Here is a 576716-nt window from a genome sequence, read left to right as displayed (position 1 = left end):
CCAGGGAAGAGAGCCCATGCTGGGGCTGTGGGACAGGCATGGCATCCCACAGCCCCTGGCATTATGCAGCAGTGTGTGGATGCTGCTGGGAAGAGCAAGAGATTGCAGATTCGCAGTGTGGGAGTAGCAGCTGGATGGGAGGTGTGTGTTTTGGGAGAGGACAGTCTGGGTGAGTGGTAGGAAACCAGCGACGAGTCCAGAAGAGATCCTACTTAGATAGACTGTAGAGATCCCCCAGCTAATAGGGGGAGAATGCACCGAAAAGATTATCAGTTTGCGGACGCCGCACTACTGATTCCCAGAGACTGCGCAGGTACGCAGGTATGTAATGTGATGCTGTCCCATCATTGTTTTGTTTTTTTTTTAATCTGTTTTTATTGAAATTTTATTAGCATAAGAAAATAACAGGTACAAAAAGGTAATCAGTTCAAAAATGTAAGATCACAAGGTCAAGGCGTATGAGATACCTGTATAGAACATTGAAGCAATCTTAGTAGACCATAAACCAACAAAAAATAAGCAGTCAAGAAATAGAATCTGAAGCCGAGAAGCAGGGGCATCTTAAGAGAGGAGGGGGCCCGTGTGCACACTCCGGGTGGGCCCACTCCTCACCACAGCGCCATAGGCTCCGGCAATATGCCAAAGTCTACTGCGCGTGCGCAGTTCTCCCGAAACATGGTGCCCACCATGTTTTGGAGACAAAGAAATAACTGCGCATGCGCGGCGGCCATTAGAGATGTGCAGCAGAATTTTTTCGGGTTTTGTGTTTTGGTTTTGGATTCGGTTCCGCGGCCATATTTTGGATTCGGGCGTGTTTTGGCAAAACCTCCCTGAAAATATTTTGGCGGATTCGGGTGTGTTTTGGATTCGGGTGTTTTTTTTAAAAAACCCTCAAAAACAGCTTAAATCATAGAATTTGGGGGTCATTTTGACACCATAGTATTATTAACCTCAATAACCATAATTTCCACTCATTTCCAGTCTATTCTGAACACCTCACACCTCACAATATTATTTTTAGTCCTAAAATTTGCACCAAGGTCGCTGGATGACTAAGCTAAGCGACCCAAGTGGGCGGCACAAACACCTGGCCCATCTAGGAGTGGCACTGCAGTGTCAGACAGGATGGCACTTAAAAAAATTAGCCCCAAACATCACATGATGCAGAGATTAAAAAAAAAGAGGTGCAAGATGGAATTGTCCTTGGGCCCTCCCACCCACCCTTATATTGTATAAACAGGACATGCACACTTTAACAAACCCATCATTTCAGCCACAGGGTCTGCCACACGACTGTGGCTGAAATGACTGGTTGGTTTGGGCCCCCACCAAAAAAGAAGCAATCAATCTCTCCTTGCACAAACTGGCTCTACAGAGGCAAGATGTCCACCTCCTCCTCATCGTCCGATTCCTCACCCCTTTCACTGTGTACATCCCCCTCCTCACAGAGTATTAATTCGTCCCCACTGGAATCCACCATCTCAGGTCCCTGTGTACTTTCTGGAGGCAATAGCTGGTGAATGTCTCCACGGAGGAATTGATTATAATTCATTTTGATGAACATCATCTTCTACACATTTTCTGGAAGTAACCTCGTACGCCGATCGCTGACAAGGTGACCGGCTGCACTAAACACTCTTTCGGAGTACACACTGGAGGGGGGGGGGGGGGGGCAACTTAGGTAAAATAAAGCCAGTTTGTGCAAGGGCCACCAAAATGTCTCTTTTTCCTGCCAGTATACGTATGGACTGTCTGACGTGCCTACTTGGATGCTGTCACTCATATAATCCTCCACCATTCTTTCAATGGTGACAGAATCATATGCAGTGACAGTAGACGACATGTCAGTAATCGTTGGCAGGTCCTTCAGTCCAGACCAGATGTCAGCACTCGCTCCAGACTGCCCTGCATCACCGCCAGTGGGTGGGCTCAGAATTCTTAGCCTTTTCCTCGCAGCCCCAGTTGCGGGAGAATGTGAAGGAGGAGCTGTTGACGGGTCACGTTCCGCTTGACTTGACAAGTGTCTCACCAGCAGGTCTTTGAACATGTGCAGACTTGTGTCTGCCGGAAAGAGCGATACAACGTAGGCTTTAAACCTAGGATTGAGCGCGGTGGTCAAAATGTAGTGCTCTTATTTCAACAGATTGACCACCCGTGAATCCTGGTTAAGCGAATTAAGGGCTCCATCCACAAGTCCCACATGCCTAGCGGAATCGCTCTGTTTTAGCTCCTCCTTCAATCTCTCCAGCTGCTTCTGCAAAAGCCTGATGAGGGGAATGACCTGACTCAGGCTGGCAGTGTCTGAACTGACTTCATGTGTGGCAAGTTCACTGCGCTTGAGTCAGGTGCATTCCCCCTCCTTTGCCTATATCGTAGGCAGATGTATAGGCTTGAATGGCCTTTTGCTGCTCCTCCATCCTCTGAAGCATATAGAGCAGGCATTCCTAACCACGGTCCTCAAGGCACACCAACAGTGCAGGTTTTAGTGATATCCAGGCTTCAGCACAGGTGACTTAATTAGTAGCTCAGTTATTTTGATTTAACCATCTGTGCTGCAGCCTGGATATTACTAAAACCTGCACTGTTGGTGTGCCTTGAGGACTGTGGTTGGGAATGCCTGATATAGAGGGTTGAATTCCACCTCGTTACCACCTCTTGCTTCAGATGATGGCGGGGCAGGTTCAGGAGTGTTTGCTGGTGCTCCAGTCTTCGGCACGCGGTGGCTGAATGCCGTATGTGGCCCGCAATTCTTCGGGCCACCGACAGCATCTCTTGCACGCCCCTGTCGTTTTTTAAATAATTCTGCACCACCAAATTTAATTCAATGTATGTGCAAGACATGGGACGTGCTGGAATTTTCCCACATGTAATGCACGCACAATATTGGTGGCGTTGTCCGATGTCACAAATCCCCAGGAGAGTCCAATTGGGCTAAGCCATTCTGCGATGATGTTCCTCAGTTTCCGTAAGAGGTTGTAAGCTGTGTGCCTCTTATGGAAAGCGGTGATACAAAGCGTAGCCTGCCTAGGAACGAGTTGGCGTTTGCGAGATGCTGCTACTGGTGCCGCCGCTGCTGTTCTTGCTGCGGGAGGCAATACATCTACCCAGTGGGCTGTCACAGTCATATATTCCTGAGTCTGCCCTGCTCCACTTGTCCACATGTCAGTGGTTAAGTGGACATTGGGTACAACTGCATTTTTTAGGACACTGGTGACTCTTTTTCTGACGTCTGTGTACATTCTCGGTATCGCCTGCCTAGAGAAGTGGAACCTAGATGGTATTTGGTACCGAGGACACACTACCTCAAGAAATTCTCTAATTCCCTGTGAATTAACGGTGGATACCGGACACACGTTTAACACCAACACAGCTGCCAAGGCCTGAGTTATCCGCTTTGCAGCAGGATGATTGCTGTCATATTTCATCTTCCTCGCAAAGGACTGTTGGACAGTCAATTGCTTACTGGAAGTAGTACAAGTGGTCTTCCGACTTCCCCTCTGGCATGACAATCGACTCCCAGCAGCAACAACAGCAGCGCCAGCAACAGTAGGCGTTACACTCAAGGATCTATCGGAGGAATCCCAGTTAGGAGAGGACTTGTCAGACGGGTGTAGTACGGGTGACCGGCGGTCTCCTGACCGCCGGTCACCTTACCGACGCCGGGATCCCGGCAGCATACCGACGCCGGGATCCCGGCGGGGAGGGGCGAGTGCAGCAAGCCCCTTGCGGGCTCGGTGGCGACCTGCGGTCGCCACGGGTTCTATTCCCACTCTATAGGTGTCGTGGACACCCACGAGTGGAAATAGTCCCTGTTGGTCGGCATGCCGACCATCGGGATAGTGAGCCGTCGGGCTCACGGAGGAGGTCATGTGACTGTCGGTCAGCCGACCGGCGGTCACATGACTACCACCCTGTCAGACTTGCCAGTGACATGGCCTGCAGGACTATTGGCGTTCCTGACTAAGGAGGAAATTGACACTGAGGGAGTTGGTGGTGTGGTTTGCAGGAGCTTGGGTACAAGAGGAAGGGATTAAGTTGTCAGTGGACTGCTTCCGCTGTCACCCAAAGTTTTTGAACTTGTGAATGACTTCTGATGAATGTGCTCCAGGTGACGTATAAGGGAGGATGTTCCTAGGTGGTTAACATCCTTACCCCTACTTATTACAGCTTGACAAAGGCAACACACGGCTTGACACCTGTTGTCCGCATATCTGTTAAAATAATTCCACACGAAGAGATGATTTTTTTTTTTGTAATTTGACCAGGCATGTCAATGGCCATATTCATCCCATGGACAACAGGTGTCTCCCCGGGTGCCTGACTTAAACAAACCACCTCACCATCAGAATCCTCCTTGTCAGTTTCCTCCTCAGCGCCAGCAACACCCATATCCTCATCCTGGTGTACTTCAACAGTGACATCTTCAATTTGACTATCAGGAACTGGACTGTGGGTGCTCCTTCCAGCACTTGCAGGGGGCGTGCAAATGGTGGAAGGCGCCAAATCTTCCCGTCCAGTGTTGGGAAGGTCAGGCATCGCAACCGACACAATTGGACTCTCCTTGGGGATTTGTGATTTAGAAGAATGCACAGTTCTTTGCTGTGCTTTTGCCAGCTTAAGACTTTTCATTTTTCTAGCGGGAGGATGTGTTTCCATCCTCATGTGAAGCTGAACCACTAGCCATGAACATAGGCTAGGGCCTCAGCCGTTCCTTGCCACTCCGTGTCGTAAATGGCATATTGGCAAGTTTACGCTTCTCCTCAGACGCTTTTAATTTAGATTTTTGGGTCATTTTACTGAACTTTTGTTTTTTGGATTTTACATGCTCTCTACTATGACATTGGGCATCGGCCTTGGCAGACGACGTTGATGGCATTTCATAGTCTCGGCCATGACTAGTGGCAGCAGCTTCAGCACTAGGTGGAAGTTGATCTTGATCTTTCCCTATTTTACCCTCCACATTTTTGTTCTCCATTTTTTAATGTGTGGAATTATATGCCAGTAATATATCAATAGCAATGGCCTCCTGTACTGTACTATATGTATACTGCTAGTCACCAAAATGCTGCACTGTCCTACTATATACTGCTCACAATAATGCAGCACAGAGATAGTATACTTGACACAGAGCTGCAAGATACAGCAATGGCCTACTGTACTGTATTATGGGGGTCATTCCGAGTTGTTCGCTCGTTGCCAATTTTCGCAACGGAGAGATTAAGGTGAAAATGCGCATGCGCATGGTACGCAGTGCGCATGCGCTAAGTAGTTTAGCTCAAAACTTAGTAGATTTACTCACGTCCGACCGAAGAATTTCCATCATTGAAGTGATCGGAGTGTGATTGACAGGAAGTGGGTGTTTCTGGGCGGAAACTGGCCGTTTTTTGGGAGTGTGCGGAAAAACGCAGGCGTGCCTGGATAAAACGCGGGAGTGTCTGGAGAAACGGGGGAGTGGCTGGCTGAACGCAGGGCATGTTTGTGACGTCAAACCAGGAACGAAACGGGCTGAGCTGATCGCAGTGTAGGAGTAAGTCTCAAGCTACTCAGAAACTGCTAAGAATTTTCTATTCGTAATTCTACTAATCTTTCATTCGCAATTCTGCTAAGCTAAGATACACTCCCAGAGGGCGGCAGCCTAGCGTGTGCAATGCTGCTAAAATCTGCTAGCGAGCGAACAACTCAGAATGACCCCCCATATGTATACTGCTGGTCACCAAAATGCTGCACTGTTCTACTATATAGTGCTCACAATAATGCAGCACAGAGATAGTATACTTGACACAGAGCTGCAAGATACAGCAATGGCCAACTGTACTGTACTACTATATGTATACTGCCTTGTCACCAAAATGCTGCACTGTCCTACTTTATACTGCTCACAATAATGTAGCACAGAGATAGTATACTTGACACAGAACTGCAAGATACAGCAATGGCCTACTGTACTGTACTATATGTATACTGCTGGTCACCAAAATGCTGCACTGTCCTACTATATACTGCTCACAATAATGCAGCACAGAGATAGTATACTTGACACAGAGCTGCAAGATACAGCAATGGCCTACTGTACTGTACTAGGGAGGTCATTCCGAGTTGTTCGCTCGCAAGCGGATTTTAGCAGATTTGCTCATGCTAAGCCGCCGCCTACTGGGAGTGAATCTTAGCATCTTAAAATTGCGAACGATGTATTCGCAATATTGCGATTACACACCTCGTAGCAGTTTCTGAGTAGCTCCAGACTTACTCGGCATCTGCGATCATTTCAATGCTTGTCGTTCCTGGTTTGACGTCACAAACACACCCAGCGTCCGCCCAGACACTCCTCCGTTTCTCCGGCCACTCCTGCGTTTTTTCCGGAAACGGTAGCGTTTTTTCCCACACGCCCATAAAACGGCCTGTTTCCGCCCAGTAACATCCATTTCCTGTCAATCACATTACGATCGCCAGAACGATGAAAATGCCGTGAGTAAAATTCCTAAGTGCATAGCAAATTTACTTGGCGCAGTCGCAGTGCGGACATTGCGCATGCGCATTAAGCGGAAAATCGCTGCGATGCGAAGATTTTTACCGAGCGAACAACTCGGAATGACCTCCTATATGTATACTGCTGGTCACCAAAATGCTGCACTGTCCTACTATATACTGTTCACAATAATGCAGCACAGAGATAGTATACTTCACACAGAGCTGCAAGATACAGCAATGACCTACTGTACTGTACTATATGTATACTGCTGGTCACCAAAATGCTGCACTGTCCTACTATATACCGCTCACAATAATGCAGCACAGAGATAGTATACTTGACACAGAGTTGCAAGATACAGCAATGGCCTACTGTACTGTACTATATGTATACTGCTGGTCACCAAAATGCTGCACTATCCTACTATATACTGTTCACAATAATGCAGCACAGAGATAGTATACTTGACACAGAGCTGCAAGATACAGCAATGGCCTACTGTACTGTACTATATGTATACCGCTGGTCACCAAAATGCTGCACTGTCCTACTATATACCGCTCACAGTAATGCAGCACAGAGATAGTATACTTGACACAGAGCTGCAAGATACAGCAATGGCCTACTGTACTGTACTATATGTATACTGCTGGACACCAAAATGCTGCACTGTCCTACTATATACCGCTCACAGTAATGCAGCACAGAGATAGTATACTTGACACAGAGCTGCAAGATACAGCAATGGCCTACTGTACTATATGTATACTGCTGGTCACCAAAATGCTGCACTGTCCTACTATATACTGCTCACAATAATGCAGCACAGAGATAGTATACTTGAGCTGCAAGATGCAGCAATGACCTACTGTACTGTACTACTATAATTATATACTGGTGGTCCCCACAATGCAGCACACTGAGCACAGATATTTGCAGCACACTGAGCACAGATATGGAGCGTTTTCAGCAGAGAATACAGATATTTTCAGCACACTGAACACAGATATTTGCAGCACACTGAGCGCAGATATTTGCAGCACACTGAGCACAGTTATGGAACTTTTCAGGGAGAGAACGCAGCCACAGCCTCTCCGTTCAATCTCCAATGCACGAGTGAAAATGGCGGCGACGCACGGCTCTTTATATAGAATACGAATCTCGCGAGAATCCGACAGCGGGATGATGACTTTCGGGCGCGTTCAGGTTAACCGAGCAAGGCGGGAAGATCCGAGGCTGCCTCGGAACTGTGTAAAATAGGTGAAGTTCGGGGGGGTTCGGATCTCGGAGAACCGAACCCGCTCATCTCTATTTTTTATATTTTTTTGGCTGCTACGGCTGCCGCTGCAGCGCCCGGCGGTGGACTTGGGACAGGTGAGTAGGAAATTATGGGTGCAATGTGTGCGGTGTGGGCCCCCATGACATTGCACCCATGATAGAAACGCCAGTGCCGAGAAGAGATGAACCAGTCACTCCCATCTCAATATTCACATGACAAATAGAAAAATAATAATAAAATACATTAATAAGAAAGATGAGACAAAGGACGAGGGGAGACACAAGAGGAAAGAATGGGGGGGAGGGGGGGAGAAGATCACAAAGCAATCAGACAATCATCTGTAGCATTTAAGACCTTAATGAGATCTGCCTTAGAAGATACCATTCAGTCTTCTCAAAGACTGTGAATATTTGAGATTGAGTGGAAAGTGGGAGTGAGTGAATATACCATTCCCATCGTTTATAAGATTTTATAATACAAGTTTCTATGTTCATCAGAGCAGTTCCACGGTCATAATATAATATTTGTAGCAGTTTCCTATGAACTTCCAGCATTGTAGGTTTTGACCTGGAACCCAATATGTGAGGAGTACTTTCTTAGAGACCGTGACCAATATAGTCAAGAATGGTATAACTTTTGGTTTGTCTACACCCAGGTCCCAATGGGAAAAATTTGCACATAAACATGCTACGGGGTCAGGAGAGACATGGGTATGGAAGAGGGTGTTAATAAATGAGAGGACCTTATGCCAAAACTTTCGAATGGGTCCACATTCCCAAAAATTGTGGTAAACGGTTGCAGAATGTCCCATCATTGTTTATGCTGTTATTGCCATTGAAGCGAATGGAAGGAAATGCGGAACTGCTGTAATCTGATATAATCGAAACAAAGTTTGTGCTGGAGGGAGAAGAACAATGGATTAAATGTTATTACTGTGATGACCCAGTCTGAACTTTAAATAAACTGCTTGCTGTTGGTGATAAGATGGCCTGGCGTCCAATGCTTTAAATCACTGAAGGACCCGACGCTGCCCGGGAATTACAGATATATATATATATATATATATATGTGTGTGTGTGTGTGTGTGTATGTGTGTATATATATATATATATATATATATATATCTCTATCTATCTGTAATTCCCGGGCAGCGCACATCACACAGGGAGAGGGGGACTGCAGCATGAGTGTCCTCGCTGTCCCAGCCTGAAGTGTCGCTGCTTGCAATGGGGGGGGAGAAGGGGGTGACCGTGATGGTACAGGGGCCCCTGCTGGCTCCTCCAACAGGCCCAGGTAACGAGAACCGTCAAACCCACCCCACTCCCCCACACACACCTTGATGCTTCTGCACACACATCCTGGCAGGCATTTGCTTTGCATCAGTTTCAGCATTGCACTCAGTGCTCAGTATAATAATGCCATTCTATGTGAGCACCAGGGCCGGTTCTAGGGCTTCTAGCGCCCCGGGCGGGCAATAGGGGCGTGGCTTCATACAGGGGGCATGGTCAGTTACACCCCCTGTACAGTAGTAGTGCCGCTGAAATGATGTGCGGTGCGCGATGACGTCATCGTGCACCGCACAGTAAAGGTCCTCTCCACGAAGGGAAACTAGACGCTACGCGTCTAGTTCCCTTCACAGCGGGGGGGCAGATGCAGCGGGACAGAGCGGGCAGCGGGGGGCACAGCAGCAGCGGATCTTGCCATGGTGTGGCGCCCTCCGGATGGCGCCGGCGCCCTCTGGAAGGCGGCGCCCCAGGCAAAAGTCCTGCTTGCCCGTGGCAAGATCCGCTACTGGTGAGCACTAACTACACTATGCTGTAGGGAGGCTTTGAGAACATGCTTCTGTTAAAAGCAAAGACAAAGTACAAGATTTTGTAAAAGGCATTGTTTTTCAAGATTCGTATATAAGAGCCATAAGGTTTAGGAAATATAAGAAGGAAAGCAATCTCCATCGCCTATCTGGCAACAATTCCCATGTAATCACTATGCCAACTCTTTTAAACATTGGCAGTGTAATATTACAGTCATCTTAAGCTGCACAGGTTCACTGAACACAAACCAAGTCATGAATGTTTAATCAGAGAGAGCTGAGTAAGGAGGTTGCATTGTAACGTGCAAACATAACAACAACTCGGGAGGTTAAAGAGGTCGGTTATTGGTTTGACCATGTAACAAATGAGACCTTGGTAGGAAACAGAAACTGTAGGTGAAAGTATTTATGTCCAGTTTCAGTGAGACAGGAATTAAGGCAGGAATGTGAAAGAACGATAAACTGTTTTTGTGGTTTATGCAACATTTTCCAAACTGCCTGTAGAAAACCAATTATCAGCATACACAGATTATTTATATAAGTAATCATTACACATTCCCAGGGCTGGCAACAGAAATCTTGGGGCCCGGTACAGTGATATATATATATATATATATATATATTAGTGATGAGCGGGTTCGGTTTCTCGGAAACCGAACCCCCCCAAACTTCACCTTTTTTACACGGGTCCGAGGCAGGTTAGAACCTTCCCGCCTTGCTCGGCTAACCCGAGCGCGCCCGAACATCATCATCCCGCTGTCGGATTCTCGCGAGATTCGGATTCTATATAAGCAGCCGCGCGTCGCCGCCATTTTCACTCGTGCATTGGAGATGATAGGGAGAGGACGTGGCTGGCGTCCTCTCCGTTTATTGTAGAAGTTGATTGGTTGTTTATTGCTTAATTGTGGGGAGGATTGGGGAGCAGCTGTTAGGAGTACAGTGCAGAGTTTTGCTGATAAGTGACCACCAGTTTTTATCCGTTCTCTGCCTGAAAAAAACGCTCCATACCATATCTGTGCTCAGTGTGCTGCATAATATATCTGTGCTGAGTGCTCACACTGCTTAATTGTGGGGACAGGGGAGCAGCTATAGCAGGAGTACAGTGCAGAGTTTTGCTGACAGTGACCACCAGTATACGCTCTCTGCCTGAAAAACACTCCATATCTGTGCTCAGTGTGCTGCTTTATTGTGGGGACTGGGGACCACCAGTATAATTAATATTATATAGGAGGAGTACAGTGCAGAGTGCACTGCTGTACCTACCTCTGTGTCGTCACTCATCATCCATTAAGTATACTATCCATCTACATTCTATACCTGTGGTGCATTTTAGTTTTGCAGTTTGCTGACAGTGTCCACCAGTATACTATATATAGCAGTACGGTAGGCCACTGCTGTACCTACCTCTGTGTCGTCACTCGTCATCCATTAAGTATACTATCAATCTACATTCTATACCTGTGGTGCATTTTAGTTTTGCAGTTTGCTGACAGTGTCCACCAGTATACTATATATAGCAGTACGGTAGGCCACTGCTGTACCTACCTCTGTGTCGTCACTCGTCATCCATTAAGTATACTATCCATCTACATTCTATACCTGTGGTGCATTTTAGTTTTGCAGTTTGCTGACAGTGTCCACCAGTATACTATATATAGCAGTACGGTAGGCCACTGCTGTACTTACCTCTGTGTCATCACTCGTCATCCATTAAGTATACTATCCATCTACATTCTATACCTGTGGTGCATTTTAGTTTTGCAGTTTGCTGACAGTGTCCACCAGTATACTATATATAGCAGTACGGTAGGCCACTGCTGTACCTACCTCTGTGTCGTCACTCGTCATCCATTAAGTATACTATCCATCTACATTCTATACCTGTGGTGCATTTTAATTTTGCAGTTTGCCGACAGTGTCCACCAGTATACTATATATAGCAGTACGATACGAAAGGCCACTGCTGTGCCTACCTCTGTGTCGTCATTAAGTATACTATCCATCTACATTATATACCTGTGGTGCATTTTAGTTTTGCAGTTTGCCGACACAGTGACCACCAGTATACTATATATAGCAGTACGATACGGAAGGCCACTGCTGTGCCTACCTCTGTGTCGTCATTAAGTATACTATCCATCTACATTCTATACCTGTGGTGCATTTTAGTTTTGCAGTTTGCTGACAGTGACCACCAGTATATATATATATACAGCGACCTTGGTGCGCCTCTTTTTTTCTTTGCATCATGTGCTGTTTGGGGACAATTTTTTTGAAGTGCCATCCTGCCTGACACTGCAGTGCCACTCCTAGATGGGCCAGGTGTTTGTGTCGGCCACTTGGGTCGCTTAGCTTAGTCACACAGCGACCTTGGTGCGCCTCTTTTTTTCTTTGCATCATGTGCTGTTTGGGGACAATTTTTTTGAAGTGCCATCCTGCCTGACACTGCAGTGCCACTCCTAGATGGGCCAGGTGTTTGTGTCGGCCACTTGTGTCGCTTAGCTTAGTCACACAGCGACCTTGGTGCGCCTCTTTTTTTCTTTGCATCATGTGCTGTTTGGGGACTATTTTTTTGAAGTGCCATCCTGCCTGACACTGCAGTGCCACTCCTAGATGGGCCAGGTGTTTGTGTCGGCCACTTGTGTCGCTTAGCTTAGCCATCCAGCGACCTCGGTGCAAATTTTAGGACTAAAAATAATATTGTGAGGTGTGAGGTGTTCAGAATAGACTGGAAATGAGTGGAAATTATGGTTATTGAGGTTAATAATACTATGGGATCAAAATGACCCCCAAATTCTATGATTTAAGCTGTTTTTTAGGGTTTTTAAAAAAAAAACACCCGAATCCAAAACACACCCGAATCCGACAAAAAATTTTCGGTGAGGTTTTGCCAAAATGCGTCCGAATCCAAAACACGGCCGCGGAACCGAACCCAAAACCAAAACACAAAACCCGAAAAATTTCCGGTGCACATCACTAATATATATATATATATATATATATATATAAAGCAAAGAAGAAAAATACTTTTCCTGCGCTAAAGGTAAGCAGCACTACTGAAAGTCCACCTTTTAGTGGGAACTTAAAAATAGATGAACACAATACAAAACAGAGTGCGCTATAGCATATACAATGATTGAATATTATTCAGTTTCACAAACCGTAATTGAAGGTTCTCTTGGATTTCGTTCCTCTTGTTGGCTTCCCAATTTGGGCCTGCAGAGAAACCCACTCATCAGAGAAAGATGTCAGTCAGAGGGGTAAATTTACTAAGATTCGTATTTTCCCGTTTCAGGTCAAAGTTCAATCACGAATGACATCGAAAGTGTAAAACTGCAACTTTTTGAATTTATTACGACTAATTTACTAAGCTGTCGTATTCGGGTTTTTCTTTTGTTCCGATGTCGATGTCATTCGTGTTTTTTTTTTTACGGCAGTGATTAGCAAAACACTGCCGACTTTTTAAAAATGAATCTCGGCCGGATCTGTGTGATCCGTGCTGGGGTTCTTTTTTTTTTTTTTTTTAAATTAAACCCTGTAAAATCACAAAAAAAAAATGCGTGGGGTCCCCCCTCCTAAGCATAACCAGCCTCGGGCTCTTTGAGCCGATCCTGGTTGCAAAAATATGGGGTAAAAAATGACAGGGGTTCCCCCATATTTAAGCAACCAGCATCGGGCTCTGCGCCTGGTCCTGGTTCCAAAAATACGGGGGACAAAAAGAGTAGGGGTCCCCCGTATTTTTAAAACCAGCACCGGGCTCCACTAGCTGGACAGATAATGCCACAGCCGGGGGTCACTTTTATATAGTGCCCTGCGGCCGTGGCATCAAATATCCAACTAGTCACCCCTGGCCGGGGTACCCTGGGGGAGTGGGGACCCCTTCAATCAAGGGGTCCCCCCCCCCCAGCCACCCAAGGGCCAGGGGTGAAGCCCGAGGCTGCCCCCCCCCCCCATCCAATTGGCTGCGGATGGGGGGCTGATAGCCTTTTGTCAAAATGAAAAGATATTGTTTTTAGTAGCAGTACTACAAGTCCCAGCAAGCCTCCCCCGCATGCTGGTACTTGGAGAACCACAAGTACCAGCATGCGGCGGAAAAACGGGCCCGCTGGTACCTGTAGTACTACTACTAAAAAAATACCCAAATAAACACAAGACACACACACCTTGAAAGTAAAGATTTATTACATACATCCACACAAACATATACACATACTTACCTTATGTTCACACGCAGGTCGGTCCTCTTCTCCAGTAGAATCCAAGGGGTACCTGTTGAATAAATTCAACTCACCAGATCCAGGGTCCCAGGGTCCTAGGGGCAACCATTTGTAATCCAGGTACTTGAATAAAATAACAAAACGGATACCCGAGCCACGAACTGAAAGGGGCCCCATGTTTTCACATGGGACTCCTTTCCCCGAATGCCAGAAACCCACTCTGACTTCTGTCTAAGTGGGTTTCTTCAGCCAATCAGGGAGCGCCACGTTGTAGCACTCTCCTGATCGGCTGTGTGCTCCTGTACTGAGTGACAGGCGGCACACGGCAGTGTTACAATGTAGCGCCTATGCGCTCCATTGTAACCAATGGTGGGAACTTTCTGCCCTGCGGTTGACCTAAAGTGACGTCACCGCTGAGCAGAAAGTTCCCACCATTGGTTACAATGGAGCGCATAGGCGCTACATTGTAACACTGCCGTGTGCCGCCTGTCACTCAGTACAGGAGCACACAGCCGATCAGGAGAGTGCTACAACGTGGCGCTCCCTGATTGGCTGAAGAAACCCACTTAGACAGAAGTCAGAGTGGGTTTCTGGCATTCGGGGAAAGGAGTCCCATGTGAAAACATGGGGCCCCTTTCAGTTCGTGGCTCGGGTATCCGTTTTGTTATTTTATTCAAGTACCTGGATTACAAATGGTTGCCCCGAGGACCCTGGGACCCTGGATCTGGTGAGTAGAATTTATTCAACAGGTACCCCTTGGATTCTACTGGAGAAGAGGACCGACCTGCGTGTGAACATAAGGTAAGTATGTATGTATGTTTGTGTGGATGTATGTAATAAATCTTTACTTTCACGGTGTGTGTGTCTTGTCTTTTTTTGGGTATTTTTTTAGTAGTAGTACTACAGGTACCAGCGGGCCCGTTTTTTCCGCCGCATGCTGGTACTTGTGGTTCTCCAAGTACCAGCATGCGGGGGAGGCTTGCTGGGACTTGTAGTACTGCTACTAAAAACAATATCTTTTCATTTTCACAAAAGGCTATCAGCCCCCCATCCGCAGCCAATTGGATGGGGGGGACAGCCTCGGGCTTCACCCCTGGCCCTTGGGTGGCTGGGGGGGGGGACCCCTTGATTGAAGGGGTCCCCACTCCCCCAGGGTACCCCGGCCAGGGGTGACTAGTTGGATATTTGATGCCACGGCCGCAAGGCACTATATAAAAGTGACCCCCGGCTGTGGCATTATCTGTCCAGCTAGTGGAGCCCGGTGCTGGTTTTAAAAATACGGGGGACCCCTACTCTTTTTGTCCCCCGTATTTTTGGAACCAGGACCAGGCGCAGAGCCCGATGCTGGTTGCTTAAATATGGGGGAACCCCTGTCATTTTTTTCCCCATATTTCTGCAACCAGGATCGGCTCAAAGAGCCCGAGGCTGGTTATGCTTAGGAGGGGGGACCCCACGCAATTTTCTTTGAGAAAATAACCACTTTCCCACCCCTTCCCACTGATATACATGCACGGATCTCATGGATCCGTGCATGCCTATCCAATCACGGATAAAAAAAGCAGGTCTGTTTTTTTAAAGCACTTTTTTACGAGTTGTAATTTTTCACGGCAGTGTTTTGTTTTTTTTGGCTTTGCACTTCTTAGTAAATGACCGAGATTCATACTTAAACAGCTGCGTTTTGACCGATGGTGTATTCATTCGTGATTTTATCCTAGGACTTCCAAATATTACGAATGCCCTCATCACTGCCGTGATTTCAGTTTAGTAAATTACCGAGATGACACTTTGATGAAAAAACGGCATCTCGGTCAAAATCGGGACCTTAGTAAATTTACCCCAGAGAGTCTCTTCCTAAATGACATGAACAGATGATCCAGTGATAGGCTGCAGTGGAGTGTTAGCCATTGGACCTTTTTTTTTGTACACACTCCTGTATGCAAATCAGTTATTCATGCTGTGAGAAGAGGGATTTTTTCAGATTTCTTGTGGGGTCCACTGCTGACCTTTTTTCTGCTAATATAGACCTTTGATTATCTATCGTGAAGACAGGTTTTTCCACACTTTTCACTTTGTCTAAATTCTGACTAGCGTTTGGTGACGTTCAGTGCGGATCACCCATTGAGGTAGAAAGTGCCTCTATTATCACTACGGCCTGAGTATCACAATTGATCACATTAGTCCTGAGCAATCCTTATTTAAACTATAGAGGTGGTAATTAGCCTCTTAAATTACTATGGTCTGAGTAATACAACTGACTATATTGAATACAAGTATTCTACATTGTAATTTTAGATTCAGCTATACGCAATATATTGGTCTTCTGTGAATCCATTTAAAATCGGGTAGTTCCCCATGTGGATTTCAGCATGCTAAGTTTTTAGACATTATTTTATCCCCTGAAGAAGTCCGTCAGGACGAAACGTGTAGGGTTCATCGATTATTGTACACTACCCTTTTGCTTTGAGTATCCTCCTTTGAGCTCACACCGTCAAGGTGAGGAGGCTATTCTTCTATACCATCTAAGCAATTTGGTGTGTGCCCAATTGATTGTGTGCTTTTAAAAGTCATTATGTTATACAAAACCATGTATTCAAATCTTTTTTATCAAAGTTCCAATATTAATCTGTTGTATTTTTTGTCGGGTGACTATCCTTCTTGGGTGAGTGGGTTTCTCTGTAGGCCCAAATTGGGAAGCCACTAAGAGGAACGGAATCCAAGAGAACCTTCAATTACGATTTGTGAAACTGAATAATATTCAATCATTGTATATGATATAGCACACTCTGTTTTGTATTGTGTTCATATATATATATATATATATATGCACAACAGAATTTGCTGCACTATATAAGAAACTGTTAATAATATATAAACATATATATATATATATATATATATATACATACACAGGTGAAGAAAGAGGCGGCACTCAGGAGACTTGTGAGTCAAAAAAGCAGTGTAATCAATATGGCCAACGTTTCGAAGACCACGAAACGTTGGCCGTTTTTATTACACTTCTTTTTTGATTCACAAGTCTCCTGAGTGCCGCCTCTTTTTCACCTGTACAAATACAAGGGCACCGGAGCAAGCTACACCCTGAAGGGGAGGCCTGGAGTGCCGGAGTTTTGGTATGTTTATATATATATATATATATATATATATATATATACACATATAAATACTGTATGTGTATCCCTTCTTCTGGTCTGTGTCTCCCTCTCTCCTTCCTCCGACACACCCCACAATCTCTCTCCCCAATGACTCCATGCTGCATTCCCAGCTTCCCCATCCCAAAGCCCTGTATCCCCTCACCAAGCCACTCTTACCCCTGGGACTCACTTGCGCTGCACTCAGGCCCGGCCCGACGCATACGCGGGGTAAGCGACAGAGTAGAGCGCCAGACGGAGAAGGGCGCTGCAGCAGACTGTCACTCACGCTGTCAGTGCCTACACCGCCGCAGCCACCCGCCGTGCCTGGATGCAGATAACCACGCAGCAGTGCGCCCTCCCGCTCGCGGTTCTCCCATGATGCCAGGGAAGACGGCGGTGAATTGGTGCCCCCCTGTCGTTTAGGAATATTTTTTTCTTAATTAAGGGTCCTGCCGCCAGCATTAAAAACGTTCCTGCTGCTGGCGCATGAAATCCAGCCCAAGCCCACAGTGTCAGTGTGTGGGCGGAGCTACGTCAGGCACCAATAGTGTAACGTGGTAGGAGGGAAGCTGGCTGCTGCTGTGCTCATTGAAGCAGCAGTATTTGGCTAGTGGGAGACCCAAATAGGTTGGCTAACCTATGCACCAGAGACCACTGGAGGAGACCCTGAAGAGGCCATGGCTGCTGCCGCACTACTGGAGAGGGTAAGCAGCACATAGTGATTTCAAAAGCAGAAGGGAGAGAAGCACAAGGGTGCACACAGAGAGGCACAAGTGGTTATAGACAGAGGCAGAGAAATGTAGTAAAGGTTACCCCTGCTTCAGTCACCCACTATTTCCCTGTCACCCCTGCCTCACCAGTCACCCGCTAACTCCCTGTCAGCCCTACTTCACCAGTTACCTACTATCTCCATCACCCCTGCCTCACCAGTCACCCACTATCTCCCTGTCCCTGTCACCCCTGCCTCACCAGTCACCCACTATTTCCCTGTCACCCCTGCCTCACCAGTCACCCACTATCTCCCTGTCCCTGTCACCCCTGCCTCACCAGTCACCCACTATTTCCCTGTCACCCCTGCCTCACCAGTCACCCACTAACTCCCTGTCACCCCTGCCTACCCAGTTACCTATTATCTCTCTGTTACCCCTGCCTCACCAGCCACCCACTAACTCCATGTCACCCCTGCCTTCCCAGTTACCTACTATCTCCCTGTCACCCACTATCGCCTTGCACCCTTTGGTGCGAGCTGTCCCTTTAAAAAGTTTAACCTATCAAGGGGCGCCAAAAAGTATTCTTGCTTACCCAGAAAAAAAGCTCGGGCCGGCCCTGGCTGCACTCCCCGGCACCCAGACCCGAACGCCGCACAGCAGACCCCAGAAAGAAAAGACAGGCGCAGAGCACAGGAATCCTCGTCAGGGGAGCGGCTGCAATGTCCTGTAACTGCCTGCAACAGAGCTGGACACAAAAGAGCAGGTGCACACTCACACTGCACAGTCAGTCTGGAGCAGATTAATTAAGCCTGGAGAAGGGATAAAGAAATGATAAAGCAGTGATAGGTGGAAGATGATAATGCACCAGCCAGTCAGCTGCTAACTGTAATTTTTCAAATCCATAATGATTGGCTGGTGCGTTATCACCTTGCGCTTATCACTGTTTTATGACTTCTTTATCCCTTCTCCAGGCTTAATCAGAGCTGCAAGTATGGCGGTACGGGGCGGTACTACGTACCGGTAAGAAATTGGCAGCCGGTACACCGGGGCAGCGGCTGTGAGGCTGGAGATGCTGCTGCTGCTGGGTCTATGATGGAGGGGAAAAGCCGGGGATACAGCGTATAGAAAGAGCTATGTGGCTCAGGTGAGATCACTGTCTGGATATGGATCGTAATGTTGATGGCACCTGTCCAGCACCACCCACTGTGACAGGCAAGTGGATGAGGACACGCGTGGAGAAACCTCCTTGCACGTTCCACAAACCACTGTATTATCCATTCTGTATATCACTGCATCTATATACCGGCTGTAAATAATATGCAGCTTAGTCCTTCTTCATACATGTGCAGTGCTACACACATGTATGTAATGCATAGATATAAAGTACATACAGATAAATATATAATTCCTAACAAAGGATGTGCTTATGGCTGCATATGTGTATCTGGCACAGTGGGGGCATATACGTATCTGGCACAGTGGGGGCATATCTGGCACTCTGGGGGCATATCTGGCACTGAGGAGGCATATCTGGGACAGTGCGGGCATATGTGTATCTGGCACCGTGGGAGCATATTTGTATCTGGCACTGCAGTACCGGAGGCATATGTGTATCTGGCACTGTGGGGGCATATGTGTATCTGGTACAGTGGGTGGATATCTGGCACTTTGGGGGCATATCTGGCACTGTGGTGGCATATGTATATCTGGCACTACACTATTGGGGGCATATGTGTATCTGGCACTGCACTATTGGGGTCATATGTGTATCACGTCCCCATTTCCATTGGCCACACCCATTTTCTGGTGCACATGCGCTGAAGGCGCGCACACACAGTACCACTAGGAATCCTTTTGTACTTGCACCACTGGGCTTAATACATCTGCCCCTTTGTGTTAGAGGCTCTTGTCACTCTGAGGCTGCACCAACACATCTATAGCTCGCTGCTCTATTTGGACAAGACGGCTCACATACCTGCCAGGCACTTAGTGGCATATCCTTGGGGCCCCTCTGATCCGTGGGGCCCGGTACAGGTGTCCCCTTTGACTCCTCCTGTTGCCGCCCCTGCACTTTCCTAGTGTAATACTATGTTGGGCGATACTAAGGAATAGTTGGTTACAATTATTTGTTGCTTTCATTTTAACCTGCAATTTCATTTCTTGGAGGCAAAGGAATTTGATAGCTATGTATGGGCATGTAGGTCCCAATGTATCCCTCCCAGATCTGTATTTCAGATCAGGGGATTTAGCTGTATCACAATAGTGGCTACAACCAGACTGTCTACTGCTCAGGCTTAGCCTGCACCGCAGGGGCATAGACATAACCTTGTGGGCCTCATAGCAACATTTTGAAGATGACCCCACCCTAATGTTTCTAGGGGACTCCTCTTTGTCTATTTAATGTCCCATAGAAGTGCCCTGTTTAATTTTTTGCATTATTTGCCGATGGTGACACTTCAAGTGCTTCATCCTTATTGGCAGCTTACAAATCTTACATAACAGCCCCAAGTCTGCAGGGCCTCTAGCTTACCTCCCAACATGACCCTCTCCAGGAGGGACAGAATGCTCTGCTCTTGGACTTCCCCCTTACTTTATGATTTCCATCACCTGTGGTGAAACACCTTTCTTATCCAGGAACCTGTTCAAAACAGGTTAAGAGAAAAGTATAGAAGCAGAGCATTTTGTCCCTCCTGGAGAGAGTCATGTTGGGTGGTATGGAATAATACTGTATATATATATACTCCCTCTATACACTCAACAATTGTCCATCCCAGATACCTACAGTTCCTGATAAGAGCCAAACTGGGTATTCACTGGTTTATTGAGTTCCTGGTCTCTTACACCTGCCAGATAATCTATTGTGGATCAACACCTTTCATTCCAAAATAGATAGTGCATGTTTCCCAACATGACCCATACCAGGAGGGACATGCTCTGTTCCTGGACTTACCTCTTAGTGTATGATTGCCATCACCTGTGGGGAACTAGTTTATTGATGAGAAAGGCATTCAAACGCAGGTCTTGGCAATCATAAAAGAGGAAAGTCCAGGAACAGAGAATTTTGTCCCTCCTGGAATGGGTCATGTTAGGAGGTATGCTTTAGGGCTGAGGAGATTGCTGTTTACAGTGAGTGTATCACAGAGGAGATGGGGGCGGGCACAAACCAGCTGCTACCTGAGAGGTATACTTCCTAATTCAGGAAATTCCACTTTGAGTGGAGATCTTAATTTAGTGACGTGCGGTGAGGTCAGGGCCTGGGGAGGCACTGCAGCTAAACACCCCCCCACCGGAAAAAAAAAAAGTGCTGTCCCCCCACACCACTAAAACCAGCACCAGGCAGAACCAGCCAGGGGGGATAATGCCATAGCAGGGGAGACACTCAGTGTGGGGTCCCCCTGCCATGCCATTAAACACCCCCCAAACCAGTCAGCCCAGGGCTGGAATTCCTCGGAAAGTGGGGCCCCCCAAAAATCAAAATGGGGTCCCCCCTCCCGAGCAACAACCAGCACTGGGCTGATAGCCCAGTGCTATGCCCCGCACCCCTGGTGGCGGTGGGTGCGGGGTTCATTGTATGCTAATACTGTTCTTTACAGGTGGCCTACAGATCACAGCAAGCCTGCCCCAGCATGCTGGCACTTGGAGAACCACAAGTGCCAGCATGCCCGAACATAAAGGGCCCGCTGGCACCTGTAGTCCACCTGCAAAGAATAGTAATATTGTTCTTTACAGGTGGCCTACAGGTCCCAGCAAGCCTGCCCCAGCATGCTGGCACTTGGAGAACCACAAGTGCCAGCATGCCCGGACATAAAGGGCCCGCTGGCACCTGTAGTACACCTGTAAAGAAAATATTGGGAAAAAAACACGACACATTCTTTAAAAAATCCTTTATTAAACTGGGTCTTCACCTGGGGGCGGCGGCCTTTAAGCTCTTCACCTGGGGGGGCGCCACCTCCCCAGGGCTTCTGGGGTCTTCCTCCGGCGTCTTCACCTGGTGGGCGGCGGCTGCTAAGCTCTTTTGCATAGCCGCCCATCCAGGACTTCCACGACGTCTTCACCTGGGAGGCGGCGGCCTTTAAGCTCTTTTGCATGGCCGCCGCCTTCCCAGGACTTCCAGCATCTTCACCTGGTGGGCGGCGGCTGCTAAACTCTTTTGCATAGCCGCCGCCCATCCAGGACTTCCACGGCGTCTTCAGTCTTTAGGAGCTCTTCTCCGCTCCTCCTCCGCCGTCGGACTGACAGCCGCTGCCTCGCGCTGACTTATATAAGTCAGCGGGAGGGGGCGGGGCGATGACGCGGCGAGCCATGATTGGCTCGTGGCGGCCATCTTGAATTTCAAAAATGACGCTGAGGCGCTATTTTTGAAATGGGTACCGCTTCCGCTGCCAAACTCTGCACAAGGAGCCTGAAAGCCGCGTCCCGCCGTCGCTACCGCCGCCCGCCTCTCCGCCGCCAGCACCTCCGCCGCCCGGCCCGCCGCATCCCTCACCTCCGCCGCCCGCACCTCCGCTGGTACCGACGCCCACACAGTGATTGACAGCGGATCCAGTGACGGATCCGCTGGCCAATCACTGTGGCTTCACTCACAGGGACGTGCTTTCATAGGTTGAAAGCACGTCCCTGTAGGAAAGCGGCACCACTAATGGTGCCGCTTTCCCATGTTATTTCAATGGGCTTTTCCAGCCCATTGCTAGGGCCCGCCTGCGCCCGCCCCCCGCTCCCCATACCTTTCCCAATCACTACGGGAGGCACCACGATCGGTGCCTCCCAAACTGATTTTAACACATATAATGATAGGTAAAATAATAAAGAAGATACTTATGTGTCATAAGTATCTTCTTTGTATTATTTTACTCATTAATGACAGGGGAGGCACTGCCTCCCCTGCCTCCCCTGACTGCACGTCCCTGTCTTAATTGCAGTACAATGTCCCTATCTGGGACAGTCCTAATCTTGGAACTCCATTGCCCCTTAGATCATTTCACAAAGGTTGTAATCAAGGGGAATCCTACTCTCAGACAGGGCTGAGCTCACTGATTGGCTCTATAATACCTGTGAGGGTGAAATGTGAGTGCGGTGAGGTCACTGGCTGATTTCCCCCACCCCCCTCCCCCTTTAAAAAATAAATAAAAATGTAGAGTTCCCCTTATTTAACCAAAACCAGCACCAGGCTGAACCAGCCAGGGGGATAATGCCATAACAGGGAGGACACTAGTTTCCCCCTGCCATCACATTAACCACCCCCCCAAACCAATCATCCCAGGGTTGGAATTCCTCGGAAAGTGAGGACCCCACAAAAAATAAATGGACCCCCTTACGAGCAACAACCAGCACCGGGCTGACAGCTCAGTGCTATGTCCCACACCCCTGGTGGCAGTGGGTGCAGGGTTCATGGTATGCTATTGTTCTTTACAGGCGGCCTACAGGTCCAGTGGTGGAACTAGCGAGCGGTGGGCCCAGGTGCGACAAAATGCTTTGGTCCCCCCCCCCCCCCCCCATCCAAGTCCACCCCTCACCCCTGGAGAGGATCTGGTGAGGGGGACCTGCTCAGGGCCAGAGAAATGGATACCTAGCAACAGTGCCGTAACTAGACATTTTAGCACTGTGTGCAAGAAACGGCATCGGAGCCCCACCCCTGCATGCAAAACAGGGGCACTGCGCGCCGTAGGCGCGCACAAAAATACATAGTGGCGTGGCTTCATGGGGAAGGGGTGTGGCCACAAAATAATACCAATTCATAAAACGGTGCACAGTAGTCTCCAATATTCAAATTACGCTGCACAGTAGCACCACTACACCAGGTAGAGACCCTTTTACACCTTACAGCGGACAGATTCTTCTTTTTACACATTACGGCAGACAGCGTCCCCTTTTTACACATTACAGCAGACAGCGTCCCCCTTTTTACACATTGCGGCAGACAGCGTGCACTTTTTACACATAACGGCAGACAGCGTGCCCTTGTTACACATAGCGGCAGACAGCGTACACTTTTTACACATACCGGCAGACAGCGTGCCCTTGTTAAACATAGCGGCAGACAGCGTACACTTTTTACACATAACGGCAGACAGCATCCCCCTTTTTACACATTAGGTCAGACAGCGTCCCCTTTTTACACATTACGGCAGACAGCGTACACTTTTTACACATAACGGCAGACAGCGTCCCCTTTTTACACATTACGGCAGACAGCGTGCCCTTGTTACACATTACGGCAGACAGCGTCCCCCTTTTTACACATTACGGCAGGCAGATTCCCCCTTTTAACACATTGTGGCAGGCAGATTCCCCCTTTTTACACATAGCGGCAGGCAGATTCCCCATTTTTACACATTGCGGCAGGCAGATTCCCCATTTTTACACATTGCGGCAGGCAGATTCCCCATTTTAACACATAGCGGCAGGCAGATTCCCCATTTTTACACATTGCGGCAGGCAGATTCCCCATTTTTACACATTGCGGCAGGCAGATTCCCCATTTTTACACATTGCGGCAGGCAGATTCCCCATTTTTACACATTGCGGCAGGCAGATTCACCATTTTTACACATTGCGGCAGGCAGATTCCCCCTTTTTACACATTGCGGCAGGCAGAATCCCCATTTTTACACATTGCGGCAGGCAGATTCCCCATTTTTAACATTGCGGCAGGCAGTCCCAACAAAGACAGAAAGAAAGACAGAAAGAAAGAAAGAAAGAAAGAAAGAAAGAAAGAAAGGCGCTGTGTTATTGGTGGAGGCGCTGCTGCTGCTGCCCCTCTGCTTCACTATAGGCTGTTCTCGGAAGACAGCCCATAGTGAAGCAGAGGGGCAGCAGCAGCAGCGCCTCCACCAGTAACAAAGCGCTGCTGCGGCTCCCTCCTCCACCTCCCTCCTCCTCCTTCCCCCGTACCGCTGCTCCTCTCCTCTCCGGGCGGCTGTGCGCTGCGGGCAGCGGTTGCTCGCAGCACACAGCGGCATGTAATGAGTCAGTTTGACTCATTACATGCTTTGGGCCCCTGGACAGAGGCGGGCCCCAGTGCGGTAGTTCCGCCTCTGTACAGGTCCCAGCAACCTTGCAACAGCATGCCAGTACTTGGAAAACCACAAGTGACTGCATGCCCGGACATTAAGGGCCCGCTGGCACCTGTAGTCCACCTGTAATGAAAATATTAAAATAAATAAAAGACACAATGTTTTAAAATGTTTATTATATAGAGTCTTCACCTGGGGGGAGGCGACCTTCAAGCTCTTTTGCATGGCCGCAGCCTCTTCAGGGCTTCCTGTGTCTTCACCTGGGGGCGGCGGCCTTTAAGTAGCTCTTTTGCATGACCACTGCCTCTCCAGGGCTTCCGGCATCTTCAGCCCCCTTTACCACTGCCGTCACATGATCTCCAAGCGACGCCTGTCCATTCACTGTGAACGGGAAGCAGGGTCGATGCGACCCAACACCCATTTACACAGCACAGTTTGCCGGATTGAACCCGTGTTCAACCCTGCAAACTACCCGAGTTGGAATACCGGGTCACTTGTCCCGGATTATTCCAACTCGACCCTTTTACACCTACCAGCAACATGGGTTAAACACATTCATGTACAATAACCCGTGTCATATGCTGGCGGTGTAAAAGGAGTATCAGCATTCATCAACGCGTTTCATCCTTGTCCCAGGACTTTATCAAGATGTCTAAATTAGCATAAAAAAAAACATATAACAGCTGACGATCACAAGAAATAGTGCATATGTGTAAAGGATATGTGGAACCATGGGTTACATACTCGTACCCCAGTGGTTTGGGAGTGGTTCCCAAATTCGGTCCTCAAGGACCACCAACAGTTCATATTTTCCAGGTCACCTAGCAAGTACACCGGTGTTTTGATTACTTACTGACACACTTTAAAAGGTCCACAGGTGGAGCTAATTATTTCACTTGTGATTCTGTGAGGAGACCGGGAAAACATGAACTGTTGGGGGTCCTTGAAGACCGAATTTGGGAACCACCTCCCATACCCGATTACTCGCTTTTATGAGCATTAAAAAATAGATACCAGTGCGTAAGGACCTGAATTAATAGAATTGTCTTTTTATTCTGTCTAATGTAGAAAAGGTAAATATTTGCCTAAGAACCACTGGCTGTTTTGTGAATGCATTTTACTAGCATTTCTAATGGGGCCCACACACATTTGTGCTAGGTGCGATTTGAGCTTATACAGTACAATGAGTGCTATGCGATTTGGACTAGGGGAGTAATTCTTGGGAGGGATGCAGCAAACTTAAAAATGCATCCTCTTACCTCATACGTACCAAGCCCTGGAATGCAATAGATTCTGGGGCTTGGATGCGGTGGGCAATGTCATGTTCAGCTGGCGTTGTCCAATAGGATCCTATGTGCTTCTCATCGCACTTCCCCACTGTGAGGATCCCTCCCAGCACCCCCATAAACCATAAAGGGCCTAATTCAGAGTTGATCGTAGCAGCAAATTTGTTAGCAGTTGGGCAAAACCATGGGGGTCATTCCGAGTTGATCGCTAGCTGCCGTTGTTCGCTGCATAGCGACCAGTGAAAAAAAAGGCTAATCTACGCATGCGTATGCACCGCAATGCGCACGTGTGTCGTATGGGTACAAAGTCCATTGTGGTTTTGCACTGGTTCTAGCAACGATTCCAATCGCACAGCCGGCTGCAAGGAGATTGACAGAAAAAGGGTGTTTCTGGGTGTCAACTGACCGTTTTCAGGGAGTGCTTAGAAAAATGCAGGCGTGTCAGAAAAAACGCAGGCATGGCTCGGCGTTCACTGGGCGGGTGTGTGACGTCAAAAGCCGTCCCTCCGTCGTTAGAATCAATGCACACGAAGAGTAACTACAGGGCTGGTCTTGTTTTGCACAAAAAGATTTTGCAGGCGCTCTGCTGCACAAGCGTTCGCACTTCTGCAAAGCGAAAATACACTCCCCAATGGGCGGCAACAATGCATTTGCATGGCTGCTAAAAACTGCTAGCGAGCGAACAACTCGGAATGAGGGCCCATGTACACTGCAGGGGGGCAGATATAACATGTGTAGAGAGAGTTAGATTTGGGTGTGGTGTGTTAGAACTGAAATCTAAATTGCAGTGTAAAAATAAAGCAGCCAGTATTTACCCTGCACAGAAACAAAATAACCCACCCAAATCTAACTCTCTCTGCACATGTTATATCAGCCCCCCATGCAGTGCACATGGGGGGCCATTCCGAGTTGATCGCTAGCTGCCGTTGTTCGCAGCACAGCGATCAGGCTAAAAATCTGCATTTCTGCGCATGCGTACGGACCGCAGTGCATACGCGCGACGTACTTTCACACAAAACTATGCAGTTTCACACAAGGTCGAGCGACGCTTTTCAGTCGTTCTGCTGATCGGTGAGTGATTGACAGGAAGTGGGTGTTTCTGGGTGGTAACTGAGCGTTTTCCGGGAGTGTGCTTAAAAAACGCAGGCGTGTCAGGTAAAAACGCAGGCGTGCCTGGGGAAACGGGGGAGTGGCTGGCCGAACGCAGGGCGTGTTTGTGACGTCAAACCAGGAACCAAACAGCCTGAAGGGATCGCAAGGAAGGAGTAGGTCTGCAGGTACTCTGAAACTGCTTGACAAAAATTCAGCACTATTCTGCTAACCTAGCGTTTGCACTGCTGCTAAAAGCAGCTAGCGAGCGATCAATTCGGAATGAGGGCCAGGGTTTTGCCCAACTGCTAACAAATTTGCTGCTGCGATCAACTCTGAATTACCCCCAATGTCCTTTCATTGCAATGGACAGCTCTTACCACAAGAGCTTACTTTCATGCATACATCATTAGTAAACGCATTATGCATGCGGTGAGTGGCGGGATGCATCGCATTGAAAATGCGACGATTGATGCTTCCCACCCTTTGTGTCTACCTCATATACACACATTGGGGAAGCCTACATTTAGATTTAAAGCTAAAAAAAAGCTGGTAATGCAGCATAAAATCTCCATTAGATACAGGTATTGCTGTATGTCCTAAAAAGTGCGGGTTTATAGAAGTGGAGATGTTGCCCATAGCTCCCAATCAGATTCTACTTTTCATTTATCTAGCGCCGTCTAGAAGATAATAGCTAGAATCTGATTGGCTTACTATGGGCAACATCTCCAATTCTTTAAACTAGGGTCGCAACTAGGGGGGCGCTAAGGAAGCATGCGCCCCGGGTGCAGGATTTGAGGGGGCACCGAGGAGTTAAAGAGGAGCAGAGTTTTTTTATTTTATTTTACCGGCAGTGCTGTGCTGCTGCAGTGATACAGCAGCTGGCTCCCGAGTCAGTGTCTCTGACCGACCTGTCAGCTCTCAGCTGACTCCGACACTGTGTGAGTGAGCTCCAGTACCTGGGATCTCTCCCAGGGGTGGAACTCTGGGAGGCAGTGGAGTCGGCTGCCGCCGGGCTCCTGACCTCAAGGGGGCAGATCTCCTCCATTGTTTCCAGCTGCCTGACCCTGAAGATTGTTCGCTGCGAGGAGCTTTCGTGTCAGTGACACGGAAGCTGCCTCCTATTATATTTAGAGAGCTGGCTGTGGCTACAGCTAGGGGGAGCACCAGAAAGCAGCTCCTGCCAGGCCATTCCAGATGAGCTGGCCGAGTGAAGCTCTCTGTTCTTCCGTTGGGCTGATAGCAGCTGGTAGGCACTGGCAGCACTTGCCTCAAGCTGCACTGTGGGGGTGTGTGTAGTTGGAAAGGTGTGGGGTGCAGCACTGTGTTTTATGTGTGCATGTTTAAGTGAGGTGTGTGTGCGTGTGTGTCCGTGTGTGCGTGTGTGTGTGTGTGTGTGTGTGTGTGTGTGTGTTTAAGTGAAGGAAGCATGTGTTTGTTTTTGTTTGTATATGTGTGTGTGTTTTTAAGTGAAAGAGGCGTGTGTGCGTGTAAGGGAGACGTGTGTGTGTGTGTGTGTGTGTGTGTGTGTGTGTGTGTGAGAGAGAGGCATATGTGTGTTTAAGTGAAAGAGGCATTGGTGTGTGTATGTGTAAGTGAAAGAGACATGTTTGTGTATTTAAGTGAAGGAAGCGTGTGTGTGTGAGTTTAAATGAAGGAGGCGTGTGTGTGTGAGTTTAAGTGAAGGAAGCATGTGTAAGTGAGAGGTGTGTGTAAGTGAGAGGCGTGTGTGTGAGGAGTGTGTGTGTTTAAGCGAAGGAGGTGTGTGTGTTTAAGCGAAGGAGGCATGTGTGTGTTTAAACTAAGGAGGCGTGTGTAAGGAAGAGGCGTGAGTGTAAGTAAGAGGCGTGTGTGTTTAAGTGAAAGTGACGTTTGTGTGTGTGTTTATGTGAAAGAGGCGTTTGTGTGTTTTATATATATATATATATATATATACTGTATATCGGCACACCACTGCGCCAAAGCATCTACATTGTGACACGCTGGTGGGTGAGGAGTACTGTAGGTGTGCTATAAGGTATGCTGGTGTCTATTTTATTGTGATGACTGACTTGGAGTGCCGTCCACTTTGTATGTGTATCTATATTACTATTGGGAAAGGCACCTGAGCACGCTACTACTGTTCAACATGAGTGCCGGATAGCTACATATGAAGGGTGTGTGTGTATACAGTATGTAGGGGGGGCACCAACATTTATCATGCCTCCGGGTGACTGGGGTGAACTTACGCCACTGATCTCTCCTATGCTGGCTACTGTCTTAAACTCTCTTCTTTGCCATGCAGTGCTGCGACTAGCGTGCGGTGCACCGTGCAAGCTATAGAAGCGAGCTGTTGGTGTTGTGTTTTTCAGCAGGCTATGATCCTGGCTGCCTGCCCAGCACCAACCGATAACAAGCTGACGGCTACACACCATTGAGAGGACACGCTGCCCCAGGCTTTTGCTTGTTAACAGATGCAGTAACTGATGTTACAGAAATAACCTCCAACTCTTTCCGAGTATCACTATAGCAGCTTTGTGGTGAGTTTAAACTTAAGACAGACTTTATTATTATCAGCACTGTGCTCCCAGTTAACAGCATCAACCTCCGCTTTGCCTACCAGATGGGGGGATTTGGTGTAGCTTATAGGGTATGTAGTGTAGTAATGTATTGCAGTATATAGGGCAGGGGTGGCCAACCAGTCAAAGACAAAGAGCCAAAAAATCTTGATAGGTACGTCAAAGAGCCGACATCAAGCCGAAGGCGCGTGTGCAAAAATGGGGTGTGACCTTGTGCGTGCTAGACAACACCCCAGGTATAAAAGACAATGAAAATGCCAGATCCACATAAAATACATTTTAAAGCCAGAATCAACATCAAATACACTGAAAAAGACCCTTCCACATAAAATATTTGAAAAATCCAGATCCACATAAAATATATTAAAAAAGCCATATTCACATAATACACTTCAGCTCCTCCATGTGTCATTCCAGCCAGCACCCTCCTGTATCACTCCAGCCAGCTCCCCCATGTGTCAATGTTTCACTCCAGCCAGCACCCTCCTGTGTCACTCCAGCCAGCTCCCCCATGTGTCAATGTGTCACTCCAGCCAGCACCCTCCTGTGTCACTCCAGTCAGCTCCCCATTGTGTCACTCCAGCCCACCCTCATATGTCACTCCAGCCAATACCCTCCTGTGTCACTCCAGTCAGCTCCCCATTGTGTCACTCCAGCCCACCCTCATATGTCACTACAGCTCAGTATCTGGCTCCCTCAGTTTTCAGTCAGCGTAGTGCTGCTGTGAGTCTGGTTGGTGTGCACCAGTTTCCAGGATCTGTTGTGGTCAGGTGACGGGAACCACATTTGAATAAAGAAAGAGCCGCATGTGGCTCAAGAGCCACAGGTTGGCCACGGCTGATATAGGTCATGTAGTGCACTGATGTGGTGTAGCATATAAGGGGATGTAGTATAGTTATGTAGTGGAGCATATAGGGTATGTAGTGCAGTGCATAGGGGCATGTAGTGTAGTGATGTAGTTCAGCATGTAGAGGATGTAGTATAGTGATGTATTGCAGTGGATAGGGGAATGTAGTGCAGTGATGAAGTGTTATGATATAGAGCAATGTATGGGGACATACAGGGGGGCATGCATACCTCCCAACTGTCCCGATTTTGGCAGGACAGACCCGTTTTGGAGATCCCCCCTGTCACTCACTGCTCTGAGCAGAGCAGCGGTGAACAGATGCTGTGCGCATGCGCACAGCGTCTATTCCTGGCAGAGAGGGACAGGGGGCATGGCCAGCAGCTCTCTGAGCGCTGTCCATGCCCCTATAATGAGGAAAACGGGGCATGGCTTGAGATTGTGACACTTGCCGCAAGGTCACGCCTTCTATCTGATAGGCCACGCCCCCTAATTTCGGGTTTCGGGCTGGTGTCCCTCCTCGACCATCAGCAAAGTTGGGAGGTATGGGCACGTAGTGGAACATGCTGAGGGAGGGGCATGCAACACTTAGGGCATTTGGGGCACATAGGGGAATATTGTCCAATAGTATCCCCTTTTTTACTACATTTTTCATAATCTGATTATGTTAGTCTGATAGGGTTTGTTTGTTTTTATCTTTTTTTCGAGGGGGCGCCAAATTACTGCCTTGCCCCGGGTGACGAAAATCCTAGTTTCGGCCCTGTTTAAACCTGCACTTTAGTAAATATACTATTGTATCTCCTATATATTTGCCCAAGTCTGTGACTCTGTGCTGGCCGTAACGCTGGGCGGAGTCACAGGCACAGATCTGGCCAGGAACAGTCCCCTCCCTCTCTCCGCCCAGTCCCCTCTCGATCTCCGCCCAGTCCCCTGTCTCCCTTCTCCCCGTACTGCCCCTGGTGAGTGGTGACACCGCAGCCGCTGACTGTGAGCGGAACTCACATTACCCGCCTCACAGTCTTGCGGCTGCCACTGAGTCAGGGAGACATGCTGAACAGTGACTCGCCCCCCCCCCCCCTCCCTCCCGCCCGCGGCAACCACCCGCGGCAACCACCCGCATCTGCCCCCCTCCCGCGGCACTCCCGTCCCCTCCCCCTCCCGCAGCACCAACATCCGCAGCACTCCCGCCCAGAGTCTTCACTTTTCTAACACCCGCTGCGGTCGCGGGCAAAAGGGGGTGTGGCTTCACGGAAGGGGGAGTGGCTTCACGTCCCGACCCCCTTTTTCAGCACGTTGTGGTTCGGGGGACACTGCTGAATCTGCAGTGCTGGCTTCTGCGCTGTGACAGGAGCCGGCACTTTGGTGTCACCCCTCAGAGGGTAACACCCGGGTGCGGGCCGCACTCCCCGCACCCACGTTGTGGCGCCACTGCTCCTGCCCCCTCCCCCACCCGTAGCACAAACACCCACCGTCTCCACCCACCACCCGCGGCACTCCCGTCCCCTCCCCCACCCAGAGCACAAACACCCACGCAACCCACCCGCGGAACTCCCGCCCCCTCCCCCACCCGTAGCACCAACACCCGCGGTAACCAACCGCATTCGCCCCCCACCCGCTGCACTCCCACCCTCTCCCCCACCCGCAGCACCAACAACAGCGCCACCAACCCGCAGCACCCACCGCATCCACCCACCACCCGTGGCACTCCACCCCCTCCCCCACCCGCAGCACCAACACCCGCGGCACCCACCGCATCCACCCACCACCCCTGGCACTCCCCCCCCTCCCACACCCGCTGCACCAACACGCGCACCACCCGCGGCACTCCCGTCCCCTCCCCCACCCAGAGCACAAACACCCGCGGCAACCAACCGCATTCGCACCCCACCCGCGGCACTCCCACCCTCTCCCCCACCCGCAGCACCAACACCCGCGGCACCCACCGCATCCACCCACCACCCGTGGCACTCCCCCACCCGCTGCACCAACACGCGCACCACCCGCGGCACTCCCGTCCCCTCCCCCACCCAGAGCACAAACACCCGCGCCACCCACCCGCGGAACTCCCGCCCACTCCCCCAACCCGTAGCACAAACACCCGCGCCACCCACCCGCAGAACTCCCGCCCCCTCCCCCACCCGTAGCACCAACACCCGCGGTAACCAACCGCATTCGCCCCCCACCCGCGGCACTCCCACCCTCTCCCCCACCCGCAGCACCAACACCCGCGCCACCTACCCGCGGCACCCACCGCATCCACCCACCACCCGTGGCACTCCACCCCCTCCCCCACCCGCAGCACCAACACCCGCGGCACCCACCGCATCCACCCACCACCCGTGGCACCCCCTCCCTCCCCCACCCGCTGCACCAACACCCGCGGCACTCCCGTCCCCTCCCCCACCCAGAGCACAAACACCCGCGCCACCCACCCGCGGAACTCCCGCCCCCAACCCGTAGCACCAACACCCGCGGTAACCAACCGCATTCGCCCCCCACCCGCGGCACTCCCACCCTCTCCCCCACCCGCGGCACCCACCGCATCCACCCACCACCTGTGGCACTCCCCCCCCTCCCCCACCTGCAGCACCAACACCCGCACCACCCGCGGCACTCCCGTCCCCTCCCCCACCCAGAGCACAAACACCCGCGCCACCCACCCACGGAACTCCCGCCCCCTCCCCCAACCCGTAGCACCAACACCCGCGGCAACCAACCGCATTCGCCCCCCACCCGCGGCACTCCCACCCTCTCCCCCACCCGCAGCACCAACACCCGTGGCACCCACCGCATCCACCCACCACCCGTGGCACTCCCCCACCCACAGCACCAACACCCGCAGCACCCGTGGCACTCTGCCCCCTCCCCCACCCACAGCACCAACACCCACTGCCCCCCCCAGCGGCACCCAACGCATCCCCCACATCCGCTCCCACCCGCGGCACTCCCACCCGTAGCTCCCACACCTGCAGCACCCCCCGCCCCTCCCCCACCCGCTGCAACCCTGCCCCTCCCCCATACCCACCCTCTCCCCCACCCGCAGCACCAACACCCGCGCCACCTACCCGCGGCACCCACCGCATCCACCCACCACCCGTGGCACTCCACCCCCTCCCCCACCCGCAGCACCAACACCCGCACCACCCGTGGCACTCTGCCCCCTCCCCCACCCACAGCACCAACACCCGCGGTAACCAACTGCATTTGCCCCCCACCCGTGGCACTCCCACCCTCTCCCCCACCCGCAGCACCAACACCCACGCCACCTACCCGTGGCACCCACCACCCGTGGCACTCCACCCCCTCCCCCACCCGCAGCACCAACACCCGCGGCACCCACCGCATCCACCCACCACCCGTGGCACCCCCCCCCTCCCCCACCCGCTGCACCAACACCCGCGGCACTCCCGTCCCCTCCCCCACCCAGAGCACAAACACCCGCGCCACCCACCCACGGAACTCCCGCCCCCAACCCGTAGCACCAACACCCGCGGTAACCAACCGCATTCGCCCCCCACCCGCTGCACTCCCACCCTCTCCCCCACCCGCAGCACCAACACCCGCGCCACCTACCCGCAGCACCCACCGCATCCACCCACCACCCGTGGCACTCCACCCCCTCCCCCACCCGCAGCACCAACACCCGCGGCACCCACCGCATCCACCCACCACCCGTGGCACTCCCCCACCCGCTGCACCAACACGCGCACCACCCGCGGCACTCCCGTCCCCTCCCCCACCCTGAGCACAAACACCCGCACCCCCTCCCGCGGAACTCCCGCCTCCTCCCCCAACCCCTAGCACCAACACCCGCGGCAACCAACCGCATTCGCACCCCACCCGCGGCACTCCCACCCTCTCCCCCACCCGCAGCACCAACACCCGCGGCACCCACCGCATCCACCCACCACCCGTGGCACTCCACCCCCTCCCCCACCCGCCCCTGCAACCATAGCACCCTCACACCCACCCACCCCCAACCGCACCACCCCGGCTAACTGCCCCCTACCCCACCCGCGGCAAAGCCGTGCAGAGGTTAACGGGGCGAAGCCCCTAACGACGGTGTGAAGAGCGCCCGTAGGGCGCGATGAATCGCCTAGTTGTATATGATAGTCTTATTTTAGCCATATGATGTAGCCTGTATGCAATATGCAATTATGCATGGGATAGACATAAGTATATCTTTACAAAGAAATGAGGACTAGGAGAAAAGGATTTACCGGTAGGTATTAAAATCCTATTTTTTCATACGTCCTAGAGGATGCTGGGGTCCACTTCAGTACCATGGGGTTATACCAAAGCTCCAGTACGGGCGGGAGAGTGAGGATTACCCTGCAGCACCGATTGGCCAAACTTGAGGTCCTCATTGGCCAAGGTGTCAAACTTGTAAAATTTAGCAAACGTGTTTGACCCTGACCAAGTAGCTGCTCGGCAAAGTTGTAAAGCCGAGACCCCCCAGGCAGCCGCCCAGGATGAGCCCACCTTTCTTGTAGAATGGGCATTTACCGACTTCGGTATCGGTAATCCTGCCGTGGAATGAGCGTTCTGAATCGTCCCTCTGATCCAGCGCGCAATAGTCTGCTACAAAAAGGCTTGAATAAAAACCTTCTCCTTGCTGTGATAAGGGTACCAGGACAATGACTTGATCCTGACATAATTTTTGAATTGCAGCTGTTACTACTTCTCTGTCTGGAAGAGAAGCTGGCAAGGTCGATTTGAAAAATCGGCATGGGGGGATGTCTTGAAACTCCAGCTTGTATGCATGGGACACTATTTGTAAGACCCATGGGTCCAGGCCAGATTGAAGCCAGATCTGACTGAAAAGTTTCAGACGTGCTCCCACCCGAGCGGGCTCCCGCAAGGGAGCCCCAGCGTCATGCTGCAGATTTGGCAGAAGCAGGTGTTGATTTCTGCTCCTGCGATCCTGGAGACGCTGCGGATTTCTTTCCTCTTCCCCTTCCTTTACCTGCAAAGAAGGGGGAACCTGTGGCCTTTTTGTATTTGTTGGGCCGAAAGGACTGCATGTGAGAGTGATGTGTCTTTTTCGCCGGTGCAGGAGCATAAGGCAAGAATGTCGACTTACCTGTGGTAGCCGCAGAGACTAACGCATCCAGCCCATCTCCAAACAAGGCCTCACCTTTATACGGGAGAGCCTCCATATTTCTTTTGGAATCTGCATCAGCATTCCACTGGCGAATCCACAACACCCTCCGAGCTGAGACTGCCATGGTAGCGGCTTTTGAACCTAAAAGTCCAATATCTTTCATGGCTTCTAGCATGTATGCAGCAGTGTCTTTTATATGACCTAACGTTAGGAGTATCTCGTCTCTATCTATCGTGTCAATTTCCGATGACAAGTTATCTGACCATTTCTCGATAGCCCTACTCACCCAAGTGGGCCTGAGCAGTGTATCATTGGCCACATAAATAGATTTTAACGTAGTCTCCAACTTGCGGTCTGCCGACTCCTTCAGTGAAGCCGTCCCAGGTGCAGGGAGAATCACCTTTATAGTTAACCTTGACAGGGCACTGTCTAATACAGGGGGTGACGTCCATCTTTTCCTGTCCTCTGCCGGGAAAGGATAAGCAACCTGAATCCTTTTGGGAATGTGAAATTTCTTTTCAGGGTTTACCCAAACTCCCTCAAATAGAGTATTCAGCTCATGAGAAGGAGGGAAAGTTACATTAATTTTCCTTTCTTTATAAAAAATAAGCTTTCTCCTGAGGTACAGGAGGGCTTTCCGTAACTTCCAAACTTCCTTTATAGCAACAATCATATATTGAATGTTTTTTGCCATTTTTAATATGTAAATTAACAGTTAGGATCTGATTGGCTGGTGCGTTATCACCTTGCAAATATCACTGGTTTATCACTTCCTTATGCCTTCTCCAGGTTAATACATCTGCCCCAATGTTCAAACAAGAAACAGAGCTGTTACCGCCTCAGACAGTTTTCTCAGGTGTGGTTACCAAGATCTACATGCATTAGGTCTACAGTAATAGGTTGACCCCCATATGGTAGACTGAGAAAATATTGACATGGACAAAAGGTCATCATATTAAACATCAACACTGGAAAAGGTCGACATGGTCAAAATTTCTTCAGAGCCAAAAGGTCAACATGACATGACACAAAAATGGTCGACACACTTTTTTGCATTTTTGTGGTTAGTGTGGATAGTTTTTTATCCGGGACCACCATATGTTAAAACGTGTCACCTCGCGGACTTGCTTCGCTTGCCACAAGGTTACTAAAGGTTATGATTTGTGACATGGATTGTCAAGGATAGAAAAAGTCCAAAAACTGGAAAACCACCCCCCAAAAAAGTGTGTCAACCATGTGTGTGCGACCATTGTCATGTTGACCATATGAACCTATCGACCTTTTGTCTGTTGACCATCTGCATATTGACCCATAGTCCGGATCCTGTTTTCTCAAGGACGTGTCCCTTATAACTAACATGGGATTTAAATACGGAAGAAGTCTTGTGTAAATAATTATATACACTATCAGTATGGCATATAAATACTGTGATATATATTTTTTAAAATTGGTTAAATATTCATAAATTCTATACAGACATGGTCACAGTCTTCCAACATTAAAAGTTCAACAAATTAGAAAAAACTAAATATTCAGTGGCACGGTATAGGCAATGCTGGGAGGGAGTGTTAGAGGATCCCGACACTTTCTCTTACATTTTCCATATCTGCATTTTCCACATCTCAATGTGATATATTCTGAAAAGAAACGCACAATGGCTGTTTTTTTTTAGAGCTGCTATGAAGAGACCAGACTGGTATTTACAGAGTGTACCTGGAACATCACAATCTTAGCCATTCATAGTGCTTTATGTCAGGCAATATGGTGTAGGTGGCCAATACAGCAGGTTATGACCTATAAGTGATGATGATTACGTTGGAATCGATAAGCCTGTCTATGAGGTCAGATTCCAACCCAACTTTTACCCCAATGATGTCAACCTGTATCTTGTCCAATATTGGTCCTCATTCTGAGTTGATCACTCGCTAGCTACTTTTAGCAGCCGTGCAAACGCATTGTCACCGCCCACGGGGGAGTGTATTTTCACTTTGCAAGTGTGCGATCGCATGTGCAGCCGAGCGGTACAAAAACATTTTGTGCAAAACAAGACCAGCCCTGTAGTTACTTACCCTGTGCGATGATTCCAGTGACGGAGGTCCCGGAATTGACGTCAGATACCCGCCCTGCAAACGCCTGGTTACGCCTGCGTTTTTCCAACCACTCACAGAAAATGGTCAGTTGACACCCATGGACGCCCTCTTCCTGTCAATCTCCTTGCGATCAGCTGTGCAAATGGATTCGTCACTAGAAGCATTGCACAGCAACAATGATGTTTGTACCTGTACGACGCACGTGCACATTGCGGTGCATACGCATGCGCAAGTTTGCAATTTTTTTGCCTGATTGCTGCGCAGCGAAAATCGTCAGCGAGCGATCAACTCGGAATGATGGCCAATGCTCCCTATATGTGTGCCCAAATTGGGATTATTCCTGACACCTGGTAGTGTCCTCTAGCTTCAGGATTAGCCTGTGTGTAACTAGTTTAGGGGTCATTCATGCTGTATACTTCAAGACTGTAGCCTCCAAATGGTTCAGTAATATTGTACCACATTTAACCGAGAAAACCTATGTATCATTGATAAAAATGATCACCTTGAGCAGTGAATGCTCCTTTATTGCACCTGTTTGCTTTGTTCTAAAGCTCGTTGCGTGGCGCTTTGGATCTGATGTTTGAGGCTCTTACTGTGCATTTGTTTGTTCTTCATAACATTATACATTAATCCCTATACTGGCAGCAGTCATATGTCACGTTGGTATTTGTTGCTGAGACACCATTAGCATTAGCACTGTCTAGAATGATGGTGGTCATTCCGAGTTGTTCGCTAGCTGTTTTCGGTCGCAGCGCAGCGATCAGGCAAAAAAAGGCAATTCTGCACATGCGTATGCGGCGCAATGCACACGTGCAACATACTTTCACAACAGCCGATGCAGTTTCACACAAGGTCTAGTGACGCGTTACAGTTGCACTGCTCGCCGCAGAGTGATTGACATGAAGAGGGCGTTTCTGGGAAGTAACTGGAGTGTGTGGAAAAACGCAGGCGTGTCAGATACAAACGCAGGCGTGTCGGGGAAACGCAGGCGTGGCTGGCCGAACGCAGGGCGTGTTCATGACGTCAAAACAGGAACTAAATAGTCTGAAGTGATCACAAGCTAGGAGTAGGTCTGGAGCTGCTCAGAAACGGCACAATCTTTTTTTTGTAGCCGCGCTGCGATCCTTTCGGTCACACTTCTGCTAAGTTAAGATACACTCCCAGAGGGCGGCAGCTTAGCGTTTGCATGGCTACTAAAAGCAGCTAGCGAGCGATCAACTCGGAATGAGGGCCGATATACAGTAACTCGGTAGATGTCTGTAAGGAAAAGGTGGACCCACCCAAACAGAGATAACACCACTTATCTGGGTAATACATCAAGAGCAGAGTCTGGTAAGTCTTCAGTGTCATAAAATTAATCTATAAAAGAAAGTTCATGGTTGTGTCAAAGTGAATTTGCATCATTAGGAATTATAAAGGTGAAAGTCTATCTCTACTGTCGTCAGTCTAACGACACCTTTCTGCTATTTCCCTGTCAGTGTCCTTGAATGTACAGTAGCTCCCACAAATGCTCCCTGACTGTCAATCACTTTGTGAATAAATCCACCATGCTGGGACGCGCGCAGTGCGACTGAGATGCAGGCACAGACGGCAGATATTCACTCCATTGCGTACACATTGGCATCACTGATAGCCACTGATACAGTACGTCCTGATTCTGAGTCACACTCAGTCCCGATGTTCACGCAAATTGTCAATGCTTTTCAGCTACGTCTAACATTTAATAAGTGTTATATATTTTTTGGTTATATTTATCAGGGGTTTTCATGATCTGTTTTTCTCTGTATTTACATCCAAACTCCTGCCTGGACAAAATGCTGCTGAAAATACTTAAAAAAATATAATGTATCAATAAAGCCCTAAACAGTCGCACACCGCATGTGCCCAACGGTTTGTGTGTAGAGAGTCACAGGACCGAGATGTACTGCAATTGTATTGGGTGGTGATTGGGAGGTGGAGATTCAGCTGCACTGAGAAGTTCTGTCTGATGGGTCTGTTATAGGTATGTCGCAGGAGTGACTGAAGACTCTGCACCTAGGGGGTTATCCAGGTTGCATCACTGCAATAACCCTGTTCGCTGTGCCAATGCGCACGCACAGGTCTCGTCCTGATTGAGAGGCGGAGGCATTCGCAGGGCGGGCGGGGTACGGAGACGTAGCGTTGTGGGGTGGTGCAGGCAAATCGGGCAGATCAGCTGTGTTTTTGGGGTGTCTTACGCAGCCACTCCTATCAAATAAATAGCAGTGGACCGCCTGCATATGCAACCTGGATGTGGTTGCAGGGGTCGTCCACAATTGCTGTGACCACAATTAAATTGCGGTTCGCAGCCACTGGGCAGGCCATTCAGCATGCAATAGAAAGGATTGCAGATTCTGCTTTTTAGCACCACCACTATATTAGGGAGTCTCCCTGACATTCAGGTGATTTAGAAAAAAGGATTTTTGGTCGAAATTTGAAAAGCTTAAATTATGAAAAATGTAGTAGTTACGGGTGTGGATCATTAGATCGACAGTGTCTAGGTCGACCACTATAGGTCGACAGTCACTAGGTCGACAGGGTTCAAAGGTCGACAGGGTTTCTAGGTCGACATGTTCTAGGTCGACAGGTCAAAAGGTCAACATGAGTTTTTCATATTTTTTTGGTGTTGTTTTCACCGTACAGTAACCGGGAAGCCCAATTAGTGCACCGTGTCCCCTCGCATGCTTCGGGCAAGGTTACTATTCCCAATCATAGTCCGTATGGATCGTTAAGTATGAAAAAGTTCAAAAAAAGATTATTTAAAAAAAAAACACTCATGTCGACCTTTTTGCCTGTCGACCTAGAACATGTTGACCTAGAAACCATGTCGACATTTGAACCCTGTCGACCTAGTGACTGTCGACCTATAGTGGTCGACCTAGACACTGTCGACCTAGACACGTCGATCTTCAGACCGGATCCCATAGTAACAGGGACCTTGAAGTGATATTTCCACACTACCATCTCAAAAAAGCATCTGCAGACTAATTAATGTGATCAATTTCCAAAAATAGGATATAAACATGAAAAGGAATAGGATATACAGTAATCACATCTTTCTTCTGTTATCCCTTGAATTGATAACAATTAAGCATTGTGCCACTAGAGGGCGTTTTAACACTCATAAAACAGAAAATCCACTTCAGGCACCAGGAGATAGATTTGGGTGTGGTGAGTTAAATCTGCAATCTAAATTGCAGTGTAAAAATAAAGCAGCCAGTATTTACCCTGTACAGAAACAAAATAACCCACCCAAATCTAACTCTCTCTGCAAATGTTATATCTGCCTCCCCTGCAGTGCACATGGTTTTGCCAAATTGCTAACAAAAATACTGCTGCGATCAACTTGGAATTACCCCCCAGGTTAGCATAACCTGAAAGTATAATATAAGCTACAAAAGACATGATGCAACTTTTTCTCATGAAACTCCCCTTCAGAGTGCTCGTAACGGATTCATTTCCATGTCTGTAAACAGAACATCAGTACCTCTGTTACTGTCCTAGATTTCAGCACAGATAAGTACTCCCAGAGTAATGTACTGTGCTTAAACACAAAACACCTAGACAAATTTAAGTAGATAAGATCTTGGTAGAATAGCTCAGGAAATCTTACGTAATGTGGGTAATAGATGTCACTGAGCTGAATTTTAGAACAAAACCTTTTCAAATTCTTGCTCTATATTTTTACAAAACAGAAAGTCTTTTGCTCCCTGCTCTAACAATAATATATCTGTGTGGCTAACAAGCCAGCCCTTGTGTAGGTGTGATCCTCTATATCTGACAGGAGAATACATTTACCTGCAGTGTAATGGTGTGTTGGGCATATATGCTAGTGCAGGGATTTACAGAGAAGTGGGTTCCCTTGAAATACTGTATAAACTAAATCCCCTTGTTTTATTTGCTAGGTACACACAGATTTGCAGTATAGCATTGTTAGCACTGATATCAAATGTCTTTCTGTTTTGTGTACATATAGTATATGGCATTAATACTGCCACACAGCTGATAGCATGTACAATATGTCAAATTATTCTCTGGGCACAGAACACATACCTTTTACCAGCGACCGGGATCCCGGCTGTCATGATCCCGACAGCGGGATCCCGGCCACCAGTATGCTGGCAGCGGGGTGAGTGCTAGAAAGCCCCTTGCGGGCTTGCTCTGCTCGCCATGCTGTGGGCACGGTGGCTCGCTGCACTTGCCTCAGGTTATATTCTCCCTCTATGGGTGTCATGGACACCAACAGAGTGAGAAAAGCCTGGCACATGTATTCCGGCGGCATTTCACCACCTGTCGGGATTCTGGCGTCGACATTGTGACCACCAGGATCCCGACAGGCGGTCTCGTGATTGTGTAGCAAGGGCCAGTGTATTCGTGTGGTCACTGACCCTGCTACTAGCATGCACGTCCCTCCTTACCTGGGATGGCTTGGTGCCGTCCCATGGGGCTGGATGTAGCACTGGCTTCGAGCAGCACTGGGGACCGGGCCTGGTCTGGTCTCCACCTGCCCGGCTGGTTGCAGAGTTCGACAGCGGGCGTGAGGGCGGCGGTGAATCGCCACCGTTGCTCCACGTGGGTGATGGCGGCGGGCCTGCATCCTCCGGGACTCAGACCCCGCCAATCACAGCGCGGGTTTTTTAAGTTGGCGCCAGCCGTGAGCCAATCACGGCTCGCGAGCTGGCGGCCAATCAGGAGTGGCGGCGGCGAGCCAATCCCGGCTCACCGCATCATAGCCACGCCCCCTTGCACTGGCTGATATTAGCCAGCGCTGGGCGCGAGGGCTCAGATCGTCGGCGGGGAAGAAGCAGAGAGGAGCTCCTGAAGATTGAAGAGGGCGCCGGAAGCCCTGGAGGGCGGTGGTAGTTGCAAAAGAACTGAGACACGCCGCCGCCCGCCGGGTGAAGTACAAAGAGCCGACGCCCGTCGGTGAAGACGTCGGAAGCTCTGGGACAGCGGTGTGCAACGCAAAAGAGCTTGCACTGGCCACCGCTGCCCAGGTGAAGACTCCTGGAAGCCCGAAGGTGGTGGGAGCCATCCTGCCTCCGGTGAAGACAATGCGGTTGGCATGGCCGGACCAGGCTTGGTCCAGCCGCGGCCCTTAGGACGGGTAAGTCCAGGTGGTGCCCCTCTCCCCCTAGACCACCAGGGATCCGGGCACTAGGCCCGCGGGGCAAAACATGCACCAGGCCTGAGGCACCATAGGCGGGCACTAGGCCCGTGGGCAATACGGGCGCTAGGCCCAATGGGAGGTGGCGTTAGGCCACCAGGTTTATAGAATGGCCCCCAATGGCGACAGTGGGCCAGGGCAAGAAGGGCAATAGGCCCGCACTACTGTACAGGGTTAGGTAGGTGGGCAGCAGGCCCAATAGCAAGTCCTCCAGATAGGCAACAATAGGTCGGGGCACCCAGGGCAAGGAAGCCCAAAGCTATTGTGTGTACGGTAAGTCGGCGCTAGGCCGAAGGTTGTATAAGTCAGCACTACACCGCAGGTGTGGTAAGTCGACGCTAGGCCGTGGTATCTCTCGATCCGGCGCTAGGCCGCAGGTTGTATAAGCCGGCGCTAGGCCGCAGGTGACACAAGTCGGCGTTACGTCGCAGGTGCAATAAGTTCTCAGTCGTCCTCACAGCTAGGCCCCCATGGAAGGTAGGTCATCGGACACTATGCGCTGGTGAGTATCACAAGGTGGAAACAGTATAAACGTATTGTGTCATAACCTCTGCATAAATGTCTCTCAGTCATATCGCGTAGGCAGCGTCCCGTCCCGTGGGCTGTATTGGGTGTCCATCACAGGAGCAAGGAAGAAGGGCCAGTCGTCTGGCAGGATTCCGAGGATATAGCTGGTGAACATAATTGTGTTTCGTGTGTGTTTGTGGTGTATGTTGCCCGTTTCTCCACCTCCCTTTTGGGCGTTTTCGTTCAGGGTCGCGCCTGGTGTTTTGCACCACTATGGGAGCACCCAGTCTGAGGCCATAAGTGCCAATAATGACTATTCATTGAGCCCAGTGTAGGCCACCCCTGCGTGAGTGTCCCCCCCATTCTTTTCAGGTCACCCCAGGAAGTTGTTCTCCGTGTCTGGGCGTGTGCCAGTATCGTCTGAGTTGCCTTGACGGACTGAAGGTGGAGGACGGCAGGCGTGGGCAGGGGCGTCAGAACGTTTTTAGGTTGGGGGGGGCAAGATATAATCTAATTTCGGCGCCTCTAAATTGCTGAATCGCTGCGCCTTATGTCCCTACTGGAAAAATGGAGAGGGGGGGCCCCAATTCTCTTTCTGGCACAGGGCACTAAAAAGTCTAGTTATGGCTCTACGCTACTGGGCATGCGTCTTGCACAAAGGGATAATGTACAATGGGGTTCATTCCGAACTGATCGCACGCTGCCGTTTTTCGCAGCGCAGTGATCAGGTCTGTACTGCGCATGTGTATGCACCGCAAATGCGCAGGCGCGTCATATGACTGCAAAGCGGGTCAGCGCCCAGCCATGGATTCTATGACCAATCCGTTCGCAAGTAGATTGACAGGAAGAAGGCGTTCCTGGGTGTCAACTGACCGTTTTCCGGGAGTGGTTGGAGAAACGCAGGCATGTCCAGGCGTTTGCAGGGCGGGTGTCTGACGTCAGTAGTTCGATGATCGGCAAAAACGCACAGCAGTGATCAGGTCTGAATCAGGCCCATAGTACTTTTTTTTTTTTTTTTGGGGGGGGGGGGCCCTCATGTACAAATTTAGCCACGCTCATCAGCATGACATGGATGGCGTGACTAGTATGCCTGCATCTATGGCGTGCACACCATAGACTTCAATGGTTCAATCGCTAGCTGAATGTCTGATTGTTTGATGTCAATCTAGTTTCCCACCATGTGCCCCACATAGCAGGGAAACACTTGAATTGGCTACCGGTCACCTTAGATGGGGGCTAATAATCTCAAACTGCCACATGAGGTAGGGTCAGCTAAGCTAGTGTCACCACCTGCTTCTGGGGAAAACGAGCGGCACTGAACAACTAAGTTGCCGCACTTTTTTCCTTTCCTGCAGGTGCCATCACAGCATATACATAAACATATATTTTACACCACATTTTTTTAAAAGAACCTTGGCACTCATTACCCTACACGTAGCCAAGCTCATCGTTGCCATGATGTGTGGTGCGCCTAGTGTGCCCACGTCTATGGCGCATGTATGCGTACGCACGCACATGCCATTGACTACTATGGTGTCATCGCTGACTGCACTTAGCCACAGTGCAGTGCATATGCGCACTGCCGCGATGCATACATGCGTGCGTATGCATTGCGGCAACAATGAGCGTGGCTACATCTGTATATCCTTATGGGATAGTAATGATATCCCAGCAAACAGGATGCCGGCTGTCAATATACTGATAGCGGCATCCCGACTGCCAGAATACCAGCAGCGGGGTGAGCGCAAAGAGTCCCCTTGCGGGCTTGCTGTTCTCGCCATGCGCCAGGTTTTATTCACACTCTATGTGTGTCGAGGACACCCACGAGTGGGAATAGCCTTGGCGAGTGCTGTCGGCATTCCTGGCTGTCGAAATCCTGAACACCAGGATCCTGACAGCCGGGATATTAACTAGATGAAGATGAAATACTTATTTTGATTGTAGTGAGGGAGGTAATGAGGGAGTTAATATATTAATTCAATTAACGGATTAGGGAGGGCTAATGGTTAACCCCCTCATTACCTCCCTCACTACAATCAAAATAAGTATTTCATCTTCTTTAACTCCAATTAAAGCAACAGCTCTTGATTTTAACCCTTTCACCTCCATAATGACTCCCCCTCCCCCCCATAATAATAATAATAATAATAATAATAATAATAATAACCCCCATACATTTATTAACCTTATATTTATTAGTTTTTATTATAAGTTCTTTACACACCATTTCAACACACCTGTTACCTTGGGTCAGAATGGGGCAAAATATCTTCTTTCTGTGGTGCTACTGCTGCAGCCAATATGAGCACCGCGGGAAATCAGTGCCACTGCCTTGTGTGAAGTCCTCAGACCTGGGGGCGGAGCCACCGAGGTAGGGGAGGCATAGAAGGATGCGCTGTGAAAAGATCCAGGGACTTCCAGGGATGGAGGCGCTGCTGTGGCCAGAGGAGGAGCTTGGGACCTGTCACGTTGGTGAGGCTGCCGCTGGTCGCCGGCCGGGACCACCATGGGCTAAGCAATGCATTATGGACTCCTACGGGCGGCTACATTCAGGGCCTGCCCGAGCTTAAATTTTTGGGGGTAAGCGAATAAAGATTTTGGCGCCCCTTGATGGGATAAACTTTTTAAAGAGGCAGCACGCGCTAAAGGCAAAAAGGGTCGCGGCCACACACTAGTGACCCCAAGGGTACAGGGAGGTAGCAGGAAACTGGGGGAGATAGCAGGTGACAGGGGAGGCAATGTAGCTAGCAGCCAGCTGTAGGATCGGAAGTGGAAGAAGTCCCAGTGGGATAGGGCCCTGGGAATTTCCTCCCAGGCACCGTCACTGTTAAAGTGTCCGGCACTGTTAAAGTGGTAACCGGTGGCAGAAGCATGCAGTAGGTGTCAAACTAGGCTGCGCTGGTAGCCTCTGCTCCCTATATAAGATCTAATTTAAAGTTATCTAATTAACTCCATGTAACACATCGCACACAGTAATCTCATACCCCACAGGGGGAGAGCAGGTGAGAAGCACACAAGTGGAGAGCTAGGGAGACAGCAAGTCAGAGGCACACAGAGGAGAGAGAGCGGGGAGAGGCAGACAGGGGGAGAGATAGGGAGATAGCAAGTGAGAGGCAGACAGGGGGAGAGATATAGGGAGAAAGCAGGAGAGGCACACGGATAGAGATAGGGAGAGAGCAGGAAAGGCACACAGGGTGAGTGATAGGGGGAGAGGCACATAGGGAGAGCAGGCGAGGCACACAGGGTGAGTGATAAGGAGAGAGCAGGAGAGGCCCACAAGGTGAGTGATAGGGAGAGAGCAGGAGAGGCACACAGGGTGAGTGATAGGGAGAGAGCAGGAGAGGTACACACAGTGAGTGACAGGGAGAGAGCAGGAGAGGCACACAGGGTGAGTGACAGGGAGAGAGCAGGAGAGGCACACAGGGTGAGTGACAGGGAGAGAGCAGGAGAGGCACACAGGGTGCAGCTACATTCAAAGATGAGAATAACATTAGAATTTACTTTTCTTAAGGTAAATGCAACATTTATAGATAACTATGCTGCAATAAGCCTGTAACAGACACTTATTTGTGATAACATTGTTTTACCTAAATAACTAGCAAGATTGAGACAAAGTAGGAGATTTACTAAATTGCATTGTTTTTGTGGTTTTATGTGTGATTTGTAAACTGATAGAATTTTTAGGCATGTTTTTGATTTCTGTTAGAACGATCTGGCCTGTCAGCTCAGAACAGATAACGTCAGCAGTGTGGCATGGCAGCCATGCGCTCTGTGCTACCGTGGTCCCCCCGCACCCAATTCCCCTGTCGCCCAATCTTTCTGAGTGCTCCACCGTGGCTGGCATTACGTAGCGCCCCAAACACTGGGAGGGTGGGCAGGACCATTCAGAAGACTCTTGCACGATGCAGGAGCCGGGACACGGAGGACAGCACACAGCAGCCGTCGGTGAGCAGTATGGATCCATACCCTCCAATTGTACCTTTTTTAATAGGTACAGTACCTTTTTTTTATGGTCTGTACCAATTTTTGGCTTTCCAAACTTCCATTGAAAGTATATGAAAAGGGCCACGCCCCCTTTTCTAATTTATACCTATTTTTGTAGGTCATTCCGAGTTGTTCGCTTGCTAGCAGTTTTTAGCAGCCGTGAAAACGCATTGTTGCCGCCCACTGGGGAGTGAATTTTCGCTTTGCAGAAGTGCGAACGCCTGTGCAGCAGAGCGCCTGCAAAATCTTTTTGTGCAAAACAAGACCAGCCCTGTAGTTACTCTTCGTGTGTGTTGATTCTAATGACGGAGGGACTGCTTTTGACGTCACACACCCGCCCAGCGTTCGCCCAGCCACGCCTGCATTTTTCCCGACACGCCTGCGTTTTTCTAAGCACTCCCTGAAAGCGGTAAGTTGCCACCCAGAAACGCCCACTTCATGTCAATCTTCCTGCGTTCAGCCGTGCGACTGAAAGCTTCGCTAGAACCTGTGCAAAACGACAATGCTCTTTGTACCCATACGTCACGTGTGCGCATTGCGGTGCATGCGCAGATTAGCTGTTTTTTCACTGATCGCTGCGCTGCGAACAACGGCAGCTAGCGATCAACTCGGAATGACCCCCTTTATGTGTAAAATGTTGGAGGGTATGTGGATCCCGCCTCCACATCGTCCCGACCGGTGCAACCGCACCTCCAGCACTACACTCCTTACGGCCCTGGTTAGCATAATGTGTTTATTTAAAAGTCATTATTCAGTTATTCAATATGGGGTCAATAAAAAATGATTATGGAGGCAATATTAATGTATTACTTTATTGAAGAGTCAATATTAATTTGATATTTTACTGAGGAAATATTAATTTGATTGCAGTGGAAATACTATATGATTTCTAATAGGACCAATAAGTATTTATGATGGAGCAACACATTATTTCATGATAGAGGAACCCTTTATAGTGGCATAAAGTTACTTTTCTTCTATATATACAACATGAACTGTTACCCAGCAGTGTTTGAACTAACATGTTACTCTTTTTCAAGCCTGATAATATAATGGCGCCAACGCAGGCTTTGACTGGCCCACATAGGTACACTGCCACTGTAGACTCATTTTCCTATGCTCAGCTGACAGGAGCGGAACCCAGGGCTGTAGCAGGGCCATATGCCAGGACTAGGAAGTAGCTGAACATTCGTAGTGTCTTTTGGATTCTCAGGGTGGCTATTCTGCAGTTTTCTAGGCTGCAGGCACCCCACAAGCCAAATGCAGGTGTCTTGGGGAAGTGATGGGAGGGCCGTAAGTAGGTTTGTGGCAGTGGTGCCTGGAACACAGCGCAGATGCGCTGGAGGCGCAGGACCACCGGCAACACACCCGCCTGGCCACTCCACTGCCGTCGCCGTACTGTGGGGTCCGGCCCGTGTTTCCACACCGTCACCGCCTGTCGTCCCCAGACCGGAGTGTGCAGCGCCAAGAGGAGCAACAACCACAGAGGACCCCTGTTAGGAAGAAAGCTGCCCGAGTCACTGCCTGACTGCGTGGGGATGGCTGGGAGATGTTGTTGCAGGGCTAAACCGGTGACCTGGACTATGCGAAAGAAACTCCATCCTGAGGAGGAGTAGCAGAAGAGCATCGCTGGCCAGACAGGGGCAGAGCAGGCACCACAGAGGATGCCTACCCGGAGGTGAGGACCCAAGAAGGACCCCTACCAGACACCAGTGAAGACTGCGCTGACACAGTTGCCCGGAGACGATAGAAAACCCCGGTAGCGGAGCCAAGGACACGCCCAAGCAGTGAAAGGGGATGTCGGTCATTAGGTCGACTTACATTGGGTCGACCACATTTCATCGACATGCATTAGATCGACATTATCACTAGGTCGACATGTACAAGGTCGACATGGAAAAAGTTTGAAATTACTTTTTCACAATTTTTTAAATTTTTTGCCCTTTACACACACTCCCCCTAGTGCCGCCGAGTATCAGTAAAAAAATCTATGGGTAGCGGGAGCATAGCTTCCCGCTAACCCTGCTGACTAAGCTCCTTCAGCTCTTCCTTCTGTGGGTAATGGGAGCATCGCTGCCTACTGCCTGCGTCTGTAATGAATATATATACATACACTGCTCAAAAAAATAAATGAAACACTTAACACAATGTAACTCCAAGTCAATCACACTTCTGTGAAATCAAACTGTCCACTTAGGAAGCAACACTGATTGACAATCAATTTCACATGCTGTTGTGCAAATGGAATAGACAACAGGTGGAAATTATAGGCAATTAGCAAGACACCCCCAATAAAGGAGTTGTTCTGCAGGTGGTGACCACAGACCACTTCTCAGCTCCTATGCTTTCTGGCTGATGTTTTGGTCACTTTTGAAAGCTGGCGGTGCTTTCACTCTAGTGATAGCATGAGACAGAGTCTACAACCCACACAAGTGGCTCAGGTAGTGCAGCTCATCCAGGATGGCACATCAATGCGAGCTGTGGCAAGAAGGTTTGCTGTGTCTGTCAGCGTAGTGTCCAGAGCATGGAGGCGCTACCAGGAGACAGGCCAGTACATCAGGAGACGTGGAGGAGGCCGTAGGAGGGCAACAACCCAGCAGCAGGACCGCTGCCTCCGCCTTTGTGCAAGGAGGAACAATAGGAGCACTGCCAGAGCCCTGCAAAATCACCTCCAGCAAGCGTATACTCAAACGATCAGAAACAGACTCCATGAGAGTGGTATGAGGTCCCGACGTCCACAGGTGGGGGTTGTGCTTACAGCCCAACACCGTGCAGAACGTTTGGCATTTGCCAGAGAACACCAAGATTGGCAAATTCGCCACTGGTGCCCTGTGCTCTTCACAGATGAAAGCAGGTTCTCACTGAGCACATGTGACAGACGTGACAGAGTCTGGAGACGCCAAGGAGAACGTTCTGCTGCCTGCAACTTCCTCCAGCATGACCGGTTTGGCAGTGGGTCAGTAATGGTGTGGGGTGGCATTTCTTTGGGGGGCCGCACAGCCCTCCATGTGCGCGCCAGAGGTAGCCTGACTGCCATTAGGTACCGAGATGAAATCCTCAGTCCCCTTGTGAGACCATATGCTGATGCGGTTGGCCCTGGGTTCCTCCTAATGCAAGACAATGCTAGACCTCATGTGGCTGGAGTGTGTCAGCAGTTCCTGCAAGACGAAGGCATTGATGGTATGGACTGGCCCGCCCGTTCCCCAGACCTGAATCCAATTGTGCACATCTGGGACATTATGTCACGCTCCATCCACCAATGCCACGTTGCACCACAGACTGTCCAGGAGTTGGCGGATGTTTTAGTCCAGGTCTGGGAGGAGATCCCTCAGGAGACCATCCGCCACCTCATCAGGAGCATGCCCAGGCATTGTAGGGAGGTCATACAGGCACGTGGATACCACACACACTACTGAGCCACATTTTTACTTGTTTTAAGGACATTACATCAAAGTTGGATCAGCCTGTAGTGTGTTTTTCCACTTTAATTTTGAGTATGACCTCAAATCCAGACCTCCATGAGTTAATAAAATTGATTTCCAGTGATCATTTTTGTGTGATTTTGTTGTCAGCACATTCAACTATGTAAAGAACAAAGTATTTAACAAGAATATTTCATTCATTCAGATCTAGGATGTGTTGTTTAAGTTTTCCCTTTATTTTTTTGAGCAGTGTATATATATATATATATATATATATATATATTTATATATATATATATATATATATATATATATATATATATTTATTGGTGATTAGAGGTGGCACACACACGGACTTCCAGACAAATAACACAAACTATAGCCGCAGTTTGATTTGACTGCGGCTACAGTAATTGTTATTTATCTGGATGTCCGTGGGAGTGCCACCTCTAATCACCACTTCTAGGGAAGTATCCGCACTGAACTGCCCATCAAAGTCCACATGAGATATGAGATAGTGCTCCATTCCAAGGAACGATTAATTCCAATAAACAGTCATTTGTAAAGGAGGGCACTCACCAATTTTTGTAAAAAAGTCGATGTAGTTTTAATTATCAGATCATCAAGTCGATGTTTCGATCACATCCAAGTGATCTTTGTCAAGACATAACACAATGGCCCTCATTCCGAGTTGTTCGCTTGGTAATTTTCTTCGCATCGCAGCGATTTTCCACTAATTGCGCATGCGCAATGTTTGCACTGCGACTGCGCCAAGTAAATTTGCTAAGAAGTTTGGTATTTTACTCACGGCATTACGAGGTTTTTTCTTCGTTCTGGTGATTGGAGTGTGATTGACAGGAAGTGGGTGTTTCTGGGCGGAAACTGACCGTTTTATGGGTGTGTGTGAAAAAACGCTACCGTTTCTGGGAAAAATGCGGGAGTGGCTGGAGAAACGGGGGAGTGCCTGGGCGAACGCTGGGTGTGTTTGTGACGTCAAACCAGGAACGAAACTGACTGAACTGATCGCAGCGGCAGAGTAAGTATCGAGCTACTCAGAAACTGCTTAGAAATTTCTATTCGCAATTTTGAGAATCTTTCGTTCGCAATTGTGCTAAGCTAAGATACACTCCCAGTAGGCGGCGGCTTAGCGTGTGCAATGCTGCTAAAAGCAGCTTGCGAGCGAACAACTCGGAATGAGGGCCAATGTTGTAAACAACAGGACACCACAAACAGCATCTGAATCCTTTCGTGGAGTGTCGCTTGGTTCTTTTGTAATTATATATATATATATTTATACAGTATATACAAAATATATATACTGTATATACACATATATACACACAGTGTGTACGGTATATATATATATATATATATATATATATTACAATCAGAGGGGGCACTCTCAGGACTTTGCTGATAATATGTAACATATTTTCAGCAGAGTCCTGAGAGTGCCACCTCTGATTGTACCTGTCTATAATTGGCTGTACAAACAGCCGTGGAAGGCACCAAGACCATACTGGGTTAATGAAAGTTGGAGGGCTGACTTGAACTCTGTATAGAGCACACACATCTAAACAGAGACACAGCTACTGAGCTACTATACATCTCACCTTTGCCACCATGTCAGGAACCAGGCCGAAGAGGACTGCCATCCTGGCCAAGGGGTAGATACGCCCCTGGCCCACACCAGCAAGAAAATATGACAGCAATTTAAATTGTGAACTCTGCATTTCAATATCAATGTAATTTGGTTTATTTTATTTTTTAAAGAATAGCATAGTGCTTGAGTAGGTAGTTACATTCATACAAGTGTGATTCAACATGAATTGCGACATCAAGCACTCGGACTGCCCACTTTACTGGGGAAGTGAGTGGTCCTGGGTAGAGATGAGCAGGTTCGGATTTAACGCCAGAATTAACACAAGTTCGGTTTTATCCTGAGTTTTCTTATTGGCTATCCAAAACACGTGACATCCGTGAGCCAATAAGATGCCGTTTTGAGATCCAATTAAATCTGAGTAAAACCGAACCCGCTCATCTCTAGTTCTGGGAGGCTGGCCTATACTCTCAGGAGAGTGAGAGAGCTACATAAAATTTGAGAGTCTCCCGGTTTTTCCAGGGAAAATAGAAAAGTGTTCACTGGATGAGATTATTCATCTAAGCAGTATATGCTCCATGTATACTTATACTGTTGCAATAAACCTTACTCCAATTTGAATATGAATACCCTCAAATTAAAGCTAATAGTCTGTACTTTAAAACCCCATTCATTATATACAGCAACTGTAACTTAAATATTTTTAGTAACCAGCTAAAATGACAAAAATTAAGCCAGTGTCCAAATATACATGGACCTGATAAGTCCAAATTTGTTGTAGTGTCTTTCATGAAAAATAGCATAGTAGATCCAAAAAGTAGTGACGGCACCCTATACACTGCGAGATATGCTATTTAAAAGTGGGTACACACTAATAGATATATCTGCAGATTAATGGCCCGCCCAGTTCAGCTGTCAATCACCGCCGGCCGCCGCAGCATGTGTATGGGCGGCCGGCCGACCACCCCGTACACATACAGCGACGCACCAATATATATCGGTAGATATATTGGCTGTCGGCTGTGCTGCGGGGCCGACGCGATACGTCTGTGAACGATGGAGTTCACAGACGTATCGGCCGTACACACTGGCCGACGGTCCCGCGATATATCGGCCGTTCAAGAGAGCGGCCGATATATCGGTCAGTGTGTACAGGCCTTACGTCTCTAGAAAGCGTATATTGGGGGTCATTCATTTTCACGCAGCAGAGCGAACGGGTCCCTGCTGCGCATGCGCCGGCACCTTTGTGCTCATGCGCATGCGGCACGGCCGACAGCCAGGGCAGGACAGCGATCGCCGCTGTGCGATGCCTTTGCACTTCTGCGAGGGGTTCCGGACTGACATGCAGGGCGGACTAGCCCCGTGCTGGGCGTCCCCCGCATGCCAGGAAAGTTGATCGTAGCTGTGCAAAATTTTGCACAACTACGATCAACTCGGAATGACCCCCATTGTTATAAATAACACGTTACATAAAGATAGTCCGACATTTCAAGAGGTATAAAAAAGCATAGTACATTAATCTTACCTTATGTGGATGAACACGACTCATGATCACTCCTCTAAATTTCTCAGAAGGCTGGAGGGTAGGGGTGTGAAGAGAAGGGGCGGGGACTAGTGAAGAAGAAGGTAGAGATAGGGTAGGAGTGAGAAGGGGGGGGTCTAGTTGAGGCAGTGCCGTAACTAGGTATTTTAGCGCTGTGTGCAAGAAATAGTATTGGCGCCCCCCCCCCCCCCCCATGCAAGAGAGGGCCAGTGCACGCGGTAGGCGTGCAAAAAATATATAGGGGCGTGGCTTCATGGGGAAAGGACGTGGCCACAAAATAATACCAATTCATACTACGGTGCATAGTAGTCTCCATTATTCAAATTACGTTGCACAGTAGCGCCACTACACCAGGTAGAGCTCCTTTTAACACATTACAGCAGACAGCGTCCCCCTTTTTAAACATTACGGCAGACACTTTTTATACATTACGGCAGACAGCGTCCCTTTTTTTACACATTACGGCAGACAGCGTCCCCTTTTTTACACATTACAGCAGACAGTGTTCCCTTTTTTACACATTACGGCATACAGCATCCCCCTTATTACACATTACGGCAGACAGAGTCCCCCTTTTTACACATTATGGCAGCAAGTGTGCCCCTTTTTACACATTATGGCAGACAGTGTCCCCCTTTTTACACATTAAGGCAGACAGCGTCCCCCTTTTTACACATTATGGCAGACAGCGTCCCCCTTATTACACATTACGGCAGACAGCGTTCCCCTTTTTACACATTACGGCAGGCAGCGTCCCCCTTTTTACTCATTACGGCAGCCAGCGTCCCCCTTTTTACACATTACAGCAGGATAGATAGATAAATAGATAGATAGATAGATAGATAGATAGATAGATAGATAGATAGACAGACAGACAGAATAGTTAATACTTACCATCTCTCCGGAGCAGCAGCATCACAGCCGGGTGAGTGCAGCGGCAGCCAGACCCTTAAATGTAAAAGCAGTGCTGGCGGTGGGGGACAGGACACAGGTGGCGCCGCCAGCAGCACACAGGGGGCACCATCAGCGAGAGTCGGGACACAGGCAGCGCCACACGCTGGACACAGGTGGCGCCGTCAGCGGCACACAGGGGGCACCACCAGCGGGAGTCGGGACACAGGCGGCGGCGCACACTGGACACAGGCAGCACCGCCAACGGCACACAGGGGGCACCACCAGCGTGAGTCGGGACACAGGCGGCACAGCACGCTGGACACAGGCGGCGCCGCCAGCGGCAGTGACTGTGTGCAGGCTGGAGTCTGGAGATTGCGGCCCTGCGGGTGGGCAATGCACCATCGGCACACACCTAGTTACGGCTCTGAGTTGAGGAGAAGCAGCGCTGCAAGTAGGCGGGTACAGATGGGTACGGCGTCCCCTTAAGAATTTAGCCGTGGGCCGACGCTACTCTCCGCCGCTCCCCTCCCTCCGCTGCTGTCCAGCACCGCTGCTTGAGGGGAGGAGAACGCTGCATTCGCTCTCCTGCCCCTCAGTGTCTTCCTTCAATTCAGCGCCGGCCTGTGAGCCAATCTTTGATTAGCTCACAGATGGCGCTGAATTGAAAGAAGACAGTGACACCCGCACCGACTGAGGGGCAGGAGAGGCGCAGTCTGCGCTCTCCTCCTCTCACACACACACAGGATCAAGACACCAGCAGCAGCAGCAGCGGTGAGCAGCAGGGGAAGGGGGGCATGTATACCTGACACTGGGGGCATATTTGGCACTGGGGGCATATCTGGCACTGGGGGAACATGTTTACCTGGCACTAGGGTCATATCTGGCACTGGGGGGACATGTGTATCTGGCACTTGGGGGCATATCTGGCACTGGGGGAGCATGTGTATCTGGCACTGGGGGGACATGTGTATCTGGCACTGGGGGGACATGTGTATCTGGCACTGGGGGGACATGTGTATCTGGCACTGTGGGCATATCTGGCACTGTGGGGGACATGTGTATCTGGCACTGGGGGCATATCTGACACTGAGGGTATATCTGGCACTGGGGGCATATCTGGCACTGGGGGGCATGTGTATCTGGCACTGGGGGCATATCTGGCACTGGGGGAACATGTGCATCTGGCACTGGGGGACATGTGTATCTGGCACAGTGGGCATATCTGGCACTGCGGGGGACATGTGTATTGGGCACTGGGGGCATACCTGACACTGAGGGCTTATCTGGCACTGGGGGGACATGTGTATCTGGCACTGGGGGCATATCTGGCACTGGGGGGGACATGTCTATCTGACACTGGGGGCATATCGGGCACTGGTGGGGACATGTGTATCTGGCACTGGGGGCATATCTGGCACTGCGGGGACATATGTATCTGGCACGGGGGGCATATCTGGCACTGGGGGGACATGTGTATCTGGCACGGGGCATTTCTGTATCTGGCACTGGGGGCATATCTAGCACTGGGGGGCATTTCTGTATCTGGCACTGGGGGGGCAATGTATATCTGACACAGTGGAGGCATTTGTGTATCTGGCACTGTGACGCAATGTATATCTGGCACTCTGGGGGCATTTGTGTATCTGGCACTGTGGGGCAATGTGCATCTGGCACTGGCCCTCATTCCGAGTTGTTCGCTCGCAAGGCGATTATAGCAGAGTTACACACGCTAAGCCGCCGCCTACTGGGAGTGAATCTAAACATCTTAAATGTGCGACCGATGTATTCGCAATATTGCGATCAAAACCGAGTTAGCAGTTTCTGAGTAACTCCAGACTTACTCTGCCTGTGCGATCAATTCAGTGCTTTTCGGTCCCGGCTGACGTCATAAACACACCCAGCGTTCGCCCAAGCACTCCCACCGTTTCTCCAGACACGCCTGCGTTTTTTCCGGAAACGGTAGCGTTTCCTGCCACACGCCCCTAAAACGCCGTACATCCGCCCAGTAACACCCATTTCCTGTCAATCACAATGCGTTCTCCGGAGCGACGAAAAAGCCGTGAGTAAAATTACTTTCTTCTTAGTAAAGTTACTTGACGCATGCGCAGTGCGAACATTACGCATGCGCACTAAGAGAATTCTCACTGCGATGCGATGAAAAATACCGAGCGAACAACTCGGAATGAGGGCCACTGTGAGGCAATGTATATCTGGCACTCTGGGGGCATTTGTGAATCTGGCACTGTGGGACAATGTGTATCTGGCACTGTGAGGCAATGTATATCTGGCACTCTGGGGGCATTTGTGTATCTGGCACTCTGGGGGCATTTGTGTATCTGGCACTGTGGGGCAGTGTATATATGGCACTCTGGGGGCATTTGTGTATCTGGCACTGTGGGGCAATGTGTATCTGGCACTGTGAGGCAATGTATATCTGGCACTCTGGGGGCATTTGTGTATCTGGCACTGTGGGGCAATGTATATCTGGCACAGTACCTATAAGACATTTTTTCTACTTGCACCACTGAGGAGAAGGTAGAGATAGGGTAGAGGAGAGAAGGTATGAGCACTAGAAGATGGGGATAGGGTCACAGGGGACTGCATGTTGGCAGCTGGCCTCAGAGGAGGGACCAGCCACATGAAGCACAGCAGCAGTGGTCAGCCATGAAGATGATTCAGAGCAGGGGAGATATTAAATAAATGTGTACTACATAGTTCCTTTTCTTTTTAAAGTAAAGAGCTGCAGTTGTGATTGAAGTGCATGATTCAAAAATATTGTGAACATGTATTGGGTATTCCTGAGAGGTGACAAGGATGTGGCTATTGGACACATGAAGATGGTCTCTCTTATAGGAGTATTGCAGACATGTCGCTGAACCTGTTAGGTATGGTGACATTGTACCAGGGAGGAAAGCAGCATGGGGCCCCCTGGCAAAATGTCAGCCAGTCCTTATGGTGCTATCTGTGCTAGGTGTGATTTGAGCTATACTGTGTGTGCTATGCAGAGGTGTAACTAGGTGCCTGGAGCAAGGGTATGTTTTGGTGCCCCTTCCCCTGTAATGAACTGGGGGCATGTTAAATTTGAAAAGAAAAAATATAAAAAAAAATCTAAATTGGTAACAGGGCTGGTTCTAGACCTTGTGGAGCTTAGTTTCCTTTGGATACCCCCCATGCATAAAATAGGGACAGCGTGCACCAAAGGCGCGCAACAAAAATTTTATGGTGTATCTTCATGGGGAAAGGGCATGGACACCGAATAGTACCAATTCAGATTACACTGCACAGTAGTGTCCGTTATTCACATTACACCACAGTAGAGCCCCTTATACACATTACACAACACAGTAGAGCCACTTATACATGTTACACCACAGTAGAGTGGCGCGCCCTCTAACTTTTCCGGCGCCTGGAGCTCGAGCTCCACCGGAGCCACCCTCGCTACACCCCTGGTGCTATGCGATATGTACTGTACTTTAGTGGGTATGCAATTTAAACTTCATGCGATTTGAACTACACCCGAATTTGACTATACAGGTTGAGTATCCCATATCCAAATATTCCGAAATACGGACTTTTTTGAGTGAGAGTAAGATAGTGAAACCTTTGTTTTCTGATGGCTCAATGTACACAAACTTTGTTTAATGCACAAAGTTATAAAAAATATTGGCTAAAATTACCTTCAGACTGTGTGTATAAGGTGTATATGTAACATAAATGCATTCTGTGCTTAGATTTAGGTCCCATCACCATGATATCTCATTATGGTATGCAATTATTCCAAAATACGGAATAATCCAATATCCAAAATACCTCTGGTCCCAAGCGTTTTGGATAAGGGATACTCAACCTGTACTACAATATGTAATGTATGTAATGTAGTTCAGAAATACCTGGCTGCACAAGCTATTTTGCCTTGCGATATGGACTACACGGGAGCGCGCATCGCATCGCAAGGGAAACTAAACACAGTGCGATGTGAACTAGACGCGATGCTATCTGAACTAAAAAGATCAAATAGCATGCGATAATCGCACCGTGTGTGGGCACCATAAGAGTTGTCAGCCCAGGGCTAAAATCCATAAGGAAGGTGGAGCCTCAATAAATGGGGTCCCTCTTCTGTAAGCACAAACAGTACTGAGCAATAAGCAATATTTCTCAGTTAATTAATAATATTTTTACAGGTGGACACTGGCGTTACTATGTTGGCTGACACCCAGTGCGGGTGAAATACCTCATACGCATGCCTTTGGTGCATGCCACTAAAAAAAGAGTGTGGCCTTGTGGAAAAGGGCGTAGCCTCGTGGGAAGGTGGCATGCACGCAATGGGCTGCCCCATGAGACTGTCCCAGAGATGATGGGCTGCCTCCGGAGACTGTCTGTCACACTTGTGATTGTAGCCGAGTGCTGCATGTAATGTTATAGTGCAGCACCCAGCTCCTGTCACTGAGGTGGAGCTAGTGGGTGACACCCAGGTCTGGCCCTCACTGCAGGTGGACTACTGGATAGCAAAAATGTCAGCATGCCAGGTAACAGTGACCCACTGACACCAGTAGTCATTTACCAATGAATTACTTACACATCCACGGAACAGGTCCTTTTTGGTCCATGTAGCATTTACCGGTATTGGCTTAACCAAAAATAACAGCATTGCTTATCTGTCTAATAGCTGAATGTGGCGGAAAGGTCACTCAGAGTACTCTCTTTGAAATAAATAGCAGCATTCGGATTGGTCAGAGGCAAGGCTACACTCTGATCAATGATAGACTGACGCCAGGAAAAATAACAGTGCTTGGTTTACACCAAGAGCAACAATATTGTGATGTGGCTTGACAGTAACATGCCAAAAAGAGAAGCTTGATCCTCTGCACTAGTCAATTATGTACTAATGAATGAGTATGTATAGAGAAACCCCATAATTGCCTTAGTAAACATGTATATACACAGTACCAGAACTATGATGGTACCGCCACACACAACGCAGTATACCCTTTGAGCAGAACTGGCTGCCACCTCATTCTTTATTTTCTGAGCGTCGGGCAAGCGCCAATCACGGCTTTCACAGTAGTAGCCAATCAGCCTTGGTAAGCCAGTTATGGCTTGTTGCATCATAACTCCACCTGCTCACTGCATCTGATATCATATGCCGATGAGCGGAGCCTTCAGTTTGGCTGGTGGATAATGGTAGAAGACATTGGGTGAAAATCTCCCGTGGCTGCGGAAGAGACCAGAAGACTGTGCTGTTGGTCCACGGAAGAAAAAAAGATGAGGACTAGAGAGTGCTGCAGGTGATGGGAAGCAGAGAGTTAAACCAGTAATTTACCCCCATCATCAGGTGTTGAGCATTAGGGCAGGAGATGGAATCGGATCTCAGTCCTGTGAGGCATATTAAATAGGCAGAGGGCCCATATAAGTGACTAATAAAGTGACTCTGTGCTTTAGATCCAGGTCACTTTATGTGCCCTAAGGTATGAAGCATTACTACTGTGTGGTATTTCTGTAAGGGGCACTACTGCTGTGTGGTCATAATGTGTAAGGGGCACTACTACTGTGTGGGAATAATGTGTAACAACGGGGACTAATGTGCAGTGTAACCTGAATAATGGACACTACTGTGCGATGTAATGTGAGTTGATATTTCTATAGTATGGTAAACAAAAATAACATAACATAGAGCCATACAGTAAGGACAGTCATAAGTCTGAAAAAAATTATTAAGAAATGGTAATGGCTCTGCTTTGTGTTGGTTAAATTAAGTTAATAAATACACAATACGCTTAATCAGTGTGGATTAGGATATTATAATTTCCTGACTTTACTGAATTTAATGTACTGTTAATGATATGATAATCTAAAATTAATATTAATACAACAGTTTACTGAAAAATTGATACAGTATGTTTAGTAATATACATTAGGTAGTCCTTAACTACATAATATAAGTGCATTTACAATATGATACATTTTAATTGACCATCTATGCTAGAGTTTTTAAATTGGGTCCGCTTGATTATAAACCTATGTTTAGCCATAGAAAAGTTTGGCTGTTTTATCAACACAATCAGTAGCGGACAACCTATATGTTCAGTTATTATTCCGAGGTTGTTAGGGGTATCTTTATCTTTTTTCATGGATTTGAAATCGATCTACTGTAAATCGATGTTGCACTTCCAGAGCCACACACATTTACTAACATTTAAACATGAATATAAAAGAATCATCCATTAGTACATTCGATTTTCATAGATACTATGATACTGTGAAAATTAGGTGATATTAAATTAAATTATATAAATACTATATTACAAATGAAAAGGATTGAGAATCCACAAATGAACAGGATTTGCTCTTTAAATCTCTAATCTAATGTGTACATAAAACAATCAACAAATTATTCTCTTTTATCAAGTACTATAAATCATACTTGCCAACTTTATGGCTGCTCAGCCAGGTCGGGTCAGCAGGGGGGCGGGCAGTGACGTGACGTGCAGAGGGAGGCGGAACAGAGGTGGAACGGGGGGGTGGCGGAGGCGGAATGGGGGCATGGCTGCCGGATCGCTTCATGTAAGCCACGCCCCCGCTGTGTAATGCTGCTATTACCGGCATTATACAGCAGGGGGCGTGGCTATGATGACGTGATTTAACAAGAAATCGCATCATCGCCAGCCCGGACCGCCCACTTTACTCGCTAAGTGGGCGGCCGGGCAGGGGAGACCTCTGAAATCGGGAGACTTGACTGCTCTTCCGGGGGGGCCGGGAGGGTCACCCGATTTTCGGTAGCCTCCCGGCCATTCCGGGAGAGTAGGAAAGTATGATGTAAATTGAGGTTGTTTAATAGTGGTAAGAACTCAGGACATAGATAGTATACAGGTTGAGTATCCCGTATCCAAAATTCAAACTCCCACATTTTTGGGCCCCATACTGAGATTATGACATATATATTATATATACTATATATATAATATATCTACATATACAGTACAGGTTGAGTATCCCATATCCAAATATTCCGAAATACAGAATTTTTTGAGTGAGACTGAGATAGTGAAACCTTTGTTTTCTGATCGCTTAATGTACAAAAACTTTATTTAATACACAAAGTTATTAAAAATATTGTATTAAATAAACTTCAGGCTGTGTGTATAAGGTGTATATGATATGAAACATAAATAAATTGTGTGAATGTACACACACTTTGTTTAATGCACAAAGTTATTAAAAATATTGGCTAAAATTACCTTCAGGCTGTGTGTATAAGGTGTATATGATACATAAATGTATTCTGTGCTTAAACTTAGGTCCCATCGCCATGATATCTCATTATGGTATGCAATTATTCCAAAATACGGGAAAATCCAATATCCAAAATACTTCTGGTCCCAAGCATTTTGGATAAGGGATACTCAACCTGTATTTATACATATAATATTTATAATATACACTGCTCAAAAAAAATAAAGGGAACACTTAAACAACACATCCTAGATCTGAATGAATGAAATATTCTTATTAAATACTTTGTTCTGTACATAGTTGAATGTGCTGACAACAAAATCACACACAAATTATCAATGGAAATCAAACTTATTAACCCATGGAGGTCTGGATTTGGAGTCACACTCAAAATTAAAGTGGAAAAACACACTACAGGCTGATCCAACTTTGATGTAATGTCCTTAAAACAAGTCAAAATGAGGCTCAGTAGTGTGTGTGACCTCCACGTGCCTGTATGACCTCCCTGCAACGCCTGGGCATGCTCCTGATGAGGTGGCGGATGGTCTCCTGAGGGATCTCCTCCCAGACCTGGACTAAAGCATCCGCCAACTCCTGGACAGTCTGTGGTGCAACGTGGATTCAGGTCTGGCGAACGGGCGGGCCAGTCCATAGCATCAATGCCTTCGTCTTGCAGGAACTGCCGACACACTCCAGCCACATGAGGTCTAGCATTGTCTTGCATTAGGAGGAACCCAGGGCCAACCGCACCAGCATATGGTCTCACAAGGGGTCTGAGGATCTCATCTTGGTACCTAATGGCAGTCAGGCTACCTCTGGCGAGCACATGGAGGGCTGTGCGGCCCCCCAAAGAAATGCCACCCCACACCATTACTGACCCACTGCCAAACCAGTCATGCTGGAGGATGTTGCAGGCAGCAGAACGTTCTCCTTGGCGTCTCCAGACTCTGTCACGTCTGTCACATGTGCTCAGTGAGAACCTGCTTTCATCTGTGAAGAGCCCCGGGCGCCAGTGGCGAATTTGCCAATCTTGGTGTTCTCTGGCAAATGCCAAATGTCCTGCACAGTGTTGGGCTGTAAGCACCTGTGGACGTCGGGCCCTCATACCACCCTCATGGAGTCTGTTTCTGATCGTTTGAGTAGACACATGCACATTTGTGGCTTGCTGGAGGTGATTTTGCAGGGCTCTGGCAGTGCTCCTATTGTTCCTCCTTGCACAAAGGCGGAGGTAGCGGTCCTGCTGCTGGGTTGTTGCCCTCCTACGGCCTCCTCCACGTCTCCTGATGTACTGGCCTGTCTCCTGGTAGCGCCTCCATGCTCTGGACACTACGCTGACAGACACAGCAAACCTTCTTGCCACAGCTCGCATTGATGTGCCATCCTGGATGAGCTGCACTACCTGAGCCACTTGTGTGGGTTGTAGACTCCGTCTCATGCTACCACTAGAGTGAAAGCACCGCCAGCTTTCAAAAGTGACCAAAACATCAGCCAGAAAGCATAGGAGCTGAGAAGTGGTCTGTGGTCACCACCTGCAGAACAACTCCTTTATTGGGTGTGTCTTGCTAATTGCCTATAATTTCCACCTGTTGTCTATTCCATTTGCACAACAGCATGTGAAATTGATTGTCAATCAGTGTTGCTTCCTAAGTGGACAGTTTGATTTCACAGAAGTGTGATTGACTTGGAGTTACATTGTGTTGTTTAAGTGTTCCCTTTATTTTTTTGAGAAGTGTATATGTCATTATCTCAGTATGGGGCCGAAAAATGTGGGATTTTGAATTTTGGATAAGGGATACTCAATCTGTATAATAGAATAATATATTCCGGTTACTTGTCTAGGATTGCATTTATCCAGGATTTAAATATATCAACACCATATATTGAATCTAGGATCAGAGTCTGTGACTTATGGGACCCATACATCAGCAATACAAAAGATTCACCAATTCCTAAATCCCCCCCCCCCGAATTTAATGATTGTCCAATCCACCAACATGTGCCCATGCATTGCTGATATTTTTCAGTGATTTGTAGATATTTTTTTTTTACCCAAAGATCAGCAGCGGGATGTAATGGAGTCTGAGATCACCATAGCTGCGGGATGCTGCCCGATCTAAAGGGGCCTAGACACTAGCCGATTTCTGCTTAGAAAATAAATGCTAACAACATTTATGTCGTTATGGTTTATTTTTAGCTTGAAATTGGCTAGTGTGTATGGGGGTCAGATTGATGAACGATGAATGATGCACGCTCCCGCACATCGCTCAGCATTCATCAATATTGAGCTGACATGCAGCTCAACCCGTCAGTGTCGTGCTGAGCTGGATGTTCGGGAATCGCGGTGATGACGTCACTGAACGTTATCGTTGAACGATAACGTTCAGTGTGTCCGCAATATATCATTGAATGCTATATCGTTCAACGCCTTAAGACGTTTTTTTTTAAAAGGGGCAAACACTTAGGGGGGCATGTACTATGCAGTGATAAAAGTGGAGAAGTGAGCCAGTGGAGAAGTTGCCCATGGCAACCAATCAGCATTGACATAATATTTATAATTTGCATACTATAAAAGTATACAAAACAGCTGACTGGTTGCCATGGGCAACTTAGTTCTCCACTTGCTCACTTCTCCATTTTTATCACTGCTTAGTACATGTCCCTCTTACAATGCAAAATCATGCTTGCCTCTTTAAAAAAAAAACATTCTAGATCGGCCGGCATTTTGCATTCAGTTAAAGAGTTTTACTCTCAGTTGACTAAAAGATAAAATGGTTAACTAACTACATTTCTTAGTGTTTTTTCTATCAGTTTTAATTTTTCTTGTTTACCAGTAGGGGGTGCAAAACTCCAAAAGATAGAGAGTAGTTTCTTGTTTTGTTTTTTATATCTATATTTAGTGCACTATGAAAGCATAAAAAAGCATGTGGACTGCAGATGTGAATCCTCATTCACCTATCCTTTTTGCACCACAAGGAACGACTGCTCGCAACACAAGAAACGTCTGACACTCAGCTATGAGTAGCGATTTTAGAACTTTTGTACTTTAATTTTGTATCTTGATTTATTATCTGCGTTGCATTGTAGCCTTATCCAAAGTAGTTTATAGGGTACTGGTGCTTAGGATTTGTATTTATGTGGCAATGGAGTTGATATAAGGATACAAATTTAAGACGGGTGTGGTATAATAGAACTACAGGTTTTAGATAAACAGTCAATAGGATGACCCCATATGGTCAAAATGCAATAGGTCGACAGGGTCAAAGGTTGACAGGGTCATAAGGTTGACATGGAAACTGTCGACACAAAAAAGGTTGACACACTTTATTTAGGTGTCATTTTGTATGTTTCATCACATATGACATGGGCGGAGTTAGCGACGATGCATTGCACCAAGGCCCACCGCAATGAAGGGGCTTGCAGCCATTGGCAGTATAATGAGTCAGACTGGCTCATTATATGCTGCCTGCCGCTGAGCCACGGACCATAACAAATGATTACATCAGGCGATGGAAGGCAGGGATTTCAAATGAAGGGTGATGCATCATCACCCTTCAAGTCGGCAACTGGGACTCAGGGAGTAGGACTGTAGAGGAGGGAGGGATAGGAAGTTATCCGCTATTGGTGTATGCACTGGACTGGAGGCATGATCTGCTGCTATGAAAAGTCTCATGCCCCCTACACACTCGGCGATCCGGCGGCTGGGGGGAGGTGTCGGAGGGAGTGAAGTTTCTTCACTCCCCCTGTCACCAGGCTCCATAGCAGTCCATATTGGCCTGCATGCATAAGCGACCCGACACCAACGATGAATGAGCCGGGGGCTGCGCATCGTTCATCGTTGGTGCCTACACACCGAACGATATGAACGAGTTCTCGTTTATTAATGAGCAAGAACGTTCATGTCGTTCACTTATATATTTAAGTGTTTAGGGCCCTTGTGAATGCTGGGATGCACTTCCCTCATCACAACGGCGGCGGCCAGCCTATGTGGAAGGAGAGAGACAGCTGCAGCGGCACCTCCACCAATTACATAGCACTGCTGCTGCTCCCAAGCCCCCCTCCCTCCTCCTCCTTCTCCCCTGCCCAGGATCTGCCAGAAGCAGCACAGAGGAGCCTGACTGCCTGAGCCAGCGGAGACAGTATAGGGGTACATTTACTAAGCAGTGATAAGAACGGAGAAGTGAGCTAGTGGTGAAATTTCCCCATCAACCAATCAGCAGTTCTGTATCATTTTATAGTATGCAAATTATAGATGTTACTTCAGTGCTGATTGGTTGCCATGGGCAACTTCTCCACTGGCTCACTTCTCTGCTCTTATCACTGCTTAGTAAATGTACTCCTAAGTATCATCTGTTCTGTCTGTTTGTCTGTCTGTCTATCTGTCTGTCTATCTATCTATCTATCTATCTATCTATCTATCTATCTATCTATTCTGTCTGCCGTAATGTGTAAAAAGGGGGACGCTGTCTGCCGTAATGTGTAAAAAAAGGGATGCTGTCTGCCGTAATGTGTAAAAAGGGGACTCTGTCTGCCGTAATGTGTAAAAAAGGGGACTCTGTCTGCCGTAATGTGTAAAAAGGGGACTCTGTCTGCCGTAATGTGTAAAAAGGGGACTTTGTCTGCCGTAATGTGTAGAAAGGGGACTCAGTCTACCGTAAACAGCAGGGTCCCTTGGGGGACCAAAAAGGGGTGCAGCCACTATACAAAGTGCATCAGGGAAGCAAGATATGCCTATTTACTAGATCTCCAATTAACGTAAATTAACAAACTATCATTTTAATTTACCATCCTCATCCCGTACCAAAGCACGGGTATTCAGCTATCTACAATGTTATTTATACTGTGTGTTTAATATTTACATTTATTTTTGTAAACAGACATTCTTAAAATTAGAGATGAGCGGGTTCGGTTCTCAGAGAACCAAACCCTACCGAACTTCACGTCTTGAGCCCGGATCCGAGTCAGGCTTGGGTTTTCCCACCTGACTCAGAAACCCAAACGCGGCAAAACATCATCATCTCGCTGTCGGATTCTCGCAGGATTTGGATTCCATATAAGGAGCCACGCCGCGGTCATTTTCACTCCAGTCTCGGAGAGTGTATAGAGAGGACGTGTCCTCAGTGTTCAGTGTCTGTGTGGGGGTGGGTAAGTGGGGTGGCAAGTGTTGTGCTGCTCAGTCCAGTCCAGTGTAGTCACTCAGTGTATTGTGCTGCATCAGTCCAGCCAGTCACAGTGTTGGTGTTCTCTGCTGCCATATATCCAGTGTAGCTGTATAAAGTGGTGCTGGTTGTGCAGACCAGTCTAGTGTAGTCAGTATATTGTGCTGCATCAGTTCAGCCAGTCACAGTGTTGGTGTTCTCTGCTGCCATATATCCAGTGTAGCTGTATAAAGTGGTGCTGTGTTGTGCAGACCAGTGGTAGTGTCTTGTCTCATCAGTAATTTCAGTGACGATGTACGCTGCTGCTATATTTCCACTGCTGCAGTATAATGATTATAACAACAACTTGTTGTGCTGCATCAGACCAGTGGTAGTGTCCTGTGTCATCAGTCATTCCAGTGACGACATACGCTGCTGCTATATAATCCACTGCTGCAGTATAATAATTATAACAACAACCTGTTGTGCTGCATCAGACCAGTGGTAGTGTCCTGTCTCATCAGTCATTCCAGTGACGATATACGCTGCTGCTATAATCCACTGCTGCAGTATAATAATTATAACAACAACCTGTTGTGCTGCATCAGACCAGTGGTAGTGTCCTGTCTCATCAGTCATTCCAGTGACGATATACGCTGCTGCTATATGTCCACTGCTGCAGTATAATAATTATAACAACAACCTGTTGTGCTGCATCAGACCAGTGGTAGTGTCCTGTCTCATCAGTCATTCCAGTGACGATATACGCTGCTGCTATATGTCCACTGCTGCAGTATAATAATTATAACAACAACCTGTTGTGCTGCATCAGACCAGTGGTAGTGTCCTGTCTCATCAGTAATTCCAGTGACGACATACGCTGCTGCTATATAATCCACTGCTGCAGTATAATAATTATAACAACAACCTGTTGTGCTGCATCAGACCAGTGGTAGTGTCCTGTCTCATCAGTCATTCCAGTGACGATATACGCTGCTGCTATATGTCCATTGCTGCAGTATAATAATTATAACAACAACAACCTGTTGTGCTGCATCAGACCAGTGGTAGTGTCCTGTCTCATCAGTAATTCTGTGACAATATACGCTGCTGCTATATTTCCACTGCTGCAGTATAATAATTATAACAACAACAACAACCTGTTGTGCTGCATCAGACCAGTGGTAGTGTCCTTTCTCATCAGTAATTCCAGTCATTCATGTGCCGCATACTGGGGGTAATTCCAAGTTGATCGCAGCAGGACATTTTTTAGCAGTTGGGCAAAACCATGTGCACTGCAGGGGGGCAGATATAACATGTGCAGAGAGAGTTAGATTTGGGTGGGTTATTTTGTTTCTGTGCAGGGTAAATACTGGCTGCTTTATTTTTACACTGCATTTTAGATTGCAGATTTAACTCACCACACCCAAATCTATCTCTCTCTGCACATGTTATATCTGCCCCCCCCCCCCCCTGCAGTGCACATGGTTTTGCCCAACTGCTAAAAAATTTCCTGCTGCGATCAACTTGGAATTACCCCCATTGTCTCATATAACTCCCAAAAAAGAATGGAGAACAAAAATTTTGAGGAGAAAATAGGGAAAGATCAAGAAGAACCACTTCCTCCTAGTGCTGAAGCTGCTGCCACTAGCCATGACATAGACAATGAAATGCCATCAATGTCGTCTGCCAAGGCCGATGCCCAATGTGATAGTAGAGGGCATGTAAAATCCAAAAAGCCACAGTTCAGTAAAAAGAACCAAAAAAAGAAATTTAAATCGTCTGAGGAGAAACATAAACTTGCCAATATGTCATTTACGACACGGAGTGGCAAGGAACGGCTGAGGCCCTGGCCTATGTTCATGGCTAGTGGTTCAGCTTCACATGACGATGGAAGCCCTCATCCTCCCGCTAGAAAAATTAAAAGAGTTAAGCTGGAAAGAGCACAGAAAAGAACTGTGCGTTCTGAGATGGTAACACAAATCCCCAAGGAGAGTCCAAGTGTGTCGGCGGTTGCGATGCCTGACCTTCCCAACACTGGATGGGAAGTGGTGGCTCCTTCCACCATTTGCACGCCCCCTGCAAGTGCTGGAAGGAGCACCCACAGTCCAGTTCCTGATATTCAAATTGAAGATGTCACTGTTGAAGTACACCAGGATGAGGATATGGGTGTTGCTGGCGCTGAGGAGGAAGTTGGCGATGAGGATTCTGATGGTGATGTGATTTGTTTAAGTCAGGCACCGGGGGAGACACCTGTTGTTCTTGGGACGAAGAAGCCCATTGTGATGCCTGGGCAAACTACCAAAAATCCACATCTTCGGTGTGGAATTATTTCTCCACAAATCCGGACAACAGGTGTCAAGCCATCTGTTGCCTCTGTCAATCTGTAATAAGTAGGGGTAAGGATGTTAACCACCTAGGAACATCCTCCCTTATACGTCACCTGCTGCGCATTCATCAGAAGTCAGTGTCAAGTTGTGGAACTTTGGGTAAGAGGGTAAGCAGTCCACCGACACCTAAATCCCTTCTTCTTCCTGTACCCAAGCTCCTGCAAGCCACACCACCAACTCCCTCCTCAGTCAGGAATGTCCGTAGTACTGCAGGCCATGTCACTGTCAAAACTGAGGAGTCCTCTCCTAACCAGGATTCCTCCATTGGATCCTTGAGTGTTACGCCTGCTGTTGCTGCCGCTGCTGCTGCTGGGAGTCGATCGTCATCCCAGAGGGGAATTAGGAAGACCACTTGTACTACTTCCAGTAAGCAATTGACTGTCCAACAGTCCTTTGTGAGGAAGATGAAATATGACAGCAGTCATCCTTTTGCAAAGCAGATAACTGAGGCCTTGACAGCTATGTTGGTGTTAGAGGTGCGTCCGGTATCCACCATTAGTTCAGTGGCACTTAGAGATTTGATGGAGATAGTGTGTCCCTGGTATCAAATCCCATCTAGATTCCACTTCTCTAGGCAGGCGATACCGAGAATGTACACAGACGTCAGAAAAAGAGTCACCAGTGTCCTACAAAATGCGGTTGTATCCAGTGTCCACCTAACCACGGACATGTGGACAAGTGGAACAGGGCAGACTAAGGACTATATGACTGTAACAGCCCACTGGGTAGATGTATGGCCTCCCGCTGCGGCACCAGTAGCAGCATCTTGCAAACTCCAACTCGTTCCTAGGCAGGCTACGCTATGTATCACCGCTTTCCATAAGCACACAGCTGACAACCTCTTACGGAAACTGAGGAACATCATCGCAGAATGGCTTACCCCAATTGGACTCTCCTGGGGATTTGTGATATCGGACAACGCCACCAATATTGTGCATGCATTACATCTGGGCAAATTCCAGCATGTCCCATGTTTTGCACATACAATTAATTTGGTGGTGCATAATTTTCTGAAAAATGACAGGGGTGTGCAGGAGATGCTGTCGGTGGCCCGAAAAAAATTGCGGGCCACTTTCAGCATTCTGCCACTGCGTGCCGAAGACTGGAGAGCCAACAAACACTCCTGAACCTGCCCCGCCATCAACTGAAGCAAGAGGTGGTAACGAGGTGGATTTCAACACTCTATATGCTTCAGAGGATGGAGGAGCAGCAAAAGGCCATTCAAGCCTATACATCCGTGATCGCGCTGAGCCCAAAAAAAAGTGGGTCCCACGGACACCTCACTTTTAAAAATTGGGGTCCTATCTGTCCTTTTCTGGGTCTCATCAGAATGAAGGTTCATATTAATCTTATTAATTATTCAAATATAAATACAGACTTGATTTGGACACTACAAAAGTATTGCGAGGGGGAGGAGGGGGTGACAGTGCTGCTGGGCTGTGTAGCATACAGGACACTCTGCTCCAGAGCTGTAACTAGACATTTCAGTGCCCTTTGGCAATAAGTAAATTGGTGCTCCCCTTGCCACACCGTAAATCAAAGACAGTGTGCGCCGAAGCCGCGCACCAAAAATTTAGGGTCGTGGCTTCATGGGGAAAGAGCATGGCCACATAACAGTACCAATTCACATTACACCACACAGGTAGAGCACGTTATATACACATTGCACCAGGTAGAGCACGTTATACACTTTGCACCAGGTAGAGCACGTTATACACATTGCACCGAGCACAGCACGTTATACACTTTGCACCGGGTACAGCACGTTATACACTTTGCACCGGGTACAGCGCGTTATACACTTTGCACCGAGTAGAGCACGTTATACACTTTGCACCGGGTGTAGCACGTTATACACTTTGTACCGGGTAGAGCACGTTATACATTTTGCACCGGGTAGAGCCCGTTATACATTTTGCACTGGGTAGAGCACGTTATACACTTTGCATTGGGCAGAGCACGTTATACATTTTGCACTGGGTAGAGCACGTTTTACATTTTGCACTGGGTAGAGCACGTTATACATTTTGCACTGGGTAGAGCACGTTATACATTTTGCACTGGGTAGAGCACGTTATACACTTTGCATTGGGTAGAGCACGTTATACACTTTGCATTGGGTAGAGCACGTTATACATTTTGCACTGGGTAGAGCACGTTTTACATTTTGCACTGGGTAGAGCACGTTATACATTTTGCACTGGGTAGAGCACGTTATACACTTTGCACTGGGTAGAGCACGTTATACACATTGCGCCAGGTAGAGCACTTTACAAGTTGCAGCCACCACCTCAGACCCCCAGTCGTCGTCCGCAGATGCCGCTGGAACCCCCCACAGCAAGCCCAGCCACCACCCACCTCACTCACTGGCCCCGCACTCTCACCCTGTGTCCGGAGCTGAGGAGAGGAGTGCAGTCAGTCAGCTGCTGTGCTGTTAAAAGCTACAGTTTGCAGCAGCTTTCCGAAACCTCCATGGCTACCCCCTGCCGCGATCCCTGACTGAAGCCCCGAGTGCAGCACTGCGGCTGCATCTGAAGAAATAATCCATCGGTGCGGCAGCAGCATGGATCGGCCTTGCGTGGGGTAGGTACTCAGAGCACACACCCCTACGTGCACCAGTTCCCCCAGCCACCTACTGTCCCGCCGCCTACCGCTGCATCTTCCCCGGTCTTGATCCCTGCAAACGGCTTCCTCCGCTGGCTCCTGTGGATGACCGATGTCCAGAACTTCATGCCCGGTCGGAGATGACAGCCCCCTGCCACACACGGCGGGCTGGAAGTTCCGGGTCCCGTGCAGAGGAGAGAGGGGAAGGCGCGTCCTGTGGGACCCTGCGTTTTTTTGAGTCACAGCTGACAATTATCGGGTAAAATACACGCTATAGCGCATATTTGCGAACACTGATCCACCTACGATATAGGCAAAGGAGGGGTAATGCACCTGACTCAAGCGCAGTGGAGAATGATTTCCGTCTTGTGCAAGGTTCTCCAACCCTTCGAACTTGCCACACGTGAAGTCAGTTCAGACACTGCCAGCTTGAGTCAGGTCATTCCCCTCATCAGGCTTTTGCAGAAGCAGCTGGATAAATTGAAGGAGGAGCTAAGACGGAGCGATTCCGCAAAGTATGGGGGACTTGTGGATGGAGCTCTTCATTCGCTTTGCCAGGATTCAAGGGTGGTCAATCTGTTGAAATCAGAGCACTACATTTTGGCCACCGTGCTTGATCCTAGGTTTAAAGCCTACGTTGTATCTTATGTGCCTACGTTGTTTGGTTAAAAGAAAAACCTCTAAATATAGTTAACTATAGGTTTTTCTTTTAACCACAAGTCTATTCAACCAATATTAATAACTATCTAGTTATAATATTCCACTACTAATAGCATAGTACTCATTTAAGAGACTATTCCTTATTAACCTATCAGTAAGATGAAGGAAGTGAGGTAATACCCATATGGGTATAAATAGGTCAGACCCACACTCTCCAATTCACTTGACATTCAGGAGAGGAGACAGTCACACATATCCAGGATCTTTCACTGTGAGTAGTAACTTTTGGTCTTTAATTCATTAGGATTTCTCCCACCAAAATTTAATTAATACGAATTTTTATTTATTTAATTTGCAGTTGGGCATTATCTATCTCCTTGGATATACTGTTCGGTGTTACTGATATGCTTTTGTTTTTAAAGTAAGTCCTTTTAGTTTATTTAAATTAATTTAATTTAATTGGAGTTTTTGAACATCAGTTCATTAAGTGCTATTTAATCCATCCAGATACCCTATGGTACTCTGTTAATCTTGGAGGATATTTCACAACTGGTTATATCCATCTCTAGAATTGAATGTGAGTATGAAAATATATGGGACTAGAGGTGTAATTAGCATCTAAATCCATCTTTTCATTTAAATATATATACTTTATAGAAACCCCTACTGCATGTAATGGATTAAGAATATCTGATCTTTATTGAGAAGATTTTTTCAAGTTTCATCTTATGTAAGTGATCTTTTAATTATCCAATTAACCTTTAAATAAAAATAATATAAAAAAAATTAGTCCATTAAATTTGTTAAAATTAGTTTTTTTCACTAGAAGCGTCCATTAGACAGTATTCTTATCTACAGTGAGAACTTTCTTGTGGGAGATTCTTTTGAAGTATCCTCACAGAAAGTCGTTATCAATTATATCGACAAAATTGGGTGTCAACTAATTAATAAATAATTAAACAACAGAGAATATCCTTCTTTTCTCAATATCTCTTTTTCTTAAAGCATTGTGAGTTGTTAGTGAGTATATGCTCTGTCTTTATTAATATTATTAAATGTGGTGGTCCCCCCCCCCACATTTCTGGATCCTAACTGTCCTTAATATATGAAAAACGATTGTATGTACCTAATCTGTTAAAAAGATTTGTTAAAAAGATTTGTCAAAGAGAAATATGATACCAACTGATGTTCCTTTTGCTCTTCTGTTTTCTCCTCGTTTCCTCCATCTACAGCATCAGCTACGACCTGTACCCCTGATGAAGTCCATAGCAGATGAAACGCGTTGGATTATATATATGTATACATCTTTTAGATTGTACCATGTTTTTGTACAAATGGACATTGTACTTATGAATTATTACATTATTGTACCACAATTTTAATTCATTGTTTTATTAAAACTATTGTTCTCCGGGTCACGCTGGTTTGACTCTCATTTGAGACTAATAGTATTACTGTGCGCCCTCTGAATACTGTACCTATATTTTAACTTACCTCCCACTAGCAGGGAGTTTTTCACGAGGTGCTGCCTAAATCTTCATACAGCGTGAGATAAGGGTTTTGTTTTATTATATAAATATATATATATGTATACACACACACACACACACACACACACCCACACATAACGGAAAATGATTAATTCAGCCTCTTAGATTAAGAGCTTTATTTCCTTATAAAATATAAGTGGTGATTTCGTCTAGGAATTCCTGTCACTTATATTTTCCCTTTACCTATATATTGGGGCACTCTGTACAACATTGCCTTATACTTCATTTTCTACACTAGTCTCTTTTTTTCTAACTAGAAACTCATGTATTTCCAGTTGTAATTGATGTAGAAAATGTATATGTAAGATAGCTGTAACTCTGTAACTTTGCTGCTGGTTAGTGTGACATCACACCTAGCCTTTGACATCACTAGTCCGTGACATCACAATGCTTCTTCCTGTAACATTCTATCTACAGCTGCTGACGTTTCCAGTGTCCATGCAGGAAGACAGGTAGGAGGAGGTGAGTCCTACATAGCAGGGTATAATGGAGGGGGGTAAGGAAGACAGAGTGCAGTATAGTCAGCTGAAAGGCAAGACAAGATAGACAGAACAGGGAAAACAGGTACAAGGACACATAAATAGGAGAAGCGCAGGAAGGAACGACATAATTAGGAATAAAAATGTAGCATTACAGAAATGAAGTATGGAGGATAAGCACACATACAGGGGATGCAGATAACCTGGGTCTCTATGAGGCAGGATCGTGGTGACAATTCTAAATTCCTTTGTCGTATAAACAACCCTTATGAAGCTAAGAACACTGTACGCTGTTTACTTAAGAAGTACCGTAATGGTACGCTATCTGCGTAGCGATCGCTCAGCCGTAGGCGAGACGCTCAAGCGTCACGTTCGCTCACGGCCCAGTGATCACAGGACACGTTATTGGTTATGTCTAGGGGAATGATTCGCTGTAGCGTAGCGTACGCTCGAGACCACGAGGAGGTCACCAGCGGTGCAGGCGCTCACAGCACAATACCTTTATATTTAAACCTTTTAACAATGTAATGCGCTATATATCTTAATGTGAATACAGGGTGTAAGTGCAACCTTGTGTAACCTGACTAACTACAAAGCTGATTGAGCGTCACCGACGCTCAAGTGAACACTTAACACTATAGAAAATACACAGATACTTGTTTAGGGTTCCAAAGCCTATTATCTGTATTATATCTAGTATACTTGTAAAAGAGTAACACAGTACAAATGATACACTACAATATAACAAAGACTTCCTAACCAAACACCTAACTAAGGGATAAACTACAATACTATCCTGATCTAATACAATACAATACAATACAATAAAGTTTAGTCTAGGGGAGATATGAGAGAAAAGAGAAAATAGAGAGAGAGAAATAGACACAGAGGGAGAGAGAGAAATTGGCTCACAGAAAGACAATGATTACGGAGAGAACTTACGCACAAGGGTATGATCGCCTGCGCCTCGATATCCAGCTCCCGATTATCAGCAGATAACCGTTGATGAGAGAGTGAGAGCTGGATGTGGTCGGTCTGCCTATTTATGCCCCACACACAATGCAATCTCCTAGTCCCTACAATCCTACAGTTTATTGGACACAGGAATTCGGCCCTGTACTGTAACCAAAGGTCATAGGTTGATTCATACAGGTGGGCTGTGCTGATTTCCAACAGCTCAGGTGGGTGGGGAACTGGGTTTCCCGCCGCATACCTGAGTATGTGCAAATCATAGAAATGGACATAAACTTCTTATGTCCATAACTATTCGCACGAGCGATTAATACGCTCCAAACCAACACCGGAATATTGCTAATTAAATACTCTTCCGATGGGTATCAAACACTGCTGTATGACTCCTGTTAGACCCTTCGTGCAATACAAAGAGGGATTCCTCCGCTCAGGGACATTCTATCTAAACCAAACTTACAGAAACTATTGAGGGGAACATGATCTATAAACTACATTAATTGTGAACTTTTGTAACGAATGAGTCGCACGCTACGATCACATAAACTCTACCGTAAATGCGCATACTGCGCGTGCGAGTGCACGCTATTGCGGGTATGCGCTTCCACGGGAGAGCGTACGCATGCGCAGCACGGACCAGTGTGCGGTGCAAATATGGCAGTGTGCACTAAGACATTTTTCTGACTTTGACAGTCCACCCTTTGGCAGTCAATAATAACTGCCACAAAATATTTAAGGAGAAAAATGTAAGTCAGGGGTTAATTGATTTCCATGGTGGGGAAAGGAAGAAGAATGGAGTAGATGTGAAGAGGGTATGACCTAGTGAGAAAGTAGAAGCATGTGTGTATGAGTCCATGTTTGGAGGGTCATGTATCATCGTGCCGTACGTGTGGTAAATCAAGCTTCGAGGTATTGCGAAGTATACATTTGAATTCCTTCTTATCCTGTGGTACAGGTCTGTGGATGGGCTGTCAAACTCTACCGAGCTCATTTCGGCTGTGGTTGTAACACAATGGGGATGCACATTTTAGTTGATGATACATGAATTGGGGGGGGGGGTATGTGGTTGCTGCTATCTGTGCCTGTATTCCCTATCGACTATGTGTGTTATTGCCTGAGGGTTGCAGAGATGAAGATAAAGAACACTTACGAAAAATGCAATGATATTCTATGTCAGGGTAATGTACGTTCGTCGATTGAGGTCTTGATTGGTGTCGGTTGATTGGAGTCTTCTTCTTTGTGCTTTTGCTCATAAATCGTGAGTAAAACATACAACGTCCATGGATTTACAAAAAATGTTGGGCTAGCGTGGTTTTAAAGTTCCTAGGGAAACTGGGGTACCCATGGCATTGTCCATCAAAATCTTGTTTATCAGGTCGTCTGCTCTTCTTCTTTCCATCTTTCCGTTGTCGGCCCCTTGGCTCATCAAATCCTTCGTCTACGTGGGTCTTTGTACCTCGGAGGAAAACATAGAAATGGGTGAAAGGCGGACCGTATACTCATTACATCATTACGTCATGGTTTCTAGCATTGGGTCATAAATCAAATCCAGGTTAATTACAGTTTCCTCACTCCTTAAGCTCATCACTTTCGTACTTTGCTTGCACCTCATCAAAGCCTGCCCGCATCTAAATATCAATCCAATAGATATAACGACACCCAAAATACATAGGAGAAACTTTCCAACATCCATTATGACTCCTTGAGCCCAGTCTCCTAAACCGGAGAACCAATTTCGCGGGTTCAATCATGACACCCAACCAGTCAGCTCATTACCTACAGCAGCAAGGGTGAGATTGTGTTTTCGACGAAATTCCCACTTTAATTGCAGAATATCGTCCATCTTTTGGTCTATGACCTCTACCGGATCCTCGGTGCTATTTGTGATATACGTGCAACACTTTATGCCGTACTGTGTTGCCAATGTAACACAATATCCGCCTGTTACTGCTGTAAGGTAATTAAGAACCATCCTATGCTGAACTAGTTCTGTTTTATAAGCTTGGAGTTCCCTTCCAGTGTATCTAAACGTGTCATCATACATTTCAGTGATATTATCTAACAAATTGGCGAGTGCGGAAATGTATCTATAATTCATCACACCTCGAGCGGTGCGAGTGAAATCTAACGCTACCAGAACCTGAATCCCGGTGGATTCATGGATAAGATCAGAGGCCGGATGCTCTAACCTTTCTGACAGTTGTCTTTTAACAAGGTGCTCGTAGTGAGTGTGAGTATAAGGAGTTTGGGCACCACGGTGTATGTCCTTCATTTTGTCATGTGTAACAGTCATTACTTCAGGCAATACTTTTCCAATATAACACAATCCTTCAGAGTTTGGGGCAAGCCACTTGTACGCCTTTCTCCCGCATATGAAATATGCATCATCGGGGAGAACATAAGGGACGGAGAAGGACATGACCATGTTACAAACCTTCCAGGTGAAATCTCCTGACCCTAATTCTTCCATCTGCCTAATGCACGTATCAGTTTGTATGACATGTGCACAGTATCCTGGTGATACCTCTCCAACTCTAGTAATCCTATTTCCTAAGGTATATCGATACCGAAATGATTTTCCTCTACTGGCTATGTGGCGTACGAGCTCTGTATCTGTAGGCATTCTATCTGCTCTGTGTGAAAAGGTCATGGTAAGGTTGCTCCATGACACTTCCCAATTTCCCGGTTTTCTGGGATTGGAGATGTTAAAACATATGAGGGACCTATCCACATGGTATTGGTGGAGCTTCAAACTAGGAGGGCTGGAGATGTTAAACCTCCGGTCCACCGGTCTCCCACCACTTAGCTCAAGTACCTCCCCTAACGTTAAAGGAAATGGTACTAGCCCTGATTTACTGTGACCCTGAGGTACTTGAGAGCATACCCAACAATCTGTTTGGTTTAACACGTTACCCACTAAGGAGTGATAGTCACTCAATGGATGCCGGTCTATATGGATATTAAAACTAGATTGACATTTCTTTATGCATCCATCTTCAACCAGATTATCACAGAGCCTACAGATACAATTTTCCTCAGCTAACAATCCATCACAATTTCTTCTATCGGATCGTTTTCTGATACTCGCCTTTGCTTGTTGGCTTGGTTGATCTTGGAAAACTACGCCTCCATCATCATAATCGGAACCCATTCCAGAACCTCTTTCGACCTCTATGGTACTCTCGCCGGAACAGACTGCTCTGGTCAACATCATGGTTAACATCAAAATCCGGACCACAGTCTCTTGGGGCAAGTCCATCTTTGAGGAGGAAATAGAGAAGAATGAGAAGGGGGAAAAAGAAATTTTAAAGGAGAGGGGATGGGAAGTGGAGAAAACAATAAAAGGGAGAGGGGAGTCGACAGCTGCTTTCGGTCTTCAAGGCTCAGGTGCCGCCTCAGTCCTCCTGGAACAGACACTCTAGTGATACAACCTCTACCGTCTGTTCCTTATCACGGGACTTCTCTGGATCAGCAACCTTCTTGCAGTGGGATGAATGGACCCAAGTCTCTCTCTCAGCAACCTTCAATGCTGTGGTGCTAGTCAATAAGACCTGGTATGGTCCTTCCCATCTATCAATAAGACAACCCGAGCGTAGAAAATTTCGTATCATTACATAATCCCCAGGTTCAATGTCATGACAATTACTATCTGGTAAATCAGGAATCACCAACTTCAGATTATCATTTTGATTCCTCAACTGTTTACTCATGTTAATCAAGTACTTTACAGTTACTTCATTGTTACATTTCAAATCATCCTGAGGGTTAATCATGACATGCGGTTGTCGACCAAACAAGATTTCAAAAGGGGACAGATTAAGAGGGGACCTGGGAGTGGTTCTGATGCTATACAAAACAATGGGTAAAGCTTCTGGCCACGTCAATCCTGTCTCTGCCATTACTTTACTCAATTTATTTTTAATAGTGCTGTTCACTCTTTCGACCTTCGCGCTTGCCTGTGGACGGTACGGAGTGTGCAGCTTACTATCAATTCCCATCAACTTACACATTCCTTGAAAGACATCACCTGTAAAATGGGTACCCCTATCACTTTCAATGATTCTAGGGATACCATATCTACATACAAATTCCTGCACAATTTTCTTAGCTGTAAACATAGCGGTATTTGTAGCTGTTGGAAAAGCTTCGACCCAATTCGAGAAAACATCTATACAAACAAGTACATATTTCAAATTTCTACATGGGGGTAATTGAATGAAGTCAATTTGTATTACTTGGAAAGGGCCGCCGGCAGGTGGGATATGGGATGGTTCTGTTGGTATTGCTTTTCCAATATTCTTTCTCAGACAGGTAAGGCATGACATTGCTCTTTTACTAGCATGAGAGGAGAATCCTGGGGCGCACCAGTATGCTCTTACCAACTTGCACATCCCCTCCTTGCCTAGATGAGTCAGCCCGTGAGCTGCTTCAGCCAGACACGGAAGGTATGCCCTGGGGGCCACTGGTTTACCATGTCCATCCATCCAGAGCCCTGAGGACTCCTGGCCATATCCCTTTGCCTTCCAGACTGCCTTCTCCTGAGTGGAACACAAATTCTGCATTTCACACAACTTTTGTGTGTTGATGGTATTAAATACCATCAGTTGTGTGGTGTCTGTCCGTATGGGGGTAGCAGCTGCAAGCTTTGCAGCTTCGTCTGCTCGGCTGTTACCAAGGGATACTGGGTCTTGACTATATGTATGTGCTTTACATTTGATAACAGCCACTCTGTCGGGTTCCTGTATCGCTGTTAGAAGCCTTTTTATATACGCTGCATGCGCTATCGGTGTGCCAGCTGCCGTCATGAAATTTCTGAGCCGCCATAGGGCTCCGAAATCATGGACTACCCCGAACGCGTATCTAGAATCGGTGTAGATATTGGCAGACTTACCCTTAGCCAATTCACATGCTCTGGTTAGGGCGACCAGTTCAGCAACCTGGGCTGAGTGAGGTGGGCCTAGCGGTTCCGCTTCTATGGTGTCTTGGTCATCTACGACTGCGTATCCAGTACACAAGTCTCCCGAGTCTGACTGTCTGTGACAACTACCGTCCGTGTAGAACGTGAGTTCTGCATCTTCTAGTGGATTGTCACTGATGTCAGGCCTTGCGGTAAAATTTTGGGTCAAATATTCCATACAATCATGTGTATCTTCCTTTGCATTAAATCCTCCTTCCCCATCACTCTCACCTCCCACCCTTTGTGCCTGTCCAGGCACACCTGGGAGAAATGTTGCAGGGTTTAATGCACTGCATCTCCTTATGGTGATGTTTACGGGGGCCATTAGTGCTAATTCCCATCTCGTAAACCTGGCTGATGAGACGTGTCTGGTTTGGGCAGAATTCAATAAGGCAGATACCGCATGCGGTGTATGGATTGTGAGGTTGTGGCCTAGCACGACATCTTCGCTTTTCGTCACTAGCAATGCTATCGCCGCAACGCTACGCAAGCATGTGGGGAGGGACCGCGCTACCGTGTCTAGCTGGGCGCTGTAGTATGCAACTGGCCTGCTGGCATCACCGTGTTTTTGTGTTAGTACCCCTGCTGCGCACCCAGCACTTTCTGTTCCGTATAGCTCAAAGGGTTTCCCATAGTCTGGCATACCTAGTGCTGGTGCCTGCGTTAGGCATTGCTTGAGTCTCTCAAATGCTGTTTCGGATTCGTCTGTATGCGAAATCCGATCAGGTTTGTTTGAGGAGACCATTTCCTGCAAAGGTAGTGCTAATATGGAAAACCCTGGGATCCAATTACGGCAATACCCACACATTCCTAAAAACGTCCTTATCTGTTGCTGGGTTTGTGGCAGTGTCATGTCTCTAATGGCTTGGATTCTATCAGCGGTCAGGTGTCTCAGTCCTTGTGTTAGACAGTGTCCCAAATATTTTACCTTAGTCTGGCATAATTGCAACTTGTCTTTGGAAACCTTGTGACCTGTGTCTGAAAGATGAAACAGGAGCTGTTTCGTATCCTTCAGGGAAGCTTCCAGTGAATCTGAACACAGCAGTAAATCATCCACATACTGTATTAATACTGATCCACTTTCCGGTTGGAAAGACTGTAAACAATCATGCAAAGCCTGAGAAAATATACTTGGACTATCTATGAAACCTTGGGGTAACCGAGTCCACGTGTATTGGACTCCTCTGTATGTGAATGCAAACAAATATTGGCTGTCAGGGTGCAGAGGTACCGAAAAGAAAGCGGAGCAGAGGTCAATAACAGTGAAAAATTTGGCAGTGGGAGGAATTTGCATTAGGATGACAGCTGGATTAGGCACTACGGGGAACTGACTCTCAACTATTTTGTTAATCCCCCTTAGATCCTGCACTAGCCTGTAACCCCTCCCCCCACTCTTTTTAACAGGGAAGATGGGACTATTTGCTGTGCTGGACGTTCTTACTAGAATGCCCTGTTGTAGCAAGCGCTCTATTACCGGGAAAACTCCTAACTCCACCTCTGGCTTCAGAGGATACTGTGGGATTTTTGGAGCTATCCTACCATCTTTTACTTGTACTACTACTGGAGCTACGTTTGCCATTAATCCAGTGTCCTGTCCATCTTTTGTCCAAAGTGACTCTGGTATCTGAGATGTCATCTCTTCTACCTGGGATGGATTCCTATTTGTCATAATGGAATGTGACATTAATTTTGATGGGGAGTCTAACATGTCTCGTACTTCCTGAGCGTGATTCTCAGGGATGTCCAAGAATACACCTTCAGGAGTACAATAAATGACGCAACCCATTTTACATAGTAAGTCTCTACCCAGGAGATTGGTTGGTGCAGATGCAGCCAGCAAAAAGGAATGCTTGGTGTGCAAAGGCCCTATTGTAATCTCGGCTGGTTTGCTAACAGGGTAGTGCTGGACTACTCCTGTTACTCCTATGGCTGGAACTGTCCTACCAGTGGTTCTCATGCCCACTGTCGAATTGATCACTGACTTGGCCGCCCCTGTGTCTACAAGAAAGTTTAAAGTTTTACCGGCTACATTGATTGCAATCTCTGGTTCGCTTCCAAGACTGGCAATCAATTTAACTGGTTGCAGATTACAGGTATGGCCACACCCCTATTGGGTATGCTGACCTCCCTGAATCCCGCTGGCAGCAACTACTTGTGAGGGAGTTAGCTGGGAACTACCAGAGGCATGCCAATCTCTGTTTGGGGGATATCTTTTTGTTTCCCCTGTATGTGGCTCAAAACTCCGCCTCTGTGGACCCTGCTCCCAATGTCGTGTGTGGTGTTGTTGTCTAGGGGGTTGAAAAGATCTTTGTACATTTCTTACTCTACAGTCTCGTGCATAGTGTCCCTGTCTGTTACAAGAAAAACATGTTATTACACTTGCCTTACCCACAGGATTCGGTGGTACATACGCAGGCTGCCTTGTGGTCAGCGCCTGTATACTTACTGACATCAACTTATCACTTTGCGACTCCCTGTGCCTAGTGATGTTTCTGTCATGATCAATAGCAGCCTCTCTCAAGCCGGACACTGACAGACCTCGCCAACATGGTTGTGTGGTCTGTACCCTAGTTTTTAATGTTTCTTTCAAACCATCCATTAGTACAGATACTGCTACTTCTCGATGGTTTGGGTTGGTCTTTATGTCTTCTATACCAGTGTACTTTGCCATTTCTGATAGTGCCCGGTGAAAATATTCTATTGCCGTTTCGGACTCCTTTTGCTTAATGGAAAATATTTTATTCCATTTAACAATGGCTGGGAAATACTCCTTTAGCTGCAAATTTATCCTTTTTACATTATCCTTATTGTACACGTCTGTAAGCGGTACATCTTTATCCAATGCACAATCGGCTAAAAACTGAGTTGCATCAACATTTGAAGGTAAACAAGCTCTTAGCAGTATCTGCCAATCCTTGTTGTTGGGCTCTAAAGTGTTTCCTAAATCCCTGATGTATTTTTGGCTAGCAACTAAGTCCTTCCTGGGGTCAGGAAATTCGGACACTATTGTTCTTATTTCCATTCTGGAAAATGGGGCGTACATGGCAATATTCCTTATGGGAGTGGCTCCAGACACATCTGTTTTTCCATTGGGAACTGCTATTACCCTTACAGGAGCAATTCTAACAGCCTCTTCCTGTGTAGATTCTACAACTTGTGGTACAATGGTTTCAGTGTAGTGCATGGTGCCGTACTTACCCGTTGACACGACCTCACCTATCCCTCCGCTAGGGGCTTTCACTAATCTCGTGGGTGTCGCTGTGCCTACTGTGGTCTCTGATATGGTGGCCGCAAGAGAGAGCGCTGAAATTGTTGCCGAATCGTCTTCTTGTTCACACTCCTGAGGAAGGTTCAAAACAGGGTACAACTTGCACGGGTTAATACTTGCATGAGTTATTCGGTTAACATCATTTACATTTACAGGGTTACTAAGAGTTTGTGTTTTACAACCCAGTGCGTTTCTCTCCGCAATCAACTTCTCTCCTGCAATGTATGGTGGAGGAGGAGCTGTGGCAATCAACTTCCTGACTGCCCCAGATCCTGCTGCCAGAGCCAAACCTCTCTGTATCTCACCTTCCTGGTGCCATAACTGTAAGTAATCATGATGCTGAATTCGTCTCTTTGATGATTTTACGAGACATATCCTCCTCCTTAAATTTTGTAACACCTCTGGACTGAAGCTACCTATTCTTGGGAACTTGTCCCTGTCTTGTACAGTCATTCTTTGCCATTCATCACATAAAACCTCTGTGTGACTACCGTATTTTTCACACATAATGTATCTTGCCGACCCAACTGGTCGGTCCTCCGAATCAACCTGAACCTGGGTTGATCGCCCCCTACCGGAACAAATGGCCCCCATAATCTGTAGGCGTTGCTTATTCCTCCTTGGATCTTTTATCTCAAGGTTTTCAGCGAACCCTTACAAACAAACCAAGATGTCCTTGGGCAGGCCGGCGGTGGTGGTTTATCAAGTACCCCACTTACTTCTCGCCCACGTTGGCCTGTGCCGCAATCACTGTAACCAGAGCTGTGGTACCCAACCCAGGGCCCCTGTAAACCTTTACTTACTGGGGCGTGCTGGACCTACCAGTCCCCAGCAAGTATCGGTTGTTGGATAGTTCCTGAGTGACCAGCGAACTTCCCTTCCAAAAATAAAAAATTACACAAATCACGTCAGAATGTACAAATAGCGTTTGTGACCAGTTTACTCTTATGGTATTAGGTCAGGTTACTAACTACTGCACACAATTACGTGCGGTCCAATCGTTCAGTTCACGAACACTACTTGTCATGTACTGAAAGATTAATGGAATCGATGTTTCCGGCCGCGATTCCTTCAGCAAGAGCTTATATGGCCTATATGGGTTCTGCACCAACACCCCAGGCGTTGTGCCACTGGACTTTTATAGCGGACCTCTTTGTCTATTTACCTGTTACCTTACGACCTCCTGGTCTGTTTACCTTATGACCTCCTGGTCTTGTTACCTTATGACCTCCTGGTCTTGATACCTTATGGTCCGCTATACTCTAATGCTCAAATATTATTTTAACCAGGGATGCCTCCCTAGCCACCGTATATGTCACTTACACGTATGTTCCTCGACGAGTACCCGACTTTCCTTTTGGTTCCACCTTTAAAATTGTATAAACTTTTGTATACAAAACACACTCACTCAACACATGTACACTTTTGTTTCTATATCTATTTCTGCGCAGAAATTGTCTTCAGGCCAAAAGTGTTACCAATTAGGAGCAGGATCTGTTAAACTAAATTTCAGATTTTCCAAAAATAGATTTGCGTTATTTACCGCGTCGCGTTATCTACCGCTGTGCGTTACTTATCGCCTTTGCGCTAATTATCGCTTTGCGCTAATTCAACTTTTCGTGACTTGAGCTACGTGGGCGTAACCAGACGCTACGTTGCGTAATGTACGCTGCGTGCGTCTACCTTTCGGATTGCGTACGCTAGTCTTTGTTAGTGACACGTGTACGCAATGCAAAAGGATCCACCGTAACACAATATATATTTTATCAATGTAGATGATCCCTGATCATCTACCGCAATCCACACTGCACACTGGCTGCCTCGTCTCTCGGACAAACCGTGTGTTGTTCTATACTTTAACTATCACCTCTATTATTAAATAACAGCAAATCTCTTTTTAGCCCTTTCTATCAACTATAAAAATTTGGCAAACAGGAATAGTGATATACGAAAAATGAAACAGAAATGCAGATATATATGCGTGCGTGTATACGCAAGACAGAAGAGAAATAAAACAGTTTTAAAAAGACACAAGCGTTTTGTTCTTACTTCCGGTTACCGGATTCCTTCGGCACTCTTTACCTAAGCGAAGCAGACGCTTATCCCGTCAGCAACTGCGAGACAACCTCCCACCCTTTGCTGGGGGATAATGTCTGCTGATCTACCTAGTGCAGATATGAGAAGGACCGGACGAGCCCGCAATTGACAATTCTAAATTCCTTTGTCGTATAAACAACCCTTATGAAGCTAAGAACACTGTACGCTGTTTACTTAAGAAGTACCGTAATGGTACGCTATCTGCGTAGCGATCGCTCAGCCGTAGGCGAGACGCTCAAGCGTCACGTTCGCTCACGGCCCAGTGATCACAGGACACGTTATTGGTTATGTCTAGGGGAATGATTCGCTGTAGCGTAGCGTACGCTCGAGACCACGAGGAGGTCACCAGCGGTGCAGGCGCTCACAGCACAATACCTTTATATTTAAACCTTTTAACAATGTAATGCGCTATATATCTTAATGTGAATACAGGGTGTAAGTGCAACCTTGTGTAACCTGACTAACTACAAAGCTGATTGAGCGTCACCGACGCTCAAGTGAACACTTAACACTATAGAAAATACACAGATACTTGTTTAGGGTTCCAAAGCCTATTATCTGTATTATATCTAGTATACTTGTAAAAGAGTAACACAGTACAAATGATACACTACAATATAACAAAGACTTCCTAACCAAACACCTAACTAAGGGATAAACTACAATACTATCCTGATCTAATACAATACAATACAATACAATAAAGTTTAGTCTAGGGGAGATATGAGAGAAAAGAGAAAATAGAGAGAGAGAAATAGACACAGAGGGAGAGAGAGAAATTGGCTCACAGAAAGACAATGATTACGGAGAGAACTTACGCACAAGGGTATGATCGCCTGCGCCTCGATATCCAGCTCCCGATTATCAGCAGATAACCGTTGATGAGAGAGTGAGAGCTGGATGTGGTCGGTCTGCCTATTTATGCCCCACACACAATGCAATCTCCTAGTCCCTACAATCCTACAGTTTATTGGACACAGGAATTCGGCCCTGTACTGTAACCAAAGGTCATAGGTTGATTCATACAGGTGGGCTGTGCTGATTTCCAACAGCTCAGGTGGGTGGGGAACTGGGTTTCCCGCCGCATACCTGAGTATGTGCAAATCATAGAAATGGACATAAACTTCTTATGTCCATAACTATTCGCACGAGCGATTAATACGCTCCAAACCAACACCGGAATATTGCTAATTAAATACTCTTCCGATGGGTATCAAACACTGCTGTATGACTCCTGTTAGACCCTTCGTGCAATACAAAGAGGGATTCCTCCGCTCAGGGACATTCTATCTAAACCAAACTTACAGAAACTATTGAGGGGAACATGATCTATAAACTACATTAATTGTGAACTTTTGTAACGAATGAGTCGCACGCTACGATCACATAAACTCTACCGTAAATGCGCATACTGCGCGTGCGAGTGCACGCTATTGCGGGTATGCGCTTCCACGGGAGAGCGTACGCATGCGCAGCACGGACCAGTGTGCGGTGCAAATATGGCAGTGTGCACTAAGACATTTTTCTGACTTTGACAGTGGCTTTGGGATGAAAAAGTTAATAAAATAGATACATGGGATATTGATAACTTTGAAAGTATCTTGTTTGGTTTAAGGAAAATTGGGAAACTGGTTGACTCATGGACATTTTATTGTACTTAAACTAGTACTATGCTTAATGATAGTCTTTTGTGTTTTTTAGATCATCTGACAAAGAGATCTGCAAAGTGTCAGTTGAAGACGATGGGAGGGGTCGCAGAGGTAGCAACGACTGGAGTATAACATGCAGGAGGTAAGTTACCATACTCTCTCTGCACATGTTACATCTGCCCCACCTGCAGTGCACATGGGGTGTCATTCCGAGTTGATCGCTCGCTAGCAGTTTTTAGCAGTCGTGCAAACGCTAAGCCGCCGCCCTCTGGGAGTGTATTTTAGCTTAGCAGAAGTGCGAACAAAAGGATCGCAGAGCGGCTACAAAAAAAAATTGTGCAGTTTTAGAGTAGCTCCAGACCTACTCAGTGCTTGCGATCTCTTCATACCATTCAGTTCCGGATTTGATGTCACAAACACGCCCTGCGTTCGGCCAGCCACGCCTGCTTTTTTCCTGGCATGCCTGCGTTTTTTCAAGCACTCCCTGAAAACGGTCAGTTGACACCCAAAAACACCCACTTCATGTCAATCACTCTGCGGCGGCCATTGTGACTGAAAAGCTTCACTAGACCTTGTCTAAAAATTCATCGGCCGTTGTGAAAGTACATCGCGCATGCGCACTGTGCCGCATGCGCAGAAGTGCCTTTTATTACTTAATTGCAGCGCAGCAAACATTTTCAGCTAGCGATCAACTCGGAATGACCCCCATGGTTTTGTCCATTACAGAACAAATTTGCTGCTGCTATCAGGTCTGAATTAGTCCCAGTGTTTGATACTAACATGGGTGGTCATTCCGAGTTGATCGCAGCCAGCAACTTTTTGCTGCTGCTGCGATCAACTAGCCCACGCCTATGGGGGAGTGTATTTTAGCTTAGCAGGGCTGCTATCGCTTATGCAGCCCTGCTAAACTAAAAATAAATTCACACAAAACAAGACCAGCCCTATACCTACTTACCCTGTGCGATGGATCCAGCGATGATGGGCTCGGCTTTGACGTCACTCCTCTTCCCTCCGTTCTGCTGGGCATGCCTGCGTTTCACTCACCACTCCCCGAAAACGGCTCAAAACGGTCCGGATCCTCCCTGCACCACCCTCTTCCTGTCAATCTTCTTTGCGGTCCGTCCTGCGACCGCTTCCTTCTCAAGACTCGATGTAACCTGGCGACGCGCATTCCGCACCCGTTTGTACCGCAGCGATAAACCGCTGCGTGCGAACGGGTTGGAATGACCCCCATGGTCCTAGCACTAGGGAAGATAAAACCTGGGGCAGATAACTTGGGTCTCTATGAGAAAGGATATTGTGTTTTGGATATAAAGTCAATAAAATAGATAAATTGCAAATGAATAAAAATGAAAGTACGTAACAAAATGTAGTAGTATAATTATACACATAAATTATACACATAAAGGGGGTAATTCCAAGTTGATTGCAGCAGGATTTTTGTTAGCAATTGGGCAAAACCATGTGCACTGCAGGGGAGGCAGATATAACATGTGCAGAGAGAGTTAGATTTGGGTGGGGTGTGTTCAATCTGCAATCTAATTTGCAGTGTAAAAATAAACCAGCCAGTATTTACCCTGCACAGAAATAAAATAACCCACCCAAATCTAACTCTTTCTGCACATGTTATATCTGCCTCCCCTGCAGTGCACATGGTTTTGCCCAATTGCTATCAAAAATCCTGCTGCGATCAACTTGGAATTACCCCCAAAATTCTGGTAATTTAGATCATCATTTGGCAAAGTTCTGGCAAAGAGATTTGCAGAGTGTCGGGTGACCGGCAAAGAGATTTTTGCTTTTCGCAGCAGTACACACGCTAAGCCGCCACCCTCTGGGAGTGTATCTTAGCTTAGCAGAATTGCGAATGAAGTATTCGCAATATTGCGAAAAGATTTTTCTGTGCAGTTTCTGAGTAGCTCGAGACTTATTCTTCCAGTGCGATCAGTTCAGTGCTTGTCGTTCCTGGTTTGACGTCACAAACACACCCAGCGTTCGCCCAGACACTCCCCTGTTTCTTCAGCCACTCCCGCGTTTTTCCCAGAAACGGTAGCGTTTTTTCACACACTCCCATAAAACGGCCAGTTTCCGCCCAGAAACACCCACTTCCTGTCAATCACACTCCGAACAACAGAACGAAGAAAAAACCTTGTAATGCCGTGAGTAAAATACCAAACTTCTTAGCAAATTTACTTGGCGCAGTCGCAGTGCGAACATTGCGCATGCGCAATTAGCGGAAAATCGCTGCGATGCGAAGAAAATTACCGAGCGAACAACTCGGAATGAGGGCCATTGAGAGCACAGTACAAAATATATGGTCTATGGTGGGGGAGAGCGGACAATGGGGTTAATTCCAAGTTGATCGCAGCAGGAATTTTGGTAGCAATTGGACAAAACCATGGCGGTAATTCCAAGTTGATCGCAGCAGGAATTTTGATAGCAGTTGGGCAAAACCATGTGCACTGCAGGGGAGGCATATATATAACATGTGCAGAAAGAGTTAGATTTGGGTGGGTTATTTTATTTCTGTGCAGGGTAAATACTGCCTGCTTTATTTTTACACTGCAAATTAGATTGCAGATTGAACACACCCCACCCAAATCTAACTCTCTGCACGTTATATCTGCCTCCCCTGCAGAGCACATGGGAGGTCATTCCGAGTCGTTCGCTCGGAAAATTTCTTCGCATCGCAGCGTTTTTCCGCTTAGTGCGCATGCGCAATGTCCGCACTGCGACTGCGCCAAGTAAATTTGCTATGAAGTTTGGATTTTTACTCACGGCTTTTTCTTCGCTCAGGCGATCGTAGTGTGATTGACAGAAAATGGGTGTTACTGGGCGGAAACAGGCCGTTTTATGGGCGTGTGGGAAAAACCGCTACCGTTTCCGGAAAAAACGCGGGAGTGGCTGGAGAAACGGAGGAGTGTCTGGGCGAACGCTGGGTGTGTTTGTGACGTCAAACCAGGAACGATAAGCACTGAACTGATCGCAGATGCCGAGTAAGTCTGAAGCTACTCTGAAACTGCTACGAGATGTGTAATCGCAATATTGCGAATACATCGTTCGCAATTTTAAGATGCTAAGATTCACTCCCAGTAGGCGGCGGCTTAGCGTGTGCAATACTGCTAAAATCGCCTTGCGAGCGAACAACTCGGAATGAGGGCCATGGTTTTGCCCAACTGCTATCAAAATTACTGCTGCGATCAACTTGGAATTACCCCCCATGTGCACTGCAGGGGAGACAGATTTAACATGTGCAGAGAGAGTTAGATTTGGGTGGGGTGAGCTCAATCTGCAATCTAATTTGCAGTGTAAAAATAAAGCAGCCAGTATTTACCCTGCATAGAAACAAAATAACCCACCCAAATCTAACTCTCTCTGCACATGTTATATCTGCCCCCCCCCCCCCCCCCTGCAGTGCACATGGTTTTGCCCAACTGCTAAAAAAAATTCCTTCTGCGATCAACTTGGAATTACCTCCAATACAAAACATGCAGATTGGGGCAATGTCACAACTGAGGGCCTGAGCTGACGGGAGGCAGCCTCAGTTGTAGGGGCTGAGATGTAACGGAACCTGGGAGGTTGTATCAGACCCCTAGACATGTAAGTAACATGTAGAATAACTGCCCGAAGGCGTGACCACGACAACCAGGATAAAAGTCAATGATGTTTATTATGACAAACTCCGTAACACAGCAGCAGTAAAAGGAAACATAAAAGTCAACAGAGGATAAATACAATTCCTGGGTACTACAGGGTGGCAAGGGCCACAGGCACTGGTAGTGTGAGACAGTTCTTATAATCTTCTAGTTGGAAAGTCCTTACCAGGCCTGACTGTAGCAATGGAGAGAACCCAGGATCGTACCAGCTGATGTTCCAGGAAAGGCTGGGCTGCTGAAGGTAAAACGGCTGCTGTGGATACTGGCTGGAACCAGACTGTTGTTGGTACGGAGTGGATACTGGCTGGAACCAGTTAAATAATAAACGAACTTGAGAGCGATGAAATAATAATGAAGTTTGGAGTTTGAGAGCAGTGAAATAATAATACCGGTGGAGAGTGGTAAACTGCAGAAAAGGACAGCGGCCCTTTAAGAGAAGCTATACACTGCTGGAAGCTGGGCTGGAAGCAGGTGATTGTTTGAGAGCGGTGAAATAATAATACCGGTGGAGAGTGGTAAACTGCAGAAAGGACACCGGCCCTTTAAGAGAAGCTGTACACTGCTGGAAGCTGGGCTGGAAGCAGGTGATTGTTGTAGCTGGAAACAGGTGAGTCCAGAATGGATCGGAGAGTCAGGCTACACCGCAGATGGAATGCTGGTGCGGGTCTCTATAGCAGAAGTCTGGAGACAGGAGCTGGAACCTGGAAGACAACCACAGGAGAGAGACAAACTGGAACTAGGTTAGACAACCAAAGCACTGACGCCTTCCTTGCTCAGGCACAGCTTACTTATACCTGCAGCAAGGAAGGGGTTGGCTAGGCAATTATGCAAATCAACAATACAGACAGCAGATTGGTGGAAATGCTCAGATGACAAAATCCAAGATGGCTGCGCCCATGCAGACACTTGGAGGGAAGTTTGGTTTGTAATCCATGTGAGAATTGAAACAGTAATGGCGATGCCGGCCACAGGAGACAGGAGATGCCAGACTGACAAGCGCACATTTAACCACGCGGGCACAGCGGAGGCCGCGGCTGATGAAATCATCACTCTGACATTCTGCATGTGGAAACTCAGGAACAGCGGGATCCGGTCCTGGAACGCTGAGCCAGCCTTAGGAGGCATCTGAAGGGTAAGTAATGGCGTCCAGATACCCGGATCGTGACAGCACCCCCCCCCCCTTTAGGAGTGGCCCCAGGACACTTCTTAGGCTTTAAAGGAAACTTTGCGTGGAAATTTCGGACCAAGGCAGGAGCATGGACGTCTGAGGCATTGGTCCAAGAGCGTTCTTCAGGACCATAGCCCTTCCAGTCAATGAGGTATTGTAACTGACCGTAACGGAAACGTGAGTCCAAAATCTTGGCCACCTCGTACTCGACTCCCCGTTGAGTCTGAACTTTGGGAGCTGGAGGAAGTGCGGAATGAAACCGATTCAGGATCAGCGGTTTCAACAAAGAAACATGAAATGTCCTGTGTATTTTCAAGAAGGATGGTAACTGTAACCTGTAGGCAACAGGATTGATGACTTGTTCAATCTTGAAGGGTCCGATGTAGCGAGGTGCAAATTTCATGCTGGGAACTCTCAACCTCAAATTCTTCGTGGACAGCCACACACGATCACCCACCTTGAGAGCTGGAACCGCTCTACGCTTCCTATCGGCAAACTTCTTATACCTGAATGAGGCTTTAAGCAGGGCTGCGCGGACGTTCCTCCAGTTATTTGAAAACTGACGCAAGGTGACATCCACTGCTGGAACAGAAGTTGCGGGAAGCGGTTGGAATTCTGGGACTTTAGGGTGGAATCCATAATTAATGAAGAATGGTGTAGAAGAAGATGAGGAATGGTATTGATTGTTGTGGCTGAACTCGGCCCAAGGAAGGAGTTGAACCCAGTCATCTTGAGAGGAAGACACATATATACGGAGGAAGGCCTCCAAGTCCTGATTCACCCTCTCGGTTTGACCATTGGTCTGAGGATGGTAAGCCGTGGAAAACTTTAACTTGACTTGGAGGGCTTGACACAAACTTCGCCAAAATTTGGCTACAAATTGTACTCCACGATCCGAGATGATCTCTTCAGGAAGACCGTGAAGTCGGAAGATCTCTTGTATAAACACTTGAGCCAACTTGGAAGCTGACGGAAGACCGGTGAGAGGGATGAAATGTGCCATCTTGGTGAACCGGTCAACTACCACCCAGATGGTATTAAACTTGTTGCAGATAGGTAGATCGGAAACAAAGTCCATCGACAAATGGGTCCAAGGTTGACGGGGAACCGATAATGGAACCAGTTGCCCCGCAGGCGACTGGCGGGAGACTTTGTGTTGGGCACACTTTGGGCAGGAGGCAATAAATTCCATAACGTCCTTCTTCAGAGTTGGCCACCAGTAGGACCTAGAAATAAATTCAAGGGTTTTCTGAATGCCTGTATGTCCAGCAAAACGGGAAGCATGGGCCCAATGCATGAGCTTCTTCCTTAGAACTGGCTTAACAAAACTTTTCCCTGGTGGAGGCGTAGAGTCCATCCCTACCGTGGAGAATGCCAACGGATTAATAATAGGATGCTTGTCTGCAGACTCGGACTCATTTTCTTGCTCCCATGAGCGGGAAAGGGCATCGGCCTTACGATTCTGAGAACCCGGACAGAACTGGAGTTTAAAGTCAAACCTAGAGAAGAAAAGTGCCCATCTGGCCTGACGAGGATTCAGACATTGTGCGCCTTTGAGATATAAAAGATTTTTGTGGTCGGTAAGTATGGTGATTGAGTGGGAAGCTCCCTCCAACAGGTATCTCCACTCCTCCAGAGCGAGCTTGATGGCTAGCAACTCCTGATCGCCAATGGCATAGTTGCGCTCAGCTGGGGAGAACTTCCGGGAGAAGAAACTGCAAGGATGTAGATGTCCATCTTTGGCCCTCTGGGATAACACTGCTCCTACTCCAACGGAGGAGGCATCTACCTCTAAGATAAAAGGAGAGTCGGTGTCGGGCTGTTTCAGAACTGGTGCAGAGATGAACCGTTGCTTCAGAAGGTGAAAGGCCTGTGTAGCTTCCTCGGACCACTTGGACGGATTAGCACCTTTCTTGGTTAATGCAGTGATAGGCGCCACAATGGTGGAAAAGTCTCGTATAAATTTTCTATAATAATTGGCGAACCCTAAGAACCTCTGGACCCCTTTGAGGCTTAAGGGTATAGGCCAATTCTGGATTGCTTGGAGTTTCTCAGGATCCATCTCTAGTCCGGAACCGGACACAATGTAACCTAGAAACGGAATGGTTTTAACTTCAAACACACACTTCTCCAATTTACAATAGAGGTGATTGACACGGAGACGGGAAAGAACCTCTTTTACCCAGAAACGATGATCTTCGAGATTATTAGCAAAGATGAGGATGTCGTCTAGATAAACCACGACATGGCGGTACAAGATGTCCCTGAAAATCTCATTCACGAAGTGCTGGAAGACTGCTGGAGCGTTGCTCAATCCGAAGGGCATGACGAGGTACTCATAATGTCCGTCACGGGTGTTAAAGGCGGTCTTCCACTCGTCACCCTCACGGATTCGGATGAGATTGTAGGCACCCCTCAAGTCCAGCTTTGTGAAAATAGTTGCACCACTAACTCTATCAAAGAGCTCGGTAATCAGGGGTAAAGGGTATCGGTTCTTGACGGTAATGTCGTTCAGACCTCTGTAGTCGATGCACGGACGCAGACCACCGTCTTTCTTCTTAACGAAGAAGAAGCCTGCGCCGGCTGGAGAAGAAGATGGTCGGATGAAACCCTTCGCCAGGTTCTCTTTGATGTACTCTTCCATGGAGTGTGTCTCAGGCAGAGACAACGGATAAGTTCGGCCTCGCGGTGGAACCTTCCCTGGAATGAGGTCGATTGGGCAGTCCCATTCTCTATGAGGAGGAAGGATATCAGCAGAGGCTTTACTGAACACGTCCGTGAAGTCTTGATATGGAGGAGGCGGAACATCAGATGACCTGGGGAAGGAAGAACAAACAGGAAGAACTTTGGCTAAACAAGTCTCAGCACAGGAGGGACCCCATGCCAGTATTTGCGTAGTCGTCCAGTCAATTGATGGGTTGTGGAGACGGAGCCATGGAAGGCCTAAAACCACTGGATGTGTGGCTCTTGGAATCACTAAAAAAGAAATATACTCAGAATGAAGAACTCCCACTCTCAGACGAACTGGAAGAGTCCTTAAGGAAATGACTGCGTCAAAAATCTTGCTGCCATCCACGGCAGTCAAAGAGATGGACGAGGACAGTCTCTCGGTGGGTAGGGACCACCGTTTAACATAAGTTTCGGTTATGAAATTCCCAGCTGCTCCGGAATCAAGGAGGGCAATGACGTTCCTGTAACGTTGAGCAATTTGGAGCGACACTGGGAGGTTACAGTCATGAGGAGATGGAGAGGAGATCATTACTCCTAGCCGGCCCTCTCCTTGGCGAGCTAGGATCTGGAGTTTCCCGGACGTTTGGGACAGGCATTGATAGTGTGCGACGGAGCTGCACAGTAGAGACAGAGAGACTCAGAGAGACGTCTTCGGCGCTCAGCGTGAGATAGACGGGAACGACTAATTTGCATAGGCTCATCCTTGGATGGAGATGGTTGACGAGGAGGAGGAGCAGAAGATTTAGGAGTAGATGATCTTCCTCGCTCGGTTGCTCTCTCTCTGAAACGTAGATCAACCTTCGTGCAAAGAGAAATTAGCTCATCCAACTTAGAGGGCAAGTCTCTGGTAGCTAACTCATCCTTGATGCGTTCTGATAAGCCATGCCAGAATGCAGCATACAGGGCCTCGTCGTTCCATGCCAGTTCGGATGCCAGGATTTTAAACTGTATAAGATACTGTCCCACAGTACGTGTTCCCTGGTGTAAACGGAGAATCTCAGATGAAGCAGATGTTATCCGGCCTGGCTCGTCGAAGATGCGCCTGAATGTAGCTACAAAGTCAGTTTAGGAGGATAGCAGGGGATCAGACTTCTCCCATAAAGGTGATGCCCAGTCAAGGGCTGAGCCACTGAGAAGGGAGATGATATAGGCAATTTTGGTACGGTCACTGAAGAAATTGCCAGGTAGAAGCTCAAAGTGGATTTCACATTGATTGAGAAATCCCCTGCAGAACCTTGGAGATCCATCAAATTTTGCTGGCGTTGGAAGATGAAGATGTGGACTGGAAATGGGTAAGGTGGGTGGGGTTACAGCTGGTGTCACTGTAGTGGACGCACCGGACGTGCCAGGTCCACGGAGGGTCGTTTGAATCCCATCCAGCCGTGTAGAGAGATCCTGGAGACAGCGGATGATGTGGCCCTGTGCAGCCTCCTGATGTTCAAGTCGGGCTGCCAGTTCTTGCATCGGCCTGGCCGCTTGATCCTGGTCTCCGGCTGGATTCATTAGGTCAGTGCTTACTGTCACAACTGAGGGCCTGAGCTGACGGGAGGCAGCCTCAGTTGTAGGGGCTGAGATGTAACGGAACCTGGGAGGTTGTATCAGACCCCTAGACATGTAAGTAACATGTAGAATAACTGCCCGAAGGCGTGACCACGACAACCAGGATAAAAGTCAATGATGTTTATTATGACAAACTCCGTAACACAGCAGCAGTAAAAGGAAACATAAAAGTCAACAGAGGATAAATACAATTCCTGGGTACTACAGGGTGGCAAGGGCCACAGGCACTGGTAGTGTGAGACAGTTCTTATAATCTTCTGGTTGGAAAGTCCTTACCAGGCCTGACTGTAGCAATGGAGAGAACCCAGGATCGTACCAGCTGATGTTCCAGGAAAGGCTGGGCTGCTGAAGGTAAAACGGCTGCTGTGGATACTGGCTGGAACCAGACTGTTGTTGGTATGGAGTGGATACTGGCTGGAACCAGTTAAATAATAAACGAACTTGAGAGCGATGAAATAATAATGAAGTTTGGAGTTTGAGAGCGGTGAAATAATAATACCGGTGGAGAGTGGTAAACTGCAGAAAAGGACACCGGCCCTTTAAGAGAAGCTATACACTGCTGGAAGCTGGGCTGGAAGCAGGTGATTGTTTGAGAGCGGTGAAATAATAATACCGGTGGAGAGTGGTAAACTGCAGAAAGGACACCGGCCCTTTAAGAGAAGCTGTACACTGCTGGAAGCTGGGCTGGAAGCAGGTGATTGTTGTAGCTGGAAACAGGTGAGTCCAGAATGGATCGGAGAGTCAGGCTACACCGCAGATGGAATGCTGGTGCGGGTCTCTATAGCAGAAGTCTGGAGACAGGAGCTGGAACCTGGAAGACAACCACAGGAGAGAGACAAACTGGAACTAGGTTAGACAACCAAAGCACTGACGCCTTCCTTGCTCAGGCACAGCTTACTTATACCTGCAGCAAGGAAGGGGTTGGCTAGGCAATTATGCAAATCAACAATACAGACAGCAGATTGGTGGAAATGCTCAGATGACAAAATCCAAGATGGCTGCGCCCATGCAGACACTTGGAGGGAAGTTTGGTTTGTAATCCATGTGAGAATTGAAACAGTAATGGCGACGCCGGCCACAGGAGACAGGAGACGCCAGACTGACAAGCGCACATTTAACCACGCGGGCACAGCGGAGGCCGCGGCTGATGAAATCATCACTCTGACATTCTGCATGTGGAAACTCAGGAACAGCGGGATCCGGTCCTGGAACGCTGAGCCAGCCTTAGGAGGCATCTGATGGATAAGTAATGGCGTCCAGATACCCGGATCATGACAGGCAACTTGGTATAGCACATACAGACGGTAAGGAGGCACAATACAAAAACATAGAAATTGTGGCGTACTCTATAGGACATATAGAGGAAGGACATACACTTTTGGGGGTTGCGAGATGTAGTACATACTGTAATACAGAAAAACATGAAGGGTGGGGAGAGCATGATACATAACATACAGATCGGGGGAAGAACAATAAGATCGGGGGAGAGAGTGAAATGGCTGACACTTACAGTATATCAATGAACTGAAGGCAGGTGTACAAAGCCTGGGAGAGTGCTAAATTGGAGAGAGATAAACTAACAACCAATCAACTACTAGTTGTCATTTTTCAAACACAGCCTGTAATATGGCAGTTAGGAGCTGATTGGCTGGTACTTTACCTCTCTCCACTTTATCACTCTGCCGGGCTTAAAAAAATCTCCCCCATAGAATAACCAAATGATGAAATGGTACAGAAAGATTGCGTAGGTCATGAATGTGGCCGAGACAACATAAACTCACCGCTGGGCATGCGGCACGCCTCTTAGGGGTTACAGTTTTTGTGGGAGGAACGTAAGGGAAACTGCCTGGATTGTGATTGGCTGGATTCTGTATAGGGGCCGGTCTGACATACATATAGTCTTCAGATCTAGGAAATCCTGCCTCTTTCAAGTTTTTCGTGGAACTGTTGAGTACTGCTGATATCACAGTGTTTTATTGCTGCATACAGAGGCGGAACTACCGCCAGTGCAAGCAGTGCGTTGCACTGGGGCCCGCCTCTGTCCAGGGGCCCAAGCATGTAATGAGTCAAACTGACTCATTACATGCCGCTGTGCGCTGCGGGCAACCGCTGCCCGCAGCGCACAGCCGCCCGGAGATGAGAGGAGCAGCGGTACGGGGGAAGGAGGAGGAAGGAGGTGGAGGAGGGAGCCGCAGCAGCGCTTTACTACTGGTGGAGGCGCTGCTGCTGCTGCCCCTCTGCTTCACTATAGGCTGTCTTCCGAGAACAGCCTATAGTGAAGCAGAGGGGCATCAGCAGCAGCGCCTCCACCAATAACACAGCGCTGCTGCGGCTCCCTCCTCCACCTCCCTCCTCCACCTTCTCTACTGCCCGGGAATCGTCTGACGCTGCACCGAGGAGCCTGAGCCAGCGGAGAGGGTAAGTATAATTCTTCTTTCTTTTTCTTTCTTTCTTTCTTTCTTTCTTTCTTTCTTTCTTTCTTTCTTTCTTTCTTTCTTTCTTTCTTTCTTTTTCTTTCTTTCCTACAAAAAAGGGGGACTGTGTGCCGCAATGTGTAAAAACGGGAAATCTGCCTGCCGCAATGTGTAAAAACGGGGAATCTGCCTGCCACAATGTGTAAAAACGGGGAATCTGCCTGCCACAATGTGTAAAAAGGGGGAATCTGCCTGCCGCAATGTGTAACAAGGGCACGCTGTCTGCCGTAATGTGTAACAAGGGCACGCTGTCTGCCGTAATGTGTAAAAAGGGCACGCTGTCTGCCATTATGTGTAAAAAGGGCACGCTGTCTGCCGTTATGTGTAAAAAGTGTACGCTGTCTGCCGCTATGTTTAACAAGGGCACGCTGTCTGCCGTTATGTGAAAAAAGTGTACGCTGTCTGCCGCTATGTGTAACAAGGGCACGCTGTCTGCCGTTATTTGTAAAAAGTGTACGCTGTCTGCCGCTATGTGTAACAAGGGCACGCTGTCTGCCGCTATGTGTAACAAGGGCACGCTGTCTGCCGTTATTTGTAAAAAGTGTACGCTGTCTGCCGCTATGTGTAACAAGGGCACGCTGTCTGCCGCTATGTGTAACAAGGGCACACTGTCTGCCGTTATGTGTAAAAAGGGCACGCTGTCTGCCGTTATGTGTAAAAAATGGGAACGCTGTCTGCCGTAATGTGTAAAAAGGGGACGCTGTCTGCTGTAATGTGTAAATAGAGGAATCTGTCCGCCGTAAGGTGTAAAAGGGTCTCTACCTGGTGTAGTGGTGCTACTGTGCGGCGTAATTTGAATAATGGAGACTACTGTGCACCGTTTAATGAATTGGTATTATTTTGTGGCCACACCCCTTCCCCACGAAGCCACGCCACTATGTATTTTTGCCCCTGTTTTGCATGCGGGGGTGGGGCTCCACTGCTGTTTCTTGCACACAGGTTGCTAGGTATCCACTTCCCTGAGCAGGTCCCCCTCACCAGATCCTCTCCAGGGGTGAGGGGGTGGACTTGGATGGGATTGGGGGGGGGGGGGCCCAAGCCATTTTGTCGCACATGGGCCCACTGCTCGCTAGTTCCGCCACTGGCTGCATAATAATTCTTTTATCCTCTCATCTTTCCCTCTGCTCTCCTTATCTATACTTCTCTCTGTATCTTCTACTAAACTCTACTCCTGTTCTACCTCCTTCTCCCCTACTTTCCCCCCTTCTCCTTTCTCTTTCCCTGTTCTATTTGTGTAACTTATGGCTGCAGACCCAGGGCAGCGCTGCCTGCCTGCTCGGCTGCTGGGCTTCACCGGGGTCCGGCCGAGCGGAGCGGGCTGGCAGCACCTAAAGCTTGGGATCCCCTTGGCGCCGCGGCTGCACTTGCCCGCCCGCGCTGTGGTCCGGCCGGCTCAGGGCAGGCATGCCGTGCCTGCAGTGCAGGAGACCCGTGGCGTGCGCGGCCGGGCTCGGCCGCACGCCTGTGGTCTCTTACGGCCGCTCTCTCCGTCTCCGTCCCCGCCGCTGGCTGCGGCCGGGGACGGAGCGCCGGGGGTCCGGGGGTGGCTTAGGTGGCCTGCAGGGGACGGGGTTGTGCCGTCCCTGCACCCGCACTGTGAGGCTATGACGTCGGGCGGCTGGCGGGCGCGCTGGTCTCTCCCTCTCCACTAGCCTGCTCTGATGTATCGGCGCTCCCGCCCAGCTGCCCGGCGGGCCCCCCCCCCCCTCCCTTTCCAATAACCAGCTTTCAACGGGCGGGCGGGGGGTCGCGCGGCTGCCGGACGCTGTGGGTCCGGGCAGCGCGCGCGTGTGGCATAAGATTTACGCTTCCTCTCCACTGGGCGTATGGGAGGTCGTGCGGCGGCTGGACGCGGTTTGTGCGGCCAGCGCGCTGCATTTTAGCTAATCCACCACAGTGGGGGCGGCCTCCATGACCCACGCCCCCTCTCCTCTGGATGGGCGGGAGTCGCACGGCTGCCGGACGCGGTGCGTCCGTGCAGCGCGCACGTACTGCCATATCTCGGGCACGCACCTGGGAACCCCCAGGGAGACCTCCTCTTGCCGGGCCCGGTGGTGATGTAATGTCCCTGCTCAGGGACGGGTTGGGGGCGGCGCGACGCGCCCGCTCTGCCATTGGCTGATGGGGCGGTGCCGCCGGTGGAACTTTCAGGGGCTGTCGCGCAGGAACGCTCTGCGTCCGCCCGCAGTGGGAGAGGCCATCAGTCCCCTCCTGCCGTGGTTGGACCTGTGGCTCCGCCTCCATCTGGGGTTACACGCGCGTCGTACTGTGACGCCACCAGCCGTGGCCGTGCGGTCCCGGCCGGTCCTAGGCTAAGGTGCCCGGCCCTCTGTCGGACTATGCGCTGCATCTTTCTAGCATTTACGGCACTCGGGTATTTTATCGTGAGTCCAATGATCGACATAGGAAGGGGTCGCAGCGCAGGCGGTCAGGCAGAGCTCATTGCAGCAGGACTGCAAAGACGTTATACCCGACAGCGAGGGTTCGTCCGGGTCCTGGCTCCCTACGGGTGGTTTGTGAACCTCCTGTGGGGGCGCGGGACACGCGTGCCGTGTCTGAGCTTGGAGCGACGGTGTCCGCACCTTTGGTGGACGTCACCGTCTTGTCCGCCATTCGGGCCGCAGTAGTGTCGGCGGTGCCCCCCCCTTCCATCCTCCGTACCCGGGGGTCAAGGGCCGGCCATCGCTTCTTTGGCTGATAGCATTGTGCAGACACTTCTGAAGCTCCTGTCCTCTGGCGGAACGCTCGCGGCAGCTGCGGGACCGATGTGGGTCCCAGGAACAATGTCTCTTTTGTTTCCCCAGTCTTGGACGTCAGGACTGGAATGGAGTCGGCCGGTGCCTCAGCAAGTCATCCGGTGGGTGCAGGGACGGACGGAGTTGCTTCTCGTGCAGGTGAGTCTTCATCGCACCCTGACTGGTCCCGGGGTAGTGCGGTTACCCCCCGTAGCGGGTTGGGATCTAGTCCTCAGCCCGCTCCTCTAGCGTGGGTGACAGTATGGGTAAGGTTTTATGCCAAGCGCCGTAGACACAGACGTAGGCATCGGGGGCACAGACTCATCCCTTGGCTCCACAGGGTCAAACCGCGTGTGCGTCGGTGTTCAACCTCTTCCACCTCGCAAGTGTCGGTTGAGTCGGACACCGGTCACTGCGCTAACACGGCGGTGCAACGTGGTTTGAGGCCCCAGGTCTGGGGCAGGATCTGTAGGGCCAATACGTCCATATCTTCGCCCTTCCTGGCGATGCTCCTAAAGCTTTGCTTTCGCCTAGAAAAAAGGACTGGGCAGCAAAGACGCTTTGCGATCCCCCCTACTTGAGTTAGGTGCATGTTAATCTTCATGGCGTGTTCTTTAGAGACGCGTCCAGACAAGCACAGTACCCTAGTGCGCTACCAATTCCTTATACACGTACTGTACCATGAGCATAAGGGGTCGGCTTAGCGACGTTACGGTAAGGGCTTCCGGCGCAAACAGCATTGCCGGGAGATCTACAAAAGGATATCGAATTAGGCTCGGAGCTCACACAGGGTTCCAAAGCACCGAGGACTGCGGGATGGCGAGACGAGGGCCAAATCGGCCTGGCTCTCGTTCTGCCGTTCTTTGAGCGGGTCCATCGCGCACGGGGCATGGTGAATGCTTCTATTTCCGTAATGCCCACTATGAGTTGGGTGGTCGATGTCGTTTTTGTCACTCCTGCATCGGATGTGGCGGAGCCCATGGAATCAAGGACTGCACCAGTCCTGGGACAATGGGTAATTCGGGCCCGCAGGCCTGGCAGAGTCGCGTTCCCGCGGCCCCAGGCGCTGGCTTTGGCCCCCACCCCAATTCAGATTACTGGCGCTCATACCCTGGCTGCAAGGGTACCCGCGGCGGGTGGCCGCCCAATTTTTGGTCTCGGGTTTCACCTCCGGTTTCCCATTACCGATTTCTGGGCTAGTGGGTCCCGGGGCTGGTATGAACCTGTGTTCAGCTAGGAAGTTTCCGGACATGCTCCGCTGAACCTTCCGGGTGAGCTGTCTTTGGGCTGGATGATAACCCCCCCCCCCCCCTTTTACGGACCCCCTCCCTTACCGGGTTTGATCTTGTTCCCCATCGGGATAGTGCCCCAGAAGTCCGCGGGCACATTTTAGGCTCCTACAACATCTTCCTGTCCCCTGGGGTCATCAGTACACCGATGATCGGTGTAGGGTCATTTACCTGTCCTTTGATTCGGCCTTAGCCACCATTAGGTCCTTTGGTACGGGGGGTCGTGATGTGTAACTTGGACATCCAGTCAGCATTTTGTCTTCTCCCTCTGCACCCTTCCGCCTTTCGGTTTATGGGTTCGTTATATTTGACGATGGCTATTAATTAGATCGGTGCCTCCCTATGGGTTGTTCTCTCTCTTACTTCGAGGGATTCAGTTCTTTCCTCCCTTGGTGGGGGGAGCATAGGACGAGCAACGGCGAATTTCGCACGGCTGGGATGATTTCCTTTTTATCGTGCCACAGGACTCGGATCGCTGCACTAGCTTCTTGCGGAGGGCACTCGCCCTCTTCGCACACTTCGGTGTTCCGGTGGCGGCTGAGCGGCTTTATGGCCCTCTGCATCAGTAGATTATCTCGGAATTCAGATTTATTCGGTCGCCGGGCTCTGTAGGCTCCCAGTGGACACGGTGTTACGTCTTCACGATGACATCCTTTACGCACTTGCTGCGGCCAAGCTTATTTTCATGCGGGCTCAATCCCTATTGGGCCTGTTTAATTTTGCTTGCAGGATTGGAGCGGGCGACAGTTGGGATTCGACGCCCGCATCACTTTTCTCAGATTGTCCCTCGAAATTCAGCGAATTACGTACAAGGGATGAATTTCTGGTTTGTTTCAGCGGCGTCTGTGTTGGGTGGGAGGCGGTCGTGTCTAGCGCCTCCCTTGAGCTTTTCAAGGACACCTCTGGTGCTTACGATTAGCGAGCGCTTCCTGACACACTTGCTATCGCTGTATATTTTTCCCGTACTGGGCGCTGTATATTTTTCCCGTACTGGGCGCATCGGAGCTCTGCCGCTATGCCCTGCGTAACACACAGGGGGTCTTCTGGTGCAACCAGTTCGGCCGTGGCTTTTGCCATCATTAGGCAGGAGTCTACATCCTTGCCGGTACTGCTGGTCTTCGCACAGATAGTCTTGCTATGCTGGGTGAACAACATTCCGTTGCGAGCCGCGCATGTCCCGGCCGAGTGCAACGACATTGATGATACTTTTCTCGCGTCGACTGGCAGCGGTTTAGGCAGTTGGCTCCTGCAGCTCTAATCCAAAGGGACTTCTGCGGATTGGAGGACTTAGCCCACAGGTCTTTGGTTCCTGCAACTTTCGCGGCTTGTCTGGCCGCTTGGGATCGGTGGAGTCGCTACCTTCGGGAGCGGGGCCTTAGTAAGACCCCTCACGAGGCAGATGGCCCATAGTTGCATTGGATTCGGGATGTCAGGGATGGTGGCAGCAGGCCGATCCCTGAACACCTGGGCAGCCGGCCTTCAGGGATGGTGGCAGAAGGCCAATCCCGGAACATCAGGGCAGCAGGCCCTACAACATTTAGGATATTATTTCACTTCGAATTTTAAGATATTTTATTTTCATGTGCTGTATGCTTTCTGCTATGTGTGATCAATATTTTAACCGTCCCTCCGTTAGTGAGAGTTTTTCATCCAAGTTTGGATTTAATAGGCCTTCCTTTCCGTCAATAACAGCAGTCAACATACGCCTCGACGGTTTGCGGTGTAGGATTCCGCGCTCACGAAACGGGGATACGATGCGGGGATACGAGGTTCGCCTCTTCATGGCGGCCTTTACGATGGCCTTTCAGGGTGGGTGAGTGGGTGTCCGTTTCGCGGACTTCTGCCTCGCCCATGCTGGCGGCCCACGTCGTCGTACGCCCCGACGGTTTGTGGTGTGGGATGCAGCGCTCCAAGACCGACGTAGTGGGCAGGGGGCTGTGGGTTCGAGTGGGGTCGGGCTCGTGTGCGGGGCATTTGTCCAGTTCTCGCGGCCCGGTCTTATTCGTCTGTACGGCCTCCAGCGCCCTCCCGGGTGGCTCGTCCATTGTGGCGGTTCCCCGTTGACTAGGTATCAATTCCTGTTGGTTTTGGGACGTTGTATTTTATACCTGGGTCTATCTCTGGCCAGCTATGGGGCTCACTCTTTCCGCATCAGCGCTGCTTCGGCAGCCGCTGCGGTGGGTTGGTCCGAAGTCGATGTCCGGGCACTGGGTAGGTGGAGGTCTGGTGCAGTCAGACGCTATATCAGGCCTTTTCCTCCCAGTGCGCCCTTTTGAGGATTAGCCGCTCGTCGCAGTTGCACTTTGCGATTGCTGGGGCCTTGAGGAATTTTTGTTTTATCGTTGGTTTTAATTACGGCTTTTGCCGGCTGACGAAGTTTTGCGTTTTTGCCTCAAGTCAAATTGGGCGACCCGCCTCCCCCCCCCCCATCCCTCCCCCCCTTCCTGTTAGGGATGCAGGTTAGGTTACCCAATTTCTCCTTATATTTCGTTTCTTAACCTCAGTGGTGGGCCTAACACCCTTCTTTTGCAGGCAGGCGGCTGGATCCGAGCTTCTATGGCTTGTCGGCCGGGGGTGGCAATTTCTCTGGTGCGCCGGGTCTTGAGGTCTTTTTTAGTTTCGTATTCTGTTTTCTTTAGTTTGAGTTGAGTGAGTTTTCTTCGTATTCTGTTTTGTTTAGTTGAGTTGAGTTTTCGGTTCAGGTGGCGGTGGCAGGTTGGTAACCTGGCAGTTGGCCGGTTTCTGAACGGTTATTTTAGTTCAACTTAAGGAGTTTATTGTTAGTAAGTTCGGGTGAACTTTTAGGTAATTTTACAGTCCTATTATTAATTTATGGGCACCACCGTACCTGGTGGGCCCATATGATAGATCATAAACATGTGTGGATATCGGGGCCGGTGGCCCTATTTTTTAACCCGTAAGGGCGGAGCGTACCTCCGTCCCTACAACTGTTGGTGGACAGGGGTAGTGGCAGAAGGTCGACCCCTGGCCTTGGATTTTGGATTTACGATGTCTGGGATGGAGGCAGGAGGCCGATCCCGGAACATCTGGGGCAGAAGGCCCCCTCACACTTATGTTTTTTATTGTTCGGGATGGAGGCAGGAGGCCGATCCCGGAACATCTGGGGCAGAAGGCCCCCTCACACACACATGTTTATTGCTCTATTTCGTCATATAATTTTGGATTACCCTTATTAAGTTGTTTATCATGCTTAACCGTTCTTCTCCTCGCCACCTTAGTTAGAGAGGGAAGTCGGCATTTTTAGTTTTAGTATTAATAGGCCTCCCTCTCAGTCAAAATAAAAAGCTGACCCCTTTCACGCCAATTACGGTTGTTGTGTCTTTATTTACTAAGATAAGTGTGCTTGAGTGGCGTGCGTATGCATCTGACGTGTGAAGTTTATGGTGTAAATGATGTGAATTGGAGCTGTAACAAGTGACTGTTTCCCTATCTTTACATATAATAAAGGTGACATACGAGTTGATCGCTAGCTGCATTCGTTCACTGTGCAGCGATGAGGCAAAAAAGCGGCACTTCTGCGCATGCGGCGCAATGTGCACGCGCGACGTACTATTACAATGAACGATGTAGTTTCACACAGGGTCTAGCGAAGCTTTTCAATCGCACTAGTTGCAGCAGAGTGATTGACAGGAAGAGGGCGTTTCTGGGTGTCAACTCACCATTTTCAGGGAGTGTTCGAAAAAACGCAGGCGTGCCATGAAAACGCAGGCGTGGCTGGACGAACGCAGGGCGTTTGTGACGTCAAAACAGGAACTGAACAGTCTGAAGTCATCGCAAGCGCTGAGTAGGTATTGAGCTACTCTAAAACTGCACAAAAAAACTTTGCCGCTCTGCGATCCTTTCGTTCGCACTTCTGCTAAGCTAACATACACTCCCAGTGGGAGGCGGCATAGTGTTTGCACGGCTGCTAAAAACTGCTAGCAAGCGAACAACTCGGAATGACCACCATAGGCCTTTCCCTAGAGTCCTCCTCCTTACCGCTCAGGGGGCCTGATTCAGATGCCGACGCAGAACTGCTGTTGCACCAAGTGGCTCAATGCTTTTTCACTGTGCATGTGTGTAAGCTGCACTGTGCACGAAATGAAATCAAGATCACATACAGGATGCCATCGCAAAGTGATTGACAGGAAGTCAGCGTTTGAGGTGGTAACGGGGGTGGCTAACTGTATACAGGCGTGTCAGGTCCGTTCAAACGCCGTTCCATGTGCGTGCATATATTACCCATTGCGACCTGTGTGGCTGCTGGAGAGCCCCCTGTGTCTAGAAGACTAGCTCAGCCTACGACTGCTCAGATTCACAATGCAATTGTGAAAGGCAAGATTGCAACAGCGATCGCTTCAACAACCACAACTGAATCAGGCCCACAATTACAACATTATATTTTACTATTTTATCACATTTAACAACTAAGGGGTCAGTTTAATTAGGTGCAAGTTTGACTTACAACAGCCGTACTTTCCGGTAGCCCCATAGGCTGAATCTGGCCATGAAGGGTGTGAGTTTGGATGCTGTTGAAACGTTGCAGCAATGGTAACTCGTACCTAATTGGATTGACCCCTAAATGTTAGCAATTTATAGCTTTTATTATTTACTGGTCAAATTTCTTTTATGAAGGTACCCACTAATTACTATAAGAGAGAACTTATCCCCCCAATGTGTGTATTGTATAAAAACAATGGGCCCTTTGGGATAATTGTCCTTATTTTAGGTATTTTCCATGTCCTCAGTAGTTAGAGTCAAATATTTTTATAGAAAGATTTCTCTTACGTCCTAGAGGATGCTGGGGACTCCAAAAGGACCATGGGGTATAGACGGGATCCGCAGGAGACATGGGCACACTATAAGACTTTTACTGGGTGTGAACTGGCTCCTCCCTCTATGCCCCTCCTCCAGACCTCAGTTAGATTCTGTGCCCAGGAGAGACTGGACACACACTAGGGGAGCTCTACTGAGTTTCTCTGGAAAAGACTTTATGTTAGGTTTTTTATTTTCAGAGAGTCCTGCTGGCTACAGGCTCTCTGCTTCATGGGACTGAGGGGAGAGAAGTCAGACCTACTTCTGCTGAGTTAAGGGCTCTGCTTCTTAGGCTACTGGACACCATTAGCTCCAGAGGGTTCGATCACTTGGTGCGCCTAGCTGCTTGTTCCCGGAGCCGCGCCGTCAACCCGCTCACAGAAGCCAGAAGAGAGAAGCCGGGTGAGTATGCAGAAGGCAGAAGACTTCCGTGACGGCAGAAGACTTCAGTAACGTAGGTACAGCGCAGCGGTCGCGCTGCGCTCCATGCTCCCACACACCAACGGCACTCACAGGGTGCAGGGCGCTGGGGGGGAGCGACCTGGGCAGCAAGTTACTGAGGTGTTTTAACTGGCAAAGCCGCATATTAGAGGTGCCTGGGCACTATGTATGAGACCCCCGCCAGTATAAAATTTTAAATTTGAGCGGGACTACAATGCACCGGGAAGGGGCGGGGCTTCGCTGCACATCTTACCAGCGCCATTTTCTCTCTTCACAGTGCATGCAGAGACGCTGGCCCTGACCTCCACTCTCCTTACAAGTACTGGGAGCAAAACGGAGGGGGCACAGTAAATTGGTGCTATATAATACAGCGCTGATATCATATATTATTTTTTTGTAGTATATGGGCGCTGGGGTGTGAGCTGACATACTCCCTCTGTGTTCTCTCTACAGGCTTCCCTGTGGGTCTGTCCCCTTTTGCCAGTGTGAGTGTGTCGGTACCATGTGTCGACATGTCTGGGGCTGAGTGCTCCTCCACGGAGGAAGTTACTGGGGGCGCAGAGAAGGATTTGGGAGTGGCTCTGTCGGCACAGCCGACTGCTGATTGGGTGAATATGTTGAGTAAAGAAGAGTATTCAGTACATGATTGTGGCTATTAAAGATGTCTTACATATCTCTGAGGAACCTGCTGTTCCAGATACAAGGGTTTGTTTATTTAAAGGGAAAAAGCCTGAGGTGAAGTTTCCCCCCTCTCATGAACTGAACGCTCTTTGTGAAAAGGCTTGGGAGTCGCCTGACAAAAGGTGGCAGATTCCCAAGAGAATTTTTATGGCATATCCTTTCCCCTCTGACGACAGGGAGAAGTGGGAGTCATCTCCCAATGTGGACAAGGCTCTGTCCCGACTGTCCAAAAAGGTGGCGCTTCCGTCTCCGGACACGGCTGCCCTCAAGGATCCTGCGGATCGCAAGCAGGAAACGACATTAAAGGCCATTTATGTCACTACGGGTGCACTCCTCAGGCCTGCTGTGGCGTCGGTATGGGTGAGTAGTGCTATTGCTAAGTGGGCTGATGATTTGGAATCTGACCTGGATACCCTTGATAAGGATAACATTCTTTTGACTCTTGGTTATATCAGGGACGCTGCAGCTTACCTAAAGGATGCGGCGAGGGATATTGGCCTCTTGGGATCAACGGCCAATGCCATGGCAGTCTCGGCCAGGAGAGCGCTGTGGATTCATCAATGGAATGCTGATGCCGACTCCAAGAAAGCTATGGAAGCTCTCCCTTATAAAGGTAGTGTCTTGTTTGATGACGGCCTCGCTGACCTGGTGTCTACCGCTACTGCGGGTAAGTCATCTTTTCTTCCTTATGTTCCCGCACAACAGAAAAAGGCACCCCATTATCAGATGCAGTCCTTTCGGCCTAATAAATACAAAAAAGGAAGGGGTTCGTCATTCCTCGCTTCAAAAGGTAGAGGAAAGGGAAAAAGGTTGCCTGCTGTGTCGGGCGCCCAGGATCAAAAGTCCTCCCCCGCCTCTGCTAAGTCCACCACATGATGCTGGGGCTCCCCTACGGGAGTCCGTGCCGGTGGGGGCCCGTCTCCGAATCTTCAGTCAGGTCTGGTTTCAATTAGAGATGAGCGGGTTCGGTTTCTTTGAATCCGAACCCGCACGAACTTCACTTTTTTTTTCACGGGTCCGAGCGACTCGGATCTTCCCGCCTTGCTCGGTTAACCCGAGCGCGCCCGAACGTCATCATGACGCTGTCGGATTCTCGCGAGACTCGGATTCTATATAAGGAGCCGTGCGTCGCCGCCATTTTCACACGTGCATTGAGATTGATAGGGAGAGGACGTGGCTGGCGTCCTCTCCATTTAGATTAGATTTAGAAGAGAGAGAGAGAGAGAGATTGCTGTGATACTGTAGATTAGAAGAGAGTGCAGAGTGCAGACAGAGTTTAGTGACTGACGACCACAGTGACCAGTGACCACCAGAGACAGTGCAGTTGTTTGTTTTATTTAATATATCCGTTCTCTGCCTGAAAAAAACGATACACAGTCACACAGTGACTCAGTCTGTGTGCACTGCTCAGCCCAGTGTGCTGCACATCAATGTATTGTATATAAAGCTTATAATTGTGGGGGAGACTGGGGAGCACTGCAGGTTGTTATAGCAGGAGCCAGGAGTACATGATAAATAATATTATATTAAAATTAAACAGTGCACACTTTTGCTGCAGGAGTGCCACTGCCAGTGTGACTAGTGGTGACCAGTGCCTGACCACCAGTATATTAGTAGTATTGTATACTATCTCTTTATCAACCAGTCTATATTAGCAGCAGACACAGTACAGTGCGGTAGTTCACGGCTGTGGCTACCTCTGTGTCGGCACTCGGCAGGCAGTCCGTCCATCCATAATTGTATTATATACCACCTAACCGTGGTTTTTTTTTTCTTTCTTTATACCGTCGTCATAGTCATACTAGTTGTTACGAGTATACTACTATCTCTTTATCAACCAGTGTACAGTGCGGTAGTTCACGGCTGTGGCTACCTCTGTGTCGGAACTCGGCAGGCAGTCCGTCCATCCATAATTGTATTATAATATATACCACCTAACCGTGGGTTTTTTTTCGTTCTTTATACCGTCGTCATACTAGTTGTTACGAGTATACTACTATCTCTTTATCAACCAGTGTACAGTGCGGTAGTTCACGGCTGTGGCTACCTCTGTGTCGGCACTCGGCAGGCAGTCCGTCCAACCATAATTGTATTATATACCACCTAACCGTGGTTTTTTTTTCATTCTTTATACCGTCGTCATACTAGTTGTTACGAGTATACTACTATCTCTTTATCAACCAGTGTACAGTGCGGTAGTTCACGGCTGTGGCTACCTCTGTGTCGGCACTCGGCAGGCAGTCCGTCCAACCATAATTGTATTATATACCACCTAACCGTGTTTTTTTTTTCATTCTTTATACCGTCGTCATACTAGTTGTTACGAGTATACTACTATCTCTTTATCAACCAGTGTACAGTGCGGTAGTTCACGGCTGTGGCTACCTCTGTGTCGGCACTCGGCAGCCCGTCCATAATTGTATATACCAGTGACCTAACCGTGGTTTTTTTTTCTTTCTTTATACATACATACTAGTTACGAGTATACTATCTCTTTATCAACCAGTCTATATATTAGCAGCAGACACAGTACAGTGCGGTAGTTCACGGCTGTGGCTACCTCTGTGTCGGCACTCGGCAGCCCGTCCATAATTGTATATACCACCTAACCGTGTTTTTTTTTTCTTTCTTTATACATACATACTAGTTACGAGTATACTATCTCTTTATCAACCAGTCTATATATTAGCAGCAGACACAGTACAGTGCGGTAGTTCACGGCTGTGGCTACCTCTGTGTCGGCACTCCGCAGCCCGTCCATAATTGTATATACCAGTGACCTAACCGTGGTTTTTTTTTCTTTCTTTATACATACATACTAGTTACGAGTATACTATCTCTTTATCAACCAGTCTATATATTAGCAGCAGACACAGTACAGTGCGGTAGTTCACGGCTGTGGCTACCTCTGTGTCGGCACTCGGCAGCCCGTCCATAATTGTATATACCAGTGACCTAACCGTGGTTTTTTTTTCTTTCTTTATACATACATACTAGTTACGAGTATACTATCTCTTTATCAACCAGTCTATATATTAGCAGCAGACACAGTACAGTGCGGTAGTTCACGGCTGTGGCTACCTCTGTGTCGGCACTCGGCAGCCCGTCCATAATTGTATATACCAGTGACCTAACCGTGGTTTTTTTTTCTTTCTTTATACATACATACTAGTTACGAGTATACTATCTCTTTATCAACCAGTCTATATATTAGCAGCAGACACAGTACAGTGCGGTAGTTCACGGCTGTGGCTACCTCTGTGTCGGCACTCGGCAGCCCGTCCATAATTGTATACTAGTATCCAATCCATCCATCTGCATTGTTTACCTGAGGTGCCTTTTAGTTGTGCCTATTAAAATATGGAGAACAAAAATGTTGAGGTTCCAAAATTAGGGAAAGATCAAGATCCACTTCCACCTCGTGCTGAAGCTGCTGCCACTAGTCATGGCCGAGACGATGAAATGCCAGCAACGTCGTCTGCCAAGGCCGATGCCCAATGGCATAGTACAGAGCATGTCAAAACCAAAACACCAAATATCAGTAAAAAAAGGACTCCAAAACCTAAAATAAAATTGTCGGAGGAGAAGCGTAAACTTGCCAATATGCCATTTACCACACGGAGTGGCAAGGAACGGCTGAGGCCCTGGCCTATGTTCATGGCTAGTGGTTCAGCTTCACATGAGGATGGAAGCACTCAGCCTCTCGCTAGAAAACTGAAAAGACTCAAGCTGGCAAAAGCACCGCAAAGAACTGTGCGTTCTTTGAAATCCCAAATCCACAAGGAGAGTCCAATTGTGTCGGTTGCGATGCCTGACCTTCCCAACACTGGACGTGAAGAGCATGCGCCTTCCACCATTTGCACGCCCCCTGCAAGTGCTGGAAGGAGCACCCGCAGTCCAGTTCCTGATAGTCAGATTGAAGATGTCAGTGTTGAAGTACACCAGGATGAGGAGGATATGGGTGTTGCTGGCGCTGGGGAGGAAATTGACCAGGAGGATTCTGATGGTGAGGTGGTTTGTTTAAGTCAGGCACCCGGGGAGACACCTGTTGTCCGTGGGAGGAATATGGCCGTTGACATGCCAGGTGAAAATACCAAAAAAATCAGCTCTTCGGTGTGGAGGTATTTCACCAGAAATGCGGACAACAGGTGTCAAGCCGTGTGTTCCCTTTGTCAAGCTGTAATAAGTAGGGGTAAGGACGTTAACCACCTCGGAACATCCTCCCTTATACGTCACCTGCAGCGCATTCATAATAAGTCAGTGACAAGTTCAAAAACTTTGGGTGACAGCGGAAGCAGTCCACTGACCAGTAAATCCCTTCCTCTTGTAACCAAGCTCACGCAAACCACCCCACCAACTCCCTCAGTGTCAATTTCCTCCTTCCCCAGGAATGCCAATAGTCCTGCAGGCCATGTCACTGGCAAGTCTGACGAGTCCTCTCCTGCCTGGGATTCCTCCGATGCATCCTTGCGTGTAACGCCTACTGCTGCTGGCGCTGCTGTTGTTGCCGCTGGGAGTCGATGGTCATCCCAGAGGGGAAGTCGTAAGCCCACTTGTACTACTTCCAGTAAGCAATTGACTGTTCAACAGTCCTTTGCGAGGAAGATGAAATATCACAGCAGTCATCCTACTGCAAAGCGGATAACTGAGTCCTTGACAACTATGTTGGTGTTAGACGTGCGTCCGGTATCCGCCGTTAGTTCACAGGGAACTAGACAATTTATTGAGGCAGTGTGCCCCCGTTACCAAATACCATCTAGGTTCCACTTCTCTAGGCAGGCGATACCGAGAATGTACACGGACGTCAGAAAAAGACTCACCAGTCTCCTAAAAAATGCAGTTGTACCCAATGTCCACTTAACCACGGACATGTGGACAAGTGGAGCAGGGCAGGGTCAGGACTATATGACTGTGACAGCCCACTGGGTAGATGTATGGACTCCCGCCGCAAGAACAGCAGCGGCGGCACCAGTAGCAGCATCTCGCAAACGCCAACTCTTTCCTAGGCAGGCTACGCTTTGTATCACCGCTTTCCAGAATACGCACACAGCTGAAAACCTCTTACGGCAACTGAGGAAGATCATCGCGGAATGGCTTACCCCAATTGGACTCTCCTGTGGATTTGTGGCATCGGACAACGCCAGCAATATTGTGTGTGCATTAAATATGGGCAAATTCCAGCACGTCCCATGTTTTGCACATACCTTGAATTTGGTGGTGCAGAATTTTTTAAAAAACGACAGGGGCGTGCAAGAGATGCTGTCGGTGGCCAGAAAAATTGCGGGACACTTTCGGCGTACAGGCACCACGTACAGAAGACTGGAGCACCACCAAAAACTACTGAACCTGCCCTGCCATCATCTGAAGCAAGAAGTGGTAACGAGGTGGAATTCAACCCTCTATATGCTTCAGAGGTTGGAGGAGCAGCAAAAGGCCATTCAAGCCTATACAATTGAGCACGATATAGGAGATGGAATGCACCTGTCTCAAGTGCAGTGGAGAATGATTTCAACGTTGTGCAAGGTTCTGATGCCCTTTGAACTTGCCACACGTGAAGTCAGTTCAGACACTGCCAGCCTGAGTCAGGTCATTCCCCTCATCAGGCTTTTGCAGAAGAAGCTGGAGGCATTGAAGAAGGAGCTAAAAGGGAGCGATTCCGCTAGGCATGTGGGACTTGTGGATGCAGCCCTTAATTCGCTTAACAAGGATTCACGGGTGGTCAATCTGTTGAAATCAGAGCACTACATTTTGGCCACCGTGCTCGATCCTAGATTTAAAGCCTACCTTGGATCTCTCTTTCCGGCAGACACAGGTCTGCTGGGGTTGAAAGACCTGCTGGTGACAAAATTGTCAAGTCAAGCGGAACGCGACCTGTCAACATCTCCTCCTTCACATTCTCCCGCAACTGGGGGTGCGAGGAAAAGGCTCAGAATTCCGAGCCCACCCGCTGGCGGTGATGCAGGGCAGTCTGGAGCGACTGCTGATGCTGACATCTGGTCCGGACTGAAGGACCTGACAACGATTACGGACATGTCGTCTACTGTCACTGCATATGATTCTCTCAACATTGATAGAATGGTGGAGGATTATATGAGTGACCGCATCCAAGTAGGCACGTCACACAGTCCGTACTTATACTGGCAGGAAAAAGAGGCAATTTGGAGGCCCTTGCACAAACTGGCTTTATTCTACCTAAGTTGCCCTCCCACAAGTGTGTACTCCGAAAGAGTGTTTAGTGCCGCCGCTCACCTTGTCAGCAATCGGCGTACGAGGTTACATCCAGAAAATGTGGAGAAGATGATGTTCATTAAAATGAATTATAATCAATTCCTCCGCGGAGACATTGACCAGCAGCAATTGCCTCCACAAAGTACACAGGGAGCTGAGATGGTGGATTCCAGTGGGGACGAATTGATAATCTGTGAGGAGGGGGATGTACACGGTGATATATCGGAGGGTGAAGATGAGGTGGACATCTTGCCTCTGTAGAGCCAGTTTGTGCAAGGAGAGATTAATTGCTTCTTTTTTGGGGGGGGTCCAAACCAACCCGTCATATCAGTCACAGTCGTGTGGCAGACCCTGTCACTGAAATGATGGGTTGGTTAAAGTGTGCATGTCCTGTTTTGTTTATACAACATAAGGGTGGGTGGGAGGGCCCAAGGATAATTCCATCTTGCACCTCTTTTTTCTTTTCTTTTTCTTTGCATCATGTGCTGATTGGGGAGGGTTTTTTGGAAGGGACATCCTGCGTGACACTGCAGTGCCACTCCTAAATGGGCCCGGTGTTTGTGTCGGCCACTAGGGTCGCTAATCTTACTCACACAGTCAGCTACCTCATTGCGCCTCTTTTTTTCTTTGCGTCATGTGCTGTTTGGGGAGGGTTTTTTGGAAGGGACATCCTGCGTGACACTGCAGTGCCACTCCTAGATGGGCCCGGTGTTTGTGTCGGCCACTAGGGTCGCTAATCTTACTCACACAGCTACCTCATTGCGCCTCTTTTTTTCTTTGCGTCATGTGCTGTTTGGGGAGGGTTTTTTGGAAGGGACATCCTGCGTGACACTGCAGTGCCACTCCTAGATGGGCCCGGTGTTTGTGTCGGCCACTAGGGTCGCTAATCTTACTCACACAGTCAGCTACCTCATTGCGCCTCTTTTTTTCTTTGCGTCATGTGCTGTTTGGGGAGGGTTTTTTGGAAGGGCCATCCTGCGTGACACTGCAGTGCCACTCCTAGATGGGCCCGGTGTTTGTGTCGGCCACTAGGGTCGCTAATCTTACTCACACAGTCAGCTACCTCATTGCGCCTCTTTTTTTCTTTGCGTCATGTGCTGTTTGGGGAGGGTTTTTTGGAAGGGCCATCCTGCGTGACACTGCAGTGCCACTCCTAGATGGGCCCGGTGTTTGTGTCGGCCACTAGGGTCGCTAATCTTACTCACACAGCTACCTCATTGCGCCTCTTTTTTTCTTTGCGTCATGTGCTGTTTGGGGAGGGTTTTTTGGAAGGGACATCCTGCGTGACACTGCAGTGCCACTCCTAGATGGGCCCGGTGTTTGTGTCGGCCACTAGGGTCGCTTATCTTACTCACACAGCGACCTCGGTGCAAATTTTAGGACTAAAAATAATATTGTGAGGTGTGAGGTATTCAGAATAGACTGAAAATGAGTGTAAATTATGGTTTTTGAGGTTAATAATACTTTGGGATCAAAATGACCCCCAAATTCTATGATTTAAGCTGTTTTTTAGTGTTTTTGGAAAAAAACACCCGAATCCAAAACACACCCGAATCCGACAAAAATAATTCGGTGAGGTTTTGCCAAAACGCGTTCGAACCCAAAACACGGCCGCGGAACCGAACCCAAAACCAAAACACAAAACCCGAAAAATTTCAGGCGCTCATCTCTAGTTTCAATTGGTCCTAGATCCTTGGGTCTTAGACATAGTGTCCCAGAGGTACAAACTGGAGTTTCGGGAGATGCCCCCCCCCCCCACCGATTTTTTAAATCAGCCTTGCCAGTTTCTATTCCAGAAAAGGAAGTAGTACATGCCGCGATACAAAAGCTGTGTCAACAGAGGGTCATTGTCCCGGTTCCCCCGTCCTAACGGGGGGAAGGGTTCTATTCGAGCCTCTTTGTCGTGCCAAAGCCGGACGGCTCAGTCAGACCGATCCTGAACCTAAAATTCCTTAATCCGTACTTGAAAACTTTCAAGTTCAAGATGGAATCTCTTCGAGCTGTGATCTCCAGCCTAGAAGGGGGGGGATTTTATGGCGTCAGTCGACATAAAAGATGCCTACTTACACGTCCCAATATTTCCTACTCATCAGGCCTTCCTGAGATTTGCGGTGCAGGATTGTCATTACCAATTTCAGACGTTGCCGTTTGGGCTTTCCACGGCCCTGAGGGTCTTCACCAAAGTGATGGCGGAAATGATGGTACTCCTACGCAAGCAGGGTGTCACAATTATCCCGTACTTGGACGATCTCCTGATAAAGGCGAGATCAAAAGAGCAGTTGCTACGAAATGTGGAACTTTCCCTGACGGTTCTGCAACATCATGGTTGGTGTCACAACTGAGGGTTTAGGCTGACGGGAGGAAGCCTCAGTTGTAGGGGGTGAAATGAAATCAAACTTAGATGGTTTAATCAGACCCCTGGACATGTAAGTGTGGAAGGAAACCCGAAGGTGTGACCATGACAAGCAGGTAAAAAGTCAAATGAAAGTTTATTAAACAGACTCCGTATAATCACAACAGTGTTCACAGTCAGTATTAGCAGTGGCAGATAATACAGTTCCTGGATCACTAAACCATAAAAGGTATCACAGGGCACTGGTAGGTTGCAGAACGGATGTTATAGTCCTTGGGTAGAATAACCTTACCAGGCCAGGCTGTAGTAGTGGAGATAACCGAGGAACTTGCCAGTAGGTGTATGAGATGATGCTGGTAACTGGAATGCACTGTAGGAGTCACTGGACGGAACCAGCCAGATGGTGGAGACACGGGGTTAAAAGTAAAAGATGCTAGGGTGCGTGGAAACAGATGAAATTAAGAGTGGTTACCGGTGGTAGTGGATACTGCTGGTAAGTAGAAATCCGCTGGGAGAACACCGGCTCTTTAAGGAGGTTGAATTCTGTTGGAAGCAGGTTGCTGGAAACAGATGGGTTAATAGCTGCAAGCTTGGAAGCTGGAAGCAAACGAGGTAATAGCTGAAAGCTGGATCAGTCACAGAGGATTGCAAAGTCAGGCTGCACCGCAGGATGGAAAGCAGGTGCGGGTCTCTTTGTGGATGCTGGAGACAGGAGCTGGAACCTGGAGAAACAAGCCACAGGAGAGAGAGACTGGAACAAGGTATGACATTCAAAGCACTGACATCTATCTGGCCCAGACACAGGATACTTATACCTGCTGCTATGCAGGCATTGGCTGGGCAATTATGCAGATTCCAGAGATGGTGGATTGGAGGAATTGGAGCATGTGATCAAATCCAACATGGCTGCGCCCATGCTGGAACCTGGAGGGAAAACCTGGTTTGGAATGAAATATGCAAACATAGTGATAATGGCGGCGCCGGCCGCGGAGGGCAGGAGACGTCATATAACAGTTACATGCTGAGACACATGAAGGACAGCGGAGACTGTGGGAGGCATGATAAATCACTCTGAGAGCACGCAGCAATAACACAGGAATGGCGGTGGAGGCCGCAGAGGACGGGAGACGCCATGTTGGATTCAAACATGGCACCGCTGTGGTAGTGTCTCAGAATGACAGGATGGATGTGCAGATGAGACACAGATGAGATCCGGACTTGGAACGCTGGGCCAGCCTCAGAAGACACCTAAACGGCAGGTAATGGCGTCCAGATACCCGGATCGTGACAGCACCCCCCCCTTTAGGAGTGGCCCCAGGACACTTCTTAGGCTTTAAAGGAAACTTTGCGTGGAAATTTCGGACCAAGGCAGGAGCATGGACGTCTGAGGCATTGGTCCAAGAGCGTTCTTCAGGACCATAGCCCTTCCAGTCAATGAGGTATTGTAACTGACCGTAACGGAAACGTGAGTCCAAAATCTTGGCCACCTCATACTCGACTCCCCGTTGAGTCTGAACTTTTGGAGCTGGAGGAAGTGCGGAATGAAACCGATTCAGGATCAGCGGTTTCAACAAAGAAACATGAAATGTCCTGGGTATTTTCAAGAAGGGTGGTAACTGTAATCTGTAGGCAACAGGATTGATGACTTGTTCAATCTTGAAGGGTCCGATGTAGCGAGGTGCAAATTTCATGCTGGGAACTCTCAACCTCAAATTCTTTGTGGACAACCACACACGATCACCCACCTTAAGAGCAGGAACCGCTCTACGCTTCCTATCGGCAAACTTCTTATACCTGAATGAGGCTTTAAGCAGGGCTGCGCGGACGTTCCTCCAGTTATTTGAAAACTGACGCAAGGTGACATCCACTGCTGGAACAGAAGTTGCGGGAAGCGGTTGGAATTCTGGGACTTTAGGGTGGAATCCATAATTAATGAAGAATGGTGTAGAAGAAGATGAGGAATGGTATTGATTGTTGTGGCTGAACTCGGCCCAAGGAAGGAGTTGAACCCAGTCATCTTGAGAGGAAGACACATATATACGGAGGAAGGCCTCCAAGTCCTGATTCACCCTCTCGGTTTGACCATTGGTCTGAGGATGGTAAGCCGTGGAAAACTTTAACTTGACTTGGAGGGCTTGACACAAACTTCGCCAAAATTTGGCTACAAATTGTACTCCACGATCCAAGATGATCTCTTCAGGAAGACCGTGAAGTCGGAAGATCTCTTGTATAAACACTTGAGCCAACTTGGAAGCTGACGGAAGACCGGTGAGAGGAATGAAGTGTGCCATCTTGGTGAACCGGTCAACTACCACCCAGATGGTATTGAACTTGTTGCAGATAGGTAGATCGGAAACAAAGTCCATCGACAAATGGGTCCATGGTCGACGGGGAACAGATAATGGAACCAGTTGCCCCGCAGGCGACTGGCGGGAGACTTTGTGTTGGGCACACTTTGGGCAGGAGGCAATAAATTCCATAACGTCCTTCTTCAGAGTTGGCCACCAGTAGGACCTAGAAATAAATTTAAGGGTTTTCTGAATGCCTGTATGTCCAGCAAAACGGGAAGCATGGGCCCAATGCATGAGCTTCTTCCTTAGAACTGGCTTAACAAAACTTTTCCCTGGTGGAGGCGTAGAGTCCATCCCTACCGTGGAGAATGCCAACGGATTAATAATAGGATGCTTGTCTGCAGACTCGGACTCATTTTCTTGCTCCCATGAGCGGGAAAGGGCATCGGCCTTACGATTCTGAGAACCCGGACAGAACTGGAGTTTAAAGTCAAACCTAGAAAAGAAAAGTGCCCATCTGGCCTGACGAGGATTCAGACATTGTGCGCCTTTGAGATATAAAAGATTTTTGTGGTCGGTAAGTATGGTGATTGAGTGGGAAGCTCCCTCCAACAGGTATCTCCACTCCTCCAGAGCGAGCTTGATGGCCAGCAACTCCTGATCGCCAATGGCATAGTTGTGCTCAGCTGGGGAGAACTTCCGGGAGAAGAAACTGCAAGGATGTAGATGTCCATCTTTGGCCCTCTGGGATAACACTGCTCCTACTCCAACGGAGGAGGCATCTACCTCTAAGATAAAAGGAGAGTCGGTGTCGGGCTGTTTCAGAACTGGTGCAGAGATGAACCGTTGCTTCAGAAGGTGAAAGGCCTGCGTAGCTTCCTCGGACCACTTGGACGAATTAGCACCTTTCTTGGTTAATGCAGTGATAGGCGCCACAATGGTGGAAAAGTCTCGTATAAATTTTCTATAATAATTGGCGAACCCTAAGAACCTCTGGACCCCTTTGAGGGTTAAGGGTATAGGCCAATTCTGGATTGCTTGGAGTTTCTCAGGATCCATCTCTAGTCCGGAACCGGACACAATGTAACCTAGAAACGGAATGGTTTTAACTTCAAACACACACTTCTCCAATTTACAATAGAGGTGATTGACACGGAGACGGGAAAGAACCTCTTTTACCCAGAAACGATGATCTTCGAGATTATTAGCAAAGATGAGGATGTCATCTAGATAAACCACGACATGGCGGTACAAGATGTCCCTGAAGATCTCATTCACGAAGTGCTGGAAGACTGCTGGAGCGTTGCTCAATCCGAAGGGCATGACGAGGTACTCATAATGTCCGTCACGGGTGTTAAAGGCGGTCTTCCACTCGTCACCCTCACGGATTCGGATGAGATTGTAGGCACCCCTCAACTCCAGCTTTGTGAAAATGGTTGCACCACTAATTCTATCAAAGAGCTCGGTAATCAGGGGTAAAGGGTATCGGTTCTTGACGGTAATGTCGTTCAGACCTCTGTAGTCGATGCACGGACGCAGACCACCGTCTTTCTTCTTAACGAAGAAGAAGCCTGCGCCGGCTGGAGAAGAAGATGGTCGGATGAAACCCTTCGCCAGGTTCTCTTTGATGTACTCTTCCATGGAGTGTGTCTCAGGCAGAGACAACGGATAAGTTCAGCCTCGCGGTGGAACCTTCCCTGGAATGAGGTCGATTGGGCAGTCCCATTCTCTATGAGGAGGAAGGATATCAGCAGAGGCTTTACTGAACACGTCCGTGAAGTCTTGATATGGAGGAGGCGGAACATCAGATGACCTGGGGAAGGAAGAACAAACAGGAAGAACTTTGGCTAAACAAGTCTCAGCACAGGAGGGACCCCATGCCAGTATTTGCGTAGTCGTCCAGTCAATCGATGGGTTGTGGAGACGGAGCCATGGAAGGCCTAAAACCACTGGATGTGTGGCTCTTGGAATCACTAGAAAAGAAATATACTCAGAATGAAGAACTCCCACTCTCAGACGAACTGGAAGAGTCCTTAAGGAAATGAATGCGTCAAAAATCTTGCTGCCATCCACGGCAGTCAAAGAGATGGACGAGGACAGTCTCTCGGTGGGTAGGGACCACCGTTTAACATAAGCTTCGGTTATGAAATTCCCAGCTGCTCCGGAATCAAGGAGGGCAATGACGTTCCTGTAACGTTGAGCAATTTGGAGCGACACTGGGAGGTTACAATAATGAGGAGATGGAGAGGAGATCATTACTCCAAGCCGGCCCTCTCCTTGGCGAGCTAGGATCTGGAGTCCCGAACGTTTGGGACAGGCGTTGATAGTGTGCGACGGAGCTGCACAGTAGAGACATAGAGACTCGGAGAGGCGTCTTCGGCGCTCAGCGGGAGATAGACGGGAACGACCAATTTGCATAGGCTCATCCTTGGATGGAGATGGTTGACGAGAAGGAGGAGCAGAAGATTTAGGAACGGATGATCTTCCTCGCTCGGTTGCTCTCTCTCTGAACCGTAGATCAACCTTCGTGCATAGTGAAATTAGCTCATCCAACTTAGAAGGCAAGTCTCTGGTAGCTAACTCGTCTTTAATGCGTTCTGACAAGCCATGCCAGAATGCAGCATACAGGGCCTCGTCGTTCCAGGCCAATTCAGATGCTAGGATTTTGAACTGTATAAGATACTGTCCCACAGTACGTGTTCCCTGGCGTAGACGGAGAATCTCAGATGAAGCAGAGGAAACCCGGCCCGGCTCGTCGAAGATGCGCCTGAATGATGCTACAAAGTCAGTATAGGAGGACAGCAGGGGATCAGACTTCTCCCATAACGGTGATGCCCAATCAAGGGCTGAGCCACTGAGGAGAGAAATAATATAAGCAACTTTGGTACGGTCACTGGGGAAGTTGCCAGATTGAAGCTCAAAATGGATTTCGCATTGGTTGAGAAATCCCCTGCAGAACCTTGGAGATCCGTCAAATTTTGCTGGCGTTGGAAGATGAAGACGTGGTATGGAAATGGGCAAGGTGGGTGGGGTTACAGCTGGAGTCACTGTGGTGGACGTACCAGACGTGCCAGGTCCACGGAGGGTCGTCTGAATCCCATCCAGCCGAGTAGAGAGATCCTGGAGACAGCGGATGATGTGACCTTGTGCAGCCTCCTGATGTTCGAGTCTGGCTGCCAGTTCTTGCATAGGTCTAGCCGCTTGATCCTGGTCTCCGGCTGGATTCATATGGTCAGTGCTTACTGTCACAACTGAGGGTTTAGGCTGACGGGAGGAAGCCTCAGTTGTAGGGGGTGAAATGAAATCAAACTTAGATGGTTTAATCAGACCCCTGGACATGTAAGTGTGGAAGGAAACCCGAAGGTGTGACCATGACAAGCAGGTAAAAAGTCAAATGAAAGTTTATTAAACAGACTCCGTATAATCACAACAGTGTTCACAGTCAGTATTAGCAGTGGCAGATAATACAGTTCCTGGATCACTAAACCATAAAAGGTATCACAGGGCACTAGTAGGTTGCAGAACAGGTGTTATAGTCCTTTGGTAGAATAACCTTACCAGGCCAGGCTGTAGTAGTGGAGATAACCGAGGAACTTGCCAGTAGGTGTATGAGATGATGCTGGTAACTGGAATGCACTGTAGGAGTCACTGGACGGAACCAGCCAGATGGTGGAGACACGGGGTTAAAAGTAAAAGATGCTAGGGTGCGTGGAAACAGATGAAATGAAGAGTGGTTACCGGTGGTAGTGGATACTGCTGGTAAGTAGAAATCCGCTGGGAGAACACCGGCTCTTTAAGGAGGTTGAATTCTGTTGGAAGCAGGTTGCTGGAAACAGATGGGTTAATAGCTGCAAGCTTGGAAGCTGGAAGCAAACGAGGTAATAGCTGAAAGCTGGATCAGTCACAGAGGATTGCAAAGTCAGGCTGCACCGCAGGATGGAAAGCAGGTGCGGGTCTCTTTGTGGATGCTGGAGACAGGAGCTGGAACCTGGAGAAACAAGCCACAGGAGAGAGAGACTGGAACAAGGTATGACATTCAAAGCACTGACATCTATCTGGCCCAGACACAGGATACTTATACCTGCTGCTATGCAGGCATTGGCTGGGCAATTATGCAGATTCCAGAGATGGTGGATTGGAGGAATTGGAGCATGTGATCAAATCCAACATGGCTGCGCCCATGCTGGAACCTGGAGGGAAAACCTGGTTTGGAATGAAATATGCAAACATAGTGATAATGGCGGCGCCGGCCGCGGAGGGCAGGAGACGTCATATAACAGTTACATGCTGAGACACATGAAGGACAGCGGAGACTGTGGGAGGCATGATAAATCACTCTGAGAGCACGCAGCAATAACACAGGAATGGCGGTGGAGGCCACAGAGGACGGGAGACGCCATGTTGGATTCAAACATGGCGCTGCTGTGGTAGTGTCTCAGAATGACAGGAGGGATGTGCAGAGTGTTGACACAGATGAGATCCGGACTTGGAACGCTGGGCCAGCCTCAGAAGACACCTAAACGGCAGGTAATGGCGTCCAGATACCCGGATCGTGACAGTTGGATTCTAAATCTGCCAAAGTCTCAGTTGATCCCGACAACTCGGCGGCCCTTCTTGGGCATGATCCTAGACACGGAACTACAGAAAGTGTTTCTTCCAGCGGAAAAGATCTGGAGATCCAGACCATGGTCAAGGAGATTCTGAAACCGGCAAGAGTGTCGATTCATCAATGCACTCGAGTGCTAGGAAAGATGGTTGCGGCTTACGAAGCCATTCCGTTTGGCAGGTTCCATGCCAGGATGTTTCAGTGGCACCTGCTAAACAAATGGTCCGGGTCTCACCTGCACATGCACCGGAAAATAAGTCTATCTTCCAGGACCAGGATTTCTCTCCTGTGGTGGCTGCAAAGTTCTCACCTTCTAGAGGGATGCAGGTTCGGGATCCAGTATTGGGTCCTGCTGACCACAGATGCAAGTCTCCGAGGCTGGGGTGCAGTCACACAAGGAAGAAGTTTCCAGGGAAAATGGTCAAGCCAGGAATCTTGTCTCCACATAAATGTTCTGGAGTTAAGAGCCATTTACAACGGCCTTCTGCAAGCGAAAAACCTTCTTCAAGGTCTACCTGTCCTGATTCAGTCGGACAACATAACAGTGGCGGCATACGTAAACCGCCAGAGCGGAACAAAGAGCAGAGCGGCAATGGCGGAGGCCACAAGAGTTCTCCGCTGGGCAGAACAGCACGTGAGCGCTCTGTCAGCAGTCTTCCTTCCGGGCGTGGACAACTGGGAAGCAGACTTCCTCAGCAGACACGATCTCCATCCAGGAGAGTGGGCCCTTCATGAAGAGGTATTTGCAGAAGTGACAAGGCGTTGGGGAATTCCTCAAAAAGACATGATGGCGTCTCGCCTCAACAAGAAGCTTCCGAGGTATTGTTCCAGCTCAAGGGACCCCCAAGACAGTGCAGTGGACGCCCTGGTAACTCCGTGGGTGTTTCAGTCGGTGTATGTGTTCCCTCCACTTCCTCTCATTCCAAGAGTGTTGAGGATCATAAGACAAACAAGGGTTCAGGCAATACTCGTCGTTCCAGATTGGCCACGGAGGGCCTGGTATCCGGATCTTCAGGAATTGCTCATAGAAGATCCTTGGCCACTTCCTCTCAGAGAGGACCTGTTACTGCAGGGGCCATGCGTATTTCCGGGCTTACCGCGGCTGTGTTTGACGGCGTGGAGTTTGAACGCAAAATCCTAGCTCATAAAGGTATTCCCGGGGAAGTCATTCCCACTCTCCTTAAGGCTAGAAAGGAGGTCACGGCGAAGCATTATCACCGTATTTGGAGAAAATATGTGTCGTGGTGTGAAGCCAAGAAAGCTCCTACGGAGGAGTTTCAGCTGGGTCGTTTCCTCCATTTTTTGCAGGCAGGCATGGATGCAGGCCTGAAATTGGGTTCCATCAAAGTGCAGATTTCGGCTTTATCTATTTTCTTTCAAAAATAATTGGCCGCCCTTCCTGAAGTTCAGACTTTCGTGAAGGGAGTGCTGCATATCCATCCTCCGTTTGTTCCACCCGTAGCACCGTGGGATCTTGAAGTGGTGTTACAATTTCTTATGTCTCACTGGTTTGAACCTTTGCGAAAGGTTGAGTTAAATTTTCTCACTTCGAAAGTGGTCATGCTTTTGGCCTTGGTGTCTGCCAGACGAGTGTCAGAATTGGCGGCTTTGTCTCACAAGAGCCCATATTTGATTTTTCATGTGGATAGAGCGGAATTGAGGACTCGTCAACAATTTCTGCCGAAGGTGGTTTCTTCGTTTCACATACATCAACCTATTGTGGTACCTGTGGCTACGGATGCTGTGGCGGTGCCAAAATCTCTTGATGTCATAAGAGCTTTAAAAATTTATGTCGCCAGAACGGCTCTTGTTAGGAAAACGGAGGCTCTGTTTGTCCTGTATGCTTCCAAAAAGATTGGAAATCCTGCTTCCAAGCAGACTATTGTACGCTGGATTTGTAATACGATTCAGCACGCTCATTCTTCGGCTGGGTTGCCGTTGCCGAGGTCAGTAAAGGCCCATTCTACCAGGAAGGTGGGCTCATCTTGGGCGGCTGCCCGAGGGGTCTCGGCACTTCAACTTTGCCGAGCAGCTACGTGGTCGGGTTCAAACACTTTTGCTAAGTTCTACGAGTTTGATACCCTGGCTGATGAGGACCTCATGTTTGCTCAATCGGTGCTGCAGAGTCGTCCGCACTCTCCCGCCCGGTCTAGAGCTTTGGTATAGACCCCATGGTCCTTTTGGAGTCCCCAGCATCCTCTAGGACAGGGGTGGGCAATTATTTCAGCTGGGGGGCCGCTTAACACTTCCAGTGAATAGTCGAGGGCCACACACCAAATATCTTGTAAAATCGGGTCTGTACTGTGCAGGCGCGTCGGTATGCAAAGTGCAGACGCGTCGGGCAGCGACGGGATGGTACGAACAAAGCGATCGCACAGTGATTGACAGGAAGAGGACATTTGTGGGTGGCAATTGGCCGTTTTAGAGGAGTGTCCGGAAAAATGAAGGAGGGACCAAGCGTTTGGAGGGAGGGTTTCTGACGTCAGCTCCGGTCCTGATCATCGCACTGGGAGAGTAAGTCCTGGGCTGTGCAGTTCTCTGCAGATGCGATCGCACCCCTGCACAGCGATTACCCCGTCCTCCTGTAGGCGGCGACTACCTGATCGCAGCAGTGCAAAAATTGCCTGCTAGCGATCAGGTCTGAATTAGGCCCATAGTTATGTATATAACTATAAAAACATAGTGTATATATATATATATATATATATATATATAAAACATACACCACAATATACATTACATACATAGTTTTTTAGGGTGTAGTACGGGGGACCGACTGTCTCCTGACCGCCGGCAGCATACCGACGCCGGGATCCCGGCGGGGAGGGGCGAGTGCAGCAAGCCCTTTGCGGGCTCGGTGACGACCTGTGGTCGCCACAGGTTCTATTCCCACTCTATGGGTGTCGTGGACACCCACGAGTGGAAATAGTCCCTGTTGGTCGGCATGCCGACCATCGGGATAGTGAGCCGTCGGGCTCACCGAGGAGGTCATGTGACTGTCGGTCAGCTGACCGGCGGTCACATGAAGACCACCCAGTTTTTTACAGGCAAATACAAAATGTCTAAAAAACACATATTAGAAATAAATAAATAAATAAAAAACAATGCTGAAAACAAACAGCATCCTGTGTAATGCTGGTATTCACAGCTCTGTCTCTCCCTGGGCACAGTTACTAGCTCCCCCCCCCCCCCCCCCCAGACCCATGTAGCAGTCTCTACTCCCCCCCCCCCCGACCCATATAGAAGTCCGTCCCCTCTTCACCCCCCTCCCCTAAACCCGTATAGCAGTCCCTAATCTCCTCCCCCTCCCCCTCCCCCCCCCTTCTCCCCTCCCGAACCAATAAAGCAGTCTTTTAAATTTGGCCACAGATGGGATCCCTTTACCTTTTTTACACAGTGGCAGATCCGCTGCCGAGATGATCCGCTGCTCGCTGCCTGCTGCCAGATTCCCGCTGCCCGCACCGAGTCGCTGCAGATATGGATGCTGCCCACTCCCGCCATGGCCCCGCCCCCCGTGCCGCCCAGCGACTGACGTCACAGTGGAAATCCCGGTCAGCAGACCCTGTGAAGTGACCGGGATTTCCTCTGCGGCGCCGCGTCTGGGAGTTATGTAGCGCAATGACAAGCGGCTCATCCAGTCGGGCCGCTTGTCATTGCACACTGGTGTGAGACAGCGGGGCCAGGCAGAATCGGTTCGCGGGCCGCATCCGGCCCGCGGGCCGCACGTTGCCCACCCCTACTCTAGGATGTAAGAGAAAATAGGATTTTAATACCTACCGGTAAGTCCTTTTCTCTAGTCCGTAGAGGATGCTGGGCGCCCATCCCAGTGCGTACTGTTACTTGTAGTTGTATTGTTGGTTGTTGTTTTCGGTTACACGGCGGTTGTGTATCGGTTATGTTCAGCTTGTTGCTGTTTTTTCGTTCATACTGTTATCTGGTATTCCTGCTAATCCAGTTGTACGGTGTGTTTGTGGTGTGAGCTGGTATGTATCTCACCCTTAGTTTAACAAAAATCATTTTCCTCGAAATGTCCGTCTCCCCTGGGCACAGTTCCTATAACTGAGGTCTGGTGGAGGGGCATAGAGGGAGGAGCCAGTTCACACCCAGTAAAAGTCTTATAGTGTGCCAATGTCTCCTGCAGATCCCGTCTATACCCCATGGTCCTTTTGGAGTCCTCAGCATCCTTTACGTACTAGGAGAAAAGGATTTACTGGTAGGTATTAAAATCCTATTTTTTCTCTCTACACAACCACACCACTGTCTGCAGTTAGTCTCTCTGCTTGTTCTTCCACTAACAATGATTTTTCATCTTTTCCTCTTCGTCTACACGCAGTGGGTGATCCCTGAATAGCTGCCCTGGGAGAACTGCTGCGGACATATGCATTACCTATTAGGAGATGCGATAAAGATGGCGGCTGTTGGGTTTCTGACAGTCAGAATACTGACACTGGGATCCCGACACTCTACAGAATCCCGACCTTGGAACTCCGAATGGGCAAGGATACCGACACCCGTATCCCCACGATCATAGGTTTAGGGCTGGGCAAGGGAGGTTAGCTTTAGGTAACAGGCACGGGGGGAGGGGAGGTGGTTAGGCTGCGGGGGAGGGAGGGTTAGGTTTAGGCATCAGGCAGGGGGTTAGGTTTAGGCCTCAGGTTAGGGTTTGACTGCAGGTGGGGGGAGGTTAGGCTGCGGATAGGGTGGGTTAGGCACCCTCGGGGGTGGTTAGGCTGCGTGGAAGGGAGGGTTAGGTTTAGGCATCAGGCGGGAAAGTTAGGTTTAGGCATTAGGCAGGGGGGGTTAAGTTTAGGCTGCGGGGGATCTTAGGGTTAGGCACCCCCAGGGCTGGTTAGGCTGCGGGGGAGGGAGGGTTTAGGCGGGGTTAGGGGGGATTAGGTTTAGGCTGCGGTTGGGGGGTGCTTAGGGTTTGGCACCTCCAGGGGTGGTTAGGCTGCGGGGGAGGGAGGGTTAGGATTAGGTGGGATTAGGTTAAGGCGTCAGGCGGGAAGGTTAAGTTTAGGCTGTGGGTGGGGGTGGTTAGGGTGCGGGGGAGGGAGGGTTAGGTTTAGGCATCAGGCGGGGAGTTAGGTTTAGGCGTTAGGCGCTTTGTTAGGTTTAGGCTGCATGTGGGGGAAGGTTAGTGTTAGGCTGCGGGTAGGTTGGGTTAGAGTTAGGCACCCCCGGGAGTGGTTAGGCTGCGAGGGAGGGAGAGTTAGGCACCCCCGGGAGTGGTTAGGCTGCGAGGGAGGGAGGGTTTGATTTAGGCAGCAGGGATGGAGGGGGGGTGGTTAGGCTGTGGGAGAGGGAGGGTTAGGTTTAGGTATCAGGTGGGGAGATAAGGTTTAGGCGTCAGGCAGGGGGTTAGTTTTAGGCTGTGGGAGGGGGGAGGTTAGGGATAGGCAGCGGGTAGGGTTGGTTAGGGTTAGGCACCCCCGGGGGTGGTTAGGCTGCCGGGAAGGGAGGGTTAGGTTTAGGCATCAGGCGGGGGGTTAGGTTTAGGCATCAGGCGGGGGGTTAGGATGAGGCTGCGGGTGGGGGGAGGATAGGGTCAGGCTGCTGGTGGGGGGAAGTTAGGGTTAGGCTGTGAGTAGGGTGTGTTAGACACCCCTGGGAGTGGTTAGGCTGCGGGGAAGGGAGGGTCAGGTTTAGGCAGCAGGGACAGAGGTTAGGATTAGGCACCTCTACGGGAGGGTTAGGCATAAAGGGGGGAGGTTTGGGTTAGATTACGGACAGGCAGGGTTAGGGGGTTGTGGAGAGGGGAGAACACCCCTTACTCAACCCTGTCGGTCTTTTCTGTACTGGGATCCCGGTATCGATATGAAAACCACCGGGATCCCATGCGCTGGGATAGCATACCGACCCCTCTATTGGTACACCTTTTAATGCCCAGAGGGAAGGGCGATCCTGTGGCCATTGTTCCCCAGAGGTTTCCCCCCAAGGGGGTTTTTCCTCTCCTGAGTGCTGAAGGATGACTCTTTGTGAGTCCAGAGGTGTAGCTTTTATGCCATAACGAGTACCAATCTCATTCCCGTCCCTGCAATGTATTGTAAGAAGTAAAATAATTGCTAATGCGATCACTTTACTTCTGGGTTTAGACCCCGGCTGCACTAGTTCACACGTGCAATCGTCAGACTGCGTATATGAGAGCAGACAGTAATGCAGAGGGATCCCAAGGATCCTTCTCCTGGGAATTATTGCATAATGTAGCCCACAGGCTACAAAAGCCATTTAGAAATGGCATTAGCAGCCAGGCCAAGCTCAGAAATGCTTTGCATTCTGGAGCTTGGTGAGTTTCACAGTTTACCATCTGCTGTAGAAACTTTTGGTGGCTGCTTTTGTGTTCAAAATAGGAGGAACGCAATAGATATCTCAAATATCCATTGCAGTCCCCAATACATACATTCAGGGGCTGGTTAATATTTGTGGGCAGCCCCCAAAAAACGACTGTTTTGGAGATGTCTCGCAAATATTATTTATTAAATATTACACTTAATAAACTTTTTATATTTTAACATAAACTAAAAAATGTTTTATGTATTCATTGACTGAGTCTCCCGTCTTTACTGAATGCTAATTTCACAGGGTCCGCAAATTATTACTGATATGACTGTTACTCTACTGTCCTGCTGGTGCTCCTGGCCTGCTGTTAGCAGCCAGACATATAATTTAAATACAGTACTCTTGGGGAGATGTATCAAGCCTTGGAGAGAGATAAAGTGCAGATGTCCAAACCACCCAATCATCTTCTGTCACTTATCTAGCACAGTACATGAAATGATACCTGTAGTTAGAAGCTTAATTTGATTCGGGCAAATACTCAACTTTATCTCTCTCCACGGCTTGATACATCTCCTGGAAAATATCATGTCTCACTTTCACTTAATTAACAAGTTAAATTAATTATTTGTGTTGGAAACAGGGTAAGAAATTCACAGTATAAGATAATGTTAGAAAGACTTATCAATACCTCTTGGTACATTTACATTGATTTATCATTCACATTTCTTCCATGCCAGACAGGGGCGGATTGGGAACGTAAAGTGGCCCTGGAAATGTATGAAAAGTGGCCTCATGTAGGTTGGAGTAAGTCAGCTATAAGCGGGGCCCAACACAAATTGGGCTTAAGCAAATTGTTAGCATTACCCACAGTGGTAGTAAGCAAGGCTAATGCAGCATGGTAGGCAGTCACAGCACCAGCAGTAGCATACCTCCCAACTGTCCCGATTTTCGCGGGACAGCGTCTATTCACTTGAGTCAAAGGGAGAGGGGGCATGCCAGCGGCTCACAGAGCGCTGGGAATGCCCCCTCAGTGATGAAAACGGGGGCATGGCTCGCGATCGCGGGTCCTCCCGCGAAACTACGCCCCCTTTTCTTAGGTCACACCCCTTTTTCGGGAGCACGCGCGGCTTCGCCACGCGTGTGTCCCTCTTTAGAAAACCAAGAAGTTGGGAGGTATGCAGTAGGATCATGTCACAAGAGGTGGACATCACACCGGTGGGTGAGACATTGTACTGGTAGGCAGTCAAAGCACCAACAGGAGGATCGTGTCAAAGGAGGAGGAGGTCACACCAGTAGGTGGGGCATTGCACTGGTAGGCAGTCACAGCAGGAGGATCGTGTCACAGGAGGTGGAGATCACACCAGTAGGTGAGGCATTGCACTGGTAGGCAGTCACAGCACCAGCAGGAGGATCGTGTCACAGGAGGGGGAGATCACACCAGTAGGTGAGGCATTGCACTGGTAGGCAGTCACAGCACCAACAGGAGGATCGAGTCAAAGGAGGTGGAGATCACACCAGTAGGTGAGGCATTACACTGGTAGGCAGTCACATCATGAGGAGGATCATGTCACAGGAGGGGATCACACCAGTAGGTGAGGCATTGCACTAGTAGGCAGTAACAGTACCTATGGTAGCTACACCCAGTGGCAAACGCAGGATTTCTAGAGGGGGGTTTCCAAATGCAGTCCACAATATCCCACTCTGCGGAACATTGGAGTAAGTGCAGGGGGGGAGTGGTAGAAATACCTAGTAACGACTCTGGACATTAATGTAAACATTGGTCTTTGTATACACTGGATACTGTATGGAATATATAAATAAGATAAGTGGTTAGGAAAAGGTTAAATATACAATAATAAATAAATACACAAACATAATAGAACCAGTACTGCACTCTCTAAGCATACATTCTCCCACTTCATGGTAAGGCTCCTGTCTCTTCTTCCTGGCAGCTACTCTCTGGTCCAGTGCACTGAGTGAGGACTCAGATCCATACACACAGCAAATTTGGTAGAAGAAGGTGCTACCACTGGGCATGTGCAGCAGCCCTGTGTCAGGGTCTCCTGCCCTGTGCTGCCACGTCGTCATGGCAACCGGGAGACAAGTGCTAGCGGAGTAACCTGAGCGCAGCTGATACTCCGGTTCGGGTCTTTTGCTGTGCAGTGGTTATAGGCTCTGTGCACGGCAGGGGATCCGGTGCTGGTTTTTGTGCTCACAGTCTGTGAGGTCTGAGTGGGGCGTGGACAGCACCTGCTTTATAAGGCCTCTTCTCAGGGTAAGCAGATGCTGCTGAATCTTTGTTGGTTAGTCAGTTCCTGAAAGTTAGCCAGTACTGTGTAGCTTTGTATTTGTTTGTTGCTTACTGCAAATAGGCCTGGGGATTTGGTATTACACTCTGCCAATCCAGACCTAGCAGTAAGACTGGAGTCAGTCGTTTAGCTTGCTGGGGTTCTGTTACTACTCTGTGAACTTAGCAAGTTTGCGGCTGTATTCTAAGACTTGCCTGTCTAATCCTGTCTCACTGTGCTAGGTGTCAGGGGTCAGTTTAGTGGCAGTAAGCTGAACCTGTGCACTGCAAGTGAGAATTAGGATTGTGGAGACTCTCCTTGTGTCTATCATTCCATCTCTGACCAAGGAGTTTACTGCCACACCCGTTGGTAACCCTTTAGGGTTTTGCTGTTGCCCTTAGCAACAGCATTTCGGGTTCTCTACGTATTAAAACACAACATCTTGCTTTTCCCATCTGAGCAGTTCTAATACAAGGGAGATACCCAGTTCCTTAGCCTCTGGGCTTCTCTGTTCACTTTGTGTGTATTTTGTTACCCTATCACCTTCTGTGTACGTTATGTCATATTCCCCAGTCTGTCTGTGAGTCCATTTGTTTTGCATAACAGTTCAAACACCAGTACATTCCTGCAGGCACTGGAGTGCATAACAGTTCTGACACCAGTACTTTCCTGCAGGCACTGGTGTGCATAACATATTCAGCAGCCTAATACTCCTGTTGAAATTTTGTGGGAATATGGAGCATACCCCTCAAAATATGTTGCAACAGGTGGTCGATCAGGTGCAGGTCCTGACTCGACAATTTAATGATTTGTCCATTAAAATGCACACCTCCCAGGCTGCTGGCGGAGCTCCCGCAGCAGCAGCACCTGCAGGGGTTAAGGAGCCGAAAGTAAATCTCCCGGATCGTTTTTCTGGAGATCGCTTGCAGTTCTTTTGTTTCAAGGAGAGCTGCAAGCTATACTTCCGGCTTAGGCCTCAGTCTTCTGGGTCGGAGATTCAGCGGGTGGGCATAGTGATTTCCTTGCTACAAGGAGACCCACAGGTCTGGGCATATGGGTTGCAGCCTGACTGTCCGTCGCTTAAAAGTGTTGATGCTTTTTTTACGGCACTGGGCATGTTGTATGATGACCCTGACAAGACGGCCTCAGCCGAGGCTCAGATTTCGATCCTTAAGCAAGGGCGAAGGCCAGTTGAGGTTTACTGTACGGAGTTTCGGAGGTTGGCCCATGATACCCAGTGGAATGACCCAGCCCTGAGACACCAGTACCGAAGAGGTCTTTCTAACCAGATAAAGGACCAACTGGTACAATATCCCTTGCCTGATAGCTTGGATCAGCTCATGCAGTTATCCATCCGGGTGGATAGACGGCTGAGAGAGCGTAGGCTTGAAAGGGAGACTGAGATTTCCTTCCTTCCCAAGGGAACCTCAGACTCTGAGGAATTTTCTGAGGAGCCTATGCAGATTGGGGCTACCCGCCTCTCCTCGCGTGAGAAGACGCGGAGGAGACAGCAGGGGTTGTGTTTGTACTGTGGGAATAAAGGTCATGTGGTAGTATCATGCCCAGAAAAGCCGGAAAACTTCAGGGCCTGAGGGTGATGGGAAATATCCTGTCAGGCCAGAAGTCAGAATTTCCCAAGAAGACTTTTATCATTCCGGTGACCTTGAAGATCCTCGGTCAAACTGTCAAGACTGAGGCCTTTGTGGACAGTGGGGCCGACGGGGTTTTTATGGACCACCAATTCGCCCTGAAACACTCTGTTCCCTTAGTACCCTTGGCATCGGAAATTGAGATTTGTGGGTTAAACGGGGAACCATTATCCCAAGGTAAAATTACCTCTTGCACTAGCCAGATTTCTTTGTTTATTGGAGCCACACACTCTGAAAAATTGTCCTTTTATGTGACTGTCTGTACTTTTGCCCCATTGGTGTTGGGGTTACCCTGGTTAAGGGCCCACAATCCTCAATTTGACTGGGTCTCTGGGGAGATTCTTAGTTGGGGTACTGATTGTTTCAGGAGTTGCTTGAGCCTTCCAGTCAGGCTCTCGCAGCTAAGTTTGCCAGGATTGCCAGGGTGTTATGCAGATTTTGCGGACGTGTTCTCCAAAAAAGTTGCAGAGGCACTACCTCCCCATCGCCCCTATGACTGTGCCATTGATTTGTTGCCAAATGCTAAGCTTCCCAAGAGCAGGTTGTACTCCCTGTCACGTCCTGAGACTCAGGCTATGGCAGAGTACATTCAGGAGAACTTGGCTAAGGGATTTATCAGACCTTCACAGTCTCCAGTTGGGTCGGGGTTCTTCTTCGTGGGTAAAAAGGATGGTTCGTTGCGACCCTGCATCGACTTCAGGGAATTGAACCGTATCATGATTAAAAACTCATACCCACTGCCTCTCATTTCGGTCTTGTTTGACCAGCTTCGTACTGCCACCATTTTTTCTAAGATTGACCTACGCGGTGCGTACAATCTAATCCGAATAAGAGAGGGGGATGAATGGAAGACTGCCTTTAATACCCACTCAGGGCATTATGAATATTTGGTGATGCCTTTTGGGCTCTGTAATGCCCCGGCAGTCTTCCAGGATTTCATGAATGATGTGCTCAGGGAATATTTGGATAGATTCTTAGTTGTATACTTAGATGACATCCTAATCTTCTCCCATTCCCTGGAGGAACATCGGAAGCATGTACGCTTAGTCCTCCAGAAACTCAGAGACCACCGGCTTGGGGCGAAGCTGGAGAAGTGCGAATTTGAAGTTCAGCAAATCGCATTTCTAGGATATATTATCTCCCCAGAAGGTTTCCAAATGGAGGGTTCCAAGGTACAGGCAGTCCTGGATTGGGTGCAGCCCACTAGTTTGAAGGCGCTTCAGCGTTTCCTGGGCTTTGCAAATTTTTATAGACGATTTATCGCTGGATTTTCGTCTATAGTGGCGCCCTTGGTGGCACTCACTAAGAAAGGGGCGGATGTTGCTCACTGGTCTTGTGAGGCTAAAGCGGCTTTTGCCCGTCTCAAAAGGGCATTTGTTTCGGCCAAGGTGCTGCGACACCCAGATCCAGAGCGTCCTTTTGTGGTGGAGGTGGATGCCTCTGAGATGGGTATTGGGGCAGTGCTTTCTCAGATGGGAGTGTCTGATAATCGCCTTCATCCCTGTGCTTACTTTTCCCATAAATTTTCGCCTGCCGAGATGAATTATGACGTGGGTAACCGGGAATTGTTGGCTATTAAGGATGCACTCGAGGAGTGGAGACACTGGCTTGAGGGGGCTAAGTTTGTGGTCTCAATTCTCACTGACCATAAGAATCTGGCATATTTAGAGTCAGCGAAGCGTCTCAATGCCAGGCAGGCACGATGGGCTTTGTTTTTTGCTCGCTTTAATTTTTTGATAACATATCGCCCTGGGTCAAAAAACATCAAGGCTGATGCGCTCTCGCGGAGTTTTGCTCCAATCCAGGAGACCACCGAGGAGCCGTTGCCCATTGTTTCCCCATCATGTATTAAAGTGGGCATTACCCAGGACCTCTTATCATTAGTCCTTAGAGCACAGGAGCAGGCTCCTCCAGACCTTCCGGTAGGTCTTTTGTTTGTGCCTCCTAGGTTAAGACAGCGAGTGTTCCTGGAATTCCATGCCAAGAAGTCGGCAGGTCACCCGGGTATTGCCAGAACTCGGGAGTTGCTATCTAGGGCGGTGTGGTGGCCCTCGGTGGCTAAGGATGTGGATCAGTGGGTTCGGGCATGACACATCTGTGCCCGAAATAAGACTCCTAGAGGGGTTCCTGTTGGCCCATTACATCCACTCTCTATCCCATCTAAGCCATGGACCCACATTTCAATGGATTTTGTGGTGGACTTGCCCAAATCCTCGGGGATGACAGCCATCTGGGTTGTCGTTGACAGGTTTTCGAAGATGGCGCACTTCGTTCCACTGGTTGGGCTGCCATCGGCCAGACGCCTGTCTGAATTATTTATGCTGCATGTTGTGCGTCTCCACGGGTTGCCACTTGATGTGGTCTCTGACCGCGGATCCCAGTTTGTGGCCAAATTCTGGAGGGCATTTTGTTCCGATCTCCAGATTTCTGTCAGCTTGTCGTCAGGCTACCATCCGCAGTCTAATGGGCAGACTGAAAGGGTGTACCAGTCCTTGGAGCAGTTCCTCAGGTGTTATGTCTCCAAGTATCAGACTGACTGGGTTGCTCATCTGTCCATGGCGGAGTTTGCCTATAACAACGCGGCTCACTCTGCTACAGGGATCTCTCCCTTCCTTTGTGTGTATGGGCATCATCCTAAGGCCAATTCTTTTGACCCCCTGGACTCCACGCCTGGTGGTTCCTCTGTGGTTTCGGTCCTTAGAGGTATTTGGCGGAAAGTGAAGAAAGCCCTTGTGTCTGTGTCATTAGTGACCAAAAGGGTTTTTGATAAGCGGAAAAGACCCTGCAGCTTCAAATTAGGAGACTTCGTCTGGTTGTCTACCAAGAATTTGAAGTTGAGACAGCCATCTCATAAGTTAGGCCCCCGGTTCATCGGCCCTTATAAGATCACCAGGGTTATCAATCCGGTGGCATTTCAGTTAGATCTGCCCCGTTCTTTGGGTATCAATAAAACATTTCATTGTTCCCTTTTAAAACGGGCGATTAGTAATCCTTCTTCCAGTGGAAGACCTTCCCCTCTTCTGATACGTGGCCAGAGGGAGTTTGTTGTTGAAAGGATTCTTGACTCCAAGGTGGTTCGGGGTCGGCTGTCATTTTTGGTGCACTGGAAGGGGTATGGCCCGGAGGAGCGGTCGTGGGTGCGCAGTTGTGATCTTCATGCCCCCAGACTGATACGCTCTTTCTTCTCGCAGTTCCCCGATAAACCCGGTGGTAGGGGTTCTTTGACCCCTCGTCAGAGGGGGGGTACTGTTAGGGTCTCCTGCCCTGTGCTGCCACGTCGTCATGGCAACCGGGAGACAAGTGCTAGCGGAGTAACCTGAGCGCAGCTGATACTCCGGTTCGGGTCTTTTGCTGTGCAGTGGTTATAGGCTCTGTGCACGGCAGGGGATCCGGTGCTGGTTTTTGTGCTCACAGTCTGTGAGGTCTGAGTGGGGCGTGGACAGCACCTGCTTTATAAGGCCTCTTCTCAGGGTAAGCAGATGCTGCTGAATCTTTGTTGGTTAGTCAGTTCCTGAAAGTTAGCCAGTACTGTGTAGCTTTGTATTTGTTTGTTGCTTACTGCAAATAGGCCTGGGAATTTGGTATTACACTCTGCCAATCCAGACCTAGCAGTAAGACTGGAGTCAGTCGTTTAGCTTGCTGGGGTTCTGTTACTACTCTGTGAACTTAGCAAGTTTGCGGCTGTATTCTAAGACTTGCCTGTCTAATCCTGTCTCACTGTGCTAGGTGTCAGGGGTCAGTTTAGTGGCAGTAAGCTGAACCTGTGCACTGCAAGTGAGAATTAGGATTGTGGAGACTCTCCTTGTGTCTATCATTCCATCTCTGACCAAGGAGTTTACTGCCACACCCGTTGGTAACCCTTTAGGGTTTTGCTGTTGCCCTTAGCAACAGCATTTCGGGTTCTCTACGTATTAAAACACAACATCTTGCTTTTCCCATCTGAGCAGTTCTAATACAAGGGAGATACCCAGTTCCTTAGCCTCTGGGCTTCTCTGTTCACTTTGTGTGTATTTTGTTACCCTATCACCTTCTGTGTACGTTATGTCATATTCCCCAGTCTGTCTGTGAGTCCATTTGTTTTGCATAACAGTTCAAACACCAGTACATTCCTGCAGGCACTGGAGTGCATAACAGTTCTGACACCAGTACTTTCCTGCAGGCACTGGTGTGCATAACACCCTGCTCTGTCTCTTAAACTGCATGATGTGGCTACAGTTCTAGTAATCGTATTATATATCATTGCTATTGTTGTCATCATTTGAGCCACTTGCCAAGAGGAGGGGGGTTTCTGGTCAACCAGAACCCCCCCCTGCATTTGCCTATGGCTACACCCCTATATATAACACATGTAACTGTGACAGGGAAGGTGGCCTCTCAGCTCTGGGCCCCATAGTAGTCACACTCCTCTGACACCTTATCAGGAATATGGAGAACATCTCTGATAGCCTCTATAAGAGCCTCTATTGCCTGTGACAGAGCTGCATCCCCCGCCTCTGAGTCCACCGCCCCCTCCTCCCTGTCTGACCTGTCAGAGTCAGACTGCAGGATATGAGCCAGAGATCGCTTTTGCGGACAAATGGGAGGGGTCCGAGGCGCTGGTGTGGGAGCTGAATCTCTATTCATCAGGACCTCCACAGACTTTCTTAAGTGTTGCGTCTCTTTCTCATTATGGGATAATTTATTTAAAATTTCTCATACGTCCTAGAGGATGCTGGAGACGACATCAAGACCATGGGGTATAGACGGGATCCGCAGGAGACATGGGCACTCCAAAGACTTTTCATTGGGTGTGAACTGGCTTCTCCCTCTATGCCCCTCCTCCAGACCTCAGTTTTAGAAATGTGCCCAGGTCGACTGGATGCACTCTGAGGAGCTCTACTGAGTTTCTCTGAAAAGACTTATGTTAGCTTTTTTATTTTCAGGGAGATCTGCTGGCATCAGACTCCCTGCTTCGTGGGACTGAGGGGGGCAGAAGCAGTACCAACTTCGTCAGAGTTTCATGGCTCTGTTTCTGGCTGACAAGACACCATTAGCTCCTGAAGGGAACTGAATGCTAGCCGTGTCTAGATGCTCACTCCCACAGCATGCCGTCACCCCCTCACAGAGCCAGAAGTCAGAAGACAGGTGAGTATGAGAAGAATGATCTTCAATCAAGTAAGTGACGGCTGAGGTGCGGCGCGGCTGGCAGGAGCGCAGCGCTCCATTGCTGCCCACACACACAGGCACTGCAGGGTGCAGGGCGCGGGGGGGGGGGGGGGGGGGGGCCTGGGCAGCAAGAAAAATGCCTCAAACTGGCTAAAAGGGGGCATGAGATGCCGCTGGCACAGCCCTACCCCCGCCAGTATAAATATTGTCATGGATACTGTGGGGCGGAGCTTCTTCATCAGGCAGCCAGCACACTACTCAGCACCATTTTCTCTCTCTTCTCAGGCTGCAGAGAACACGCTGGTCCTCTCCTCCACTTCTGACAAGTACAGGGTGCTATAAAGGGGGGACACAAAGCGATTGTGGTGCATTTGATAGTGTATATTACTATTTAAAAGCGCTTTTGTGCTGTGGACAAACTGTGTTCACAGGCAATACTGGCGCTGGGTTTGTGAACTGGCTGCTCCTATCCTGTGTCCCTCTGACAGATTTTACTGTGGGTCTGTCCCCAAAATAAGTCCCAGTGTGTCTGTGAGTGTGGTGTACACGTGTGAGGCATGTCTGAGGCAGGGAGTTCCTCCCCAGAGGAAGCCATTTTAGGGACACAGAGTTGTAATGTGGTGGTGCTACCGGCACACCAAGAGCATGCATGGGTGAAAGAGCTACGTGACAGGGGTTCACTACGTTCTGCCGGCGGCCGGCCTCCCTGCGACCAGCATACCGGCGCCGGGAGGCCGGCCGCCGGCTTACCGACGGTGTGGCGAGCGCAAATGAGCCCCTTGCGGGCTCGCTGCGCTCGCCGCGCTACGCGCGCCACACTGTTTTATTCTCCCTCCAGGGGGGTCGTGGACCCCCACGAGGGAGAATAAGTGTCGCTATGCCGGCTGTCGGGCTCCCGGCGCCGGTATGCTGGTCGCCGGGAGCCCGACTACCGGCATACTGAAGACCACCCACGTGACAGTATGCATCTGATTAACCGTAGATTGGAAGTCTGCATGCTGGAGAAAATCTGTGGAAGATGTGATTTTTCAGGATGCTGTTATTCCTTATGCGGGCGGCCCCTCTGGCTCACATAAGAGACCATTTGCAAATGTTGTAAACACTGATACCGACACGGATTCTGATTCTTGTGTCGACAATAGTGAATCCAGAGAGATAGATCATAAAATGGCAAAAAGTATACAATATATGATGGTGGCTATAAGGGACGTGTGGGACGTTACAGATAGCACTCCTGTACCTCAGGAGAAAGCTTATTTATGTAAGGAAAATAAATCCAAAGTCACGTTCCCTCCTTCACACGAACTAAATGCTCTGTTTGAAGGGATGTGGGTGAATCCTGATAAAAACTTTTGTATTCCCAAAAGGATTCACATAGCTTATCCTTTCCCGGTTGAAGACAGGAAAAAATGGGAGTCACCCCCTGTGTTAGACAGTGCACTTTCCAGGTTGACAAAGAAGGTAATTCTCCCTGCTCCTGGCATGGCTTCTCTTAAAGAGCCGGCAGACCGCAAAATGGAAACGACATTGAAATCCATTTGTGTTACCAATTGTACACTGCTCAGGCCCACTATTGCCTGTGCATGGGTGAATCGCGCTATTGAAAAATGGTCAGAAAGCGTGTCATCAGAAATTGACACGATTGATAAAGATGAGATACTCCTTAAGTTAGGGAATATCAAGGACGCTGCCACCTACATGCTGGAAGCAATGAAGGATATTGGACTCTTGAGTTCACAAGCAGCTACCATGGCAGTATCGGCTAGGCGGGCGTTATGGATTCGCCAGTGGAACGCGGATGCAGATTCCAAAGAAACATGGAGGCTCTCCCACATAAAGGTGAGGCCTTATTTGGCGATGGCCTGGAAGCCTTAGTCTCGGCGGCTACCGCAGGTAAGTCAACATATTTGCCCTCTGCACCTGTACCGGCAAAAAAGACCTATCACCCGCAAATGCAGTCCTTTCAGCCCAATAAATACAAAAAGGCGAGAGGTTCCCCCTTCTTTGCAGGTAGGGGAAGGGGAAAGAATCCCACACCGGCTCCAGGTTCCCAAGAGCAGAAGTCTACCCCTAATTCTGCCAAATCCCCAGCATGACACTGGAACTCCCTTGCGGGAGGCCGCTCGGGTGGGGGCAAGTCTCAAACTCTTCAGCCAGGATTAGATTCTGTCTGGCCTGGATCCCTGGGTGTTGCAAATAGTATGCCAGGGATACAAACCAGAGTTTCAAGACGTTCCCCATGCCGATTTTTCAAATCGACCTTGCCAGCTTCTCCGCCAGAGAGAGAAGCAGTAACAGCGGCAATCCAAAAATTATGTCAAGACCAGGTTATAGTCCTGGTACCGTTGTCACAACAAGGGCGGGGTTTTTATTCAAGCCTCTTTGTTGTTCCGAAGCCGGACGGCTCGGTCAGACCGATCCTAAATCTAAAAGATCTGAATTTCTTCCGAAAAGGTTCAAGTTTAAGATGGAATCACTTTGGGCGGTGATTGCCAGTCTGGAGGAGGGGGACTACTTAGTGTCGGTGGACAAAAAAGAATGATTGCCTGCATGTTCCCATTTATCCTCCTCACCAGGCTTATCTGAGATTCGCGATTCAGGATTGCCATTACCAATTCCAGACGTTACCTTTCGGTCTCTCCACGGCGCCAAGGGTATTCACCAAGGTGATGGCGGAGATGATGGTCCTCCTTCGTCAGAAAGGAGTCAATATAATCCCTTATCTGGACGACCTCCTGATAAAGGTGAGATCCAGGGAGCAGTTATTACAAAACATATCCCTCTCCCTGTCAATACTCCAACAACACGGGTGGATCATAAATTACCCAAAGTCACAGTTGGAACCGACGACAAGGTTGTCTTTCCTCGGGATGATTCTGGACACAGAAGTTCAGAGAGTATTTCTTCCGCTGGAAAAGGCTCTGGAAATCCAGAAAATAGTAAAACAGATGTTGAAACCATTAAGTGTGTCGATCATCAGTGCATTCGGTTGTTGGGGAAGATGGTGGCGGCCTACGAGGCAGTTTCCTCGGTTTGGCAGGTTCCATGCCAGAGTATTCCAGTGGGACCTGTTGGACAAGTGGTCGGGGTCACACCTACACATGCACAGAAAGATAATCCTGTCGTCAAAAACCAGGATTTCGCTCCTGTGGTGGTTGCACAGCTCTCACCTGCTAGAGGGACGCAGGTTCGGGATTCAGGACTGGGTCCTAGTAACCACGGATGCAAGTCTTTGAGGCTGGGGAGCAGTCTCTCAGGGAGAAAACTTCCAGGGACGTTGGTCACAACAGGAAGCGTACCTTCACATAAACGTTCTGGAGCTAAGAGACATTTACAACGGCCTTCAACAAGCGGTACATTTTCTTCAAGACCGTCCCGTGCAGATCCAGGCGGACAATGTAACAGCAGTCGCATACATAAACAGGCAGGGCGGAACGAAAAGCAGAACGGCAATGGCAGAGGCGACAAAAATCCTCCGCTGGGCAGAAAAACATCTACAAGCTCTGTCGGCAATATTCATTCCGGGAGTAGACAACTGGGAAGCAGACTTCCTCAGCAGACATGATCTCCATCCAGGAGAGTGGGGCCTCCACCAAGAAGTCTTCGCAGAGGTGACAAGTCTTTGGGGAGTTCCTCAAATAGACATGATGGCGTCTCGTCTCAACAAGAAGCTTCAGAAATACTGTTCCAAGTCGAGAGACCCTCAAGCAGTAGCAGTGGATGCACTGGTGACCCAGTGGGTGTTTCCGTCAGTGTATGTTTTCCCTCCACTTCCGCTGATCCCAAAAGTACTCAGGATCATAAGAAAAACAAAGGGTTCAAGCAATCTTCATTGCCCCAGACTGGCCAAGAAGGGCTTGGTACCCAGATCTTCAGCAGTTACTCATAGGAGATCCTCGGCCTCTTCCTCCTGGGGAGGACCTGCTGCAGCAGGGGCCCTGTGTGTACCAAGACTTACCGCGGCTACGTTTGACGGCATGGCTGTTGAGCGCCGTATCCTAGCCAAGAAGGGTATTCCTAAGGAGGTCATCCCCACCCTTATTCAGGCCAGAAAGGGAGTAACGTCAAAACATTACCACCGTATTTGGAGAAAATATGTGTCTTGGTGTGAATCCAAGGAAGCTCCTACGGAGGAATTTCACTTAGGACATTTTCTCCATTTTTTGCAGGATGGTGTGGAGACGAGCCTACGATTGGGATCAATCAAGGTCCAGATTTCGGCCTTGTCACTGTTCTTCCAAAAACAATTGGCCTCTCTTCCCGAGGTTCAGACCTTCGTGAAAGGGGTTCATGCCTCCAGTGGCACCATGGGACCTTAACGTGGTATTGCAGTTCCTTCAATCGGATTGGTTTGAGCCTCTACAAAAGATAGAGTTGAAGTTTCTCATTTGGAAAGTGGTGATGCTTTTGCCATTGGCATCTGCAAGGCGGGTGTCAGAATTGGGGGCCTTGTCTCACAAGAGCCCTTACCTGATTTTCCATGAAGATAGGGCAGAGTTGCGAACTCGCCAACATTTTCTTCCAATGGTGGTTTCTGCTTTTCACATAAACCAACCTATTGTGGTGCCAGTAGTTACTGACACATTCACTGATTCAAAGTCTCTAGATGTGGTTAGAGCTTTGAAAATCTATGTTGCTAGAACAGCTCGTATACGGAAAACAGAGGCTCTGTTTGTCCTGTATGATTACAACAAGATTGGCTGTCCTGCTTCCAAGCAGACTATTGCACGTTGGATTAGAAATACGATTCAGCAAGCTCATAATACGGCTGGATTGCCGTTACCGACGTCGGTAAAGGCCCACTCCACTAGGAAGGTGGGCTCATCCTGGGCCGCTACCCGGGGGGGGGTCTCGGCATTACAACTTTGCCGAGCAGCTACTTGGCCAGGGTCAAACACATTTGCTAAGTTCTACAAGTTTGACACCTTGGCCGATGAGGACCTAAAGTTTGGTCAATCGGTGCTGCAGGGTCATCCGCACTCTCCCGCCCGTACTGGAGCTTTGGTATAGACCCCATGGTCTTGATGTCGTCCCCAGCATCCTCTAGGACGTATGAGAAAATAGGATTTTGATAACCTACCGGTAAATCCTTTTCTCCTAGTCCGTAGAGGATGCTGGGCGCCCGTCCCAGTGCGTACTTTACCTGCAGTTTAATTAATACAGTTACACAAGTTGTGTTATCTTGGTTTCAGCATGTTGCTGCAATTAGTTCATGCCTGTTGGCGTGTGTTATGTTGAATGCCATGTGTGCGGCATGGTTGAGGGTGTGAGTTGGTAGATATCTCACCACTAGTTAAGTAATTATTTTCCTCGAAATGTCAGTCTCCATGGGCACAGTTCCTACAACTGAGGTCTGGAGGAGGGGCATAGAGGAAGGAGCCAGTTCACACCCAATGAAAAGTCTTTGGAGTGCCCATGTCTCCTGCGGATCCTGTCTATACCCCATGGTCTTGATATCGTCCCCAGCATCCTCTACGGACTAGGAGAAAAGGATTTACTGGTAGGTTATCAAAATCCTATTATTTGTAATCATCCCTGATAATGTCGATATTATCTTAAACCATAAAGCTATACCTCTAGATACACTTTTACCGTGGAGCCGCTATGGCCGCTAGACTGAATACATGCGCTACGCACTTTGTACGCTATTTGCGTACAGAGTGCCGTACGTGGTACGTACTTGGCGTACACACGCCGCGCTGAGTGTACAGAGTACGCACAGCGCGCGCACACACAATTGATAACCTTTAAACCTTATTCGTAATGCGATGCAATGTTATTCTTACACTCTAAACCATGTGCCGCAAAGCACTGTAATGATGTTATACTTTAAACCTTAAGTAGCGCTGGCGGTATAAAGTACCCGCAGTGCGTACACCTTATCAGTACTTATAAACCTTATACAGTTAAATACGCTTTAAACCCTTGCTGGAAAGTGAGGACACAACACTGATTTGTAGTTGGAAACCACAGGGTTCTAAGGCCACAGAGGATTATTTCAAAAGGTAAAACAGTACAAATCATACACTACAGGCTAACAAGATAAATCTAAACAGAATAATGGCTACAGAGAATGTACATACGTGAGAATGTTCGCAAGCGCAACCTGGACCAGTCCTCCGCTTATCAGGTAGAAAGCGTTCAGAGTCTTCTGACCGGCCAGGCAACAATGGGCTTTTTATACACAACTTACATACGCAATACAATGGTCACTGTAATCTCATTGTCCATTGGACACAGAGATGTGTCTTTACATTACAGGAGAGGTCATAGGTTGATTTGAAAAGGTCAGCGATGTCTTTCTCAACTGCTCTTGGGGGTGGTATCCTCTGGATTCCCGCCGCATACATAATATACAGTTTATACAGTTAATATCTATATTCTACTTTTGCACATAACTATACGCGGGAACATGCGATCTTTCTCTAACCAACACCAGAATGTTAACCTTAAAATACCCTACAGCTGGATACTAGACATCACCTTCTAACCTTTATCTGACCCTTCCTATCATGCAAAGGCGAATCCCTTAGTCATGGAACTGTTTAAACTGTTGATACTCGCTGATGTGGTGCAAGGGAGCTATATCTAAAATGTACACTATTTGGGTTAAATATGTAATGTTCTAATAACCCTCTACGCGCTCACAAACTCCGCCGTAAATACCAATACCACGCGCAGGAACGCGGGAGCGATCATACGCAAATTGCGGATATGTACACGCACGGCGGACTAAGTGCACGCGCATCGGGCATGTGCATGGGGTTAGTACATGGTGTATGCATTACAATATTTTTCGACTTTGACATCCCCTTTATAGAATCCAACCATGCTAGGTCGGCCTCACTAGCCTGAGAATGTGCACTGTCCTGAGTACAGTGTAATGATCCCCGAGGGAAAGAGAAACACTGCAGTGCAGGAAATATACTCCGTAGACATTGTAATGTGGAAGTTTACACATTCACACACACACACACACACACACACACACACACACACACACACACACACACACACACACAACACAGGTTAAGCACAATTAACCAACAGAGCCCTCTAGGGAGACACAGAGTTATGAGCAGGGCCGGATTGGCCATTGCTGTTACCGGGGAAGTCCCCAGTGGGCCGAGTGGCGTGAGGGGCCGCCTCTCATATGTGGCTCCGCCCCCCTCCCTACGTGTCACCCTGCATCGCGGGAGCTATAGAGAGCACAGGGCAGGCTCTCTAGGGAGGAGAGACTGTGCAGCCGCGGGTCCTGCAGCAGAGCCGGCCCCCCCCACCACCTCCTCCCCCGGGCTCCAGCCTGCAGCTTGCTATGGGGGAATTTATAAAAGGGGGCGTGGCCATGGGGGTCCGTGATTAGGCCACACCCCCAACTTTGCCTGGTGTCAAGTGATCGTCTGTGTGGCCCGTAGCCTGCCTCCCTCTGTGCTGTGGGGACCTGGAGGTAACATTTGACTTATATGTGTGTATGCATACATACTTACATATATATATGGTCTTGTGTGGAGGGTGGTGACTCCAGGGAATGGGGTGTGTGTGTGTGTGTGTGTGTGGTGAATGGGATGTAACAGGATGTGTGTGTGGTAACTTGGTGGGTAACAGGGTGTGTGTGTGTGTGTGTGTGTGTGTGTGACTGGGATGTAATAGGCTGTGCGTGTGTCTGTGAAGTGTAAATGTGCCCCCCCAGTGCCCTGTGAAGTGTCTAACCTCCCCCCCCCGGTGTTCTGTGAAGTGTCACCCCCCCCCCCCAGTGTTCTCTGAAGTGTCACCCCCCCAGTGTTCCGTGAAGTGTCACCCCCCCTAGTGTTCCGTGTTCTGTAAAATGTCACCCCCCCAATGTTCTGTGAAGTGTCACCCCCCCTCCCAGTGTTCTGTCATTGTGTCACCTCCCCCAGTGTTCTGTGAAGCGTCACCCCCCAGTGTTCTGTGAAGTGTCACCCCCCCCCCAGTGTTCTGTGAAGTGTCACCCCCACCCAGTGTTCTGTGAAGCGTCACCCCCCCAGTGTTCTGTGAAGCGTCCCCCCCCAGTCTTCTGTGAAGCATCACCCCCTCCCCCCCGTGTTCTGTGAAGTGTCAACCCCCCAGTGTTATGTGAAGCGACACCCCCCTGTGTGTGTGGTAACTTGGTGGGTAACAGGCTGTGTGTGTGTGTGTGTGTGTGTGTGTGTGTGTGTGTGTGTGTGTGTGTGTGTGTGACTGGGATGTAATAGGCTGTGTGTGTGTCTGTGAAGTGTAAATGTGCACCCCCCAGTGTCCTGTGAAGTGTCTAACCCCCCCCCCCTAGTGTTCTCTGAAGTGTCACCCCTCCAGTGTTCTCTGAAGTGTCACCCCCCCAGTGTTCCGTGAAGTGTCACCCCCCCTAGTGTTCCGTGTTCTGTAAAATGTCACCCCCCTCCCCAGTGTTCTGTGAAGTGTCACCCCCCTCCCCAGTGTTCTGTCATTGTGTCACACATCCCCAGTGATCTGTCACTGTGCCTCCCCCCAGTGTTCTGTTACTGTGCCTCCCTCCCAGTGTTCTGTCACTGTGCCTCCCCCCAGTGATCTGTCACTTTGTCACCCCCCCACTGTTCTGTGAAGCATCCGTCCCCCCCGTGTTCTGTGAAGCGTCAACCCCCCCAGTGTTCTGTGAAGCGTCACCCCCCCGTGTTCTGTGAAGAAGTGTTTCACCCCCCCCAGTGTTCTGTGAAGTGTCACCCCCCTGTTATGTTAGTGTCACCCCCAAAGTGTTCCGTCATTGTGTCACCCCCCCAGTGTTCTGTCACTGTGCCTCCCCCCCAGGGCCCTGTCACTGTGCCTCCTCCCCCAGTGTTCTGTCACTTTGTCACCCCCCAGTGTTTTGTCACTTTGTCACCCCCCTCTGTGTTCAGTCACTGTGTCACCCCCCTGTCTGTGTTCTGTGTCTGTACAGGTCAGGGCCGTAACTAGGTGTGTGCCGATGGTGCCTTGCCCACAGCGCAAGTGCAGTGAAGGCGCACCATCTGGCAGCACACCCCTACCTACGGCTGTTTTGGTCAGTGATGGAGTAGTGAAATTTCCGCTGTCCGCCGGTGCCTGCCTCTGTAAGCGATGGGGAGCGCGCTATTTGGTGTTACCCTTTGTGTGGTAATTCTGGCTGTGAGCTCCGCCGCCACCTCTGAAGTGGAGAGGGAGCGCTCCTTCAGCCACCTGGTCCCGTATAGGAGCTGCCGCTGCCTCTATTGATGCCACCAGGGAGACCTGCCGCCGCCACCTCTGAGGTGGAGAGAGAGAGCGCTACTTCAGCCGCCTGGTGCCGTATAGGAGCCGCTGCTGCCTCTACTGTGACACCCGCCGCAGCCTGAGCACTGGAGAGGGTACTGTGAGCGCCAGTAAATGAGTGTCTGCGCCTGGTAGTCCTGGATGCCGCATCGCCCTAACAGGTGACTTGAGACACACACACACACACACACACACACACACACACACACACACACACACACTCTCTCTCACTCTCTGTTGCTGTAATATGTAACAAAGGGTGACTCTGCTGCTATAATGTGTAAAACGGGACTCTGAAGCTGTAATGTGTAAAACGGGACTCTGCTGCTGTAATGTGTAAAATGAGACTCTACCTGCCGTACTGTGTAAAAGGGAGCTATGTGGACACGCCCCTTCCCCATAAAGCCACGCTCCTATATTTTGGCGTGCGCATTGGCTCGGTTTTATATTTGGGGGGAGGGGGCGCCGATGCTGTTTTTTTGCACACAGCGCTAAAATGTCTAGTTACGGCACTGGTACAGGAGCCTCACCCCACGTGGGTCAACCTGCCTCACAGGCACCATGCAGAAGCAATGCCTGGCATGGGCTGTCAACTCCGGCACGCTGTCCCTTTGTGAAGTATGGGAGGGAGGGCGCAAATTTATAGTTTGCAGGGGGGAGCCGAACACCCTAGCACTGGCCCTGCCCCTATAAGTAAAGTCTAGATCCGCCACTGCTATAAGTCTACTCTGACCTCTGCCTGCACTGCGTTCCCAGCCACCACCAGACTGTAATGCCAGCCTGTCTGCGGGGAGGTGGGAAGAAGCTGGAAGAAATGGTGACATGGAGCCTGCCCTGATTGCAGCAGTCAGACAGATCTCCATGTACCACTATCAGGTACTGCAGTTTGTAGGACATTTTGTAGTGCCAGTGTAACATGGAGATCTGGATGGGGGGGGGGTGTAACAGTATGCAGAAGAGGAATACTCTCAGTTCAATTTCCTCCAGCCCACTTTGCCCAGCCATAAGAATTCTTTAGTGCAGCGCTGTAGTGTAGCCGCAGCACCCACACAAATAAAAGGGATGGTGGGCAGGTGGCGCTAGACTTATACCCTTAGCCCACCTCCCCCAGTCCCCCTCCAATGGTGCTGGACTGCGGAGGGAATAAGGAGTTGGTGGCGCACTGAGAGCAGACACCACTGAGAGATGAGGAAAGTGGGGTGGGGGTGACATTTATTATGTGTAAAAGGGTCATTGCTTCCGTGGACATGTGTATAAGCAGCACTGCTACAATTGCCATTATTATGTGTATAAGCGGCACTGCTACCGTGGGCATTATGTGTATAAGCAGCACTGCTACCATGGGCATTATGTATACAAGCGGTACTGATACTGTGCTAATTATGTGTATAAGCGCCACTGATACTGTGCCCATTATGTGTATAAGTGGCACTGTTACTGTGGGCATTATTATGTGTTTAAGCGGCACTGCTACCGTGGACACTATGTGTTTATAAGCGGCACTGATACTGTGGTCATTATTATGTGTATAAGTGGCACTGATACCGTGGGTATTGTTATGTGTATAAGTGGCACTGATACCGTGGGTATTGTTATGTATGTAAGTAGCACTGATACCATGTCCATTATTATGTGTATAAGCAGCACTGATACTGTGGTCATTATTATGTATATAAGCGGCACTGATACTGTGGGTATTATTATGTATGTAAGCAGGGCCGGCTCCAGGCCTACTAGCACCCTGACCGAGAAAATGTAAAAGCGCCCCCCCCCCCCCCCCCCATGCGCGCGCCGAAGGCGCGCGCGCTCCCGGAAAAGTGGGTGTGGCCTCTGGAAAAGTGGGCGTGGACTCGTAACTTCATATCATCAAACTGTCAAAATATTTTCACACAATTAGCATCCTTACACATAGCCACAGTAGTGTTCCTTACACACAATGTCTCCAGTATAGTGCCAGATACACATAATGTGCAGTGCCAGATAGACATGACATGCCCCCCAGCAGTGCCAGATAGACATGACATGCCTCCCAGCAGTGCCAGATAGACATGACATGCCTCCCAGCAGTGCCAGCTACACATGACATGCCCCGCAGCAGTGCCAGCTACACATGACATGCCCCGCAGCAGTGCCAGCTACACATGACATGCCCGCCAGCAGTGCCAGCTACACAGGATAGTGTTCACTTTTTAGGGCATGGTGCTGATCACAGGGAGGGCACATTTTTAAGTTAGGAGGGCAAAATTATGTACATACTGCTTGTTGTTCCCACACCTATATGTCAAAGCATGGACAGTGCGCGCCGAAGGCGCGCTGCAAAAATTAAGGGGAGTTACTTCGTGGGGAAGGTACGTGGCCACATAATAGTGGCAATTTGCATTACACTACACAGTAGTGCAGCTAATACACACTGCACCAGGTAGAACCTCCTATACACTTTGCGCCAGGCACAGCACTGAGACACATTGCCTAGCCACAGACGCCTAGCGGGAACACTACATGACATGCCCCCCAGCAGTGCCAGCTACACGCGACATGCCCCACAGCAGTGCCAGCTACACGCGACATGCCCCACAGCAGTGCCAGCTACACGCGACATCCCCCCCAGCAGTGCCAGCTACACGCGACATGCCCCCCCCAGCAGTGCCAGCTACACGTGACATGCCCCCCAGCAGTGCCAGCTACATAAATGGCCACACAGTGCCAGATATGCACCCACAGTTCAGATACATAAATGCCCCCAAAGTGCCAGATACATAAGTGCCTCCACAGTGCAGATATGCCCCCCACAGTGCCAGATACATGATGCCCCCGCAGTGCCAGATACATAAGTGCCCACACAGTGCCAGATATAAAAATGCCCACACAGTGCCAGATATGTCCCCACTGTGCCATATATAAAAATGCCCGCACAGTGCCAGATATGCCCCCACAGGGCCAGATACATAATGCCCCCACAGTGCAGATATGCCCCCACAGTGCCAGATACATAATGCCCCCACAGTGCAGATATGCCCCCACAGTGCAAGAAACATAATGCCCCCACAGTGCAGATATGCCCCCACAGTGCCAGATAGATAATGCCCCCACAGTGCCAGATACATAATGCCCCCACAGTGCAGATATGCCCCCACAGTGCCAGATACATAATGCCCCCACAGTGCAGATATGACCCCACAGTGCAAGAAACATAATGCCCCCACAGTGCAGATATGCCCCCACAGTGCCAGATATATAATGCCCCCACAGTGCCAGATACATAATGCCCCCACAGTGCAGATATATAATGCCCCCACAGTGCCAGATACATAATGCCCCCACAGTGCAGATATGCCCCCACAGTGCCAGATACATAATGCCCCCACAGTGCAGATATGCCCCCACAGTGCAAGAAACATAATGCCCCCACAGTGCAGATATGCCCCCACAGTGCCAGATATATAATGCCCCCACAGTGCCAGATACATAATGCCCCCACAGTGCAGATATGCCCCCACAGTGCCAGATACATAATGCCCCCGCAGTGCCAGATACATAAGTGCCCACACAGTGCCAGATATAAAAATGCCCACACAGTGCCAGATATGTCCCCACTGTGCCATATATAAAAATGCCCGCACAGTGCCAGATATGCCCCCACAGGGCCAGATACATAATGCCCCCACAGTGCAGATATGCCCCCACAGTGCCAGATACATAATGCCCCCACAGTGCAGATATGCCCCCACAGTGCAAGAAACATAATGCCCCCACAGTGCAGATATGCCCCCACAGTGCCAGATATATAATGCCCCCACAGGGCCAGATACATAATGCCCCCACAGTGCAGATATGCCCCCACAGTGCCAGATACATAATGCCCCCACAGTGCAGATATGCCCCCACAGTGCAAGAAACATAATGCCCCCACAGTGCAGATATGCCCCCACAGTGCCAGATATATAATGCCCCCACAGTGCCAGATACATAATGCCCCCACAGTGCAGATATGCCCCCACAGTGCAAGAAACATAATGCCCCCACAGTGCAGCTATGCCCCCACAGTGCCAGATATATAATGCCCCCACAGTGCAGATATGCCCCCACAGTGCCAGATATATAATGCCCCCACAGTGCAGATATGCCCCCACAGTGCCAGATACATAATGCCCCCACAGTGCAGATATGCCCCCACAGTGCCAGATACATAATGCCCCCACAGTGCATATATGCCCCCACAGTGCCAGATATATAATGCCCCCACAGTGCAGATATGCCCCCACAGTGCCAGATATATAATGCCCCCACAGTGCAGATATGCCCCCACAGTGCCAGATATATAATGCCCCCACAGTGCAGATATGCCCCCACAGTGCCAGATACATAATGCCCCCACAGTGCAGATATGCCCCCACAGTGCCAGATATATAATGCCCCCACAGTGCAGATATGCCCCCACAGTGCCAGATATATAATGCCCCCACAGTGCAGATATGCCCCCACAGTGCCAGATACATAATGCCCCCACAGTGCAGATATGCCCCCACAGTGCCAGATACATAATGCCCCCACAGTGCAGATATGCCCCCACAGTGCAAGAAACATAATGCCCCCACAGTGCAGCTATGCCCCCACAGTGCGTGCCAGATATATAATGCCCCCACAGTGCAGATTTTAACTTACATGGCATTGTCACTGCAGACTGCGGTGCTGGGAGCCGGGAGGGGGAGTACTACTGTGGGCGCAGGCAGGCGGGCAGGCAGGCGGGCGGGTGGCTGGACGGATGAACGATTCCGTCTGCGCTGCGCGGCGCCGGCGTCTAACGTCAGACGCCGGCGCCGCACAGCGCGCTGCGCACACACACACAGTTTGAAGGCTGGCTCCAGGCAGGAATATGGCGGCCGCAGCGTGCGGCGCCCTATAAGAGTGGCGCCCCGCGCGGCCGCTCCAGTCGAACATGCCTGGAGCCGGCCCTGTATGTAAGCAGCACTGATACCGTGTCCATTATTATGTGTATAAGTGGCACTGATACCGTGGGTATTGTTATGTATGTAAGTAGCACTGATACCGTGTCCATTATTATGTGTATAAGCAGCACTGATACTGTGGTCACTATTATGTATATAAGCGGCACTGATACTGTGCCCATTATGTGTATAAGCAGCACTGATACCATGGCCATTATGTGTATAAGCGGCACTGCTACCGTTGGCATTATGTGTACAAATGGCACTGTTACCGTGGGTATTATTATTATGTATGTAAGCAGCACTGATACCGTGCCCATTATTATGTGTATAAGTGGCACTGTTACCTTGGGCATTATTATGTATATAAGCGGCACTGATACTGTGGGCATGTGTATAAGGGGCGCAACGGTGTAGCATAGGGTGAATATGGGGGACTACTCTGTGGTGTAACATGAGGCACTATGGGGGTCATTCCGAGTTGATCGCTACGGATTTTTGCAGCGCAGCGATCATGTCAAAGCGGGGCTGATCTGCGCATGCACAGCAATATGCACGCGCGTCATACGGGTACAACAGCCAACGTGATTTTGCACAGGATCTAGCGATGCTTTGAGTCGCACTGGCGGTCGCAAGAAGATTGACAGGAAGTGGGAGTTTCTGGGTGTCAACTGACCGTTTTCTGGGAGTGTTTGGAAAAATGCAGGTGTGGTTAGGCGTTTGCAGGATGGGTACCTGACGTCAATACCACGTCATTCGTCGCAGCAATCATCGCACAGAATAAGTAACTACAGGGCTGGTCTTGTTTTGCACAAAATGTGTTTGCAGGCGCTCTGCTGCACAGGCGATCTCACTCCTGCTATGCTAAAATACACTCCCCCGTGGGCGGCGACTATGCGTTTGCACGGCTGCTAAAACTAGCTAGCGAGCTATCAACTCGGAATGAGGTCCTATGTACAGTGTAATGACAGTAAGGGGGAAATTGAAATGTTTGAAAAGTCGTTTGGGTGTCTGTCTATTAGATAGGAAAAAACAGACACCCAACTGACTTTTCAAACAATTGAATATCCCCCTAAGAGTGTGCTACTGTGTTGCATAATTTGTATTGGGGGTACTATTGTGTGGCCACACCCTTTCCATGTGATGCCGCACACCTTTTTTGTGACATGCGCCTTCTGCGTGCACTGTTCCTTTAGACCAGTGATTTTCAACCATTTTCAACTCGCGGCACACCAAACCGGATTTTTAAAATGCCAAGGCACACCATCAGTTCCCCACGACCACCAAGGGGGGGTGGGGGCGGATTTGGGGAAACACACATTGGCCTCCAGAGAAACAAAACACATATTGGCCCCCTCAGCAATTTAAACACATTGGCCCCCACAGTAATTGCAGCACACATTGGCCCTCAAAGTGATTGCAGCAAATATTGGCCCCCATGGTAATTGCAGCACATTGGCCCCCACGGTAATTGTAGCATACATTGGTCCCCATGAGAATTGCAGCACAAATTGGCCCCCACGGTAAATGCAGAACACACTGACCCCACGGTAATTGCAGCACATATTGGCCCCCACACTAGTTATAACACACATTAGCCACCACAGTAACAATAAATACAAATTTACAGGAACCTACTGTGCTTGAGTAGGTTAGTTGATCTGTAGCTGTGGAGGAGGCAGGAGCTGTGTACGGCCTCCCTCCTTCAGCGGTGCAGCCAGCGGCGAGAAGCGAGGACACAGGAGCAGCACTGGGCGGGCAGGTGACGTGGAGCAGCGCTAGGCGGGCAGGTGACATGGAGGAGTACTGGGCGGGCGGTCGACGTAGCATGCGTTACACACCCATGAGTCACGCTGCTGCTCCATTCAGGTCACGGGCCAGGCTGCGTCTGGGCTACCCGGAAGAGCCCAGCGCCGCCCGAGCCCGACATTATAAATTAAAGTGAGGCAGCGGCAGGGTTATGCAGCGGGCATCTCTGGCGGCACACCTCAGAACCGCTCGCGGCACACCAGTGTGCCGCGGCACAGCGGTTGAAAAACGCTGCTTTAGACAGTATGGGGGTTAGGGCACAAATTTGTAGTTTACAGGGGGGGGGGGCTAACACCCTACCATCGTCCCTGCCTCTACTCAATGGGAGGGGAGTCGGTAGCGGGGGAAATGAGTTCCACCACCTCTCCAGAACCACTTTAAGCCCTGGTAGGGACAGACAACACACACAAAGAGGAGGGGAATAGGGAAGAAACTGCACATACGAAACTGGAGACAAGAAGGCTAACAGAAGGTGAAAGACAGACAGGTGATTGATAGATGAAGGCATACACACAGATAGGGAACAGACAATTGGCAAAGCATGGGGAAGCGAATTGCTCAGAATTGTTCACCCAGTGGAAATGCAGTAAAGGTAGGGTCAGGTGGTACAGCAGGAAGCTGTGCCCCCTATTTAAACAGGGTGGCTGTATGCTTCCAATTGTGGCTGTCCCATTGGTGCAGAAGCCTCAAGTGACTGGCCAAAGCTTGGCAGATAAAAGGGGAGAGAGGCAGAAACTGTGCAGAAGGAGAAAGGCAGAAGGTGGTCAGTGAATAGACAGAAGGAAACATACATAAGGGAGAATGATATAGGTGTGAAAATGAGAAAAGAGAGGCTGGGAGAAACATGCAGGAGATGGACTGAGAGGGAGGAGGAGACGCACGCAGAAGATGGACTAAGAGAGCAAACATATTCAGAAGATGGACTTAGTGGGGGAGATAGACTAAGGGGTTCATTCAATTCAACACGGATTGGATAGCACCTGGAGGGAGCTTCTGGAGCTATTCAATGCAGCGTGATGCTAAGTCTGAGAATACATGTATTCCTGGACTAAGGGGTACATTTACTAAGCAGTGATAAGAGCAGAGAAGTGAGCCAGTGGAGAAATGTCCCCATCAACCAATCAGCAGCTCTGTATCATTTTATAGTATGCAAATTATAGATGTTACTCACGTGCTGATTGGTTGCCATGGACAACTTCTCCACTGGCTCACTTCTCTGCTCATTTCACTGCTTAGTAAATGTACCCCTAAATAAGGTGTTTAGTCACGAGAATGGGCATTCTCCGACTAAACTGCCTCGCCGTGGTGCTGTTTGCACAGCGTTAGGTCACACAGCAGCACTGCGGACCTAGTTTTGTTGAATTTCGGCTCACACCCTTAGAAGGGTGCAAGAAGAAATCTTCTAGTCAGGGATAGAATCGCTCTGAATTGAATAGCACCAGGAGCTCCCTCCCAGCGCTATTCAATCCGTGTTGAACTGAATTGACCCCTTAGAAGCAGAGATAAATGAAGAAGATGGACTGAGATAGGAGTGTGCAGAGGATTAAATTTCACCCCAGTTTTAATTTAACTACTCCTGCTACAACACAATACTTGCTAAACTTTTAATGTGTTAGGTCCAGCTAATTTGGCATGCTCCGCCTTTTGTTGGTGTAACTCCGCCTACATTCAATGTTGAAGTAATCCCGCCTACTTTGGTATTGGCTCCGCCTGCAGTTGGTTTGGTGCCGCCCACATGAGGCCACTTCTAGAAACTTTTCCAGGGCCACTTTTGTTTCCCAATCCATCCCTGGTTATGAGGAAAGCGCCCCTTTAGCTAATAATAATCTCAGCTAGGTGCAGACTAAGTACCCTTAATAGGGTATAAGTACTTATAATACTGTTCCCCCCTCTTTGCGGAGGAGCTGCGCTTCCCTGCCAGCATTTTCAGTGTGAGCTGCAGAGAGAATATGGCGTGGGTGAGCTGCAGGATCTGCTCATAGTGAAGCCCCGCCCCCTTAATGGCGCGCGGTCTTCCCGTTTTTTTTATACTGGCTGAGGTAATTTTGTGTGCTTAACAGTGGGTTAGAACCCCTGTAAGCTAATGGTGCCAGTGTGGGTACTTGTAGTGGCTTCAGCTTGCTCCTTACCGCGGATACACACCTCACAGCATGTTACTCTGAAGCCTGGAGCTGCAGCCTGTCAGCACTGCGCTCCTACCCTTGTGCCACCATTACCGCCGGCGACCCGCTAACCGGGACGCCGGCGTTCTACTCACCACTCTTCTTTCTTTTGGCTCTGTTAGGGGTAGCGGCGTGCTGCGGGAGGGTACGCTCGCCGTGGTGGGGCTTGCGAATTACTCCCTCTGGAGCTCAGTGTCCTGTCAGCGGAGAAACAGGACCATTAACTCTTCAGGAAGTTGGGCCGTTCTCCCCCCTAAGTCCCACGAAGCAGACAGGCTGGTGCCACCCAGCCCTGCCTGAAAATTACAGAAAAATAAATGCAGAAAAATCTTCAGGAGCTTCCTTCAGCGTGACTGGATCCTCCGGGCACATCTTCTAAACTGAGTCTGGTAGGAGGGGCATAGAGGGTGGAGCCAGCCCACACTATCAAATCCTTAAAGTGCCCATGGCTCCTAGTGGACCCATTTATACCCATGGTACTAATGTGGACCCCAGTATCCTCTAGGTCTAGGACGTAAGAGAAATTAGGCTTATGTGCAGTGGCGTAACTACTGCCCCCGCAGTCCTCGCGGTGGCTTGGGGGCGAGGGGCTGCGGGGGCGCCACTGATTTACAGCAGACTGATATGCGGACGAGCGTCCGCATGTCAGTCTGCTTTCTCCCTCCCTCCGCCGGTTGTTGCAGGGACACGGAGGGCACAGCCGCGCCTCCCTGTGTCCCTCCTGCTGCATCATCTCCGGCGGCCGCGGGTCTGATAGGGAGAAGTGCCGTCCGTGAGCTCTAATTGGCTCACGGACGGCACTTACCCCTATTAGACCCGCGGCCGCCGGAGATGATGCAGCAGGAGGGACACAGGAGAGGCTGTACCCTCCGTGTCCCTCCAAAAAGCGGCGGCGGGGGGGGATGATATCTGGCACTGGGGGGAATAACTGGCAGGGGGGGGGATATCTGGCACTGGGGCATTGTCTGGCACTGGGGGCATATATGGCACTGGGGGGGGGGGGGGAGTATCTGGCCCTGGGGCATTATCTGGCACTGGGGGGGAATATCTGGCGGGGGGGGGGGGTGGATGTCTGGCACTGGGGGGAATAACTGGCAGGGGGGGATATCTGGCACTGGGGCATTATCTGGCACTGGGGGCATATATGGCACTGAGGGGGAATATCTGGCAGGGGGGGATATCTGGCACTGGGGCATTATCTGGCACTGGGGGCATATATGGCACTAGGGGCATATATGGCACTGGGGGGGATATCTGGCACTGGGGGCATATATGGCACTGGGGGGGCATATCTGGCACTGGGGGCATATTTGGCACTGGGGGGGAATATATGGCACTGGGGGGGAATATATGGCACTGGGGGCATATGTGGCACTGGGGGGGAATATCTGGCACTGGGGGCATATGTGGCACTGGGGGGGTATATGTGTACCTGGCACATGGGGGGGGGCTATATTTGGCACTGGGGCATGTGAGTACCTGGCACCGTGGGGGAATATCTGGCACTGGGGACATATGTGGCACTGGGAGCACAGCCCTAGCAACGAGCATGACACACAGTGCATGAAACACCTGGCAACGAGCATGACACACAGTGCATGAAACACCTGGCAACGAGCATGACACCCAGTGCATGAAACCCCTGGCAACGAGCATGACACCCTGAGCATGAAAACCCCTGGCACCGTGCATGGAACCAAGAGCACGAAACCCCTGGCAACGAGCATGACACCCAGTGCATGAAACCCCTGACAACGAGCAGGTAATTGAAAAGTAATTAGAAGCCTTACTGTAGGACTTAATGTGTAATGGGCATTACGGTGTGTGGCATAATGTATCACGGACATTGCGGTGTGTGTCATAATGTGTCACAGGCATTACGGTGTATGGTATACTATATCGCGGGCATTGTGATATGTGGTATAATGTCTCAGGGTCATTGCAGTGTGTGGCATAATGTATCACGGACATTGCGGTGTGTGTCATAATGTGTCAGGCATTCCGGTGTGTGGTATACTATATCACGGGCATTGTGGTATGTGGTATAATGTCTCAGGGTCATTGCAGTGTGGCATAATACATAACGGGCATTGCGGTGTGTGGCATAGGGTGTAACGGGCAGGGCATTGCGGTATGTGTCACAGGCATTACGGTGTATGGTATACTATATCACGGGCATTGTGGTATAATGTATCACGGACATTGCGGTGTGTGTCATAATGTGTCACAGACATTGTATGTGCTATAATGTATCAGGGGCATTGCAGTGTGTAGCATAATGTATAACGGGCATTGCGATTCCTGTCATAATGTGTCACAGGCATTACGGTGTGTGGCATAATGTGTCGGGGGCATTACGGTGTGTGGCATAATGTGTCACGGGCATTACGGTGTGTGGCATAATGTGTCGGGGGCATTACAGTGTGTGCATATTGTGTCGTGCATTATTGTGTGTGGAATAATGTCTAAGGGCCATTGCAGTATGTGGAATAATGTATACTGGGCATTACTATATGGAGGAAAAATGACAAATAATGTAAGGGGCATGAATCAGGATTATTTTTCTTTCCTGTGGTGGCTAACGTATGGGCGTGCAGGTTGCAGAACTGGGGTATAAGGTAGTCTTTTCCTGCAATGCCACGCCCCTTTATGCGAAACCACGCCCATTCCAATGAAACCACACCCCTTATTTTGCCGCGCGCGCCTTCGGCGCGCGCATATTTATCCCTTTCTTGCTCCCAATTATGTAGCATGAAGGAAGGGGGGGTGGGGGGGGGGCGCCGAAGAATTTTTTGGCTTGGGGGAGAAAAATTTCTAGTTACGCCACTGCTTATGTGCCTAATGTCGGCGCATGTGCATAGTAGTATAGTAATACCATGTGCATAGTAGTATAGTAATACCGTTATATAAAGTGACCCCCTGGTAGGCAGTGATGACACATGAATGTTTAGGATGTGGATGTGAGTTTCTCCTATTACGGAGCTCTTACTGTAATATAAATATTAGTCACATCACAGTTTCCTTCAAATGGATGTCAGCCTCCTCCTTCTATATGGGGATGCCGGTTTTCTAATATGCTTATATTTTCTAGCAAGGAATCCTTATTCCCATTAAATCTCTAGTAGTTGTGATACTCTCCATCCTGACATGACATACTGATGTCCTTGTATATTTTGGTATATAATAATTTTATTTTATACATTATGCAAATCATTATCAACCAGCATAGTGCACTGCAATGAGTTTTATTAGCAGTATTATTAGCGCAAAGGAATTCATACGCATGTTAGGGAAAGACGCATACAGTACCATATGATATTGACTATATAAATATCATATAGAGCAGCAGCTGTAATGTATGTACGTATAAGTCACTAGTATTATTGATGGGAGTGTCTGCCTGCCTGCCCTGCCATAAACACAACCATACAGCAGGTGTCACAGTCCCCACCCCTGGAACTAAGATCGTCCCTCACAGCACCCCCCCGCCCCGGTCCTGCAACTCATTCCCAGCACCGCCCAAGAAGCAAACAAACTGCACTGTCCCTCAGGTCACGGTGCACAAGGAGGCAGCGAGAGCGGCGGGGGTCCAGAGTGAGAAGGGGGCAGCAGCGAGTGACGCACTGTGAGTACCACAGCCTGGCGCTGCCGCAAGTACACCGGCGCTTACATGGCACAGCAGGTGCAAAGGTCGCTGTGCAAGTACTGTACAGGATTATACTACAAGGCTGCAGGACAGTATCACAGAAGCCTACATTATTCTTTCATGTTAATAATAATAACAACTGTAAATCGGACTTACAAGGTCTAAACTAGGCGGCAAATTGCCCCTCATATGTAACACCACGTCCTGGCAGCCACAGGTTCCCTGTCACATACACACAGCAGAGGCATGCACCATATGTAATTACAGTATATGGGAGCATCACTTCCTTCCTTGTAGTCTGTACTGTATTACATATAGTACTTGGACCATATACTGTAGCTATTGTACAGTAGTTATAGATCAATTACAGGAATGCTTGTCACTGTTATCATCTCATTTGTCTCAGTTCCTTGTTCAGTTGAATGGTGATCTATCTTTAATGTATGACATAACTTTTGGGCTGTGATTGTCAGGTGGCCACTGAATAATACTGATAACATAGTACGTCACTGGCCAGTGTGTGCTGTATTGAACATTTGTGTTTTATCTCAAACTGTACTTTTACTATGGAGACTGCTGTCAGTTTGTGTTAAGTCATTCATACTAGCACACCAGTGCACACACATTGTATTTATACTGATAGTACAGTATTGACTGCATATTACTGCAAGAATCCTGAGGATTCTGAGCAGAACTGTGTAGTGTACTTTTCTTTATACTGTATGTAGTTGTTGTATTCAAACAAATCAATACAGCAGTAACCAGAAAAAAACAATTGTGTGTGATAGTTGACAAACAGGTAGTAAGCAAATAAAGCATGACAATTATGCTGGGTACACACTGGCAGATATATTGGCCAATCAGTTGGTTGTCCAATATATCCTTTGCTGATCTGCAGGTGTGTACAAGCAATATGTCTGTGAAAGACGTCTTTCACAGATATATTGCATCTGCTGTGCGACACAGCAGATGACCAATATATCTGCAGATATATTAGTGCATCTTTCAGTGTGTATGAACAATCTCCATCTGCACATATAGCTGCAGATAGATTTAACAGCAGGTATATCTTTAAGATATATTGGTGCATCTTTCTGTGTGTATGAACAACCACCATCTGCAGATATATCTGCAGATCGATTGAACTGTAGATATATCTGCCAGTGTGTACCCAGCTTTAGATGCAAATTGGGGAAATACTTTAACTCGTGAGTGTGTGGTAAAGAAATATGTGTTAGCATGTGTGTACATACAGTATGAAAGTCCACTTGGAAGTATCGGCGTGAGATGCTGGTCTATTGTAGAAATACCATATGCTACATCTTTATGTATAGTTCTTGTTTAGGAAAGCAGTGGATGGCTGTCAGATACCTGGCTGCATTCAGAATTTGTACAGATTGTTTCTTAGCTAGTGTTAGACTGGGTACACACAGAAGCGACGGGCATTTGTTCCGATGTAGCGGGGATTGCCAGTACACAGTGGCACAATGTTAATGAAGGACGGAACTACAGTGTTCTATCCTCCAGTAGCATAAACAAGGATGCTAGGTTTGATGTGCAGCACCTCAAACCTATCGCCCGTCGCTTGCGACCGCGAGAGCGTGCAATCCTGGGTACACACTGAGCGATGTAAGCCATATGTCGCTCCTAGCTTTAGATCCTGTTATAGAGACCAAAGGATTTTAGTGATGTTAGTGAGGTCAGTGATACTACTATACCATAGACCCCGTCTATGTGATGTGTAAAAGTACAGTGATTGCATTACTTTTAGTTTCCGGAGGCCGCTGCGGTAATGTACATGTGTGGTCTTCATACTGCAGCAGATATCGGAGATGTGTGCTGCGATCCCCTATCAATAAATTTGGGGGACACTTATTATATGTATGGGTGTTTTCAAGAGATGTCCCGCAAATAATAATTGATAAATAGGGTCCTTAAAGAGCTGATATTTTGCAATAGTAGCTTGCTTTGAGTTAGCAGTAAATTATAACAGATTGACATATCATTTGAGAGGGGAGTAGCAGTAGCAGGGAGACTTGATTGAGGTTCAGAGGTTTGGTGGTATCTGATTTGGAGACACAGGTGCAGATGTACTAAGCCTTGGAGAGTGATAAAGTAGAGAATGATAAACTACCAGCCAATCTGCTCCTGTCAGTTTTCAAACACAGCCCGTAACATGGCAGTCAGGAGCTGATTGGCTGGTACCTTATCTCTCTCAAAGGCTTAGTACATCTCCCTCATACTGTCTTGTTTGCAGCTATGCAAAGATCTTGTCGCCCTCCAGGGGGCCGCACTGGCGATTGTCCAAAACATCCATTGTTCTTCTAATTCCCTTGTTGAGCCTGGGAAGAAAACGTGTCAAGAACTGATCAGGAGCTAATTCAGGGTTGCTCGCAAGGGAGGGAATAGTTCTAAAGTGGTCTCAAATTTTGCAGCACAAATTGATGACAGGATGTGAGAGGGCTAGAACAGGTCTCCACATGGCAATAATCAAGGCCAGAGAGAGAACTCTTCGGGCAGTAGTTTTCTAAGCTGGGTACACATTAGATGATGGATCGGAACGACAAATCATCCACTGTGTACACACTGGTGGTCATTCCGAGTTGATCGCTCGTTATTTTTTTCCCCGCAACGGAGCGATTAGTCGCTAATGCGCATGCGCAATGTCCGCAGTGCGACTGCGCCAAGTAAATTTGCTATTAAGTTAGGTATTTTACTCACGGCATTACAAGGTTGTTTCTTCGTTCTGGTGATCGTAATGTGATTGACAGGAAGTGGGTGTTTCTGGGCGGAAACTGGCCGTTTTATGGGGTTGTGCGAAAAAACGCTGCCGTTTCTGGGAAAAACGCGTGAGTGTCTGAAGAAACGGGGGAGTGTCTGGGTGAACGCTGGGTGTGTTTGTGACGTCAAACCAGGAACGAAACTGACTGAACTGATCGCAGTGGCAGAGTAAGTCTCGAGCTACTCAGAAACTGCTAAGAACTGTCTATTCGCAAATCTGCTAATCTTTCGTTCGCAAATCTACTATGCTAAGATTCACTCCCAGTAGGCGGCGGCTTAGCGTGTGCAAAGCTGCTAAAAGCAGCTTGCGAGCGAACAACTCGGAATGAGGCTCACTATGCGTGCTCTCGCGTCGTTGTCCGTCTCATCTTCAGGTCGACCCCACATGCTGCTAAATCTGAGGATATCGCCAATGATAGCATACTCCTTGATGTGGCCACTGACAATATATCTTTAGGTGTTTTGCAAGACTGCTCAGTGTGTATACACTATGGGCCTAATTCAACATGGAGCGCAGGTATGAATGCGTTTGCAAGCTGAATCTTTCTGGAGTGTGCCCAAATGCAGAAGCCGCACTGCATGTGTGCACATAGGGGGTTATTCCGAGTTGATTGTAGCTGTGCTAAATTTAGCACAGCTACGATCATCTTCCCTGACATGCGGGGCGGGGCCGCCCCCCCGCACAAATACAAAAGCATTGCACAGCGGCGATGCTTTTGTATTTCAGGAGTAACTCCCGGCCAGCGCAGCTCCCGCGGCTGGCCGGGAGTTGTTTGTCGCTGCCGCTGGCCGCTGCAGCTGCATGTGACGTCACGCAGCCGCTGCGGCCCGCCCCCGTTCGGTCCGGCCACACCTGCGTTGGCCGGACCGTGCCTACGAAACGGCCAAATGCCGCCGTTCCGCCCCCTCCCACCCAGCGACCGCCTCTGCCTGTCAATCAGGCAGAGGTGATCGCATCCCTGCTACGGCCATCGGCCGTCTGGCATGCGCAGGTGCATGCGCAGTAGAGTCCCGTTTGCTCGGCTGCGATAAACAGCAGCGAGCGAACGGGTCAAAATTATCCCCATAGTGAGATGCGACAACATCTCACATGTGCGAATGCCTCTGCCTGATGGGCAGGAGGGGGAGTCACATCGGCTTTCGTAGGTGGCGTTGCGGCATTGGGGGGGGCACAGTCTGGATAGCACAGGCATGTCCGGACCACTTCCTGGGTGGGTCGCGGCGGCTGGTTAACATCATAAGCAGCTGCTGCGACGCAAAAGATGGTGGGTTCGCTGCCTGCCTTAGCAGCTAGGCTGCATAGACAGAGGGCAGCCCTAATCATGCGTGAGCATTGCCGTTGTGTGTTTGCGGGGGGCAGGACCAAGGCATGCGGGGTGGACTTGTCCTGTGCTGGGCGTCCCCCCGAATGTCAGTGCAATAGGTTGTACATGTGTGATTTTGCGCACATCTACGACCCAGGCCCTATATCTTTTGTCTGGGAGTTCAAGGAAAATTGTTGACAACATCGCATCACTTGCACGTAATCTAGTGTGTACCCAGCTTAGGTCTATCCATTTCAGGGCATGCCTCGGTGCAAACCAGGATATTGTTTAGCTTAGATGTTTGGCTTCTCCCTTTGAAAGTAAACGTCAAGTTTATAAAGTAAACCTTAAGTTTATAAAACACTTTCTTGCAGGTTTGTTCTTCCAGACATACTGGGCGAACCATCTGTGTAACTGGATTTAGTTGGATATGGCTGATAGAATAGGCAGAGCAGCCTCTGCAGCAGTTTAATTTTAATTGCATGTACTGAGCTGTTTCATTTATATCGATTGAATGATTTGGGAGAAATTCTCTATGGCAGACATCAGATCACTGAGTGATGTACTGTATATCTCAAGGTGTGTACACACGCTGAGATCCTTGCTATGCCTGATTTTGACTATGCGATTTCCTTTGAACTCCCCCAGAGCCCAGATTTTGACTATCTGTACTTTCGATTTTGTCTATGTATGATTTTGCCTAAGTGCCAAGTTACAGTTATACTTTGTACTAGATAGTACACTAGATAGTCAAGATTGACTTGCCTGCACAGTCTATCTAGACTTGCGATACCGACCCCACGGGAGTGCGTATCGGTATCGAATCGGTATCGCAAGCTGCCTAACACCATGAGATATGCACTAACTTTTCATAAGATTTTGACTATATAGTCAAAATCTTACAGATTTATCTCACTGTGTGTACACACCTTTAGAGGTCTATTTATCTGATAATGCGCATGGATGTATCAATTATCGCATGCAGAGACAGAGTTTGCGTTCGAGCTCTGTCCCTGCGTTGCCTCTCTGCAGCATCATCGGGGTATTTATCATACAAAATACCCTGATGTTCTGCTGCGCATGCACTGCTGCCCGTTGCTATCTCCGCTGCTGGGTCCCCCCCCCCCCCCCCCCGTTGCGACTCCCCCTGCACGCAAAAGAGCCCCCCCACCCCAGATTTTATACTTACCAGTCCAGGAGCCGGTGTCTGCTGATTCAGGAGGCTACCAGGCACCGGTTCCTTCTTCTGCGCTGTGACCTGCGGTGCTGTAAAGCGCGTTGAGCGTCACTTTACTGCACTGGGGTTACAGCGCAGCATATGGGGGACATGGCGCCCGGCAGTGCTTACCGGAGCAGGTATTTTTTTTTCCTTTTTTTTTTTAACCAGTGATCAGCTTGTGTGTCCATCGGACACACATAGCTGATCACGCTGCCGGGTCCCCGCACAGCTTTCTCTGCCAGGGGGCAGGGAAAGCTTGGCAGAAGGGTGCACATCGCAGTGCTGCCCTGTGATCTCGCCAGCCTGAGCTGGTGAAATTATCACAGGGCACACTGTGGTAATTTTTTACATTTTTTTTTTTAGTAAATTTGCTCAGGTGGCATTTCCCATTATAAGTATGGGGAATGCGATGTGGCTTACTTCAAAAATTACAATTAAAGGGTTGGGAGCAGTTTTGCTTTTAAACTGCTCCAAATGCTCTTTAATACATTCAGGTGATACTAAAATAATGTGAAAATAGTGTTTTTTTGATTACGAGCTGCTATGTCCGAGAATGCCCATACTCGCGCCTTAAACCGGGTATTTAGGTGCGAGAACGGACACTCTCTGACATAAATGCCCCGCCGCGATGCTGTTTTTGCCACGCAAGGGCACAAAACAGCAATGCGGCACTAGTTTTGTTGGATTTCTCCTTGCACTCCCAGAAGTGTGCGAGCAGAAATCCACTAGTCAGCCAAAGCAGCACGCTGAATTGAATAGCGCTGGGACCACCTTCCTGGCCCTATTCACTTCACAATCAATTGAATCGACCCCATGGATAGAGACCTACTTGTGAAAAAACATTGGCCCTCATTCCGAGTTGTTCGCTCGCAAGGCGATTTTAGCAGAGTTACACACGCTAAGCCGCCGCCTACTGGGAGTGAATCTTAGCTTCTTAAAATTGCGAACGATGTATTCGCAATATTGCGATTACAAACTACTTAGCAGTTTCAGAGTAGCTTCAGACTTACTCGGCATCTGCGATCAGTTCAGTGCTTGTCGTTCCTGGTTTGACGTCACAAACACACCCAGCGTTCGCCCAGACACTCCTCCGTTTCTCCAGCCACTCCTGCGTTTTTTCCGGAAACGGTAGCGTTTTCATCCACACGCCCATAAAACGCCGTGTTTCCGCCCAGTAACACCCATTTCCTGTCAATCACATTACGTTCGCCGGAGCGAAGAAAAAGCCGTGAGTAAAAAAACTATCTTCATAGCAAAATTACTTGGCGCAGTCGCAGTGCGAACATTGCGCATGCGTACTAAGCAGAAAAACGCTGCGATGCGAAGAAAATTACAGAGCGAACGACTCGGAATGAGGGCCTTTACTCAGACTTAGAAGGGCATATGCACTAAGCCTTGGAGAGATAAAGTACCAACCAACCTGCTCCTACAGTAGCTGTCATTTTTCAAACACTGCCTGTAACACGGCAGTTAGGTGCTGATTGGCTGGTACTTTGTCTCTCTCCAATTGATCTCTCTTCAAGGCTGAGTACATATGCCCCTTAGGGTTCTATGGGGGTCATTCTGAGTTGTTCGCTCGTTGCCGATTTTCGCTATACTGCGATTTGTCGCTTACTGCGCATGCGCAAGGTTCGCAGAGCGCATGCGCTTAGTTATTTTACACAAAAGTTAGGTATTTTACTCACGGCATAACGAAGCTTTTTCATCGCTGCGCTGATCGTAGTGTGATTGACAGGAAGTGGGTGTTTCTGGGCGGAAACTGTCCGTTTTATGGGAGTGTGCGGAAAAACGCAGGCGTTCGAGTTGCAAAACGCAGGAGTGGCTGGAGAAACGGGGGAGTGGTTGGGCAAACGCTGGGTGTGTTTGTGATGTCAAACCAGGAACGAAAAGGACTGAGCTGGTCGCAATGGCAGAGTAAGTCTGGAGCTACTCAGAAACTGCTAAGAAATTTCTATTTGCAATTCTACTAATCTTTCGTTCGCACTTCTGCTAAGCTAAGATACACTCCCCGAGGGCGGCGGCTTAGCATGTGCAATGCTGCTAAAAGCAGCTAACGAGCGAACAACTCGGAATCACCCCCAATGTACTAAGCCTTGGGCTTTGTGTATTTAATGCCAGTTAATGTGGAATTTCCCATATAGGGGCCGAATCAATTGTTTATCTGCTGGGCATCTATAGGTATAGGCGTCTCTTGGAGGTATTAAATTGTTGCTCCAGTCAGACACCCTTTGCTAGTTAAGGCGACTGTCAGTTCCTAGCCGCGCAAAGTGGCTAAACCCGTCTAAAAAGCCTGAATGGGTGTCCAAAGTCCAGGATTGGGCACACAAACTACGGACTGTTTAACACATTGTATGTCTTCCAAGAGTAATGGGTGTCAATCGGAGCAACAATTGAATAGCTCCGATAGACAGCTAGCAGGTGGCTCGCATCACAATTGAATCGGCCCCATAAAGTGCTCCCGAAGGGTGCAAAAGGTGACCCATTGAAAGTTTAGGATGATTCCTGATTATCACTGCCCTCTGAGCACCAATAACTTCTTTTCCAGTCTTTGTGCAGGGAGGAACATGTTATGTGGTTCTCGCAAAACTGCAAATGTCCCCCTAAATTAGCTTTTTTCATTTGTTCTCATTTAAAAAGGCATTTCATGCAAACATTTGAAAACACATGAATATATGCAGCTATGGAATGCATAGAACTCTGTATGCTACTCCTATATTACAGTATATGTGCGACAGCAATGAGCACAGCAAGAAGATTGCTAGACTATAACATAATTCGATGAAGTAGCATCAATATTCACCACTGGTGGTTACTGTAATTGCCCTGTAGGTAATCACTGCAGCTTCAGAAGCTCTGTAGGGAATCACTTTAGTGCTCTTTGCATCCGTATAGATACAGAGCATTCAGGGAGATGTAAGTGCTCTCTAATTTAGGAACATTATTATGTTTTGAGGTATTGTATTGTTGAATTAATATAAGCAGGTCTTTAATCTATCCTCCCACATTACAAACTAATGGGAACAAATACATAAGGCATGGAAATCGGAGCTTGAGCAATCTGCTGAAACCATGCTTTATATTCTATTCATCCCTTTTCAGTAGAGGGAAATCTGAATCAGCTCAGTGCCATTGGCTTGTACATACAATATATAATAGAAACTTAAGAGTCACACTCACACACTTTAAAGTAAAGCATTTGATAATAAAAATCCACTATATCAGGGTAGCGTCTAGTTACCCTTAGTGGAGAGGACCTTTCATATAAGCCCCTGGGTCCATGTCACCAACTATTGTGAATAGTAACCTGTGGCGAGTGAAGCGAGACACTGAGCCCGAAGCATGGCGAGCGTCTAATGGTGCATAGATTAAACAAAATAACCTCAAACGGAGAATGGCTAAAACATTAAGGTGCTGTAAGGGCGGAAGTTCGCTTCTACCCTCTCGTGCTGTAACTTCCTGGTCCTGATCACGAAGGGAACATAGAGACAATACTATAATCAGTGCCAGTGATCCTGTATGAGATACCTGAACCAAAAACATGTTGCACTGAATAATGTTAATGTAAGCTTTGCGTAAAGCCTGTGAATGTGCATTTATGTTCAATACATACACACAGGGTTACTATAAAAGAAATAGATGCTTTCAATGTTTTATTTTAATCAAAGTATTATTGATACAGTAAAAATACTTACATATATATATATATATATATATATATATATATATATATATATAAATATCAGTTCGATTAGAAGGTGTGCAGGTGCGCTGGCAGTCCTTTTTCTCTCAACAGTAGAGAAAATTACAAGCACCAGAAACCTCTGAGTTGTAGCACAGGTATAGGATAAATACCGCAGCACTTTCCCAATGAAGGCTCCGGACTCCTGGAGCAGGATTGATTTCTAGGAATAAAACATAATGGAAAAGGCCCTCATAGTGCAGACTGTTTATTCAATTTAAAAACAGTAACAGGTCCACGGACAAATTGTATAGGACTCGTACCATATAGCACACGCTGTGGGCTGGTTACCACACGGTTCAAAGAAAATCCACTGGCACAAACTGCATACCCGCTGGCCGCCACCCGGGACCACACACCGCGCCGCCGGCTATGGTATAGCCGTGACTCGTCGGGAAACCTCTCTGGATCAGACAGTTGGAGCAGCTGCACAGGTGGACACAGTGCGTCAGACAGGCCACAGCCCAACGCGTTTCGTATCACACTTCGTCAGGAGGCTGGCCTGTCTGACGCTGAGCTGATGTTTTATGTCCCTGGGCTGTGTGTGCGCATCAGCCCCCCACTGCTCAATTAGTGGCAAGCACAGCTGAGCACTATTATGGCTCTAGGTAAGAGTGTTTAAGACATGCCAATAAAGCACTTTTTTTCTAAAAACATAACAACAGAACATTTTTAAAATTTTTAACACTTTTTAGCCTAATTTCAGCAACTTTTAGCCTTAAAGACCATACATGTATCACAGGCAATGAATAGCAAATACTAATGAACATTTCATGACATGTACACAAAACACATACATATAATGCAATATAAAATATATCTGTAAAAAATCTTTACTTATAAGAGGGAGATCACAGTAGTTAGATTCAGGGAGTGCACACAGAGAGAAGGTACCAGAAGATACTTCAGAACACTAAACTCTACACAACTGACAGGAGAACTTTCTCTTAAGCATTTCTCTCAGTTAATCACAGCTACATCCCTTGTTACATGTTGCTTAAAGCAACAGTAACCATTATTCGTTGTATCACTTAAGATCGTTTCCAGCTATTTTGTTACCTACTGCACATATTTGTAACAGTATTGCTAATATTGTTCAAAACTGCTAGCAGACACAGCAAGACTGGTCTTTATCATTCTGGCCTCAAGGGTAGGGAAGCCAATCCCGGGCCATTTTTTCAATCCCGGGTATCGGGATTGAAAAATGGTCAATCCCGGGATTCCCGGGATACCCAGGATTGGTTTTAGACTGTGTCCGGCCATCGCCCCTCCCCACCCGCACTGCAGACATAAAAAAAAACCTACAAACCTGCACAGCGAGGCTGAGGGTGAGGAGGATCCGGCGGGAGAGTGCTGGGGAGCCGGCGGGTGAGTGCTGGGGAGACGGGAGGAGGCGGCGGGTGAATGCAGGGGGAGCCGGGACGAGGCGGCGGGTGAAGTCCGCCGTACTTTCCGGCTCTGCGGCTGCTGACAGCGCAGCGTGACCTCACAGGCACAGGTCACGCTGCGCAGGGGGAGCCAAGAGGAGGGAGCCGGCAGCGTCTGAGCATCCTGAGGACGCTCAACGCTGATCCCTCAATCCTCGGGATTGGAGCTTCCAATCCCGGGATTGAATCCCGGCCATTTTTGGGCCTAAATTCCGGGATCCCGCCGATGCCGATCCCGGGATTGGCCTCCCTACTCAAGGGTGTCAGTAATATAAACTATATGTCCCGAATAGCAGCTGTCACAATCAAGGGGAATAGAGAAAATATCAGGTAGCTAGATTAGACATAAAGGTACTAGTAATAATAAAAAGTAAAATGATGGAAACAGAAAAAACAGCAGAACGAACAGAGGAATTTATCAGTGACTACCAAATCATGTCTTGATAATTTTGCAGTACAGAGATAGGAATTTTCTTCATATTTTTCTCTCTACCTCTATATTCTCATATTGGTGTACTAGAAGCAGGGAGAAAGTAACTATCCAATTATTTAACCCTACCACACTTATCTCTGTCTGATGAATGGGGTGATCTCATATGTTTCATTTAACCCATTAGGAATCACAGTGTCTAGAGCAGCGTTTTTCAACCGCTGTGCCGCGGCACACTAGTGTGCCGCGGGTGGTTCTCAAATGTGCCGCCAGAGATGCCCATTGTCACCTCACTCGGGCAGCGCTGGGATCTCCTGAGTTGCCCCGACACAGCCCGGTTCGTGACCTGTAGAGATGCAGCGTGACTTCATAGGTCACGCACGTCCCCTTCCCCTCCGTCTGCCTCTGCCGAGTTACTTCCTGCTCATCGCTGCTGCTCCCTGCTCCCTGGCAGACACTCGCGCTGCTGGCGTTGGAATAGCTGCTGTAGGGGGTCAGTATTTTTATTTTATTACATTAGGGGCCAATATTTGTAATTGCTGTGGGGGTCAATAAGTATCATTAGTGTGGGGGCCAATGTGTGCCATTACTGTGGGGGCCAATGTGTGCCATTACTGTGAGGGCCAGTGCATTTGTTTTATTAATGTGGGGGCATAATGTGTAATTGCTGTGGGGGTCAATAAGTATCATTGCTGTGGGGGCCAATGTGTGCCATTACTGTGGGGGCCAATGTGTGCCATTACTGTGAGGGCCAGTGCATTTGTTTTATTAATGTGGGGGCATAATGTGTAATTACTGTGGGGACAGAGTGTTTAAATGCTGTGGGGGAAATGTGTTTTATTACTGCAAGTGGGCCAGTGCATGTAATATATCTTGATATTTGTTATTATATATTTTTGATGGTGTGCCTCAGCATTTTGAAATCTTGTTTAGTGTGCCGCGACTTTAAAAAGGTTGAAAATCACTGGTCTAGAGCAGGGGTTCTCAAACTCGGTCCTCAGGACCCCACACAGTGCATGTTTTGCAGGTAACCCAGCAGGTGCACAGGTGTATTAATTACTCACTGACCCATTTTAAAAGGTCCACAGGTGGAGCTAATTATTTCACTTGCAATTCTGTGAGGAGACCTGCAAAACATGTACTGTGTGGGGTCCTGGGGACCGAGTTTGAGAATCTGTGTTTTAGACCATCCAGGAATTTTTTTTTCCATATATCCATGAACCTTTTTTAGTTTACTCTTAGATATCATGGATTTGATGGTTTTAGCCTTTTTGTAAATGATCTCTGGTTTGCTGGTAAGTTGAGGTCCCAGGACTGGGTCTAGCTGGAGGATATGCCAATTTCTCTAACGTCCTAGTGGATGCTGGGACTCCGTCAGGACCATGGGGAATAGCGGGCTCCGCAGGAGACAGGGCACATCTAAATAAAGCTTTTAGGATCACATGGTGCGTACTGGCTCCTCCCCCTATGACCCTCCTCCAAGCCTCAGTTAGGTTTTTGTGCCCGTCCGAGAAGGGTGCAATCTAGGTGGCTCTCCTAAAGAGCTGCTTAGAAAAAGTTTTTTTAGGTTTAAATCTCAGTGAATCCTGCTGGCAACAGGATCACTGCATCGAGGGACTTAGGGGAGAGATTTCCAACTCACCTGCGTGCAGGATGGATTGGAGTCTTAGGCTACTGGACACTTAGCTCCAGAGGGAGTCGGAACACAGGTCCTCCTGGGGTTCGTCCCGGAGCCGCGCCGCCGATCCCCCTTACAGACGCTGAAGACGGAGGTCCGGAAAGCAGGCGGCAGAAGACTCCTCAGTCTTCATGAAGGTAGCGCACAGCACTGCAGCTGTGCGCCATTGTTGCTACACGTCTCACTGATTCAGTCACGGAGGGTGCAGGGCGCTGCTGGGGGCGCCCTGGGCAGCAATATTAAATACCTTTAGTGGCAAAATAAATACATCACATATAGCCATTAAGGCTATATGTATGTATTTAACCCAGGCCAGTTTTCTTAAAACCCGAGAGAAAAGCCCGCCGAAAAAGGGGCGGAGCTTATTCTCCTCAGCACTCAGCGCCATTTTCCTGCTCAGCTCCGCTGGTGAGGAAGGCTCCCAGGACTCTCCCCTGCACTGCACTACAGAAACAGGGTAACAAAGAGAAGGGGGGCATAATTTGGCGATATTGATATATTAAAAGCGCTTATATCAAAAACAACACCTTCTAGGGTTGTTTATATACATTTATAGCGCTTTTGGTGTGTGCTGGCAAACTCTCCCTCTGTCTCCCCAAAGGGCTAAGAGGGTCCTGTCTTCGATTAGAGCATTCCCTGTGTGGCTGCTGTGTGTCGGTACGTGTGTGTCGACATGTATGAGGACGATGTTGGTGTGGAGGCAGAGCAATTGCCGGTAATGGTGATGTCACCCCCTAGGGAGTCGACACCGGAATGGATGGCTTTAGTTATGGAATTACGTGATAATGTTAGCACATTACAAAAGTCAGTTGACGAAATGAGACGGCCGGAAAACCAGTTAGTACCGGCTCAGGCGTCTCAGACACCGTCAGGGGCTGTAAAACGTCCCTTACCTCAGTCAGTCGACACGGGTACCGACACAGATGAATCTAGTGTCGACGGTGAAGAAACAAACGTATTTTCCAATAGGGCCACACGTTATATGATCACGGCAATGAAGGAGGCTTTGCAGATCTCTGATACTGCTGGTACCTCAAAAAGGGGTATTATGTGGGGGGTGAAAAAACTACCTGTAGCTTTTCCAGAATCAGAGGAATTGAATGACGTGTGTGACGAAGCGTGGGTTAACCCAGATAGAAAACTGCTAATTTCCAAGAAGTTATTGGCATTATACCCTTTCCCACCAGAGGTTAGGGCGCGCTGGGAAACACCCCCTAGGGTGGATAAGGCGCTCACACGTTTATCAAAGCAAGTGGCGTTGCCGTCTCCTGATACGGCCGCCCTCAAGGATCCAGCAGATAGGAGGCTGGAAACTACACTGAAGAGTATATACACACATACTGGTGTTATACTGCGACCGGCAGTAGCCTCAGCCTGGATGTGCAGTGCTGGGGTAGTGTGGTTGGATTCTCTGACTGAAAATATTGATACCCTGGATAGGGACAGTATTTTATTGACTCTAGAGCAATTAAAGGATGCTTTTCTTTATATGCGAGATGCTCAGAGGGATATTTGTACTCTAGCATCAAGAGTAAGCGCGATGTCCATATCTGCCAGAAGAAGTTTATGGACGCGACAGTGGTCAGGTGATGCGGATTCCAAAAGGCATATGGAAGTATTGCCATATAAAGGAGAGGAATTATTTGGGGTCGGTCTTTCGGACCTGGTGGCCACGGCAACTGCCGGCAAATCCACTTTTTTACCTCAGAACCCCTCCCAACAGAAAAAGACACCGTCTTTTCAGCCGCAGTCCTTTCGCTCCTATAAAAACAAGCGACCAAAAGGACAGTCTTATCTGCCGCGAGGCAGAGGAAAGGGTAAGAGAGGGCAGCAAGCAGCCCCTGCCCAGGACCAGAAGCCCGCCCCGGGTTCTACAAAGCCATCAGCATGACGCTGGGGCTTTACAAGCGGACTCAGGAGCGGTGGGGGGTCGACTCAAGATTTTCAGCAATCAGTGGGCTCGCTCACAAGTGGACCCATGGATCCTGCAGATAATATCTCAGGGTTACATGTTGGAGTTCGAAAGGTCTCCCCCTCGCCGGTTCCTAAAGTCTGCTTTACCAACGTCTCCCTCAGAAAGGACGTCGGTTTTGGAAGCCATTCACAAGCTGTATTCTCAGCAGGTGATAGTCAAGGTACCCCTCCTACAACAGGGAAAGGGGTATTATTCCACACTATTTGTGGTACCGAAGCCGGACGGTTCGGTAAGACCTATTCTAAACCTGAAATCCTTGAACCTGTACATACAGAAATTCAAGTTCAAGATGGAGTCACTCAGAGCAGTGATAGCGAATCTGGAAGAAGGGGACTTCATGGTGTCCCTGGACATAAAAGATGCTTATCTGCATGTCCCAATTTACCCCTCACACCAAGGGTATCTCAGGTTCGTGATACAAGACTGTCATTATCAGTTTCAAACGCTGCCGTTTGGTTTGTCCACGGCCCCTCGGGTCTTTACCAAGGTAATGACCGAAATGATGGTTCTTCTACGAAGAAAAGGCGTATTAATTATCCCTTACTTGGACGATCTCCTGATAAGGGCAAAGTCCAGAGAACAGCTGGAAGTCGGTGTAGCACTAACCCAGGTAGTGCTTCAGCAACACGGATGGATTCTGAATCTTCCAAAATCTCAATTGACCCCGACAACTCGTCTGCTGTTCCTGGGAATGATTCTGGACACGGTTCAGAAAAAGGTGTTTCTCCCGGAGGAGAAAGCAAGGGAGTTATCCGAACTTGTCAGGAACCTCCTAAAACCAGGAACTGTGTCAGTACATCAATGCACAAGAGTCCTGGGAAAGATGGTGGCTTCTTACGAAGCGATTCCATTCGGCAGATTCCATGCACGGACATTTCAGTGGGATCTGCTGGACAAATGGTCCGGATCGCATCTGCACATGCATCAGCGGATAACACTGTCACCAAGAACAAGGTTGTCTCTCCTGTGGTGGTTGCAGAGTGCCCATCTGTTAGAGGGCCGCAGATTCGGCATACAGGACTGGGTCCTGGTGACTACGGATGCCAGCCTACGAGGCTGGGGAGCAGTCACACAGGGAAGAAACTTCCAGGGCGTGTGGTCAAACCTGGAGACGTCCCTTCACATAAATATACTGGAGCTAAGAGCGATCTACAATGCTCTAAGCCTGGCAAAATCGCTGCTTCAGGGTCAGCCGGTGTTGATCCAGTCGGACAACATCACGGCAGTCGCCCACGTAAACCGACAAGGCGGCACGAGAAGCAGAAGAGCAATGACAGAAGCTGCAAGGATTCTGCGCTGGGCGGAGAATCATGTCATAGCACTGTCAGCAGTGTTCATCCCGGGAGTGGACAACTGGGAAGCAGACTTCCTCAGCAGACACGACCTTCACCCGGGAGAGTGGGGACTTCATCCAGAAGTCTTCCACATGATTGTGAACCGTTGGGAAAGACCAAAGGTGGACATGATGGCGTCTCGCCTCAACAAAAAATTGGACAGATATTGCGCCAGGTCAAGAGACCCTCAGGCAATAGCTGTGGACGCTCTGGTAACACCGTGGGTGTACCAGTCAGTGTATGTGTTCCCTCCTCTGCCTCTCATACCAAAGGTACTGAGAATTATACGGAAAAGAGGAGTAAGAACAATACTGGTGGCTCCGGACTGGCCAAGAAGAACTTGGTATCCGGAACTTCAAGAGATGCTCACGGAGGATCCATGGCCTCTACCTCTAAGAAGGGATCTGCTTCAGCAGGGACCTTGTATGTTCCAAGACTTACCGCGTCTGCGTTTGACGGCATGGCGGTTGAACGCCGGATTCTAAAAGAAAAGGGCATTCCAGAGGAAGTTATTCCTACCTTGATTAAGGCTAGAAAGGAAGTGACTGTACAACATTATCACCGCATTTGGCGAAAATATGTTGCGTGGTGTGAGGCCAAGAAGGCTCCAACGGAAGAATTTCAATTGGGTCGATTCTTACATTTCCTGCAAGCAGGATTGTCTATGGGCCTAAAATTGGGGTCCATTAAAGTTCAAATTTCGGCCTTATCAATCTTCTTCCAGAAGGAATTGGCATCAGTGCCTGAAGTACAAACTTTTGTCAAAGGTGTACTACATATACAACCCCCAATAGTGCCTCCAGTGGCACCGTGGGATTTGAACGTAGTTTTGAATTTTCTCAAATCTCATTGGTTTGAGCCTCTAAAATCGGTAGATTTAAAATACCTTACATGGAAGGTAACCATGCTATTGGCCCTGGCTTCAGCCAGGAGAGTTTCAGAGTTGGCGGCTTTATCATACAAAAGCCCATATCTGATTTTCCATTCGGACAGGGCAGAACTGCGGACACGTCCTCATTTTCTCCCTAAGGTGGTTTCGGCTTTTCACTTGAACCAGCCTATTGTGGTGCCTGCGGCTACTAGCGACTTGGAGGACTCCAAGTTACTGGACGTTGTCAGAGCATTAAAAATATATATTTCAAGGACAGCTGGAGTCAGAAAATCTGACTCGTTGTTTATATTGTATGCACCCAACAAGATGGGTGCTCCTGCGTCTAAACAGACGATTGCACGTTGGATCTGTAGCACAATCCAACTTGCACATTCTGTGGCAGGCCTGCCACAGCCTAAATCTGTAAAGGCCCACTCCACAAGGAAAGTGGGCTCATCTTGGGCGGCTGCCCGAGGGGTCTCGGCATTACAACTTTGCCGAGCAGCTACGTGGTCAGGGGAGAACACGTTTGTAAAATTTTACAAATTTGATACTCTGGCTAAGGAGGACCTGGAGTTCTCTCATTCGGTGCTGCAGAGTCATCCGCACTCTCCCGCCCGTTTGGGAGCTTTGGTATAATCCCCATGGTCCTGACGGAGTCCCAGCATCCACTAGGACGTTAGAGAAAATAAGAATTTACTTACCGATAATTCTATTTCTCATAGTCCGTAGTGGATGCTGGGCGCCCATCCCAAGTGCGGATTGTCTGCAATACTTGTACATAGTTATTGTTACAAAGATCGGGTTATTACTATTGTTGTGAGCCATCTTTTCAGAGGCTACTTCGTTTTTTGTTATCATACTGTTAACTGGGTTCAGATCACAAGTTGTACGGTGTGATTGGTGTGGCTGGTATGAGTCTTACCCGGGATTCAAGATCCTTCCTTATTGTGTACGCTCGTCCGGGCACAGTACCTAACTGAGGCTTGGAGGAGGGTCATAGGGGGAGGAGCCAGTACGCACCATGTGATCCTAAAAGCTTTATTTAGATGTGCCCTGTCTCCTGCGGAGCCCGCTATTCCCCATGGTCCTGACGGAGTCCCAGCATCCACTACGGACTATGAGAAATAGAATTATCGGTAAGTAAATTCTTATTTTTTTTGGACTATCTTTTCCAGCTCTCGGAATCCTGCACTGAATTGTGTGACTAAGGGGCAAAATAATTTCTTTTGATTCTCCCTTTTCTTATACTGAAGTAGGCCAGTCCTTTCTTTTAGCCTAGCTTTTTCTCTAGCTGTTGACACAAGTTTTTCTGGGTAGCCCCTTTCAGTAAATCTATCAGTATACACCTGAGCTTGTTCATCAAACTTAGATACATGGGTGCAATTCCTACGAAGTCTAGTGTATTGGGACAGGGGAATGTTTTCCTTCCATTGCGGAAGGTGACAGCTAGTGTCTGATCCAGAGAGGTTTCCCGACGAGTCACGGCTATACCATAGCCGGCGGCGCGGTGTGTGGTCCCGGGTGGCGGCCAGTGGGTATGCAGTTTGTGCCAGTGGATTTTCTTTGAACCGTGTGGTAATCGGCCCACAGCGTGTGCTATATGGTACGAGTCCTATACAATTTGTCCGTGGACCTGTTACTGTTTTTAAATTGAATAAAGAGTCTGCACTATGAGCGCCTTTTCCATTATGTTTTATTCCTATATATATATATATATATATATATATATATATGTATATATATCTGTAAGCTTGTATGACTAAGTTACCAATGTTCTGTGTGATCGTTTCGTCACACGACAGATATCAATAAGATAATCCAATTTATTCCAAATACATCGGAGCATGTCCTTGTCAACAATCGCAACAGCTGCTGTGATGCGTTGCTTCAGATCATTTACACTTACAGGAAGTGGAGAAACAAGAAAACCTCACAGCTGGGATGAAAGTTTTTACGATTGCAGCTGTTCGATACGTCAGCATCGCATGAGCGTCATGTAAGCAAAAAGGTTGCTACGAAGTGGTGTGCTAGAATTAGCGAAAAACACTAATGTACACAGGCATTTTAGAACACGATATAAGAAACCTTCACCTACAAGGCAGTCCATATACGACTGGAGCAAGTCATTTTGGAACACAGGTTGTTTATGCAAAGGGAGTTCTGGGAGGCCACCTGTATCAGAGAAACAAGTGTGTCACGTCTGTGAGATCTACACACACACAGCCTTAAGGGCTATTTCACACCGGACGGTTTTCACAGGGCTTTTTTTGCCCGTGTTTCAGATCCTTTCACAAGGAACGGCTTTGTGCCGTGTTGACAGATCTGGGCATGCGCAGCAGTAGCAGCAGCTGGACGGCAGCCGTCCAACTCAGTGGATGTGGATGGCTGTAACACGGCAACCGTGCCACCTGAAAGATGCTATGTGTTACAGTAGTTAATAAAAATTGATCCACTGCAATCACCACTCCTGGATCTGGAGTGCGTGTGGTACAGTAAGTAAGTGATGACATTGTTTAAATACAAATCACAGAAGCATGCGTACGCGTATGCGCAGATGTGCAGAAATCGCTTCATAGTGATTTTTGCACATCACCGTAAGGGTCTGAATCGTCCCCTAAGTGACCTGTTGCCAAGCATCAATATACTTAAAACCTGGACCATTGGGGTGCCTTGAGGGCCGCGTTTGAGAACCTCTGCACTAGGAGTTAATCTGCCCGATTAGTGGCACCTGTGGTACCTAACTCCTTTTTTGAAACATTTCTGGTCATTTCATTACTGTGCCATTATTGGGATCTGACTCTAGACTTATCCATCTGCAGCCTATCTGTAATATATAATACAAAAGAAGAAGGGGTTGGGGGATTCTTAGGTAAGGGTGTGTGCCCAATCCAATAGTCAATAACCTGCCCAAATATAGATAAGTGAATGCAAAAGGTAGGACAATAGATAAAAGGCAAACTTAAAACATGAAAAGTCAAACCAATAAGTGCACTGGTTCACAGATGAATGTTCCTCTTCCGAGGGATGCTTTTCCTCCAATGGTTGTTCATGAAAACAAAATGAAACAAATAGACACAATGTGTAATATGGTCTACTATGAATATTTTTTTACAATTCTTAAGACATTCATTCACAGGGCCAAAGGAATTAAATAACCAGGGAGCAAAAGTCTTCCTTCACAGACCGCAATTGACACGTGAAGGAAACCATGATAGGGGGATCCCAGTCACGATTTCTGTGAGTGTTGGGTACGCTATCATCTTTGATATTACAACTGTAGTGCTGGTCACCATCTTTGTCTTTGATAGAAACCTTTATAGACTTGACTTACCTATTTAATGAGTGAGTTCCCGTACGCCTGATGACCTTTGGCTCTGTGAATGTCTTAAGAACTGTAAAATATTATTCATATTAGACCGTATTACACATTGGGGGGACTTCAAATGTTTGAAAAGACGGTTGTTTTTCCCCTGTCTATTAGATAGGAAAAAACAGACACCCAACCGACTTTTCAAACATTTGAATTTCCCCCTATTGTGACTATATTTTTCAATTTGTTTTCATGAACAACCATTGGAGGAAAAACATCCCTCGGAAGAGGAACATTCATCTGTGAACCAGTGGACTTATTGGTTTGACTTTTCATGTTTTAAGTGTCGCCTTTGATCTATTGTCTTATATTTTGTATTCGCATGTCTGTAATATATGCTTTCATTGGAACTTGGGTACACATTAGATGATGGTTCGGAACAATATATTGTCCAATTGCACACTCCTGCCCTATTGGGCATGCTGCACACCCAATGGTACAATCCTGGCAACGACTGCATGCAGGTGAATGCAGCCATAAACAATATATCACATGGCTGTGTGCAGGGCCGGTGCTAGGGTGTTCGGCGCCCCGCTGCAAACTATAAATTTGCGCCCTCCCATATTCCACAAAAGGTCAGCGTGCGCCTTTGGCACGCGCCGGGAAAAGGGGTGTGGTCTCACAAGTAAGGGCCATGGCCACACAATAGTACCTCCATTTAAAATTATGCCACCCTGTATCACAGTCTTATTCAGCTTATGCGTAATGCCCAACCCGTAGTAGCAGCGTCCTTATATGTAATGCACCCCAGTAGTAGTAGCATCCTTATACATATTGCCCCCCCCCAGTAGTAGCAGCAGCAGCAGCATCCTTATACATAATGCTCCCCCCCCAGTAGTAGTAGCAGCATCCTTATACATAATGCCCCCAGTAGTAGTAGCATCCTTATACATAATGCACCCCCAGTAGTAGTAGCGTCCTTATACATAGTGCACCCCCAGTAGTAGAAGCATCCTTATACGTAATGCCCCCCCCAGTAGTAGTAGCATTCTTATACATAATGCCCCCCAGTAGTAGTAGCATCCTTATACATAGTGCACCCCCAGTAGTAGAAGCGTCCTTATACGTAATGCCCCCCCCCCCAGTAGTAGTAGCATCCTTATACGTAGTGCACCCCCAGTAGTAGAAGCGTCCTTATACGTAATGCCCCCCTAGTGGTAGTAGCGTTCTTATACGTAATGCCCCCAAGTAGTACTAGCTTCCTTGTACGTAACGCGCCCCCAGTAGTAGTACCATCCTTATACATGATGCCCCCCCAGTATCAGTAGCATCCTTACATGTAATGCCGCCCTAGCAGTAGCGTCCATAATCCGCGCGCACACAGACATACCCCGCACACACACATACACCCCCCCAGCATACACACACATGATTCACACATATATACAGACACACACACACACACACACACACACACACACACACACACACACACACACTTCTCTCTCACCCTCCACTTACCTAAGTCTGGCTGGCCACCACTGTAATTACTCTCCCTCTCTCTGTAGAACAGGCTGGTCCGTGTAGCTCCGCCCCCTTCTGGCAGCAGCAGCAGGAGGGACAGGACTGCGCAGCAGCAGGGAAGGGATGCAGAGCAGGGGGAGCGCCTCTCCGTCCCAGCGCCTCCCTGCACTGCATCCCTTCGCTGTGCGGGTAGCGCCGGGCCTGGCTGTGTGATATATCGTTCAGTGTGTACAGCCAATCAATATATCATTATGTTGGTTGTGCCGTTAGCAGGGAAACACATTGTCTTGATATGCACCCAGCATTTTTGCCTGTCACTGCTGAAGTCTAGGCTTACCATATTATCCTTTCAAACTGGGACATTAATGAATTACACAGGTTCTGTGGCTGGCTGACTTCAAGTCTGCATCTCACCTGGTTTTAATCAGCCACCGAACCTGTGTAATTCATAAGCGGTCTGTTTTTAAGGGATGGTATAGTAATCCTGCCCCAAAGGCTTTGTGTAACCGTGCAATTATATGTGCTGTGGAAAATAAACCTTTTGTGCACCTGCATCTGGTTCTGTATCAGTATTTGGGTTTATGCACATTGGGGGGGAATTCAGTTGTTGTTCCCCGTTGTTACCACCAGGAGAAATATAATTGTTGCTCAGTTTAGATGTCCATTAGTTGTCGGGGAGACATTTTTTCTCGCAGCCTCCATAGGTGTTAGGAGAAATGTGTGAAAACTCTGTGGTTTAGGACCCCCAAACAGGAATTTGGGTACCCTAACCAGGACTAACATGATAAAAAAAAATATAATAATAATTACGACTCCTGATCTCCCGACACTTGAGATGGGAGATCAGGCGATCAAGAACAATTGAATCACCCCCATTGTGAGTTATAACACAGAATTCAAGTTTGAAGTGTTATTCATTGTTGCCCACCCTCCTGCATTCTGCAGGAGACTCCCTAAGATAGTAGTAATCTCCCTGACTCCCTGAATAGTCCATTAGTCTCCCTTTTCCCCATTATGCAGCTGTTACATTCTTGGGGAAAAGAGAAATCAGAGATATATACATTCAAATGGGATCATCAGTGCCATTTCCCTGCATTGGTTATAAGGCACAATGGGGCAGATGTATTAACCTGGAGAAGGCATAAGGAAGTGATAAACCAGTGATATGTGCAAGGTGATAAAGGCACCAGCCAACCAGATCCTAACTGTTAATTGACATAATGGAGCTGATTGGCTGGTGTGTTTATCACCTTGCACATATCAGTGGTTTATCACTTCCTTATGCCTTCTCCAGGTTAATACATCTGCCCCAATGATCCCTATGGCTACATGCATTTTAAATAAGGTTTCTCGTGGCCACTTACAGTATATGGAACCTCTTGTAGAACACAATACACACACAAATCCTGAAAAAATAACAGTTTCTTTTCTTCCTAACTTTGGGGCTCAATTACATTTGGATGTTAAGGCCAGTACTCACTGGCAGATGTGGGGAGAGCACATCTCTCCCCCCGCTCAGCACAGCGCAATGTGTGCTGAGCGTGCGGGGGGAGCTCATTTCACCCAGTGGGTGAAGTGAGCGACCCGCTAGATTGGCCTGCGTGCAGGCCAATCTAGCACCAGCTATCGCTGTGAGGGGTACACACGGAGCGATTTTGCTTAAAATCTAAGCAATCTAGTCAGATTGCTTAGATTTTAAGCAGCGATCGCTCCGTGAGTACCTCCCTTTATTCATTTTTATGAAACGCCACACAGATGTAGCAGTACACTTCCGCGCCGATAGGTGTTACTTTCACAATCTCCCTGAAATGCTTTTTCAAAAGTAAGCAAGTATGGTGTTATTAAAAGCACAGTCCAAACTGACTGACAGCTACTTGTTCTCATGCATGCAACATTCCTATAAATCTATATCATTTATTTGTCTTTTTGTCAATCACAAAAAGTGGTTGCTTATTGGCCTATGGTAAAAGGAGTAAATCCTTAAATCATATACAATCACTCTCTCAGTGAACTTTAAACGACCCTACACACTGCGCGATCCGGCGGGGGGGGGGTGGGGGACGGCAGTGACGGGGGGAGTGAAGTTTCTTCACTCCCCCGTCACCCGGCTCCATAGCAGTGCAGGCAAATATGGACGAGATCCTCCATATTGGCCTGCATGCACAAGTGACGGGGCACCAGCGATGAACGAACGCGGGGCCGTGCATCGTTCATCGCTGGTGTCTCCACACTGAAAGATATGAACGGTATATCGTTCATTAATGAACGAGATCGTTCATATCTTTTACTCATATCGCCCAGTGTGTAGGGCCTATTAGTAGAAACATAGACATAGAAGTAGCAGTACCACCTACAACTTTTTTCTTTCCTTGAATAGCAAGTTAAGAACCTTTTTAAGCATGATTCTCAGCTATCCTCCTACAAATCATTATCTCCTTCACTAGCCCTCCCTGCATAGTGTCTCGGCGCTGCCTTATGATGCCACATATGCCGCTCCCCACCTTACCCTTAAGCAGCTAACTTGAACTTATCTCCTTGAGGGTGGCCCAGCCAGCTGAGTGACTGATCCTGGCTCTAAGGTGTCAGTGCTGCTGTAAGGACTGAGATGTCCATACATGCCTAACACCATCAACATTTCCATTGTCAAAAATATGACAATGATATATGGGGTAGGTAGTCATAATTAATTCTTTTAGAAGCAGAAACAAATGTACACTGTAGTTAAATGTTATTGTTTATATGTGTGACTTCTGTTGCAGCAGAATGGACATAGGAACTGAGGGAACTTACATATTTATTTAAACCTGCTCTCCTAATTATTTTTACAATATAATTGTTATACTATATCAGATGTTCTCAAACACGGGGGCAGATGTATTAACCTGGAGAAGGCATAAGGAAGTGATAAACCAGTGATAAATGCAAGGTGATACACGCACCAGCCAATCAGCTCAAATATGTAAATGAACAGTTAGGAGCTGATTGGCTGGTGCCTGAATCACCTTGCATTTATGACTGGTTTATCGCTTGCTTATGCCATCTCCAGGTTAATACATCTGCCCCACTTGTCCTCAAGGCACCCCAACGGTCCAGGTTATAGGTATCTTCATGGCTAAGCACAGATGGTTCAATCAAATTGGCTGAGGTGCTAATTAAATCATCTGTGGCCAAGCATGGATAAACTTAAAACATGGACCGTTGGGGTGCATTGAAGACCGCGTTTGAGAACCTCTGCCCTAAACGTATGATTCACTCACAAACAAAAAAACTAAGGGGCAGATTTATTAAGCCTGGTGAAGCAATAAAGTGGAAGGTGATAACGCACCAACCAATCAGCTTCTAACATCTATGTTACAGGCTGGGTTTGAAAAATGACAGTTAGGAGCTGACTGGCTGGTGCGTCATCACCTTCCACTTTTTCACTTCACCAGGCTTAATAAATCTGCCCCATAGCCTGTAACATGCCAGTTAGGAGCCGATTGGCTGGTTCGTTATCACCTTCCACTTTATCAATTCACCAGTCTTAATAAATCTATCCCTTTATGTTAACCAAACTATACTTTCTCTTACGTCCTAGAGGATGCTGGGGTCCACATTAGTACCATGGGGTATAGACGGGTCCGCCAGGAGCCATTGGCACTTTAAGAGTTTGAGAGTGTGGGCTGGGTCCTCCCTCTATGCCCCTCCTACCAGACTCAGTTTAGAAAATGTGCCCGGAGGAGCCGGTCACAGCTAGGGGAGCTCTACAAAGTTTCTCTAGTAAAGTTTATTATTTTACAGGGAGGCTGCTGGCAACAGCCTCCCTGCTTCGTGGGACTAACGGGGGGGAGTAGTGTCCGCCCTGCGGGGTCTGAGCCACTATCTCCGCTGACAGGACACTGAGCTCCTGAGGGGATAGATCGTTCCCCGCCACAGGGGATCGCTCACCCTGGCAGTATGCCGCCACCCCCTTACAGAGCTAAAGATTTGTGGCGAGTGAGTCACTGACACCCCTAGCAAGCGGGGAGCCGGTGTAAAGATGGCGGCATAAGGGTAGGAGCGCTCTGGAGGCTCAGTGGTACATAGTGCGGCGCTGTGAGGGGCGTCCTGAGCCAGCGCCTACACCCTACACTGGTCACACAGCCTGTCGGGGTCCCCGGATCTCAGCCAGCACAAATCCTCAGGCCAGTATAATCCTATGAAGAGCGGGAAGACAGTGCCATTTTGGGGGGCGGAGCTTTTCCTCAGAGCGGACCCAGCGCCATTTTCCTGCCTGCACAACGCTGTCAGTGAAGAGCAAGTCCCTCCACAGCAACTCCAGCTATCTATCACGGTACCAGGGTGTTGTAGAAGGGGGATGGGGGGGGGGGAGGCTGCTAAACGACTGTGTAACCTGATAGGGGGTTTCCCTTTATATTAAAAGCGCTGTGTGTGGGTTGGCTCCAATCTCTGTGTCTCTCTTGCCATTCTTGGGGGTGAAACTCTGTCTGCCCTCCCCTGTGTGTGTGTGGAGTGTCTGTGGTCTCCATTAAGCAATGTCCAGGGACTCTGTGTCATATGCTGCAGAGGATATGTCCTTTCAGGATGATCCCATTCCATGTAATCATTGCACTGGTTTAGCACAGATTCCAGCAAGGGCGCCTTAGTGGTTATCCTCTATCAAATCTATGATTTCTCAGATTTCAAATAGGGTTGCACAAAATAAATCTGCAATTCAGGCTATACAGAACTCTATGGCAGTCTGGCCCAATTCTGGTACATCAGGGCTCCCCGCTGTATATTCACATAAACGTGCTCTTGCTCAGACCATGCAGGATGATACCCATACCGATTCTGATACTGCAGACAGTGACGGGGATGTGTTGCGGGGGGCTGCATCTCTTGCAAAAGGGGTGCAGTTGATGATAGAGGCTATTAGGGAGATAAAACACCTGAGCAGGTTGAGGAGGCTTACTTCACTGAAAATAAGAAGGCCTCGCTAACCTTCCCTGCGTCAAAGGAATTAAATGCTATTTTTGAAAAGGCTTGGGAAAACCCGGATAAAAAATTCCAGATACCTAAAAGGGTTCGGTAGCGTTTCCTTTCCCGGTAGAGAATAGGAAAAAATGGGAAAACCCGTCTATTGTTGACGCGTCAGTATCCAGACTCTCAAAAAAGGTGGTTTTACCTGTTCCAGGATCTACCGCCTTGAAAGAGCCGGCTGATCGTTAAATTGATAATACGCTCAAATCCATGTACACAGCTTCTGGGGCAATCCTACGTCCCACTATTGCCAGTGCTTGGATTGCCAAAGCCATAGTAAAGTGGTCAGGCACGTTACTTGAGGACTTGGATACTATGGAGAAATGTGATGTTGAATTGTTTTTACGTAACATTCAGGATTCGTCAGGATTTCTGGTAGAATCCATGAAAGACCTGGGTTCCATGGCTGCGGGGATTTCCTCCATGTCAGTATCAGCTCGTCGAGGACTGTGGTTGCGCCAGTGGTCTGCCGACACGGAATCCAGGAGATGTGTGGAGACCCTACCCTACACAGTCAGGCTCTCTTTGGAGAAGCGTTAGATGCGTGGATCTCCACGGCTACGGCTGGTAAGTCACCCTTTCTTCCCTCAGCTACACCTGCTCCGAAGAAACCCTTTTCTTCAGTTACATCACAGCCCTTTCGGTCTAACAAACCCAGAAAGGCCAAGCCATCCAACACCTTTCAGGGAGGTCGGCCCAAGTTCAAGAAACCTGCGGCTTCAGGTTCCCAGGAACAGAATCCTGCTTCAGGTACACCAAAGTCCTCCGCATGACGGTGGACTGCACGCCCCGGAGGTGGGGCCGGTGGGAGCGAGACTCAGACATTTCAGTCATGTCTGGGTGCCCTCCGGCCTGAACCCCTGGGTGCAAGATATTGTGTCCTAGGGGTACAGGCTGGAATTTCAAAATCTCCCTTCTCACCGATTTTTCAGATCAGGCTTGCCAGCTCTGCTGACAGACAGGACTGTCCTGCAAGAAGCCGTCCAGAAGTTGGTGGAGGCACAAGTTATTGTACCAGTACCTCCTCATATGCAAAACAAAGGTTACTATTCAAACCTTTTCGTGGTACCGAAACCGAATGGTTTGGTCAGGCCCATTCTGAACTTAAAATCACTAAACCCCTTTCTGAGGGAGTTCAAGTTCAAAATGGAGTATCTAAGGGCAGTGATATCAGGTCTGGAGGAGGGGGAATTCCTAGTATCCCTGGATATCAAGGATGCGTACCTCCACATTCCGATTTGGCTGCCGCATCAAGCTTATCTTCGATTCGCATTGTTGGACTGTCACTTTCAGTTCTAAGCCCTCCCATTCGGGCTCTCCACAGCACCGAGGGTATTCACCAAGGTGATGGCGGAAATGATGATTCTCCTCCGCAGACAGGGGGTGAACATAATTCCGTATCTGGGCTATCTGCTAATGAAGGCATCGTCCACGGAGAAGCTGTTACGGTCCGTAACACTCACGATCCATGTTCTCAGGGAACATGGTTGAATCCTGAATCTTCCAAAATCACAATTGGAACCAACTAGGAGGTTGTCTTTTCTGGGACTGATCCTCGACACGGAGGTGCAGATGTTGTTTCTCCCAGAGGAAAAAGCGTTGGTGATTCAAACGATGGTCCGGGATGTCCTGAAGCCAGCCCGGATGTCAGTTCATCAGTGCATTCGCCTTCTGGGGAAGATGGTGGCCTCTTACGAGGGTCTGCAGTACGGGAGGTTTAACGCTTGGTCCTTCCAACTGGATCTCCCGGACGAGTGGTCGGGATCCCATCTGCACATGCACCAGAGAATACGTCTGTCGCCAAAGGCCAGGATTTCACTCCTCTGGTGGCTGCAATTACCTCACCTTCTGGGGGATCAGTACGTAATCCCGCTGGACGGGATCCCGGCGGTCGAAATACCAACGCCGGAATCCCGACCACACAATCCCGACAGGGGTGGCGAGCGGAACGCAGCCCCTTGCGGGCTCGCTTCGCTTGCCACGCTGCGGGCACGGTGCCTCGCTACGCTCGGCACACTATTATATTCTCCCTCTATGGGTGTCGTGGACACCCACGGAGGGAGAATATGTCGGGATTGTGGTGGTCGGGATTCCGGCGTCGGTATTTCGACCGCCAGGATCCCGTCCAGCGGGATGTTGACCGCATCCCCCTTCTGGAGGGCCGCAGGTTTAGGATTCAGGACTGGATCCTTCTAACCACGAATGCAAGTCTCCGGGGCTGGGGCGCAGTCACTCAAGGGGAAACCTTCCAAGGAAGGTGGTCAAGCCTGGAAGCCGGCCTGCCAATTAACATTCTGGAACTAAGAGCCGTCTACAATGGTCTTTTCCAAGCGGCCCATCTTCTGAGAAATCGGGCCATTCAAGTGCAGTCGGACAATGTGACAACGGTGGCTTACATAAACCGACAGGGCGGAACGAAGAGCAGAGTTGTAATGGCAGAGGTAACAAGAATCATCCTCTGGGCAGAAAAGCATGCGTTGGCGCTGTAAGCAATCTTCATTCCGGGAGTAGACAACTGGGAAGCGGACTTCCTCAGCAGATACGATCTCCATCCAGGGGAGTGGGGCCTCCATCCAGAGGTGTTCAAGGAGGTATCAGATCTTTGGGGCGTACCCCAGATCAAGATGATGGCCTCTCGTCTCAACAAGCAGCTTCGGCGATATTGTTCTGGGTTGAGGGACCCGCCCTAGTGACTCAGTGGGTATTCCAGTCGGTGTACGTGTTTCCTCCACTTCCACTCATCCCAAGAGTCCTAAAGCTCATTAGGAGAACAAGGGTTCAAGCGATTCTCATTGCTCCAGACTGGCTAAGAAGGGCTTGGTACGCGGATCTTCTGGATCTACTGCAAGAAGAGCCGAGGCCTCTTCCTCTTCGGGAGGACCTGCTGCAGCAGGGGCCGTTTGCCTATCAAAATTTACCGCGGCTACGTTTGACGGCATGGAGGTTGAACGCATGATACTAGCTCGGAAGGGCATTCCGAACAAGGTTATTCCTACCCTGATACAGGCTAGGAAAGGAGTAAAGTCTAAACATTACCATCGAATTTGGAAAAAATATGTATCTTGTTGTGAGTCCCAAGAAATTTCCTGTGGTGGAGTTTCAACTGGGACGGTTTCTCCTCTTCCTACAAGCTGGTGTGGCTATGGGCCTGAGGTTGGGATCTGTGAAGGTCCAGATTTCGGCCCTATCCATTTTCTTCCAAAAACAATTGGCTGCCCTCCCTGAGGTTCAGACCTTTTTGAAGGGAGTTCTGCACATCCAACCTCCCTTTGTACCGCATACGGCACCTTGGGACCTTAACGTGGTGTTGCAGTTCCTCCTATCAGACTGGTTCGAGCCTCGTAAGGAGGTTGAGGTCAAATTTCTTACGTGGAAGGCTATCACTTTGTTGGCTTTAGCTTCTGCTAGACGTGTGTCGGAGTTAGGGGCTTTGTCCTGTAAAAGCCCATACTTGATCTTCCACGAAGATAGAGCTGAGCTCCGGACTCGTCAGCAATTTCTTCCGAAGGTTGTGTCGGCATTTCATATCAACCAACCTATTGTGGTGCCAGTGCCTACTGACTCCTCAATTTCATCAAAGTCCTTGGATGTTGTAAGGGCTCTGAAAATCTATGTGAAGAGGACTGCTCGTCACAGGAAATCTGACTCTCTGTTTGTCCTGTATGATTCCAAGAAAATTGGGTGTCCTGCTTCTAAGCAGACAATCTCGCTGGATCAGGTTCCCTCTCGTGCGTATTCTACGCCAGGCCTGCCGTGTCCTACGTCTGTCAAGGCCCACTCTACTCGTAAGGTGGGATCTTCCTGGGCGGCTGCCCAGGGTGTCTCGGCGTTACAACTTTGCAGAGCTGCAACTTGGTCTGGGTCGAACACGTTTGCAAAGTTCTACAAGCTCGATACTTTGGCCTCTGATGATGTGATGTTCAGTAAATCAGTTCTGCAGGAGCCTCCACGCTCTCCCTCCCGTTCTGGGAGCTTTGGTACATCCCCGTGGTACTAATGTGGACCCCAGCATCCTCTAGGATGTAAGAGAAAATAGGATTTTGGTTACCTACTGGTAAATCCTTTTCTCGTATTCCGTAGAGGATTCTGGGCGCCCGCACAGCGCTTCGTTTTCCTGCAGTTGTTATCTGGTTCAGTACAACTTTGTTTTTAGTATTGCATTGTTACTTGGTAAGTAATGTTTTCAGTGGTTGCTGAGTTTTCAAGCTAAGTTAGCTTGATGTGCCTTGTTTGTGTGAGCTGTTATGAATCTCACCACTATCTGTGGTAAATCCTTCTCTCGAAGATGTCCGTCCCCTCGGGCACAGTTTCTAGATTGAGTCTGGTAGGAGGAGCATAGAGGGAGGAGCCAGCCCACACTCTCAAACTCTTAAAGTGCCAATGGCTCCTGGTGGACCTGTCTATACCCCATGGTACTAATGTGGACCCCAGCATCCTCTACGGACTACGAGAAAAGGATTTACCGGTAGGTAACCAAAATCCTATTTTAAAATCAGTTCTGACATGTGACTCGTTTTTACATACAAATGTAACTAACATTACATTTCTGTCCCCAATCACGGGCTCTGATAAATTAATTAATCAGTGTAGGCCGGTTTATCTTCCTAATTAATTGTGAAGACGTATAACAGAGAGCTCAGCACTCACTATAGTAAACTCCCTCACCTCAATACATAAATAATGGGGAATTGGTTCATGAATTGATCAATGCATTTAAGCTTGTAGCCCAACCTGGGAATGGTGAGTGCAGTGGATTTTTGTATGTGTATATATACACACACACTGTGTGGCACACCTGTTAATTAGTGAATTCAGGTGTTTCAATCAGACCCGTTGCCACAGGTGTATAAAATCAAGCACCTAGCCATGCAGTCTCCATTTGCAAACATTTGTGATACAAAGTGGGTCGTTCTGATTAGCTCAGTGACTTCAAGCGTGGTACTGTGATAGGATGCCTCCTTTGTAATAAGACAGTTTGTGAAATTTCATCCCTGCTGGATATTCCACAACTGTAAGTGATATTGGGGGTAATTCCAAGTTGATCGCAGCAGGAATTTTTTTAGCAATTGGGCAAAACCATGTGCACTGCAGGGGGGGCAGATATAACGTGCAGAGAGGGAGAGATTTGGGCGTGGTGAGTTCAATCTGCAATCTAAATTGCAGTGTATAAATAAAGCAGCCAGTATTTACCCTGCACAGAAACAAAATAACCCACCCAAATCTAACTCTCTCTGCACATGTTATATCTGCCTCCCCTACAGTGCACATGGTTTTGCCCAACTGCTAAAAAATTTCCTGCTGCGATCAACTTGGAATTACCCCTATTTTTGGAACGTGGAAGTGTTCAGGAACAACAGCAACTCAGCCACAAAGTGGAAGACCACGTAAAATCACAGAGCGGGGTCAACGACTGCAAAGGTGCATGATGTGTAAAAGTCGCCAACGCTCTGCTGATTCCATAGCTGAAGACTTTCAATCTTCCACTGGCATTAATGTAAGCACAAAAACTGTGTGGTGGGAGCTTAATGGAACGGGTTTCCATGGCTGAGCAGCTGCATGCAAACCTCACATAACCAAGCCCAATGCCAAGCGTCGAATGGAGTGGTGTAAAGCACACCAACACTGGACTGTAGAGCAGTGGTAACGTGTTATGTGGAATGACGAATTATGCTTATCTGTTTGGCAGTCCGATGGGTGAGTCTGGGTTAGGCGCATGCCGGGAGAACGTTACCTGCCTGAGTGCATTATGCTAACTGTAAAGTTTGGTGGAGGAGGATAATGGTATGGGGTGTATTTCAGGCTTTGGACTAGGCCCCTTATCTCCAGTGAAGGCCAACCTTAATGTTTCAGCATACCAAGACATTTTAGACAATTCCATGCTTCCAACTTTGTGGCAACTGTTTGGGGAAGGCCCTTTCCTATTCCAACATGACTGTGCCCCAGTGCACAAAGCAAGGACTATAAAGATATGGTTGGATGAGTTTAGTGTGGAAATACTTGACTGGCCCACACAGAGCCCTGACCTCAACCCTATTGAGCACCTTTGGGATAAACTGGAATGGAGTTTGCGAGCCAGGCCTACTCGTCCAACATCAGTACCTGACCTCATAAATGATTTACTGAATGAATGGGCACAAATTCCCACAGAAACACTTCAAAATCTTGGAAGCTGTTATATCTGCAAAAGGGGGACCAACTCCATATTGAAGTATATGTAGTTTAATATAATGCCATTACAGTCCCTGTTGGTATAATGGTCAGCGTCCAAATACGTTTGTCCATATTTATATAATTTTATTCAGTGCTCAGTAATATAACAGCTGGTGCATATTTCATATAAGCGAAGAGGGAACAGAGACTGAGGTGGTTGACAGTAACAGTATAGACTGCATAAGCCATTAGATTGTAAGCTTGTGAGCAGGGCCTTCCTACCACTATGACTGTCTGTTATGTGCTGCTGTCAGTGAGGTGGGGATGTGCTGCTGTCAGTGAGGTTCGGATGTGCTGCTGTCAGTGAGGTTCGGATGTGCTGCTGTCAGTGAGGCAGGGATGTGCTGCTGTAAGTGAGGTGGGGATGTGCTGCTGTCAGTGAGGCAGGGATGTGCTGCTGTAAGTGAGGTTCGGATGTGCTGCTGTAAGTGAGGTGGGGATGTGCTGCTGTCAGTGAGGCAGGGATGTGCTGCTGTCAGTGAGGTTCGGATGTGCTGCTGTCAGTGAGGTTCGGATGTGCTGCTGTCAGTGAGGCAGGGATGTGCTGCTGTAAGTGAGGTGGGGATGTGCTGCTGTAAGTGAGGTGGGGATGTGCTGCTGTCAGTAGGGCCAGGATGTGCTGCTGTCAGTAAGGCAGGGATGTGCTGCTGTCAGTAGTGCCGGGATGTGCTGCTGTCAGTGAGGCAGGGAAATGCTGCTTTTCTGTGAGTAGTGTCTCTGAGAATGATGCTAGTGTTTACACTTGTGGAGTGATACAGCTGTGGCTCTGTGATGGGGATTTTAGGGACCGTTGGTATTAGTTCAGGTGTGAGATCGCAGGGAAAAAATGTGAGTCATGTGATCTGGTGTGTTCAATCACGTTAGAGGAATTTCTGTCATTAACACACCTTTCTATATAGTCCCAAAGTCCCCGCCCACAGCCCCCTGATGACCGATCATGATGATACTTAAGCTCCGCAAACATTAGGTCAACATCGCATACCGTGCATACACACTTGCCAATGTTGGCTGCGATGGGGGGGGGGGGGGGGGGACACGGTGACATGCTGCATCCGGCGAGAGCGCGCATCGTATTCTGTATCGTGCATACATCGTATCCTGTATCGTGGCTCAAAATACAATATCGCAACGAACCGGCCGATATTAGCCGGATCGTATGCGATATTGCATAGTGTGTTCGCACCATTAGCCTGAAATTTGCCTCGGAAAATTACCAAACAGTGGTGAAAAACGCATTGCAATTGGTTCAGTGTTTTCGAGTTTACCTCCATCAGACAGACAGACTTTCATTTATAAGATGTATAGATTTCATAATCAATTTGTATTTGGCTTGTTGGAATAACATTTTGTGGATTATTGCTAATCTTGTGTATTGTAAACCAAGCAACTTTTAAAAAAGGTTCATATAATGGGCTACTCCCATTTATATTCCTTTAAGTAGTTATCTTTTTAAATCATTAAAAAGCAAGCTGTTTTGTGTTTAGATTTTTATTCCAGGAAAACACTTATCAGCATTATAGCAGATACAAAAGAATTTCAAGGCTAAATTAATCATGATGTGAAGTACTGAGTTATGTGAATCCTGTTACTAATATGAAGTACTGTATAAGAGCCAATGGCGGTTATCCAGGTTTATTAGCAAACCAAAAAAAGCACACTAATGGGCAAGACCATGTTGCACTGCAGGGGAGGTGGGGCAGATGTATCATGTGCAGAGAGAGTTAGATTTGGGTGGGTTATTTTGTTTCTGTGCAGGGTAAATACTGGCTGCTTTATTTTTACACTGCAATTTAGATTTCAGTTTGAACACACCCCACCCAAATCTAACTCTCTCTGCACATGTTATATCTGCCCCACCTGCACTGCACATGGTTTTGCCCATTAGTGTGCTTTCTTGGTTTGCTAACAAACCTGAATAAGGCCCTATGTTGTGTAACTCGTTCACATCATCTATACATTGTTATATAATGCCTGGAAACTCCATAAAAATAGCATAAATAGTTTCTTATTGCCTTGTTCCTTCCACAGTGTTAGACACAACATAATCTATTTCTCATGTGTTATTGTACTAGCAAAACAATGGTTTTTGCTGGTAAAAGTGCAAAGCATGTGAAGTGTATGGAAAACACATTAACCATCAGATACGACCATACCAGCAAGTGCTTTATCTGACCTGGTCGCACAGGATGCGACCAGTCAGATAAATAGTGTTAGCAGCTGCAGGGAAGAGAAACTTCCCTCCGCTGCCGCTCTCCCTCTGCCTTTCAGTGTTTGTCATGCTGCCAATCATTGCTGATCGGTCAGCCCGGCAGGACCTCCCACCCATCGACTGCAGAAAATAGCCGTCGCTGGGGAAGTGTAAATCAACCCCCCAAGCTCCCCCCCTGTGTATCTGGCGGCTGTCCGGGCTGTTAAAAGGATGCTCGCGATGTTTCTGATGTTCTGATGGTGCTTATCGATGTTCTGATGTTTGGGAGAGAAAACTATTTTTTAAAACAATTTACTTTTTTTTTTTTACTAAAATCATTTTGGCTAAGGTTAAATTCATGTTCTCCACCTAATTCACTCATAAAAAACCCCCTGACAATTTCTGAGTGTTTAAAAAATAAATAAATCAGTGGTTAAGGGGGAATTCAGTTGGCTGTGAGGTTTAGCAGGGTAATAAACCTTGTTTACCTTGCACCCAATTTTGGATTACTGCTGGTATGCACGCTCTCTATACCCGTGGTATCCAATTTTAGCACTGAAAACCATGTGACGCGAAATAATAAAAAAAAGAAAAGATGTGACTCCTGGTGTTCCCACTCCATCTTCACGCTGGGGAGAGGGGCTGCTGGGAGGCTCTGGGGGGGGGGGGGGGGTCCAGAGCGGTGCAAGGCTGCTGGGACATGTAGTACACTACATGGGAGTGCGGGTCACTCCACACACCTTATATACTCACCCTGCTGCAGAAGACCCGGCTTACGACGCTGGATGCAGAAGACTCCGCTTTGATAGCTGAATAATTACTAACTAATTAAGCTAATTGGAAACTTCCAATTGCTTAATAAGTCCTTGGGGGGAGCAAGTCCTGGTGAAATTAACAATTTTAGGAAAAATCAGAATTGCTCTGGAGGTGCGGGAAAAAATATGCAGTGATTTCTATAGAAATCGCTGCGTTCCATTTTCTGTCCAGCAGTTGAATACCAAAACCCAGCAGCTGCGGGAAAAACCCAGCGCCGCTTGAAAAGGGGGTGGGGGGTGGGGTTGGTTATGGGGCGGGGGTTTTAAATTTTCTGCCGGCAATTGAATCTGCCCCTAAAAATGCAATTCTGTAACTTGTCTAAAATGTATGTTTTTATGCTTTGTACATATTTCTCTAACGTCCTAAGTGGATGCTGGGGACTCCGTAAGGACCATGGGGATTAGCGGCTCCGCAGGAGACTGGGCACATCTAAAGAAAGCTTTAGGACTATCTGGTGTGCACTGGCTCCTCCCCCTATGACCCTCCTCCAAGCCTCAGTTAGATCTCTGTGCCCGAACGAGAAGGGTGCACACTAGGGGCTCTCCTGAGCTTCTTAGTGAAAGTTTTAGATTAGGTTTTTTTATTTTCAGTGAGACCTGCTGGCAACAGGCTCACTGCATTGAGGGACTAAGGGGAGAAGAAGCGAACTCACCTGCGTGCAGAGTGGATTGGGCTTCTTAGGCTACTGGACATTAGCTCCAGAGGGACGATCACAAGCCCAGCTTGGATGGGTCCCAGAGCCGCGCCGCCAGCCCCCTTACAGAGCCAGAAGGCAGAAGAGGTCCGGAAAATCGGCGGCAGAAGACGTCCTGTCTTCAACAAGGTAGCGCACAGCACTGCAGCTGTGCGCCATTGCTCTCAGCACACTTCACACTTCGGTCACTGAGGGTGCAGGGCGCTGGGGGGGGGGGCGCCCTGAGACGTAATAAAAACACCTTGGATGGCAAAAAATGCATCACATATAGCTCCTGGGCTATATGGATGCATTTAACCCCTGCCAGAATACATAGAAAAACGGGTGATAAGGCCGCCGATAAGGGGGCGGAGCCTATCTCCTCAGCACACTGGCGCCATTTTCCCTCACAGCTCCGTTGGAGGGAAGCTCCCTGGCTTTCCCCTGCAGTCACTACACTACAGAAAGGGTTAAAAAAGAGAGGGGGGCACTAATTAGGCGCAGTATTAACTATACAGCAGCTATAAGGGGAAAAACACTTATATAAGGTTATCCCTGTATATATATAGCGCTCTGGTGTGTGCTGGCAAACTCTCCCTCTGTCTCCCCAAAGGGCTAGTGGGGTCCTGTCCTCTATCACAGCATTCCCTGTGTGTGTGCTGTATGTCGGTACTTTTGTGTCGACATGTATGAGGAGAAAAATGATGTGGAGACGGAGCAGATTGCCTGTAATAGTGATGTCACCCCCTAGGGGGTCGACACCTGAGTGGATGAACTGTTGGAAGAATTACGTGACAGTGTCAGCTCTGTATAAAAGACAGTGGTTGACATGAGACAGCCGGCTACTCAGCTTGTGCCTGTCCAGACGTCTCATAGGCCGTCAGGGGCTCTAAAGCGCCCGTTACCTCAGATGGCAGATATAGACGCCGACACGGATACTGACTCCAGTGTCGACGGTGAAGAGACGAATGTGACTTCCAGTAGGGCCACACGTTACATGATTGAGGCAATGAAAAATGTTTTACACATTTCTGATAATACGAGTACCACCAAAAAAGGGGTATTATGTTCGGTGAGGAAAAACTACCTGTAGTTTTCCTGAATCTGAGAAATTAAATGAGGTGTGTGATGATGCGTGGGTTTCCCCCGATAACAACGGATCATTTCTAAAATGTTATTGGCATTATATCCTTTCCCGCCAGAGGTTAGGGTGCGTTGGGAAACACCCCCTAGGGTGGATAAAGCGCTCACACGCTTGTAAGGGCTCTACCTTCGCCTGAGATGGCCGCCCTTAAGGATCCTGCTGATAGAAAGCAGGAGGGTATCCTAAAAGGTATTTACACACATACTGGTGTTATACTGCGACCAGCAATCGCCTCAGCCTGGATGTGCAGTGCTGGGTTGGCGTGGTCGGATTCCCTGACTGAAAATATTGATACCCTAGATAGGGACAGTATATTTTTGCCTATAGAGCATTTAAAAGATGCATTTCTATATATGCGTGATGCACAGTGGAATATTTGCCGACTGGCATCAAGTCGAAGCGCATTGTCCATTTCTACCAGTAGAGGGTTATGGACACGTCAGTGGTCAGGTGATGCGTATTCCAAACGGCATTTGGAAGTATTGCTTTATTAAGGGAGGAGTTATTTGGGGTCGGTCTTTCAGACCTGGTGGCCACGGCAACAGCTGGGAATTCCACGTTTGTACCCCAGGTCGCCTCTCAACATGAGAAGACGCCTTATTATCAGGCGCAGTCTTTTTGTGGACAAGGTTCCTCATTTCTGCCCCGTGACAGAGGGAGAGGAAAAAGGCTGCAGAAATCAGCCAGTTCCCAGGAACAGAAACCCTCTCCCGCCTCTGCCAAGCCCTCAGTATACGCTGGGGCTTTACAAGCAGAATCAGGCACGGTGGGGGGCCCGTCTCAATGAATTTCAGCGCGCAGTGGGCTCACTCGCAAGTAGACCCCTGGATCCTTCAGGTGATATCTCAGGGGTACAAATTAGAATTCGAGACGTCTCCCCCTCGCCGTTTCCTAAAGTCGGCTTTACCGATGTCTCCTTCTGACAGGGAGACAGTTTTGGAAGCCATTCACAAGCTGTATTCCCAGCAGGTGATAATCAAGATACCCCTCCTGCAACAGGGAACGGGGTATTATTCCATACTGTTGTGGTACCGAAGCCGGACGGCTCGGTGAGACCGATTCTAAATCTAAAATCTTTGAACACTTACATACAGAGGTTCAAATTCAGGATTGAGTCACTCAGAGCAGTGATTGCGAACCTGGAAGAAGGGGACTACATGATGTCTCGGGACATCAAGGATGCTTACCTTCATGTCAAAATTTACCCTTCTCACCAAGGGTACCTCAGGTTTATGGTACAGAACTGTCACTATCAGTTCAGACGCTGCCGTATGGATGGTCCACGGCACCCCGGGTCTTTACCAAGGTAATGGCCGAAATGATGATATTCCTTCGAAGGAAGTGAATTTTAGTTATCCCTTACTTGGACAATTCCCTGATAAGGGTAAGATCCAGGGAACAGTTGGAGGTCGGTGTAGCACTATCTCAGGTAGTGTTGCGGCAGCACGATTGGATTCTCAATATTCCAAAATCGCACCTGGTTCCGACGACGTGTCTTCTGTTCCTAGGGATGATCCTGGACACAGTCCAGAAAAAGGTGTTTCTCCCGGAGGAGAAAGCCAGGGAGTTATCCGAGCTAGTCAGGAACCTCCTAAAACCGAGCCAAGTCTCAGTGCATCAATGCACAAGGGTTCTGGGTAAAATGGTGGCTTCCTACGAAGCAATCCCATTCGACAGATTCAACGCACCAGTGGGACCTGCTGGACAAATGGTCCGGGTCGCATCTTCAGATGCATCAGCGGATAACCCTGTCACCAAGGACAAGGGTGTCCCTCCTGTGGTGGTTGCAGAGTGCTCATCTTCTAGAGGGCCGCAGATTAGGCATTCAGGACTGGGTCCTGGTGACCACGGATGCCAGCCTGCGAGGCTGGGGAGCAGTCACACAGGGAAGGAATATCCAGGGCTTATGGTCAAGCCTGGAGACATCACTTCACATAAATATCCTGAAGCTAAGGGACATTTACAATGCTCTAAGCTTAGCAAGACCTCTGCTTCAAGGTCAGCCGGTGTTGATCCAGTCGGACAACATCACGGCAGTCACCCACGTAAACAGACAGGGTGGCACAAGAAGCAGGAGGGCAATGGCAGAAGCTGCAAGGATTCTTCGCTGGGCGGAACATCTTGTGATAGCACTGTCAGCAGTATTCATTCCGGGAGTGGACAACTGGGAAGCAGACTTCCTCAGCACGACCTCCACCCGGGAGAGTGGGGACTTCACCCAGAAGTCTTCCACATGATTAAAAACTCGACAGGTATTGCGCCAGGTCCAGGGACCCTCAGGCAATAAGCTGTAGACGCTCTGGTAACACCGTGGGTGTACCAGTCAGGGTATGTGTTCCCTCCTCTGCCTCTCATACCCAAGGTACTGAGATTGATAAGATGGAGAGGAGTAAGCTCTATATTCGTGGTTCCGGATTGGCCAAGAAGAACTTGGTAACCGGAACTTCAAGAGATGCTCACGGAAGATCCGTGGCCTCTACCTCTAAGAAGGGACCTGCTCCAGCAAGGACCCTGTCTGTTCCAAGACTTACCGCGGCTGCGTTTGACGGCATGGCGGTTGAACGCCGGATCCTGAAGGAAAAAAGGCATTCCGGATGAAGTCATCCCTATCCTGATCAAAGCCAGGAAGGATGTAACCGCAAAAACATTATCACCGCAATTGGCGAAAATATGTTGCGTGGTGCGAGGCCAGTAAGGCCCGACGGAGGAAATTCAACTGGGTCGATTCCTACATTTCCTGCAAACAGGAGTGTCTATGGGCCTGAAATTGGGGTCCATTAAGGTTCAAATTTCGGCCCTGTCAATTTTCTTCCAAAAAAGAACTAGCTTCAGTCCCTGAAGTTCAGACGTTTGTAAAAGGGGTACTGCATATACAGCCTCCTTTTGTGCCTCCAGTGGCACTTTGGGATCTCAATGTAGTTTTGGGTTCCAAAAGTCACATTGGTTTGAACCACTTAAATCTGTGGAGTTAAAATATCTCACATGAAAAGTGGTCATGCTGTTGGCCCTGGCCTGGGCCAGGCATGTGTCAGAATTGGCGGCTTTATCCTGAAAAAGCCCTTATCTGATTTTCCATTCGGACAGGGCGGAATTGAGGACTCGTCCTCAGTTTCTCCCCAAGGTGGTTTCAGCGTTTCACCTGATCCAACCTATTGGTGGTGCCTGCGGCTACTAGGGACTTGGAGGCCTCCAAGTTGCTAGACGTTGTCAGTGCCCTGAAAATATATGTTTCCAGGACGGCTGGAGTCAGGAAATCTGACTCGCTGTTTATCCTGTATGCACCCAACAAGCTGGGTGCTCCTGCTTCTAAGCAGACTATTGCTCGTTGGATTTGTAGTACAATTCAGCTTGCACTTTCTGTGGCAGGCCTGCCACAGCCAAAAATCTGTAAATGCCCACTCCACAAGGAAGGTGGGCTCATCTTGGGCGGCTGCCCGAGGGGTCTCGGCTTTACAACTTTGCCGAGCAGCTACTTGGTCAGGAGCAAATACGTTTGTAAAATTCTACAAAATTGATATCCTGGCTGAGGAGGACCTGGAGTTCTCTCATTTGGTGCTGCAGAGTCATCCGCACTCTCCCGCCCGTTTGGGAGCTTTGGTATAATCCCCATGGTCCTTACGGAGTCCCCAGCATCCACTTAGGACGTTAGAGAAAATAAGAATTTACTTACCGATAATTCTATTTCTCATAGTCCGTAGTGGATGCTGGGCGCCCATCCCAAGTGCGGATTGTCTGCAATACTTGTACATAGTTATTGTTACAAAAATCGGGTTATTATTGTTGTGAGCCATCTTTCAGAGGCTCCTCTGTTATCATGCTGTTAACTGGGTTCAGATCACAGGTTATACGGTGTGATTGGTGTGGCTGGTATGAGTCTTACCCGGGATTCAAAATCCTTCCTTATTGTGTACGCTCGTCCGGGCACAGTATCCTAACTGAGGCTTGGAGGAGGGTCATAGGGGGAGGAGCCAGTGCACACCAGATAGTCCTAAAGCTTTCTTTAGATGTGCCCAGTCTCCTGCGGAGCCGCTATTCCCCATGGTCCTTACGGAGTCCCCAGCATCCACTACGGACTATGAGAAATAGAATTATCGGTAAGTAAATTCTTATTTTTTCCACCACTGACTGCATGTAAAACGGATTGCAAAGTTTAAGGTTTTTGCTTTTGTATTGAATACTGTATGCAACTTGTGTTTTTTCTTGTAGTTTGAAAACCATTAAGGGGGTAATTCTGAGTTTATCGCAGCAGCAAGTTTGTTAGCAATTGGGCAAAACCATGGCCCTCATTCCGAGTTGTTCGCTCTGTAATTTTCTTCGCATCGCAGCGATTTTCCGCTAATTGCGCATGCGCAATGTTCGCACTGCGACTGCGCCAAGTAAATTTGCTAAGAAGTTTGGTATTTTACTCACGGCATTACGAGGTTTTTTCTTCGTTCTGGTGATCGTAATGTGATTGACAGGAAGTGGGTGTTTCTGGCCGGAAACTAGCCGTTTTATGGGAGTGTGTGAAAAAACGCTGCCGTTTCTGGGAAAAACGCGGGAGTGGCTGGAGAAACGGGGGAGTGTCTGGGCGAACGCTGGGTGTGTTTGTGACGTCAAACCAGGAACGAAACTGACTGAACTGATCGCAGTGGCAGAGTAAGTCTCGAGCTACTCAGAAACTGCAAAGAAATTTCTAATCGCAATTTAGAGAATCTTTCGTTCGCAATTTTGCTAAACTAAGATTCACTCCCAGTAGGCGGCGGCTTAGCGTGTGCAATGCTGCTAAAAGCAGCTTGCGAGCGAACAACTCGGAATGAGGGCCCATGTGCACTGCAGGGGGGGCAGATATAACATGTGCAGAAAGAGTTAGTTTTGGGTGGGGTGTGTTCAAACTGAAATCTAAATTGCAGTGTAAGAATAAAGCAGCCAGTATTTACCCCGCACAGAAACAAAATAACCCACCCAAATCTAACTCTCTGCAAATGTTATATCTGCCCCCCCTGCAGTGCACATGGTTTTGCCCAATTGCTAACAAACTTGCTGCTGCGATCAACTCAGAATTACCCCCTTAAAGATATGTTTCTTTTTTTCTGATACCTTTTTATCTGTAAACATGGACTTTGCAACATAATGTATAGGGCAAATATGACGTATTAATCAGTACACATGCTGTGCTTTTCTGATGCATCATTCTGGCTTTTATCTCTCTCTCAGTTTTCTACTTTCTTATCTCCTTTGCAAATGATCTGCAGTAGATTGCACTAAAGGCCAGTACACACTGGGAAGATGTGTGCTAAGCACCTATCACAGACCGCTCAGCACACATTTCTCTCCCGCTCAGCACACAGCGCGATGTGTGCTGACCGAGGCTGGGGGGGCACTCATTTCACCCAGCGGTGAAATGAGCGACCTGCTAGATTGTGCCTAGCATTGGCGATAGCGACGTGCTGGGGTGCTGGGCCATGCATCGCTATCGCCGGCACCCCTACACGTGGAGCAATGTGTTCTTAATTTCTAAGCAATGTAGTCAGATTGCTTAGAAATTAAGTGAACATCGCTCCGTGTGTACCCCCCTTATGACCTTGCCCTGAGTCTGACTGTCACAAGCCTGCAGCCTGTTGCCACCTCATTTGCCCAAATTGAGTGCAGAATATTTATTTATTAGCAGTTTCTTATATTGCGCAGCATATTCCGTTGCGCTTTACAATTAGAACAGTTATAGGGGGTCATTCCGAGTTGATCGCTCGCTGCTGATTTTCGCAGCGCAGCGATCGTGTAAAAAACCAGCAAAACTGCACATGCGTATGCACCGCAATGCACACGCGCATCATACAGGTACAAAGAGCATCGTTGCTGTGCAATGCATCTAGCGACGAATCCATTCGCACAGCCGATCGCAAGGAGATTGACAGGAAGAGGGCGTCTATGGGTGTCAACTGACCATTTTCTGGGAGTGGTTGGGCAAACGCAGGCGTGTCCAGGCGTTTGCAGGGCGGATATCTGACATCAATTCCGGGACCTCCGTCGCTAGAATCATCGCACAGGATAAGTAACTACAGGGCTGGTTTGTTTTGCACAAAATGTTTTTGTACCACTCGGCTGCACATGCGATCGCACACTTGCAAAGCGAAAATACACTCCCCCGTGGGCGGTGACAATGCGTTTGCACGGCTGCTAAAAGTAGCTAGCGAGTGATCAACTCGGAATGAGGGCCATAGAACAAAACTGGGCAAAGACAGACATAGAGGTAGGAAGGCCCTGCTCGCAAGCTTACAATCTATAGGGAAATAGGCATTGATAAACAAGGATAGATGCTACCTGTTGCATAATGGTCCTCCAGATTGCTAGGTTCTTAATGGGTTGTATGATATGATCACCCAGCAATGTTGGATGACAAAATATGTGAGGTTATGTGGACTGTACAGATAGGATGTAATTAGATAGGGAAGCATTGAAGGCATACTTGCCTACCTGACCCTCTCCATGAGGGAGAAAATGCTCTGTTCCTGGACTTTCCTGGTAATGTATGATTGCTATCACCTGTGGTGAGCTAGGTAATTGATAAGAAAGGTGTTTCACCACAGGTGATGGCAATCATACATTACCAGGAAAGTCCAGGAACAGAGCATTTTCTCCCTCATGGAGAGGGTCAGGTAGGCAAGTATGATTGAAGGTTACGTGGGTGGGTCTGGAATTTGGTAGACTTGTCTGAACAGATGAGTTTTCAGGGAACGTTTAAAAGTTTGGAGACTAGAGGAGAGTCTTACTGTGCGTGGGAGGGCATTCCACAAAGTGGGTGAAGGCCGGATAAAGGGGGTCATTCCGAGTTGATCGCTCACTAGCTGTTTTTAGCAGCCGTGCAAACGCTAAGCCGCCGCCCTCTGGGAGTGTATCCCAGCTTAGCAGAAGTGCGAACGAAAGGATTGCAGAGCGGCTACAAAAAAAATTGGTGCAGTTTCAGAGTAGCTCCAGACCTACTCAGCGCTTGCAATCACTTCAGACTGTTCAGTTCCGGATTTGACGTCACAAACACACCCTGCGTTCTCCCAGCCACGCCTGCGTTTTTCCTGGCACGCCTGTGTTTTTTCAAACACTCCCTGAAAACGGTCAGTTGACACCCAGAAACGCCCACTTCATGTCAATCACTCTTCGGCCAGCAATGCGACTGAAAAGCTTCGCTAGACCTTGTGTAAAAATACATCGGCCGTTGTGAAAGTACGTCGCGCGTGCGCATTGCGCCGCATACGCATGCGCAGAAGTGCCAGATTTTTACTTAATTGCAGCGCAGCGAACATTTTTAGCTAGCGATCAACTCTGAATGACCCTCATAGTCCTGTAATTTTGAGTGGGAACAAGTAATACATGTGGATGAGAGACGCAGATCTTGTGCAGAGCGGAGAGGTCTGGTAGGGAGATATTTTGAAATGAGTAAGGAGATATATGATGGTGCAGTTTGGTTAATAGCCTTCTATGTAAGTAAAAGTATTTTATATTTAACACGGTAGAATACCAGTAACCAATCGAGGGACTGACAGAGCGGATCAGCAGACGAAGAACGTCTAACGAGGAAGATTAGCCTCGCAGCTGCATTTAAAATGGATTGTAGTGGTGAGAGCCTATGTTTGGGAAGACCAGTAAGGAAACTATTACAATAATCAACGTGGGAGATGATGAGTGCGTGGATTAGAGTTTTTGCAGTGTCTTGTGTAAGATAACGGCGTATTTTGGATATGTTTTTTAGTTGCATGTAACATGATTTAGAGACAGATTGAATGTGTGGAACAAAGGACAGTTCAGAGTCAAGGGTGACACCTAGGCAGCAAGCTTGTGGGGTAGGGTGGATAGTCGCATTGTCAACAGTTATGGAGATCTCAGTTTGGTAACTAATCTTGGCTTGTGGGAAAATAATTCTGTTTTGGAAATGTTGAGTTTGAGGTGGCGAGATGACATCCAAGATGAAATGGCAGACAGGCATTCAGCGACACGAGCCAATACAGATGGTGATAAATCTGGGGAGGATAGGTAGATTTGAGTATCATAAGCGTACAAATTATACTGAAATCCGAAGGAGCTGATTAGTTTACCAAGAGATGAGGTATAGATTGAGAACAGCAGAGGACCCAAGACTGAGTCTTGCGGTACTCCAACTGATAGAGGTAGAAAAGAAGAGGTAGAATCAGAGAATTGAACACTGAAAGAGCGATAAGATAGGTAAGATGAGAACCAAGTAAGGGCTGTGTCCTGAAGACCTAGGGATTGTAGTGTTTGTATGAGAAGAGAGTGGTCAACAGTGTCAAAAGCATCAGAGAGATCTAGAAGAATAAGAAGTGTATAATGGCCTTTCAATCTAGCAGTGACCAGATCATTCACTACTTTGGCTAGTGCCGTCTCTGTGGAGTGTTGGGCACGAAAGCCTGACTGAAGTGGGTCCAATAAGTTGTGGGAGTTAAGAAAGTGTGTAAGGCGAGTGTAGGCAAGTATCTCAAGTAGCTTGGAAGGACATGGTAACTGAGAAATGGGACGGTAGTTACAGAGTGTGTTTGGGTCAGAGTTGTGTTTTTTTAGAATGGGAGTAATCACTGCATGTTTAAACAGAGAAGGAAAGATACCAGTAGAAAGAATGAGAATACAGAGATTACAGATTTAGTTAAGGTTGGGATAAGCACATGAGATAAAGTTTTGCTGACTTGTGAGGAGAGTTAGTGGAGTAGGAGGATGAAAAGAGTGTTGATACTTAATCTACACTTGTGGGATCAAATGAAGAGAAAGTGTCAGAAGGTTCAGGTAGGGAATTGAGCAGGTCACTGGCCGAGTTAGAGCATACCATTTCAGCTCGGATTTTATCAATCTTATCATTAAAGTAGGAAGCAAGTTCTTGTGCATGGATAGTAGCTAGTGGGGGAGGTGAGGTAGGGTAAAGAAGTGATTTAAATGTATTAAAAAGTCGCTTGGGGTTGGTGGCATGATAAGAGATGAGAGATTGGAAATATGTTTGTTTGGCAGTGTCCAGGGCCTGACGATAGGAGTGGTAGGTGGTCTTATATCTGAGAAAGTCACTTGGATTCTGAGATTTACGCCTCTGACGTTCTCCTTTACGTGACAGTTCTTGTTGATTTAGAGTGCCACGGTTGACATCTAAGCCTACGTGTAGTGTGATGGGTAGCTGGAGCCACTTCATCAAGGGCACTCTCTAGGGTCTGGTGCAGGTGTGATACAGCAGTGTCAGGTGTGGTAAATGTAGAGATTGGTGAGAGGAGTTGTTGCAGAGAAGTGGAAAGTTGTTGAAAATTTATATTGTTAGTATTTCTGCGGGTTAGAGGAGGCTTGCTTGGTTTTAGTGTCCTAGAATTTAGAGTAATAGAAGAGATTGTGAAGGTGATCAGGTTGTGATCAGAGAGAGGGAAAGGAGTGTTAATGAATTCAGAAACTGAGCAGAGCCTGGTGAACACAAGATCAAGGCAGTGGCACTCCTGGTGAGTAGAGGAGTCAGACCATTGGGTGAGGCCAAGAGAGGAGGTTAGAGAGAAGAGTTTGGAGGCATGAACAGATTGTGGACTGTCGAGAGCTATATTGAAATCGCCCATAATGATGGTGGAGATGTCAGAAGATAAGAAGTGTGGGAGCCAGGCAGAAACATCTTCTAGAAATCGTTGTTTGGGTTGCCCAGGAAGAGGATAGCTGCAACACGCAGAGAGAAGGGGGTGAAAATCCTGATAGAGTGAACTTCAAATTATGTGAATGCGAGTGATGGACTCTGAGGTAGAACTGTGTATGTGAAAAATAGGGACAGTAAGATTCAAACCCCACCACCTTTACAATTACCAGGCCTGGATGTGTGTGTGAAGTGGAAACCACCGTGTGACAGTGCCGCAGGGGAGGCTGTGTCTGATTGTATAAGCCATGTTTCTGTTATAGCCAGCAGATTAAAGTTGTGAGAGATAAAGAGGTCATGGATGGATGTTAATTTGTTACAAACAAAGAGCGTGGATTCAATAAGGCACATTTTAGTGACTTGGAGGGGGATGAGAGATGTGATATTTATGAGGTTATATAGATTTCTATGTTGTTTTGAGACAGCTGATCGTGAGATGGACATGTGGTTGGGGTCTGGATTTGGTGATACGTCACCAGCTAATAAAGCAGAAGAGTGAGATAACTATTGGTGAATATTGTGCAGACACTCTGCTTGTCACCTAATTGCCTCCTCATTTATGCTGCAAATGTATTATACAGTCTGGAAACAGCCCCGTAAAATCACCATGGGGGAAATGTATCAGACCTTCAATAAAGATAAACTGGAGAAGTTGCCCATAGCAACAAATTGGATTCTAGCTATCATTTATCTAGCGTTAGTAGCCGATTGTTTGCTTTGGGCCAACTACTCTACTTTATCTCTCTCGAAGGCTTGTTACGTCTCCCCCATATGCCTCATTTTCCAAGTTAACAGATAAGCCTGAAAATGTCCAATGCGTAAGCATCGTTTCAGAGCCTGACTATCTACTACTTTAGGACTTTCTTCATCAATTATAAACTTGTTTAAAAGAAATAAATAAAAGAAAGGAAATACTGAGGGGATCCTGTATGCACAGTACAGTACTGCCTGGTCACCCCATGTTCGTTAAGTATTTCTGTCTTTTTCCCACAGTCTGAAAACTTACTTTTAGGTTAATGTTGTTTAGTATGTGTTTGTATGGAAGCCAATTTATACTGTAAGCAGCAACATCACTATCTGTGGTGTCACCCGGTGCAACGGTATCGTAGTGTGAGTGCTCGTAGTGTGAGCGCACACAATAGGGGGTGGCCTCATGACACAAAGCCACGCCAACCAGCGTGACTGTGTGTCACACCCCCACTCTCATCATCCTAGGCAGCCCCCGGCCTATCTCCTGGCACTCTCATCAGGCTGGGCAGCCCCCGGCCTCTTTCCCGGCACTCTCATCAGGCTGGCCAGCCTCTGGCCTCTCTCTCGGCACTCTCATCACACTGGCCAGACCCCCAAACTCTCTCCCAGCACTCATCACGCTGGCCAGCTCCTGGCCTCTCTTCCGGCCCTCTCATTACACTGGGCAGCCCCCAGTCTTTCTCCTGGCACTCTCACCAGGCTGGGGTAGCCCCTTGGCCTCTCTCCCGGCACTCGGATCTTGCTGGGCAACCTCCGGCCTCTCTCCCGGCACTCTGGCCACACTGACAACCCCCAGCCTCTCTCCCAAATCCCAGCACAAGAAAACAGTATGGACACTGCTCTGTGACACCATCCGAGGGGATGACACCAGAATAGCAGAGCGGCTCTGCTATTCTGGCATCACCCAGTGTGGCCTGCACCCCCTAGTGACGCCACTGATGTAGAGAACAGATGTGATTGCTTAAACGTTTTCTGTAAAAATATGAATAATATGCTAGTGCTATAAAAATAAAGGTTAATGATAATAGAACAGCTGTCTTTATTGCATGTGTATAATAGGAGTATATTTATTGCACTGGCCATATTGTATCTAGTAATATTGTTTTCAGCAGCAGTGTACTGTAAGGTGCAAAGCATAGGAATAAAGCCTGGGCCCCAACACCAATCGCAAAAAAAACGAGCTTGCTGGAAGAAAAAACACTGTGTGTTCTCCCTGCTGTTTTTACATTTAAATAAATATTTTAATCATGGAAAATATTGAGATAAAACATAAGCGTACAGCAGAAAGTGCCACCTCTCTACCTGATATAGGAGGTAGGTATTGTGTGTGTGTGTGTGTGTGTGTGTGTGTGTGTGTGTGTGTGTGTGTGTGTGTGTGTGATGGGGGGAGGGGAGGTGATTCCTGCTGCCAGACACCCCCTGCTCTCACTGGTCCTCACTGCCACAATCCCATTTTCCTAGCACAATTCTCTTAGCTGGGATTTGTGTGAGATCATTCCTGTGTATCTAAATCTGATTCACATCACTATTGTGAAAGGAGCGATGATCCCAACAGATTATGTGATATAACAAAGTTTCACCAAGAAAGATATCTTGATGAGATGATGCTCGCTCACACGTGTTCGGAGAATGCAGAACATTTGCTTTTGCTATGTGGTTTAATACATTTAAATGATTTTATATGTGTTGCAGGTTTACCAATACAAAGTGTACTGGTAGGATGTGTAAACACATAAGAAAAAGGGCGTGACTCGTTATAAAAGCTAATGTTTAGCTAATATTTTAGGATACAGTGAAGCCATTGATCCTAGTTTTAGGGGTCGATTTAATTAACTCGCTCCTCCGTGTGAGGGGGGGGGGGTAAGTTGCCTTTACAAAAGCTTAGAAATGGTGGCAGTGGTGTTGGAACGCCGGCAAAGACAGTGTAACGTCTGATTTTACTGCAGATTCATGTATTTTCATGCACAGCCCAGTGTGGTTGCAAACAAATATCTGCAAGTCCAGCAGTACCACAAGTGCAACGTACAATTACCCCTTAATGTGTCTTTCTGATGTCACTTAGGGACTGATAACCACATTAACAGCTGGCAGATCTCAACCAGCTCCAAGGAAATTACAACACTGTTAATTTTAAGTAAATTTCCCCGCCAGACTAATCCTTAATCAGCTATAGCACTAGGAAACCTGGGCTGGTTATCAGTACAACAAAGTCACGTGCACAGGATCCCGCTATCACAGGGAAAGGCAGCCAATTTCTGTTATGCCTAAAGACTCAGCTATGTGGGCCAGGGTAATAAGATTGTGGGGTCCATTAAAATAAATAACGGGGCAGATTTATTAAGCCTGGAGAAGGGATAAAAAAATGATAAAGCAGTGATAAGTGCAAGGTGATAACGCACCAGCCAATCATTACAGATTTTAAAAATGACAGGAGCTGATTGGCTGGTGCATTTTCACCTTGCACTTATAACTGATTTATCACTTCTTTATCCCTTCTCCAGACTTAAGGGGGGTACTCACGGAGCGATATTCTAAGCAATCTGACTAGATTGCTTAGAATATCGGCAGGATCGCTCCGTGTGTAGCCCCCTCGGCGATAGCGATGCGCGGCCCCGCACATCGCTATCGCCGCTGCTAGATTGGCCTGCATGCAGGCCAATCTAGCGGGTCGCTCACTTCACCCGCTGGGTGAAGTGAGCGGCACCCCGTCTCCCCCCGCACGCTCAGCACAGATCGCGCTGTGCTGAGCGGCAGGAGAGATGTGTGCTGAGCGGTTCGCTCAGCACGCATCTCTCCTTGATCGGCCCGTGAGTACTGGGCTTTAATACATCTGCCCCGGGGTTCCTTAATATCCCTGGCCATTATACCAAGTTATATAAAGACTCCCCAAACCTATTTTCTCTATCGTCCTAGTGGATGCTGGGGTTCCTGAAAGGACCATGGGGAATAGCGGCTCCGCAGGAGACAGGGCACAAAAAGTAAAGCTTTTCCGATCAGGTGGTGTGCACTGGCTCCTCCCCCTATGACCCTCCTCCAGACTCCAGTTAGATTTTTGTGCCCGGCCGAGAAGGGTGCAATCTAGGTGGCTCTCCTAAAGAGCTGCTTAGAGAAAGTTTAGCTAGGTTTTTTATGTTACAGTGATTCCTGCTGGCAACAGGATCACTGCAGCGAGGGACTGAGGGGAGAAGGAGTCAACTCACCTGCGTGCAGGATGGATTGGCTTCTTGGCTACTGGACATCAAGCTCCAGAGGGACGATCACAGGTACAGCCTGGATGGTCACCGGAGCCGCGCCGCCGGCCCCCTTGCAGATGCTGAAGACAGAAGAGGTCCAGAATCGGCGGCTGAAGACTCCTGCAGTCTTCTAAAGGTAGCGCACAGCACTGCAGCTGTGCGCCATTTTCCTCTCAGCACACTTCACACGGCAGTCACTGAGGGTGCAGGGCGCTGGGAGGGGGGCGCCCTGGGAGGCAAAATGAGTACCTATAAAGGCTAAAAATACCTCACATATAGCCCTAGAGGCTATATGGAGATATTTAACCCCTGCCTGATTTCTCAAAATAGCGGGAGACGAGCCCGCCGGAAAAGGGGCGGGGCCTATCTCCTCAGCACACGGCGCCATTTCCTCTCACAGCTCCGCTGGTCAGGACGGCTCCCAGGTCTCTCCCCTGCACTGCACTACAGAAACAGGGTAAAACAGAGAGGGGGGGCAAATTTATGGCGATATTTTTATATAACAAAGCAGCTATAGGGGAGCACTTATTATAAGGCTATCCCTGATATATATATAGCGCTTTTGGTGTGTGCTGGCAAACTCTCCCTCTGTCTCCCCAAAGGGCTAGTGGGTCCTGTCTTCATTAGGAGCATTCCCTGTGTGTCTGCTGTGTGTCGGTACGTGTGTGTCGACATGTATGAGGACGATATTGGTGTGGAGGCGGAGCAATTGCCAAATATGGGGATGTCACCTCCTAGGGGGTCGACACCAGAATGGATGCCTTTATTTATGGAACTACGGGATAGTGTCAACACGCTAAAGCAGTCGTTTGACGACATGAGACGGCCGGACAATCAATTAGTGCCTGTCCAGGCGACTCAAACACCGTCAAGGGCTGTGAAACGCCCTTTGCCTCAGTCGGTCGACACAGACCCAGACACAGGCGATGACTCCAGTGGTGACGGTGACGAATCAACCGTATTTTCCAGTAGGGCCACACGTTATATGATTTTGGCAATGAAGGAGGCGTTACATTTAGCTGATACTACAGGTACCACTAAACAGGGTATTATGTGGGGTATGAAAAAACTACCTATAGTTTTTCCTGAATCAGAAGAACTAAATGACGTGTGTAATGAAGCGTGGGTTGCCCCTGATAAAAAGCTGATAATTTCAAAGAAATTATTGGCATTATACCCTTTCCCGCCAGAGGTTAGGGAGCGCTGGGAAACACCTCCTAGGGTGGACAAGGCGCTAACACGCTTATCTAAACAAGTGGCGTTACCCTCTCCTGAGACGGCCGCACTTAAAGATCCATCAGATAGGAGGATGGAAAATATCCAAAAAAGTATATACACACATGCAGGTGTTATACTACGACCAGCTGTAGCAACTGCCTGGATGGGCAGTGCGGGGGTAGTTTGGTCAGAATCCCTGATTGAAAATATTGATACCCTGGACAGGGACAATATTCTACTGTCGTTAGAACAAATAAAGGATGCATTTCTTTATATGCGTGATGCACAGAGGGATATATGCACACTGGCATCACGGGTAAGTGCTATGTCCATTTCGGCCAGAAGAGCTTTATGGACGCGACAGTGGACAGGCGATGCGGATTCAAAACGGCATATGGAAGTTTTGCCGTATAAGGGGGAGGAGTTATTTGGAGTCGGTCTATCAGATTTGGTGGCCACGGCTACAGCCGGGAAATCCACCTTTCTACCTCAAGTCACTCCCCAACAGAAAAAGGCACCGACTTTTCAACCGCAGCCCTTTCGTTCCTTTAAAAATAAGAGAGCAAAGGGCTATTCATATTTGCCACGAGGCAAAGGTCGAGGGAAGAGACAGCAACACGCAGCTCCTTCCCAGGATCAGAAGCCCTCCCCGGCTTCTACAAAAGCCTCAGCATGACGCTGGGGCTTCTCAAGCGGACTCGGGGACGGTGGGCGGTCGTCTCAAAAATTACAGCGCGCAGTGGGCTCACTCGCAAGTAGATCCCTGGATCCTGCAGATAATATCTCAGGGATACAGGTTGGAATTAGAGACAGATCCACCTCGCCGTTTCCTGAGGTCTGCTTTACCAACGTCCCCCTCCGAAAGGGAGACGGTGTTGGAAGCCATTCACAAGCTGTACTCTCAGCAGGTGATAGTCAAGGTACCTCTTCTGCAACAAGGGAAGGGGTATTATTCCACTCTTTTTGTGGTACCGAAGCCGGATGGCTCGGTAAGGCCTATTCTAAATCTGAAGTCCTTGAACCTGTACATAAAGAAGTTCAAGTTCAAAATGGAGTCACTCAGAGCAGTGATAGCGAACCTGGAAGAGGGGAACTTTATGGTATCCTTGGACATCAAGGATGCGTATCTCCACGTTCCAATTTACCCCTCACACCAGGGGTACCTCAGGTTCGTTGTACAAAACTGTCACTATCAGTTTCAGACGCTGCCGTTCGGATTGTCCACGGCACCTCGGATCTTTACAAAGGTAATGGCCGAGATGATGATTCTTCTTCGAAGAAAAGGCGTATTAATTATCCCATACTTGGACGATCTCCTAATAAGGGCGAGGTCCAGAGAACAGCTAGAGATGGGATTAGCACTGTCTCAAGAAGTGCTAAAACAGCACGGGTGGATTCTGAATATTCCAAAATCCCAGTTAATGCCGACAACTCGTCTGCTGTTCCTAGGGATGATTCTGGACACGGTTCAGAAAAAGGTTTTTCTCCCGGAGGAAAAAGCCAAGGAGTTATCCGAGCTTGTCAGGAACCTCCTAAAACCAGGAAAGGTGTCTGTACATCAATGCACAAGAGTCCTGGGAAAAATGGTGGCTTCTTACGAAGCGATTCCATTCGGCAGATTCCACGCAAGAATTTTCCAAAGGGATCTGTTGGACAAATGGTCAGGGTCGCATCTTCAGATGCACCTACGGATAACCCTGTCTCCAAGGACAAGGGTGTCTCTTCTGTGGTGGTTGCAGAGTGCTCATCTATTGGAGGGCCGCAGATTCGGCATACAGGATTGGATCCTGGTGACCACGGACGCCAGCCTGAGAGGCTGGGGAGCAGTCACACAAGGAAGAAACTTCCAGGGAGTATGGACGAGCCTGGAAACGTCTCTTCACATAAACATTCTGGAACTAAGAGCAATATACAATGCTCTAAACCAGGCAGAACCTCTGCTTCAGGGAAAACCGGTATTGATCCAGTCGGACAACATCACGGCAGTCGCCCATGTGAACAGACAGGGCGGCACAAGAAGCAGGAGGGCAATGGCAGAAGCTGCAAGGATTCTTCGCTGGGCAGAGAATCATGTGATAGCACTGTCAGCAGTGTTCATCCCGGGAGTGGACAACTGGGAAGCAGACTTCCTCAGCAGACACGATCTTCACCCGGGAGAGTGGGGACTTCATCCAGAAGTCTTCCACATGCTGGTAACCCGTTGGGAAAGACCAATGGTGGACATGATGGCGTCTCGCCTCAACAAAAAACTGGACAGGTATTGCGCCAGGTCAAGAGATCCGCAGGCAATAGCTGTGGACGCGCTGGTAACGCCTTGGGTGTACCAGTCGGTGTATGTGTTTCCTCCTCTGCCTCTCATACCAAAAGTATTGAGAATTATACGGCAAAGAGGCGTAAGAACGATACTAGTGGTTCCGGATTGGCCAAGGAGGACTTGGTACCCGGAACTTCAAGAGATGATCACGGAAGATCCGTGGCCTCTACCTCTAAGGAGGGACTTGCTTCAGCAGGGTCCCTGTCTGTTTCAAGACTTACCGCGGCTGCGTTTGACGGCATGGCGGTTGAACGCCGGATCCTAAAGGAAAGAGGCATGCCGGAAGAAGTCATTCCTACTTTGATTAAAGCAAGGAAGGAAGTAACCGTGCAACATTATCACCGAATTTGGCGAAAATATGTTGCGTGGTGCGAAGATCGGAGTGCTCCGACGGAGGAATTTCAACTGGGTCGATTCCTACATTTCCTGCAATCAGGATTGTCAATGGGTCTCAAATTGGGATCTATTAAGGTTCAAATTTCGGCCCTGTCGATTTTCTTTCAAAAAGAATTGGCTTCAGTCCCTGAAGTCCAGACCTTTGTTAAGGGAGTGCTGCATATACAGCCTCCTGTGGTGCCTCCAGTGGCACCGTGGGATCTAAATGTGGTTTTGGACTTCCTAAAATCTCATTGGTTTGAACCACTAAAAAAGGTGGATTTGAAATATCTCACATGGAAAGTGACCATGCTTCTAGCCCTGGCTTCTGCCAGGAGAGTGTCAGAATTGGCAGCTTTATCTTACAAAAGCCCATATCTGATTTTCCATTCGGACAGGGCAGAACTGCGAACTCGTCCGCATTTTCTCCCTAAGGTGGTGTCAGCATTTCATCTGAACCAGCCTATTGTAGTGCCTGCGGCTACAAGTGACTTGGAGGACTCCAAGTTACTGGACGTTGTCAGAGCATTAAAAATATATATTGCAAGGACAGCTGGAGTCAGAAAATCTGACTCGTTGTTTATATTGTATGCACCCAACAAGATGGGTGCTCCTGCGTCTAAGCAGACGATTGCTCGTTGGATCTGTAGCACAATCCAACTTGCACATTCTGTGGCAGGCTTGCCACAGCCTAAATCTGTAAAGGCCCACTCCACAAGGAAGGTGGGCTCATCTTGGGCGGCTGCCCGAGGGGTCTCGGCATTACAACTTTGCCGAGCAGCTACGTGGTCAGGGGAGAACACGTTTGTAAAATTTTACAAATTTGATACTCTGGCTAAGGAGGACCTGGAGTTCTCTCATTCGGTGCTGCAGAGTCATCCGCACTCTCCCGCCCGTTTGGGAGCTTTGGTATAATCCCCATGGTCCTTTCAGGAACCCCAGCATCCACTAGGACGATAGAGAAAATAAGATTTTACTTACCGATAAATCTATTTCTCGGAGTCCGTAGTGGATGCTGGGCGCCCATCCCAAGTGCGGATTATCTGCATAAGTTGTACATAGTTATTGTTAACTAATTCGGGTTATTGTTAAAGGAAGCCATCTTTCAGAGGCTCCGCTGTTATCATACTGTTAACTGGGTTTAGATCACAAGTTGTACGGTGTGATTGGTGTGGCTGGTATGAGTCTTACCCGGGATTCAAAATCCTCCCTTATTGTGTACGCTCGTCCGGGCACAGTACCTAACTGGAGTCTGGAGGAGGGTCATAGGGGGAGGAGCCAGTGCACACCACCTGATCGGAAAAGCTTTACTTTTTGTGCCCTGTCTCCTGCGGAGCCGCTATTCCCCATGGTCCTTTCAGGAACCCCAGCATCCACTACGGACTCCGAGAAATAGATTTATCGGTAAGTAAAATCTTATTTTATTATAATTCTTTTATTTTCTCTTATGTCCTAGAGGATGCTGGGGACTCCGTAAGGACCATGGAGTATAGACAGGCTCCGCAGGAGACATGGGCACTATAAAGAACTTTTAGAATGGGTGTGCACTGGCTCCTCCCTCTATGCCCCTCCTCCAGACCGCAGTTAGATTTTGTGCCCAGAGGAGATAGGGTGCATTACAGAGGAGCTCTCCAGAGTTTCTCTGAAAAAGAATTTTGTTTTTTATTTCCAGGGAGCACTGCTGGCAACAGGCTCCCTGCTTCGTGGGACTGAGGAGAGAGAAGCAGACCTACTTAAATGATAGGCTCTGCTTCTTAGGCTACTGGACACCATTAGCTCCAGAGGGAGTCGGAACGCAGGTCTCACCCCGCCGTTCATCCCAGAGCCGCGCCGCCGCCCTCCTTGCAGAGCCGGAAGATAGAAGCCGGGTGAGTATAAGAAGAAAAGAAGAGGCGGCAGAAGACTTCAGATCTTCACTGAGGTAAGCGCGCAGTGGTAACGCTGCGCGCCATTGCTCCCACACGCTTCACACACAGAACGGGCACTGATGGGTGCAGGGTGCAGGGGGGCGCCCTGGGCAGCAATAAACCTCCGGACTGGCATTTCAGGGCACATTAGGCTGCTGCGCAATAAATGTAGAGATCCCCCGCCATTAATTACAGCGGGACCGAAGCCCGCCGCTGGAGGAGGCGGAGCTTGATTCCTCAGCACTAACAGCGCCATTTTCTCCACAGAAGCTGCAGAGAAGCTGGCTCCCCGGACTCTCCCCTGCTGAACTCGGTGACAGAGGGCTGGAAAAGAGGGGGGGGGGCACAATTATTGGCGCAGTGAGTGTATAACATTGAGATATATATATAAAAGCGCTCTCTGGGTTTATTCCAGTGTCAGTTGGAGCTGGGTGTGTGCTGGCATACTCTCTCTCTGTCTCTCCAAAGGGCCTTGTTGGAGAATTGTCCCCCTATAGATATATCCCTGTGTGTGTGTGGGGGTGTCGGTACGTGTGTGTCGGCATGTCTGAAGCGGAAGGCTCGTCCAAGGAGGAGGTGGAGCAGATGAGTGGTGTGTCTCCGTCGGCAACACCGACGCATGATTGGATGGACCTGTGGCATATGTTAAATGCAAGTGTGGCCTCATTACATAAGAGACTGGACAAAGCAGAATCCAGGGAGAAATCAGGGAGTCAATCCTCGGATTGGACTGGGTCACAGGGCCCTTCTGGGTCTCAAAAATGTCCCCTGTCCCCAATAGTAGACACGGATATCGACACAGATTCTGATTCCAGTGTCGACTACGATGATGCTAAATTGCACCCAAGGGTGGCAAAAAGTATTCACTGTATGATTATTGCAATAAAAGATGTTTTGCATATCACAGATGACCCCTCTGTCCCTGACACGAGGGTGCGCATGTATAAGGAAAAGAAACCTGAGGTAACCTTTCCCCCATCTCATGAGCTTAACGAGTTATTTGAAAAAGCTTGGGAAACTCCAGATAAAAAATTGCAGATTCCCAAAAGGGTTCTTATGACGTATCCTTTCCCTGCACAGGACGGGGTACGTTGGGAATCCTCTCTCCGGGTGGACAAGGCTTTAACACGCCTGTCAAAGAAGGTGGCGCTACCGTCTCCGGACACGGCAGCCCTCAAGGATCCTGCTGATCGCAGGCAGGAGACTACTTTAAAGTCTATTTATGCGCATACAGGTGCTTTGCTCAGACCGGCGATAGCATCGGCATGGGTATGTAGCGCTGTTGCAGCATGGACAGATACCTTGTCAGCTGGCCTTGATACCCTAGACAGGGATACCATTTTATTAACCTTAGCTCACATTAAAGACGCAGCCTTATATATGAGGGACGCTCAAAGAGACGTTGGGCTGCTGGGTTCCTGAGCCAATGCCATGGCGATTTTTGCGAGGCGAGCTCTATGGACCCGCCAATGGACGGGTGATGCAGACTCAAAGAAGCATATGGAGGTTTCTCTGACGTCCTAGTGGATGCTGGGAACTCCGAAAGGACCATGGGGAATAGCGGCTCCGCAGGAGACTGGGCACAACTAAAGAAAGCTTTTGGTCACCTGGTGTGCACTGGCATCTCCCACTATGACCCTCCTCCAAGCCTCAGTTAGATTTTGTGCCCGGCCGAGGTTGGATGCACACTAGGGGCTCTCCTGAGCTTCTAGAAAGAAAGTATAGAATTAGGTTTTTTATTTTCAGTGAGACCTGCTGGCAACAGGCTCACTGCAGCGAGGGACTAAGGGGAGAAGAAGCGAACCTGCCTGCTTGCAGCCAGCTTGGGCTTCTTAGGCTACTGGACACCATTAGCTCCAGAGGGATTGACCGCAGGCCCAGCCTTGGTGTTCGGTCCCGGAGCCGCGCCGCCGTCCCCCTTACAGAGCCAGAAGCAAGAAGAGGTCCGGAAAATCGGCGGCAGAATACATCAGTCTTCACCAAGGTAGCGCACAGCACTGCAGCTGTGCGCCATTGCTCATCATACACACTTCACACTCCGGTCACTGAGGGTGCAGGGCGCTTGGGGGGGGCGCCCTGAGCAGCAATAAAAACACCTTGGCTGGCAAAAATACCACAATATATAGCCCCAGAGGCTATATATGTGGTAAATACCCCTGCCAGAATCCAGAAAAAAAGTGGGAGAAAAGTCAGCGAAAAAGGGGCGGAGCTATCTCCCTCAGACACACTGGCGCCATTTTCTCTTCACAGTGCAGCTGGAAGAAAGCTCCCCAGGCTCTCCCCTGTAGTTTTCAGGCTCAATGGGTTAAAAAGAGAGGGGGGGCACTAAATTTAGGCGCAATATTATATATACAAGCAGCTATTGGGGAAATTTCACTCAGTTATAGTGTTAATCCCCACATTATATAGCGCTCTGGTGTGTGCTGGCATACTCTCTCTCTGTCTCCCCAAAGGGCTTTGTGGGGTCCTGTCCTCAGTCAGAGCATTCCCTGTGTGTGTGCGGTGTGTCGGTACGGCTGTGTCGACATGTTTAATGAGGAGGCTTATATGGTGACGGAGCAGATGCCGATAAATGTGATGTCGCCCCCTGTGGGGCCGACACCAGAGTGGATGGTTAGGTGAAAGGTATTAACCGACAGTGTCAACTCCTTACATAAAAGGGTGGATGACGTAACAGCTGTGGGACAGCCGGCTTCTCAGTCCGTGCCTGCCCAGGCGTCTCAAAGGCCATCAGGGGATCAAAAACGCCCGCTCACTCAGATGGCAGACACAGATGTCGACACGGAGTCTGACTCCAGTGTCGACAAGGTTGAGACATATACACAATCCACTAGGAACATCCGTGACTTGATCCCGGCAATAAAAAATGTGTTACACATTTCTGACATTAACCCTCTAAAAATGGGTTTTTATGTTGGGGAGAAAAAGCAGGCAGTGTTTTGTTCCCCCATCAGATGAATGAATGAAGTGTGTGAAAAGCGTGGGTTCCCCCCGATAAGAAACTGGTAATTTCTAAAAAGTTACTGATGGCGTACCCTTTCCCGCCAGAGGATAAGTTACGCTGGGAGATATCCCCTAGGGTGGATAAGGCGCTCACACTGTTGTCAAAAAAGGTGGCACTGCCGTTTTAGGAACGGCCACTTTGAAGGTACCTGTTGATAAAAAGCAGGAGGCTATCCTGAAGTCTGTATTTACACACTCAGGTACTAGACTGAGACCTGCAGATCGTGCTGCTGCAGCGTGGTCAGTGACCCTGTCAAACATGAGAACATATTAAAGATGTCGTCTTATATATGAGGGATGCACAGAGGGATATTTTGCCGGCTGGCATCCAAAATGAATGTAATGTCCATTCTGTCAGGAGGGTATTAGAGACCTGTCACTGGACAGGTGATGCTGACTTTAAAAGGCGCATAGAGATTCTGCCTTATAAGGGTGAGGAATTATTTGGGGATGGTCTCTGGGACCTCGTATCCACAGCAACAGCTGGGAAGAAATATTTTTACCTCAGGTTTCCTCACAGACTAAGAAAGCACTGTATTATCAGGTACAGTCCTTTCGGCTTCAGAAAAGCAAGCGGGTCAAAGGCGCTTCCTTTCTGTACAGAGACATGGGAAGAGGGAAAAAGCTGCACCAGTCAGCCTGTTCCCAGAATCAAAATTCTTCTCTCGCTTCCTCTGAGTCCACAGCATGACGCGGGGGCTCCACAGGTGTAGCCAGGTACGGTGGGGGGCCGTCTCAACAATTTCAGCGATCAGTGGGCTCGCTCACAGGTGGATCCCTGTTTCATTCATGTAGTATTTCAGGGGTACAAGCTGGAATTCGAGTTGTCTCCCCCCCGCCGTTTCCTCAAATATGCCTTGCCGACAACTCCCTCAGGCAGGGAGGCTGCGCTAAAGGCAATTAATAAGCTGTATTCCCAGCAGGTAATACTCAAGGTGCCCCTACTTCAACAAGGACGGGGTTACTATTCCACACGGTTTGGGGTACCGAAACCGCATGGTTCGGTGTGACCCATTTTATATTTAAAATCCTTGAACACATACATAAAAAAATTCAAGTTCAAGATGGAATCGCTCAGGGCGGTTATTGCAAGCCTGGACGAGGGGGATTACATGGGATCCCGGGACATCAAGGATGCTTACCTGCATGTCCCCATTTACCATCCTCGCCAGGAGTACCTCAGATTTGTGGTACAGGATTACCATTACCAAGTCCAGACACTGCCGTTTGGACTGTACATGGCACCGAGGGTGTTTACCAAGGTAATGGCCGAAATGATGATACTCCTTCGAAAAAGGGAGTTTTAATTATCCCGTACTTGGACAATCTCCTTATAAGGGCGAGGTCCAAGGAGCAGTTGCTAGTCGGGGTAGCACTATTTTGGAAAGTGCTACAACAGCACGGTTGGATTCTAAACAGTCCAAAGTCACAGCTGGTTCCTACGACACGTCTACTGTTCCTGGGGATGGTTCTGGACACAGACCAGAAATAAGTGTTTTTCCTGGAGGAGAAAGCCAAGGAGCTGTCATCTCTAGTCAGAGACCTCCTGAAGCCAAAACAGGTATCGGTGCATCATTGCACGCGAGTCCTGGGAAAAATGGTAGCTTCCTACGAAGCAATCCCATTCGGCAGGTTCCATGCAAGAACTTTTCAGTGGGACCTGTTGGACAAGTGGTCCGGTTCACATCTTCAGATGCATTGGCTGATAACCCTGTCTTCAAGGACCAGGGTATCTCTACTGTGGTGGCTGCAGAGTGCCCATCTTCAAGAGGGCCGCAGGTTCGGCATACAGGACTAGGTCCTAGTGACCATGGATGCCAGCCTTTGAGGCTGGGGGGCAGTCACACAGGGAAGAAACTTCCAGGGACTTTGGTCAAGTCAGGTGACTTCCCTACACATAAATATTCTGGAACTGAGGGCCATTTACAATGCCCTGAGTCAGGCAAGGCTTCTGCTTCAAAACCAGCCGGTACTGATCCAATCAGACAACATCACGGCAGTCGCCCATGTAAACCAACAGGGCGGCACAAGAAGCAGGATGGCGATGGCAGAAGCCACAAGGATTCTCTGATGGGCGGAAAATCATGTGTTAGCACTGTCAGCAGTGTTCATTCCCGGAGTGGACGACTGGGAAGCAGATCTTCTCAGCAGACACGACCTCCACTCGGGAGAGTGGGGACTTCATCCAGAAGTCTTCCAAAGGATTGTACACCATTGGGAAAGGCCACAGGTGGACATGATGGCGTCCCGCCTCAACAAAAAGCTATAAAAGATATTGCGCCAGGTCAAGGGACCCTCAGGCGATAGCTGTGGACGCTCTGGTAACACCGTGGGTGTACCAGTCGGTTTATGTGTTCCCCCCTCTGCCTCTCATACCAAAGGTACTGAGAATAATAGGAAGGCGAGGAGTAAGAACGATACTCGTGGTTCCGGATTGGCCAAGAAGAGCTTGGTACCCAGAACTTCAAGAAATTATATCAGAGGACCCATGGCCTCTGCCGCTCAGACAGGACCTGCGGCAGCAGGGGCCCTGTCTGTTCCAAGACTTACCGCGGCTACGTTTTGACGGCATGGCGGTTGAACGTCGGATCCTAAAGGAAAAGGGCATTCCGGAGGAAGTCATTCCTACGCTGATTCAAGCCAGGAAAGATGTAACTGCAAAACATTATCACCGCATATGGCGGAAATATGTTGCTTGGTGTGAGGCCAAAAAAGGCCCCAACAGAGGAATTTCAACTAGGTCGATTTCTGCATTCCTACAAGCATGAGTGTCTATGGGCCTAAAATTAGGCTCCATTAAGATACAGATCTCGGCTCTGTCGATTTTCTTCCAAAAAGAACTAGCTTCAGTACCTGAAGTTCAGACATTGTAAAAGGAGTGCTGCATATTCAGCCCCCGGTTGTGCCTCCAGTGGCACCTTGGGTTCTCAACGTGGTGTTGAGTTTCTTAAAATCACATTGGTGTGAGCCACTAAAAACCGTGGATCTAAAATATCTCACGCGGAAAGTGGTCATGTTATTGGCCCTGGCTTCGGCCAGGCGTGTATCAGAATTGGCGGCTTTGTCATATAAAAGTCCTTATCTGATTTTCCATATGGATAGGGCAGAATTGAGGACTCGTCCCCAGTTTCTCCCTAAGGTGGTATCAGCTTTTCACTTGAACCAACCTATTGTAGTGCCTGCGGCTACTAGGGACTTGGAGGATTCCAAATTACTGGACGTAGTCAGGGCCTTGAAAAATTATGTTTCCAGGACGGCTAGAGTCAGGAGAACTGACTCGCTGTTTATCCTGTATGCACCCAACAAACTGGGTGCTCCTGCTTCTAAGCAGACTATTGCTCGCTGGATTTGTAGCACAATTCAGCTGGCGCATTCTGCGGCTGGACTACCGCAGCCAAAAATCTGTAAAAGCCCATTCCACAAGGAAGGTGGGCTCATCTTGGGCAGCTGCCCGAGGGGTCTCGGCTTTCCAACTTTGCCGAGCTGCAACTTGGTCAGGGGCAAACACGTTTGCAAAATTCTACAAAATTGATACCCTGGCTGAGGAGGACCTGGAGTTCTCTCATTCGGTGCTGCAGAGTCATCCGCACTCTCCCGCCCGTTTGGGAGCTTTGGTATAATCCCCATGGTCCTTTCGGAGTTCCCAGCATCCAATAGGATGTCAGAGAAAATAAGATTTTACTCACCGGTAAATCTATTTCTCGTAGTCCGTAGTGGATGCTGGGCGCCCATCCCAAGTGCGGATTGTCTGCAATACTTGTACATAGTTATTGTTAACTAAAGGGTTATTGTTGAGCCATCTGTTGAGAGGCTCAGTTGTATTTCATACTGTTAACTGGGTATAGTATCACGAGTTATACGGTGTGATTGGTGTGGCTGGTATGAGTCTTACCCGGGATTCAAAATCCTTCCTTATTATGTCAGCTCGTCCGGGCACAGTGTCCTAACTGAGGCTTGGAGGAGGGTCATAGTGGGAGGAGCCAGTGCACACCAGGTGACCTAAAGCTTTCTTTAGTTGTGCCCAGTCTCCTGCGGAGCCGCTATTCCCCATGGTCCTTTCGGAGTTCCCAGTATCCACTACGGACTACGAGAAATAGATTTACCGGTGAGTAAAATCTTATTTTTACCTTACAAGGGTGAAGTGTTGTTTGGGGAGGGGCTCGCGGACCTGGTTGCCACAGCTACCGCGGGTAAATCTACCTTTTTACCTTTTGTCCCCCAACAGCAAAAGAAAACTCCACACTATCAGATGCAGTCCTTTCGGTCGCATAAGTCCAGAAGAGGTCGGGGTTCCTCCTTCCTTGCCAGAGGTAAGGGTAGAGGAAATAGAACACCTGCTTCGGCTAGTTCCCAGGAGCAGAAGTCCTCCCCGGCTTCTACAAATCCACCGCATGACGCTGGGGCTCCCCTAAGGGAGTCCGCACCAGTGGGGGCACGCCTTCGACTTTTCAGCCAGATCTGGATGCTTTCAGACGTGGATCCTTGGGCGATGGAAATTGTCTCCCAAGGCTACAGGTTGGAATTCGAAGAGGTGCCCCCTCGCCGATTTTTCAAGTCGGCCTTGCCAGCTTCACCCCCGGAGAGGGAAGTGGTGTTAGCTGCAATTCAAAAGCTGTGTCAACAGCAAGTGGGGGTCAAGGTTCCCCTGGTCCAACAGGGAAAAGGGTATTTCTCTTACGTCCTAGAGGATGCTGGGGACTCCGTAAGGACCATGGGGATAGACGGGCTCCGCAGGAGACATGGGCACTAAAAAGAACTTTAGATATGGGTGTGCACTGGCTCCTCCCTCTATGCCCCTCCTCCAGACCTCAGTTTGATACTGTGCCCAGAGGAGACTGGGTGCATTACAGGGAGCTCTCCTGAGTTTCCTGAAAAGAAATATTTTTGTTAGGTTTTTTATTTTCAGGGAGCCTGCTGGCAACAGGCTCCCTGCAGCGAGGGACTGAAGAGAGAGAAACAGACCTACTTAACTGCTAGGCTCTGCTTCTTAGGCTACGGGACATCATTAGCTCCAGAGGGAGTCGGAACGCAGGTCTCTCCTAGCTGTTCGTCCCGGAGCCGCGCCGCCGTCCTCCTCACAGAGCCGGAAGATAGAAGCGCGGTGAGTATAAGAAGAAAGAAGACTTCAGAGGCAGCAGAAGACTTCAGATCTTCATAGAGGTAGTATACAACACACACGCGGCAGGCACTGTAAGGGTGCAGGGCGCAGGGGGGACGCCCTGGGCAGCATTTTAAACCTCTGTTCTGGCAATAAGGGACATATATGGGCTCGGCACTGTATATTCTGACATCCCCAGCCAGTTTTAAAAGAAATCGAGCGGGACCGAAGCCCGCCGCTGAGGGGGCGGAGCTTGATCCTCAGCACTCACCAACGCCATTTTCTCCACAGCACACCGCTGAGAAGCTGGCTCCCCGGACTCTCCCCTGCTGAACACGGTGACATAGGGTTTGAAAGAAGGGGGGGGACACACATAATTTGGCGCAGTGTTATATATATAAGAAATAAAAGCGCTATCTGGGTAATTTTTTCCCTGGGTCATTGGCGCTGGGTGTGTGCTGGCATACTCTCTCTCTGTCTCTCCAAAGGGCCTTGTGGGGGAACTGTCTCCAGATAGAGGATTCCCTGGCTGTGTGGTGTGTCGGTACACGTGTGTCGGCATGTCTGAAGTGGAAGGCTCTTCCAGGGAGGAGGTGGAGCAAATGAGTTTGGTGTCTCCGTCGGCAACGCCGACACCTGACTGGTTGGATATGTGGAATGTTTTAAATGCAAATGTGAATTTATTGCACAAAGGTTGGACAAAGCTGAGTCCAGGGAATGTACAGGGAGTTTAGCCCTGCCTTTCACTATGTCACAGGGACCTTCGGGGTCTCAAAAACGCCCACTATCCCAAATAGTAGACACTGATACCGACACGGATTCTGACTCCAGTGTCGACTACGATGATGCAAAGTTGCAGCCAAAATTGGCTAAAAGTATTCATTATATGATTATTGCTATAAAAGAGGTGTTGCATATCACGGATGAACCCGCTGTCCCTGACACTAGGGTCCACATGTTTAAAGAAAAGAAACCTGAGGTAACCTTTCCTCCATCTCATGAGCTGAACGAATTATTTGACAAGGCTTGGGAATCTCCAGATAAAAAACTGCAGATTCCCAAAAGGATTCTTATGGCGTATCCTTTCCCGGCTAAGGACAGGATACGGTGGGAATCCTCCCCAAGGGTGGATAAAGCGTTGACACGCTTATCCAAAAATGTAGCGCTGCCATCTCATGATACGGCAACCCTCAAGGATCCTGCTGATCGCAGGCAGGAGACTACCTTGAAGTCTATTTACACACTTACTGGTACTTTACTCAGACCGGCGATAGCGTCGGCTTGGGTTTGTAGCGCTGTAGCAGCGTGGACGGATACCTTATCGGCTGATATAGATTCGCTGGATAAGGAAACCATTTTATTGACCCTGGGTCATATTAAAGATGCCGTCCTATATATGAGAGATGCTCAGAGAGACATTGGCCTACTGGGTTCCAGGGCCAACGCTATGGCGATTTCGGCTAGGCGAGCCCTATGGACCCGACAATGGACGGGCGATGCTGACTCGAAGAGGCATATGGAGGTTTTACCGTACAGGGGTGAGGAATTGTTTGGGGAAGGTCTCACGGACCTTGTTTCCATGGCTACGGCAGGTAAATCAACCTTTTTGCCTTATGTTTCCTCACAGCCTAAGAAAACGCCACATTATCAGATGCAGTCCTTTCGGTCGCATAAGCCCAAGAGAGTGAGGGGATCTTCCTTTCTTGCCAGAGGTAAGGGCAAGGGGAAAAAGCTGCCAGCCACAGCTAGTTCCCAGGAACAGAAGTCCTCCCCGGCCTCTACAAAATCCACCGCATGACGCTGGGGCTCCGCTGAGGGAGTCCCCCTCAGTGGGGGCACGTCTTCGACTTTTCAGCCACGTCTGGGTTCAATCACAGGTGGATCCCTGGGCAATAGAAATTGTTTCCCAGGGTTACAAGCTGGAATTCGAAGAGGTGCCTCCTCGCCGGTTTTTCAAATCGGCCCTACCTGCTTCTCCCCCAGAGAGGGAGATAGTGTTAAAAGCTATTCAAAAATTGTGTCTTCAACAAGTGGTGGTCAAAGTACCCCTGCTGCAGCAGGGGATGGGGTATTACTCAACCCTGTTTGTAGTCCCGAAACCGGACGGTTCGGTCAGGCCCATTTTGAATTTAAAATCCTTAAACCTATACTTAAAAAGGTTCAAGTTCAAGATGGAGTCGCTCAGAGCGGTCATCGCCAGCCGGGAAGGGGGGGATTATATGGTGTCCCTGGACATAAAGGATGCATACCTTCATGTCCCCATATATCCGCCTCATCAGGCGTTCTGAGGTTTGCTGTACAGGATTGTCATTACCAATTTCAGACGTTGCCATTTGGGCTTTCCACGGCCCCGAGGATTTTCACCAAGGTAATGGCGGAAATGATGGTGCTCCTGCGCAAGCAGGGTGTCACAATTATCCCGTACTTGGACGATCTCCTGATAAAAGCGAGATCCAAAGAACAGTTGCTGAACAGCGTATCACTCTCCATGAGGGTGTTGCAACAGCACGGCTGGATTCTCAATATCCCGAAGTCACAGTTGATTCCAACGACTCGTTTGCCCTTCTTAGGCATGATTCTGGATACGAACCAGAAAAGAGTTTATCTTCCGATGGAAAAGGCCCAGGAACTCATGTCTTTGGTCAAGGACCTATTGGAGCCAACACGGGTGTCGGTGCATCACTGCACTCGAGTTCTGGGAAAGATGGTGGCGACTTACGAGGCCATTCCATTCGGCAGGTTCCATGCGAGAACTTTTCAATGGGACCTTCTGGACAAGTGGTCCGGGTCACATCTACAGATTCATCAGATGATCACCTTGTCTCCCAGGGCCAGGGTATCTCTCCTGTGGTAGCTGCAGAGTGCTCACCTTCTGGATGGTAGCAGGTTCGGCATTCAGTACTGGGTTCTGGTAACCACGGACGCGAGCCTCCGAGGTTGGGGTGCAGTCACACAGGGAAGAAACTTCCAGGGTCTCTTGTCAAGCCAGTAGGCTTGTCTTCACATCAACGTACTGGAGTTGAGGGCCATATACAACGCCCTTCGACAAGAGGAAAATTTGCTTCGCGACCTACCGGTTCTGATCCAGTCAGACAACATCACCGCAGTGGCGCATGTAAACCGCCAAGGCGGAACAAAGAGCAGAGTGGCAATGGCGGAAGCCACCAGGATTCTTCGCTGGGCGGAAAATCATGTAAGCGCCCTGACAGCAGTCTTCATTCCGGGAGTGGACAACTGGGAAGCGGACTTCCTCAGCAGACACGATCTACATCCAGGAGAGTGGGGACTTCATCAGGAAGTCTTCGCAGAGATTGCAAGTCGGTGGGGACTGCCTCAGATAGACATGATGGCGTCACGCCTCAACAAGAAACTACCGAAGTATTGCTCCAGGTCGAGGGACCCTCAGGCAGTGGCGGTGGACGCCCTGGTGACACCATGGGTGTTTCAGTCGGTCTATGTGTTCCCTCCTCTTCCGCTCATCTCAAAGATATTGAGAATCATAAGACGAAGAGGAGTACAGACAATTCTCATTGTTCCAGATTGGCCGCGAAGGGCCTGGTATACGGATCTGCAGGAAATGCTCACAGAAGATCCGTGGCCTCTTCCTCTCAGAGAGGACCTGTTACAACAGGGGCCCTGTCTGTTCCATGACTTACCGCGGCTGCGTTTGACGGCATGGCGGTTGAACGCCGAATCCTAGCGGAAAAGGGCATTCCGGATGAGGTCATTCCTACTTTGATAAAGGCTAGGAAAGACGTGACAGCGAAACATTATCACCGTATATGGAGAAAGTACGTATCTTGGTGTGAGTCCAGGAATGCTCCTCCGGAAGAATTCCATTTGGGCCGTTTCCTTCACTTCCTACAAACGGGAGTGAATTTGGGCCTAAAATTAGGCTCCGTTAAGGTTCAGATTTCGGCCCTATCCATTTTCTTTCAGAAGGAATTGGCTTCTCTCCCAGAAGTCCAGACTTTTGTGAAGGGAGTGCTTCATATCCAGCCTCCTTTTTGTACCTCCAGTGGCACCCTGGGACCTTAACGTGGTGTTGCGTTCCTTAAATCTCACTGGTTTGAACCACTTAAAATGGTGGAATTAAAATATCTCACTTGGAAAGTGGTTATGTTGTTAGCCTTGGCATCGGCTAGGCGAGTGTCGGAGTTGGCGGCTTTATCTCACAAAAGCCCCTATCTGATTTTCCATGTGGATAGAGCAGAGTTGTGGACTCGTCCTCAATTTTTGCCCAAGGTGGTTTCTTTTCATATGAACCAACCTATTGTGGTACCTGTGGCAACACGGGACTTGGAGGATTTCCAGTCCCTTGATGTGGTCAGGGCATTGAAAATTTATGTGGCCAGAACGGCCCGGGTTAGGAAAACAGAGGCACTGTTCGTCCTGTATGCAGCCGACAAGGTTGGCACTCCTGCTTCGAAGCAGACTATTGCTCGCTGGATCTGTAACACGATTCAGCAGGCTCATTCTACGGCTGGATTGCCGTTACCAAATTCTGTAAAGGCTCATTCCACTAGGAAGGTGGGCTCTTCTTGAGCGGCTGCCCGAGGTGTCACGGCTTTACAGCTGTGCCGAGCTGCTACTTGTTCGGGTTCAAACACCTTTGCGAAGTTTTACAAGTTTGATACCCTGGCTGATGAGGACCTCATGTTTGCTCAATCGGTGCTGCAGAGTCATCCACACTCTCCCACCCGTTTTGGAGCTTTGGTATAATCCCCATGGTCCTTACGGAGTCCCCAGCATCCTCTAGGACGTAAGAGAAAATAAGATTTTAAACCTACCGGTAAATTTTGTTCTCCTAGTCCGTAGAGGATGCTGGTCGCCCGTCCCAGTGCGGACTACATCTGCAAGGCTTGTGTATATAGTTTTTGCGTACTTAAGGGTTATGTTACAGTTTTGATCAGTCTATGGCTGATGCTGTTTGGTTTCATGCTGTTAACTGGTTCGTATATTCCATGTTATACGGTGTGGATGGTGTGGGCTGGTATGAATCTTGCCCTTAGATTAACAAAAATCCTTTCCTCGTACTGTCCGTCTCCTCTGGCCACAGTTTCTCTAATTGAGGTCTGGAGGAGGGGCATAGAGGGAGGAGCCAGTGCACACCCATATCTAAAGTTCTTTTTAGTGCCCATGTCTCCTGCGGAGCCCGTCTATCCCCATGGTCCTTACGGATTCTCCCCAGCATCCTCTACGAACTAGGAGAAAAAGATTTACCGGTAGGTTTAAAATCTTGTTTATTCCACCCTGTTTGTGGTCCCGAAGCCGGATGGTTCGGTCAGACCCATTTTAAATCTAAAATCCCTAAACCTGTACTTGAAAAAGTTCAAATTCAAGATGGAATCGCTCCGTGCTGTAATATCCAGCCTGGAAGGGGGGGATTTGATGGTGTCACTAGACATAAAGGATGCATACCTTCATGTCCCTATTTACCCCCCCTCATCAGGAGTACCTGAGATTCGCTGTACAGGACTGTCATTACCAGTTTCAAACGTTGCCATTTGGGCTTTCCACGGCCCCGAGGATTTTCACCAAGGTATTGGCGGAGATGATGGTGCTCCTGCGCAAGCAGGGGGTCACAATTATCCCATACTTGGACGATCTCCTGATAAAGGCGAGATCGAGAGACCAATTGCTGAAGAGCGTGTCGCTCTCCCTGAAAGTACTGCAACAGCACGGTTGGATTCTCAATCTGCCAAAGTCACAATTGGTTCCAACGACTCGGCTGTCATTCCTAGGCATGACTCTGGACACGGAACAAAACATGGTTTTTCTTCCATTGGAAGAAGCCCAGGATCTCCAGAACATGGTCAGAGACCTGCTAAAACCAAAAAGAGTGTCTGTTCTTCAATGCACTCGTGTGCTGGGAAAAATGGTGGCAGCCTACGAGGCCATCCCCTTCGGCAGGTTTCATGCGAGGACTTTTCAGTGGGACCTTCTGGACAAGTGGTCCGGGTCCCATCTACAAAAGCATCAGAAAATATCCCTGTCCCCCAGGGCCAGGGTGTCTCTCCTGTGGAGGCTGCAGAGTGCTCACCTTCTAGAGGGTCGCAGGTTCGGCATTCAGGACTGGGTTCTGGTGACCTCGGACGTGAGCCTCCGAGGGTGGGGTGCAGTCACACAAGGAAGAAATTTTCAGGGATTATGGTCGAGCCAGGAGGCTTGTCTACACATCAACATACTGGAATTAAGGGCCATATACAATGGCCTACGACAAGCGGAGAATCTTCTTCGCGACCTACCGGGTCTGATTCAATCAGACAACGTCACAGCCGTGGCTCATGTAAACCGCCAAGGCGGGACAAGTAGCAGAGTGGCAATGGCGGAAGCCACCAGGATTCTTCGCTAGGCGGAAAATCACGTAAGCGCTCTGTCAGCTGTCTTCATTCCGGGAGTGGACAACTGGGAAGCAGACTTCCTCAGCAGACACAATCTCCATCCGGGAGAGTGGGGACTTCTTCAGGAAGTTTTTGCAGAGATAACAAGTCGTTGGGGAATTCCTCAAATAGACATGATGGCGTCACGCCTCAACAAGAATTTCGGAGGTATAGTGCCAGGTCGCGGGACCCTCAGGCAGTAGCAGTAGATGCCCTAGTGACACCGTGGGTGTTTCAGTCGGTCTATGTGTTTCCTCCTCTTCCTCTCATCTCAAAAATATTGAAATCATAAGACAAAGAAGAGTGCAGACAATACTCATTGTTCCAGATTGGCCTCGAAGGGCCTCGTACTCAGATCTTCAAGAAATGCTCACAGAAGATCCGTGGCCTCTTCCTCTCAGGGAGGACCTGTTACAGCTGGGGCCATGTGTGTTCCAAGACTTACCGCGGTTACGTTTGACTGCATGGTGGTTGAACACTGAATCCTAGCTGGGAAGGGTATTCTGGGGGAAGTCATCCCTACTCTGATGAAGGCTAGGAAGGAGGTGACAGCAAAGCACTATCACCGTATTTGGAGGAAGTATGTATCTTGGTGTGAAGCCAAGAAGGCTCCTACGGAAGAATTCCATCTGGGTCGGTTTCTCCACTTTCTACAGACAGGAGTGGATATGGGCCTGAAGTTAGGCTCCATTAAGGTACAGATTTCGGCCCTATCTATATTCTTCCAGAGGGAATTGGCTTCTCTCCCAGAAGTCCAGACGTTTGTGAAGGGAGTGCTGCACATCCTGCCCCCCCTTTGTGCCCCCAGTGGCACCCTGGGACCTTAACGTGGTGTTAAGTTTCCTAAAATCTCACTGGTTTGAACCTCTTCAAACAGTGGATTTAAAATTTCTCACGTGGAAGGTGGTCATGTTATTGGCCTTGGCATCTGCAAGGCGGGTGTCAGAATTGGCGGCCTTGTCCCACAAGAGCCCCTATTTGATTTTCCATGCGGATAGAGCTGAATTGAGTACACGTCCTCAATTTTTGCCTAAGGTGGTTTCTTAATTTCATATGAACCAACCTATTGTGGTGCCTGTGGCTACGAAGGACTGGGAGGACTCCCAAGTCCCTGGATGTAGTCAGGGCCTTAAAGATTTATGTAGCCAGGATGGCTAGGGTTAGGAAAACAGAGACTCTGTTTATCCTGTATGCGGCCAACAAGATTGGCGCTCCTGCTTCTAAGCAGACTATTGCTCGCTGGATCTGTAACACGATTCAGCAGGCTCATTCTACGGCTGGATTGCCGTTACCAAATTCAGTGAAGGCCCATTCCACTAGGAAGGTGGGCTCGTCTTGGGCGGCTGCCCGAGGCGTCTCGGCATTACAGCTTTGCCGAGCAGCTACTTGGTCAGGTTCAAACATGTTTGCAAAATTCTACAAGTTTGATATCCTGGCTGATGAGGACCTTGCGTTTGCTCAGTCGGTGCTGCAGAGTCATCCGCACTCTCCCGCCCGTTCTGGAGCTTTGGTATAATCCCCATGGTCCTTACGGAGTCCCCAGCATCCTCTAGGACATAAGAGAAAAAAATATTTTAAACCTACCGGTAAATCTTTTTCTCCTAGTCCGTAGAGGATGCTGGGCGCTCGTCCCAGTGCGGACTAAATCTGCAAGACTTGTATATAGTTGTTGCTTACATAAGGGTTATGTTACAGTTGTGATCGGTCTTTGACTGATACTGTTTTTTGTTCATACTGTTAACTGGTTGCGTATATTCCAGGTTATATGGTATGATTGGTGTGGGCTGGTATGAATCTTGCCCTTAGATTAACAAAATCCTTTCCTCATATTGTCCATCTCCTCTGTTCACAGTTCTCTAACTGAGGTCTGGAGGAGGGGCATAGAGGGAGGAGCCAGTGCACACCCATACTAAAAGTTCTTTATAGTGCCCATGTCTCCTGCGGAGCCCGTCAATACCCCATGGTCCTTACGGAGTCCCCAGCATCCTCTACGGACTAGGAGAAAAAGATTTACCGGTAGGTTTAAAATCTTATTATTTGCTCTTTATCAGTTGTAATTAACCCCCCTCAACACTGGGGGGGGGGGGGGTGTTTTTAAATTGAAGTGGAAGCGGGGGGGAAGGTGCTGGGGGGGCGAGTGATGGGGCGGGGTGTTATAATTGCCCGGCGATCACCCGTGGGGATCGCCAGCCCCAGCGCTGATTCCCGGCCGCAAATCAGCATAAGCCATTTTACAGCTAAGCTCGCCCCCTGTCCAGTAGAAGTCCGGGGGGCGGGCTAAAATCCATAATGGAGTATGCTGATTGCCATGCCGTGTACGCTGCATGGCTGTCCCTGTCAGTGCTGGCTACCCCAGAAGATTTCCGAGCAAACCACGGAAGAGGTTAAGTGGAAAATTATTGTCTCCAAAAGTAGAGAAGCATAAAAGACAACACAAGTACTTACTACAGTCCCCCGCTGTAGAATGACTGTGAAGTGAAGAACCTAAAGATTGATTTGCCCCTCAACCAATTACAAGCATTTTCCAGTACTGATTGTCAATCAACTAGGGAAAGTTCCAGTCAACTTAGGTTACAGTCTTAGTAAGCCGTTGCATCTACTATTTTGAGGTTTTTTTTTGTCCTATTGGAGTACAAAGACAGAAGGCTGTCCCATTACTTAGAAGAAGGGAGGGCTCTACTAAGGGACCTATTTATTAAGCCTTTGGGTCTCAGTAGTGCAACTAAATTAACTAACCAGACTATTTATAAAGCCTCTAACTAAGAAGATATTGCAGATCTGTGAGCACACTTTAGTCCCCATACAACGAATAGGGATGTTGCTGCTGTACTATATAGCAAGCTCCAAAAACACCGTTTTTGGAGCATTACTGCAGTAACTAACGAAATCATCAATTGCTCCTGTTTATCGGAAGATGGATCCAGAGTGCGAAATGGCATCCCCCACCTACTCCGACAATCGGTGCATTCCACATAAGGTCGCACATGTGCAGTAACACTGCTGGGATAGAACCTGGCTGTGTAACTTTCACTGGTTAAAGTATAGGTTTGGAGCTCGCCGGAACTGCTTCTTATAGGAGTAGCTGTCCAGGAACAGTGATAAAACTGTAGCCCCAAAACCTGTTCCTAAATTGCTGTGAATAGGGACTTTAGATTTCAGGGCAATTACCACAATTTTGTTAAGTAGGCCCCTTAAGTGTTTCATTTCTTGGGTTTAGTTTTCATTGGATAGCTGTTTTTGTACTAAAACCTTGAGCCATACTGAAGGCACATTTACTGTAAGGCAACATGATGGCATTTCTAAACTCTTTCATCTATTGTTTTGTGCCGCGTTGAACTAGTAGTGAGCACAGTATGAGCAGAGGGGGGCCTTATTCACGTTTCTATGGAACTGCACAGCCACAAGGAAGCGGCTGTGCAATTACGTGTCATTAAAATATTATATGCAGCATAACAGGTCTTGTGCCTTGGGTTTATGTACAAATCTCAATTACTGTAGGCCACAGATTGTTGGGTCCAATGGTCACTATGCAGAATGCCGAGTTTGTGTACAGGCAAGGTTCCTGCTTTACGGAGTGCTCCTAACATGCGTGTGCAGGCAGTGGCATCACAAGGCGGGTGCGGGCCGCACCCGTGTGTTACACCAAAATATTGTCTCCTCTGCAGTGACAGGAGCTGTGTGCTGCAGTGTGAAAGTCTCCTACAGCACCCGGCTCCTGTCATAGAAGAGGAGCTGACAACGTAGGGAGACTGTCCCTGGGGGCAGCCCAGTATAACCCAGCATAGGGATGCCCATCGACCACTGATAATTCAGAATCATCGATGATTTATGGCTGATGTCAAATGCTTTTGCCATCGATGGGCGAGAACCAGATGGTTTCCCTCCATCGATGGCACAGCATAAACGGATATTTGTTTTTTTTTTGCAAGGTGACGGGACTCGGAGCCTAGTTCCACCCCTTACACCCGCAAAGCCCCACCTTCGGGCTGTGATTGGTCCGTGGGTCATTTACTGAAATAGCAGGGATGTCCATCGATGGTCTCCCACAGCATAGTTGGTGACCATCAATGGCAACCATCGATGGTGAACACACTGATGGCCATCCCTAGCCCAGCATCTCTGGAAATGCTGGGCACGCCCCTGAGGCCACACCCACTGTATATTATGGCCACTCCCCCTTTTGCCACGAGCGCTCCCCCCGCGGGCTGGGAGATCAAGGGTGCGCTATTTCACACCCCATTCATTAAGACATTAGACATCATTTTAGCAATTTTATTTTTCTTTCTTAAGTTATTTGGGCAACACATAGTGGTATATTTATCTAAGTTGTATTGCCTTAAGTATTAATTATGACAACCTTTTAAGGACATTGTTTATGAACCGCAGTGATGAGCAAAACTATTACAATACTTCCCACTGCACTACACTAACATTGTATATTAAACCAAAATGTAGTGTTGACATTATGACTACCAACATAGTGATTGCATTCTGTACATTTATGTATATACACATGTTCAAGAATCAACACAGCTAACTTTATTTAAAATACCCCTTTCAGACTTACATAAAAACCCCAGGTTTTCTGTATGTCTGAAAGGTACCAACACGTTCCCGGGTTTTTCCAATGGGTATGGGTCATTGGCTCAACAGTCATTAGGTCGACAGTCATTAGGTCGACATGTATTAGGTCGACAGGTCAAAAGGTCGACATGAGGTGTGTTTTTTTAAAACTTTTTTTGGTGTCGTTTTCTTTGTAAAGTGATGGGAAACCCCAGTTAGTGCACCGTGTCCCCTCGCATGGCAAGCGAACTCCGGGCAAGGTGACTCGCTGCGCTCAGCACAGGTTACCGTTCCCAATTGTAGTCCACGTGGATCGTAAACTATGAAAATATAAAAAAAATAAAAAAATATGTGAAAAACTCATGTCAACCTTTTGAACTGTCGACCTAGTACATGGCAACCTAATGACCATGTCGACTGAATGACCATGTCTACCTAATGCATGTCGTCCAATTGTGTTCGACCTAATGACTGTCGACCTAATGACCGTATCCCTTTCCAACAATTTGGGTTAAGTTTGAATGGTGCCACCCAGGATTTTACTCCTGGATCGCACTTAGAAACCTCTGTTCGGGCTGCTTGGGGGTGGGGCTGCCTGGAGGGGTCTGCTCCGTACTGCGAGGAAGGGGCTGTGCTTCATGCTGCCGGGAGGGGGCTGTGTTCCGTGCTGCCAGGAGAAGCAGCTGGTTTTAGAAGGGGTGTGTGATTACTTTAGTGTGACTTGTTCCCAGGTCGGCGCCCCTGCTATTGATCAGGGTTTTTCCAACAACTTGGGTTAAGTTCGAATAGTGCGCCCCAGGATTTTACTCCTGGATCGCACTTACAAACCTCTGTTCGGGCTGCTTGGTGGCGGGCTGCTGTGAGAGGTCAGCTCTGTACTGCCAGGAGGGGGCTGTGCTGCGTGCTGCCAGGAGGGGGCTGCACTCTGTGCTGCCAGGAGGGGACTGCGCTCTGTGCTGCCAGGAGGGGACTGCGCTCTGTGCTGCCGGGAGGGGACTGCGCTCTGTGCTGCCGGGAGGGGACTGCTCTCCGTGCTGCCAGGAGAAGCAGCTGGTTTTAGAAGGTGTGTGTGATTGCGTTAGTGTGACGTGTGTATGAGTGTGACGTGTGTGTATGACATAAGCCTGACAGCCCTGGCTTGTAGAATGATAGGGCAGACCAGGCTTATGTCTGGAAGGGGACGCATGGGAATTTCCCAGGTCTAAGGTGTAGTGTGAAAGGGGGTCTCGCACAAAGTCCCAGGATTTTTCAGAGGGAAATTCCCGGGTCGTATGTCTGAAAGTGGTATAAGGTGGTATTCAATTAGCGTCTGTGTTGGCTAATTGCCAGCTAAAATCCCTGCTGTGCTGGGAAAGGCTATTCAATTTCTTTAAACATCAAAATACTTTTAAAGTATACTTTAAGGTTCAATTTAAACAAAAAAAGGGACATGATAACTCATCTGCCGGGATACGGTCACTAGGTCGACCACACTTAGGTCGACAGTCATTAGGTCGACCACTATTGGTCGACATGCATTAGGTCAGTGATGGCTAACCTTGACACTCCAGCTGTTGAACTACACATCCCAGCATGCCCTGCATCAGTTTTAGCATGCCCAAATAGCAAAACTGTAGCAGGGCATGCTGGGATGTGTAGTTCAACAACAGCTGGAGACTCAAAGTTAGCCATCACTGCATTAGGTCGACATGGTCACTGGGTCGACATGGAAAAAGGTCGACATGCATTTTTCACATTTCTTTTCATTTTTTGAACTTTATTATAGTTTACGATCCACGTGGACTACGAGTGGGAATAGTAAACTGTGCCGAGCGCAGCGAGTCACCTTGGTCGCATGCATGGCGCATGCGAGGGGACGCGGTTCACTAATTGGGGTTCCCCGTCACTTTATGAAGAAAACGACAACCTTGTTCATGTCAACCTAATGACCATGTCTACCTAATGCATGTCGACCAATAGTGGTTGACCTAATGACTGTCGACCTAAGTGTTGTCGACCTAATGACCCATACCCCATCTGCCTTAGGTTGATTATGCTAACTGAACCCACTTTTTTTTTTTGCATAAAAAAAATGAAGTATGAAGTAACGGAATGTATAATGAACTCTACGTGTCAGGCAAGATTGCTAAAAAATTTTTTTTACTGGAATCTCCATATTTTGATTGACAAAGGGTCAAAATATAAACGTGAAATGTGGATTAGGCACAGAGATGTGATTTTTCCCCCCAGATACACCTCAGAAAAAAACAGCGCATCAGTTGTGGCATTTCCCAGCAATTTTTCAAAACTTTGATCCATATATATCTTGAAAACTGTGAGGGCTAGAGAATAAAAATTTGACATGGGTTAGTAGCTACGTGGTAATATCCAGTGTACAAAGTATCATGAAAATCTGGGTCGGTGGGTGTCATGCCTGGGTGAACTGACATGGAATGACCCCTCACCATAGTTCGTTCGCTAGGTGATATTTATACTTATGAGTCATGTCTATTGTATGTTATTGTGATTCCTTCAATAAATTGTGTTTAAAAAACACGAAAAAGAAAAACCCACAAATATAAGAAAGCCAACCCTCTTGCACTTAAATAATCTTATTTTCGCAACACGGAGATATAAACGACAGGTAATTGTAGCAACAATTAATTTTACCTAATTACAACAAACAGAATGGCAATTTACATTAAACATGTCCTGACATTACTTGTGGCCTGTATTTGTATCCTTACATTTACCTGCTAATTACAGGTTTTGTTATGTAAATGAGTATAAATCTCTCTTTCAGAAAGTAACCAGTTTAATATAATGCTTATATTTGTAATAGTTACATTGCTCTTTTGCAAACAGTAATTTCTCTAACGTCCTAAGTGGATGCTGGGGACTCCGTCAGGACCATGGGGTTTAGCGGCTCCGCAGGAGACAGGGCACAATAATAAAAGCTTTAGGATCAGGTGGTGTGCACTGGCTCCTCCCCCTATGACCCTCCTCCAAGCCTCAGTTAGATCTTTGTGCACGGCCGAGAAGGGTGCAATCTAGGTGGCTCTCCTGAGCTGTTTAGAATAAAAGTTTAAGTTAGGTTTTTTATTTTCAGTGAGTCCTGCTGGCAACAGGCTCACTGCTACGAGGGACTTAGGGGAGAGAAGTAAACTCACCTGCGTGCAGGATGGATTTGCTTCTTAGGCTACTGGACACCATTAGCTCCAGAGGGAATCGGAACACAGGTCTCACCCTGGGGTTCGTCCCGGAGCCGTGCCGCCGACCCCCCTTGCAGATGCCGAAGTTGAAGAGGTCCGGAAACAGGCGGCAGAAGACTTTCAGTCTTCATAAGGTAGCGCACAGCACTGCAGCTGTGCGCCATTGTTGTCAGCACACTTCATACCAGCGGTCACTGAGGGTGCAGGGCGCTGGGGGGGGGCGCCCTGGGCAGCAATGTATTATACCTTTTTTATGGCTAAAATACATCACATATAGCCCTTGAGGCTATATGGATGTATTTAACCCCTGCCAGATCTCACAAACTCCGGGAGAAGAGCCCGCCGTTTTAGGGGGCGGGGCCTATTCTCCTCAGCACACGGCGCCATTTTCCTGCTCAGCTCTGCTGTGAGGAAGGCTCCCAGGCTCTCCCCTGCACTGCACTACAGAAACAGGGTTAAAACAGAGAGGGGGGGCACTTATTTGGCGATATGATTACATATGTGAAAATGCTATAAGGGAAAACACTTGTATAAGGGGTTGTCCCTGACCCTGTATAATTATAGCGTTTTTGGTGTGTGCTGGCAAACTCTCCCTCTGTCTCCCCAAAGGGCTAGTGGGGTCCTGTCCTCTATCAGAGCATTCCCTGTGTGTGTGCTGTGTGTCGGTACGTGTGTGTCGACATGTAGGAGGACGATGTTGGTGAGGAGGCGGAGCAAATTGCCTGTATTGGTGATGTCACTCTCTAGGGAGTCGACACCGGAATGGATGGCTTATTTAGGAATTACGTGATAATGTCAACACGATGCAAGGTCGGTTGACGACATGAGACGGCCGGCAAACAAATTAGTACCTGTCCAGGCGTCTCAGACACCGTCAGGGGCTTGTAAAAACGCCCATTTACCTCAGTTGGTCGACACAGACACAGACACGGACACTGACTTCAGTGTCGACGGTGAAGAAACAAACGTATTTTCCTTTAGGGCCACACGTTACATGTTAAGGGCAATGAAGGAGGTGTTACATATTTCTGATACTACAAGTACCACAAATAAGGGTATTATGTAGGGTGGGAATAATCTACTTGTAGTTTTTCCTGAATCAGATAAATTAAAGTGTGTGATGATACGTGGGTTTCCTCCGATAGAAAATTATTGGAGGTATACCTTTTCCCGCCAGAAGTGAGGGCGAGTTGGGAAACACACCTTAGGGTGGATAAGGCGCTCACACGCTTATAAAAACAAGTGGCGTTACCGTCTCCAGATACGGCCGCCCTCAAAGAGCCAGCTGATAGGAAGCTGAAAAATATCCTAAAAAGTATATACACACATACTGGTGTTATACTACGACCAGCAATCGCCTCAGCCTGGATGTGCAGCGCTGGGGGGGCTTGGTCGGATTTCCTGACTGAAAATATTGATACCCTTGACAGGAACAATATTTTATTGACTATAGAGCATTTTAAGGATGCATTTCTATATATGCGAGATGCGCAGAGGGATATTTGCATTCTGGCATCAAGAGTAGATGTGATGTCCATATCTGCCAGACGATGTTTATAGACACGACAGTGGTCAGGTGATGCAGATTCCAGACGGCACATGGAAGTATTGCCGTATAAAGGGGCGGTCCATCGGACCTGGTGGCCATGGCAACAGCTGGAAAATCCACTTTTGTTACCCCAAGTCACATCTCAGCAGAAAAGGACACAGTCTTTTCAGTCTCAGTCCTTTCGTACCCATAAAGGCAGGCGGGCAAAAGGCCAGTCATATCTGCCCAGGGTTAGAGGAAAGGGAAGAAGACTGCAGCAGGCAGCCCATTCCCAGGAACAGAAGTCCTCCACAGCTTCTGCCAAGTCCGCAGCATGACGCTGGGGCCATACAAGCGGACTCAGGTGCGGTGGGGGGTCATCTCAAGAGTTTCAGCACGCAGTGGGCTCACTCGCAAGTGGACTCCTGGATCCTACACGTAGTATCCCAGGTGTACATTGGAAATTCGAGACGTCTTCCCCTCACAAGTTCCTGAAGTCTGCTTTACCAACGTCTCCCGCCGACAGGGAGGCAGTATTGGAAAAAAATTCACAGGCTGGATTCCCAGCAGGTGATAATCAAAGTACCCCTCCTACAACAAGGGAAGGGGTATTATTCCACACTATATTGTGGTACTGAAGCCAAACGGCTCGGTGAGATCTAAAAGATTTGAACAATTACATACAAGGGTTCAAATCAAGATGGAGTCACTCAGAGCAGTGATAGCGAACCAGGACGATATGGTGTCACTGGATATCAGGGACGCTTACCTACATGTCCAAATTTTGCCCTTCTCACCAAGGGTATCTCAGGTTCGTGGTACAGAACTGTCACTATCAGTTCAGACGCTGCCGTTTGGATTGCCCACGGCACCCCGGGTCTTTACCATGGTAATGGCCGAAATGATGATTCTTCCTAAAAGAAATATGGACGCTTTCCTGATAAGGGCAAGGTCCAGAGAACAGTTGGCGGTCGGAGTAGCACTATCTCAAGTAGTTCTACGACAGCACGAGTGGATTCTAAATATTCCAAAATCGCAGCTTTTTCCGACGACACGTCTAATGTTCCTAGGAATGATTCTGGACACAGTCCAGAAAAGGATGTTTTCTCCCGGAGAAGAAGACCAGGGAGTTATCCGAGCTAGTCAGGAACCTCCTAAAACCAGGAAAAGTATCAGTGCATCATTGCACAAGGGTCCTGTGAAAAATGGTGGTTTCTTACAAAGCGATCCCATTCGGTAGATTTCACGCAAGAACCTTTCAGTGGAATCTGCTGGGAAAATGGTCCGGATCGCATCTTCAGATGCATCAGCGGACAACCCTGTCTCCAAGGACAAGGGTGTTTTCTTCTGCGGTGGCTGCAGAGTGCTCATCTATGAAAGGGCCGCAGATTCGACATTCAGGACTGGGTCCTGGTGACCACGGATGCCAGCCTGAGTGGCTGGGGAGCAGTCACACAAGGAAAAAATTTCCAGGGAGTGTGATCAAGTCTGGAGACTTCTCTCCACATAAATATACTGGAGCTAAGGGCAATTTACAAGGCTCTAAGCTTAGCAAGACCTCTGCTTCAAGGTCAGCCGGTATTGATCCAGTGGGACAACATCACGGCAGTCGCCCACGTAAACAGACAGGGCGGCACATGAAGCAGGAGGGAAATGGCAGAAACTGCAAGGATTCTTCGCTGGGCGAAAAATCATGTGATAACACTCTCAGCAGTGTTAATTCCGGGAGTGGAAAACTGGGAAGCAAACTTCCTCAGCAGGCATAACCTCCACCCGGGAGAGTGGGGACTTCAGCGGGAAGTCTTCCACATGATTGTAAACCGTTGGGAAAAACCAAAGGTGGACATGATGGCGTCCCGCCTGAACAAAAAACTAGACAAATATTGCGCCAGGTCAAGGGACCCTCAGGCAATAGCGGTGGACGCTCTGGTAACACTGTGGGTGTACCAGTCAGGGTATGTGTTCCCTCCTATGCATCTCATACCAAAAGTACTGAGAATCATAAGAAGGAGATGAGTAAGAACGATACTCGTGGTTCCGGATGGGTCAAGAAGGACTTGGTACCCGGAACTTCAAGAGATGCTCACGGAAGAACCGTGGCCTCTACCTTTAAGAAAGGACCTGCTCCAGCAGGGGCCTTGTCTGTTCCAAGACTTACCGCGGCTGCGTTTGACGGCATGGCAGTTGAACGCCGGATCCTGAAAGGGCATTCCAGATGAAGTCATCCCTACCCTGGTCGAAGCCAGGAAGGATGTAACCGCAAAACATTTTCACCGCATTTGGCGAAAATATGTTGCGTGGTGTGAGGCCAAGAAGGTCCCTACAGAGGAATTCCAACTGGGTCGTTTCCTACATTTCCTGAAAACAGGACTGTCTATGGGCCTAAAATTAGGGTCCATTAAGGTTCAAATTTCGACCCTGTCAAATTTCTTCCAGAAAGAACTGGCTTCGGTGCCTGAAGTTCAGACGTTTGTAAAAGGGGTACTGCATATACAGCCTCCTTTTGTGCCCCCAGTGGCACCTTGGGATCTCAATGTTGTTTTGAGTTTCCTAAAGTCACATTGGTGATCCACTCACCACTGTGGAATTAAAATATTTCACATGGAAGGTGAAGATTCTATTAGCCCTGGCTTCAGCCAGGCGTGTGTCAGAATGGGCGGCTTTATCATATAAAAGCCCTTACTTAATTTTTCATTCTGACAGGGCAGAATTGAGGACTCGTCCTCAATTTCTCCTTAAGGTGTTTTCTGTTTTTCACATGAACCAACCTATTGTGGTACCTGCGGCTACTAGGGACTTGGAGGACTCCAAGTTACTTGACGTTGTCAGGGCCCTGAAAATATATGTTTCCAGGACGACTGGAGTCAGAAAATCTGACTCGCTGTTTAGCCTGTATGCACCCAACAAGATGGGTATTCCTGCTTCTAAGCAGACGATTGCTCGCTGGATTTGTGGTACAATTCAGCTTGCACATTCTGTGGCAGGCTTGCCACAGCCAAAATCAGTAAAAGCCCATTCCACAAGGAAGTGGGCTCATCTTGGGCGGTTGCCCGAGGTGTCTCGGCTTTACAACTTTGCCGAGCTGCTACTTGGTCAGGGGCACACCCTGACTGAGGAGGACCTGGAGTTCTCTCATTCGGTGCTGCAGAGTCATCCGCACTCTCCCGCCCGTTTGGGAGCTTTGGTATAATCCCCATGGTCCTGACGGAGTCCCCAGCATCCACTTAGGACGTTAGAGAAAATAAGAATTTACTTACCGATAATTCTATTTCTCGTAGTCCGTAGTGGATGCTGGGCGCCCATCCCAAGTGCGGATTGTCTGCAATACTTGTACATAGTTATTGTTACAAAAATCGGGTTATTCTTGTTGTGAGCCATCTTTTCAGAGGCTCCTTCGTTGTGATCATACTGTTAACTGGGTTCAGATCACAGGTTGTACGGTGTGATTGGTGTGGCTGGTATGAGTCTTACCCGGGATTCAATATCCTTCCTTATTATGCACGCTCGTCCGGGCACAGTATCCTAACTGAGGCTTGGAGGAGGGTCATAGGGGGAGGAGCCAGTGCACACCACCTGATCCTAAAGCTTTTATTATTGTGCCCTGTCTCCTGCGGAGCCGCTAAACCCCATGGTCCTGACGGAGTCCCCAGCATCCACTACGGACTACGAGAAATAGAATTATCGGTAAGTAAATTCTTATTTTTAATTTTCTCTGTGTAAATGTATTTTTTGCTTGAATAAACATATGACATTGAAACTGACAAACAGAGCTAACAAACTTTGTCATGCCGTACCACTTCATGGTGAAATGTAAAACTACAGTATTATGGACATCGTTTAATGAGCCATTATTATAACATTCTAGACTGGTATGAGAATTTCTGGCCAGGTGAATAATTGTACTTATTTTGTGTCTGTTGTAGAAAAAGGTTATTGATCGGGTCTCAATTAGGTCATGGAATAAACAGATTGGGGACAATCCGATTAGCTGCGAAGGGTGTAATGTGCCGTTGCCGCAGCGTTTCAATGTCGGCAACAGCACTCGATCTCACACCCTTCGCAGGCTGAAATCAGCCCTAATTTGCACCCATGAGATCATCACGGCTAATATGATTAACCTCATTTAATGTTCGGTCACCCAGAACTAGCCTGGAATAAAGGCTGGCCATGTTTCCTACTTCTTGATATAACAGCAGTATTGTATGGTAACAGCAGTATTATCTTAAAATACTTTTCATGTTTCTGTTTACGTAGTATTTCAACTTATGGGGTCAATCCTATTAGCCGCAATGGACTCACGGGTGCGAGTCATCGTGGCAGCTGGCGTACATTACGGTGGCCCGAATTTGCACAAAAGTTATCACTTCCCTTATAGGACTCCGAGCAATTTTGTCCGAATTGGGGCTGATTTCAGCTGCAAAGGGTGCGAGATCTGGTATCCTTGAATGGCCGCGGCAACGGCACATAGCACCCTTCGCAGCTAATGGGATTGACCTTTATATGTGTCTAGTGTTATCTGTCCATTGAAACTGCAGACTGGCAGGAGAAAAATGTTCCATTGATGGTAGAACTGATGCATTCATGTTAGAGACAGGTGTTGAATCTCTGCATTGTGTGGAAGGCAACACACTAGTGAATTATATATTGTATACAAGACCACTGCTCGAAAACATACAATCCATTATACCTGACAGAGCACAGTTTTCATAGAGAACACTGTACTTTTAGTGTACATTGGTGAGGATGAGATGGAACACTGTGTATCGTCATTCCTTTTATTAGTGTCGAACTACTGTAAAATTGCATTAATGATCTCCAGAATAACATTGCCGGTCCCAAGTTGTAGAGTTGTGTCACAGCTGGATTAAGATCCATGGGGGCATGGGGGCATAGGCAAGATACTGGACAGCCCCCCCCCCCATCCCCCTTCAGAACACACTAAGATTCCAGTACCTATATAAACAAGTAAATGTATACCTATGAAAATCTCTTAATTATACACAGTGTTAATAATATAATCCATTCTGAATGCAGCTGTGTAGTTAATCTTCCTCGCTAGATCCTCAGCTGATTCACTCTGCCAGTCTCTCCATTGATTACCTGTAGTCTACCGTATTCAATATAAAGTACTTTTACTCACACACAAGGTCATAAACCAAACTACACCAATGTACATCTCTTCGCTTATCTATAAATATATCCCAACCTGACCTCTTTTGCTATTCACAAGATCTGTCTCTCATCCATACTCATTACTTGCTCCCATGCACGATTGCAGGACTTTCTTCGGGCTCCACCCACTCAGTAGAATGCCCTCACATGCACAATAAGACTCACCTCTAGTCTCCAAACCTTCAAGCGTTCCCTGAAAACTCACCTCTTAAAGGAAGCTTGTCAAATTACGGAAACGCCCTCATAACCTTCACAAACTTTCCTATCCAGTTACATCCCCACTATACAGTCCACATATATCCTCACATCCTTCTCTTTCTTTACTTTCACATCCTCCTGACCCCTGGCCAACATTGCTGTGTGACCATATCAGATACAATCTACCAAGAACCTTTGCAGTCTGGTGGACCATTATGCAATTGATAACACGTATCCTTGTGTATCAACGCCTATTTCAGTATAGATTGTAAGCTTGCGAACAGGGCATTCCCACCTCTGTGACTGTCTATTATTATCCAGTTGTGTTTACAGTATCACTGGTTTCCAATTGTAAAGCACAACAGAATTTGCTGTTAAATAAATAAATAATTTGAGGGGCCAGCATCCATCAGCCATATAACCCACATCATCCTCCCATTATATCACTGCATTCACTCCAAGATTACAGTCTTTACAGCTGTATGACCTCTGAAGCCAGCATATATCCCAGGTTTTACCATTGGCGTATCTACTGTAAAATAAGTGCACAGAGGCACATGGTTCCAGAGGGAGGCCCACTTCACACCTTGCATTCAAAATATTATACTTACTTCTCCGGAGTTCACATTGAATCTTTCTCAAAATCATGTTACATACATCTAAGAAACATATCCAAAATATGACCATATCTTACACAAGACACTGCAAAAACTCTAATTCATGCACTCATTATCTCCTGCATTGATTACTGCAATTAGCTTTGTATCTCGGGATAATATGCAAATATCCAATTCACAAAAATCCTTTTTGATATAATCTATATTCCACAGGATATTAGAGGTGCTTAATCTGCTATTTCTATACTTCGATTTATATGGGTTTCATTTTGCAGTCCTATGACTATCTCACCGATGTTTTGCCAAATATAGCTCAGCGGTAACGGACATTTTCCCACTAGGGCGTCTTAAGCAGAGATTGTGCTCTGCAGTGTTCTTCCGGTCTGTATAGCAGCTGTTCCACGTTTCTCCGCCTCTTTAGATCAGTGTCTTCCTCAGAAGGATGTCTATTGCGCTATAGGAGGCAGGAGTAGTTGCAGTAGTATGAGGTTGGCCCTGACAGGAGGTGCCCAGCAGGAGAGGTCCAGCGGTGCTGCTGGTGCCCAACAGAAACTTGAAAGAGGCAGGGCAGAAGTGTAGTTGCGAGCCGTGGAAGACGTGGGGCAGATTGGAGCCGTGGAAGACCTACTTTATTCATGCAGCAAATCAAGTAACCGAGGAGGATGGAACTGAAACCAGTAGTTAATTTGCAGATAATTGCTGTGAGGCTGCTGCTGAGCACTATGCACCAGGGGGCATGTGATGAGCTCCTCCAATCAGAACTCAGTACATAATCCTCTGACCCTATGTGCTGAATCTCATGGCCTTGAGATTCAGTAAGTATGTCAAAGGTCAGGGATGCAGGACAGGACCCAGCAGCTAAATTACTTTTGGCACCAGCATACGCCCTGCTCACGGCCGCACCCTCCTCTCAAGCTTGTACCCACACTCCTCCACGTGTGGCTGCACAGTCTTTAGTAGATCCTGGTTCCAGGAGATAAGTGCCTGTGGTGTTAAAAGTGTATAAATAACTTTGGTCGGTCTCAAATGCCAATCATGCTACATTAAAGCAGTGCTTTTGAAATGCTACCAAATACCCAACCAAAGCTCCATTCCTCTCTCTCCCAAATCTCAGATATTGGTCAACTGGTCATTTACTATTTTCCACTTTTAAGTGTATCAGTTCAGTGTAAATGAAATCCTGAGTAGAAATGTATAACTGTCTGAGTGCATAGTCTGCTTCCAACTAGAAGCGGTGGAGATGTTACAGGTGCCTGGATTAGAATCAGCGCATTGGCGGGTTTAAGGGATATGATTACAAGTTTGTATACTTTTGACAGCGTAGAGCATGGAATAGGCTCCAGAATATGCTAAAAGTTTACAAATAAATAAATAGAAATAAAATTAGATAAAAACTTTGGGCCCTAAAATTATTTTTTAGAACACGTTCTTTAAAAAACAGAAAAAATACAATTTTAGCTGATTGGATACAGAGGTGCTTGTCTGGAGTTGGCCACACCCTCCAATATCAGCAGCGATATCAGGCAGTTGTCTCCATATCACAGGGTGTTTCGCTCCAGGACATCACAGATGTCCAATAGTAATCCATGCAGTCACAAGAGATACAGCTGCTCATCCTGGCACCGAATGCTCCAATCTTGTTCAGCTTGGCAAACTACATATGTGAACGTGCACGCTAATCCTCCCACTCAGTGTTCTGGCCTAGTGTTATGAATGCCCTGTGTGTGTGGCCACCATATGGTCAGAGGAAGCTCCAGACTATGCGCATGTGGCCATGAAAACTGTATGTTTTTATCTCCGTTCAGTTGCATGGACATTATGTACTCACTACTTTTTTTGTGCTTTTTTGTTACCTTCCAGGGCAGACAAGTAGTTACGAGAAACCAGAATCATGCCAGTGCCTCCTCCGCCACCTCCTGCACCAGGTAGGGCACCTGCAGCGCCTCCACCACCTGCATTTTCCCAGGTATGTTTTCTCAGCTTACACAACAAGACACAGATACCTCTGTCTGTGCGCCTCTTGTTCTGCTTGTTGGCACTGCGGGGTGAATGATTCCAGCACTAAACCTGTGCATATATAATGACAGCAAGAGACACAGAGACATGGGGAATACACATTTCCCTACTACTGTAGTCACTTACTGTATATCTAGGTAGCTGTGAAAGAAGACATGAGATATGATAGATATCATGGCTTGGTATTCTATACACATGACCCAGTGTGTTGTTATGGCTCTGCATTATGGGTGCTTGTTCTATCATATTTTACAGGAATGTATGAGCTTAGTAATATGTGCCATACAGGGCAATATGTAACCTGCAATGTGAGGTGCAGTATCATTAGTATCAGGAGGGAGTAAAATAAATACAGTCGCTCAAGGGAAAAGCTGCATTATACACACTAAATGCAGGGCTTGTGATAATAATACATTTACCATGCTCGAAAATCAGCAAAGAAAATTATTAAACAGGAAACAATGGAAAAAAATATGACATAAACATATAAGGTTTGATTTAAAGTTGGACCTTTGTCCATTTGAGACACCTAAAAATGTAGGTGGTAAATCCTATTACGGGCAAGGGGGCGAGTTGCCGTTGCAACTTTGTGGAAACACCCCATTTCGGCCCTTTCACAGACTGGCAGATTTTTCTACTCAGCCCTATAGGGCTGCAAACAAAAGTCAGTGAGTCTGGAGGTACCATAAGTGTGGTATTAGTGTGGCATATAACCACGCTGCGAGTGTAGCATATAACCTCGCATATTTTCAGCCTGCGGCCTTCTGGTACCCAGTATACAAAATACTGCATAGAATAATGATCAGGGATTTGCACATTCAAGTTTAGTACAGTAAAAGTATGCACACATAATTACAGTTACCATTTTGGGAGGCTTATCTATTACCTGTACCTATGTACACTACATAGTCTGCAATACCATGTACCCATCCTTAGCCTGCATGGTAAACCCATTACCAGATAGTAACGCCAATGCAGCAAGTGGATTTGTAACCTAGATGTGTATGAATCATCCATAGAAGCATACACTGGCTTACAGAGCATAGAGTACACAGTGTTAAAAACACAAGTTATGGACTATGAATTGGCCCATTAATGTGGGTCCGCTTGCCCTACTGTGAACCAGTCCTAGCCTGTTGAGTTCCCCAAGGGGGAGATCTATCAAATCTGAAGTGGAGACGTTGCCCATAGCAACCATCAGCTTCTGTCATTTTATAGTCTGTAATAGTGGTGGCTCCAGAGATGGGGCTGCAGTGAAGTCCAAAATTCAAATAGGGGAGCCACACCAACTGCCACCCCAAACGCTGCCACACATCGCCGGTCGGGACTCACTGGCAGTTGGTGTTGCTCCACTATTTGAATTTTGGACTGTACTAGATATTATTTTTATTTCAGTCAGGATGATGATGATATCTATTCTGGCCACGTCCCTACGCCGAATATTGAGTTCCATGCAAAATGACCTGATAGCTTGTGTTATGTTATAATATACAAAATCGGATATTGCTTGTTGTAATTGATGGGCTGAATATTGCTTCAACCACAAAATGTGTAATGGATGCACCCCAGTCATTGCACTGCTATGTATATGAATTCTACATTGATGCCTGTCTGCCTGTCCTACACTTGTAGGGCCACCAACATAGAATTTACATTGTCTGGTTAACACTTTCACACAGCACTTTTCCCATGCGTCCGAATACAATTCTATCGAAAGGCAGGAGGTACGTGTGACATGATCACCACTGTATCTTGCATGGAGGGAAGACCCAGGTCATCTTTGCCGCTGCGTCCCTAGTGGCAGTGCACATCATTAAATGTTCTGCCATAGAACTGGATGTATATGCTCTACCATAGAACTGGATGTAAATGCTGTACCATAGAACTGGATGTAAATGCTCTACCATAGAACTGGAAGTAAATACTGTACCATAGAAGTGGATGTAAATGCTCTACCATAGAACTGGATGTAAATGCTCTGCCATAGAATTGGATGTAAATGCTCTACCATAGAACTGGATGTAAATGCTCTGCCATAGAATTGGATGTAAATGCTCTACCATAGAACTGGATGTAAATGCTCTGCCATAGAATTGGATGTAAATGCTCTACCATAGAACTGGATGTAAATACTCTACCATAGAACTGGATGTAAATCCTGTACCATAGATCTGGTTGTAAATGCTGTACCATAGAATTGGATGTCTATGCAATCCAAATCTATGATATTAACACTTTCTATATAATGAAAAACAATAAACTGTCATTCAAACACATTTGGGCCATAATAAAATATATTTCTCTAACGTCCTAGTGGATGCTGGGAACTCCGTAAGGACCATGGGGAATAGCGGGCTCCGAAGGAGGCTGGGCACTCTAGAAAGATTTAGGACTACCTGGTGTGCACTGGCTCCTCCCACTATGACCCTCCTCCAAGCCTCAGTTAGATTTCGTGCCCGGCCGAGGTTGGATGCACACTAGGGGCTCTCCAGAGCCCTTAGAAAGAAAGTATAATTTTAGGTTTTTTATTTTCAGTGAGACCTGCTGGCAACAGGCTCACTGCAGCGAGGGACTAAGGGGAGAAGAAGCGAACTCGCCTGCTTGCAGCCGGATTGGGCTTCTTAGGCTACTGGACACCATTAGCTCCAGAGGGATCGACCGCAGGCCCAGTCCTTGGTGTTCGGTCTCGGAGCCGCGCCGCCGTCCCCCTTACAGAGCCAGAAGCAAGAAGAGGTCCGGAAAATCGGCGGCAGAAGACATCAGTCTTCACCAAGATAGCGCACAGCACTGCAGCTGTGCGCCATTGCTCCTCATGCACACTTCACACTCCGGTCACTGAGGGTGCAGGGCGCTTGGGGGGGGGGGCGCCCTGAGCTGCAATAAAAACACCTTGGCTGGCAAAAATACCACAATATATAGCCCTAGAGGCTATATATGTGGTAAATTCCCCTGCCAGAATCCAGAAAAAAGCGGGAGAATAGGCCGCGGAAAAGGGGCGGAGCTATCTCCCTCAGACACACTGGCGCCATTTCTCCTTCACAGATCCGCTGGAAGGAAGCTCCCTGGCTCTCCCCTGCAGTCTACACTTCAGAACAGGGTAAAAACAGAGAGGGGGGGCACTAAATTTGGGCGCAATACATATATAATATAAAAAGCAGCTATAGGGGACATAACTTAGTTAGTCCCTGCATTATATAGCGCTCTGGTGTGTGCTGGCATACTCTCACTCTGTCCCCCCAAAGGGCTTTTGTGGGTCCTGTCCTCATTCGGAGCATTCCTTGTGTGTGTGCGGTGTGTCGGTACGGCTGTGTCGACATGTTTGAGGATAATGATGTGGAGGCGGAGCAGATGCCTTTAGAAGGGATGTCACCCCCTGCGGGGCAGACACCTGAGTGGATGGGCTTATGGAAAGTAATGAGTGCACGTATAGACTCCTTATATAAGAAAATCGACGACATGCCAAATGTGGGACAGCCGACTTCTCAGCTCGTGCCTGCCCAGGCGTCGCATGGGTCGTCAGGGGCTCTAAAATGCCCGCTACCTTAAGCAGACCCAGATGTCGACACGGATACTGACACCAGTGTCGACGACGATGAGTCAAACCTGATGCCCACTAAGGCCATTCACTGTATGATTGAGGCAATGAAAGAGGTGTTAAACATTTCTGATATAACTACTGGTACCACTAAAAAGGGTATTATGTTTGGAGAGAAAAAACTACCCGTAGTTTTTCCCCCATCAGATGAATTAAATGAAGTGTGTGAAGAAGCGTGGGCTTTCCCTGATAAAAAATTGGTAATTCCTAAGAAGGTACTAATGGCGTTCCCTTTCCCGCCAGAGGATAGGTCACGTTGGGAAACACCCCCTAGAGTGGATAAAGCGCTCACACGTTTGTCTAAAAAGGTGGCACTACCGTCTCCGGATACGGCCGCCCTCAAGGAACCTGCTGATAGAAAGCAGGAGGCGATCCTGAAGTCTGTATACACACACAGGCATTATACTTAGGCCAGCTATTGCGTCAGCTTGGATGTGCAGTGCTGCCGCTGCGTGGTCAGATAAACTGTCAGAAAATATTGACACATTAGACAGAGACACGATCCTGTTAACCATAGACCATATAAAACACTCAGTCTTATATATGAGAGATGCACAAAGGGAAATCTGACGATTGGCATCTAAAGTAAGTGCATTGTCCATTTCTGCTAGGAGAGGCTTATGGACTCGCCAGTGGACAGGAGATGCAGATTCAAAAAAGCACATGGAAGTGTTACCATATAAGGGTGAGGAATTATTTGGGGATGGTCTCTCGGACCTAGTTTCCACAGCAACGTCTGGGAAGTCAGCATTTTTACCCCATGTCCCCTCACAGCCTAAGAAGGCGCCGTTTTATCAGGTTCAGTCCTTTCGGACCCAGAAAAACAGGCGTGGAAAAGGCGGGTCCTTTCTGTCCAGAGGCAGAGGTAGGGGAAAAAGCCTGCAACAAACAGCAGGTTCCCAGGAGCAAAAGTCCTCCCCCGCTTCTTCTTCCAAGTCCGCCGCATGACGGTGGGGCTCCACAGGCGGAGCCAGGTACGGTGGGGGGCCGCCTCAAGAATTTCAGCGATCAGTGGGCTCGCTCACAGGTGGATCCCTGGATCCTTCAAATAGTATCTCAGGGGTACAAACTGGAATTCGAGGCGTCTCCACCCCACCGGTTCCTAAAATCTGCCTTGCCGATTGCTTCCTCAGACAGGGAGGCGGTGCTAGCGGCAATTCACAAGCTGTATTCCCAGCAGGTGATAATCAAGGTACCCCTACTTCAACAAGGCCGGGGTTACTATTCCACACTATTTGTGGTACCAAAACCGGACGGTTCGGTGAGACCCATTTTAAATTTGAAATCCTTGAACACATACATAAAAAAATTCAAGTTCAAGATGGAATCGCTCAGGGCGGTTATTGCGAGCCTGGACGAGGGGGATTACATGGTATCCCTGGACATCAAGGATGCTTACTTGCATGTCCCCATTTACCATCCTCACCAGGAGTACCTCAGATTTGTGGTACAGGATTGCCATTACCAATTCCAGACGCTGCCGTTTGGACTGTCCACGGCACCGAGGGTATTTACCAAGGTGATGGCGGAAATGATGATACTCCTTCGAAAAAAGGGAGTTTTAATTATCCCGTACTTGGACGATCTCCTAATAAAAGCGAGGTCCAAGGAACAGTTGTTGGTGGGAGTAGCACTATCTCAGGAGGTGCTGCACCAGCACGGCTGGATTCTGAATATCCCAAAGTCACAGCTGGTTCCGACGACACGACTACTGTTCCTGGGTATGATTCTGGATACAGTCCAGAAAAAAGTGTTTCTCCCGGAGGAGAAAGCCAGGGAGTTGTCATCTCTAGTCAGAGACCTCCTGAAACCAAAACAGGTATCAGTGCATCGCTGCACGCGGGTCCTGGGAAAGATGGTGGCTTCTTACGAAGCAATTCCCTTCGGCAGGTTCCATGCCAGAATCTTTCAGTGGGACCTGTTGGACCAGTGGTCCGGATCGCATCTTCAGATGCATCGCTTGATAACCCTGTCTCCAAGAACCAGGGTGTCGCTACTGTGGTGGCTGCAGAGTGCCCATCTTCTAGAGGGCCGCAGGTTCGGCATACAGGACTGGGTCCTGGTGACCACGGATGCCAGCCTTCGAGGCTGGGGGGCAGTCACACAGGGAAGAAACCCTGCCCCTGAAGGGCCCTGTCTGTTCCAAGACTTACCGCGGCTGCGTTTGACGGCATGGCGGTTGAACACCGGATCCTAAAGGAAAAGGGTATTCCGGAAGAAGTCATTCCTACGCTTATTAAGGCCAGGAAAGATGTTACGGCAAAGCATTATCACCGCATATGGCGGAAATATGTTGCATGGTGCGAGGCCAAAAAGCCCCCAACAGAGGAATTTCAACTAGGTCAATTTCTGCATTTCCTGCAAGCAGGAGTGAATATGGGCCTAAAACTAGGCTCCATTAAAGTACAGATCTCGGCTCTGTCGATTTTCTTTCAAAAAGAACTAGCTTCAGTACCTGAAGTTCAGACATTTGTGAAAGGAGTGCTGCATATTCAGCCCCCATTTGTGCCTCCTGTGGCACCTTGGGATCTCAATGTGATGTTGAGTTTCTTAAAATCACATTGGTTTGAGCCACTAAAAACCGTGGATCTGAAATATCTCACGTGGAAAGTGGTCATGTTATTGGCCTTGGCTTCAGCCAGGCGAGTGTCAGAATTGGCGGCTTTATCATGTAAAAGCCCTTATCTGATTTTCCATATGGATAGGGCAGAATTGAGGACTCGTCCCCAGTTTCTCCCTAAGGTGGTGTCAGCGTTTCACCTGAACCAGCCTATTGTGGTGCCTGCGGCTACTAAGGATTTGGAGGACTCCAAGTTGCTAGACGTTGTCAGGGCCCTGAAAATATATGTTTCCAGGACGGCTGGAGTCAGAAAATCTGACTCGCTGTTTATCCTGTATGCACCCAACAAGCTGGGTGCTCCTGCTTCTAAGCAGTCTATTGCTCGCTGGATTTGTAGTACAATTCAGCTTGCACATTCTGTGGCAGGCATGCCACAGCCAAAATCTGTAAATGCCCATTCCACAAGGAAGGTGGGCTCATCTTGGGCGGCTGCCCGAGGCGTCTCGGCTTTACAACTTTGCCGAGCAGCTACTTGGTCAGGGGCAAACACATTTGCAAAATTCTACAAATTTGATACCCTGGCTGAGGAGGACCTGGAGTTCTCTCATTCGGTGCTACAGAATCATCCGCACTCTCCCGCCCGTTTGGGAGCTTTGGTATAATCCCCATGGTCCTTACGGAGTTCCCAGCATCCACTAGGACGTTAGAGAAAATAAGAATTTACTCACCGGTAATTCTATTTCTCGTAGTCCGTAGTGGATGCTGGGCGCCCATCCCAAGTGCGGATTGTCTGCAATACTTGTAAATAGTTATTGTTAACTAAAGGGTTATTGTTGAGCCATCTGTTGAGAGGCTCAGTTGTTTTTCATACTGTCAAACTGGATATAGTATCACGAGTTGTACGGTGTGATTGGTGTGGCTGGTAAGAGTCTTACCCGGGATTATAAATCCTTCCTTATTATGTCTGCTCGTCCGGGCACGGTGTCCTAACTGAGGCTTGGAGGAGGGTCATAGTGGGAGGAGCCAGTGCACACCAGGTAGTCCTAAATCTTTCTAGAGTGCCCAGCCTCCTTCGGAGCCCGCTATTCCCCATGGTCCTTACGGAGTTCCCAGCATCCACTACGGACTACGAGAAATAGAATTACCGGTGAGTAAATTCTTATTAAAACCACAGACCAAACATCTAAAAGTATTTTTATTTGTCAAAATTTTTAGGTACAAATCATGAAAAATTACTATTTATATTTTCTCACTTTTCGCTATAATGCTCATAAATTGAAAAGATATTAGACTATTGTACCAAAATAATACACTTTATGGCTCAAAATTTTTTATAAAATGTACTTAAGGAAAAAGAAAAAGAAAATAGAAAAAGTTATTTACAGTGAAACTGACAATGTGACATAATACACATTTGGCATGGCATCCATGCGGTGCAGGAGTAAACTGAATTTAGAACCAGTTCCTTTAAATTAACAGCTAATGGCTCAGTACTGCCCCTTACTTCTCTATGGAGACCGCAATATGGGGCTTCTTAACAAGCTATGCTCTTCAGTGCCTGTCACCATTAGCATTAGCTTATTTTTCCTCTGGAGGAGGATCCTCCATATCTCCTCTCTTCCCACTTTGCAAAGCTTATTCGTCGTGCGTTCACAGTAACACGGCCAGGTTTGAGACTGGCAGTATGGTAGGGATGGACATCGGAAGCCCACCATCAAATGATGGCTGGGCTTCCATCATCGGATCTTTCGATGCGGTGATAACTAACCATCGCATCAAAAGAATTCGATCAACATTTTTTTTATTTGATTTGTGCATGTGCAAAAAAATAGGAATTTAATACCTACCAGTAATTCCTTTTCTCCTAGTACGTAGTGGATACTGGGGTCTTGTACTTTAGTACCATGGGGTATAAATCGGGTCCACTGGAGGCTGGCACTTTAAAACCTTTAGTGTGTTTATGTGTATGCTGACTCCTCCCCTCTATGCCCCTCCTACCAGACTTAGTCTAGGAAAACTGTGCCCGAGGAGATGGACATAACATGAGAGAAGAAACAATACAACAAGCAACAAGCCAACACACAACCATAAATGAAAGGAGGGCGCAAACCAGAACCTAGGATAGCAACACCAACCTAACCAGGATAGCACCGCTATCCCAACAACGTAACTGGACCGCAACGCCGGTCTAACCAAATACTTATACAGTTAAGCAGGAATGAAGCACTGAGGCGGGCGCCCAGTATCCACTACGGACTAGGAGAAAAGGAATTGCCAGTAGGTATTCAAATCCTATTTTCTCTTACGTCCTAACCTAGTGGATACTGGGGTCTTGTACTTTAGTACCATGGGGAAGTCCCAAAGCTCCCAAACGGGTAGGAGAGTGCTGAGACCCCTGTAAAACTGCCTGACCAAACTGAAGGTCATCAACGTGTTCGAACCAGACCAAGTAGCAGCTCGGCACAACTGAAGGGCTGATGCACCCTGGGCAGCCGCCCAGGAAGTTCCCACCGAAGTATAGGCCTGTTGCATGGTTCATCTGAGCCAGCGAGCAATAGATTGCTTAGAAGCCAGCCGACCAATCTTGGAGGCATCATTAAGGACAAACAGTGAGTCAGATTTCCTGTGATGCGCCGTCCGTTTGACATAAATCCTCAGAGCCCTGACCACATCCAAGGACTCAGGACCAACGGAAGCATCAGACAACACTGGAACCACAATAGGTTGATTCACATGAAAGGCTGACACCACTTTAGGCAAAAACTGAGGACGGGTCCTAAGTTCTTCTCTGTCTTCATGAAATATCAAATAAGGGTTCTTACAGGATAAGGTCCCCAATTCAGACACACGTCTGGCAGACGCCAAAACTAATAACATCACCATCTTCCAGGTGAGAAATTTTAACTAAGGATTCAAACCAGTCTGATTGGAGAAAAGACAGAACCACATTGAGGTCCCACGGAGCCGTGGGAGGTACAAAGGGCGGTTGCAAATGAAGAACTCCCTTCAGGAAAGTTTGAACTTCAGGGAAAATGGCAAGTTGTTTCTGGAAGAAAATAGAGAGCGCAGAAATCTGAACTTTGATGGAGCCTAACCGTAGGCCCATATCCACTCCCGCTTGCAGCAAAAGCAAAAAACGACCGATTCTAAATTCCATTGGAGACACCTTTTTACTTTCACACCAGGAAACATACTTTTTCCAGATATGATGATAATATTTTGACGTCACCATCTTCCTGGCTTGGACCATGGTGGAAATAACCCGGGAGGGAAGACCGTTTCTTGCTAGAATCTTCCTATCAACTTCCAAGCCATCAAACGTAGCTGCTGTAAATCTGGATAAACGAACGGACCTTGCTGATTTCAGAGCGGCAGAGGCCAGGGATCCTCCAGAGCCATAGCTAGGAGGTCCAAGTACTACGCCCATTGAGACCAATCCGGGGCAATTAGAATTGCCAGAACGCTTTCCTTTTTAGTCTTTTCAGAACTCTTGGGATCTGCGGTAGAGGAGAGAACAAGTACACAAACTGGTACGGCCAAGGCGTTGTCAGCCTATCCACTGCTACAGCCTGCGGATTTCTCGTTCTGGAACAGTAACGGCATAGCTTCTTGTTAAAACGAGAAGCCATCAGGTCTATCTGTGGACAGCCCCACTGGTGAATTAAATGTTGAAACACATGGGGATGTAGACCCCATTCCCCCAGATGGAGGTTGTTTTTGCTGAGGAAGCCCGCTTCCCAGTTGTCCACTCCTGGAATGAATATGGCTGAGATGGCCCTTGCGTTGGCCTTTACCCAGAGGAGGATTTTTGACACTTCTCACATCGCTGCTCTGCTTCTTCTTCCCCCTTGTCGGTTTATGTACGCCACCGCCGTGGCGTTGTCCAATTGAACCTGGATTGCTCGATCCCACAGGAGATGGGAAGCTTGCAGAAGGGCATTGTAAATTGCCCTGAGTTCCAGGACGTTTATCGATAGGGTAGATTCCTGAACCGACCATATCCCCTGGAACTTGGCCCCTTGGGTCACAGCCCCCTAACCCCAGGGGCCACTAGTGGATATTGAAATTCCTGCCTTCTACCAGGTGGGGAACTTGTAGCCACCATAATAGAGAAATCCGGGCTTTCGGAGATAAGGTCACTGCCTGATGCATGTGAAGGTGAGACCCCGACCATTTGTCCAGCAGATCTAGCTGAAAAGGCCGGGCATTAAATCTGCCGTAAGGGATTGCCTCGTAAGCAGCAACCATCTTGCCCAGCAAACGTATGCAAAGATGTATGGACACCTTGCGAGGATGGAGCACTGAGCGAACCAAAGCCTGGATGGCCAAGGCCTTGTTCAACGGGAGAAATACCTTTTGAGATACTGTATCCAGTATCATTCCCAGGAATTGGAGACATTGGGTCGGTTCCAGGTGGGATTTCTGGAAGTTTAGAATCAACCCATGATCCATAAGCAGGCGAGTCGTCCGATCGATGCTGTGCAGTAGATGTTCCCTGGACATAGCCTTTATCAGGAGATCGTCCAAGTAGGGGGACTATGTTGACTCCCATCCTGCGCAGTTACAGCATCATCTCCACCATGACTTTGGTGAAAATTCTCGGAGTTGTGGACAGGCCAAAGGGCAAGGCCTGAAACTGGAAGTGATGGCGAACCTGAGGTAAGCCTGATGAGGGGGCCACATGGGAATGTGTAGGTAAGCATCCTTGACACCAGGGATACTAAGAATTCCCCCTCCTCCAGACCGGACTCCACTGCCCGCAGGGATTCCATCTTGAATTTGAACATCCGCAGATACGGGTTTAGAGACTTCAGGTTTAAGATGGGCCGCACCGAACCGTCCGGTTTTGGAACAACAAAAAGACTGGAGTAAACCCCCTTTTTGTGTAAAGGAGGAGGTACTGTAACTACCCCCCTGTCCACAAAAGTTTTTGAATTGCTTCTTGCAAGATAACTTTTGCATCGGGTAAAACTGGTAAGCCCGATTTGTAAAATCTTTGAGGAGGAAGTGCTTGAAATTCCAGTAGGTATCCCTGGGAAATGAGATCCCTCACCGAAGGATCCCGGCAGGACTTCGCCCACACAGGGCGAAGTGTTGAAGGCGAGCACCCACCTGAAAGTTGCCTTGCTGCTGGGGCCATCCGTCATGCGGAAGGCTTAGCGGCAGGGGATCCGGTGGTCTGTTCCAGGGAGACAGCAGTTGCAGGTTTACGGGTACCATGAGATCCTCTGGAAGTAGTGGAGACCCCACGGCCTCTGAACCTTGCCACACGAAAGGACTGTAAGGAGGTACCTGTGTAAGAACGTCGAGCAGGTGGTGCGGCCGATGGCAGATAGGTAGACTTGCCCGCCGTTGCCTGGGAGATCCATTTATTTAATTTGTCCCCAAACAAGGCATCTCCTGTAAAGGGAAGATTTTCTACACCGTTTTTGGAATCATTGTCCGCTGACCATTGACGCAACCACAGAGCCCTGCGTCCCGACACTGCCATAGCAGTAGTGCGGCCATTTATCTTACAAAATTCCTTAATAGCCTCACTTATAAAATTTGCAGCATCCTGTATGTGTTGTAGCAGAGTAATGACCTCATCCCGGGGCAGAGAGTCTAAACCATCAATAACAGTATCAGACCACTTGACCATTGTACTGGAAATCCACCCACAAACGTTTGTGGGGCGTTGTGCTGCGCCTGCTGCCGTATAAATTGCCTTGAGCGTGGTCTCAATTTTACGGTCAGCTGGCTCTTTCAAGGACATAGCCCCTGGCACCGGAAGTACCAATATCTTAGACAATCTGGAGACAGACGTATCAACTGACGACGGTTTTTCCCATACCTTCCTATCCTCAGCTGGGAGGCGAAAAGTAAATAGAAACCTCTGAGGAATTTTAAACTTCTTGTCAGGGTTTACCCATGCCTCCCTGGCCAGGGAGTTTAATTCCTTTGACACAGGAAAAGTGGCTGAGGTCTTAGGTCTAACATTAAAATACAACTCCTTATCCGGTTCTGCCTCCTGATCCGGTATGTGAAGAATCTCTCTTACAGCATAAATGAGGGCCTCCACCCCAGGGGACAGAGAGCTGTCCTCATCCATATCATCATCATCATCATCATCAGACTGGAGCACCTATGGCAGTGAACGTTTATGTGAAACCACTAGAGGAGGCTGAGAAGCCTTCTAGGTATCTGCTGCTTTAGCCACACAATCGATAGTGCTTTAACACCTGTCTTTCTCTTTTAGCAGCAGCTAATTCTGAATTTACATTCTGAATCGTGCTTTTAAAGATATTTAGCCAGTCAGGTGCCTGTGAGCTGGGTTCCTGTGGAGATAAGGAACATTGCTCACACATGAGTGATCCCGCTGAAGACGGGGTAGAGTTACAAGCAGCACACATAACCATGTCAACAGACATCTTATACAACTGTAACACAGCACAGCCCACTGACCAACACCACCACACAGACCCTAGAGAGCCCCTGGAGTGACACTGAGGAGCGGACACCAGCACACAGAACACAGCAACACAATGTGTTGGAAAATGTGTATGACTAAATAGTAGTGCAGCGGCGCTACTGCTGGCGTGCTCCCGCCTGTCTATGACCCCCTGATACCAGTCTTAGTACCAGTACCACAGCAGCAGGAAAATGGCGACTTCCTGCCGCTGGTCCCGCTCCGGGAAGCCCTGCCCCTTGCAATGGCACGCGGTCCCTATCATAGAATATACTGGCCACGTTATAACAAACATCAGAAAATGTATTGTACAGACCACACAGAGCCTTGAGACAGTGAGCACTGCGAGGCAACAGTCCTGAGCCAGTTTGTCCGCGGCGGGCACTGCAGCTTCGGGCCCGTGACTGCCGCGTGACTTGCCGCCAAAACTGCACCTGGGGACCTGCTAACATACTACCGATATGTTATCAGTACCTCAGGAGCTCAGTGTCCTGTCAGCTGGGATTACGAACCCTTAACCCTCAGGAGGTAGGTTCGATCCCTCCTCTAAGTTCCACGAAGCAGGTAGCCTGGTTGCCAACCAGAGCTACCTGAAAGTAATAAACTAAAATAAAAAATAAAGGAAACTCTCTGGAGCTCCAGAGACATGCACCCGGCTCCTGGGCACGTTTTTCTAAACTGAGTCTGGTAGGAGGGGCATAGAGGGGAGGAGCCAGCACACGCATACACACATGAAAGGTTTTAAAGTGCCAGGCTCCAGTGGACCCGCTCTATACCCCATGGTACTAAAGTACAAGACCCCAGTATCCACTAGGATGTAAGAGAAAACCTGTTTGCTCATGTGCAAAACGTCTGCAGTGTGGCCAGCCAGGGATGGGACTGGGGGCAGGACTTAGAAAAAACATCAGAAAAACATAAAATGTTTACCATTCGATGATGGCAAACATCGGAATGCTGCCATCGAATGATAAAAACACTAACATCAAATAAAAAACATTGATGGTTTGAAATCATCGTGTTCCGATGTCCATCCCTACAGTATGGTTATCACTGCTGTTTCCCTTCACTGGGACAGCATCTAACAGATGTGAGGACTTGTCTGGGGTATGCTAAAATATTGGGGGTCATTCCGAGTTGTTCGCTCTGTATTTTTTTGTCGCAACGGAGCGATTAGTCGCTAATGCGCATGCGCAATGCCCGCAGTGCGACTGCGCCAAGTAAATTTGCTATGCAGTTAGGTATTTTACTCACGGCATTACGAGGTTTTTTCTTCGTTCTGGTGATCATAATGTGATTGACAGGAAGTGGGTGTTTCTGGGCGGAAACAGGCCGTTTTATGGGTGTGTGCGAAAAAACGCTACCGTTTCTGGGAAAAACGCGGGAGTGGCTGGAGGAACGGAGGAGTGTCTGGGCGAACGCTGGGTGTGTTTGTGACGTCAAACCAGGAACGAAACTGACTGAACTGATCGCAGATGCCAAGTAAGTCTGGAGCTACTCAGAAACTGCTAAGAAGTGTCTATTCGCAATTCTGCTAATCTTTCGTTCGCAATTTTGATAAGCTAAGATTCACTCCCAGTAGGCGGCGGCTTAGCGTGTGCAAAGCTGCTAAAAGCAGCTTGCGAGCGAACAACTCGGAATGACCCCCATTGTTCAGAAGAACCCCTGACTCAAAACAGCAGATTATATTTAAGGGAGCAAAATTGTGCTGCTTGATATACATGTAGCTATGGGGGTCATTCTGAGTTGATCGCTAGCTGCCGTTGTTCGCTGCGTAGCGGTCAGTGAAAAAACCGGCTAATCTGTGCATGCGTATGCACCGCAATGCGCACACGTGTCGTACAGGTACGAAGTCCATTGTGCTTTTGCACTGGTCCTAGCGACGATTCCAATCGCACAGTCGAACGCAAGGAGATTTGCAGAAAGAGGGCGTTTCTGGGTGTCAACTGACCGTTTTCTGGGAGTGTTTGGAAAAACGCAGGCGTGGCCGGGTGTTTGCTGGGCGGGTATCTGACGTCATTACCATGTCACTCGTCGCAGCAATCATCGCACAGGATAAGTAACTACAGGGCTGGTCTTGTTTTGCACAAAATGTGTTTGCAGGCGCTCTGCTGCACAGGCATTCGCACTCCTGCAAAGCGAAAATACACTCCCCCGTGGGCGGCGACTATGCGATTGCTCGGCTGCTAAAAACTGTTATCGAGCGATCAACTCGGAATGACCCCCTATATGTTTTGGTTATATTATACCTAATACAAATTTGTTGTCTTTATTTATATCCTTGAAATAAATTATTTTGAAACATTATGTGCAAAACATGCATTTGAGAATGACAGGTGGTAATTCCTACTAGTTTTGGAACCATTTTCTCTGTTTCCTTTCCAGTCATTGCAGGCAGTTGTCACAGTTGCCTGTGAAAACAATGACTATAACACAGGGTGTTTCTTGAATAACATCCCAGTTCCATCTCACCTCTCATATAGCAGAGGAATGTGACAGATGGCTCCATTTGCTGCTCCTCCAGTTGTCTTATGCGGGTGATATAGTAATGGATAGTCTCTCACAGCTTTTCTTTTTCTCCGTGTAGTTTAGGTACAAAAATAGTCTTTCCCTGTAAATGCTCAGCTGTCCCCTAGGACTTATGGAAAAGTGCTTCAGAACTAAGTCACCTCTTGGCAGCTGGACCGGTATACTGTTTATCTTTCAGGTTCCTTTCTTTCCTTCATTATGTTGTTAAGCAGTGTGACTTACATTTGTTCCATTCAGAAACACATTTGGTCTGCATGAGACTGCCTCGCATTTCATGCTCTTATCAGCTAATGTCATAATATGCTTTATGGGGCGCATGAAATCCAGGGGATATTGGGGGTAATTTCTACCTGTTTACATGCTGCCATTTTTCACAGCGCAGCAATTAGGTCACTACTGCACATGCGTAAGCACCGCAATGCGCAGGCACGTTGTACGGGTACAAAGCGGATGATTGCTGAGCGATTGATTTTACGAAGAATCCATTTGCGCGGCAGATCGCAAGGAGGAGATTGACAGGAAGGAGTTTATAGGTGTCAACTGACCGTTTTCTGGGAGTGTTTGGAAAAACGCAGGCGTGTCCAAGCGTTTGCAGGGCGGGTGTCTGACGTCAATTCCGGGACCAGACAGGCTGAAGTGATCGCAAGGGGTGAGTAAGTTCAGACCTACTCAGAAACTGCACAAAATGTTTTTGCAGAGCTCAGCTGCACAGGCGTTCACACACTTGCAAAGCGAAAAATACACTCCCCTATAGGCGGCGACTATTATTATTAGTTATTACAATTTATTTATATAGCGCACACATATTCCGCACCACTTTACCGAGAATTTTTTGCCCATTCACATCAGTCCCTGCCCCAGTGGAGCTTACAATCTCCACACAGACACATTCATGCTAGGGTTAATTTCTCTTACGTCCTAGAGGATGCTGGGGATTCCGTAAGGACCATGGGGTATAGACGGGCTCCGCAGGAGACATGGGCACTATAAAGAACTTTCTAGTATGGTGTGCACTGGCTCCTCCCTCTATGCCCCTCCTCCAGACCTCTGTTAGATCTTGTGCCCAGAGGAGATAGGGTGCATTACAGGGAGCTCTCCTGAGTTTTCTGTGAAAAGAATATTGTTAGGTTTTTTATTTTCAGGGAGCTCTGCTGGCAACAGACTCCCTGCATCGTGGGACTGAGGGGAGAGAAGCAGACCCACTTCTTAAGAGTTTAAGGGCTCTGCTTCTTAGGCTACTGGACACCATTAGCTCCAGAGGGAGTCGGAACACAGGTCTCACCCTGGGGTTCGTCCCGGAGCCGCGCCACCATCCTCCTCACAGATGCCGGAAAAAAGAAGCCTGGTGAGTATTAGAAAAGAAAGAAGACGTCAGGCGGCAGAAGACTTCAGATCTTCCTGAGGTAAGCGCGCAGCAGTAAGCTGCGCGCCATTGCTCCCACATAACACACACACACATGGCACTGATGGGTGCAGGGTGCAGGGGGGGCGCCCTGGGCAGCAATACACCTCATTTTGGCACAAAAGGATGTTATTAGGCTGCTAAGGCAGTAAATAAACGATTCCCCGCCATTATTTTCAGATACAGAACGGGACCGAAGCCCGCCGCTGGAGGGGGCGGAGCTTGATCCCTCAGCACTAATCAGCGCCATTTTCTCCACAGAAGCTGCAGAGAACGCTGGCTCCCCGGACTCTCCCCTGCTGAAGAGCTCAGAGGGCTGAAAAAAGAGAGGGGGGGGGGCACATAATTGGCGCAGTGAGTGGGGGAAATCAATTTATATATAAAAGCGGTGTCTGTGTTTTCCTGGGTCAGTTTGTTGCTGGTGTGTGCTGGCATACTCTCTCTCTGTCTCTCCAAAGGGCCTTCTTTTGGGAATTGTCCCCTTATAGTTATATCCCAGTGTGTGTGAGGTGTCTATACGTGTGTGTCAGCATGTCTGAAGCGGAAGGCTTATCCAAAGAGGAGGTGGAACAGATGAGTGGTGTGTCACAGTCGGCGGTGCCGACTCAGGATTGGATGGATATGTGGCATATGTTAAATGCAAGTGTAGCTTCACTACACAAAAGGCTGGACAAAGCAGAGTCCAGGGTGTCGACAGGTGTTCAATCTACGGATGGCACCGAATCACAGGACCCGTCGTGGTCTCAGAAACGTCCCTTCTCACAAATAGGGGACACAGATACCGACACGGACTCTGATTCCAGTGTCGACTATGATGAAGCAAGATTGCACCCCAGGGTGACAAAAAGTATTCAGTGCATGATTATTGCAATAAAAGATGTTTTACATATCACTGATGAGCCCTCGGTGCCCGACACGAGGATACACATGTTTAAGGGAAGGAAACGGGTTATGAATTTTCCTCCTTCCCATGAACTAAATGAGTTATGTGAAAAAGCTTGGGAAACTCCAGATAAGAAGCTGCAGATTCCCAAAAGGGTTCTTATGGCGTACTATTTCCCTACACTGGACAGGGTACGTTGGGAGTCCTCTCTCACAGTGGACAAAGCCTTAACACGCCTTTCCAAGAGGCGCTACCGTCCCCTGACACAGCGGCCCTCAAGGACCCTGCGGACCGCAGGCAGGAAACTACATTAAAGTCTATTTACACACATACTGGTACTTTGCTTAGACCGGCAATTGCGTCGGCATGGGTATGTAGTGCAGTAGCAGCGTGGACAGATACCCTGTCAGCTGACCTTGATACCCTTGATAGGGATACAATTATGTTAACATTAGCGCATATTAAGGACGCAGTCTTATATATGAGGGACACTCAAAGAGACATTGGATTACTGGGTTCGAGAGCCAATGCTATGGCTATTTCGGCAAGAAGAGCCTTATGGATCCGCCAATGGACGGGGGATGCAGAATCAAAAAGGCATATGGAGGTTTTACCTTACAAAGGTGATGTATTGTTTGGGGACGGCCTCGCGGACCTGGTCTCCACAGCTACCGCGGGTAAGTCTACCTTTTTACCTTTTGTTCCCCAACAGCAAAAGAAACCTCCACAATATCAGTTGCAGTCCTTTCGGTCGCATAGATCCAGAAGAGGTCGGGGCTCCTCTTTCCTCGCCAGAGGTAAGGGTAGAGGCAAGAGGACACCTGCTGCGGCTAGTTCCCAAGAGCAGAAGTCTTCCCCGGCTTCCGCTAAGTCCACCGCATGACGCTGAGGCTCCCCTGCGGGAGTCCGCTCAGGTGAGAGCACGCCTTCGACTATTCAGCCAAGTCTGGGTTCAGTCAGACGTGGACCCTTGGGTGATAGAAATAGTCTCCCAGGGTTACAAGCTGGAATTCGAAGAGGTGCCCCACGTCGATTTTTCAACTCGGCCTTACCAGCTTCTACCCCAGAACGGGAAGTAGTGCTGGGTGCAATTCAAACGCTGTGTCAACAGCGAATGATTATCAGGGTTCCCCTGAGCCAACAGGGAAAAGGGTATTATTCAACCCTGTTTGTGGTCCCGAAGCCGGATGGTTCGGTCAGGCCCATTTTAAATCTAAAATCCCTAGACCTTGAAAAGATTCAAATTCAAAATGGAATCGCTCCGAGCGGTGATAGCCTGCCTGGAAGGGGGGGATTTTATGGTGTCACTGGACATAAAGGATGCTTACCTTCATGTCCCCATATATCCCTCTCATCAGGAGTACCTGAGATTCGCGGTACAGGATGGTCATTATCAGTTTCAGAAAATGATGGTGATCCTGCGCAAGCAAGGAGTCACGATTATCCCATACTTGGACGATCTCCTGATAAAAGCGAGGTCAAGACAACTACTGGAGAACGTGTCACTCTCTCAGAGAGTGCTTCAGCAACAGAGTTGGATTCTCAATCTGCCAAAGTCACAGTTGGTTCCGACAACTCGACTGACGTTCCTAGGCATGATACTGGACATGGAACAAAAGAAAGTTTTCCTCACGTGGGAAAAAGTCCAGGACCTCCAGAACATGGTCCGAGACCTGTTAAGGCCGATAAGAGTGTCAGTTCATCAATGCACTCGGGTTCTGGGGAAAATGGTGGCAACTTACGAGGCCATTCCCTTCGGCAGGTTCTATGCAAGGACGTTTCAATGGGATCTTCTGGACAAATAGTCCGTGTCCCATCTACAATTATCAAAAAATAACACTGTCCCCCAGGGCCAGGGTGTCTCTTCTATGGTGGCTGCAAAGTGCTCACCTTCTAGAGAGTCGCAGGTTCGGCATTCAGGACTGGATCCTGGTAACCACGGACGCGAGCCTCCGAGGATAGGGAGCAGTAACCCTAGGAAGAAATTTTCAGGGACTGTGGTCAGACCAGGAGTCCTGTCTACACATCAACGTGTTGGAACTAAGGGCCATATACAATGGCCTTCGACAAGCGGACGGTCTTCTTCGCAACCTACCGGTTCTGATAAAATCGGACAATGTCACAGCAGTGGCTCATGTGAACCGCCAAGGCGGGGCAAAAAGCAATGGCGGAAGCCACCAGGATTCTTCGCTGGGCGGAAAATCACGTAAGCGCTCTGTCAGCAGTCTTCATTCCGGAGCAGACTTCCTCAGCAGACACGATCTCCATCCAGGAGAGTGAAGACTTCATCAAGAAGTATTTGCAGAGATTACGAGTCTCGGGGGAGTTCCTCAAATAGACATGATGGCGTCACGGCTCAACAAGAAGCTGCGGAGGTATTCTGCCAGGTCCCGGGACCCTCAGGCAATAGCAGTAGACACTCTGGTAACACCATGGGTATTCCAGTTGGTCTATGTGTTTCCTCCTCTTCCTCTCATCACAAAAGTGTTGAGGATCATAAGACGAAAAAGAGTACAGACAATTCTCATTGTTCCAGACTGGCCTCGAAGGGCCTGGTACTCAGATCTTCAGGAGATGCTCACAGAAGATCCTGGGCCTCTTCCTCTGAGAGAGGACCTGTTACAGCAGAGGCCCTGTCTGTTCTAAGACTTACCGCGGTTACGTTTGACAGCATGGCGGTTGAACACCGGATCCTAGCTGAGAAGGGTATTCCGGAGGAGGTCATACCTACTCTAATAAAGGCTAGGAAGGAGGTGACGGCAAAACATTATCACCGTATCTGGTGGAAATATGCCTCTTGGTGTGCAACCAAGAATACTCCTACGGAAGATTTCCATCTGGGTTGTTTTTCTCCACTTCCTACAGACAGGAGTGGATATGGGCCTAAAGTTAGGATCTGTTAAAGTACAGATTTCGGCCCTGTCGATATTCTTTCAGAAGGAATTGGTTTCTCTTCCAGAAGTCCAGATTTTTGTAAAGGGAGTGCTACACATCCTGCCTCCTTTTGTGCCCCCAGGGGCACCATGGGACCTGAACGTGATGTTACAGTTCCTTAAATCACACTGGTTTGAACCCCTTCAAACGGTGGAGTTAAAGTTCTCACCTGGAAGGTGGTCATGTTGTTAGCCTTGGCATCTGCAAGGCGTGTCAGAATTGGCGGCCTTGTCTCACAAGAGCCCTTACTTGATTTTTCATGTGGATAGAGCAGAAGTGAGGACTCGTCCTCAATTTTTACTTAAGGTGGTGTCTTCATTTCATATGAAACAACCTATAGTGGTGCCTGTGGCTAGGAGTGACTTGGAGGATTTCAGGTCCCTGGATGTAGTCAGGGCCTTAAAGATTATGTAGCCAGGACGGCTAGAATTCGAAAAACAGAAGCATTGTTTGTCCTGTATGCTGCCAACAAGATTGGCACACCTGCTTCGAAGCAGACTATTGCGCGCTGGATCTGTAACACGATTCAGCAGGCTTATGTTACGGCTGGATTGCCGTTACCGCATTCAGTAAAGGCCTATTCCACTAGGAAGGTGGGCTCTTCTTGGGCGGCTGCCCGGGACATCTCGGCATTACAGCTTTGCCGAGCAGCGACTTGGTCGGGTTCAAACACTTTTGCTAAATTCTACATGTTTGATACCCTGGCTGATGAGGACCTAGCATTTACTCAGTCGGTGCTTCAAAGTCATCCGCACTCTCCCGCCCGATTGGGAGCTTTGGTATAAACCCCATGGTCCTTACGGAGTCCCCAGCATCCTCTAGGACGTAAGAGAAAATAAGATTTTAAACCTACCGGTAAATCTTTTTCTCCTAGTCCGTAGAGGATGCTGGGCGCCCGTCCCAGTGCGGAAAATCTGCAAGACTTGTATATAGTTATTGCTTACATAAGGGTTATGTTACAGTTAGAATCGGTCTTGGACCGATACTGTCGTTTGTTCATACTGTTAACTGGTTATGTGTATTCCAGGTTATATGGTATGACTGGTGTGGGATGGTATGAATCTTGCCCTTAGATTAACAAAATCCTTTCCTCGTATTGTCCATCTCCTCTGGGCACAGTTCTCTAACTGAGGTCTGGAGGAGGGGCATAGAGGGAGGAGCCAGTGCACACCATACTAGAAAGTTCTTTTAGGTGCCCATGTCTCCTGCGGAGCCCGTCTATGCCCCATGGTCCTTACGGAGTCCCCAGCATCCTCTACGGACTAGGAGAAAAAGATTTACCGGTAGGTTTAAAATCTTATTTTTGTTGGGAACCGATTAACCTATAAGTATATTTTGGGATTGTGGGAGGAAACCGGAGTACCCGGACTAAACCCACGCAAGTACGGAGAGAACATACAAACTCCACACAGTTAGGGTCATGGTGGGAATTGAACCCTGACCTCAGTGCTGTGAGGCGTACTGCCCTGATCGCAGCGCTGCAAAAAGTAGCTAGCGAGCGATCAACTCGGAATGACCCCCATTATCTCCATGTCGTACATGGTTATGCTTATGCAAAGCCTACTGGCGACTTATGGAAGAACTGCAGTTAGGCTGTCAAGCAGTGGGGAGTACAACTAGGGGGCTGCGTTTAGCTTGTGTTAAGGTATATTTTCTAATATACTGTATTTCTCTTGCATCCATAGGGGATACTGGGGATTGCTTATTACAGTGGGGGTATAGATGGGTCCGCTGGAGCCGGTGCACGTTAAGAAATCTTCAATTGACTGTGTGCTGGCTCCTCCCCTCTATGCCCCCTCCCACAGCTCAGTTTAGAAAAATGTACCCTCAGAGCCGGTCACATCTCTGGAGGGCTCCAGGGTTCTTCTTCTTATTTATTTTAAACTTTATTATTTTCAGACAGGGTAGCTTGCAACCAGAGCCGGCCCCAAGCATACGTGGGGTACGCGTCTGCGTAGAGCGCCAGATGATGAGGGCGCTGCTGCAGATACCCCGCTGCCCGCAGCCACACTAGCCACTGTAGCTGCGCCTCTCCCGCCTAACTTTTACGTGCTGGCGGCAACTCTGGGAAGGGGAGGGGGTCCGCGGTGCTAGATTGCCACCAGCATAAGAACACTGTAGGTAGGTCCCGCCCCGCAGGCTGTTATGCGTGCGGGCTGGGGGGCTGGGGTTTGGGTTTATGCTGTTGTAGAAAGCAGCAGTTGTAAGCTCCGCCCCCACAATCATGACTCACTCCTCCTGTCCTGTGAAACACTGCCATAATCAGAAGCAGAGACATGCTTCACTTGCCCGCCCTCCCTGCACTGTATAGAGTAATGCCGAGATATTGTATTCTGTGTTTCTGCATATGGGAGGTATGTGAATGCACAGCATGTATGGCGGGATGGGCATGTACAGACAGGGATGTATATATGTACTGTAAATATGTGGGGGGTGTACATGTAACTGAGGGGGTGTATATATGTACTGTATATGTGTGGGGGGGTGCATGTGCAGGAGGGTGCATATACTGTATGTATATTGGGAAGGGGTATGTGTATATACATGAGGTGTGTCTATCCATATGGGGGTATGTCCATGTGCAGGAGGGGTGTATAAATGTATATCGGGGGTTATGTGTATATATGGGAGGGATGTATATGGGGAGGTATGTGTATGTACAAGTCTTAAGAGGAGTGTATATAAACAGTGTAACGGTGTGGTGGTGGGGTATATGTGTATATATACACAGTATATTGGTGGTGTGGGTTTGTCCATGGACCCCGTCGTTAAGCAGCTGCCAGCCCCCAAGAGAGAGGTGCTCCGACCCCTACAAGCCCGAGCCAATGTGACCATGGTAGGCACCAAGCAGACTCTGGGCCTCTGCAGGGAGGGAGAAGCAGAGATTCATGGAAGGGACTGGATGCAGCAGCTGGGAATCATGTTTGTTGCGGATCAGCTGGAGTGGCTGTTCGGGGAAGTTTGGTAATGGGGGCAGCAGGCCTTTGGCTGTTGAATTGCGACTCCATGCATGCGTACAGTGCACGTAAATGTGTGTGAGGATGTGTGTGTGTAATACAGTTGGTTCTACTGTGGCGTAGCCTGTATAAGGGGCTCTACCATGACATAATGTGTATGAGGGGCTCTGCTGTTGCGTAACTTGTATAAGCAGCTGTACTGTGGCGCATTGTGTATAAGTAGCTCTACTGTGGTGTAACATGTATAAAGGGTTCTACCATGGTAATGTTTAAAAGAGACTCTGCTGTGGTGTAACGTGTATAAGGGTCTTTGCTGGATGGTGCAACGTGTATAAGGGGCACTACTGTGTGGTGTAAGCAGATAGTACTGTGTGGTGTAATGTGACTAACGGACACCACTGTGCGGTGCAATGTAAATAGTGGACACCACTTTGCTGTCTAATGTGAATAGCAGACACTACTGTGTGGTATAATGTGAATAGAGGACACCACTCTGTGTTGTAATGTGAATTGGTACTATTCTGTGGCCACTCCCCTTCCCCATGAAGCCCTGCCCCTATATATTCCACTAAGGTGTGCCAAAATATATATTCGCTTACCAAAAAATTAGGCTCAGGCCGGCCCTGCTTGCAACTACCTGTCTGCTTCGTGGGACTTACTGGGGAACGACCCGTCCAGACCTAATAGAGAGGTATGGGTCGGGTCCCTGGCTGACAGGACATCTGTCCTGAGGGTACTTGCACTGCAGTCAGATTGAGGACTAGCGCTGGGACCCGCAGCCTGCCGCCACCCCTAACAGATCTGAAGATAAGAAGATTGGTGAGTAAAAACCGGGGCCCCGAGTAGCGGGGTCCCCGGTTCAAATGGCGGCACAGACGCACACTGGTCACACTGCTCTGCATAAAGAGAGCTACTGTCACCAGTAAAGTGCAAAACTGGCTATTTTAGGCTGTTAGAGTGAGGGAACACTGCTTTCAGCAATATATATCAGCGCTGCCAGTTTAAATAATAAGTGAGCAGAGGACAGCACACAGTGAGCGCCATCTCACGGCTGTTACAGATAGGCAATGTGGCTGCATTAACACCACAGCCTGAGCGTACCTCACAAATCCAAGACTGTCATAACAGACCCTCCAACTTTTTACACATAAAAATCGGTACAAAATCGAAAAGGGGGCTTGGCTACGGGTAAAGGGGGCGTGGTCATAACAGTGGGGAATAATGTGGGGAAGCGGTTAACATTACAACCGGATCATTGCTAGTGGATTCCAGAATAATTCTGCCTAGCTATGGTCTTAAATAATAGACAGAGGGGCAGATGTATTAACATGGAGAAGGCATAAGGAAGTGATAAACCAGTGATAAGTGCAAGGTGATAACGCACCAGCCAATGAGCACCTAACTGTTCATTTACATACTGGAGCTGATTGGCTGGTGCATTTATCACCCTGGATTTATCACTGGTTTATCACTTCCTTATGCCTTCTCCAGGTTAATACATCTGCCCCAGAGTGTGCTGGTTCTTCCTTCCCTGTGCCTTCTCATGTAACTATCTGGGTAAACTACTGTCTGAGACTTGTTTTATTCCAATTATATACCCAGTTTTAAAAGGGTATATGTATATATGTGTGTGTGTGTATATATATATATATATATATATATATATATATATATACACATACACTGCTCAAAAAAATAAAGGGAACACTTAAACAACACAATGTAACTCCAAGCTGTGAAATCAAACTGTCCACTTAGGAAGCAACACTGATTGACAATCAATTTCACATGCTGTTGTGCAAATGGAATAGACAACAGGTGGGAATTATGGGTCTGGGACTCCAGGTCGACAACAAAAAGGTCGACGCACCTTAGGTCGACGCCAATTGGTCGACACACCTTATGTCGACATGGACAAAAGGTCGACATGGACAAAAGGTCGTCGGGAACAAGGTCGACATGGAAAAAGGTCGACATGAGTTTTTTTATGTTTTTTTGGTTTCGTTTTCTTCGTAGAGTGACCGGGAACCCCAATTAGTGCACCGCGTCCCCTCGCATGGCTCGCTTCGCTCGCCATGCTTCGGGCATGGTGCCTTCGCTACGCTCGGCACAGATTACCGTTCCAATCGTAGTCCACGTGGATCGTTAAGTATGAAAAGGTTCCAAAAAAGAAAAAAATTGTGAAAAACTCATGTCGACCTTTTTCCACGTCGACCTTGTTCATGTCGACCTTTTGCCCATGTTGACCTTTTGTCCATGTCGACCTAAGGCGTGTCGACCAATTGGCGTCGACCTAAGGTGTGTCGACCTTTTTGTTGTCGACCTGGAGTCCGGATACCGGGAATTATAGGCAATTAGCAAGACACCCCCAATAAAGGAGTTGTTCTGCAGGTGGTGACCACAGACCACTTCTCAGCTCCTATGCTTTCTGGCTGATGTTTTGGTCACTTTTGAAAGCTGGCGGTGCTTTCACTCTAGTGGTAGCATGAGACGGAGTCTACAACCCACACAAGTGGCTCAGGTAGTGCAGCTCATCCAGGATGGCACATCAATGCGAGCTGTGGCAAGAAGGTTTGCTGTGTCTGTCAGCGTAGTGTCCAGAGCATGGAGGCGCTACCAGGAGACAGGCCAGTAAATCAGGAGACGTGGAGGAGGCCGTAGGAGGGCAACAACCCAGCAGCAGGACCGCTACCTCCACCTTTGTGCAAGGAGGAACAGGAGGAGCACTGCCAGAGCTCTACAAAATGACCTCCAGCAAGCCACAAATGTGCATGTGTCTACTCAGACGATCAGAAACAGACTCCATGAGGGTGGTATGAGGGCCCGACGTCCACAGGTGGGGGTCGTGCTTACAGCCCAACACGTGCAGGACGTTTGGCATTTGCCAGAGAACACCAATATTGGCAAATTCGCCACTGGCGCCCTTTGCTCTTCACAGATGAAAGCAGGTTCTCACTGAGCACATGTGACAGACGTGACAGAGTCTGGAGACGCCAAGGAGAACGTTCTGCTGCCTGCAACATCCTCCAGCATGACCGGTTTGGCAGTGGGTCAGTAATGGTGTGGGGTGGCATTTCTTTGGGGGGCCGCACAGCCCTCCATGTGCTCGCCAGAGGTAGCCTGACTGCCATTAGGTACCGAGATGAGATCCTCAGACCCCTTGTGAGACCATATGCTGGTGCGGTTGGCCGTGGGTTCTTCCTAATGCAAGACAGTGCTAGACCTCATGTGGCTGGAGTGTGTCAGCAGATCCTGCAAGACGAAGGCATTGATGCTATGGACTGGCCCGCCCGTTCCCCAGACCTGAATCCAATTGAGCACATCTGGGACATCATGTCTCGCTCCATCCACCAACAGACTGTCCAGGAGTTGGTGGATGCTTTAGTCCAGGTCTGGGAGCAGATCCCTCAGGAGACCATCCGCCACCTCATCAGGAGCATGCCCAGGCGTTGTAGGGAGGTCATACAGGCACGTGGAGGCCACACACACTACTGAGCCTCATTTTGACTTGTTTTAAGGACATTACATCAAAGTTGGATCAGACTGTAATGTGTTTTTCCACTTTAATTTTGAGTGTGACTCCAAATCCAGACCTCCTTCGGTTAATAAATTTGATTTCCATTGATAATTTTTGTGTGATTTTGTTGTCAGCACATTCAACTATGTAAAGAACAAAGTATTTAATAAGAATATTTAATTCATTAAGATCTAGGATGTGTTATTTTAGTGTTCCCTCTATTTTTTGAGCTATGTATGTGTGTGTGTGTGTATATATATATATATATATATATATATATCTATCACACACACACACACACACACACACACACACACACACACACACACATATATTTCCATCAATACTTCCGGCACTTCACTATTGATTGAAGTCCAAGTTTCCGTCCTGTCGAAACAATAATTTCGACTTGTCGGACAGGATGAGCGGATTCGCCACTTGTCCATGTGTTTTCGACACGCGCAGGCGAAAACATGTCAGTTTTTGACCATTCTTTTCGCCTATAGGGACATTAATGAAATAAGATTCCTTAGTCTCTATAAAGGGAGGTGAAAAAGCTTCCCCTCACCCAGTGCTCCAGCGGCTCATAGTGCTCATACAGAATAATGCAGTAGAATTTTTGTCATCATTCCCATTTCCTCTAGATTTAGGAAGCTTTGGGAAGATCCACTAACAGTGAATAAATTGGTTTTACGCCTATCAAACAAATATTGGCTCCCGGTCCCAGGTGCTACCTCACCAAAGGAGCCTTCAGACCATACTATAGAAACCACCCTAAAATCTATAATATACAGCTGCAGTAGTGGCCCTGCGACCTGTAAAGGTTAGATGGTAGGTTACAAAACCCTTAAGCCCCGTACGCACGGGGAGAGATGTGTGTTGAGCGATCTATCAGTGACCGCTCGGCACACAGAGCGATGTGTGCTGAGCGAGGTGGCGGGAGGGGGGGGGGACTGACGGGGGAGGGGGCGCTCATTTCACCCAGCAGTGAAATGAGCAACCTGCTAGATTGTGCCTACATGTAGGCCAATCTAGTATCAGCGATGGCACTGCAAATCGCTATTGCTGTGGGGCATACATGCAGAGAGATCTGTGCTTGACTTCTAGGCAATCTAGTCAGGTTGCTTGGAATTTGGGCACGGATCTCTCCGTGTGTAACCCCCTTTAGAGCCTGAGCTAGATCCAGACACAATGGGTCACTCTAGCACAACACAAAAGCAATTAGCAACCTATTGTGTCAGATCACTCTGTAGACAGGACTGATTAACTCTCGAATGACATTAGTGGCTGTCTCCAACCACAGAGCCTTGCGGCTTCGTCAGTGGACAGCAGATGCTGAGTCCAAATGAGAGGTGAAAAGCCTTCCATATATAAGAGGTTTTATTTGGAGTGGATTTACATAAGTGGTTCACAAGTTACTGCTGACACTTATTTCCCCTTCAGCTCACCAGCTAGATGGCCTTATTTGCAGCATCCTTTCATTCCTTTCATGTTACAAGATTAGAGACACAGCCATATGTGCTCTGTGGCTCATCTCACAAGAGCACAATGCCAGTAGGTTCAAGAATCTTAGTTTGAGTCCCAGGGTGGTCCCATTAAGGAGCCTCAAATGTGGCCCATAGCCCTAGAAGGCACGGGACGGAAATAAGCTATTACAAGCAGGGCCTGCAGCATGACGCGCTCCCTCCACGCCTAGAGGATCTCAGTGTAGGAGCACACCTAAGACATTTCAGTCACATGGGATAAGCTCCAACCAAGATGCCTGGGTTAACACCCAAGGATTCAAAATAGAGGACTCGCCTCATAGGCTTTCACTTCAGGTTTACCAGTTTTCCTTGAAAGACAGTTATCCCTACACAAGGCCATACACAGAATCCTGCAAACACAGGTATTTGTCTTAGTTCCAACTCGTCAGGGAACAAGGGATTCTTTTCTAGTCTGTTTGGTAGTTCCGAGACTGAATGAGTCGGTTGGACCCTTCCTGAATGAAGTCCCTGAACCCTAAGAGTCTTCAACTTCAACAAGGAATTCGCTAGAGCAGTCATCACAGGACTGGAACAAGGGGAGTTCTTGGTATCTTCGGATATCAAGAAGGCCTGCCTTCACATTCTAATATGGCCGTTCACAAAGGTCATGGCGGAGATTATCTAGCATTCTTACAATTTTAAATCAAAAGTATCCACTACCAATTCTAGGCCTCACCTTTCGGTACTTCATCAGCTCCGAACTTATTCAAAAGACATAGGGCCTAATTCAGACCTGATCGCTAGCAAGCGATTTTTGCACTGCTGCAATCAGATAGTCGCCACCTACAGGGGGAGTGTATTTTAGCTGTGCAAGTGTGCGAACACATGTGTAGCAGACCTATACAAACAGATTTTGTGCAGTCCCAGCACAGCCCAGGACTCAATCAGCCGCTGCGATCACATCAGCCTTTCCGGGACCGTAATTGATGTCAGGAACCCTCCCTTCAAACGTATGGACACGCCTGCGTTTTTCCAGACTCCCTGAAAATGGTCAGTTGACGCCCACAAACGCCCTCTTCCTGTCAATCTCCTTGCGATCTCCCATGTGAACGGATCTGTCGTACAAACCCATCACTGAGCGGCGATCTGCTTTGTACCCGTGCGATGCGCCTGCGCATTGCGGTGCTTACACATGCGCAATTTGGACCTGATCACCTGCTGTGCGAAAACGCACAACAGCGATCAGGTCTGAATTACCCCCTAAGTTTAGTATCTGGACACTTCCTCATAAGGGCGCTATCCTGCAGCATAATTCTCGACAAAAGGTCTATTAAGACATTACGTGGAAATTCTCAATATACAGAAATCCCACTTTAAGCCTGTTCGGAGATTTCAGTTTCTGTGTATGTATGATTCTCACATACAACAACACTGTCTCCCACCCACACACGTACAGCAACACTGTCTCCCCTGCCAGCACTCCCCCTCCACCCACCAATTATTAAATGGCATACCTAAATGTACCCAACTAAATTAAAAGAATGACAGTGAAGCCTCAGCAAGCAGCACCCAGCCCCCTCTGCCCAAGATAGCTATTTGCTTCCCCCACAGAGGGCCCCCCTCAACCAGCACCTCACCGCCGCCCTCGATTGTCACCTGCCCCTCCTGCAAAAGAGCCACACACGGCCGTCACCCCCGATCAGCACTTGCTACCCCTACAAGATTCATCTCTTATCCGCAGCAGTACAGGTGGAACCTCGAATCCCCCCCACAGGAAGCACCTCCAATTCCCCCCTACCACTGATGGCACCTCCAATCCCCCCTCCTCCCCCATGTATGTATTATATTTTTAAGTGCGCCTCTATCCCGCTCCAGCTGCCGTCCATCTCACAGCCTCCATCCCCCTCTGGGCGCAGGTACCGGCCACTGGACACCTCACCGCCACCAGCATCCTTCCCGCACCGGCCGCCAGCTTCTGTCCCGCACCAGCCGCAGGTACCGTCCAGCTCACCGCCGCCAGCATCCTTCCCTCACTGGCCGCCAACCTCTGTCCTGCACCGGCTGCAGGTATCGTCCACCTCACCGCCACCAGCGTCCTTCTCGCGCTGGCCGCAGGTACCATCCACCTCACCGCCGCCAGCATCCTTCCCGCACTGGCCGCCAGCCTCTGTCCCATGCTGGCGGCAGGGGCTGGCCACCTCATTGCCATCAGGTTCCATCCCGCCATTGCCTTCAACATCGCAGGGACCAGCTCCAACTACAGGAGGGACCGGCCACCTCAGCGCCGCCAGTCTCCATCCCTCACAGGCTGCAGGGACCGCTGCCTTCAACGCCGCAGGGGCCTGCCACTCACCGCCTCCTTGCCGCTCCAGCTACAGGAGCCAGGGACCACCTCACAACGCTGCAAGCTCCAGTCGCATGGAACATATGGGGCTGTGCAGCACACACGCACCGCTCCAGTAACATAGCGGGCTCCAGCCTGTCGGACAATCCGCGGAGACCACTTAGGTGGTCAGATATTGTCCCTCATACATTTAAGATATGTGGCGGTGTGAGAGAAGTGATGGAGAGCGAGATGTGAGGGTGCTTGTTTTGAGTAATAAAAAACAAAAACTGAAGTACTGTAGGCAGGCACTGTCCACCTACTTTGGTGACACCACAAGTTGGACAGAAGTTGGCATGTTGGTTGGTCTGAAGAAAAGTTGGTTAGATGTGTGGAGCACTGATGAAAAGTTGGTTAGATGTGTGGGACACTGTTTTAGTTGAACAGACAAGTTGGAAGGTTGGTTCCTTCTCAGCTCTTCATATTAAACTGGGCAAAACCTGTTGGGTGAGTCTTCCATATTACAGCCTCATCTTTCTGTACCTTGGTGTAGCTACAAATCATAAACCAACTGAAAGTTCAAAAGGTATGTGTAGACAAATTCTTGTGCGCTACTGTAAAAGCAGCATTAAAATTTCCAAACACGTCACCTAACTTGTATATAAAAATTTTCAAAAGCCAATTAAACCAATATACAAGTCCTTTAGTTTCTAGTTGATTCCTTCTTTTGGACAGATGTAGTAATCCTCCAACAAGAAACAGTAAAAAAAACTCTCTGTAAATTCCCAATGTCATAAAACAAAAGGATAATAGAATAATATAATACAAAAATTAAATTATAAAATTTTAACCACCCAGGTCTAAATGATGGAGTACAAATCCAGATTCAAGGTAACTACACCTCCATTGCAGAATAGTTCACATATAGATATATTTGGGGAAATGTAATGGATCACGACTTGGTCAAGTCAGCGTTTTTAGCAATTCAGTAGGATGAATTGAAAATCGTCAAACGTAATAGAAGCTAAATTGCTGAGAAATCACCCGAAAATCACAGACTATTTTTTATTTTGGTGTTCTGTATCCAAATAAACTAATGTAATATAATTTCCCCCACAGAATCCTCTTCAAACTCCTCACCCTCACATACAAGGCCCTCTCTAATTCCACTGCACCATACATCTCCATCCTCATCTCCGGCCTGCCCACTCCGGTCAGCCAATGGCCATTGCCTCTCTACCCTGGTCACTACATCCCATGCGCAAATCCAAGATTTTGCCTGTGCTGCCCCTCTTCACTGGAACAAGCTCCTTTGCTTCTTTTAGACTCTCCTCGACCTTGCAAAGCTTGAAACGGGCACTGAAAACTCACCTGTCCATCAAAGCGTACCCTTCCGCATAAATTAGTCTTGAGGCAGCCCTCCCATCCTTGGCCATCTCTGCCTTGCTTACTTCCTGACAGCAGGCCACCTTCCGCTTGCTTGTACCTCATGACACCTGTCTGTCTCCCCCTTAGAGCAGGGCCCTCTTCCCTCCTGTTCTCAAAGCCCTCTTTTGCACTTCAATTACAGCTCTCTCCCACTCAATGACTGTCTATACCTGCATTTCCTCTTGCTCGTGACTGTTCATCTCTTCCAACGGCTGCCCGCCCCTAGTAGTATGCTGATTACTCCTTTGTTTCCTTACATCTCAGCTGTATTGTGTACTGAGAACTTTGGTGCTTATTGTTACCTGTGCTCTGTTTTAGTTTTCTGTAATGTTAAGTTCTGTATACCCTGTATTGTTCTAATGTGTGTTGTATGTACGGCGCTGTGAAACACTTGTGGCACCTTATAAATAAATTGTAATAATAATAATATGAGTTGCTGAACAATAGAGGGGTCTCTGGCCGGTGAGATAGCTGCAATTGTAGCCAATTGGCACGTGCTAATGAGGGGGAGACTGCATGTGCTCTTTCCTCCACCTTTCCCCAATAGGCCCCTGCTATTTGGGATGGCACGGGCACAAGGACTGGAAAAGAGACTGGATGTAATTGGACTGTGACCCATTCACTTTCTGGATCTTCTAATCGACCTCATTTATCATCTGGCTTCTCGTCTTTGTTTATCTCCCACTAATCAATGTGTTTAACAAGACAATGGGTTTATTTGGTGTGTTTCCACTCTTTTGTTTTTGTTCCATGATATTTCATAATACAAACAAAAGTAGTGTGTTTGGTACACTGGGGTCTAGAACGCTTCTGGCACATTGTAATCTGTTCTGCAGGGAGAGCTTATCTCTCCGGGAACAGCAGGGGAACAGGAAGAAAGATGTCCTTGTGGCACAATGTTGTAACCTACTACATGGCTGTGAGCTCAGAGAAGAGGGAGCAGCAGGGAAGTCCAAAGTGTAAAAAGGTCAAATTCAATCAGTTTTTCCAGCTCCTTTTCAGCATAATAGCATACTATTACTTGTCCAGTGTATCAGTACGATATCAAGATAGTTTTCAAAGCTTAACCCCTGCATTAAAGTGCTTCTATTTCCTCCTGAAACTCGTACCACAATACAATAAACACGCCAAGGACACAAGTCTTTTGTAGAGAACACATTGTCTAATGCTGCCATGGGAATCTGCTCAGATTAGATATGTTTACTATTAGGCATGTTTACTATTATCACAGACATAGGAAAACATTTTGGTGAAACAGACTAAGCAGCTGCCCCATTCTTTTGGTTAGGTATCAGTGGGAGAACCAGGTTTTTTTTTCATGTATTTTCACTTAATAATGTATTATGTCTGTTACTTCAATTTCTGTTCGGGTTGGTTATTCATGAACCAGCTTGAAAGAATATTTGTTATTTTCTCTAACGTCCTAAGTGGATGCTGGGGACTCCGTAAGGACCATGGGGAATAGCGGCTCCGCAGGAGACTGGGCACATCTAAAGAAAGCTTTAGGACTATCTGGTGTGCACTGGCTCCTCCCCCTATAACCCTCCTCCAAGCCTCAGTTAGATCTCTGTGCCCGAACGAGAAGGGTGCACACTAGGGGCTCTCCTGAGCTTCTTAGTGAAAGTTTTAGATTAGGTTTTTTATTTTCAGTGAGACCTGCTGGCAACAGGCTCACTGCATCGAGGGACTAAGGGGAGAAGAAGCGAACTCACCTGTGTGCAGAGTGGATTGGGCTTCTTAGGCTACTGGACATTAGCTCCAGAGGGACGATCACAGGCCCAGCTTGGATGGGTCCCAGAGCCGCGCCGCCGGCCCCCTTACAGAGCCAGAAGGCAGAAGAGGTCCGGAAAATCGGCGGCAGAAGACGTCCTGTCTTCAACAAGGTAGCGCACAGCACTGCAGCTGTGCGCCATTGCTCTCAGCACACTTCACACTTCGGTCACTGAGGGTGCAGGGCGCTGGGGGGGGGGCGCCCTGAGACACAATAAAAACACCTTGGATGGCAAAAAAATGCATCACATATAGCTCCTGGGCTATATGGATGCATTTAACCCCTGCCAGAATACATAGAAAAACGGGTGATAAGGCCGCCGATAAGGGGGCGGAGCCTATCTCCTCAGCACACTGGCGCCATTTTCCCTCACAGCTCCGTTGGAGGGAAGCTCCCTGGCTCTCCCCTGCAGTCACTACACTACAGAAAGGGTTAAAAAAGAGAGGGGGGCACTAATTAGGCGCAGTATTAACTATACAGCCGCTATAAGGGGAAAAACACTTATATAAGGTTATCCCTGTATATATATAGCGCTCTGGTGTGTGCTGGCAAACTCTCCCTCTGTCTCCCCAAAGGGCTAGTGGGGTCCTGTCCTCTATCAGAGCATTCCCTGTGTGTGTGCTGTATGTCGGTACTTTTGTGTCGACATGTATGAGGAGAAAAATGATGTGGAGACGGAGCAGATTGCCTGTAATAGTGATGTCACCCCCTAGGGGGTCGACACCTGAGTGGATGAACTGTTGGAAGGAATTACGTGACAGTGTCAGCTCTGTATAAAAGACAGTGGTTGACATGAGACAGCCGGCTACTCAGCTTGTGCCTGTCCAGACGTCTCATAGGCCGTCAGGGGCTCTAAAGCGCCCGTTACCTCAGATGGCAGATATAGACGCCGACACGGATACTGACTCCAGTGTCGACGGTGAAGAGACGAATGTGACTTCCAGTAGGGCCACACGTTACATGATTGAGGCAATGAAAAATGTTTTACACATTTCTGATAATACGAGTACCACCAAAAAAGGGGTATTATGTTCGGTGAGGAAAAACTACCTGTAGTTTTCCTGAATCTGAGAAATTAAATGAGGTGTGTGATGATGCGTGGGTTTCCCCCGATAACAACTGATAATTTCTAAAATGTTATTGGCATTATATCCTTTCCCGCCAGAGGTTAGGGTGCGTTGGGAAACACCCCCTAGGGTGGATAAAGCGCTCACACGCTTGTAAGGGCTCTACCTTCGCCTGAGATGGCCGCCCTTAAGGATCCTGCTGATAGAAAGCAGGAGGGTATCCTAAAAGGTATTTACACACATACTGGTGTTATACTGCGACCAGCAATCGCCTCAGCCTGGATGTGCAGTGCTGGGTTGGCATGGTCGGATTCCCTGACTGAAAATATTGATACCCTAGATAGGGACAGTATATTTTTGCCTATAGAGCATTTAAAAGATGCATTTCTATATATGCGTGATGCACAGCGGAATATTTGCCGACTGGCATCAAGTCTAAGCGCGTTGTCCATTTCTACCAGTAGAGGGTTATGGACACGTCAGTGGTCAGGTGATGCGTATTCCAAACGGCATTTGGAAGTATTGCTTTATTAAGGGGAGGAGTTATTTGGGGTCGGTCTTTCAGACCTGGTGGCCACGGCAACAGCTGGGAATTCCACGTTTGTACCCCAGGTCGCCTCTCAACATGAGAAGACGCCGTATTATCAGACGCAGTCTTTTCGTGGACAAGGTTCCTCATTTCTGCCCCGTGACAGAGGGAGAGGAAAAAGGCTGCAGAAATCAGCCAGTTCCCAGGAACAGAAACCCTCTCCCGCCTCTGCCAAGCCCTCAGTATACGCTGGGGCTTTACAAGCAGAATCAGGCACGGTGGGGGGCCCGTCTCAATGAATTTCAGCGCGCAGTGGGCTCACTCGCAAGTAGACCCCTGGATCCTTCAGGTGATATCTCAGGGGTACAAATTAGAATTCGAGACGTCTCCCCCTCGCCGTTTCCTAAAGTCGGCTTTACCGATGTCTCCTTCTGACAGGGAGACAGTTTTGGAAGCCATTCACAAGCTGTATTCCCAGCAGGTGATAATCAAGATACCCCTCCTGCAACAGGGAACGGGGTATTATTCCACACTGTTGTGGTACCGAAGCCGGACGGCTCGGTGAGACCGATTCTAAATCTAAAATCTTTGAACACTTACATACAGAGGTTCAAATTCAAGATTGAGTCACTCAGAGCAGTGATTGCGAACCTGGAAGAAGGGGACTACATGATGTCTCGGGACATCAAGGATGCTTACCTTCATGTCAAAATTTACCCTTCTCACCAAGGGTACCTCAGGTTTATGGTACAGAACTGTCACTATCAGTTCAGACGCTGCCGTATGGATGGTCCACGGCACCCCGGGTCTTTACCAAGGTAATGGCCGAAATGATGATATTCCTTCGAAGGAAGTGAATTTGTTATCCCTTACTTGGACAATTCCCTGATAAGGGTAAGATCCAGGGAACAGTTGGAGGTCGGTGTAGCACTATCTCAGGTAGTGTTGCGGCAGCACGATTGGATTCTCAATATTCCAAAATCGCACCTGGTTCCGACGACGTGTCTTCTGTTCCTAGGGATGATCCTGGACACAGTCCAGAAAAAGGTGTTTCTCCCGGAGGAGAAAGCCAGGGAGTTATCCGAGCTAGTCAGGAACCTCCTAAAACCGAGCCAAGTCTCAGTGCATCAATGCACAAGGGTTCTGGGTAAAATGGTGGCTTCCTATGAAGCAATCCCATTCGACAGATTCCACGCACCAGTGGGACCTGCTGGACAAATGGTCCGGGTCGCATCTTCAGATGCATCAGCGGATAACCCAGTCACCAAGGACAAGGGTGTCCCTCCTGTGGTGGTTGCAGAGTGCTCATCTTCTAGAGGGCCGCAGATTAGGCATTCAGGACTGGGTCCTGGTGACCACGGATGCCAGCCTGCGAGGCTGGGGAGCAGTCACACAGGGAAGGAATATCCAGGGCTCATGGTCAAGCCTGGAGACATCACTTCACATAAATATCCTAAAGCTAAGGGACATTTACAATGCTCTAAGCTTAGCAAGACCTCTGCTTCAAGGTCAGCCGGTGTTGATCCAGTCGGACAACATCACGGCAGTCACCCACGTAAACAGACAGGGTGGCACAAGAAGCAGGAGGGCAATGGCAGAAGCTGCAAGGATTCTTCGCTGGGCGGAAAATCATGTGTTAGCACTGTCAGCAGTATTCATTCCGGGAGTGGACAACTGGGAAGCAGACTTCCTCAGCACGACCTCCACCCGGGAGAGTGGGGACTTCACCCAGAAGTCTTCCACATGATTAAAAACTCGACAGGTATTGCGCCAGGTCCAGGGACCCTCAGGCAATAAGCTGTAGACGCTCTGGTAACACCGTGGGTGTACCAGTCAGGGTATGTGTTCCCTCCTCTGCCTCTCATACCCAAGGTACTGAGATTGATAAGATGGAGAGGAGTAAGCTCTATATTCGTGGTTCCGGATTGGCCAAGAAGGACTTGGTAACCGGAACTTCAAGAGATGCTCACGGAAGATCCGTGGCCTCTACCTCTAAGAAGGGACCTGCTCCAGCAAGGACCCTGTCTGTTCCAAGACTTACCGCGGCTGCGTTTGACGGCATGGCGGTTGAACGCCGGATCCTGAAGGAAAAAAGGCATTCCGGATGAAGTCATCCCTATCCTGATCAAAGCCAGGAAGGATGTAACCGCAAAAACATTATCACCGCAATTGGCGAAAATATGTTGCGTGGTGCGAGGCCAGTAAGGCCCGACGGAGGAAATTCAACTGGGTCGATTCCTACATTTCCTGCAAACAGGAGTGTCTATGGGCCTGAAATTGGGGTCCATTAAGGTTCAAAATTCGGCCCTGTCAATTTTTTTCCAAAAAAGAACTAGCTTCAGTCCCTGAAGTTCAGACGTTTGTAAAAGGGGTACTGCATATACAGCCTCCTTTTGTGCCTCCAGTGGCACTTTGGGATCTCAATGTAGTTTTGGGTTCCAAAAGTCACATTGGTTTGAACCACTTAAATCTGTGGAGTTAAAATATCTCACATGAAAAGTGGTCATGCTGTTGGCCCTGGCCTGGGCCAGGCGCGTGTCAGAATTGGCGGCTTTATCCTGAAAAAGCCCTTATCTGATTTTCCATTCGGACAGGGCGGAATTGAGGACTCGTCCTCAGTTTCTCCCCAAGGTGGTTTCAGCGTTTCACCTGAACCAACCTATTGGTGGTGCCTGCGGCTACTGGGGACTTGGAGGCCTCCAAGTTGCTAGACGTTGTCAGTGCCCTGAAAATATATGTTTCCAGGACGGCTGGAGTAAGGAAATCTGACTCGCTGTTTATCCTGTATGCACCCAACAAGCTGGGTGCTCCTGCTTCTAAGCAGACTATTGCTCGTTGGATTTGTAGTACAATTCAGCTTGCACATTCTGTGGCAGGCCTGCCACAGCCAAAAATCTGTAAATGCCCACTCCACAAGGAAGGTGGGCTCATCTTGGGCGGCTGCCCGAGGGGTCTCTGCTTTACAACTTTGCCGAGCAGCTACTTGGTCAGGAGCACATACGTTTGAAAAATTCTACAAAATTGATATCCTGGCTGAGGAGGACCTGGAGTTCTCTCATTTGGTGCTGCAGAGTCATCCGCACTCTCCCGCCCGTTTGGGAGCTTTGGTATAATCCCCATGGTCCTTACGGAGTCCCCAGCATCCACTTAGGACGTTAGAGAAAATAAGAATTTACTTACCGATAATTCTATTTCTCATAGTCCGTAGTGGATGCTGGGCGCCCATCCCAAGTACGGATTGTCTGCAATAGTAGTACATAGTTATTGTTACAAAAATCGGGTTATTATTGTTGTGAGCCATCGTTCAGAGGCTCCTCTGTTATCATGCTGTTAACTGGGTTCAGATCACAGGTTATACGGTGTGATTGGTGTGGCTGGTATGAGTCTTACCCGGGATTCAAAATCCTTCCTTATTGTGTACGCTCGTCCGGGCACAGTATCCTAACTGAGGCTTGGAGGAGGGTCATAGGGGGAGGAGCCAGTGCACACCAGATAGTCCTAAAGCTTTCTTTAGATGTGCCCAGTCTCCTGCGGAGCCGCTATTCCCCATGGTCCTTACGGAGTCCCCAGCATCCACTACGGACTATGAGAAATAGAATTATCGGTAAGTAAATTCTTATTTATTTAACCAAGTAAGCTTTTATAGATTTATTTCAGTTTGGTCAGTGGGCCTTAATCTGGGATGCCAACCCAATGTTTACATGCGTCTCCAATGTTTTGTGATCTGCCCATGCACAGACCGGGGCTGCAATGTGGCCCCGCAGTTATCCAATCAGTGTCTGCTGCAGCAATCTGCTGAAAAAATATAATTTTGGCTGGGACGGAAGAAGGGTCTTTTTTTATGTGGTGGGGGAAATTATGACAGCGTTGAAGGGGGTGGGAGAACTATTTATGTCATTGTGGCCGGGAACCCCCGCTCATCAGTTACAAGCCCTAGACCTTTGTACTTGATCTGGTGGAAAATAGGGAGAAAATGGCGCTGGGTTCCCCTATTTTCCAATAATAAGCATCAGGCTGAACCAGCAGGGGTGATAATGCCGTAGGGGATCCAGTCTCTAGGTCGACAGTAACTAGGTCGACACTATCTAGGTCGACCACTATTGGTCGACAGTAACTAGGTCGACAGGGTCTCTAGGTCGACATGTTCTAGGTCGACAGGTCAAAAGGTCGACATGAGTTTTTCACGATTTTTTTCTTTTTTTGAACCTTTTCATACTTAACGATCCACGTGGACTACAATTGGGAATGGTAATCTGTGCCGAGCGCAGCGGTAGCAGAGCGAGGCACCTTGCCTGAAGCATGTCGAGCCATGTAAGGGGACACGGTGCACTAATTGGGGTTCCCGGTCACTCTACGAAGAAAACGACACCTAAAAAACATTAAAAACTCATGTCGACCTTTTGACCTGTCGACCTAAACCATGACGACCTAAAGACCCTGTTGACCTAGAGACTTTGTCGACGTAGTTACTGTCGAACAATAGTGGTCGACCTAGACACTGACCGCTCACTCATGTTTCAGTTATTCGAAAAATGATCCATAATGAAAAAATTGAGTTGCACTAGTTAGCAACTATGGAGCATCATCTTTTCTAGGTGCATCAGGGCACAATAGACGTATCTGTGTGTATTGTTACGTATAACAAGATTTTGTGGCTGGGTGATTTGATCGTGGTGGAAATGCATTATTTATTTCTAGATCTATTTTCCTCCCACAGAACTTGAGCTGTGTAATCAGACTGTAGAGCTCCGTCCTCCCACCCTTCTCAGTGACATTCCTTGTCATGCCCCCACTCAGTCTGTCAGCAGAAATGTGCTTTATATAGAGGAAAACAGAAAGTACTTGCATGCAGACATGAAATCCCCCCCCCAAGTCCATCCAGAAAGGGAAATATTCTCAGTGTTATTTTTAATACAAATTGTTCCATGTCAGTTATTCTCAATAGAGGAAAATACAGTATGTTTTAAATTCATATATGCATAACAGTGAGAAAAATGAGTGGGCTTAAACCTTACACTGCTGTGATGGAAGAAACACTAATATCTACAGCAGGAGTAGGCAGCCCACAGCTTTTGGGTAACTAAATAAAGTCTTGCTGTTGCTGGCAGGGGATGCTGGGAAGTGTAGCTTCAGACAATAGCTGGAGAGTTGCAAGATGCCAAACACTACTGCATAGACTCTAGCTGCACACAGTAGCAGATCTTGCCACTGGCAAGCAGGACTTTTGCCCGGTGCGCCGCCTGCCAGAGGGCGCCGCATCATGGCAAGATCCGCTACTGTGCCCCCTGCCACTGTGCCCCCCGCTGTGAAGGGAACCAGACGCTACGCGTCTAGTTTCCCTTCGTGGAGGGGACCTTTGCTGTGCGGTGCGCGATGATGTCATTGCGCACCGCACAGCATTGTGGCACAGACGCTAGGGGTCATAATTGACCTCTAGTGTCTATGCTGATCCGAGGAGAGGAGCGGCGCCGGCGGAGGTCTGCAATCAGGAGCGGGGATAGTAAGTATACTTTTATTTTTTTCTCTCAGTGGCGCTACAGGAGGCACAAATAGGGGCGTAACTGACCACGCCCCGTATGAAGCCACGCCCCTATCATTTTGCCCGGGGCAACACAAGGGCAAGAACCGGCCCAGGCTGCACAGTACCCCTGACAGGCCAAGTTCCAATAGCTGAGATATATATTGTGTACAGTATATGTGTGCGTGTGTGTGTGTTTATCTCAATAGCTATCTATCTATCTATCTATCTATCTATCTGTGTGTGTGTATATATATATATATATATATATATATTTCTCTAACGTCCTAGTGGATGCTGGGGACTCCGTAAGGACCATGGGAATAGACGGGCTCCGCAGGAGACAGGGCACTTTAAGAAAGAATTTGGATACTGGTGTGCTCTGGCTCCTCCAGACCCCAGTTTGAATCTGTGCCCGGACGAGCTGGGTGCTACTTAGTGAGCTCTCCTGAGCTTGCTATAAGAAAGTATTTTGTTAGGTTTTTTATTTTCAGAGAGATCTGCTGGCAACAGACTCTCTGCTACGTGGGACTGAGGGGAGAGAAGCAGCCCCACTCACTGAAGATAGGTCCTGCTTCTTAGGCTACTGGACACCATTAGCTCCAGAGGGATCGTACACAGGATCGCACCCTTGGTCGTCCGATCCCGGAGCCGCGCCGCCGTCCCCCTCGCAGAGCCAGAAAACAGAAGCTGACAGACAGAAGTAAGAAGACTTCGAAATCGGCGGCAGAAGACTCCAGTCTTCATATGAGGTAGCGCACAGCACTGCAGCTGTGCGCCATTGCTCCCACACTAAACCCACATACTCCGGTCACTGTAGGGTGCAGGGCGCAGGGGGGGGGGGCGCCCTGGGCAGCAATTAGAGACCTCTTTGGCAAAAGTTTGCATAATATACAGTTGGGCACTGTATATATGTATGAGCCCCCGCCAAAATTGTACATGAAAGAGGGACAGAAGCCCGCCGTCGAGGGGGCGGGGCTTCTTCCTCAGCACTCACCAGCGCCATGTTTTTTCTCCACAGCACCGCTGAGAGGAAGCTCCCCAGTCTCTCCCCTGCAGTTACACGGTAGAAGAGGGTAAAAAGAGAGGGGGGGCACATAATTAGGCGCAAAAATCAATATAAACAGCAGCTACTGGGTTAACATTAAGTTACTGTGTTATTCCTGGGTTAATAGCGCTGGGGTGTGTGCTGGCATACTCTCTCTCTGTCTCTCCAAATGGCCTTGTGGGGGAATTGTCTTCAGATGAGCATTCCCTGAGTGTGTGGTGTGTCGGTACGTGTGTGTCGACATGTCTGAGGTAAAAGGCTCCCCTAAGGAGGAGATGGAGCAAATATGTGTGTGAGAGGGTGTCTCCGTCGACAACGCCGACACCTGTTTGGATATGTGTAATTAAGTGCTAAGGTGAATTTATTGCACAAAAGATTAGAGAACAGACAGGAAATCTACCCATGTCTGTCCCTATGTCGCAGAGACCTTTAGAGTCTCTCAATGCTCACTATCCAAAATAATGGACACTGATATCGACACGGAGTTTGACTCCAGTGTCGACTACGATAATGCAAAGTTACAGCCAAAATGGCAGAAAAGTATTCAGTATATATGATTATTGTAATAAAAGATGATTTGCATATCACTGATGACTCATCTGTCCCTGGCACAAGGGTACACATGTTTAAGGGGAAGAAAGCTGAGGTAAATTTCCCTCCTCTCATGAAGAAAAAGAGCGGGAATCTCCAGACAAGAGATTGCAGTTTCCCACAAAGAATTCTCAGGCAGTATCCTTTCCCCACTAGGGCCAGGATATGATGGGAATCTTCCCCTAGGGCAGTGGTTCCCAAACTTTTGTGAGTCACGGCACCCTGGAGTGTCAGATTTTTTTTTCACGGCACCCCTAGGCCACAAGTTTCTTATTGAGAAATTTAGAAAAAAATATTAGATTAAGTTAATTATTTTTATATGTCATCCTTAGGGTCAGTTGTGTGGTGAGGGACAAGATTTGCTTCTGTATGTCCACATATTATTTAATTGGCAGCCACCAGCACTGGTTTTGCCTATTAAATTGACAATAAATAGTTTGAATTGGTCCTTGACAACCAACCTGAGGCACCCCTGCAAGTGCTGGGGTGCCGCGGCACACAGTTTGGGAACCACTGCCCTAGGGTGTCCAAAAGGTAGCCCTGACGTAACAGCTATTCTCAGGGATCCTGCAGATAGCGTGCACATTCTGGTACACTACTCAGACCGGCGATTGTGTCGGCATGGGTTTATAGCGCTGTGGCAGCGTGGACAGGTACCTTATCAGCAGAGATTGAGACCCTAGTATGTATGTATATATATATATATATTAAAGATGCTGTCTTAAGAGATATGAATATGTATAAAACATGCCCAAAGAGACATGAGTATACTGGGTCCTAGAGTCAAAGCTATGTCGATTTCTTCTTGACGTGTCCTGTAGAATATGCAATGGACAGATGATGCCGACTTAAGAGGCATATGGAAGGCTGAGGATTGTGTGGAGAAAGGTTCTCAGACCTGGTCTCCACAGCTATAGCTGGTAATTCTGATATTTTGCCTTATATTCCTGCACAGCCTAGGAAAGCACGACATTATCAAATGCAGCCTTTCGAATAAAGAAACAAGAAAGTCCGAGGTGCGTCCTTTCTTGCCAGAGGCGGGGGCAGAGGAAAGAAGCTGCACAACACAGCTAGTTCCCAGGAACAGAAGTCCTCCCCGGCCTCTACAAAAATCCACCGCATGTCGCTGGGGCTCCACAGGCGGAGCTAGGCCCGGTAGGGGCACGCCTTCGTAAGTTCAGCCACAAGTGGGTTTACTCCCTGTTAAATCCCTGGGCAATAGATATTGTGTCTCAGGGATACAAGCTGGACTTTGAGAAGATGCCCCTTCACCGACGTCCCTGCCGGCTTCCCCCCACGAAAGGGAAACAGTGTTAACTGCAATTCACAATTGTATCTTCAACAGGTGGTGGTCAAGGTTCCCCTCCTTCAACAAGGAGGGGGTTATTATTCGACCATGTTGTAGTCCCGAAACCAGACGGTTCGGTCAGACCCATATTGAATTTAAAATCCCTGAACATATACCTGAAAAGGTTCAAGTTCAAGATGGAATCGCTAAGAGCGGTCATTGCAAGCCTGAAAGGGGGAGATTTTATGGTGACTCGGGACATAAAGGATGCATACCTTCATGTCCCCATTTATCCACCTCATCAGGCGTACCTCAGAATTGAGGTACGGGATTGTCATTACCAATTTCAGACGTTGCCGTTTGGTCTCTCCACCAGGGACGTGCAGGCAGGGGAGGCAGTGCCTCCCCTGTCATTAAAGGGATTAAAAGAATACAGAGAAGATACTTATGACATGTTCTGTGTCATAAGTATCTTCTTATACCTTATAGTAACCTATTAAACCTAATCTGACTGTTTTAGCATTAAAAAAACGATTGCGGAGGCACCTTGAACGGTGCCTCTCGCTACTAATTGTAAATGGCCGGAAGCAGGGGGCGGGCAGGGGCGTGGCCGTGCAGAGGGCTGTAAAAGCCCATTAAAAAAAGCATTAGAAGCGGCACCTATAGAGGTGCCGCAGTGCAGCAGGGACGTGCTTTCAGCCCATGAAAGCACGCCCCTGTCATAGTGATTGGGCAGCAGCAGATGCAGCAGCAGCACTGACAGTGACCTGCATGCGGCTGTCACCGTCAGTGCTGCTGTTACAGGGAGAGAGGAGAGCCAGTGCCCCTTGACAGTGTCTTCTTCTGCAGTCAGTGTCAGTGCATGTAATTGTTTAGTTTACAGTTACACACACTGTCACTCACATCACTGCTTTATTCTCGATGTCCACTGTACAGGTCTTTCAGTAACTTATTAGCGCCACAATCGCGGCGCTGCTAAGTTACTGAAAGCCCTGAACACATGAACAACAGTCAGACTCAGTACAGGACATTAATTTCTCCTACCCCCCCCCCCCCCCCGCCTTCCCCACTCCAATTTCAACTTATTTTATTTTTTATTAATTCCCCACTGCACGGTGCACATATCTAGTTTGTATACATTTGCCTGCTCATCACGTTTGATGAGCAGGCACATTGATTGTGGTGCTGAACCCGGCGGGCGGCGTGGCTTGAGCGGCAGAGACGAGCAGCGGGACTTATGCGGCGGCGGAGCCGTGAGTTATGCGGCGGCCGCGGCGGAGCTTGTGTGGCGGAGGCGGGCAGTGGGACTTCAGCGGCGGCGGGCCTTCACTGCGGCGGCGGGCCTTCACTGCGGCGGCGAGCGTCAGGACTTTGCGGAGGCGGGACTTCTGCGGCGGGCTGCGGAACTCAGCGGGCATTTTGGCTGCAGGTCTGGATCATGGATCCAGTCCCTGCAGCCATTAAGGCAATATGGTTGAGGGCTTTGCCACTAACAAAAATGGCGCTGCTGTGCAGAGTCATTTTTGGAATCTAAGATGGCCGCCGCGAGCCAATCACGGCTCGCCGCGTCATCGCCCCGTCATCAGAAGCCCTGGGGAGGTGGCGCCCCCCCAGGTGAAGACGCCGGAAGCCCTGGGAAGGCGGCGGCCACGCAAAAGAGCTTAAAGGCCGCCGCCTCCAGGTGAAGACCAAGTTTAATAAAGGTTTTTTTAAAGAATGTGTAGTGTTTTTTTTTTATATTTTCTTTACAGGTGGACTACAGGTGCCAGCGGGCCCTTTATGTCCGGGCATGCTGGCACTTGTGGTTCTCCAAGTGCCAGCATGCTGGGGCAGGCTTGCTGGGACCTGTAAAGAACAATATTACTATTCTTTGCAGGTGGACTACAGGTGCCAGTGGGCCATTTATGTCCGGGCATGCTGGCACTTGTGGTTCTCCAAGTGCCAGCGTGCTGGGGCAGGCTTGCTGGGATCTGTAGGCCACTTGTAAAGAACAGTATTAGCATACAATGAACCCCGCACCCACCGCCACCAGGGGTGCGGGGCATAGCACTAGGCTATCAGCCCAGTGCTGGTTGTTGCTCGGGAGGGGGGACCCCATTTTGATTTTTTGGGGGCCCCACTTTCCGAGGAATTCCATCCCTGGGCTGACTGGTTTGGGGGGTGTTTAATGGCATGGCAGGGGGACCCCACACTGAGTGTCTCCCCTGCTATGGCATTATCCCCCCTGGCTGGTGCTGGTTTCAGTGGTGTGGGGGACTGCACTTTTTTTTTCCCGGGGGGGGGTGTTTAGCTGCAGTGCCTCCCCAGACCCTGACCTCACCGCACGTCACTGCTCTCCACGGCCTTGAGAATATTCACCAAGGTAAAGGCGGAAATGATGGTGCTCCTGCGGAAGCAAGGTGTCACTATTATCACGTACTTGGACGATCTCCTCATAAAAGCGAGATCAAGAGAGCAGTTGCTGAACAGCGTATCACTTTCTCTGGAAGTGTAACGGCAACACGGCTGGATTCTATATATTCCAAAGTCGCAGTTGGTTCCTACAGCTCATCTGCCTCTCCTAGGCATGATCCTAGACACAGACCAGAAAAGGGTTTATTTCCCGATAGAGAGAGCTCAGGAGCTCGTGACACTGGTCAGGAATCTATTAAAACCAAAACAGGTGTCAGTGCATCACTGCACTCGAGTCCTGGGAAGGAGGGTGGCATCATACGAGGCCATTCCCTTCGGCAGGTTCCATGCGAGGACCTTCCAATGGGACTTACTGGACAAGTGGTCCGGATCACATCTTCAGATTAATCACCCTATCCCCCAGGGCCAGGTTGTCTCTCCTGTGGTGGCTGCAGAGTGCTCACCTTCTCGAAGGTCGCAGATTCGGCATTCAGGACTGGGTCCTGGTGACCACGGGGTGTGGTTCATCAAATCGACAGTATCTAGGTCGACAATGTTTAGGTCGACCACTATAGGTCGACAGTCACTAGGTCGACATGGATGGAAGGTCGACAGGGTTTCTAGGTCATGTATGGGGGGTATACCGCACAGGGGAATAATAAAGTATAAAGCGGATAATGTAATTACCAAAATAAAACGATATGCAAAGAAAACCACTGTTTTCTAGTTGGTCTTAGATTTGGTGGTGCACCCTGAGTCAGTAATGAAACATGCAAAGGGGAAGGAGAAAAGAAGACTCTTTTGTGGGCGCACTCTTATTATTCTTGAAATCTCAAATGAAGCAATGAGTATTATAAAAATATAATTTTATTAACAATAACAGTAAAATAATTAATTAGTAGTTGGATATACAAATAAAGAAAAAAAGGAAAGAAAGAAAACAAAAAGAAACTGGAACGAATGATATAGGCGTAAATGCTTGATGAACGTTCCAGTGCTGTCCGGGTTTCAGACACAGATTTGCCACCGCTAACTGCCTGATAATATAATCCTGAACTGAAACAAGTCGATAGGCAGCTCCTCAATGATGATAATGGTTATATTACTAGTCACTTGTATTAAAGAAAGAGAATAGAAAAGATTGAATAGATGAGATGAATCTGCTGTCAGTGTTAGACGCTGAGCATGGTCGTCCCAATCTTCTACTGAACTGAGTATTCCTCAATAGTCTGCCACTTGAGTACTAACTCAGCCCAACACTGCTTAGCTTTCAAGATCGGAAGGATTCGGGCGTTGCCAGTGTGGTATGAAAGTAGAAAGTATATCCAATGTTGGTGGGCTCTGGAATCACTGATGAGAGTTCACGAAAATTGTAGTAAGAATAGGATAGTTGATAGATGGGAGAAGAAAATAGGGGATCTGCTACCAATGTTAGACAGGGACGGATGCCCCTGAATCAATGGTGAGTCCTGAAAATAGGTAAATATTGGAAAGAAATAGTGGAGATATGAGGAAAGCAAATTGAAACTAAATTGCTCTAATTAGCAACCTGTAGTGGGTTAAGGCTGAAACACTTAGGGGCCCTACTCACTGGCCGACCCGCCGCCGAGCTGCCCGACGGCGTATACGGCCGATGAGCGACCCGGCGGCGGGGGGGCAGTGACGGGGGGAGTGAAGTTTCTTCACTCCCCCCGTCACGCGGCTGCATTGAAGTGCAGGCAAATATGGACGAGATCATCCATATTGGCCTGCATGCACAGCCGACGGGAGACCAGCGATGAACGAGCGCGGGGCCGCGCATCGTTCATCGCTGGAGTCTCCACACTGAAAGATATGAACGAGTTCTCGTTCATTTATGAACGAGATCGTTCATATCTTTCAAAAAATCGGCCTGTGTGTAGGGCCTATATGACATTAGTGAGATGAGTGAGAGATTTCTTGGTAATTACACCTGAAAAGTTCGTCAAAATAAATACTTCATTTTTGAACGAATATAGTAAAGATATGAAGGGAATAAATTTGAGCTAAATTGCTCTGTATAGCAACCTGTAATGAGTTAAGGCTGAACACTAAAACATTGGTAAAGTAAGTGAAAAATTTCTAGGTAATTGCACCTGAAAAGGTTGTCAAAATGTATACCTCAAAAATGAAAACAAGCAGATGTCCTTTGTTTTCCAAAAAAATTGGAGAAGATGGTTAGAAAGTGGCTAATTTATAATCTAGTACTATAAACAATAATGAAATGTAACTGATGAAAAAACCAATAGTAGCTTAGTACATTCTCTGTAATAATTGTAACAAGAGAAAAGTCTCTGAATAGCTGATAATTCAAATTAAATGAACAAGCTGTCAAAAAAAGCATCAATTAACGGGATAAGGGAGCTTTGGTTATAATTAACCTTGGTTATAATTAACCCGTGCCATATAATGTTTGACAGAACAATGAATATAAAGAGATCATTTGGAAAAAGAAGCTAATGGTCGCAATGGACCCGATATGGAGTATTATGCAGCAATATTGGTTTTGGTGTGTAGTTCAGGTAATACATAAAGATATTACCCGAGTCCAAGGTGAATGGGTCCTGCGCCGTGCTTCTGGAGCGAAGACAGGGATTAGGTGCAGACAGGAGACGTCCGTGAAGCGGGTCCGTCGCTGGGAGACGCTGGATCAAGGTGGGACGCTGATAAGATGAAAAACGTCCGTGGAGAGGTCCGATGTTGTAATGCCGCGTGGCCGCTGTGCTGAATGATGCACGGTTAGTCCAAGTCTGTACGGGATGCCTTTAGGATGCGTTATCAGATGTCCCGTAGTGAGAGCGCATGGCGGACAGGAAGAGTCGGGTAAACGCTGGTACTGGATAAGACGTGGCTGAACGGAGCTGAGGCAGGCTGAGGACGGCTGTGTCCCCGGACAGGGGTGTATGGAAGACTCGTTTCGCCCGTTCACCGGGCTTGGTCACTTCCTGACCAAGCCCGGTGAACGGGCGAAACGCGTCTTCCATACACCCCTGTCCGGGGACACAGCCGTCCTCAGCCTGCCTCAGCTCCGTTCAGCCACGTCTTATCCAGTACCAGCGTTTACCCGACTCTTCCTGTCCGCCATGCGCTCTCACTACGGGACATCTGATAACGCATCCTAAAGGCATCCCGTACAGACTTGGACTAACCGTGCATCATTCAGCACAGCGGCCACACGGCATTACAACGTCGGACCTCTCCACGGACGTTTTTCATCTGCTCAGCGTCCCACCTTGATCCAGCGTCTCCCAGCGACGGACTCGCTTCATGGACGTCTCCTGTCTGCACCTAATCCCTGTCTTCGCTCCAGAAGCACGGCGCAGGACCAATTCACCTTGGACTCGGGTAATATCTTTATATATTACCCGAACTACACACCAAAACCAATATTGCTGCATAATACTCCATATCGGGTCCATTGCGACCATTAGCTTCTTTTTCCAAATGATCTCTTTATATTCATTGTTCTGTCAAACATTATATGGCACGGGTTAATTATAACCAAGGTTAATTATAACCAAAGCTCCCTTATCCCGTTAATTGATGCTTTTTTTGACAGCTTGTTCATTTAATTTGAATTATCAGCTATTCAGAGACTTTTCTCTTGTTACAATTATTACAGAGAATGTACTAAGCTACTATTGGTTTTTTCATCAGTTACATTTCATTATTGTTTATAGTACTAGATTATAAATTAGCCACTTTCTAACCATCTTCTCCAATTTTTTTGGAAAACAAAGGACATCTGCTTGTTTTCATTTTTGAGGTATACATTTTGACAACCTTTTCAGGTGCAATTACCTAGAAATTTTTCACTTACTTTACCAATGTTTTAGTGTTCAGCCTTAACTCATTACAGGTTGCTATACAGAGCAATTTAGCTCAAATTTATTCCCTTTATATCTTTACTATATTCGTTCAAAAATGAAGTATTTATTTTGACGAACTTTTCAGGTGTAATTACTAGAGATGAGCGGGTTCGGTTCCTCGGAAACCGAACCCGCCCGAACTTCAGGTTTTTTTACATGGGTCCGAGCGACTCGGATCTTCCCGCCTTGCTCGGTTAACCCGAGCGCGCCCGAACGTCATCATCCCGCTGTCGGATTCTCGCGAGGCTCAGATTCTATCGCGAGACTCGGATTCTATATAAGGAGCCGCGCGTCGCCGCCATTTTCACACGTGCATTGAGATTGATAGGGAGAGGACGTGGCTGGCGTCCTCTCCGTTTATAGAGAGTGAGACTAGAGTAGAGAGAGACACAGTATTATTTACTTTAGTAATTTTGGGGAGCATTAGGAGGAGTACTACTACTTGCTGAAGTGATAGATAGTGTGACTGTAAATCTGACTTGTGGGGGAGACACTGACAGTGGGGAGCAGTTAGAGTCTGAGAGCAGGAGTACATATTTTAACGTACAGTGCACACTTTTGCTGGCACTCTGCTGCCAGAGTGCCACACTGCCATTGTGACCACACTGACCACCAGTATATATTGTGATTGTCTGCTTAGGAGTACTACTTGCAAGTTGCTGATAGTGTGACCAGTGACCTGACCACCAGTTTAATTAATCACCACCAGTTTAATATATACATATATATATATATATATATATATATATTTGTATATAATATATATATAATTGTATATGTATACCGCACCTACCCGTGTTTTTTTTTTTTTCTTTCTTCTTGATACATACTACTATAGTAGCTTACTGTAGCAGTCTGCGGTGCTGCTGAGCTGACAGTGTCCAGCAGGTCCGTCATCAGTCATTACATAATAAATATATATACCTGTCCGGCTGCAGTACTAGTGATATTATATATATATATATATATATATATATATATATTGATTTCATCTCATTATCATCCAGTCTATATTAGCAGCAGACACAGTACGGTAGTCCACGGCTGTAGCTACCTCTGTGTCGGCAGTCGCTGGTCCATCCATAATTGTATACCACCTACCCGTGGTTTTTTTTTTTCTCTTTCTTCTTGATACATACTACTATAGTAGCTTACTGTAGCAGTCTGCGGTGCTGCTGAGCTGACAGTGTCCAGCAGGTCCGTCATCAGTCATTACATAATAAATATATATACCTGTCCGGCTGCAGTACTAGTGATATTATATATATATATATATATATATATATATATATATTGATTTCATCTCATCATCCAGTCTATAATAGCAGCAGACACAGTACGGTAGTCCACGGCTGTAGCTACCTCTGTGTCGGCAGTCGCTGGTCCATCCATAAGTATACTAGTATCCATCCATCTCCATTGTTTACCTGAGGTGCCTTTTTAGTTGTGCCTATTAAAATATGGAGAACAAAAATGTTGAGGTTCCAAAATTAGGGAAAGATCAAGATCCACTTCCACCTCGTGCTGAAGCTGCTGCCACTAGTCATGGCCGAGACGATGAAATGCCAGCAACGTCGTCTGCCAAGGCCGATGCCCAATGTCATAGTACAGAGCATGTAAAATCCAAAACACCAAATATCAGTAAAAAAAGGACTCCAAAATCTAAAATAAAATTGTCGGAGGAGAAGCGTAAACTTGCCAATATGCCATTTACCACACGGAGTGGCAAGGAACGGCTGAGGCCCTGGCCTATGTTCATGGCTAGTGGTTCAGCTTCACATGAGGATGGAAGCACTCAGCCTCTCGCTAGAAAAATGAAAAGACTCAAGCTGGCAAAAGCACCGCAAAGAACTGTGCGTTCTTCAAAATCCCAAATCCACAAGGAGAGTCCAATTGTGTCGGTTGCGATGCCTGACCTTCCCAACACTGGACGTGAAGAGCATGCGCCTTCCACCATTTGCACGCCCCCTGCAAGTGCTGGAAGGAGCACCCGCAGTCCAGTTCCTGATAGTCAGATTGAAGATGTCAGTGTTGAAGTACACCAGGATGAGGAGGATATGGGTGTTGCTGGCGCTGGGGAGGAAATTGACAAGGAGGATTCTGATGGTGAGGTGGTTTGTTTAAGTCAGGCACCCGGGGAGACACCTGTTGTCCGTGGGAGGAATAGGGCCGTTGACATGCCTGGTGAAAATACCAAAAAAATCAGCTCTTCGGTGTGGAAGTATTTCACCAGAAATGCGGACAACATTTGTCAAGCCGTGTGTTGCCTTTGTCAAGCTGTAATAAGTAGGGGTAAGGACGTTAACCACCTCGGAACATCCTCCCTTATACGTCACCTGCAGCGCATTCATAATAAGTCAGTGACAAGTTCAAAAACTTTGGGCGACAGCGGAAGCAGTCCACTGACCAGTAAATCCCTTCCTCTTGTAACCAAGCTCACGCAAACCACCCCTCCAACTCCCTCAGTGTCAATTTCCTCCTTCCCCAGGAATGCCAATAGTCCTGCAGGCCATGTCACTGGCAATTCTGACGAGTCCTCTCCTGCCTGGGATTCCTCCGATGCATCCTTGCGTGTAACGCCTACTGCTGCTGGCGCTGCTGTTGTTGCTGCTGGGAGTCGATGGTCATCCCAGAGGGGAAGTCGTAAGCCCACTTTTACTACTTCCACCAAGCAATTGACTGTCCAACAGTCCTTTGCGAGGAAGATGAAATATCACAGCAGTCATCCTGTTGCAAAGCGGATAACTGAGGCCTTGACAACTATGTTGGTGTTAGACGTGCGTCCGGTATCCGCCGTTAGTTCACAGGGAACTAGACAATTTCTTGAGGTAGTGTGCCCCCGTTACCAAATACCATCTAGGTTCCACTTCTCTAGGCAGGCGATACCGAGAATGTACACGGACGTCAGAAAAAGACTCACCAGTGTCCTAAAAAATGCAGTTGTACCCAATGTCCACTTAACCACGGACATGTGGACAAGTGGAGCAGGGCAGGGTCAGGACTATATGACTGTGACAGCCCACTGGGTAGATGTATGGACTCCCGCCGCAAGAACAGCAGCGGCGGCACCAGTAGCAGCATCTCGCAAACGCCAACTCTTTCCTAGGCAGGCTACGCTTTGTATCACCGGTTTCCAGAATACGCACACAGCTGAAAACCTCTTACGGCAACTGAGGAAGATCATCGCGGAATGGCTTACCCCAATTGGACTCTCCTGTGGATTTGTGGCATCGGACAACGCCAGCAATATTGTGTGTGCATTAAATCTGGGCAAATTCCAGCACGTCCCATGTTTTGCACATACCTTGAATTTGGTGGTGCAGAATTTTTTAAAAAACGACAGGGGCGTGCAAGAGATGCTGTCGGTGGCCAGAAGAATTGCGGGACACTTTCGGCGTACAGGCACCACGTACAGAAGACTGGAGCACCACCAAAAACGCCTGAACCTGCCCTGCCATCATCTGAAGCAAGAAGTGGTAACGAGGTGGAATTCAACCCTCTATATGCTTCAGAGGTTGGAGGAGCAGCAAAAGGCAATTCAAGCCTATACAATTGAGCACGATATAGGAGGTGGAATGTACCTGTCTCAAGCGCAGTGGAGAATGATTTCAACGTTGTGCAAGGTTCTGCAACCTTTTGAACTTGCCACATGTGAAGTCAGTTCAGACACTGCCAGCCTGAGTCAGGTCATTCCCCTCATCAGGCTTTTGCAGAAGAAGCTGGAGGCATTGAAGGAGGAGCTAAAAGGGAGCGATTCCGCTAGGCATGTGGGACTTGTGGATGGAGCCCTTAATTCGCTTAACAAGGATTCACGGGTGGTCAATCTGTTGAAATCAGAGCACTACATTTTGGCCACCGTGCTCGATCCTAGATTTAAAACCTACCTTGGATCTCTCTTTCCGGCAGACACAAGTCTGCTGGGGTTCAAAGACCTGCTGGTGACAAAATTGTCAAGTCAAGCGGAACGCGACCTGTCAACATCTCCTCCTTCACATTCTCCCGCAACTGGGGGTGCGAGGAAAAGGCTCAGAATTCCGAGCCCACCCGCTGGCGGTGATGCAGGGCAGTCTGGAGCGACTGCTGATGCTGACATCTGGTCTGGACTGAAGGACCTGACAACGATTACGGACATGTCGTCTACTGTCACTGCATATGATTCTCTCCCCATTGAAAGAATGGTGGAGGATTATATGAGTGACCGCATCCAAGTAGGCACGTCAGACAGTCCGTACTTATACTGGCAGGAAAAAGAGGCAATTTGGAGGCCCTTGCACAAACTGGCTTTATTCTACCTAAGTTGCCCTCCCACAAGTGTGTACTCCGAAAGAGTGTTTAGTGCCGCCGCTCACCTTGTCAGCAATCTGCGTACGAGGTTACTTCCAGAAAATGTGGAGAAGATGATGTTCATTAAAATGAATTATAATCAATTCCTCCGTGGAGACATTGACCAGCAGCAATTGCCTCCACAAAGTACACAGGGAGCTGAGATGGTGGATTCCAGTGGGGACGAATTGATAATCTGTGAGGAGCGGGATGTACACGGTGATATATCGGAGGATGATGATGAGGTGGACATCTTGCCTCTGTAGAGCCAGTTTGTGCAAGGAGAGATTAATTGCTTCTTTTTCGGTGGGGGTCCAAACCAACCCGTCATTTCAGTCACAGTCGTGTGGCAGACCCTGTCACTGAAATGATGGGTTGGTTAAAGTGTGCATGTCCTGTTTATACAACATAAGGGTGGGTGGGAGGGCCCAAGGACAATTCCATCTTGCACCTCTTTTTTCTTTCATTTTTCTTTGCGTCATGTGCTGTTTGGGGAGTGTTTTTTGGAAGGGCCATCCTGCGTGACACTGCAGTGCCACTCCTAGATGGGCCAGGTGTTTGTGTCGGCCACTAGGGTCGCTTATCTTACTCACACAGCTACCTCATTGCGCCTCTTTTTTTCTTCTTTGCGTCATGTGCTGTTTGGGGAGTGTTTTTTGGAAGGGCCATCCTGCGTGACACTGCAGTGCCACTCCTAGATGGGCCAGGTGTTTGTGTCGGCCACTAGGGTCGCTTAGCTTACTCACACAGCTACCTCATTGCGCCTCTTTTTTTCTTCTTTGCGTCATGTGCTGTTTGGGGAGTGTTTTTTGGAAGGGCCATCCTGCGTGACACTGCAGTGCCACTCCTAGATGGGCCAGGTGTTTGTGTCGGCCACTAGGGTCGCTTAGCTTACTCACACAGCTACCTCATTGCGCCTCTTTTTTTCTTCTTTGCGTCATGTGCTGTTTGGGGAGTGTTTTTTGGAAGGGCCATCCTGCGTGACACTGCAGTGCCACTCCTAGATGGGCCAGGTGTTTGTGTCGGCCACTAGGGTCGCTTAGCTTACTCACACAGCTACCTCATTGCGCCTCTTTTTTTCTTCTTTGCGTCATGTGCTGTTTGGGGAGTGTTTTTTGGAAGGGCCATCCTGCGTGACACTGCAGTGCCACTCCTAGATGGGCCAGGTGTTTGTGTCGGCCACTAGGGTCGCTTATCTTACTCACACAGCTACCTCATTGCACCTCTTTTTTTCTTCTTTGCGTCATGTGCTGTTTGGGGAGTGTTTTTTGGAAGGGCCATCCTGCGTGACACTGCAGTGCCACTCCTAGATGGGCCAGGTGTTTGTGTCGGCCACTAGGGTCGCTTATCTTACTCACACAGCTACCTCATTGCGCCTCTTTTTTTCTTCTTTGCGTCATGTGCTGTTTGGGGAGTGTTTTTTGGAAGGGCCATCCTGCGTGACACTGCAGTGCCACTCCTAGATGGGCCAGGTGTTTGTGTCGGCCACTAGGGTCGCTTATCTTACTCACACAGCTACCTCATTGCGCCTCTTTTTTTCTTCTTTGCGTCATGTGCTGTTTGGGGAGTGTTTTTTGGAAGGGCCATCCTGCGTGACACTGCAGTGCCACTCCTAGATGGGCCAGGTGTTTGTGTCGGCCACTAGGGTCGCTTAGCTTACTCACACAGCTACCTCATTGCGCCTCTTTTTTCTTCTTTGCGTCATGTGCTGTTTGGGGAGTGTTTTTTGGAAGGGCCATCCTGCGTGACACTGCAGTGCCACTCCTAGATGGGCCAGGTGTTTGTGTCGGCCACTAGGGTCGCTTATCTTACTCACACAGCTACCTCATTGCGCCTCTTTTTTTCTTCTTTGCGTCATGTGCTGTTTGGGGAGTGTTTTTTGGAAGGGCCATCCTGCGTGACACTGCAGTGCCACTCCTAGATGGGCCAGGTGTTTGTGTCGGCCACTAGGGTCGCTTAGCTTAGTCATCCAGCGACCTCGGTGCAAATTTTAGGACTAAAAATAATATTGTGAGGTGTTCAGAATAGACTGAAAATGAGTGGAAATTATGGTTTTTGAGGTTAATAATACTTTGGGATCAAAATGACCCCCAAATTCTATGATTTAAGCTGTTTTTTAGTATTTTTTGAAAAAAACACCCGAATCCAAAACACACCTGAATCCGACAAAAAAAATTCGGTGAGGTTTTGCCAAAACGCGGTCGAACCCAAAACACGGCCGCGGAACCAACCGAACCCAAGACCAAAACACAAAACCCGAAAAATTTCAAGTGCACATCTCTAGTAATTACCAAGAAATCTCTCACTCATCTAACTAATGTCATAGTGTTTCAGCCTTAACCCACTACAGGTTGCTAATTAGAGCAATTTAGTTTCAATTTGCTTTCCTCATATCTCCACTATTTCTTTCCAATATTTACCTATTTTCAGGACTCTCACCATTGATTCAGGGGCATCCGTCCCTGTCTAACATTGGCAGCAGATCCCCTATTTTCTTCTCCCATCTATCAACTATCCTATTCTTACTACAATTTTCGTGAACTCTCATCAGTGATTCCAGAGCCCACCAACATTGGATATACTTTCTACTTTCATACCACACTGGCAACGCCCGAATCCTTCCGATCTTGGAAGCTAAGCAGTGTTGGGCTGAGTTAGTACTCAAGTGGGAGACTATTGAGGAATACTCAGTTCAGTAGAAGATTGGGACGACCATGCTCAGCGTCTAACACTGACAGCAGATTTATCTCATCTATTCAATCTTTTCTATTCTCTTTCTTTAATACAAGTGGCTAGTAATATAACCATTATCATTGAGGAGCTGCTTATCGACTTGTTTCAGTTCAGGATTATATTATCAGGCAGTTAGCGGTGGCAAATCTGTGTCTGAAACCCGGACAGCACTGGAACGTTCATCAAGCATTTACGCCTATATCATTCGTTCCAGTTTCTTTTTGTTTTCTTTCTTTCCTTTTTTTCTTTATTTGTATATCCAACTACTAATTAATTATTTTATTGATATTGTTAATAAAATTATATTTTTATAATACTCATTGCTTCATTTGAGATTTCAAGAATAATAAGAGTGCGCCCACAAAAGAGTCTTCTTTTCTCCTTCCCCTTTGCAGGGTTTCTAGGTCGACATGTGCTAAGTCGACAGGTCTAAAGGTCGACATGAGGATTTTTATTTTTTTTGTGTCATTTTCTTCGTAGAGTGACCGGGATCCCAAATTAGTGCACCGCGTCCCCTCGCATGGCTCGCTTCGCTCGCCATGCTTCGGGCATGGTGCCTTCGCTCAGCTACCGCTTCGCTCGGCACAGATTACCGTTCCAATCGTAGTCCACGTGGATCGTTAAGTATGAAAAAATTTAAAAAAAGAAAAAAAAATGTGAAAAACTCATGTCGACCTTTAGACCTGTCGACCTAGCACATGTCGACCTAGAAACCCTGTCGACCTTCCATCCATGTCGACCTAGTGACTGTCAACCTATAGTGGTCGACCTAAACATTGTCGACCTAGATACTGTCGATCTTCAGACCGGATCCCGTGACCACGGATGCAAGCCTCCGAGGGTGGGGGGCAGTCACACAGGGAAGAAATTTCCAAGGGCTGTGGTCAAGGCAGGAGACTTGCCTTCACATCAATATCCTCGAACTAAGGGCCATATACAACGCCCTAGGTCAAGCGGAGACCCTGCTTCGCGACCAACTGGTTCTGATTCAGTCAGACAATATCACCGCAGTGGCTCATGTAAACCGCCAAGGCGGCACAAGGAGCAGGGTGGCGATAGTAGAAGCCACCAGAATTCTTTGCTGGGCGGAGAATCACGTAAGCGCACTGTCAGCAGTGTTCATTCCGGGAGTGGACAACTGGGAAGCAGACTTCCTCAGCAGGCACGACCTCCACCCGGGAGAGTGGGGACTTCATCAAGAAGTCTTCATGCAGATTGCAAGTCGGTGGGAACTGCCACAGGGGGACATGATGGCATCCCGCCTCAACAAAAAGCTGCAGAAATATTGCGCCAGGTCAAGAGACCCTCAGGCGATAGCTGTGGACGCACTGGTGACACCGTGGGTGTTCCCGTCGGTCTATGTATTTCCTCCTCTTCCTCTCATACCCAAGGTGCTGAGAATCATAAGGAAAAGAGGAGTGAGAACAATACTCATTGTTCTGGATTTGCCAAGAAGGACTTGGTATCCAGATCTGCAAGAAATGCTCACAGAGGACCCGTGGCCTCTGCCTCTAAGACAGGACTTGTTGCAACAGGGGCCCTGTCTGTTCCTAGACTTACCGCGGCTGCGTTTGACGGCATGGCGGTTGAACGCCGGATCCTAGCAGAAAAAGGCATTCAGGATAAGGTCATTCCTACGCTGATAAAGGCTAGGAAGGATGTGACGGCTCAACATTATCACCGTATATGGCGAAAATATGTTGCTTGGTGTGAGGCCAGGAATGCCCCTACGGAGGAATTCCAGCTGGGCCGTTTTTTTTCACTTCCTACAGTCGGGAGTGACTTTGGGACTGAAATTGGGTTCCATTAAGGTCCAGATTTCGGTCCTATCCATTTTCTTTCAAAAAGAACTGGCTTCTCTTCCTGAAGTTCAGACGTTGTAAAGGGAGTGCTGCATATTCAGCCCCTTTTGTGCCTCCAGTGGCACCTTGGGATCTTAACGTGGTGTTGAGTTTCCTGAAGTCACACTGGTTTGAGCCACTCAAAACCGTGGAGTTAAAATTTCTCACGTGGAAGGTGGTCATGCTATTAGCCTTGGCTTCAGCTAGGCGTGTGTCAGAATTAGCGGCTTTGTCACATAAAAGCCCCTATCTGGTTTTCCATATGGACAGGGCAGAATTGCGGACCTGTCCACAATTTCTGCCAAAAGTGGTGTCATCTTTTCATATGAACCAACCTATTGTGGTGCCTGTGGCTACTCGTGACTTGGAGGATTCCGAGTTGCTGGATGTGGTCAGGGCTTTGAAGGTTTATGTAGCCAGAATGGCTAGAGTCTGAAAAACTGAGTCGCTGTTTATCCTGTATGCATCCAACAAGCTGGGTGCTCCTGCTTCAAAGCAAACTATTGCTCGCTGGATCTGTAACACGATTCAGCAGGCTCATTCCGCTTCCAAAATCCGTAAAAGCCCACTCCACAAGGAAGGTGGGCTCTTCTTGGGCGGCTGCCCGAGGGGTCTCGGCGTTACAGCTTTGCCGAGCAGCTACTTGGTCAGGTTCAAACACACTTGCAAAGTTTTACAAGTTTGATACCCTGGCTGAGGAGGACCTTGTGTTTGCTCATTCGGTGCTGCAGAGTCATCCGCACTCTCCCGCCCGTTTGGGAGCTTTGGTATAATCCCCATGGTCCTTACTGAGTCCCCAGCATCCACTAGGACGTTAGAGAAAATAAGATTTTACTTACCGGTAAATCTATTTCTCGTAGTCCGTAGTTGATGCTGGGCGCCCGTCCCAAGTGCGGACTTCTTCTGCAATACTTGTATATAGTTATTGCTTAAATAAGGGTTATGTTGTGGTTGCATCAGGGTTGATCTGATGCTCCGTTGTTGTTCATACTGTTAACTGGGTAAGTTTATCACAAGTTACACGGTGTGATTGGTGTGACTGGTATGAGTCTTGCCCTGGATTCCAAAATCCTTTCCTTGTACTGTCAGCTCTTCTGGGCACAGTTTCTCTAACTGAGGTCTGGAGCAGGGACATAGAGGGGAGGAGCCAGAGCACACCAGTATCCAAATTCTTTCTTAAAGTGCCCTGTCTCCTGCGGAGCCCGTCTATTCCCATGGTCCTTACGGAGTCCCCAGCATCCACTACGGACTACGAGAAATAGATTTACCGGTAAGTAAAATCTTATTTTATATATATATATGTATATTTCTGCAGCGGGGTACACTATGTTCCACAGGGAATACATCGGGGTGTAGAGATGGATCTTGATCCAGAGGCACCAACAGGTTATAGCTTTAGACTGTCCCAGAATGCATTGCGGGCCACCTCTATAATCCGCCTCCAGGCACTGTGAGCTCAGTTTTAGAGTTGGTGCCTGCATGAAGCAGGTCACTTAACAGGGGGGGCTGCGCTAGGCAGCCCTGAAAAAGCTTTTTAGAAGACTTCAAGGGCTGCAGCACTTCATATGTCAGTGTGACATACTGTACTGCGGCTCCATCACCTCCCCAACGGCGTCGCATACTCCAGCTGGCTCTGTTCCCGGGTACTTGCGGCGGAGACCCTCCGGATCCAAAGCACACCACTGCAGACGCTCTCCTGGATCGCGTGGCTGCTACTGAGGCGGGACCCGGTATTAAAATCGCGTTCCGCTCGTGGTTTAAGGAGCCGAACCGTGACACTGGCGTGACACTGTGTCAGAGCAGGGACCCCACTATATCCACCAGGGCATGGGAGCACAGGTCAGATAGTAAAATATCCACTTTAATAGGCTCCATAGTACCCATTGGTGAGGACGAGCATAGGGGAAAAGGCGCTTGACCTGTAGCCCTTCCCCAAGCTCCGGGCACCATCTACTGCTGGTGTTCCCGCCCTGGAGCTGCCTCACACTCTCCCTCACTCCCTGACTGAGACAGTGGACGCCATCTTCTATGATTAGCTGCGAGTGGTCTCCGGGACTGCATGGCAAGGTCTCCTCTGTAAATCCACCTGATTCATCAGCGCTGTGATTTTACAGATACTTAAATATTCTACATGTCATTTTAAGACAGTGTTAGTCAAAAACAAGTGTACCTCTACCAGAATATATTGTACGAGTATTCTGATATATACATCCGGTCTCAGACCGTGCATTGTTTTTATATAAATAAATATATATATATATATATATATATATATATATACATATATACTAGTCCAGTGCAGTTTTATTGTCTCACTAAAATAATTATCTGCATTGTCACTGTGACTGTGTGTGCCTGTATCCGCTGTGTGGATTTAACTTTCAGTGTATCCCAGCTATAGCTATCACTGTATTCTGTACCCTAAAGGACTAGGTGCGTCAGGGTCTCATATATAGTGCTGCACAGTATTTACCGTTAAGTGTATTCTACTGTGTACTCGGTCACATCATACCGGATTTATTCACTGGTGTTGTGTACTGTGTACGCAGTCACATAGTACCGGGTTTAGACGCTGCTGTCGTGTCCTGTGTACGCTGTCACATACTAGGGGATTTATTTGCAGGTATTGTACTCTGTCTGGCTATATCATACTCATACGCTCTGCGGTTACAATCACAAATGTCTAACACAGAGGGCGGGAAATTCATGGACGCTCCTGTATCATGCAGCGCATGCGCCAGGGATTTGGCTGAGGGGGGAGCTTTAATTGATGATCTGTGTAATATGTGTCATACATCTCCTAGTCAGTCCGCAGCTTGTAACCAATCAGGAGCCACCTTGGGTGGCATTCTCAACTATTCTCAATATGCTTGTGACATGCCTTGCAGCCCCTATGGGACCTCCTGTGCCATTGCAGCCACATATTGTCCCTTTGGTGAATCCGCATTGAGTGGATAATTTGTCTACCCAGTTGCAGCAATTGAATCAATCTTTGGTTAGACAAAAACCTACCCCACGTCCCTCTGGGGTCAAGTGGTCATCTAAGCAGGCCGCTTCCTCCTCACAATCCACTAATATATCAGATGATACTTCTGATGAGGATGAGGATGGGGAGTATACTGATCCGCCAGACACTGGTTCAGTTGCTTCTGACAAGGAACCTACAACTCAGGTTGATGTCTCTGACCTAGTAGGGAGGATATTAAGCTGATTCAACATATCGATGATGATGTAGATGCCACTACTGATAAGTTTAAACGTCAGAAGGTAGCTAAAGTAGTCTTACCACATTCTGACCACTTAGTAGACATACAGTACATCAGGAACCCTGGTCTTCTCCAGGAAAGAAATTCTCCCTATCTAAAAAGATGCTAGCTCCCTATCCTCTCCCTGCTGAGTTGTGCAACAAGTGGGAAAATTCACAGCTGGTGGATTCCCATGTCACCCGTCTTGTGGTGTCATCTACTCTGCCTGTCACCACTGTCACCTCACTGAAGGAACCGACAGATAAGCGTGTGGAGGGATGCCTGAAATCTATTTACTCCCTTACAGGTGCTGTACATAGACCACTATAGTGGCCTCCTGGGCCGCAAAAGAAATTGAAGCATGGGTTCAGGCAATAGAGGTTGAGCTGCCTCAGGATATATCTGACACTGCCAGACAATATCTGTCTCATATTACCACTGCCACCCAATATATTCAGGAGGCGTCCTCTGAGGCAGGTGTAATGGCGGCCAAGGCATCAACTATGTTCATCCTGGCTCGCCGAATTCTGTGGTTGAGGTCATGGAAGGTGGACTTGGACTCCAAAAAGACCTTGTAGGTACTTCCTTTTAAGGGAGACATCCTATTTGGGGAGAGATTGTGACTGACTTAGCGGCTGCTAAGACTGCATTTCTCCCGAATACTAATCTTTCTGCACAGAAGGCAAAGAGTACCACTTTTCGTTCCTTTCGACCTCAGGGGAAAGCGAAGGGTCAGACATACCCGAGACAAGCTCATGCTCCCAAAACCACTATGCCGAAAACAAAACAATCATGGGCTGCTCGTCAGCCTGCTTCCAAACAAGACAAGAAATACAAAAGGGATTTTTCCCACGCACTCTGCTGGCTGTTAGTAAGAAGAACTGTATACACTATGTAATAATAGAAAATTTAGAGCTCTTCGTTACATATGTTTTGCAAAAGATATGATAAGCCTCCAGGCCACTTCACGGCTGCTCTATTGCTGGAGGTCCCTAACTAAGCATAAGTCCAGGGCTTGGACCCCACAAAGTCGGCTCAGGCCCGACCACCCTAGGGCAGCACACCATTGAAATACTAAAGTGTTAACATGTGTTAAGAAAGAAGCAGAAGCTATGGGTTAGAAAGTGCTACAAAAATAAGGGTGTTAATAAAATACTCAAAAGAGTAATATTAGTGAAAAAATAAGAGTGTTACATAAGTGCTAAATAAATAATATGGCGTGCTACCCCAAGGTGGCCCAGCCCCACCAGACCTGGGGGGTACCACTCCCCAAACCCATGCACAGCATAATAATAATAATAATAATAATAATAATAATAACATCCACTATGGGTCATACAATTGCTTAATGTATGGCCACATGATAATGGCACATACTAAACATATCCAGATTGAGAGCTAGTTTACCTGGAGGCACCCCTGTATCCTCCAAATGGCACCACAGGACCCAGCGTGCCCTCCTAATGCTGGCTCCATCTATGCCTCACTGAACTGCAATAAATAGTGGAAAACTGCTCTAATCAAGCTGGTAACAATCCCCAGGTGCTGCGGGAGGGGGTTACTCTAGACAAGAAATACAAAAGGGATTTTTCCCACGCACTCTGCTGGCTGTTAGTAAGAAGAACTGTATACACTATGTAATAATAGAAAATTTAGAGCTCTTCGTTACATATGTTTTGCAAAAGATATGATAAGCCTCCAGGCCACTTCACGGCTGCTCTATTGCTGGAGGTCCCTAACTAAGCATAAGTCCAGGGCTTGGACCCCACAAAGTCGGCTCAGGCCCGACCACCCTAGGGCAGCACACCATTGAAATACTAAAGTGTTAATATGTGTTAAGAAAGAAGCAGAAGCTATGGGTTAGAAAGTGCTACAAAAATAAGGGTGTTAATAAAATACTCAAAAGAGTAATATTAGTGAAAAAATAAGAGTGTTACATAAGTGCTAAATAAATAATATGGCGTGCTACCCCAAGGTGGCCCAGCCCCACCAGACCTGGGGGGTACCACTCCCCAAACCCATGCACAGCATAATAATAATAATAATAATAATAACATCCACTATGGGTCATACAATTGCTTAATGTATGGCCACATGATAATGGCACATACTAAACATATCCAGATTGAGAGCTAGTTTACCTGGAGGCACCCCTGTATCCTCCAAATGGCACCACAGGACCCAGCGTGCCCTCCTAATGCTGGCTCCATCTATGCCTCACTGAACTGCAATAAATAGTGGAAAACTGCTCTAATCAAGCTGGTAACAATCCCCAGGTGCTGCGGGAGGGGGTTACTCTAGACAAGAAATACAAAAGGGATTTTTCCCACGCACTCTGCTGGCTGTTAGTAAGAAGAACTGTATACACTATGTAATAATAGAAAATTTAGAGCTCTTCGTTACATATGTTTTGCAAAAGATATGATAAGCCTCCAGGCCACTTCACGGCTGCTCTATTGCTGGAGGTCCCTAACTAAGCATAAGTCCAGGGCTTGGACCCCACAAAGTCGGCTCAGGCCCGACCACCCTAGGGCAGCACACCATTGAAATACTAAAGTGTTAATATGTGTTAAGAAAGAAGCAGAAGCTATGGGTTAGAAAGTGCTACAAAAATAAGGGTGTTAATAAAATACTCAAAAGAGTAATATTAGTGAAAAAATAAGAGTGTTACATAAGTGCTAAATAAATAATATGGCGTGCTACCCCAAGGTGGCCCAGCCCCACCAGACCTGGGGGGTACCACTCCCCAAACCCATGCACAGCATAATAATAATAATAATAATAATAATAATAATAATAATAATAATAATAACATCCACTATGGGTCATACAATTGCTTAATGTATGGCCACATGATAATGGCACATACTAAACATATCCAGATTGAGAGCTAGTTTACCTGGAGGCACCCCTGTATCCTCCAAATGGCACCACAGGACCCAGCGTGCCCTCCTAATGCTGGCTCCATCTATGCCTCACTGAACTGCAATAAATAGTGGAAAACTGCTCTAATCAAGCTGGTAACAATCCCCAGGTGCTGCGGGAGGGGGTTACTCTAGACAAGAAATACAAAAGGGATTTTTCCCACGCACTCTGCTGGCTGTTAGTAAGAAGAACTGTATACACTATGTAATAATAGAAAATTTAGAGCTCTTCGTTACATATGTTTTGCAAAAGATATGATAAGCCTCCAGGCCACTTCACGGCTGCTCTATTGCTGGAGGTCCCTAACTAAGCATAAGTCCAGGGCTTGGACCCCACAAAGTCGGCTCAGGCCCGACCACCCTAGGGCAGCACACCATTGAAATACTAAAGTGTTAATATGTGTTAAGAAAGAAGCAGAAGCTATGGGTTAGAAAGTGCTACAAAAATAAGGGTGTTAATAAAATACTCAAAAGAGTAATATTAGTGAAAAAATAAGAGTGTTACATAAGTGCTAAATAAATAATATGGCGTGCTACCCCAAGGTGGCCCAGCCCCACCAGACCTGGGGGGTACCACTCCCCAAACCCATGCACAGCATAATAATAATAATAATAATAATAATAATAACATCCACTATGGGTCATACAATTGCTTAATGTATGGCCACATGATAATGGCACATACTAAACATATCCAGATTGAGAGCTAGTTTACCTGGAGGCACCCCTGTATCCTCCAAATGGCACCACAGGACCCAGCGTGCCCTCCTAATGCTGGCTCCATCTATGCCTCACTGAACTGCAATAAATAGTGGAAAACTGCTCTAATCAAGCTGGTAACAATCCCCAGGTGCTGCGGGAGGGGGTTACTCTAGACAAGAAATACAAAAGGGATTTTTCCCACGCACTCTGCTGGCTGTTAGTAAGAAGAACTGTATACACTATGTAATAATAGAAAATTTAGAGCTCTTCGTTACATATGTTTTGCAAAAGATATGATAAGCCTCCAGGCCACTTCACGGCTGCTCTATTGCTGGAGGTCCCTAACTAAGCATAAGTCCAGGGCTTGGACCCCACAAAGTCGGCTCAGGCCCGACCACCCTAGGGCAGCACACCATTGAAATACTAAAGTGTTAATATGTGTTAAGAATGAAGCAGAAGCTATGGGTTAGAAAGTGCTACAAAAATAAGGGTGTTAATAAAATACTCAAAAGAGTAATATTAGTGAAAAAATAAGAGTGTTACATAAGTGCTAAATAAATAATATGGCGTGCTACCCCAAGGTGGCCCAGCCCCACCAGACCTGGGGGGTACCACTCCCCAAACCCATGCACAGCATAATAATAATAATAATAATAACATCCACTATGGGTCATACAATTGCTTAATGTATGGCCACATGATAATGGCACATACTAAACATATCCAGATTGAGAGCTAGTTTACCTGGAGGCACACCTGTATCCTCCAAATGGCACCACAGGACCCAGCGTGCCCTCCTAATGCTGGCTCCATCTATGCCTCACTGAACTGCAATAAATAGTGGAAAACTGCTCTAATCAGTCCCTAACTAAGCATAGCTTCTGCTTCTTTCTTAACACATATTAACACTTTAGTATTTCAATGGTGTGCTGCCCTAGGGTGGTCGGGCCTGAGCCGACTTTGTGGGGTCCAAGCCCTGGACTTATGCTTAGTTAGGGACCTCCAGCAATAGAGCAGCCGTGAAGTGGCCTGGAGGCTTATCATATCTTTTGCAAAACATATGTAACGAAGAGCTCTAAATTTTCTATTATTACATAGTGTATACAGTTCTTCTTACTAACAGCCAGCAGAGTGCGTGGGAAAAATCCCTTTTGTATTTCTTGTCTAGAGTAACCCCCTCCCGCAGCACCTGGGGATTGTTACCAGCTTGATTAGAGCAGTTTTCCACTATTTATTGCAGTTCAGTGAGGCATAGATGGAGCCAGCATTAGGAGGGCACGCTGGGTCCTGTGGTGCCATTTGGAGGATACAGGGGTGCCTCCAGGTAAACTAGCTCTCAATCTGGATATGTTTAGTATGTGCCATTATCATGTGGCCATACATTAAGCAATTGTATGACCCATAGTGGATGTTATTATTATTATTATTATTATGCTGTGCATGGGTTTGGGGAGTGGTACCCCCCAGGTCTGGTGGGGCTGGGCCACCTTGGGGTAGCACGCCATATTATTTATTTAGCACTTATGTAACACTCTTATTTTTTCACTAATATTACTCTTTTGAGTATTTTATTAACACCCTTATTTTTGTAGCACTTTCTAACCCATAGCTTCTGCTTCTTTCTTAACACATATTAACACTTTAGTATTTCAATGGTGTGCTGCCCTAGGGTGGTCGGGCCTGAGCCGACTTTGTGGGGTCCAAGCCCTGGACTTATGCTTAGTTAGGGACCTCCAGCAATAGAGCAGCCGTGAAGTGGCCTGGAGGCTTATCATATCTTTTGCAAAACATATGTAACGAAGAGCTCTAAATTTTCTATTATTACATAGTGTATACAGTTCTTCTTACTAACAGCCAGCAGAGTGCGTGGGAAAAATCCCTTTTGTATTTCTTGTCTAGAGTAACCCCCTCCCGCAGCACCTGGGGATTGTTACCAGCTTGATTAGAGCAGTTTTCCACTATTTATTGCAGTTCAGTGAGGCATAGATGGAGCCAGCATTAGGAGGGCACGCTGGGTCCTGTGGTGCCATTTGGAGGATACAGGGGTGCCTCCAGGTAAACTAGCTCTCAATCTGGATATGTTTAGTATGTGCCATTATCATGTGGCCATACATTAAGCAATTGTATGACCCATAGTGGATGTTATTATTATTATTATTATTATTATTATTATTATGCTGTGCATGGGTTTGGGGAGTGGTACCCCCCAGGTCTGGTGGGGCTGGGCCACCTTGGGGTAGCACGCCATATTATTTATTTAGCACTTATGTAACACTCTTATTTTTTCACTAATATTACTCTTTTGAGTATTTTATTAACACCCTTATTTTTGTAGCACTTTCTAACCCATAGCTTCTGCTTCTTTCTTAACACATATTAACACTTTAGTATTTCAATGGTGTGCTGCCCTAGGGTGGTCGGGCCTGAGCCGACTTTGTGGGGTCCAAGCCCTGGACTTATGCTTAGTTAGGGACCTCCAGCAATAGAGCAGCCGTGAAGTGGCCTGGAGGCTTATCATATCTTTTGCAAAACATATGTAACGAAGAGCTCTAAATTTTCTATTATTACATAGTGTATACAGTTCTTCTTACTAACAGCCAGCAGAGTGCGTGGGAAAAATCCCTTTTGTATTTCTTGTCTAGAGTAACCCCCTCCCGCAGCACCTGGGGATTGTTACCAGCTTGATTAGAGCAGTTTTCCACTATTTATTGCAGTTCAGTGAGGCATAGATGGAGCCAGCATTAGGAGGGCACGCTGGGTCCTGTGGTGCCATTTGGAGGATACAGGGGTGCCTCCAGGTAAACTAGCTCTCAATCTGGATATGTTTAGTATGTGCCATTATCATGTGGCCATACATTAAGCAATTGTATGACCCATAGTGGATGTTATTATTATTATTATTATTATTATTATTATTATTATGCTGTGCATGGGTTTGGGGAGTGGTACCCCCCAGGTCTGGTGGGGCTGGGCCACCTTGGGGTAGCACGCCATATTATTTATTTAGCACTTATGTAACACTCTTATTTTTTCACTAATATTACTCTTTTGAGTATTTTATTAACACCCTTATTTTTGTAGCACTTTCTAACCCATAGCTTCTGCTTCTTTCTTAACACATATTAACACTTTAGTATTTCAATGGTGTGCTGCCCTAGGGTGGTCGGGCCTGAGCCGACTTTGTGGGGTCCAAGCCCTGGACTTATGCTTAGTTAGGGACCTCCAGCAATAGAGCAGCCGTGAAGTGGCCTGGAGGCTTATCATATCTTTTGCAAAACATATGTAACGAAGAGCTCTAAATTTTCTATTATTACATAGTGTATACAGTTCTTCTTACTAACAGCCAGCAGAGTGCGTGGGAAAAATCCCTTTTGTATTTCTTGTCTAGAGTAACCCCCTCCCGCAGCACCTGGGGATTGTTACCAGCTTGATTAGAGCAGTTTTCCACTATTTATTGCTTCCAAACAAGACAAGCCTGCTGCATGACGGGGTGTAGCAGGTTTGGGAGGCCGACTTCTGCAGTTCACCCAGGTCTGGTTAAAGATCACTTCAGAAGCATGGGTGTGAGAAGTCAACTCTCACGGGTACGCAGTCTCTTTCAAGAAATGTCCACTTCGCCAATTCTGCACGACTGTTATTCCTTCGGATCCGTTGAAGGCGCAAGCTCTTCACCTGGTTGTGCGTTCCCTCCTGGATACAGGAGTGGTAGTGCCAGTACCCCTGTCCCAAAGAGGCGGAGGATACTACTCGACCCTGTTTCTAGTGCCGAAACCCAATGGGTCTTTCCGGCCTATACTCAACCTCAATTCACTGAAGAAATTTGTGAGAGTGTCCAAGTTCCGTATGGAAACGCTGCGCTCGATTGTACTGGCCATGGAACCCAGAGATTATATGATATCCATGGATATACAAGATGCTTATCTGCATATACCTAATGCCATATCGCATCAGCAATATCTGCGGTTTGCTATTGGCAACCTTCACTATCAGTTCCAGACTCTGCCGTTTGGACTGGCCAGAGCCCCTCGGATCTTCACCAAGGTTATGGCCATGATGTCGGCTCACCTGCATCATCAGGGAATCTGGATCCTGCCGTATCTGGACGACTTGCTGATCCTGGCGATCTCCCAAGATGTCGTCCTTAGTCATCTACAACTGATGGTACACTTCCTACAAGCCCACGGATGGCTCGTCAACTGGAAGAAGTCCTCGCTGGTCCCTGCTCGGAGCATGGTGCACTTGGGGGCACTGCTGGACACACACAGTCAAAGGCTGTTTCTGTCTCCAGAGAAGGTCCTGAAGCTTCAGGATAGGATCAGATACTTCCTCTCTTGCCCAAGAGTGTCGATACACTCGACGATCCAAGTACTAGGCCTCATGGTGTCGGCTTTTGACATGCTAGAGTATGCTCAATTCCATTCCCGCCCTCTGCAGAGGTTAATCCTTTCCAAGTGGGATGGCCTGCCTCATCGGATCAAGTCTCGAATGATCTCCTTGACTCTGGAGGTTCGTCTGTCACTGAGCGGGTGGCTACAGGACCAGCAGTTGAGCAGGGGCCGTCCCTTCTGGATCCCCAACTGGGTCCTGATGACTACGGACGCCAGTCTGAAGGGTTGGGGCGTGGTGCTGGAGCAACACTCTCTCCAGGCTCGGTGGACCAAGGAGGAATCTCTCCTCCTGATAAACATTCTGGAATTGCGGGCAGTGTTCAGTGCTCTGACTCTTGCCTGCCTCTGATACAGAACAGGCCTATTCAAGTACAATCAGACAACGCCACCACGGTGTCATACATAAACCATCAAGGCGGCACTCGAAGCCGCATGGCGATGATGGAAGTGTCAAAAATCCTTAGTTGGGTGGAACGCCATCTGCCAGCAATATCGGCAGTTTCATTCCGGGAGTCCTCAACTGGGAAGTGGATTTCCTCAGTCGTCAGGACGTACACGCCGGAGAGTGGAGTCTTCATCAGGAAGTCTTTCATCTCCTATTGGACAAGTGGGGTCTACCAGATATAGACCTGATGGCGTCACGACACAATCACAAAGTTTCAGTCTTCGGATCAAGAACAAGGGATCCTCAAGCAGCGTTTGTGGATGCACTGGCAATTCCATGGAACTTTTGGCTGCCCTACGTGTTCCCTCCAGTGTCACTTCTGCCCAGGGTACTATGGAAGTTCAAGCAAGAAGGAGGAATACTACTTCTAGTCGCTCCAGCGTGGCCCAGACGGCACTGGTTCTCAGACCTGCAGGGTCTATCGATAGAGCGTCCTCTTCTACTTCCTCAACGCTCAGACCTCCTCGTTCAGGGCCCTTGTGTCTACCCAGACCTGGCCAGACTGGCTTTGATGGCTTGGCTCTTGAAGCTTCACTCCTGAGGGCCAAAGGATTTTTTAAACTATGCTAAAGGCCCGCAAACCGACTTCCACATGGATTTATTATAGGGTCTGGAATTCTTACTTCACCTGGTGTGCTGCTAAGAATTACGATGCTTCCAGGTTTAGTACTTCCAGACTTCTTGCTTTTTTGCAACAAGGCCTGGATTTAGAACTTCGTCTGGCCTCCCTCAAGGTTCACATATCTGCCTTGTCGATGTGGTTTCTGAGAAAAATTGCGTCTATACCTGACGTTCATACATTCACTCAGGGCGTACTGCGGATTCAGCCTCCCTATGTCCCTCCTGTGGCTCCATGGGATTTGTCTGTTGTCCTGAATGCCCTACAAGAGTCTCCATTTGAACCTCTTCAGTCAGTGGACCTTAAATGGCTCACAACCAAGGTCCTGTTTCTGCTGGCTATTGCCTCTGCTAGAAGGGTGTCAGACTTAGGTGCTTTGTCCTGTCGTCCACCCTTTTTGATATTTCATCATGACCGAGCAGTTCTTAGAACTCGCCCTGGTTATTTTCCTAAGGTGGTGTCATCTTTTCACCTTAATCAAGAGATTGTGGTTCCAGCCTTCATCTCTTCCGAATTGTCTTTTGGTCTTTGGATGTGGTACGGGCTCTCCGTATATATGTGGAGGGGACTGCTTCTATCAGGACATCAGATACCCTCTTTGTACTGTTTGTTTTCCACAAACGTGGCTGGCCTGCGAATAAGCAAATGTGGCCAGGTGGATTAGAATGGTGATTGCACAAGTTTATGCGCAGGCTGGACTCCTAGCTCCTGCTGCTATTAAAGCCCATTCTACTCGGTCTGTTGGACCCTCTTGGGCGTCCCGTCGTGGCGCGTCCGCAGAACAATTGTGCAAGGCGGCAACGTGGTCCTCAGTGAACATGTTTTTTTAGGTTCTATGCCTTTGATACTTCCGCCTCCCTGGATGCTACCTTTAGACGACGTGTTCTCATACCCGCTAAGGTGCGTCCCCTTCCTTGAGGAACTGCTTTGGGACATCCCCAATGTATTACCTGTGGAACACAGTGTACACCGCTGCAGAAAAAGAGATTTATGGTAGACTTACCATGGTTAAATCTCTTTCTGCGAGGTACATTGGTTCCACCGGGCGCCCACCCTGACGCACTTAGCTTCTTTGGGTTTGTATGGCATTAGCCACTAGTCCCTTCTCCTGTCATTAGAATGTGGTTCTATGTGACTAACATCTGCCTTCTCTTTTACCTGCTTCTGCATTGGACTGGTTAATAAAACTGAGCTCACAGTGCCTAGAGGTGGGGTTATAGAGGAGGCCCAGCAATGCATTCTGGGACAGTCTAAAGCTTTAGCCCTGTTGGTGCCTCTGGATCAAGATCCATCTCTACACCCGATGTATTCCCTGTGGAACCCAGTGTACCTCGCAGAAAGAGATTTAGCCATGGTAAGTCTACCATAAATCTCCTTATATATTGCATAGAGGTAGTACAGCACTCCTCAAAGTCTGCTAAGGTGCCCAGGTGCCTTCCGTCGGATATTGTAAGTATAGAAGAAGAAGAAGAAGAAGAAGAAGAAAACAAACGGCACTCCAGGACTTGTATAATCAAAAAAAAATCTTGTATTAAAGCATTACAGAAAAATGCAGTTGCCAACGTTACGGGGGGCCCACAGCCGCTTTGACACTCACCTTGACAAAGGTGCTGCAGGCCCCAAAACGTTGGCACCTGCATTATTCTGTAATGCTTTAATACAATACATTTTTTTGATTATACAAGTCCTTGAGTGCTGCTGCTTTATTCTTCTAGTGTGTGTATATGTGTATATATGTATATATATGTGTATATATATATATATATATATATATATATATATTGTGTGTGTGTGTGTATGTATGTATGTGTGTATGTGTATATATATATATATATATATATATATATATATATAGAAGTAGCTGCGCTTGGCATTCCTGATGACGACTTTTAAGTAAATCGAAACGTAGAAGTTAAGACAATCTGTTAATTACCTGAGAGTGCTGCCGGCTTTGGAGATATAAATAAATATATATATATATATATAGCAATTAGAGGTTTGTCTTGCTGCAAAGTCCCCTGAGTGCCGCCGTCCGTGGGTCTGTATAGGTGTTTGGTGTGTGGGGCACCTTGGTAGTATTGTTTCATAGCTGACTGAATTGGTGAGATGCAGGAAAGTTGAAATGTGTATTGTCATGTTGTGGTGTCTCCAATGTCTGCAGCTATCTCTCAGATCTGTGCTCTCTACTTATCTTATCTGACCAAAATTGGCTACCATGCTCGGCTGAAAGCTGTTTTACTTGAAAAACTGGATATCAGCTGCAGCGAATAGAGGTTACAGCAAAACTAAGCAAATATCCTTGAAATCATGGAAACTCTAAGCATATTGTAATTAACTATAAGGTGCCAGTATTGGGTATGTAATCAGAGACTATTCAGCTCTGCTGCAGTCACAAGGAGCCAAGCACCAAAGATGTCTTGCTGGAGCACCTGCTCAGTTTAAATGCACCCACTACCTCTCTAATCCAAGGCATAGATACATTTACTTATTATGGCCTGATTCAGTGTTGCTGACTATTCAGAGGTGAGCATATGCAGGTATCTGCACGTATTTGTATGAATATCCTGCACCAAGAATAGAGCTGGTGTTGCTGGCTCCCCTTCTCATCAACATACGGTGCGGTCACATACAGTAGATGCAGCTGGCTATGAATATAGGCAGAGACCTATTTCTGAACTTGTATAGCTGCAGCTCTGCATCAGGCCCAATGTGTTGCCTGTACCAGAGGATCAAAGGAATAGAAAGGTTTCTACTATTCTACCAAAGAAAGAATAGATTTTTCCAAGTGCGCTGTCAGTAGCAGCTGGTACGGGGATGGTCAATAACCCCAAAGTAACAGTGATCGCGTGGAGCAAAAAAAAATGTGGATCCCAAGGACCCCTTACTTTAAAAAAATGGGGTTCTACTCCACATTTTCTGGGTCCCAACACAATTTATGCTTTTAAGCTTCCCCTATGTCCACCCCACATGTCCTACACAGATTGAGATTGAAATGGTGGCGGTCAAAATACCGACCGCCGCATCCCGATGTTGAGAGTCCCGACAGGTGGAATGTAAGTATACTTACCTTGCCCCAATGGCCCCCTAACACTCCCTTCCAGCAGCCTAAACCTAACCCCAATCATTGCCGAACTTTCTCAGAGGGTGCCTAAACCTGACACCCCCCCATCCTCCTCGCAGCTTAAACCAGGTCCCTCACTTTCTATAGCGTATATTTTATGATCACTGACATAGGTAGCTGCATAAATGATATGATTAAAAGGGAATGTAGTGATCATTCTGCGGCCGGGATCAAGCCGTCGGTATGCTGACGATCCTAGACAATAAATTACTAAATACACATTATTAAATAATACATTTTATATATGTAATGGAGTTATAGTGCTACAGTGACAGGAGCCAAATACTGGATTTAGGCACTACAAAAGTGTTGGGAAGGGGGGGGGGGGGGGGGAGTTAGAGAGGGTGACAGTGCTGCTGGGCTGTCAGGACACTCAGCACAGCCATTGGAAATTGAGTCATTACCTGTAATTTATGTGCTGAGCTATCAACTTCAGTGGGACTCACTGTGCTGTCTGCCTTTGCTGGTAACTGCACTCAGCACATAAATTACAGCCATCTCTGAGGTATGCCTATCATTGTATCCCTTTCTGACCTCCCTAAAGCAACATGATCAGCCTCCCCAGCCGCCCGCCACCGCAAGTCCAGGCACCTGCTACTCAGTCGCTCTCCCCCCACAGCACATATGCAGTCACTGGCGCTCACCTCCAGGCCGCACCACATACACTGCCACACCCTGCCCTGTAGGGGTGTAGTAGGGTATGCCAGCGGCTGGGCTCCTGGCGGTCAGCATGCCGGCGTCGGAATCCCGACCGCTGGCATACCGACAGCTGGGTGAGCGCAAATGAGCTCCTTGCGGGCTCGCTGCGCTCACCACGCTACGCGTGCCACGTTGTCTATTCTCCCTCCATGGGGGTCGTGGACCCCCAAGAGGGAGAAAAGGTGTCAGTATGCCGGCGCCGGTATACTGTGTGCCGGGATCCCGACAGCCGGCAAACTGAAGACCCCCCCCCCCCCCCCCCGTAGCACATACAGACAGTGTAGCACAGGGCCCGGCCTCTTCATGCTCTGCCCATCGCCCTGGAAGCCTCTGCACGTGACCAGAAGGGGGGCCACTGCCAAGAGGAATGGTAAGGCTCCGCCTCACAGCTAGGAAGCATTATTTATGCAATTCACAACAAGGGATTGGCTGTAGCGTCCTCGGAGATTTTACAAAAATGAGTCCCTGAACCTCAGAACGGAGTAAAATATGCGCTATGTACGAGGAGTAAAATACGCGCTTATCTGGCTAGAACTTTTACCTATTTCTAAACAGTTGGTATCCTATATGAAGTGGATCACCATCGGAACTGTAACAATCATCCGGTAAAAATTTTTTTTTGTTAATGCAGCGTTTTGCAATTTCCTACAAAGGGAGAGTCCTAGCCAGATAAGAAACTGACCTAATACTGTCCTGAGTGAACACCTTTTATTAATACGAGATTTTATTGATCTTTTATACTTATGAAATTCTATTCCTTTTGAATTCATCACTGTGTATTTTTAATAAATGTGTTAATACAAACATATATATATATAATTTACTGAATTATCTACACAGCCAGCGCTGGTATCCATTAAATCTTTCTACTATTCTACAGCTGCTCCTGGAGAATTAAAGCGACAGCTGGCTATCACCACTAGCAAAGCAAGCTCTAGCAAACAGGTGTCCTCAGACAATTCTACTTTGAAAAGCAAAACCACAGTACTTTATTGTGAAAGTCAGATATTAATCTCTGATAACATCGAGGAAGGATTGCAGGACATTTACAAGGGGCCTAATTTACGCAATTATAGTACATAAGAGGCAGATGCACGGTGGTGTAATGAGGATTTGGAGTGAGAGTAAAAATAGCCAACATGGGGGTGTGTGGCTGTAAGGCAGTGTTTTTCAATCACTGTGCCGTGGCACACTAGTGTGCCCTGAGCATGTTCCAGGTGTGCCGCCATAGAAGCACAGCCAGGCCCATCAGTGTTTTGCCGCTACCGAGGCCCTGAAACAAACAATACTGGTGGGATTAGTAGTTGCAGAGCCAGTTCTAATTTTGGGCTAGGGCAGTGTTGGGTTCTTCTGGCTTTCTCAGATGTGGCTCAGGCGTTACCTGTGGAGAAGCTGCGACATGACATCCTAGGACACGCAACTGCACCATGCATCATAATTATATTTGAGTGTGCCTTGGCAATATTTAAATCTTGTTCAGTGTGCCACCAGTTGTAGTGAAAAATTCACCATTATTTATTACCAGTAATTTATAGAGCACACTCATGTTCCGCAGCGCTTTATAGACCTTTATTTGGCCAAGCACATCAGTCTATGCGCCAGTGCAAGCACGGGGAGTATATACTAACTCCATACCATCTGTGTTGCCATTAAATTGGTGCATGCATTTGAGGTGCTGTCCTCCACCGTGTGCAGCACAAGAATAGCTCCCAACCACTCCATAAATCAGGCATAGATATGGAAACAGATAGCCACACATACAGATGGAGAGATGGTGACAGACACAGAGGTGGAGCAGAGACACAGACAGAGGATAGGACAAACATGGAGGGGGAGGGACATACTTACATGTGGAGGAAAGCACACAGAAGTGGAGAATAGAGGAGCGGTGGTATCATAGGCATGGCCATACAGACGCACACTCAGCTGTAATTACTGTATGCCGCACTTTGCCTCTCTAATGGGAAACAAGAAACTGGATATGGAGGCATGGCAGCTGCGCCTGCAGTATGAAATAATTAGACACTTGTGCACTTTTCAGTCCAGAACATATGATCTCAACAGAACTGTAAGGCAGCTTGGAATACAAGCAGTGAATCTGAATTAATGTCCGTAAACTAAACCAACAAGATCACCATAAATATCTCTGTGCAGGACTTTTTCTGCTTGAGAAGAAGGTCCCAATTTCTGCTTGCTTTATACTTTCCTAGTACACTCTGCAAAGTCTGTGATCACATCCTAGAATTATGTTGTTTATTGTCAACCAATTAAAGCTTTACCCACAGCTACATAATTTCTACTTGTGATACAACACCCACATGGCATGCCTCCAGCCTTCGAAACATGAAGAGACTGTGCGTGGGATGTGAGCTGAAGGGTAGGAAGTATAGGGGGGGCAACACCTTGTGCTAGACTGCACTCTACAATTTGTCCCTTAACTCAAAATGGCCTGTGTATATAGGGAATGCCTGACGGCGAGCCTCAGCAGCATGGCACCCACTGTCCATTGGGCTTCATGCATTTCACCTTGGTGTATATTGTTATGACTTAAAAATGATGAAGGCGCCACTGAGGACAAGTTTTATGTTATCTACCCTCCACTCTAAATTCTCATAGGTACGAATCCAACATGCTCGTATGAGTTCCCCAATTGGTTTTGTTCTTAAATTTCACCATTCCCCACATGGATTGGATTCCACTGTCTGCGTGTGGGCATATGTGTTCGGATTTACAAAGTTCAGTGAATAACAGGAGAAGCAGTAGATAGCGGCAGCAAAGAGCACATAGAAGGTCTTTGCAGATAACAGCAACATAACAAGAGGCAGTAGGCAGGCACATAACAGGAAGCAGCGGGCAGGCACTTGACAGGAGGCAGCGAGCACATAACAGGAGGCAGCGGGCAGGCACATAACAAAAGGCAGTGGGCAGGCACTTGACAGGAGGCAGCGAGCACATAACAAGAGGCAGTAGGCAGGCACATAACAGGAAGCAGTGGGCAGGCCCTTGACAGGCGGCAGCGAGCACATAACAGGAGGCAGCGGGCAGGCACATACTGTAACCGGAGGTAGTGTGCAGGCACTTGACAGGAGGCAGCGAGCACATAACAAGAGGCAGTAGGCAGGCACAAAACAAGAGGCAGCGGGCAAGTAATGACAGTGGTGGGCACATAACTGGAGAAGCGGGCAGAGAACAGGAAAAATAAAATGGCGGGCAGATAACAGGAAAGATCTGTTAAATATTATGGGGATTTCCCCCCCCCCCCCCAAAGTAACAGCAGTGTGGGGCTGCAAAACTGTTCTTATTCCAATAATTTTCAGCTGAAGCAGTCAAGGAAACTGTCCCTGATATGTTACAGCTTGTGTAAAGAAAGGTGTTAATTCTCTCATCTACCCCACCAGGCTAGAGGGATACAGTTAAAATTCCGGCTGTCGGGATCCTGGCGTTAATACTGTCGATACCGACAGCCTATAATACAGACAGCCAGAATCCTGGCACACTAGGGCTATTCCCACTCGTGTGTGTCCACGACACCCATAGAGTGGGAATAGATCCTGTGGCGATTGCAGCGAGTCACCGAGCCCACAGCGTGGCGAGCGCAGCAAGCTTGCAAGGGGACTCTTAGTGCTCGCCTCACTGCTGGCATTCTGGCGGGCGGGTTGCCGCTGTTGGGATATTGACAGCTGCATCCCGTCCGCCGGGATAACGTATGTAATCCATATTAGATATGGGTTTGAAGATTTCCTGTCCTGCTTGAGAGTGTTGTAGCACAGTTGTTACAGCTTGGCAGGTGTATCTGCCTCAGTCAAACTGTCCACCTGGCACTGACCGTCCTCACCTTCACCTAAACAAGGTTGAAAAGTATCTGACAGGAAAAGAACTCCAAGAAGGTGAATATGCCTGATGTCTGTATCAAGCGTCTTCACTTCTGCTTATATGCTGAAATAAGTTACAATCTGATTTCCTGTGTTTAGTTTCTCTCAGTTAATAGTGACCGCAATCACTACTCACCACATACTTTGATTGTAAAATTTAATCTTTAGTGTTAACACACTGAACAGCAAACCGTTTTAAATAAAAAAAATGACATTGAGAAATATAAACCATGGGGTAAATTTACTAAGATGGGAGTTCTATTTAAGATGGGATGTTGCCAATAGCAACCAATCAGATTCCAGGTATTATCTTCTAGAAGGTGTTAGATAAATGAGAAGTAGAATCTGATTGGTTGCTATGGGCATCATCCCATCTTAAATAGAACTCCCAGCTTAGTAAATTTACCCGCATGTATACTTTTATACAGTATTTAAGGAAAACAGTAAAACCATACAGCATTCTCAATAAAGATCATATAAAAATTCTTATAGATGAGGAAATTGTGAAAACAATGAAACATGTCAGATTTACCCACCCCCTAATGAATATTGGATAGCTCACTGCAATGGTCTGAGCATAATACATGGAGAAGTGAGCTTGGGACAATAGAGCTTTCCTCACCTGCTCAGTTATTCCACAACACTGGCTGATTAAGGGATTTATCATATATTTGCCAGTATAAATGAAAGTTTATATCAATACAAGCTTGAATATAATTGGAACACACTACTACTTTTGTTTATACGCATTTTCCTACGCAGCTGCAAACTTTTAAGCTATGGATTTGCTAATCATCACAAATGAAACTGCCGCCCAGAAAAGGAGATAGACGCCCACTGACGCTATCGCAAAGTCCTCTGTACACATACACAGCATCGACTCCTTGACTAGGTCCACCGTCATGCAGACTGGGTGCAGCAGTAGTGACGCTGGCGCCATGTTTCTCTACTTGATCGCAGCTAAAGGCAGATACACATCCCGTCACTGCCATGACATGCCTACATTTTTGCTGCCACTGCTGATTATCTCCCCCAATGGTCCTGTGCCGTCAATGACTGCATAAAAGTTCTCACTACAAGCGGCATCTTGACAAATGTGCAGTGAGATCATGGAGCATACGCAATCTGCCGATATTTGCTCAGTTGCGTGAACAACATTATGTACAAACATGAATAAGGTCCCCAGTACTGACATATCACAGCCACGGAGTACTCTTATTGTGTGATCAGTATGAAATACCGGCGGATGGGATCCCGGCTGTCATGATCCCGACGGCGGGATCCCGGTTGCCGTAGTGCAGACAGTGGGGAGAGTGCTAGAAAGCCCCTTGCAGGCTCTCTGACCTCGCCACAGGTTCTATTTTCCCTCTATGGGTGTCGTGGACACCCACAGAGGGAGAATAGACTGTGGTGCCGGTATTCCAGCAGCAGCATTGCAGTGTTAAGCGGGTTTCCGGTGTCGGCATTATGACTGCCAGAATCCCGGCTAGCTGTATTTTTACCGCTTCCCCTTATTGTTTCTATTACGTCATATCATTTGGAAAAATAATGACTGCTCTGAGATACTGATAAGAGCTGTCCTCTGTGTTGTGAGGACATATGGGTTTATGACCAAGGGTCCTACTGCCCATATGCAGCAGTCGTCCTCAGGGGAACTCTGCATTAAGAAGCCCATCGGCTTCTAGAGGCAGCACCATCGTAAGATGGGTTGCCTATTGGGAACAAGCAGAGCTTGATGCATATCAGCACATCATATCTCTATAGCATTCAATAGGGACTGCAGTGCTGGCAGTCCGGATATCGCATATAGGGATTGCAGCAAACTGTTTTCAGAGGTTTGACCGCATTTATAGGAATGATACATCAAGACCCTAATAAACTAGATTGAGAAAGAAATTGTATAAAATACTTTCTGTTCTTTTTGTGGGAATGGAAACATCTAGGATTTCCTATGATAAACTACAAGCTGACAATTCCAGGTTTTATAAACATATCTGTCACATCTTTTCACATTTAACGCTATTCAAAATCAATGCGTATTGCACTGTGCCCCTTTTACACATTTCTCCCCTGCAGCACTACGTTGCGCCCCCCTCCAGTGTGTACTCCGATGACATGTTTCTAAATCAAATTTACATTTGATTGTTTTGCCTAAATTGGGACAATGCTACTGTGAGTTATGCTACTGTAATCTTCAGTAATGTCTAATGTTGCCAATAAATACATTGCTACACTTAATAAAGGAGAGACGGAAATATTCCTAGAAGTATGCAGTATGATTAATGCAGTTTATATACTTTGCAAGAAATGTTCATGGAGCAATCACTGCCCTCTTGTGGCTATATTCAGTATAGTTTATTCAATGTAATTCTGCAAAATGCAACAATTTTTTAAAACTGCTAAAACCATTACAAAGAATGTTACATAAACTTCAGGTCATATATTCTCTTGAAAGTTTTTTTTTTTTTAACCGATTTATGGTTGGGAGGGGTGCGTCCTTCATAAAATTCGAAATTACAGTCTAAAAACAAATCTGCTCAGTGGGTCTGATTCAGGTCCGGTTGCTATCAGTGAAAAGACGCAATGTATTAATGTTTGGTACATTGGGGGTCATTTAGACCTGATCGCACGCTAGGTTTTTTCACTGCAATGCGCAGGCGCGTCGCACGGTTACAAAGCGGATCGTTGCTGTGCGATGGGTTTAGCGAAGAATCCATTTGCACAGCTGATCGCAAGGAGATTGACAGGAAGAAGGCATTTGTGGGTGTCAACTGACTGTTTTCTGGGAGTGTTTGGAAAACGCAGGCGTGTCCAAGGGTTTGCAGGGCGGGTGTCTGACGTCAATTCTGGGACCGGACAGGCTGATGTGATCGCAAGGGCTGAGTAAGTTCTGGGCAAATCAGAAGCTGCACAAATATTTTTTGTACCGCCCGGCTGCATATGCGATCGCACACTTGCAAAGCAAAAATACACTCCTCTATGGGCGGCGACTATCTGCTCGCAGCAGTGCAAAAAATCCCTAGCGAGTGATCAGGTCTGAATTAGGCCCATTGCACATTCACAGCACTTGTACTCCCAGGGGCTGCAGACATCAGGTGATTGACAGTATGCAGCCATTTGGGGGTGGGGAAGGGGCAGCAATGGCCTCTGTTTCAGAAAGAGGGAGGTGTGTCGCCTACATTTTATGCCAGGGCTGGCATTTCTGTCTTCCGACGTAGATTTCCTTGCCTCAGCGACGGAGCTGCGACGGCCAATGGTGTCACAGAGTGATCTGATGTTGCGTTCTCGAACGCAGCACTTGATCACACAAGTATGAAGGATTCGTCTATTTATACCAGACACCCTCAGCTGCATTACCGTATGCCTCCTTGCAGCAGCTATGCTTAATACAACTGCACCTGCCACAGGCCCATTGTCTGCTACATGCAAAAACTACCAGAATTTTCCCTGCATGCAAATAAATTGCATTGCAACATGGTTTGCTCCAGGATCAAATTTCTAACTCTGCATAAGGCCCAATGGGGTAATGTGTTTTAATTAATTGATTTGTTTATTTAACAGGGCCGTTCAGCACCCCCAAAACTGAAGCAGGAGTCAGGAGGGAGATCTGCATTACTGTCAGACATTCACAAAGGGGCACGTTTAAGAAAAGTAACTGAGATCAATGACCGGAGTGCTCCCATTATCGAGAGTGAGTTTAGACTGCTGAGAAGATAGATTGAAATGTATTGTTATATTGTAATGTGTCTCTAATGCATGCTGCTATCTCTCAGTGCAGTGTGAGATGCACTCTACCCCTTATCTGGCTAAAATGAACTAAAACGCTTTGCTTAAAGCTGTTTTGCTGGAAAATCTGGGTTTAGCTGCAAGGAGCAGTTTATAGCTGAGCTAAGTACATATTCTAAGAAGGATGAGAACATAATGATATTCCTGATCTGTATCATATTTATAGAATTTATTAGATGTGGAGATGTCAGCCAAGGTCAGTAAAACAAGTGATCACCAGTGGCCACTTTGTGATATAAGTGCTGGTTAGCTTGGTTGGTTTTACAAAACACGAACAATTGAACAAAGCACATCCCAGATAGGAGACAATCCAGGTTTTATTGTGCGAGCTGCAAGGGAAGTCCAGGCATGCGTTTATTTGGAGATGTATATAACTTACAATAAGTGCGATTCAAAATAAAGCTGTAAGGGTGTCCTCATGCAGATACGGTTTAAGCGCATTAATATTTTCTTTAAGCGTATCATGGTGCTGACTACTGAAGACACTCTTCATATCATTCAACACGACCAAGACGAGTAATATTTTAGTGCTAAAAATATAAAATAGTTTAAAAAAAAAAGTGCCCTAAGAAAATTATTTTAAAAGGCTGTCCGATCCTCATTGTGGGCAATTCAGGCAGGTTCAATACGACTTTTTTTAAAGTCGGATTTACATTGTTGGAAACGGGCCAAAAAACTGTCGGAATCACCTGCAAACTAATCCGCCGATCCACGTGTTTTCCAACAAGTCAGATTTTTTTAAAAGTAGGAAAAACTGCACTATAATTGAATCGGTCAAAGCCAAATTCGACCTAAAAAAGTTGCAAAGTGCAGTATTTCCGACTTTTTTCAAAATCAGACAGTACAGATAGAGCCCTGCTCATCTATCCCTTTAACAAGATTAACTGAGCCAGTGCTGTCGGATTTAATCTCCTGCTGTAATGATTTAATCCCCTGCTGTATTGTTCTCTCTGTATTGTATTGCAGCTGATGATGGGTTTATGCTAATAAACCTTGGTGCACCATGGCGCACCAGAGAAGGGTAGATGAGTGAGGCTTCATGTGTAATTGAATAGACCCCTAGGTGTGTCCCCTCTCTCCCAAACGTTATCAATACACCAGCGCTCATAGCCTGGAATGGTTGCGTCTAACTAGGGCAGGAACAGTGTGGGCCCCCCTGTAATAGCTGCAAACAGTGCAGCCTAAAAATTAGCAAACTGGGACATGCTGAGGCCTTGTTACATTAAGGGGGTGATTCCGAGTTGTTCGCTTGCTAGCTGCTTTTAGCAGCATTGACACGCTAAGCCGCCGCCCTTTGGGAGTGTATCTTAGCTTAGCAGAAGTGTGAACGAAAGATTAGAAGAATTGCGAATAGAAATTTCTTAGCAGTTTCTGAGTAGCTCCAGACTTACTCAGCCATTGCGACCAGCTCAGTCCTTTTCGTTCCTGGTTTGACGTCCCAAACACACCCAGCGTTTGCCCAACCACTCCCCCGTTTCTCCAGCCACTCCTGCGTTTTGCAACTCGAAAACTCGAACGCCTGCGTTTTTCCGCACACTCCCATAAAACGGCCAGTTTCCGCCCAGAAACACCCACTTCCTGTCAATCACACTACGATCAGCACAGCGATGAAAAAGCTTTGTTACGCCGTGAGTAAAATACCTAACTTTTGTGTAAAATAACTAAGCGCATGCGCTCTGCGAACCTTGCGCATGCGCAGTAAGCGACTAATCGCAGTATAGCGAAAATCGGCAACGAGCGAACAACTCGGAATGACCCCCTATGACAGAGGAATCCCACGCTGCCGGTTTCCCTGTTGCAGCGTGGTCAGCCCAGCCTTTCATACTTAGCTGATTAGATTGTGGTAGAAATAAAATCTGTCCTGTTTGAATAACGCATACAGGTAGAAGCAGACAGACATGTAATAGAAATGGATGCAGTCTTGAGAATAAAAGTGGGAAAATGGAAACATTGTAATTAAAAGTTGTATAGTGGTAAGTGAAGAAGAGCTGTGGTAATGACTGGGTGGAGGATTATAGATAAAGGCATATGTGTGAAAGCAAAAGTAATAATCACTAGGGATTAGTTGCAGGATAAACTATACAGAATGGGAAGTACACCGTGTGGAAGGAGAGTACATTTAGGATAGTGTGGGAAATAGCTGGTCGGATGGGTATGCATGGAGTATAATGATAGATAAAGTATATAGGACCTGATTCGAGTTGGAAGGAATGCGGACAGATCTCGCACATACAGCAAGCTGTGCAGACAGCAATGGCAGACTGTGCATGCGTCGTATCATGCATGTGCACACGGATGTAGTTTGACAGTGCGGACGGATCTCTATATGCATGAAATTGGAGTTTCTGGATGGAAAATAGGTGGTTCCCTCGGAGACATAGTAGAGATTATCTCATAGAAGCAACTGAAGAGTGACCTGTCTATCTCCTGATATGCAGACACTGATTCAGAGGTGGACGCATTTGCAGCCGCTATTGCGATGTTATTTCAGGATTCGCTGAAGTAATATGTGAATACTAGTTTCAGTCATGTACTTGGTGCGCCGGAATATGCAAGCCCTGAGATACCCACTTTCAATGTCCGCGGAGAGTGGAATTTCGCTGGTGGTTCTAAACAAGCCATTATCTGCACATCATCACACTCACTATAGACACTTACACCAGCCTATTGCAGTCACGAGATAAGTACGGCCTCTGTGGCACTACATCTAAGGACATGACAGTGACACGCCCATGAGATGGCCTTTTGTTGTGTTCCCTTCAGGCCACCTCGCAGTCATTGCCCGTGAATGCCCATGGTATTGCCATTCCTAATACCAGCAAACCCTTATGTACTCCGGGTAATGCATGCGCCACAGGAGTTTTCAGGACATTTTTTGCATATAGCATTTGCAAATAATTGTGCAAACATTGGAACTGCATCCACCTATGTGTTAGGCCCATTGTGTCATGTCTTTATTGTTCAGATAAATCATGAAAACTGTTAGAATTTTATAAGCATAAATAATCTGGCTGTGGGTATTTAATAGTATTTCTCTGACGTCCTAGTGGATGCTGGGAACTCCGTAAGGACCATGGGGAATAGCGGCTCCGCAGGAGTCTGGGCACAACTAAAAGAAAGCTTTTAGACTACCTGGTGTGCACTGGCTCCTCCCACTATGACCCTCCTCCAAGCCTCTGTTAGATTTTTGTGCCCGGCCGAGCTGGATGCACACTAGGGGCTCTCCTGAGCTCTTAGAAAGAAAGTATAATTTAGGTTTTTTATTTTACAGTGAGACCTGCTGGCAACAGGCTCACTGCAACGAGGGACTAAGGGGAGAAGAAGCGAACCTACCTGCTTGCAGCTAGCTTGGGCTTCTTAGGCTACTGGACACCATTAGCTCCAGAGGGATCGACCGCATGGAACTGGCCTTGGTGTTCGGTCCCGGAGCCGCGCCGCCGTCCCCCTTACAGAGCCAGAAGCAAGAAGAAGTCAGGAAAATCGGCGGTATGAATACTTCTGTCTTCACCAAGGTAGCGCACAGCACTGCAGCTGTGCGCCATTGCTCCTCATACACACTTCACACTCCGGTCACTGAGGGTGCAGGGCGCTGGGGGGGGGGCGCCCTGAGCAGCAATAAAAAAACACCTTGGCTGGCAAAACAATCACAATATATAGCCCCAGAGGCTATATATGTGATAATTACCCCTGCCAGAATCCTTAAAAAAGCGGGAGAAAAGTCCGCAAAAAAGGGGCGGAGCTATCTCTCTCAGCACACTGGCGCCATTTCTCCCTCACAGTTCCGCTGGAAGGAAGCTCCCTGGCTCTCCCCTGCAGTCTACACTACAGAAAAGGGTAAAAAAAGAGGGGAGGCACTAAATTTAGGCGCAGTAAATATTATAGGAGCTATAAGGGACATAATTCAGTTAGTCCCTGCATTATATAGCGCTCTGGTGTGTGCTGGCATACTCTCTCTCTGTCTCCCCAAAGGGCTTCTGTGGGGTCCTGTCCTCTATTAGAGCATTCCCGGTGTGTGTGCGGTGTGTCGGTACGGCTGTGTCGACATGTTTGATGAGGAAAATTATGTGTAGGCGGAGCAGATGCCCATAGAAGTGATGTCACCCCCTGCGGGGCAGACACCTGAGTGGATGGTTTTATGGAAGGAATTACGTGCAAGTGTCGACTCCTTACACAAAAATTTGACGACATGCCAAATGCGGGACAGCCGGCTTCTCAGCTCGTGCCTGCCCAGGTGTCTCAAAGGCCATCAGGGGCTCTAAAACGCCCGCTACCTCAGATGGCAGACGCAGATGTCGACACGGATACTGATACCAGTGTCGACGACGATGAGTCAAATCTAATGTCCACTAGGGCCATTCGTTGCATGATTGAGGCAATGAAGGAGGTATTACACATTTCGGATATAAACCCAGGTACCACTAAAAAGGGTATTATGTTTGGGGAGAAAAAACTACCCGTAGTTTTTCCCCCATCTGAAGAATTAAATGAAGTGTGTGAAGAAGCGTGGGCTTTCCCCGATTAAAAGATTGGTAATCCCTAAAAAATTACTAATGGCGTTCCCTTTCCCGCCAGAGGATAGGGCACGTTGGGAAACACCTCCTAGGGTGGATAAAGCGCTCACACGTTTGTCTACAAAGGTGGCACTTCCGTCTCCGGATACGGCCGCCCTAATGGATCCTGCGGATAGAAAGCAGGAGGCGATCCTGAAGTCTGTATATACACACTCAGGCATTATACTTAGACCAGCTATTGCGTCAGCATGGATGTGCAGTGCTGCCGCTGCATGGTCAGATTCCCTGTCAGAAAATATTGACACCCTAGACAGGGACACTATTCTCCTAACCATAGAGCATATAAAAGACTCAGTCTTATACATGAGAGATGCACAGAGGGAGATCTGCCGGCTGGCATCTAAAATAAGTGCATTGTCCATTTCTGCTAGGAGAGGCTTATGGACTCGGCAGTGGACAGGGGATGCAGATTCCAAAAGGCACATGGAAGTTTTGCCTTATAAGGGTGAGGAGTTATTCGGGGATGGTCTCTCAGACCTAGTTTCCACAGCGACAGCTGGGAAATCAGCATTTTTACCCCAGGTTCCCTCACAGCCTAAAAAAGCGCTGTTTTATCAAGTACAGTTCTTTCGGACCCAGAGAAACAGGCGAGGAAAAGGCGGATCCTTTCTGTCCAGAGGCAGAGGTAGGGGAAAAAGGCTGCAACAAACAGCAGGTTCCCAGGAGCAAAAGTCCTCCCCCGCTTCTTCCAAGTCCGCCGCATGACGGTGGGGCTCCACAGGCGGAGCCAGGTACGGTGGGGGGCCGCCTCAAAAATTTCAGCGATCAGTCGGCTCGCTCACAGGTGGACCCCTGGATCTTGCAAGTAGTATCTCAGGGGTACAAACTGGAATTTGAGGCGTCTCCCCCCCCCCCCCCCCCGCCGTTTCCTCAAATCTGCCTTGCCAACGACTCCCTCAGGCATGGAGGCTGTGCTAGAGGCAATTCACAAGCTGTATTCCCAGCAGGTGATAGTCAAGGTGCCCCTACTTCAACAAGGACGGGGTTACTATTCCACACTGTTTGTGGTACCGAAACCGGACGGTTCGGTGAGACCCATTTTAAATTTGAAATCCTTGAACACATACATAAAAAAGTTCAAGTTCAAGATGGAATCGCTCAGGGCGGTTATTGCAAGCCTGGACGAGGGGGATTACATGGTATCCCTGGACATCAAGGATGCTTACCTGCATGTCCCCATTTATCATCCTCACCAGGAGTACCTCAGATTTGCGGTACAAAATTGCCATTACCAATTCCAGACGCTGCCGTTTGGACTGTCCACGGCACCGAGGGTGTTTACCAAGGTAATGGCGGAAATGATGATACTCCTTCGAAAAAAGGGAGTTTTAATTATCCCGTACTTGGACGATCTCCTAATAAAGGCGAGATCCAGGGAGCAGTTGTTGGTAGGAGTAGCACTATCTCAGGAGGTGCTACACCAGCACGGTTGGATTCTGAATATTCCAAAGTCACAGCTGGTTCCGACGACACGTCTACTGTTCCTGGGAATGATTTTGGACACAGTTCAGAAAAAAGTGTTTCTCCCGGAGGAGAAAGCCAAGGAGCTGTCATCTCTAGTCAGAGACCTCCTGAAACCAAAACAGGTGTCGGTGCATCACTGCACGCGAGTCCTGGGAAAGATGGCTTCTTACGAAGCAATTCCTTTCCGCAGGTTCCATGCCAAAATCTTTCAGTGGGACCTGTTGGACCAATGGTCCGGATCGCATCTTCAGATGCATCGGCTAATAACCCTGTCTCCAAGAACCAGGGTGTCTCTGCTGTGGTGGCTGCAGAGTGCTCATCTCCTAGAGGGCCGCAGATTCGGCATGCAGGACTGGGTCCTGGTGACCACGGATGCCAGCCTTCGAGGCTGGGGGGCAGTCACACAGGGAAGAAACTTCCAAGGACTATGGTCGAGTCAGGAGACTTCCTTGCACATAAATATTCTAGAACTAAGGGCCATTTACAATGCCCTAAGTCAGGCAAAACCCCTGCTTCTACACCAGCCGGTACTGATCCAGTCAGACAACATCACGGCGGTCGCCCATGTAAACTGACAGGGCGGCACAAGAAGCAGGACGGCAATGGCAGAAGCCACAAGGATTCTCCGATGGGCGGAAAATCACGTGCTTGCACTGTCAGCAGTGTTACATAGTATCTGAGGTTGAAAAAAGACAATTGTCCATCGAGTTCAACCTATTTGTGGTGTCCTATGCAAGATGATTTGACTAAAATTTCTGACTGATGCTGCTGTCAGCCATTGCATTTTATCCCTATTTATAGTAACTGTAATGCATGACTATGCACCATACCCCTGGATATCCTTATCCAATAGGAATTTTGTTCATTCCGGGAGTGGACAACTGGGAAGCAGACTTCCTCAGCAGGCACGACCTCCACCCGGGAGAGTGGGGACTTCATCCAGAAGTCTTCACACTGATTGTAAATCGTTGGGAACGGCCACAGGTGGACATGATGGCGTCCCGCCTAAACAAAAAACTGGAGAGATATTGCGCCAGGTCAAGGGACCCTCAGGCGATAGCGGTGGACGCTCTAGTGACACCGTGGGTGTACCAGTCAGTTTATGTGTTCCCTCCTCTGCCTCTCATACCAAAGGTACTGAGAATAATAAGAAAACGAGGAGTAAGGACAATACTCGTGGTTCCGGATTGGCCAAGAAGAGCTTGGTACCCGGAACTTCAAGAGATGATCTCAGAGGACCCATGGCCTCTGCCGCTCAGACAGAACCTGTTGCAGCAGGGGACCTGTCTGTTCCAAGACTTACCGCGGCTGCGTTTGACGGCATGGCGGTTGAACGCCGGATCCTAAAGGAAAAGGGCATTCCGGAGGATGTCATTCCTACGCTGATTAAAGCCAGGAAAGATGTAACGGTAAAACATTATCACCGCATATGGCGGAAATATGTTGCTTGGTGTGAGGCCAATAAGGCCCCAACAGAGGAATTTCAGCTGGGTCGATTTCTGCACTTCCTACAGGCAGGAGTGACTATGGGCCTAAAATTAGGCTCCATTAAGGTACAGATATCGGCTCTGTCGATTTTTTTCCAAAAAGAACTAGCTTCACTACCTGAAGTTCAGACATTTGTAAAAGGAGTGCTGCATATTCAGCCCCCCTTTGTGCCTCCAGTGGCACCCTGGGATCTCAACGTGGTGTTGAATTTCCTAAAATCACATTGGTTTGAGCCACTAAAGACCGTGGATCTAAAATATCTCACGTGGAAAGTGGTCATGTTATTGGCCTTGGCTTCGGCCAGGCGTGTATCAGAATTGGCGGCTTTGTCATTTAAAAGTCCTTATCTGATTTTCCATATGGATAGGGCAGAATTGAGGACTCGTCCCCAGTTTCTCCCTAGGGTGGTATCTGCTTTTCACTTGAACCAACCTATTGTAGTGCCGGCTACTAGCGACTTGGAGGATTCCAAGTTACTGGACGTAGTCAGGGCCTTGAAAATGTATGTTTCCAGGACGGCTGGAGTCAGGAAAACTGACTCGCTATTTATCCTGTATGCACCCAACAAACTGGGTGCTCCTGCTTCTAAGCAGACTATTGCTCGCTGGATTTGTAGCACAATTCCGTTGGCGCATTCTGCGGCTGGACTGCCGCATCCTAAATCCGTAAAAGCCCATTCTACAAGGAAGGTGGGCTCATCTTGGGCGGCTGCCCGAGGGGTCTCGGCTTTACAACTTTGCCGAGCTGCTACTTGGTCAGGGGCAAACACGTTTGCAAAATTCTACAAATTTGATACCCTGGCTGAGGAGGACCTTGAGTTCTCTCATTCGGTGCTGCAGAGTCATCCGCACTCTCCCGCCCGTTTGGGAGCTTTGGTATAATCCCCATGGTCCTTACGGAGTTCCCGGCATCCACTAGGACGTCAGAGAAGATAAGAATTTACTCACCTGTAATTCTATTTCTCGTAGTCCGTAGTGGATGCTGGGCGCCCGTCCCAAGTGCGGATTGTCTGCAATACTTGTACATAGTTGTTGTTCACAAAAGGGTTATTGTTATGAGCCATCTGTTGAGAGGCTCAGTTAAATTTCATACTGTTAACTGGATATGGTATCACGAGTTATACGGTGTGATTGGTGTGGCTGGTATGAGTCTTACCCGGGATTCAAAATCCTTCCTTATTGTGTCAGCTCTTCCGGGCACAGTATCCTAACTGAGGCTTGGAGGAGGGTCATAGTGGGAGGAGCCAGTGCACACCAGGTAGTCTAAAAGCTTTCTTTTAGTTGTGCCAAGACTCCTGTGGAGCCGCTATTCCCCATGGTCCTTACGGAGTTCCCAGCATCCACTACGGACTACGAGAAATAGAATTACCGGTGAGTAAATTCTTATTTTCTATTATGCTTTGGCTTTATGTGCAGATGACAAGAAACATGGTGGCACAGGAAATGGTAGGAGTGCAGTGACTCCCCCTACTGGTGGTCTTTTTGCTGGAGGATTCCCAGTGCTTAAACCTTCAGGTCAGAGAGATGCAGCAGGTAAGAAAAACTTTATTTTACTATTTCTGCAGTGGGGTACACTGGTATTCCACAGGGAATAACATCGGGTGTAGAGTTGGATCTTGATCCGATTCACCAACAGGCTAAAGCTTTGACGGTTCCCAGGATGCATTGCACCGCCTCCTCTATAACCCCGCATCCAGGCACTGGAGCTCAGTTTGTAAGTTGGTGCCTGCAGTGCAGGCAGCTAACAGGTGTGGCTGCGCTAGTCAGCCCTGAAAAAAGCTTTTTTTGAAGACTTCAAGGGCCGCAGCACTTTTATGTCAGTCTGACATTCTATGCTGCGGCTCCATCACCTCCCCAGCAGCGCTGCATACTCCCACTGCCTGGTCCCCGGGTACTTGCGGCTGCATACTCCCAGGTACATCGCTGCATACTCCCACGGCCTGGTACCCGGGTACCAGGTGGGACCCGCCGGTAAATCGCGATCCGACCGCGGTCCCAGGAGACAGACCGCGCTGCTGGCGTGGACACTGTACTGCACAGGGACCCCACTATATACACCAGGGCAAGGGAGCACAGGTCGGATTTACTAAAATCCGTTTGTTATAGGCTCCACAATACCTGGTGGTGAGGACCAGCATAGGGGATAAGGCGCTGACCTGTAGCCCCTCCCCCAGCTCCGGGCGCCATCTACTGCTGGTGTTCCCGCCCTGGAGCTGCATTTCACTCTCCCTCACTCCCTGAGATTTTGGCGCCATCTTCACTACTAACTGGACTGATCTCCGGGACTGCAGGGCTCTGTCTCCTCTGTAAAGCCACCTGTCTCATCAGCGCTGTGCATTTACAGACACTTAAGTATTCTACATTGTAGACAGTGTTAGTTAGGAACAAGTGTGCTGCTATCTGAATATTTGGTACAAGTATTCTGTGATCTACATCCAGTATCTACTGTGCATTGTTATATCTATACTCATACATAGTAATATGTAAATTACTAGTCCAGTGCAGTTTTATTGTTTATATGTAATAACTTCTGCATTGTACATGTGACTGAGTGTGCCTGTAGCTGTTGTGTGGGATTCCATTCTCCTTTTTCACATATTGCTATCACTATATTCTGTACCCTGAGAGGCTAGGTGCGTCAGGGTCATATATATATATATATATATATCCTGGCTTCTGGACCGGCACTCCTCTCACATCAAAAATGCTGCTCTGGTGCCTCCAGTGACATAAGGTAGCTACCAATAGGAAAAAATCTGCGGCACTCAGAGTCTTTGCTGCAAAAAGTGTGTATTTACACAAACATCCCAACCAACGTTTCGGGGCTCACACGCCCCTTTGACAAAGGGGCGTGTGAGCCCCGAAACGTTGGTTGGGATGTTTGTGTAAATACACACTTTTTGCAGCAAAGACTCTGAGTGCCGCAGATTTTTTCCTATTGGTATATATATATATATATATATATATAGTGTCACACAGAATATACGATTTGGTATTTTTCCTGTGTTTTTCAGTCACCTTATAACGCTTAAATCCTCTGTTCTGTGTCCTGTAATTACTGTCACATTACATAGGGGGTTATTTGCAGGTATTGTGTTTGTCTGGCTATATTGTACTGTTACGCCCAAGGGCTACATTCCTTATAATGTATGCCACACAGGGTGGGAAATCCGGGGACGCTTCTGCATCCGGCAGTACTGGCGCCACGGATTTACCTGAGGGAGAAGTTTTAGCTGCTGGTTCAGGTGCTGAGTGCCAAACACCCAGTCAACCTGCAGCACCTGTGGCCAATCAGGACCCACCTTGGGCAGCATTCTCAAGTATGCTAACTACACTTACGACACGTCTTACGCCCCCTGTAGGACCTCCTGTGCCATTGCAGCCACATATTGTCCCTGTAGTTAATCCACCATGGGCGGATACTCTGTCTACATAATTAGAACAATTAAATCAATCTCTGGTTAGACAAAAGTCTACCCCACACCTCTCTGGGGCCATTTCTTCCTCACAGTCCACTAATATTTCGGATGACTCTTCCGATGAGGATGGGGAATATACTGATCCGTCAGACACTGATACAGTTGCTTCTGATGAGGAATCTACAACCCAGGTTGATGTTCCGGACCTAGTGGAGGCCATTAAGCTAATTCTTCCAATAGATGATTACATTGAGCCTACTACTGCGTCTAAGAAACCTGATAAGGTCAAACGTCAGAAGGTTGCTAAAGTAATCTTGCCACGTTCTGACCATTTAATTGACATACGTCAGGAATCCTGGTCATCTCCAGGAAATAAATTGTCCCTGTCTAAAAAGATGCTAGCTCGTTATCCTATCTCTGCGGAGTTGAGTAACAAGTGGGAAACTCCACCGCCGGTGGACTCTCATGTCGCCCGTCTTGTGGTGTCATCAACTGTGACTGTCACCACTGTCACCTCCCTGAAGGAACTGACGGATAGGCGTGTGGAGGGATGCCTGAAGTCTGTTTACTCACTTACAGGTGCTGTACATAGACCCACTGTGGCAGCCTCATGGGCTCGAAGCATGGGTTCAGGCAATTGAGAATGATCTGCCTCAGGATTTTTCTGACACTGCCAGCTGCCAGACAATATTTGTCTTATATTACCACAGCCTCCCACTATATTCAGGAGGCGGCCTCTGACGCAGGTGTAATGGCGGCCAAGGCATCTACTACGTCTATCCTGGCTGGTCGAATTATGTGGTTGAGGTCCTGGAAGGTGGACCTGGACTACAAAAAGACCTTGGAGGTGCTTCCTTTTAAAGGAGTCATCCTGTTTGCGGAATATCTGAAAAAGGTTGTAACTGACTTGGCTACTGCCAAGACTGCGTGTCTCCCAAATACTAATCCTTCTGCTCCGAAGTCTAAGAGTACCACCTTTCGTTCCTTTCGACCTCCAGGGAAAGCAAAGGGTCAAGCGTATCAGCGACAGGCTCGTATTTCCAAAACCACTAAGCCTAAATCTAAACAATCCTGGGCCGCCCGTCAGCCTGGGGGACCCCAGGGTGGGAGGCCGACTTCTGCAGTTCGCCCAGGCCTGGTTACAGACCACTTTGGACGCCCGGGTGCGGGAAGTTGTCTCTCCCGGGTACACAATCTCTTTCAAGAGACTTCCCCCTCGCCAGTTTTGCACAACCGTTATCCCTGCGGAGCCGTTAAAAGCGCAAGCTCTACATTTGGTTGTACGATCCCTCCTGGGCACAGGAGTGGTAGTGCCGGTACCTCTGTCCCTGAGAGGCAGGGGATACTATTCAACCCTGTTTCTAGTTCCGAAGCCAAATTGGTCCTTCTGGCCTATACTCAACCTCAAATCATTGAACAAATTTGTGAGAGTGTCCAAATTCCGTATAGAAACTCTGCACTCTATTGTACTGGCCATCGAACCCGAAGACTATATGGTATCCCTGGACATACAGGATGCTTACCTGCATATTCCTATTGCCATGTCGCATCAGCAGTATCTGCGGTATGCTATTGGCAACCTACATTATCAATTCCAGGCCCTGCCATTTGGATTGACCACGGCCCCTCGGATCTTCACCAAGCTAATGGCCGTGATGACGGCTCATCTATGTCCTCAGAGAATCAGGATCCAGCCGTATCTGGACGACTTGCTGATCCTGGCGAACTCCCAAGAGGTTCTCCTCGGTCATCTGGAACTGACCGTCCAATTCCTACAAGCCCACGAGTGGTTAATCAACTGGAAAAAGTCCTCGCTGGTCCCTGCTCGGGGCATGGTGCACCTGGGGGCGCTGCTGGACACACACAGCCAGAGATTGTTTCTGTCTCCAGAGAAAGTCCTGAAACTCCAGGACAGTATCAGATACTTCCTCTCTCGCCCAAGAGTGTCGATAACACTCGGCGATGCAAGTACTAGGCCTCATGGTGTCGGCTTTCGACATGGTAGACTATGCTCAATTTCACTCTCGCTGTCTGCAGAAGTTCATTCTTTCCAAGTGGGACAGCCTGCCTCATCGGATCAGGTCTCAAATGATCTCCTTGTCTCCGGAGGTTCGTCTGTCACTGAGCTGGTGGCTACAGGACCAACAGTTGAGCAGGAGCTGTCCCTTCTGGATCTCCAACTGGGTCCTCCTGACAACGGATGCCAGTCTGCGAGGTTGGGGCGCGGTGTTGGAGCAACACTCTCTCCAGGGTCGGTGGACCAGGGAGGAATCTCTCCACCAGATAAACATTCTGGAATTGCGGGCAGTGTTCAATGCGTTAACACTGGCCCTGCTTCTAGTACAGAACAGGCCTGTTCATGTACAATCAGACAGCGCCACAACAGTGGCATACATAAATCATCAAGGCGGCACTCGAAGCCGCATGGCTATGCTGGAAGTATCAAAAATCCTGCGTTGGGCGGAAGGCCATATGCCAGCAATATCGGCAGTGTTCATCCCTGGAGTCTTCAACTGGGAAGCAGATTTCCTCAGTCGTCAGGACGTTCACGCCGGAGAGTAGAGTCTTCATCCGGATGTCTTTCAATTCCTAGTGGACAAGTAGGGCCTACCAGATGTAGACCTGATGGCATCTCAACACAATTACAAGGTTCCGTTCTTCGGATTAAGGACAAGGGATCCTCAAGCAGCATTTGTGGACGCACTGGCAATCCCTCCAGTGTCACTCCTGCCCAGGATTGTACGGAAGTTCAAGCAAGAAAGAGGAATACTACTTGTCTCTCCAGCGTGGCCCAGACGGCATTGGTTCTCAGGCCTGCAGGGTCTATAGATAAAGCGTCCTCTTCTACTTCCTTAATGCCCAGACCTCCTCGTTCAGGGCCCTTGTGTCTCTCCGGATCTGGCCAGACTGGCTTTGACGGCGTGGCTCTTGCAGCTTTACTCCTGAGGGCCACAAGATTCTCCGAGGCGGTTTTTCAAACTATGTTGAAGGCCTGCAACCTGGCTTCTGCACGGATTTATTACAGGGTCTGGAATTCTTACTTCACATGGTGTGCGCTAAGAATTATGATGCCTATTCGTTCAGTACTTCTAGGCTTTTGGCTTTTCTGCAACAAGGCCTAGATTTAGGCCTTCGTCTGGTTTCCCTCAAGGTTCATATATCTGCCTTGTCGGTGTGGTTTCAGAGAAAAATTACATCTATTCCTGACGTTCATACTTTCACTCAGGGCGTTTTACGGATTCAACCGCCCTATGTCCCTTCTGTGGCTCCATGGGATTTGTCTGTTGTCTTAAAGGGTGTGGTATGGCTGACGGGCGGTCAGGAGACCGCCGGTCAGCTTACCGACGCCGGGATCCCGGCAACATACCGACGCCGGGATCCCGGCGGGGAGGGGCGAGTGTAGCAAGCCCCTTGCGGGCTCGGTGGCGACCTACGGTCGCCACGGGTTCTATTCCCACTCTATGGGTGTCGTGGACACCCATGAGTGGAAATAGTCCCTGTTGGTCGGCATGCCGACCATCGGGATAGTGAGGGGTCGTGATGCTGGAGGAGGTCATGTGACTGTCGGTCTCCGCCCGCCGGTCACATGATTACCACCCGTCTTAAATGCCCTACAAGTCTCCATTTGACACTCTTGAGTCTGTGGATCTTAAATGTCTTACACTTAAGGTCATGTTTTTACTGGCTATTGTCTCTGCTAGGAAGGTGTCGGACTTAGGCGCCTTGTCCTGTCGTCCACCCTTTCTGATTTTTCACCGTGAGCGGGTAGTTCTTTGAACTCACCCTGGTTATCTACCTTAGGTGGTATCATCTTTTCATCTTAACCAAGAGAATGTGGTTCCGGCCTTTATCTTTTCTGGTTTGTCCTCAAAGAGCATTCTTTGGATGTAGTATGGGCTCTCCATATTTACGGAGAGAGGACTGCTTCCATCTGGAGGTCAGATACCTTTTTAGTACTTTTGGGTTTTCACAAACGTGGCTGGCCTGCGAGTAAGCAAACCTTGGCCAGATGGATTAGAATGGTGATTGCACAAGTTTATGCGCAGACTGGTTTACCAGCTCCTGCTGCTATCAAGGTCCATTCTACTCGGTCTGTTGGATCTTCTTGGGCAGCTTGTCGTGGCGCGTCCGCTGAACAATTGTGCAAGGCGGCTTTACGTGGTCCTCAGTGAACACGTTCATCAGGTTCTATGCCTTTCCGCCTCCCAGGATGCTTCCTTTGGACGCCGGGTTCTTGTACCCGCTACAGTGCGTCCCCTCCCATGAGGAACTGCTTTAGGACATCCCCAATGTTATTCCCTGTGGAATACCAGTGTATCCCGCTGCAGAAAAGGAGATTTATGGTAGACTTACCATGTTTAAATCTCTTTCTGCGAGTTACACTGGATTCCACAGGGCGCCCACCCTGACGCACTTAGCTTCTTTGGGTTTGTATGACATTAGCCGCTAGTCCCTTCTCCTGTCGTGAGAATGTGGTTCTATGTGACTACCATCTACTGTCTCTTTTGCCTGCTACTGCTTTGGACTGGTTAACGAAACTGAGCTCTAGTGCTGGGACGCAGGGTTATAGAGGAGGCGTTGCAATGCATCTTGGGAACAGTCAAAGCTTATACTGTTGGTGCCTCGGATCAAGATCTAACTCTACACCCCGATGTTATTCCCTGTGGAATCCAGTGTACCTCGCAGAAAGAGATTTAACTATGATAAGTCTACCATAAATTTCCTTATATCTCCTCTGTAGGCTTTATTGTCTTTCACACTGCACACACACACACACTGAAATTCATATAGTTTGCAATCTGTACAGGACAGTAGTACAGTATGTAAGTAATGCCCCTCATAATGGCCCTGCGGTATCAAAGTGATTTAAATGAGTTCAAGAAGTGAGGAGACACAGATCACTGTAAGCATGTCACAAAATGTCACAACTGGAGATACTGTAAGTAAAGACACCCCCACGCATGAGATTTTATGCCGCAGGTCACATAGACAAATCTAGAAACCACTCTCCAAGGGGTGTAGTATGTTATGCCGGCGGCCGGGCTCCCGGCGGCCAGCATACCGGCGCCGGAATCCCGACCGCCGGCATACCATTAGCTGGTCGAGCGCAAACGAGCCCCTTGCAGGCACGGTGTCCCGCTACGCGCACCACGTGCGCCACGCTATCTTTTCTCCCTCCAGGGCGGTCGTGGAGCCCCAAGAGGGAGAAAAGGTGTTGGTATGCCAGGTGTCGAGGTTCTGGCACCGGTATACTGTGCGCCGGGATCCCGACAGCCGGCAAACTGAAGACCACCCTCTCCAAGATGTCTACCAAGAACTTTTTTGTGTGTAGCGAACTAAAGGTTGCTCCGGAACAGTGGCGGTACGGTACCTACCTTCCTCCTGTGGAGTGGCTGCCCGGGTTGCAGCAGTCCTTTACCTTGGCCATGGTCTAGCTCCTAGCCATTGTGCATCCACAACAAAATAACAGGGGGTGGGGAACACAAAAAAACCCAGCAAGCCTCTCTCATGCACATAAACAGCATCGGCTAGGGGCTGCATCAGCTGAAGTTCCTAGAAGCCAAATAGGGCTAGCGTAATTGGAACACACACTCTCTGCTAATGGCAGTATGGGCTGGCAGTCCCAGGGGAAAGAAAACACCTACCCGGGATGCCTGTCTGATTTGCGATTAGCAGAAAGAGCTTTCAATGCGAAAGCCACTGCTAATTCACAGTGGGAGTGGTGGATTTTACCGGGGGGGGGGGGGGATATTACAGAGTCCCAAGGAAAGGGGAGGTTTGCACACCCCTAGGCAAATGTGGGGGGGTTTCCGGTTGCCTGGAAAACCCCTACCTGGCCCCACACAATGACCGTTATATAAATAGTATATTTAGAATTTTAGAAAAATAATAATAATTAGCACCACCTTTGAATTTTTTAAAATGTGTCAGCAAGTAATGAATACACCTGTTGCCAACAAGGAGTTCTGGAAGAAATTTACTTTTAGGGGTTCACTGCTATAGACCATTAATAACGTTATTTCTCTTACGTCCTAGAGGATGCTGGGGTCCACATTAGTACCATGGGGTATAGACGGGTCCACCAGGAGCCATTGTTCACTTTAAGAGTTTGAGAGTGTTGGCTGGCTCCTCCCTCTATGCCCCTCCCACCAGACTTAGTTTAGAAAATGTGCCCGGTGGAGCCGGTCACAGCTAGGGTAGCTCTACAGAGCTTCTTTAGTAAAAGTTTTTTTTAGAGTTTATTATTTTACAGGGAGGCTGCTGGCAATAGCCTCCCTGCTTCGTGGGACTAAGGGGGGAGTAGTGTCCGCCCTGCGGGGTCTGAGCCACTATCTCCACTGACAGGACACTGAGCTCCTGAGGGGATAGATCGTTCCCCGCCACAGGGGATCGCTCACCCCAGCAGCATGCCGCCACCCCCTAACAGAGCCAGAAGATTGGTGGCGAGTGAGTCACCGACCCCTCTAACAAGCGGGGGGCTGGTGTGAAGATGGCGGCAACAGGGTGGGAGCGCAGTACTAACTGCGCTCCGGAGGCTCATCGGTACTTAGTGCGGCGCTGTGAGGGGCGCCCTGAGCCAGCGCCTGAACCCTGCACTGGTCAGCAAGCCTGTCGGGGTCCGTGGATCTCAGCCAGCATTTACCTCAGGCCAGTATAATTCTTCTGAAGAGCAGGGAGACAGTGCCATTTTGGAGGTGGAGCTTCTCCTCAGAGCGGACCCAGCGTTGTTCAGCGCCATTTTCCTGCCTTCACAGCGCTGTCCAGGAAGAGCAAGTCCCTCCACAGCAACTCCAGCTATCTCTCACGGTACCAGGGGGTTGTAGAATGGTAGGGAGGCTGCATAAAGACTGTGTAACCTATTATGGTGCACAGTCAGCGCTGGTAGGGGGTCTCCCTTTACCTTAAAAGCACTGTGTGTGGGTTGGCTACAATCTCTGTGTCTCTCTTGCCATTCTTGGGGGTGAAACTCTGTCTGTCCTCCCCTGTGTGTGTGTGGAGTGTCTGTGGTCTTTATTAAGCTATGTCCAGGGACTCTGTGTCATATGCTGCAGAGGATATGTCCTCTCAGGATGATCCCATTCCATGTAATCAGGATTGCACTGGTTTAGCATAGATACCAGCAAGGGAGCCTGAGTGGTTATCCTCTATCAAAACTATGATTTATCAGATTTCTAACAGGGTTGCACAAAATGAATCTGCAACTCAGGCTTTACAGAACTCTATGGCAGTCTGGCCCAGTTCTGGTACCTCAGGGTCCCCCGCTGTATATTTCCAAGAACGTTCTCCTGCACAGATCATGCAAGACGACACGGATACTGATTCTGACTCTGCGGAAGGTGACGGGGATGTGTTGCGGGGGGCAGAATCTCTTGCAAAAGGGGTGCAGTTGATGATAGAGGCCATTAGGGATGTGTTGAATATTGCTGATACATCACCCGAGCAGGTTGAGGAGGCTTACGTCACGGAAAATAAGAAAGCCTCGCTAACCTTCCCTGCGTCAAAAGATGCTATTTTTGAAAAGGCTTGGGAAAACCCTGAGTAAAAATTCCAGATCCCTAAAAGGGTCCAGGTGGCGTTTCCTTTCCCTGAGGTCGATAGGAAAAAATGGGAAAACCCACCCATTGTTGACGTGTCGGTATCCAGACTCTCAAAAAAGGTGGTTTTACCTGTTCCAGGATCTACCGCCTTGAAAAGCCGGCTGATCGTAAAATTGATGATATGCTCAAATCCATGTACACGGCTTCAGGGGCAATACTACGTCCCACTATTGCCAGTGCTTGGATTGCCAAAGCTATAGTAAAGTGGTCAGGCATGTTACTTGAAGATTTTGATACTATGGATAAATGTGATGTTGAATTGTTTTTGCGTCACATTCAGGATTCTGCAGGATTTCTGGTGGAATCCATGAAAGACCTGGGTTCCATGGCCGCAGGAATCTCTTCCATGCCTGTCTCCGCTCGTTGAGGACTGTGGCTGCGTCAGTGGTCTGCCGACGCGGAATCCAGGAGAAGTGTGGAGTCCCTACCCTATACATGTCAGGCTCTCTTTGGGGAAGCGCTAGATGCGTGGATCTCCACGGCTACAGCGGGTAAGTCACCTTTTCTTCCCTCAGCTATACCTGCTCCGAAGAAACCCTTTTATTCAACTACATCACAGTCCTTTCGGGCTGCCAAGCCCAGAAAGGCCAGGCCGTCCAACACCTTCTTTCGGGGAGGTCGGCCCAAGTCCAAGAAACCTGCTGCTGCAGGTTCCCAGGAACAGAAACCTGCTTCAGGTACACCAAAGTCCTCCGCATGACGGTGGACTGCACACCCCGGAGGTGGGGCCGGTGGGAGCGAGTCTCGAGGCGAGGCATTTTAGTCACGTCTGGGTGTCATCCGGCCTGGACCCCTGGGTGCAAGATATTGTGTCCCAGGGGTACAGGCTGGAATTTCAAAATCTCCCTCCTTACCGATTTTTCAAATCAGGCTTGCCAGCTCTGCTGGCAGACAGGACTGTCCTGCAAGAAGCCGTCCAGAAGTTGGTGGAGGCACAAGTCATTGTGCCAGTACCACCTCATATGCAAAACAAAGTTTACTATTCAAACCTTTTCGTGGTACTGTAACTGGATGGTTCGGTCAGACCCATTCTGAACCTAAAATCACTAAACCCCTTTCTGAAGGAGTTCAAGTTCAAAATGGAGTCTCTAAGGGTGATGATATCAGGTCTGGAAGAATTCCTGGTATCCCTGGATATCAAGGATGCGTACCTCCACATTCCGATTTGGCTGCCGCATCAGGCTTATCTCCGCTTTGCATTGTTGGACTGTCATTTCCAGTTCCAGGCCCTGCCATTCGACCTCTCCACAGCACCGTGGTTATTCACCAAGGTGATGGCGGAGATGATGGTTCTCCTCTGCAAGCAGGGGGTGAACATCATTCCATATCTGGACGATATGCTGATAAAGGCATCGTCCAAGGAGAAGCTTTTGCAGTCCATTGTTCTCACAAACCACCTACTCAGAGTCCACGGTTGGATTCTGAATCTTCCAAAATCACATTTGGAACCAACCGGGAGGTTGTCCTTTCTGGGAATGATCCTCAAAACGGAAGTGCAGAGGGTGTCTATTCCACAGGAAAAAGCATTGGTGATACAAACAATGGTCGGGGATGTCCTAAAGCCAGCCAGGGTGTAGGTTCATCAATGCATTCGCCTTCTGGGAAAGATGGTGGCCTCTTACAAGGCTCTCCAGTACGGGAGGTTTCATGCTCGGTTCTTCCAGCTGGACCTCCTGGAAAAAGTGGTCGGGATCTCATCCATACATGCACCTGAGAATACGGCTGTCACCAAAGGCCAGGATTTCACTCCTCTGGTGGCTCTAATTACCTCACCTTCTGGAGGGCCGCAGGTTCGGGATTCGGGACTGGATCCTTCTAACCATGGATGCAAGCCTCCGGGGCTGGGGCGCAGTCACTCAAGGGGAAACCTTCCAAGGAAGGTGGTCAAATCTGGAAGCCGGCCTACCGATCAACATTCTGGAACTGAGAGCCGTATACAACGGTCTTCTTCAGGTGGCCCATCTTCTAAGAAATCAGGCCATTCAAGTGCAGTCGGACAATGTAACGACAGTGGCTTACGTAAACCGACAGGGTGGAACGAAGAGCAGAGCTGCAATGCTAGAGATGACAAGAATCATCCTCTGGGCAGAAAAACACGCGTTGACCCTGTCAGCAATCTTCATTCCGGGAGTAGACAACTGGGAAGCAGACTTCCTCAGCAGACACGACCTCCATCCAGGGGAGTGGGGCCTCCATCCGGAGGTGTTCAAAGAAATAACAGCACTTTGGGGGGTACCCCAAATAGACATGATGGCCTCTCGTCTCAACAAGAATCTTCGACATTATTGTTCCAGGTCAAGGGACCCACAAGCTGTGGCAGTGGACGCCCTAGTGTCTCCGTGGGTGTTCCAGTCGTTGTACCTGTTTATACCTCTTCCACTTTTCCCAAGAGTTCTAAAGCTCATAAGGAGAACAAGGGTCCAAGCGATCCTCATTGCTCCAGACTGGCCAAGAAGGGCTTGGTACGCGGACCTTCTGGATCTACTGCAAGGGGAGCCAAGGCCTCTTCCTCTTTGGAAGGATCTGCTGCAGCAGGGGCCGTGCGCCTATCAAGACTTACCACGGCTACGTTTGACTGGATCCTTCTAACCACGGATGCAAGCCTCCGGGGCTGGGGCGCATGATGGTTGAACGCCTGGTACTAATGTGGATCCCTGCATCCTCTACGGACTACGAGAAAAGGATTTACCGGTAGGTAACCAACATCCTATTTACTACTATATAACATACACTATCCATTGTGTGAGGAATCAAATAGAAACTCCTGTTTAGAGATCCTGCGTTTGCCCCTGACACCCCTTGCAAGGGACACATCGAAACAAAAAGTGATCATTTGTCACCAGTGAACCACGCCTTGAAATGGCATGTAGCCATCACATGTTAAATATTCATTGCTTTAAATAACAATTATTTGCTAGTGCACACATGGATACTCCTTTCTGGTCTGTGCAGCAGATTGGATTATCAGCAGTGATAGGTTTCATATCTAAAATGAATTTCTATTGGTTGCTGCCAAGCCTCGGTTTGGCCATCCCTACACTAATGTTCCATGTTGGCTGTGCTTTACAAAACATTTCCTCTTCCCTTCCATGTGTTTTTCCTTCTCTTACTTAAACCATCTTTTCTACTCCATACTCCCTTCAAAGTTCCTCTGTTTTCTGCCACCCTGATACTTATTTCAGTATCGTCTTCTGATGCTGCTTTGTTTATATACCTTGTACTTGTCCTATACTTTTCCTATATTGTCTGGAACTGTAAGTCACTGTTTTCTTGTTTTGCTTATTTGTTTATGTACTCTGTAATTAGGCGCTGTGGATCCCTTGCAGCGTCATATAAATAAAGGATAATAATCATAATAATAATAATAACAACAATATGATACAGGTTGAGTATCCCATATCCAAATATTCCGAAATACGGAATATTCCGAAATACAGACTTTTTTGAGTGAGACTGAGATAGTGAAATCATTGTTTTTTGATGGCTCAGTGTACACAAACTTTGTTTAATACACAAAGTTATTAAAAATATTGCATTAAATTACCTTTAGGTTGTGTGTATAAGGTGTATATGAAACATAAATGAATTGTGTGAATGTACACACACTTTGTTTAATGCACAAAGTTATAAAAAATATTGTCTAAAATTGTATACACTACTACTAACCTGGAAAGTCATTAACAGATCTGCATCAACTTACTTTACATATATTACAATATACACAGTGTTCTTTATAGAGACAATAATTCTCTGCATCCGTCACTGCTACTTTGGAGCCTGTGGTGTAATTTCTCTGCCACACAAGCGCATAAACATGAGTCTTGCTTTGTCAACAGCCAGTTAAGCAGCCAGTATGTTTTAACGCTACGATGTAAGGAAACCTGAGCATAGAGGGCAAACCCTCAAAATCTGAGCATAGAGAGCAAACCCACAGAAATCTGGAGAGAAAATACAAACTGCCTGCTGATAGTGCCCTGGTTGGATTTCAACCCATAGCCCCATGCTGTGAGAGAGCAGTGGTAACCAATGTGCAATTAAGCTGCCCACTTGACTCAAAAAACCTCCCAACGCCGGGCTTCTTCTCTGCTCAGGTACTGCCCACCGTTTCTCAGGCTAATTGTTTTCTTGCACAACAGAACTACTGTAAACCTTTGGCGCCAAAGGGCTCCAAACCATCAAGAGTTCCCTGTAAATACATTTCTATTGGCAAGCTTAGTAACTTTACAGCCCACCTCCAACCCACCCTAAGCTATTCTACCCGATTACCAACCTACCACCCAGTTCACACAAACTTCCTTTATTTGTATGTATCAATCAACCTACTGAAAGCCAATATAGCTGTGTGAATGTGTATAACGTAGGCACATGTGCAAATATGCAGCGGCACTTGACCTCTCACAAGCAGAGGGCCCGATTCATAAGCGGATTCAGTGCTGATGTTTTCATAGTTGCATGCATCTGAGTTACACTGCGCATGTGCCATGATGGATTAAAGATGGCAGTAATAGTGTGGATTTGAACTCTGAATTATTAAAGGGCCATATAAACAGGAGAGATGTGTGCTGAGCGAACCGCTCAGCACACATCTCTCCTGCCGCTCAGCACAGCGCGATGTGTGCTGAGCGATGCGGGGGATGGCGGTGGGCCACTCATTTCACCCAGCGGGTGAAATGAGCGACGTGCTAGATTGAGCCTGCATGCGGGTTCGCGCATCGCTATCGCTGTAGGGGGTACACACGAGTGATCTGTTCTTAAAATCTACCTAATCTTGTCAGATTGCTTAGATTTTAAGCATGGATCTCTCCGTGAGTACCCCTCTTAACAGTTAATAAGCATTTGTGAGAGATAACGACGGGGTGGCAAGTAAAAGCCAGGCCTGCCACGACTGTTTCAGGGGCATGTTGCAGCCAGCAACTGCATCCTTGTGCGCAGTTTCAGTTCTGACAGACCTTCTGAGAACTTCGATTGTGCAGCCTCTGCTCCATCTTGGTACACAAGCAGCCAATTTCAGACGCCGGTGGTAGGGGTGTCTGCACAGAAAATCAGCGGCTACGGTATTATAGAGTCTACTTATTTTTTTACCTTTGCCCAGTCTTGTTCTATTACTTTGTCTATTCCACTTGTAAAGTCAGCAGATTATGCTAGTAAATGATAATTTCATTGATAGCTTCAGGGATGATTTTCTGTAAATAGTGAATTGCATGTGTTAAATGATAACATGTTGAAAAGTTGTCCTCAGTTATATAAGTATTATTCTGTGCTGATACCTGTTTGCACATTTCATTTGGCCCTAACAGATAGTGGCCTAGTAAGAATTTCACCCTGTATATTGTAATTACAGGAAACAAAAATGCTCCACAACCTCCAGGGATGAAAACAAGTTTTCCTAAACAACCAGATGAAGCACCCAGTAAACCTGATTTACCAAAGCCACCAAATTCTTCTCCTACACCAACAATGGCATTTAGAGCTCCACCACCACGACCTACTGTCCTTGGCCATTCTTCACTGGCACCCCCCCCAACTCCATCACCCAGCAACAAACCTCAGCTTGTGATGCCAACTTCCCCATCTCCCACACCTTTCAAAGAAAAAGCCACAAAAACTATAATAGCTTCAAGTACTCCTCCACAACCGCCACCACCACCACCACCAATAAATTCTCAAGACAAGTCTTCAAGACACCAACGACCTCCATCTCTTTGTTTCCCCCCTCCACCACCACTTCCTCTTCATCCACCACCTCCACCACCAGTTGGTTATGCAGGAAGGAGAAGTCCATCCCCAACGCCCTCTAATATCAGAGATTATTCTGCACCTCCCCCACCTCCTCTGCCTCCTGCACAGGCTAGACTGCAAGAAGACTATTACCCTCCACCACCTGATATCAGTGAGCTTCCTCCTCCTCCACCTCCTGCTCCAGTCTCAATATCAATGTCTGCCAGGAGAAGATTATCTGAACCAATGCCACCACCACCAGTCCTTACCACTGACAACAATAATCCTCCAGCTCGACCACAAAAGGGTCCTTCAGGGAAACCCAATGTCCCTATATCTGGACATGGAAGGCCTTACAAAACTGCAGGTAACAGAACAGTGGGTTGTACCCATAATAGTCACTAAAATATAATATAGCTGGTCTAACAGGCAAATAACCGAAAACCATACTATAACTAGTTATATCTGTTTTTATTTTTGGGGGGGAATTGCACAGGGTCTAGATATTATTGTGATCATTTCGGGATACATTGCACAGAATCACTGATCATTTATCACACTTCTATTGATTCGCCTAAGTGATTAGTGATTCTGTGTAATGTAAACGCAGAAGGTTCTCTCTGTGAAACTGAAAACAATGCAAGCAACTTTGAGTACTGCTGGGGAAAATCGCTATACAAATAAAATTACTATTATTATGTCTCGCTCACATTCATCAAGGAGAGTCTGAATCTGCGCAGTTTCTCCCAGCACAATAGTGCAGATTGTTTCTTCTCTTGCAGTCACAGTCATTCTGAGCCTTCTGCTTAGAAATTGGTGCTGTCTTGCAAAATTAGGCGCTTGATGCCGCAAAAGAAGAAAAATGGCTTTTTGCTGTGGGACCAGATTTTCCAGGTTTCAGAGATCCATAGCCTCATTCTCTCAAGTCAGCATAACTTGATTTCCAGAAGAATCCTTTTAGAAGTGCAAAGTAATACCCCTTTTCCACCTGAGTACCAGGTCCGATTCGGGATGTTTAACCCTGCTCAACCTGTGTCGGCCCCGCCGTTCCCACTGCACTTCGACACGGGTTATTCCCGGGTGGAATCTGTTTCCACTTAACCCGGGTAAGCTGTGTAAAAGCCTATTGATGTCACTTGTTACTGGGTTCTGAAACACGGGTAATGACCGTTTCCACTGCACAGTTACCCAGGTCATTACCGTGTTACTGTGTTCAACCCAGGTAGCTACCCGGGTAGAATTCCAGGGTCACTCAACCCGTGTTGAGCCATTTCCACTTACTAAAAACTCGTGTTGATGCGCGTCCCAGTGCAAAAACACGTGTAAATTTAGCTAGTGGAAAAGGGGTATAATACACAAATGTGCAGTTTCATGACCCCAGGAATAGCCTGCGAGTTATGATAAGTGCAGAGATTCCAGCGATTTAGCCACAAGATTTAAAGCAGGAATTGTTTGCTAAAAGGCAAAAACAACCTGGTTTTGCATTTCAAATAAATTTAAATCCTGTGACCGAAATCTCAGCACTTTTGCCCCTGGTTGTGGGGAATTCAGATTGGACTAATGAAATAGAGGTCCCTTCTACACTCCTCCGTACACTCCTTGGACCTTACTGAGTTTAATTTATGCTGAATAAACTTAAAAGATAAATTTTTGCTGTCAATTTAAGCATTCCTGTCTGTAAAAAACATAGAAATCTGGGAGAAATATAAACTATTTTAAACACTATTTTACTGTTTCTCTTACAACCTATAGTTGAGAAAGTACCCTTAGGCAGAATCTAGTAGAAAATAATATTATGTTATGATTCTCTGCATATTACGTCCAAAACAAAGGTATTTGTTTCAGCCAACAGAAAGCCTTATCTTTCTGGAAAAAAAAGCAAAACAACATAGTAAAATGTAAATTAAGCTATTGCCTGTAATCTTGGTACATTACAGATATCTTACATTTGGCCTGGTAATGAGATGCAAAGTAGATCCAGTCAATAAGGGGCTAAAGCACAGTGGGGGGAATTCAGTTGTTTTTTGTCCACCAGTGATATAGGGAGGTCCACCCACCAATGATACACCCAAGTCATCCACCAGTGAGTTGTTTTCTCTGTACACCAGTTACAGCCTGGCATCTGGTGGCACCACATTCCATCAGCAATAACAAATGAACATGTGACATTGTAACTAAATTATATGAAATAACCAAAATTATGCATTAATTTAAATAAATCAGATAGTCAGTTAATTTTATCATTTATTTTGACACCTTTTCTAAGAAAATTATTATTACTATTTTTTTTTTGCTTTGTGCCCTTTAAAATCCATAAAATCATTAAAAGTAAGACAATGCTGTCTCAGATCGAATATGCTAAAGTTTTCTTAACTATTCTTTTTATCAGGGAACAGTGGAGGACGGCTGGCTCCTCCTCCTCCACCTCCAATGAGGTCACCATCTACAGAACTATCCAGCAGGCAACAGCCTAATCTACACCCCCCAAGCAGGAATTCTAGCCCTGGAATTGGGCACTCCATAGGTAATGTTATTGACCCTACTTTATCCCTTTATGCTGACAAGCAGCAGTTAGAATATTCATGGCAATCGCATACTTTAATGAAAATGAAACAGTTGGTACATTTGAGTAGAAATGTATACACATTGCTGGATCTGGTTATCAAACAAATGCAGAAATTCATGGGAATGGGGGAATAAAAACAAGCAAACTAAGGGGGATGTGTATCAAGCCTTGGAGAGAGATAAAGCGGACAAGTTGGCCAAATCAACCAATCAGGTCCCATCATTTATCTAGCTCACACAAGAAAATAGACCCTACGCTGATAGCTATGTTTTAAAATTGATCCAGTTGATCCAGCTGCTATCAGTTGGGGAGTACTCAACCCTTATATATAATGTAACAAATCTCCAAGGAAATCCAAAGCGTTAGAGAAACAGGTTATTTCTGCAGCGGGGTACATTGGTTGCCACAGGGATAACATCGGGGTGTAGAGACGGATCTTGATCCAGGCACCAAGAGGCTAAAGCTTTAGACCAGGGGTGGCCAACCCGTGGCTCTCGAGCCGTGTGCGGCTCTTTCTTTGTGTTAATGCGGCTCCTGGCTGCCACTGCTCACCATTACACACATGAAGCCTCCTCTGACTGACGTTCAGCAGTTCAGAGGAGGCTTCATGTGTATCTCAACTCATCTCCGCTCCGCTCTGTGTGTGCAAAGTGACTTCATGATGTCACAGCCACACAGCGCTTGAGAGGCGGAGCCGCGAGGAGGACGGATCCCAGGAGCTGGAAGATTGCAGACAGCGGGCGCTCAGAGAAGGAAGAACGATCGACAAGGCATGGTAAGTGAGCGTGGTGCTCTGCCCTGCCCTCGCTGCCCGAGATCTCTATTATGTGACCAACAAGAGGTGCGGGGGGGCCCGTTGTTTTGATCTGGAGAGGTGCTTTCAAAGAGCTGGTGGGGGAAGAGAGGAGAGAGGCGCTGTCTAAGAGCAGGAGGGGGGAAGGACAGAGGCGCTGTCTAACAGGGGGGGGGAGGACAGAGGAGCTGTTTAAGAGTGGGGGGAGAGGCGCTGTCTAAGCGGAGGGGGGGAGAGGTGCTGTCTGAGAGGTGGGGAGGGGGAGAGGTGCTGTGTGAGAGCTGGGGATGGGGGGGAGAGAGATGTGCTATCGGAGAGCTGGGGGGGGAGAGGAGAGAGGTGCTGAGTGAGAGCTGGGGATGGGGCTGAATAGAGATGTGCTGGGGGGGAGAGGAGAGAGGTGCTGTGTGAGAGATGGGGTGGGGGAGAGATGTGCTATCGGAGGCTGGGGGGGAGAGGAGAGAGGTGCTGTGTGAGAGCTGGGGATGGGGGGGGAGAGATGTGCTGGGGGGGAGAGGAGAGAGGTGCTGTGAGAGCTGGGGATGGGGGGGAGAGAGATGTGCTATCGGAGAGCTGGAGGGGGAGAGGAGAGAGGTGCTGAGTGAGAGCTGGGGATGGGGCTGAATAGAGATGTGCTGGGGGGGAGAGGAGAGAGGTGCTGTGTGAGAGCTGGGGATGGGGGGGGAGAGAGATGTGCTATCGGAGAGCTGGGGGGGGGGGGGAGGAGAGAGGTGCTGTGTGAGAGCTGGGGATGGGGGGGGGAGAGAGATGTGCTGGGGGGGAGAGGAGAGAGGTGCTGTGTGAGAGCTGGGGATGGGGGGGGAGAGAGATGTGCTATCGGAGAGCTGGGGGGGGGGGAGGAGAGAGGTGCTGTGTGAGAGCTGGGGATGGGGGGGGGGAGAGATGTGCTATCGGAGAGCTGGGGGGGGAGAGGAGAGAGGTGCTGTGTGAGAGCTGGGGATGGGGGGAAGAGAGATGTGCTGTCGGAGAGCTGGGGGGGGGGGAGAGGAGAGAGGTTCTGTGTGAGAGCTGGGGATGGGGGGAAGAGAGATGTGCTGTCGGAGAGCTGGGGCGGAGAGGAGAGAGGTGCTGTGTGAGAGCTGGGGATGGGGGGGGGGGAGGAGAGAGGTGCTATCTGAGAGCTGGGGATGGGGGGAGGAGAGAGGTGCTGTCTGAGAACTGGGGGGGAAGGAGAGGAGAGAGGAGTTTTCTGAGAGCTGGGGATGGGGCGTGACCTTGTGCCAGCTAGACCACACCCATTTTTACTAAGCCACGACCACTTCTGCGCACGCGCCTATTGCGCGTGCATAATACCGGTTTCTCTATCGTCCTAGTGGATGCTGGGGTTCCTGAAAAGGACCATGGGGATTAGCGGCTCCGCAGGAGACAGGGCACAAAAAGTAAAGCTTTCCGATCAGGTGGTGTGCACTGGCTCCTCCCCCTATGACCCTCCTCCAAGCCAGTTAGATTTTTGTGCCCGGCCGAGAAGGGTGAAATCTAGGTGGCTCTCCTAAAGAGCTGCTTAGAAAAGTTTAGCTTAGGTTTTTTATTTTACAGTGAGTCCTGCTGGCAACAGGATCACTGCAACGAGGGACTTAGGGGAGAAGAAGTGAACTCACCTGCGTGCAGGATGGATTGGCTTCTTGGCTACTGGACATCAGCTCCAGAGGGACGATCACAGGTACAGCCTGGATGGTCACCGGAGCCTCGCCGCCGGCCCCCTTGCAGATGCTGAAACAAGAAGAGGTCCAGAATCGGCGGCAGAAGACTCCTCAGTCTTCTAAAGGTAGCGCACAGCACTGCAGCTGTGCGCCATTTTCCTCTCAGCACACTTCACACGGCAGTCACTGAGGGTGCAGGGCGCTGGGAGGGGAGCGCCCTGGGAGGCAAATGAAAACCTATTTGGCTAAAAAATACCTCACATATAGCCTCCGGGGGCTATATGGAGATATTTAACCCCTGCCAGAATCCACTAAAGAGCGGGAGACGAGCCCGCCGAAAAAGGGGCGGGGCCTATCTCCTCAGCACACAGCGCCATTTTCCTTACACAGCTCCGCTGGTCAGGACGGCTCCCAGGTCTCTCCCCTGCACTGCACTACAGAAACAGGGTAAAACAAGAGAGGGGGGGCAAAATAGTGGCAAAAAATTATATTATAAAAGCAGCTATACAGGGAGCACTTATTATAAGGCTATCCCTGTCATATATAGCGCTTTGGTGTGTGCTGGCAAACTCTCCCTCTGTCTCCCCAAAGGGCTAGTGGGGTCCTGTCTTCGTTAAGAGCATTCCCTGTGTGTCTGCTGTGTGTCGGTACGTGTGTGTCGACATGTATGAGGACGATATTGGTGTGGAGGCGGAGCAATTGCCAAATATGGGGATGTCACCTCCTAGGGGGTCGACACCAGAATGGATGCCTTTATTTTTGGAATTACGGGATAGTGTCAACACGCTAAAGCAGTCGTTTGACGACATGAGACGGCCGGACAATCAATTAGTGCCTGTCCAGGCGCCTCAAACACCGTCAGGGGCTGTAAAACGCCCTTTGCCTCAGTCGGTCGACACAGACCCAGACACAGGCACTGATTCCAGTGGCGACGGTGACGAATCAACCGTATTTTCCAGTAGGGCCACACGTTATATGATTTTGGCAATGAAGGAGGCGTTACATTTAGCTGATACTACAGGTACCACTAAACAGGGTATTATGTGGGGTGTGAAAAAACTACCTATAGTTTTTCCTGAATCAGAAGAACTAAATGAGGTGTGTGATGAAGCGTGGGTTGCCCCCGATAAAAAGATGCTAATTTCAAAGAAGTTATTGGCTTTATACCCTTTCCCGCCAGAGGTTAGGGCGCGCTGGGAAACACCTCCTAGGGTGGACAAGGCGCTCACACGCTTATCTAAACAAGTGGCGTTACCCTCTCCTGAGACGGCCGCACTTAAAGATCCAGCAGATAGGAGGATGGAAAATATCCAAAAAAGTATATACACACATACAGGTGTTATACTACGACCAGCTATAGCGACAGCCTGGATGTGCAGTGCTGGAGTAGCTTGGTCAGAGTCCCTGATTGAAAATATTGATACCCTGGATAGGGACAATGTTTTACTGTCTTTAGAGCAAATAAAGGATGCATTTCTTTATATGCGTGATGCACAGAGGGATATCTGCACACTGGCATCACGGGTAAGTGCTATGTCCATTTCGGCCAGAAGAAGTTTATGGACGCGACAGTGGTCAGGCGATGCGGACTCAAAACGGCATATGGAAGTTTTGCCGTATAAAGGGGAGGAGTTATTTGGAGTCGGTCTATCAGATTTGGTGGCCACGGCTACAGCCGGGAAATCCACCTTTTTACCTCAAGTTACTCCCCAACAGAAAAAGACACCGACTTTTCAACCGCAGCCCTTTCGTTCCTTTAAAAACAAGAGAGCAAAGGGATATTCATATCTGCCACGAGGCAGAGGAAGGGGGAAGAGACAGCAACAGGCAGCTCCTTCCCAGGAACAGAAGCCCTCCCCCGCTTCTACAAAAGCCTCAGCATGACGCTGGGGCTTCTCAAGCGGACTCGGGGGCGGTGGGCGGTCGTCTCAAGAATTTCAGCGCGCAGTGGGCTCACTCGCAGGTAGATCCCTGGATCCTGCAGATAATATCTCAGGGATACAGGTTGGAACTAGAGACAGATCCACCTCGCCGTTTCCTGAAGTCTGCTTTACCAACGTCCCCCTCCGAAAGGGAGACGGTCTTGGAAGCCATTCACAAGCTGTACTCTCAGCAGGTGATAGTCAAGGTACCTCTTCTACAACAAGGAAAGGGGTATTATTCCACTCTATTTGTGGTACCGAAGCCGGATGGCTCGGTAAGACCTATTCTAAATCTGAAGTCCTTGAACCTGTACATAAAGAAGTTCAAGTTCAAGATGGAGTCACTCAGAGCAGTGATAGCGAACCTGGAAGAAGGGGACTTTATGGTATCCTTGGACATCAAGGATGCGTACCTCCACGTTCCAATTTACCCCTCACACCAGGGGTACCTCAGGTTCGTCGTACAAAACTGTCACTATCAGTTTCAGACGCTGCCGTTCGGATTGTCCACGGCACCTCGGGTCTTTACAAAGGTAATGGCCGAGATGATGATTCTTCTTCGAAGAAAAGGCGTATTAATTATCCCATACTTGGACGATCTCCTGATAAGGGCAAGGTCCAGAGAACAGCTAGAGATGGGATTAGCACTGTCTCAAGAAGTGCTAAAACAGCACGGGTGGATTCTGAATATTCCAAAATCCCAGTTAATGCCAACAACTCGTCTGCTGTTCCTAGGGATGATTCTGGACACGGTTCAGAAAAAGGTTTTTCTCCCGGAGGAAAAAGCCAAGGAGTTATCCGAGCTTGTCAGGAACCTCCTAAAACCAGGAAAGGTGTCTGTACATCAATGCACAAGAGTCCTGGGAAAAATGGTGGCTTCTTACGAAGCAATTCCATTCGGCAGATTCCACGCAAGAATTTTCCAGAGGGATCTGTTGGACAAATGGTCAGGGTCGCATCTTCAGATGCACCAGCGGATAACCCTGTCTCCAAGGACAAGGGTATCTCTTCTGTGGTGGTTGCAGAGTGCTCATCTATTGGAGGGCCGCAGATTCGGCATACAGGATTGGATCCTGGTGACCACGGACGCCAGCCTGAGAGGCTGGGGAGCAGTCACACAAGGAAGAAACTTCCAGGGAGTGTGGACGAGCCTGGAAACGTCTCTTCACATAAACATTCTGGAACTAAGAGCAATCTACAATGCTCTAAGCCAGGCAGAACCTCTGCTTCAGGGAAAACCGGTGTTGATCCAGTCGGACAACATCACGGCAGTCGCCCATGTGAACAGACAGGGCGGCACAAGAAGCAGGAGTGCAATGGCAGAAGCTGCAAGGATTCTTCGCTGGGCAGAGAATCATGTGATAGCACTGTCAGCAGTGTTCATCCCGGGAGTGGACAACTGGGAAGCAGACTTCCTCAGCAGACACGACCTTCACCCGGGAGAGTGGGGACTTCATCCAGAAGTCTTCCACATGCTGGTAACCCGTTGGGAAAGACCAATGGTGGACATGATGGCGTCTCGCCTCAACAAAAAACTGGACAGGTATTGCGCCAGGTCAAGAGATCCGCAGGCAATAGCTGTGGACGCGCTGGTAACGCCTTGGGTGTACCAGTCGGTGTATGTGTTTCCTCCTCTGCCTCTCATACCAAAAGTATTGAGAATTATACGGCAAAGAGGCGTAAGAACGATACTAGTGGTTCCGGATTGGCCAAGAAGGACTTGGTACCCGGAACTTCAAGAGATGATCACGGAAGATCTGTGGCCTCTACCTCTAAGGAGGGACTTGCTTCAGCAGGGTCCCTGTCTGTTTCAAGACTTACCGCGGCTGCGTTTGACGGCATGGCGGTTGAACGCCGGATCCTAAAGGAAAAAGGCATGCCGGAAGAAGTCATTCCTACTTTGATTAAAGCAAGGAAGGAAGTAACCGTGCAACATTATCACCGCATTTGGCGAAAATATGTTGCGTGGTGCGAGGATCGGAGTGCTCCGACGGAGGAATTTCAACTGGGTCGATTCCTACATTTCCTGCAATCAGGATTGTCTATGGGTCTCAAATTGGGATCTATTAAGGTTCAAATTTCGGCCCTGTCGATTTTCTTCCAGAAAGAATTGGCTTCAGTCCCTGAAGTCCAGACTTTTGTTAAGGGAGTGCTGCATATACAGCCTCCTGTGGTGCCTCCAGTGGCACCGTGGGATCTCAATGTGGTTTTGGACTTTCTAAAATCTCATTGGTTTGAACCACTAAAAAATGTGGATTTGAAATATCTCACATGGAAAGTGACCATGCTACTAGCCCTGGCTTCGGCCAGGAGAGTGTCAGAACTGGCAGCTTTATCTTACAAAAGCCCATATCTGATTTTCCATTCGGACAGGGCGGAACTGCGGACTCGTCCGCATTTTCTCCCTAAGGTGGTGTCAGCATTTCATCTGAACCAGCCTATTGTAGTGCCTGCGGCTACAAGTGACTTGGAGGACTCCAAGTTACTGGACGTTGTCAGAGCATTGAAAATATATATTGCAAGGACAGCTGGAGTCAGAAAATCTGACTCGTTGTTTATATTGTATGCACCCAACAAGATGGGTGCTCCTGCGTCTAAGCAGACGATTGCTCGTTGGATCTGTAGCACAATCCAACTTGCACATTCTGTGGCAGGCCTGCCACAGCCTAAATCTGTAAAGGCCCACTCCACAAGGAAGGTGGGCTCATCTTGGGCGGCTGCCCGAGGGGTCTCGGCATTACAACTTTGCCGAGCAGCTACGTGGTCAGGGGAGAACACGTTTGTAAAATTTTACAAATTTGATACTCTGGCTAAGGAGGACCTGGAGTTCTCTCATTCGGTGCTGCAGAGTCATCCGCACTCTCCCGCCCGTTTGGGAGCTTTGGTATAATCCCCATGGTCCTTTTCAGGAACCCCAGCATCCACTAGGACGATAGAGAAAATAAGAATTTACTTACCGATAATTCTATTTCTCGGAGTCCGTAGTGGATGCTGGGCGCCCATCCCAAGTGCGGATTATCTGCAATAATTGTACATAGTTATTGTTAACTAATTCGGGTTATTGTTGTAGGGAGCCATCTTTCAGAGGCTCCTCTGTTATCATACTGTTAACTGGGTTTAGATCACAAGTTGTACGGTGTGATTGGTGTGGCTGGTATGAGTCTTACCCGGGATTCAAAATTCCTCCCTTATTGTGTACGCTCGTCCGGGCACAGTACCTAACTGAGGCTTGGAGGAGGGTCATAGGGGGAGGAGCCAGTGCACACCACCTGATCGGAAAGCTTTACTTTTTGTGCCCTGTCTCCTGCGGAGCCGCTAATCCCCATGGTCCTTTTCAGGAACCCCAGCATCCACTACGGACTCCGAGAAATAGAATTATCGGTAAGTAAATTCTTATTTTTTCAGCTTTCTTGGAGACAATTCTGGGCTCTTTGACTTGGACTAGTTTGCCACCCCTGCTTTAGACTGTCCCAGGATGCATTGGGGGCACCCTCTATAACCCCGCCTCCAGTCACTGTGAGCTCAGTTTCGAGTTGCTGCCTGCAGAAGCAGGTCACTTAACAGGGGGCTGCACTGGGCAGCCCTGAAAAAGCTTTTAGAAGACTTCAAAGGACGCAGCACTTACATGTCATGGTGACATTCTGTGCTGCATCTCCGTCACCTCCCAAGCGGCATTGCATACTCCCGCTGTCTCAGTTCCCCGGTACTTGCGGTGGAGACGCTCCGGCTGTAGGCACACGGTCGCAGACGCTGTCCTGGTTCGCATGGCTCCTACAGAAGGGAGGAGGTAAGAGGGTCCGCCAGGCGGGACCTGCCATTAAATTGCGTTCCGGTCGCAGTCTAAGGAGACGCACTGTGACGCTGGCGTGGACACTGTAACAGAGCAGGGACCCCACTATATCCACCAGGGCATAAGAGTACAGGCCGGATATATTACTATTCACTTTATTAAAACTCCATAGTACCAGGTGGTGAGGACCAGCATAGGGGAGAAGGCTCTTGACCTGTAGCCCCTCCCCCAGCTCTGGGTGCCATCTACGGCTGGTGTTCCTGTCCGGGATCTGCCTCACACTCTCCCTCACTCCCTGACTGAGACGCTGGGCGCCATCTTCTAGGATTAGCTGCGACTGGTCTCCGAGACTGCAGGGCAAGGACTCCTCTGTAAATCCGCCTGTACATCAGCGCCGTGATTTTGCAGACACTTAAGTATTCTACATGTCACTATTAAGACAGCGTTAGTTAAGAACAAGTGTACCTGTGCCTGAATATATTGTACGAGTATTCTGATATATACATCCGGTCTCGGACCGCGCATTGTTATAGATATACATATACTAGTCCAGTGCAGTTTTATTGTCTTACTAAAATAATTATCTGCATTGTCACTGTGACTGTGTGTGCCTGTATCTGCTATGTGGATTTCACTTTCAGTGTATCACAGCTATATCTATCACTGTATTCTGTACCCAAAGGGACTAGGTGCGTTAGGGTCTCATATATAGTGCTGCACAATATTTACCATCAAGTGTATTCTATGGTGTACTTAGTCACATATTACCGGATTTATTCGCTGGTGTTGTGTACTGGGTACGCAGTCACATAATACCGGATTGTGACGCTGGTGTTGTGTACTGTGTACGCTGTCACAAACTAGGGTATTTATTCGCAGGTAGTTTACTCTGGCTGTATCGTACTCATACGCTCTGCGGTTACATTCACGAAAATGTCTAACACAAAGGGCGGGAAATCCACGGACGCTCCTGTATCATGCTGCGCATGCGCCAGGGATTTGCCTGAGGGGAAAGCTTTGTATGATGGTCTGTGTAATATGTGCCATACATCTCCCAGTCAGTCCGCAGCTCCTGTAGCCAATCAGGAGCCACCTTGGGCGGTGTTTTCATCTATGCTCAATACGCTTGTGACACGCCTGATGCCCCCTATGGGATCTCCTGTGCCATTGCGGACACATATTTTCCCTATGGTAAATCCGCCTTGGGCGGATAATTTGTCTACCTAGTTGCAGCAATTGAATCATTCTTTGGTTAGACGTAAACCTACCCCATGTCACCATGTCACTCTGGTGTCAAGGGGTCATCTAACTTCCTCTTCACAATCCACTAATCTCTCCGAAGATTCTTTTGATGAGGATGGGGAGTATACTGACCCGTCAGACACTGATACAGCTGCTTCTGACGAGGAATCTACAACTCAGGTTGATGTCCCTGACTTAGTGGTTACTATTAAGCAAATTCTACAAATAGATTATGATGTGGCTCCCACTACTGTGTCTAAGAAACCTGATAAGTTTAAACGTCAGAAGGTAACTAAAATATTATTACTGCATTCTGACCATTTAGTAGACATACGTCAAGAACCCTGGTCTTCACCAGGAAAGAAATTCTCCCTATCTAAAAAGATGGTAGTATGTTATCCTCTCCCTTCTGAGTTGTGTAACAAGTGGGAAAATTCACCACCGGTGGAATCCCATGTCACCCGTCTCGTGGTGTCCTCTACTCTGCCTGTCACTACTGTCACCTCACTGAAGGAACGGACAGATAAGCGTGTGGAGGGTTGCCTGAAGTCTATTTACTCCCTTACAGGTGCTGGACATAGACCCACTATAGCAGCCTCCTGGGCAGCAAAAGGAATTGAAGCATGGGTTCAGGCATTAGAGGAGGAGCTGCCTCAGGATATATCGGCTATTGCCAGACAATACCTGTCTCACATTACCACCGCCGCCTATTACATTCAGGAGGAGTCCTCTGAGGCAGGTTTGCTAGCGGCCAAGGCATCAACTACGTCCATCCTGGCTCGCCGTATTCTGTGGTTGAGGTTGTGGAAGGTGGACCTTGGGGGTACTCCCTTTTAAGGGAGATATACTATTTGGGGAAGATCTCAATAAGATTATGACTGACTTAGCGGCTGCTAAGACTGCATTTCTCCCGAATACTAATCCTTCTGCACAGAAGGTAAAAGGTACCACTTTTCGCTCCTTTCGGCCTCAAGGGAAAGCAAAAGGTCAGGCATTCCCAAGACAATTTCGTGCTCCCAAAACCACCAAGTCCAAGACAAAACAATCCTGGGCCGCCTGTCAGCCTGCTTCTAAACAAGACAAGCCTGCTGCATGACGGGGCGGGCCTCCCCCTGGGGGACCCCAGCGTGGAAGGCCGACTTCTGCGATTCACCCAGGTCTGGTTAAAGACCACTTCAGATGCATGGGTGCAAGAAGTTGTCTCACACAGGTATGCAGTCTCTTTCAAGAGACGTCCCCCTCACCAGTTTTGCACAACGATTATCCCTTCGGATCCATTGAAGGCACAAGCTGTACGTCTGGTTGTGCGTTCCCTCCTGGATACAGGAGTGGTAGTGCCGGTACCTATGTCCCAGAGGGGCAGAGGATACTACTCAACCCTGTTTCTAGTCCCGAAACCCAATGGGTCTTTCTGGCATATACTCAATCTCAAATCACTTAACAAGTTTTAGAGAGTGTCCAAGTTCCGTATGGAAACACTGTCTTTAATTGTACTGGCCATGGAACCCGGAGATTACATGGTATCCCTGGACATACAAGATGCTTACCTGCATATACCTACTGCCATATCGTATCAGCAATATCTGCAGTTTGCTATTGGCAACCTTCACTATCAATTCCAGGCTCTGCCGTTTGGACTGGCCACGGCCCCTCGGATCTTCACCAAGGTTATGGCCGTGATGACGGCCCATCTCCGTCGTCAGGAAGTCAGGATCCTGCCATATCTGGACAACTTGCTGATTCTGGCAAACTCCCACAATGTCCTCATCAGTCATCTACACCTGACAATAGACTTCCTACAATCCCACGGGTGGCTCATCAACTGGAAGAAGTCTTCGCTGGTCCCTGCTCGGAGCATGGTGCACCTGGGGGCACTACTGGACACACACAGTCAACGGCTGTTTCTGTCTCCAGAGAAGGTCCTGAAACTTCAGGACAGGATCAGATACTTCCTATCTCGCCCAAGAGTGTCGATACACTCGGCGATGCAAGTACTAGGCCTCATGGTGTCGGCGTTCGACATGGTAGAGTATGCTCAATTTCATTCCCGCCCTCTGCAGAGGTTAATCCTTTCCAAGTAGGACGGCCTACCTTATCGGATCAAGTCTCACATGATCTCCTTGACTCCGGAGGTTCGTCTGTCGCTGACCTGGTGGCTACAGTTGAGCAGCTGCCATCCCTTCTGGATCCCCAACTGGGTCCTACTGACTACGGATGCCAGTCTGCAAGGTTGGGGCGCGGTGCTGGAGCAACTCTGTCTCCAGGGTCGGTGGACCAAGGAGGATTCTCTCCTCCCGGTAAACATTCTGGAATTGCGGGCAGTGTTCAATAAGGGGTTGGGGCACGGTGTTGGAGCAACACTCTTTCCAGGGTCGGTGGACCATGGGGGAATCACTCCTCCCGATAAACATTCTGGAATTGCGGGCAGTGTTCAGTGCGTTGTCTCTCGCCCTGCCTCTGATACAGAACAGGCCTGTTCAAGTACGGTCAGACAACGCCACCACGGTGGTGTACATAAACCATCAAGGCGGCACTCGAAGCCACATGGCAATGATGGAAGTGTCCAAAATCCTTCGTCGGGCGGAACGCCATCTGCCAGCAATATCGGCAGTGTTCATTCCGGATTTCCTCAGTCGTCAGGACGTGCACACTGGAGAGTGGAGTCTTCATCAGGAAATCTTTCAACTCCTGGTGGACAAGTGGGGCCTACCAGATGTAGACCTGATGGCGTCTCGACATAATCACAAAGTTCCGGTCTTCGGATCAAGAACCAGGGATCCTCAAGCAGTGTTCGTGGATGCACTGGCAATTCCATGGAACTTTTGGCTGCCATACGTGTTCCCTCCAGTGTCACTCCTGCCCCGGGTACTCCGGAAGTTCAAACAAGAAGGAGGAATACTACTTCTAGTCGCTCCAGCATGGCCAAGAGGGCATTGGTTCTCAGACCTACAGGGTCTATCGATAGAGCGTCCTCTTCTACTTCCTCAATGCCCAGACCTCCTCGTTCAGGGCCCTTGTGTCTACTCAGACCTGGCCAGACTGGCTTTGACGGCGTGGCTCTTGAAGCTTCACTCCTGAGGGCCAAAGGATTCTCTGAGGCGGTTATCCAAACTATGCTGAAGGCCCGCAAACCGGCATCTACGTGGATTTATTACAGGGTCTGGAATTTTTACTTCACCTGGTGTGCTGCTAAGAATTACGATGCTTACAAATTCAGTACTTCCAGACTTCTGGCTTTTGTGCAGCAAGGCCTGGATTTAGGCCTTTCGTCTGGCCTCCCTCAAGGTTCACATCTCTGCCTTGTTGGTGTGGTTTCAGAGAAAGATTGCGTCTATTCCTGACGTTCATACTTTCACTCAGGGTGTTTTACGGATTCAGCTTCCCTATGTTCCTTCTGTGGCTCCATGGGATCTGTCTGTTGTCCTGAATGCCCTGCAAGAGTGTCCATTTGAACCTCTTGAGTCAGTGGACCTTAAATGGCTTACGGTCAAGGTCCTGTTCTTACTGGCTATTGCCTCTGCCGGAGGGTGTCGGACTTAGGAGCTTTGTCCTGTCGTCCACCCTTTCTGATTTTTCACAGTGACCGGGCAGTTCATAGAACTCGCCCTGGTTATCTACCTAAGGTGGTGTCATCTTTCCATCTTAACCAAGAGATTGTGGTTCTGGCTTTTATCTCTTCTGGTTTGTCCTCCAAAGAGCGGTCTTTGGATGTGGTACGGGCTCTACACATTTACGTGGAGAGGACTACCTCTATTAGGAGGTCAGATACCGTTTTTGTACTTTTTGGTTTTCACAAACGTAGCTGGCCTGCGAACAAGCAAACATTGGTCAGATGGATTAGAATGGTGATTGCACAAGCATATGCACTGGCTGGTCTTCCAGCTCCTGCTGCTATTAAAGCCCATTCTACTCGGTCTGTTGGACCTTCTTGGGTGGCCCACTGAAGCGCGTCCTCTGAACAATTGTGCAAAGCGGCTACATGGTCCTCAGTGAACACGTTCATTAGATTCTATGCCTTTGATACTTCCGCCAGGATGCTTCCTTTGGACGCCGGGTTCCCATACCCACTACGGCGCGTCCCCTCCCATGAGGAACTGCTTTAGGACATCCACAATGTTTTCCCTGTGGAACACAGTGTACCCCGCTGCAGAAAAGGAGATTTATGGTAGACTTACCATGGTTAAATCTCTTTCTGCGAGGTACACTGTCTTCCACAGGGCGCCCACCCTGATTCACCTGGCTTCTATGGGTTTCTATGGCATTAGCCGCTATTCCCTTCTCCTGTTGTGAGAATGTGGTTCTATGTGTCTAACATCTGCTTCTCTTTTACCTGCTCCTGCATTGGACTGGTTAACAAAACTGAGCTCACAGTGCCTGGAGGCGGGGTTATAGAGGGGGCCCGAATGCATCCTGGGACAGTCTAAAGCTTTAGCCTGTTGGTGCCTGGATCAAGATCCATCTCTACACCCCGATGTTTTCCCTGGTGAACCAATGTACCTCGCAGAAAGAGATTTAACAATGGTAAGTCTACCATAAATCTCCATTTAATAATATATTAAATTACAATTTGGGCCATATATGTCCATTGGAGTATCGGTCGAGCCATTTGAGAGTTCTGAACAAATTGACTAACCATTATGCTGGGTGTAAGCTACATAATGATATTAATTTAAACTGTGAGATACAATTCCATTGTATTGGGTACATCAGAGAAACAGGATGAACAAAGTCCTCCATTAAGGCTTGTGTGGGCCAAGCTGCAGATAGGAGGCCATGGGGTATATTCAATTAGTCAGATGTTCCGACAGGGCGGAAAGACGTCACTTTCAAACGATAATCGGAACTTTCCGACACTTCAGTATTCAATTGAAGTGCTGTTTTTCCACCCTGTCGGAACTTCTGACAAGTCGAAAAACACATGGTTGAGCGGAATCCATGTATTTTCCACCCCGCCGCGGTCGAAAGCGGTCCATTTTCGCCCATTTTCGCCCATAAGAGAGGGCGGAAATGAATGCTCGGAATGGGAGTGGAAACGGGCGGAAACGGCCCGCTTCTGAATACTGACGTGTCGGATCCTCTCCGTCAGAGAGGATCCGACAGTAATTGAATATACCCCCATGCAGCAATGCATTGCTAGTCAATGGTTTACCATGAAGATAGAACATTCAAATCACTTCAAGTGAGTACCCCACATCTGGCAGTACCATAGTGTATGCTGGCATATAAATATATATTTTACTCTCATTATCTTGTTTTACAGATGACTTTGAATCTAAATTCACCTTTCATTCAGTGGAGGACTTCCCACCGCCAGAACACTTTGAACCATTTCAACGGATTTACCCCAGCAAGTGCCCTACTGGTATGTTTGGCACAATATCTTACTGTATGAATACATCTACCAATAGAAGCTCGCTGACATTGTCATGCCTCTGATTTTGGTGGGCCATAGATCATCCTTATTTATATGTAATATGGCACAAATTCTGCATTGCCAAACAGCAAAACATCATAGCAAAACACACAAGTGCACGTTATACAAAAACAATCTGAAAGTGCAAATTCCTTAAGTATGAGCATTAAGTGCATACCATTGCAGTGTATACATGGGACATCAGCACAGGTCCCCACATCTATATGTATTAATTTTAGGGGGTGATTCCGAGTTGTTCGCTCGCTAGCTGCTTTTAGCAGAATTGCACATGTTAAGCCGCCGCCCTCTGGGAGTATATCTTAGCTTAGCAGAATTGCGAACGAAAGATTAGCAGAATTGCGAATAGAAATTTCTTAGCAGTTTCTGAGTAGCTCCAGACTTACTCAGCCATTGCGACCAGCTCAGTCCTTTTCGTTCCTGGTTTGACGTCACAAACACACCCAGCGTTTGCCCAACCACTCCCCCGTTTCTCCAGCCACTCCTGCGTTTTGCAACTCGAACGCCTGCGTTTTCCCGCACACTCCCATAAAACGGCCAGTTTCTGCCCAGAAACACCCACTTCCTGTCAATCACACTACGATCAGCACAGCGATGAAAAAGCTTCGTTATGCCGTGAGTAAAATACCTAACTTTTGTGTAAAATAACTAAGCGCATGCGCTCTGCGAACCTTGCGCATGCGCAGTAAGCGACTAATCGCAGTATAGCGAAAATCGGCAACGAGCGAACAACTCGGAATGACCCCCTTAGTACACTCAGGGCCTGAGTCAGAGATGTACACAGTAGCATAGTCGCTTCTTCTTTGTACACAGTGGCTACGCTAAAAGATGCTAATGCCGCAGAAGGCCCCTTGAGTAAATTGTCTCCTCCTGCTGACTTCTGTGACCCACTGCAGTGGCCCAAGGCGCATCACTGGGTCAGTCTGTGTAAATATCCGTCATCTGAGTAAACCTCTGGTTACTTAGGATTGCCGCTGCAGGATGCAGCTGCTGGCCTCGGCACACCCATAAAATAGGGAAAACATGCCAGTTTTCTGGAACATTGGCCATGCGCACCCCAAAACAGCTGTCATTGCAAATACACACATGCGCAGTACAGATCCTGAATCTTGCTATCAGTCCAGCAGATGCATATAAGATAACATCACTTAGCAATCTGAGCCGTCACCTTTTCGCTAGATACATATTAGACACCCATCTTATGTCATTATACAGACATTCCTATCCAACTGCCATTAGAGCACAGGTCCGGGTGCTGGTACTAATCTGCCGCTCGTGTACATATTCCGTATGAACTGGTGAAGGCTGAGAAATGAAAATGTCATCCATGTTTTACTAACCAGATTGGAACATGATTTCTCATATGTCCTAGAGGATGCTGGGGTCACCATTAGAACCATGGGGTATAGACGGGATCCGCAGGAGACATGAGCACTTTAAGACTTTGAAAGGTTGTGAACTGGCTCCTCTCTCTATGCCCCTCCTCCAGACCCCAGTTTTAGAATTGTGCCCAGGCAGACTGGATGCACTCTGAGGAGCTCTACTGAGTTTCTCTGAAAAATAATTTTGTTAGGTTTTTTATTTTCAGGGAGACTGTTGGCAACAGTCTCCCTGCTTCGTGGGACTAATGGGAGAGAAGTATGACCTACTTCCAGTGAGTTCAAAGGCTCTGCTTCTGGCTACAGGACACCATTAGCTCCTGAGGGTTTGATCGCTAGGTACGCCTAGATGCTCGTTCCCAGAGCCAGCCGTCACCCCCCTTACAGAGCCAGAAGTCAGAAGACAGGTGAGTGGAAGAAGATCAAGAAGACTTCAGTGACGGCATTCTGAGGTACCGCACAGCGACCGCACGCTGCGCGCCATGCTCCCACACACACAGCAGCACTACAGGGTGAATGGCGCTTGGGGGGGCGCCCTGGGCAGCAGAAAAGCCTCAAAATAAACTGGCAAAGGGGACATAAGTGCCTAGGCACTGTCCTAACCCCCGCCAGTATAAATATACATTTAAAAAAAGCGGGACTGAAGCGTGCCATTAAGGGGGTGGAGCTTCGTCCTCACAGCTCAGCGCCATTTTCCTCTACACAGGCTGCAGAGACGCTGGTCCTTCCTCACACTTCTGAATAAGTATTAGGGTGCAAAACGGGGGGGGGGGGGCACAGAAATATTGGTGCAATATATATTTAATATAAAAGCGCTGCAGGTCTGGGGCATTCTTTAGTGTTTCAGAACCGGTTATTAGGCGCTGGGTTGTGAGCTGGCAAATTCCCTCTCACAGACTTTACTGTGGGTCTGTCCCCTATATGCCCGGTGTGTCTGTGGGTGTTTGGTACACGTGTGTCGGCATGTCTGAGGCTGAAGGCTCTTCCCAGGAGGAGACTGTATTAGGGACACAAACGGCTGTGGGAGTGACCCTGTCGGCACCGCCGACTCCTGATTGGGTAAATATTTTGAATGCTAATGTGGCTCTTATTAGTAAGAGATTAGATAAATCTGAATCTCAGAACCAGGCATGGAAGAAATCTGTGGAGGATGTGTTATTACAAGTCCAGATCCCCTCGGGGTCACAAAAACGTTCGTTTGCACAGTTGGCAGACACGGATACCGACACGGACACTGACTCCAGTGTTGACTATAGTGATGCCAGATTGGATCCAAAATTAGCAAAGAGCATTCAGTACATGATTGTGGCGATAAAAGACGTATTACATATCTCCGAGGACCCTGCTGTTCCTGATAAAAGGGTCTGTATGTATAAGGAAAAGAAACCTGTGGTAACGTTTCCTCCCTCTCATGAACTGAAAACTCTTTTTGAAAAGGTTTGGGAAAGCCCTGACAAAAGTTTCAGATTCCCAAAAGGATTCAGGTGGCGTATCCGTTTCCCTCTGGGGATAGGGAAAAGTGGGAGTCACCCCCCCATTGTGGACAAGGCCCTATCGCGGTTGTCTAAAAGGTGGCTCTCCCGTCTCCTGAGACGGCAGCCCTTAAGGACCCTGCGGATCGTAAGCAGGAAAATACATTAAAATCCATTTATGCCACCACGGGTACGCTGCTCAGACCAGCCATTGCATCTGCGTGGGTGAGTAGTGCTATCGAAAAGTGGGCAGATAACTTGTCATCTGACATAGATACCCTAGATAGGGATAGCGTGCTTTTGACACTGGGTTATATCAGAGACACTGCGGCTTACCTAAAGGAAACGGCGAGAGATATTGGCCTTTTGGGGTCAAAGGCCAATGCTGTGGCAGTCTCAGCTAGGTGAGCATTGTGGATCCATCAATGGAATGCTGATGCTGACTCCAGGAAAAGATTTTTTGGGTGAGGATGCGCTACACCACTAGCAAAAATATTTTTCTTTTATAAATAAATTCAATAATGGAAGCAAACGATATATATGTGCAGATATTATTATATACCAAAAAACAGATTTAATCCTCTTAGACAGTCATATGATTTGATTTAAAACTAATATAGTTTATTTCTCTAACGTCCTAGTGGATGCTGGGGACTCCGTAAGGACCATGGGGAATAGACGGGCTCCGCAGGAGACAGGGCACTTTAAGAAAGAATTTGGATACTGGTGTGCTCTGGCTCCTCCCTCTATGTCCCTCCTCCAGACCTCAGTTTGAATCTGTGCCCGGACGAGCTGGGTGCTACTTAGTCAGCTCTCCTGAGCTTGCTAAAAAGAAAGTATTTTGTTAGTTTTTTTATTTTCAGAGAGATCTACTGGCAACAGACTCACTGCTGCGTGGGACTGAGGAGAGAGAAGCAGCCCTACTCACTGAAGATAGGTCCTGCTTCTTAGGCTACTGGACACCATTAGCTCCAGAGGGATCGTACACAGGATCGCACCCTTGGTCGTCCGATCCCGGAGCCGCGCCGCCGTCCCCCTCGCAGAGCTGGAAGACAGAAGCCGGTGACAGAAGCAAGAAGACTTCGGAATCGGCGGCAGAAGACTCCAGTCTTCATATGAGGTAGCGCACAGCACTGCAGCTGTGCGCCATTGCTCCCACACTAACCCACATACTCCGGTCACTGTAGGGTGCAGGGCGCAGGGGGGGCGCCCTGGGCAGCAATTAGAGACCTCTTGGCAAAAGTGGGCATATATACAGTTGGGCACTGTATATGTGCATGGGCCCCCGCCATATTTTTACACAGAAACGCGGGACAGAAGTCCGCCGCTGAGGGGGCGGGGCTTCTTCCTCAGCACTCACCAGCGCCATTTTCTCTCCACAGCTCCGCTGAGAGGAAGCTCCCCAGGCTCTCCCCTGCAGAATCACGGTAGAAGAGGGTAAAAAGAGAGGGGGGGCACATAAATTTGGCGCAAAAACAGTATATACAGCAGCTACTGGGTTAACACTAAGTTACTGTGTGACTCCTGGGACATATAGCGCTGGGGTGTGTGCTGGCATACTCTCTCTCTGTCTCTCCAAAAGGCCTTGTGGGGGAACTGTCTTCAAATAGAGCATCCCCTGTGTGTGTGGTGTGTCGGTACGCTTGTGTCGGCATGTTTGACGAGGAAGGCTATGTGGAAACAGAGCGGGAACAAATGAATGTGGGGTCGCCGCCGACGGCACCGACACCCGATTGGATGGATATGTGGAAGGTTTTAAATGATAATGTTACTTCCTTGCATAAAAGGTTGGATAAAGCTGAAGCCTTGGGACAGCCGGGGTCTCAGCCCATGCCTGATCCTATGTCGTAGAGGCCATCAGGGTCTCAGAAGCGCCCACTATCCCAAATTGTTGACACAGATGTCGACACGGATTCTGACTCCAGTGTCGATGGCGATGATGCAAAGTTACAGCCTAAAATGGCTAAAGCCATCCGTTACATGATTATAGCAATGAAAGATGTGTTTCACATCACAGAGGAAACCCCAGTCCCTGACAAGAGGGTTTATATGTATGGGAAAAAAAGGCAAGAGGTGACCTTTCCCCCTTCACATGAGTTAAATGAGTTATGTGAAAAGGCTTGGGAATCTCCAGATAGAAAACTGCAGATTTCCAAATGGATGCTTATGGCGTATCCTTTCCCGCCAACGGACAGGTTACGCTGGGAATCCTCCCCGAGGGTAGACAAAGCTTTAACACGCTTATCCAAGAGGGTAGCCCTACCGTCACAGGATACGGCCACCCTAAAAGATGCTGTGGATAGAAAGCAGGAGGGTATCCTGAAGTCCATTTATACACATTCAGGTACCCTACTAAGGCCGGCGATTGCGTCGGCCTGGATGTGTAGTGCTGTAGCAGCATGGACAGATACCTTATCTGAGGAACTTGATACCTTGGACAAGGATACTATAGTACTGACCCTGGGGCATATAAAAGATGCTGTCCTATATATGAGAGATACTCAAAGAGACATTAGCCTACTGGGCTCTAGAATAAATGCAATGTCGATTTCTGTGGACTCGGCAATGGACAGGCGATGCCGACTCAAAAAGGCACATGGAGGTTTTACCTTACAAGGGTGAGGAATTGTTTGGGGACGGTCTCTCAGACCTGGTCTCCACAGCTACGGCATGGAAAGTCAAATATTTTGCCATATGTTCCCTCACAACCTGAGAAAGCACCGTATTACCAAATGCAGTCCTTTCGATCACAAAAAGGCAAGAAAGTCCGAGGTGCGTCATTTCTTGCCAAAGGCAGGGGTAGAGGAAAGAAGCTGCACAATACAGCTAGTTCCCAGGAACAGAAGTCCTCCCCGGCTTCCACTAAATCCACCGCATGACGCTGGAGCTCCACAGGCGGAGCTAGGCCCGGTGGGGGCGCGTCTCCGAAATTTCAGCCACAAGTGGGTTCACTCCCAGGTGGATCCCTGGGCTATAGAGATTGTGTGTCAGGGATACAAGCTGGAATTCGAAGAGATGCCCCCTCACCGTTACCTCAAATCGGCCCTGCCAGCTTCCCCCTTAGAGAGGGAAATAGTGTTAGCTGCAATTCACAAATTGTATCTTCAGCAGGTGGTGGTAAAGGTTCCCCTCCTTCAACAGGGAAGGGGTTACTATTCGACCATGTTTGTGGTACCGAAACCGGACGGTTCGGTCAGACCCATATTAAATTTAAAATCCCTGAACATATACCTGAAAAGGTTCAAGTTCAAGATGGAATCGCTCAGAGCGGTCATCGCAAGCCTGGGAGGGGGGGATTTTAATGTGTCTCTGGACATAAAGGATGCTTACCTTCATGTCCCCATTTATCCACCTCATCAGGCGTACCTCAGTTTTGTGGTACAGGATTGTCATTACCAATTCCAGACGTTGCCGTTTGGTCTTTCCACGGCACCGAGAATATTTACCAAGGTAATGGCGGAAATGATGGTGCTCCTGCGAAAGCAAGGGGTCACAATTATCCCATACTTGGACAATCTCCTCATAAAGGCGAGGTCCAGAGAGCAGTTGCTGATCAGCGTAGCACGCTCTCGGGAAGTGTTACAACAGCACGGCTGGATTCTAAATATTCCAAAGTCGCAGTTGATTCCTACGACTCGTCTGCCCTTCCTGGGCATGATTCTGGACACAGACCAGAAGAGGGTTTATCTCCCGATGGAGAAGGCTCAGGAGCTCATGACACTGGTCAGAGACCTATTAAAACCAAAACAGGTGTCGGTGCATCACTGCACGCGAGTCCTGGGAAAGATGGTGGCATCATACGAGGCCATTCCCTTCGGCAGGTTCCATGCGAGGACCTTTCAATGGGATCTGTTGGACAAGTGGTCTGGATCACATCTACAGATGCATCAGCTGATCACCCTATCCCCCAGGGCCAGGGTGTCTCTCCTGTGGTGGCTGCAGAGTGCTCACCTTCTCGAGGGCCGCAGATTCGGCATTCAGGACTGGGTCCTGGTGACCACGGACGCAAGCCTCCGAGGGTGGGGAGCAGTCACACAGGGAAGAAATTTCCAAGGTCTGTGGTCAAGTCAGGAGACTTGTCTTCACATCAACATCCTGGAACTAAGGGCAATATACAACGCCCTACGTTAAGCGGAGACCCTGCTTCGCGACCGACCGGTGCTGATTCAGTCAGACAACATCACCGCAGTGGCTCATGTAAACCGCCAAGGCGGCACAAGGAGCAGGGTGGCGATGGCGGAAGCCACCAGAATTCTTCGCTGGGCGGAGAATCACGCAAGTGCACTGTCAGCAGTGTTCATTCCGGGAGTGGATAACTGGGAAGCAGACTTCCTCAGCAGGCAGGACCTCCACCCGGGAGAGTGGGGACTTCATCAAGAAGTCTTCACGCAGATTGCAAGTCGGTGGGATCTGCCACAAGTAGACATGATGGCATCCCGCCTCAACAAAAAGCTACAGAGGTATTGCGCCAGGTCAAAAGACCCTCAGGCTATAGCTGTAGACGCTCTAGTGACACCGTGGGTGTTCCAGTCGGTCTATGTATTTCCTCCTCTTCCTCTCATACCCAAGGTGCTGAGAATCATAAGAAGAAGAGGAGTGAGAACAATACTCATTGTTCCGGATTGGCCAAGAAGGACTTGGTATCCAGAGCTGCAAGAAATGCTCACAGAGGACCCATGGCCTCTGCCTCTAAGACAGGACTTGTTGCAACAGGGGCCCTGTCTGTTCCAAGACTTACCGCGGCTGCGTTTGACGGCATGGCGGTTGAACGCCGGATCCTAGCAGAAAAAGGCATTCCGGATGAGGTTATTCCTACGCTGATAAAGGCTAGGAAGGACGTGACGGCTAAACATTATCACCGTATATGGCGAAAATATGTTGCTTGGTGTGAGGCCAGGAATGCCCCTATGGAGGAATTCCAACTGGGCCGTTTCCTTCACTTCCTACAGTCGGGAGTGACTTTGGGCCTAAAATTGGGTTCCATTAAGGTCCAGATTTCGGCCCTATCCATTTTCTTTCAAAAATAACTTGTTTCTCTTCCTGAAGTTCAGACGTTTGTAAAGGGGTGCTGCATATTCAGCCCCCTTTTGTGCCTCCAGTGGCACCTTGGGATCTTAACGTGGTGTTGAGTTTCCTGAAGTCACACTGGTTTGAGCCACTTAAAACCGTGGAGTTAAAATTTCTCACGTGGAAGGTGGTCATGCTATTAGCCTTGGCTTCAGCTAGGCGTGTGTCAGAATTAGCGGCTTTGTCACATAAAAGCCCCTATCTGGTTTTCCATATGGACAGGGCGGAATTGCGGACCCGTCCGCAATTTCTGCCAAAAGTGGTGTCATCTTTTCATATGAACCAGCCTATTGTGGTGCCTGTGGCTACTCGTGACTTGGAGGATTCCGAGTTACTAGATGTGGTCAGGGCTTTGAAGGTTTATGTGGCCAGAACGGCTAGAGTCAGGAAAACTGAGTCACTGTTCATCCTGTATGCACCCAACAAGCTGGGTGCTCCTGCTTCAAAGCAAACTATTGCTCGCTGGATCTGTAACACGATTCAGCAGGCTCATTCTGCGGCGGGATTGCCGCTGCCAAAATCAGTAAAAGCCCATTCCACAAGGAAGGTGGGCTCTTCTTGGGCGGCTGCCGAGGGGTCTCGGCATTACAGCTTTGCCGAGCAGCTACTTGGTCGGGTTCAAACACTTTTGCAAAGTTCTACAAGTTTGATACCCTGGCTGAGGAGGACCTTGTGCTTGCTCATTCGGTGCTGCAGAGTCATCCGCTCTCTCCCGCCCGTTTGGGAGCTTTGGTATAATCCCCATGGTCCTTACGGAGTCCCCAGCATCCACTAGGACGTTAGAGAAAATAAGATTTTACTTACTGGTAAATCTATTTCTCGTAGTCCGTAGTGGATGCTGGGCGCCCGTCCCAGGTGCGGACTTTTTCTGCAATACTTGTATATAGTTATTGCTTACATAAGGGTTATGTTATAGTTGCATCAGGGTTGATCTGATGCTCTATTGTTGTTCATACTGTTAACTGGGTAAGTTTATCACAAGTTATACGGTGTGATTGGTGTGGCTGGTATGAGTTTTGCTTTGGATTCCAAAATCCTTTCCTTGTACTGTCAGCTCTTCCGGGCACAGTTTCTTTAACTGAGGTCTGGAGGAGGGACATAGAGGGAGGAGCCAGAGCACACCAGTATCCAAATTCTTTCTTAAAGTGCCCTGTCTCCTGCGGAGCCCGTCTATTCCCCATGGTCCTTACGGAGTCCCCAGCATCCACTACGGACTACGAGAAATAGATTTACCGGTAAGTAAAATCTTATTTTTCCCATAAACGAGCATAAAACCAGATATGCATAACTCATATATAAGTCAGACATAAAAGGACACAATTAATCCAAATTTCTATAATAATAAAAATGCTTTTTATACATATAATTGTATTTAATGCATCATTAAAAACCTATAATTAGTAATCCTGAAGCTTAGAACCTTGCGTTTATAGCATATAGAGTCCTGTTGTATCTTGTTGTTAAATCCAATACAACGTAACACAGTCCTTATTGCAGAGGCTTTTAAAAGAACGTTTTATGAGTCACTGCTGTGCACAGCTCTAGATACTTTTTTTTACATGCATGTAATTTGTATCTCACTTGTTGTAACTTTCAAACCATTGACTAATGTCCACTCGTCTCCCCTGGTTCCAAAGCACACCGCTCAATCCCTTGCATTCATTGCTGTTTTTACCAATTAGCGTAATTGTTACCGGGATCTTTATTGCGCTGTAGGTTCGAAATTCTCTGGGGTCCGTGGTTTCTCTCAGTCAGGGTGGTGAGATGGGCTCCTTGATACGTGTAACGCATTTCTCCGCCTTTAAAGTTACCGTCGGCGGCTTCCTCAGACACAGTATTTCCCGAGCCCCACTTTCCTGTTTAAATACCATATAATCATCGCGTCACCATGTGCGTACACATTACTTAATGCGTTCCAATGCCCTTCTGCACAGGCGCACATCTTAGTGCGTGTCAAGCCTCCGTCCCATCGGCCGCATTAATCCATCCTCTGCATTTTTATTATTATAGAAATTTGGATTAATTGCGTCTTTTTATGTCTGACTTATATATGAGTTATGCATATCTGGTTTTATGCTCGTTTATGGGAAAATAAACTATATTAGTTTTAAACCAAATCATATGACTGTCTAAGAGGATTAAATCTTCCATTATTGCTTGCTTCCATTATTGAATTTATTTATAAAATAAAAAAAATGTTGCTAGTGGTGTAGCGCATCCCCACCCAAAAAATCTTTTTCTTTAGTTACAATCCATTGAGGTTAGCAATTACCTCATTAGGGGGACGCAGCAGCATACACGAACAAATAAATAATTAATTAAATCAGAACTCCACCAAAATCAGCGCACTAGTTTGTTTGTGTGTTTGGGACTCCAGGAAAAATATGGAAGCTCTGCCATATAAAGGTGGTGTCTTGTTTGGTGACGGTCTCGCTGATTTGGTATCTACGGCTACCGCGGGTAAGTCACCATTTTTGCCTTACGTTCCTTCACAACAAAAGAAAACACACCACTATCAGATGCAGTCCTTTCGGCCCAATAAATACAGGAAAGGCCGAGGTTCTTCCTTCCTTTCTACTAGAGGAAGGGGAAGGAGTAAAAGATCACCGGCCTTGGCAGGTTCCCAGGAGCAGAAGTCCCCCCCGGCTTCTGCCAAATCCACCGCATGACGCTGGGGCTCCTCTGCAGGAGTCCGCACCGGTGGGGGCACATCTCAAACTCTTCAGTCAGTTCTGGGTTCGTTCGGACCTGGACCCATGGGTTTTAGAAATAGTGTCCCAGGGGTACAAATTAGAGTTTCAGGATGTTCCCCCTCGCTGATTTTTCAAATCGGCCTTACCAGCTTCTCTTCCGGACCGGGAGGTAGTATGCAACGCAATACAGAAGTTGTGTCAAAATCAGGTCATTATCAAGGTTCCCCCGTCACAACAAGTGATGGCAGAAATGATGGTTCTCCTTTGCAAGCAAGGAGTCACAATTATCCCGTACTTGAACGATCTCCTGATAAAGGCGAGGTCCAGGGACCAACTGGTGCAGAACGTTACACTCTCCGTGGCAGTTCTGCAACAACATGGTTGTGTCAAAATCAGGTCATTATCAAGGTTCCCCCGTCACAACAAGTGATGGCAGAAATGATGGTTCTCCTTTGCAAGCAAGGAGTCACAATTATCCCGTACTTGGACGATCTCCTGATAAAGGAGAGGTCCAGGGACCAACTGGTGCAGAACGTTACACTCTCCCTGGCAGTTCTGCAACAACATGGTTGGCTTCTAAACTTGCCAAAATCACAGTTGATTCCGACGACACGGCTGTCATTTTTGGGAATGATTCTGGACACAGAATTACAGAGAGTTTTTCTTCCAGTGAAAAAGGCTCTGGAAATTCAGAGCCTGGTCAAACAAATTCTGAAACCAGCAAGAGTGTCAGTCCATCAATGCACTCGTTTGCTGGGGAAGATATAGTTCCAGGTCGAGGGACCCTCAAGCAATAGCAGTGGACGCCCTAGTGACACCATGGGTGTTTCAGTCGGTGTATGTTTTCCCTCCACTTCCTCTCATTCCAAAGGTACTAAAGATCATAAGAAGAACAAAGGTTCAGGCGATCCTCATTGTTCCAGACTGGCCAAGGAGGGCTTGGTATCCAGATCTTCAGGAGTTACTCATAGGAGATCCCTGGCCTCTTCCTCTACGAGAGGATCTGTTACAGCAGGGGCCGTGCGTGTATCAAGAGGGTTGAACGCCAGATCCTAACCCGTAAGGGTATTCCCAGTGAAGTCATTCCCACACTTCTTCAGGCTAGGAAAGGAGTAACGTCTAAACATTACCACCGTATTTGGAGAAAATATGTGTCTTGGTGTGAATCCAAGAAGGCTCCTACGGAAGAATTTCAGTTACTATGTTAGTACGTTTTCTCCATTGTCTACAAGCCTGTGTGGATGCGGGCTTAAAGTTGGGCTCAATTAAAGTACAAATTTCAGCCTTATCGGTTTTCTTTCAAAAACAATTGGCCTCCCTTCCAGAAGTTCAGACTTTCGTGAAAGGCGTGTTGCACATCTAACCTCCATTTGTGCCCCCAGTGGCACCATGGGATCTTAACGTGGTGTTGCGGTTCCTTCAATCACATTGGTTTGAACCTTTACAGAAGGTGGAGTTGAAATTCGTCACTTGGAAAGTGGTCATGCTGTTGGCCTTGGCATCCGCAAGGCGGGTATCGGAGTTAGCGGCTTTGTCTCACAAGAGCCCTTATTTGATCTTCCATGAAGATAGAGCAGAGTTGAGGACTCGTCAGCAATTTCTGCTGAAGGTGGTTTCATAGTTCCACATAAACCAACCTATTGTGGTGCCAGTGGCTACTGACGCCTTAGTGGAGTCGAAGTCTCTTGATGTGGTCAGAGCTTTCAAAGTTTATGTCGCCAGAACGGCTCAGATTAGGAAAACAGAGGCTCTGTTTGTCCTGTATGATCCCAACAAGATTGGGGCTCCTGCTTCCAAGCAGACTATTGCACGCTGGATCTGTGCTACGATTCAGCATGCTCATTCTATGGCTGGATTGCCGGTACCGAAATCGGTGAAGGCCCATTCTACCAGAAAGGTGGGTACGTCCTGGGCAGCTGCCCGGGGGGTCTCGGCATTACAACTTTGCCGAGCAGCTACTTGGTCGGGTTCAAACACTTTTGCAAAGTTTTACAAGTTTGATACCGAGGAGGACCTCATGTTTGGTCAATCGGTGCTGCAGAGTCATCCGCACTCTCCCGCCCGTCCTAGAGCTTTGGTATAAACCCCATGGTTCTTATGGTGACCCCAGCATCCTCTAGGACGTAAGAGAAAATAGGATTTTAATACCTACCGGTAAATCCTTTTCTCTTAGTCCATAGAGGATGCTGGGTGCCCGTCCCAGTGCGTACTGTATCTGCAGTTATTAGTTATGGTTACACACAGGTTGTGTTACGTTTATAGTCAGCCTGTTGCTGACATTGTTCATGTCGTTGACTTGAGTTCTGTTGAATGCCACGTTGTACGGCGTGTTTGAGGTGTGAGCTGGTGTGTATCTCACCTTAGTTTAACAATAAATCTTTTCCTCGAAATGTCCGTCTCCTGGGCACAGTTCCCATAACTGGAGTCTGGAGGAGGGGCATAGAGGGAGGAGCCAGTTCACACCCTTTCAAAGTCTTAAAGTGCCCATGTCTCCTGCGGATCCCGTCTATACCCCATGGTTCTAATGGTGACCCCAGCATCCTCTGCGGACTAAGAGAAAAGGATTTACCGGTAGGTATTAAAATCCAATTTTTCTATGTACCTTGTTTAACTTTGGCTAAGACTTTCAATATAAAATGTAGTCTTAATGCTTTTATTTTACCTCCTGCTAGAACCGTCCGTGCCACCTCCTCAGAGACCTCAGATAAGATGAGACAGACCCCGCCATGACAAGCAAAGCTCAGAGTGAATGAGGCCTGTTTGGATTGACTTCAGTTATTTGGATACATAAAGTGTGTATTGTGCCCAGTGTGTGATTTTATGGCTGCATTTATACAGCAGCAGCAAATTATATATACAGACGATTTCTTGAAGGCAAATGTATATTTAGTATAAGTAAGATAATAGTAGAAATGAACACAACATTGTAAATTATTACCAAAGTACATACTTTATAATGGCTAGGCAAACATATTTACCAGGAGGTTCGTTCCTGGAATTGTAAATGTTATTCTTATGTGACTTTGCAATGCAAGGTGATTGTATCTATTACAGATCCTGCTGGAGGCTTGTACAGATCTACTGTATGTGTATGAATATTATGTTTCTGCAGCTTGAGAAGCACAGAACATTTAGGCTAGTAGTGGGTCTTAGATAGGGCCAAATGCAGGGTTACATGTATAGTTGGCACTACTCATAGTAATATTAGAGATTGTGCACCCACACCCATTAATCAGCATCCTTACTGAGAAAAGAGGTGGGCTGTAAAAATGATGCAGCATAAAATAAATATATAATAGAGCAGAAAGCAAAACTCCTGAGTTGCCCCCTGAACAGTGCTGCCCGGCCTGCCTATAGGGTAAATATAGCTATGGCCAGGTGATGTAGCTGCGGCCCTATTATTTACCCAATTGGGCTTATGCCCAGAAATATAGTCACAGCTAAGAGAACAGAAAGGACTATTAATTGCTGTGGAGAAAATGGTATGTTCTGCTATGATGCTGAGACTATTATTGCATTGGGAATGGTTGTACACATGAAAGTCTTTGATTTATATATACATGCTGGAAAGTGATACCAAATCATGAATCGTAGATGTTACTTACGTACAGATGCTGCTGTTTACTTTAGATCAGTTTTTTTCAACCACTGTGCCGTGGCACACTAGTGTGCCCTGAGCAGTCTCCAGGTGTGCCTCCATAGAAGCACAGCCAGGCCCGTCAGTGTTTTGCAGCTACTGAGGCCCTGGAACGATCAATACTGGTGGGTTTAGTGGTTGCAGAGCCAGTTCTAATTTTGGGCCCGGGCAGTGTTGGGCTCTTCTGGCTTTCTCAGATGTGGCTCAGGCGTTACCTATGGAGAAGCTGCGACATGACATCCTAGGACACGCAACTGCACCATGCATCACCATTATATTTGAGTGTGCCTTGGCAATATTTAAATCTTGTTCAGTGTGCCACGAGTTGTAAAAGGTTGAAAATCTCTGCTTTAGATGAAGGGCATGGTCAGGCTCCTGTCACACTTCTGGTCTAGAACAAATCATGTATTGCTCCGATTGTTGAATATTTTCTAGTAAAAGTAACATTGTAATTTTAAAATGTATGTTTATATTTAAGCATAGTAACTGTTGTATAAAATGACTTAATAGATATTTGTATAACAGCTATCATAGGGCTTCATTCAGAGTTGGATGTAAACTTTTTTGGCAACAATTTGCATATTATTTTTTCATTGCACGTGTCATTGATCCATGCACATCTTTTTGTGATGCATGGATTAATGACACCAGTTGTTGTACATGACCTGATTATGAGTCAGGATTTTGGGCCTAATTCAGACCTGATCGTAGCAGCAAATTTGTTAGCAGATGGGCAAAACCATGTGCACTGCAGGGGGGACAGATGTAACATGTGCAGAGAGAGTTAGATTTGGGCGGGGTGTGTTCAAACTGAAATCTAAATTGCAGTGTAAAAATAAAGCAGACAGTATTTACCGTACACATAAACAATATAACACCCCAAATCTAACTCTCTCTGCACATGTTATATCTGCCCCCCCTGCAGTGCACATGGTTTTGCCCATCTGCTAACAAATTTGCTGCTACAATCAGGTCTGAATTATGCCCTTTGTGCGAAGCAGAGCGGCTTCCTCGCTGCAATCTGTTGAAAGTCATCCCTTGAGCCAAGCTTTACCCTTCTGCTCCACAGGAGGCTTATGTCATCCCCGAGTTCGCCTTAGGGCACCTGAGTTATGGTTTGATAGATGTACCTCCCCAGTCAGACTCCCTACTTACAGTACATGTTAGTCACACCTAATCACGCAAATGCAGTACAATGGCTGCTCTGACATAGAAATCCCATCCCATGAATCTCCTAACTAGCCGTTCTTGTGCTGACGTTGCTTGCAGGGGCAGATGAGAGCTCTGTGTTGAGTGTTACAACCGAGGACAGTGGAGTTTTATGCGCTTTGTACTTCAGCACACCGTGCTCCTGCCCATGTTTTGGCCTACCATTATGGGGCTGAACTGCTATTTGTAGACATTTCCTCTTTCACAGTAACAGAACTTAGGGGGTCAGACTGAAGTGATCGCAAGGGCTGAGTAAGTCCAGAGCTACTCTGAAACTGCACAAAATGTTTTTGCTGCGCTCGGCTGCAAAAGCGTTCGCGCACTTGCAAAGCAAAAATACACTCGCCCGTGGGCGGCGACTATGCATTTGCACGGCTGCTAAAAATAGCTAGCGAGCGATCAACTCGGAATGACCCCCTTACTCACAGGGCAGCTGTAGCAGTGCAGAACTTTAACAATAGCTGGCGATGTCCTTATAACAGTGCCATGTTCAGTTTAACTGAGCTACCGTTCTTCTTCTCATGTTTCACTGCATGGCTGTATGATTGCTTTTATATACCTGTTAGAAATGAGTATGGATGAAATGATCACACACACTAGTGTTTGTTTATGCAAAGTAACAATGTTATATGCAGATTATTTACTACCTTCATTTATTTGACAGTGAATGAAAATAATTTGCAGTGAAAGGAATTTAAAATGTAGTTTTATCGGGTTCAGTATCAATTACCGGCGGCCGGGATGCCGGCCGTCAGTATATTACAGCGGCATCTCGGCCACCAGTATGCCGGCAGCAGGGCGAGTGCTAGAAAGATACTTGCGGGCTCGGTGGCTCACTGCGCTCGCCACAGATTATATTCTTCCTCTATGGGTGTCATGGACACAGAGGGAGAATAGCCAGTATTCCGGTGTCGGCATTTCACCAGTAGTCGGTATTCCAGTGTCGGCATTCTGACTGCCGGCATCCCAACTAACGGTATTTTAACCGCTTCCCATTTTATCAACTGCAACTTCCTTAGAAAAAATAATTTGGTCCCTGTTTTCACAGTTGTGATCACTGCATTTATTTTAGTAACCAGACATGGGTGGCTTTGGTCATACTGTATTACTATTGCGCAAATGTTGTTTTTTGGGTTTTTGTTTTTAGCAGAATACAATTCTGTAAATGTTTTGGGTAAAATTCTCATTGAATGCTGTGAATGTCCAGGAATCCTGTGACTCACTTTGCATGACCGTCTGTGAAATTTACCACTGATTTCTGTTATCTTTATTAGCACCTATAAAACGGTGGTTTATTAATATAGTTTTCCTATAAATTACATGTGCAGAGCCAATGTCATTTGAATCAAGTAATGATCTACAAAATCATTGTTGTGTATATATCCTGTTATTCTGTGCCTTATATGTGCGCTTAAGTATCATGATGTGCTACTGTATGTAAATGACTATTACTATAAATGATCTACATAATACTGTATGTACTTCCTAAATTAAACCTCAACATTTGAGTGTGGGTCTTTTGTTACTGTACAAGTGTGTCCTGCTGAGAGTAATAAATCAATTATTGTTTTCAAAACATGTGACATCATCTTAATTATAAATTTGTAATTTAAGAAATCAGGAGGAGGGTGTCAGAACTTTACTAAGAGAATGGTGAGTTTACACATCTGTCATTCTGTATCAGGGTGGGACCCTGTACCATTGCAGAAACTGCAGGTGCTCCCTGCCAAGGCATTATGGCCCAAATGTAATAAGCCTTAAAAAGTGATAAAGCTCCTGTCATTTTTCAAAAACAGCCTGTGACATGGCCGTTAGGAGCTGGTTGGCTGGTACTTTGGGCCTAATTCAGAGTTGATCGCAGCAGCAAATTTGTTAGCAGTTGGGCAAAACCATGGCCCTCATTCCGAGTTGATCGGTCGCAAGGCGAATTTCGCAGAGTTGCACACGCTAAGCCGCCGCCTACTGGGAGTGAATCTTAGCATCTTAAAATTGCGACCGATGTATTCGCAATATTGCGATTACAAACTTCTTAGCAGTTTCAGAGTAGCTCCAGACTTACTCGGCATCTGCGATCAGTTCAGTGCTTGTCGTTCCTGGTTTGACGTCATAAACACACCCAGCGTTCGCTCAGACACTCCCCCGTTTCTCCGGCCACTCCTGCGTTTTTTCCGGAAACGGTAGCGTTTTCAACCACACGCCCATAAAACGCTGTGTTTCCGCCCAGTAACACCCATTTCCTGTCAATCACACTACGATCGCCGGAGCGAAGAAAAAGCCGTGAGTAAAAATACTATCTTCATAGCAAAATAACTTGGCGCAGTCGCAGTGCGATTATTGCGCATGCGTACTAAGCGGATTTTCATTGCGATGCGATGAAAAATACCGAGCGAACGACTCGGAATGAGGGCCCATGTGCACTGCAGGTGGGGCAGATATAACATGTGCAGAGAGAGTTAGGTTTGGGTGGGGTGTGTTCAAACTGAAATCTAAATTACAGTGTAAAAATAAAGCAGCCAGTATTTACCCTGCACAGAAACAAAATAACCCACTCAAATCTAACTCTCTCTGCAAATGTTATATCTGCCACACCTGCAGTGCACATGGCTTTGCCTAACTGCTAACAAATTTGCTGCTGCGATCAACTCCGAATTACCCCCTTTATCACTCTTTATCCATCTCCACTTAACACTTTTTAAGGCTTTATATATTTGGGACTGTGCATTCTCAGAAGATGCTCCCGCCAAATGGGGCTTTACTGTGCATATGACAGTCGCCACAAGGAGCAGGGTGGGGCCTCGGGTGTGTGACACACAATTGATGGCTACCCCTCACTTATGAGCTCCATAGTGGCCTCACTTCTTGCAGTAGTCATTTTGGCAACTGATAGTGGTCCAGTGTTTTCAAACTGTAATATGGTTATTTTATAGGTCATTATTTTTTATCACATTAATGTCCAACTCTTAGTAGCATGAGCAACACTCTGGTATGTCCTTCAGTGTACTATAAGGAATATCAGAAAGACACTGGTAGTTATTCCTGCATTATTCCAGTGATTGTACAGTAAAGATAAGGGTCCAACAGCAGGTGTGCACACTGGTCTTCTACTTGGCTGAGACATTATATGGATGAGTAACACTAAGCGCTCAATCATATGGATGTTATAAAGCACAGCTAGTTATAGATTCCGCATAACCTTCTTCTTTTACTTTATCCTCACTTTAACAGCATTAGAAGTAAGTTGCTTACTGGGGCTCAAAGCTTAATGCAGCACAGTGTACTATACACGTTTGGTATGTATTACCGGTGGGTGAGATGACAGATGTCAATATCCTGACCGCAGCATCCCACCCACCACAATACCGGCAGTGGTGCGAGTGCTGGGAGTCCCCTTGCGGGCACCCTGCGCTCACCACGCTGCGGGCTCGGTGGCTCACTGCTCCCGCCACAGGATCTATACCCACTCTATGGGTGTCGTGGACACCCACGAGTGGGAATAGCCCTGGTGTGGCGGGATTATGTCTGACTGCATTGTCAGCTGGCAGGATTTCGGCGTTGGTATTCTGAACGCCGGGATCCCGAGAACCGGCAAACTGACTGCATTCCCTATATACATATATGAGCAATCTCATAGAACTATTGCATTCATGTTTCTGATAATTGCAGGCAACTTTGCCAATGACATGAAGCAGCACTATGAGAAAGTATTTACCAGGCTATTACATTATTTTTTGGACATTCAGAACCAAAGCACATTTATTTAAAACAGAGTCTAAATAGCACTTGTACCTAAGGGGGCAACTCCTCTCAGCGCAATGTGCACGTAGCGCCACCGGAATGGCGAGACACTCCAGGACCAATATCTTTGCTCATTATTCCTCACATCATAGTGGTGCGCAGGAATAGGATTGAAGATTACCTACCCTATTAACCAGTAATGTCTGCAGGCTGACGCTGTAGTTATGGCTGGCGGCACATCACTCAGTAAGATCCCTTAGGATATTAGATTAGTTTCCATTTTTAATGGAACCTTAGTTAGTTTAAGTTTAGTGACCTGCACAGGAACATCTATATGCCACAAACAAAAAGGGTCATTTTTTGAGCATGCAAATAGGCTGTTGTGATATGTGGAATTTATGTTAGGGACCAATGATCTAGTATTGGCAACAGCAGAACAAGATGTATCACTGTCTATGTGATATGCCATTACTGCCTTTACATGAGGTTTTAAAAAAATCTGTTAGGAATACAGACCTTTTGTCTATTACCGCATATGGGGGGGTAATTCCAAGTTGATCGCAGCAGGAAATTTTTTTGCAGTTGGGCAAAACCACGTGCACTGCAGGGGGTGCAGATATAACATTTGCAGAGAGTTAGATTGGGTGGGTTATTTTGTTTCTGTGCAGGGTAAATACTGGCTGCTTTATTTTTACACTGCAATTTAGATTGCAGATTGAGCACACCACACCCAAATCTAACTCTCTCTGCACATGTTATATCTGCCCCCCCTGCAGTGCACATGGTTTTACCCAATTGCTAACAAAAATCCTGCTGCGATCAACTTGGAATTACCCCCATTGAATTATTACTTTTACATGTGCCTCTTGTCAGTATATAAAAAATAACACTTTCTCTGTATGTAACAGGACAGCTTTTTCATTGTCATGTTTGTTTCATTTCAGCATGCTCTCCTAATAAATTATTATTAAAAAGTTACCTTTGATCGTTTAGTATACAAATCTCACCCTATGTAGGGTCAACCAGTGTGTTCTCAACCAGTGTATGGTTTTTACATTAGTCAAGATAGCAACATCTGCGGGGGGGATAAAGTTTGCACGGTATGGTAGCAGGAGATTGGTGATATGGGTAGATTGGCGGAGTTCCTTACTTTGGACCTAATTCAGACCTGATCGCAGCAGCAAATTTGTTAGCTAATGGGTGAAACCATGTGCACTGCAGGGGAGGGCAGATATAACGTGCAGAGAGAGTTAGATTTGGGTGGGTTTTGTTCAAACTGAAATCTAAATTGCAGTGTAAAAATAAAGCAGCCAGTATTTAGCCTGCACAGAAACAAAATAACCCACCCAAATCTAACTCTCTCTGCACATGTTATATCTGCCCCCCCTGCAGCGCACATGGTTTTGTCCATTAGCTAACACATTTGTTGCTGCAACCAGGTCTGAATTAGGCCCTTAGTGCAGATTACATGCATGGAAACACCTAATTTTGTGGGACAGGATAACTCTATGAGCTGCAGGATTAGCAAGACATTCCCATTTTAGGGATAGGGGTGCAGCATTTTCCTCACGGCAGAAAGACTGCAAGTCAGGAGTTCCGAAAACCAACCTGGTCTCTCTACTTGTAATGGGACATATATCTGAGCCAAGCAATACACCATTCCTAAAGGGAAAAGTAGGTTGTGATATTTTTACTGGCTCCACTTTGTACATATTTCCGAATTATTTGCCAACTTGCAAATGTAGACAGACTGATTTTTCCGAGGCCGTTTTCAGAGACCGTGGAGTGGCTGTAGTGAAGACTTTATGGTGGGTACACATTGCATGATGTGTTACTGAATGACACATCTGGCCCGGCGAGGGGGAGCTGGCATAAGCAGGTGCATACACGCTTGCTGATGCCGGCTGCAACTAACGGCGGCGCGGGGAGGGGGATAGCAGGGTCCATGCCTCATTGTCATCGGTATTGTTCATACACACGGTCGGGAACGCCCGCATCATTTGTTCTGTCGTTCTGTGTGTACGCACCATTAGTGTTTCTTGAAATATATATATAAATACACTTCAGTAGCTCACTATCTCTTATATTTGGACCCTTACCAAATCCGTCAAAATATAAATCCCTTGACTAGGTTGCCTCCTAAGTGGTAAGCCTGGTTTTATATGGAATAATTTATGTGGTGGCCCAATTTAACTTTTTATCAAAACTGGACCTTATTTATGATTCACACCTTAATTTTACTACTGTATATGTTGTTTTTGAAGCACCTTTGAAAGTGTATGACAGCTCTTCATTCTCGGGTGACCTCTCTGCAAACTAGAAGTGCTCCTGCAGTTGGAGAGTGGTGATTGTACAAAGGTGTACAAGTCACATGGAACATCCAGCCTCCTACTTCTTTAGGATCAGTCCTTTTGACTAATTACATTTTTCTCCTAAAATACTGCTTGACACGCCTCACATTTATCATGCATGAAGGGACATCAGGGCTGCCAGTGTGCCAAGTGCCAATCTTTATTTATTTGAATGTTTTGTTACATAGGTCAGAGTGCACCTAGAAATGCGTTTCTTTGCCTACATGCAGTGGTAATGGCCCTCATTCCGAGTTGTTCGCTCGCAAGGCGATTTTAGCAGAGTTACACACGCTAAGCCGCCGCCTACTGGGAGTGAATCTTAGCTTCTTAAAATTGCGAACGATGTATTCGCAATATTGCGATTACAAACTACTTAGCAGTTTCAGAGTAGCTTCAGACTTACTCGGCATCTGCGATCAGTTCAGTGCTTGTCGTTCCTGGTTTGACGTCATAAACACACCCAGCGTTCGCCCAGACACTCCTCCGTTTCTCCAGCCACTCCCGCGTTTTTCCCGGAAACGGTAGCGTTTTTATCCACACGCCCATAAAACGCTGTGTTTCCGCCCAGTAACACCCATTTCCTGTCAATCACACTACGATCGCCGGAGCGAAGAAAAAGCTGTGAGTAAAAAAAATATCTTCATAGCAAAATTACTTGGCGCAGTCGCAGTGCGAACATTGCGCATGCGCACTAAGCTGAAAAACGCTGCGATGCGAGGAAAATTACCGAGCGAACGACTCGGAATGACCCCCAATGTGCAGAATGGTTCCTGTAAAAGAATAGGACGAGACCCATTCTCTGAGCTGCTGCAGAATCATGTGTTAGTATGGAGTGAAAACGGCAAGGAATGTCCCAAATACAGACGTTATGGTAAGAACTTACCGTTGATAACGTTATTTCCCTTATGTCCACAGGTATCCACAGGATAACATTGGGATATGGTTGAGCGACAGCGGAAATGGCACCAACACGGTCACGAGCTTTCTGGCCTCCCAGGATGCATCGGGGCTTCCCCATATAGTCCCGCCCACTGACTCAGTCAAATCAGTTCTTTCCACAGCGATTTAGGCAGGAGCATCAGGTAGAAACCTATTTAGGCGATAAGAACACACATGCACACCCTTCCATACAAGAGGGAAGAGGTTTAGTGATTGTCAAGATCCTCAAATCAGGTGCGTCAGGGTGGGATCCCTGTGGATCCCTGTGGACATAAGAGAAATCACGTTATCAACGGTAAGTTCTTACCATAACGTCTATTTCTCTGGCTGGGTCCACAGGATTATCCACAGGATAACATTGGGATTCCCAAAGCCAATTTTAGTGGTGGGGACGCTCCTGATTACACAGGAGGACCTTTCGCCCGAAGTCTGCGTCATGAGAGGCAAAAGTATCCAAGGCATAATGTCTAATGAATGTGTTTATGGAAGACCATGTGGCTGCCTTACAAATCTGTTCTGCTGAAGCACCCTGTTGTGCTGCCAATGAAGGACCTACCTTACGTGTAGAGTGAGCAGAGACATTAGCCGGAGTAGGGAGATCTGCATGAGAATAAGCTTATGATATTACCATTCGGAGCCATCTCGCCAGCGTCTGTTTACTAGCAAGCCATCCTCTTCTATGAAATCCGTAGAGGACGAAGAGAGAATCTGATTTCCTGATGGCACTAGTACGATCTATGTAGATTCTTAAAGCTCGGACTACATCCAGCGACGCTTCTCCCGCAGATAGTCCCGATACCTGAAAAGCTGGGACTACAATCTCTTCATTCAGGTGAAACTTTGAAACCACCTTCGGAAGTTAACCAGATCTCGTTCTGAGAACTGCTCTGTCTGGAAAAAAACTTAGGAAAGGAGACTTACACGATAACGCTCCTAAATCTGACACTCTTCTGGCTGACGCTATTGCCAGTAGAAAAAGTAACATAGTAACATAGTATCTGAGGTTGAAAAAAGACAATTGTCCATAGAGTTCAACCTATATGTGGTCTCCTATGCATGATGATTTGACTAAAATTTCTGACTGATGCTGCTGTCAGCCGTTGCATTTTATCCCTATTTATAGTAACTATAATGCATGACTATGCACCATACCCCTGGATATCCTTATCCATTAGGAATTTATCTAACCCATTCTTAAAGGTGTTGACAGATTCCGCCATTACAACTCCCTCGGGCAGGGAATTCCAAACACGTATTGTCCTTACCGTGAAAAAGCCTTTACGCCGTATTGTGCGGAATCTCCTCTCCTCTAACCTGAGCGAGTGTCCACGAGTCCTCTGTGTTGATCTAACCAAAAACAGGTCCCGCGCAAGCTCTGTGTATTATCCCCTTATATATTTGTAGATGTTGATCATATCCCCTCTTAGTCTCCGCTTTTCCAATGTAAACATGCCTAGTCTTTCAAGCCTTTCCTTGTATTCCATCGTCTCCATGCCCTTAATTAGTTTGGTCGCCCTCCTCTGTACCTTTTCAAGCTCCAGGATATCCTTTTTGTAATACGGTGCCCAGAATTGTACACAGTATTCAAGGTATGGCCTCACTAGTGATTTATATAACGGGAGTATAATACTCTCGTCCCTAGCATCAATACCCCGTTTTATGCATGCTAATATCTTATTAGCCTTCTTTGCTGCAGTCCTACTTTGGGTACTACTGCTTAGCTTGCTATCTATGAGGACACCTAAGTCCTTTTCCAGTACAGAATCCCCTAATTTTACCCCATTTAGTCGGTAGGTGTAATTTTTGTTCTTGTTACCACAGTGCATTACCTTACACTTGTCTGTGTTGAAGCGCATTCTCCATTTGGCTGCCCATGCTTCTAATTTAACTAAGTCGTTCTGAAGAGACTCGGCATCCTCCTCTGTATTTATAGCCTTACACAATTTGGTATCATCTGCAAAAATTGACACCATGCTCTCTAGACCTTCTGTTAGGTCGTTAATGAAAATATTGAACAATAGCGGTCCTAATACTGAGCCTTGCGGCACACCACTTAGCACTTCAGTCCAAGTTGAAAAAGATCCATTAACCACAACGCGCTGCTCCCTGTTATCTAACCAGTTTTTGACCCAAGTGCATATTGTGCTTCCTAGCCCTGATTCTTGTAGCTTGTAGATAAGTCTCATGTGTGGTACAGTATCGAACGCTTTGGCAAAGTCTAAAAAGATTACATCCACCTCTTTACCCTGATCTAGGTTTGCGCTTACTGTTTCATAAAAGCCAAGTAAGTTGGTTTAACAGGATCTGTCCTTCATAAACCCATGTTGATTCCTTTTAATGACCTTATTGACTTCAAGGAACTTCTGAATACTATCTCTTAGAATACCTTCCAATACTTTCCCCACTATAGATGTAAGACTAACTGGTCTATAATTACCTGGTTCAGCTTTACTTCCCTTTTTGAATATAGGCACTACTTCCGCTATACGCCAGTCTTTGGGAACCATACCTGATATAACTGAATCCTTAAAGATCAAAGATAGCGGTTTTGCCAGTTCAGAGTGAAGTTCCATTAGAACCCTTGGGTGAATACCATCGGGCCCTGGTGATTTATTAATCTTTAAATGTTTTAATCGGTCACAGACTACTTCCTCGCTTAAATAAGTACCTATCAGTGGGATATTCTCATTATTGAGATTGAGTGTCAGTCCCTGAAATGGGTCCTCTCTAGTGAATACTGTTGAAAAAAACTCATTTAGTGTGTCCGCTATGTCATTATCATTTTTGCTTAAGACTCCCAACTTGTCTTTTAAAGGGCCTATACTCTCCTTCTTTAATCTCTTGCTATTAATGTATTTAAATAATTTTTTGGGATTCGCTTTGCTTTCCTTTGCTACTAGTTTTTCAGTTTCTACTTTAGCCGCTCTTATTTCCTTTTTGCAAATTTTGTTACATTCCTTATAGTGCTGAAATGACCCTGCTTCCCCGTCAGATTTGTATTTTTTAAATGCTCGCCTTTTCTTGCCCATAAGTTCCTTAATCTTTTTGTTAAGCCACATCGGTTTATGATTTTTATTCCTTTTTTTGCTACTCATAGGAATAAATTTAAGTGTATTTTTAGCTAGCAGGAATTTTAGTACCTCCCATTTCTCCGTAGTATTTTTTCCTAAAAACAAACCTTCCCATTCAATATCCCTGCAAAATACCCTCATCTTTTCAAAATTTGCTTTGCTAAAGTTTAGAGTCCTAGTTGAGCCAGTATAGGGCTGTTTATGGAAACTGATATTGAATGTGACCATATTGGGGTCGCTGTTTCCTATGGGTTCCCCTACTATAATACCTGATACCAGTACTTTAGCCGTTAACCATTTAAGATCTGCTCTCTTAAGCGGTTCAAACGTAGGACCCTGGAGGAATTTAAGAACTAAATTCAAATTCCAGGGAGCTGCCGGAGGAACAAATGGAGGTTGAATATGTACCACTCCCTGAAAGAAAGTATGTACATCCTGTAAATCAGCAATCTTTCGCTGAAACCATACAGTTAATGCCGATACTTGAACTCTCAAGTAAGCAACTTTCAAACCTTTATCCAATCCTGCTTGAAGGAAATCCAAAATCTTGGATACTTTAAAAGATCTTGGATTCAAACTTTTTCCAGTACACCAATGAATATAGGCTTGCCATATTCTATGATACACATGAGCTGAAGAAGGCTTTCTTGCTCTAAGAATAGTTTGGATTACTTGTTTTGAAAATCCTCTAGCTTCTAAGATAGAGGTTTCAATAGCCACGCCGTCAAAGACAAACGATCCAGATGACTGTGGCAACAAGGACCCGCCATTAGCAGATCTGGACGTTGAGGGAGCAGTATCGTTGCTTCCACAGACATTCTCAGTAGATCTGTGTACCAATGCCTTCTTGGCCAAGCTGGAGCTATTAGAATTATGGCTCCCTTTGCTTGCTTTATTTTTCTCACTACTCTGGGTAACAGAGATATTTTAGGGAACAGATACGCCAGATGAAATTTCCATTCTACTGACAGCGCATCTACAAGGACCGCTCCTGGATCCTTTGTTCTCGATCCGTATTTCGGAACTTTGTTGTTTAGACGAGACGCCATGAGGTCTATCTCTGGTAGACCCCATCTGTTCACTAGTGTCTGATACACTACTGGGTGTAATGCCCATTCGGTTTCCTGAATGGTGTGTCGACTGAGAAAATCTGCTTCCCAGTTCAGAACACCTGGGACAAACACTGCTGACAATGCTGGGAGATGGAGTTCTGCCCATCTTAGAATGGGAGCTACTTCCTCCATCAATCTTTTGCTGTGAGTTCCTCCTTGATGATTGAGGTACGCTACTGCTGTCGCATTGTCTGAGCGAATCTGGACCGGTCTTCCTTGCAGACTGTCCTTTGCCTGAACTAGAGCCATGTGAATGGCCCTTATTTACAACAGATTTATTTGGAAGGCGACTTTCCCTTGCGGTCCATTTTCCCTGGAACCAAAGGCTTCCGAGTACCGCACCCCAGCCTTGCAGGCTGGCATCTGTTGTCAGGACTTGCCATTCTTTTATCCAAAAGGGTCTTCCCTTGTTTAAATGGTCTGTCTGTAGCCACCACGCTAGAGATCTTTTTACGTTTACTGGAAACTTTATCATCTGCTTTTTTATCGTCTGATGATTTCCATTCCATTTGGTCAGAATAAGGTGCTGCAATGGTCTGGAGTGGAATTGCGCATATTCCACCATGTCGAAGGTTGATACCATCAGACCCAACAGTCGCATTGCTGCATGGACTGACATTGTCTGGGTGTGCAACGCTTCCTGAGCCATGACCTGCACCTTGACTATCTTTTTCTCTGGTAAGAGAACTTTCTGTAGGTCTGAATCCAATATGGCCCCCAAATGAACCATCCGCTGTGACGGATTCAGAGACGACTTTTCCCAATTTATGAGCCACCCGTGTCTCTGTAAACAAACTATTGTCTGTTGAAGATGGCTCAAAAGTAGATCCTGCGAATGTGCTAGGATTAACAGGTCGTCGAGGTATGGGAATATTCTTATCCCCTGTTTGCGCATACAAGCTGCAATAACCACCATCATTTTGGTAAACACCCTGGGTGCTGTTTTTTTGCCCGAAGGGCAAAGCTTGGAACTGAAAATGTTCCTGGAGGATGGCAAACCTGAGGTAACACTGATGAGACAGTGATATAGGCACATGTAGGTAAGCATCCCATACATCCAGAGATACTATGTAATCTCCCGGTTCCATAGCCAACATTATGGAGCGTAACATCTCCATGTGGAACCTTGGGATCCAAATGTATTTGTTCAACTTTTCAGATTGAGAATTGGTCGAAATGACCCATTTGGCTTCTGGATCAGAACTAGATTGGAGTAAAACCCCCTGTCCCCTTTGTGATGGAGGTACTGGGACAATCACACCTGACTGCAGTAATTTTTGGACTGCTTCTTGCAGGGCATTGGCCTTTGATTCTATACGAGATGGGCTGGTGCAAAAAAATCTTTGAGGAGGCTGCCTCCTGAATGGGAACCCATACCCCTGAGATACGACCTTCTGCACCCAAGCATCTGTTGTTGACTGTTGCCATATGTGTGCAAAATGAAGGAGTCGGCCCCCAACCCTGGAATCCTCCAGGCGGAGGCCCGTCTCCTCAGGCTGATGGTTTCTGTTCAGGCTTGGAAGCTGGCTTCTTGCTAGCCCACTGCTTCCTACCCCTGGTTTTGAACTGGGGTTGCTTAGACTCTTTGCCAGCGAAATGAGCAAAACTTTGAACCCTTAGACTTAGGGTTATAAGTAGCCGGAAATCTGACCTTCTTTGGTTCAGCCTCTGATTCTAGGATATCAGATAATGGTTTCCCAAACAATATATTACCAATGAAAGGCAATGCTTCCAATTCTTTCTTGGATTCCGCATCTGCTTTCCAGGTACGTAGCCAGACTGCTCTGCGAGCGGCTACTGTCAAGGCTGAAGCTTTAGAAGCAACTGTACCCATATCAATTGCTGCTTCTTCCAAGTATTGGGCAGATTGTCTTAAACGGCTTAAATGATACTCTTGCTCCCTATTAGGAGAAGAGATGTCATTCTCTAGTTCCTCTATCCATTCGCCCATAGTCTTTGCTACACAGGCCGAAGCCATAGCAGGTCTTACCACTGCTCCTACTAGAGAAAATACATTTTTCAAGAAGCTATCTACCCTTCTGTCCGTGACATCATTTAGTAAGATAGATGACAGTGGTAAAGCAGATTTATGCACAAGTCGCAGTACATGTGCATCTACTTTTGGAGGAACTTCTCTTTTTGAACAATCCGCAGCTGGAAATGGATAATAAGAATTCCATCTTTTCGGAATCTTATATTTCTTACTGGGTGTCGCCCAAGACTCATCCATCATTTCCGTCAGCACATCTGATGCTGGGAATTCAGTTTTAACTGATTTTGTTCGTTTAAACACAGGTGCTTTAGATTTTAACACGGTCTTGGCTGGCTCTGCCAAAGAGAGAACAGCCTTCACAGCATCAATAAGTTCAGCTACATCCTCTGAACTAAAACTCTGCGACTGATCATCATACGGAGTATTTGAATATACTGTATCATCATCTTGTGTAGTCTGCCACATAGAAGCATCTGTCTTAGTCTTACCTGTCCCTTGGTTGCTTGTAGAGGCTACTGGAACCAAGCCGTAGGAAGAGAGCTGCATGTATGGGTTAATAGTGTAACCTAACCCTTGAGGTGGTGCAATCGGAGTTAACCTGTCCGCTATTGAAGATAAAGTCTTTGCGAACATATTCCATGGGAGCTCTGTTGGTGGCTGAACCAACTCCTGTTTTTTACTTTGCTGAAAAGCAAAACAGTTCGCACACAACCCCTCATAAGACCAATTGGTCTATACCAATTAACCCTGTCTTACAAGATAAGCATGTTAGGGATGTAGGAGTGCTTGATAAATTCTCCTTGTCACTTTTGCCGCTCACAGACATGGTAATAATCTGTTAATGACTACACAATTTGTGACTGAAAATCACCTATATATGAGTATATAGAAGTGAGATCAATCTGACCACAGTGCACCTGAATTGAGGGTCAGAACAGGACTGACAACACAGAAAAGTCAGCACACATTCCAGCAGTCAGTCACATGTTAAGGCATTAGTCATATGAGAATACAAGCCCCATAACAACTTACAAGTAAGTAGGAAAATTGTACTTCTGTTTCAACTGGTTCTTTTTCAACATAACATGCCGAAAACACAGTAATATACAGATCTCATATGCAATATGTACTAAAAATTAACAATTCATACTAACAAGTAGAGAGAATTTTTAGTACTGTATACCCTTCCTCCGTAGACCGGGATACAGGGAGACTCACCACACTTCCATATCCAAGCAAATGCGCTCGTAAGACGCTGAGTGGATTCAGACGCTACTGATGTACACTACCGCTCCTGATAACTGATAACGGACACAGACGCTCACTGACGGACACGGACGCTCAGCGACTTCCACGTGTATGCAGACGCTAAGGCCTGCGACTCGGTCTAGGCGGGATCTCTAGTGTACACAACCGCAGCGTCTAAGCTGCGACCGAGTACCCTCATGGTAGCGTCTGAGACGGAAGTGAGGTCATTCAGTTCATGGACGGGAGACACGCGGAAACTGGTCATGCTAGGCAGCTAGGAGAGCGTCTGAATCCCCCTGTTGACAAACTCTAAGGATCGCGGCCTCTACCTAGTCCTGGCGCCTATGATCCCCAGAGCGTAGCGCTGTCGCGCTCGAGATGTTAGTCTCCACCAATACTTTGTAGCTGTGTCCGGACCCCTCTACTAAGAGGAAATCCATATACTTACCTTCCCCCCATGCTCTGTTTACGTCTGCTGGACCTGCTAGAACATCCGACACTGACGCCCATCGAGACAGCACTGTACCGCGAAATTAAGCGTTGTTGCGACCCGGTGGGGAGTTGTTGGAGCGACTCTTTCCAGTATGCGTTTAAGATGCTGTTAAGAAAAGTCGCTCAAAAAACATAATAAGTCTATAAAAATAACATAATAAAAGCTTCAGGCTGCTTTATTCACAGCAGCCCTGTGACCATGCGGCTTCCTGCCGCACCAAGCAAAAAACTGATTTGACTGAGTCAGTGGGCGGGACTATATGGGGAAGCCCCGATGCATCCTGGGAGGCCAGAAAGCTCGTGACTGTGTTTGTGCCATTTCCGCTGTCGCTCAACCATATCCCAATGTTATCCTGTGGATAATCCTGTGGACCCAGCCAGAGAAAAGTGCCCTTTTCACCCCTGCACTGCTCTGACAAACCAGGCACATAGTGTTCATACTTCATTCCTTGTATGAGATATCATCACTCTACCAAAAATCATAACTCCGCTAAACTCCTCAATGATTATGCAAACGTCTGTATAATATTGAGAAACGTCTGCAAATATTGAGAAAAAGATGCGCCGTCCTGCGCATGCGCCTGCATTTTCTGCTGGGGGAGCGCAGAAAATGCGATCGCCTCTCCTTGTCAATCAGGCAGAGGTGGTCCCGGGGTGGGGGGGGAGGCAACACTCCGTTTCCAGGGAGGAGACGGAGCGTTCCTGGGGCGATGCAGCGCGAACTGGGAGCGAAGGCGGCCAAATGGGGGCGTGATCGCGGCAGCTGTGTGATGTCACACGCAGCTGCCGCGATCAAGAACATGGCAGCGGGCCTCCTGCGGGCGCAGCTAAGCTGCGCCAGCAGGAGGCTTCCTCAGTTTCTGCTAACAAGCAGAAATTGCGATGCATTCTCAATTTCTGCTTGTTGAACTGGGGGAGGCGCCGGTCAGCATGCTGGGCGGCCCCAGCATGCAATCCTTACTGAATTAGGCCCTTGGTCTGTACCAGCTGCTTATTGACACAATGGAGCCCATGGAAGAATGGCGTTCAGCCAGCATATTGCAAGTCCCACATTTACTAATTTAGGGAAAATGCAGAGGATAGCCAATAAGCAATACTGCAGCCTTGATTTCTAGACGTCATTTTTTTATTTTTATTTTGAAGATGCATTTAATTAGAATTACAGGTTGGTTAGTGTAGTGTAAAATAATCCAAACCATATTACATATACTTTTAAAATGCCGTTATTCAAATCCTTCCTGAAGATCTAATTCAATTACAAATCACTGATTCATTACTTATATCCTACAAACATTATACAATTCTATTCAAACTGGTTTTCTCATATCTACTTAACACACCTCTGATATGTCTTCAATGATATTGTTTTAATAGAATATATTTATCAGTTATATGTTAGCGCACACAGTGAGCTCTCTTAATCTACATGCACAGAGCACACCAGGCTGAATCTATTCCCTGCACAAATACACAATACCACCGTGAAACGCAGAGCTACACAGGGGACAGACAACTGGTCACGCTGCCACATGGAGAAGCCTGCATTTGTCAAGTCACGTGATCTTCTTTCAGGAAGGAAGCTGAGTCATGTCCATGGTATCTAATAAAGAGTTAAATAAGGTTAATATTGAGTAATTAAAAAATGTCTAATAAAGCATGAATGTGGTATATTATAAGGGACCTTAAAGCCAATCCAGTGATATTATTGTTACTCCTTGCCTCTTAAGGGGGGTACTCACGGAGAGATCCATGCTTAAAATCTAAGCAATCTGACTAGATTGCTTAGATTTTAAGCACAGATCACTCGTGTGTACCCCCCTCAGCGATAGCGATGCGCGGCCCCGCATATCGCTATCGCCGCTGCTAGATTGAGCCTGCATGCAGGCCAATCTAGCAGGTCGCTCATTTCACCCGCTGGGTGAAATGAGCAGCCCCCGTCCTCCCCCCGCATCGCTCAGCACACATCTCTCCCGTGTATACCCCCCTTTAGTCCACATAAACAATTGTACTGTGAGAGGATCATCATGTAAGACTATGAATAATATTACAGAGGGACACAAGAATATGAAAGTCCCCAAACATGGGATGAAAGACCATGGGCCTTTGGAAATAGAGGGACGCTATACACACTCTGTAGGTACACTGGGACTCCTGGGGTAGATTTATTAAAGTGTCTTAAAATTAAAAGTGGTGCTGCCCATAGCAACCAATCAGATTATAGCTTTTTCTAGCATGCAATAGAGAAATAATAGGCACAATCTGATTGGCCGCTATGGGCAACACAACCACTTTTCATTTTTAGGCGCTTTGGTAAATCTACCCCCTGGTCTTCTGTTTGTACAGATGTTATGTCAAAGATCTTCTTCATTTAAAGCAAGCTGCAGTATAAGAAGATAGTGAGAAACGCTGACCTAAAGGGGGGTACTCACCGAGCGATATTCTAAGCAATCTGACTAGATTGCTTAGAATTTCAGCATTATCGCTCCGTGTGTATTCGCTCAGCACACATCTCTCCTGCATCGGCCCGTCTATATGGGCCTGAAGACTATTGTTATCTGGTCTCAGCTTTAAGGAATGCAGACTGCATACATTCATATTGGCTGTCAACATGGTCTAAATGTCAACATTCAGAATGTTGACAGTGGCAGAATGTCGACATTCACAATGTAGACAATAACAGAATGTCGTCATGACATAATAGAATTTCAACAGGCAATTGTCTTACAATGTCAGTATTAGCGTTAGGATAAGGCATACTGACTTTACCAACACAAATCCGTAAGGTCGACATTCACATGTCATCATTCGGCATGTCAATGCTTAGTCTTCGCTACATTGTGCTTTATTTCAACAAAATGTTTTTCTACAAAATGATCTTCTTAATGAATACATTTGTTTACGTGATATTCCTGGTTTATTAAATCTATTTTTATGTAAAAATAATACTTAATAATATTGTGATCACATCTGGTGTTGATCACATTCCTTAATCCCAGACTATCAACCTGAGTTATTCAGGATTAACAGACAATATAAATTTACTACTCAAAGTGCCTATTCAAGAAGTGTTTGAAACAAAGCAAATTAACTAGTGGTAAAACATTGGCAGACAGTGATCTATTAATACCTGTGCTGTGCAGCGTATGATGTCCGCATGGAAGCAAAGAACTATAGTATACGAGACTACAGTATAGAGTTCTGTGACTGGCTGGCCTTGCTCCGCCTTGAGTAGAGCTTACTTTGCAACTCCTGGGGTAAAGGGATTCCCCTGCACCATCGGTAAATGTCTATTACGGACTCCTCTCACTGTTGTAGAAGGGTAACTGGCTGGCACCACCATACTGGAACCTGGAACTGCTTTCTCCACCAGGCTCCTACACCAGAACCTGGAACCGCTTAATTTCTAAGTATGTGTCGTCATGCTTCTGCAACACCTTATGGTTGGTGCCAGCTGATTCGCTAACTGGCCGCTTACTATAGACCAGTGTGGCGTATGGTTGCGGGCAGAGGACAGACCATAGAGACAGTGGGCTCAATCTCAGGACAGCTGGAGAAAGGATAAGCCTTTGGTGCTAATCTGGTAGTGACAGGATACAAGCAGATGCAGGCATCTTTAGATGAAGGAATATGTTTATTTGCTCCAATGAAATACAATCAAAAACACAATTATTCCTAGTTGAAGGTACTAGGAATATCACAGCAGACAGAGTTAAACACCTTAAGATATTCACAGGATACACACATTGGAGCTTTCAGAGCCCCGATTTTATTCAGTTACGGCACAGAATGCAGAGGGGTAATCCAGCTCCTTTCCCTCAACCAATGTAAGCACTGTGCCACTCCCAGACACCTGGAGGTCTATGAAGATGGCTATTATCTTTCCATCTCCTGCCTAAAATACTTTCAGTAGATCTGCACCAGGGACCAGCTGCTGCCTCTGGCCTAAAATGGCTTCCGTGGGATGGGGCAGCTGAGAAAAGAGCCCTCATCGTTTCAATGTAGCAATTATCTTGCTGCACTTGTCCACTCTACCTGTACGTTTTGAGTTCATCCAAACTAAGGAGGCTAAAGCCACCCCTTTTATCCATAGGCAGCCCCCACTGGACAACCAAGGTTGTGGGAGCCCCCCCCCTCCATGTAGGACTATCAATTGTTCAAGATCTAGGAGGGGATCCAGATTGTCCTAGACCAAGTAAATAAGGTACACCCTTTATTTAAATATACATTTAAATGTCTGTACTTTTTGTTAGCTATACACATGATTTCTACTGTGCCCAGTGCACAGCCTGCTACAGTGCATACTGTACATCATAGCAATGTGGTGCACACCTGCAAAATTCACAAGATATTGCATATTCATGGCAAGTTCTACACTTCCAACTTCCATAAAAAGTCAGAAGTGCATGAAAAAGTGGGGAAATCATCCAATGACCATGAACATATATGGTGGTATTCAACTGTTTGAAAAGTCAGTTGGGTGTCTGTATTTTCTTATCTAATAGACAGGAAAAAATAGACACCCAACCGACTTTTCAAACAAATGGATATCCTCCATAGAATGCTGCAAGTGGTCATAAGGAAAGTACTGGAGGTTCTTAAAAGGTGTGACAAGGTTAATTAAAGCATTTTTGTTTATGAATGGTGGGAAAATGATAGCCAGCAAATGGAGTACAGACAATTCTCTGTCAAGTGAATTCTCAGTGTTTTATGCAAGTTTCCTTTGAATAAAGATCTTCCCTACTTTATCACCTGCTTAGGGTGGGTGGGAACAATAAAATGCAAGTTTGCTGTGAAAATGTAATGCGAGTTTGGAATGGAATTGCAGGACCCAACTCACTCCTAATTGAACTGATTACTTTATGTAATGGGGTGGCTTCAGTTGGCTGAGCAAACTTCATGTCCTATTTGTCTTAAATCAGGAATTTTTATTGAGAAAATAGTTACTTTACATAAACAATATAGCCATATAAACCTACTCCAAACTGACAAGTACTGAGGATGAAAGGTAACAAAACTAGAAGCAACTCAAAAGTGGAGCCAGTGTGTACAAAAGCAACACAAATGTTAATAAGTAACATACAACAAATACTATATAGAAAATATAAATAATACTAAAACTAAATTAGAAAGGTTTGGCTTTCACAGAACTGGACGCTCACATAGGGAGGGAAGGGGCTACCCAGGTGTTCCACATCTTTTTAAAGTGAACTTAACTTTAATCTCAATTATTTTATTGAATCCATTCCAAGAAGAAGTTACCTCACTTGTAGAATTTTATTTCTGTGTCCACACAGTCATAGAACAGGTCCACTACTTCTGCAGAGTCTAATGGATTAGAGCTATTGAGTATGTCTTCCATGGCATCCAAACCTTGTTTCTCCAAACCTAGCATTGTGTTCAGAAGTTTATCACCTTCCTCCTACATAGAAACAAACGTATTAACTAGTAAATACACAAAATCCCGCGCTTCACATTAGGTAGCAGCTAGAAACCAAATAAATAGGGGAACACCAACCCTATTAATAACAATTTAAACATACACAACAATTTAAACATACACCAGGTTAGCGCTACCAACTAGGATGAAGAGAACTAAAAGTATATAGTTTGCTTAGATTTGTGTGAACATATGAAAAAAAAGATATGAAAAGTCTATCTCACAGTCCACAGATAAGTTCTTGTTCGACTTTCATGTGAATTCCAAATGATGAAAGTGGATAATTTCTGGACTCAGTACATATCGGGAGAAAAAAAATATGTTCTGCATAGTGAAATACTGTTTAATCAAAACAATAGCTTAAAAACACTCCAATATGATATAACAATCCATCATAAGCAAGACTAAACCTCGTATTGGATAAGAGAGGTGTGCACAGCACACCATGGATCACATGAAAGAAACACTCCAAGGTACTCCCGGGAAGTGGACTTACTAGGAATGTTCCTGGTGCTGAGTCCTCTAAAATTGATCATCTCAGTTGGATGCCAGTTCTTAGTTGTCCACCAACGCATTTTCGACTGTATGAGTCTTTATCAAGGTGTTCTCGATTGGGGCTCTATAATCTACTCATATTTATCCCCCTTGATCTTTACCCATTGGGCACATTGGGAAGAGGGAGTTCCTGGTCTAAACACATCAAATTATACACATATAACACTTCATTAAAAATATATACCATGCTTAGTGGACATATTGCATGCATTATTATTTAATAGGATTTTAATTATCTACCGATAAATCCTTTTCTCGTGGTCCACAAGGGATACTGGGGACACTTAGAACAATGGGGTATAGATGGGGTCCAAAGGAGCTGGTGCACTTTAAATTTTTTCCAACAGGGTGTGCTGGCTCCTCCCTCACAGCTCAGTCTAGGAAAACTGTGACCGAATGAGATGGACATACTTGAGAGGAGGAACAAGACAATACAACTAGTGGTGAGATTAACGAACCAGCACACAGCAGAACAAACACACTAGCAACGGCTAGTGAAAAAAGAAACAGCAACAGCTGATGAACATATTCACACAAGAACTATAACTCGCAGGAACAGTCGAAGCAAAGAGTATCCCTTATGGACTACGAGAAAAGGATTTACCGGTAGGTAATTAAATTCCTATTTTCTCTATCATCCATAAGGAATACTGGGAATACTTAGTATGATGGGGACGTCCCAAAGCTCCCAGAACGGGTGGGAACATGCTGAGATGCCTGCAGCACCGTATGTCCAAAATGGACATCCTCTGTAGCCAAGGTATCAAACCTGTAGAATTTGACAAACTTGTTTGTCCCTGACCAGGTTGCGGCCCGACATAGTTGCAAAGCAGAGACACCATGGGCAGCTGCCCAGGAAGAACCCACCGACCTAGTATAGTGGGCCTTGATAGACCGGGGGACAGGCAAGGCTGCCGCAGTTTAGGCCTGTTAAATAGTAAGCCTAATCCAACGGGCAACAGACTGCTTTGAATCAGGACACCCTTCTTGCATGCATCATACAGCACAAAGAGGGAATCCGACTTTCGGACAGCAGCTGTCCTCTTGACATAAATCTTCAGGGCTCGCATCACATCCAAGGACTCAGGAATTGAGGAAGAGTCCGAAGCCACCGGAACCATAATAGGCTGATTCAGGTGGAAAGCAGAAACCACCTTAGGCAGGAACTGTTGACGAGTCCTGAGTTCTGCTCTGTCCTCATGAAAGACTTATGCAGGACAAAGCACTAATTTCTGAAATGCATGCGTCTAGTGGAAGCCAAGGCTAACAGCATAACCGTCTTCCACGTAAGATACTTGACCTCAACCGACACCAGAGGTTTAAACCAAGAGGACTGCAGAAAGGACAAAACCTCGTTTAGAGCCCAAGGTGCCGTGTGTGGCACAAAAGGAGGCTGGATGCGCAGGACACCCTGCAGGAACGTCTGGACTTCAGGCAAAGCATACAATTTATTCTGAAAGAAAACGGACAAGGCCGAGATCTGAACTTTTATGAAGCCCAATCGCAGGCCCATATCCACTCCAGCCTGCAAAAAATGCAAAAAGCGCCCCAGGTTGAAATCCGCGGTCAAATACTTCCGCCCCTCACACCAGGAGACGTATTGTTTCCAGATATGGTGGTAATGCTTCGATGTGACAGCTTTCCGGGCTTGAACCATGGTGGAAATAATCTTACTCAGAATTCCCTTCTCAGCTAGAAGGTTCTGCTCAACCGCCATGCCATTAAACGAAGCTGCCGTAAGTCCAGGTAGATGAACGGCCCTTGCTGAAGAAGATCCTCCCTTAGCGGCAGAGGCCAGGGGCCTCTACTGTCATGGCCAGAAGATCTGCATACCACACTCTTCGAGGCCAATCAGGGGCAATGAGAATTGCCTGAACTCCCTCTCTTCTGATTCTTTTTAGAATCCTGGGGGCAACGGAATCGGAGAAAACAGGTACACCAGCTGGTAATTCCACGTCGTCGTCAGCGCGTCTGCCACGAGAGGGTCCCTCATCCTGGAACAATAGCACACGGAAGCTTGTTGTTGAGTCGAGAGGCCATCAGCTCGATCTGCGGGCAGTCTCACTGGGCTGTGACTTGTCGAAAGACCTGCGGATGGAGACCCCACTCTCCGGGTCTACGTCATGACGACTGAGGAAGTCTGCCTCCCAGTTGTCCACTCCCGGAATGAATATGGCCGAGACTGCCATTGCATTCCTATCCACCCAGATGAGGATCCTGGAAACCTCCCGCATGCAGGCCCTGCTCTTTGTGCCTCCCTGCCAATTGACGTACGCCACAGCCGTGGCGTTGTCCGACTGAACCTGAATGGCTCGACCTTGAAGCAGAGGAGACGCTTGGAACAGAGCATTGTAGATGGCTCTGAGTTCCATAATGTTGTTTGGAAGACTGGCTTCGAGGCTTGACCACCTGCCCTGGAACTGAGCCCCTTGGGTGACGGCTCCCCAGCCACAAAGGCTCGCATCTGCGGTCAAGAGAATCCAATCCTGCATGCCGAAACTCCTCCCTTCCAAGAGGTTGGAGGGTTGCAACCACCACAGGAGAGAAATCCTGGCCTGTGGCGACAGACGTATAATCTGGTGCATCTGCAGATGCGAACCTGACCATTTCTTCAGGAGATCCAGCTGGAATGTTCTCGCATTGAACCTGCCAAATTGGATGGCCTCGAAGGAGGCCACCATCTTTCCCAGCAGACATGTGCAAAGATGCACCGAGACCCGGTTTGGCTGCAGAACTGCTCGAACCAACTCCTGAAGTGTCTTTGCCTTGTCCGCAGGAAGTAAGACCTTCTGAGCCACCGTGTCCAGGATCATTCCGAGGAACTGGAGACGTTGGGTCGGTTCGAGGTTGGACTTTTGAAAGTTCAGAATCCAACCGTGGCGTGACAACAGGGATGTCATGTGGCAGATGCTGTCCAGCAGAAGTTCCTTTGATCTCGCTTTTATCAGCAGATCGTCCAGGTAGGGGACAATGTTCATGCCCTGAACCCTGAGCAGGAACATCATTTCCGCCATCACTTTGGTGAAGACCCTTGGGGCCGTGGAGAGGCCGAAGGGCAGCGCCTGGAATTGGAAATGTTCTTCCAGCAGAGCAAACCTGAGGTAGGCCTGATGAGGCGGCCATATCGGAATATGAAGGTAAGCATCCTTTATGTCCAGAGAGACCAAGAATTCCCCTTCCCCTTCCTCCAGGCCTGAGATCACTGCTCTCAGAGATTCCATTTTGAACCGGAAAACCCGCAGATATGGGTTCAGTGATTTGAGGTTCAGAATGGGCCTCACTGAACCGTCCAGTTTTGGCACCACAAAAAGGCTGGAATAGTATCCTTCGCCCCTTTGTTGAAGTGGCACAGGAACAATGACCTGGGCCCGAGCCAATTTCTGAATGGCCTCCTGTAGCGTGAGGCGCATGTATTCTGAAGCCGGTAATCCCGATTTATAAAATTTATGAGGTGGAGAACTCTCGAACTCCAATTTGTAGCCCTGGAAGATCAGATCATTTACCCAGGCATCCTGGCAGGAGCCATTCCAAATGGAGCTGAAGAATCTCAGAAGAGCTCCCACCCTGACATTCCCCAGGAGCGGAAGGACACCGTCATGCTGAGGGCTTGGAAGAGACAGAGCTGACAACCTGGTCCTGAGATCCTTCGGTGGTAGGCTTACTTGACTTACCTTTGGAGCCTCATGCCGCATTTGAGGCACCTCTGGCCTTTCCTTTAAACCGCGCAGACCAAAAGGACTGTAGGGAAGGCCAGGTGTAAGTGCGTCTAGCCGGTGAAGCTGCAGATGGGAGGTGTGTGGACTTTCCAGCGGTAGCCTTTGAAATCCAAGTGTCCAACTCGCCTCCAAACAGCCAATCACCTGTGAAGGGTAAGGCTTCCACACTCTGTTTAGACTCTGCGTCCGCCACCCACTGCCGTAACCACAATGCCCTGCATGCGGAAACCGCCATGGTAGAGGAAGGAACATTAATAATGCCAATACCTTTTATTGTCTCACAGAGGAAACGGGCAAATTCCTGAATATGTTGAATAAGCGTCACCACTTCAGCCAGGGACTTACCCTCAGTAAGGCCTTCTTGAAGGTTACCTGCCCAAGTATGTATGGCATGAGTCATCCAACATCCTGCAATAACAGGCCTTTGGGAGGCCCCTGCTGCAACATAAATAGATTTCAGAGTGGTCTCTATTTTACGGTCTGCAGGTTCCTTTCCGGATGTAGCCCCTGGGACCAGAAGCACTGTCTTTTTTGACAGGCGTGATACAGAAGCATCAACAGCAGGGGGGGACTCCCAGAGTTTTTGCCCCTCATGAGCAAAAGGAAAGGCGGCCAGCAATTTCTTGGTCACCTGGAATTTCTAGTCAGGAGTAGCCCATATCGCCCTGAAAAGATCATCCAATTCCTTTGAATCAGGAAATGTGAACAGTACTTTTTTTTGTGCAGAGAAAAAAAGACTGCTGCACATCTGTCTCAGACCCAGGGATATATAGTACATCCCTTATAGCAATGATAAGTGACTCTACACCCTGTGCAGTAGAGGAATCATCCATCTCAGTATTAGATTCCATCTCTTCCTCATCTTCCACCTTCTGAGAGGATGTCAGGTAACCCCCTTTTCTGGAGTAATGGATGTGATAGAGGGGAAACACGTCTGCTTTCTGTCCTATCCTTAGTCAGAGCAGCCATAGACTGTTGTAACTGCTGCCTTTTCTGTCTAGCAGTAATTAATGCATTGGACGTGTCAGCCATTATAGTTTTATTAGAACTCAGCCAAGCTGGTTCCTGCAAATAACCCACTAAAGCCCCACTGTCTTGTGAAGGCTGACTGCATTGCTCTCCCTCCCCTGAGTGAATCTTCAGGGAAGGGAGAAAACCTGGTGTGACAAATATTACACGCAACTTTTTTCACCATGCTGACAGGGAACATTTACATACACACACATACACAGAGACACAGGTACAAGCAAGCCTGCCCAGCCCAGTATGTGTGGAGAGACTCAGAGAGGAGGAACCAGCACACAGCCTGAAACTAACAATGCAGAAGTTAAATGTAAGGCAATTTGTTATACAGTGCATGAGGAGCCGAATATAAGGGTCCTACAGCGGGCCCTTCCCCTTACCTACACCCCTGTACCAGTGTCTGGCCGTGGAGTATCACTTGGAGGAGCTGGCAGTCCTGCAGCAACGCTGAGAGTGCAGGAAATGGCGCCAGGAAGCCGCTGGTCCCGCTCTGAGGAAGCTCCACCTCCTACAATGGCGCTGGCGCTATATACATATTTATACTGGCAAATTAGTGTAAATAGTGTTACACCTAAATACACTGCTGCTGTCAGTCTGCGTGGGTGTGGGGGTGGGAGGGTACTTGGATTCCCGAAGACGGAGTCCGTATACCCGCCCCGCATCTGCGCCGCTCCAAGATCCAGGGGGATCCTGCTAGTGGGACCACCACTCTTCTGTCTTCAGGATCTGGAGGATCTGACTCAGCACCTCCAGGAAGCCGGTGTCGGTCTACCCCCAGCGTCCCTCGCTGCAGGTAGGCTGTTGCCCAACAGCCTACCTGGAAATGACAAACATTTAAAATAAACTGAGGAAAAAACTCTGGAGCTCCAGAGTGTGCATCCTCTCCTGAGGGCACATTTTTCTAAACTGAGCTGTGAGGGAAGGCATAGAGGGGAGGAGCCAGCACACCCTGTTTGAAGAAATTTAAAATGCAATGGCTCATTTGGACCCCATCTATACCCCAACGTGTCCCCAGTATCCCTTATGGATGATAGAGAAAATAACAATATGTTTAGACGATAAAAAAGGGATTTAAATGCTTTGCGCTCCATCAGTGGAATGCACGCCAATACAACGTCCGCCTGGCGGAAATAATACAGGTACAGTGGCACTATAGTTGTTATGTATTAGATAGCAGACCCTTCTCCTTCCAGTGCCCATTCATTAGCAGCAACTGAAAGTGGAGTATTCCGATTGTATATTATATCATATCATATCATATCATATCATCATATGGACTCGGTCATTAGAATGTAAGCCCATAAGAGAAGGCCATAACAAAAGCGCATGTACCTTCCTTTCTTCCTGTCCGAGATATCTGGAAGTGTGCAATTCACTTTCACTATTATACTTGTTTTATAGTTCTGCTTTCTAAAGTTATTTATTGTGAAGATAGTAAGGAGTATAAAGCGTTTTATATAAAGGACTTCATCCTGTATCTTAAGGTATTCCTGAAGGAGAAGGGGTGGCTATCTAATACATAATAACTATAGCACCTCAGTATCTGTATTATTTTCTTCCATATATGTTTTGAATACGAATAAAGAGAAAGAGATTTAACTATGGTAAGTCTACCATAAATCTCCATTTCTGCAGTGGGGTACACTGTGTTCCACAGGGAATACATCTGGGATGTCCTAAAGCCGTTCCTCATGGGAGGAGATGCACCATAGCGGGCACAAGAACCCGGCGTCCAAAGGAAGCATCCTGGGAGGCGGAAGTATCAAAGGCATAGAACCTAATGAACGTGTTCACTGAGGACCACGTAGCCGCCTTGAATAATTGTTCAGCGGACACGCCTCGGCGGGCCGCCCAACAACAGACCGAGTAGAATGGGCTTTGATAGCAGCAGGACCTGGAAGACCAGCCTGTGCATATGTTTGTGCAATCACCATTTTAATCCATCTGGCCAAGGTTTGCTTGTTCGCAGGCCAGCCACGTTTATAAAAACCAAAAAGTACAAAAAGGGTATCGGACCTCCTGAGAGAGGCAGTCCTCTCCACGTATATACGGAGAGCCCGTACCACATCCAATGACCGCTCTTTGGAGGACAAACCAGAAGAGATAAAAGCCGGAACCACGATCTCCTGGTTAAGGTGAGACACCACCTTAGGCAAATAACCAGGGCGAGTTCGGAGAACTGCCCGGCCACGGTGAAAAATCAGAAAGGGTGGACGACAGGACAAAGCTCCTAAGTCAGACACCCTCCTTGCAGAGGCAAAAGCTAGCAGAAACATGACCTTAAGCATAAGATATTTAAGGTCCACAGATTCAAGAGGTTCAAATGGAGACTCTTGTAGGGCACTCGAGACAACAGATCCTATGGAGCCACAGGAGGGACATAGGGAGGCTGGATCCGTAAAACGCCTTGAGTGAAAGTATGAACGTCAGGAATAGATGCAATCTTCCTCTGAAACCACACCGACAAGGCAGAAATATGAACCTTGAGGGAAGCCAAACGAAGGACTAAGTCTGGGCCTTGTTGCAGGAAAGCCAAAAGTCTGGAAGTTCTGAAATTGTATGCGTCGTAATTCTTAGCAGCACACCAGGTGAAGTAAGAATTCCAGACCCTGTAATAAATTCAGCATAGTTTGGATAACCGCCTCTGATAATCCTTTGGCCCTCAGGAGTGAAGCTTCAAGAGCCACACCGTCAAAGCCAGCCTGGCCAGGTTTGGATAGACACAAGGGCCCTGAACGAGGAGGTCTGGGCGCTGAGGAAGTAGAAGAGGATGCTCGATCGATAGACCCTGCAGGTCTGAGAACCAATGTCGTCTGGGTCACGCTGCAGCAACTAAAGTAGTATTCCTCTTTCTTGCTTGAACTTCCATAGTATCCTAGGCAAGAGTGACACTGGAGGGAACACGTAAGGCAGCTGAAAGTTCCATGGAACCGCCAGTGCACCTACGAACGCTGCTTGAGGATCCCTTGTCCTTGATCTGAAGACCAGAACCATGTGATTTTGTCGAGACGCCATCAGGTCTACATCTGGTAGGCCCTACTTGTCCACTAGGAGTTGAAAAACTTCCGGATGAAGACGCCACTCTCCAGCATGCATGTCCTGATGACTGAGGAAATCCGCTTCCCAGTTGAGGACTCCGGGAATGAACACATCCGATATTGCTGGCAGATGGCGTTCCGCCCAACGAAGGACTTTGGAACTTCCATCATTGCCATGCGGCTTCGAGTGCCGCCTTGATGATTTATGTATGCCACCGTGGTGGCGTTGTCTGATTGTACTTGAACAGGCCTGTTCTGTGCCAGAGGCAGGGCAAGATTAAAAGCATTGAACACTGCCCGCAATTCCAGAATGTTTATCGGGAGGAGAGATTCCTCCTTGGTCCACCGACCCTGGAGAGAGTGTTGCTCCATCACCGCGCCCCAAACAAGCAGACTGGCATCCGTAGTCAGTAGGACCCAGTTGGGGATCAAGAAGGGCCGGCCCCTGCTCAACTGTTGGTCCTGTAGCCACCAGCTCAGTGACAGACGAACCTCCAGAGTCAAGGAGATCATTTGAGACCTGATCTGATGAGGAAGGCCGTCCCATTTGGGAAGGATTAACCTCTGCAGAGGGCGGGAATGAAATTGAGCGTACTCTACCATGTCGAAAGCCGACACCATGAGGACTAGTACTTGCATCGCCGAGTGTATCGAAACTCTTGGGCGAGAAAGGAAGCATATGATCCTGTCCTGAAGTTTCAGGACTTTCTCCGGAGACAGAAACAGTTTTTGGTTGTGTGTGTCTAGCAGTGCTCCCAGGTGCACCATGCTCCGAGCAGGGACCAGCGAGGACTTTTTCCAGTTGATGAGCCACCCGTGGGCTTGTAGGAATTGGACCGTCAGTTCCAGATGACTGAGGAGAACATCTTGGGAGTTCGCCAGGATCAACAAGTCGTCCTGTCGGTGGAGAAGAGCCGTCATCACGGCCATGACCTTGGTGAAGATCCAAGGGGCCGTGGCCAGTCCAAGTGGCAGAGCCTGGAATTGATAAATGTAGGTTGCCAATAGCAAACCGCAGTTTTGCTGATGTGATATGGCAATAGGTATATGCAGGTAAGCATCCTGTATGTCCAGGGATACCATATAGTCCACGGGTTCCATGGCCAGTGCAATAGAGTGCAGAGTTTCCATACGGAATTTGGACACTCTCACAAATTTGCTCAATGATTTGAGGTTGAGTATAGGCCAAAAGGACCCATTGCGTTTCGGAACTAGAAACAGGGTCTAATAGTATCCCTTGCCTCTATGGGACAGAGGTACCAGCACTACCACTCGTGTGTCCAGGAGGGATCGCACAACCAATTGTACAGCTTGCGCTTTCAACGGATCCGAAGAGATAACCGTCAAGCAGAACGGCGAGGGGGACGTCTCTTGAAAGAGATTGCGTACCCGTGAGAGAGAACTTCCAGTACCCAAGCATCTGAAGTGGTCTTTAACCAGACCTGGGTGAACTGTAGAAGTCGGCCTCCCACCCTGGGGTACCCCAGGGGGAGGCCTGCCCCGTCATGCAGCAGGCTTGTCGTGTTTGTAAGCAGGCTGATGGGCAGCCTAGTGGTTTTGGAAGTACGAGCCTGTCTCGGATACGCCTGACCCTTTGCTTTCCCTGGAGGTCGAAAGGAATGAAAAGTGGTACTCTTTGCATTCGGTGCTGAAGGATTAGTACTTGGGAGACACGCAGTCTTAGCAGTCGCCAAGTCAGTCACAATCTTATTTAGATCCTCCCCAAATAGGATGTCTCCCTTAAAAGGGAGTCTAGGTCCACCTTCCTGGACCTCAACCACAGAATTCGGCGAGCCACGATAGACGTAGTAGACGCCTTGGCCACTATTACACCTGCCTCAAAGGACGCCTCCTGAATATAGTGGGAGGCGTTGGTAATATGAGACAGATATTGTCTGTCAGTGTCAGAAATATCCTGAGGCAGCTCATCCTCTAATGCCTGAACCCATGCTTCAATTCCTTTTGCGGCCCTGGAGGCTGCTATAGTGGGTCTATGTACAGCACCAGTAACTCGCTTATCCGTTGGTTCCTTCAGTGAGATGACAGTGGTGACAGGCAGAGTAGATGACACCACAAGACGGGCGACATGAGAGTCCACCGGCGGTGGAGTTTCCCACTTGTTACTCAACTCCGCAGGGATAGGATAACGAGCTAGCATCTTTTTAGACAGGGAGAAATAATTTCCCAGAGACAACCAGGATTCCTGATGTATGTCAATTAAATGGTCAGAATGTGGTATGACTACTGTCAAAGTCGAAAAATATTGCAGTACACACATCACGTACAAACTACACACAGATGGCCTCCGCGTGTGTACTTGTTCTGCTGTGCGTGCGCATATCCGCAATTTGCGTATGGTCGCTCCCGCTGTCCTGCGCATTAGCGCGTGGTTACGAGTATTTACGGTAGAATTTGTGAACGCATGGAAGGCTATCAAAACACATTACATATTTAATCCAAATAGTGCACAATGTACACATAGTCTCCCTGCACCACATCAGAAAGTAACAGCAGTTTAAATGGTAACAGAGCAAAGGGATTCACCTTTACAGGATAGGAGGGGACAGAACAAGGTTATAAGGTGGTGTTTGGTATCCAGCTGAAGGGTATTTTAAGGGTAACATTCCGGTGTTGGTTTGAGAAAGATCGCATGTTCCTGCGGATAGTTATGTGCAGGAGCAGAATATAGATATAAACTGTATTTACTGTACATTATGTATGCGGCGGAAATCCAGAGGAGACCACCCACAAGAGCATTTGGAACAGACATCGCCTACCTATTCAAACCGACCTATGACCTCTCCTGTACTGTAAATGACCATCCCTGTGTCCAATGGACAAAGAGATTACAGTATCCATTGTGTTATGTTTTGGATGAATTGTATAAAGAGAGCCTGCAGCAGGCCTGGTCAGACACAAGACTCACAAAGTTATCTATTAGATGACCGAGGACCGGACCGGGTAGCGCGGCGAATCCAATCATGTATGTACCATTGAATGTAGCCATTATTCTGTTGTATTGTATTGTTTATATTGTAACCCCCTTTCAGCAATAATACGCTGTGGTGTCGGAAACCAGTGGTTTAACTACAGACTGGTGTCGTGTCTTTCTTTCCCTGCTAAGGTTTAAAGTGTAATAGCATCGCCCTGCATTGCTGCATAAGGTTTAAAGTGTATTCATTGGGTGTGTACGCTCAGTGTGTACTTTGTACCGTCAGCGCGGCGTTTGTACGCAAAGTCCGTACACGGTACGGGACTCTGTACGCTAACAGCGTAAAAGGTGCGTAGAGTGTGTATTAAGTTTAGCGGCCGCAGCGGCTCCATGGTAAAGTGTATTTAAAGTGTGTATAAGGTATAGCTTTTCATTCCTGTATATAAATCAGCATTATCACTACTTTAGTAACCTTCTGACATTTGAACTTATCAGGTTTCTTAGACACAGTAGTGGGATCTACCTCATCATCAATTTGTAGAATCAGCTTAACAGCCTCAACTAGGTCAGGAACATCAACCTGAGTTGTAGGTTCCTCGTCAGAAGCGACTAAATCAGTGTCTGACGGATCAGTATATTCCCCATCCTCATCAGAAGAATTATCCAAAATATTAGTGGATTGTGAGGAGGAAGTGGCCCGCTTAGATGACCCTTTGACCCCAGAGGGGCGAGGGGTAGACTTTTGTCTAACTAAAGATTGATTTAATTACTGTATCTGGGTAGACAGAGTGTCCGCCCAGGGCGGATTAACCACAGGGACAATATGTGTCTGCAATGGCACAGGAGGCCCCACAGGGGGCGTAAGTCGTGTCACAAGTGTATTCAGCATACTTGAGAACGCTGCCCAAGGTGGTTCCTGATTGGCGACAGGCGGTGCGGGCTGACTAGGAGATGTATAGCACCCAGTACCTGAACCATCAGCTAAAACTTCCCCCTCAGGTAAATCCGTGGTGCAAGCACTGCATGATGCAGAAGCGTCCGCGGATTTCCCGCCCTGTGTGGCAGACAGGTGTGGTATGGAAGTAACTATGGATATGGTGTGGTATGGATAGTAACTAGGTTGACCACTACTGGTCGACAGTAACTAGGTCGACAGGGTCTCTAGGTCGACGTGGTCTAGGTTGACAGGTCAAAAGGTCGAAATGAGTTTTTTATGTTTTCTTGGTGTCGCTTTCTTCGTAGAGTGACCGGGAACCCCAATTGGTGCATTGTGTCCCCTCGCATGGCTCGCTTCGCTCGCCATGCTTCTGGCAAGGTGCCTCGCTTCACTCGGCACAGATTACTGTTCCAATCGTAGTCCACGTGGATCGTTAAGTATGAAAAGGTTCAAAAAAAGGAAAAAAATTGTGAAAAACTCATGTCGACCTTTTGACCTGTCGACCTAGAACATGTCGACCTAGAGACCCTGTCGACCTAGAGACCCTGTCGACCTATTTACTGTCGACCAATAGTGGTCGACCTAGAGACCAGATCCCGTGGCAGACATTATAGGGAATGTAGCCTTAGAGCATAACAGTACAATATAGCCAGACAAACACAACACCTGCAAATAACCCCCTGATTTATGTGACAATAAATAGAGGACACAAACAGAGAGATAAAGCGGTATGAGGTGACTGAAATACACAGTAAAAAACACAAAACAGTATACACTATATACTGTGTAGAACTATATATATATATATATATATATATATATATATATATATGAGACCCTGACGCACCTAGCGCCCCAGGATACAGAATATAGTGATAGCAATAAGTGTGATACACGAGAATGAAATCCACATAGCAGCTACAGGCACACTCGGTCACAGGTACAATGCAGAAGTTATTTCAGATAAACAATAAAACTGCACTGGACTAGTAAAACTACACTGCTCGAAAAAAATAAAGGGAACATTTAAACTACACAATGTAACTCCAAGTCAATCACACTTCTGTGAAATCAAACTGTCCACTTAGGAAGCAACACTGATTGACAATCAATTTCACATGCTGTTGTGCAAATGGAATAGACAACAGGTGGAAATTATAGGCAATTAGCAAGACACCCCCAATAAAGGAGTTGTTCTGCAGGTGGTGACCACAGACCACTTCTCAGCTCCTATGCTTTCTGGCTGATGTTTTGGTCACTTTTGAAAGCTGGCGGTGCTTTCATTCTAGTGGTAGCATGAGACGGAGTCTACAACCCACACAAGTGGTTCAGGTAGTGCAGCTCATCCAGGATGGCACATCAATGCGATCTGTGGCAAGAAGGTTTGCTGTGTCTGTCAGCGTAGTGTCCAGAGTATGGAGGCGCTACCAGGAGACAGGCCAGTACATCAGGAGACGTGGAGGAGGCCGTAGGAGGGCAACAACCCAGCAGCAGGACCGCTACCTCCGCCTTTGTGCAAGAAGGAACAGGAGGTGCACTGCCAGAGCCCTGCAAAATGACCCCCAGCAAGCCACAAATGTGCATGTGTCTACTCAAACGATCAGAAACAGATTCCATGAGGGTGGTATGAGGGCCCGACGTCCACAGGTGGGGGTTGTGCTTACAGCCCAACACCGTGCAGGACGTTTGGCATTTGCCAGAGAACACCAAGATTGGCAAATTCGCCACTGGCGCCCTGTGCTCTTCACAGATGAAAGCAGGTTCTCACTGAGCACATGTGACAGACGTGACAGAGTCTGGAGACGCCAAGGAGAACGTTCTGCTGCCTGCAACATACTCCAGCATGACCGGTTTGGCAGTAGGTCAGTAATGGTGTGGGGTGGCATTTCTTTGGGGGGCCGCACAGCCCTCCATGTGCTCGCCAGAGGTAGCCTGACTGCCATTGGGTACCGAGATGAGATCCTCAGACCCCTTGTGAGACCATATGCTGGTGCGGTTGGCCCTGGGTTCCTCCTAATGCAAGACAATGCTAGACCTCATGTGGCTGGAGTGTGTCAGCAGATCCTGCAAGACGAAGGCATTGATGCTATGGACTGGCCCGCCCGTTCCCCAGACCTGAATCCAATTGAGCACATCTGGGACATCATGTCTCGCTCCATCCACCAACGCCACGTTGCACCACAGACTGTCCCGGAGTTGGCGGATGCTTTAGTCCAGGTCTGGGAGGAGATCCCTCAGGAGACCATCCGCCACCTCATCAGGAGCATGCCCAGGCATTGTAGGGAGGTCATACAGGCACGTGGAGGCCACACACACTACTGAGCCTCATTTTGACTTGTTTTAAGGACATTACATCAAAGTTGGATCAGCCTGTAGTGTGTTTTTCCACTTTAATTTTGAGTGTGACTCCAAATCCAGACCTCCATGGGTTAATAAATTTGATTTCCATTGATCATTTTTGGGTGATTTTGTTGTCAGCACATTCAACTATGTAAAGAACAAAGTATTTAATAAGAATATTTCATTCATTCAGATCTAGGATGTGTTATTTTAGTGTTCCCTTTATTTTTTTGAGCAGTGTATATATATATATATATATATATATATATATATATATACATATATATATATATATATATAAAAAACAATGCACAGTAGATACTGGATGTATAGCTCAGAATACTTGTACTAAATATTCAGGTAGAAGTATACTTGTTCTTAACTAACACTGTCTAAAATGACATGTAGAATACTTAAGTGACTGTAAATGCACAGCGCTGATGAGACAGGCGGATTTACACAGAATACATTGCCCTGCAGTCCCGGAGATCAGCCGCAGCTACTTGTATAAAGATGGCGCCAAAATCTCCGTCAGGGAGTGAGGGAGAGTGAAATGCAGCTCCAGGGCGGGTACACCAGCAGTAGATGGCGCTGGGGGAGGGGCTACAGGTCAGTGCCTTATCCACTATGCTGGTCCTCACCACCGGGTACTGTGTAGCCTATGTAAAACTGATTTTTTAAAATCCGACCTGTGCTCCCTGCCTGGTGGATATAGTGGGGTCCCTGGGCAGTACAGTGTCCACGCCAGCGACGCGGTCCGTCTCCTGGGACCGCGACTTACCGGCGGGTCCCACCTGGGGGACCCTCTTACCTCCTCACAGATGTGCAACCACGCAATCCTAGAGAGCGTCAGCAGTGGTGTGCCTGTGGATCGGTGCACCTCCGCTGCAAGTACCCGGGGACCAGCCGCGGGAGTATGCAGCGCTGCGGGGAAGGTGATGGAGCCGCAGCACAGCATGTCATAATGACATAGAAAGTGCTGCGGCCCTTGAAGTCTTCTAAAAAGCTCTTTTCAGAGCTGCCTAGCACAGTACCCCCTGTTCAGTGACCTGCTATGAGGGCAACAACTTACAAACTGAGCTCCAGTGTCCGGAGGCGGGGTTATAGAGGAGGCCATGCAATGCATTCTGGGAACAGTCAAAGCTTTAGCCCAGGCATGTCCAAGCTGTGGACCTCCAGCTGTTGTGAAACTACATATCCCAGCATGCCCTGACACAGTTTTGCTGTCAAAGAATGCTAAAGCTGTGTCAGGGCATGCTGGGATATGTAGTTTATTAACAGCTGGAGGACCGCAGTTTGGACATGCCTGCTTTAGCCTGTTGGTGCCTCTGGCAGGGCCGAAACTAGGATTTACGGCACCCAGGGCAAGGCAGTAAGTTAGTGCCCCCCCCCCCCCCCCACACACACACACACACACACACAGAAAAAAATAAAATCATTTTTTATTTTATATATATATATATATATATATATATATTAAAAAATATATATAATAAGATAATAAAAGTAGAAAATGGATAAAAAAATACACTAAAATAGAATAAAAAAAAATATATGCTCCATAATATCCCTCAGACAAGCAGACCCCAAGTAAAACACACACAGTATGTATATATATATATATATATGTATATATATATATACATACACACATACATACATACATACATATACATTCATATATACATACATACATACATTTATCCATATGAACTTTAGTTGTCACAGTGGTATATACTAAGGCAATATATACTGTATAAACTTAAATAACTAGTTTAAATGAGCTGCAGGGGTTAACACCAGAGTGAGGGAGTGTGTGTGTTTTACCTCCAGTCCTCTCACTCTTTAATCAGAGGTGAAGGGTGCTGGGCTGCTGCAATCAATCACTGCTGGTGTCTCTGTCAGCGACTCAGCTGAATGAAGGGCAGTGTGGGGCTGGAGAAAGCTTTGCATCGAGTCACAGCCAGAGCGGGCGGGCGGCTTGCCGCTCAGGATAGCCGACTACTTCAGCTCCAGCGGCGGCCATATCGCTGCAGGGCGAGTGAAATGCCTCATGGGATTTGTAGTCTTTCTGTTACAGCTCCAAGTATAACCAGTAACAGACTTTACTACAAATCCCATGTTCCTCCACTTCCTCCTTTTGCTGTATCAGACGCAGCAGGATCCCAGCGCCCTATCCGATCCCGCGCCCGGGTTACATACCCCCCTAGCCCCCCCCCCCCCTAGGTTCGGCCCTGCCTCTGGCTCAAGATCCAACTCTACACCCCGATGTATTCCCTGTGGAACACAGTGTACCCCGCTGCAGAAATATGTATTTTACAAGCTGTGAGAAAATAGGAGACCAGACATTATCCACTTTCATCATTTGGAAGTTCACATGAGAGTTGGACAACTTACCTGTGCACTTTGAAATAGACTTTTTATAAAGGATGAGACTGTGGTTAAAAAGTCACTATCTTTCATATGTGGACACAAATGTGAGCAAACCATATACTTTTACTTCACTTTATCCTAATTGGTAGTGCTAACCTGTTTTTTTGTTTTAATCACAACGTATGCTCTGACTTAAAACCACATAAAAGCAAGAAGCGATTAGCGAATCTGCAACACATGAAAGAACACCACTCACCTTTTCCCTGTCCATTAGGGAAAGAGCACATTGATGTGCTTCATAGAGCTCATGTTTCCATTCTGTATGTTCATGATGGCAAGGTTTTCCTTCTGCACAAGATGACTGGGCTTTTGGGACGGCTGTTACATCTTCCACAAAGATAAAGGGTTTAAATATGGATCTTGAAAGAATCAAAAAATATATATAGTAAGTATGATATTGTTGTAGTACCATATATGGCTGCCACGTGGTTTCTCAAGAGAAACTCAATGGCCCTCATTCCGAGTTGATCGGTCGCAAGGCGAATTTAGCAGAGTTACACACGCTAAGCCGCCGCCTACTGGGAGTGAATCTTAGCTTCTTAAAATTGCGACCGATGTATTCGCAATATTGCGATTACTAACTACTTAGCAGTTTCTGAGTAGCTCCAGACTTACTCTGCCTGTGCGATCAGTTCAGTGCTTGTCGTTCCTGGTTGACGTCACAAACACACCCAGCGTTCGCCCAGGCACTCCCACCGTTTCCCCGGCCACTCCTGCGTTTTTTCCGGAAACGGTAGCGTTTTCAGCCACACGCCCCTGAAACGCCGTGTTTCCGCCCAGTAACACCCATTTCCTGTCAATCACATTACGATCGCCGGAGCGAAGAAAAAGCCGTGAGTAAAAATACTTTCTTCATAGTAAAGTTACTTGGCGCAGTCGCAGTGCGAACATTGCGCATGCGTACTAAGCGGATTTTCACTGCGATGCGATGAAAAATACCGAGCGAACAACTCGGAATGAGGGCCAATATCCTGACATATCAAAATTGATGCAAAGGAAGATGTTACAAACATCAAGCAATCAAGCAATTAAGGGGGTCATTCCGAGTTGATCGCTCGCTAGCTAGTTTTAGCAGCCGTGCAAACGCTATGCCGCCGCCCACTGGGGAGTGTATTTTAGCTTAGCAGAAGTGCGAACGCATGTGCAGCCGAGCTCTGCAAAAACAGTTTGTGCAGTTTTTGAGTAGCTCTGAACCTACTCAGCGCTTGCGATCACTTCAGCCTATTCGTGTCCGTATTTGACGTCATACAGCTGCCCAGCGAACGCCCAGCCACGCCTGTGTTTTTTCAGACATGCCTGCATTTTATCAGACACGCTTGCGTTTTTGCAAACACCCTGAAAACGGTCAGTTGACACCCAGAAACACCCCTTCCTGTCAATCTTCTTGCGGCCGTCAGTGCGACTGAAAACTTCGCTAGAACCTGTGCACAACCACAACGGGCTTTGTACCCGTACGTTGTGCGAGCGCATTGCGGGGCATACGCATGCGCAGAAATGCCGTTTTTTTAGCCTGATCACTGCGCTGCGAACAACGGCAGCTAGCGATCAACTTGGAATGACCCCCTAAGTGTAGATACACAGGCTGGCAGCTATAAGAAATACAAACATTCGTTTTTGTACCCCTTTTCTTAAATGTCCCATATTACATTAGTAAAACAGTGGCAGCCATCCACAAAAACTGGTGTAAAAGAAAAAAAACGGGCCCTGTATTAAACAATCACATTGTAACTGTAATTTTCCGAATAGCAGTATTCACTGATGCAGGTAGCTCAATGAAAGGAAAATGATGGGAAACACCACCTTTTTCACTACCATCAGTTTTAAAAAGGTCCCCCAGATCTCTGCGCAATTCCTGTTTTCTATATGGCTCATGCACAGAGATATTTCTCAAACTAAAATATATACCCATGGAAAAACATTGGAATATTACTGTGTACCATAGTCTTCACAGCTCTTCACTAACTTTCACACCTGCATTAGGAAATTCCATTGAGGTGGCAAGGGGGTGAGCTTGCCCCACTTCCATACCAACATTGCCATTAACTAATGTGTAGTGGACATTTTATTATTTGGTAGTCTGGACCAGTTAGGCAGTCATTAATGTCACTTTTTGACACCTAATCAGTTTCTGGCACTGGAGTGAATGTACAGTGGCACAGTATTCCCCTAGTTAATTACAAGAAAATAGTGCAAAACCACTTGGGGCAGCACACACGTGACAGCGACATAGACCAGTCTACAGACAGGTTACCTTCTAGCTGACAGCAGTGAATGGAAAATACATTTATGCATCAATGGGACCCAGTGTCCAACTATGGCATGAAGGGCTCACCGGCGGAATGCAGTGGTAATGGCCAATGCTTAGGGGTGTGGCACCTTGATCAAAATATATATTAAAATAAGATTTTACTCACCAGTAAATCTTTTTCTCGTAGTCCGTAGTGGATGCTGGGGACTCCATAAGGACCATGGGGAATAGACGGGCTCCGCAGGAGACTGGGCACTCTAAAGAAAGATTTAGTACTACCTGGTGTGCACTGCCTCCTCCCTCTATGCCTCTCTTCCAGACCTCAGTTAAGGAAACTGTGCCCGGAAGAGCTGACATTACAAGGAAAGGATTTTGGAATCCAGGGTAAGACTCATACCAGCCACACCAATCACACCGTATTATCTTGTGATAAACTTACCCAGTTAACAGTATGAACAAACAACATAGCATCAACCAAAGGATGCCAATATAACATAACCCTTTATTAAGCAATAACTATATACACGTATTGCAGAAAGTCCGCACTGGGGACGGGCGCCCAGCATCCACTACGGACTACGAGAAAAAGATTTACCGGTGAGTAAAATCTTATTTTCTCTAATGTCCTAGTGGATGCTGGGGACTCCGTAAGGACCATGGGGATTATACCAAAGCTTCCAAACGGGCAGGAGAGTGCGGATGACTCTGCAGCACCGAATGGGCAAACACAAGGTCCTCCTCAGCCAGGGTATCAAACTTGTAGAATTTTGCAAAAGTGTTTGAACCCGACCAAGTAGCAGCTCGGCAAAGCTGTAATGCCGAGACCCCTCGGGCAGCCGCCCAAGAAGAGCCCACCTTCCTTGTGGAGTGGGCTTTCACTGATTTTGGATGCGGCAATCCAGCCGCAGAATGAGCCTGCTGAATCGTGTTACAGATCCAGCGCGCAATAGTTTGCTTTGAAGCAGGAGCACCCAGCTTGTTGGATGCATACAGGATAAACAGCGAGTCAGTCTTCCTGACTCCAGCCGTTCTGTTAACATAAGTCTTCAAAGCCCGGACCACGTCCAGCAACTTGGAATCCTCTAAGTCACGAGTAGCCGCAGGCACCACAATAGGTTGGTTCAAATGAAACGAAGACACAACCTTTGGTAGAAATTGCGGAAGAGTCCGCAATTCTGCCCTGTCCATATGAAAAACCAGATAGGGGCTTTTACATGACAAAGCCGCCAATTCTGACACACGCCTAGCCGACGCTAAGGCCAACAGCATGACCACTTTCCATGTGAGATACTTTAGCTCCACGGTCTTAAGTGGCTCAAACCAGTGGGATTTCAGGAACCCCAAGACCACGTTAAGATCCCAAGGTGCCACTGGTGGCACAAAAGGGGGCTGAATATGCAGCACTCCCTTAACAAACGTCTGAACCTCAGGCAGTGAAGCCAGTTCCTTTTGAAAGAAAATGGATAGGGCCAAAATCTGGACCTTTATGGACCCCAATTTTAGGCCCATAGTCACTCCTGACTGTAGGAAGTGCAGGAATCGACCCAGCTGGAATTCCTCTGTAGGGGCCTTCCTGGCCTCACACCAAGCAACATATTTTCGCCATATACGGTGATAATGTTTTGCTGTCACGTCTTTCCTAGCCTTTATCAGCGTAGGAATAACTTCATCCGGAATGCCCTTTTCCGCTAGGATCCGGCGTTCAACCGCCACGCCGTCAAACGCAGCCGCGGTAAGTCTTGGAACAGACAGGGCCCTTGTTGTAACAGGTCCTGTCTGAGAGGCAGAGGCCATGGGTCCTCTGTGAGCATTTCTTGCAGTTCCGGGTACCAAGTCCTTCTTGGCCAATCCGGAGCAATGAATATTGTTCTCACTCCTCTTTTCCTTACAATTCTCAGCACCTTGGGTATGAGAGGAAGAGGAGGAAACACATAGACCGACTGGAACACCCATGGTGTTACTAGTGCGTCCACAGCTATCGCCTGAGGGTCCCTTGACCTGGCGCAATACCTGTTTAGCTTTTTGTTGAGGCGTGACGCCATCATGTCCACCTGTGGGAGTTCCCATCGATTTGCAATCAGCGTGAAGACTTCTTGATGAAGTCCCCACTCTCCCGGGTGGAGGTCGTGTCTGCTGAGGAAGTCTGCTTCCCAGTTGTCGACCCCCGGAATGAACACTGCTGACAGTGCCTGCACGTGATTCTCCGCCCAACGAAGAATCCTGGTGGCTTCTGTCATCGCCACCCTGCTTCTTGTGCCGCCCTGTCGGTTGACATGGGCCACTGCAGTGATGTTGTCTGACTGAATCAGCACTGGTTGGTCTCGAAGCAGAGGCTCCGCTTGGCTTAGGGCGTTGTATATGGCCCTTAGTTCTAGGATATTTATGTGCAGACAAGTCTCCTGACTTGACCACAGCCCTTGGAAGTTTCTTCCCTGAGTGACTGCCCCCCAACCTCGGAGGCTTGCATCCGTGGTCACCAGGACCCAGTCCTGTATGCCGAACCTGCGGCCCTCGAGGAGGTGAGCACTCTGCAGCCACCACAGAAGAGACACCCTGGCCCTGGGGGCCAGGGTGATCAGCCGATGCATCTGAAGATGCGATCCGGACCACTTGTCCAACAGATCCCACTGAAAAATCCTGGCATGGAACCTGCCGAAGGGAATGGCTTCGTATGACGCCACCATCTTTCCCAGGACTCGCGTGCAGTGATGCACCGACACCTGTTTTGGTTTCAGGAGGTCCCTGACCAGAGTCACGAGCTCCTGACCCCTCTCCTCCGGGAGAAATACCTTCTTCTGGCCTGTATCCAGAATCATGCCCAGGAAGGGCAGACGCTTCGTAGGGATCAGCTGCGACTTTGGAATATTCAGAATCCAGCCGTGCTGCCGCAACACTTCCTGAGAGTGTGCTACGCTGATCAGTAATTGCTCCCTGGACCTCGCCTTTATGAGGAGATCGTCCAAGTATGGGATAATTGTAACTCCTTGCTTCCGAAGGAGCACCATCATCTCCGCCATCACCTTGGTAAATATTCTCGGTGCCGTGGACAGGCCAAACGGCAGCGTCTGGAATTGGTAATGACAGTCCTGTACCACAAACCTGAGGTACTCTTGATGAGGCGGATAAATGGGGACATGCAAGTAAGCATCCTTGATGTCCAGAGACACCATGAAATCCTCCTCTTCCAGACTTGCAATGACCGCTCTGAGCGATTCCATTTTGAAGATGGGCCTGACCGAACCGTCCGGTTTCGGTACCACAAACATAGTGGAATAGTAACCCCTTCCCTGTTGAAGGAGGGGAACCTTTACTACCACCTGCTGGAGGTATAGCTTGTGAATTGCCGCCAGCACTACCTCCCTTTCCATGGGGGAAGCTGGCAAGGCCGATTTTAGGTAACGGTGAGGGGGCGTCACTTCGAACTCCAGCTTGTATCCCTGAGACACAATTTGTATAGCCCAAGGATCCACCTGTGAGCGTACCCACTGGTGGCTGAAATTTCGGAGACGCGCCCCCACCGCTCCTGGCTCCGCCTGTGGAGCCCCAGCATCATGCGGTGGATTTAGTGGAAGCCGGGGAGGACTTTTGTTCCTGGGAACTAGCTGCATGGTGCAGTTTTTTTCCTCTACCCCTGCCTCTGGCAAGAAAAGATGCCCCTCTGACTTTCTTGCTCTTTTGCGAACTAAAGGACTGCATTTGGTAATACGGTGCTTTCTTCGGCTGTGAGGGAACATATGGCAAGAAATTTGACTTCCCTGCCGTAGCAGTGGAAACTAGGTCCGAGAGACTGTCCCCAAATAATTCCTCACCCTTATAAGGCAAAACCTCCATGTGTTTCTTAGAGTCGGCATCCCCTGTCCATTGCCGAGTCCATAAGACCCTTCTGGCAGAAATGGACATTGCGTTTATTCTAGAGCCCAGCAGGCAAATGTCCCTCTGGGCATCGCGCATATATAGGACAGCGTCCCTGATATGTCCCTGGGTCAGTAGAACAGTGTCCCTGTCCAGGGTATCTATCTCCTCCGAGAGATTATCAGTCCAAGCTGCTACAGCACTACACATCCAGGCCGAAGCAATTGCTGGCCTCAGTAGAGTACCAGAATGTGTATAAACAGACTTCAGGATAGCTTCCTGCTTTCTATCCGCAGGATCCTTTAGGGCGGCCGTATCCTGAGACGGCAGGGCCACCCTCTTAGATAAGCGTGTCAACGCCTTGTCTACCCTCGGGGAGGATTCCCAGCGTAACCTGTCCGTTGGAGGGAAAGGATACGCCATCAGTAATCTCTTGGAAATTACTACTTTCCTATCAGGGGAATCCCATGCTTTTACACATAATTCATTTAATTCATGTGAAGGGGCAAAAGTCACTTCTTGCTTTTTCTCCCCATACATATAAACCCTCTTGTCAGGGACAGGGTTTTCCTCTGATATGTGCAATATATCCTTCATTGCTATAATCATGTAGCGGATGGCTTTAGTCATTTTAGGCTGCAACTTTGCATCATCGTCATCGACACTGGAGTCAGACTCCGTGTCGGCATCTGTGTCAACCATCTGGGATAGTGGGCGCTTGTAAGACCCTGACGGCCTCTGCATTGTAGGATCAGGCATGGGTTGAGACCCTGACTGTCCCAAGGCTACAGCTTTATCCAACTTGTTATGCAAGGAGCTTACATTATCATTTAACACCTTCCACATATCCATCCAATCAGGTGTCGGCACCGTCGGCGGCGACACCTCATTCACCTGCACTTGTTCTGCCTCCACATATCCTTCCTCATCAAACATGTCGACACTGACGTACCAACACACCGCACACACACAGGGAATGCTCTGACTGAGGACAGGACCCCACAAAGGCTTTTGGGGAGACAGAGAGAGAGTATGCCAGCACACACCCCAGCGCTATATAACCCAGGGATTACACTGTACCTTAGTGATTACCCAGTAGCTGCTGTTTGTGATCGTTTTGCGCCTAAATTTATGTGCCCCCCCTCTCTTTTTACCCTTTTTGCACCTGGATACTGCAGGGGAGAGCCTGGGGAGCGTCTTTCCAGCGGAGCTGTGAAGAGAAAATGGCGCTGGTGTGCTGAGGAAGAAGGCCCCGCCCCCTCAGCGGCGGGCTTCTGTCCCGCTTCTATGTGCCTGACTGGATATATGTGTTATTTTGCCAAAAGGTACCTTAATTGCTGTCCAGGGCGCCCCCCCCTGCGCCCTGCACCCTACAGTGACCGGAGTGTGCGGGTGTGCTGCAGGAGCAATGGCGCACAGCTGCAGTGCTGTGCGCTACCTTAAGTGAAGACAGGAGTCTTCTGCCGCCGATTTCGATGTCTTCATGCTTCTGCTGCTTCTGTACTTCTGGCTCTGCGAGGGGGACGGCGGCGCGGCTCCGGGAACGGACGATCAAGGTTAGGTACCTGTGTTCGATCCCTCTGGAGCTAATGGTGTCCAGTAGCCTAAGAAGCGCAACCAAGCCGCAGTTAGTAGGTTTGCTTCTCTCCCCTCAGTCCCACGTAGCAGAAGCTACCAGCAGAAGCTCTCTGAAAATAAAAAAAACCTAAACTAAAATACTTTCTTCTTAGCAAGCTCAGGAGAGCCCACTAAAAGCACCCAGCTCTGGCCGGGCACAGATTCTAACTGGGGTCTGGAGGAGGGGCATAGAGGGAGGAGCCAGTGCACACCAGGTAGTACTAAATCTTTCTTTAGAGTGCCCAGTCTCTTGCGGAGCCCGTCTATTCCCCATGGTCCTTACGGAGTCCCCAGCATCCACTAGGACGTTAGAGAAATATTGATAGTGGATGCATAATAATGTAACAGCAATGCAATGTAGAAAATACACTTTAGTATTGTGCAGTATAATGTAACATACAGTATATAGTACGTATAATTAAATTACACAGTCTGGAACCTGATCCCTATAAGAGGGGGTGGAGCCTTGGGTAGTCAGGCTCATCAAGAGATTTCCCCCTATGGGCCAGTCTGACCCAGGCGGGAACCCAATGATTGTTTGATCACTAATGATCAGACATAACTTTACAGGTATTAGGAAACAAATAACTAAGAGAAAGCTTTTTCTGGAAAATTGTAACTAATGTTATACTATATTTGTACTTTGTTATTAACTAAGCAGAGAAAAGTAACTAGAGAGTCTAATTATAAAGACCCCTCTGCTGATCACAGCTGCAGAAAATCTTAATTTGTACAATTTTTCTAAACTTTTTTCTAAAGCTTCCAGTTCAAATTCTGCAACAAATGCTAGAAAAAAGGAAATTAGAAAACAAAGAATAGAAATGTTGGTACCTCTATTGCATCTGTATACAGTATGATAAATAAGCTTGGGAAGTATTGCAGAAGACTACCGGTGAAGATTACTGATGTCAACAGTCATCGCAAGGAGGGTGGCTTTCATAAATAGGCAATAAACCCTAAATCCTGTTAAAATTTTTATTTTTGTAAGATTAAGGGCTTCTTGCCATAGATAAATAAAGCCATAAAACACAAGAGATCTAGATAAAATATCTCTAGCAGTCCTTTCTAGGCTCATACTAGGCATTACAACAAACTCACCTCGATGGATCCGGTGTGCCAGTAAGAAAGTGAATACAGGGCCGTTTCCCATCCTGAGGTAAGACAGACACTGCACTGGCTGTAGTAAGGAAGGTAGCAGAGTCTACATTGATTCCATTACTTTTATTACGAAGAACATTCATCACTGATTCCATGGTCAGCAATTCTGAGAAAAAGAATACACGCAAAAAAAAAAATTTTATTGTGTATGTTTGCTAAATTAGTACAATTATGCAATACACATTATACTGCAAAAAGTAAATATAATCTCCATTAGGAGATGAATCAAACCTTGGAGAGATATAACGTACCAACCAACCAACCAACCAACCAACCAACCAATCAATCAATCAATCATCGCCTGACTCATTTTTCAAACACAGCCTGTGAAATGACAGTTTAGAGCTGATTCGTTAGTACTTTATCTATTTCTGAAATTTGATACATCTCTACCTTACACAATATGTTCCTGGTTCTACCACTATCTACTGAGGTGATGGTGAGGCAGGACTCAGGAGATTTCTAAAACAGCTGGTTAGATGGTTCATTATTAGTATGAGAGGTCTAGACTCCGGCTTGCTTTAATAGACTTCAGCACTAGGAGTTTTTCCGTCTATAAGGTTAATATCCAATACTGAGTTGGAGGATTACTCTGGAAAAAATACAGCACAGATAAATTAGGATTTCTGCCTTCTAGTTAAGATCGAACTTTGATTCATTAATGGTCATTTTTGGATCCCAAAATAGGCAGAGGTGCTTTTCTATTTTAGCAAAGGAGCCGTACGTCTGTGTCACACCTACGATAGAGCACACCCACGGCATGCCCTCATCATGGATTGTGAGATTACCCAAGGGAAGTCAAGATGTTTTGCAAGCTCAGGTAGAAATACAAGGACCAGCTTTCATTCACTGTAACCTTTCTATCTTTCTCCTAAATTATTGATTGGTTTACCCTCATTTCTGCAATAAATAAATCATGAAACTGTGGTGACATCGGGACAGGGTATATCTCACTTTTGTGTATTGAATATTTTCATTATATAGGCAGAACTGTGTTTTTCTTTATAAAGTGAGCCTGAAGTGCAAAAGTTGCCCTACTGAAAGTATAGGTTAAGGTCTGGTCTCCACCACATCAGTGGGCATGCACAAAGCAAATCCATTTACCAGAAGTAGGTTTTGCAGCCCACGAAATGAAATATCATTATTGCATGTGAGTTAATTATTTGCTATATTCATGGGGTGTGGTTCATTAGGTCAACATACATTGGGTCGACCACAAATGGTTGACATGCATTAGGTCGACATGTACTAGGTCGACATGGAAAAAGGTCGGCATGAGCTTTGTGACTGTTTTTGGTGTTGTTTTCTTTATAAAGTGACGGGGAACCCCAATTAGTGCACCGTGTCCCCTCGCATGGCTCGCCAAGGTTATCGTTCCCAATTGTAGTCTACGTGGATCGTTAAATATGAAAAAGGTCAAAGAAAATTAAAAAATTGTGAAAAACTCGTGTCGACCTTTTTCCATGTCAACCTAGTACATGTCGACCTAATGACCATGTCGACAATTAGTGGTTGACCCAAATGTATGTCGACCTAATGCATGTCGACCTAATGATCGTCATCCCTCTTCATGACCTTCACCCACGCTTGGTACTCCCTGATCCGCAACATCTTGCATCCCTGGCCCAAACACATCTATATTGGCCTACAATTCTATATGCCATCCGAATAAAAACAACTGCACCCAAGCAAACAGGATGTAATGCCACAAACCGCCATCGGTGCTGTGGGATCTCAGACTGTGCTTTTACTAAATAACCCTTTGTGACTTGAAATTCAGTCCCAGCACATGGACAAAGGGTTCTCTTGCAACAAATATCACAAAAATGCTAAGACATCATAACTGTGGGAAGATAAACATATACAGGTACACCACAGATTTTCCGGCAAACGATAATTCGGAACCTCTTTTAATCTGGACAATTTTGCTTTGTCTGGATTTAAGGGGGTAGAGACCACTTTTAATCCGGAACATTTTCTGCGCATGGGCGTAACACGCAATACGCGCAAGTGTCAGTGGGTACAGCTTCAGCGGACACTGCATGTGACACAGCAAGAATCGGTGGGGCTGCTATGGCGTCCAAGGTCAAAGCAAGTACCGCAGATGGGTGGAACACACAGCGCGCACAAGTGTCAGTGAGTACAGCTTCTGAGGGCATTGCAGGTGACACAGCAAGCATCAGGGGGGCTGTTATGGCGTCCAAGGTCACAGCAAGTACTGCACATGGGCGGAATACACAGCATGAGCAAGTGTCAGTGAGTACAGCTTCTGATGGCACTGCAGGTGACACAGTAAGCATCGGTGGGGTCCGCAGACAGTTCAAGTGACAGTAGTGCTACTATGCCTTCCAAGAACAGTGGTGGTACCGGTATAAAGAGTAAACACAAGTCTATATCGGTGCAGGCAAAAGTTGAGATATTACAAAAACTCGAACGCGGTGTTTCAGTAAAGAAGCTGTGTGATACATACGGTCTCGGTTCCTCAACAGTGTATGACATTAAAGAATTGTTGGCATAAGTTGTGGCCTGCCAAGGTGTTTGAAAATGCACCTGATGAAGATCCTGGTATTGCCTTCACAGGATTTTGTGTAGGAAATGATAAAGAATGTATTCTTGAGTTACTTGCTAGTGGATAGAGGTTGACGTTGAAACACCTGTTGTGCGTCACTGTACTGACTCTGAAATTATAGATATGGTTTTGAATCCTGCAAAAATCACTGAAAGTGACGATGGTCACAGTGAAGAAGAAAATGTTATTGAAATCCCCACTGGTATTGACAAGCTGATTGAGATGACAAGTGAGTTAATCAAAGGACTAGAACAACGTAACTTTGTGACAGAATAAGAGCTAATGCATTTTCACTTGATAAAAGAAAACTGTACAGGGAAAGGTCAAAACTTATGAAACAACCTCGCCTTGATGTCATGTTTAAGAAGCTATGCAAGAATGTGCCTAAGTTCTAGAACAGGTCCCTGTTCCCCAGACATCCCAGATACAACTGTACCACCTGAAATACTTCTTCAAGACCAAGCTGATGATTAGGTTGTAGTGGGAGTTGGGCTGTGGGAGGTTTAGAGTTGGGCTGTGGAAGATATAGGGTAAGTTGTAATAGGAGTTGGGCTGTGGAAGGTTTAGAATTGGGCTATGAAAGGTATAGAGTTGGGCTGTGGAAGGTTTAGAGTTGGGCTGTGAAAGGTATAGGGTAGGTTGTAATAGGAGTTGGGCTGTGGAAGGTTTAGAGTTGGGGTGTGGAAAGTTTAGAATTGGGCTGTGGAGGTAAAGGGTAGGTTGTAGTGAGAGTTGGATTGCGGGAGGGTTAGAGTTAATGTCATGTTGCAGGAGGTTTATAGAACTTTACTTTTAGTGACTGTTTCACTTACTGTTAATGTTTGTTCAAAACGTACCTGATACCTGTTTTGCTTATAAACAGTTTTGAATACACCACTGTGTTTAATCATTAATTCATATAATACTGTAGCATATATTTTACTATTTATTGCTTTAGAAATGTTCTGAAGGTGCAAAATTAGTAAAAAAAAAGTTTCCATCGTTAATCCAGCAAAATCGATAAACCGGCACGGCACTAGAACCGAGCATGCCGGAAAATCGGTGGTGTACCTGTATACAGTTTGAGTCTCCCGTATCTGAAATGCTTGGGATGCTTTGGGTTTTTCCGTACTTTGGAATATGTGCATACCATATTGAGATATCTTGTTGATAGGACCCAAGACTAAACACAACATACATGAATATTTCATTTACTCTTTATAGACGTTACCTGAAGGTAATTTTATACAATATTTGTCATCATTTTGTGCATGAAACAAAGTGTGTGTACACTGATCCATCAGAAAGCAAAGGTGACACTTCAGTTGCTCAGTTTGCGTAAAAAAAATTTGACTTCAGAATAGTTTGGATTTCGGAATTTCGTATATGGGAGACTCACCATATATAAGTTTAAGGAAGTGGATCTCAAACTGTGTGCCGTGGCACCCTGGAGTGCCACGGGACACTAGCAGAGGTGCCCTAGATTGGTGGTCCGAGACCAATTCAAATTATTTATGGTCAATGTAATAGACAAAACCAGTGCTTGTGGCTTCTAATCATAAAATATGTGGACAAACGGAAGCAAATCTTGTCCCTCACAACACAATAGAACCTAAAAGATTACATATAAATACAATTTACATAATTAATATTTCTTTCTAAATTTCTCAATAAGAATTTTTTGGCCTAGGGGTGCAGTGAAAAACATTCTAATACTCTAGGGTGCCATGATTCAAAAAAGTTTGTGAACCACTGGTTTAAGGTATGTAAAATGAGAGCAACCCCCTATTGCACATTTAGGTAGTGATGTATGGAAGGCTCCAGTTTTGCTACCTCAATTTAATAGTAAAATTGCATACACAAAAAACTGTTGTATTAGTATGTTAGTATTCTGAGCTGCATAGAGGTACCTACACTATACAGATGTGACCACATCCAGATAAGCTGTAATGTATAATGATACATGTGGAGATAAATAGGATTTTAATTACCTACCGACAAATCCTTTTTTCGTAGTCTGTAGAGGATACTGGCGTCCATATTAGTACCATGGGGTATAGACTGGTCCACTAGGAGCCATGGGCACTTTAAGAAATTGATAGTGTGGGCTGGCTCCTCCCTCTATGCCCCTCCTACCAGACTCAGTCTAGGAAACTGTGCCCGAGGAGACGGACATACTTTGAGAGGATATAAAAGGATAGTGGTGAAATTCCGAACCAGCGCACACAACAAGAGGAAAGCCAAGATAACCAAACATAAAACCAGGAACAGCAACCGCTGAACCAACAATACTTAACCAAGTAACATTGCAGGAAAAAACGAAGCACTGGGCGGGTGCCCAGTATCCTCTACGGACTATGAGAAAAGGATTTACCCGTAGGTAATTAAAATCCTATTTTCTCTTACATCCTAGAGGATACTGGGGTCCACATTAGTACCATGGGGATGTACCAAAGCTCCCAAACCGGGTGGGAGAGTGCTGAGGTTCCTGCAGAACAGATTGACCAAACTGAAGGCCAAAGTATCGAACTTGTAGAACTTAACAAATGTGTTCGAACCTGACCAAGTAGCTGATCGGAATAAGCATGCTGGATAGTAAGCCTGATCCAGCGTGCAATAGTCTGCTTTGAAGCAGGACACCCAATTTTATTGAGATCATAGAGAACAAACAGCGAGTCAGATTTTCTGCGAGGAGCTGTCCTCTTCACATAGATCTTCAAAGCCCTCACAACATCCAAGGATTTTGAAGTAGCAGAGGTGTCGATAACCACCGGAACCACAATAGGTTGGTTGATATGAAATGCAGACACCACCTTTGGAAGAAATTGCTGACGAGTTCTGAGTTCAGCCCTATCTTCATGAAAAATCAAATTGGGGCTTTTGTGAGACAACGCCCCCAGCTCCGACACATGCCTCGCAGTAGCCAAGGCCAACAGTGTGACGGCCTTTCACGTAAGAAGCTTGACGTCAGCGTCCTATAAAGGGTCAAACCAATCCGGTTGCAGGAACTGCAACACCACGCTGAGATCCCAAGGTGCCATAGGAGGCACAAAGGGTGGTTGGATGTGCAGAACCCCCTTCAAAAATGTCTGAACCTCAGGGAGAGAAGACAATTGTTTCTGGAAGAAAATGGATAAGGACAAAATCTGGACTTTTATGGAGCCCAAACGTAGACCCACATCCACACCTGACTGCAGAAAAAGTCCCAATTGAAATTCCACCGCAGGAAATTTCCTGTTCTCACACCAAGAGACGTAGTTTTTCCAAATACGGTGGTAATGTTTAGACGTTACCCCCTTTCTGGATTGGATCAGTGTTGGAATAACCCTATCCGGGATCCATTTACGGGCTAGAATTTGAAAAACCTCCATGCCATCAAACGTAGTCATGGTAAGTCTTGATAGATGAACGGCCCCTGTTGGAGAAGGTCCTCACGAAGAGGTAGAGGCCACGGGTCCTCTAGAAGCATCTCCAGTAGATCCGCATACCTTCTTGGCCAGTCTGGTGCAATGAAAATTGCTTGAACCTTTTCCCTTTTTATTCTTTGAGAATTTTTGGGATCAATGGGAATGGTGGACACACATACACCATCTGGTAGACCCATGGAGTCACAAGAGTGTCCACCGCCACTGCTTGCGGGTCCCTCGACCTGGAACAATACCGCTTGAGCTTCTTGTTGAGACGAGAGTCCATCATGTCGATTTGTGCATTCCCCAACGACGTGTCAAGCTCCCGAACACCTCCGGGTGAAGGCCCCACTCTCCTGGGTAGAGGTCATGTCTGCTGAGGAAGTCTGTTGTCCCAGTTGTCTACTCTCGGAATGAAGATCGCGGACAACGCCACAGCGTGTCTTTCTGCCCAGAGGAGAATCATTGTTACCTCTGCCAGTGCTGCCCTGCTCTTCGTTCCGCCTTGTCGGTTTATGTACGTTACTGCCGTCACATTGTCCGACTGAATGGCTTGATCTTGAAGAAAATGAGATGCCTGTAGAAGGGCGTTGTATATGGCCCTTAGTTCCAGAATGTTGATTGGAAGAATAGCTTCCTGACTTGACCATTTTCCTTGGAACTGTTCCCCTTAGGTGACTGCTCCCCAATCTCTAAGGCTTCCGTCTGTGGTTAGCAGAATCCAATTTTGAATCCCGAACCGTCGGCCCTCAGTCAGGTGAGAAGTCTGAAGCCACCACAGAAGAGAAATCCTGGCTTTTGGCATCAGACGGATCCTCTGGTGCATGTGAAGATGCGATCCGGACAATTTGTCCAACAGATCCAGCTGGAAGGGCCTTGCGTGAAACCTTCCGTACTGCAGTGCTTAGTAAGCGGCTACCATCTTTCCCAGAAGGTGAATGCATAGATGCACCGAAGTACCTTCTGCACCTCCATATCCAATATCATCCCCAGGAACAGAATCCTCCGTGTTGGTTCCAGATGAGATTTTGGTAGGTTCAAAATCCACCCGTTATCCTGGAGTAGCCAGGTTGAGAGGGCAATGTTGTCTAACAACCTCTCCCTGAATGGTGCCTTTATCAGCAAATCGTCCAGGTACGGTATTTATGTTCACTCCCTGTTTGCAGAGGAGAAACATAATTTCTGCCATTACCTTGGTGAACACCCTCGGTGCCGTAGAGAGGCCAAATGGCAGGGCCTGGTACTGGTAGTGACAGTCCTGTAATGCAAACCTTAGATAAGCCTGATGAGGCGGCCAATTCAGAATATAAAGGTACGCATCCTTGATATCCAGAGACACCAAGAATTCCCCCTCCTCAAGACCTGAGATCACCGCTCTAAGAGACTCCATCTTGAACTTGAACACCCGTAAGTACGGGTTCAACGACTTGAGGTTTAAAATGGGCCTTACTGAACCGTCCGGTTTCGGAACTACAAACAGGTTGGACTCTTAACCCTGGTTTTGCAGCTGAAGTGGAACTGGAACAATGACCTGAGTCTGTACCAGTTTCAGAATTGCTTCCTGTAAAGTCATACTTGCTTCTTGAGAAGCTGGTAAGCCTGATTTGAAGAATCTGTGAGGTGGGAGTTCCTGAAACTCCAGTCTGTAGCCCTGGGTTTTAAGATCTTTGACCCAGAGATCCTGGCATGACGTTGCTCATATGTGACTGAAGAATCTCAAACGGGCTCCCACCTGCCTTTCTTCCAGGCAGTGCGGACCACCGTCATACTGAAGGCTTAGAGGAAGCAGAACCGGGGTTCTGTTCCTGTGAACCTGCAGTTGATGGTTTTCTAGGTTTACCTCTATTGCCTCTGAAGGCTGTAGAAGAACCTTTGGTTTTGGTTTTAAATTTTGCTGTCTGAAAGGACTGCAGAGTTGGAACAGTGTCGGATTTTCTAGTCGGGGTAGCTGTGGAAGGAAGTTATGTAGACTTACCCGCCGTAGCCTTGGCTATCCACGTATCCAGTTCATCTCCAAAAAGAGCTTCACATGTGAAAGGTAGGTTTTCCATGCCTTTCCTGGAATCCGCATCCACAGTCCACTGGCGTAGCCACAAGCCCCTGCATGCTGACACTGTCATGGCAGTGGTGCATGCGTTGAGTAAACCAATTTCCTTTATGGCCTACACCATAAAGTTAGCAGAATCCTGTATATGCTGTAGGAGTAAAATTATCTCCTCCCTGGAAAAGGAATCTAACCCGTCAATTAGATTACCTGACCATTTTGCAATGGCCCTAGCGATCCATGCACAAGCTATAGTGGGTCTCTGGGCCACTCCCGCAGCTGTGTACAGAGATTTGAGAGTGGTCTCAATCTTGCGGTCTGCAGCATCCTTCAAGGAAGCTGCCTCAGGAACACGTAAAACTATCTTACGTGAGAGCCTAGAAACCGATGCGTCAACTATGGGTGGGTTTTCCCATTTTTTCCTATCATCCTGTGGAAACGGGAAGGATGTGAGTAACCATTTTGGGATCTGAAACTTCTTGTCAGTATTTACCCAAGTTTCTTCAAATAGGGAATTTAACTCCTTAGATGCAGGGAAAGTAGCTGAGGATTTCTTTTTTACATTAAGATTCCTCATCTTCCTCTGTCACTTTGTCAGGGATGTGCAGGACGTCTCTAATAGCTTCTATCAAGGCCTGTATTCCCTGTTACAAAGCTGCATCCCCCCTCCCGAGTCCACCTCAGCCTCCCCTGGGTCTGATACATCATCATCTCATCGGTATCAGCCTGCATGATTTGGGCCAGAGTACGTTTCTGTGGACAAATGGCAGGGGTCTGAGACACTGGAATAACCACTGAATCTCTATTCATCAGGTCATCAACAGATTTGCCTTAAGTATTGCGTCTCCTTCTCATTTTGGGATAATTTATTTGAAATATTTGAAATCATCCCTTTTAATGAATCTACCTATACTGGTTCAGATCCACTAGCCTGAGAATATGGCAGTGATCGCCCAGATTGAGAAAAACACTCTGCTGTGCATGATACACACTCCCTTGACATAATTAATGTGAAAGAAAACAAACACACACACACAGGAAAATGGGGTAAAACACAGTTAACCCACACAGAGCCCTCTAGGGAGACACAGAGTATAATGGAGCAGCCACACAGCACCCCTATAGCTAAAGTACAAGTTCAGCTGGGTCGCAAACCAAGTACCCTTAACAGGGTTTAGTACACCAAATATTGCTCCCCCCCTTTGCTATGACCCCTGGTACCGCTGAAGTGCTCTGGAGTCCTTGTGGAGGAGCTGTGCTTCCCTGCCAGTCTGTCTGTGTATAGCTGCAGAGGGAAAATGGCGCTGGTGAGCTGCTGGATCTGCTTATAGTGAAGCCCCGCCCCCTTAATGGCACGCGGTCTTCCCGTTTTTTTTTATACTGGCTGAGGTAATTTCTGTTCTACAGTGGGTTAAAACCCCTGTAGAATTGCTGCCAGTGTGGGGATAAGTGTGTTGTGGCCTCAGCTCGCCCCTCACAGCGGGACACACAGCACCCTGCATGCCTCTGAAACCTGGAGCCGCAGCCTGCTTATCAGCGCTGTGCTCCTACCCCTTGTGCCGCCATTACAGCCGGCGACCCGCTAACCGGGGCGCCAGCCACCTACTCACCACTCTTCTTACTTCTGGCTCTGTTAGGGGTGGCGGTGTGCTGTGGGTCTGTACGCTCGCCGTGGTGGGGCTTGCGAATAGGACCCTCAGGAGCTTAGTGTTCTGTCAGCGGGGAATGGGACCATTAACCCTAGGGAGGTTGGGCCGTTCCCCCCCCCCCCCTAAGTCCCACGAAGCAGGCAGTCTGATGCCAGCCAGACCTGCCTGAAAACAATAAAAAAGAAAATAAATGCAGAAAACTCTTCAGGAGCTTCCCAAACGTGACCGGCTCCGCCGGGCACATTTTCGAAAACTGAGTCTGGTAGGAGGGGCATAGAGGGAGGAGCCAGCCCACACTATCAATTTCTTAAAGTGCCCATGGCTCCTAGTGGACCCGTCTATACCCCATGGTACTAATGTGGACCCCAGTATCCTCTAGGACGTAAGAGAAATGTACAGTAGTTCTCATCAACATTGTTATCTGCCCAGAAATAGCTACAGGGCATGAGGGGGGTTGAGACCATTGGCACAAAGCACTAATTTTCAGTAATTTGCGCATGCCCAGGACTCATTCTGTTAGTGCGCAAATGAGTCCTGCAGCATAGGACATAGGCTGGCATCAGACTGTCATTGATTGACAATCTGATACCATTTTGGGGGCGGCAACAGGGTCCGTTTGGAAAAACGGAGGCATGTCCCTGCCATTTAGGGAGTTGGAAGAGGCTAGTAAACGCTGTTGTACGACAAAGATTTCCTGGCCTCTGCGATGGGTGGCACCATAGGTGCCACAAGCCGCCCTATTGGTTAGTGCTTTGATCCGATACTGCATCTTAGAACGCAGCTTGAATCACTAATGCAGCATGTAATAGATGCCTCCTGCTACATTAACTTACAGCGCTTTCACTGCTGCTTCCTTGGAAGGAAGCACTTCCAAGTGCACCTGAATGACCCCCGAGCTGTCCCAGGGAAAATCACCTATGGGCCAGGAGAGTTGGTGACATAAGTCCTTTTCCTTCTGTGAAGCTCTCAACATTGTCAAGATACCACTCATGAACTGTATCGTTTTTGGCTGGGAACACATCAGACGACATGTCGTCCGATCCCACGGTTTGCGGCGACATATTGTACACGTTGTTTGATGTGTAGCCATGATTGTGTACTCTCGCCCACCTACATCAGAATCGTCTCTTCTGATGGGACAACCCAGCAGCATGCAGCAGTATGCGGCTAATGAACTATATATTGCACAGTCGTACAATATATTGATCAATTTGTACGATGTATCATTACATCGGACATCCCATCAGCCACGATACACACTAGGACCACTGTCTCTCCTGCCATGAGATAGATGGCAAATGGTCCAGCAGGTACGATAGGTCTACAGGCGCCACTATGAAGACTACCTGACCAAGGTCAGCTTTTCTTTCCCTCTAATCTAATAAAGGTCTCTCTTCTGATTTTCCTGTAGCCCACATTTGTAGGCACTATTTCTGGTTACAGTTTGGTTGATTTACATGTAATTGTTGCTATACTGTATGTCAGGATCAAAGTTCTGCTACAGTATACAATCCCAGCTCATCATATCATCTGATTTACACCTACCTGGGCATGGGTACCTGTCTCCAGCCCATGGCTTCGGGAGTGGATTGTTAGTCTGTACCAATTTGTTTATTATTAGGTCTACTGCTTTATTTTAACAGTTACTTAAGTGAACTTAAAACGTACTGTTTTTAGGTATCCCACAAGTTCTCCCTCTCATTCTACAATTCAATTACACCTTGTAACAATTACACCTTGTTACAATTACCCCGTGTTAAGATCCAATTTTCCTCCTCTCTTCCAATTAGTGTCCATACAATGGGCCTATCCTTCCACTCCTTCTACTACAATCCTCATATCACCAATAGTTTCTCCTTTATCTTAAACCAGCGACCCGCTCGAGCTTCGCACGGGAACAATTTGAAGAGATAGGCTTTTTTAACCAAGGTCTTATAAGATTACTTTGAGAAAAATAAAAAATTTTCACATAAGTGAAATAGGTACGGAAAAAAAGGGGAAAACTTAAATTTTGTATCAGTAAACAGGGTTTACATTCATTTTTCTGGAGAACCAGATAATACGTATCAGTCTCTACATAGTATGAAATAGAGTCCATTGCTGTGATACATCGTTAACGGTTTTGGCAACATAAGCCAAAAAAGCACTTGGATGGACATTTTTTCTTTGACTTGCTTCACTAAATTTGTCACTGCTCGGCTTCCTTCTGCCATAAAGTAATGTTTAATACACCTAAACCTTACTCGACAAATGTTCTATAAAATTGCGAAAACTGCATCAAAAGCTGTCCAGTAGTTCTCGAGATTAGCCCGAACAGACAGTTGCCTATTTTATTTTATAAAGACACCTGGTTAAGATGGGTGAATTGTCGATATTAACAATGTTGACATAAGAATGTCAACACGGTTGTAATGTCAACATTGACCATGCCGAAATGTTCATGATGTCGACATGAACCATATCAACATATATGGGTTTGAGGTCTTATTAGGAAAGACCAGGAAGAATACTCCTTTTTGGAAAACTCCTTCACAAATGTGGTTATTTAAAATATAACTTTTAATGTGACATGTAAAATATTATGAATACATACAAAACACACATTTAAAGCAAATTATTCATTCTGCTCAGTATATAAAGTTATTCCTAATACTGACAATACACTTCTACATATGATATCATTTGTTGTGGGTAGACCGATTATAGTTCATTATCTTTCTTCTATCGAGGAAAATATCCAGTGTCTATAGTCTCCTTGTTACAGTGAATAAAGTATGAGTGGTAGATGAAATATAGTTACTTAATTGGGAAGATATAAATATCTGGCCCGTATCTTTTTCTCAATATATACATCCCTGAGCCTTGGGTGCCTAGAGGGGGGAACCCCTTTATAGGGGGGGAGGTCCCCACTCCCCCAGGGAACCCTGGCCAGGGTTGACTAGTTGGGGGGAGGTTAATGCCATGGCCGCAGGGACCTATATAAATGTGTCCCCGAGCTGTGGCATTGTCTCCTTGGCTAGTGGAGCCCCGTGCTGGTTTTTAAAAATACGGGGAACCCCTACGTCCTTTCCACCCCATATTTTTTGAACTAGGACTGGTACAAGAACCGGTGCTGGTTGTTAGAATACTGGGAAACCATAAGCAATTTCCCCCAGTATTTTAACAACCAGGACCAGCACAAATAGCCCGGGGCTGGTTGTGTTTAGGAGGGGTCCCCACCCAATTTTTTTTTTTACTATTTAAATACTGCACACAATGAAGCCCTGCACGGATCTCACTGATCCAGCCGAGCTTCATTGTAGTATGTCCGGCAGTGTTTTACTAATCTTTCCCGTAAAATACTGCCAACAATACGAATTACATCGACATCCCAAAAAGTTGCAATCTCAAACGGCCGATGTCAGCCGTTTGAGATTGCAACTTTTTGGGATGTCGATGTAATTCGTTGCAGTGGCTAGTGTATAAAGTGGCTTGTTATTAAGTGGCAGCTAATATCAATAGCAGTGTTATACCTGTGTTTCATTGGTTGCATCTTCAACTGATATTTGGAATTGACTCCTGTCTCTCCTTTTCACCAACAGGTAACTACAGCAGAGAGCTGATCACTGTGTGTTTATTGCTAAAAAGATATATTTGGTAACTACAGCAGAGAGCTGATCACTGTGTGTTTATTGCTAAAAAGATATATTTGGTAACTACAGCAGAGAGCTGATCACTGTGTGTTTATTGCTAAAAAGATATATTTGGTAACTACAGCAGAGAGCTGATCACTGTGTGTTTATTGCTAAAAAGATATATTTGGTAAATTGTTAAGTGGATTAATATCTGTAGTCAGCAAAAACTTTGTGATTGACTGGGGCTTAGATTTCACATTTGGTAGTTGATTATCACCTTTTGGTGGAGGGTTGCTGTGTGGGGGAGGGGGTTTTAATCACAAAGAGCATGTGTTTGTAGACTTACTTAACCAGTATAGTATAGGACGTCAGGCCTATAAGGACGTTGCAGTGGCTAGTGTATAAAGTGGCTAGTTATTAAGTGGCAGCTAATATCAATAGCAGTGTTATACCTGTGTTAAACCGAAGGAAAACAGAAGTCAAACAAACTTACAAATTAACAGAAGGACTGCATTACAACCTAAAAACTCTGGAACTTTATGTGGCCTCTCCTCGCCTCAAACATGAGAACACCAAGACCAGGCTTACCACCTCTCTGGCTGAGAACATCAAGTCTGCCCCTGGGCCTAACCATCAAGATGAACAGGGAACTGTGGGGGCAGAGCACCAGGACCAGGATCAGCAGGGACATCCCCATTGCGTCTGAGTATGCCCCCCTCATTCTCCTACCCACCCGAACTAAGATCTGATCAAAATGTTATCCCACTCCTACTTCTGCCACTAGTTACCTGCTATTATGTTTTTTTGTTTTTTTTTTCCATTGCTCGCTTCACCCCACCATGTGTTTTTCCTGTAATGTTTACCTCCACTGATTGCACACTTTGCCATTGTGCCCTACATGCAGGGTACATCATACTACTACATAAGCATCAGTTTTCCCATATATGAACTTGGCCCTTGTATGGCTCACCTCCCACAGTGTAACCTTCAAAGTGCGCCCAACATGGCTGCCCCATATGGTACACTTGTGGATGGGATGAAAAATACATGGACCTTGTGGTTTTGTTGGAACCCTACTCTAAACTGTAGGACTCTGAAATCACCCCCATTTTGTGTCATCTCTTCTAGGGGTGGACTATTCCACCCTGGGTAATCCTACGCTTAGCGCCCAAGACGGCTGCTGCACTTGGTACCTATAAGGGTGGAATACACAACCCTTGGAAGTTATTACCCAAAATGCCTGCACCAATCCTGCGTTATGCTTTCTGTGGGCTTAAGGTTTTCTTTTATGTCTGTGTTGCTTGTCTATTGTTGTATTACTCAAATCCTCTGTATTATGTGCATTGTTTTTGATGTCTGTAAAGCGCCTTGAGTCCTGTTGGAGAAAGAGCGCTATATAAATAAAAATTATTATTATTATTATTATTATTATTGAAATCGACAGAAACACAAATCTTCGTAAGTTTACCCCAATGCTTTTTGTCTATTTCTATATCTATCACTAACGGTAATGGAAATGCCGACATTCTGACAATGTTCACATATTGTAGGTGTAGTCATTAACAATGCTGAAATTTTAATCATCTCAACATCACTGTCGACCTTTTCTGTCGACATTATGAATGTCAACATTTTGACTGTAGAAATTCTGACTGCATACCGATAAGCAGGGCTCTGTAGGGCCCCACTATTGGGAGGGGGTGTGGCCGGCCCCCTCCTTACTAACAGGTTAAAAATATTCTATGTGTCTGCGAAGCTGGCGTGCGTGCAGATCCAGGATGTGAGCGAACAAGTGCAATTGCTTCCCCTCCCCTGCACATCCCACAAGGGTAGAGGACTGACTACTGCAGCCTCCAACCGGGTTAAGAGTACCGCCACTCCTCTTCTCGTCCGCCCTGCCAGGTATGGGTTGTTGGGTCGACCAAACTTAGGTTGACACTCATTAGGTCGACCACTGAATGTCGACATTGCCATTAGGTCGACATGGGCGTTAGGTCGACAGGTCAAAGGTCGACATGAGGTTTTTGACTGTTTTTGGTGTTGTTTCTCCGTAAAGTGACGGGGAACCCATATTAGTGCACCGTGTTCCCTCGCATGGCTCGCGTTCGGGCAAGGTGCCTCACTCCGCTACCGCTTAGCTTGGCACAGATTACCGTTCCAATCGTAGTCCACGTGGATCGTAAAGTATGAAAAAATCCAAAAAATGTAAAATAAAAGTGAAAACCGCATGTCGACCTTTTGACCTGTCGACCTAGTATATGTCGGCCTAATGCATGTCAACCCAATGGCATTGTCGGCCTTCAGTGGTTGACCTAACTACCGTAACCCGCCCTGCCGATAAGACCTTTACTAGTTATCATTTCTATCTGATCTTGCGTCGGTCGCAAATACAGAAGTTATGGCACTAAACCTAGTAGGTGTATGTGGTTTCTAGCATTGCACATTACTGTATATATCACATCCGGGCCACATTTAGAATGTTTAGCTCCTTCCTACATGGTATAACTCTCTACATAATGCTCTACCTCATGCTGTGTTTCATCTACATAATTATATCAGGAGTCTATTTCTCGCCACGTTATTTCTATCATAGCAATCTTTTCTGTTTATGCCCATTTCAGAGATACAGTACCACACAATCCACCTCTATCCCTCAATTCAGTCATTCTTCATTTATTTATATCTAGATCTACAGTAATTCCAACTTTAAACATAGGAGAGGTGTGCAGTAAGTTTCCGGATGCACAAAAAGTATTATATTTACAAACAAAGTGAACATTACATTTTTTTTCAAAGTATTCACCAAAGGAGTCTATGCAAAGTTGCATGCGCGCAAACCACTGGTGAAGCAGATGGACCAGTCAGAATCAGGTATGTCTTCTACATGCTGGATGAAGGTCTTCACTGCAACTTCCAGTGACTCAAAACAAATCCCATGCATCTTGCGCTTGATTTGTGGAAATGGTTTTCAGCACTTGCGGCAGGCATTGCTTGGCGTACCAGTCCACATTGACAATGAGCTGATGCATGAGTGGGTCGGTAGCTAATTGACCAGTCTTGGCCACAAATACAGCCACCATCTGCTTTGCCACACTGCGCTCACGTCAGAACTTCTGTGGTGGCACACCTTCCACTGGGGTCCACTGGGCCAACTGTGTCACGATCCGGGTATCTGGACGCCATTTCTTACCCATCAGATGCCTCCTAAGGCTGGCTCAGCGCTCCAGGACCGGATCCCATCTGTTATCCTGATGTGTACATTCCTGTATCCTCTCCTGTCACTCTGGGACGCTGTCACAGTAAACGCCATATGACACCTGGCATGGCGTCTCCCGCGGCCTCCGCCGCCGTCCCTGAACTTCTGCATGCAGAGTGTCTGAGTGGCGATTACGTCAGCCGCGGCCTCCGCTGTGTCCGCGTGGTTGGATGTGCATCTGTCAGCCTGGCGCCTCCTGTCTCCGGTGGCCGGCGCCGCCATTACTGTTTTCATTACCACATGGATTACAAACCAAACTTCCCTCCAAGTGTCTGCATGGGCGCAGCCATCTTGGATTCTGTCAGCTGATCATTTCCACCAATCTGTTCTCAGTATTGATAATCTGCATAATTGCCTAGCCAATCCCTTCCTTGCTGCAGGTATAAATACACTGTGCCTGAGCAAGGAAGGCGTCAGTGCTTTGGTTGTCAAACCTAGTTCCTGTTTGTCTCTCTCCTGTGATTGTCTTCCAGGTTCCAGCTCCTGTCTCAAGACTTCCACCATAGAGACCCGCACCAGCATTCCACCTGCGGTGTAGCCTGACTCTCCAATCCATTGTGGATTCATCTGTTTCCAGCTACAACATTACCTGCTTCTAGCTCAGCTTCCAGCAGAGTACAGCTTCCCTTAAAGGGCCGGTGTCCTTTCTACACTTTACCACTCTCCACCGGTATTATTATTTCTCCGCTCTCAAGTTCTACAATTCAGTTCATATTTCATCGCTCCCAAGTTCATTTATTATTTAACTGGTTCCAGCCAGTATCCACTCCGTGCTAACAACAGTCTGGTTCCAGCCAGTATCCACAGCAGCTGTTTTATCTTCAGCAATCCAGCTTTTCCTGGAACACCAGCTGGCACAATCCTGGGTTATCTCCATTGCTACAGTCGGGCCTGGTAAGGACTTTCCATCTAGAAGATCATAAGAACTATCTCACACTACCAGTGCCCTGTGGCTCCTGCCATCCTGTAGTACCCAGGAACTGTATTTATTCTTTGCTGACTTTTACGTTTTCTTTTACTGCTGCTGTGTTGCGGAGTTGTCATAATAAACATCATTGACTTTTATCCAAGTTGTCGTGGTCACGCCTTCGGGCAGTTATTATTCATGTTACTTACATGTCCAGGGGTCTGATACAACCTCCCAGGTTCCGGTACATCTCAGCCCCTACAACTGAGGCTGCCTCCCGTCAGCTCAGGCCCTCAGTTGTGACAGTAAGCACTGACCTAATGAATCCAGCCGGAGACCAGGATCAAGCGGCCAGGCCGATGCAAGAACTGGCAGCCCGACTAGAACATCAGGAGGCTGCACAGGGCCACATCATCCGCTGTCTCCAGGATCTCTCTACTCGGCTGGATGGGATTCAGACAACTCTCCGTGGATCAGGCGCGTCTGGTGCGTCAACCACAGTGACTCCAGCTATAACCCCACCCACCTTACCCATTTCTGCTCCACGTCTTCATCTTCCAACGCCAGCAAAATTTGACGGATCTCCAAGATTCTGCAGGGGATTTCTCAACCAGTGTGAGATTCAGTTTGAGCTACAACCTGGCAATTTTCCCAGTGACCGTACAAAAATTGCCTACATTATTTCTCTTCTCAGTGGCTCAGCCCTTGATTGGGCATCACCGTTATGGGAGAGGTCCGACACCCTGCTATCTTCCTACACTGCCTTCGTGTCAACATTCAGGCGCATCTTCGACGAGCCAGGCCGGGTAACCTCAGCTTCATCCGAGATTCTTCGTTTACGCCAGGGGTCACGTACTGTAGGACAATATCTGATACAGTTCCAGATCCTGGCATCCGAACTGGCATGGAACGACGAGGCCCTGTATGCTGCATTCTGGCATGGCTTATCTGAGCGTATTAAAGATGAGTTAGCTACCAGAGACTTACCTTCTAAGTTAGATGAGCTAATCTCACTCTGCACGAAAGTTGATTTACGTTTCAGAGAGAGAGCAACTGAGCGTGGAAGATCATCTGCTCCAAAATCTTCTGCTCCTCCTCCTCGTCAACTGTCACCATCTAAAGATGAGCCCATGCAACTTGGCCGTTCCCGTTTAACTCCTGCTGAGCGCCGAAGACGTCTCTCCGAGTTTCTCTGTCTCTATTGTGCAGCTCCGTCTCACACCATTAATGCCTGTCCCAAACGTCCGGGAAACTCCAAATCCTAGCTCGCCAAGGAGAGGGCCGGCTAGGAGTAATGATTTCCTCTCCATCTCCTCAAGATTGTAATCTCCCAGTCTCGCTTCAAGTTGCTCAACGTTATCGGAACGTCATTGCCCTCCTTGATTCCGGAGCAGCTGGGAACTTTATTACCGAAGCCTATGTTAAACGGTGGTCCCTACCCACCGAGAGACTTCCTTCGTCCATTTCTTTAACTGCCGTGGATGGCAGCAAAATTTTTGATGCAGTTATTTCTTTAAGGACTCTACCAGTTCGTCTGAGAGTGGGAGTTCTTCATTCCGAACTTATTTCCTTTTTAGTGATTCCAAGAGCCACACATCCTGTGGTCCTGGGCCTTCCATGGCTCCGTCTTCACAATCCTACAATTGATTGGACGACTACGCAAATCCTGGCATGGGGTTCCTCCTGTGCTGAGACATGTTTGTTTAAAGTATTGCCTGTCTGTTCTTCCTCCCCCAGGTCGTCTGATGTTCCACCTCCTCCATATCAAGATTTCACGGATGTGTTCAGTAAAGCTTCTGCTGATATCCTTCCTCCTCATAGAGAATGGGACTGTCCGATTGATCTCGTTCCAGGGAAGGTTCCACCTCGAGGCCGAACTTATCCGTTGTCTCTGCCTGAGACGCATTCTATGGAGGAATATATTAAAGAGAACCTAGCAAAGGGGTTCATTCGACCTTCTTCTTCTCCAGCCGGCGCAGGCTTCTTTTTTGTAAAAAAGAAAGATGGTGGTCTGCGGCCGTGCATCGACTACAGAGGTTTGAACGACATTACCACAAGAACCTTTTATACCTGAAGGGCGCACAATGTCTCAACCCTCGTCAGGCCAGATGGGCACTTTTCTTTTCCAGGTTCGACTTTAAACTCCAGTTCTGTCCGGGCTCTCAGAATCGCAAGGCCGATGCCCTTTCCCGCTCATGGGAGCAAGAAAATGAGTCAGAGTCTTCAGACAAGCATCCTATTATAAATCCGTTGGCATTCTCCACGGTAGGGATGGACTCTACGCCCCCATCAGGGAAAAGTTTTGTGAAGCCGATGCTAAGGAAGAAGCTCATGCATTGGGCCCATGCTTCCCGTTTTGCCGGACATACAGGTATCCAAAAAACCCTGGAGTTTATCTCTAGGTCCTATTGGTGGCCAACTCTGAAAAAGGACGTCTTGGAGTTTATTGCATCTTGCCCAAAGTGTGCTCAACATAAGGTATCCCGCCAGTCGCCTGCGGGGCAACTGGTTCCACTATCCGTTCCCCGTCGACCATGGACCCACTTGTCGATGGATTTCATTACAGACTTACCCATGTGCAACAAGTTCAATACCATCTGGGTGGTAGTTGACCGGTTCACCAAGATGGCACACTTCATTCCTCTCACCGGTCTTCCGTCAGCTTCCAAGTTGGCTCAAGTATTCATACAAGAGATCTTCCGACTCCACGGTCTTCCTGAAGAAATTATCTCAGATCGAGGAGTTCAATTCACAGCCAAATTCTGGCGAAGTTTATGTCAAGTCCTCCAAGTCAAGCTAAAGTTTTCCACGGCTTACCATCCTCAGACCAATGGTCAAACCGAGAGGGTGAATCAGGACTTGGAGGCCTTCCTCCGCATCTATGTGTCCTCCTCTCAAGATGACTGGGTTCAATTACTTCCCTGGGCCGAGTTCTGTCATAACAACCAGTATCATTCTTCATCTGCTTCAACACCATTCTTCACTAACTTTGGATTCCACCCTAAAGTCCCTGAGTTCCAACCGCTTCCAGCAACTTCTGTTCCCGCAGTGGATATCACCTTGCATCAGTTTGCCAATATCTGGAAGAGCGTACGATCAGCTCTGCTCAAGGCATCGTTCAGGTACAAGAAGTTTGCGGATAAGAAGCGTCGAGCAGTTCCTGCTCTCAAGGTGGGTGATCGGGTATGGTTATCCACGAAGAATTTGAGGTTAAGAGTTCCCAGTATGAAGTTTGCACCTCGCTATATCGGTCCTTTCAAGATTGAACAAGTCATCAATCCTGTTGCTTACAGACTCCAGTTGCCTCCCTTCTTAAAAATACCCAGGACATTCCATGTTTCCCTGTTGAAACCGCTGATCTTGAATCGGTTTAATTCCTCACTTCCTCCAACTCCGAAAGTCCAAACTCAACGAGGCGTTGAGTATGAAGTGGCCAAGATCCTGGGCTCACGTCACCGTTACGGTCAACTACAATATCTTATTGACTGGAAGGGTTATGGTCCTGAGGAACGTTCATGGACCAATGCTTCTGATGTCCATGCTCCTGCCTTGGTCCGGAGATTCCATTCCAAGTTTCCTCAAAAGCCAAAGAAGTGTCCTGGGGCCACTCCTAAAGGGGGGGGTGCTGTCACGATCCGGGTATCTGGACGCCATTTCTTACCCATCAGATGCCTCCTAAGGCTGGCTCAGCGCTCCAGGACCGGATCCCATCTGTTATTCTGATGTGTACATTCCTGTATCCTCTCCTGTCACTCTGGGACGCTGTCACAGTAAACGCCATATGACACCTGGCATGGCGTCTCCCGCGGCCTCCGCCGCCGTCCCTGAACTTCTGCATGCAGAGTGTCTAAGTGGCGATTACGTCAGCCGCGGCCTCCGCTGTGTCCGCGTGGTTGGATGTGCATCTGTCAGCCTGGCGCCTCCTGTCTCCGGTGGCCGGCGCCGCCATTACTGTTTTCATTACCACATGGATTACAAACCAAACTTCCCTCCAAGTGTCTGCATGGGCGCAGCCATCTTGGATTCTGTCAGCTGATCATTTCCACCAATCTGTTCTCAGTATTGATAATCTGCATAATTGCCTAGCCAATCCCTTCCTTGCTGCAGGTATAAATACACTGTGCCTGAGCAAGGAAGGCGTCAGTGCTTTGGTTGTCAAACCTAGTTCCTGTTTGTCTCTCTCCTGTGATTGTCTTCCAGGTTCCAGCTCCTGTCTCAAGATTTCCACCATAGAGACCCGCACCAGCATTCCACCTGCGGTGTAGCCTGACTCTCCAATCCATTGTGGATTCATCTGTTTCCAGCTACAACATTACCTGCTTCTAGCTCAGCTTCCAGCAGAGTACAGCTTCCCTTAAAGGGCCGGTGTCCTTTCTACACTTTACCACTCTCCACCGGTATTATTATTTCTCCGCTCTCAAGTTCTACAATTCAGTTCATATTTCATCGCTCCCAAGTTCATTTATTATTTAACTGGTTCCAGCCAGTATCCACTCCGTGCTAACAACAGTCTGGTTTCAGCCAGTATCCACAGCAGCTGTTTTATCTTCAGCAATCCAGCTTTTCCTGGAACACCAGCTGGTACAATCCTGGGTTATCTCCATTGCTACAGTCGGGCCTGGTAAGGACTTTCCATCTAGAAGATCATAAGAACTATCTCACACTACCAGTGCCCTGTGGCTCCTGCCATCCTGTAGTACCCAGGAACTGTATTTATTCTTTGCTGACTTTTACGTTTTCTTTTACTGCTGCTGTGTTGCGGAGTTGTCATAATAAACATCATTGACTTTTATCCAAGTTGTCGTGGTCACGCCTTCGGGCAGTTATTATTCATGTTACTTACATGTCCAGGGGTCTGATACAACCTCCCAGGTTCCGGTACATCTCAGCCCCTACAACTGAGGCTGCCTCCCGTCAGCTCAGGCCCTCAGTTGTGACAAACTGTTGTTTGATGATCTTCAGGACAGAATTTGATCGACCGCCATCAAACTTGGCCTACATGTTTCGGCACCAAGTCACCTGGGCCTCCTTCTGCTCTCGAGTCAGCTGATGGGGCACCCTGCATGAAGAAACCTTGCTCAGGCCAAGTTTTTCGTGGTGTATCAAGAAGATGGATCCCGATGGAATGCCTATCTCCTTCTCTAACAGAGCCACGGTCACCGAGGCATCCACCTCATTTATGGCCTACACTGCAGCAATGTTGTCCTTGGTGATGGCGGACACAGGCCAGCCGCAGGGCTCCTCGTCTTCCAGGGATCGTCTCCCTTGACAAATTTCTACAAACCACTCAAACACAGTGGGCCGAGGCGGTGCTTCCTCCCCAAAAGCAGCTTGCAGTCGTTTAAAACTCTCTTGTCGCAGATCACTCTTGTAGTTGTTGAAGACCATGGCTCTCCAGTGGCCTCTGTTTTGCTCCGTAATGAGTTTGTGAAGGAAGTGAACATGCAGTGCTGCGCAGTGCTGCTTATATACGGCTCTGTGCCATGACATTTCACAAGAACTTTAGTCAGAGATTACAGTTCACAACCAGTCGGATTGTGTATATTCTACCTATGCACTGCACAACCAGAAACTTATTGCACACCCCCCATATTTTGTGTTCACACATTTGTGGGTTTTTTCCTTGTGATACAAAAGCCAAAACACACAATTAGCCTTTGTACTTATAATAACCATTTGATTAAGTTCAATGCTGAATGTCACCGTGTTTTTATCTATAAAACAGTGTATAAATAGACTATTTACCGATACCTGGCATAAGAACTTGTTTTTCATTGATTAACCAATACCTGACAAGACAACTATCACTGATTTCCCAGGAAGTTATGTCGCTCTACCAGTTTTGTTGATAAATATTTGCAATTACCAGTTAATGTGCTCGGTCATTTGCTAGTGGTTCACCCCTGCACCTGGGAGCAATCTCCCCCTTCTCCTCTACCACAGAATAGCGTCAGGAAGTCCCAGATACATGCTGCAAGTTATGGATGGAAAGTGGCATGGGGAAGGTTAGGTAAGTTGTACTAGCGCTGGCAAATCCTGATAACAGAGAACAAAAGCAGATGTGTCAAACCTTTGTGGCGGATAAAGTGGAGAAGTGGCTCATATCCAGCAATCCACTTCCAGCTATTATTTATCTAGTATAGTCTAGGAAATGTCAGTTTGATTAATAGCTGCTTTATATAAAGGAATGCGTGTTTTAGGTATAAAACTGCTTAAAACATATTAAACCAAATTATAAGAGCTTTTTCATGGGGAAACCGGCAATAATGTAATTGGTTTTCAGCAGATTTAATATAATTTAGATCCAGTCCCTGGAAACACATATGCAGTTGTTCTGAAACTAGTGTCCTGGAAAATGACAATACACCTTCACTAGAGCTGCAGATAATTTACCTTCATGACTCTCCACAGCCTCTCTCCCCAAACAATCATCTCCATTCTCATCTTGTGAAAACACTTCAGAGAAGTTAAACTCCTTATCTCCGCTCCACCAGCCCTGGCTCTTCACGTGACTCTGAAGCTCTGGGTGCTCCAGATCTAGCTGTGTCTTCAGTGATAAATGATTGCAGATACATCTCACACCGTCTACATGAGAATACAGAGAACAAAACACACAGTAGAAGCAGACAAGAAATTGCAGATTAAATCAGTGTACAATGTAATGCTGAAACAATACCTGCACTGAAAACAAATGTGTTTTGCACCGATCTTTAATACATGTTATGGACTCAATACTATAGTAAAGCATCCAATACATAACATAGTTTTATTTCCATTGTTATTAGCTAGTAAATCATCCATCCTGCAGACATGCCCAATATCTCTATAGCATGATACACTGTATTTTTCCGCAAGCGAGGCCACGCCCATTCTCAGGGGGCACACCTCAAGGACGTGTGCAAAGGGTCCCACATTTGGGGTGGCACCAGCCAGAATCTTGCCTAGGGCATCCAATTGGTCAAAGCTGGCCCGTCACAGTCATGTCGAAATAGGCAGATGCGTCTGTTTCTTCAGATGCGTCTAATGCTGGGCATACACGCTACAATTATCTGGCCAACCTGCCCGATATCAGCGAATCGGCCAGATAATTGCAGAGTGTATGCTGGCGACCGAGCCGAAAATATTGATCGGTCGGGCATGCCAGATTGTCCAGCATGTCTATCCGATATTTTTAAAGTGTCCTGTCAGCTGCATGGGGCAGTGTATGCCATGCAGGGGGTGACCGACGAACATTCCCGCTCCTTCACATGGGGGCGTGGCGCCGATATTACGTGACATACATTCTGAGAGATCTCATGGTGTATGTCCCAGATATCGGCAGGGTCAGATAGAATGCCTGGCGGTCTGACAACCATTTCTATCTGACTGTGTATGCCCACCATAACTCAGATTAACCCCTTATGATACTAATTCTAGGGGAAGCCACAGCATGTGTTTTATAAATAAGGACTGTACCGGACATAATATGAGGTTAGTAACCAACAACGTAAGAAACTGTATATATAGCCTAGTTCAGAGAAACACGGTCCTCAAGGCACCCCAGCGGTCAAGGTTTCAGTTTCTGTCTGTCCACCCCCACCCCCCTCCGCACAAGTACAAAAGCGCTTTTGTACTTGTTGAGTAACTCCCGGCCAGCGCAGCTCCTGCGGCCGACCAGGAGTTGCTCGTCCCTGGTCACAGCCCACCCCCCTCAAAATGGCAGCCAAACACCACCGTGCCGCTCCCTCCCGCTCAGCGATCGCTAGGGAACGACGGCCCTCGGCTGTCCGGCATGCGCAGTTCCGACCATATCGCTGCACTGTGAACAAGTGCAGTGACCGATCGGGTCGGAATGACCCCCATAGGGCCTAATTCAGATCTGATCGCAGCAGCAAAATCTTTCTCTAATGGGCAAAACCATATGCACTGCAGGTGTGGCAGATACAACGTGCAGAGAGAGTTAGATTTGGGTGGGTTATATTGTTTCTGTGCAGGGTAAATACTGGCTGCTTTATTTTAATACACTGTAATGTAGATATCAGTTTGAACACACGCCACCCAAATGTAACTCTCTCTGCACATGTTATATCTGCCACACCTGCAGTGCACATGGGGGGTCATTCCGAGTTAATCGCTCGCTAGCTGTTTTTAGCAGCCGTGCGACTGCGTAGTCACCGCCTATAGGGGAGTGTATTTTAGCTGTGCAAGTGTGCGAACGCCTGTGCAGCCGAGTAGTACAAAAACACTTTGTGCAGTTTCTGAGTAGGTCAGAAATCACTCAGCCGCTGCGATCACTTCAGCCTGTCCGGTCCCGGAATTGACGTCAGACACCTGCCCTGCAAACGCTTGGACACGCCTGCGTTTTTCCAAACACTCCCAGAAAACGGTCAGTTGACACCTATAAACTCCTTCCTGTCAATCTCCTTGCGAACGGCTGTGCGAATGGATTCTTCATACAATCCATCGCCCAGCAACGATCTGCTTTGTACCAGTGCAACGTGCCTGCGCATTGCGGTGCATACGCATGTGCAGTAGTGACCTGATCGCTGCGCTGCGAAAAATGGCAGCGTGCGATCAGGTCGGAATAACCCCCATGGTTTTGCCCATTAGAGATCATTGCTGCGATCAGGTCTGAATTAAGCCCTTAATTAGTACCTCGTTCAATTTGATTTAACCATCTGTGCTAAACCATGGCTATACCTAAAACCTGGGTGCCTTGAGGACCATGTTTGAGAACCTCTGGCCTAGTTAAAGTCTGTGACAATGTACTCTAGCCTATACTTGCCTACCTGACCCTCTCCATGAGGGAGAAAATTCTCTGTTCCTGGACTTTCCTGGTAATGTATGATTGCCATCACCTGTGGTGAGCTAAGTAATTGATAAGAAAGGAATGCAGAGACGCGCATCAGAGCTATCGCAGACTCATTTGTAATTGCGTACACATTTGCAATCTATATGTAAAAACGAGGAACATCGAGGCTAACGGTGGACCAATGGCTACGCAGACTGGACACAGCAGTAGCGACACAGGCACCATGTTTTTGCTCGCAGTTGACAGCAGATACATGCTCTGAAAACACAGAAACAGAATTTGACGGCAGATAAGAACCACTTTGGCCCATCTGGTCTGCGCTTTTTAAGACGCCTGAGTTTTTGCAACCACCGTTAATATCTCCAAATGGTCATTCCTGTCAATCACTTTTCCATGAAATCCTCAGTGCGAGCGGGATCACAGCAGCACCTTGGGGCAAGCGCATTGCAATTGCAGCACAAGCACAGTCTGACGATAATCGATCCGTTACGAGAACATCGGTCATTGCGTACAAACATGAATTAGGCCCTATGTCGGGTATGTAAAAAGTATCCTGTGCTCCATTTATTATTATTATTATTGGTAAAAGGGGCATGGACTCCAAGAGAGATCAATTAAATTAATATGGCTAGTGGACTTCAGCATGCAGCATATCTTCTCATAAAGAGTTGATTCTGAGTTGGGAGCAGGGGTACCACAACGTTTTAAGATTGGGGGGGGGGCAAGATATAATTTCATTTTGGCACCCCTAAATCGCAGAAAGCCGCCCCCCTTGTCACTCCTTCCCCTGTTGAGACATCTATGGTTTGGAGTTAAACAAAAAACTTAGGCAGCTTTGCACCTTGTAAAACCACGCTGCACTGCAGGTGGGGCAGATTTAAATGTGCAGAGAGATTTAGATGTCAGAGAGGAGTGTCCAAACTCCAATGTAAGATGCTGTGTAAATATAAATCTGTCCACCATTTAGGGGCAACATACAAAAGCTGACAGTATTTACCTTGCATGTATTTGCAGTACAATGTGACATGGCTTGCTTAGGTACAAACATACTTGCTCCCAACTCAGATCAGCCCCAAAGCCTCTAGACCTCAGAAAAAGTATAATGATCCCAGGGTACTTACTATAGGGTAATACAGACCTGATCGCAGCAGCAACATTTTTCTCTAATGGGCAAAACCATGTGCACTGCAGGGGGGAGCAGATATAACATGTGCAGGGAGAGTTAGATTTGGATGGGGTGTGTTCAAATAGAAATCTAAATTGCAGTGTAAAAATAAAGCAGCCAGTATTTACCCTGCACAGAAACAATATAACCAGCCCAAATCTAACTCTCTCTGCACATTTTGCATCTGCCCCACCTGCAGTGCATACAGTTTTGTCCATTAGAAAAAAATGTTGCTGCTACGATCAGGTCTGAATTAGGCTCAAAGGTCACACTATGACTATGTATTCCTTGTTGCTCCATTATCTTATTACTGAATTAGGCACTTCGTTAGGAAAACAAGAGTGGAGGCAAAACTTAAAGACAACAGACAGATTTCCTGAACAACACACATTATTACATTTAGTGCAACATTAACCTGTGATCTTCTCAGCAGCCCAGTATTTCCCGACTGTCTCCAGGAGCCAGGCTTCTGCTCTGTCTACAATCAGAAAGGCATTGTGGAATCCTGGGCTTCCCGCCTGGAACATGCTTCCTCCTTGACCATGCTCTTCTATTAAAGACACGATTGCATCAAGAGCCTCTTTGGCATTTGCTCCTCGTTCAAGTCCAAGCCTGGAATAGTACAGACCTATATTTTGCAGGATATTGTATAGCTGTGCTACCCAAGTATTTCCTGTTATCAATATGTTGCTTAATCACATGTTTATGTGTCCGATGCTCTAAAAAAAGGTCACACAAAAACGTCTGGAGCTTTCAAGGAATCGGGGCTACAAAAATAATACAAGCTAGAGAAAATAAAGTGCAATTAATCAGTGTTTAATATTCCAATATAATAAAATAAAATATCAATATAAAATATACTGGTACACTGTCCGGTATTATTGCATATTCAGAACTCTAAAAATACACAAGAAATTAAAATAATACTAAGTTCACATTCTGAGGAAGACACTGACAGGTTGTGGAGGTGGGGAAACGCGTTATTGCCACTTACAGGTTGTGGAGGCAGGGAAACCCGTTATTACCACTGACAGGTTGTGGAGGCGGGGAAATGCGTTATTGCCACTGACAGGTTGTGCAAGCAGCGAAAAGCGTTATTCCCACTGACTGGTTGGGGAGGCAGGAAAAAGCGCTATTGCCATTGACAGGTTGTGCAAGCAGTGAAACGCTTTATGGCCACAAGTAAGCAACAACTGGATGTTATAGACACGCTCCTTGGAAGTATTTGTGAACTTGCACCTTCAGAAATGGCTACATTTTAGGACGCACCAGCAGCTGGGAGGTGTGTTATTGTGACATTGTAATTACTTCACCTGAGAAGGACGTGGTAAAGGAGATTGTTACAAATTATACTAACCCCTACTAAATTCTATATATTATTTATTTATTAACAGTTTCTTATATAGTGTGGCAAATTCCACTGTGCTTTACAATTGGAAATAACAATGATATAACAAAACTGGGTAATAACAAACAGTCATAGCGGTAGGAAGGCCCTGTTCGCAACCTTACAATCTATAGATCATATATAATTTTAATCTGGTTAGGATGGGACATTGATATAGTAACAAAGGTGCAGGTGCACCATACACCATTAAAAATATATCAACCATAATATTCGAGGTTTTTGGCATATATTGGCCAGTATTGGCCTGCCCACCTACTTCACCGTGACCTCGTCAGATAGGTCCCTAACGCTATAGGGGTTTGCCTCTGGGGCACAGAGTACCCCCAAACTACCCTAGCCATACCACCCCAGGGCATCACACAGATAAAGGATAGAAGAGAGAGATCATTGTAGACATATGAAAGAGACTGCTGAGTGTTAAAGAGAGGACTGCAGTAAGGTGTCAGAGTGTTAGAAAGTGAGGTTAGCTGATCAGAGTTACAAGTGTGAAAGAAAAATAATCTTTTTGAAAAATAATCGCTATGGTAGACTTACCGTTGATAACGCTATTTCTCCTAAGTCCACAGGATCCACAGGATAACATTTGGATATGAGGTAGAGACAGCGGATTGGCACCAAACGATCAAAGCTTTCGGCCTCCCAGCAAGCAATGGGCCCGTCCTCCTTGCTCAGGCAAATCAGTTGTTTTTCCAAAGCTCAAGGCAGGATCATCATAGAGAGCCCTAATCAGACGAGAAGAACACACATGCACACTCTTCCGTACAAGAAGAAAGAGGTTAGTGAGTGAAAGGATCCTCAAATCAGGTACGTCAGGGTGGGATCCCTGTGGATCCTGTGGACTTAGGAGAAATTCCGTTATCAATGGTAAGTTCTTACCATAACGTATATTTCTCCGGCAGGGTCCACAGGTTATCCACAGGATAACAATGGGATTTCCCAAAGCAATTTAGTGGTGGGAACGCTCCTGATTGGACAGGAGAATACTTCGCCTGAATTCAGCGTTATGAGAGGCAAAGGTACCCAGGGCATAATGTCTAATGAATGTGTTAATAATGGAAGACCATAAGGCTGCCTTACATATCTGTTCTGCTGAAGCACAACATTGTGCTGCCCATGATGGACCTACCTTACTAGCAGAGTAAGCAGAGACATTAGCCGCAACAGGGAGATCAGCCTGAGAATATGCGTCTGAAATCGTTATCCAAAGCCATCTTGCCAGTATCTACTTATCAGCAGGCCATCCTCTTATGTGAAATCCGTAGAGAACAAAGAGAGTATCTGTTTTTCTGATGGCACTGGTACGATCCACGTGTCCAATGATGCACCTCCCGCAGAAAGGTCCAGACCCTGGAAGGCTGGGACTACAATTTCCTTTTTAAGGTGGAATTTAGACACCACCTTACGAAGATACCCAGATTTGTTTCTGAGAACCGCTCTATCTGGATAAAAAATCAGAAAAGGAGGGTGACATAACAAAGGGGGTAATTCAGACCTGGTCGCATGCAGGCTATTTTTTGCACTGCTACGACCAGGTAATCGCCGCCCTCAAGGGAGGGGGTAATCGCTGTGCAGGGCTGCAAACGCTTGTGCAGAGAGCTGCACAAACAAAAAGTTTTTTCAGTCTCTGCACAACTCAGGACTTACCCACTGCGATGATCCTTGCTGGAGCTGACGTCAGGATCCCTCCCTGGAAACGGCTGGGCACGCCTGCGTTTTCCTTGACACTCCCAGAAAACAGTGAGTTGACAACCCCGGACGGCCTCTTCCTGTCAATCATCTTGCGTTCGCTTTCTTCGTTGTTTTCGTTGCTGCCCGGCAATGGCCGTTGCCGGCCAGCAAAGCGCCCCCGAGCATGCACTGTTCAGACCCGATCGCACAGCTGCAAAAAACTGCAATGTGCAATCGGGTCTGAGTGACCCCCAAAGCCCCTAAATCTGAAACTCTTCTAGCAGAAGCAATAGCCAGTAGAAACAGAACTTTAGCCGTCAACCATTTAAGCTCCACTTGTTTGAAATGGGGCAACTTGAAGGGCCTTTAGAACTAAACTTAAGTTCCAAGGCACTGCAGAAGGAACAAAAGGAGGTTGAATGTGGAGCATTCCCAAGAAAAAAAGTGCACACAACCTGTAGGTTAGCAATTTTCTTTTAGAACCATACAGTCAATGCTGACACTTGCACTCTCAAGGAAGCCACCCGTAGACCTTTGTCCATTCGTGCCTGAAGGAATGCTAAGACTCTGAAAACTCTGAACGACCTAGGGTAAAATTTCCGATCACTGCACCACTGAATATAGGCTTGCCATATTCGGTGATAAATGCCAGCTGAGGAAGGTTACCTTGCTCTGTGCATTGTTTGAGTTACCCGTTGTGAGAATCATCCTGCTTTCAGGATGGAAGTCTCAAGAGCCACGCCGTCAAAGACAGTTGATCCAGGTGCTTGTGATAGTAAGGACCCTGAGACAGTAGATCTGGACGTTGAGGGAGTAGGAATGGAGCATCCATCGACATCCTCTGCAGATCTGTGTACCAATGTCTTCTGAGCCAAGCCGGAGCTATTAGTATCACGGCGCCATTTCCATGTTTTACCTTTCCCATTACCCTGGGTAACAGGGCGATTGGTGTAAACACATAGGCCAGACGAAAGTCCCATCTCACTTACAGGGCATCCACAAAGATCGCTGTGAGATTCTTTGTTCTTGACCCATGGGGGTAATTCCAAGTTGATCGCAGCAGGAAATTTTTTAGCAGTTGGGCAAAACCATGTGCACTGCAGGGGAGGCAGATATAACATGTGCAGAGAGAGTTAGATTTGGGTGGGGTGAGTTCAATCTGCAATCTAAATTGCAGTGTAAAAATAAAGCAGCCAGTATTTACCCTGCACAGAAACAAAATAACCCACCCAAATCTAGCTCTCTCTGCAAATGTTATATCTGCCCCCCCTGCAGTGCACATGGTTTTGCCCAACTGCTAAAAAAATTCCTGCTGCGATCAACTTGGAATTACCCCCTATATGCGGGAACTTTGTTGTTCTGATGTGACGCCATGAGATCTATCTCCGGTAACCCCCATTTGTCTACCAGAATTTGGAAGACCTCAGGGTATAAAGCACATTCGTTTGCAAAATGGCGTGTCGACTGAGAAAATCCACTTCCCAGTTTAGGACTCCCGGAATGAACACTGCGGACAAGGCTGGATGATGAAGTTCTGCCCACTTTAACGTGTGACTTACCTCCTTCATTGCTTTCTGGCTGTGATTTCCTCCCTGATGGTTGAGGTAAGCTACTGCCGATGCATTGTCTGAGCGGATTTGGACTGGTTTCCCCTGAAGGATGTTCTTTGCCTGAATAAGTGCCATATATATGGCCAGGTGTTCCATATATTTATTGGCAGGCAACTTTCCTCCTTGGTCCACTGCCCCTGGAAGCAACTCCTTCCTGACACTGCTCCCCAGCCCTGAAGACTGGCATCCGTTGTCAGAATTTTCCAATCTGATATCCAAAAGGGTCTCCCTTTGTCCAGATGGGATGTCTGTAGCCACCAGGCTAATGACCTCCTTAATTCCAAAGGAAGGACCATAGTCTGCATTTTTATTGTCTGATGAAAACCATTCCATTTGGAAAGGATCAGACATTGCAGAGGCCTCAAATGGAACTGAGCATACTCCACCATGTCGAATGTCGACACCATCAACCCCATCACACGTATTGCAGCGTGAATGGATACCCTTTGACTGTGTAGCAGCTCCTGAATCCTTGACTGAATTTGGATATTTTGTTCAGAGGTAGAATTACTCTCTGAAGACCTGAATCCTGCACAGCCCCCAAATGAGTCATCCGTTGTGACGGAACCAGGGACGACTTTGCCCAATTTATGAGCCAACCGTGTCTCTATAAAGAAGCTATTGTCTGTTGCAGATGACACTGAAGCAATTCCTGAGACTGTGCCAGGATTATTAAATCGTCAAGGTATGGAAAAATCCTTATCCCCTGCTGATGGAGATAAGATGCCATAACCAGCATAATTTTGGTGAACACTCTGAGAGCTGTGGCCAGTCCAAATGGTAGGGCCTGAAACTGAAAATGATGCTAGAGGATAGCAAACTTGAGATAGCGCTGATGGGACAGTGCTATAGGAACATTTAGGTAAGCATCCTGTATATTCCAGGGTTACCATGAAATCCTCCGCCTCCATGGCCAAAATAATGGAACGTAAAGTCTCCATATGAAACCGTGGCACCCTAATGTTCTTGTTCAGCACTTTAAGATTGAGTATGGGCTGAAACGACCCATGTGGCTTCTGGACTAGAAACAGGTTGAAATATAAACCTTGTCCTAATTGTGCAGGAGGAAATGGAATTAACTGAAGCAACTTCTGAACTTTCTCTTGCAAAGCCCTGGCCTTCATTTTCACTGAAGACAGGCTGGTACAAAAAAACCTTTGAGGAGGGTGCTTCTTGAAAGCAAACGCATAACCGTGAGATACCGCTTTTTGCACCCAGGTATCTGTGGTAGATTGCTGCCATATCTGTGCAAACTGAAGAAGTTGGCCTCCCACTCTGGGGTCCTCCAGGTGGAGGCCCGCACCATTAGACTGATGGCTTATCTTCTTATTTGGAAGCCGGTTCTCTGGTAACCCAATGCTTTTTAGTTTTACCAGACTTGTCAGATTGAGACTGTTTGCCATAATTCCTTTCCTTTTGCTTTTCCTTGAGTCCAAAAGGGCCGAAAAGCTGGAAATTTAGGCTTGGATTTGTGTGTGGAAGTAAACTTTACTTTCTTGGAATCTGCTTCTGACTCCAAAATACAGTTTAATTCTTTACCAAAAAGAATTATCTCCCATAAAAGGCAAAGACTCCAGAACCTTCTTGGAGTCAGCTTTCCATGTACGTAGCCAAACTGCTCTGCGAGCTGCTACTGCTGAGGCTGATGCCTGAGAGGCAATTGTACCCGTATCCAAAGCTGCTTCTTCCATAAAAATGGCCGCCTGTTTGATAAGTGCAATATGGGATTTTTGCTCTCTACATGCCATTAAAAGATCATCCTCCAATGCATCAGCCCAGGCTGACACTGCTTTTGCCATCCAGGTTGAAGCCATGGCTGGTCTTATGATTGCCCCAGACAAAGAGAAAATGGTTTTTAGAAAACCATCTATTTTCCTATCCGTGACATAATTTAATGATGTTGAAGGGAGAGGTAATGTAGAATTTTGCACCAATCGAATGACATGCGTATCTACTTTGGGAACCACCTCCCTTTTTAAACAGTCCCCAGCCAGAAAAGCATAATGGGAATTCCATTTCTTTGGAATCCTAAACTTCATACTGGGCGTAACCTAGGCCTCTTGTATAATTTCTGTCAGCTGATCTGACCCAGGAAACTCAGTCCTAACTGTTTTGGGACGTTTAAACACAGGTGCTTTAGGGGGCGTGGCCTAGCGGACATGGAGTAGCAGCTCGGCGTGAGTGCTCTCCACTCTCATCTATCCGTACATGATATGCTGTGGGGTCCCCCCCCCCGAGCCCAACTTACCCCATCTGGTGGGGGAAGAGGCAGAGCCGCTGTGGAGCTGCAGAGGGCCGCCGAACGGGTGCTGACTGCTGGGGAATCGAGTGCCGCGTCTCCTCGTCTGCTCTCTCCTGGCCTCCTAAGATGGCGCCGTGACTTCCGGTCCCGGCTCTCCAGCGCGCCCTTGCTGTGTACGCCGCGCGGGACCCGCTCTCCCCGGGGAAAGCCGATTTAACCTGCCGGAGCCTGCACATCATCCACATACACAGACCCAGCGCTGCCGGGAGCTGTGTCACTCGCGACCCCCCCTCTCCTCCCCTGTGCTGCCTGTGTGCAACAGAGCCTGGGGCTGCCTGGGTGAATTGCTGTATATAAGGGTCGTGCTCCTGTGGAACTGCTCTGGCCTGCTATATGGTCATATGAGGTACTGTGATTCTGTCCTCCTGCTTAAAGTGTGTGCATACATTGACTTTATCCTGGGCTCTCCAATCTCTGTGTTGCTGCTGGGTCTTCACTGAGTCACTGAGCTACTGATCCTGATTTATTCTAATATATCTAAAAATGGTGAAGAATCATCACAAATCAGCTGCAGCCCGGCTTGCCCAGTACTCGCATACTCCTGGAAAGCATGCAGCAATGCCGGTTAGGAGTGGGGAGACCCCCCACCGGTGTCCCCCAGTCAATCATCCTCCTCTGGTGATGCTTCTGATGATGTGTTGGAAGCCTTGGCGGCTAGCGAATCCCGTCTCTCTGACAAGATAGGCCAGGTGCAGGCTAATCTGACCATAATCCATCATGATATCCAAAAAGTGAGGGAACGGGTCGGAGAAGTTGAGACCCGAACATCTACGCTGGAAGATAAGATTTCACTGCTTAGCTCCCGTGTTACTGCCATTGATGGTCAGCTGTCCGATATAAAAGGCAAGATGCTAGATATGGAGGGCAGACTGAGGAGGAATAACGTCCGCTTTGTGGGGCTCCCGGAGCAGGAGGGTAATGCCCCGGAGCAGTTAGTTGAAGCTTGGTTGAAAAATTCTTTTGGGGCGGACTCCTTTACGCCTTTCTTCACAGTTGAACGGGCCCACAGAATCCCTTTCAGGCCGCTGCCACCGGGTGCGCCACCGCGCACACTCATAGCAAAATTCCTTCATTACCGAGATTGGGATGCTGTTCTATCTCTGGCGCGCACCAAGGGTCCCCTGTTGTGGAACGGTTCTAAAATATCCGTGTTTCCGGACTTTGCGCTGGAGGTGCAAAAGGACCGTGCACAATTTGTTCCGATTAAAAGACGCCTCAGGGAACTCAATCTACAGTATGCAATGCTTTTTCCTCCTAGGCTAAGGGTGGTAGCGGACGGAGAAACAAAATTCTTTACTACACCTCGGGACGCTGCCCTGTGGCTGGATCCCTGGGCCCCGGCCAGGCGGGCGCTTGCTCCTGATTCTTAATGTCTGATATATCATTATGTTTCGGCTGGTGTTTCTTACAGATTTCCGCATGACAGTATGTTACCCGGATAATGCTACGTTGCCTCTGCTAATGTTTATTTCTCATTTCTCATTTCACTGATGTTTATGTCTAGGGCTCGGGGAGGGGTCTCCACACTTTTCTTATGTGGGGGTGGGGGACCTACGCCCTTGTCTTTGGTCATCTCATTCATTGCCCTTTTATGTTGGTATAGTTTGTTTTTTCTTTGTTAAGGGGAACAGTTTATTGGGACAAGGTATGCCTCAGTTCGGGTGGGTATACAGGGTGGGGGGGCAGGACGGGAGGGATTGTATTTTGTTATTTGTTTGTTTTTTTTCTTTTCATGTATGTGTTGCAGACGCTATGGATTCTATGATTTCTTTGACTTCATCTAGTATTGGTGTTGCTGGCCTGTCGGGGATAGGCGGGACCGACCAAACATTTAGTTGTGCCTTGACTGATGGCCTCTAATAAACTTAAATTTCTGTCCTGGAATGTCCGGGGGCTGAATGACAAAGTCAAACGCTCATTAGTGCTTCGTCACTTAAAACAATATGGTGCGGATATTATCTGCCTCATGGAGACCCATCTGGTGGGGGCAAAGGTCATGGCTCTTAAGAAACCCTGGGTGGGCTGGGCATACCACTCCACCCATACGTCGCATTCGCGGGGTGTGTCAATTCTAGTCCGAAGGTCGGTCCCGTTTGTCCTTGATCAGGTCCAGCTGGACCAGTGGGGCAGATATGTTTTTCTAAAATGCCAAGTTTACTCCATGTCTTTGCTTATCCTGGCTGTTTATATACCACCCCCCTATTCCCCAGAGGTTCTCAGAAAGGCAGCCGAGTTTATTACGCTATATCCGAATGTTGCTATAGTTTGTCTTGGCGACTTCAATAACGTCCTCGACCATGCTTAAGATAGAACTAGACGGTCCCCGGATGCTCCGGTAGTGTGCAAGAGGGACTTTGCACTACTGGTGGACAGTCTGGGCCTGGTCGATGCGTGGAGAGTCCGCCATCCTGGCATACGACAGTATACATGCTTTTAGCCCTTACCTCCAAAGGCCTGCTGCCAAGGTTAATTGATGTTCAGTATGCTACCAGGGGTATATCCGATCATTCCCCAGTAATTCTCTGTCTAGACATGGGGGATGTTAGGGGGGCTCGGTTTTGGAGGTTTAATTCCTTTTGGCTGGCTCAGATGGACACCGGTGCGGAGCTGGTGGCGATGTGGGAGGCTTTCTTGCTGGAAAATCAGGGCTCGGTGTCCAACACAGTTTTATGGGATGCCTTTAAGGCATATGTCCGTGGCACCCTAATCAAAACAGTGGCTGTTTTAAAATCTGGTTATGCCCAGGGTGAGCGCGACCTTGAGGCAGGATGTAGGCGGCTGGAGCTTCAGTATATGGCCGATGGTCTTGACACTACGAGGGAGAGGTGGTTGCTTGCGCAGGCTGAATGGCGTGACTGCTTGGCTGATAAGGCTAAGTACCGTCTACTTTATGCCCAACACACGTACTATGCAACGGGTGACAGGCCTGGTAGCTTTATGGCAACATTGGCGGGTGCGGACAGGGCGTCTAATACTGTGCCTGTAATTTGTACCAGTGATGATGTGACCCACTTTGATACTCCTGATATTGTGGGGGACTTCGTAGATTACTATTAACGACTGTATAGCTCTAGGCTCACTCTCACAATGCCGGAAATAGAGATGTATTTAGCTGATATTCCATTACCCACGCTGTCCCAGGATGCTATAACGTTGTGGACTCCCCCTTAACGCTGACTGAAGTGGAATCCGCTGTTAATTCCTTTCCCGGTGGGAAGACCCCGGGTCTTGATGGATTGCCCCTGGAACTTTATAAAAAAACACTTACCCTTTTATGGCCCTAAACTCCTTGAGATATACAATGACTTATTCATGCAGGGTAGGTTGCCTGACTCTATGGCAGAGGCCCTAATTATAGTACTCCCTAAACCAGACAAAGACCCAACACGAGTCGAATCTTATCGTCCAATTTCCTTGCTAACAACTGACGTTAAGATCTTAGCTAAAATACTGGCGACAAGGCTCAACGCTGTGGTTCTTCAATTGATACATGAGGACCAATCAGGGTTCATGCCGGGCCGGTCCACTTTACCTAACCTACGTAGACTCTATACGCATCTCCAGGCCCCTCATGAGGGGTCCCGCTCCTCAGCTATTGTTTCTCTGGACGCTGCTAAGGCGTTTGATTCAGTGGAGTGTGGCTTCTTGTGGGGGACATTGGACCGATTTGGTATTGGACCTAGCTTTAAAAAATGGGTTCAGCTGCTTTACTCTGCACCCAAGGCTAGGGTTTCTGTTAACGGTCACATATCCCCCTCTTTCTCTCTACAAAGAGGGACGAGACAGGGTTGCCCGTTGTCCCCGATCCTATTTGCACTGGCCATAGAGCCTTTGGCCTGTATTATCAGATCCTCTCCACGGGTGGCGGGCTTCCGGCTGGGTGGCAGGACAGACAAAATTGCTCTCTACGCAGATGATATTCTGTTGTTTGTATCTGATTATTTTATCAATATGCCTCATATTTTGGAAGTAATTGACACTTTTGGGGGATTCTCCGGGTTGTCCATTAACTGGGACAAGTCCTGTGTCCTTCCGCTTAGAGGCTCCTGTCCTGCCTGCCCCCCCGGGGACCTGCCGCTTCGTTGGATTGACTCTTTTAAATATTTGGGGGTATGGATCACCAACCGGTCCTCGCAATTTATTGATCTGAATATACGTCCGCAAATGGACTATTTACGGTCTCGTGTTAGGGTGTGGAGTAAACTGCCACACCCAGTCACGGGTAGAATTAACCTTATTAAAATGGTTGTATTACCTAAAATGCTGTATGTCCTCCAACATTCCCCTGTATATCTCCCCCAGAGATTATTTGGTATTATAGATGGTCTCTTGTCGTCACTGGTATGGGCCAACCGTAGAGCTCGGATTAAATTGGATACTCTAACTAGACCTCGGGACTCGGGTGGTCTGGCCCTTCCTAAAATTAGATTCTATTACTTAGCGGCTCAGTTATTCCACCTAATTCCTTGGGTCTCCGACTCGTCTGGAGATTTACTGATCTCTTCTGTACTGCTAGCATCTGGAGTCTCTTTGTCACCCCTGCAGCTTCTACTTTGTGATAATGTGGCACTCCTCAAGATGCCATTGGTTAAACAAGCGATTATGATATGGAGGCAGGTACACTCTATGTTGGGGGGGGAGGGATGGGATCCCGACACCCCACTGATACACACACGCGCTCTTACTCATTTCACGTCCCTACAAATGGGATCGGTGTGGGGGCGCTGGGGTGTTTGCTCCCTCAACCATTTGTACTCCTCGGGCACATTTATTTCTTTTGGACAATTGCAGCTTGAGTTTAATATACCCACATCCTATTATTATAGATATATTCAGCTTCGCCACGCATGCGCGTCTCAGTTCAGCGATGCTCCACCTCTCCTTCGGAAGTCACCGGTTCACCAGCTCCTGGCTGATACTCTAGGCTCTGGGACTGTTTCTGGTCTGTACTCCGCTCTGCTCGGTGCCCATCACTCTGACAGTCTTTTACACCTTAAATCTAAATGGGAAGCTGATTTGGGGCCGGTTTCCATAGATACCTGGGAAGAGGCCTTGGGGACCTCACGTACTGCTACTACCTCGGCTCGTTTTCAGCAGATACATTTGTTCATATTGCACCGAGTCTATATCACTCCCACCCGTCTTGTTAGTATAGGGGGGCGGGGTGACTCTAGGTGCCTGAAGTGCGCCTCTCCGGATGGTACCTTCTGGCATCTATTGTGGGCTTGCCCGGTGGTGCGGGACTTTTGGCGGGCGGAGACACAGTTGGTGACCTCTACGGAAATCCCTCTTGACGTGTTCACCCCCCTGGTGTGTATCCTTGGGGTTATAGATGAGGAGATATTGGATGCACACTATAGACGATATATTCTTAATCTATGTGCACTGGCCAAAGTAATAATAGCACGCTCATGGATGGCGACTACGGGTCCTGATATTAACAAATGGATCCCGTTAGTGAATTCGGTTGTGTCCCATGAAAAGTTTGTATATATCTCTAGGAAAGCCCCGGATAAATTCTACAAGGTATGGGATAGATGGTTATCGTATCCACTTTACCAGGGGACTCGTGTCTCTGCCCCGCATTGATCTCTGGTCTTTTCACCCAATAAGAGTGTATGAACGAATGAAAAGAAGTCACACCAATCGTTATGTATAATATGTAGCTGTTTGCAACTTTATTCATATATGTCTGTTGATGTACAGAACATTCGCTGGTTCTTATCTGTATACATATAGTGCACGATTATGTACTCAATGTTTTTGGTTTGTCTGTTTGTTTGGAAAAATCAATAAAAACTTATTGAATTTAAAAAAAAAAACACAGGTGCTTTAGATTTTAACAAAGGCTCTCATAGCATTAATTAGCTCAGGTATGTCCACTGAGCTGAGGCCTTGCTCCTCGTCTCTGTATGCAGACCCGGAGTGCGATGAGTCCTCATCCTCCGACGAGTCCTCATCTGAAATATTCATAGACTGTGAAGATGTTGTTTCATGTCTATGTGATTTACTTACCACCAGCCTTTCAGCCTGCTTTTGTTGAGAGGCTGCCAATTCATGTGCTGGATGTGATAAACCACAGGTGGAATGTTGCATGTAAAGGTTAATAGGGTAACCTATCCCTGGTATAGGAGATGGCATTATCCACTCAGCTATACTGGATGTCTGTGCAAAAGTAACCCATGGGGGTTCAACTTGTACCTGTGCCTGCCTCTGATTATTTAAGAGGCTTTGGTGAAAGCTAAAACAATTTGCACATAATCCATTTTGAACCAGATCCTGAGAGGTTAACCCAGCTTTACAAGACAAACATGAAATGAGTGTTGGTGCTGCTGTGGAGAGTGTATCCTCCTCACCCTTGCCTCTCTTAGACATGATAAATAAATCATACACCTGTACAATGTTACTACACCATCATTTTAAATTAAAGTGACATACAATCTGATCCCTCAATGTTTTGAACCAGCATTGAGGATCAGAATATACAGAAGACTGACAGAATTATTAGTAAAGCCAGCAATCACACTACTAGTCAGTCACAGGTTATACATTAGTATAATAAGCAATATGAGCACATAATCAACTACAGATATATTTCAGGTATGTAGGAGAAACATATTACTGCATTACCTTATATAGGAGTTTAAACGTATTCAGTCGCACAGCGAAAGAAACAGCAGTAATAGTTTACAGACTCATATGCATCAGGCACTTATCTAACTATTCGTACTCAAAGGTAGATAAAGACTTAGTGCTGTATCACCCGGCTCAGGAGAGTGGGATACAGGGACACTCACCCTACTTCCAGAATCGATTAATACGTTAGTGAAAGCTGAGTGGATCCAGATGCTATTAGTGTACACAATCGCCCGTGAACCTACAGTGAACACAGACGCCCAAGTGAACACTGACGCACCAGCCACACAGCGGTCTATGCTGCGACAGGGTGCTTTTAGATAGAGTGTCTCAGACGGAAGCAGGAACTCAGAGGAAACTGGTCATGAACCAAGGGGAGGGGTGACCAAGGGAGCGTCTCACTCCCCACTGCTGACATCAACCCTAGGGATCGCGGCCTCATACTATCCCTGGAGCCTATGATTCCTGAGGCCTAGTGCTGATGCACCCGAGGTGGCAGCTGCGTCAGTGACTGTTTGTGACTGTTTGATATTCTCCATCCAGAAACCTTGCGGCTGTGTTTTGCGTTTTCCCTACTAAGCAGAACCGAAGCCTTACCTTCTCCCCGTGCTCCGGCCACAGCCTGCTGGACATGCTAGTACATCCTACACAGACACAAGCCGAAACAGCACTGTACACGTGGGTAAGCGTGGTCGCGACCCGGCAGGGACTTGTTGGAGCAACTGTTTCCAAGGTACGTATAAGACACTTTTTAGAAAGATCGCTCAAAAAACATAGGGGGAAATTCCAAGTTGATCGCAGCAGGAAATTTTTTCGCAGTTGGGCAAAACCATGTGCACTGCAGGGGAGGCGGATATAACATGTGCAGAGAGAGATAGATTTGGGTGTGGTGAGTTCAATCTGCAATCTAAATTGCAGTATAAAAAGAAAGCAGCCAGTATTTACCCTGCACAGAAACAAAATTACCCACCCAAATCTAACTCTCTCTGCAAATGTTATATCTGCCCCCTCCCCCCCCCCCCCCTGCAGTGCACATGGTTTTGCCCAACTGCTAAAAAATTTCCTGCTGCGATCAACTTGGAATTACCCCCATAGTAAGACTATAAAAATAAAAAAAAACGTTTATGGCTGCTAAAAACCAGCAGCCCATTGACCATGGTCCGGCTCCTGCCGCACAAACAAAAAATCTGATTTGCCTGAGCCAGGAGGCAGGGATATAGGGATGGGCACGTTGCATGCTGGGAGGCCGAAAGCTTTGATCGTTTTGTGCCAATCCGTGTAGCTACCTCATATCTCAATGTTATCCTGTGGATAACCTGTGGACCCTGCTGGAGAAATGCTACATAAATACAAACCAAACATAAGGTGATATAGGTGTTAAAAATAAATGTAAGGTGGTGATGCCCCAAAAGTGGCCCAACCAGAACAGTCCAGGGAGCCCCACGCCCCAAAAGTTCACCCCCAAACTGACTTTCTACATAATTAAAAGGATCTTACCTATAGCTATTGTGCAGTCAGCATGTGCTAGTTCCCTGTTTAAAAGCCTGAGAGGCAATAGGTGGGGTGCCAATTCAGAATGAGGGCATCCCAAGCCCTCAGGTGTGTATATACACACACATAATATAGACTATATTATGGAGAGATGGCCTGGACTGCATACCCTAGCTTCTTATAATGGGATGTGCTAGCTTGCTGGGACTTAGTACTACAATATAGGAACAAAGGTGCAGGTGCACCATGCACCATTAAAATTATATCAACCATGGGTTAGGATGGGACATTGCACAACTTCTATGTGAATTAATATACATTGAATACATTGAATAATTTTTACTAACAACAGCTTATTACTGTGACTGATAGACACAGGGCTAGATGCGTCATCGATCGATTAAATGGAGTGAGAAAAAGTACCAGCCAATCAGCTCCTAACGGCCATGTTACAGGCTTTTGCCCTCATTTATCAAAAGTCCTGCAGTGTAGTGTTAATTACAGTTTTCACTCACCATGGTATACTGATTTTAGGCTCATCTATTTAAGATGAGTTATTTCTATGGCGAGTGTTAACGGTAAATGTCCTGCAGCGCTGACGAACGAAGATTTGCCCTGGCGCCTTTGCAGGCACATACGCAGTACTGCCTTTCGGACGCTGCGCTACCTTTTCTCCACCCCTCGATGATCCCTCCCAGGAAATTGCTATGTAGACCCGGGAGCCGCGGGGCAATCTGGGAGCATAGCCGTAATCTTCAGGACTGCGACCCATGGCATAACACTGGCCAGCGCAATTTAACAGACGACATCAGAAGGTGAAGTACAAATAGCACTGCGAGTGCTAAAACAAGCCGTGCAGTGAATGATAAATGAGGATTGCATGCACCCTCTGTCAGCGGGTGAAAATCAACAAAACAAAAAACAGCGCAGGGGGTTAATAAATAAAGAAAACCCCTAAATATCACTATAAATGAAATTTAAGAGCAAAAACTGTTTGATAAATGAGGGTATTTATTTAAAAAATGACAGTTAGGAGCTTGTTGGCTGGCACTTATTCTCACTTTCCAAGCGATAATGCATCTAGCCCTAAATATTGTCTGTTAATCATAGAAATACTAGCCAGAGTATATTATATATTGGTATTTAATTTCATTATTTTTTAATATTAAACACTAATTGCTAGCGCTTTTTCCCCCCTATGGTTTGTCTTGCTTTAAATAAAGATTGAGTAATCACTATGCTAGAAAGCAGCAAGTAGGAAGGTGATTGCACTGACTGATGCCAGGTTCTTTTTTTTATTATTACCAGTTATTTATATAGCGTACACATATTCTACAGCAGTTTACAGAGAATGTTTGTCATCAGACCCTCTTCCAGTGGCGTTTACAATCTATATTCCCTACCACATTAATGCTAAGGTTAATTTTGTTTGGAGCCAATTAACCTACCAGTATGTTTTTGAATTGAAGGAGGAAACCGGAGTACCTGGAGGAAACGCACGCAAGCACGAGGAGAATACAGACTCCACACAGTTAGGACCATAGAGGGAGTTGAACCCATGACCTCAGCTGTGAGGTAGCAATGCGAACCATTACACCATCTGTGCTGCCTTGGTTTTTCTTATCCACAAAAATATACTGCAGGGCCACATGCGAGCCAGCAGCTGGACAGCTCTGTTGTAGAGCCCCGCTCATCTATATGGTCTATGGCGTTTGTCACGATCACGGAGTCGCAGTGTGGCACATAGCGCTTAGTGTGGTGTCAGGGCCGGCGACAGGGGGTTGTCAAAGGGGACACTTGTACCGGGCTCCAAGGATCAGTGAGGCCCCAGAGATACACGACTTAGTGCCCAGCAGGGATGTGAGTGATCTTGGCCAAATCAGCTGCCCATGATTCCCGTGCCTCTTCCTGTGGGGTGTGAGGGATGGTACCCGCTGTACAGTGTTTGGGTCTGGGTACTGGGTAGTGCAGTGCAGGTGATTCTCTCCCCGGGCCCCAGGGGTAAGAGTGGCGCGGTGAGGGGGTAGAAAGGAGAGTTATTCATATTTATATATATGTGTGTGTGTATATATATATATATATATATATCATTTTTTAACAATTTTTTAGATAGTGCAGCAAATTCTGTTGCGCTTTAACATATGTGTATGTATATATATATATATATATATATATAGCATCCAAAACAGCCGGCACTCACTGCAAATGTAACAAGCCCTCCGTGCCCGAATCACTGCTCAATCTCTAACTTCCAATAGAAGAAACGGCACTGGAGGCGTTTGTATACTGCAAAAACGAATCCTGTATTGTGGGCTACAGCTGTTTCAGGGCATCAGCCCTTTCCTCAGGTCCCAGAACGGACTTGACAAGTCCGTTCTGGGGCCTGAGGAAAGGGCTGATGCCCTGAAACAGCTGTAGCCCACAATACAGGATTCGTTTTTGCAGTATATAAACGCCTCCAGTGCCGTTTCTTCTATTGGAAGTTATATATGTATATATATATGTATATATATATATATATATATATATATATATAGTAGAAATAGCTCGGCACTCCTAAAAGGTCATGGTCCGCCCCGGTGCCCTCAGTGCAGTAGATGCAAATAATGAACAAGAAACCGCGGCACTCAGAGACTTTGAATAGTGATGCTTGTATTCAGAAGATCATAACAAGGATAACCGACATTTCGGGGTTAGCAACCTCTATGTCAATGTGTATGATGTATAAAACAATCCAAAAGTGACTTACCTACTGTAAGGACAGGACGCGCTCCCACCGCATCTCCCGAGGAAGGTGCTGCAGAGTGACGTCAGCGCGCCTGCAGTGAAACATTTCTAGGCAACGCTATACACTACCCGGCGCCTGACGGAAGAATCTGTGAAGGAAAAATAAAAACCATAGAGTGTACTCTAGTGAACCGCAGGCAAACAAAGAGCCCAGATAGAAAAAGAACAGAACTAGTGTACTGCTGTACTTACAGATAGGCATAGAGACTGATGAATATGCAGAGAAATATGTTAAGGGGAATAAGAAACAGAGAGAAGGCTGTACTGCATGCACCAATGGACATAATGAAAGACACAATTGCAAATACCCATAATGCGATTGGAAAATGTGTGGTAACAATGATGTTCATATCAAAAAAACGCAATTAATTTCATGCATTGGGTTAGGAATGAGCTAGATAGTAGATACTAAGAGTAATGGTCGCCAGGAGTGCCTAAAGACACCCATGACCGTCTGTAGGCGTGGCAGCCTCTTAATCTGGTAAAACCATACAGAAAGAAAACACCATACACATAAATGGAAAAAAAGAAAAGAAACAGAGAGCAATAAAGTTGGTTAGCCAAAAACGCTCCAAGCAATTCTTTCATTAAGACCAGAAGGCTGTGTCGTATTTAAATTATAAATTCATTGTGCTTCGCGGCGGAGAAATTGGCCTGCTCTATCACCGCCTCATGGAGACTTTGGTATATGGTCAATGATGATATGCTTAAGATCTGCGAGACGGTGTTTGGTTTCAAAAAAGTGCCTGGCCACCGGTTGATCGAAAGGTGTGCCAGAAAGGGCCGCTTTGATGTCTGACCGGTGTAGTGCCATTCTCTCGCGTAGGGTTCTGGTTGTCTTACCAATATAGCAAAGTCTGCAAGGACACTGGATTAGGTAGATGATAAAGGAAGAGGTGTAAGTCACAATATGCTTTATAGAGATGCTTTTTTCCAGAAAGTGGCAGTTTGAAATAGGAGCCTGTGATCATATGGCTGCAAGTGGTGCAGCCAAGGCACTTATAGCACCCCGTATTTTTTGCAATGAACATGTTACTGCTTGATGATGGCTTGGTGCTGGAGAGGCTAGTGATGTCTGTGCGGACAACTAGGTCCTTGATGTTGCAACCTCTCCTGTAGCAAATCATGGGAGTCTTGTTCCTGAAACATGGAAGGTTGGGGTCCGAGGACACAATAGGCCAAAGCGCTCTAGTGGCCCTGTTGAGTACAGGGATGGACGTGTCGTATGTAGTCATCCAGGGGATTCTGTCATCCAAGGTCCTGACCTTAGGTCGTAGGAGGTCAGCTATTGGGATGTTCATAACCTCATTTTGGGTGATTGACAGTGAAGTGCTGTCATACCCCCTGGCTATAAATTTAACAATCATCTTGTCCAATTCTTCCTCCAACCATGCAGGTTGACTGCTGATACGTGCTGCTCTGATCATTTGCGATCTAGGAAGGCCTCATTTCAAGTGGCGTGGTTGGTGACTGATGGCTCGGAGAAGTGTGTTTTTGTCAGTGGGTTTGCAGTACACACTAATGTGTAACGTGCCTTCTATAATGGAAACCTGGACGTCTAGATAATTAATGGTTTCGGTCGACCACTGGTATGTGATTTTGATGGGAGATTGCCTGGTGTTAATAGACTCAAGGAGGTGTTTCAATGCATACTCCTCCCCTGACCATACAATAAATAAGTTGTCAATATTCAGTGCAAACAGTGAGATGTATTGTTGGGATGATCGGTCTGAAGAGAACATAGAAGCTTCCTCCTTGAGCATGAATATGTTGGCTTATGAAGGGGCCACGTTGCTCCCCATGGAACAACCAGCCTTCTGCAAGTAGAAGTGACCATCAAACAGGAGTAGTTCCTCGTGTCAATTCGAGGAGTGTCAAAAATAGGTCCAAGTCTACATCTCATTTTTTCTTGAATCAGAAAAGTCTTCATAGCATCCAATCCAAGTGCATGTGGGATGCTGGTATACAGACTGCATGTGTCAATGGTGCATAGAATGGATCCCTCGGGGACAAGCCAAAGTTGTCCAAAAGTATAAGAAAACTGGAAGTGTCTTTGATGCATGTCCTTTGTTTAAAGACAAGAGGCTGAAGAATACAGTCCAGAAACTGTGAGATGGGCTGATAGAGCGAGTTGCAGGCCGAAATGATGGGGCGACCAGGGGGCTTTGTCAAGTGCTTGTCTATTTTAGGGACTGTAAATAAATTAGGGACTACAGGGAAATCCTGTGTCAGTGCCTTCAAGATCTTTTCTGTGATGAGGCTGTTGGCCTTAGCTGTATTAAGAATTGTGTCAAGTTCTTTTTTTTAGTGCTCTGTAGGATCCGCATCCAGAGGTTGATAAGTGTTGGGGTCCGCTAATTGAGACAGAACCTCCAATCTGTAGTCAATCAGGTCCATGATGACCACCCCGCCCCCCTTATCGGCGGGGCGCATGACGAAGTCCATGTATGAACCCAAGTCTTTGAGTGCTATCCATTCTCATTTGGATAAATTGCGATGTACGGTATTATTGGCCCTGGAGTATTTACTCACTGAGTCATCCAATAGCCAAGTGAACAATTTCATGAACGGATTATGAGATTGTGGGCCAAACGTGGACATACTTTTGTGATTGAGAAAGGATTGGAACACTGGAGGAGTGGTAGTGGTAGCTTGAGGTTTTGAAGCAAAAAATTTGTTCCTTCGCAATTTTCTCACAAATTGGTATAGGTTGACTTTCCAGTCCCAGTCTTTGTGAGTTGCAGTCGGTACAAAAGATAGGCCACTGTTTAAGGCATCGATCTCAGCAGAGGATAAAGTGCGAGAGGAGAGATTGTAGATTAGGTCTTGTTTTTCGCAGCCCGCTCTTTTAAGTCTCGTGTTCTGGCCCCCCCGGAGGGTGGACGCCCTCTTGCTTTGGATATGGAAGGGGCTGCCGGATCTAAAGGGACCACAGCGTGTTCCTGAGAACCACCGGAGTCCGCCAAAGTGAATTCACTGTCGCTGTTAGAGGACGCTGCTACCCTTTGCGCATTCTCTCTGCGCCTGCGCAATCCTTGATTGGACCTGGGCTGTGATGATTGTGTGTTGCGAAGGCTGAGCCATTAGCCACTTGTAGACCGTTAGACTCATAGTCATCTTGCACTATGGAATATTTGTTCTTTTTAAACTTGATTAAGTCTCTCTGATAGGCGTCACATTGAGTAGGTAATTTGTGCATCCAATCTTGGGAATAGTCTTATTGTAGGGAAATCAAATTTTCAGACTCAAACACCGTGATTTTGTCATTGACCAGTTTTAGTTCTCTACAAGCTTCCTCCAACACTAACAGCATCAAGTCCACTTTTTAGTGCATTTATTAGTGATGTCTATCCATTTTTTACAGACATCAGGGTTGTATCTGCCTATCGTAGGCGCAACAACGATATGCCATTTTAATTTATATAACTGCTGATAAAAATCATCTGGACCTAGTTGCTGGTCAGAATAGGACAATTGTTCTTTGAAGAGGAGTCTGTCGGCATCGTCGTCGGTGAAACTGTATGAGTCGCCTCTGATAATGTTTAGTCCTCTGGAATCCCTGACTTCCTCTGTTGCAACCACAGGTATATAGGGATTCATACTGCAAGTGGTCCAAAAATAGAAATACAGCCAAAGTGCTGAGTGCTGAGTGCTAAAGTAGCAGCAAAAAACTGCCAAGTGCTTCGGTGAAAAAAGTGCCAGTGCTTGAAAAAAAAATGTCAGTGATTCAATAAATATACATTCAGTGCTGTATAGTCTGTATGGTCATAATGCTGCTAGTGTCCACAGAACAACATTAAAAAACAGATCCATCCACCCTAATAGTTTAAAGGCAGGCAAACAATGAACGAGAGTTGGGTGCCCTAGCTCAAGCATGGGAAGTGATTAAGCAGCTCCAGTAATTATATGGTAAAAATAGCTCGGAACTCCTAAAAGGACATGGTCCGCTCCAGTGCCCTCAGTACAGTAGATGCTAATAATGAACAAGAAACCACGGCACTCAGAGACTTTGAACAGTGATGTTTGTATTCAGAAGATCATAACAAGGATAGCCGACGTTTCAGGATTATCCCCTTTGTCAAGGTGTATGACGTGTAAAACAATCCAAAAGTGACTTACCTATATACATAAGAAGCCCGCCAGTGAGAAAGGACAGGACGCGCTCCCACCGCATCTTACTTTGGCCTTGTCCCCGAGAGATCCATTCTATGCACCATTGACATATGCAGTCTGTATACCAGCATCCCACATGCACTTGGATTGGATGCTATGAAGACTTTTCTGATTCAAGAAAAAATGAGAGATGTAGACTTGGACTTATTTTTGACACTCCTCGAATTGACACTTACGAGTAACTACTTCCTGTTTTATGGTCACTTCTACTTGCAGAAGGCTGGTTGTGCCATGGGGAGCAACGTGGCCCCTTCATACGCCAACATATTCATGCTCAAGGAGGAAGCTTCAATGTTCTTTTCAGACCAAGCATCCCAACAATACATCTCACTGTTTGCACTGTATATTGATGACTTATTTATTGTTTAGTCAGGGGAGGAGCCTGCATTGAAACACCTCCTTGAGTCTATTAACTCCAGGCAATCTCCCATCAAAATCATATACCAGTGGTCGACCGAAACCATTAATTATCTAGACGTCCAGGTTTCCATTAAAGAAGGCAGGTTACACATTAGTAGCTATCAGTCGCCACCCACGTCCCTTGAAACAAGGCCTTCCTAGATCGCAAATGATCAGAGCAGCACGTATCAGCAGTAAACCTGCACGGTTGGAGGAAGAATTGGACAAGATGGTTCTTAAATTTATAGCCTGCACTTCACTGTCAATCACCCAAAATGAGGTTATGAACATCCCAAGAGCTGACCTCCTATGACCTAAAGTCAGGACCTTGGATGACAGAATCCCCTGGACGACTACATATGAGACGTCCAGCCCTATACTCAACAGGGCCACTAGAGCGCTTTGGCCTATTGTGTCCTTGGACCACAACCTTCCGTGTTTCAGGAACAAGAAACAAAACTCCCATGAGTTGCTACAGGAGAGGTCGCAACATCAAGGACCTAGTTGTCCGCACAGACATCACTAGCCTGTACAGCACCAAGCCATAATCAAGCAGTAACACATTCCTTGCAAAAAAAAATAAGATTTTACTTACCGATAAATCTATTTCTCGTAGTCCGTAGTGGATGCTGGGACTCCGTCAGGACCATGGGGATTAGCGGCTCCGCAGGAGACAGGGCACAAAAATAAAAGCTTTAGGACTAGGTGGTGTGCACTGGCTCCTCCCCCTATGACCCTCCTACAAGCCTCAGTTAGGATACTGTGCCCGGACGAGCGTACACAATAAGGAAGGATTTTGAATCCCGGGTAAGACTCATACCAGCCACACCAATCACACCGTACAACTTGTGATCTGAACCCAGTTAACAGTATGACAAACGTAGGAGCCTCTGAACAGACGGCTCACAACAATAACAACCCGATTTTTTTGTAACAAGAACTATGTACAAGTATTGCAGACAATCCGCACTTGGGATGGGCGCCCAGCATCCACTACGGACTACGAGAAATAGATTTATCGGTAAGTAAAATCTTATTTTCTCTGACATCCTAGTGGATGCTGGGACTCCGTCAGGACCATGGGGATTATACCAAAGCTCCCAAACGGGCGGGAGAGTGCGGATGACTCTGCAGCACCGAATGAGAGAACTCCAGGTCCTCTTTAGCCAGGGTATCAAATTTGTAGAATTTTACAAACGTGTTCTCCCCCGACCACGTAGCTGCTCGGCAGAGTTGTAATGCCGAGACCCCTCGGGCAGCCGCCCAAGATGAGCCCACCTTCCTTGTGGAATGGGCCTTGATAGATTTAGGCTGTGGCAGGTCTGCCACAGAATGTGCAAGTTGAATTGTGCTACAAATCCAACGAGCAACCGTCTGCTTAGAAGCAGGAGCACCCAGCTTGTTGGGTGCATACAGTATAAACAGCGAGTCAGATTTTCTGACTCCAGCCGTCCTTGAAATATATATTTTCAATGCCCTGACAACGTCCAGCAACTTGGAATCCTCCAAATCGCTAGTAGCCGCAGGCACCACAATAGGCTGGTTCAGGTGAAACGCTGAAACCACCTTAGGCAGAAACTGAGGACGCGTCCGCAGTTCTGCCCTGTCCGAATGGAAAATCAGATATGGGCCTTTATACGATAAAGCCGCCAATTCTGACACTCTCCTGGCTGAAGCCAGGGCCAGTAGCATGGTTACTTTCCATGTAAGATATTTCAAATCCACCGATTTGAGTGGCTCAAACCAATGGGATTTGAGAAATCCAAAACTACATTAAGATCCCACGGAGCCACTGGGGGCACAACCGGGGGCTGTATATGTAGTACTCCTTTTACAAAAGTCTGGACTTCAGGAACTGAAGCCAATTCTTTCTGGAAGAAAATCGACAGGGCCGAAATTTGAACCTTAATGGACCCTAATTTGAGGCCCATAGACATCAAACGCAGCCGCGGTAAGTCTTGGAATAGACACGGTCCCTGCTGAAGCAGGTCCCGTCTTAGAGGTAGAGGCCACGGATCTTCCGTGAGCATCTCCTGAAGTTCCGGGTACCAAGTTCTTCTTGGCCAATCCGGAGCCACGAGTATCGTTCTTACTCCCCTTTGCCGTATAATTCTCAGTACTTTTGGTATGAGAGGCAGAGGAGGAAACACATACACTGACTGGAACACCCACGGTGTTACCAGAGCGTCCACAGCTATTGCCTGAGGGTCTCTTGACCTGGCGCAATACCTGTCCAGTTTTTTGTTGAGGCGGGACGCCATCATATCCACCTTTGGTTTTTCCCAACGGTTCACAATCATGTGGAAGACTTCTGGATGAAGTCCCCACTCTCCCGGGTGTAGATCGTGTCTGCTGAGGAAGTCCGCTTCCCAGTTGTCCACTCCCGGAATGAACACTGCTGACAGTGCTATCACATGATCTTCCGCCCAGCGAAGAATCCTTGCAGCTTCTGCCATTGCCCTCCTGCTTCTTGTGCCGCCCTGTCTGTTTACGTGGGCGACTGCCGTGATGTTGTCCGACTGGATCAACACCGGCTGACCCTGAAGCAGGGGTTTTGCCAGGCTTAGAGCATTGTAAATCGCTCTTAGCTCCAGTATATTTATGTGAAGAGACATCTCCAGGCTTGACCACACTCCCTGGAAGTTTCTTCCCTGTGTGACCGCTCCCCAGCCTCTCAGACTGGCATCCGTGGTCACCAGGACCCAGTCCTGTATGCCGAATCTGCGGCCCTCTAACAGATGAGCACTCTGCAACCACCACAGAAGAGACACCCTTGTCCGTGGAGACAAAGTTATCCGCTGATGCATCTGCAGATGCGATCCGGACCATTTGTCCAGCAGATCCCACTGAAAAGTTCGTGCGTGGAATCTGCCGAATGGAATCGCTTCGTAAGAAGCCACCATTTTTCCCAGGACTCTTGTGCATTGATGCACAGACACTTTTCCTGGTTTTAGGAGGTTCCTGACAAGTTCGGATAACTCCCTGGCTTTCTCCTCCGGAAGAAACACCTTTTTCTGAACCGTGTCCAGAATCATTCCCAGGAACAGCAGACGTGTCGTCGGGGTCAATTGAGATTTTGGAAAATTCAGAATCCACCCGTGCTGTTGCAGCACTACTTGGGTTAGTGCTACTACGTCCCCCAGCTGTTCTCTGGACCTTGCCCTTATCAGGAGATCGTCCAAGTAAGGGATAATTAATACGCCTTTTCTTCGCAGAAGAAACATCATTTCGGCCATTACCTTGGTAAAGACCCGAGGTGCCGTGGACAATCCAAACGGCAGCGTCTGAAACTGATAATGACAGTTTTGCACCACGAACCTGAGGTACCCTTGATGTGAAGGGCAAATTGGGACATGCAGGTAAGCATCCTTGATGTCCAGGGACACCATAAAGTCCCCTTCTTCCAGATTCGCTATCACTGCTCTGAGTGACTCCATCTTGAACTTGAACTTTTGTATGTACAGGTTCAAAGATTTCAGATTTAGAATAGGTCTTACCGAGCCGTCCGGCTTCGGTACCACAATTAGTGTGGAATAATACCCCTTTCCCTGTTGTAGGAGGGGTACCTTGACTATCACCTGCTGAGAATACAGCTTGTGAATGGCTTCCAATACCGTCGCCCTGTCTGAGGGAGACGTTGGCAGAGCAGACTTTAGGAACCGGCGAGGGGGAGACTTCTCGAATTCCAACCTGTAACCCTGAGATACTACCTGCAGGATCCAGGGGTCCACCTGTGAGTGAGCCCACTGTGCGCTGAAATTCTTGAGTCGACCCCCCACCGCCCCTGAGTCCGCTTGTAAAGCCCCAACGTCATGCTGAGGGCTTTGCAGAAGCCGGGGAGGGCTTCTGCTCCTGGGAGGGAGCTGCTTGGTGCACTCTCTTACCCTTTCCTTTGCCTCGGGGCAGATATGACTGTCCTTTTGCCCGCTTGTTCTTATAGGAACGAAAGGACTGCGGCTGAAAAGACGGTGTCTTTTTCTTTTGGGAGGGGACCTGAGGTAAAAAGGTGGATTTCCCGGCTGTTGCCGTGGCCACCAAATCCGATAGACCGACCCCAAATAATTCCTCCCCTTTATACGGCAATACTTCCATATGCCGTTTGGAATCCGCATCACCTGACCACTGTCGCGTCCATAAAATTCTTCTGGCAGATATGGACATCGCACTTACTCTCGATGCCAGAGTGCAAATATCCCTCTGAGCATCTCGCATATAAAGAAAAGCATCCTTTAATTGCTCTATAGTCAATAAAATACTGTCCCTATCCAGGGTATCAATATTTTCAGTCAGGGAATCCGACCAAACCACCCCAGCACTGCACATCCATGCAGAGGCGATGGCTGGTCGCAGTATAACACCAGTATGAGTGTATATACTTTTCAGGGTAGTGTCCAGCCTCCTATCAGCTGGATCCTTGAGGGCGGCCGTTTCAGGAGACGGTAACGCCACTTGTTTTGATAAGCGTGTGAGTGCCTTATCCACCCTAGGGGGTGTTTCCCAGCGCGCCCTAACCTCTGGCGGGAAAGGATATAATGCCAATAACTTCTTTGAAATTAGTAGTTTTCTATCGGGGTTAACCCACGCTTCATCACACACTTCATTCAATTCCTCTGATTCAGGAAAAACTACAGGTAGTTTTTTCAGACCCCACATAATACCCCTTTTTGTGGTACTTGCAGTATCAGAGATATGCAAAGCCTCCTTCATTGCCGTGATCATATAACGTGTGGCCCTACTGGAAAATACGTTTGTTTCTTCACCGTCGACACTAGATTCGGTGTCCGTGTCTGGGTCTGTGTCGACCGACTGAGGTAAAGGGCGTTTTACAGCCCCTGACGGTGTCTGAGACGCCTGGACAGGTACTAACTGGTTTGCCGGCCGTCTCATGTCGTCAACTGATTTTTGTAACGTGCTGACATTATCACGTAATTCCATAAACAAAGCCATCCATTCCGGTGTCGACTCCCTAGGGGGTGACATCACCATTACCGGCAATTGCTCCGCCTCCACACCAACATCGTCCTCATACATGTCGACACACACGTACCGACACACAGCAGACACACAGGGAATGCTCTTATCGAAGACAGGACCCCACTAGCCCTTTGGGGAGACAGAGGGAGAGTTTGCCAGCACACACCCAAGCGCTATAAATATATAGGAACAACCCTACAGAAGTGTTGTTTCCTTTATAGCAGCTTAATATAACAATATCGCCAAAAAAGTGCCCCCCCTCTCTGTTTTTTTACCCTGTTTCTGTAGTGCAGTGCAGGGGAGAGTCCTGGGAGTCTTCCTCGCAGCGGAGCTGTGCAGGAAAATGGCGCTGTGTGCTGAGGAGATAGGCCCCGCCCCCTATTTCGGCGGGCTCTTCTCCCGGTGTTTGTGAGACCTGGCAGGGGTTAAATACATCCATATAGCCCCAGGGGCTATATGTGATGTATTTTTAGCCAGAACAAGGTATTATCATTGCTGCCCAGGGCGCCCCCCCCCCCCAGCGCCCTGCACCCTCAGTGACCGCTGGTGTGAAGTGTGCTGACAACAATGGCGCACAGCTGCAGTGCTGTGCGCTACCTCATGAAGACTGAAAAGTCTTCTGCCGCCGGTTTCTGGACCTCTTCACTTTTCGGCATCTGCAAGGGTTCGGCGGCGCGGCTCCGGGACCGGACTCCATGGCTGGGCCTGTGTTCGATCCCTCTGGAGCTAATGGTGTCCAGTAGCCTAAGGAGCCAATCCATCCTGCACGCAGGTGAGTTCACTTCTTCTCCCCTAAGTCCCTCGTTGCAGTGAGCCTGTTGCCAGCAGGACTCACTGAAAATAAAAAACCTAATAACTTTTTCTAAGCAGCTCTTTAGGAGAGCCACCTAGATTGCACCCTGCTCGGACGGGCACAAAAACCTAACTGAGGCTTGGAGGAGGGTCATAGGGGGAGGAGCCAGTGCACACCACCTAGTCCTAAAGCTTTTATTTTTGTGCCCTGTCTCCTGCGGAGCCGCTAATCCCCATGGTCCTGACGGAGTCCCAGCATCCACTAGGACGTCAGAGAAATGGGGTGCTATAAGTGCCTTGGCTGCACCACTTGCAGCCATATGATCACAGGCTCCTATTTCAAATTGCCACTTTCTCCAAAAAGCATCTCTATAAAGCATATTGTGACTTACACCTCTTCCTTTATCATCTACCTAATCCAGTGTCCTTGCAGACTTTGCTATATTGGTAAGACGACCAGAACCCTACGCGAGAGAATGGCACTGCACCGGTCAGCCATCAAAGCGGCCCTTTCTGGCGCACCTTCAGATCAACTGGTGGCCAGGCACTTTTCTGAAACCAAACACTGTCTCGCAGATCTTAAGCATATCATCATTGACCATATCCCAAAATCTCCATGAGGCGGTGATAGAGCAGGCCAATTTCTCCGCCGCGAAGCACAATGGATTTATAATTTAAATACGACACAGCCTACTGGTCTTACTGAAAGAACTACATGGAGCGTTTTTGGCTAACCAACTTTATTGCTCTCTTTTTTTCCATATATGTGTATGGTGTTTTCTTTCTCTATGGTTTTACCAGATTAAGAGGCTGCCACACCTACAGACGGTCATGGGTGTTTTTAGGCACTCCTGGCTACCATTACTCTTAGTATCTACTATCTAGCTCATTCCTAACCCAATGGATGAAATTAATAGTTGTTTTTTTTATATGAACATCATTGTTACCATACATTTTCCAATCGCATTATGGGTATTTGCAATTGTGTCTTTCATTATGCCTATTGGTGCATGCAGTACAGCGTTCTCTTATTCCTCTGCATATTCATCGGTCTCTATGCCTATCTGTAAGTACAGCAGTACACTAGTTCTGTTCTTTTTCTTTATGGGCTCTTTGTTTGCCTGCGGTTCACTAGAGCGCACTCTTCAGTTTATATTTTTCCTACACAGATTCTTCCGTCAAGCGTATAGCAATGTTGTCTAGCAACGTTTTACTGTAAGCGCGCTGACGTCACGCTGCAGCGCCTCCCCCAGGGGATGCGGTGGGAGCGCGTCCTGTCCTTTCTCACTGGCGGACTTCTGTATATAGGCAAGTCACTTTTGGATTGTTTTATACATCATACACCTTGACAAAGAGGTTGATAACCCCGAAACGTCGGCTATCCTTGTTGTGATCTTCTGAATACAAGCATCACTATTCAAAGTCTCAGAGAAATCGCTGTACCAGGCCCCAAGATTTTTGTTGCCAGCTCTGTATGGCGTTACCAGTGAGTGTAATACCATCGATCATCCACCAGATGTGGCTTTTGAAAATCACCATTGAGCATGTGTGAGGTGTCCAATAAAATACTATAGTGTAAGAATCACCATTGCACGTGAGTGAGGTCTCCATTGAAATACACTATAGCACAAGAACTACTTTACTGTACATCTCTGTGGCTATGTAGGCCTAGTGGTATCACCGATGGTTACCATGCACTTCACAATTTTGTGTGTAATAGCAGCTCTATCTGCATCCAAAATGATACGTTATAGTGTTTTCCAGGAATACACTGTAGCAGAGCATTTTGTATGCAAATACAGTCGCAGTCACCCACAGAATATAGGCATGCTGCATATCATTTTAATCAGCAAATTAAGCTGCTTGTGCTTCCTATTACATTACTTTGCATCTTAGACGATCGGCGCTACCGAGTCCCGCCACGGCATGGTGTGACTTCAAGGGCTGTTTAGAGTGACTGCAGCAAGGCTGTAAGAGGACACATCTGTAGATTCGCTCAGCATCTCCAATGCACACAAAGAAAAGCACAGCTCAGAGTTCTATACAGCTTGGCATAGTGGTATCACTGATGGTTGCCATGCCCGTGAGATAGGGTTCAGTTCCTGTAAAGGACACACTTGTATTGTATATCTGTGTAAAGATTAGCATCCAGTTTTTTTCAAATTTTGCCAAAACAAGTCCTGTCTTATTTTAGAACAGTCTCAAACATGCACACAAATATACAAGTGTGACTTTTCAAATTAGAAGAGTGTTATCTTCATGACACTGAGCAATGGACCATTGCTTTAACGCGTAAGTTTACGTCTGTATACATTATTTTTATTTATTGATTTACTGAATTATTTTTGTTGGTCCCGACAGAAAATGAATATTTTCTACAGCGTCCCTTTATTTACAGTACGCTATACCCTTCAAGTTCCTGATTGACTCTCTTCGTCTGACCGTTGGACTGTGTGTATAACATTACAGTTGTCACTGGCCATTTGCCAGAGCTTGCTAAGAGTATACTATTACAGTACTATTACTGTACTGTATATCCATCTGCCGCTATCGCATTACAGTACTGGATTAGTGGAGACTAACCACCCAGTGGTGAAGATGTGTATTGCATGCTGTGTATGTTGTCGCACCTCAACGAGCCTCTCTGTGCAACACCTCAACAACCTGAGCTATAGCTAAGGCGCAACAAATACCCCGTTTAGGGGAAGAAACTGCAACAATGAGGAAGGCTCCATCTATATACTGAGGCGTGTTCAAACCTTCCAATAGAGTACTCACCGGACAAGATCCATCCCTAGTAGTAACTTGGTGTCATCAGCAGCCTCTCTTGTAATAACAGCCACATTACCAATGCAGACTCCACATTCGTTGGCTCCCATCTCAGCTCCCCACATCCAGGCTGGCTTACTAAGTATTACAGAATGAGTCTTGCCCACTTGGTCAATTGCAAGGTAGGTGCACTGGAAAACCACAAAAATATTTATTTTTACTTCTTATTGGTCAATTGCAATGTAGGTGCACTGGAAAACCTCAAAAAATAGGATTTTACTTATCGGTAAATCTATTTCTCGCAGTCCGTAGTGGATGCTGGGGACTCCGTAAGGACCATGGGGAATAGACGGGCTCCGCAGGAGACAGGGCACTTTAAGAAAGAATTTGGATACTGGTGTGCTCTGGCTCCTCCCTCTATGTCCCTCCTCCAGACCCCAGTTAAAGAAACTGTGCCCGGAAGAGCTGACAGTACAAGGAAAGGATTTTGGAATCCAGGGCAAGACTCATACCAGCCACACCAATCACACCGTATAACTTGTGATAAACTTACCCAGTTAACAGTATGAACAACAATAGAGCATCAGATCAACCCTGATGCAACTATAACATAACCCTTATGTAAGCAATAACTATATACAAGCATTGCAGAAAAAGTCCGCACTTGGGACGGGCGCCCAGCATCCACTACGGACTACGAGAAATAGATTTACCGGTAAGTAAAATCCTATTTTCTCTAACGTCCTAGTGGATGCTGGGGACTCCGTAAGGACCATGGGGATTATACCAAAGCTCCCAAACGGGCGGGAGAGTGCGGATGACTCTGCAGCACCGAATGAGCAAACACAAGGTTTTCCTCAGCCAGGGTATCAAACTTGTAGAACTTAGCAAACGTGTTTGAACCCGACCAAGTAGCTGCTCAGCAAAGCCGTAATGCCGAGACCCCTCGGGCAGCCGCCCAAGAAGAGCCCACCTTCCTTGTGGAATGGGCTTTTACTGATTTTGACAGCGGCAATCCAGCCGCAGAATGAGCCTGCTGAATCGTGTTACAGATCCAGCGAGCAATAGATTGCTTTGAAGCAGGAGCACCCAGCTTGTTGGGTGCATACAGGATAAACAGTGACTCAGTTTTCCTGACTCTAGCCGTTCTGGCTACATAAACCTTCAAAGCCCTGACCACATCTAGTAACTCGGAATCCTCCAAGTCACGAGTAGCCACAGGCACCACAATAGGTTGGTTCATATGAAAAGATGACACCACTTTTGGCAGAAATTGCGGACGGGTCCGCAATTCCGCCCTGTCCATATGGAAAACCAGATAAGGGCTTTTATGTGACAAAGCCGCTAATTCTGACACACGCCTAGCTGAAGCCAAGGCTAATAGCATGACCACCTTCCACGTGAGAAATTTTAACTCCACGGTTTTAAGTGGCTCAAACCAGTGTGACTTCAGGAAACTCAACACCACGTTAAGATCCCAAGGTGCCACTGGAGGCACAAAAGGGGGCTGAATATGCAGCACTCCCTTTACAAACGTCTGAACTTCAGGAAGAGAAGCCAGTTCTTTTTGAAAGAAAATGGATAGGGCCGAAATCTGGACCTTAATTGAACCCAATTTTAGGCCCAAAGTCACTCCCGACTGTAGGAAGTGAAGGAAACGGCCCAGCTGGAATTCCTCCGTAGGGGCATTCCTGGCCTCACACCAAGCAACATATTTTCGCCATATACGGTGATAATGTTTAGCCGTCACGTCCTTCCTAGTCTTTATCAGCGTAGGAATAACCTCATCCGGAATGCCTTTTTCTGCTAGGATCCGGCGTTCAACCGCCATGCCGTCAAACGCAGCCGCGGTAAGTCTTGGAACAGACAGGGCCCCTGTTGCAACAAGTCCTGTCTTAGAGGCAGAGGCCATGGGTCCTCTGTGATCATTTCTTGCAGCTCTGGATACCAAGTCCTTCTTGGCCAATCCGGAACAATGAGTATTGTTCTCACTCCTCTTCTTCTTCTTATGATTCTCAGCACCTTGGGTATGAGAGGAAGAGGAGGAAATACATAGACCGAATGGAACACCCACGGTGTCACTAGTGCGTCTACAGCTATCGCCTGAGGGTCTCTTGACCTGGCGCAATACCTCTGTAGCTTTTTGTTGAGGCGGGATGCCATCATGTCTATTTGTGGCAGTTCCCACCGACTTGCAATCTGCGTGAAGACTTCTTGATGAAGTCCCCACTCTCCCGGGTGGAGGTCGTGCCTGCTGAGAAAGTCTGCTTCCCAGTTGTCCACTCCCGGAATGAACACTGCTGACAGTGCGCTTACGTGTTTCTCCACCCAGCGAAGAATTCTGGTGGCTTCCGCCATCGCCACCCTGCTCCTTGTGCCGCCTTGGCGGTTTACATGAGCCACTGCGGTGATGTTGTCTGACTGAATCAGCACCGGTCGGTTGCGAAGCAGGGTCTCCGCTTGACGTAGGGCGTTGTATATTGCCCTTAGTTCCAGGATGTTGATGTGAAGGCAAGTCTCCTGACTTGACCACAGACCTTGGAAATTTCTTCCCTGTGTGACTGCTCCCCACCCTCGGAGGCTTGCGTCCGTGGTCACCAGGACCCAGTCCTGAATGCCGAATCTGCGGCCCTCGAGAAGGTGAGCACTCTGCAACCACCACAGGAGAGACACCCTGGCCCTGGAGGATAGGGTGATCAGCCGAAGCATTTGTAGATGTGATCCGGACCACTTGTCCAACAGATCCCATTGAAAAGTCCTTGCATGGAACCTTCCGAAGGGAATGGCCTCGTATGATGCCACCATCTTTCCCAGGACTCGAGTGCAGTGATGCACCGACACCTGTTTTGGTTTTAATAGGTCTCTGACCAGTGTCATGAGCTCCTGAGCCTTCTCCATCGGGAGATAAACCCTCTTCTGGCCTGTGTCCAGAATCATGCCCAGGAAGGGCAGACGAGTCGTAGGAATCAACTGCGACTTTGGAATATTCAGAATCCAGCAGTGCTGTTGTAACACTTCCCGAGAGCGTGCCACGCTGATCAGCAACTGCTCTCTGGACCTCGCCTTTATGAGGAGATCGTCCAAGTATGGGATAATTGTGACTCCTTGCAGGAGCACCATAATTTCCGCCATTACCTTGGTAAATATTCTCGGTGCCGTGGAGAGACCAAACGGCAACATCTGGAATTGGTAATGACAATCCTGTACCACAAATCTGAGGTACGCCTGATGAGGTGGATAAATGGGGACATGAAGGTAAGCATCCTTTATGTCCAGAGACACCATAAAATCCCCCTCCTCCAGGCTTGTGATGACCGCTCTGAGCGATTCCATCTTGAACTTGAACCTTTTCAGGTATATGTTCAGGGATTTTAAATTCAATATGGGTCTGACCGAACTGTCCGGTTTCGGTACCACAAACAAGGTCGAATAGTAACCCCTTCCCTGTTGAAGGAGGGGAACCTTTACCACCACCTGCTGAAGATACAATTTGTGAATCGCAGCTAACACTATCTCCCTCTCTAAGGGGGAGGCTGGCAGGGCCGATTTGAGGTAACGGTGAGGGGGCATCTCTTCGAATTCCAGCTTGTATCCCTGAGACACAATCTCTATAGCCCAGGGATCCACCTGGGAGTGAACCCACTTGTGGCTGAAATTTCGGAGACGCGCCCCCACTGGGCCTAGCTCCGCCTGTGGAGCCCCAGCGTCATGCGGTGGATTTAGTGGAAGCCGGGGAGGACTTCTGTTCCTGGGAACTAGCTGTATTGTGCAGCTTCTTTCCTCTACCCCAGCCTCTGGCAAGAAAGGACGCACCTCGGACTTTGCCTTTTTGTGATCGAAAGGACTGCATTTGGTAATACGGTGCTTTCTTAGGTTGTGAGGGAACATATGGCAAAAAATTTGACTTTCCAGCCGTAGCTGTGGAGACCAGGTCAGAGAGACCGCCCCCAAACAATTCCTCACCCTTGTAAGGTAAAACCTCCATGTGCCTTTTTGAGTCGGCATCACCTGTCCATTGCCGAGTCCACAGGACCCTTCTGGCAGAAATCGACATTGCATTTATTCTAGAGCCCAGTAGGCTAATGTCTCTTTGAGCATCTCTCATATATAGGACAGCGTCTTTTATATGCCCCAGGGTTAGTAATATAGTATCCTTGTCCAAGGTATCAAGTTCCTCAGATAAGGTATCTGTCCATGCTGCTACAGCACTACACATCCAGGCCGACGCAATCGCCGGCCTTAGTAAGGTACCTGAATGTGTATAAATGGACTTCAGGATACCCTCCTGCTTTCTATCCGCAGCATCTTTTAGGGTGGCCGTATCCTGTGACGGCAGGGCTACCCTCTTGGATAAGCGTGTGAGAGCTTTGTCCACCCTAGGGAAGGATTCCCAGCGTAACCTGTCCGGTGGCGGGAAAGGATACGCCATAAGCATCCGTTTGGAAATCTGCAGTTTTCTATCTGGAGATTCCCAAGCCTTTTCACATAACTCATTTAACTCATGTGAAGGGGGAAAGGTCACCTCTTGCCTTTTTTTTCCCATACATATAAACCCTCTTGTCAGGGACTGGGGTTTCCTCTGTGATGTGCAACACATCTTTCATTGCTATAATCATGTAACGGATGGCTTTAGCCATTTTTGGGGTATATGCAATAGCGGGCGAAATCGCGGCAATTATCGCCGTTTTTTCAATTCGACCAAATTCGCCAGGTGAATTCCGGAAGGTGGCTTCCGGAAATCACCATATGCAATGAAAAACGGATTCGCCAGAGTCGCGGGCGAAAATCGGCCGATTTTGCGGATTTTACCGCGATTTTAAAAAACGGGAAAAAACGGGGAAAAACCCGAAAAAAAAAATGGCGTGGGGTCCCCCCTCCAAAGCATAACCAGCCTCGGGCTCATCGAGCTGGTCCTGGTTCTAAAAATGCAGGGGAAAAATCGGGCAGGGATCCCCCGTATTTTTAAAACCAGCACCGGGCTCTGCGCCTGATGCTGGTGCCAAAAATACGGGGGACAAAACGAGTAGGGGTCCCCCGTATTTTTAACACCAGCATCGGGCTCCACTAGCTGGACAGATAATGCCACAGCCGGGGGTCACTTTTATACAGTGCCCTGCGGCCGTGGCATCAAATATCCAACTAGTCACCCCTGGCCGGGGTACCCTGGGGGAATGGGGACCCCTTCAATCAAGGGGTCCCCCCCCCCCAGCCACCCAAGGGCCAGGGGTGAAGCCCGAGGCTGTCCCCCCCCATCCAATGGGCTGCGGATGGGGGGGCTGATAGCCTTTGTGTTCAAAAAAAAAGATATTGTTTTTTCCATTAGTACTACAAGTCCCAGCAAGCCTCCCCTGCAAGCTGGTACTTGGAGAACCACAAGTACCAGCATGCGGGAGAAAAACGGGCCCGCTGGTACCTGTAGTACTACTGGGAAAAAAATACCCAAATAAAAACAGGACACACACACCGTCGACAGTAAAACTTTATTTCATACGTCGACACACACATACTTACCTATGTTCACACGCCGACATCGGTCCTCTTCTCCATGTAGAATCCACGGATACCTGAAAAGAAAAGATCAATTATACTCACCTCAACAGGCTCCAGAGATAAATCCACGGACTTGGCAAAAAAAGAAAGCGCATTTACCCGCACCAAAAACGGACTGAAAGGTGTCCCATGCTGACACATGGGACACCTATCCACGATTAAGATCTGTCAGTGACAGTTGTCACTGACAGGTCTCTAAGCCAATCAGGAAGCGCAACTTCGTTGCGCTAACCTGATTGGCTGATCGCTGTGACAGCGCATCGCACAGCTCCCTCCATTATATTCAATGGTGGGAACTTAGCGGCTAGCGGTGGGGTCACCCGCCGGTCACCGCTGACCGGCGGGTGACCTCACCGCTAGCCGCTAAGTTCCCACCATTGAATATAATGGAGGGAGCTGTGCGATGCGCTGTCACAGCGATCAGCCAATCAGGTTAGCGCAACGAAGTTGCGCTTCCTGATTGGCTTAGAGACCTGTCAGTGACAACTGTCACTGACAGATCTTAATCGTGGATAGGTGTCCCATGTGTCAGCATGGGACACCTTTCAGTCCGTTTTTGGTGCGGGTAAATGCGCTTTCTTTTTTTGCCAAGTCCGTGGATTTATCTCTGGAGCCTGTTGAGGTGAGTATAATTGATCTTTTATTTTCAGGTACCCCGGGATTCTACATGGAGAAGAGGACCGATGTCGGCGTGTGAACATAGGTAAGTATGTGTGTGTCGGCAGTGTGTAATAAAGTTTTACTGTCGACGGTGTCTGTGTCCTGTTTTTATTTGGGTATTTTTTTTCCATTAGAACTACAGGTACCAGCGGGCCCGTTTTTCTCCCGCATGCTGGTACTTGTGGTTCTCCAAGTACCAGCTTGCAGGGGAGGCTTGCTGGGACTTGTAGTACTAATGGAAAAAACAATATCTTTTTTTTTGAACACAAAGGCTATCAGCCCCCCCATCCGCAGCCCATTGGATGGGGGGGGACAGCCTCGGGCTTCACCCCTGGCCCTTGGGTGGCTGGGGGGGGGGGACCCCTTGATTGAAGGGGTCCCCATTCCCCCAGGGTACCCCGGCCAGGGGTGACTAGTTGGATATTTGATGCCACGGCCGCAGGGCACTGTATAAAAGTGACCCCCGGCTGTGGCATTATCTGTCCAGCTAGTGGAGCCCGATGCTGGTGTTAAAAATACGGGGGACCCCTACTCGTTTTGTCCCCCGTATTTTTGGCACCAGCACCAGGCGCAGAGCCCGGTGCTGGTTTTAAAAATACGGGGGATCCCCTGTCAATTTTTTCCCCGCATTTTTAGAACCAGGACCAGCTCAATGAGCCCGAGGCTGGTTATGCTTTGGAGGGGGGACCCCACGCCATTTTTTTCCCGGATTTTACCGTTCCAGCAATAAAAAAAATAAAACAATAAAAATATTATTTTAAAAAATATATAAATAATATTTGTGCCTCCCCCAAAAAAAAAAAAAAAACCTAATCCCTTCTAATATAAATAGATCTGCTATTCCTAAAAAAAAAAACACAAAAAAAAACATGTTTAAAATTTTTTTATTTGTTTTCACCCTCCAAAGTGTGGCGGAGTGAAAATCGCGAATTTGCTGTCTAAAAGCACTGCAGGCGAATTTCCAAACTTGAATTGAATATGCTGGAGGCGAATTGCAGCATCTGTACCATTGCAGAAAAGGCGAATTCGGAAAAAGGCGAATTGAGAAAAGGCGAATTTTGACGGGCCGTTTTTTTGCGAAAAATGACTGCACTGCATAGGCGAATTGATTTTTGGAGGCGAAAACGGCCCGGAATTCGCCTATTTTGCCAATTCGCCCGCTATTGCATATACCCCTTAGGCTGTAACTTTGCATCATCGCCATCGACACTGGAGTCAGAATCCGTGTCGATATCTGTGTCAACAATTTGGGATAGTGGGCGCTTCTGAGACCCTGACGGCCTCTGCGACATAGGATCAGGCATGGGCTGAGACCCCGTCTGTCCCAAGGCTTCAGCTTTATCCAACCTTTTATGCAAGGAAGTAACATTATCATTTAAAACCTTCCACATATCCATCCAATCGGGTGTCGGCGCCGTCGGCGGCGACCCCACATTCATTTGTTCCCGCTCTGTTTCCACATAGCCTTCCTCGTCAAACATGCCAACACAAACGTACCGACACACCACACACACAGGGGATGCTCTATTTGAAGACAGTTCCCCCACAAGGCCCTTTGGAGAGACAGAGAGAGAATATGCCAGCACACACCCCAGCGCTAAATGTCCCATGAATCACACAGTAACTTAGTGTTAACCCAGTAGCTGCTGTATATACTGTTTTTGCGCCAAATTTATGTGCCCCCCCTCTCTTTTTACCCTCTTCTACCGTGATTCTGCAGGGGAGAGCCTGGGGAGCTTCCTCTCAGCGGAGCTGTGGAGAGAAAATGGCGCTGGTGAGTGCTGAGGAAGAAGCCCCGCCCCCTCAGCGGCGGGCTTCTGTCCCGCGTTTTTGTGTAAAAATATGGCGGGGGCCCATGCATATATACAGTGCCCAACTGTATATATGCCCACTTTTGCCAAGAGGTCTCTAATTGCTGCCCAGGGCGCCCCCCCCCTGCGCCCTGTACCCTACAGTGACCGGAGTATGTGGGTTTAGTGTGGGAGCAATGGCGCACAGCTGCAGTGCTGTGCGCTACCTCATATGAAGACTGGAGTCTTCTGCCGCCGATTTCGAAGTCTTCTTGCTTCTGTCACCGGCTTCTGTCTTCCGGCTCTGCGAGGGGGACGGCGGCGCGGCTCCGGGATCGGACGACCAAGGGTGCGATCCTGTGTACGATCCCTCTGGAGCTAATGGTGTCCAGTAGCCTAAGAAGCAGGACCTATCTTCAGTGAGTAGGGCTGCTTCTGTCCCCTCAGTCCCACGTAGCAGAGAATCTGTTGCCAGCAGATCTCTCTGAAAATAAAAAAACCTAACAAAATACTTTCTTTTTAGCAAGCTCAGGAGAGCTCACTAAGTAGCACCCAGCTCGTCCGGGCACAGATTCAAACTGAGGTCTGGAGGAGGGACATAGAGGGAGGAGCCAGAGCACACCAGTATCCAAATTCTTTCTTAAAGTGCCCTGTCTCCTGCGGAGCCCGTCTATTCCCCATGGTCCTTACGGAGTCCCCAGCATCCACTAGGACGTTAGAGAAATATGTATTTTTACTTGTTATATGTGCGATAATTCTCAAAGTAACAATATCTTCTCGGAAACGCTTTGCTGAAATAATTGACACCATAAAAGTCTTTATTTATGTTTATTTCTGCACATCATGCAATTAATGGTTACCTTTAAATCAACAAAGCAAAGAACAAAGCTGCAGCCTACACAGTAAATTTTTCAACCCAGGGAACATTCACTGATTACAAAATCTAAAAAAACCATATACAATATAATATATAGCCCTTCTGCTCCACGGGAGGTTTCTGTCCTCCCTGGGCTCGTCTTACAGTATGTTTCATAGAATTCACTTATTTATGTACGGCAACAGGGACAGTAATTACGTCTGCAAGCATTTGTCAGATGACCCGTATAGAAAATATGTTATCACAATAATTGGTGGACCAGAATTGCTAAAACAACTTGATTAAGCAACTAGGCAACAATTCTAGGTCAAATCCATTTGGGAAGATTGATGAAAACTAGAGCCCTGAAAAACGAGTGTTGCCCATATCAATGATTCCAATTATAGCCGTCGGTAGTGAAAACTGGAAAATAAAAGCAAACATCTGGTTGCTATTGGCAACATCACAGTTTGCCTGTGCTCTAGTTCTCATAAATGTGTTGTGTATCAGTGCTGGTAAATCAGCTAAAGTAGCCTTTAGAATCTTTCTGAAGAAGAAAACAAAAATAAAAACCATAATGTCTTTATTTTAATTTTCACATAGGAAAAAAACAGTTATGCCAGTATAGAGATTAGCACATGTATAATACTGCATATTTTCAATTGCATATAATAAGCACATACACTGGTGGTACAGGATAATGTTGGCATATACTGTATGATCCGACATATAGTGATACCTGATAAGCGTGGAAGGGATCCGTCTCCAAGCTAAAGGGGGGTACACACGGAGCGATAATCTAAGCAATCTGACTAGATTGCTTAGATTTTCAGCAAGATTGCTCGGTGTGTAGCCCGAACAGCGATAGCGATGCGCAGCCCCGCGCATCGCTATCGCTGGTGCTAGATTGGCCTGCCGTGCAGGCCAATCTAGCGGGTCGCTCACTTCACCCGTTGGGTGAAATGAGCGGCCCACCCGTCTCCCCCCGCATGCTGTGCTGAGCGGCTGGAGAGATGTGTGCTGAGCGGTTCGCTCAGCACACATCTCTCCCGCATCGGCCCGTCTATATGGGCCTTAAGTTAGTGTTTAAAGATAGTAATATTGTTTGACCATTTGTAATATATTGCAGAGGGTGGATATCATTGCTTTAGTTGTCTGAAACAATCTTAGCAGTGACTTTCTTCTTTGGGACTGAGTTAATGAAGTGTTTTAGTTGGAGAAATTCAAATGGTCTCACCTATGGGAGCTCTTATCTCCATAATGAAATGTTTAAAGAGGCACGAGTCTTCTTCTAAGACACTTAGACATTTGCTAAGCAGTGATAAGAGCGGAGAAGTGAGCCAGTTGAGAAGTTGTCCCATCAACCAATCAGCAGCTCTGTATAATTTTATAATAGTATGCTTTATAATAGTATGCAAATTATAGATGTTACTTCAGTGCTGATTGGTTGCCATGGGCACTTCTCCACTGGCTCACTTCTCTGCTCTTATCATTGCTTAGTAAATGTCCCCCCTACTGTATTGCCATCTTACGGCCCTTGCTTTGCCATGGAAGAAGGCATATCACTGGTCACTCAGGGGGCAAATCATGGTTATTCCAAATGAAAATGAGTGGAGATGGATAAGCGGTGAACTTAGAATAAGGTCCACAAAAGTCTCAAATCTGGCATCATATATTAATAACTGGAGGGGAGATGTATCAAGCCTTGGAGAGAGATAACGCAGAGAAGTTCTCCTCTTTATCTCATTCCAAGGCTTGATGCATCTCCCGAGCATCTATTCTCAAGTGAGGACAGTATTGTTGAGCTACTTTTGTGGGTAGTACATGTCAAAGGCATCATTTAGGTCACTCTACTGAGTGATGTTTCTAAGTCGGACCATCTCATGCAACCACTTAACGCAAATTAGAGGCCAAGTAATAATGTCTAACCCCTACTCCTATTGGTGGTTGGCTGTCAAAGAGTTGAGAAGTTCATTATTGGAAGCTTACCCCTCCGTACTAGTCCTACAAACCCTTAGGACAATGTGGAATAAAACACCCACACCAACAAGTGTGAAAGAGGTAAAGGTGTTTAGGGAACAAGATTATTTTAATTTGATATTATCTCTCATGATATTATTATGAGGGATATGATATTTTCATGATATTTTTTTTCCATTCGAATAGGTCTGCCTTAATTTATGTAATGGCCTGAGGGAATATGTCCCCAATATAGCCGGCATTATCAGGGATTCTGTTTCACCTGCTCGGAGGCAGGAGATACAAAATCCGTGATAAGTGCAGTTTTTTTCACAGCAGCATTCGTGAAAAAACATGGGAGGTCATTCCGAGTTGTTCGCTCGCAAGGCGATTTTAGCAGAGTTGCTCACGCTAAGCCGCCGCCTACTGGGAGTGAATCTTAGCATCTTAAAATTGCGAACGATGTATTCGCAATATTGCGATTACACACCTCGTAGCAGTTTCTGAGTAGCTTCAGACTTACTCGGCATCTGCGATCAGTTCAGTGCTTGTCGTTCCTGGTTTGACGTCACAAACACTCCCAGCGTTCGCCCAGACACTCCTCCGTTTCTCCGGCCACTCCTGCGTTTTTTCCGGAAACGGTAGCGTTTTTTCCCACACGCCCATAAAACGGCCTGTTTCCGCCCAGTAACACCCATTTCCTGTCAATCACATTACGATCGCCAGACCGATGAAAAAGCCGTGAGTAAAATTCCTAACTGCATAGCAAATTTACTTGGCGCAGTCGCAGTGCGGACATTGCGCATGCGCATTAAGCGGAAAATCGCTGCGATGCGAAGATTTTTACCGAGCGAACAACTCGGAATGAGGGCCATGGATCTGGGAAGTGCTTTCACACGGAAACAGGTACATTTTTTCATCTAAATAAAAAACAGGGTGGAATTGATTTGCCAGACAACACCATCAGGCAAAACAAATCATGAGGCTGAGGCTAGAGGAGAGGATCGAGGCTAAAATTGCTGAGGCTAGAGGAGAGAAAATTCCATATGCAACGTAGGAAAGGGTTCTTCACTGTTAGGGCAATAAGAATTTGGAATTCCCTACCAGAGAAGGTGGTAATGGCGGACTTTGTATATGCATTTAAAAACGGATTGGATAAATTTCTGACTGAAAAAAATATCTAAGGTTATAGCATTTAAAATATTGACATTGATAATCTGGGGAGGAACATGATTTACAGTTGTTAATGTTAACTAGACATAAAACATTATTTCATCAGGAAAATTATAATTAACTCATCTTAATACAGAATACAGGTTGAACCCGATGGGCATTTTGCTTCTTTTCAACCTCATTAACTATGTTACTATGTATGATAACAGATCGTTTTGTCTTCACTAAAAATGAATTGAATCTCCCCCGTATTCTGAGGAAATATCCCTTGTTAGACCTAATTTTTAAGAGATGAAGATTTATTAAATCTTCTATAAGAACTGGGGGCGTGGCCACGGCAGCACAGGAGTAGGAAGCAGATCCCGGGAGCTCCCTGGATTAAACATCCTCCTGTAATATCCTGGCCCCTTTGGTGTGCCTGAATACCCTGCGTTTCTTCCCTACGCTGCAGGGCACCGGCAGGCGATTTCCCCGCTCTCCCCGGGGTCTGTACGGCCGAGGAGACATACTTCCGGATTTGCGGCCTATACCTCCTCCGGATCCCCGGCCTCAATTTTGGAGATTCCCGGCCCCACTGCTCTGGACTGCTGCTTCCAGTCATAGAGGGAACACTCTCACTTAAAGGCTGACTGATATGTAACTGGTGAGTGACTTCTACCTCCTGGGATCAAATTACACTTTGACTTCAGTTGCTGTCTTATTTTACATACTAAATAACTGCATCGCTCCTGCTCTCACCTATATTCTGGGACGCTGCCAGTACTTTCTTTTACATTTGCCTACTACTTTGGAGACCAGCTTCGGATGTGTTTCTGCTTATTACAACCCTAAAATTCACTCATTGCTGAAGTCTCCTTCTACGCTTTTGACCTGAGATTATACCGGAGTGTCTGTTACTACCTATAGTCCGTCATGGTTCGGGACGGCCAGCGCACGGCTGCGGCGAAGCTGGAGAAATTTGCCAGACAACCTAACCCACTAAACCAACGGGCCTCGCAGGCCGCTTCGCAGGGGGCCTCTCCGTCCCACTCCTACTCCCCATCTGCAACAGCTGCTGAATCCCCTAACACACCCGCAGCTCCATCTCTTCAACAAGTGCTGGAGGCAATAGCTGGATCGGAACAGCGTCTTTCAGATAAGATGGAGAAAGTGCAGTGTGATCTCTCACTGCTTCGGCAGGACGTCCAGCGCATACGAGAGAGAGTGGGAGAGGCAGAAACCCGTGTCTCGAATCTGGAGGATATGTGCGGTCCTATGAAACAATCTATTTCCACGGTAACCCAGCAAGTAACATCCCTTCAATCCAAATTACTAGACATGGAGGGTCGGCTGCGTAGAAATAATGTGCGATTTGTGGGCCTGCCGGAGAAGGAGGAGGGCTCCCAGCCTGAGGTCTTCCTGGAGTCATGGCTTAAGGAACTGTACGGCGCTGAATCCTTCACGGCACAGTTTACGGTGGAGCGTGCACACCGGATACCATCTCGTCCTCTACCTCCTGGCGCCCCTCCGCGCACCTTCATCGCCAAATTTCTGCATTATAAGGACCGTGACTCGGTCCTCCGGTTGGGACGCACAAAAGGCCCCCTTACCAGAAACGGGGTTACCGTGTCTGCTTTTCCTGATTTTGCCGCGGAAGTCCAGAAGGATTGAGTCCAGTTTATGCCTATCAAGAGGCGCCTCAGAGACCTGAACGTCTCCTACTCTATGCTATTCCCCTCCCGACTCCGGGTGGTAGCGGACGGGGAAACCAAATTCTTCAATTCCCCTAGAGAGGCGGCCCAATGGCTGGACAGATATGCTCCGGGAGCGCGCCAGATGGCCCCGGATTGAGGCCCTGCACTGTCTAATGATCGGTTGGGACCACCAGAGGCATCTACCCATTGTCCAGGGAGCCCCCCCTTGGCGTTGGTGGCTCAGGACTTTTCTTTTCTTTCTCTTGATCGCTTGACTTTGGTTAAGGGTTTTGTTTAGTATTTAGCCCTTGAGAGATAGAAACGATAGTTTGGGATTTAAGTATGCCGAAGTTAGGGGTGGTATACGGGGAGGGGGGGAGAGTTCAGCGAACAGCTTGTTGCTGTGCCTTACACAAGTTTTTTTCTTTCTATAGTTTGTTATTTTTCTCATGCTTAAATTTGTTTTGGAGTACATTCATTTTGATGTGGGAAGTATGTCTGATGCATTGGATACTGTCGATTAAGAATCAGGGATTGAGTAGTATAGCACTGTTATTACCCTCACTAACAATTTCCAGGAATATTCGCTGGACTGTATCTTTAGGTTACTACATAGAATATTACCAGATCTATGGCTAATTTGAAATTTCTGACATGGAATGTTCGAGGTTAAAATAATAAGATAAAGCGTTCCTTAGTATTAACTACACTTCGGAAATATGGCCCGGATGTTGCATGTCTCTGCGAGACTCACTTGGAGGGGAATAGGTTACTGTCACTTAGAAGACCCTGGGTGGGCTGGGCCTATCACGCTTCTCACTCCTCTTCCTCCAGGGGTGTGTCAATCCTGATAAAGAAATCGGTCCAATTTGAGCTGGTATCGGTCAAGACTGACAAATAGGGTCGATTTGTGTTCCTTGAATGTAGACTAAGTTCCCAACCCTACTACATACTGGCGGTTTATATCCCCCCCCCATTCTCGTACGATGTACTACAGCAGGCCGCTTCATTCATAGCCTCCTCTCCGGACACCCCGGTAATCTGCTTGGGTGACTTTAACAATGTCATGAATTTAGCTTTAGACAGATGGCGCTCTCCGCAGGCTGCTGGGGTCCGCTCTAGTCCTACTAAATTTGCTGATTTTCTGAATAATTTGCAGTGGGTGGATGTGTGGAGAGCTCGGCACCCTACGACTAGACAGTTTTCATGCTTCTCTGGCACGCATGGTTCGTTCTCCAGGATCGATCTGACCCTACTCTCCCCCGTTCTTCTCCCTAGGGTGGTTGACGTCCAATACGAGGCCCGGGGTATATCTGATCACTCCCCTATGGTGTTGACTCTCGCTATGGTGAGCCAGAGGGGTCAATCTTATTGGAAACTGCATCCTTCCTGGCTGCTGCAAATAGGTGACTGCTCTGACCAGGTGACTCAGTGGGAGGGATACTTTACTGACAATGTAGGCTCGGCCCCCGGAACAGTGGTTTGGGATTCATTTAAGGCATTCCTAAGGGGAACGTATATTAGACGTATTTCTGCCCTCAAAATGTCCTGCAGGGAGAGAGAGCGAGCCCTTGAGAGTGACGCCAGGGATTTGGAATCTAGATACTTGGTGGATGGCACCCCTGCGCTGAAGGTACGCTGGCTGGCGGCCCAGTCGGCATGGGTGGCTCATCTGTCTGATAAAAACTCGCGCTCGCTTCTATTTCAGGCTACTAATATTTACATGCAGGGCGATAGGCCAGGAGGCCTGTTGGCTCGATTGGTGCACAGTGACCGCCCAGGTTCTACAATTGCTCAGATGACCGGTAGCGATGGCGCCCTTGTGAACACCACGCCGGAAATTGCGCAGCTATTCCGCTCCTACTATGCTGAGGTCTACAGTTCACAACTGGTAGACTCGACATCAGACCTCTCCGCTTATTTAAGTAATATTCCCCTACCCACACTCCCCCCGGAGGCCTCTGAGATGCTGGAGGCACCCTTAACTCTGGAAGAGGTAACGGCGGCTATTGGCTTGTCTCCCAGCGGCAAGGCACCGGGCTATGACGGCATCCCCTCAGAGGTATACAAGACCCACATTGATTTCTTCGGTCCTAGGCTTCACGCCCTGTATTCTGATATTTTTGTTAATGATCAACTTCCCCCCTCTATAGCGGAGGCGATTATTATAGTGATCCCGAAGCCCGGAAAAGACCCTAGATCCCCAGAATCCTATAGACCGATATCATTGATTCCCACTGACGCTAAGATCCTGGCAAAGATTTTAGCAGTTCGACTCAACACCGTAATTACTTCCATTATCCACTCCGACCAGACCGGCTTTATGCCAGGGATGTCCACTTCTATTAACCTACGTAGATTATATACCATTTTACAAATCCCATATGACTTCCCCTCTGACTCGGTAGTGGTCTCACTGGATGCCGCCAAGGCATTTGACAGTATCGAGTGGTCCTATCTATGGGAGGTCATGACAGCTATGGGTTTCGGGCCTAATTTTATAAAATGGATTAAATTGCTTTATCAGCACCCGACTGCCAGGATCTCAGTGAATGGCTATATCTCTCCCTCGTTCCGCCTGTTTCGCGGGACCAGGCAGGGATGTCCTCTGTCCCCAACCTTGTTTGCCCTGGCCATCGAACCCTTGGCCTGTCTAATAAGGTCCCACCCAGGCGTGGTGGGCATTCATACCGGCCCTCGTGAGGATAGGATTGCCCTTTACGCTGACGACATGCTGTTGTTTCTGCAGGATTACACCAGGTCTATGCCTACAGTGTTGCAATTGATTGAGGAGTTCGGTGTATATTCAGGCCTTCATATTAACTGGTCTAAGTCCTCTATTATGCCTGTGATTGCCCCCCCCCCCCCCTGCTGCTCCTAAAATCTCCCTACCGCTATGTTGGACGGCGAAATTTAAATAAGATTTTACTTACCGATAAATCTATTTCTCGTAGTCCGTAGTGGATGCTGGGACTCCGTCAGGACCATGGGGAATAGCGGCTCCGCAGGAGACAGGGCACAAAATTTAAAAGATTGACCACTAGGTGGTGTGTACTGGCTCCTCCCCCTATGACCCTCCTCCAAGCCTCAGTTAGGATACTGTGCCCGGACGAGCGTACACAATAAGGAAGGATTTTGAATCCCGGGTAAGACTCATACCAGCCACATCAATCACACCGTACAACTTGTGATCTGAACCCAGTTAACAGTATGACAAACGTAGGAGCCTCTGAACAGACGGCTCACAACAATAACAACCCGATTTTTTTGTAACAATAACTATGTACAAGTATTGCAGACAATCCGCACTTGGGATGGGCGCCCAGCATCCACTACGGACTACGAGAAATAGATTTATCGGTAAGTAAAATCTTATTTTCTCTGACGTCCTAGTGGATGCTGGGACTCCGTCAGGACCATGGGGATTATACCAAAGCTCCCAAACGGGCGGGAGAGTGCGGATGACTCTGCAGCACCGAATGAGAGAACTCCAGGTCCTCCTTAGCCAGGGTATCAAATTTGTAGAATTTTACAAACGTGTTCTCCCCTGACCACGTAGCTGCTCGGCAGAGTTGTAATGCCGAGACCCCTCGGGCAGCCGCCCAAGATGAGCCCACCTTCCTTGTGGAATGGGCCTTGACAGATTTAGGCTGTGGCAGGCCTGCCACAGAATGTGCAAGTTGAATTGTGCTACAAATCCAACGAGCAATCGTCTGCTTAGAAGCAGGAGCACCCAGCTTGTTGGGTGCATACAGTATAAACAGCGAGTCAGATTTTCTGACTCCAGCCGTCCTTGAAATATATATTTTCAATGCTCTGACAACGTCCAGCAACTTGGAATCCTCCAAATCGCTAGTAGCCACAGGCACCACAATAGGCTGGTTCAGGTGAAACGCTGAAACCACCTTAGGCAGAAAGTGAGGACGCGTCCGCAGTTCTGCCCTGTCCGAATGGAAAATCAGATATGGGCTTTTATACGATAAAGCCGCCAATTCTGACACTCTCCTGGCTGAAGCCAGGGCCAGTAGCATGGTTACTTTCCATGTAAGATATTTCAAATCCACCGATTTGAGTGGCTCAAACCAATGGGATTTGAGAAAATCCAAAACTACATTAAGATCCCACGGTGCCACTGGGGGCACAACCGGGGGCTGTATATGTAGTACTCCTTTTACAAAAGTCTGGACTTCAGGAACTGAAGCCAATTCTTTCTGGAAGAAAATCGACAGGGCCGAAATTTGAACCTTAATGGACCCTAATTTGAGGCCCATAGACAATCCTGTTTGCAGGAAATGTAGGAATCGACCCAGTTGAAATTCCTCCGTCGGGGCCTTCCTGGCCTCACACCACGCAACATATTTTCTCCAAATGCGGTGATAATGTTGTGCAGTCACCTCCTTCCTGGCTTTTACCAGGGTAGGGATGACCTCTTCCGGAATGCCTTTTTCCCTTAGGATTCGGCGTTCAACCGCCATGCCGTCAAACGCAGCCGCGGTAAGTCTTGGAATAGACACGGTCCCTGCTGAAGCAGGTCCCGTCTTAGAGGTAGAGGCCACGGATCTTCCGTGAGCATCTCCTGAAGTTCCGGGTACCAAGTTCTTCTTGGCCAATCCGGAGCCACGAGTATCGTTCTTACTCCCCTTTGCCGTATAATTCTCAGTACTTTTGGAATGAGAGGCAGAGGAGGAAACACATACACTGACTGGTACACCCATGGTGTTACCAGAGCGTCTACAGCTATTGCCTGAGGGTCTCTTGACCTGGCGCAATACCTGTCCAGTTTTTTGTTGAGGCGGGACGCCATCATGTCCACCATTGGTCTTTCCCAATGGATCACAATCATGTGGAAGACTTCTGGATGAAGTCCCCACTCTCCCGGGTGCAGATCGTGTCTGCTGAGGAAGTCTGCTTCCCAGTTGTCCACTCCCGGGATGAACACAGCTGACAGTGCTAACACATGATTTTCTGCCCAGCGGAGAATCCTTGCAGCTTCTGCCATTGCCCTCCTGCTTCTTGTGCCGCCCTGTCTGTTTACGTGGGCGACTGCCGTGATGTTGTCCGACTGAATCAACACCGGCTGACCCTGAAGCAGAGGTTTTGCCAGGCTTAGAGCATTGTAGATTGCTCTTAGCTCCTGTATATTTATGTGAAGAGACGTCTCCAGGCTTGACCACACGCCCTGGAAGTTTCTTCCCTGTGTGACCGCTCCCCAGCCTCTCAGGCTGGCATCCGTGGTCACTAGGACCCAGTTCTGTATGCCGAATCTGCGGCCCTCTAACAGATGAGCACTCTGCAACCACCATAGCAGAGACACTCTTGTCCTTGTGGACAATTTTATCCGCTGATGCATCTGCAGATGCGATCCGGACCATTTGTCCAGCAGATCCCACTGAAAAGTTCGTGCATGGAATCTGCCGAATGGAATCGCTTCGTAAGAAGCTACCATTTTTCCCAGGACTCTTGTGCATTGATGCACAGATACTTTTCCTGGTTTTAGGAGGTTCCTGACTAGATCGGATAACTCCCTGGCTTTCTCCTCCGGAAGAAATACCTTTTTCTGAACAGTGTCCAGAATCATCCCTAGGAACAACAGACGTGTCGTCGGGATCAGTTGGGATTTTGGAAAATTCAGAATCCACCCGTGTTGTTGGAGCACTACTTGGGTTAGTGCTACTCCGACCTCCAGCTGTTCTCTGGATCTTGCCCTTATCAGGAGATCGTCCAAGTAAGGGATAATTAAGACGCCTTCTCTTCGAAGAAGGATCATCATTTCGGCCATTACCTTGGTAAAGACCCGGGGTGCCGTGGACAATCCAAACGGCAGCGTCTGAAACTGATAATGACAGTTTTGGACCACGAACCTGAGGTACCCTTGGTGTGAAGGACAAATTGGAACATGAAGGTTAGCATCCTTGATGTCCAAGGACACCATAAAATCCCCTTCTTCCAGATTCGCTATCACTGCTCTGAGTGACTCCATCTTGAACTTGAATTTTTGTATGTACAGGTTCAGAGATTTTAGATTTAGAATCGGTCTTACCGAGCCGTCCGGCTTCGGTACCACAAATAGCGTGGAGTAATACCCCTGTCCCTGTTGTAGGAGGGGTACCTTGACTATCACCTGCTGAGAATACAGCTTGTGAATGGCCTCCAATACCGTCGCCCTGTCGGAGGGAGACGTTGGCAAAGCAGACTTTAGGAAACGGCGAGGAGGGGACTTCTCGAATTCCAACCTGTAACCCTGAGATACTACCTGCAGGATCCAGGGGTCCACCTGCGAGTGAGCCCACTGTGCGCTGAAATGTTTGAGGCGACCCCCCACCGCCCCTGAGTCTGCTTGTAAGGTCCCAGCGTCATGCTGACGCCTTTGTAGAAGCCGGGGAGGGCTTCTGCTCCTGGGAAGGAGCTGCTTGTTGCAGTCTCTTACCCTTTCCTTTGCCTCGGGGCAAATAGGAATGTCCTTTTGCTCGTTTGTTCTTATAGGAACGAAAGGACTGCGGCTGAAAAGCCTGCGGCTTTTTCTGCTGGGAGGTGACCTGGGGTAAAAAGGTGGATTTTCCAGCCGTTGCCGTGGCCACCAGATCCGATAGACCGACCCCAAATAATTCCTCCCCCTTATACGGCAATACTTCCATATGTCGTTTGGAATCCGCATCACCTGACCACTGGCGCGTCCATAAACTTCTTCTGGCAGATATGGACATCGCACTTACTCTTGATGCCAGAGTGCAAATATCTCTCTGTGCATCTCGCATATAAAGAAATGCATCCTTTAACTGCTCTATAGTCAGTAAAATACTGTCCCTATCCAGGGTATCAATATTTTCAGACAGTGACTCCGACCAAGCCACGCCAGCACTGCACATCCAGGCTGAGGCGATTGCTGGTCTCAGTATAACACCCGTATGTGTGTATATACTTTTTAATGTATTCTCCAGCCTCCTATCAGCTGGATCCTTGAGGGCGGCCGTATCAGGAGACGGTAACGCCACTTGCTTTGATAAGCGTGTGAGCGCCTTATCCACCCTAGGAGGTGTTTCCCAGCGCGCCCTAACCTCTGGCGGGAAAGGGTATAATGCCAATAACTTCTTTGAAATTAGCAGTTTTCTATCTGGGGTAACCCACGCTTCATCACACACTTCATTCAGTTCCTCTGATTCAGGAAAAACTATCGGTAGTTTTTTCACACCCCACATAATACCCCTTTTTGTGGTACTTGCAGTATCAGAGATATGCAAAGCCTCCTTCATTGCCGTGATCATATAACGTGTGGCCCTACTGGAAAATACGTTTGTTTCTTCACCGTCGACACTGGATTCAGTGTCAGTGTCTGGGTCTGTTTCTAAGCAGCTCTTTAGGAGAGCCACCTAGATTGCACCCTGCTCGGACGGGCACAAAAACCTAACTGAGGCTTGGAGGAGGGTCATAGGGGGAGGAGCCAGTACACACCACCTAGTGGTCAAACTTTTAAATTTTGTGCCCTGTCTCCTGCGGAGCCGCTATTCCCCATGGTCCTGACGGAGTCCCAGCATCCACTAGGACGTCAGAGAAAATATCTTGGGATTCAGGTAACCAATGACCCCTCTGACTTTACACCTTTGAACCTTGATCCGATCATGCAACAAATTACTCGTAAATCCAAGACTTGGTGTAAGCTTCCATTGACTGTATCTGGCAGGGTCAGCCTCGTAAAAATGATAATACTACCTAAGATTCTATATGTGGTTCTGCAATCCCCTGTATATATTCATCCATCCTTCTTTAGAAAATTGAATAGTGTCCTGTCTTCTTTAATATGGGCTAGCAAACGTCCTAGAATACAACTGAACACTCTCACCAGGCTGCGCAGCGACGGAGGTCTGGCCTTGCCAAACTTTCAGATGTACTACTATGCCGCTCAGCTGTCTCATATTAGTGCATGGGTACAGGATACTGGCGTCACTTCTCTACACTGGGTATTTGTCCAATGCTACTTCCCCGACTTATCCCCCCTGCAGGTGTTGCTGAGTGGGAGCTTGGCCCGGTTCCTCCCTCCTCTTATATACCAAGCCATGAAGGTGTGGCAGGCACTAAAAATTCTTTTGAAATTTGATGGATTGGACCCGGACACCCCCCTCTGGTATTCTAAATGGCTCCCTGAACTGTATGCGCTCGAGGGGAGGGAAGTTTGGGCCCCTAAATCAGTGATTTCCATAAATCACCTTTATACGGATAATACGCTCAAATCCTTCCAACAACTAAAAGATGAGTTTAATTTGCCTAACTCCTATTTTTTTAGATACCTCCAGCTCAGACATGCCTTGCAGTCCCAATTCGCCAATTCCCCCCCTAAAATTATACCATTTCCCATTAAGACCTTTGTAAGTATGCTGGGTCGAGTTAAGATGATTTCCCATGCTTATGGTTATCTACTCGCCAAACTCCATATAGATCCTTTGACACGTCTCCGTGTCAAATGGGAGCAGGATCTGGGCCCCATAGATGAAGAGAACTGGGCCCTTGCTTTGGAAACTCCGTGCACGGTTACCAAATCCATCAGGTATCAACAGATACAATACTTCCTTTTGCATAGAATATATATGACCCCGGCCAGACTGGCCAAATTCGGGACGGGTCGTGTGGGTGACTGCCCTAAGTGTGGGATGACTGCAGGTACTTTTTGGCACCTCATTTGGGATTGTCCGGTGCTGCGGGCTTTCTGGGCGGGGTCGGATCGATTCTGGGGAACACAGGGGTGGACGAGGCCATGCTTACTCCGCAATTTTGCATCCTGGGAATGGGTAGCTCTGACTTTGTGTCTGGTCCAGAGGGCCTATATGCTCGCAACATATGTGCAATGGCGAAGGTGAGCATTGCGAGGCTATGGATGGCCCCTAAGGGCCCTACACTCCCCGCTCTTAAGGCACTAATAAACGACACTGTTTTTAAGGAACGATACATTTATATGAAACACAATGCCTCCGCTAAATTTGAAAGAATTTGGTCTCCATGGCTGGAATCCATATACTCAGTCCCAGACCCTACAACTTAATGGTGATAGGGTTACTAACAGGTCCTGGATTTGCCAAGTTATGATCTTCTAGGGCCATAGGCTTCCCTCTCACCCAATGGGTTGTGAATGAGAGAGTGGCTCTGTGCCCATCTGGACAGGGTAGGATTTAGAGTGCTAGTATCCCCCAATGCGTCCTCTTCCCCATAATGTTTTTTGTCTCTTTGTTTTTTTTTATTTTTTTATTTCTGGGGTTCTCTGTGTTTGGTTTCTGATTGTTTTCTTCTCTTTTAAAGGGTTTTACTTGGACGGATTGTCCGTAAGAGTTATATTTGAGGGGGGGGGGGGGGAACAAAACAAAGTATAATGTGATTTCATGAATACTAGAGTGTACGGATAATGCAAAATAATGGTATATATAACTGTACATTCCTATGTGCCTATGAGCAAATGACATAGTTTGAAAATAAGTCGAAAGTGAATGCTGTTCCCCGATGAGGACATGTCATTACGTGTTTAATGTGTTCCTGTTATGCAATGTCTGTATGCAAACTACTCTCCTTCGAAATAAAAATACTTTATTTAAAAAAAAAAATCTTCTATAAGAACACGTGTTGGCCATAGCATTAATCAGCTTCTAGCTATCATTTTATAAAATGTATTAGATACAAAGGGGTCTATTTACTAAGCCTTGGATGAAAATAAAGTGGACAGAGATAAAGTACCAGCCAATCAGCTCCCAGCTGCCATATCACAGGCTGATTTTGAAAGATGACAGGAACTGGTTTGTTGTTAATTTATCTCCGTCCACTTTGCCTAAATCCAAGGCTTAGTACATAAACCGTTAAATATCTAAGGAATGGCACAAGGAAGGGGAAAATCTGGTTTGAAATAACTGATCTTCTAACACACAGGTCAATTGTTGACATAGAATAGTTTGTTCAGTCTATAAAAGCTTTATTTAGATTCCATATGTAATCTCAAAGTTCCAAGAATTTATTATCTTTATCCTACTTTACAGTGCTGTAATCATGATGTCTCGCATAGGCGCAGACCTGCTGCCTCTGGAAAGTGGAGCTCCACAGGCTGCTGGGTGCCTGTCTGGAGTATCCCTTAGATCAGGCATGTCCAAACTGTGGCCCTCTAGCTGTTGAGAAACTACACATCTCAGCATGCCCCCCTGACACAGCTTTAGCATTCTCTGACAGCAAAACTGTGTCAGGGCATGCTGGGATAATAAGAATTTACTTACCGATAATTCTATTTCTCGGAGTCCGTAGTGGATGCTGGGGTTCCTGAAAGGACCATGGGGAATAGCGGCTCCGCAGGAGACAGGGCACAAAAAAGTAAAGCTTTTACCAGATCAGGTGGTGTGCACTGGCTCCTCCCCCTATGACCCTCCTCCAGACTCCAGTTAGGTACTGTGCCCGGACGAGCGTACACAATAAGGGAGGCAATTTGAATCCCGGGTAAGACTCATACCAGCCACACCAATCACACCGTACAACTTGTGATCTAAACCCAGTTAACAGTATGATAACAGAAAGAGCCTCTTAAAGATGGCTCCTTAACAATATAACCCGAATTTGTTAACAATAACTATGTACAGTATTGCAGATAATCCGCACTTGGGATGGGCGCCCAGCATCCACTACGGACTCCGAGAAATAGAATTATCGGTAAGTAAATTCTTATTTTCTCTATCGTCCTAAGTGGATGCTGGGGTTCCTGAAAGGACCATGGGGATTATACCAAAGCTCCCAAACGGGCGGGAGAGTGCGGATGACTCTGCAGCACCGAATGAGAGAATTCCAAGTCCTCTTTTGCCAGGGTATCAAATTTGTAGAATTTTACAAACGTGTTTTCCCCCGACCACGTAGCTGCTCGACAGAATTGTAATGCCGAGACCCCTCGGGCAGCCGCCCAAGATGAGCCCACCTTCCTTGTGGAATGGGCCTTAACAGATTTAGGCTGTGGCAGGCCTGCCACAGAATGAGCAAGTTGAATTGTGTTACAAATCCAACGAGCAATCGTCTGCTTAGAAGCAGGGGCACCCAACTTGTTGGGTGCATATAGTATCAACAGCGAGTCAGATTTTCTGACTTCAGCCGTCCTTGAAATGTATATTTTTAAGGCTCTGACAACGTCCAACAACTTGGAGTCCTCCAAGTCGCCAGTGGCCGCAGGCACCACAATAGGTTGGTTCAGGTGAAACGCTGATACCACCTTAGGGAGAAAATGCGGACGAGTCCTCAGTTCTGCCCTATCCGAATGGAAGATTAGATAAGGGCTTTTATAAGATAAAGCCGCCAATTCAGATACTCTCCTGGCGGAAGCCAGGGCCAGTAACATAGTCACTTTCCATGTGAGATATTTAAAATCCACCTTTTTCAATGGTTCAAACCAATGGGATTTGAGGAAATCTAAAACTACATTTAGATCCCACGGTGCCACCGGAGGCACCACAGGAGGCTGTATATGCAGTACTCCTTTAACAAAAGTCTGTACCTCAGGAACTGAGGCCAATTCTTTTTGGAAGAATATTGACAGGGCCGAAATTTGAACCTTAATAGATCTCAATTTGAGACCCATAGACAATCCTGATTGTAGGAAATGTAGGAAACGACCCAGTTGAAATTCCTCCGTCGGAACACTCCGATCCTCGCACCACGCGACATATTTTCGCCAAATGCGGTGATAATGTTTCGCGGTGACTTCCTTCCTTGCCTTAATCAAGGTAGGAATGACTTCTTCTGGAATGCCTTTCCCTTTTAGGATCTGGCGTTCAACCGCCATGCCGTCAAACGCAGCCGCGGTAAGTCTTGAAAGAGACAGGGACCCTGTTGTAGCAGGTCCCTTCTCAGAAGTAGAGGGCACGGGTCGTCCGTGACCAACTCTTGAAGTTCCGGGTACCAAGTCCTTCTTGGCCAATCCGGAGCCACTAGTATTGTTCTTACTCCTCCTCACCGTATAATCTTCAATACCTTTGGTATGAGAGGCAGAGGAGGAAACACATATACTGATTTGTACACCCAAGGTGTTACCAGTGCGTCCACAGCTATTGCCTGTGGATCTCTTGACCTGGCGCAATACTTGTCCAGTTTCTTGTTGAGGCGAGACGCCATCATGTCTACCATTGGTCTTTCCCAACAGTTTATTAGCATGTGGAAGACTTCTGGATGAAGACCCCCCTCTCCCGGGTGAATATCGTGTCTGCTGAGGAAGTCTGCTTCCCAGTTGTCCACGCCCGGGAAGAACACTGCTGACAGTGCTATTACGTGATTCTCCGCCCAGCGAAGAATCTTGGCAGCTTCTGCCATTGCACTCCTGCTTCTTGTGCCGCCCTGTCTGTTTACATGGGCGACCGCCGTGATGTTGTCCGACTGAATCAACACCGGTTTTCCTTGCAGGAGTGGTTCCGCCTGGCTTAGAGCATTTTAGATTGCTCTTAGTACCAGAATGTTTATGTGAAGAGACTTTTCCAGGTTCGTCCATACCCCCTGGAAGTTTCTTCCTTGTGTGACTGCTCCCCAACCTCTCAGGCTGGCGTCCGTGGTCACCAGGATCAAATCCTGTATGCCGAATCTGCGGCCCTCCAATAGATGAGCCTTTTGCAACCACCACAGAAGATATACCCTTGTCCTTGGCGACAGGGTTATTCGCAGGTGCATCTGAGGATGCGACCCTGACCATTTGTCCAACAGATCCCTTTGGAAAATTCTTGCATGGAATCTGCCGAATGGAATTGCTTCGTAAAAAGCCACCATTTTTCCCAGGACTCTTGTGCATTGATGTACAGACACCTTTCCTGGTTTTAGGAGGTTCCTGACAGGTCGGATAACTCCTTTGCTTTTTCCTCGGGAAGAAAAACCTTTTTCTGAACCGTGTCCAGAATCATCCCTAGGAACAGCAGACGTATCGTCGGAAAACAGCTGCGATTCTTGGAATATTTAGAATCCAGTCGTGCCGTCGAAGAACTACTTTAGATAGTGCTCTTCCGACCTCCAACTGTTCTCTGGAACTTGCCCTTTTTAGGTCGTGCAAGTAAGGGATAATTTAGATGCCTTTTTTCTTTGAAGAAACATCTTTTCGGCCATTACCTTGGTAAAAAGGCCCGGGGTGCCGTGGATAATTCAAACGGCATCGTCTGAAACTGATATTGACAGTTCTGTACCACGAACCAGAGGTACCCTTGATGAGAAGGACAAAATTTGGACATGGAGGTAATCCTTGATGTCCAGGGACACCATATAGTCCCCTTTTTTCCGGTTCGCTATCACTGCTCTGAGTGACTTTATCTCGATTTGAACCTTTTATGTAAGTGTTCAAAACATTTTAGATTTAGACTATGTGTCACCAAGCCGTCTGGCTTCAGTACCACAATATAGTGTGGAAAAATAATACCCTTTTCCTTGTCGTAGGAGGGGTACTTTGATTATCACCTGCTGGATATACAGCTTGTGAATTGTTTCCAATGCTGCCTCCCTGTCGGAGGGAGCCGTTGGTAAAGCAGACTTCAGGAACCTGCGAGGAGAAGATGTCTCGACTCTCCAATCTTTACCCCTGGGATAATACTCGTACGATCTAGGGGTCAACTTGCGAGTGATCCCACTGCGCCCTGAGACTCTTGAGACTACCCCCCCACCTTGAGTCCGCTTGCACGGCCCCAGCGTCATGCTGAGGACTTGGCAGACGCGGTGGAGGGCTTCTTTTCCTGGGAAAGGGCTGCCTGCTGCAGTCTACTTCCCTTACCTCTATGTCTGGGCAGATATGACTGGCCTTTTGCCTGCATGCCCTCATGGGAAAGGAAAGATTGAGGCTGAAAAGACGGTGTCTTTTTTAGCTGAGATGTAACTTGGGGTAAAAAAGGTTGGATTTCCCAGCTGTTGCTGTGGTCCCCAGGTCCGATGGACCGACCCCCAAATAACTCCTTCCCTTTATACAGCAATACTTCCATCTGCCGTATGGGATCTGTATCACCTGACTACTGTCGTGTCCCTGACATCTTCTGGGAGATATGGACAACGCACTTATCTTGATGCCAGAGAGCAAATATCCCTCTGTGCATCTCACATACATATATATAGAATGCATCCTATTAAATGCTCTACATGAATAAAATATTTTCAGTCAGGGAATCCGACCAAGCCAACCCAGCACTGCATCTCCAGGCTGATGGCGATCGCTGGTCGCAGTATAACCACCGTATGTGTGTATATACTTTTTAGGATATTTTTCCAGCTTCCTATCAGCTGGCTCCTTGAGGGCGGCCGTATCTGGAGACGGTAACGCCACTTGATAAGCGTGTGAGCGCCTTATCACCCTAAGGGGTGTTTTCTGGCGGGAAAGGGTATAACGCCAATATTTGCTATCGGGGTAACCCTACGCATCATCACACACTTCATTTTATTTTATCTGATTCAGGAAAAACTACAGGTAGTTTTTTCCACTCCCACATAATACCCTTTCTTGTGGTACTTGTAGTATCAGAAACACGTAACACCTCCTTCATTGCCCTTAACGTGTGGCCCTAATGAGAAATACGTTTGTTTATTCACCGTCGACACTGTATTCAGTGTCCGTGTCTGTGTCGACCGACTGAGGTAAATGGGCGTTTTTAAAACCCCTGACGGTGTTTCTGAGACGCCTGGACCGGTCCTAATAGATTGTCGGCCGTCTCATGTCGTCAACCGACCTTGCAGCGTGTTGACATTCTCACGTAATTCTCTAAATAAGCCATCCATTCCGGTGTCGACTCCCTAGAGAGTGACATCACCATTACAGGCAATTTCTCCGCCTCCTCACCAACATCGTCCTCATACATGTCGACACACACGTACCGACACACAGCACACACACCGGGAATGCTCTGACAGAGGACAGGACCCACTAGCCCTTTGGGGAGACAGAGGGAGAGTCTGCCAGCACACACCAAAAACGCTATAATTATATAGGGACAACCTTATATAAGTGTTTCTCCCTTATAGCATCTTTTATATATATACAATATCGCCAAAATCAGTGCCCCCCCTCTCTGTTTTAACCCTGTTTCTGTAGTGCAGTGCAGGGGAGAGCCTGGGAGCCTTCTCTCCAGCTTTTCTGTGAGAGAAAATGGCGCTGTGTGCTGAGGAGATAGGCCCCGCCCCTTTTACGGCGGGCTCGTCTCCCGCTATTTTTGAAGTTAGGCAGGGGTTAAATATCTCCATATAGCCTCTGTGGGCTATATGTGAGGTATTTTTTGCCTCTAATAAGGTTTTTATTTGCCTCTCAGAGCGCCCCCCCCCAGCGCTCTGCACCCTCAGTGACTGTTGTGTGAAGTGTGCTGAGAGGAAAATGGCGCACAGCTGCAGTGCTGTGCGCTACCTTTATGAAGACTCAGGAGTCTTCAGCCGCCGATTTTGGACCTCTTCTCTCTTCAGCGTCTGCAAGGGGGCCGGCGGCGCGGCTCCGGTGACCATCCAGGCTGTACCTGTGATCGTCCCTCTGGAGCTAGTGTCCAGTAGCCAAGCAGCAAATCCACTCTGCACGCAGGTGAGTTCACTACTTCTCCCCTAAGTCCCTCGTTGCAGTGATCCTGTTGCCAGCAGGACTCACTGTAAAGTAAAAAACCTAAGCTAAACTTTCTCTAAGCAGCTCTTTAGGAGAGCCACCTAGATTGCACCCTTCTCGTTCGGGCACAAAATCTAACTGGAGTCTGGAGGAGGGTCATAGGGGGAGGAGCCAGTGCACACCACCTGATCTGGTAAAAGCTTTACTTTTTTGTGCCCTGTCTCCTGCGGAGCCGCTATTCCCCATGGTCCTTTCAGGAACCCCAGCATCCACTTAGGACGATAGAGAAATGTAGTTTCACAACAGCTGGAGGGCCGCAGTTTGGACATGCCTGCCTTAGATGCTCCGGGTAGCTCTGGAGTAGCACTACTGTCAATGTCTGTCATGTGCCAGAGTCCTGTCATCACCGCAATCTTGAGTTACTGCTTTCTGCTCAATTCTGATACCACAATGTACTAGAATCCACTGTGATATGTTATCTCACTTTAGCACACAGCAACCCAAGAGAAACCTCTGAAGATGTAATCCATAAAATAGTGTACCTATGTAACTGTCCTCTGGGAAGCAATGTGGCCCAGTGTCCCCTGCTTTGCAGTAAGATTTACCAAAATTGTTAAACATTTCCAGAACAGATTAATTTGTGTATTTGTGTGTAGTTGCATTCTAACAAGGGCCAGTGTGAAGGAAGAAAAAGTGAAGACTCTTGATCAAGGTCAACAGCGCCATCGAGAGCAGTGATGGTCCGGGTACTAAAGGGGTGTGGGAAAAGCCCCCAAGTACTATGCATTGCACCACAAAGCGGTGGTGTGTGCTGGGAAGGGGAGTGGATTTGTGCCTCTCGGCCAGGGGACAGATCCATGAAGGTCGATAAGTGTGATTGCTCCACCCCCACACTTTATGCAGGGAAATAGAGGAAACTGCTGCTGCTCCTCCAGTTGGCCCGGCCCCAGGTAAGTAGAACCTGCCCCACCCCCTCCCTCCTCTCGGTGCCCTTGAAGATCTGAACTTGTCCTTTAGACTGTTAGATAACCCCCGAGGCAGATAAAAATGGTTGAATAAGGGCATATTAATTGTAAGTCCAGCCTTTAACTTACCTGGACTCGACTTCCAGCTTCATGACTGCTAGATGGGACATACAGCACCTCTTGAACTTCATCTCTGGGTCGCGCTGAGTTCTTACCAAACAATATCTGGTCTTTTTTGGTACGGGGTGGAAAGGCCACAAAACAATAGCTTGGAGGTGCTCCAGTCATCCTAAAGCAAGAATACGGAGCATTAGTGCTAGATTGTCAATGAATGAGTGGACAAACATTTGCATTCTTTGCATGGCACGCTGGTGTATAAGAGGAGATTTGCCATAATATCCCTTTAATTTGGGACACATGATTAACACAGGTTATGTGGTTGATTAAAACCAGGTGATATGCAGGCTTGAACTCAGTCAGCCACAGAACCTGTGCGAATCATAGGTGTCCTAGATTAAAGGGATATTATGGCAATCCTATATAAGAGTAGTGACTTAGGTGGTCATTCTGAGTTGTTCGCTCGGTAATTTTCTTCGCATCGCAGCGATTTTCCGCTAATTGCGCATGCGCAATGTTCGCACTGCGACTGCGCCAAGTAAATTTGCTAAGAAGTTTGGTATTTTACTCACGGCATTACGAGGTTTTTTTCTTCGTTCTGGTGATCGTAATGTGATTGACAGGAAGTGGGTGTTTCTGGGCGGAAACTGGCCGTTTTATGGGTGTGTGTGAAAAAACGCTGCCGTTCCTGGGAAAAATGCGGGAGTGGCTGGAGAAACGGAGGAGTGCCTGGGCGAGCGCTGGGTGTGTTTGTGACGTCAAACCAGGAACGAAACTGACTGAACTGATCGCAGTGGCAGAGTAAGTCTCGAGCTACTCAGAAACTGCAAAGACATTTCTAATCGCAATTTAGAGAATCTTTCGTTCGCAATTTTGCTAAGCTAAGATTCACTCCCAGTAGGCGGCGGCTTAGTGTGTGCAATGCTGCTAAAAGCAGCTTGCGAGCGAACAACTCGGAATGAGGGCCTTAGGGTGGGATGTACTAACGGAAAAAAATGTGGTAAAAAAAAAAGTTTTCAGTGTTTTTACCACATTTCCATATGTACTAAGCCTTTGATTCCTGGGCTTCGGTGTGGAGCGTAAAGCCAGCATTTACTGGCATTTCTCTGTAGAAGCCTATGTGCTTATTTCCGCTTTCAGCACCAAGAGGGATCCAATTGGATACCTCCCAGCATACCCTGCTGCTGCCGCTTTACTCTGCACATGCACAGCTGGACTCCCAGGTCATAAACCCAGACCGGCGCTGACTGCAAAGGACAATGCTGTCCATTTCCAGTACTAATCGCATATGTTAGTACATATGCGATTAGTATCAATGCAATGTTTCGGAGAAGGTTAATACATCCCACCCATATAACGAATGTGAAATCACGTCTAGTGCCTTTACTTCCAAGCAGTGAGGATGAGGTTGAAGCGTATAGTAGGGGCTGACAGAGGAGGTAGCTCTGTTTAATCCCCTTAATTTATTGTTTGTACATGTAACAAAAATATAACTCAAATCCCTAATACATACCTCCCAACTGTCCCCGCTATTCGGACCCTGTCCCGCTGTCCCACCCACTGGCAGCAGTGTCCCGCGGGCGGGGGGGCGGGGGGGGGGGGGGGGAGGGCAGTTGGGAGAGCCTTTGATCGCCCGCTGTTCTGCTCTACAAAGCAGCCGGTGATCACTGAATACATGCTGTGCGCACGCGCACGGCATATATTCAGTGCTAGGAGGGGAGTGGGGGCTGCCCAGCTGCACAGGGACCGCTGGGCACGCCCCCAAAAGGCAGAAAAATGGTCAGTTTGGCAAGGCCACACCCACTCAAGCGAGGTCACGCTCACCACGAGCGAGGCCACGCACCCTTTTCGAGTTGATAGTCCCGATTTCATCGCCGCAAAAGTTGGGAGGTATGCTAATAGGAGATTTGTCAGTGGGATGATATGATCTGCATTTTGCCTCAAGTAATTATTTTAATGGTGGAACAATGGTACACATCTGACGTTACACTGCTGTGACAGTTTTTTGCATCATGTTTACCAGGATTGTGAGTGGCAGGATGATGATCACTTCCTCCTGTAAAAGGATTTTAGCCATGTGCTTCAGTAATTTAGCTTTCTCTGACGTCCTAGTGGATGCTGGAAACTCCGTAAGGACCATGGGGAATAGACGGGCTCCGCAGGAGACTGGACACTCTAAAAGAAAGATTAGGTACTATCTGGTGTGCACTGGCTCCTCCCTCTATGCCCCTCCTCCAGACCTCAGTTGGAATATGTGCCCGGCCAGAGCCGGGTGCTCCTAGTGGGCTCTCCTGAGCTTGCTAGAAAAGAAAGTATTTGTTAGGTTTTTTATTTTCAGTGAGATCTGCTGGCAACAGACTCACTGCTACGTGGGACTGAGGGGAGAGAAGCAAACCTACCTGCTTGCAGCTAGCTTGTGCTTCTTAGGCTACTGGACACCATTAGCTCCAGAGGGTTCGAACACAGGGCCTGACCTCGATCGTCCGTTCCCGACGCCGCGCCGCCGTCCCCCTTGCAGAGCCAGAAGACAGAAGAAGAAGCGATGAAATCGGCGGCAGAAGACTCCTGTCTTCATTAAGTTAGCGCACAGCACTGCAGCTGTGCGCATTGCTCCCACAGCACACCACACACTCCGGTCACTGTAGGGTGCAGGGCGCTGGGGGGGGGGGCGCGCCCTGGGCAGCAATTATAATACCTTTTGGCATAAAATACACATAATACAGTCAGTTAACTGTATATGTGTAAAAAAAAAACGCCATTAAGTTACAGAAAACGCGGGACAGAAGCCCGCCGCTGAGGGGGCGGGGCCTTCTTCCTCAGCACACCAGCGCCATTTTCCCTTCACAGCTCCGCTGGAAGCACGCTCCCCAAGCTCTCCCCTGCAGTATCCAGGTATAAGACGGGTTAAAAAGAGAGGGGGGGCACATAAATTTAGGCGCAAATCGATACAGACAAGCAGCTATTGGGAATATCACTTATTAGCAGTGTAAATCCCTGTGTTATATAGCGCTGTGGTGTGTGCTGGCATACTCTCTCTCTGTCTCCCCAAAGGACTTTGTGGGGTCCTGTCCTCAGTCTGAGCATTCCCTGTGTGTGTGCGGTGTGTCGGTACGGCTGTGTCGACATGTTTGATGAGGAGGGTTACGTGGAGGCGGAGCAGAGGCAGATAAGTGTGGTGTCGCCCCCGACGGGGCCGACACCTGATTGGATGGATATGTGGAAGGTCTTAACCGACAGTGTCAACTCCTTACATAAAAGGTTCGATGACGCAGCAGCCTTGGGACAGCCGGGGTCTCAGCCCGCGCCTGCCCAGGCGACTCAGAAGCCGTCAGGGGCTCATAAACGCCCGCTAGCTCTGATGGTAGACACAGATGTCGACACGGAGTCTGACTCCAGTGTAGATGAGGATGAGACAAATGTACAGTCTACAAAAGCCATCCGATGCGTGATTACTGCAATGAAAGATGTATTGCACATTTCTGATATTAACCCGGTTACCACCAAGAGGGGTATTATGTTTGGGGAGAAAAAGCAGCCAGTGACTTTTCCCCCATCTGATGAATTAAATGATTTGTGTGAAGAAGCGTGGAGTTCCCCTGATAAGAAACTAGTGATTTCTAAGAGGTTACTGATGGCGTACCCTTTCCCGCCAACGGATAGGTTACGTTGGGAAACATCCCCTAGGGTGGACAAGGCGCTAACACGCTTATCTAAAAGGGTGGCACTGCCGTCTTAGGATACGGCCGCCCTAAAGGATCCTGCGGATAGAAAGCAGGAAGCTATCCTGAAGTCTGTGTATACACACTCTGGTACTCTACTGAGACCTGCTATTGCTTCAGCCTGGATGTGTAGTGCTGCAGCAGCATGGACTGATACCCTGTCAGACAACATTGATTCCCTCGACAGGGATGCTGTTTTGCTAATCATCGAACATATAAAAGACGTCGTCTTATATATGCGGGATGCACAGAGGGACATTTGCCTGCTGGCATCTAGAATTAATGCAATGTCCATTTCTGCCAGGAGAGTATTATGGACTCAGCAGTGGACAGGTGATGCTGATTCTAAAAAACACATGGAGGTTTTGCCTTATAAGGGTGAGGAATTGTTTGGGGACGGTCTCTCGGACCTCGTATCCACAGCAACTGCTGGGAAGTCGACTTTTTTACCTCAGGTTCCCTCACAGCCTAAGAAAGCACCGTATTATCAAATGCAGTCCTTTCGGCCTCAGAAAGGCAAGCGGGTCAGAGGAGCATCCTTTCTGGCCAGAGGCAAGGGTAGAGGAAAGAAGCTGCACCAGGCAGCCAGTTCCCAGGAACAAAAATCCTCCCCTGCTTCCACTAAGTCCACCGCATGACGTTGGGGCTCCACAGGCGGAGCCAGGTGCGGTGGGGGCGCGTCTCCGAAACTTCAGCAACCAGTGGGTTCGCTCACAAGTGGATCTCTGGGCTGTACAAATTGTATCTCAGGGATACAAGCTGGAGTTCGAGGCGACTCCCCCTCGCCGTTACCTCAAATCAGCCTTGCCAGCTGCTCCCAGGGAAAGGGAGGTAGTACTGGCGGCAATTCACAAGCTGTACCTCCAGCAGGTGATAATCAAGGTCCCCCTCCTTCAACAGGGCAGGGGTTACTATTCCACAATGTTTGTGGTACCGAAACCGGACGGTTCGGTGAGACCCATCCTGAATTTAAAATCCTTGAACACTTATATAAAGAAGTTCAAGTTCAAAATGGAATCGCTCAGGGCGGTTATTGCAAGCCTGGAAGAGGGGGATTTTATGGTGTCGCTGGACATCAAGGATGCTTACTTGCATGTCCCCATTTACCCACCTCACCAGGAATACCTCAGGTTTGTGGTACAAGACTGTCATTACCAATTCCAGACGTTGCCGTTTGGTCTCTCCACGGCATCGAGAATATTTACCAAGGTAATGGCCGAAATGATGATACTCCTTCGGAAGAAGGGAGTTATAATTATCCCGTACTTGGACGATCTCCTCATAAAGGCGAGGTCCAGAGAGCAGTTGTTGGTCAGCGTAGCACTCTCTCAGGAAGTGTTGCAACAGCACGGCTGGATTCTGAATATCCCAAAGTCGCAGCTGATTCCTGCGACGCGTCTGCTTTTCCTGGGCATGATTCTGGACACAGAACAGAAGAAGGTGTTTCTCCCGGTGGAGAAGGCCCAGGAATTGTAATCTCTGGTCAGGGACCTCCTGAAACCAAAACAGGTGTCGGTGCATCACTGCATGCGAGTCCTGGGAAAGATGGTGGCTTCTTACGAAGCAATTCCCTTCGGCAGGTTCCATGCAAGGATCTTTCAGTGGGATCTGTTGGACAAATGGTCCGGATCGCATCTTCAGATGCATCGGTTGATCACCCTGTCCCCAAGGGCCAGGGTGTCTCTGCTGTGGTGGCTGCAGAGTGCTCATCTTCTCGAGGGCCGCAGGTTCGGCATACAGGACTGGGTCCTGGTGACCACGGATGCAAGCCTCCGAGGATGGGGGGCAGTCACTCAGGGAAGAAACTTCCAAGGACAGTGGTCAAGTCTGGAGACTTCACTACACATAAATATACTGGAACTAAGGGCCATTTACAACGCCCTGAGTCAAGCAGAGCCCCTGCTTCAAAACCACCCAGTACTGATTCAGTCAGACAACATCACGGCGGTCGCCCATGTAAACCGCCAGGGCGGCACGAGAAGCAGGATGGCAATGGCAGAAGCCACAAGGATTCTTCGATGGGTGGAGAATCACGTGGAAGCACTGTCAGCAGTGTTCATTCCGGGAGTGGACAACTGGGAAGCAGACTTCCTCAGCAGGCACGACCTCCACCCGGGAGAGTGGGGACTTCATCAAGAAGTCTTCACACAGATTGCAAATCGCTGGGAACTGCCACAGGTGGACATGATGGCGTCCCGCCTCAACAAAAAGCTAAAAAAAAATATATATATTGCGCCAGGTCAAGGGACCCTCAGGCGATAGCTGTGGACGCACTAGTGACACCGTGGGTGAACCAGTCGGTTTATGTGTTCCCTCCTCTTCCTCTCATACCCAAGGTGCTGAGGATAGTAAGAAAGAGAGGAAAAAAAAAAAAACTATACTCATCGTTCCGGATTGGCCAAGAAGAACTTGGTACCCAGAACTACAAGAAATGATCTCAGAGGACCCATGGCCTCTGCCTCTCAGACAGGACCTGTTACAGCAGGGACCCTGTCTGTTCCAAGACTTACCGCGGCTGCGTTTGACGGCATGGCGGTTGAACGCCGGATCCTAACGGAAAAGGGCATTCCAGATGAAGTGATTCCTACGCTGATAAAAGCTAGGAAGGATGTGACAGTAAAGCATTATCACCGCATATGGCGGAATTATGTCGCTTGGTGTGAGGCCAGGAAGGCCCCAACAGAGGAATTCCAGCTGGGTCGATTTCTGCACTTCCTACAGTCAGGGGTGTCTATGGGCCTAAAATTGGGGTCCATAAAGGTCCAGATTTCGGCCCTATCTATTTTCTTTCAAAAAGAACTGGCTTCACTGCCTGAAGTTCAGACGTTTGTTAAGGGAGTGCTGCATATTCAGCCCCCTTTTGTGCCTCCAGTGGCACCTTGGGATCTTAACGTTGTGTTGGATTTCCTGAAATCACACTGGTTTGAGCCACTTAAGACCGTGGAGCTAAAGTATCTCACGTGGAAGGTGGTCATGCTGTTGGCCTTAGCTTCGGCTAGGCGTGTGTCAGAATTGGCGGCTTTGTCCATATCTGATCTTCCATATGGACAGGGCAGAATTGAGGACTCGTCCCCACTTTCTCCCAAAGGTGGTATCAGCGTTTCATTTGAACCAACCAACCTATTGTGGTGCCTGCGGCTACTCGGGACTTGGAGGATTCCAAGTTGCTGGACGTAGTCCGGGCTTTGAAAATTTATGTTTCCAGGACGGCTGGAGTCAGAAAAACTGACTCGCTATTTATCCTGCATGCACCCAACAAGCTGGGTGCTCCTGCTTCAAAGCAAACTATTGCTCGCTGGATCTGTTGCACGATTCAGCTGGCACATTCTGCGGCTGGACTGCCACATCCTAAATCAGTAAAAGCCCATTCCACAAGGAAGGTGGGCTCTTCTTGGGCGGCTGCCCGAGGGGTCTCGGCTTTACAGCTTTGCCGAGCTGCTACTTGGTCGGGTTCAAACACATTTGCTAAATTCTACAAGTTTGATACCCTGGCTGAGGAGGACCTTGAGTTTGCTCATTCGGTGCTGCAGAGTCATCCGCACTCTCCCGCCCGTTTGGGAGCTTTGGTATAATCCCCATGGTCCTTACGGAGTTCCCAGCATCCACTAGGACGTCAGAGAAAATAAGAATTTACTCACCGGTAATTCTATTTCTCGTAGTCCGTAGTGGATGCTGGGCGCCCGTCCCAAGTGCGGACTCTCTGCAATACGTGTATATAGTTATTGCTTAACTAAGGGTTATTGTTATGAGCCATCCGTTTAGTGAGGCTCAGTTGTTGTTCATACTGTTAACTGGGTAAGGTTATCACAAGTTGTACGGTGTGATTGGTGTGGCTGGTATGAGTCTTACCCTGGATTCCAAATCCTTACCTTGTTGTGTCAGCTCTTCCGGGCAGTTTCCCTAACTGAGGTCTGGAGGAGGGGCATAGAGGGAGGAGCCAGTGCACACCAGATAGTACCTAATCTTTCTTTTAGAGTGCCCAGTCTCCTGCGGAGCCCGTCTATTCCCCATGGTCCTTACGGAGTTCCCAGCATCCACTACGGACTACGAGAAATAGAATTACCGGTGAGTAAATTCTTATTTTTGTATCACATTCATTCACTGTACTACTTGGAAATAGATTTGGACAGAAAGAATTTGACATCCACACTCTATAATGTCAATATCATTAATGTTAACACTGACAGAATTTTGACGTTGTCGTAATGTGGACGTTTCCATGAGGGTTAGTGTTATGGTTAGGGTTTCCATTACGGTAAGGATTATGGTTAGGGTTTCCATTAGGGTAAGGGTTATGGTTTCCATTAGGACAAATTATGGTTAGGGTTTACATTAAGGTTAGCGTAATGGTTAGGGATTCCATGAGGGTAAGAGTTATGGTTAGGGTTTACATTAGGGTTAGGGTTATGGTTTCCATTAGGATAAGGGTTATGGTTAGGGTTTACATTAAGGTTAGCGTTATGGTTAGGGTTTACATTAGGGTTAGGATTATAGTTAGGGTTTCCCTGAAGGTTAGGGTTATGGATAGGGTTTCCCTGAGGGTTAGGGTTATGGTTTCCATTAGGATAAGGGTTATGGTTAGGGTTTCCATTAGGGTTAGCGTTATGGTTAGGGTTTCCATGAGGGTAAGGTTTATGGTTAGGGTTTACATTAGGGTTAGCATTATGTTTAGGGCTTCCATGAGGGTAAGGGTTATGGTTAGGGTTTATATTAGGGTTAGGGTTTCCCTGAGGGTTAGGGTTTCCATTAGGGTAAGGGTTAAGGTTTCCATTAGGGTAAGGGTTATGATTAGGGTTTCCATGAGGGTAATGGTTATGGTTAGGGTTTCCATTAGGGTAAGAGTTATGGTTAGGGTTTACATTAAGGTTAGCGTTATGGTTAGGGATTCCATGAGGGTAAGGGTTATGGTTAGGGCTTACATTAGGGTAAGGGTTATAGTTAGGGCTTACATTAGGGTAAGGGTTATGGTTAGAGATTCCATGAGGGTAAAGGTTATGGTTTACATTAGGGTAAGGGTTATGGTTAGGGTTTACATTAGGGTTAGCGTTATGGTTAGGGATTCCATGAGGGTAAGGGTTATGGTTAACATTAGGGTAAGGGTTATTGTTAGGGTTACCATGAGGGTAAGGTTTATGGGTAGGGTTTCCCTTAGGGTAATGGTAAGGTTTAGGGTTGTCATCAGGGTTAGGGACAGAATAATAATAAACTGTTAGCATGTTAACAATATGTTGACATTCTAACAATGTCGACATAACATCAGGGTCAACACGGTCTATGTTGATATTACGACCATGTTTATATTGTCATGTCAACATAATGAATGTCTAACATACATTCCGAACCATTAATATGTACTTTGTGAACATTACAAAAACCTAACTAAGCTGCCAGAGAGTGAGCTGAGGTTTGCAGAGTTTGGTAGACTCATACATGGGGGTAAGGCCAAAGGTGCCACAGCCGCTCAAATAACTTCAGTATCAGATTTTTGCAATATATTGGATCCCATTAAGACACAGCCCTAAAGCTATAGGAAGAGATTCAGCTATCTGTTATAGACCGTGAGGTAATTCTCAGGGGTGCCAAAGGAGGGGGGGTTACTATTTACCAGCCATGGAGGCTGATTATCACCTCCCTCTGAAAACGCACTACAGCAAAATGGCGGCGCACACATTGTTATCATTCACTGGTCTCTCATCTAGAAGTGGCCTTGCTCCTATTCCTTCTTCCTCTCTAGCACTCAGGCCCGCAAAATGTCTTAGCAGCCCTGGTAATACTATACAATTTAACAAAGCTCTAGAGCAGTGGTTCTCAAACTCGGTCCTCAGGACCCCACACAGTGCATGTTTTGCAGGTAACCCAGCAAGTGCACAGGTGTATTAATTACTCACTGACACATTTTAAAAGGTCTGCAGGTGGAGCTAATTATGTCACTTGTGATTCTGTGAGGAGACCTGCAAGACATGCACCGTGTGGGGTCCTGAGGACCGAGTTTGAGAACCTGTGCTCTAGAGCAGTGGTTCCCAAACTCGGTCCTCAGGACCCCACACAGTGCATGTTTTGCAGGTAACCCAGCAAGTGCGCACAGGTGTATTAATTACTCACTGACACATTTTAAAACAGAGCTGGCCAAACCAGTCCTCAAGATCTACCAACAGTTCACATTTTCCAGACCACCTAATTGGTGCTCAGGTGTAGTCATTACTAATTAAGATGTGCTGCATTCATTCTTAACTGACAATTCTACAGATCTCCAGGAGGACTGGAAAACATGAACTGTTGGTAGATCTCGAGGACCGGTTTGGCCAGCCCTGTTTTAAAAGGTCCACAGGTGGAGCTAATTATTTCACTTGTGATTCTGTGAGGAGACCTGCATAACATGCACCGTGTGGGGTCCTGAGGACCGAGTTTGAGAACCTGTGCTCTAGAGGAAAGTTAGGATAACGCAGAGCAAGTGTTTTTCACCTTCATTTTGCAGTATAGTGGCTCTTTAACATTTTTTATATTTTAGGCTAAAATAACGTGTATTCCCTAAATGTGTATAAAAGATGAATGAGCTGTGATCAAACAAGGTCGATAATGTGTTTCTTAACATAAGCATCCTCACAAGAATGAAGGCAACGCCCCCAGGGAATAGGAGACTTCTGGAAAGTGCTATTAAACATGGATGTGGTAACACACACAGAAGCAAATGTCACACATGACTGAAATGCAGCATACACAGTGGCATTTGTGAGTACAACAATGGGCCTGTGTGCAGCAGGCAGCACGGAGAGAAGCCCAAGGAGAATGTTCATGAATGACAAGTACAGGGAGAAAACATTGAGCTGGACACATTGTGAAATTAAGGATGGAGCAAAGGAGCCAATGTGGCATATATATGCACGTGCAACACAGACAGATATACAGTATATGTAACTTCCTTTGTGACAAGCATTACGGTAATGAACTAGGTCAAGTTCTATGTTTATTTGATGTATCCATGTTTGTGAAGCACACCAGGTCTTCGGCTCCATAATATAATATGTGGTGTCAGCTGGAATATTTCCCAGAATCCTAGCCTGTGCAGAATTAATTCTTACATACCTGAAACAGCTCTTGGTTTCTGGTATGAGCATTACCTGTCATTTTGCCTGCACTGAATATTTTGTTTATACTGCAATACACTATGGGGCTGATTCAGAGATAGATGCTAATTGCACCACGTCTGCGTCTTTGTATTCAACGGTGGTGCGAAAAAAATGCAAAAGCCGCAAATGGAGTCAAAAGAAGCCCACAGCGGGCTTCTATGATCTACTGCTGCATCAGAGGAAATATGTCCTATTAGGGATCTGACTATCGAACATCTGAGTAACCTTCCAGTTGTAAATTTTTTTAGAAAAAAGCAATTTCGGCAGTGGAAAGAATTTAGCAGTAATAAGGTAGGGTTTGCATTAGGACCACCAGAGTATTAAATAATTAAAGCAGTGTAATCAGCAATTTCATCACAGAAAGGTGGCGTGCAACCAGAGAATAAACTCAAACAATGCACCTTATTCAGGTTCAGTAGTAGTTTTGAAAAAAAAAAACTGCTTACAACTGCATACGGCGGGCCGCCCAGCACAGGGCAAAGCCGTCCAGCATGTTAATCACCGCCCAGCAATGCAGAAATCGGCAATTAGTGGTAGCATCCTGCAAACGCAGCTTGGCTGTTGCAGGAAACGCAGGCAACATCATTGGGCCCGCCTGAAAACGGCCATGACACACAGTGTTTACTAGACCACTCCCCCACAATGCCACATCACCGCCCCCCAAAAACCTGCATGCGCAAAATGGCCGATTTAAGCAAAAGATCTAATGAAGCTGAATGAGGGCCTAAACAAAGAAATACAGCACGGGAACTGCACTAAAGGACTCTCATATAGGGGCACTCAGTGCAAACTGACAATATATAAATGTTTAAATCTGGATTTCATGGAATAGGTATGATGTAAATTACATGAATGTTGTAAACAGTTTATAGAAAATAAAACTTAGTGGCAGATTTAACAGTAAAAGATATTCTTGTTGCCACTCATTACAAATGTTAAATGGTGCTCCAGCCAATCAGCTCCTAGCAGTCATGTGTTGGAAAGATGACAGTTAAGAGCTGATTGGCTGGAATACCATTTATCATTTAAAAAAGTGATTGCAAGAATATCACTTGTTGTTAAATCTGCTCCTTAGCTTTTAATATTTAAATTAAAATAGGTTAGTTATACCTTTACCACATGGCGGGGGGGCATACTGTATATGATCCCTCTCAGGAAGATGTGAAAAGGAGCCCACGGGCCTCTATAGGGTAACGCTAGGCATCCAGGGCTTAGTACATATGGAAAATTTGGCCAAAGTCTGAAAACTGGGTTTTGGCCACATTTTTTCTTTAGTACATCGTGTGGCATTACCAACATCGGCCCTCAAGGCACACTAACAACGCAGGTTTTAGTGATAGCCATGCTGCAGCACAGATGGTTAAATCAAAATTACTGAGGTGCTAATTAATACGCCAGCATATAACACGGGTTATTGCACACGAGCATGCATAACGCCTGTTGCTGTGCAGTGTAAAAGGGTTCAGTTGGAATAATCCTGGTCGAGTGACCTGGTTTTCCAACTCGGGTAGCTTGCAGGGCTGAACATAGGTTCAACCTGGCTCGCTGTGCAGTGTAAATAGGAAGCCAGGTCGTTGCGACGCATTTCCCGTTCACACTGTATGGACGGGTGGCGCTTGGAGATCATGTGGTCTCCAAGAGCCGCCCCCGCCGCGTCACCGCTTACGTCACCAACCCAGCAATATGCCGGATCGGAAACAGCAGCGCTGAGGGGCCTGAGGCGGGTAACGCCCGGGAAGAACCTGTGTCAGGCTCCCATGTGCGACCCGCTTAATTAGGTATAAAAGGGGTATAAGTCACCTATGCTCAAGCATGGATCAGTAAAACCTGGCCTGTTAGTATGCCTTGAGGACTGAGGTTGGGAATTCCTGGGCTAGTTCTTCATAGAAGAATGGGGGGAAATTGTAACTTATCAGAAGAGACTGACAGTCATAATAGCAGCTAGTGAGATTCTACCAAGTATTAACACAATGAAGGTGGATGCTTAAGTAATCAATTATTTGCAATGAAGAAAAAGCTTTACAGTTGATGGCTTTATTTGACACTAGAGTATCTTGAGTTGATGAGAAATTGAGATTCCAGATACAATCCATTTTGAAGATAATTGAATGTGTCAAATGTCAGAGTGGTATTTGCAGGGATGGATGAATGGGTGGAACCACATATGCTATATTAGTGATTCAGGGCATTTGGGGAACATACTGGTACCTGTACAGTATGCCGATTGGTGCCCTTCATACATGTACATACAAAGTGCTTCCCAATCAGCAATGGCACTCAAATAAACACTGTTCACAGATCACATAGGGTGGGAATGGGATGCGTCAAGCAGTATTCCGCCACTTGGGTATGGGTCATTAGGTCAACTACACTTAGGTCGACATGGTCACTAGGTTGACATGAAAAAAGGTTGACATTAGGTTTTTTTTAACTTTTTTTGGTGTCGTTTTCTTTGTAAAGTGACGGGGAACCCCAATTAGTGCACCGTGTCCCCTCGCATGGTTCGCTTCGCTTGCCATGCTTCAGGCAAAGTGCCTCACTGCGCTCAGCACAAGTTACTATTCCCAATCGTAGTCCACGTGGATCGTAAAGTAGAAAAAATAAAAAAAAAGTGAGAAACTCATGTCAAACCTTTTTCCATGTCGACCTAGTACATGTTAACCTAGTGACCATGTTGACCTAATGCGTGTCGACCAATAGTGGTCGACCTAATGACTGTCGACCTAATGGCCGTATCCCCTCATTTTATGCATAGCAGCATTTAGTAACGCTGTATGCTTACAAAAATTGGACAGTTCCCCCTATAAGAGCTGCCCTTTGCGATACAAGGACTTCCGGGTTTATGACCTGAGAATCCTTCTGTGCATGTGTCAGATGGGACACTGGGAGGGATCTGATTGTACTACTCTCAGTGCACATTGCGAAAAGAAGCCCATAGGCTAAAGTGGCAGCTGCAGGACTTTATATATAACGTATATTACACACAATTTGATCCAAAACTGCGATCCAAAAATAAAAATCAGAGATCTGACATTTTCACAGAAATTAAATTTATTCTCCTTTTGGGCTCAGGGTTGAATGGAGAAACCAAATATCGATCTGGGTCTAGACAGTACCCCAATATTCCGTCCTGTTGGATTTCTCCAAATACGACCCATTCATCCCGAATATATATATGAATGTGCTGGCTGGACAAATACAAGTACTATACAGGTGAAACTCAGAAAATTACAATATCGTGCAAAAGTTCATTTATTTCGGTAATTCAACTTAAAAGGTTGAACTAATATATTATATAGACTCATTACATGCAAAGTGAGATATTTCAAGCCTTTTATTATAATTATGATGATTGTGGCTTACAGCTTTAGAAAACCCCAAATCATGGGTACATCACTACCAGTGCCATCATGAGGACATCACTACTAGTTCCATTAAGGGGACATCAGTGCCATCAAGGGGACATCACTACTAGTGCCATCAAGGGGTCATCACTACTAGTGCCATCATGGGGACATCACTACTAGTGCCATCAAGGGGTCATCACTACCAGTGCCATCATGAGGACATCACTACTAGTTCCATTAAGGGGACATCAGTGCCATCAAGGGGACATCACTACTAGTGCCATCAAGGGGTCATCACTACTAGTGCCATCATGGGGACATCACTACTAGTGCCATCAAGGGGTCATCACTACTAGTGCCATCATGGGGACATCACTACTAGTGCCATCAAGGGTACATCACTACTAGTGCCATCATGGGGACATCACTACTAGTGCCATCAAGGGGACATCACTACTAGTGCCATCATGGGGACATCACTACTAGTGCCATCAAGGGGTCATCACTACTAGTGCCATCATGGGTACATCACTACTAGTGCCATCATGAGGACATCACTACTAGTGCCATCAAGGGGTCATCACTACTAGTGCCATCATGGGTACATCACTACTAGTGCCATCATGAGGACATCACTACTAGTGCCATCAAGGGGTCATCATTACTAGTGCCATCATGGGTTCATCACTACTAGTGCCATCAAGGGGACATCACTACTAGTGCCATCATGGGGACATCACTACTAGTGCCATCAAGGGTACATCACTACTAGTGCCATCAAGGGTACATCACTACTAGTGCCATCAAGGGGTCATCACTACTAGTGCCATCATGGGGACATCACTACTAGTGCCATCAAGGGGTCATCACTACTAGTGCCATCATGGGTACAGCACTACTAGTGCCATCATGAGGACATCACTACTAGTGCCATCAACGGGTCATCACTACTAGTGCCATCATGGGTACATCACTACTAGTGCCATCATGAGGACATCACTACTAGTGCCATCAAGGGGTCATCACTACTAGTGCCATCATGGGTACATCACTACTAGTGCCATCAAGGGGTCATCACTACTAGTGCCATCATGGGGACATCACTACTAGTGCCATCAAGGGTACATCACTACTAGTGCCATCAAGGGTACATCACTACTAGTGCCATCAAGGGGTCATCACTACTAGTGCCATCATGGGTACATCACTACTAGTGCCATCATGGGGACATCACTACTAGTGCCATCATGGGGACATCACTACTAGTGCCATCATGGGGACATCACTACTAGTGCCATCAAGGGTACATCACTACTAGTGCCATCAAGGGGTCATCACTACTAGTGCCATCATGGGTACATCACTACTAGTGCCATCAAGGGTACATCACAAGGTACATCACTTGATTTAGCAGAATGAACTCAGACAACAAGATGAATATTATATTCCGTGCATACAGCGCTGATGGGAGCAGATGTGCAGCACAGACCGGGTGGCAGGACAACACCCTGTACATGCATGACAGGGACAAGACAACACACGTACTACACCTATGCCTTATCCCACTCCCGCCCCCCAGTCATCATCACACCCGGAGCCTGACGCCCAATCAGCAATATACTGCGCTTACCTTCTGCAGGGCCCGGCACCCAGTCTCTGTATCACACCAGCAGCCGCTCTACTCCGGTCTGACTGACAGCAAACCGCAGCAAGCGCCGCCTCCTCCTAACCCGGCTGCTGGAGCCAGGGATGCTGTGGGATCTAGCCTCTACCGGGATGCTGTGTGCACGGGAAGGCAGGCAGAGGACACAGTACAGGCAGGCGGTGTAACAGAGCACAGCTACCCAGAACACAGTGCTGAGCGCTGCGCAGTACAGTGCGGACGGTGTTATATAGCGGACAGCAGACCAGAAATAGAATACAGTACAGACTGTACTATAATGCTTAGACCAGAGCTAGAAAACAGCCGGATTAAGGTTATGGGGGTCCCGGGGCATTTCAGACAGTGAGGCCACTGATAAAGAGGCAGGCAGATGAATAATCGGGAGGCATTCAGATTTCAGGTTGTCGGGATCCCAACACCCGGTGAAATACCGGAGGTCGGCATTCCGACAATCAGCCGAAATCCCCACTTGGGTGGTGGTCCAACATGGGTAGCGGCGGCCTCCGGGCCCAAAGCGTGGTGAGACGGTATTCTGGCTGTGGAGAGCCCGGCGCCGGTCTCCTGAACTGAAAAAGATGCTTTGGCCCCCTCCTCCGCCCCATGGGGAGATGTAGTGGATGGCAGGGAGAGGCAGAGAGTGGCAGGGGGGACTGGGCAGACAGTGGATGAGTGGGGGGAAGGTAAGGGGTCACAGGGAGAGCCAGTGACTGACTGGGAAAGGCAGAGGATGGCAGTGATGCCACTCAGTGCCGTAACTAGGCATTTTAGCGCTGTGTGCAAGAAACGGCATTGGCACCCCCCCACCCATGCAAGATAGGGCAGTGCTCGTCATAGGCGCGTGAAACATATATAGGGGCGTGACTTCGTGGGGAAGGGGCGTGGCCACAACATAATACCAATTCATACTACGGTGCACAGTAGTCTCCATTATTCAGCAGAGGCAGCTTGTAACGAGTCAATTTGACTCATTACAAGCCGCTGGCCGTTGCGCCCTCCGGGCGACTGCGCTGTGTGCCATTCACACCTGGCACACACGTAGTTACGGCGCTGGTGTCACTATCTAGTTCGATTATAAAACACTACCATCAGTATGCTCCCAGTAGTATGGGCTGAATTAGAGGTTAATGCCCAGAGGAAAGGGAGATGACGAGGGTACCAGGTGTCCTGAGCACATGGCAGAACTGCATGGCGGCAGGTAGCGAGAAGAGCCTGGCATGCCGTGGTGCTCCTTTCTACAGGTGCATTAGAAGGTTCTCAAAAGACCTGATGCCTCAGACAACAGCCAGGAGCAATGCATTTCAAGCAACTTCCACATCCTACACACTGTAGAACAATGGTTTATAAACAAATACTAGGGGGTAAATGTAATAGAGTGCGAGTTGGCGGAGGTGTAGGACTTATGGTGAGATTTGTATTTTTAAAGCGGCAATCATTTACAAGGCAAAACCAGTTGCCACTTTAAAAATAATTGGCTGTTTTCGTTTGAGTGATGTTACTGATGAAACGTGTAATTACACAGACAATATTCCTGAACCACATAAAAGCTAGAAGAGTGATATCTACAAAATAAACTAGGATATCCTAATACACCAGGGACCAGATTCAGAGGTGGATGCAGTTCGGCCACTACTGTGATTTCTTCCAGATTTGCAGTTGCGGTAATATATGAATGCTAGTTTCAGCCTACCCCTTCTGTACTTGCACGTGCACCCAAATGTGCAAGCTCTGAGACACCAGCTTTCAGTGACCCTGTAATAATATTGGTGGCTAGTCTAAACAATCCACCATCCGCACATCATCACACTTACCAGTAACCACCGGCACCAGTCTATGGCAAGAGCAATTTCTTTCTCCAGTTAAACATGGCTTCTGCGGCTGCTGTACTGTGTCTGAGAGTGCAGCTGCTTGCATCTGTGACACTCCCACAACGCCAATGAGATGGCCTTTTATGTTTTGCTTTCACGTCTGGCTACCTCTCTGGCTTGCAAATGGTATTTTTATACCATGGGCATAACGGCATATGGAGTCACACACTCAGGGTAATGCATGTGCCACAGGGAATTACAGGACTTTTGCGCATGCGCAAAAACAAATAATCGTCCACCTGCTACGGCAAAGAGGATTTAATTAAACGTATAGCGGGGGACAGGAGGAGTATCAAGCCAGTCAGGATCCAGGCTCTAAAAAAACTAGAGCTTGGTAAATTGCCCCAGACTGATATTTGGCATCTATGGCCTGCAGCATTATTTTGCCTCACATGGGAGATATGGCCGCTTTCTTCTCTGTTAGGCATTTCTTAAAATTCCTGATCCTCAAAACATGTGGAAACCATTAGAGGCTTCAGACATAGATCGCCAGGCCTGAAGGATATCCCACATATAATTCTGATCATTAGTCACTTTGATGGCCCTCAGGATGCATGCAGGGATATCCTCCAGTCTTTGACTGTTAGATATCAGTGGACAAAAACCTGGGCTGTAATGGCAGAGTTTGGGAAACTCTGACATCGTGGAAGGAAATGGCCAATGTAGAAGCATGTTGACATGACTTTCCCTTTCCAAACAAGGTGGTTTCCAGGGCGAAATAAAGCCACAATTGGGAGTACGCTTATTAGTAGGGTATACAGAAAGAGGTTTCCACTGTGTTGCCTCGGTCACTTACTATTCTACAATGTCTTGTTTAGGTTCATGCCTCCCACACCCACAAACACATTTTGGCTTGGTCACCAGATGTCTTGTGCATGCTGGTTTCACAATGTTGAACTGTTCACTCCCTGTCTTCCCAACTCCTACACAGTGTTTACAGCATGTAGTGTGTATTTTATCCTTTCACCGCTTCTCAATCACTCCTTATTCCTGCCTGGAAAAATAAGATTTTAAACCTACCGGTAAATCTTTTTCTCGTAGTCCGTAGAGGATGACGGGGACTCCGTAAGGACCATGGGGATAGACGGGCTCCGCAGGAGACATGGGCACTTTAAGAAAGACTTTATGTATGGGTGTGCACTGGCTCCTCCCTCTATGCTCCTCCTCTAGACCTCAGTTAGAGAAACTGTGCCCAGAGGAGAGGGACAGTACGAGGAAAGGATTTTTGTTAAACCGAGGGCAAGATTCATACCAGCCCACACCATTCACACCGTATAACTTGTGATAAACTAACCAGTTAACAGTATGAAAAAACAACATAGCATCAGTCGGAGACCGATGAAAACTATAACATAACCCTTATGTAAGCAAAACTATATACAAGTCTTGCAGAAGTAGTCCGCACTTGGGACGGGCGCCCAGCATCCTCTACGGACTACGAGAAAAAGATTTACTGGTAGGTTTAAAATCTTATTTTCTCTTACGTCCTAGAGGATGCTGGGGACTCCGTAAGGACCATGGGGATTATAGCAAAGCTCCCAAACGGGCGGGAGAGTGCGGATGACTCTGCAGCACCGATTGAGCAAACAGGAGGTCCTCCTCAGCCAGGGTATCAAACTTATAGAACTTTGCAAAGAAGGTGTTTGAACCTGACCAAGTAGCAGCTCGGCACAGCTGTAGTGCCGAGACCCCTTGGGCAGCCGCCCAAGACGAGCCCACCTTCCTAGTGGTAACGGCAATACAGCCGTCGCATGTGCCTGCTGAATCGTGTTACAGATCCAGCGAGCAATAGTCTGCTTTAAAGCAGGAGCGCCAACCTTGTTGGCTGCATACAGGACAAACAGTGCTTCTGTTTTTCTGACTCTAGCCGTTCTGGCCACGTAAATTTTCAAAGCCCTGACCACATCAAGGTACTCGGAATCCTCCAAGTCTCCTGTAGCCACAGGCACCACAATAGGTTGGTTCATATGAAAAGATGACACCACTTTAGGCAAAAATTGAGGACGGGTCCGCAATTCCGCTCTATCCATATGGAAAACTAGATAGGGGCTTTTATGAGACAAAGCCGCCAATTCCGCCACTCGCCTAGCCGAAGCCAAGGCTAACAACATGACCACTTTCCAAGTGAGATATATTTTTTTTTATCATCAATAGTTTTTATTGATTTTTTTTTCATTGCAAACAGGGGTACAAAAGGAAGAGAGAGGGAGGGGGGGGGAGTAGGTACATAAACATACAAGAGAACGTTACAATAGACATGTGCAAATAAGTGCAAACAGTTAAAAGTCGATCACACAGGTACATCGTAAGGGGAAAAAAAAAAAAAAAAAGGCATTTATAGAGATGGAAGGACGGCAATGGGCTCACTATAAATACAACCCAAATAGGGGTTCATTGTGGCCGATGGGGCTGGGAGGTGGCTGTCCAGGGGGGAGGGGGCGTAACATCAATGCAGCACCTTCACCTTCCGTAGTAAACAGATGCCACGGCATCCAGCGCACAAAAGGAGATTTAGCAGTGAAGGAGTATGGGATGTGTTCAGTCTCCATCAAAAAGTGCAGCTGTATTTTGTGTATTACCTTCGACAATGGAGGCAGCGTGGCCTGTTTCCAGTTTTGGGCTAAAGCCGCCCGCGCGGCTAGACAGATGTGGCCTAAGACATAGTGTAGATGTACACCCACGGCTCGTGGGTATGTATTCAGTAAGGCTTTAAGGGGGGAGGGGGACAGGTCAAGATTCAAAACTTTATTAATAAGGCCAAATATTTCTGTCCAGTACGCCTGGACATGGGGGCATGACCAAAAAATATGGAAGAGGTGGCCTACCTCTCCGCATAGACGCCAACAAAACTTCGAACATACAGGCCAGATCGTATGTAGCCTTTCCGGTGTAAGGTATAATCTATGGAGTAGCTTAACATGCATTTCGGAGTGATTCAGGCATTTAGACATGGTAAAAGATGACATAAAAATGCGGTGCCATTGAGAATCCTGGAGAACACATCCCACATCTGCCTCCCACCTGATTTGGGCTTTAGATTTAGGAGCAGGGAGTAATGAGAGCAATGTTTTATACCAGAAGGAGATCTCCCCTCTAGAAGTGGCACAGGAGAATCGGCCTATAGCTTGCTGAATACCAGGTGGCGGTGGGGAGGTGGAGAGGTGGAGGCTAGTCCACCATTGCTGTATTTGGTAATATCGAAGCCTCTCAGAGTCAGGCAGAGAAAAGCGTCCCTGTATATCAGAAAAGGAGGCGAGCACAGATCCATTAAACAAGTCTCCCAGGACCTCCATCCCCCTGCACCTCCAGCCCGCCAGGTTAAGATTAGGGACCAGGGCGGCCACCGTACGTAGCGATATCAGGGAGAGATTATGATATGAAGGGGATATGGCCGCAGTCAATTTGTCCCAAACCTGGAGCGTGGCTCGGGTAGAGGGGAGGAGGTTTAAGCTCCGTGGGCGAAGAGTTCTAGGAATCAAAAAAAGATCTTTCAGGGGAAAACGGGGGCAGGTCGCCTCCTCCAAACACGTCCACCCCGGAGGCACGTTTTTGTAGAATTCTTTAATCTGGGCCAGAAGGGAGGCCTCCTGGTACAGTGATAGATTGGGCATATCCAGGCCACCCACTCTCCTTGGTAGGGACATCCTCGCGCGGGCAAGTTTGGGCGGTCGCGAAGACCATATATAATTAGTGAGGATTGTGGTGGCTTTATCTAGATACTTCTTGGGGGAGATAAAAAGAATAGTGCGAAACAAGAACATTAATTTAGGGAGCAGCGACATCTTGAAGGCGGCCAAACGGCCCATCCAAGAAACCTCATAGTTGAGCCATGATTTGGTAAACAACTGAAGGGAGGACAGCAGAGGAGGAAGATTAACCTCAAATACAGAAGAAGAAGATGGAGGGATATAAATACCCAGATATCGTATCGAGGATGTTTGCCAATTATATGGATACTTAGCGCGTAGTAGGGGCAAAGAATTAGAGAGATTGATGGGCAAAGCATCCGTCTTGGAGGCATTTAATTTATAATACGATGCTGCAGAATACCTATCTAAAACATTGTGTAAGTGGGGGAGTGTTGTGGCTGGATCTGTTACAAATAAAAGAACATCATCTGCGAACAGACATAGTTTGTGCGACGTGACGCCCAACCTCAGTCCAGGGAATTGCGGGTCCGCACGAAGCCTAGCCGCCAGTGGTTCTATGGCCAGAACGAATATGAGAGGGGGACTGCCACCAAAGAGGGAGCTAAAAGATCTTGGAACGAAACATAGAAGTCATTAATAAAGCCATCGGGGCCAGTTGCCTTACCTTGAGGGAGGGACTTGATCACCTGGAGGGTTTCTGATAAAGACCATGGGGCATTCAGTAATGCTAATTGATCATCTGAGATATGTGGAAGGTTTAAATCCGCTAAGAAGGAGTTGATAGAGGAAGGGGTGGGTTGTGGGGTGGCAGGGTCTGATGCGAGGTTATAAAGTTGGGAGTAGAATTTGGCAAATTGGTTCGCTATCTCTCTTGGGTTAGATATTTTGGTGCCTGTGGGGGATATAATGAGCTTGATTCTATTCCGAGCCTGTTGAGCCCTAAGCTTCCGGGCCAGCATTTTCCCCGGCCTGTTCCCCGTTAGATAAAACTTCTGGCGTATCCTATTCAAGGAAGCCTGGGTGCACGCCATTAGTAATGTCTGGAGTTGAAATCTAATATCGACTAACTGCTTCTGTAAAGATTTCGTAGGTCTAGATTAGTTTTTGTCCTCTAATTCCTTCAGTTTGAGCTCCAGATCAACCTGGCGTTGTAGGTTGAGTTTCTTGAGCTGTGCTCCTGCCTGAATCGCTGCTCCCCGTATAACAGCTTTAAGTGCGCACCAGAAGTTCAGGGTGGACGTGTCTGAGGGAGAATTAAATTCCATATAGGAAGAAATACTGTCAACTATAATTTGTTTTGAGACTGGGTTGGACAGCAAATGGGGAGAGAGTCTCCACGGGCGGGGGGGAGAGTGTTGGCAAGCTACACTCCATTTAAGAATCAGCGGGGCGTGGTCAGACCAAGTTATAGGGAGAATGTCTAAGGATCTGGCGAACTGGAGAGTCCATTTGTCCGAAAATATAAAATCAATACGGGAGTAAGAGTTGTGAACGGGGGAATAGTAGGTGTACTCCCGCCCTGTGGGGTTTTGTACTCGCCATATGTCATAGAGATCAAATTCAGCCAAGAGGTTACGAAAGGCTAAGGAGTTGGCATTGGGGGAGGCGGAGGCGGGGGTCCTAGGAGACCTGTCCAACTTAGGGTCAAGAACTAAATTAAAATCTCCCGTGAGCAGAAGGGAGCCCGTACGAATCCTCTGAATAGCCACACATAGCTTTCGGATAAAAGCTACTTGGTTTGAGTTTGGGGCATATGCCGAGACCAGGGTGACCGGCTTGTCGTTTAATAGGCCGCTCAGTATAAGGTACCTGCCATTTTTATCAGCTAACTGAGAGTGCAAAATGAAGGAGACGGAGTCCCTAAATAATATAGCCACACCGTTCCTCTTAAAAGGCCCATTAGCAAAATAACCTAGAGGGAACCTACGATCTTTAAAAATAGGGGGTGCTACAGATGAAAAATGTGTCTCCTGTAGGGTAACTATATCAGCTTTATTCTTAGTAAAATAGCCCAAAGCCAGCCTACGCTTATTAGGGGAATTCAGCCCCTTAACATTCATAGATAATATCTGGACCATCGGGGCAGGTTAAAGTACTTTGTTAGAGGTGAAGGACCTTGACATAAACAAAAATAGAATTGTCTCGAGTAGCGAGTACCTACATCATAAAACAGAGGGTGTGTGTGTGTGTGGGGGGGGGGGGGGGGGTAGGGAACAGGGGGGCGAGGGGGGTGGGAAAAACCAAAACGACCCAGTATATCGGGTCGGCATAACTACTGCAAGGAAGGTAAAGGTAAAAAAATGCAGTAGTATATTACCAGGGGGGAACATGTGGCCTAGCGCCACCACCCATGGAGCTAACAGAAAAAGTAAGCGTAAGCAGAAACAAATATGCTTACCCACAATATACATGCGAACACATGAAAATGATAGAAACAAAAAATATAGATATATATAATAAAAAATAAAATAAAAATAAACTCAAACATAACATGAAAGGCTAGCGCACCGCCATCACAACAGGGCGCAGGGCAACTCACGTGACCCCAACAGGGACAATAATCAAGTCCATTCTGCGATGACGGTACCGGAAACAGTTAAATTTGAAATCCCAGGCTGGTTGTGTCAGCATCAGGCGGTGACCCATTCCGAGCGGATGGTGGGCTGTTTCTTGGATCCAGGAGGGAGTGTAACAGAGATATCCCACTCCGCTAGTAATTTGACTCCAGTCTCCAATGAAGTCACCGTGTAAGACTTATTTTCATACGAGATGACAAGCTTCACCTGAAAACCCCATCTGTATGTGATGTCTTGGTCGCGAAGTGCCAAAGTGACGGGGAGAAATGCTCGTCGTTTGGCCAAGGTGAGAGCGGAGAAGTCCGGGAATAGTTGTAAACCTCCAAGAACACCTGAGTCGGAGTCGCCTGCTTCTCTGGCCGCTTTCAGGATGCGTTCTTTGATTGTGAAGAAATGCACCCTCAGGAGTGTATCTCTCGGGAGCGAGGGGGCAACTGAGCGCGGTTTAGGCAGTCTATGAATTCTGTCGATAAGCAACTCTCTAGCGTCAATTCTTGGCAGAAGCTTCTGGAACAAGACAGTAGCATAATTTTCCAACTCGGAATTCTGCACGGAGTCGGGGATGCCACGGATCTTAATATTATTCCGCCGGGATCTGTCCTCTATATCTGCGATTTTGAGTTTAAACGCCTCCAGGTCACTTTGCTGCTGGTCGTGGGCCGTTATGAGGTCATTATGAGACGAGACCAATTCCTCTACTTTCCTCTCCAGATGGTCCGTACGGTCGCCTATAGCGTGCAGCTCCGTCTTAACCTCCCGAAGGGCCGCTGTGAGGTCTTGAGTCAGCTCGGATTTAAATGCTGAGAGGGCTTGATACAGAGTTTTGACCGTGAGAGGTGCATCAGATTCAGGGTCAAACCCCGGCAGGGAGGCAGGGCTGCTAGGGGTATTTTGCGGAGAAGCGGCGGCCGGGGACTTCCGCAGAGAAGAGGCGGCCTGTGACGCTTTCTGAGGCGGAAAAGATACTCTAGGGGGCAGCACCCCTTTGACCTTTTTAGGAGGCATTCCAACGGAGTGAGGTTCTGTAGGCAGAATGAGGATAATAATAAAGAAGCTCAGGATCTCGCAGATTAAATGACGGAGATTTAGGTAAGCATAAAAAGACACGGGTGGTGGCGGGCAGGTAATCTGCACTACATCAGAAGATCAATATCACGCATGACCTGGCAGAGGGTCATCTCCATTGTGCGGGGTCCAGATGGAAGGCTCCCAGCCGGGAGAGAGGGGAGGGTGGACCTGTACACACCTCGGGTCCAGCAGCTCTGTGCTTTAAATACTATAAAATAGAGCTGTGATATGCTTCCCACCAGGTACCTCTCAATAATGGGATCCAGCAGGCAGCAGGCAGGAGAGGGGTGAAAGCTCAGTAGCTGCCATCCAGGGGAGCAGGACGTCTGAGCAGGACTTCTGGGCCAGCTAATTACAATGTATCCTGCAGCAGAAGCAGAAATCAAGATTGCCGCCGCACCTTCCTGGGAGTCTGTGTCCCGACTTTTTCTGCTTGCCAGGGGTCCCCCACGGCTAATTACTCCACAGGGTTACCTCCCTGTGGGTCAGAGGAGCTAATAGGGTGGCTGCAGAGGCTCCGGCGGGGTCCGCGTCTCTTTCCGGCTCCGCCGTGGAGCTCAAAACGCGGGCGCCGGGAGTACGCGAGTCCCCGGCTTCCGGATGTGCCTAGGCCACAACCTGCGTGAGCCGTAAAAACAGCTCCACGGCGGGCACTGCTGGGCACAGGGGGCTTTAGATAGAGAGGGGAGCCCTCAGATAAGGATTGCAGCAGACCAGGGGGGAGAATAAATACAGATATCACGGCTGGATAGAGGAGTGCAGCAGAAGCAGGTCTGCTCTCTTCTCCAGCTAGGCCACGCCCCCCCAAGTGAGATATTTTAACTCCACCGTTTTAAGTGGTTCAAAGTTAACCAGTGTGACTTAAGGAAACTCAACCCACGTTAAGGTCCCAAGGCGCCACTGGAGGTACAAAAGGAGGCTGAATATGCTGCACTCCCTTCACAAAAGTCTGTACTTCTGGGAGAGAAGCCAATTCTTTTTGAAAGAAAATGGATAAGGCCGAAATCTGAACCTTAATGGAGCCTAATTTTAGGCCCAAATTCACTCCAGTTTGTAGGAAGTGAAGGAAACGGCCCAGATGGAATTCTTCCGTAGGAGTATTCCTGGCCTCACACCAAGAAACATATTTTCGCCATATACGGTGATAATGTTTAGCTGTCACGTCCTTCCTAGCCTTTATCAGAGTAGGAATGACCTCATCCGGAATGCCCTTTTCCGCTAGAATCCAGCGTTCAACCGCCATGCCGTCAAACGCAGCCGCGGTAAGTCTTGGAACAGACAGGGCCCCTGTTGCAACAGGTCCTGTCTTAGAGGAAGAGGCCACAGATCTTCTGTGAGCATCTCCTGCAGATCCGGATACCAGGCCCTTCGTGGCCAATCTGGAACAATGAGAATTGTCTGTATTCCTCATTTTCTTATTATTCTCAACACCTTTGGGATGAGAGGAAGAGGAGGAAACACATAGACCGACTGAAACACCCACGGTGTCACTAGGGCATCCACAGCTACCACCTGAGGGTCTCTTGACCTGGCGCAATACCTCTGCAGCTTTTTGTTGAGGCGGGACGCCATCATGTCTATCTGGGGCAGTCCCCACTGACTTGCAATCTGTGCGAAGACTTCCTGATGAAGTCCCCACTCTCCTGGATGCAGGTCGTGTCTGCTGAGGAAGTCTGCTTCCCAGTTGTCCACTCCCGGAATGAACACTGCTGACAGTGCGCTTACATGATTTTCCGCCCAGCGAAGAATCCTGGTGGCTTCCGCCATTGCCACTCTGCTCCTTGTGCCGCCCTGGCGGTTTACATGAGCCACTGCGGTGATGCTGTCTGACTGGATCAGCACTGGTAAGTCGCGAAGCAAGGTTTCCGCTTGACGAAGGGCGTTGTATATGGCCCTCAGCTCCAGGACGTTGATGTGAAGACAAGTTTCTTGACTTGACCAAAGACCCTGGAAGTTTCTTCCTTGTGTGACTGCTCCCCAACCTCGGAGGCTCGCGTCCGTGGTCACCAGAACCCAGTCCTGAATGCCGAACCTGCGGCCCTCTAGAAGGTGAGCACTCTGCAGCCACCACAGGAGAGATACCCTGGCCCTGGGGGACAGTGTGATCAACCGATGAATCTGTAGATGTGACCCGGACCACTTGTCCAGTAGGTCCCATTGGAAGGTCCTCGCATGGAACCTGCCGAACGGAATGGCCTCGTAAGATGCCACCATCTTTCCCAGGACTCGAGTGCAGTGATGCACTGACACCTGTTTTGGTTTCAATAGGTTCCTGACCAGAGTCATGAGTTCTTGAGCCTTTTCTGTTGGAAGATAAACCCTTTTCCGGTCCGTATCCAGAATCATGCCCAAGAAGGTCAGACGAGTCGTAGGAACCAGCTGCGACTTCGGGATATTGAGAATCCAGCCGTGTTGCTGTAACACTCTCAGTGAAAGTGACACGCTGCTCAGCAACTGCTCTCTTGATCTCGCTTTTATGAGGAGATCGTCCAAGTACGGGATAATTGTGACCCCCTGCTTGCGCAGGAGCACCATCATTTCCGCCATTACGTTGGTGAAAATCCTCGGGGCCGTGGAAAGCCCAAACGGCAACGTCTGAAATTGGTAATGACAATCCTGTACCGCAAATCTCAGGTACGCCTGATGAGGTGGATATATTGGAAAATGAAGGTATGCATCCTTTATGTCTAGGCAGAGCCGGCCCTAACCAATATGATGCCCTAGGCAAGATTTTGGCTGATGCCCCCTAGCACCACCGCTGGTTCTGCCTCTGACCTTGCACCTCTTTCCCAGCACCATCACCCCTCACCCATAGCAGTCCTTGTACCCCCTATATTTTAAATAGTAACAGTTCGCACATTTGACGCACAGCCCAAAAAGGGGCATCTTCTTGCTGGGAAGGGGCATGGCCACACAATAGTAACCCCAATTCCAATTACACCACACAGTACTGCAACTTTATTCACATTTTATCTTGCAATAGTGTCCATAATTCATATTACATCCCACAGTAGTATCACTTTACCTTATAAACGTTACTCCTCACAGTAGAGCCCCTTATTCTCATTACATCACACTGAATTGCTCCTTATTCACATTACACCACACCTTATTGCTCTTTATTCACATTAGACGACACAGTAGTGCCCTTTCTATATGCAACGCCACATAGTAGAGCATCTTATACACATAATGCCACACATTAGTAATGCATTTATACACAATTTCACACAGTAATGCCCCTTACACATATGAGACATATTAATGTCCTTATAAACATAATGCACCTTACACATTATGACAACCTTTATTAATGCCCTTTTACACATAATGTCCCTTACACATATGCCGCACATTATTAATGCCCTTATACACATAATGACACACACAGTGCCCCCTACACATTTGCTGCACATTATTAGTGCCCCTATACACATAATGACACACATACAGTAGTACCGTTACACATATGCCGCACATTATTAATGCCCTTATACACATAATGACACACATAGTGCCCCTTACACATATGTTGCACATTATTAATGCATTTACATGACACACATAATGCTCCTTACACATATTCCGAACACTACTGCACAACCAACCCACTTACATGCACACAGCACTCACACTTCCACTAACACTGTGACCTCTGCCTCTGCTTGGATACAGATGTGTCCTCACAAACCTTATTTGCATTGCTATGTGGCTAGGATGCACAAGCAGCTTCTGCTGATTAAACTGATATGCAGCATGCCTATATACTGTGTGAGACCGTGGCTGTATCTGCGTATGAAATGCTACATACAGAATATGGGCATGCCGCATATCATTTTAATCAGCAGAAGCTGCTGATGCCCCTAGGCATATCAAATGCCCTAGGCAATTGCCTAGTTTGCCTATGCCTATGGCCGGCTCTGTGTCTAGGGATACCATAAAATCCCCCCTTCCAGGCTGGCGATGACCGCTCTGAGTGATTCCATCTTGAACTTGAACCTTTTCAAGTATAGGTTCAGGGATTTTAAATTTAAAATGGGTCTGACCGAACCGTCCGGTTTCGGGACTACAAACAGGGTTGAGTAATATCCCCTCCCTTGTTGCAGTAGGGAAACCTTGACCACCACCTGTTGAAGATACAATTTGTGAATTGCATTTAAACCTAACTCCCTTTCTGAGGGAGAAGCTGGCAGGGCCGATTTGAAAAACCGGCGAGGAGGCACCTCTTCGAATTCCATCTTGTAACCCTGAGAAACAATTTCTACTGCCCAGGGAACCCAGATGTGGCTGAAAAGTCGAAGACGCGCCCCCACTGGGGCGGACTCCCGTATCGGAGCCCCAGCGTCATGCAGTGGATTTTGTAGAGGCCGGGGAGGACTTCTGTTCCTGGGAACTAGCTGTGTTGTGCAGCTTCTTTCCTCTGCCCTAACCTCTGGCAAGAAAGGACGCACCTTGTACTTTCTTGTTTCTCTGTGACCGAAAGGACTGCATCTGATAATGTGGCGCTTTCTTAGGCTGTGAGGGAATATAAGGCAAAAAATTGGATTTACCAGCTGTAGCTGTGGAGACCAGGTCCGAGAGACCTTCTCCAAACAATTCCTCACCCTTGTAAGGTAAAACCTCCATATCGCTTTTTGAGTCGGCATCACCTGTCCATTGCCGGGTCCATAGGACTCGTCTAGCAGAAATCGACATAGCGTTGATTCTAGAACCCAATAGACCAATGTCTCTTTGGGCATCTCTCATAAATAAGACAGCATCTTTTATATGTCCTAGGGTCAATAAGATGGTATCCTTATCCAGGGTTTCAATTTCCGCTGATAAGGTATCCGTCCATGCTGCTACAGCGCTACACACCCAGGCCGACGCAATAGCCGGTCTGAGTAAGGTACCCGAATGCGTGTAAATGGACTTCAAAGTAACCTCCTGCTTGCGATCAGCAGGATCCCTGAGGGTAGCCGTATCCTGGGATGGCAGCGCTACCTTCTTGGATAAGCGTGTCAACGCTTTGTCCACCCTAGGGGAGGATTCCCACCGTATCCTGTCCTTTGGCGGGAAAGGATATACCGTAAGAATCCTTTTGGGAATCTGCAGTTTTTTTTGTCTGGAGATTCCCAAGCTTTTTCACATAACTCGTTCAGCTCATGTGAGGGAGGAAAGGTTACTTCAGGTTTCTTTTCCTTATACATGTGTACCCTCGTGTCAGGGACAGGGGGTTCCTCTGTGATATGCAAAAATAAGATTTTACTCACTGGTAAATCTATTTCTCGTAGTCCGTAGTGGATGCTGGGTACTCCGTAAGGACCATGGGGAATAGACGGGCTCCGCAGGAGACTGGGCACTCTAAAGAAAAGATTAGGTACTATATCTGGTGTGCACTGGCTCCTCCCTCTATGCCCCTCCTCCAGACCTCAGTTAAGGAAACTGTGCCCGGAAGAGCTGACATTACTAGGAAAGGATTTGGAATCCAGGGTAAGACTCATACCAGCCACACCAATCACACTGTACAACTTGTGATAACTATACCCAGTTAACAGTATGAACAACAACTGAGCCTCAGTAACAGATGGCTCATAACAATAACCCTTTAGTTAAGCAATAACTATATACATGTATTGCAGAAAGTCCGCACTTGGGACGGGCTCCCAGCATCCACTACGGACTACGAGAAATAGATTTACCAGTGAGTAAAATCTTATTTTCTCTGACGTCCTAGTGGATGCTGGGTACTCCGTAAGGACCATGGGGATTATACCAAAGCTCCCAAACGGGCGGGAGAGTGCGGATGACTCTGCAGCACCGAATGAGCAAACTCAAGGTCCTCCTCGGCCAGGGTATCAAACTTGTAGAATTTTGCAAACGTGTTTGATCCCGACCAGGTAGCAGCTCGGCAAAGTTGTAAAGCCGAGACCCCTCGGGCAGCCGCCCAAGAAGAGCCCACCTTCCTCGTGGAATGGGCTTTTACTGATTTAGGATGCGGCAGTCCAGCCGCAAAATGAGCCAGCTGAATCGTGCCACAGATCCAGCGAGCAATAGTCTGCTTAGAAGCAGGAGCACCCAGCTTGTTGGGTGCATGCAGGATAAACAGCGAGTCAGTTTTTCTGACCCTAGCCGTCCTGGAAACATAGATTTTCAGGGCCCGGACTACGTCCAGCAACTTGGAATCCTCCAAGTCCCGAGTAGCCGCAGGCACCACAATAGGTTGGTTCAAATGAAACGCTGATACCACCTTAGGGAGAAATTGGGGACGAGTCCTCAATTCTGCCCTGTCCATATGGAAGATCAGATAGGGGCTTTTACAAGACAAAGCCGCCAATTCTGACACACGCCTAGCCGAAGCTAAGGCCAATAGCATGACCACTTTCCACGTGAGATATTTTAGCTCCACGGTCTGAAGTGGCTCAAACCAATGTGATTTTAGGAAATCCAACACAACGTTGAGATCCCAAGGTGCCACTGGAGGCACAAAAGGGGGCTGAATATGCAGCACTCCCTTGACAAACGTCTGAACTTCAGGCAGTGAAGCCAGTTCTTTTTGCAAGAAAATAGACAGGGCCGAAATCTGGACTTTTATGGATCCCAATTTTAGGCCCATAGTCACTCCTGACTGTAGGAAGTGCAGAAATTGACCCAGCTGAAATTCTTCTGTTGGGGCCTTCATAGCCTCACACCAAGCAACATATTTTCGCCATATGCGGTGATATTGTTTTGCTGTCACATCCTTCCTAGCTTTTATCAGTGTAGGAATGACTTCAACCGGAATGCCCTTTTCCATCAGGATCCGGCGTTCAACCGCCATGCCGTCAAACGCAGCCGCGGTAAGTCTTGGAACAGACAGGGCCCCTGCTGTAACAGGTCCTGTCTGAGAGGCAGAGGCCAAGGGTCCTCTGAGATAATTTCTTGTAGTTCCGGGTACCAAGTCCTTCTTGGCCAATCCGGAAAGATGATTATAGTTCTTACTCATCTCTTTCTTATTATCCTCAGTACCTTTGGTATGAGAGGAAGAGGAGGGAACACATAAACCGACTGGTACACCCACGGTGTCACTAGAGCGTCCACAGCTATCGCCTGAGGGTCCCTTGACCTGGCGCAATATCTTTTTAGCTTTTTGTTGAGGCGGGACGCCATCATGTCCACCTGTGGCCTTTCCCAACGATTTACAATCAGCTGGAAGACTTCTGGATGAAGTCCCCACTCTCCCGGGTGGAGGTCGTGCCTGCTGAGGAAGTCTGCTTCCCAGTTGTCCACTCCCGGAATGAACACTGCTGACAGTGCTATCACGTGATTTTCCGCCCATCGGAGAATCCTTGTGGCTTCTGCCATCGCCATCCTGCTTCTTGTGCCGCCCTGTCGGTTTACATGGGCGACCGCCGTGATGTTGTCTGACTGAATCAGCACCGGCTGGTTTTGAAGCAGGGGTTTTGCCTGACTTAGGGCATTGTAAATGGCCCTTAGTTCCAGAATATTTATGTGTAGGGAAGCCTCCTGACTAGACCATAGTCCCTGGAAGTTTCTTCCCTGAGTGACTGCCCCCCAACCTCGGAGGCTTGCATCCGTGGTCACCAGGACCCAGTCCTGTATGCCGAATCTGCGGCCTTCGAGAAGATGAGCACTCTGCAGCCACCACAGCAGAGACACCCTGGCCCTCGGGGACAGGGTGATCAGCCGATGCATCTGAAGATGCGATCCGGACCACTTGTCTAACAGATCCCACTGAAAGATCCTTGCATGGAACCTGCCGAATGGAATTGCCTCGTAAGAAGCTACCATCTTTCCCAGGACTCGAGTGCAGTGATGCACCGACACCTGTTGTGGTTTCAGGAGGTCTCTGACCAGAGATGACAACTCCTTGGCCTTCTCCCCCGGGAGAAACACCTTCTTCTGTTCTGTGTCCAGAATCATACCCAGGAACAGCAGACGCGTCGTAGGAACCAGCTGCGACTTTGGGATATTCAGAATCCAGCCGTGCTGTTGTAGCACTTCCTGAGATAGTGCTACTCCGACCAACAACTGCTCCCTGGACCACGCCTTTATAAGGAGATCGTCCAAGTACGGGATAATTATAACTCCCTTCTTCCGAAGGAGTATCATCATTTCGGCCATTACTTTGGTAAATACCCTCGGTGCCGTGGACAGACCAAACGGCAACGTCTGGAATTGGTAATGGCAGTCCTATACCACAAAACGGAGGTACACCTGGTGAGGTGGATAAATGGGGACATGTAGGTAAGCATCCTTGATGTCCAGTGATACCATGTAATCCCCCTCTTCCAGGCTTGCAATAACCGCCCTGAGCGATTCCATTTTGAACTTGAACTTCCTTATATAAGTGTTCAAGGATTTCAAATTTAGAAGGGGTCTCACCGAACCGTCTGGTTTCGGTACCACAGACATTGTGGAATAGTAACCCCGTCCCTGTTGAAGGAGGGGAACTTTGCTTATCACCTGCTGGAGGTACAGCTTGTGAATTGCCGCCAGTACTACCTCCCTTTCCTTGGGAGTAGCTGGCAAGGCTGATTTGAGGTAACGGCGAGGGGGAGACGCCTCGAACTCCAGCTTGTAACCCTGAGATACCACTTGTAGAGCCCAGAGATCCACCTGTGAGCGAACCCACTGGTCACTGAAGTTCCGGAGACGGGCCCCCACCGCACCTGGCTCCACATGTGGAGCCCCAGCGTCATGCGGTGGACTTAGTGGAAGCAGGGGAGGATTTTTGTTCTTGGGAACTGGCTGTATGGTGCAGCTTTTTCCCTCTACCCCTGCCTCTGGGCAGAAAGGACGCGCCCCTAACCCGCTTGCCTTTCTGAGGCCGAAAGGACTGTACTTGATAATACGGTGCTTTCTTAGGTTGTGAGGGAACCTGAGGTAAAAAAGTCGACTTCCCAGCTGTTGCTGTGGATACGAGGTCCGAAAGACCGTCCCCAAACAATTCCTCACCCTTATAAGGCAAAACCTCCATGTGCCTTTTAGAATCAGCATCACCCGTCCACTGCCGAGTCCATAATACTCTCCTGGCAGAAATGGACATTGCATTAATTCTAGATGCCAGCAGGCAAATGTCCCTCTGTGCATCTCTCATATATAAGACTACATCTTTAATATGCTCTATGGTTAGCAATATAGTGTCCCTGTCAAGGGAATCAATGTTATCAGACAGGGAATCAGACCACGCTGCTGCAGCACTACACATCCATGCTGAAGCAATAGCAGGTCTCAGTATAGTACCTGAGTGTGTATACACAGACTTCAGGATAGCCTCCTGCTTTCTATCTGCAGGCTCCTTTAAGGCGGCAGTATCCTGAGAAGACAGTGCCACCTTTTTTGATAAGCGTGTGAGCGCCTTGTCCACCTTAGGGGATGTCTCCCAGCGTAACCTATCCGTTGGCGGGAAAGGGTACGCCATTAGTAACCGCTTAGAAATTACTAGTTTCTTATCTGGGGAACCCCACGCTTCTTCACACAATTCATCAGATGGGGGAAAAGTCACTGGCTGCTTTTTCTCCCCAAACATAATACCCTTTTTTGTGGTAACCGGGTTAATGTCAGAAATGTGCAACACATTTTTCATTGCCGTAATCATGCATCGGATGGCCCTTGTGGATTGTATATTTGTCTCATCCTCGTCGACACTGGAGTCAGACTCCGTGTCGACATCTGTGTCTGCCATCTGAGGTAGCGGGCGTTTTTGAGCCCCTGACGGCCTCTGAGATGCCTGGGCAGGCGCGGGCTGAGATGCCGGCTGTCCCAAAGCTGCGTCATCGAACCTTTTATGTAAGGAGTTGACACTGTCGGTTAATACCTTCCACATATCCATCCACTCAGGTGTCAGCCCCCGCAGGCGGCGACATCACACTTATCGGCACCTGCTCCGCCTCCACGTAAACATCCTCATCAAACATGTCGACACAGCCGTACCGACACACCGCACACACACACAGGGAATGCTCTGACTGAGGACAGGACCCCACAAAGTCCTTTGGGGAGACAGAGAGAGAGTATGCCAGCACACACCACAGCGCTATATAATCAGGGATTTACACTAACAAAAGCGATTTTCCCTATAGCTGCTTTTATATATAGTTTTGCGCCTAAATTTAGTACCACCCCTCTCTTTTTTACCCTTGATGTCTTGAAACTGCAGGGGAGAGCCTGGGGAGCTGTCTTCCAGCGGAGCTGTGAAGAGAAAATGGCGCCGGTGTGCTGAGGAAGATAGCCCCGCCCCCTTCTCGGCGGACTTCTCCTGCTTTTTTATCTGAATAATGGCGGGGGATTATGCACATATACAGCTTAAAAGCTGTATTATGTGCCAATTTGCCATGTAAGGTACTCTAATTGCTGCCCAGGGCGCCCCCCCCCCCCCCCCCCCCAGCGGCCTGCACCCATCAGTGACCGGAGTGTGTGGTGTGCATAGGGAGCAATGGCGCACAGCTGCAGTGCTGTGCGCTACCTTAATGAAGACCGAAGTCTTCAGCCGCCGATTTCCTCCGGTTTCTTCCGTCTTCTGGCTCTGCAAGGGGGACGGCGGCGCGGCTACTAACAAATACTTTTCTTTCTAGGAAGCTCAGGAGAGCCCCTAGAGTGCATCCAGCTCTGGCCGGGCACAGATTCTAACTGAGGTCTGGAGGAGGGGCATAGAGGGAGGAGCCAGTGCACACCAGATATAGTACCTAATCTTTTCTTTAGAGTGCCCAGTCTCCTGCGGAGCCCGTCTATTCCCCATGGTCCTTACGGAGTACCCAGCATCCACTAGGACGTCAGAGAAACATCTTTTATTGCAATAATCATATATCGAATACATTTAGCCAATTTTGGCTGTAACTTTGCATCATCGTAGTCGACACTGGAGTCAGAATCCGTGTCAGTATCTGTGTCTACTATTTGGGATAGTGGGCGCTTTTGAGACCCCGAAGGTCCCTGCGACATAGAGACAGACATGGGTTGATTCCCTGGCTGTTCCCTAGCTTCCGCTTTGTCTAATCTTTTGTGCAATAAATTTACATTAGCACTTAAAACATTCCACATATCCATCCAGTCAGGTGTCGGCGTTGTCAACGGAGACACCACACTCATTTTCTCCTCCCCCCCCCCCCCCCCGGAAAGCCTTCTACCTCAGACATGTCGACACACGCGTACCGACACACCACACACTCAGGGAATCCTCTTATCTGAAGACAGTTCCCCCACAAGGCCCTTTGGAGAGACAGAGAGAGTATGCCAGCACACACCCAGCGCTATATGACCGAGGAAAAAACACAATATGTTTACCTAGATAGCGCTGTAATCTGTATATTGCGCCAAATATGTGCCCCCCCCCTTCTTTAAAACCCTCTTTTACCGTGGATAAGCAGGGGAGAGTCCGGGGAGCTTCCTCTCAGCGCTGTGCTGTGGAGAAAATAGGATTTTGGTACTTACCAGGTAAATCCTTTTCTTTGAATCCATAGGGGGCACTGCAGTACTCTTGGGATATGGACGACTTAGCAGAAACAAAGGCACTGAATATTTAAATTTAGAACTCTCCACCCCTCCATATCCCCGAGTACCTCAGTGTTTTTTACTGAGCCGAACAGGAACTATAGAGAGGTTGACAATGGAGAATTCCTATAACATAACGGACAACAACAAAGTTGACACATAACGTTACTGACAACGAAACAGTTGACACCATAACCGATAGAACCTTATAATTTGAACCAGTCGGTGAAAATGTGTTACCATAAGATCCCCTGAACTTAATACAACCCAGGTAAAACTGCTCTGGGTGGGCGTCCAGTGCCCCCTATGGATTCAAAGAAAAGGATTTACCTGGTAAGTACCAAAATCCTATTTTCTTTTTCATCCACTAGGGGTCACGGGAGTACTCTTGGGACGTACCAAAGCTTTCCCCGTGGGCGGGAGAGCTGTTTGACACCTGTAACACTAGGCGGCCAAAGCTAGATGCTGATGCCGCAAACGTATCAAACTTGTAAAAGCGCACAAACGTGTGCACTGAAGACCATGTAGCCGCACGGTCAAGCTGCGTCGTAGAAGCTCCACGACCAGCTGGCCATGACGTTCCCACAGAACCTGTGGGATGAGCTATTACTGATGTAGGCGACTGTAACCTAGCCTTAAGGTAAGCCTGACGTATAGTCAGTTTTATCCATCTGCATAAGGTCTGCTGAGAAGCTGGCCAACCCCACTTGGCAGCATCATAGAGAACAAACAACGTATCCGCATTACGAACCGTAGACGTTCGGGACATATAAACGCGTAATGCGCGTACCACATTCAGAATTCTAGAATGTGCTGTCAACACAGGAACCACTATTGGTTGATTGATGTGAAAAGATGACACTAGCTTTGGTAAGAAATCGGGATTCGTCCGAAGTTCCGCTCTGTCATCAGGAAACACCAAATACGGTGGCTTGCATGACAAGGCACCCAAATTTGAAAAACACCTTGCCGAAGCTAAGGCTAGAAGAAAAATCGTTTTCCAAGTGAGAAACTTAATATCCACTTGCTGTAAGGGTTCAAAATATGAAGACTGTAAGAAATCTGAACCCAGATTCAAGTCCTATGGCGCTGTAGGTGGAATAAATGGAGGCTGTACTCTGAGGACACCCTGCAGAAAAGTGTGTACCGACGGCAATAGAGCCAATCGTTTTTGAAAATAAATTGACAACACAGATACCTGCACCTTCAGTGTAGATAAACGCAGTCCTCCATCCAACCCCGTCTGTAAAAATAACAGAATACGGGATAACTTGAAAGATGATGTCGGAAACTTCCGAGCTTCACACCAACCTATATACAGTAGGCACGCCAAATTCTGTAATAATGAGCTGCCGTAACCGGCTTCCTAGCTCGTAACATGGTTGATACTGTAATGCCCTCTCTTCTTAAGAGGGCGGTCTCAACAACCACCCCGTCAAACGCAGCCGCGCTAAATAGGGGTAAAAGAACGGACCCTGTTGTAACAGGTCTGGACGTAGTATGAGCGGCCAAGGATCGTCTGCGAGTAGTCCGCGGAGATTCGAGAACCAAGCTCTCTGAGACCAATGAGGCATCACTAGTATGACTGTGACGGACTCTCTTGTGATCCGTTTTAGCAACTGAGAGAGCAGCGGAAAACGGTGGAAACAGATACACGAGGCTGTACGACCACGCGATTGTGAGAGCATCCACCGCCACTGCCCTTGGATCTGTCGTTCTGGACACATACTGGGGCGTTTGTAATTGTGGAGAGATGCCATCATGTCCACCTGAGGGTAACCCCACCTGTGGACCAACATGTGAAACACCTCTGAATTTAATGCCCAGTCTCCTGGATGAAAATCCCGACGGCTGAGATCATCCGTCTAGCAGTTGTCCACTCCCGGAATGAACCCAGTCGACAATATCACCTTGTGGTATTCTGGGCAATTGAGGATTCAAGCTACTTCCCGCATTGCCATGCGGCTTCTCGTTCCTCCCTGGTTGTTGTGTATGCGACTGCCGTTGCGTTGTCTGACTGCACTTGGACAGTCTGAGAGCGAAGCCGCCTGTCGCTGACCATTTTAAACTACAACTCCCCAACCTCTGAGACTCTCGCCCAGAGTAGAGACACCCTCGCCCCCCTGTGGGGAATCTGCCTATGTGAGGGCGACCACTGCTGTTGAAATGGACGCGAGTGAAAACCTCCGAACTGAAGCACTTCGAAAGCCCATCATTGTTCCTAATAGGGGAATACACAAATGTACCGATAGTGTGCGTGGCTTGAGCACTAATTGTACCAGATGGCGTATAATCTGTACTTTCTGGTGTAGTAGGTAAATTCTTTGATTTACCGTATCTGGAATCATACCTAGGAATTGAAGTCGTTGAGACGGAATTAGATGCGATTGTTTTTGAAGTTGACACTGCAACCGTGGTGTACGTCAGCAGCGCAAGTCGGAGGAGCATCTGTTGAGACGGAGCTCTTATGAGCAGATAGTCTAAGTATGGAACGATTGTCACTGCCAGGGATCTGAGATGAGCTATCATCACAAACCACCTTGGTGAATACCCGAGGCGCTGACAAGAGGCCAAACGGTAGAGCCTGAAACGGTTAATGGTTGTGGCGTATTGCAAAACGCAAGAACCTGTGATGAGGTGACCAAACCGGAATGTGCAAGTACGCATCCTGGAGATCTAGCGCAATTATGCAATTTTGTGGCTCCAAATATGCACATACTGACCGCAGAAATTCCATCTTCAATCTGTAGTAAGTGACTTACTGATTGAGACTGCGACGGAGACCTCCGGCTTCGGTACCACAAACATACGGGAATAATAACCCTAACCTTGTTGGTGTACCAGGCCTGGAATTAAAAACTGCTGAATCCAGCAGAGACTGAATGGCAACCTGCCAAAACGCCTTCTTGTCGTCCGACAGAGGCAGTCCTGCCTTGAAAAATCGCAGTGGCGGGAGACAGCTTTCTTTTAACCCTAAATAGCGGATACATCCATGAGTGGATGTCTGGAAACCCGGCAAATGTAACGTGTAAAGGCGCGCTCCCACAATTGGAAATTCGAGATGGGCTGGGAGCCCGTCAAGCCACTGGCTTGTTGTGACTTTAGCGCCCTGGCGTTACAAGGTGTGACTGTTTTTGTACCACAGTCTTGAAAAGACTGAAGTCTAAAGGTTTTAAACGCCGGACCAGAGTATTTCCGACTTGATACCGGAGGAGGCAATGGCGTGAAATTAGACTTTCCCCCAAACAACTTCTGGCCTTGTCGTGCTGTAACTAGCGAAGATGAAAATCGAGAAGCGAGCTAACAGGCGGCAGCAGAAGCTGTACAGAGATACTCAGCAGCTTCTCAGATGTGATTAACGATAAATATAACGTGATCGTCATTGTTTCCATACATAGAGCGCCCTAGTGACCCAACTGTATCTTGGGTCTTTATAAGGTTTGACACAGACGAATTCACCAATGGCGGATTCTCCAATTTAGATGTCACTGTGGGGAAATAGACTTAAATCTTAGTAAGATATCCTAAATAAGAAGCCCATTGAAGATCTGTCGTTTAGTAAATACGACAGATTAGATGTTAGAGGCTCCTTAGTCTCTGTAAATTTCAGAGACTGACTCACTGGTCATTAGCATGTATGGTTGTCAAAAACCCGCACTATCGGACTACTGGCCTCCTCACTCGTATTTAACGCTGTGAGGTTTGACATAGAATTGTCAGACTGCAACATAGCAGAAATGTTTAAATTATAAAACCAGTTAAATTAACACCCTGGTACCCAAAGTGAAGTTGGACCTTTGGAAAGGCTGAGACTCCTCCGTTAGAGCTGGCGGAGTAACTTCCGAGTCTTACCGCTCCTGTCGAGCGGAGTCAATTTGAATTGCCAATGCTTAACATAGGATCTGGAAATGAACCGGCTTCCGGAGTGGAAACCTACAAAACATACTGAACATGTGGTAGATTTATGTACAGACATTGTAGTAAAACTTATTTTTAGTCTGTGCTGGAGCCTTACTCCTTATGCAGACAGTCAACACAAATAGGCAAAGGACCGACACTTACACGACTCAGTAAAATTATTACTTAAGGTGTGTAATATATATATATATATATATATATATAATAAGAATTTACTTACCGATAATTCTATTTCTCGTAGTCCGTAGTGGATGCTGGGACTTCCGTAAGGACCATGGGGAATAGCGGCTCCGCAGGAGACTGGGCACAAAAGTAAAAGCTTTAGACTAGCTGGTGTGCACTGGCTCCTCCCCCTATGACCCTCCTCCAAGCCTCAGTTAGGATACTGTGCCCGGAAGAGCGTACATAATAAGGAAGGATTTTGAATCCCGGGTAAGACTCATACCAGCCACACCAATCACACCGTACAACCTGTGATCTGAACCCAGTTAACAGTATGATAAACGTAGGAGCCTCTGAAAAGATGGCTCACAACAATAAACAACCCGATTTTTTTGTAACAATAACTATATACAAGTATTGCAGACAATTAGAGATGAGCGGGTTCGGTTTCTCTGAATCCGAACCCGCCCGAACTTCATGTTTTTTTACACGGGTCCGAGCGACTCGGATCTTCCCGCCTTGCTCGGTTAACCCGAGCGCGCCCGAACGTCATCATCACGCTGTCGGATTCTCGCGAGGCTCGGATTCTATCGCGAGACTCGGATTCTATATAAGGAGCCGCGCGTCGCGGCCATTTTCACACGTGCATTGAGATTGATAGGGAGAGGACGTGGCTGGCGTCCTCTCCGTTTAGAAATTAAAATAGATAGGAGAGTGAGAGTGAGACACTTCATTTACTTACTGGAGCTTAGGAGGAGTTATACTAGTGACTGATGACCAGTGACCTGACCACCAGTGCAGTTTTATAATTTATTATTATTTAATAATCCGTTCTGTTCTTGTTCTCTGCCTGAAAAAAACGATACACAGTGACTCAGTCACACTCACATACCATATCTGTGCTCAGCCCAGTGTGCTGCATCATCTATGTATAATATCTGACTGTGCTCACACAGCTTAATTGTGGGGGAGACTGGGGAGCAGTTATAGGTTATAGCAGGAGCCAGGAGTACATATTAAACAGTGCACACTTTTGCTGCCAGAGTGCCACTGCCAGTGTGACTGACCACTGACCACTGTGACCAGTGACCTGACCACACTGACCACCAGTATAGTATATTGTGATTGTCTGCCTGAAAAAGTACACTCGTCGTGTGACTTGTGTGGTGTTTTTTTATTCTATAAAAATAAAAAAACTCATTCTGCTGACAGACAGTGTCCAGCAGGTCCGTCATTATATAATATATTCCTGTCCGGCTGCAGTAGTGATATATATATATTTTTTATATCATTATTTATCATCCAGTCTATACTAGCAGCAGACACAGTACGGTAGTTCACGGCTGTAGCTACCTCTGTGTCGGCACTCGGCAGTCCATCCATAATTGTATACCACCTACCCGTGGTTTTTTTTCCCTTTCTTCTTTATACATACTACATCTCATTATCATCCAGTCTATATTAGCAGCAGACACAGTACAGTACGGTAGTCCACGGCTGTAGCTACCTCTGTGTCGGCACTCGGCAGTCCATCCATAATTGTATACCACCTACCCGTGGTTTTTTTTTTCTTTCTTCTTTATACATACTACATCTCATTATCATCCAGTCTATATTAGCAGCAGACACAGTACAGTACGGTAGTCCACGGCTGTAGCTACCTCTGTGTCGGCACTCGGCAGTCCATCCATAATTGTATACCACCTACCCGTGGTTTTTTTTTCTTTCTTCTTTATACATACTACATCTCATTATCATCCAGTCTATATTAGCAGCAGACACAGTACAGTACGGTAGTCCACGGCTGTAGCTATCTCTGTGTCGGCACTCGGCAGTCCATCCATAATTGTATACCACCTACCCGTGTTTTTTTTTTTCTTTCTTCTTTATACATACTACATCTCATTATCATCCAGTCTATATTAGCAGCAGACACAGTACAGTACGGTAGTCCACGGCTGTAGCTACCTCTGTGTCGGCACTCGGCAGTCCATCCATAATTGTATACCACCTACCCGTGGTTTTTTTTTTCTTTCTTCTTTATACATACTACATCTCATTATCATCCAGTCTATATTAGCAGCAGACACAGTACAGTACGGTAGTCCACGGCTGTAGCTACCTCTGTGTCGGCACTCGGCAGTCCATCCATAATTGTATACCACCTACCCGTGGTTTTTTTTTTCTTTCTTCTTTATACATACTACATCTCATTATCATCCAGTCTATATTAGCAGCAGACACAGTACAGTACGGTAGTCCACGGCTGTAGCTATCTCTGTGTCGGCACTCGGCAGTCCATCCATAATTGTATACCACCTACCCGTGGTTTTTTTTTTCTTTCTTCTTTATACATACTACATCTCATTATCAACCAGTCTATATTAGCAGCAGACACAGTACGGTAGTTCACGGCTGTAGCTACCTCTGTGTTGGCACTCGGCAGTCCATCCATAATTGTATACCACCTACCCGTGGTTTTTTTTTTTCTTTCTTCTTTATACATACTACATCTCATTATCAACCAGTCTATATTAGCAGCAGACACAGTACAGTACGGTAGTCCACGGCTGTAGCTACCTCTGTGTCGGCACTCGGCAGTCCATCCATAATTGTATACCACCTACCCGTGGTTTTTTTTTCTTTCTTCTTTATACATACTACATCTCATTATCATCCAGTCTATATTAGCAGCAGACACAGTACAGTACGGTAGTCCACGGCTGTAGCTACCTCTGTGTCGGCACTCGGCAGTCCATCCATAATTGTATACCACCTACCCGTGGTTTTTTTTTTCTTTCTTCTTTATACATACTACATCTCATTATCATCCAGTCTATATTAGCAGCAGACACAGTACAGTACGGTAGTCCACGGCTGTAGCTACCTCTGTGTCGGCACTCGGCAGTCCATCCATAATTGTATACCACCTACCCGTGGTTTTTTTTTCTTTCTTCTTTATACATACATCTCATTATCATCCAGTCTATATTAGCAGCAGACACAGTACAGTACGGTAGTCCACGGCTGTAGCTATCTCTGTGTCGGCACTCGGCAGTCCATCCATAATTGTATACCACCTACCCGTGTTTTTTTTTTCTTTCTTCTTTATACATACTACATCTCATTATCATCCAGTCTATATTAGCAGCAGACACAGTACAGTACGGTAGTCCACGGCTGTAGCTACCTCTGTGTCGGCACTCGGCAGTCCATCCATAATTGTATACCACCTACCCGTGGTTTTTTTTTCTTCCTTCTTTATACATACTACATCTCATTATCATCCAGTCTATATTAGCAACAGACACAGTACAGTACGGTAGTCCACGGCTGTAGCTACCTCTGTGTCGGCACTCGGCAGTCCATCCATAATTGTATACCACCTACCCGTGGTTTTTTTTTTCTTTCTTCTTTATACATACTACATCTCATTATCATCCAGTCTATATTAGCAGCAGACACAGTACAGTACGGTAGTCCACGGCTGTAGCTACCTCTGTGTCGGCACTCGGCAGTCCATCCATAATTGTATACCACCTACCCGTGGTTTTTTTTTCTTTCTTCTTTATACATACTACATCTCATTATCATCCAGTCTATATTAGCAGCAGACACAGTACAGTACGGTAGTCCACGGCTGTAGCTATCTCTGTGTCAGCACTCGGCAGTCCATCCATAATTGTATACCACCTACCCGTGGTTTTTTTTTTCTTTCTTCTTTATACATACTACATCTCATTATCATCCAGTCTATATTAGCAGCAGACACAGTACAGTACGGTAGTCCACGGCTGTAGCTACCTCTGTGTCGGCACTCGGCAGTCCATCCATAATTGTATACCACCTACCCGTGTTTTTTTTTTCTTTCTTCTTTATACATACTACATCTCATTATCATCCAGTCTATATTAGCAGCAGACACAGTACAGTACGGTAGTCCACGGCTGTAGCTACCTCTGTGTCGGCACTCGGCAGTCCATCCATAATTGTATACCACCTACCCGTGTTTTTTTTTTTCTTTCTTCTTTATACATACTACATCTCATTATCATCCAGTCTATATTAGCAGCAGACACAGTACAGTACGGTAGTCCACGGCTGTAGCTACCTCTGTGTCGGCACTCGGCAGTCCATCCATAATTGTATACCACCTACCCGTGGTTTTTTTTTCTTCCTTCTTTATACATACTACATCTCATTATCATCCAGTCTATATTAGCAACAGACACAGTACAGTACGGTAGTCCACGGCTGTAGCTACCTCTGTGTCGGCACTCGGCAGTCCATCCATAATTGTATACCACCTACCCGTGGTTTTTTTTTTCTTTCTTCTTTATACATACTACATCTCATTATCATCCAGTCTATATTAGCAGCAGACACAGTACAGTACGGTAGTCCACGGCTGTAGCTACCTCTGTGTCGGCACTCGGCAGTCCATCCATAATTGTATACCACCTACCCGTGGTTTTTTTTTCTTTCTTCTTTATACATACTACATCTCATTATCATCCAGTCTATATTAGCAGCAGACACAGTACAGTACGGTAGTCCACGGCTGTAGCTATCTCTGTGTCAGCACTCGGCAGTCCATCCATAATTGTATACCACCTACCCGTGGTTTTTTTTTTCTTTCTTCTTTATACATACTACATCTCATTATCATCCAGTCTATATTAGCAGCAGACACAGTACAGTACGGTAGTCCACGGCTGTAGCTACCTCTGTGTCGGCACTCGGCAGTCCATCCATAATTGTATACCACCTACCCGTGTTTTTTTTTTCTTTCTTCTTTATACATACTACATCTCATTATCATCCAGTCTATATTAGCAGCAGACACAGTACAGTACGGTAGTCCACGGCTGTAGCTACCTCTGTGTCGGCACTCGGCAGTCCATCCATAATTGTATACCACCTACCCGTGGTTTTTTTTTCTTTCTTCTTTATACATACTACATCTCATTATCATCCAGTCTATATTAGCAGCAGACACAGTACAGTACGGTAGTCCACGGCTGTAGCTATCTCTGTGTCGGCACTCGGCAGTCCATCCATAATTGTATACCACCTACCCGTGGTTTTTTTTTTCTTTCTTCTTTATACATACTACATCTCATTATCAACCAGTCTATATTAGCAGCAGACACAGTACGGTAGTTCACGGCTGTAGCTACCTCTGTGTCGGCACTCGGCAGTCCATCCATAATTGTATACTAGTATCCATCCATCTCCATTGTTTACCTGAGGTGCCTTTTAGTTGTGCCTATTAAAATATGGAGAACAAAAATGTTGAGGTTCCAAAATTAGGGAAAGATCAAGATCCACTTCCACCTCGTGCTGAAGCTGCTGCCACTAGTCATGGCCGAGACGATGAAATGCCAGCAACGTCGTCTGCCAAGGCCGATGCCCAATGTCATAGTACAGAGCATGTCAAATCCAAAACACCAAATATCAGTAAAAAAAGGACTCCAAAACCTAAAATAAAATTGTCGGAGGAGAAGCGTAAACTTGCCAATATACCATTTACCACACGGAGTGGCAAGGAACGGCTGAGGCCCTGGCCTATGTTCATGGCTAGTGGTTCAGCTTCACATGAGGATGGAAGCACTCAGCCTCTCGCTAGAAAACTGAAAAGACTCAAGCTGGCAAAAGCACCGCAAAGAACTGTGCGTTCTTCGAAATCCCAAATCCACAAGGAGAGTCCAATTGTGTCGGTTGCGATGCCTGACCTTCCCAACACTGGACGTGAAGAGCATGCGCCTTCCACCATTTGCACGCTCCCTGCAAGTGCTGGAAGGAGCACCCGCAGTCCAGTTCCTGATAGTCAGATTGAAGATGTCAGTGTTGAAGTACACCAGGATGAGGAGGATATGGGTGTTGCTGGCGCTGGGGAGGAAATTGACCAGGAGGATTCTGATGGTGAGGTGGTTTGTTTAAGTCAGGCACCCGGGGAGACACCTGTTGTCCGTGGGAGGAATATGGCCACTGACATGCCTGGTGAAAATACCAAAAAAATCAGCTCTTCGGTGTGGAAGTATTTCAACAGAAATGCGGACAACAGGTGTCAAGCCGTGTGTTGCCTTTGTCAAGCTGTAATAAGTAGGGGTAAGGACGTTAACCACCTCGGAACATCCTCCCTTATACGTCACCTGCAGCGCATTCATAATAAGTCAGTGACAAGTTCAAAAACTTTGGGCGACAGCGGAAGCAGTCCACTGACCAGTAAATCCCTTCCTCTTGTAACCAAGCTCACGCAAACCACCCCACCAACTCCCTCAGTGTCAATTTCCTCCTTCCCCAGGAATGCCAATAGTCCTGCAGGCCATGTCACTGGCAATTCTGACGAGTCCTCTCCTGTCTGGGATTCCTCCGATGCATCCTTGCGTGTAACGCCTACTGCTGCTGGCGCTGCTGTTGTTGCTGCTGGGAGTCGATGGTCATCCCAGAGGGGAAGTCGTAAGCCCACTTGTACTACTTCCAGTAAGCAATTGACTGTTCAACAGTCCTTTGCGAGGAAGATGAAATATCACAGCAGTCATCCTACTGCAAAGCGGATAACTGAGGCCTTGGCATCCTGGGTGGTGAGAAACGTGGTTCCGGTATCCATCATTACTGCAGAGCCAACTAGAGACTTGTTGGAGGTACTGTGTCCCCGGTACCAAATACCATCTAGGTTCCATTTCTCTAGGCAGGCGATACCGAAAATGTACACAGACCTCAGAAAAAGAGTCACCAGTGTCCTAAAAAATGCAGCTGTACCCAATGTCCACTTAACCACGGACATGTGGACAAGTGGAGCAGGGCAGGGTCAGGACTATATGACTGTGACAGCCCACTGGGTAGATGTATGGACTCCCGCCGCAAGAACAGCAGCGGCGGCACCAGTAGCAGCATCTCGCAAACGCCAACTCTTTCCTAGGCAGGCTACGCTTTGTATCACCGGTTTCCAGAATACGCACACAGCTGAAAACCTCTTACGGCAACTGAGGAAGATCATCGCGGAATGGCTTACCCCAATTGGACTCTCCTGTGGATTTGTGGCATCGGACAACGCCAGCAATATTGTGTGTGCATTAAATATGGGCAAATTCCAGCACGTCCCATGTTTTGCACATACCTTGAATTTGGTGGTGCAGAATTATTTAAAAAACGAGAGGGGCGTGCAAGAGATGCTGTCGGTGGCCAGAAGAATTGCGGGACACTTTCGGCGTACAGGCACCACGTACAGAAGACTGGAGCACCACCAAAAACTACTGAACCTGCCCTGCCATCATCTGAAGCAAGAAGTGGTAACGAGGTGGAATTCAACCCTCTATATGCTTCAGAGGTTGGAGGAGCAGCAAAAGGCCATTCAAGCCTATACAATTGAGCACGATATAGGAGGTGGAATGCACCTGTCTCAAGCGCAGTGGAGAATGATTTCAACGTTGTGCAAGGTTCTGATGCCCTTTGAACTTGCCACACGTGAAGTCAGTTCAGACACTGCCAGCCTGAGTCAGGTCATTCCCCTCATCAGGCTTTTGCAGAAGAAGCTGGAGACATTGAAGGAGGAGCTAACACGGAGCGATTCCGCTAGGCATGTGGGACTTGTGGATGGAGCCCTTAATTCGCTTAACAAGGATTCACGGGTGGTCAATCTGTTGAAATCAGAGCACTACATTTTGGCCACCGTGCTCGATCCTAGATTTAAAGCCTACCTTGGATCTCTCTTTCCGGCAGACACAAGTCTGCTGGGGTTGAAAGACCTGCTGGTGAGAAAATTGTCAAGTCAAGCGGAACGCGACCTGTCAACATCTCCTCCTTCACATTCTCCCGCAACTAGGGGTGCGAGGAAAAGGCTCAGAATTCCGAGCCCACCCGCTGGCGGTGATGCAGGGCAGTCTGGAGCGACTGCTGATGCTGACATCTGGTCCGGACTGAAGGACCTGACAACGATTACGGACATGTCGTCTACTGTCACTGCATATGATTCTCTCAACATTGAAAGAATGGTGGAGGATTATATGAGTGACCGCATCCAAGTAGGCACGTCACACAGTCCGTACTTATACTGGCAGGAAAAAGAGGCAATTTGGAGGCCCTTGCACAAACTGGCTTTATTCTACCTAAGTTGCCCTCCCACAAGTGTGTACTCCGAAAGAGTGTTTAGTGCCGCCGCTCACCTTGTCAGCAATCGGCGTACGAGGTTACATCCAGAAAATGTGGAGAAGATGATGTTCATTAAAATGAATTATAATCAATTCCTCCGCGGAGACATTGACCAGCAGCAATTGCCTCCACAAAGTACACAGGGAGCTGAGATGGTGGATTCCAGTGGGGACGAATTGATAATCTGTGAGGAGCGGGAGGTACACGGTGATATATCGGAGGATGATGATGAGGTGGACATCTTGCCTCTGTAGAGCCAGTTTGTGCAAGGAGAGATTAATTGCTTCTTTTTTGGTGGGGGTCCAAACCAACCCGTCATATCAGTCACAGTCATGTGGCAGACCCTGTCACTGAAATGATGGGTTGGTTAAAGTGTGCATGTCCTGTTTATACAACATAAGGGTGGGTGGGAGGGCCCAAGGACAATTCCATCTTGCACCTCTTTTTTCTTTAATTTTTCTTTGCGTCATGTGCTGTTTGGGGAGGGTTTTTTGGAAGGGACATCCTGCGTGACACTGCAGTGCCACTCCTAGATGGGCCCGGTGTTTGTGTCGGCCACTAGGGTCGCTTATCTTACTCACACAGCTACCTCATTGCGCCTCTTTTTTTCTTTGCGTCATGTGCTGTTTGGGGAGGGTTTTTTGGAAGGGCCATCCTGCGTGACACTGCAGTGCCACTCCTAGATGGGCCCGGTGTTTGTGTCGGCCACTAGGGTCGCTTATCTTACTCACACAGCTAACTCATTGCGCCTCTTTTTTTCTTTGCGTCATGTGCTGTTTGGGGAGGGTTTTTTGGAAGGGCCATCCTGCGTGACACTGCAGTGCCACTCCTAGATGGGCCCGGTGTTTGTGTCGGCCACTAGGGTCGCTTATCTTACTCACACAGCTACCTCACTGCGCCTCTTTTTTTCTTTGCGTCATGTGCTGTTTGGGGAGGGTTTTTTGGAAGGGACATCCTGCGTGACACTGCAGTGCCACTCCTAGATGGGCCCGGTGTTTGTGTCGGCCACTAGGGTCGCTTATCTTACTCACACAGCTACCTCATTGCGCCTCTTTTTTTCTTTGCGTCATGTGCTGTTTGGGGAGGGTTTTTTGGAAGGGCCATCCTGCGTGACACTGCAGTGCCACTCCTAGATGGGTCCGGTGTTTGTGTCGGCCACTAGGGTCGCTTATCTTACTCACACAGCTACCTCATTGCGCCTCTTTTTTTCTTTGCGTCATGTGCTGTTTGGGGAGGGTTTTTTGGAAGGGCCATCCTGCGTGACACTGCAGTGCCACTCCTAGATGGGCCCGGTGTTTGTGTCGGCCACTAGGGTCGCTTATCTTACTCACACAGCTACCTCATTGCGCCTCTTTTTTTCTTTGCGTCATGTGCTGTTTGGGGAGGGTTTTTTGGAAGGGACATCCTGCGTGACACTGCAGTGCCACTCCTAGATGGGCCCGGTGTTTGTGTCGGCCACTAGGGTCGCTTATCTTACTCACACAGCTACCTCATTGCGCCTCTTTTTTTCTTTGCGTCATGTGCTGTTTGGGGAGGTTTTTTTGGAAGGGACATCCTGCGTGACACTGCAGTGCCACTCCTAGATGGGCCCGGTGTTTGTGTCGGCCACTAGGGTCGCTTATCTTACTCACACAGCTACCTCATTGCGCCTCTTTTTTTCTTTGCGTCATGTGCTGTTTGGGGAGGGTTTTTTGGAAGGGACATCCTGCGTGACACTGCAGTGCCACTCCTAGATGGGCCAGGTGTTTGTGTCGGCCACTAGGGTCGCTTAGCTTAGTCATCCAGCGACCTTGGTGCAAATTTTAGGACTAAAAATAATATTGTGAGGTGTGATGTATTCAGAATAGACTGAAAATGAGTGGAAATGATGGTTTTTGAGGTTAATAATACTTTGGGATCAAAATGACCCTCAAATTCTATGATTTAAGCTGTTTTTTAGGTTTTTTGGAAAAAAACACCCGAATCCAAAACACACCCGAATCCGACAAAAAAAATTCGGTTAGGTTTTGCCAAAACGCGGTCGAACCCAAAACACGGCCGCGGAACCGAACCCAAAACCAAAACACAAAACCCGAAAAATTTCCGGCGCTCATCTCTACAGACAATCCGCACTTGGGATGGGCGCCCAGCATCCACTACGGACTACGAGAAATAGAATTATCGGTAAGTAAATTCTTATTTTCTCTGACGTCCTAGTGGATGCTGGGACTTCCGTAAGGACCATGGGGATTATACCAAAGCTCCCAAACGGGCGGGAGAGTGCGGATGACTCTGCAGCACCGAATGAGAGAACTCCAGGTCCTCCTCAGCCAGGGTATCAAATTTGTAGAATTTAGCAAACGTGTTTGCCCCTGACCAAGTAGCTGCTCGGCAAAGTTGTAAAGCCGAGACCCCT

General features: G+C 47.7%; 2 protein-coding genes and 1 pseudogene across 2 annotated transcripts; 2 read left to right on the top strand and 1 right to left on the bottom strand.

The window, feature by feature from the left end:
• The first annotated feature begins 161776 nt into the window (after positions 1-161776).
• On the top strand, positions 161777-388933 carry WIPF3 (WAS/WASL interacting protein family member 3). The gene is made up of 8 exons (XM_063921961.1): positions 161777-161908; positions 250601-250706; positions 333359-333488; positions 342522-342638; positions 357464-358207; positions 360230-360364; positions 375075-375176; positions 388529-388933. Exons 2-8 carry the CDS (start codon positions 250632-250634, stop codon positions 388567-388569), a joined length of 1344 nt encoding a protein of 447 aa, XP_063778031.1. The 5' UTR covers positions 161777-161908; positions 250601-250631; the 3' UTR covers positions 388570-388933.
• Positions 307792-307910, top strand: LOC134930267 (5S ribosomal RNA; annotated as a pseudogene).
• A 17830-nt stretch (positions 388934-406763) lies between the features above and the next one.
• SCRN1 (secernin 1) lies at positions 406764-542025 on the bottom strand. Its single transcript, XM_063921960.1, has 9 exons — positions 541424-542025; positions 525613-525772; positions 495329-495510; positions 464726-464922; positions 460748-460939; positions 436870-437035; positions 428251-428413; positions 410903-411062; positions 406764-407243 (listed from the first exon to the last, which is right to left on the bottom strand). Exons 2-8 carry the CDS (start codon positions 525769-525771, stop codon positions 410904-410906), a joined length of 1218 nt encoding a protein of 405 aa, XP_063778030.1. The 5' UTR covers position 525772; positions 541424-542025; the 3' UTR covers positions 406764-407243; position 410903.
• Between the last annotated feature and the right edge of the window lie 34691 nt (positions 542026-576716).

The sequence above is a fragment of the Pseudophryne corroboree genome, chromosome 5 (genome assembly GCF_028390025.1).
Source record: "Pseudophryne corroboree isolate aPseCor3 chromosome 5, aPseCor3.hap2, whole genome shotgun sequence".
Taxonomy (NCBI): Eukaryota; Metazoa; Chordata; class Amphibia; order Anura; family Myobatrachidae; genus Pseudophryne; species Pseudophryne corroboree.
The sequence above is the reverse complement of the archived record's forward strand: the minus strand, read 5'-3'. Positions and strand labels throughout refer to the sequence as shown.

Excerpts from the sequence above, each read along its gene's own strand:
- WIPF3 (XM_063921961.1), top strand. The coding sequence starts at position 250,632 with ATGCCAGTGCCTCCTCCGCCACCTCCTGCACCAGGTAGGGCACCTGCA. Across the intron at positions 342,639-357,463 it reads AGGTCAGAGAGATGCAGCAG|GAAACAAAAATGCTCCACAA; the intron begins GTAAGAAAAACT and ends TTGTAATTACAG. Across the intron at positions 360,365-375,074 it reads TGGAATTGGGCACTCCATAG|ATGACTTTGAATCTAAATTC; the intron begins GTAATGTTATTG and ends CTTGTTTTACAG.
- SCRN1 (XM_063921960.1), bottom strand. The coding sequence starts at position 525,771 with ATGACTGGAGCACCTCCAAGCTATTGTTTTGTGGCCTTTCCACCCCGT. Across the intron at positions 495,511-525,612 it reads AAGCTGGAAGTCGAGTCCAG|TGCACCTACCTTGCAATTGA; the intron begins GTAAGTTAAAGG and ends GTGGTTTTCCAG. Across the intron at positions 460,940-464,725 it reads GGCTGCTGAGAAGATCACAG|ACGGTGTGAGATGTATCTGC; the intron begins GTTAATGTTGCA and ends ATTCTCATGTAG.